This window comes from Acinonyx jubatus, chromosome A2 (genome assembly GCF_027475565.1).
Source record: "Acinonyx jubatus isolate Ajub_Pintada_27869175 chromosome A2, VMU_Ajub_asm_v1.0, whole genome shotgun sequence".
Lineage (NCBI taxonomy): Eukaryota > Metazoa > Chordata > Mammalia > Carnivora > Felidae > Acinonyx > Acinonyx jubatus.
Window position 1 is genome coordinate 144,504,791 of NC_069383.1, and position 526,940 is coordinate 145,031,730.

The following is a 526,940-nucleotide window of genomic DNA, read 5'->3' on the forward strand; positions in this document are numbered from 1 at the left end:
CCATGCCAACACAGGCTAGGAGAGAGGAACCCTGGTGGGGGCGTTTGCAGGAGCTAAAACATGGAGGCGGATCAGGGCAGGTGTTGGGGGAACCTATGGCAGTAGCCTGTGCCCCCAGGGCAGCAGGCCCAGCAAGTGGACCAGGCCTCCGTGGAGAGTGGCATGATGTGAGCAGTTACTTGGTGGTGGTAATCACTTGATCACCTGGGTAATTAGCCACAGGGAGTCATTATGTGACTTGTCTCACTCGGGCTGATTAAAGGGTGCTGGCTGCCCAGTAGCAATGGAGGACTGCTGATTCCTGACAGGAGGGCCTGGCAGGCTTTGGAACTTAATTAAGTTTTTCTGGGGTTGAAAACAGCCCCAAGCCCCAGTTGAGGGCTCTGTTGGTTCCCAGGGTCCAGGCCTGGCCCTCATGTTCTCATTCAAAACAAGGCCCTGGGTGGATACACACCCACAGAGAGCAAGCACTCACTCCTTGGTCAGTGGGAATGGGAGGAATAACCTCTACCCCACAGAGCCAATTTGAAGTAGAGACAGTGTTAGGAATGGCCAAGGTGCCTCATGGGTGTGCCAACCTCTGGTCTTAGATGCTGCTGGCTGACGTGGGAGTAAGCCTCTCAGCCACCCACTGCCTGTCAGGGAAAGGGCTAGATTCATCTCTGCCCTCAGGGGGACTGAGATCTGTCTATGGGATTAGACAGGGTGACAGAAGCCAAACAAATGACAAATACAGAGGTAAATTATAAATACCAAGTGTAAAGAAAAAACTAGGAGGGAGGGAGGGTGAGAAGAGAGAGAGAACCTGTTTATGTGGGATAGGTAGGGAAGTCTTCTCTCAGGAGACCACCTTGTTAAACAGATACTGGAACAATGGGAGGGTACCAGCTATGTGAAGGTGGGTGCAGGAGGAGAAAAGAGTGTACCAGACATTGGAAACAGTGTGTGCAAGGGCCCTGTGGTGGGAAGGAGCTTGGCATACTTATGGGGTGGAAAGGAGATGAGCACAGCTGAACCTCAGCAAGCAAGGCAGATGAGTGGTGACTGGTAAGGTTGGAGGGCCAGGCTCATAGGCCAAAGTCAGTCTTTTGGACTTATTCAAAATGCAATGGAAATCCCTGGGAGGCTTTTAGGCCAGGGTGTGCCATGACCAGAAGTTAGTTTTCTCCCAGCTCTGCTGGGGGCTGCCCCTTCTGTGCATGATTCCCACCTGAAATTCCAAGCAGCAGAGCAGTTGAAGAGCTGGTGTACCTGGTTAGTGGCCTAGCTCTGCCTCTCACTAAGAGTGACCTGGAAGTTCCCGGTTTGCTCTTGTTCCACAGGGAACACCACGATCTACCCTGAGGGATGGTGAAGGGTTAAAGGAGATTTTGTGCATGTGCGCCTACACCCATACCCACACCAGCCGGGCACAAGGGAGACTCTCCAGTGGTAGGTTTTAAGTCTTCTTTGTGGCTCTCCTCTCTTCTTCTTCCTCAGAGGTCATGAAGTGGGAGGAGGCAGGAGTCAACAAAGAACCTCGTTTCTGAGTTTTAAAATTTTCAAATAAATTGAAAGATAGCACATGTCCTGGTTGGGAAGATGACATTTTATAGGATATTTAATCTGTTTAAATTAATTCATAGGTTTAATGCAACTCCATGCAAAAACCTCAGGTTTTTTAGAACTAAAAATATCGGTAACAACAGCTGACATTTACTGAGCATTTACTATGTGCCTGGCATTGAGCTTGTGAAGCAGGGATTACTTTTATCCCCATTTTATATATCCCCTAGGCCTAGATGGGATACGTAATTTGTCAAGGTCACGGGGCTGCAAGTGTTGCATCTGGATGGTACCATCTTCAAAACCAGCATTCTTAATCCCTATATGTTAACTAGAATGTATATGGACACAGTCACCAGTATGGTTACCAAGTGATATTCTGCATAACAGAAAATTCTATGAAGGGCAATATAGCCCAGCCCTGTTAGATGTTAGAACCTATTCTAAAGAACCAATAGTTAGATCCATATGGTATCTGCTCAAAGTGAGGTCTGTGAAAAAGAAATGAAGAATTCAGAAACAGATTGACCCAATCAGATTTTACTAAACAAAGGGTAGGGGGAAATTATTTAATAAGTGCTGACTGTATAAGCAATAAAACCTGGTGATGCTGGTGGGGAGTTGAGTCCATATTTTACTTCACACAGCAAAATAAACTTGGGATGGATAGTCGTCAAAGAATTAAATATAAAATGAGATTTTAGAAGACTAGCAGAAAATGGACCATCAGATGGATGGAAGAAAGCTCGATTTGTTAGCATTCAAGCAATAAAATAAAAAAGGACAAGAATGACAGATTGAACATTAAAATAAGACAAAAAAAAAAAACCAGACTGGGAAATACTTGCATCATTGATGATACAGGAATAATATTGATAATATAAAAAATGCTTATTCAAAGTTAGAAGAGGCTCAAGTCTGCCAGCTGATGAATGGATATGAACAATCGTTCACAGAAAGGAGAATGAATAGTGAATGATGAAAAAAATAACATTTTTAAAGTCATCTAAGAAAGGCTAAAGTAACCTTGAACTACTGACAGACACTAGTAAAGCAGGAGAAAAAAGGGTGGTACCTACTGCTTAGAGATGTGTATTACGCCTCTTACCACTCGTTCCTGGGAGGCAGTAGTAGCATGAGCCCTGCAACTCTTTGCAAAAGTTCTGGGGCACTGTGGACCAAAACCCCTCTGCCTTGTACCTGCTTACTCAACTGCCAGGAATTTGTCCCAAGTGCAGAATGAAAGGACATATTAGCAAACAATGGTAAAGAATCCAAATATACCATATTAGGAGACTGAGTGAATGGATGAGGATACCTGCACACTTTAAGAATGAACCAAGAACAAAAGAAAATGTTAAGTGGCAGTAACACACACAAAAGAAAATGTGTGGTTGCTTGCAACTATGTAAAGACATGTATATAGATGGAAGGGTTTATGCTTTCCCTAGTATTATGGATACTTTATTTGTACATTTTTCTTTCTCTGGTTGTCAGTTGTCTTTCAAGTGGTGGTTAAAAAAAATCTGGATTCAAATCCAGCCAGCAGCGGGACTTTGGGCAAGTTTGTAAAGTGGGGTAATATTTCCCAGCACGGTAGTGAGGTCAGCGGGAAGTGGCCTGAGCCCGCGTTTGGCACCTCAAACCTCGTTCTTGCAGTGGGGGCGCCTCCTCCTTCCTGAAAGGTAGAAGACATCAGCGCCCTGTCCGAGACCCTCTCCCTGGGCCCGGGAGTCCGGACACTCCTGGGTCTCTGCGGCATGTGGACTCCTTCCGGAGGGAACTTTCCATAGCAGAAGGGGAGGGGTATGGTTGTCCCACGGGCTTCTGCGCTCACTGGGGAAGGGGCGAGCTCGGAGAACATAACAGCCTGTGGGCACCTCGGGTTGCGGGGCCGGCTTGCAGCCACCTTTAAGCTTCTGTTCCAACCCCGGGCCCCCAGCTCTCCTGCCCGAATTCGGCAGCCGTCTTGTGCCCCCTCGCTGGGGCCCCGAGCGGCTGGAAAACTCGGATTTACAGGGCGCCTCCTGCGGAAGCCTGGAGAAACCCAGTGCGCCTGGGGGCCCGGGGCCGACTTCGTAGACAAGGGGCACTTGGGTGCCCTTCCAGGTCTCGGAAGGACGCAACAGATTCCCGACGTGGGCCAGGCGCCTGGACGCAGCCCTCTCCCGCTGCTACACGCGCGCACATCTGGGATCGGTGGCGGCTCCGTCCGTTCCTCCGCTAATGCCATCTTGCCGGAGGCGGTCACGTGCGGACGACAGCGGCGCGCTTCGTCCGGCCCGGGCGCCAGGACCGACCCGCGGACACCACTGGGCTCCCTGCACAGCCGGAGGTGAGACTCGAGGGTCCTTCCCTCGTGGGTCGGAGAAGGGATAGGGTGGGTGCTTGGTCCCTGGGGCGCGTCTCCCTTTCGGGGCCCGACCGCACGGGGTCGCCGCGCCGTCGGGGGCCAGAGTCTCCGCCGCGTGCCCCACGCCACGGCCTCGGGGATGTCCGTGGCAAGTTGTGGCTCGGGGCACGAGCGGCGGGGGTAGACGGCGGCGCCCGACCCCGGCCCCTCACTCCCCTAACGCCTCGCATCCCGCGCGGCCCCAGCCGGGTTGGAAGACTTGCGGGCCGGCTAGGGGAGGCCCGGCCCGGGGGCGCCACGCGCACGGCGCGAGGGGCGCGGGCTGCCGGGAGGAGCGCGGAATGGGGGGGGGGGGCGCGGGCGCATGCGCCCTGCACCCGTGCCATATTGGAATGAGTCGGAGCGCGGAGCGCCGCCGCCGCCGCCGCCTCCGCCGGAGCGCGGGTGGAGGGGGGCGGGGAGAGCTGCCGGCCGCCCCGCTCCGCCGAGCCCAGCAGGAAGGAGGGCGCGAGCGGGCGAGCGCGGGCGGCGCGAGCGGAAAAAGCGCCCGCGCGGGGAAGCGAAAAGAAGGAAAGAAAGAAAGAAAACGGGCGCGAGAGGAGGGAAAAGCCAGCGATCGAGCGAGGGCGCGCGCGAAAACTCCCGGCAGGTAAAAAAGCGGGGCCGCCAGCTGGGCCTTCCCGCGCGGCGGCCTGAAGGGGCGGCGGCGGCGCTGGGGCGGGGGACCGCGCGGCGCCCCCCTCGAGGGGGCCGCGCAACTTTGCCAACGAAAAACCGCCTCAGCCGGCGGGCGGCGGGCGCGCCGGCTGAGGCGCCAACGGGCGGCGGCGGCACGTTGGGGGCGGGGGCGGGGGCGGGGGCGGGGCGGGGGGGGGCAGCGCGGCGCCCGCGCGCGGCCTCGCGCGCCCCCGCGGCCCCGCGCGCCGGCCGGCCGGGTTGCAGGAGCGCGCCTGGGCGCCTCGCCGCGGCGGCGAGCGGCCGCGGCGGCCGGCGGCCCCGGGAGGGCGGCGCGGCGCGCGGCAGCCCCGGGGGCGTGAAAGGAAAGTGGCCGGGCGGCGGCACCGGCGGGCGCCCAAGTTCCCCGGCGCTCTGGGCCCGCCGCGCGCCCCTCCCCGCGCGTCCCGCGCTCCCGCCCGCCGAGCCCCCGCGGACCCGCCCCCCGGGCTCGCTCCGGGGCCGGGGCGCGAACCCGCAGCTGAGGCCGGGGACGTGCTGCCCTCGCGGCGGTCCGAACTTCCGAGGGCTGAGGTGGCCGCTGCGCTGTTGCGGAGCGTCCGGCGGCCCCCGCAACCGGTTGCTTCGGGCCGGCGTGGTGGAGTGCGTCGGGCCTCCCTGGCGCTGCGCGCGAGCTGGCAGTGGGCTCGCCGGGCACCCGCCGCCCGACCCCAGCCGGACCCGCTCGCTCGGGAGGGCCGTGACCGTTTCGATTTCTGTTCTTAAAGTCTCGTTTTAAACCGTGAAGAAGAGGCTGTGGAGAGGCGAGCAGAGAGTCCTGAGAAGCAAGGCCTGCTCTGTGGGGAGCAGAAACGCCTTGTGAGAACAGAAATAAATTCCCGCGGAAAGGATGTATGTTAAGTTTTTAGCAAGATGTCAGCTCTTCACTGGGCTCTAAAACTAAGCTGTACGGCACAGGTCACCTGCAAGTGTTGGTATGTGCAGGGAGCTGGGTAGGACACCCAAGGCAGAGACAAGATTTTTGTTCAGTGAGGGTTTTTCCCTGCGGGTCACTCCAAGCCGTGCTCCTGAACGGCCCCAAGTGATGTTTTCATGAGTCCTACCTAGTGACACAGTATTCTGAACCAAGTAACCATCAAAGAGATTTGAAAGGAATTAGGATGGATTTTGCCAATCCCTGCATATACCTTTTCCTCTTGAACCACATTTTAAAGATGTCACACTTGATTGCATCACAAGAAAAATGCTTGCCTGAAAATATGATCAATCCTTTGCCAACTGTCTTGAGAGGAGGAAGATGAGCGTGTCTTTGTGTATACACTTTGGGGCCCGTTGGTCTGCTATTTTGAAGGCTATGTTGAATCCTTCTAGGCCACAGGTAGATCCAGAGTTCATATTTGTTTACAGTGTCACAAAAGTAACGGCCTGGTGGAAACGGGAGTGGCTCAAGATCAGGAAACAGTTCTGTTACTACTGTTGTCATTGACTAGCTGCCTTATCTCGGTATGGTTCTTACCCTCGAGATTTGGTTTTCCTTATTCGCAAAATCAGAGGATGAATAGGTCATCTTTCTGCATGCTTTCAGATCTCAAATTTGGCAACTTTTTAAAATGAGAGATTAAAAAAATCATGGTCTGTGTTTTGACAGGTTTTACATAAAAGTGCTCACAATAAATATACATACATCTTTATCAAAATACATTTGGAAAAAACATCTTAGTTGCTACACCTAGGATTATTTTATATCAGTTATTGTTTGAACACAGACATTTACAAATTTATTCAGCGTGTTCTAAAAATTCTATTTAATTTGTTTAAATTGAGGTCTGATTTACAGTAAGACCTTAAATGCATATGCATATGCCCTGATAACCACACTCAGATCAAGATTCACAGAATTTTCAGCCTCCCAATGGGCTCCGTTTACATTCCTCTCATGAGTAAGAGAGGAATGTACCCTCTCTCTAAGGGGACACCACAGTTCTGACTTCTGGCATCACTAGTGCGTTTTGCTTCATAACAGGACCCTTTTGAGGGTGAGGGTGATACTAAGGTAAAGGACAACAGGTGTGTAAATCTGGAGTTATGGTCATTTTTGCCATGACGCTAAATGCTTTTATAAAAATTCTTAATGGTTGTTACTGCCTAGAATAACAAAAAATTCTGACCCAGGAAACTTCTTAGTCGGAAGGCCACTTTTCAGCTGAAGCAGGGCTTTGCAGATTTGGATCTGTGGTTGTTGGGCATCCTTGTGGTCACAGGCCCAGTATCAGTGTGTTACTTCCCATTTTTGGAATACTGAGGTATTTCTAGATAGTAGGCTTGGAGGATGGATCATGAACTTTCCCAACAAGTAAGTGTTTAAGGTGTTAGTAGATGAATCAGTTCCTTAAAGCCTACAATTTGCTGAGAAAATTGAATGAAAATTGATTTTTTAAAGTTCAGTGAATTAAAGAATGTGGGCATAAAGCTTTAACAACCTTTTAAATGACAGCAATTAACTTGATTTATATATGCAGGATATTCGCCTGGCTTATCCAGTCATTAAAACTTTAGTGATGAAAGCAAAAACAAAAGGTAACTAAAAATTATGTCAAGTGTGATTATTTTTTTTATTTCAACATGATTAGGATACCTTTTTGTATTAGCCATCTAGGAAGTTTTTGTTTTGTTTTGTTTTGTTTTTTCACTGAAGCAAGTACTTCAGCAATTTGCTTACTCTTCCCAAATGCCTTTTAATATATTGCTGTACATTTTCTTCTTCTTCTGAAGGAGAGGAGTTAGAAGTTGTAAGTGAATTCTTGTCGAGTCTTCACAATGGCCTGTGTTTTTTATTGCAAGGATGTCTTTGTGATACAAAGTTGGGAACTGCCTAAGGCCTGTGGTAGTGATGTATGGGGCATAGTCCACTAAGTTCAAAGATTTTCTTGGGGATTTCTGGGTGGCTCAGTCAGTTAAGCATCTGACTTTGGCTCAGGTGATGACCTTGAGGTTTGTGAGTTTAAGCCCCGCATGTGGCTCTATGCTGACAATGAGGAGCCTGCTTGGGATTCTCCCTCTCCCTCCCTGTCTTCCCCTCTCCCACTTGTGCCTGCGCGAGCACTCTCTCAAAAAAATAAACTTAAAAGAAAAAGATTTTCTTTTGTGAAATGGATTTCGCTGAATAATTGTTTTCTGTGACTAAGCCAGTCAGTTAACTAGCCAACAGCTAAGCTAGGTTTGGTTACTCTACTCCAAGATTCATAGCATTATTAGTTAAGACAGTAATTCATCACTTAGTAATTGATCCACTGGTTGTGTGTATGCCTTTTTTTTTTTTTTTTAGAGATTTCTCAGCTTTTACATGATCAACTGTTTAACTTACACCTTGTTAAATTTTGAGAGTTGCAACTAAAGATGCAAAATGAGAAACAAAATACATAGGAAAGGTCATTTCCCCTTTTAATATTTGTTCCTTTGAATTTAAATTTTTCTCTTTAAAAATGGTTTTCCTGTCCGTAACTTGCTGCTTCTGTAGGGTACTTTTGCTTTCACAGTGGTGATAGACTGGGCTTAGCTACAGAACGAGGGTATGGATACAGACATCGTTTGACTTTAAAGTCTATAGAACAGGTGAACTCTCAAAACTTCATTGGCCTTTTTATTAAGACTTCATGTTATGCTCATGTTAAATAAATGAATATGATTCAAAAAGCAGACCATTATGTAGGCAGGTATTTTGAATGCCAAATATTTTTGTACATAAAGAGCACATGATCAGTAAATGGTGTAGCTTTGTTAGGGCGGGCAGTTATCTTTCTGTAAGTAGCATTTGTTACCTAACTGGGATGCTTTGCAATTGAAACAATATTTCTCCTTATACATAGTTGTTAAATTGGGCGAAGGTCTCTGGGGATTTTGGTTATGGGGAGGTTTTGAACCATTATACTTTAGGGAGTGGGATTTTGATAGGATTCTGTTTCTTCAAGTGGTACTAGCCCCATTGGAAATGATTTAAAATAAAAAGGATGTGGTCAGGTTGTTGCCAGTTCATTTTTAAATTTTACAAAAGTGGGAGAGAGAATAAGAACAAAGACAAGTTATTAATAGAAAAATTATGATTTCACTGCAGAAGTTTTAACAAGTTTGGATGTAAACCTTTGCCTGTAATTGAGAGGCACCTGAAGATTTGTATATAATTAATTTCTAGTCTCTTATCCAAGAGGATGTTTTTAACCTTATTGAGCTCTCTTAGTCTTTAGGCCATCACTCAAGAGTGTAATTAAAAAACAAAAGATGTAGTCTTTATGTTGTGCTAAAAGATACTAAGTACCGAACTTTGTGGTTTGAAAGTTTGGTACCATCAGAGTCAGGCATTTGGCTGTGCAGGGAGAGGTGGCATTTCTAATGGTGGACTGTGTTGTGTGTAGGTTTCTTTTTGACACTTTTGCTTAATCTCGAGAAAGGTTAGTTGCTAAACTGATTTAGCATAGGGCAGTTCAGAGTACCTGTTTGTTCTGGGAAAGTTGGTTTTAGTCTGAGATGACGTTTGGAGAGGGTCTTAGATGAGAGATGGAAGGTGGTTTGTCAGCAGTTCCAAGTGCAAGATAGTTAACGTACTTGGAGTGACAACATGAGACGGACGGGCAGAGAACTTTAGCAACTACTAAAATACCTCAAGAGTTTCTGATGCTGACGTTCAGTTGACAGTGTTAACCAACAAATATTTTGATTTGGATTCCAAATTATTTTTTTTACACTGAATAGTTTTGTTTTAATTTTTTAAAAGTTTATTTATTTATTTTGAGAGACAGAGAAAGACTGCACAAGCAGGGAAGGAGCTGAGATCAAAGAGCTGAGCCAAGATCAAGAGTTGGGGAGGCTCAACCAACTGAACCACGCAGGTGCCCCTGAATAGTTTTTTTTTTTTCATTTATTTATATATGAGAGAGAGCGAGAGCACGTATGAGAGAGGCAGAGAGAGAGAGAGAGAGAGGGAGAGACAGAATCCCAAGCAGGCTCCACACTGTCAGTGCAGAGTCTGACGCGAGGCTCCATCCTATGAACTGTGAGATCATGACCTGAGCTGAAATCAAGAGTTGGACGCTTAACCCACTGAGCCATCCAGGCACTCTGTTACCCTGGATAGTTTTTTCCTTTTACATTTTTTTGATTTTGAGAGAAAGAGAGAGCACGAGCTGGGGAGGGACAGAGAGAGGGAGACAGGATCTGAAGTGGGCTCTGTGCTGACGGCTGAGAGCCCAATGTGGGGCTTGAACCCACAAACCGTGGGATTATGATCTAAACTGAAGTCCGACTCAACTGACTGAGCCACTCGGGTGTCCCCCTCCTGCAGAGTTTTAAAAAAACATTTGAGGTGGTCGCTGTGTAGCATCTCCTCAGTGGTAAGGCTACCTATGAGCTACTGCTAGTTTTGCGTTCTTTTCCCGTCTATTTGTTGCCCACATTAGAGTGCTTTCTGGCCTCTGAATTTTTACTAGTGGTCTTTCTAATGGGTCATTTCCTGTAAAGCATGCTTTCTCTGTGTGAAAAACAATATATGGGAATTTGGAATCATAATTTTAAGGTACCATTTTGGCTCATTTTTGCTTGTGTGTAAATAAATAACCTTCTTGGGGTAATTGAATGAAGAAGACACAGAATCACTTAGCATGTCACCTGTCTAGAACATAGTGAACACAGTGAGGAAGTAAATCTTCATTATATTTAAATTTTTTAATTATTTTGCTTGTATAATATACATAACATAAAATTTACCATTTTTTTTTAACGTTTAATTTTGAGAGAACATGCGCGCAAGTGAGGGAGGGGCAGAGAGGGAGGGGAACAGAGGACCCAAAGTGGGCTCTGTGCTGTCAGTAGTGAGCCTGATGTGGGCCTTGAACTTATTAACCATGAGATCATGACCTGGGCTGACATCAGACACTCAAGCTAATGAGCCACCGAGGTGCTCCCAAATTCACCATTTTATTTGTTACTTACTTTTTTTTTAATGTTTATTTTTGAGAGAGAGTGCGAGTGGGGGAGGGGCAGAGACAGAGGGAGACAGAGAATCTGAAGCAGGCTCAGGGCTCTGAGCTGTCAGCACAGAGCTCCACATGGGGCTTAAACCCACAAACCGTGAGATCATGACCTGAACCAAAGTTGGACACTTAACGTACTGAGCCACTCAGGTGCTCCCTTTTTTTAAAAAAAATTTTTTTAGAGAGAACAATTTTAAAGTGTACAATTCAGTGGCGTTAAATACATTCACGATGTTGTGCAGGCAGTTGTCACCACTATCCATTTCTAGAACGTTTCCCAAACTGAAATTCCGAGCCCACTGACAGTAACTCCCATTTCCCTTTCCCTGTCAGGCCCTAGCAAACACCATTCTGCTTTCCCTCTTACGAACTTGGCTACTCTGGCCACCTCATATATGTGGAATCATACTGTTTTTGTCCTCTCATGAATGGCTTGTTTCCTCATAGTGTCCTTGAGGGTCATCCATAGGTACTGTAGCATGTGCATCAGAGTTTCTTTTTGAGGAAGTACATTTTTAAAAATGTATTTTCACAGCATGTAAAATAGAGGTCACAGAAACCTCTAGATTTCTACACTAGGACTCGTTTATCTTGCGTGGAAGAACTCTGTAGGTTGCCGGCAGAGCTGGGAGAACCAGGTCCTGACATACTTGGTTATTGGGATGCCAGAGACGGATGGAAGCAGACTGTGCCAACGGGGTAGAAGACGGGAAAGTGTAGAAGCAGGGGTTGCTACAGTCTGGGGTCTCACTTGGGTGGAACAGAGAGCCCTGTGTGTCTTAGGATTACATCTTACCGTGTAATCACGTGTTCACAGTGTAGGTCTGGGTCAAAATATCTATCCAGAACAGTTAACCAAAAAAGTTTGCGTATTCAAAGTTGTAAATAGGCCTTCAGCTATCTGAGAGGCATGATTAGTCAGTGACTCATTGACCAGCTGTTCCGGTTAGTTGAGGTTTTGCCATATTTAACATCTCATTTCTGTATTTATGGAAAACTAGTGAGTTTTTAAAGAGGCTCAATAATCTACTTAATAATATTACTACATAAATAATGCTTTATATTTTAAATTTATTGTATTACTTTAACTTTGCATTTGTGAAATACAGATATCCAGTCATAGAGGGAAAACAGGTTTGACAGAATTAAGGATTACACGTTGAACAGTTAGCACTTTCAGAATGGCTAAAGAGCTGTACATTTTTTCTTTCATTGTTGTTTTAACTCTTATTGTTTAAATGCCTGTATTAGTGTAGTAAACATGGGTGAGTCTCCTGAATACTCTGTTACTGGAAGAGGGCAGATACTTTGGGGCATTTCTTGATCACCGCTCCTACGACTGCCTTCTTGACAAGGCTGCTTTTGATTATCTTTCTTGAAACCCTTGAAAAATTGACAATGGCATGACGCCTGATTTTTTTTTTCTTTTCTTTTCTTTCTCTTTTTCCTTTTTTTTTTTTTTTTTTTTTTTTTTGTGCCTTAACTTACTGCTCAGTTCTTAAGGAAATCAGAGTGGTTAGTTGCTTCCTAGAGTTAGTAAGGTTTTTCTGAATGTGTCAGTTTCTTTGACAGATACCGTCCCTAGGACACTACTGAGCACCTCTTTTACACCATTCTCTCCCTATTGTGGATCATTGGTGCTCCTGAATTGTCAGTTAGATATTTTGAAAAGCCCAATTTATACACCAGAGTCAGTTTGTTAATTTTTTAAAATAAACATTGGTGTTTGTGAGTAAACTGTTAGATGAGACATTCTTTTTTTTTGTTTTTTGTTTTTTTTAAGTGAGCTTCCTGCCCAACACGGGGCCTGAACTCACAACCCTGAGATCGAGTCATATGCTCTACCAACCCAGCCAGCCAGGCGCCCCATCCTTTCCTTTTTAAAAAAAAAAATTAGTAGATAGGTGTTCTTTCCAGGAGTATAGTTTCCTTTTTATTCGTTTTCATTTTTATTATTGAGCAAAATGGGCAGGAGTAGGTAGTCTGGTAACTAAAGGTAGAAATTTGAAAAACTTTGAGTGTTTTGTTGTTGTGATTATGGTCATTTATGATATTTGAACCCCTCAACTTCTCAATGTAATTAATGTTTATTATTTCCATTTTGTTTCCTTTTTAAAAAAAATTTTTTTAACATTTATTTATTTTTGAGACAGAGAGAGAAAGAGAGAGCATGAACAGGGAAGGGTCAGAGAAAGAGGGAGACACAGAATCCGAAACAGGCTCCAGGCTCTGAGCTGTCTGCACAGAGCCCGACGCGGGGCTCGAACTCACGGACCGCGAGATCATGACCTGAGCCGAAGTCGGACGCCCAACCGACTGAGCCACCCAGGCGCCCCACATTTTGTTTCCTTTTTAAAGCTGGTTTCCCAGTCTTCAATGATGAGTTATATTTACATTTAAAATGTACATAGTTTTTATTATTAATACAAATAACATTGTACATAAATTGGGAAACAGATCTGCTCCTAGATGTTACAGGGGTGGGAGGGTGCTTTTTCCTTAAGGGGCACGTAGGGTCTCCAGGGTGGACTGAGAGCAGCTTTAGATGACTCAGTTGTCAGATCTGGTTGCCAGTAGTGGGCATGACAAGGGAATGGAGAGTTGGGTGGGCTCTTGTGGCCTTCCCTTGTAGGGTGGATCTCCCTTTTTTGCAATGAGTGCTTGAGGAGGGTTGCATGACTCCTGCTGCCAGACCCGGGGCCTTAAGGCACTACAGGGTTCTGAGGACCTTGTCCCAATGTCCCCGCCCAGTCTTTACCCTCATCTTGGCTTCCTATTAACATGTCTAAAAGGAGCTCTTTCCAGAATACCTCTACTAGTGAAATCTTAGATTCTGGTGTCGTGTTTTTCTACAGCCTCCTCGGGAGGCTTCCATACTCCCCCATCTCATTGTGATCTCCTTTTTCTCTGAGTTCCAGCCCCTTCAGATCTGGACCCATTGTCCAGTCTTTCACTTGCTTACCAGCCAGTACCCTTACTCTTACCCCTTTGCCCTTCTGTAGCCTCTGCTTTGTGGAAAACCATTTCTAACCGGTCTAGCCTGTGCCCTCTCTGCTATTGGACACAGGCTATTGCAAATTCAGGGTCTCCTCCTAAAGTGGCCCTGTGTGTGGATGGCCCCACAGGGTCCTGTCTTGAGGAAGACCCTTTTCGTTTTGCCTTCCATGACCTTTTCAGACCCAGCTTTGTGTCTCTGTTTACAGCTCTCTCGGTGGATTCATCCACGTTTAGACCACCTAGCCCTCTTAAACCTTTCTGTTAAGCTTTGTATCCACATGTCCTTTACTGTCTGGACCTTTCCAATTTGAATGCCCCACTGGTCCCTCAAAATGCACAGGTCCAAAACAATTCCTTATTCTACCCCAAAGCTGCTACTCCTCCAGTAGGCCTGTCTGCCGAGATCTCCTTCTCTACGTTCCTCCTCAGCGATGGTAGTAATGGTGTTTGTTTCATCGTGCGGCAGCTCTCCTGTGGAACTCAGTCTTCTTCAGTTACCAGCCTCTGACTTAAGAACGTTCATGCAACTCAGACTTGTTAGCTTTCAAACGTTTTTAAAGCTATGGAACCCTTTGTTCAAATGAAATCTTTCTAGGAAGCCTGATATGTAACCTAAATGAAACTAGAGGTCTCCTGGGGGGAGGGAGTAAAGGGCTAGCATCCCATCCTGCCCTGTTGCTTAGCCAGCCTCCCAGGGCTGCCCTCCTCCTCCCCCTCCCACCTCCTCCCCACTCCTCTCCTTCCTCCCCCTCCCACCTCCTCCCCACTCCTCTTCTTCCTCCCCCTCCTCCATCCTCCCCCCTCCTACTCCCTCCTCCCCCCTCCCCTCCCCCATCCTTCCCCCTCCTCCTCCGGGCAGATTTGGCATCCAGCGCCTGGACTCTGTACAGGGAGCTTCTGCAGTTACTTCTAGTACTGCCCTGAGGGCACTCTGGGTATTTGAAAATCGCTTTATGTTTTGCACCCACCTCTTTCCCATTGGTTTTCCTTTGGAAATTTTTAATTGTGACTGATAAACATAAAATTAGTGCCAGTGATGAATCTGCCAAGGAAACGGAAAGCCACTTTGGAAAGTGAAACTGGGTATTAAAAGAGCCAGCTCCATTAAATGCTGAAACCTTCAGAAGTGCCCAACGGCTTCTTTCAAAATTTACATGTCTCTTCTGACTGTACTTTTCTGTCTTTAAAGCTGCATTTCTATGACATGAACATTCAAGATAAACTTAGTTTAATTTTACTGTTTTTGTTTTGTCCCTTGACCAGTATAGCAGGTTTATTCAACCCACAGTGTTACTAAAATGTTAAGTATTTGTAGTGAAAAATGTAAACATTGTTCTATTGACTCCAAATGGTCCCCCCATCTTCCCTGCTCTCCAGTTAATCTGACACTGTGGCCAGATAGAGCTCTCTAAGCAAATTTGATTTTATCATGGAGAACTCTCACTGCCAGTGGTGATGAAGTCCAAACTCCTCCGGAAAGCATGCAGAATCTTCGAAGAGCTCCTCTTGTGTGACCTGTCCCGCTCATCTCCCTCTCTCTCACATGCTTCCCCCCGCCCCCAGCCGCACCGAGACCCTGCTCTTCTGCAAATCCTTTTCCATGGATGTCCCTCTGTCTAGAGTGTCCTTCCACTAACACAGCACTTCAGAAATGTCAATCTTGCGTGTGCCACTTCCATGCTTTTTGTCATATTCAATTACCATAATCACTTTTAATATTAAAAAGTTGACTTTTGAATATTTGATATTTAACTTAAATTTCATAAAGTATTATTACATTTAAAAATGAAAAATAATGAAATACAAGTAATAAATCTAATCAGTTTATTAAAATACTTCAGTAAGGTTTTCAACAAAGCCCTTTCTTCATACTTAAATATTTTTATTTTTTAAATTTTTTAAATTATTTTTTTAATGTTTATTCTTGAGAGAGACAGAGCATGAGTGAGGGAGGGGCAGAGAGAGAGAGGGAGACACAGAATCCGAAGCAGGCTCCAGCTTCTGAGCTGTCAGCACAGAGCCCGACACGGGGCTTGAACTCACAAGCCATGAGATCATGACCTGAGCCAAAGTTGGATGCTTAACCAACTGAGCTACCCAGGCACCCTCATACTTAGATATTTTTAAAACTAGGTACCTGATAGTAGATGATATTAAGGAATTGTTGATTATTTTTCCTTTTTCTTTTTTTTAGGTGTGCTAATGGCATTGTGATTATATAGGAGAATGCCCTTATTCCTGGGGGACAGCAGCTGAAGCGTTTAGAGGTGAGGTGTCATGATGTCTCCAATACTTCCAGATAGCTCAGGAAGTATACATATATGTACGTACATATACACAGATAAAGCTAATCAGGAAATAGTTAATCATTTTTGAATCTAAGTGGAGAGTATTTAGATTTTTTCTTTGAAAATTTTGATGAAACCCTGTTTTTGTTTGAGATGGGGAGAGTATAAAAATGGCTGCGAGAAAAGTTAGTATTAATAAAAATTTTTAGGGGCACCTGGGTGGTGCTGTTGGTTGAGTGTCTGACTCTTGATTTTGGCTCAGGTCGTGATCTCGCAGTTCGTGGGATCAAGCCCTGCATTGGTCTCTGCGCTGACAGCATGGAGCCTGCTGGGGATTCTCTCTCTCCCTCTCTCTCTGCCTCATCTCTCAAAATAAGTAAATAAACTTAAAAAAAAAATAAAACACGTTTTTAATCTCAGCTCATGACGAGTAACACACACAGACACACACACACACCACACACACACACACAGCACAGATCCACTTGTTGAAGTGACATGTAGACTTGCATTTTTGTGTGGCGGGAACACCACATAATTGAAGTTCTTTTTAAAAGATAATTAACTTTAAAATTGAGATATGGTTGACATACAGCATTGTATTGGTTTCAGGTGTGCAACACAATGATTCAATATTTGTATATATCAGGGGATGATGACCACAGCAAGTCTAGTTAACATTCTTCACCACACACAATTACAACGCTTTTTGTGTGTGTGTGTGATGAGAACTTTTAAGATTTACTCTCTTAGCATATATGCAATACAGTATTATTAACTATAATCGCTGTGCTGTACGTTACATCCCAGGACTTAATTTATTTTATAATTGGAAGTTTGTGCTTTTGAAGTTTTTAATAAAATTTTATTTAAGCAGTAGCTGTGAACTTACAGTTGCAAGTTTTATGTGTTAACACCCCCCCCATCCCACCATAAAAATTCTATATAATATACTTTAAAAGAAAGAGCCTTTACAGCCCCTACATTTTCTTCTGTCCCACCAGTGGCTTGGGTGTTGTGCAGAGTGGAATGCACTGAGGAAATCCCTGCTTGCCCTGTAAGACTCCAGTCGTGTGTGAGGTCTCCCTTCCTAGACTGCTCTTGGCCACATTAACTACCCTTTACCCTGGGTGCTCATGTGCTAGTATTCTACTCTTACAAATATTACAGTTGTAATTATGTATTCAGTGTTTCTCATCTCTACCAGAATGTGAGCTCAAGGTCAGAGACCATGTTTTCCTCCCCATCAGTACCTCGCACAGCCTAGCAGAGAGCAGGTGGTGGGTAACTATGGCTGATGGAGGCACACAGGCAGCATTGCAGTACCACCGTCTGTAACATTTCTTTCCCCACGAAAATGCATTTGTGTGCAAAACAAGAAGCTATCATGTTTAGTCACATTCCATCTTGTCACTCCCAGGCTTAGAGCCTGCCAGTGACTTTCCGAAGTCATTACAGTAAAATCCAAACTCCTTTTGTGGCCTGTAATGCCTTTTGTGATTTGTCCCCTACCCGTCTCTGCCATGTTTCCACTGCTTTCCCATGTTTTTTCTGTCCCTCCAAGCATACCAAGTTTATTATAGTTAGTTCCTTTTCATCATAGGATGATAGGGGCTTCAGCTCAGGGGTGAAACTTGCTTCAATATCCTTACCTTCACTCCAGGTACTACTTTCATATGGCTGTTTGGTTTTCTTTATGGCATTTATCACTATATGAAATTATCTTATTTTCAGCTCACTTTTGTCTTTAAATTAAAAAATTTAATTTATTGTATATGCTTTGAAAGCACACTGTAGTATTAAAATCTACTCCAGTGATGTTTTTCCTTATTGCTCCTTGTGGGAGAACTCGACAATGCCCTGATGCATTGTTCTTGCATATACTATTGTAAACTTCATGAAGACAGGAACTGGGTCTTTTTTTGTTTTGTTTTAATTAAGTTTTTAATTTCAATTCCAGTATAGTTAACAGAATGCTATATTAATTTCAAGGGCACAACACAGTGATTCAACACTTCCATACAACACCTGGTGCTCATCACAGCAAGTGCCCTCTTTAATCTCCATCACCTATTTCCCTCATCCCCTACCCCATCCCCTCTGGTGACCATCAGTTCTCTGTAGTTAAGAGTCTGTTTCTTGATTTGCCTCTCTCCCTTTCTCTCTCTCTCTTTCCCCTTTCTTGTTTGTTTTGTTTCTTAAATTCCACATATGAGTGAAATCATATGGTATTTGTCTTTTTCTGACTGGCTTATTTCACTTAGCATAATACTCTCTAGCTCCATCCATGTTCTAAATGGCAAGATTCCATTCTTTTTTTAGGGCTGAGTAATATTCCACTGTATGTACACCACATCTTCTTTACCCGTTCATCAGTCAGTGAACACTTGAGCTGCTTCTCTAATGTGGCTTTTGTAAATAATGCTGCAATAAACACAGGGGTGCATGTATCCATTTCAGTTAATGTTTTTGTATTTTGGGGGTAAATACCCAGTAGTACAATTGCTGGATCATAGGGTAGTTCTGTTTGTAACTTTTTGAGGAACCTCCATACTGTTTTCCACAGTGGCTGCACCATTTGGCATCCCCACCAGCAGTGCAGGAGGAGGAATTGGGTCTGTCTTAACCAGCATGGCGTGCCTGCTACTGAGATAGTGCATGGCAAATACATCTATGTTAAATGGAGGTGTGAATAAACAACCAACCTGTAGATGATCTAGGAAGTCATTTTTTCCCCCAGAGTCCAGAGATTTTTGTACAGTGTTATATAGTTTAATTCTGGATGTTCAGAATTTTTTTCATGAGAACTCAGCATTTTGCTGCTTAGAGTATCTATTTTGGTTAATGTTTTAGGTTAGCAAAATTTCTTTCCTTAACTTCATTGTCATTATTTCAACTTAGCATTTTTTTCCAAGGTAACTGCACATCTATAGGTCTTCAACAAATATATTTCCACTAGTAAAAATCCAGTTGGAGGGCATTAGTTACAGTCATTTGCTTTACTTTTTCTGGTAGTAGTTGTAGAGGTGGTCAGCAGTCTGGTTCTGTGTGGGGGTGAGGTTGTGCCACCTGCCACTTCGTTTGCCCAGGTGTGACTGACTGATGAGAGCCTGTTCCTGGCAGGTGTGTGAGCCCCATGCTGAGCTTCGGGATCAGACTGAGCGGATCCGCTGTCCTCTCACTGTTGTTAACTGAATCGGTGCTCTGGGGTCCCTGAGGCCAGGGAAGGCATCTGCAGAGGTGGAGGAGAGTTAGACATGCTTACTGAAGCTTTATCTGCAGTCCCTCTCCCCAGTCCTGCTTTGGAGAAGCTTTGGAAATTTTGAAGCTATAGGGAGAAACCCCCTAGTTTTTTTACTGAAGTGACTTTTGCTGGGGTAAGTAGGAAATTTGGACTCTTCAGAAATTCTAAAGTTCTTTGTAAGTTTAGAGATAAGAAGATCTTCGGTGAAACTGTTTCCTCATAAAATCTGATTAGAACACAATATTAACATATGAAATGTAACTGACTTTAGTTATGGACTTACTAATGTATTTGAATCCTTTAAACTTTGGTTACATTAGAGCCAGACATTTAGGAGATTTTTGCATCTTGGTTTGAGAAGCAAGTGAAAAAAAAATTTTTTTTTTAACATTATGGCAAGAAATTGGCTATGGCTTTGGAGGAGGAAGGTAGAGTGGACCTCTGTATATCCACTCCACACTTGTTTAAATAAATTCAAATTTTTCCGCAAAGAATTAGAGATGGATAAGAAAGAAGAGATTGCATATTATTATTTTTATTTTTTAAGATTTTATCATTGAGTAATCTCTACATCCAACATGGGGCTTGAACTCACAACCCTGAGATCAGACTCACATGCTCTACCAACTGAGCCAGCTGGGCGCCCTGAGATTGCTTTTAATAGCAACACTTTTTCTTCCATTGCTTTAATTTTATCATAATCACAGACTTAAGGACTTGTTAATTTTAACAGGGATACGTGTACCTAGTAAAATATTTTCAAATTGTGAAAAAGTGTACTCCTTTACTGAGACCCTCAGTCCCTTCTGTAGGCCACTGTTACTCCTACTTTCTTTTTTCTTTCCAGAAAAATTCTATTTGTATAAAAACATATATTTCCCTACCCACTTAAAAAAAAAAATTGGTAGGGCTCTTTTCATTTATTTATTTATTTTTTTAAGTTTATTTCTATTTGTTTTGAGAGAGATGGAGAGCAAGCAGGAGGGAGACAGAGAGAGGGAGATAGAATCCTAAGCAGGCTCTGTGCTAACGGCAGGCATGACCTGAGCCACAGCCAAGAGTTAGTGCTTTACCAACTGAGCCACCCAGTCGCACCGGTACCCTTCATTTAAAATATCTGAGGTATATCAAAGTACACAAAGCCCTGCCTCATTCTTTTTTTTATATTATTATTATTTTTTAACATTTATTCACCTTTGAGAGACAGAGCACAAGTGGGGGAGGGGCAGAGAGAGATGGAGACACAGAATCTGAAGCAGGCTCCAGGCTCTGAGCCGTCAGCACGGAGCCCGATGTCGGGCTTGAACCCACGAACTGTGAGATCATGACCTGAGTCGAAGTCCAACACTTAACCGACTGAGCCACCCAGGCGCCCCCTGCCTCATTCTTTTAATGATTATCTAGCAGTCTGTTACATTGGATGCACCTTGTTCTTTTTCTTCCTCTTTTTCTTTTAAAGTAGGCTTCATGGGCACCTGGGTGGTTCAGTCGGTTAAGCAACTGACTTCAGCTCAGGTCATGATCTCACAGTTCATGAGTTTGAGCCCCATGTCAGGCTGTTCCAGTGTCAGCACAGAGCCCGCTTCAGATCCTCCGTCTCCCTCTCTCTCTGTTCCTCCTCTGCTTTCACACATTTTCTCTCTGAAAAATAAATAAACGTTAAAAAAAATGTTTCTTTAAGAAAAAATAAAGCAGGCTTCATGCCCAACATGGGATTTGAACTCATGACCCCAAGCTGAAGAGTCGCATGCTCTACCTACTAAGCCAGCCAGGTGCTCCCAGGATGCATGTTAATTTATTCAGCCAGTTCCCTATTTGTATACATTTTGTGTTATTTCCAGTTTTTTAATGCTACAAACAGTACCATGGATTAATGATAACTGAATGTGCTTGGATTAAGATGAGCTTTGTAATATTTAAAGTTTTTTTCTGAGTTAGTGTAGCTGTAGAAAAATGTTCTCCAACCCGTCCCTGTCCCCCAAATCCAGAGAAAAGAGGAAGTGGGTGCAGTGGAGTAAGCGTAGTAGGAGGCAGAGTCATGTAGAGGCCTTCTGCCGGCTCTGCCACTCTCCCCCCTTTCCCTGCTGCAGGAGAGGCGCGCAGACTGAGTTCCTGAAGCGTCTGCAGATTCTGTAGATGTCCGTAGATGTCCACAGCCTGCTGACGTGTGGACCAGGCCTTTAGAGTCCAAGCCCTGAGTGCATGCTGCTTGTTACAAATTTAGATAATTTGTTTTGGTTTTTGGTTTTGAGACAATTGCAGCACCATGGATTGGCTAACAAATTATATCACTTTCTGGAAGTATATTTGTGTTCCTTTGCTCGTTTGGCAGATATGTACCTAAATTAAAAAATAAAAACCAGTTGATTTTTATTTGAGCTACTTGGCAAGGAACTTTAAACATGATGCTTTGGTTCCAGTACAGTAATTTCTGAAGAAACTGAATTTGGAATGTTGATGCATTCTGTAGTTGAACCCTGTTCAACTCAGTATATCCCAGTAGTCCGAGTTCTTAGTTATGACACTTCAGAACACTACTCAGAGCACATATTCATACCCCCATCAGTGTCTCCTCTGTGTACTGCTGTTGCTTCTAAAATACTTTCCTCAAAACATGTGTGACCGTTCTTGGTAGTGTATTCTTTCTCTTTGCGTTCGTACCGTCCTAACCCATGACTGTGTCCTGTGTTCAGAGGACGTGCACGCTGAGCCAGTGGCGGGCAGGTGGGCGTGTGCTAGTGGTCTGTGAGCAACATTGCTCTTGGCTGTAGTGATGGTCAGCCACTGAGGGTGCCCCTGGGTGTTCCTGAGCCAAGTGTGTTTGCTCTGCTGTGGCCTTCTTTCTGCCACTTATTTTATGCTCTAGTGAATAGTTCTGACCTGTGGAGGCAGGCAGAAGGCTGTGACTTGTAGACTTGGGTTGTGGCGAAGAAAGTGTCACACAGTATCAGAAACTATGTCGGAAAGCAAGTTTTAAAGGTGCCTACAAGAAGGGATATGAGAAGTATAGAAATCAGTAGGTTAGTCAGATTCTTTATCTTGTGAAAGGCTTGGTAAGACCACAGGAGAGCCTGGTGAGTTGGACCATCGAGTGTTTAAAGAACAGGTAGCTTGAAGACATGTTTTCACTTGAAGAATTGGAAGGGCAAGCCGATTACTTGTGGATAATGCCCGATACATTTATACAGGGACTCTGCTTTAACGAGCTCTGAGATTCTTCCATTCATTCTTGTTGAAAAAGGTGCTCCCGATTGGCTAGTGCGCACCCTAGGACGAGTCCGAGGTACTGACCTGAGGCAGAGGTAGGCGGATTTCTTTCTCCTGTGATGGTGGCAGTGCTCCTCCCTGGTGGCAGGAGTGTTACTGCTGCCATAGAAAGTTGTATGTTTTCCCCTCAGTACTGAATCAGAGGTAACCATTATACCATGGCTAAATAGCTATGAAGTGTGAAGCATTAGTGTCAGGAGTTTAAGGAATGCCAAGTGGAGTGAGCTCCCTGCCCTGGAGAAGCTTACGGTTCTGTGGTAAGACATGCCACGGAATAGCTCGTGTTTAAGTGCTGTCAAAAGAGGAACAGAGTGCCTGCCGTGGAATGTATTTTGGCAGGGGTGTGGGAGGGGCTGATGTCTTACAGGGTATTGTTTTGGGAAATCATTTTTGTGGGAGGAAAGGTCAGGGAATGAGTGATCAGTGAATACTTATTCATGTATTGTTAGTGTAAGACTTTCTGATAAACTAAATTATTTGGTTTTTTAATGGAGGAAGTGCTCAGTGTAAAGAAGAAAATAACCCTGAACTTTTCCTTTAAAAATCCCTTTCCAAGCCTTTATCTTTAGCGCTGTTTCCTCCTAAAAGCTTTAACCCTGGTGAGATTCCTTCTAGCTCTTTCTCTTTGAAAGCAGTAGAGGAAGCAAAGAGCTAGCTCTAATGTTTCCTGGGCTGTTCACATCTGGAACTTAGGCCTACAGGGACCCACCTGGAATTGGAGGAGTGTGTAGTAGTCAGGACATGGGGGTGGAGGGAAAACTCATCCTCTGGCTGTGAGCGTGAAGCTTGCAAGAGTTATATTATGTCCTTAGTGGGCCCCAAACTTTGTACTTTATGTTATCTGTTGAACTCCCGTATTTGCTCTTTAATTGCTGAGGGAGCTTATTATGTTGAGTGCTTATGTGTGAGTCATTTTAACTGTTTCGATTTATGGTTCTCAGTTTTGTGAATCTTCCCTTTCCAATACAGGTTAATCTTAAACTTTTTTTTATGATTAATTTTTAAAATAAACTAGTTTCGGTAGAATGGTAATAAGGGGACTAGAAATGTAAGTTTATGTCAGCTGACTAGAGAATTTTGGTGGGGTAGGTTGTAGATGAAAAGAAGTGCCTGTTTGTTAAAGCTTGTTACTTTTCCTATTATACTTTTTGGGTGTTTGTTTATTTATTTATTTATTCATTTATTTTTGAGAGAGAGAGAGAGAGAGAGAGGAGAGTGAGAGAGCATGCATGTGCATGGGGAAGGGGCAGAGAGGGAGAGAGAGAATCCCAAGCAGGCTTTGCACTGTCAGCACAGAGTCCGACTTGGGGCTCCATCCCACGTACAGTGAGATCATGACCTGAGCAGAAACCAAGAGTTGGATGCTTAACGGACCAAGCCACCCAGGTGACCCTGCGATTTATACTTTTAAGTTCTTGTTTGAGAAGTAAATATTACCTTGGCAATTTGCTTTTTTTTCTTTTTTTAAGTTTTTAAAGTTTGTTTATTTTGAGAGAGAGAGAAACGGAACGAGTGGGGAAGAGCAGAGAGAGAGAAAGAGAGAGAATCCCAGGCAGTCTCAGCCTGATGGGGGGTTGAACACACAAACCGTGAAATCATGACCTGAACTGAAATCAAGAGTCCGATGCTTAACTGACTGAGCCACCCAGGTGTCCCAGCAATTTGCTTTTATATGTGGTGATATTTGTAGTACTAATGGTCAAAAGTTAATTTTTCTTTAAATAATTTTAAACTTTATGCTTTCTTAGGAGTGATGAATTACATTTTGGGGCAGAACTTTCTCTAAAGGACTGCACATACGTCGCTGCTCCAGCCATCCATTTGGGGGCAAGCTTCGTTCCCACAACACAGCCCAACACCTTTAACAAGCAAAATCCATCTCTAAGTGTTGGCAATTTTATAACAATTTATAAAGCTTGTGTACCAAAGCTGACTTTTCTTCTTTGGTTCTTACCTCGTCTCACTTCTGTTTATGAATGGGTCTGAACTAGTTTCCAGTCTCATGTTCAAAGCAGACCCTTTCAGCAGGGAGGACTATGAGTGGAGATAGTGGTGGCAGCAGTTAGCAAAAGCCCAGCATTACTTTGGGGCTGGACATAAGGGTTCTTTTGAGAGGCTGGAGTTACCAAGGAAAACTGAGAATGTGTTCAGGACCCTCACTCTTAAACATACAAGAAAGTAAAGATATATTTCAGAAATATTTCCATACACTGTTAAACTATGTTTTGGTGCATGAAGAAAGACCAAGCTTCATTTATATCTAGGCTTTATTGCCTTCATCCAAAAATGAAGGGAATGGGACTTTCAGATTTCTTCTAGTTTTAAAATTCTTCATTGCAGGCGCTTGGTTGGCTGAATCACTTGAGCGTCTGACTCTTGACTTTGGCTCAGGTCATGATCCCAGGGTCATGGGATTGAACCCCACATTGGGCTCCCCACTGAGCGTGGAGCCTTCTCTCTCTCTCTCTCTCTCTCTGCCTGTCTCTGGCTCATGTGCATGTTGGTGCTCTCTCTAAAAAAAAAAAAAGAAAGAAAAATTTCTCATTGCTTTCTAGAAAATTTACATATGATTATTTTTCTCTTAGAACTATAGTTAATAATGGGGCACCTAGGTGGCTCAGTCAGTTAAGCGTCCAAATTTGGCTCAGGTCATGATCTCGCGGTTTGGGAGTTCAAGCCCCGCATTGGGCTCTGGTGGGACAGCTTGGAACCTGGAGCCAGCTTCAGATTCTGTGTCTCCCTTTCTTTCTGTCCCTCCCTCCCTCCCTCCCTCCCTTCCTCTCTCTCTCTCTCTCTCTCTCTCTCTCTCTCTCTCAAAAATAAATATTAAAAAAAAAATTAAAAGAAATTAGCTAATAAGGTAATACTTTAATCTGGTCGCTAAATTTATAGGTACTATAAATTCTGTATTTCTATATTGATTCTTTACATTTCTATAAAAATATTAAAAATATTATAACCTTATCATGTTATACATAGTTTTTCCCTGTATTGACTATTGCAGAATGTTAATTTACAATTTAATTTTCTTTGGCTAAAGCTATTATATTCTCACTGGGTAGGAGTCCTATAGGAATTTCTATTGTGTGAATTCTAGCAAGATTCACAGACCAGCCCCTGACTTTTTAAGGATCAGGTAGGAGTTCACAATCTATTCAGAATTTGCTCAGCGTCCTCATTGTCACCACCTTGGTCCTAGCTATCATCCAGTCTCCTTTGGACTGTTTCAGTAGTCTCCTAACTGGTCCCCTGCTTTCTGCCCTTGCTGCTTCCAAGTCTGCCCTTGACACAGAGGGATTCTGTTGATAGCTAAGTCATGTGATGTCACTTCTCTGCTCAGAATATACTACTATAGCTAATGTCTTTATTGTATCCTACAAGGCTTCGTGGCCTACCCCCCCACCTCTCAGACTTCCTCCCTTTATCTGTTCTGGCCACGTAGGACTCCTGCTTTTCTCTAGCAGGCAAGAAGGCTCCCTCCTTAGGGCCTTTGCACGTGTTGTTCCTCTGCCTGGAATGCTCTTCCTGTAGATATGTGCACGACTGGCTCCCTCACTTCCTTGGGCTCTTTTCCCAAAAATCACCTCCGTGACCTGTGTATCTAAAATTTCAGCCCTCCTCCGCTTCATATCCCTGCCCTACTTAGTTTACTTTTTTTTTCTCCTAAGCATTGATTATCTAACACTGTGTGTTGTATTTATGTTTTGTGTATTATCTCTCCCTTCTACTAGAATGTAAGCTCTTTGAGGACAGGGATTTTTGTCTGTGTTGTTTACTCCTGTGTGTCTAGCACCTATAACAGGGTCTGGCCTATGGTAGGTGTGCAGTAAAAATTTGTTGAATGAGTGAATGAACGAATGAATATTTCTTAGCACAGAAATAGCATAGGTTCACCCTGGTCTGTGAATTATATAAATTCTGAATTTAGTGGACTGTCAGTCAGTGTCTAGTTGGAAACCACTCCAGGTGCTTCGGTCAAAAAGGGGTATATCTCTAGGAATTAGATAGAAGGGCTGGAGGAGCAAATGGGGAATGTGGTATTAGAGCCCACACACCCCCATTTTGATCTGATGCTGCTGGAGTTCACTATCACCAAGTAGGAACCTGTCCTCCTCTTGGGGCTGCTGGCAGAGCCTCATGGGGGAACCCAGCTACAAGGGCCTGGAAATGTAGATTTCAGGCCCGCTGATTCGGGGACAGTCTAGAAGCGTAGGCTTGGGGCTAAGTACTGGCACAAACTGTCCAGCACAGGGGGTATTTATTTAATTCATTTGGGGAGATAAACTTAGCTGTAGGACAAACTAAACTGAGTAGTTTGGGCTGTGATGCCAAATTAATAGCACAGGGTAAGATTTGAGATCATGAGTGAAACATAGAAAGCTAAGAATCAAATCCCAGCTTAGCCTAGTCACATCCATGTGTTGAACCACAAAACTGAACTCAGCTTCTAGAAATGGAACACGACAGGAAACATATCTTTACTGTGGCCATGATTTCTTAGCATGATTAAGTGCTCATTTCCGTGAGTTCAGTAAATCTGTATTTAGGCCCAATTGTGTCCCAGATTAGATCTCTGTCACCTAAAGGATCATACTGGCCTCTCCTAATCTGATTACAGACTGGTTACTCAGAGTCTTGCTGTCATTTACAGGCCTAGGATGTGACAGGCTTGTATTTATGGTACCTCTGACCAAGTGCTCCTTTCTCTGCTGCCGAAATTGTCCCTTGCGCCCCATCCCCCAAGACCAATCACCAGCATTTTGTTGCTCTTCTCCCTTCCTTTCTCTTCTGACTTTATAACAAGGGCAACAAAGTCTAAATATATTTGATTGCTAACCATATTCATGTTCAGTACTCATCAATATTTATGACATTGATCTATCAATAATAAGCTTATTTTTATTAGGATGATAGCATTTCTTAAAGTTTATTTTTGAGAGAGAATGAGCGAGTGAGCAGGGGAGGGGTAGAGAGAGAGGGAGAGAGAGGATCCCAAGCAAGCTCCACACTGTCAGTGCAGAGCTCTACGTGGGGCTTGAACCCACGAACTCTGAGATCATGACCTGAGCCGAGATCAAGAGTCAGATGTTTTTAACCAACTGAGCTACCCAGGCACCCCTAGATGATAGCATTTTTAATCTCTCATGATGTGGAGGGAGAAAATAGTGGAAATGTTAGGAATTGGTGGGACCCCTGTTCCCTTTGCCCTTTTCCTTACTACCCTAGGCCCCAATTAAGACTGGCCCAGGGATTTAGGTTGAGTATATGTTTCTTAGATGTGAAGTTTGTCATTGGTAGATCAAGGAACTAACTCCTCCCCCCCCCCACCCCGCCCCCCAACAAAATGAAATCCTGTGCAATGGTTATATTTATAGATTTGGAACTCTACCATGATTTTGTTTTTTTATGAAATTCACATCCTTTTTTCTCCTTAAAAACTGAAATTCTGAGGGCTATTCATGTTAAAAAGGTCTCTTCAGAGCGTAATTTATCATGTTTTTTTTGATGAGTTAAATAATTTATGTTCAAGTACCAGCTTATTTCATTCATCAGATTATTTTCGATTTCTGTAATGCTGATTACTTTTATTTAAGGATGATCCTGTGCTACTTGTAAACATAAATTAATGAATCTTTCATGTGCTGGTTTGGATCCGTCTCATTATGTTCATGGATTCACTTGTAAGCATGTAATCGATTTCTTAAAATTGTATCTAGTTCAGTCCCTAACTTTGTAATAGGATTTAAAAATTATTTTCTTCATCCAAACAAACTGAAAATATGCTTCTGTTATTTTTATTTTCCTGCACACCAGAATAATTTCTATAGCAAAAAAATTAACTGGCAGAGCAGCTTAGATTCTTGTGTCCTTTGTGTCACCAAATAAATGAAGGCTTAATATTTGCATCTCTACTGACAGCCGTAGCATTTTATTGAATGCTATAGAGATGGAATCCTTGCGAGGAACGACTGTACTGAGGGGTGGGAGGGACTCTGGCCTCTGGTGTGTTTGCCTGTTTAGTCTTCTGAATGTCCTTTTCTGAATTTGAAACACCATGTTAGAACTATTATCTCATCAAAATTCTGTGAGAAAAATGTTCTATTTGAATTTAAGCAAAAATCACTTATTTTCTTCTTCTGCATGCTTCCCCTACTTTCTCCCTTCAAATGGTTTTATTCCTACCCTGAAGTTGGTCTGGTTTGGAACCGTGGTTATTGGAGACTCTGTAGGAAGGTGCTGGGCTGACAATGCAGGGGCTGGGAGGCTGTGACCCAGAGCAGGTGGCAGGGCAGTCCTGCTTTCCTGTGTCCTCATGTGTTCCCAAGGAGTTGATGTCTTATGAAAACATCTTTAGAACCTGTCATCAATTCATTTAAATTAAATCTCCAAGTGGTAAGAGAGTGCACTTGAGCCAGGAAAATATCTGTGACCAGAGACACTTACTTTTGACTTCTTAGAGGCATTTGCTTTTATTTATTTAACTTTTTATTTTGGGACTTTTTTTTATTATGGGATATTTTATTTCATTTTATGTTTTTTAAGTTTATTCATTTATTTTGAGAGAGAAAGAGAGTGAATGGGGGAAAGGTAGAGAAGGAGGGAGAGAAAGAATCCCAAGCAGGCTCTGCACTGTCAGCGCGGAGCCCAACGTGGGGCTTGAACCCATGAACCATGAGATGACCTGAGCTAAAGTCGGCTGCTTAGCTGACTGAGCCACCCACGTGCTCCTATTACGGGACATTTTAAACATACACAAATGAAGAGATAGTAATATAATGTACCCCCATTTACAGATAATCCCACATTAATGTTTTGTTATTTTAGAGGCATTGTAATGAATTTAGGCATAAAACACTTGGATTTTATATTTTCTTCTTCTTGACATTGTTTTTTTAAATCATGTTTTTAAAAGTTTATTTATGTTGAGAGAGGGAGAAAGAGAGAGAACAGGCGTGTGTGTGTGTGTGTGTGTGTGTGTGTGTGTGTGTGTGTGTAGGGGAGGGAGCTGGGGGGGTGGCTCAGAGAGAGAGGAAGAGAGAGAATAGCAAGCAGACTCTGCACTGCAGAGCTCACTGCAAGGCTTGATCTCACAAAGTGTGAGATCATGACCTGAGCTGAAATCAGGAGTCAGATGCTTAACTGACTAAGGCACCCAGGTGCTCCTCTTGGCATTATGTTTTAAGCAGATTTTTCTCAGTTTACATTACAAGTTTAGGAGTGCCCTTGTAACTCCTGTGGCTAGTTGTAGAAAAGCAGTAACTGAGTTTGATCTTTGAATGAACAGAAATGCACTGAGTCAGCTAACATTTTAATATTTGTCAACTTGCTTTTACAAAAGTAAATTCTAAATTACTAAGCCTAAAAAAAAGAGTTCTAGTACTTTTTCTTCCATTGTCCTTTAAAAAATTTTTTTTTAATGTTTTTATTTATTTTTGAGACAGAGAGAGACAGAGCATGAGCAGGGGAGGGGCAGAGAGAAAGGGAGACACAGAATCTGAAGCAGGCTCCGGGCTCTGAGCTGTCAGCACAGAGCCCCACACGGGGCTCGAACTCACGGACTGTGAGATCATGACCTCAGCTGAAGTCAGATGCTTAACCGACTGAGCCACCCAGGCGCCCCTCTTCCATTGTCCTTTAATTTATTAATGACTATGTTCTGTATCTTAAGAATGCTCTAAATTTTCTTTTGCTGCTGAAGTATGATACTAAAAAAGACAGTAGTCTAAGAGAAAAACTTATATTGGTTTTGATGAAATAAATCTTCCCTACTGCATACCTTACCATCTGAGGCAGAAAATTAAAAGACAATTGTAGACTTTATTTTTTCTCTTATTTTAAAAATAGTTTTATTGAGATATGATTTACATATCATAAAGTTCACCTGCTTACACAATTCATTGGTTTTTCGTATATTTACGGTGTGCCACTATCATCGTAATCTAATTTTACAACATTTTCATTATTCCAGAAAGAAACTTTGTACACATTAGTGGTTACCTCCTGTCCCTGTCCCCCTCCTTCCTCAGCCCGAGGCGATCTCTACTTTTTGTCTCTTTAGATTTGCCTATTCTTTTTTTTTTTTTTACATTTGTTTATTTTTGAGAGACTGAGAGAGACAGAGCACAAGTGGGGGGAGGGCAGAGAGGGAAGGAACACAGAATCTGAAGTATGCTCCAGGCTCTGAGCTGTCAGCACAGAGCCTGACATAGGGCTTGAACTCACAGACTGTGACGTCATGACCTGAGCCGAAGTCGGAAGTTTCACCGACTGTGCCACCCAGGTGCACCTAGATTTGCCTATTCTTGACATTTTGTATAAATGATAGACATGAATTTTTGTGATTGGCTTCTTTAATTTAGCATGAAGTTTTTGAGGTCCATCCATGTTGTAGCATGTATCAGTGTTTTATCTCTTTTTATTGCTAGACAATATTCTACTGTATAGATATATTTTATTTGTCCATTCATCAATTGATAGACATTCTGGTTGTTTCCACTTTTTGGTGTTATAAATAATGCTGTTATGTACAAGTTTTGTGGTAATATTTTCTTGGATAGGTATCTAGGAGTAGAATTGCCGAGTCATAACTTTTTTAGAAATTGCCAGACTTTTTCCAAGGTGGCTGTGTCATTTTACATTCCCACCGGCAATATGTGAGAGTTGTAGTTTCTCTATATCTTTGCTGATATTTGTTTCTGCCTGTCTTTCTCTTTTTGTTTACAGCCACACTTGTGGCTTTAATTGAGGGAATAGATATTAAAACACAGTGAAATGCAAAGAAAAAAAACCAGATTGCGCACAAAGAAGAAAAAACACAGTGAGATGTCATTACACAGTCATTAGACATACCAGTAGTTAACAATTGACTAGAAAATGAGTAGATGGAGGTCTCTTGGCTTTTATATGACTCCAAGATGATTTTGGCATTTTAAATGATTATTGAGGTGAGGTTGCTTTATTTAAAAAAAAAATTTTTTTTTTAAGTAAACTCCATACCCAGTGTGGGGCTGGAACTCCCCACCCCAAAATCAGGAGTCTCACGCTCTGCTCTACGAGGTGAGCCAGCCAGGCTCCCCAAGATGAGGTTGTGTTATGTTTTCGTTTTGGGGGCCCTCCCACTTCATGATTTCTCTCTGCTGTATTGAAGTTGATGCCAGCTGTGTCTGTTGATTTATTCACCCCATCAACACTCAGTGAAGGCCTGTCTGCTCTCAAGAGTCCAGTCCCAAGAGAGCCTAGGACACCCCTGTCAGGCCTAGGACATCTGATTTTGTGATTTGCAAATAAAGAATGTTGTAAATGGCTGTACAGTTACAAGGTAGGACTAGATGTGCTGTTTTTCTTCAGAACTTTTTACCAAGGAATACCTGTTGCCCGTGACAACTTTTAGATGGATTTTTTTAATTTATTGTTAAATGATTCATTGGGTAGTGTGGTTCTAAAAACTTTCTGCAAAGTGGTCTGTATTCTTTCCTGAATTGGGGCTTTAGAATGTGCGGTAAAATATCTAAGAGGAAATGATAGAAGATGAGGAAATCCATTTGGAAAAAGTTTAAGTGTAAAGATTATGATTTTTGAGTTGTAGCCTGGTATGTGGAGAACAAACTTAGGTTTTGGTTTTGGCTGTCACTTACTGGTTGTGTAACCTTGGGCAAGTTAAAAACTTCTTTAAGCCTCAACTCCTTACCTTTAAAATGGGAGTATTTCAGGGGTGCCTGGTTAGCTGAGTCGGTTAAGCATCCAACTTCGGCTCAGGTCATGATCTCGCTGTCCATGAGTTTGAGCCCCGTGTCGGGCTCTGTGCTGACAGCTCAGAGCCTGGAGCCTGCTTCAGATTCTGTGTGTCCCTCTCTCTCTGCCTCTCCCCCGCTCGTTCATTTTCTCTCCCTCTCTCTCTCTCTACCCCTCTCCCTTCCCTCCCTCAAAAATAAATAAACATTAAAAAATTTTAAGAAAATAAAATAGGAATATTGCAAAGGTGGTGGAATGGATGAGGTATCATATAGCATAATGCCTTATGATAGGTGTCATAAGGTGTCAGCTCAGCTGTCTTCCTCCTTCACCTCAAGACAGTTTTTACAGAAAATGATCCTTCATAAATAAGCCACGTTCCTTTGTGAAATAAAGATACTAATTAACTGATTATTCTAATAGTAACAACATTATGAGAACATTTTGGCAAAAAAACAAAAACAAAACCCCAAAGTAAACACAGTAATATACCTGTACTTAGTTATGAGCATTCCCTAGTATATGACAAAAATGATGCAATTTTAAATCGCTGTTCATTCTTAGGAGTCACGCTGTTTTTTTGTCAGTTTGAGAGTCTTCTGTTTCAAGGTACAAGTCATTCATTCTTCACAGAAGATTTTTAGAAGTCATGATTATATTCTAAAATAAAATGTATTTTTTTGTTTTTTTTTTAATTTTTTTTAACGTTTTTATTTATTTTTGAGACAGAGACAGAGCATGAATGGGGGAGGGGCAGAGAGAGAAGGAGACACAGAATTGGAAGCAGGCTCCAGGCTCTGAGCCAGCAGCCCAGAGCCCGACACGGGGCTCGAACTCACAGACCGTGAGATCGTGACCTGAGCTGAAGTCGGATGCTTAACTGACTGAGCCACCCAGGCGCCCCAAAATGTATTTTTTTGCAACAGAAATTTGTAAAAATGTTTCTGATAAAAGGCAGAGGGAAATGGTCATCAGTTCATCATTTTTTACCCATTCTTTTGTTGAAAATCGTTAACACGTCTTTAAGAAAACATCTCTTCTTTTATGTAAGGTAAGATGGTATCAGATCATGTTTTGTAACCGGTGAGGTTTGCATCCTGAGTTCATGACTCATTAAGGATAGTGAATGTCTGTTACAGTTTCAGTTAACTCCAGAATCTGCAAGGAACCTGTTATCTGGAATTTGTTTATCTGGTGGCATAGTTCTTGCATTGTGTTCAGTATTATGAAATTTTGAAACAGTGGTGGATAGAAAGGTGAACTTAGCAGAATGCTTGCCTCTGGTTGGCTCTGAACAACTCAGCCACTAATGTCATCGAGAGTTGTACTCATGATGCCATATTCTGCCCATTCTTGGTTTAACTGTTACTTACGATTCCCTCTGTTAGAAGGATTTACTCTGTAGGTAAAGGATTGAAGAAATGAATTTATTATTTTGAGTACACACTAACGCATGAGTTATAACTTAGCACTTTTTGTGAATGGGTCAGACTATATCCACTTAAGGCTCCGTACTGAGAGCAGATGGAGAAAGATTTTCCATCGAACCGGTGGGTGTTTTTGCTAACATTATAATCAAATCCTAGAGCAAGTTTCTAGATTTTTTTTAAATATTTTATTTTTAAGTAGTCTCTATACTCAACATGGGGTTCAAATTTACAATCCCGAGATCAAGAGTTGCATGCTCCACCGACTGAACCAGCCAGGCATCCCAGCAAGTTTCTAGATGATTTTGATTTTGATTAGTCTTTTGGATGTTTTATTTATAATAACATGATTTCAGTTTTGGGAAAGTTAGTATAAAATATTTAATTTCTTAATAGCATAACAGTCTCTGTTTTTGTATTAGTCTCTTTAGCACTCCATTTAAAAAAATTTTTTTTTTCACACTTATTTATTTTTGAGAGACAGGGAGACAGAGTGTGAGTGGGGGAGGGGCAGAGAGAGAGGGAGACACAGAATCAGAAGCAGACTCCAGGCTCTGAGCTGCCAGCACAGAGCCTGATGTGGGACTTGAACTCATGAACCGTGAGATCATGACTTGAGCCAAAGTGGACGCTTAACCGACTGAGCCACCCAGGCACCCCAGCACTCCATTTTGAGAGACTGTTAGTTTTCCAACAGTAAAGCAGGTGGAATATGTTCTAATCAGTATATGTTAATTTATTATATTGATAGCTGAACTCTATTTGTCGGTCATGGGCTTGAACTTGCAAAAATGAAAATGTGCTTGTCACTTTCCTTTAGTTTGAGCACCTCAAATAATAAGAAGTGTGGGCCCTAACTCTTGACCTTTGCACTTATTGGTCAGTGTTTTCCTGGTCACTAAGATAAACAAAGCATTGTGAGAACTGCACAGCATGCTGTCCTTTTTCAGTGGCAATTAAGTCTTGTTCACTTGCTGCCCAGATATCTGAATTTACACTTACCTGCCCTTCATTGAATTCACTTTGTATTTACCCACTCTCTCCTCAGCCACCCGCGTCACAGCCCCTGCCTGTGGCAGCCCTCGGAGAGCCTCCTGGAGGGGAGGTTGCCAGTGGTCTTCACTTTGGCAAGACCAGCGCCCTTTTCTCAGTCTTCGTTCTCCCTTGAACTTCTTTCTACTTGGCTTTGTCGGTGGCTCACTCTTGGGGACAAGAAGTTTTCTTCTTACCTCTTGGTTTCTTTCTCTGTGTAGTGTATACAAAGTGAGTCATCCAGTGGCTGACAAAGTGTTGATTTCTCACCCCTCCCTGCCCTTATTTCACCTCCTTTTCTTCATTCTGTGGTCACTCCTGGGGATTTTGATATCCAGCCACCTGTGCTGTGCTGATGGACTCGTCCACCTGCAGCTCAGCCTCACACTCTGTCTCCTGCCATCAGCCTGGCTTTCAACTGCTTCTGGGATGCTTCATCTGGATAGTGTCCCAGTGGAGCGCACCAGAGTCCTTGCCCATGCCCCACTCCCAAATCTCAGTTCTTCTTCGCTGTTTGGCCTTTGCCGTGATACGACTGGGAATCCTCTTTGATTTTTCTCTTATCTCCTACTTTGAAATGTCTCTCAGGCTGTCTTTTCCTTGCCATTCTGAGGCCTGCTTCTCTGCACCAAGAGCTCATTCCTGGGCTAGTCAGTACCTTCCTGTTGGTCTGCCTCTAGTCCTAAGTATCCTATAATTGTGTGTACGTCAGGTGACAGATTAAAATGTGGTACTCCTCAAGTCCTTCCTCGTCAGTACCTTTTTGGAGTATACAGCTTTCGCATGTTACATACACTCTTCTTTGTGGCCTTGTTATTCTGTATACCAGGAGACTGATTTCTCCCGCCACCTTACATGCAAGCATATACCCCCCCACCCCACGCCTCCCACCCCCGACAGCTGATGCCAGCCTCATGTTACTTTTCTGGCTTTTGCATGCTGCTTGCTCTGTTGGGAATGTCTTCTACCCTTTCCTCTGGCTTTCCAAGGTTTTTTCCATCCTTCAAGGTGAAGCTCATGCTTTGATTTTGATAAGCTGTTTGCAGCTATCTTGGCTCACAGTTAATGCTCTTTTCTCTGTGCAGCTCTTTCTAATGCCTTGCATTTCAAAGATTCTCCCAGTGGTTCTGTCCCTAATTGTAAAATCCTTTAGGGCAGGACAAGACTGAGCTTTGTAACTTGCTTGGCTATCCCTGGGGTAGTGCCAGGAACAAAGGAGATGCTCAGTAGTGGTCACAGGTAAATTGTGAGAATGGTCAAGAAAACATTGTAAACAGGGGCACCTGGATGGCTCACTTGGTTAAGCGTCCGACTTTGGCTCAACTCAGGTCATGATCTTGCGGTTCACGAGCTTGAGCCCTGCATCAGGCTGTGTGCTGACAGCTCAGACCCTGGAGCCTGCTTCAGATTCTGTGTCTCCCTCTCTTTCTCTCTGTCCCTCCCCCGCTTGTGTGCTCTCTCTCTCTCTCTCTCTCTCTCTCTCTCAAAAATACTTAAACATTAAAAAAAAAAAAACCTTGTAAACCTGTTGGTTTCTAATTGTGTTGGTAAATACTGAGAGACAGTTCTAAAGATATGAAATAGATGTTATAAGGTTAGTGGTCTTTGCCTAGGATAGTTTTATCTTTTACTTGGTGTCCTTTGTTGATAGGATATAGAAAATATTACGGGATTAAATTTCAGTAGGGGAAACTTTGAGCACATTCTGTATTTAAACATCTTGTTTTATGAGTTAGGTTCTATATATATTGACAGAAGCCCTTTTGCCATTTTCAGAGTCAGCTACTGTAAAACAAATACTATGCTATAAATAAAAGGTCATTAGGCAGACATACTATATTTTGTTTGACAAATTAAGGGAATGTCACCTTACTTTGAAACATGGCTCCATGTGCCCCCATGTGTATTTTTCCTGTTTACTTTGTGTAAAGAAAATTAAGCAAATTCCTGTATAATTTCCTTTCCCTAAAGCATCTTAGGAATAGAAAGGGCCAGGGGCTCCTGGGTGGCTCACGTCATGATCTCGCGGTTCGTGAGTTCGAGCCCCACATCGGGCTCTGTGCTGACGGCTCGGAGCCTGGAGCCTGCTTTGGATTCTGTGTCTCCCTCTCTCTATGCCACTCCTCTGCTCATACTCCGTCTCTCCCTCTCTCTCTCAAAAATAAATAAACACTAAAAAAAAAAATAGAAAGGGCCTACCAGCCCAGCTCAACACAGGGTTGAATCAGGACCCATGAGCTGTTTTCCCCTGGCTGGACAGGCAGGAAGCCGTGTGCATTCACTGCCTAGCTGCTCCCTCTTGATATCTGTCTCCCTTTGCCTTCTCCCCCCGCACTCCAGGCTGTAGGAGCAACTGAGAGCTAGAATAGTTTTCTGATTCTTCTCCCTTTCCCAGATGTGCCCTGCTTGTTTGCTTGACCACAATGAGAGAATCCATTGTTTGAGTTCAAAGGTTTCTATTGTCCTTCTCTTTTAGTATTTAAGTTATTCTACCTTGTTACTTGCTTCTGTTTTCTCTTCCACTAGTTGAAGCAAAGGGATAATGTTTATGTCTATAGTGGCTACACAACAGAGCACAGTATAGAAACCAGAAAATATTTGTTGAATGAAACTCATGTTGTGTTTAAAAGCCAAATTTACTCACAGAATGGAGGATTATATTATCCGGCACCAAACTTTTTTTCCTGTATTCTCTCAAATTCTCATCAGTTATCAACTTTGTTGTTCAAAACCAAGGGTTCTTAAGCCTTTTGATATTCATGAACCCCTTTGGTAAGCTAGTGAAGTGTGTAGACCTGTTCTCAGGTTTTAAACAAATGAAATATATAGGATCACAAAGGCAGTTAGTTACGTAGATCTGTAACACCTGTAACATGATATGAAAATATCTGTTCTTTCAGTGGTGACAAAGTTACAGTTACTGTGAATGTTGCTGTGATTTGTTGCCTACACTCAGGTTTGAAGGCAATCTTTGGTGCCCCTGAGGGCAATCTTAACTTTAGTTGGAGGTTAATGAAAACAGGTGTCACAACTTCCTCTTGTTCATATTCTCGGACCCCTGATCTCTTTGTAGACCCTAGGACTCCAGCTTAAGAACCTTGCTGTAGGGACACCTGAGTGGCTCCATCGGAGAACAAATGTGACTCTTGATCTCTGGGTTGTGAATTTGAACCCCACATTGGGTGTAGAGCTTACTAAAAGAAATAAATAAGCTTCTAAAAAGGTGGGAATAGAGGCACCTGGGTGGCTCAGTTGGTTAAGCATCCGACTCTTGATTTCGGCTCAGGTCATGATCTCATGGTTTGTGAATTTGAGCCCCATGACGGGCTCCGTGCAGACAGTGTAGAGCCTGCTTGGGATTCTTTCTCTCACTCTCTCTGTGCCTCTTACTGCTTTCTCTCTTTCAAAATAAATAAATAAACTTAAAAAAAAAAAGGTGGGAATAAGAGAACATACAAAGGTAGGAAGGCATTTTAAGAAATTTACCTTATTTATTAGCACTGTTGCTGATTTTCAGTAAACAAGTCTAGGATAGGAGAGTGAGTATTGTAAATTGCTGAGAATCTTGATAGATTTAGGGGTTAAGTAATTTCTGTTTTATAGTGATAACATTTTGGGAACATGGGAGTAAAGGACTAATAGCTTGAGTGTCTAGGGCACAGAAAAGCTTTTGTTTGTTTGTTTTTTGTTTGTTTAGAGATTGAGAGGATACGTGGGGGAGGGGCTGAGGGGGGGAGAGAGAGAGAGAGAGAGGGAGAGGGAGGGAGGGAGGAAGGGAGGGAGGGAGAATGAATACCAAGTAGGCCCCCCACTCAGTGTGAAGCAAGATGCAGGGCTCGACCTCACAACCATGAGATCATGATCTGAGCTTAAATCAAGAGTCAGACACTTAACCAACTGAGCCTCCCAGGTGCCCCCAGAAAAGCTTTTAAACCTATACATGTGGTGTCTTTCTTTTTCTTTTTAATTTTTTTTTTACGTTTATTTATTTCTGAGACAGAGAGAGATAGAGCATTAGTGGGGAAGGGGCAGAGAGAGAGGGAGACACAGAATCAGAAGCAGGCTCCAGGCTCTGAGCTGTCAGCACAGAACCCGACGTGGGGCTCGAACTCACAAACCGGGAGATCATGACCTGAGCCGAAGTCAGATGCTTAACCGACTGAGCCACCCAGGCATCCCTGCATGTGGTGTCTTTCTTAGTCATGTTTGGAAACAACAGAGATGGCATATAGTGGGAAATTCGTGAATTTTGGAGTCAGGATTCTAAATAAGTTTCTCAGTCTTGCTTGAGCCTTGGTTTCCTCACCTGTTCAATTATGATAATGCTTGTGTCTGAGTTTTGTGAAGATGAAATGAGAGCATGTGCAAGTGATCAGAGCTCCAAGCCAGTGCTGGTTTCTCTGTGATGGGAAGTGGTTCATCTCTGCATAGCAGGAGTCCGGGGTCTTATTTCCTATCTTTAAAGCAAGAGTATTGTAACAAAGGGATCTTTTATATGCCTTCAGCCTGAAAAGTTGTTTGGTGTTAGTAAGCGTACTTCTCAGATTTACCAAGATGCCAACTTACCAGTTAGACACAGCTGTAAATCGATTGCTTGGAGCAGGAGAGAACTAACTAGTTTTGAGTGCTATTAACCTGGAAGGCACTCTCAAACATGCCATCTCATTTCCTCCTCAGAGCCACTCTACAAAAAGGTGGCATTCCCACTTTATAGCCTGGAACATTGAGACCCAGACAGTGGAAAATCTTTCAAGGTCATGAATTTGTATGTGATGAACTGGAGTTTGAAGTCGGAATTACTATGTGTAAAGCCTGTTTTTTATTATGCAACACTATTTCACATTACTTCCCTAGTAATCAGATGTGAGACTCACTGAGTACTTTTCATATAAAGAGAATCCTTTGTAGGAAGAATTCTTTCCTCTGTTGGAGAGAATACGTGTGTGTATTTTTTTTTTTAACCACATATATTTATCTACATATGCCAAACCTACAACCTACTGCTGAAGGTGGGAGAGGTAGGGAAGATTTCTGTACTGTACATAAACTTTTCTCTGCTTTTTACTGTTTCAAAAATTTTTAAGTATTTTAAAAATAATTAGTATCTCTCCAAACTGAAAGTAATAAATATAATCTTCATATATACATATATGGGGTGCCTGGTTGGCTCAGTCAGTTAAGCATCCGTCTCTTGTTGGTTTAGGCATAGGTCATGATTTCATGGTTGGTCATGGTTTCCGTGAATTCAAGCCCTGTGTCGGGCAGTGCAGAGCTTTCTTGGGATTTTCTCTCTCTCTCCCTCTGTCTCTGCCCTTCCGCCGCTCACACTGTCTCTGTCTCTCTCAAGGTTAATAAACAACAACAACAACAACAACAACAACAACAAAAAACCCAGAGAAGCACCTGGGTGGCTCAGTTGGTTAAGCGTCCAACTCTTGATTTCAGCTCAGGTCATGATCTCATGGTTTGTGGGTTCAAGCCCCATGTCCCTGCTGGCAGCACGGAGCCTGCTTGGGATTCTCTGTCTTCCTCTCTCTCTCTGCCCCTCCCCTGCTTGCAGTCTCTCTCAAAAATAAATAAACATTAAAAAAAAATAAACTCAGGTTATGAATTTTTGGCAGGAATATCACAGAAATGATGCTGTGTCTCATATCTTATTGGCAATTAGTATTTTTATAATTAGTATTTTGTGGGTATTTTGAAACTATCCCATTCCTCATCAGTCTTTCAATTAATTTATCATAAATTTATATCAATATGGACTCATTTTTTCTGTTCTTTTCAGTGAAGTATAATCTTGCTATCCTCATTACTTATATTGATGTGTAAATCATCCCAGATTTGGCCAGTGGGAGCCCTCTCAAGCACACTTTCCATTATTCTCTGGAGCATTTTCTTGCTTTCTGCCACAAGTGTTCTAGGCCAGGGTTTCTCACCTCAGCTCTGTCAGTGCTCATGTACATAGTTATTTTTCTTAGTATCCAGTCCATTCTGCAAGAAAATAGAAAATTTTTGAAAAAACACCAAATGTTAACCTTTTTTGTATTCTTAGTAATATATCACTCAGAGTGACTTTCTGGTAACTTCTGTGAAGGTGGGAGAACCTGTTTTACTTTTGTGCAGTTTTTTCTTTTCCCTTCTGAAGGGAAAAAGAGGTATTGTAAGAGGTACTTGAGGGAAAAAGTATTGTAATTGTCAAAGCCTTTTTATTGTCAGAACAGTCATTTAAAACAAAGCAGAACAGGGGCACCTGGGTCGCTCAGTCAGTTAAGCATCGACTTCGGCTCTGGTCATGAACTCACGGTTTGTGAGTTTGAGCCCCACGTCGGGCTCTGTGCTGTCAGCTCAGAGCCTGGAGCCTGCTTTGGATTCTGTGTCTCCTTCTCTCTCTGCCCCTCCGCCTCTCATGCTCCCTCTCTCCCTCTCTCTCAAAAATAAATAAAACATTAAAAAAAAAAACAACAAAATAAAAAACATTTTTGGTTGAAAAAGCATTTTCATGCCTTTGGAACAAGAGTAGAAAAAGAAATACGCTCTTCACTTGCTGCCTCATCTATCACATATGTAATGAAGATCTACTGGAGGCAGGCACCGAGTGGGGCCCTTTGCAAGGCTACAGGCATACCGGGGCAAACAGAAATCTACATGGTCCCTGCAGTACCCTCATCGAGCTTACAGTCTAGTGGCTAAGAGATAAGTAGTCACAGAAACATGGAGTGACAAACAGTCACCAAAGGAAATGCCCCGAGCAGTGATTCTTATATGTGAAATGACACATGTTCCACTACAAATTGTTCTGAGGGTAAAATGAGATCATTTAAGCAAAAGTCCTTTGTGAATTGTAGATGTGTTATGAAAATGAAGTATTTCTGGTGGCTCAGTCGGGTAAGCATCCGACTTCAGCTCAGGTCATGGTCTTGCTGTTAGTTAGTTAGTTCGAGCCCTGCATTGGGCTGTGTGCTGACAGCTCAGAACCTGGAGCCTTCTTCAGATTCTGTGTCTCCCTCTCTCTGCCCCACCCTTGCTCATACTCTGTCTCTCTCTTTCTCTCAAAAATAAATAAACATTAAAAAAAATGAGGTATTTTTTTCTTGTCACTTCCTTTTCCCTGCATTGGGCTGTGTGCTGACAGCTCAGAACCTGGAGCCTTCTTCAGATTCTGTGTCTCCCTCTCTCTGCCCCACCCTTGCTCATACTCTGTCTCTCTCTTTCTCTCAAAAATAAATAAACATTAAAAAAAATGAGGTATTTTTTTCTTGTCACTTCCTTTTCTCATATTTCTGGTCTTTTTAGAATTACTAAGGAAGCATCCCCTGAACCAGCTTCCAGGCTCTTCCTCTCTGTCCTGAGTATCACTGCCTGTCTCTTTGGGTACATGCTACCACTTACTTTCAGGTCACTTAGCCCTGTTCACAAACCTTGAGTGTGCCCGTATTTCCTTCAGATTGGAGTCCAACCTAACTTTCCAGTCTTATCCTCTTTCTTGTCTTGAAGTCCTCAACCCAAACCAAACTGGTCAAGTTGCTGTGTCTGAGACACACATTGCACTTCCCATCTCTGTGCCTTTGCTCTTACCCTTTGCCTGGAATGGTGTTCATCTTCCCTGTTTTTCAAAATTACATTCTCATCCTGGACCTGGCTTTTAAACCACAGCCTCCCTGTACTTTACTCCCGTCGTACGTACAGTCTCTCCTGAGCATTTAGTAGTCCTCATTTGCCCTCTTTTGTGCTTTTAGGTTTTTCTCAACTGAAGTCCAAGCCCTCAAAGTATAGGGACCATATTCAGTATGTTTTTTTCTATTTGATAAGGAAAGTGATCTGAATACTTTTAACCCCACTCCGAAGAATTTAAAAACAGAAACACACAAAAAAATCTGAATTTGCACTGAAAAAAGGTATTACTCTGTATTAATACTGCATTTTGTTAAGTCACAGCACATCTGACTTAACTGTCCTTTTGCCTCAGCAAAAGATGAATACTTTTGCACTGTGAGTACCTTGTTGTCAAGAAACTGAGACAGTTGCGACCCCTTTTGTCCCTACCCCATTTTGGTATCAGGGATGGATCACTTCAGCTTAGCAGATGCATGTAGTGGCTGAGGTCGAGTTGGAGGTTCAAGGTGGTACAAGTGAATGATTATGCTACTCAAGGCTTGAGTGGCTTGAGATCCATGTACGTGAGAGATAAAGAAGTTTGTCTCAAAATCTCAGGAATTTGCCACTTGATTGCCTACCATAAGTAAAAATGAAAATCAGGGGGAGCCTTGGTGGCTCGGTCATTTAAACCTCCAACTCAGGCTCAGGTCATGATCTCACAGAACCCGATTCAGATCTTCTGTCTCCCTCTCTCTCTGCCCTTCCCCTATGCGTGCATGCGCTCGCGCTCTCTCTCTCTCTCTCAAAAATAAACATAAAGAGGTAAAGAAAGTGAAAATCAGGATAAAACTACCTAAGTCATTAAAAGCAATTCATTAAAAAGAAGTAGAAAGAAATGCCCCTGAGTACTATGAAGGAAAATGTCCATGCTGTGAGAACATAAAACAGGAGGAACCATAAATTTCTGTTCCATTAACTAAATGTGACCTAGCAGTTGCTTTTTAGTTAAAATCCCATATTTATAACTTCAGAAGATGAATTTCCAATGATAGACCAGTTTTTTCCCTCTTACTTTTCTACCTTCAACAAATTCATTGTTGAAAGAATACACATTTGAATGAAAGAATTGTCAGAAATTGGAAATAGCCAGGTAACAGTGATGATCTTTTAGTCAATACATACTTGTTAAATAGCATTGATTTTCCAGAAAGACCTCTAAAATACAAACTGTGTTTTGGATGGAATACAGTGTAATCTTGGATGTTAGTCTTGGGAACCACCTGTCTCACTCCTCAAAATGCAGCAGTCTCTCCAGTAGAGTAATAGCACCGTGAACATCACAATGTCACTTACTATGCATCCTTTTTATTTCTGTGTTTAAAACAATTAATGGTCGTGCTGCTGCTTTGTTGTAACTTCTGAGAAGGCTGATTTATCAGTATAATTTTACTTCATGGTTTACTTTTTATTATGGCAATATTCAATACACAGAATCAGAAAATCCCATTACTGGGTTTCCACAGTTAGCAACATGTGGCTAGCTCATTTTATCTATACTTTCCTCTCTGACAGGTACACACTGTTTTGCCTCCTTCACTGCATCATTTTGTGGCAAATCTTGAGTATTACATTACTTCGTAAGTAATTCAGTATTTATCTCTAAACTTACGACTTTTTAAAACTATAACATCCTTTATCACATGTAAAAATCAGTTACTCTTTTTAATAGTATTAATATCCAGTTGGTATTGTCACTATTTTAAGTTCTTTTCTGTATGAAGATTGCAATTTGATTTGTGGTATTAGCTGTTATGCAGAACCTATAGAAGTTTTTCTCTTTTGAAACTAAGATATAAAAAGAATAGCTCTGTTTTTGGAATGAAAATGTAATATATTTTTGTAAAATATTTTGGACAAAGACTCAAAACACACAAACACCCAGCTACTGGAAATCTACCTATAAATAATAATTCTGATTAAATTAAACTTAACTTATTTTATTTTCTTATTGTTTTTGTACTTAATAACCTGCATCTTGGGGAAAAGAGGAGGCTGTTTCGAGAATTTTTGCTCCAGGCTTAGCAAGCTGGTGCTGACTAGGTGCAGAGTTGTGGGCTTATCAGCCCCATGGCTATAGGGCTTTGGGTTGCAGGCAGCGGTCTTGGACTGTGGGGTTTAGGGCCCTCAGGACAGGCATCGGTTTTTGCCCCACTTATTCTGTGCAGGGCATTTCACTTAAATGAGCACTTACTGTATGCAATTAAACAGGAGAGAATACTTCCTAACTACTGAATGTGGAGTTAATTTGAAATAATAATTTTCTTGCCTTTGTTATAATTCAGAAATAACACAGTATACAGTGCAATTAATATTTGAAACTTTCAAAGAATAAACTGGACAGTGACACAGAAAACAAAGCTTAAAACAGGTGGTGATCTTCTTTTCTCCACTCATTTCCTTCTTTAGCTAGAACAGTAGTGTGGTTTCTGTGTTAGAAATGAAGAGTGACTCATTGGTGAGAGCATAGGGAATGTGAGCTGCCAGCCACTTTCTATTGGATTCAAAATGTTTGAAAGTGAGAGATTCTCTGCTCAGGATGACCAGAGGATTTGGAAAAATTGAGGTTTCTGGAACGTTGATAAATACATACGTACATACATACATACATACATACACATACACGTACATATATATATGCACCTGTTTAGGTGTTATAGAACCCCTTTCCCCATGTTGATATTATTAATTAAATTGAGTGTAATAAATTGATACAATCACACAACTATCACCACAATTCAGTTTTAGAATAGTTCCATCACCTCCCAAAATGATCTTGTCACCATTACCAATAACCCCTGCTTATGCCCTGGCCTCAGGCAACCACTGATGGCATTTTTCTCTACAGTTTTGCTTTTTGTACAGATTTCATATAAATAGAATCATACAGTATGTAGTCTTTTATGTCTGGCATATTTCATGTAGTATGATGTTTTTGAAATTTATCCCTGTTACTGCAAGTATCAGTAGTTCATTTTATTGCTGAGGATTATTCTGTTGTGTATGTCTTCACTAATAGGTGGCCATTTGGGCTGTTTCCAGTTCATAGCAGTGAGCACTTGTGTAAATGTTTTTTATGGATGTGGTTTTGTTTTGTTTTTTAAGTTTTATTTATTTTGAGAGAGCAAGTGCCAGCAGGGAAGGAGCAGAGAGAGAGGGAGAAAGAGAATCACAAGCAGGCTCTACGCACTGTCAGCATGGAGCCCGATGTGGGGCTTGAACTCACGAACTGTGAGCTCAAGGCACCAGCATTTTGTGAGAGCTGCAGTCTCTTTACATCCTTATTAACTCTTGGTATTGCTAGTCATTCATTTTAGCCATTTTCGTTGGTATGTAATAATATTTCGTTGAGGTTTTAATTTTTCTTGATGACTAATGAAGTGTCTTTTCCTATGTTTCTTTGCCATTCATACATCTTCTTTGTTAAAGTCTCTATTCACATTTTTTGCCTGTTTAAAAAAATTGGATTGTTTATTGAGTTGTAAGAGAGCTTTTATATACAAATCATTTATTGGCAGATAAATGTTTTGCAAATTTTCCACCCAGTTTGTGACTTTTTTAATGGTTAATATTTTATTCTATTATTATTATTTTTTAACTTTATTCATTTTGAGAGAGAGTGATTGGGGGAGGGGCAGAGAGGGGGAGAGTGAGGCGAGAGAATCCCAAGCAGGCTCCACACTGCCAGTAAGGAGCCTGACTCGGGGCTCAAACGCAATGAACCGTGAGTGAGATCATGACTTGAGCTGAAATCAAGAGGCAGGTGCCCAATCAGCTGAACCACCCAGGTGCCCCATACCTTTTCTTTTTCTTAATGAAATCTTTGAATAGCAAAACGTTTTAAACTTTGATGTAATCCCAGTTTGTTACATTTTCTTTATTATTTCTGCCTTTTGGAGGTCATATCTAAAAAAAATCTTTGGGGGCACCTGGATGACTCAGTCAGTAGAGCATACTCCTCTGGATCTTGGGGTCATGAGTTCAAGCCCCTCATTGGGTGTGGAGCCTACTTAAAATAAAATTCTCTTTAAAAATAAAAAACAAAAAATCTTCACCAATCCAGGTCAAAAAGATTTTCTCCTATTTTTTTTAGGTGTTTTATAATTTTAACTCTTTTTTTTTCTTTTGTAATTTTAGCTCTTACATTTAGGTTTATGATTCATTTTGAGTTTTTATGTATGGTGTGAAGTAAAAGTTGAGGTAAATGGTAAAAGTTGAAGTAAATGGTGATGTTTGTCCTGTTCCTCTGACCTCTCTCTTGGATCTAGAAGCGCCATCCATCCAATTCTGGTTTGATTTTCTACCCCCCCCCCCCCCAAGACTTTTTCATAGTTGGTGTTGTATTCTTCCATCAGGGGATACATAATGTTTCAGGTTGTCTTTTGTTTTGTGATTGATGTGAGCTGTTACTGATGGTCAACACTTAGATCCATTAATTGATTTTATTAGAGATTCTGTTATTCCCTCATCATTTATTAGTTGGATTACTTTTGTTAAAAGAAACATCTCCTTCTCTTCTATTCTGTTACCCAGTGGTATAGTTGTGTATGATCTCTTTAATTACAAAATGCAGTGACTCTTAGCAAGTCGTTTGTGGTAGGTATTTTTTCTAATGCACCACCACCCAGTTGAATTGGTAGACAAACAGTTGCAACTGATAAGCAAGTTGAAGGTTTTTCTCTTCTCTCTGCATAAATGTCTTATGAACAGACCCTTCTGTTGGAAACTGTGTATAAGAGTATCCTTCTTGGCTTCTTCATTTGTAGGCAAAGACTGTGTGTATGGTGAATTATTGCTTTATAAGAGCAAATTACAATCTCGACCAATTTTTTTTCCAGCGTAGTATTTTGTAATGAGCATATAGTAATTGCTTGCTTCTTTTTTTTTTTTACAGGTTTGATTTATGATGTTGCTGTCTCTTATGCTGCTTTATTGTTATGAAATGGTTTTCTGTTCTTTCCTTGATCTTAACTATAAATAAGAAAAGTTACAAAATTGATGTAAATTCGTACATGTAAATGTACTTTTACTATTATTACTTTTTTCACTTTTTGTATCTTAGCCATTAACTCCATTTTCACAATTCTTCCCAAATGGGATGATGTTTTTCTTCTTTTGGCTGTCAGTGTATCTGTTTTAAACACTAATCTAATGTCACAATAACTTTGTAGCATGCTGTAAGTAGATACACTGTATTTCGGATAAAAGGGGCAGAGCTCAGTGAATGGAGGGGGCAAGAGTGGAGAAGGTTTGTGTACGAGTTAGCCCTTGAAGGTGTAGAAGTTTAGTGCCAGCACCTAAAGTTATCACGTGTTTGGTAAGGAGCTGCTGTGAATGTAGCAGGTATTAAAGCAGTGCAGCGGAACAGCTAGTCTGTGTCACATATACAGTAGTCCAGGTTTCAAAGTAATTTGTATTAAAGTGGACTTTAATATGTTATGTAATGTATCAGATATAACAGATTTGCCACAAATAAAAAATACTGCCAAAATGGGGTGCCCGGCCAGCTAACTCAGTTGGAAGAGCATGTAACTCTTGATCTTGGGGTCATGACTTTGAGTCCCACGTTGGGTGGGGCTTAATTTTCAGAGTTGAGATGCTTTTCAATAATTATTTTAGTTCCTTGGCACTTTTTAAGTTAAAGGATGACTATAAGAAGTATTGAGAGTTGAGACTGGAATCCCTCCTAATAGATGGCAGAACTATCCCCATTAATTTCACTGAGTAGACCACAGACTGAGCGCTTACAGCGGCTAGGCATGGCACCATAGAGACTGAGGCAGGAGTGGGCCTCAGGTGCAGGTGGGCCCCTCTAGAAGGGCCCAAAGGTGCTGTGGTCATTTTTTAAGGGGGAGAACTGAATTCTGAAATGTGTGTTTAGTTCTTTTCCCCTTCACGTTGTAGGGTATTCAGATATACCTATGATTTCTGTTAGTTTCTCCTGAAAGGTACCCTGGTGTTGCAAAATGATGGGCATTTTTTCTTTTTTTTTTGAAAGGCAGTGTTCAGACTTGGGAATCTGAAAATTTAAAAATCACAAACCGAGCGGTAACCACCTTAGATCTTGAGAATGGGCTTTTTTTTCCTTCTGTGGCCTCTGTCATTTCCATTTAGCTCTCCGCTGCTACAGTTACAACCTCAGGATGCCAACTGAGATCCTGCCAAGAGAGCTAGCTTCTACCCAGACTCTGGGACTCATCTTCACCCCAAAGGAGATACATAAATGAATTGCTTAAGTATGGCAATAACTCACTACTGCAGCCTTACTGTTGAGTATGGTTTCCAATAACCGGATCCTTGCCATTTCCCCTAGTTACATAATGATTAAGTTGGTGCCTTGAACTCCTGAATACCAGTGGCTAGATTTCATTCTTGAAACTTAATTTCCTCAGTATTTCTTCTAAGTCTCTACAGAGGCCACCAGCCTATTTGCTCGTATCTGTTTATTATTTTGCATTATCTTGACCTGCATTATAAATTTTACTTTCTCACACCTTTTTAGCTTGAGAGTTAGTTCTTATTCCTTTTTTTCTTTCTTGCACACATATATTGAGTATCTATTTGGAACTGGGCTAGAGAGAGAAAATAACCAAGTCCCTGACTTTAAGAGTAACCATGGGTATCAACATCAACATTCCTTTTTTCTCCAATTAAAAAAAAATTTTTTTTAATGTTTTATTTATTGTTGAGAGAGAGACAGAGCATGAACGAGGGAGGGTCACAGTGAGAGAGGAACACAGAATCCGAAGCAGACTCCAGGCTCCGAGCTGTCAGCACAGAGCCCGACATGGGGCTCGAACTCACAAGCCATGATCATGATCATGACGTGAGCCAAAGTCGGATGCTCAACCGACTGAGCCACCCAGGCACCCCATCCAGTTTTATTGAGATACAGTTGTCATATAACATCGTATTAGTCCAAGGAGTACAATATAGTGATTGATATATGTATATATTGCAAAATTAGGACCACAATAAGTTTAGTTAACGTCAGTCACCTCACATTTTTTTTCTTACGACAGTAACTTTTAAGATCTACTTTCTTAACAGCCTTCAAATAGACGATGCGATATTGTTAACTATAGCCACCATGCTGTATGTTACATCCCCAGGACTTATTTGCCCATTAACTGGGCGTTTGTACCTTTTGAGCATGTTTACCCATTCACACCCTGCCTCCCTCATCTCTGGCAACCACCAATCTATCCTCTGAATCTATGAATTTGGTTTTTTAGTTAGATTTTATTTTATTTTATTTTATTTATTTTTTTATTTTATTTTATTTTTACATCTTTCAAAACACTTTTTTAATGTTTATTTTTGAGAGAGAGAGTGTGTAAGCAGGGGAGGGACACAGAGAGAGGGAGACACAGAATCTGAAGCAGGCTCTAGGCTCTGAGCTGTCAGCACAGAGCCCGACGTGGGGTTCGAACCCACGAACCGTGAGATCATGACCTGAGCCAAAGTTGCACACTTAACCAGCTGAGCCACTTAGGTGCCCCATTTGGTTTTTTAGATTCCACATGTAAGTGAGATCATACAGCATTTGTCTTTTTCAGACTTATTTCATTTAGCATAGTGCTCTCGAGGTCCATCCATGTTGTTGCAAATGGCAGGACTTCCTTCTTTTTTTGTGGCTGAAGAGTGTTCTGTTGTGTAAGTACAGTATATTTTTTTTATTCATTAATCTGTTGTTGGTCGCATAGGTTGCTTCCATGTCTTGGCTATTCTAAATAATGCCGCAGTGAACTTGGTGGTGCAGATATCTTTTCAGGTAGTGATTTTGTTTCTTTCAGATACTTAGAAATGGAATTGCTGGCTCATATGGTAGTGTTATTTTTAATTTTCTGAGGAACCTCCATACTGTTTTACATAGTGGCAGCACCAGTTTAGATTCCCACCAACAGTGCATGAGGGTTCCCTTTTCTCCACATTCTCATCAATACTTTCTGTCTTTTTGATAATAGCTGTTCTAACATGTATGGGGTGATATCTCATTTTGGTTTTGATTTTCATTTCCCTGAAGATTCATGATATTGAGCACCATTTCATGTACCTATTGGCTATTATATATCTTTTTTTGGAAAAAAAAAATCTATTTAGTTCTGTGATTGGTTGACTTTAAAGGAACACATTGAGAAAGGAACCGTTCTTTGTTCCATTAAGCCTGATTACCATGATCTCAGGATCAAAGTCTAATAAACTGAGCAAACTTAGCTTTGAAATATTTTGCCTGGTCACATAAGTAGTAGGTTATTTAAAGTGAAATCATAGCCTGGTGGCTCAGTTGGTTAAGCGGCCAACTTTAGTTCAGGTCACAATCTCACCGTTTGTGAGTTTGAGTCCTGCGTTGGGTTCTGCACTAACAGTGGGGAGCCTGCTTCAGATTCTCTGTCTCTCTCCTTCCCTCCCTCTCTCTCAAAAATAAATATTAAAAAAGAGAATTCTTTAAGAAATAAAATGAGATCATAATCATTTTAAGGCTTTAATTTATTCTTTTGTGTCCTGTTGGAATACAGATAAACTGAAATGTATTTCAGAGGAAGTCCAGGATGGTGAGGGAACTTAGGACCTGTCTTTGGAATAACTGTTAGTTCTCTCAGCTGTGTGAAGGGCTTTTGTGTGAGCAAAGGTACAGACTCATTGTGCGTGGGAAATACCTATGGGTAGAAGGAAGCCTTTGGGACTTGGGGCAGTTGAATGGAAAAACTCTGTGGTGAAGCAACTCAGAAGTGTTATAGATTGTCCCAGAAGGCACTTATGGGAGTTTTTTGTTACTGTGTCATCAGTGGTGTTTGACATAGAATAGATAACTTCTTCCACTCAAGGATGTGTTAGATAGGTTCCTCCTCAAGGAACATGCTAGAGAAGCACCCTAGGTTAATGGAGAGGAGTTATTTGTGGAAATGTTGGGGCATGAGAATGGTGGATAGGTAACCACAAAACTATGAGGACCATTGGACTAGGTGCTACCTATTAAAGTTTCTTCCAGCTTTTAGATTCACCAGTCTCTGTGGTTAGTGAAACAAAGGTTTTTTAAACATCTCCGAGGCAGTTGAGTTCATGTCCACGTGCAGTGTGTTGTATAGTTTCTGATGGCACGAAGCAAATGTCTGAAAAGGAGAGAGTGATATGAGCATAAAGTACCTGATTATTTGGGGGAGGAATGAGCAAAAGGAAAATGTTTACGTATTGAACTTAATCACTCGTCATTTGAGTAAAGTAGAAAAAATTTCCTCTTCAGCCTCCCCCCACCCCCCCCCCCCCCATCAGTATCCCTCTGAAATTGCAAAGTTGGCTGGGCAGCCCTGGGGCAGTCATGTCTGTTTTGGTCGTTTTAATCATTTGCTTTACAGATGTCTCTGTTTAAGGCCAAAAATCCATAGTGTTTGTTACAGTTGGGAAAACTGTCTTGACAAGACTTGTTCATTAAGGCGGCTTTTTGAAGTCTAACTGGCAGTCTGGATTTGACATTTTGTTTAAGATTCGGGTAAGAGTAGTACTGTGCTGTTTGAATGGCTTATTGGTATTTTTTTTTTCTTAAAACATTGTTTTGAGAGGAATTTGAAGTAAGCTTATGACTTTTTGATAGTTAGATTTGACATTAAGCCTCCTCAAGCTTTGGGTTTCCTAGTCAGCAAGGATTGACTGAGTGTCCTGTCTCATCGTCTGGCTGGAGGCCGTGAAGTTGCAAGCCTGATGTGGCTGAGCTTGTAGTCATCTTCAGATTATCATTTTGGGCGGATTTAACGTGAGTTTAGACAAGTGAATTGAGTTTTCTTTTATACTTTATACTTTAATAGAGAATAGTACCGCATTTGTAATCTCACGTCTTGTAAGAAAATATTGAAGAAAACACATTAATGATTTTGAGTGTGTGCTTTTGAGTTGTGATGATGATGTTTTTCCTGGGTGTTTTAAGCAACTAGCTCATTTATTTTCTCAACAGTTTAAATACAACAATTAAAACAATAACCTTGTTCTGCCTCCCCCACCCACCCGCCCACTCCATTCCGCACTGTGGAATATAAATCAGAACAGTTTTCATATATGGTGCTGGAATATTTGCCCCTCTGAAATAGATATCAATAGCCATTTACTTGCCTCAAGCCCATCCTGTGTTAGTTTGCAAATAAGAAAGGTTTGAATTCTTTTCAGCTTACTTTGATGACTTCAGGCATCTGTCTCTGTTTCAGTTATAGTTTTATCTAAGGCTGAAAGAAGTTTTATATTTTATAAAACCTATTTTTTCCTATACAATATGAAACTTAGTGTAGCATAGTCAGTATTAGTAAGAATTGAAAATTACACAGATATTTTTGTACTACACACTAGAGAGTGGAATTGGTAAGTGCTAATCTTGGAAAACTGTTAGTCTTTGTAGTACTGTATTTAAGTTTACTTAAATAATAATTTAATGGTAGGAAAAATACTGTTTTTAGAGAAAGAATAGAAAAGGGGAAGGGGAAGCATCATTTCTTGTTTAAAAGGGGCAGAGACTTAAGCATAAATTTCTGTGTATTTAACATAAGCACTTCTAGTTCTCAGAGGAAGTTTACCTAATAGATTAATAGATGTGGGTATTGAACTCTACAAAAGCAAGTAACAAGCTGCAACTCAGTTCTAATGCTGAACAAACCACAGGCTACAAGCACCCTGCCGATCTCTAGCGTAACAGGTAGACTGTTGTTCTGCCTGGTGGGGGTTTTGGTTTTACATCTTATGTATGAGTTTAATTAGTTTCCTAATACGCATAATTTAGGCTTTTTCCCCCTTATGTCTACGTAGCTTTTTTGCACTGTATTATTTTACACATGTAACGTGTTCCAGTTTATCTCTAGTAGTAACCAGAGGTTTACTCCTTTCCTCGAAGCACTTATCTTAAAAGCTACTGAAGAGTTGTTTTGTTTTCTAAATAGCTTATGCCTTTTCTAAATCCTTATCCTTGTTCCTTCTATCATTGTTATTAAATGTTGATCATGCTTCTTAGGTTTGTGGAGCGTGACCTGATGGCCCGAATTTGCAGTAGACAGTCGCCACACAGTTTCCCAGGGATGCCCCAGGCGGGCAGCAGCCTTGCCCAGGAGTGGGGAGACGTTCCCACTGATTGTGCTGTTTTGGTGCTTACAGTGATTTTGAGGGGTAGTAGCCTATCCAGAGGTCCTTGGCAGTTACAACCAATGATCTGCTTTTAGGGCCTTAAATGTCTTAAAACATCCTAATGAATTAATTGTACAGCGCATGTGATTATAGTCCAGGAGTCTTTAAAGTCTGACATAAAGCTTTCAAAAAAATACCTGTGTGCTTAATATTAGTAGAACAAAACAAAGCAGCGGAACCCCAAAGCCTCCTGCCTCAACATCACACCCTTGGTTGAAGGTTTTGAGAAGAGTGAGTAGAGGTTAAAGTTGAGTGAATGATCGGACAAAAGGCAGCCTCCCAGGGATCTGGAGACATTAGTCACTATAGCTTGCCTGCCACCCACTCTTCTCCAGGCCTCTGGGGGTAAGGAAGAAGCCTCTTCACTCCCTTGGGGGTGGAAGCTTTGTTTATGTGCTTTCCTGCTGATTCTAAGGTTTTTGATGGTGGCTGTTTATCACACTGATTCTTTTTTAGCCTTTTGACTGTTCTTTAAACTCCCTTTCCTTCCATTCCATCAAATAATAAAGAAATGTATGTTAATTAAAGCAAAGTTACTGTATAACTTTGCTAGGAAGAGTTAGAAGGGTATTTGGTAAGCAAAGTGAGAGTATTCCAAGTACTGAGAGGTTGGGAATCATCCTTGAAATAGTATCTTCATTCTTCTACTAAGAGGTTTGTTAAAGCAAAAATAGCTAATCTGCACTGAGGGCTTACTGTGCCATAAACTTTTACATGCACTAATGGATTGAATAATCAGAGTAACTATGAGATAGGTGCCATTGTTAACATCTCCATTTTATAGATGATGACACTGAGGCATAAATTGGTGATACAACTTGTCCAAGGCCACACAGCAAGCAGGCATGCACCTGGGACTCATACCCACCAGTCTGGCTCCTGAGGCCTCACGCTTCCTTATCAGGACTGTCTGGTTACGTTTGATACGGTGTTGATCATTCTTACATCTTGATTTTCTGCCCTTTAGAAGGCTAAGTTAACCACTTAAAATTTTTTATTAAACATCCTGTACTTTTGGTTCAGTCACCTCTAAAATTTATGACCCCTAACTTCCTTAGCTGAGAAGACACAACTGTACGGGAATATAAGGGTGTAGACATATTTCTAATAATCTAACGAATAGGATTTATTAGGTGCCTGCTATTTGTGTGGTGCTCTATTCTATGTAAATTCTGCTTTAGTCTTCAGAACCCCTCAATATATGTATATTCCCTATGTAACAGTTAGGGAAGCTGAGCTAGCAAAATGATAGCCTGGGGAACTTAAGCTGAGTCTCCTTTTTATGGTTTGTCTAGTCCATTCTCGCTACTTGCCACTCCCCAGCTAGGAGTCTTGTTGTCCATTGTCCAGAGAAGCATTTGCCCAACTGGCGAAGACAAAGGCACAGAGTCAAAGAGACCTGGATTCCCTTCTGAGCACCTCTACTGGTTTTGCTGAGTGATGTTTTTAAAGATACTTACTGTCCTGAACTTTGGGTAGAACAAATTTAGTTGTACTCATTATTTAGCTTCTGTTGATTCTCATTCTCTTCAAGAGAATAGTCTGCTTTTAACGAAATAGAATTGGCTTTTATGTTACTTCCAACAGTTCATGTACCAGAGAATTTGCAATAAAATAACACATCTAAGGCCACTAGGAATTTAGAGGGAGAGAGCAATGTGGACTGTCACACTGAGGTTTGTTTTGGCCTCATCTGATACAGGCTTTTTTTTCCTGGAGTGTGTATGTGTACTTGCTGTTTCCTCTCATTGACCTGCCTTTCTGATTTCTAACGTAGTTATCAGGGAGTTTTCAGACCCTCCCTCTTACCCTCGCTGGGGGCTACCTATAATGAGATGAGCACATGGGTAGCTATTTGGAAGGTGAAGACAATTAAGTAACTTTCTAGGCCTGATTTGAACTTCTGGATCTTTTTGGTTTGTGGTCAATTCCTTAACCTTGAGCTAAGAACTTCAAAAACATTTGGAGGCCTTTATTTCTGGTTTCTGTTTATTCGGCCTGTAGCTGAGCTCTACAGTTAAACTATATTAGTATCTCTGGTCTCTTGATGATCAATCCCTTTTAAGTATTATTCTGTCCCACTGCCAGACTCCCTTCTAGCTTAATGTAAATTTGATTAACTGTCTGGGAGTTTTAGGCCACCTTTACCAGATATCCAAATTACAGTCATGTGACTTGTTCTTCTTGCATGGTAATTGGAGGGAGAATAGGGGAATAAGGATATCAAAATTCATGAATAGTTAAAAAATCTTCATTATTTTGTTCCTAGCTCTGACTTTCCCTTTTTACCTTTCACGATAGTTTTGTTTTTAATCAGATTTTGAATTTTGATTTAAATTTTCATTGACTTCTTCTCTTTAAACATATTCCTTAGAGGTATAGCAAAATTAATACTAAAGGGGCACTTTCTCTTTCAGTTAGCATGCGTGCGCGCACATGCGCACACACACACACACACACATATTTTAAGTTTATTTATTTTGAGAGAGACAGAGAGAGGGAGCAGGGGAGGGGCAGAGAGAGAGAGAGGGAGGAAGAGAGAATCCCAAGCAGGCTCCACACTGTCAGTGCAGAGCCCGATGTGGGGTCAGAATCCTCCCCAGCTGGGAGCTCATGACCTGAGCTGAAACCAAGAGTCGATGCCTAACTGACTGAGCCACCCAGGCGCCCCTGCACACATACATTTTTTGATGAGACATTGAAAATTGCTTATAATAAGTATGATTGCCTGCCAATACTTTTTGCATACATATTCTTTGGTATCAAGAAAAAGAAGTGTGTATGTGTTTACTTGGCCATATAGCAAAAACTGCTTGGTCTAGAGGTGCAATATGTACAATTATCTGAATATTAGTTTCAGTTACAGTTACAAGTTTTACAATTTAAAAATGGTTCTACCAAAGTTGGGGTTCAGTAATTGATCATTTTAATTTGCAGTTCATTAATTCAACAGATATTAATTGAGTGCTAGCTATGTTTTAGGAGCAGGGACATTATTAGTCTCATTTGTTCATTACTCTGCTGCCCAGCACAGAGCCTGGCATCTGATAGGCATTCAGTAATATCAGTTGAATGAAACGATGCATGTCCTCATGGAGTTTACATGCTGGTGTTATACCCACATCTAGCACTGAAAGAGCCCCCAAGAGAAGTAGAATGCGTAATCCATATTTTAAAACTATCTTGCTTCTCTCATTGAGAGTGAGAGTATATTTCCCAGAAGCTCCCCAGCATACTTTCTCTTCTTTTGTAGCCAGGACCAGGTCATATAGCCATACAGAAGGCCCAGAACGCAGTTTTCTGACAGCAAGGAGTGGACTGACTGAGTGCAGTCCATTACGTGGAACGGGGCTTTGCCATGCTAAACGGATGCAGGATTCAGGGCAAGGGGAAGAGAGAGGGAAGGACTTAACAAGGCTACTTGGAGTGTGATTTACAGAATTGGAGAGGTAGATGTGGACTGAGCTTAACTTTGTGCAGAGCTATGAAGAATGTAGTTTCTTGGTGCATACAGAGGTAAACTGGAATTTCAACCTCTTTATGAACAAACTTTAATCTTAACACTCGAAGCAAAAAAGTGTTATAAATTACATAAATTCTTTTAAATCCTTTTCTCTGGAAACACTTCAAGATTAGTTTATCATGTCATTTAAAGAATAAGGGCCTTCTGTTTTTCTTTTCACAAGTATTCAGTAATTCAGAGATTTTATTTTAATTAGGCTTTTATTCTTTCATAGGAACTAGTTTAAGGACCTACTAGAATAACATTTCAGAAGAAGTTCATAAATGGTAACACTTAGGTGCCATCCAGACTCCTGGCTATTCCCCATTCTACTAGAACAATATAGAGCTTTGTAGTTGAACAAATAACAAACAAAAGAACTAGAGTGTAAGTTATGTGGAGCCATCACATTATGGTACAGGAGACACACCTCACAGTCGCCCTCACTGCCTGATCTCTGAGGAAAGCTTGGAAGTCTAGAGGGGTTCAGGCTCTGGAGTCAGACTGGGGTTCACATCCTGCCCCTGCTGTTTGCTTACTAAAAGAACTGACAGGTTATTTCTTTTCTCTGAGCCTCAGTTTCCTCATCTGTAAAATGGGGTTACCATGTATAGGCTACGTAGAGTGGTTAGGATTAAATAAGATAGAATTTGAAAATAGTTAACACTTATGCATACCATATATTATCAGCAGTGTTTTATTTACTATATAACACACAAAAAGTACTAGGCACATACACAGTAAGTACTCATATAGGACTTCTTTTTTTTTTTTTAGATAAATGGTTAACAACCATTTGTAGGGTTAGAATGATCTGTCATTTGACGTGAGAAGGCTGAGAAACAGCCACTATGAAATTACACAACAGTTTCAAGCCTTTTCATAACTGAATGTAGTCTATTTATGTAATCATTTTATAATATTGAAATTGGTACATTTTTGGCAGTGTTTATGTTGGTGAACTAAATACCTCCTTATTTAATCAGAACAGAGACCTATTGACTATTTCAATATGTGCTCATGTAACTGGCTTCTATAAATAAAGTCATCATCCATGAAGAATGTGACAATATTTGTACTCTAGAACATCTACCATTTCTCCAGCTTATAGGATAAGGATAAAGAAATGATTTTTAAGGAGTATTACTCAGCAATCAAAAAGAATGAAATCTTGCCATTTGCAACTACGTGGATGGAACTGGAGGGGATTATGCTAAGTGAAATTAGTCAGAGAAAGACAAAAATCATATGACTTCACTCATATGAGGACTTTAAGAGACAAAGCCAATGAACATAAAGGAAAGGAAACAAAAATAATATAAAAACAGGGGGACAAAACAAAAGAGACTCATAAATATGGAGAACAAACTGAGGGTTGCTGGAGGGGTTGTGGGAGGGGGGATGGGTTAAATGGGTGAGGGGCATTAAGGAATCTACTGAAATCATTGCTTCATTATATACTAACTAATTTGGATGTAAATTTTAAAAAATAAAATAAAGTTAAAAAAATGATTTTTAAATGCTACTGTCGGGGCGCCTGGGTGGCGCAGTCGGTTAAGCGTCCGACTTCAGCCAGGTCACGATCTCGCAGTCCGTGAGTTCGAGCCCCGCGTCAGGCTCTGGGCTGATGGCTCGGAGCCTGGAGCCTGTTTCCGATTCTGTGTCTCCCTCTCTCTCTGCCCCTCCCCCGTTCATGCTCTGTCTCTCTCTGTCCCAAAAATAAAAATTAAAAAACGTTGGAAAAAAAAATTAAAAAAAAAATGCTACTGTCATATCTTGGTACAATGAAAGATCATGTCAGAACTATGATTTCGTAATCTTGGTATGTGGTGCAGAGTACAAATATTGTCACTATTAGCAATTGCTGAGGGAACAGGGCTGTGAAGTGGTCCTACTTATAGCTGGAACTAGGGATTTATAAATTGGTTGACATGAGATTTCCAACATCATTATAGTATGAATCAGTTTTAAAAAATTATTTATGCTTGAAATTTTTGAAAGACATGTATTAAAGAAGGGTTAGAAAAATTGACATTGAGGTGCTTTTAATGGAAAATTTATGGGTGTTGAAATTAGGATTTTAAACACTAGAACAGCATAAGTTACTGAATTGGTGTGATGAAATGCCTTCATGGATGATCAATCAGTAAACCTAACGGAAAGAAAGGTGAAGTGTGAGAGTGGGGACTGAAGCTGACAAGAAGGTTTCCAAGGTGCGAAATAAAGATTGAAGCCATTCTAGAGATTTTAAAGAGTTTTTATTAAGCTTGAATGAATTATGGCATATGAAAAGAGCTCATAAGTTGGAAGCACTGTTCATATAAGGAGTGTTAATAATTACACTTTTGTTGATTGAAAAAAATTTTCCTGGAAACTCAAAGAGAGAAGCTTTAATGATGAAGAAATTAATCATACTGCCCGATTTTCCATCGGAACCCCTGATTTTTCGTTCTCAAACCACTCCTCCTCTAAACCTTTCCCCTAAGTGGCAGTTTCATCCTTTCTGTGGCTTAGGCCAAAAACTTGGGAGTCAGCCCAGATGCTGCTCTTTCTCTCACACCACACATCCACATTTCCTTCTACCCTTCTCAACCTTTTCACCGATGCTCTAGTGGATCTAGCCACTAACACGCTCGCTGGGATTGTTCCAGGATCTTTTTTATTGATCTTCCTGGGCTCCTTGCTCACTTCACAGTCTATTCTCAACACAGTTGCACAGTGATCCTTTTGAAAGAGAGGTCAGATTATGTCCCTCCTCTGCTCAGAGCCCTCCAGTGTCTTCCTCAAAACCCAGATCTTCACAGCAGCCTACACGTTTGTGTATAATCTGGTCCCTGGTACCTTTCTGAGCTCATCTCCTGGCATCTTTGCCTTGATCCTTCTGCTCCAACAGCAGTGGCCTTGAAACTGCTACACAAGCTCCCACTTCAGGATCTTTGTGCTTTCTGTCTGGAATGTACTTCCCCAGGTACCCTTGGGTGTTGGCTAATGTCACCTCATCACTAAGGCCTTGGTACTCTTTGGAAAGTAGTAACTCTGTGTCCTCCTTCCTTGCCTCATTTTTGCCCCTAACATTTATTTTCATTCAGCATACTATATACTTTATTACCTGTCTCCCCACACTAGATTGTGAGATCTGTGAGGGCAGCACCCCCCTTACCCCCCATTTGTTTACCTAACACAGAATGTGGCAGATAGTATGTGCTTAGCAAATATTGATTGACTAATTGCAGTAACATTGCAGTTCATTAGTATCACTGCTGTTGACTCATAGAGGCTTCTTTGAACAAAATCACTGGTAGTATCTGTTAATATCAGTTCTAAAAAATGGTAGTACTAATTCTAAACACTCATATTTAATAGTGGGAAGTACTGCATTATATTTCCCAGCTTCCCTTGTAGTTAGATGGGGTCATGTGACCGAATTTTAACAATAGAATGTGGGTAGAAGCCCTGGGTCAAGAAAACCTACATGAATGATCCCTATGCTGAATGATTTGGGGAACCTGTGTTGAAGATGCAGCGCTCTGGGTCAGAAGGCGCTTGGCTCGATGAATTACCATGTAGAGGACAGTTGCCTACTCTTCAGGAACACCTGTTTGGGCTTTCACTGAGTGAGAAATATCTGTTGGATTAAGCAACTGTAATTTGGAATTTATTGGTTAAAGCACAGCATTACCTTAACTAAAACAAACCAGTGACAGCTAAATTCTCCTTGTTCTGTTGGATATCCAGATGGTACCCAGATTCCTTGTCCTCAGCTTCTGTATTTGAAAATGGAAATAATGTTATTTTAAAGCACAGGTGTGTTCTTCTTTTAGGTTTATTTTGAGAGAAAGTGCATGCAAGAGGGGAACGGGCAGAGAGGGGGAGAGACAGAACGCCAAGCAGGCTCCATACTGTCAGAGCAGAGCCTGATGTAGGGCCCGAACCCACCAGACAGGAGATCATGACCTGGTCTCACCTGACCCTGAGCTGAGATCAAGAGTCAGACGCTCGACTGACTGAGCTATCCAGGCGCCCCCACAGTTGTGTTCTTAATACAGATGACTATTTTTTTGCGACTCGATCAAGATACACTTCACATACCATGAAATTCATTCATTTAAAGTGTACAGTAGTGCAGAGTGTTTTTTTTTCTTAACGTTTATTTATTTTTGAGACAGAGAGAGACAGAGCATGGGCAGGGAAGGGGCAGAGAGAGAGGGAGACACAGGATGTGAAGTAGGCTCCAGGCTCTGAGCTGTCAGCCCAGAGCCCGACGCGGGGCTCGAACTCATGGACCGCGAAATCGTGACCTGAGTTGAAGTCGGCCGCTTAACCGACTGAGCCACCCAGGCGCCCCCAGAGTGGTTTTTTTTATTATTGAAGTATAGTTGATATACAGTGTCGTACTAGTTGTGTACTAGCTGTGTACAACACAGCTGAATGGTTTTTATTCAGAGTTGTAGGGCCGCTGTGACAATCTAATTTCATAGTGTTTCAGTAGCCCCCAGAAGAAACTCTGCATAGTGGTAGTCTTTCCCTCTAGCTCTTGGCACCCTCACTACTCTACCTTCTGTCCCTATGGACTTGCCTGTTCTGGCCATTTTATACAACTGGAAGCATATAATATGTGGCCTTTTGTGTTTGACTTCTTTCACTTGGTATATTTTCAAAGTTATCCAAATTATAGCACGTATCAGTACTTCATGCCTTTTTAAAAAAACTTTTTAATGTTTATTTATTTTTGAGAGAGCGTGCATGAGTGGGAGAGGGGCAGAGAGAGAGAGAGAGAGAGAGAGCGAGCGAGCGGGACAGAGGATCTGAAGTGGGCTCTGCACTGACAGCAGAGAGCCTGACGCAGGGCTCAAACTCATGAGTTGAATCGTGAGGTCATGACCTGAGCTGAAGTTGGATGCTTAAGTGACTGAGCCACCCTGGTGCCCCTCTTTCTTTGAAAATGTTATGCTTCAGGGTGTCTGGGTGGTTCAGTTGGTTAAGTGTCTGACTGTTGATTTCGGCTCAGGTCATGATCTCAGGGTTTGTGAGGTCAAGCCCTGCATTGGGCTCTGCACTGACAGTGCAGAGCCTGCTTGGTATTCTTTCTCTTCCTTTCTCTCTGCCCCTTCCCTGTTCACGCTCGCTCTCAAAATAAATAAACTTTAAAAAAATGTTATGCTGCTTATTTCTTTATCTTCTTTGGGTATTAAATTTTTTTTAATGCTTATTTATTTTTAAGAGAGAGAGAGAGAGATAGGGAAAGACAGAGCATGACAGAGGAGGGGAGGCAGAGAGAGAGAAGGAGACAGAATCCAAAGCAGGCGCCAGGCTCTGAGCTGTCAGTGCAGAGTCCGATGCGTGGCTTGAACTCAGGAACCACGAGATCGTGACCCAAGCTGGAGTCAGTTGCTTAACCGACTGAGCTACCCAGGCACCCCCTCTTTGGATATTTTTCTGAAATAGATATTGGAAATGGAATTGCTTGGTTTGTACAGAATGCAAGTTAAATTTTTTGATGGAATAAAATTTGTCTCTAAAAGGGTTATACCCATTTATGCTCTTCAACTAGTAGTGACAACATCCATTTCTCCATAATTTCACCTATATTGGATGTTATTAATCTTTTATTTTTGTCAATCTGAATGAAAAATACCTCATTTTAGCCTTTGACATTGAACATGTTTTTGTATGCTTATTGATCATTTGCATTTCTTCTCTAAAATTCCTCTTTGTACCTGACTTTTGTTCTCCGTTAGGTTTGGCCTTTTTTTTCTTTATTAATTTATAGATGTTTTCTGTTATTATGACTGTTAATCCTTTATGTCTAATATATGCTGGAAATATTTTCTTCTAGTCTATGGCTTGGTTTTTATATAATGTATTTACTATTTTTTTTTTAATGTTTATTTTTGAGAGAGAGAGAGCGTGCGTGAGTTGGGGAGGGTCAAAGAGAGAGGGGGATGGGATTGGAAGCTGACTCTGCACTGGCAGCAGCAAACCCGATATGAGACTTGAACACACGAATCGAATTGTAGATCATGACCTGAGCTGAGGTTGGACGCCCAACCTACTGAGCCACCCGGATCCCCTTAGGGCTTGGTTTTTAAAGTTGTTTATGCTGTCTTTCTGCCAGTCAGAAGTTTTAAATATTTTTAAATGTTTCATTTTATGGCCTCAATGCTTGAGGATGTCTATGCTGTCCCAGGGTTTATAACCATATTCCCATTTTTAAAATTTGTTTGGAGTCTTGTTTTTCATGTTTTGCTCTTTTAATTTGCCTGGAATTTATTTATGTGGCAGCATGAAGTAAGGATCCAGTTTTTTGCCTCTCAGAATGGATAGCCAATTCTTTAATTCCTATTTTACTGATGTGTTTGTCTTTTCTTGTACTAGTATCATACTATTTTAATATTTTGATAGAACTATCTCATCATATATCATCTTTTACAAAAATGTAGCTGGGTTGTACATTTTCTCCTTTAGATGCATTTTAAATTAGCATTTTAAAATAAAATACCCTTTTGGGATTTTTATTGGAAAGAAAAACATTTCTCTAACACAACTTCTTAAAAAAAATTTTTTTTAACATTTGTTCATTTTTCAGAGACAGAGACTGAACACAAGCAGGGGAGGGGCAGAGAGAGAGAGGGAGACACAGAACCCGAAGGAGGCTCCAGGCTCTGAGTTGTCAGCCCAGAGCCTGATGGCAGAGCTTAAACCTGCAAACCATGAGATCATGACTTGAGCTGAAGTTGGATGCTCGATTGACTGAGCCACCCAGGCACCCCCTAACACAACTTTTAAAAAGTGTTTATTTATTTAGAGAGAGAGACAAAAGGGCAGAGAGAGAGAGAATCCCAAGCAGGCTCCGCTTTATCAGCACAAAGCCCGACGGGGCGTTCAATCTCATGAACCATGAGATCATGACCTGGAGTGAAATCAAGAGTCCGATGCTTATCTGACTGAGCCACCCAGGTGCCGCTTCTCTAACACAATTTTTAATGGCCATGTTGTATTACATTGTATGCTTATGCCATATTTTACTTAAAAATTTCTCATTGTTAGTCTAAAACCACACTTTTAAAATATCGCCTCATAATTTAGCTTTTTAAATTGAAATATAATTGAGATATAACATTGTGTTAGTCCAGGGTGTACAACATAATGATTTAATAATATGAATATATTGCAAAACGCTGACCACAGTAAGTTTCAGTAATACTTGTCACCACATATACAAACTTTTTGTCTTAGGATGAGAACCTTTAAGATTTACTGTCTTTTGAAATACACGATACGGTGTTGTTGACGGTGAGTCATCATGCTGCACTTGATATCTTTAGGACTTACATATTTTTTAACTGAAAATTTGTGCCTTTTGATCACCTTCACCCATTTTGTGTGACAGTCACCAATCTGTTCTTTGTATCTATGAGTTTGGGTTTGGGTGTTTTGTTTTTATTCCATGTGTGAGATCATATGGCATTTGTCTTTTTCTGTTTGACTTATTTCACTTAGCATACTGCTCTCAGGGTCCATCTATGTTGCAAATGGCAGGATTTTCTTTTTTATGGCTGAGTAATATCCCATTGTGTGTGTATATGTGTGTGTATACCACATTTTTAAAAATCCATTCATCTATCAGTGGACACGTAAGTTGCTTCCATGTCTTAGCTATCATAAATAATGCTGCAGTGGATATGGGAGTGTAGATATCTTTTTGAGTTAGTGTTTTTGTTTCCTTTGAATACCCAAAAGGGGAATTGCTAGATCATATGTTATTTCTAGTTGTAATTATCTGAGGAACCCCCATACGGTTTTCCACAGTGGCTGCATCAATTTACATTCCCACCAACAGTGCACAAGGATTCCCTTTTCCCACATCCTTGTCAACGTTTGTTTTCTTGTCTTTTTGATAACAGCTTTGTAACAGGTGTGAGGTGATACTTCATTGTGGTTTTGATTGGCATTTTTCTCATGATTAGTGACGTTGAACACCTTAAAAATTTAGGGTATTCTTGAGTTCTGGGTATTGTTTAGAAGTTCTTTTGGTTTTATAGATTCATTAGTACTGATTTGTTCAATTGAGATAGACATGCCCTGTGTTGGGTTTACATAATCATGGAAAAGTTCAATTAGGGTCAGATTTAATTTAGATGATGTGAGTGGCTAAGATTGACATTATTAGACTTAATTTATTTTTTAATCTCCCTAGTTAGACACGGAGCAGTGGGTTAAAAACAACGGCAATAAACAACTTAATGAAACAATGGAAGATTTCTATCCTTAATAATCAAATTACATTGACATTTGACAGATGGAAGCAAAACATTTAATTTAGGGAGCCTGTCAGATAAGATGTATACAAGGTCAGGGAGTGATGATGGACTATTGGAGAGAGTAAAAAGCCAGCAGGGATCTATATCTGTTGCGGAACAAAAAACCACAGTGACTCTACCACTAGCATTTGCTGTAAGGGCATTTACTTTGCAAATATGCCCAAAATGGAGCATCTAATTTGCTGAATTGTTTGCATTTACCATATTTAACAGCATAGTTGAAATTGTTACTGGACTTCCATCTGTTAAGTTGAGGGATAGGAGTGAAAATTCAAACATTTCAATGGGAATTTTCCTTTTAACTACCTCATAAATACTTACTGAATTAAAGTGTTGGTTTTTTTGTTTTTTGTTTTTTGTTTTTGCAACTACTATATGTACTGGATACACATCTCTGGAATCACACTGAGTTCCTATCCTTCTTCCTAAGTGCTTTAAGAGTTATTTATGTTGGATTTGTTAAATCATTTGGCTGAAGATCCATCCTACAGAAATCTCTGTTGCATCATTGTAACTTTTCCCATGTAATAAATGGTCTAACTCAGTGTTTAATCTTAGCCTTCAAAACAAAGTGCATCAACGTGAAGCCTGGTAGTAGAGGCATAGGGTAATATAAGCACCCCTCACTGAAATATTCTAAATAAGATGAGCAAGGTTCAGATCAGTTAGTTCATGATAACTTATTTAAATGAGTAACTCTAATGTGTTCTGGTCACCACAAGAGAAATTATCACCAAAATCAGTGATAAAATAAACAAAGACAGTAAAACAATTTAATATGAGTAGGAAATAAATGAAACAAAAGGAAATAAATGAAAAGTGAGTTAAATTTCCATATTCTAGGGGCACCTGTGTGGCTCAGTCGGTTGAGCATCTGACTTCAGCTCAGGTCATGATCTCACTGCTCATGAGTTTGAGCCCCATGTCAGGCTCTGTGTTGACAGCTCAGAGTCTGGAGCCTGCTTTGGATTCTGTGTCTCCCTTTCTCTCTGCCTGCCCCCCGCTCACATTCTGTCTCTCTCTCTTTCAAAAATAAATAAATGTTAAAAAATTTTTTTTACAAAATTTCTATATTCTAAGCTCCTGGATATTTTACTGTTTTTCCCCCCTTCATTGCATAGAAAGAGAGCATACTAGCAATAAAGAAAGAGATTTAACAGATGTTCTACAGCAAAAAGCTTCAGCAGTTTATTTCTCATAATCCTATTAAGATGATGAACTGATTGTTCATTGGTTAAAATCTTAGTGATGTTGTAAGTTTGAAAACAAATATCATAGCCTTAGCTTTCAGCTTCATAAGACTTGTGGTTTTCATTTTCTCTTGCCTTTGGCTTTGATTATTCTATATTATATATTTGAATATATTATGTATTCAATATTTCCCCATATATTATCATTTTGTACTAGGTGGCTCTTTGCACAAAATATTCTGGAATATTTCAAGAGTTTATGAATATAAGAAGTGGATGCCATCTTCAAAACCTAGTGAACCAACAGATATTTACGTAGCACTGACTTTGCTATGTCAAACCCATGATGTAGTGATAGGGTGTTCTGTGTAGAGATGATGCACTAAGTGCCATAGGAACTCAAATCAGTCAACATTGTATAAAGTTAATATTAACTCAGCATTTACATGTGGCCAGCTTTATGCTAAGTGCTCTTCATGAATTGTCTTACTTATCCTCATAGCAGTCCTCTGAAGTAGGTACAGCACTATTCTCCCTCTTTTACAAGTGATGCCATTGGCACAAATGAGTTAGGTCATTTGTTAAAAGTCACGTAGTCAAGTAAACAAAGGACACGGGGTTTTAAAAAGTTAATATAATGCCCTTCACGTGATTTTTCCACTCAGCAGCATAGATAACATTCCCATGTGCTTTTATGGATCTACCTAAATTCTTCTAATGATTGTAGAGTATATCCTAGTATAGGTGTATCATAGTGTATTGGTCATCCCATTCCCATTTGGTAGATATACAGGTTATCTGGTTTCCCACTGTTCAAGATAGTACTGTGGCAAACATCACTGGTTATGAAGCCTTCAACACATGTGTTTTGTATGAAAGGTTCTTTTATTTTATTTTTTTTATTTTAATTTTATTTTTTAAAATTTACATCTAAATTAGCATATAGTGCAACAATGATTTCAGAAGTAGATTCCTTAGTGCCCCTTACCCATTTAGCCCATCCCCCCTCCCATACCCCCCCCCCGTAACCCTCTGTTTGTTCTACATATTTATGAATCTCTTATGTTTTTTTCCCCTCCCTGTTTTTTTTTTTAATTTTTTAAATGTTTTTATTTATTTTTGAGACAGAGAGAGACAGAGCATGAGCAGGGGAGGGGCAGAGAGAGAGAGGGAGACCCAGAATCTGAAGCAGGCTCCAGGCTCTGAGCTGTTAGCACAGAGCCCGACGCAGGGCTTGAACTCATAGAGTGTGAGATCATGACCTGAGCTGAAGTCAGACACTTAACCGACTGAGCCACCCAGGCGCCCCCCGCCCCGCTGTTTTTATATTATTTTTGTTTGCCTTTCCTTATATTCATCTGTTTCTCTCTTAAAGTCCTCATATGAGTGAAGTCATATATTTGTCTTTCTCTGACAGACTAAATTCATTTAGCGTAATACCCTCCAGTTCCATCCACGTAGTTGCAAATGGCAAGATTTCATTCTTTTTGATTGCCAAATAATACTCCATCGTGTGTGTATATATATACATATATGTATACATATGTATACATATATACATGTATGTATACATATACCACATCTTCTTTATCCATTCATCCATCGATGGACATTTGGGCTCTTTCCATACTTTGGCTATTGTTGATAGTGCTGCTATAAACGTTGGGGTGCATGTGTCCCTTCGAAGCAGCAGGCCTGTATCCCTTGGATAAATACCTAGTAGTGCAATTGCTGGGTCGTAGGGTAGTTCTATTTTTAGCTTTTTGAGGAACCTCCATACTGTTTTCCAGAGTGGAGGCACCAGCTTGCATTCCCAAGATTCTTTTATTTTTTTTAGGTTTATTTATTTATTTTGAAAGAGAGAGAGAGAGCCAGGGAGGGGCAGAGAGAAATGGAGAGACAGAATCCCAAGCAGGTTCTGCACTGTCAGCGCAGAGCCGAGTGCAGGGCTCAAACTCACAAACTGCGAGATCACGACCTGAGCACAAATCAAGAGTAGGATACTTAACTGACTGAGCCACCCAGGCACTCTGAAAGATTCGTAATACTACAATTACTGCTCAAAGAGTTTGTGTCTTATAAATCTTTGTAGGTTAAATTATGTTTCATTAAATTTCTTTTCAAAAAAAAGAGGTACCAATCTGTACTCCCAATTTCTCCCATTCATCCACCTTCCTTGCCAACAATTCTTTTTAGTTTTAAAAATTTTACCAATCTGAAAGGTGAAAAAATAGTATATAATTAAAAATTATTTTCGTCACTACTAATAAGATTTAGCACATTTTTATAAGCTTTAACTCTGATTTTTTTAAATGTAGATCAATTATGGGGCGCCTGGGTGGCTCAGTCGGTTGGGCATCCGACTTTGGCTCAGGTCATGATCTCACAGTCGGTGAGTTCAAGCTCCGCATCGGGCTCTGTGCTGACAGTTCAGAGCCTGGAGCCTGCTTCAGATTCTGTGTCTCCCTCTCTCTCTGCTCCTCTCCTGCTCATGCTCTGTCTCTCTCTGTCTCAAAAATAAATAAAAGCATTAAATGTGGATCAGTTATGTATTTTGCCCATTTTTTCTTTTTTGATGTTGTTGAATTACAGGAGTTTATATATGGAAATTAACCCATTATATTTTCACCCATCTCATTTGTCTTGTTTGTTTGTTTATTTATTTATTTATTTATTGGTAGTAAAGTATAATTGACAAATAACATTCTGTTAGTTTCAGGTGTACAACATAATGATTTGATGTTTGTGTACATTGCAAAGTGATCACCAAACTCAGTCTAGTTAGTATCAATCACCATACATAGTTACAAAAAATTGTTTCTTGTAATGAGAACTTTTAAGATAAACTCCTTTACTTTTGAACTTTATTTATGGTGTCTTCTTTAAAAAAAATTTTTTTTTTTTATTTTAGGGAGAGAGAGAGAGGGGGAGAGAGAGAGAGAGAGAGAGAGAGAGAGAGAGAGAGAGAGAGAGAGAAAGAGAGAGAGAGAATCCCAAGCAGGCTCCATGCTTGGCATGGAGCCCAACTTGGGGCTTGATCCTGCTACCCTGAGATCATGACCTGAGCCGAAATCAAGAGTCAGATGCTCAACTGACTGAGCCACCCAGACTCCCCATTAATTATGGAGTCCTTTGCCATGTAGTTTTATACTTGTATGTTGTCTTTGCTATCACTCCCTCTGGTTTCTCTATTTGGGTCCAGAGTGATCTTTTGTGAAACACAGATTTGATCATTTACTTTCCATGGTTAAAGAAACTCTCAGCTGTTTCCCATTGAGAGGCAGTAAAATACAGTGTTCGAGGACATAGACTATAGACATTTTGCTTGGTTTGAAACCTGGTTCTGCTACTTCCTAGTTGTTGGGCCCTGGGCAGGTCAGGTACCTGTTCTGTGCCTAGACAGAATGGGGAGGAGCTGCAAGTGGGAATGGAGTTTTTTTCATGGTAACAGAGATATTCTGAAACTGGATATAGTGGTAGTTACACAACTCTGTAAACTTATTAAAGCTGTGGAATTATACACTTAAAGTGGGAAATTTTGGTATGTGAATTATATCCCAATAAAGTTGTTTTGTTAATATATTTGTTTACAGTTTATTTTGAGAGAGACAGAGACAGCGTGGGGGGGGGGAGGGGCAGAGAGAGAGGGAGAGAGAGAGAATCCCAAGCAGGCTCCACATTGTCAGCACAGAGCCTGACGTGGGGCTTGAACTCATGAGACCATGAGATCATGGCCTGAGCTGATACCAAGAGTCAGACGTTTAACCGAGTGAGCCACCCTGGTGCCCCCAATAAAATTGTGTTTTTAAAAAAAGAATAAATAAGGGGCCCTTGGGTGGCTCAGTCAGTTGAGCGACCGACTTTGGCTCAGGTCATGATCTCACAGTTTGTGAGTTCGAGCCCCGCGTTGGGCTCTGTGCTGACAGCTCAGTGCCTGGAGCCTGCTTCTGATTCTGTGTCTCCCTCTCTCTCTGCCCTTCCCCCCTCATGCTCTGTCTCTCTCTGTCTCAGAAATAAATAAACATTAAAAAAAATTTAAAAAGAATAAATTGGTTCGGGGCTTATTTTGGAGGGGTTCCCTTTGTAATTGTAGACTAAGGTAGTTGATAAGTTTTGGTTCTGCATAATATTCTCGATAAATGGAATGGAAAGCTAGATAAAGTAATATATCCTTGATCTTATTCATTGGGTAAGATAGAACATTGAAAGCTACCGTTTTTCCTTCAGGAATTCATTAGGAATTAGAGTTTTTGTGGGTAGGAGTCAAGGTGCTAAGTATTAAAATCTGAGTTTAAAGAGTACTAATTCATATACGTGTTAATTTGTTGCAATTTTTAGATATCAAGATCTCGATAGTGCTATCTCTACACATACACACGTATGCACACACACTCACACCCACACATACATTCTTCAAAATTAGGTGTCAGTTTTTTCTATAATCCCATCTCTTCTGCCAAGGTGTTTTTGTTTCGTGTGCACTCTCAACGGACTGGGGTGCCAGGTCTCAGGAATGAGTAAACACACTGGGGCTTCAAGCTGTTTATGTGTTCTTTTTTATCTTTCAGCACTTTCATTTGGACCCTTGGATGCCCACTGAACAGATGCTTGAGACCTGCAAGTAATTTTCAGACCATAGCGGAACCATAAGGCCTGTCCATTGCGTGGGGAGAAGACAGCCCATGTTCTGTGGAAATGAACGGGGAGCAGCAGCTTGATGCAGGTACTGGCTTTGCTGAACAGAAATCATTTTTCATAGTGCACAGTGCACAGTTGTATTACTTACCTGTACTGTATTGTCTGACTTGTCTTTCTACCACTGAACAGGAAGCCCTTTGAAGGCGTGAGTCATCTTTCTCTGTACCTAGCAGAGAACCTGGCACTAGGGGGTACTCATAATGTTTGCTGGAAAAGCAAATGACTTTTATGAACAAACATCTTTAAATTTTTTTTTTAATTTTGATAGTAACTTTTGAAATATTTTGAAATAACTGTAGATTCATGGGAAGTTATAAAGATGGTACTGACAGGTCCTGTGTTTACCCGGTGTTTACCATTAGTTACATCTCCTATAAGTATATTACAACATAAAAGCCAGGAAACTGACAAGGTAGAAAGTGTGTATAGTTCTCTGTCATTTTATTACATGCAGATTCCTGTAACTACCACCTCAATCAAGATACAGAACTGTTCCATCACCACAAAGAGCTCTTCCTTGCTACCCCTTCATAGTTACGTCTCCCCCTTACTTTCCCCCAACCTCCTCTAACCCCAGGGAGCTGTTAATCTGTTCTCCATCTCTGTGTCGTTCCAAAAATATTATATAAATAGAATCACATAGTATGTGACTTTTTTTTTTAATGTTTATTTTTTAGAGAGAGAATGTGTGTGTGTGTGTGTGTGTGTGTGTGTGTACACGTACGTGTACAAGTGTGCGCATGGGTGCAGGGGAAGAGTAGGGAGGGGGACAGAGGATCTGAAGCAGGCTCCGTGCTGTCAGCAGAGAGTCTGATTCGGGGCTTGAACTCACGAACCGTGAGATCATGACCTGAGCCGAAGTCAGACACTTAACCAGCTGAGTCACCCAGGTGCCCCAGGTGTGTGACTTTTTGAGGTTAGCTTTTTTCGCTCAAGATAATGCTCTTGAGAGCTATCCAAATTCTTGTGTGTATCAGAAGTTTGTTCCCTTTCATTGCTCAGTAGTATTCCATGTATTACAGTTTGGTTAACTATTCATCTGTTGTAGTACATTTTGGTTGCATCCAGTTTTTGGCCATTACAAATAAAGCTGCTGTGAGCAATCATATACATAAGATTTTATTTTTCTGGAATAAATGCCCAGGACCACAATTGCTGGGTCATATGTTTAATAAAGAAATGGCCAAACTACTTTCCAGAGTAGCTGTACATTTTTATCAACAATGGATGAGAGATCTAGTTTCTGCACATCCCCTCTGCCACTGGGTATTGTCGCTGTTTTTTAAGTCATTTCTGATAAGGTGTGTGATGACACCTTATCCTGGTCTTAATTTGCCTTTCCCTAATGGCTAGTGATGTTGAACATGTGCTTGTTTGTCATCCTTATATCCTCTTTAGTAAAAGTGTCTTCATGTCTTTGGCTCATTTATTATGTTGTTTGCTTTTTAAATTAATAATGACATTCTTTTTTCACTGTTGAGGTTTTTAAAAAACTTTATTGAGGTTTTTTAAATTTTCTTAATTTTGGAGAGAGAGAGAGTGGGAGCAGGGGAGAGGGGCAGAGGGAGAGAGAGAGAATCTTAAACAGGCTCCACATTCAGTGCAAGAGCCTGCCACTAAGCTTGATCCCATGACCCTGGGTTCATGACCTAAGCCAAAATCAAGAGTAGGATGCTCAACTGAACCACCCAGGCACATCTGTTTTTGTTTTTTGAGATGTGATTCACATATCATGAATTCATATACCTGTTTAGAGTACACAATTCAACGATTTTTATTATATTCACAAAGTTGTGTGACCATTACTGCTAATTCCAGAATATTTCATCTCCCCCCAAAGAGAAACTGTTAGCAGTCATTTCTTGCTCCATCCAGTCTTTGGCAACCATTAACTTAATTTCTGTTTCTATGGATTTACCTATTCCTGTTTTCTTTTTGTTTGTTTGTTTATTTATTTATTTTGAGAGAGAGAGAGTGAGCGTGAGCAGGAGAGGGGCAGAGAAAGAGGCAGAGAGAGAGAGAGAGAGAGAGAATGAATCCCAAGCAGGCTCCACACTGTCAGTGCAGAGCCTGACACAGGGCTCAAACTTATGAATGGTGAGTTTATGACCTCAGCTGAAATCAAGAGTTGGACACTCAACTGGCTGAGCCACCCAGGTACCCTGACCTATTCCTGTTTTCTTTTGATTAATGTTTACATGGTATATCTTTCCATCCTTTCACTTTCTACCTATGTCATTATATTCAAAATTTCCTATAAAACATATAGTCATTTAAAAGAGTTTTAGTCTTATGTTGATGTATTTAGACCATTTACATTTAATGTAATTATTAGGACTCAAGTCTGCTGTTTTTGTTCATTGGTTTTTGGTTTTTGGTTTTTTGTTTTCTTTTTTTTTCCTCTCTCTTCCTGCCTTCTTGTGGGTTACTTGAACTTTTTTAGAATTCCATTTTGATTTGTATGTAGTGTTTTTTAATGTATCTGTTTCTGTGGCTTTTTAGTGGCTGTTCTAGGTGTAACACTATATATACATAACTTCTCATACTTTGCTAGTGTCATCATTTAATTAATTTGAGCAAAGTGTGGAAACTTTACCTGTTTTTATATCTCTTTACCTTTATAATTGTCTTAAATATTTCCTCCACATACTTGAGAACCACATCGGGCACTGTTAAAATTTTTGCCTCAACTGTCAAACATAATTTGAAGTCAGGAAGAGAAGGAAACTGTTTTATATTTTCCAATATTTTTACTCTTGAAATTGTCCCTTATTCCTTCCTGATTTTCTAAGATTCCTTCTTCTGTCATTCCATTTCTGTTTATAGAATTTTCTTAAGCCATTTTGTGTGGGGGGGGGGGGATTGTGGGGGATTTTGTGTGTGGGGGGGATTGATCTGGTGAAAAAATATTTTACCTTACTCTGACAAGTGTCTTTACTTCCCTGTTCATTACTGAAGGATATTTTTGCTGGAAATAGAATTTTGGGTAGAAAATACTTTTTTTTTTCATCTCTTGAAAAGTAGTATGTATTCTGGCATTCATGCATTCCATGATTTCTGGTGACAAATCTGTCATTGGAATCCCCTCTCCCCCATTCATCTTAAGAGAGGTATTATTTCCCTTGCTGCTTTCAAGATTTTTTTGTCTTTTAGCTTTCAGAAGTTTGACTTTTGCTGTATCTTTGCACATATTTCCTTGGATTTATCTTGTTTGGGGTTTTCTTAGTTTCTTGAATCTATAGACTTATTGGACATTTTTTTTTTTTGGCCAAAATTGGAAAAATTTCAGCCATTATTTCTTCAAATACTTTTTCAACCCTGTCTTCCTTCTCTTTTTCTAGTACTCTGCTGGCCCTAGTGTTAGATTTTTTTGTTGCTATTCCACAACTCCTTGAAACTCTTTGCATTTTTTCAGTGTTTCCTTTCTGTTGTTTAGATTGAGTGTTTTCTTTTGCTCTGTTTTTAATTTTAGTCGTTCTTTCCTGTATCCTCCTTATTCTGCTAAGGAGCTTACCATGGAGTTTACTTACAGTTATTGTATTTTCAATTCCAAAGTTTCTGTTTTGAGCTAAGGAGGGATGAGGAATGGGAATAGTCCCAGGTTAAAAAGCCACAACCCTGCTCTTCTAACCAGGTCCAGTACCTTGTCTGGAATAGTACTTTTCAGTTTGTTGTGTGCCTTCAGTTAATTTCTGGGAGAGTAGGTTCACTGAGGTACTCACTGTGCCATTTAGGAAGTTGATTTATCTTGTTTTAAATGTTATTGTTAATTCATGCATTTAAAGCGCACACACACATATTTGATGAGTTTGATTCTATTGCTGTCATTCATTTGATGATCAAACTGCCACATTCTAGAGTAATGAGAGTTCTTTCAGATTATTTCCTGTGTTTTTTGGTGTGATATCAATGTATCTGTGATAATTCTAGTCCTTGCTTTCTGGTGTAGTAAGATTCCCAGGTACTTCTTGCACATTTTCTACCCCAGACTTACAACCTACCATTTCTCTGGGGAATGATTTTTTCTTTAGGGCAGTGGATACGATATTTGGAGATCACAGTCTGAGTACTGGGGTGCTCATTGATACTAGGTTGTCATTTCTTACAAGCCTTATCCATAGACATAGGTAGAAACCACACATCTTTAGAAAAGGTGGCTTCATTTTATATTTATAATTTTACTTACTTATTTATTTTTTAATGTTTATTTTTTGAGAGTCAACATGAGTGGGGGAGTGGTAGAGACAGAGGGAGAGAGAAAGAATCCTAAGTAGGCTGTGCACCATCAGCACAGAGCCAGATGTGGGGCTCTGACTCTGGAACTGCAAGATCATGACCTAAGCTGAAATCAAGAGTCCAACGCTTGACTGACTGAGCCACCCAGGCGCCCCCATATTTATAATTTTAATTTAAAATTTCAGTAATTTAAAACTACTTCTTTGATTTTATGCTTGCGCCTCTTTTCTTTTGGAAATGTGTTGTTTCATAATGATGTTCATATCATCACTTATTTTTACTCTACCATATTTTTTATTGTTTTTTTTTTAATGTTTAATATTTGTTATTGAAAGAGAGAGAGAGAGACAGAGCGCGAGCAGGGGAGGGTTAGAGAGAGCGGGAGACACAGAATCTGAAGTGGGCTCCAGGCTCTGAGCTGACAGCACAGAACCTAATGTGGGACTTGAACTCCTGAATGGTGAGATCATGACCTGAGGTGAAGTTGGATGCTTAACCAACTGAGCCATCCAGGCCCCCCTTATATTGTTTTTTAAAAAATATTTATTTATTTTGAGAGAGAGCATGTGTGTGCAGGGGGAGGGGCAGAGAGAGAGAGGGAGAGGGAGAGGGAGAGGGAGAGAGAGAGAGAATCACAAGCAGGCTCTAGGGAGCCCAACATGGGGCTTGAACTCATGAACCATGAGATCATGACCTGAGCTGAAATCAAGAGTCTGACGCTTAACTGACTGAGCCACCAGACATCCCTACCCTATAATATTTCTATAATTTTTTCAACAGTACCAATATTCCAAGTATTCGTAAGATAACAGTGTGAGGTTTAAAGTTTCTTTATGGTTTTTGCCTTTAAATATATTCCCCCAGGGTTTGCAGTCAAATATTGTATTTTAATATGGCGTAAAGTAATCCTGTTGATTTTGCCACCAACAGTTAAGCATATTTGTTTCAGTTCATTTTCATTTGGAATTTTTTTTTTTAATGTTTGCTTATTTTGAGAGAGAAAGAGAATGTGTGTGAGTGGGGAAGGTTGCAGAGAGGGTGAGAGAGAATCCCAAGGAGGCTTCGTGCTGTGAGCACAGAACCTAGTGGAGCTCAATGCCAGGATCCATGAAATCATGACCTGAGTGAAAATCCAGAGTTCAAAGCCTAACTGACTGAACCACCCAGGTGCCCCTGGAATTTTTTTCTTTTGATTCAAATATGTTTCTAAATTGTAAAAATGTCTACATAGTTACATATGATGGCATTCTGATACTATTCATCCTTTTTATTCTTCATATACATAACTGGTTTTATTACTTTATTACTCATTTAAAAATTATAAACAAGAATGTGTATACATACATGTATATTGATATTCATATCTCTTCTATACTAGAGATTATCCCACATCAGTATGTAGTAATCTTTCTCCTTCCTTTTTCCAGCTATATAGATGTATCTACCATATTTAATTCAGCCAGTTCCCTGCTGGTGGACACTTGGGTTGATCCCAGTCTTGGTATTACAAATAGGGCTGCAATGAATAGTTTTGCACATACGTCTTTTTGTATTTTTGCCAGCATATCTATCTTTGGGATAGATTCCTAGAAGTGGAATTGTTGGCTCAAAAGGCAAATACATATGTATTTTGCTAGATATTGCCAAGTTCTCTTTCACTAGGGTTGTGTCATTATGGTTTACCTGCTTAACTACAGCCTCACTATAGAGAGGAGTATGTTGTCAAACTTTGGAATTTTTTTCCAAGCTGATACCTCAGTGTAGTTTTAATTTGCTTATCTTTTAAAATGAGTAAATTTACACATCTTTCCATATGTTTAAGGACTATTTGCATTTCTTTTCATATATTTTGCTCATTTTTCTTTTTTTTAAAGAAAAATTATTTATTTTGAGATAAATAAAATAATTATTTATTTTGAGAGAGAGTGTGTGCATGCACACAAGCAGGGGAGGGGCAGAGAGAGATAATCCCAACCAATCCCGATGGGTGCTCAATCCCACAACTGCGAGATCGTGACCTGAGCTGATATCAAGAGTCGGTTGCTTAGCCAACTGAGCCACCCAGGCTCCCCTATTTTGCTCATTTTTTGATCAGATTATTAGTTTGTTTCTTCTTGGCTTGTCAGTGGTTTTTAATTATTAGAGGTTTTAGTTCTTTAATTCATTATTTTTGGTATTTTTTCATTATTTTTTAATGTTTATTTAATGTTTATCTTGGGAGAGAGAACGTGAGCTGGGCAAGGGAGAGAGAGAATCGTAAGTGGGCCCTGAGCGCTCAGTGCAGAGCCCAGCACTAGACTCAAACCCACAAACTATGAGATCACAACCTGACCTGAAATCAGGAATCAGACACCCAGCCGTCTGAGACATCCGGTTGCCCCTTTTGTTGTTTATTTTTTCCTTGTAAATTAGCATGCTATTTGAGGGAGTAGGTTCCTGGCTGAGGACCATGAATCGTCAGCCTTGTTATGTTTTAATAATGGAAATTGAGTTTCTACTGACCCATACTTTCCAGGATGCTGCCCATGTAGTCTTTGTTGGCTTGTTAAATTTCTGGTGAAAATTTTCAAACATGGAAAACAATATAACAAACACACATTGATAAAAATGAGTGGAAAACAATATAACAAACACCTGTGGTACCTACTGTGAAGAATTAATGTTAACGTTGTCCAGTATTTGTTTCCATTTTTTAAATTGTTATAAAATGTCCTTAACACAAAGTTTACTTGTGAACCATTTTTAGGTATACAGTTCAGTGGCATGAAGTCCATTTACCCTGTTGTGCATCACTGCAGTGATCTCCAGCACTTTTTTTTAAGTTTATTTATTTATTTTGAGAGAAAGAGAGAGTGTGTGTGCATGTGAGCAGGGGAGCAGCTGAGAGTGGGAGAGAGAATCCCAAGCAGGCTCTGTACTGTCAGCATGGAGCCCAGTGCGGGGCTCAAACCCACAAACCGTGAGATCATGACCTGAGCCGAAATCCAGAGTTGGACACTTAACTAGCTCACCCAGGCACCCAATCCAGCACTTTTTCATCTTCTCAGACTGCAACTCTGTACCTATTACATGACGATAACTTCCCATTTCCCTTTCCCCCCAGTCCTTGGGAATTACATTCTCGTTTGTGTCTCTGTGGATTTGAGTACTCTAGCTATTGGCGTGTAAGTGGAATCATACAGTATCTGTCCTTTTGCAAGTGGCTTACTTCATTCAGCGTCACATCTTCCGGTTCATTCATGTTGTCATATGTGCCATATTTTTAAGGCTGAATAATACTCCAGTGTATGTATGTATGTACCTCATTTTGTTTATCTGTTCATCCGTTTATGGACACTTGAGTTGCTTCCACTTTTTGACTGTTGTGAATATTACTGCTATGAACATTTGTGTACAACTATCTGTTTGAGTCCTTGCCTTCAATTCTTTGGGGTATATATCCAGAAGTGGAATGGCTAGGTCACAGGGTGATTGTATTTTTAATTGTAATTATACGGAACCACCGTATAGTTTTCCACAGCGGCTGCACCATTTTACGTCCGCAGACCAGCAATGCACAAAGATTCCAATTTCTAACATCCTTGGCAACACTTACTTTCTGCTTTTTTGGGATAATAGTCATTCTAGTGGGTATGAGGTGGTATCTCATTGTGATTTTGATTTGCACTTCCCTAATGATGTTGAACATGTTTTCATGTCTTCCCATTTTTTTTAAGAAATAAAGCCTAATAGAGTTTAAGCCTCTTTTGTACTTCTCTTCCTATTTTCTCCTCTCCATCTCCCAAAGGTAGTTGATGTATATCCTTCCCACCTTTGTTTCTATACTCTTATTAATATGCATGCATTTATAAGCATTTATACTGCAAAGTTTTCTTTGAAGCCTAAACTGTATCTTGTGCTTTTCATTCTGTACTTGCTGTTTTTATTTGATGTGGGGTTTTTTTTTTTTTTTTTTTGAGATTTATCTGTGTCAATACTGGTTCATTCATTTCAGCTGCGATATAGTACTACTCCATTGTGGAATTGCCATAATTTATCTCTTCTTCTGTCTGTTGCTGTCACAGACAGTGCTGTGGTGAGCATCCTTGTACTTGCCTCCTACACATGGACTCCCCTAGGGTGTACTCATTGAGCAGCTGTCTGTCGTGAACCTGCTAGTGCCCCTCATTGTTTTGAGCAGTGAGGATACGTCAGTAAACAAAATCCTGCTCTTAGAGAGTTTATTATGTAAATTGGAATTAGTGGAGTTTGGAATATTTGAATCTTTGCTCACTCAACAAAAATGTATTGAGTCTGCTGTGACAGAGATACAGGAGTGACCAAAATGAAGTCTTGTCTTGGTAGAGTTTGTTTTCTAACGGGGAGGATACAAAGGTGTATGGCATACTGGCAAGTACTTCTGAATGCCTGTAAGATAATGGAAGCACAGTCTGGGGTGTTTGCTTCAGAGAAGTAGTGATGGGAGGCCTTTCTGGAAACAGGACGTTTGAGGAGAGGCTTGAATGTAATGAAGCGGTGAATGACACTGGGGAAGGGGTCTTTGAGGAAATCAATGAGGAAAGAGCATGTTTAGAGAAGAATAGTAAGAATCCCAGGGTCACTTGAGTGCAGTGAACACACAAGAGGCTGGTTGGGGATGAAGTGGCAGGGAAGGCAGCCAGGGCTCACACCAGATTGGGCCTTCACAGTCTTCCAAAGAGTTTAGATTTCGTTGTAATTTTGATTAAAAGGTGAAAGGATATAGTGATTAGGTCTTGGGCTAGAGAGAGAGCAATAGAAATGGTGGGAAGTGATTTGATTTGGAGTGTATTTTAAAGGTGGTACCTACAGAGTTTTCTGATGATTTTGATGTATCTGTAGATGTGAAAGAGAAGTTGGAAAAAAAGGATAACCCCACAGTTTTGGATTGAGCCAAAATATGAACTGGTGGTATCTTTTATGCAATTGGAGAGTACTAAGGAGGATTCAGGTTGAAATTTTAAGTTTGAAATGCCTATTAAGGCACCCGGGTGGCTCAGTCAGTTGAGCGTCTGACTTCGGCTCAGGTCACGATCTCACAGCTCCTGAGGCCAAGCCCCACGTCAGACTGTGTGCTGACAGCTTGAAGCCCAGAGCCTGCTTCAGATTCCGTCTTGGCCTCTCTCTGCCCCTCCCCTGCTCGTGCATTCTCTCTCTCTCTCTCTCTCTCTCTCTCAAATATAAATAAACATTTAAAGAATTAAAAAAAAAAAAAGAAATGCCTATTAAGTATCTCAGGTAGTTGGCATTAGATACTAAATTATAGTCCAAAGTGATTATAATAGTTATACTCTCACCAGCTTTTATATGGCCCATCTGGGTGAATCCCTCCCTGATGGAGCCCAGCAGGAGACAGCATGTCACCCTTCCATGTTGTTGAGATTCATTGATCATCAGTACACAAAGGGAACCTGCCATTTACAATGAACATGTGAGGGGTGCTTGGGTGGCTCAGTCGGTTGAGCGTCAGACTCCAGCTCAGGTCATGATCTCACGGTTCGTGAGTTTGAGCCCCGCGTCGGGCTCTGTGCTGACATGTCAGAGCCTGGAGCCTGCTTCGGATTCTGTGTCTCCCTCTCTCTCTGCCCCTCCCCTGCTCGCACTCTATGTGTCTGTCTCTCAAAAACAAACATTAAAAAAATTTTTAAAAACCTGAACGTCTGATTATTTTGTGTGTAAAATCAAATCGGTTAATTTGATGTGAAGTAAATTGTGTAAGTTAGGGTTACTAAGTTTATGTTTTTACAGTTTTGAGTTTTCTTTTGTTCTGATTTTAATTCCAGATGCTGGATCTGGTGTGGAAGAAGTGGAGTTAAGCTGGGAAGATTACCTAGAAGAGACAGGGTCCGCTGCAGTACCCTACGGATCTTTTAAACATGTAAGCACTACCTGTATTTGTTTTACTGACTGCACCTTGTTCCTTTGACTCACGGTACCATCATTAGAGGGTTTAGAGTTATTTTAAGTTGGGACACTTGAAAGGATTTGGGTGCTTTTTCCTTTTTTCCTCCTCTTGCCACCCTCATTTTAAAAACTGGACATATTTTATTTTATTATTTTAAAGTAACCTCTACATCCAACTTGGGGCTCGAACTGACAACTCTGAGATCAAGAGTCACACTGATCAGAGTGCTCTACTGACCAAACCAGCCAGGTGCCCCTGGACATACTTTAAAGTCTTTTTTTGGTTTTGTTTATTTTCTATCACTCAATGCAACACTTGTCTTTTTCACTCGTCATGAGTATTCCTTTTTTTTTTTTTTGTCAATAAAACCCCTCATAAATTGAAGAAAATGGTTTATTTTCTTACACTGTATGTTATGACTGTTGGTTTGCACATTGAAAGTAAGTTCAGTAATGTCATTGCTTTCTCTCACGTTGAGCAGAAACGTAAGTAATATCATCAGTGGGTTATATTCGTGGCTGGGGCAGTATAGTTTTATGTCTTAATAGCTCAATTTAATGCTTAATCCATTGACCACATACTTGCCCTATATGATGCCTTTAGAATGGAAGAAAACAGTCCAAGTTTTATTAATAATTTATATTTAGACCTCGTTTTTGAGCCTTTTCACTTACATTGCCTCTTAAAACACAGAATTATTGATCTGTTGATTTCACGTTTGTCTTAGTCTGTTCAGGCTGCCATAGACTGGGTGGCTTGAACAACAGAAGTTTATTGTCTCACAGTTCTGGAGACTAGAAGTCTGAGATCAGGCTGCCAGCAGGGTTAGGCTCTGGTGAGGGCTCTCTTCCTGGCTTGCTGACAGCCTGGTCACTGTGTCCTCACATGGCACAGAGTGAGAGAGCAGACTCTCCTTGAATCAGGGCTCCACTCTTAGGGCCTCATTTACCCTTTACTACCTCCATAAGGGTGCTCATGGATTGGAAGAATAAATATTGTCAAAATGTCAATACTACCCAAAGCTATCTACACATTCAGTGCAATCCCAATCAAAATTGCACCAGCATTCTTCTCGAAACTAGAACAAGCAATCCTAAAATTCATATGGAACCACAAAAGGCCCCGAATAGCCAAAGTAATTTTGAAGAAGAAGACCAAAGCAGGAGGCATCACAATCCCAGACTTTAGCCTCTACTACAAAGCTGTAATCCTCAAGACAGCATGGTATTGGCACAAAAACAGACACATAGACCAATGGAATAGAATAGAAACCCCAGAACTAGACCCACAAACGTATGGCCAACTAATCTTTGACAAAGCAGGAAAGAACATCCAATGGAAAAAAGAGACAGCCTCTTTAACAAATGGTGCTGGGAGAACTGGACAGCAACATGCAGAAGGTTGAAACTAGACCACTTTCTCACACCATTCACAAAAATAAACTCAAAATGGATAAAGGACCCGAATGTGAGACAGGAAACCATCAAAACCCTAGAGGAGAAAGCAGGAAAAGACTACCTCCATAAGGGTGCTGTCTTTTTTTTTTTTTTTTCTTGTTTTATTTATTTATTTCTTAAATTTACATCCAAATTAGTTAGCATATAGTGCAACAATGATTTCAGGAGTAGATTCCTTAGTGCCCCTTACCCATTTAGCCCATCCCCCCTCCCACAACCCCTCCAGCAACCCTCAGTTTGTTCTCCATATTTATGAGTCTCTTATGTTTGGTACCCCTCCCTGTTTTTATATTAGTTTTGTTTCCCTTCCCTTATGTTCATCCGTTTTGTCTCTTAAAGTCCTCAGATGAGTGAAGTCATATGATTTTTGTCTTTCTCTAATTTCACTCAGCATAATACCCTCCAGTTCCATTCACATAGTTGCAAATGGCAAGATTTCATTCTTTTTGATTGCTGAGTAATACTCCATTGTGTGTGTGTGTGTGTGTGTGTGTGTGTGTGTGTGTGTGTGTGTGTGTATACACACACACACACATACACCACCTCTTCTTTATCCTTCATCCATCGATGAACATTTGGGCTCTTTCCATACTTTGGCTATTGTTGATAGTGCTGCTATAAACATGGGGGTGTATGTGTCCCTTCGAAATAGCACACCTGTATCCTGTGGGTAAATACCTAGTACTGGTCGTAGGGTAGTTCTATTTTTAGTTTTTTGAGGAACTTCCATACTGTTTTCCAGAATGGCTGTACCAGCTTGCATTGCCACCAACAGTGCAAAAGAGATCCTCTTTCTCCGCATCCTCGCCAACATCTGTTGTTGCCTGAGTTGTTAGTGTTAGCCATTCTGACAGGTGTAAGGTTTTGATTTGTATTTCCCTGATGATGAGTGATGTGGAGCATTTTTTCATGTGTCCGTTTGGCCATCTGGATGTCTTCTTTGGAGAAGTGTCTATTCATGTCTTTTGCCCATTTCTTCGCTGGATTATTTTTTGGGGGGTGTTGAGTTTGATAAGTTCTTTACATATTTTGGATACTAACCCTTTATCTGATATGTCATTTGCAAATGTCTTCTCCCATTCTGTTGGTTGCCTTTTAGTTTTGCTGATTGTTTCCTTCGCTGTGCAGAAGCTTTTTATTTTGATGAGGTCCCAGTAGTTCATTTTTGCTTTTGTTTCCCTTGCCTCTGGAGACGTGTTGAGTAAGAAGTTGCTGCGGGCAAGATCAAAGAGGTTTTTGCCTGCTTTCTCCTCGAGGATTGTGATGGCTTCCTGTCTTACATTGAGGTCTTTCATCCATTTTGAGTTTATTTTTGTGTATGGTGTAAGAAAGTGGTCCAGGTTCATTCTTCTGCAATGTCGCTGTCCAGTTTTCCCAGCACCACTTGCTGAACAGACTGTCTTTATTCCATTGGATATGCTTTCCTGCTTTGTCAAAGATTAGTTGGCCTTTCCTTTGTGGGTTCCATTTCTGGGTTCTCTATTCTGTTCCATTGATCTGAGTGTCTGTTTTTGTGCCAGTACCATACTGTCTTGATGATTACAGCTTTGTAGTATAGCTTGAAGTCGGGGATTGTGATGCCTCATGCTTTGGTTTTCTTTTTCAAGATCAGTGAAAATGATAACACCACAACCCAAAACCTCTGGGATGTAGCAAAGGCAGTCATAAGAGGAAAGTACATAGCAACCCAGGCCTTCCTAAAGAAGGAAGAAAGATCTCAGATACACAACCTAACCTTATGCCTTAAGGAGCTGGAAAAAGAACAGCAAATAAAACCCAAAACCAGCAGAAGACAGGAAATAATAAAGATTAGAGCAGAAATTAATGGTATCGAAATAAAAAAAAACAGTAGAACAGATTAATGAAACCAAAAGCTAGTTCTTTGAAAGAATTAACAAAATTGATGAACCACTAGCCAGTTTGATCAAAAAGAAAAAGGAAAGGATCCAAGTAAATAAAATCAAGAATGAAAGAGGAGAGATCACAACCAACACAGCAGAAATAAAAACAGTAATAAGAGAATATTATGAGCAATTATATGCCAATAAAATGGGCAATCTGGAAGAAATGAACAAATTCCTAGAAACATATACACTACCAAAACTGAAACAGGAAGAAATAGAAAATTTGAACAGTAAGGAAATCGAATTAGTAATCAAAAATCTGCCAAAAAAACAAGAGTCCAGGGCCAGATGGCTTTCCAGGGGAATTCTACCAAACATTTAAGGAGGAGTTAACACCTATTCTCTTGAATCTGTTCCAAAAAATAGAAATGGAAGGAAAACTTCCAAACTCTTTCTATGAAGCCAACATTACCTTGATTCCAAAACCAGACGGAGACCCCACTAAAAAGGAGAACTAAGACCAATTTCCCTGATGAACATGGTTGCAAAAATCCTCAACAGGGTGCTGTCTTAAAATACAGTCACATTGGGAGTTAGGATTTGAACATATGAATTTGGGGGGACACAACAGTTTAGTCCATAGCAGTGTTCAGCAGGGCATAGTTCCTTTGTTCTAGGATTTAGGAAGACACAAATGCTCACTGAGAATTGTCTGATTTTGTGAGGTTAAACTGTATTGTAGGTGTTGTATATGCCAAAGAGTCTTGCTATTTTCAGTTTGTGTAAAAACTCAGTCATAATAGTTGCCCTATTTTTTAGTTCACTTATGCCTTTCTTAAATTGAAGTAGTGAGAACTACATATTTTAAGTAAGGATTTCATTTTATATTACATTGACTAATCCTTTATAATTGCTTTTGGTATTTTTTTTAACAAGGGAAGTTTATTCATGATCATGTAATACCTTTGAGTTATTGGTTTTAATGTTATTACTAATCTGATAGGTATTTATACATACTTATTATTTATTTATACTAAAATAAAAATGGGGGATAAATTTCCTGAGCAAAATTCTGGATCTAAAAAATGTCATTTTAACATTTTAAAAAAAGTTTATTCATTTATTTTGAGAGAAAGAGAGCAAATGGGGAAGGGGCAGAGAGACAGAGGGAGAGACAGAGAATCCCAAGCAGGCTCTGTACCATCAGTGCAGAACCCGATGCAGGGCTCGACCGTGAGATCATGACCTGAGCCAAAGTCACATGCTTAATGGACTGAGGCACCCAGGTGGCCCTAAAAAAGTCATTCATTCATTCATGTTTATTTTTGAGAGAGAGAGACAGAGTGCGAGCAGGGGAGAGGCAGAGTGAGAGGGAGACACAGAATCCGGAGCAGGCTCCAGGCTCCGAGCTGTCAGCACAGAGCCCGACATGGGGCTCGAATGTTATGACCTGAGCCAAAGTTAGACACTTAACCAACTGAGCCACCCAAGCACCCCAAAAAATGTCATTTTAAAGAAACAGGTTCCACCTCTCCTCTTTGAATGTCAAAGCAACAAGGAGAATGAAAAATAGATGTATACTCTCTGATCATCAAATGTAGAAAATATTTGTAAGCTTGAATCAGTATATGGTGAAAGACTGCCACGTGTGGTAAAAACCAAGCACAGGTATAGGAAGATGCCGAGAAGGAGTGCCTGTGGCTAGCTGATCACAGCCAAACCTGCTGGAATTCAGCTTTCCAGGACTTGTGAGCCACTGGCAAGTTTTATAGTACCCAATTTGGAATGAAGGAGGTGGGGAAGGTGGGGCTGAAGAAGAAATTAGAAGTAAACCACATTTGCAAGGATGACAGTTCTAAGATAGTAAAACAGTTTTCCTCATATCTGGTGAAGGAAACAGCACAAACTATGGGAAAGACACTAAGCTTTACCTGAATCTTCTGGAACAAAAGCTTTAAGCTTCTAGGGGAAGGAATGCAAACCTTTTAACTGCCTCCCCCCCCCCCCCCCCCGGGTGCAGGTGAAGATTCTTTGCAGCCTGGGGAAAGAACAGAAGAAATAAAAGCCCTCTGTCCTGGAGAGGGGTAGGAATACATGCTAGAGCATTAAAGGTCCCCTACAGTTGGGAGAGGAGTAAGATCACTGAGAAGTTTGCACTCCCAACACCCAGGACACAGAACCTGAGACTGAGGCTGAATCTCAGAGAGTGTCCCTTCCTGCTTGTCTTCAATGACCAAGTTAGAAAATGTTGGGCAACAGAGGTCTGTTTGTAGGAGAGGGCAAGAGTGTGGAGATAGATGGTCTTTGAGATGTAGTCACAAAGAGAGGGCCTAAATCTCAGGGTGGAGCAGCAAGTATTGAGGGGAGAAAGCCCTCTGGCAAATGAGCCTATACCCTCAGTAGAAAATGCTAATGTAGTTTGGAGCCTCTGGTGTACTGTGAAAACCAAACAACAAAACCCAAACCCAATTGCACTCCTCACTGTATTGATTTAACCTTCTCCCTCAAATTTAAGGCCTAAAAAGAAACACCCCCATGTCCAGGCATAAATACTGTCTGCTCAACTCAGTTATTCTGTACAGGATGTCTGGCTTTCAGTGAAAAATTATGGGACACACAAAGAACCAAGAGAAAAACAGCAAACTGTCAACAGACAAAGCATTCCACAGAACCAGACTCATAAGGCCCAGATACTGGAACTATCAGAAAATTTTAAATAACTATGAGTAATAGCTTAAAGGCTGTAGCAGAACAGGTGGACAACATGCGTGAACAGAAAAGGAAATCAGGGGCGCCTGGGTGTCTCAGTTAGTTAAGCATCTGACTCTTGATTTCAGCTCAGGTCAGGATCTCATGTTCATGGGACCGAGCCCTGCATCATACTCTGTACTGAGAGCACAGAGCCTGCTTGGGATTCTCTCTCTCCCTCTCTCTCTATCCCTCTGCTAGTCGTGCGCTCTCTCTCTCTCTGAAAATAAGTAAATAAACTAAAAAAAAAAACAAAAACACTTAGCAATCGACACTATTAGACACAGTGAAGTGGAAATTATAGAAGTGAAAAACATGGTAATAAGAGATGTCAAATGCCTTTGACAAGCTCATTGGTCATCCTCAAACAGATGAGGAAAGAGTATACTTGAAGATAAGTCAATATAAATTTCCCAAACTGAAATGCAAAGAGGAAAAGAGTGGGGAAAAAAACAGACCAGAACATCCAAGAGCTATGGACAGTATAAAAAAAGTCTAATGCATGTGCAATTGGAATCTCAGGAGAAAGGAGAGAAAGTGAGGAAGATACCTTTGAAGAGCATAATTCACCATAGGAGCAGAATAAAGGAGAAAAAATACATTATCACCTCAATATAAAGAGAAAAATAATTGGTAAAATTCCATACCCAGTCATGACAAAAACTCTTAGCAAACTGTAGATGAGAAAATTAAAGAAATCTTTAATTTGCTAAAGGATATCTATAAAAAATCTACAGCAAACTTTGTTAATGGTACTATGATGCATACTTTGTTTTACATATGCAACAAGATAAAAATGTTGGCTAACATGACTTCTGTTTGCTAGTGTATTGGAGGTTCTGGCTAATACAGTAAGGTAAGCAAAACAACTAAAATGTATAAGGATTAGGAAGAAAGGAAAAATGTCATTATATACAGATGAATAAAATACTTTACAGATATAGGATTAATGAGTAACTTTAATAAGATTATTAGATACAGGGTAGCATGAAAAATTATTATATTTCTGTATACTAGCAACAAAGAAAAATGGGACTGAAAGATGTAATTTACAATACCATAAACACATCAAATGACTAATAAATGTAACAAAAATTTGCAAAGTAACTTCAAACCGTTATTGATATAAGTTAAAATAAAGGAATATGCCTTGTTTATGTAATGGAAGACTCACTATTGTAAAGATGACAGTTCTCCCAATAATAAATAAATCTATAGTAGATCTATAGATTTACTGCAACCCATGTCAAATACCAAAAGAAAATTCAGATAGGAATTGACGGTCTGATTCTAAAGTTCATGTGGAAATGCGAAGGAGCCAGGTTAACCAGATGCAGCTAAGGAATAAGACAAAACAAGAAGACTTGCTGTACTAGGTAGTGGACTGAATTATAGCACTGCAGTACGACTCAAAGGAAAAACAAAAAATCAGAAGCAGATCCACTTTTGTGGGGACACTTGACTTATAACAAAGGTGGCAGTTTCCAGTGGTGAGGAAAGGTCAATTGTGTATGCATCTTCAAACAAATAAAACCTGACTCCTACCTAATACCATACCTGGAGAATAATTCAAAGTGGATATTAGTTCTAAATATGAAAGGCTTATGGAAAATACATCTTTATGACTTCTAAGGATAGGGAAATTTTGTTTAAAAATACAGAAAATGCTAACTTTTTAAAGAAAAAACATTGATAAATCAGAGTACATTAAAATTAAGAACTTCTGTTCATCAATCAGAACCATAAAGAAATTGAGGTAATGTTTGCAACACAAGTAACTGACAAAGAACTGATACCCAAAATGCAGACTTGACCAAAAATAGGCAAGAATCTTAGCCATTTCCCAAAAGAAGAAAAGTAAATGGCTAAAAAATATAAAGGTTTCCATCTTCATTAATAACGAAAGAGTCCAAATTAAAATCACAGTGAGAGGGGTGCACAGGTAGCTCCATCGGTCCCACTCTGGATTTTGGCTCAGATCCTGGTCTCACAATTGGTGAGATTGAGCCCTGGGTTGGGCCCTGCGCTGACAGCAAGGAGCCTGCTTAGGATTCTCTCTCCTCTCTCCCTGCTCTCTCACTCTCTCCCTGCTCTCTCACTCTCTCTCTCAAAATGAATAAATAAACATTAAAAAAATAAAATAAAATCACAATGAGATACATAACACACCTTCCAAAATGGTTAAAATGAAAAGGACTGAAAATACACAAACTTTGCCTAGAGTGTTGCAGCAAAAGGATTTTTTTTTATACTACTGGGAAAGTAAACTGGTGCAGCCACTTTGGAAATGGTTTGACCATATTTGTTATAGCATTCCATGTATGTTTGCCCCAGAGACACAAAGATACTCTGTTTATAGTCTTAAAAAGCTGCAAACTTCTCACAGTGCCTACTGTTTGTAGCATTAGAATGGATACATTGTGGCATATTTGTATAATGGAATACTATACAGGGGTGAAAAGAAATAGACTGTTAAATGTAACATGAGCAAATCTATAAGCAGTGTTGGGCTGGAGAAAAGCACACACAGGACAACATTCATACTGCATAATTCTAATACAGTGAGGAGTACAACAGGGCAGTTGATGGAAGGGCAGGGGGTTTTGTACAGGACGTAGGACTTTCCCTCCCTGGCTGTCTTTCCAGGACTCCCCTCAACTGCCCAGTGTTTGTGATTGCTGAGTTGCATTTATTTGTCAGGTCTTCATAGTCTCCTCCGGTGCTTAAGAGTTCCTCATTCCTTCTTTGTCTCTCATGGCCTAGACATTTTGAAGAGCATATAATGTATTAGTGATCTTGTGGAATATTCCTCAATTTGGATAATTCATGATTAGCTTGAGCTTATGCAGATTTGGGAAGAATTTCATAGAACGATACTGTGCTTTTCTCGTTGTATGACATCAAGGGTGTATGATTTTGATGTTTTAGAACTGGTAATGTTAACTTTGATCAGTTAGTTAAGGTGGTGTCTGCCATAGTTCTTCACTGTGATGTTACTGTTTTCCCCTTTATAATTGGTAAGAATCTTATAGGAGAACCTTTGAGACTCTGTGAATATCATAGTCATTTTTGCACTGATGCATGATTCTTGCCTGCAGTGTTTATTTCTGTGTTTTTTCTAATGGTGATTTTCTATTTCTATCATTTTTTTCTATATTAATTGGTCTTCTATTCTAAGGATCTATCTCCTCTTCTCTGTTAATTATTTTTTACACTATGGAGTCATGGGTATTATTTAAATCCATGGGTTATAATCCATTAGTCTGCTTATTTACTTTATTGCTCAAATTATTCCTAATGTGACCATTGGGGGATCCTTCTGGTTGGCTCCCATGTCCTTTTCAAATGCCCTCATCATTTTTGAAGAATTTCTTTACTTTCTGGTATCACAAGATATTCTAGGCTCTTCCTATGTTTTCTGTACCCCAAAATTGGTATCACTTATTTCTCCATGGAGCCCTTGTTCTTTTCATTGGAGGATGGCATTTATAAATCAAGATTTGTACACTGAATTTGCTTATTGCTAATGAGTATCATTACTTCCAGTCCCTGTCAGTTCACAGAGGTAGGAGATGTATTTGCACACACATACATACACATCTGTACTATTTTCTGTCATTGTGACCTCGTTCTGATACTGCTGATTCCAGTCCAACACGAGTTTCATTCTGTTCTCCCCTTTCCTTGTTTGTATTTCTTTCTCCCACAGTGAGAAACCTGGCTCTCATTTCTCACAATATATGTACATACTTTAATCTTAGTATACACATGAAGTAGTTCCAGAATTGCTCACCCATGCCTTTGTGATCATATAATTTATCATTTAAATCAGGACACTTTGAGAGAGAAACGGGCCGCTGTTAATTATCATTCAAGGAAAATAGGTATAAACATAGACTATTTGAGGGAAACTGGGACGTATGGTTCTCTACATATGGTACATGTTATACTAATTTATTATCATTATAGCTTATTTTGTCTTTCCCCTTTTCTAGCATCATAAATCTTTTTGGAATGATCTAGAAATCACTCTTGAAAACATGTGTTGAAGGCTATTAAAATAGTGAACATTTAGTGATTTATGTACTTAATAGAAAACATTTTCTGTAATCATAGTAGACTGCTTTTGTGAAAATATTGAGTTCTATTAAAATTCCTTTGGAGTCGGCTAGAACAGAGCAGCATTGCTGTTCCTTGTTTTGTTTGGATCACTCCTGTGAGGTAACATTGGAATTTCTCAGATTTCCCTTGAGAAGGTTTTATTGCGTTTAGTGCTTCAGAATTGTAAGTCTTAAAAAAGGCTGTCGGAGGGGCGCCTGGGTTAGCTCAGTTGGGTAAGCGGCCAACTCTTGATTTTGGCTCAGGTCATGATCTCACAGTTTGTGGGATCGAGCCCCGCACCTGGATCCATGCTGTCAGTGAGGAGCCTGCTTAGGATTCTTTCTCTATCTCCCTCTCTCTGCCCCTCCCCACCCTCAAAATAAATAAACTTAAAAGAAAAGAATGGCAAAAGAAATACTCATTTGAGATACTTATTTGGTGGTTAATGAAATTTCCCTGTTCAGGTGGACACACGCTTGCAAAATGGCTTTGCTCCTGGGATGAAGCTGGAGGTGGCTGTGAAAACAGACCCTGAAACCTACTGGGTTGCCACCATCATCACCACCTGTGAGCAATTGCTGCTGCTCCGCTACGATGGCTATGGCGAGGACCGGAGGGCGGACTTCTGGTGTGACATCAGGAAGGCCGGCCTCTACCCCATTGGGTGGTGTAAGCAGAACAAGAAGACCCTTGAAGCCCCGGAAGGTAATAAAATACATGTTATCAAGACATGATATGGTATGGCCGTGGCTACACCCTTGAGGTTTTCATTCTCCACGCACATAGCTTTCTCTAACTTTTTTGGGTTAGCATTTTGAATGAAAATATTTATAAGAAATAATGCACATTTCCCTATTTTTAAAAATTATTTTCTGGGCTTCATAAAGCCTTGGGTTTTTATGGTACTCATTGGGAGCATCAGTTGCTTATCATCTTGTAAGACTGTGAGGCTCTCTGAGTTTGGGACTTGTAGGTCTGTTTGTCTTTAAGTACGTTGGGCCAGATTGCTATGCTATTGATGCTCGATATCTTCTGAGTTTATTGTCCTCTCTCTTCTCAGCCCGAGGTTATATCTGGGACCTATGAACTCTTAAAATGAATCTTAACTTAACTTAAAATGAGGAACTGAAGTTTCTCTCCAGGAAAGAGCCTTACTGGGAGTAGAATCCAAATTAAGCAGGACAGAGGGTCATGTAAAGGTGGAGAAAGGGAAGAATCCAAATTAAGCAGGAGGAGGAGGGTCATGTAAAGGTGGAGAAAGGGAAGAAAGGCTTCACGCTGCAAGAAAATACCAGAGCTTATATGTTTTTCTTTACTTATTTTGATATAATTTCAGATTTACAGAAAAGTTGCAAAAATAGTATAGAAAATTCTTAGAGACTTTTTGCCAGGTTTCCCTAAATGTTGACATTTTACCAAACTTATGTTGTCCTTCCTTCTCCCTCCTTCCCTCTCACTCTCATACACACACATGCATGATTTTTTAATGAACCATTTGAAAGTCAGTTACAGACATGATGCCCTTTTACTTCAATGTTCTTACAAAAATAAGGACGGGGCATCTGGGTGGCTCAGTCGGTTGAGTGTCCAACTCTCAATTTCGGCTTTGGAAATCCCAGGATTGTGGGATCGAGCCCTGCCTCCGGCTCTGCATTCGGCATGGAGTCTGTTTGAAATTTTCTTTCTCTCCTCCTCTGCCCCTCTCCCACTTGGCATGCACTCTCTTTCTAAGATAAAAAAAATAATAATAATAAATAAATTAAAAAGATTGTATCATCTAACAAAAACATTTAAGAAAAAACAAGGACATCCATTGGCACAGTAAAATAACAAAATAAAGAAATTAACTTTGATTTAATACTATAATTTGTAGATCTTACTCAGTTTTTACACATAATGGTTTGATAGTAGAAGGAAATCCCAGATCATGTATTGTATTCAGGTGTCATGTCTCATAAGATTCCTTTAATCTGGATATTTCTCAGACTTTGTTTTTTGTGACTTTGACATTTTTGAAACTTATGGGACAATTTTCCCAATAATGTTGATTATCCCTTGTTTCTTTTCCTAGTCCAGGATTCAGTCCAGGATCACTCATTGTATTTGATTGTCACGTCTTTTTAGTTTTCTTAACCTTTCTTTGTCTTTCTTGGTGTTAATGTTTTTGAAGAGTACAAGCCAGTTAGTCTTTTGGACTGTCCCACAGTTTGGGTTTGTCTGATGTTTCCTTAGACTCAGATTATGCACTTTTGGTAGGAAAACTGCAAAAGTGACACTGTGTCCTTTAGGGCATCAGTCATTATTAGGATGAGACACCTGTTGTTGGTTTGTTCTATAGCTGGTGATACAGTAACTTTCATCACTTGACTAATTTGATGTATGTCAGGTTTTTCCACCATAAAATTACTTGTACAGCTTTTAATTAATAAGTATCTTGTAGGAAGATACTTTGAGATGATATAAATATCTCATTGCTCTTCAAACTGTTACCCACTATTTTTAGCATTGATTGATCATTTTTATCTGAAACAATTATTACTCTAATATTACCAAATAGTATTATCTAATTCTGTCTACATTTCATAATTGGCTTTCTGCAATAGAAAGAGCTTTCCTTTTCCTCCACTTACGTACATATACTTATATATGTGTGTGTGTATGTGTATTTATGTACACATGTATGTCAGTGTAGACTCATGATTCTTATTTTACTCAATGGGTTATGTTCCTTTACTGTCATTATTTATCTTGATGCTCACATTGTCCTAGATTTGGCAAGTGGGCACCCCTTTAAGCTGCCACTAATGTGTCCTTTGTTATGTTCCCATCATTCTTTGAGTAATTTATGTTTTAGTTCAAGAAGCTTTTCTCTGTCTCAGCACTGAAATCAGTCATTTCTCCAAGAAGTCCTGGTTTCTTTTGGTGAATAATGGTATTTTGAAATGAATATTTAGGGGGTGCCTGGGTGGCTCAGTCATTGAAGCATCCGACTTTGGCTCAGGTTATGATCTTGCAGTTGGTGAGTTCGAGCCCCGCATCAGGCTCTGTGCTGACAGCTCAGAGCCTGGAGCCTGCTTCGGATTCTGTCTCCCTGTCTCTCTGCTCCTCCCCCACTCATGCTGTTTCTCTTTCAAAAATAAATAAACATTAAAAAAATTTTTGAAATGAATATTTAGGTGTTAGGGTTCTTGGGGTTCTGTGGGCTTCTATCTGCCATATTTTTAAGTGTTTTGTGAAAAAAAAAAAAAAAACAATGTAAGGAAGCTCTAGAGACATGAAGCTACCTAGCCTACCATCTCATCTTGAGTCCAGGAAAATTCATCTCATTTACATGATTTTAGTTGAATACAAGGTTATTATAATGAGAGAGAAGGATGGAATAAAATACTTCTGGAGAAGCATAACCACAAAAGAGATGAACACTGTGTCGCATAAAAACATTTCAAAACAAGCTAAGAGAAAGTAGTAACAATGATAGAAGCAGTGAGAAAAAGTATAAATAAAATGTATAAAAATTCAGAAATGAGATGATTGGAGAAAAGGAAGATTTGAAAAGAGAAAAAGTAAAAGTTAGGCAAGAACTAGAAATATAAAAAAATATATTAGAAATGAAGACTAAGTTAAAATGAACACAGGAGCAAATTTACCATGGATAATCTCTGAAGAGAAATAGCAGATGAAAAGGAAGAAAAATCGCAAAATAAAAAAGATATGAGAAAAGAAAAAAGACGGGGTAAAGTCCCTAAAGAAAACGGCAACAGAGAAACAATAAAATACTATAAACTATAATTCAAGGAAACCTTACTGAAATAAAATAGGACTTGAAATACATCTAGAAAGGGCTCACTATGTACAGGGGAAAATCCAGTGATAACAGCTACATCAAGATGTGTTCTAATGACACTTGGACTTCAAAGTAAAAAATAATCCTAGGCAAAAAGTCTAAATTTCTTAAAAAGGAAGGAAAACAACATTGTCAACAGACTAATTGACAATAGTGCTTTTCTTTTTTTTTTTTTAACTTTTTTTAATGTTTATTTTTGAGAGAGAGAGCGAGAGAGAGAGAGAGAGAGCGAGAGAGAGAGCGTGTGAGTGGGTGAGGGGCAGAGAAAGGGAGACACAGAATCCAAAGCAGGGTCCAGGCTCTGAGCTGCCAGCAGAGTCTGATGCGGGGCTCGAACCCATGAACTGCGAGATCATGACCTGGGTGAAGTCAGGCGCTTAACCAACTGAGCCACCCAGATGCCCCTTGACAATTGAGCTTTTTGATAAAAAATAGTAGGGTAACATAGTTAAGAAATTCAGTAAAAGAATCTATGAGACAAGAGTTTTACATCTCGTCACTGAACTTTAGGTGTAAAGGCCATATGCATACTGCTCTGAAGATATGAAGATTCAGGTTCCTTTGAGCCCTTCCTAAGACATCCACTGGAGACTGAACTTTAGAAAACCCAATGAATGAAGAAGCATCAGCATAAGAACTGTTAATGAAACATTAAATATATATGTAGCTATAGAACTTGGAACTAAATGAAGGGTATGAAGGAGACAGTGTAATATATAATAGCTACATACTCTGACAATGTAGATACAGTGTCACTATAAAAATGTGGGACAGCAGAGTAGGGAGGGCCTGTGCGTAGTGGTAAAGCCCACTCACTGCCTTTTTTTCTTTTTTTAAAAACCAGCTTTATTGCAGAGTAATTTAATTGCCTTTTATTTTTTTAGCTAATTACCTTTTAAATGTTAATTGAGAATAAAAGGCTATTGCGTGCAATGAGATGGTGAGGAAGAAGAGAAAAAAGAAGTTTTGGCTAATGTTACTGCTGTTTATCAAAGAATAGAAAATAGTCCAAAAATAGAACTAAAGTGTTATATAAAGGTATTAGTATAAAGGGAACCAGGAGAATAAAAATGCAAACCTTTCTAAATGCCAAAAGATAAATTTTAAAAAGAAAAAGTATATGTTCAAATAAAATAGATAACATAGTGAAAGACTACATACACACACACACACACACACACACACACACACATACACACACCAATAATCTATATGATATTTAACAATATGACAGAATTACCTATTGATAATATCCATAAATGTCAATGGGCTTACTCTTCTAAAAGTAAAAAAAAGTTCAGGTTGGTCCACAAGGCAAAGCCTACTTTTGTGCTGTTTATAGGAGATATACATAAATGGAAAGATTCTGAAAGGGTTAAAATACAAGGATGGACAAAGATAAATCAAATAAAAAAGAAAGTAGGAGTGTCATTCTTGGTATTTCACAAAGGTAGAATGCAGATTAGAAAGCATTACAGGAGACAAAAGGATACTTTATAATGAAAAAAGCTGCAGTGCCTGGTAAAAAGAAATGGGGACCATCTGCATACAGGCAGGAGCGGTCTCCAGGATGTCTTATTTTATGGAGAGAGAAAATGTGTAAGAAATGAAGGAGGGGGAGAACATATGAATATGTATATGTGAAGTTCATTTTTTTTAAATAAAAGGATAAATCATTTAAAAAAGTTACCTGTGGGGAAACAAGGGAATGGAATGAAGTGGGGAAAGGGATAGAAGCTAGATTTTCTGAATGCGTCTATTTTGTAGATTTGACTTTTGAATTATGTAAGTATTTTATAGAACTATAAAACATTCTAAAGAAATTTTTAAACAAACAAACAAAAGAACCACAAAAACAAAAGCAGCAGAGAAATGTAACTGTGTATGGAGATTGTGAAGTGACCTCTCAGACAACTATTTCGTTGGCTTTCAAATACAGTAATTTAAAGTAAAGGTACATCCCTAAAAGGGGTATAGCATAACAACAACAACAAAAGTAAGCTGTTTTTAGTAATCATTGTTGGTTGCAAAGTTGATGCTATTTTGAAATAATATTTGGGTGTTGTGGAATAAAGTCATTATGAAATGTATAATTAAGAACTAGGGTTTTCAGCAGGATAGAAAGGAGAGCTTAGGTATATGAAGTAGAAACAATGTCTTCATGAATTTGTATTGGCAGTGTCCATATGAACTCCTAATCTGATTTATGTCTTTAAAAAAGGATCTTTATTCGTTCTAGATACTGAAAAAAACTAGAAACACAAACTTAGTATAAAGAATATTTTCTTAAAAACGAGCACTCAGCACCCTAAGTATGATCTCTGAATACCATTTTCACCCAAACAAATTCGAGCTCCTTGGAGAAGGAGCTGGTTCTTGTACCAGGGCAGGAAAGGTGCCAGCTGAGCCTGGGACACCGTTCATACCAAAAGTGAGAAAGATGTCAGTGCCTGTTTACTAGGGTCATATCAAAAGAGACTCCTTCTGGTTAAAGACAGGACAGTGTGAGCATCAGTAAGAGAACAGCTGCGATGACCTGAAGCATATCGGATGTGCTTTAATCTATAATTTCCTAGTGTGACTTTTAAACAGAACTCTCCTTGATCGCCTTTGGAGGATGATGGGGACGCCACTGACGATTTTGAAAGCTGATAAATACAGGGAAAGATAGAGAATCAAACATATATCCTGGCTTTTTTTCCCTGTGAACTATAACGCAAGGTAATGAAGTAGTTGAAGAAGAGAAATTTTTCTTCATAGAATATTTTTGGTTAGTAAACAAAAAAGGGATGATGGGAAAATCACCACTTTTAGCCCTAACGAATTGTGTATCTGTGTAGTGACCATTAAAAGCTGCTAACACCACAAAAGGAGAGACAACCAAACTGAGTCTGCTTCCTGATGGAAGTGGTGGAAGATTACGACTCCGCTTTTGAGCTGTTCTTGACTCCCCCTCAAAAGAGTCAAATCTGAATTTGATCAAGCCTGTAGCTGTAAACACTGATTTATACAGAATACAGAGGTCATTGGAACAACCGGTTACCTCCCACATGGAGGCTACCAGTAAAAGCAGACTCAGAAAAATGCTAAACAGACAAAAGGCTGTTTTTCAACAAATATGCTGCTAGAAAGAGAATGGGGAGATGGAGGGGAGAAGGAACATACACCTTAAAAGAGACTTAAGCAATAAATCAACCATTTGCAGTGTGTACATCTCATTGGGATCCTGATTTGATCAAGCAAATTGGAAAAAACTGTGAGACATTTGGGGGCATTTAAACATGGACTAGATATTTGATATTAAAGAATTATTAACTTTTAAAGGCGTCATATTGTGCTTACATAAAAAGTTATTTTTTTAGAAATACATACTGAGGGGCACCTGGGTAGCTCAGTTGGTTGAGCATCCGACCGTTTTTGTTTATTTATTTTGAGAGAAAGAGCGTGCGTGTGTGTGTGCACGTGAGAGAGAGCGGGGAAGGGGCAGAGACAGAATTCCAAGCAGGCTCCACACCCAGAGCAGAGCCAGCACAGGAGCTCGATTCCACTACCATAAAATCGTGATCTGAGCCAACATCAAGAGTTGGACGCTTACGTGATTGAGCCACCCAAGCACCCTGAGCATCTGACTCTTGATTTTAGTTCAGGTCATGATCCCAGGATCATGGGATGGAGCCCTGCATCAGGCTCTGGGCTAAGTGTGGAGCCTGTTTAAGATTTTCTTTCTCTCTCTCTCCCTCTGCCCCTCTCCCCAATTCATGCTCGCCGTCTACAAAAAACAAAAACAAACACAAAAACCACTGAGATTATATTGGATGAAATTACATGATACTATATGATACAGTTATATCAGGAATTGGGTTCTAAATAATCTGTGGTTGGTTGGCAGAACATCTGTAAAGGACCAGACAGTAAATATTTTAGGTTTTACAGGCCATGTGATCCTTGTAACAGATACCTAACACTACCTTTGTGGTGTGAAAGCAGCCACAAACAGTGTGTAAACAAATGTGCATGGATGTGTTCCAATAAAACCTTATTTACAAAAATAGACAGTGGACCAAAGTTAGCCCAAAGGTTGTTGTTCGCTAACAACTCCTGGTCTGGATGGAAAAGTTGACCATGAAGTGACAGTTGTTGAAGCTAAGGTACATGGAGATTCATTATACTATTTTCTCTACTTCTATATATATTTGAGAATTCCCATGATAAAAAATAAAGTATTGGGGCACCTGAGTGGCTCAGTCGGTTAAGCATCTGACTCTTGATTTTGGCTCAGGTCACGATCTCACAATTTGTGTGGTCACGATCTCACAATTTGTGTGTTCGAGCCCTGCGTCAGACTCTGTGCTCAGAGTGCGGAGCCTGCTTGGGATTCTCTTTCCCTCTCTCTTGTTGCCCCTCTCCCACAGTCTCTCACATGTGCGCTCTCTCTCTCTCTCTCTCTCTCTCTCTCTCTCAAAATAAATTAAAAAAATAAAGTAGTTAGCTTTTGGATAAAATTAGGCCGCTGTTACTGTATTCTCTTTTGTTTTGTGTATCCCTTTCATTAAACTAATTAGGAAGGAGCTTTATCTAGCTGGGGATTTTTTTAAGCTCTGAAAGAAGTAACATGTTGGACTTAGATATTAAAAGTACAAATGCACCTCTAAACCATTTTCACTGGTTTAACTTCTCTGTATTAGGTTTTGTTTCTGTGTGTTCTGTAGCTGACATTATGAGTAATCACTCATTTATTCCCTCATCTAGGCATCAGAGACAAAGTGTCTGATTGGGATGAGTTTCTGCGGCAGACCCTGGTGGGAGCGTGTAGCCCTCCTGTTCCCCTGCTAGAGGGCGTGAGTATTACTGCTTGCAGAACCAGTGTGGAAAACTCTTTTCATCTTCAGTGATATTTCTTGTCCAAGGAATCTTAAAATTGGTTGCTTGTTTAGCACTCTAAAGCAAATAAGCATCATTACTACAGACGTAGACAGTGGGTATTGCTGAGTTTAAACGTATCCTCAGAAGTTGCCAACTGGTGCCTTACTTAGTGCCTAAAGTATTCCAAATTAGTTGCTGACACATAAAAATCTAGCTTTCCAGATTCTTTTATGAAGTTGGAAAATGTGGCCTTTTTGGGCTCTCTGTAACTGAGCAGGTGTTGATTCTACTTCAGGAATTTGTAACTCCCACCCCAGGTGGATTGAGACCCCCTTTTCTTTCACTCAGAAGACCCTGGACCTATCGTATCCTTACCACCTACCTTCTTTCAACAGTCCTTTTAAATTAGGGTAGCTTTTGAGCTTGTGTGAATATAATACAGGTTTCTTGTCTTTGTGAAATCAGTTTATTGGTTATGACATTTCTAAGTTATATTTTGTCGCTTTCTGTCCTACCACCTACATGCTTTGTGGCATATGTGAAATGCAATGTATGAATGTTCCAGTTTCTCTACATCTTTGCTGACACTCTTTACTCTCTTTTGGTTATAGCTATGCTAGTGAGTGTGAAGCGGTATCCAATTTTGGACGCGCATTTTCCTAATGACTAATGATGTTGAGCATCTTTTTCTATACTGTTGGCCATTTGTATATCTTTCTGGAGGAAATGTCTTTGCCTGTTTTTAAATTGGGTTTGTTTTTTTTTTATTACAGAATTGTAAGAGCTCCTTTTATCTGATAACAAATCCAGACCAGATATATTTCCAGATGTTTTGTGGATCGTCTTTTCACTTGCTTGACGATATTGTTTATAGCACAAAAGTTTATTTTGATGTAGCCCAATTTATCTGTTTCGTTGCTGTTGCTTATGCTTTTGGTGTCATACCTAAGAAGGCTTTGTTTAATGCAAGGTCACAAAGATTTACTCCTATGTTTCCTCCTAAGTGTTTCATAGGTTTGACTCTTATGTCTAATTCTGTGATCCATTCACATTCCCCCTTTAAAACTCGATTGGCAAATACTCTCCCGGCTGATCTTTATATTTTATACTCAGACTCATTTCATTATGCTTAGCCAGAGCCTGGCACATACTAAGTAAACAGTAAAATTCTAATGATTGAATGAAATCATGAACAATGAATTAATAGATACCCAGCTCTACATCGACCATGATTCTGACATTCAAATACTTAGCTGTGAATGTGTTTCTCCATTTGTTCGTATGTTCTTTTGCATACGTATGAATATGTGAGCAGCATCACAGAGCAGTTCTTATTAGGGGAAAAAAGTAAGTTTGAATATTAAGAAATGACTAAGTGATAATGGAATCAGCATTCTTTTCTATTCTTTATTGTAGCTTTTAATGTATTTCTAGAGAGTGATAATTAAACTTTTTCTTTCCATCAGCATAATCAAGACACTGTGTTCATAGGAACATTGTTGTGAAATGAGTGAAAAATCAGAAACAACTGAAATGCCATCGGTAGATAAGTGGGTAAATTACTGCTCACTTATAACACAGAATGTCAATAAAATGGTCTAACACAATGAAGAGGATTTATATGTACTATAATAGAAAGAAAGCTGTGGTGTATTCAGTAACAAACACAAATTAAAAAAGAGTATACAGTGCTCCCATTGTTCAAAAAATATAAGATAGACAGACACAGGTAGATACTTACTTGGGTGCAGAAAACCCAGTGTCAGAGTAAGACTAAGTGCTAAGTAAGACTTAGTAATAAGATTCAGTAACGACGATATTTTAAAAATTCTTATTAGATGAGACTATATACCATCGTCTTAGAGATAGAGATCTTAGAATAGTTTCATTGCATTGTAAGTAAGATTTTCTATAAGATAAACATTTTCATATCATCTAGAAATAATACTGTAGAGACTTGTATGATATTAGGCCATTCAGTGACATGACTTTGAGTGGATAAAAATATAAAGGCTAATCTGAGATAATTTAAAACTTGACTTTTTAGAACACTGTGTTAACGTCTCTTAATCATTTTACATCTTGTACCTACAGCTCCGTAATGGGAGGAACCCTTTAGATCTCATTGCCCCGGGTTCCAGGCTAGAGTGTCAAGCTTTCCGGGACTTGTTGAGCACTTGGATCGTTACGGTAGTAGAGAACATTGGAGGAAGGCTGAAGCTGCGCTATGAAGGACTGGAAAGTTCTGACAGTTTTGACTTTTGGTTGTATTACTTGGATCCATTTCTTCATCACGTTGGTTGGGCTGCTCAACAGGGATATGAGCTTCAGCCCCCATTAGGTGAAGAGTAATAGGACTTTTTAACTTTAACTGTTACATTATGGTCATAGTATGTTTTTATTAATGTTGATAAGACTGAAAAACACATTACTCTACATATTACAAAAGCCTTTGTGTAATAGAGATATTTCAAAAAAATGTGTATGCAGTTGAGTGCCTATTTTCTGTTTTTTGGTTTTTTTTGTTTTGTTTTTTTGGTTTATTAGTAACTTGCCACACATATTGATGTACTCATGGACTCCTGCCTCAGCTCCTACTGACCCCTTACCAAAATTGAAGAAAAATTCTCTAGGTAGCATTTAGATACATATAGGAGTAGTCTAGGTCTTGGTTCAAAGTGGATTAAAGTGATTAAAAGAAGTAACAGTGAGATCAAAACAGGAGTGACTGTTTAAAGCAAGTTTGGACGTTCTGTTATTTTGTGGCCTACAGCAATCCTTATAATCTCCCTGTAGGTATTTTCACCAGACTTGCTACCCACGCTCTGAATAGGGGAGACAGAGTACTGAAGTTAAGATGCAGGTTCTTTTGAATGAAGATGGTATAAGTGGGCTGGAGCCCTTTCTTTTCCCCGTGGAAAGTGACTTTTTTGTTTACGCGAATGCTTTCAAAACAGTTATAAAGTAAGTTCTCTTCATTTAAAACATCCTGTCTTGTTTTACTAAAGCCATCCAGCATCTAAAGAATGAAGCTGAGTGGCAGGAGATCCTGGCCAAAGTGAAAGAGGAGGAGGAAGAGCCATTGCCATCGTACTTATTTAAGGTAAGAACAAAAACATGATGGATAGTACTTACCTCTCACAGTGGGGTAGGGCACAGTAACCCCGGGGTCAGTGAATGCGCTGTGATAGTTGGAGGAGGAAAGAGGTTTGAAGGCTGGAGTGATGGGCATCCTGTTTCTCTTCTAAAGGTAGTCTAGGTTTTCTCCCAGAGTTCTCTTAAAGTGTTTGAGTCTTGTCTTTTCCACTTGTAACTACATAGCCCCAGTTGTTATAAAATAAACTTGTTTTCCTCCAGATGGCCTTTGTGTGCCAAATAGAGAGAGTAGGAGTACTTCCAATACTTTTTTTTTTTTGAATAATTTTTTCTGAATTTTTTTTCTGAATAATTTATTCAAGGAAAGAAAATTACAGGATTAAATTCTTTACCAGAAGTTGGATAGTTATGTTATTTTAACTAAGAGTAATATTCTGCTATATATGAGTATAAAATTAATGTGAAAATACTATAGTTTTATTCCCTCTTGGTGTTTGCATTTCAGGACAAACAAGTGATTAGCACTCATTCATTCTCTGTAAATATGAAATTGGAAGCTGTGGACCCCTGGTCTCCTTTTGGGATCTCTCCTGCTACGGTTGTTAAGGTAAAATGGGGGCAGCTCTCTTGGTAAGAATTCCTGTCAGGGTGACTGGTTTAGGAAAGTGGTAGTGTTTTGATCTTCAGGCTCTGCTGATCTGAGCCATGTTTCTCCTAAGCTGTGAGGCTAGAATGACTTCTGTGCACATTTTGTATTTGTACTGTCCAGGTCTCTGCGGCCCATTCCTTATTCTGGGCCTGTTCACCCCAGCCAACCAAAGCTCGGGTGCCAGAGTAGTGGGGTGTGTGGTCTTGGGAGCAGGCCTTACTGAACACTAGAGGGGACTTAACCTGGCAGGAAGCTTGCAGTGTCTGAGAAGTACGGGCACAGGCATCAGCGTCGGTATCCACCCAGGTGCAGGGCTCACTGGGTGAGGGGATGTTGGGGGAGCAGGTGGTCCATGTCATGAGATCTGCCCAGGATTGCTCCAGCATGGAGTCCAGACTCAGACTTCAATCTTTTCGAAGGCTGACTCAAGTAAGGCTCTGGTTGAGAGTAACCACAGGAGCTGGGCAGGTTGTCAGGCCCTGGTTACTCAATTACTAGAACTGAGGCCCAAGAGAAGGGGTTAGTTCGGCACTGGAGCAGAAGCCCATTTACCCAGAGTAGAACCAGAAGACTGGCATGACTGGAGCAGAAGTTGCTTGGATGCTGAATCATCTGATTGGTCGAGATTTAAATTGTTTTGCTTTAGGAGAAGATTATTTTTGAACAGGGAGGGATTCTCAACCTACAGTGGGGTCAGAAGGCCCTATCTGAAGTCTAAAGGGCCGTTGGGTGGCCAGGAGCCAGAGAAGGTTAATAAAACCTTTTAGGCATTTGAAACTCGGCTAGGATCCAAAAACTTAATATACAAGTGTGGCCAACTCCTCACTAAACCTAAACTAAATTGTGTTTGGAGCCCAAGTACTTAGATTTGAGCCCAGGTTCTGCTGCTTCTTTGCTGGGCAAAATGGGGCAAGTTATTTAACTTCTTTTTAAATCCACCTTCCTTATCTGCAAAATGAGGTTGATAATGGTCCCTACCTTATTAAGTTGTAAGGAAGATTAAAACAGAATTGATGTGTGGAAAGCATTTAATTAAAACAGTGCCTGGGGGCACCTGGGTGGCTTAGTCGGTTCAGATCATGATCTCACAATTCGTGAGTTCAAGCCCCATGTTGGGCTCTGTGCTGACAGTTCAGAGCCTAGAGCCTGCTTCGGATTCTGGCTCTCCCTCTCTCTCTGCCCCTTCCCTGCTCACGCTCTGTCTTTCACTCAAAAATGAATAAACATAAAAAAAAACAAAAACAAAAACAAACCAGTGCCTGACACAGCGGTAACATTTATTGAGTGCTTAGTGTTGCTATACCCACTGTGGCTATGAAGTTTTGTAACATGTTTGTCTATGCCGAGGAATGACACACACACATATGTGTGTGTATACATACACATAAAACCATTTGTCTGCGTTGTCTGTTCAATTGTATGTGCAGGTTTTTGATGAGAAGTACTTCCTGGTAGAAATGGATGATTTGCGACCAGAGAATCACGCACGGCGATGTTTTGTGTGTCATGCTGACAGTCCCGGTCTTTTCCCCGTGCAGTGGAGTCTGAAGAATGGTTTACACATCAGCCCCCCTCCCGGTATGTAGTTGTTTTCTGAATTGTCCATCAGGGGCTTCTTTTTGAAATGGCATTTATCTCCCTCTCTCTCTCTCTCTCTCTCCCTCTCTGTGTGTGTGTGTGTGTGTGTGTGTGTGTGTGTGTGTGTCTCTCTCTCTCTATCTCTCTCTCTTCATGCCCCAGCTTGTCCTCAACATTTTTTGGGTCCCAAAACAAGTATAAGTGAAGGCCTCGATTCCATATATTTAAATATTTGCAAGTTATAAGTTAAGCTAAAATGATTAAGTCAAGTTACGTTCTGTCCTTCTACCTTGACAAATATATCTTCATAACACCTGGGGTCCCATGCATGTTCTTGGTTGGCCCCTCCTATGTGTGTCATGAGGGCACAGAGGAATGTGAGAGTAAGACAGGCAGAGAGTGTTGGCAGGGTTGGGAGTTGGCAGAGGAGGAGAGACCTCAGAACCAGAACTCGGAGGTAGGAGGCAGATATCAGATGACTTTCAGGTTTCTGGGCATCCGCCTGGAGTGCAGCTCTTCAGACTTGAGAGGGAGGTTTATGATTAAGAGTAGGACTCAGGCTGTAGGTAGGAAACCAGCAACTCATTTCCCTGGTGTTTGCAACTTTGCAAAATATCTTTGATCCTTTAATCAATGTTCTTAAATATGATTTCATTGAGCTTGACTGAAATTTTTAATAATTATAGCATAGAATATCTGGACATGTTAAATGTTTATCTGCTTTTTATATCAGCAATCAGATTACTTGATTGGAAGTCTGTGTATCCTTTATTAGTAGGCTGTGGGCAAATACAACTTCGCTTCTTAAATGGTGAGTGCTGGAACACTGGGCTGGAATTGCTCTTATGTGTTAACAAGAGTCATAAACTCAGAACTTGTGCTGTTTATTCAGCCTTCATTCATCCAAAAAACATTTATGGAATGTTTGTTATGAGCCAGGTATTGGGCGTGTCTGTCACTGGGGAGGCAAAAGTGAGTATGATGGTTCCTTCAAGGAGCAAGTAGGGGAAACAGTAATGGAGCCTCCCAGGTTCTCTCATCAGTGAACACACAGTGGGCACACCTGCCTGGTGGTGGTGGCAGAGGGGGACACGCCTACAGGAGGAAGTTCTTGCTTTGCTGGAAGACTCTGGACATCCCAAGTTCTTTATCTTACCGCTGCCTTTGTGTGAAAAGGAAAAAACAATTATTAACGATACTGGAGCTTTCAGCTTTGTACAGACAACTCATCTATCTCTGTAAGTAGGAGAAAAGTAGTGGATTATGTCACTGGAAATGGCAGCTGGTTTACTGTGAGGAATAGAGGTGGAGGCAGAAGTGGAGTAGGGGGGACATGGTAACAGTCTGAGTTGGGCGGAGGAGGGACTGCAGGGGCCGTGTGGCTATCGGCTGGTGTGGTGTGGTAGCCCGCTGTTGCTCAGCTCTGCATGGAGGAGAGCTGGTCCAAAACGGTGGGGCAGCTGGGCAGATAGTGTTGCCAGGGCATCAGATCTGAGAGGCTTCTACCAAGAACCATGGTGGACTTAAGCAGACAGTTAAGCTCAACTTTTTTCTTTGGAAATGACTTCATGATGGCGTTGCGCTTCTGTACAACATGAATCTGGAAACAGTGCTGAGACTTTTATGTCAGGAGTGGCTAAGATGTGTAAGGACAGAGCTTCATGAGGGAAGAAAGATTACTTGCTGTCCCGTCCTTTAGAGCCTAAGTTGGAATAGAATGGATAGTAAGACTGGATTTATTAGTACAAACCAAATCCAGTCATAACTGTCTTAAATTCTTTTGGTAAACTGCTAGCAGCTAATCATATAAAATATTGTGGAAAATAAATGCCTAGTTTGAAGCTTGAAAGTTTAAAAATTTATTCAAAGTGGGACGCCTGAGTGGCTCAATCTGTGTTAAGCCTTCTGCCCTTGATTTCGGCTCGTGTCATGGTCTCACGGTTCATGAGATGGAACCCTGCATAGGGCTCTTCTCTCTCTCCCTCTCTTTCTGCCCCTCTCTGCACATCTCTCTCTCTCTCTGTCTCTCTCTGTGTCTCTCTCTCTGTCTCTGTCTGTCTCAAGAAAATAAATAACATGAAAAACAATTTTTTTAATTTATTCAAAGGATTTTATTGTATTGCTATAGTTTGACCAAAGTTGATCTGTTTTAAAACATGAAAAATGCTTCTGATTTATAGGGTGTTTTTCCTCCTCCCTAAAAAGAGCAAAGTCCTCAAATTAGCCAATGAGAAGTTGTGGGTGGATATCTGGGGGAATGGAAAAGCCAGGCAGGCATGTGTGGTGTGAATTTTTGTTCTCATATTCTTACCTAGGCTACCCGGGCCAGGACTTTGATTGGGCTGACTACCTCAAACAGTGTGGTGCCGAAGCTGCTCCCCAGAGGTGCTTCCCCCCGGTGAGAACCCTGGTCCCCTCGCTGCCACGCTCCGGGTCCGCTGGGGACTGCTGTGCTGTGCTTCATACTCAGTCCCCTCGCTCAGCTCAAATAAGCATCTCATTGATTGTAATACAGTGGTGCAAGGAAAATTCATCGACTCAGGAAGTTAATGAATTTTTAAAGTTTATCAGGTTTTTTATTAGCTAAAATCATGAATTTTTTTAGTTCATAATTATTTTTGGTTGCTTAAGAATATGAAAAAGTGTTAATTAAGTGGAAAGAAATGGTTAAACTTATTTGAAAATACTTGCATGAAAATATTACATGCGTATGGTTTACAACGCTAAATAGCAGTAAAAAGCTCACAGCATAAAGTGGTAGGTCCCTGTCCCATCCCTCTCCGTGGTCTCCCTTCCCGGGAAGATTCGCTCCTATTCTCACTGTTGTTCTGATGCTTATACTTAAATCATTTTCAAAATAGTATGCTGCCATCTTATGAGTCATTGATTTTAGACATGTCTATGTTATGGTAAGTGAACACTTAGCTATTTTATATTACCTTCTTCCTTGGTCTTAACCCACCTCTTTCTTCCTATAATTTTTGGTCAAATCTGAATTGATTATTTACACTATGATATGTATTCAGGTATTATTCACAGCCAAGCACTGCAGTATTTTATGGTTTTCTCTTTTTTATTTATCCTCAAGTTAATAATTGCCTTGTTTTTCATGGCTTAATTTTCTCCGTTTCTATTGTAGTTCTTCCCACACCTTCCCAGTAGCTTCTCCTAAGTCGGTCACATCGGGAAATCTGTCATCCCCCCCCCCCAATTCTATGAAACTTACAGTTTATTTGAGGGGTGGAGGAAACATTAATTATATATGCAGAAATTCCCTTACCTGACTCTGTCATTGAAAGTCATCTAAATCAGGGAGTCATCTTTTGATGAAACAGTCTATTTTAACTTAAGATGTATAAATCTGCATTCATGTGCTAATCTTTTGGTAAGGCCTTCCCTTTGCATATGGATTGTCATCTCGTGTTCCCTTGAGTCTTTTCCTGACATGTACCTAACATATATGCTGTACACACATGTGTATATACATCACATACACCCTAGGATTTTTAGTACAGTGAGAACTCTTGATACTTTGAAACAATATGAATGCAAAGTTCTTCTCAATTTGTCATTACTTTTCCTTTCCCCTCCCCCCCCATCCTTTCACACTTGTCTTGCCCACCTGTTTTGGCAGCAGTTTCCTGGTTACTCCCACGTGTTGTTCTCAGTAGCGGCTATAGTTATATGTGGGTGTGTAGTGGAGGACGGCAGCTGTCTCACCAGTAGGAACCCAGGAGCACCAAGAAAAGGCTCTGCAACCAACCACTTCTGCCGGCGTCTCAGGTTCTGCCATTAGCACAGGTTGCTTTGGCTCCCTCCACCTCAGGAGTGGGCCCTGACCGAGAGGACTGTGAAGAATGCAAGCATTTGTGCCTGGGTCCTAGTTCCATGTTTAGAGCCAGATGCTCGCACTGCCACCCTGTAGCCTTTCCCAGAAGTCTCTTTGGTCCAACTAGACCTGTGTATATTTTTGCTGTTTAAAGTTATTTCTTTGTATTTTAGGACAGAAGGGTTAAAATGCAAGATGTTCCCTAGGCATGTTCTCTTTTCCTCATGTCCATGACCACTTAGATACCCTGATGTAGGAACTTTGTCATTTCTTTTTTTTTTTTTTTTTTTAATTTTGTTTTAATGTTTGTTTATTTTTGAGAGAGAGAGAGGGAGACACAGAATCCAAAGTAGGCTCCAGGTTCTGAGCTGCCAGCACAGAGCCCAACATGGGGCTCAAACTCGTGAACTCTGAGATCATGACCTGAGCCGAAGTCAGACGCTTAACTGAGCCACCCAGGGGCCCTGGAACTTTGTCATTTCTAAGATTTTTCTGAGAGACATCCTTCTTAGCAACCTCCATTCTCTCTTTCTTTTTTAAAAAAAAATTTTTTTGGGGGCGCCTGGGTGGCGCAGTCGGTTGAGCGTCCGACTTCAGCTCAGGTCACGATCTCGCGGTCCGTGAGTTCGAGCCCCGCGTCGGGCTCTGGGCTGAATGCGCAGAGCCTGGAGCCTGCTTCCGATTCTGTGTCTCCCTCTCTCTCTGCCCCTCCCCCGTTCATGCTCTGTCTCTCTCTCTCTCTCTCTCTCTGTCTCAAAAATAAATAAATGTTAAGAAAAAAATTTTTTTTAAAAATTTAAAAAATTTATTTTTGGGACAGAGAGAGAGAGAGAGAGAGAGACAGAGCATGAACGGGGGAGGGGCAGAGAGAGAGGGAGACACAGAATCGGAAGCAGGCTCCAGGCTCTGCGCATTCAGCCCAGAGCCCGACGCGGGGCTCGAACTCACGGACCGCGAGATCGTGACCTGAGCTGAAGTCGGACGCTCAACCGACTGCGCCACCCAGGCGCCCCCATTCTCTCTTTCTTTAGACGGGTTGCTCACTAGACTTGCCATAAAATTTTAATCCTGGGAACTGTCCTTCAGTGCCACCCAGGGATTTGTCTTTCCCCTTTCTTAAGATTTGAGATTCCTGTTTTCTACATCTAATGGTCTCCTTCCTCTTTCTTGGTTTATTCCCTTGTTTTGATGGAGCCCATCTCCTAGTAGCTTCCTGAAAAGGAATGCAAGAGAGATAAATTTTAATAGACTTTGCATGTTTGAAAAGGTCTTCGTTCTATTAACTTGACTGATAGTTTGGCTCAATGTGGAATTTTAGGTTAGAAGTTACTTTACCTGAGAATTTTGAAAACATCATTTAGTTGTTTTCTACCTTCCAACGTAGCAGTCGAGAAGTTGACATCTATCTTTATTCTTGATCTTTTATAGATGACCTGCCTTTTACTCCTCCCTGAGGGGTTATAGATTCTCTTTGTCACCATGTTTCATAGCTAAGCCATGGCATGGCCTGTCTTCATTCACTTGCTGGGTTCTCAGCACATTCTCTGTAGACACTTGTTCCTCTGTGCTGGGAAGTTCTCTTGAATCTCTTCTTTGATTTCCTTCCTTTCATTTTCTCTCTCCTCTTTTTCTGGAATTTCTTTTATTTGTATGTTGGCCCTCTGGATCAGACCTCTACTTTTCTTACCTTTTTCTCCTGTTTTCTGTTTCTTAAGTCTTTTTGCTTTGCTTGATGAAAGATTTCCTAAACTTTATTTCAGTCCTTCTTTAGAGTTTTTAATTTTTAATATCACATTTTTTAATTTTCCAGAACTATTTCTGTTCTCTGAATATTTATTTTTAGCAGTGTACTATTCTTGTTTTAAGGATGTGATAGTTTTTCTTATCACTCAGAGGATGTTAATTGCCCCTGCCTTTTGAGAAATTTTCTTCTTGCATAAGAAGTTTTCTCCATGTTGCTTGTTTTGTCTATTTTGGTCCCTAGCTTTCATATTTTTAGATGTCTGATAATGCTTGGTGGTTTGCTTCTATTTGAGAATGGGGGACTAAAAACAGATAAAGCTGATTGGAAGTTCTGAGCATGTTGGTGGGGATTGTCAACCCTAAAGTTCTCTTTAGGGTGGGGTCTGGCTGGCCATTTGTTGGAGACTCCTAACATATCTTCATGTGTTTCTTCCCGGGCTTGTCATATTACCATAAGAAGTCTTTTCCAATCCCTGCCTGGAGAGTAGAGGCGAGGGCTGGACCTCTCAGCATCCCACGTGCAAACCCCTGTTTTGGGCGCTGCATACATGCCCTCAGTGGTTCCTGTGTCCTTCTGACCTGGAGTCTTGTGTCCTATCCTCTCTGAAAAATAAATCTCATCTCATATACAGGAAGAAATGGGATAGTTTCCCTGGGGTGTGGAGACATGACCTAAGTGCTTCTTAAATGTTTTCAACAAATTAGTTCTAGATACTGTTCTAAATTTTAGCTTATAAAACGTTGCTGTTGTCTCCCGTTACATCCATACTAGTAGGTTTATGTAAAAAAACAAAACAAAACAAAAACCCACTTTAGTTCTAGTGCTGTCAGAAGGAAGAGAGAATAATCAAATACGGAAGTTCAGTTCTCCGTTTTGACCCAGAAGCTGCAAATTTTAAAAACACATATTTTCCTTCTGTTCATAAGTGTCATTTATCCTGACTGACTTTCATGATATACAAGGAAGTAGGAACCAGGCAGCTTATCTATCGTGTGTTAGAGCCCTTTGTGGGAGGGAAGCGAACCAGCCATGGGTGAGAGCCAGTTGGTTCAGGGCACAGAGCCTTAGGTACTTTATTTATTAAAAACTCATAATAACCCAGTGAGGTAATGTTGTCAAGGTCATCTGACAGATGACAGACTCAGGCAAAAAGAGGTTCCACAGCTTGAGTGAGGTCACACAGGTAGCATACCTGACCTTAAAGACCATACTGCTTATAACACCAAGAGAGATTATATATATATATTATATATATTAATATAATTATTATATATAATATATATTAATATAATTATTATATATAATGTATAATATATATTATATAATATATATAATATAATTATATATATAATATATATTATATACTATATTATATATTATATAATATATATTATATATAATTATATTATATACTATATTATATATTATATATTATATATATAATATATAATATAATATAATTATATTATATTAATATAAATATTACTTGGAATAATAAATCTCTTGGGTCAGCACGAGTTAATACTGAGTATGTGTTTGGATTTGATTCATATATTTTCTAGTCAATTACTGAGCATGAATTTAAGGAGAATATGAAGCTTGAGGCAGTGAACCCTCTTCTCCCCGAAGAAGTGTGCGTTGCCACCATTACTGCAGTGAGAGGCTCCTACGTATGGCTCCAGCTAGAGGGTAAGTGCCACACTCCTGAGAAGCCTTCCTGTGGCCCACTCTTCTGAGCCTTCCTGTTTACCCGTGATGTGACTTGTTAGACTTAGTCAATTAGCTAAATAGGGGCCTTGCTCAGAGACTTGTAATTTGTTGTTCTGGTTTTTTTTTAATTTTTCTTTAACATTTATTCATTTTTGAGAGTGAGAGAGACAGAGCATGAGTGGGGGAGGGGCAGAGAGAGAGGAAGACACAGAATCTGAAGCAGGCTCCAGGCTCTGACGTGGGGCTCGAACTCATGGACTGCGAGATCATGACCTGAGCTGAAGTCGGACGCTTAACTCGGACGCTGAAGTCGGACTGAGCCACCCAGGCACCCCAGAGACTTGTAATTTGTAATGCAAGATTCTTAGCCAAAAACTTGAGTTTCAAGTCCTTGAGTTTCAAATTTTAGGAAATGAATGTAAATAAAAAGCCTTCACTGTAGAGTCCTGTTTTCTTGAAGGGAAAGTATAAGGCAAGTGGCTATGTTTTAATGTCACCAGAATATATGAGCATGAGCATTCACACGTAGCTTATTTAAGAGATAATATTTTGTTTGCCCTAACCAATCGAACCAAAGTGTATGTAAAATAGAAAAGACATACTGAAAGTAATATTCAGTGATTGAATGGGTTTGTGGCTGGAGAGCGTTACGTGAGCACTCAGCTGCAATTACTGAATATGGCCTGGGTTTCTTTTTTTGTTTGGCTACCAAACAGTCAGACTTGGTACCTACTGTTTCCAGTTTGTAGACTTGATATTTAACGCAGATGTCAAGGATGGTATTGAATACAGACTTCTGTGTAACCCCTGCTGGGCAGCCTCACTTCCTGATTGGCACCCACAGTCTATGAGTACCAGAACCAATGTTCTTAGTGTGTGGAGCTGCCCCTGCTGCCTTTTGTTTCCCAGTTATTGCGTGGAACTGACTGTATTTGTCAGTCAGCCGAGTGTTTCTACTGTTAGTTCCAGTTGCCTATTTGCTGTTCCGTAACTAGGGGTCATTCTGTGTATTTGCTCCCCACTTTCATTTTTATACAGTTATGCGTAGGGGACGGTTTACCCTTTTTTCTTAATGTTTGTTACACATGAACAAGTATGACTTCTTTGTAAAAGGAACTTATCGAAAGACTTTGTGTCTGCATTATTGCAACAGTAGAACATTGTCCAGGAAGTACTTTATGAAGAAGGCTATTTAATGGTCTAAAAATTTTTTTTTAATCTAAACAGGTTCTCAGAAGCCCATACCTGAATGTATTGTGAGTGTGGAATCCATGGATATATTTCCTTTGGGCTGGTGTGAAACCAATGGCCATCCCCTCAGCGCCCCTCGCCGAGCACGAGGTAGTGGTCTATTTCTGGGCCAAGGGGTTGATTGTTAAATAATCTGTCGTGTGGCTGCCATCAATTAGGATGAATGTGGACATTTCAGAGAAAAGCAGAGTGGTGTTCTGATTGTTTATTCCTACATAGGGAAATCACTTATTGCAACCTGCCTGGATTGCCTGAACAGTTTCTGTGGGTCAGGAATGTGGGCACAACGTAGCTGGGTACTTTGGATCCAGCCCCCTTATGAGCCTGCAGTCAGGGTATCAGCCAGGACCCCAGTCATCTTAGGGCTCAAGGCAGGGAGGCTCTGCCGCCAAGTGTACTCAGATGGTTGTTAACAAGACTCACTTCCTCGTGGCTTTTGGACTGAGGGCCTCAGGTCCTCGCTGGCTGTTGGTGGGAGTCTTCCCTCAGTTTCTTGCCATGTGGACCTCTTCGTCGGGGAGCCCGCAGCAGGGCAGTTGGCTTCCATCAGAACCAGCCAGGGAACAGAGCAAGGTTGAGGAAGGTAGAAGCCAGGGTGTTTTTGTAACCTAATCTTAAAAGTGACATCCCATCCCATAAAGTTTGTTTATTTTTGAGAGCGAGTGAGCGCGCCCAAGCAGGGAAAGGGCAGAGAGAAAGGGAGACAGAATCCCAAGCAGACTCTGCACTGTCTATGCAGAACCCTCCGCGGGGCTCAAACCCACGAACCGCGAGATCACGACCTGAGCCGAAATCAAGAGTCGGACACTTAACTGACTGAGCCACCCAGGCACCCACCACCCTTTTAAAAACAGCTCTATTGGGATAGCATTTATGTAACATAAAATTTGATCCTGTTATTTAGTGGTTTTTAGTACGCTCATGGAGTTGTACAACTATCACTGCAGTAAATTTGACAATATTTTCATCATCTCAGAAAGAAACCCTGTACCCCTTGGCAGTCACCTCTTTGTCCCCCCAGCCCTAGGTAGCTACTTCTCTACTGTTTTCTCCTATATAGATTTGCCTGTTCTGGACATTTCGTGTGAAACCAAATGATGTATGATCTTTTATGACTGGCTTCCTTTGCCAGTCATAAAACTTCAGAGTTTCAAACTTCAGTGAACTTCAGAGCTCATCCATGTGGCAGTGTGTTCTCAGTACTGCGTTCCTTCATAGGTTTTAATACCGTTCCATGGTAGTGATATGCCGCATTTTCTTTATCCAGGCATCAGTCAGTGGCCATTTGGGTTGGTTTCCGTTCCTAAGTCATTATGAAAAATGCAGCTGTGAACATTTGTGTACAGGTTTTTATGTGGACACATGTTTTCATTTCTCGAGTATAACTCTGTGTTTAACACTCTGAGGAACTGTTAGACTGTTTGCTGAAGTGGCTGCACCATCTTATATCCCCACCCACAGTGTACGGGGATTCTCCTTTCTTCTCACTACCCCAACCCTTGTTACTTTCTGAGTTTTTTATTTGTGTTTTATAATAGCCATGCTGGTAGATGTAGGGTGGTATCTTACTGGGGTCTTGAGTTGTACTTCCCTGATCATCAGCAATGTTGAGTATCTTTTCATGTGCTTATCGGACATTGGTATATCTTCTTCGGAGGAATGTCTGTTCAAGTCTTTTGCCCATTTTTTAATTGTTTTTTGTTGTTGTGTTGTTGTTGAGTTGTAGGATTTTGTTACATATTCTAGATATTAATACCTTCGTTATCAGATATGTGACTTGCAAATATTTTCTCCCCATTCTGTGGGTTGCCTTTTCTCTCTCTCTCGACGCACAGGAGTTTTAACTCTTAATGTAGTCCAATTTATTTTTTCTTTTGTCACCTGTGCTTTTGGTGTCATCTCTAGAAAATCATTGCCAAATCTGATGTCATGAAAGATTTTCCCTATGTTGTCTTCTAAGAGTTTTATAGTTTTCACCTTTATGTTTAGGTCTTTGATCCATTTGGAGTTAATTTTTGTATATGGTGTAAGGTAAGAGTCCAACTTCATTACTGTGAGTAGTCAGTTTTCCCAGCACTATTTGTTGGAAAGGCTGTACTTGTCCCATTGAATGGTCCTGGCATCCTTGCTAAAATCAGTTTTTCTTTTGAATATCTTTTCCTGTGTAGAAAATATTCATAGGAGTCAACTGACTTGTGAGCCTTGAAAATATTATTTTTGGTCTTTGTGTAAAGACTCTTCGTACCCAGAAAATGTGCCTCAGTCTAGATATTCAGACATATCAGCACTTAATTCATAGTACTTACTAGTTAAATATACACAATGACCAGGTTTTTAAATGTGCTAATGTTAGCTTAATACATATAGAGACTGTTCTTTTGTCTGTTTGTTTTTCTTGACATTTATAGTTTTGTTTTCTTCTTACAGTCCAGAAACAGAGGAAAATTGCAGTGGTTCAACCAGAAAAACAGTAAGTAATAGAATAGTATAACAGTATGTTTAAATAATTGACATTTGAAAATTAGAATATCTAGAAAAAGAAATCACTATTTCAGAGAGTATATCTCATGTGTTATTTTCTCAGGTGGAAGCATAATTCTTTAATTCAGCTTCTGTTAGGTTACATATTTTTCCTTACAGCATATATGTTCTCTAAAATGGCATTGTATACAAAAGGGTAAAATGCCTTCTCAAGATGTTCCCCCCGTTGGGTCTTCTTTGGCTTTTAAAGCCTGAAGGCATTTGAATAAGAGAGGAAATAGAATCTCTGTGCTGTTATTTGTTATGGAAGAACAGAAATTATAAATTAGGATATGACTTGTCACAGTGAAAAAAACCTTGAGGTGGAAGACAGCAGCCCTATAAGAAAAGTGCACTCAAAGGGGTGACTTGGTGTCCCATTGGGGAACCCTTTGAGGCATACCTTCATACACAGCTTTTGGGAGGCATTTATTTAATTAGTGGTGCCTTAAAAATACACATACATGCGTGTTTCCAGATGCTGGGTTTTCAAGTCTATATTAGTTTGCTCAAGCTGCCATAACAGAATACCATGGACTGGATGGCTCAAACAACAGAAATTTATTTTCTCCCAGTTGTGCAGGCTGGGAAGTCCGAGATCAAAGTGCCAGCCTGATTCCATTCCTGGCTTGGCTCTCCCTACAGACTGCCAGCTTCCCATGCATCCTCACATGGTGGCACCAGCTGAAAGGGAGAGCCAGCCCTCCTAGATCAGAGTCCTGCCTTTATTTACCTCATAAGCATTCTATCTCCAGACACAGTCACAGTGGGGCTAAGAGACACAACAAGTGAATTTTAAGGGGACACAATTCAATCTATAGCAGATTCTCTGTAAGTTATGGCTGTTTCTGTGGCGGTGTGAGTAATAAAACGGACAGCAGAAGTGGAGAGAAAGGCCACAGACTTCAGTCCCAGGCAGAGAAGTGAGATAGCAGTGTCAAAAATCCGGCCCCGGACTTCTCCTTGACTTAGTTGCCAAGACGGATCCAGAGTTTTAGTCAGAAAGTATTCCCAAAAAGATACATCAGCCTTTTTCATTGATTGGTGCATATAGAATAATTCTCTGATTTGTAAAACATAATTTGTCTTTAATTTTGAAACTAATAAAAGAAGAAAACAGACCCTTGTAAGAAATGTGTTTGTTCTTTGACTATTGAAAAAAATGAACAATTTACTTATGGTTTGAGAATTCCAGAAGGAATTCTATAATTTGTTGTTCACATGAATGAAAAAAAGTTGATTTAAATATGAAGTATTACAGCACTGTCTGCAGACTGTCTGTTGGCTCATTAAACCATGTACATAGTTTTAAAAACAATTGTTAAAAAAAAAAATATGAGCAGGGAAGCACCTTCTGTTACACATTTTGCAATCTGCCACATTTGCTTTCTTCTTAGATTTTAAGGAAACTAACCCTCAAACTTTACTGACCGTAAGGATTATCTCACTATTTTGTTGTGTTATCTTGACTCAGAATACCATCCTCCAGGACTGTCCATGAGGGCCTGAAGAATCAGGAGCTGAACTCTACAGACTCAGGTATAAGTGTATGCAGTCTTATGGAAAGGTGGACCTTTATTTTCTTTTAATGGGCTATATCTTAAACAATACATTTGATTTATAGGATGTAGCTTCATACTTTTTTTTTTTCAAGATTTTAATTAATTTATTTCTTAATTTTATTTATTTTGAGAGAGAGAGCAAGCACGAGCAGGGGAGAGGCAGAGACAGAGAATCCCAAGCAGGCTCCATGCTCCACACTGAGCCCGACTCGGGGCTCGATCTCACCACTGTGAGATCATGACCTGAGCTGAAATCAAGAGTAAGCGCTTGACCAACTGAGCCACTCAGGCACCCCAAGGTTTTATTTTTAAGTAATTGCTACACCCAGCCTGGTGCTTGAACTCACAACCCTGCGATCAAGAGTTGCATGCTTTACTGATTGAGCCAGCTAGGTGCCCCCAAAATGTAGCTTCATAGAGGGGGCCCTTTTTTTTTTTTAAGTTTATTTATTTATTTTGAGAGAGAGTGGGAGAGGGGCAGAGAGAGGGGATCACAGGCAGGCTCTGCACCGTCAGTGCAGAGCATGATGACCTCACAAACCATGAGATCATGACCTGAGCCGAAGTCAGACACTTAACCGACTGAGCCACCCAGGCACCCCCATAGAGGGTTCTCTTTATTTTATTTTATTTTTTTTGCTTGTTTATTTTTGAGAGAAAGAGTGCGAGTGGGGGAGGGGCAGAGAGAGACGGAGACAGAATCTGAAGCAGGCTCCAGGCTCTGAGCTGTCAGCACAGAGCCCCGATGGCGGTGCTCGAACCCACAAACTGTGAGATCACGACCTGAGCCAAAGTCAGACACTTAACCGACTGAACCATCCAGATGCCTCGAGGGTTCTCTTAATTGTGACTTTAAAGACTTATAATTGTCCAAGATGTATCTAGTTTAATAACTATCTCTGGGATGATATTTCTGTCCACTTATAACTATTCTCTGCTGATCACTTGGGTGCCAAGGTCGCTGGAGGTCAATATTCTCGTTCCTGAGTTTAGATAAAGAACCAGAGGCTTTCCAGGCAGTGCACTTTCTTTTTTTTTTTTTTTTTTTTTTTAATTTTTTTTTAATGTTTATTTATTTTTGAGACAGAGGGAGACAGAGCATGAGCAGGGAAGGGGCAGAGAGAGAGGGAGACACGGAACGTGAAGCAGGCTCTGAGCTGTCATCACAGAGCCCGACGCGAGGCTCAAACTCACGAACTGTGAGATCCTGACCTGAGCGGAAGTCAGACGCTTAACCGACCTGAGCCACCCAGGCGCCCCCAGGCAGTGCACTTTCTTAAGCTGTGTGGTTGGGAGGTAGATGTTTATTGTTCTTTAAACCTTTTTTGTGATACAGGTTGTGTGTATATATTTCACAATTAAAAAACAGCGCTGGAAAAACAGATTGTCCCAGACGCAATGCCTGATAAATGAAACAAGAATCATTGCTGGAGGCCAAAGCCTGTTGTCAGGGGGGTCTCTCCTTGGAATTGTTCTTGGCTCCACCTTTGCTTGTTGTGTGCTTAGCATCTTGGCTGTGTGTATTCTAGCACAGATTATGCATTTGGATGGTATTTAGTAAATGCTTAGAAAAGAAATCAAAGCTCAGAGAGGCCACACAGCTTTATGAATATAGATGGGTCAAAAATACAACTTGGATCTTTCTTGGTTCAAAACACACACTTTTGTCTCTTCCACCCACTGCCTTCTCATTATGTCACTTACACATAAAAAAGTAATTAACTTTAGTATAATAACCAGTTTGCTATACTTGCTTACTTTTATTTTCTGATAGCTCCTTATGAGACTTTTCCCTGTGTTTTTTTTTTTTTATTTTTTTTATACTTATTTATTTTTGAGAGACAGAGAGAGACAGAGTACAAGTGGGGGAGGGACAGAGAGAGAAGGAGACACAGAATCCAAAGTAGGCTGCAGGCTCTGAGCTGTCAGCACAGAGCCCGGGGCCGGGCTTGAACTCACAAACCGTGAGATCATAACCTGAGCTAAAGTCGAACGCTTAACCAGCTGAGCCACCCAGGCGCCCCGACTTTTCCCTGTGTTTAACAGGCCTGGTGATAGTGGCACTATTGTTTTATTTCATAATACTGTTTTTGATTTTTTTTTTAATGTTTGTTTATTTTTGAAAGAGAGAGAGAGAGACAGAGCATGAGTGGGGGAGGGGCAGAGAGAGAGGGAGACACAGAATCCAAAGTAGGCTCCAGGCTCTGAGCTGTCCACACAGAGCCCAACATGGGGCTTGAACTTGTGACCCATGAGACCATGACCTGAGCTGAAGTTGGACGCTTAACCAACTGAGCCACCCAGGTACCCCTATTCATAATATTAAAGGGAAGGTATTTAATCTTTCCCTATTAAATAGGTGACTGGCATGTAATTGCTAAAGAAGTTCCTTTCTATTTCTGGTTTTCTAGGAACCTTGGTCATAAACACATGCTCACATTTACAAAATAATTTTTCCTTAGCATTGGATGATCATATGATTTTTCTGTCTAAGCTTATTAATGTGGTGCATTTCAGTGGTAGATTTTTTTTCCTAATGTTGAATCATCCTTCTGTTGCTTGCTAGGGTAACTCTTACTTGACCATAATGGTATCTTTTGAGTACCCAGCAGAATAGCATTAGTGAATATCTTTTTAAAAATTACCCACTTTTTTATTGAGATAAAAGTGACATATAACATTATATTAGTTTTAGCAGTGCAACATAGTGATATGATATTTACATATATTACAAAATGATCACAGAAAATCTAGTTAATACCTACCACCACATATTATACATTTTTTTTCTTGTGATGAGAACTTTTAAGATCTTCTCTCTTAGCAACATGCAAATGTACAATACATGGGAGTATTACTACACTCACCATGCTGCACATTACATTCCCCAGGACTTATTTATATTTTATAACGGGAGGGTTGTACCTTTTGGCCACCTTCACCTATTTCGCCCACTCCCTGCCCCTGCTCTGGCAACCACCAGACTGTTCTCTGTATCTGTGAGTTATGGCTTTGTTGTTGTTGTTGTTGTTTAGATCCCACATTCAAGTGACATCATATGATATTTGTCTTTTTCTGAATTATTTCACTTAGGGAGTGAACTCAGGGTCTGTTCATGGTGTCACAAATGGCAAGACTTCCTTTTTTTTGCATTTTTAATTATTTTGAGAGAGAGCGCACGTGCTTATGAGCAGGGAAGGGGTAGAGGGAGGGAGAAAATCTCAAGCAGGCTCCACACTGTCAGCATAGAGCCTGATGTGGGGCTTGATCATGATCCGAGCCAAAATCAAGAGTTGGTCGCTTAACCGACTGAGCCACCCAGGTGTCCCAGGACTTCCTTTTTTTAAATGGCTGAATAATATTCCACTCTGTGTCCATTCATCTATCCGTGGACACTTAGGTTGCTTCCATTGCCTTGACTGTGGTAAATAGTGCTGCACTGAACATGGCAGCAGTAGGTGCAGATGTCTTTTCAAGTTAGTATTTTTGTTTCTTTCAGTTAAATTCCAACCAAAGTGGAATTGCTGGATCATATGATAGTTCAATTTTTAACTTTTTGAGGAACCTCGATACGCTTTTTCCTAGTGGCTGTACCAACTTACATTCTAATGGTGTACCAGTGTTCTCTTTTCTCCACCACCTTGTCAACCCTTGTTATTTCTTTTCATTTTTTTAAGATTTTATTTTTAAGTGATTTCTATACCCTTTGTGGGGCTGGAACTTACAACCCCAAGATCAAGTGTTGCATGCTCTACCAACTGAGCCAGCCCGGTGCCCCCACACTTTTTATTTGTCTTTTTGATAATAGCCATTCTAACAGGTATCTCTAATGAGGTAATATCTCATTGTGGTTTTGATTTGGTATCAAAAGGTAAGGTAACTCTTTAATTTTGATGCACTACTGGCTATTCTAATGTCTACTAAAATTCTAGGATTAAGACATTAATATTTCTCAAGTGACCTCAGCCATGTTCTTTTTGGTTTGCATTTTGTCATTGTTCTGGTTACCTTGGAAACAGTCAGACTGGTATTTGCATGCAGGAGTTTCACTGGGCAGTGCTTTTTGGGAACAACTCCAGGGTGCGGGAAGGTAAAGGAAGCAGGATTGGGCAGAGGGAGAAGTTGAGTTGCAGTGCGGATGTAACAGAAGTTTCTTCCAGCCCGCGGGGGAGCCTTTTAGCTGGCGTGGCCACTTGGAGTTGTCCCTAATTAAGGGGTGGTGGCCACACCTTTGTACTCCCTCTTTGGTCAGTGGTTAGAAGTGGGCTGCTGCTCCCTGCCCACTCACATAGAGTGGGACTTTGGGCAGGGTGCCTCCTAGTGAGAGGGTAGGCAGAGGGTAATTCTGGGATGCCTTACAGCTGAAAGCCATAAGCTGCCAACACTGCCAGCAGCGGGGAGCGTACGGGCCTTAATCCTGAAGAGGGGGATGTGGGTGGCATAGTTCAGGTGGAGAAGGGGGCACAGACCTACTGATGTCTGTGCCAAGACCACATCCTTAGTTCCGCAGGGAGCGTTGTGTGCTTCAGGATCCCGTCAGCAGTGGGCAGTGCTCACGTGCCCTTTCCCCACCGGTGTCCATCAGCAGGGCTTCTCTCCGTTTTATGTGGAGAGGAAGATTCGCTAGTGTCTTTGAGTCTCTCCTATTTATTAGCGGAATTGACAACCATGATGAGGGAATAAAAAACCATTACATTGAAGTATAGCATTCACACAGAAAAATAGTTGAAGAGAGGGGTCTCTAGGCACACTTAGACCCCACGGTACTTAAAGAACTTAGAGATGTGTTCATAGTACACTTTCAGCCCTCTGAGGAGTCCCAGACATGGGAGGGTATCCACCTCATGGAAAGAACATTGCCAACATGCTAGTTTGGTGGGTTTTAAGGGGACAAACTGTAGTTTTGGAAAAGATTCACTATCGCTGTCTAGAACTTTTCCAAAATAGATTATTGAATAGCTGATCATCAAGAATCACCATGGGTTCTTAAAGTCAGTCCTTCACTTCCTTTATTGATAGCCATGTGGGACTCTGGAACAGTGTTGAATTAACCCTGAAGGTAATCTGCAGATAATTCAGGTCGGTGCTTGATGTGGGCAGAGGGATAAGCTCCGCGATGGAGCTGTCATAAGGATAAGGCATTTCAAGGCACACTCAGACAACCCTAAGCTTCAGAATATGTAATGGTGGATAAGCTTGTTCCCTCCCCCCCCCCACCCCCAGTAACCCAATTTTGGAAAGACAGAGTGGAAAATTACCATTGTAAACATTCATTTCTCTTCACTCCCCAGTTATGATCAATGGAAAATACTGCTGTCCAAAGATATACTTCAACCACCGTTGCTTCTCAGGGCCATATCTGAACAAAGGAAGAATCGCTGAGCTGCCTCAATGTGTAGGACCTGGGAACTGTGTTCTAGTCCTCAGAGAGGTGAGATTCTTGCCTCGGGCTAGAGAACTTGGGGATTTCACAGCAGCCTCAGAGACTCGTGTACACAGGAGTCCGCCCTCCATAAATGTGGCAACTCTGGGGTTATTGGAAGCAGCTCACTCTTTTTATGTATTGTTCCACAAACCAGACACATCATTACTTTTGCTTCCGAGGGAATATCACCTAAGCATTTCTCCACATACAGCAGCAGGTTCACCTCTGCCAGCATAGACAGGTCTTTTGTCAGAGGCCACCTGAGCGCTGTGCAAGGATGAGCAGGGGCATCGTCTGGGAGTCAGAGGCTGTGTGGCACTCACAGGGACCATGAGACAGCTGCTCGCCGGCTGTACCTCCTGAGCTTTCCAGCCAGCCGCCGCGCGCTGCGCACAACATCTAAAAAGACTGTTGGGATTTTTAGTCTGTGGGATGGCAGGGCAGGGTCTGGGGAGGCCGAGCTTCTGTGTATACCATGACTGGCAAAGGATTTAGAAGCATATGCCAGAGTAGTTTTTAATTCATGGTGCCTATTTCTTCCTGACCATAATAATGTTTTGAAGGTCTAAGAGAGTGTGATCTCCTAAATAACATTCTGGGGGATAGCAAGATTCTAATGGTCTGCTTTTCTCATTCCCAACCCGTATTTCGGCTTTAAAAACGGAGCACAGGTCCTCACTTTACTTATCAATGCAGCCTATAAACCCAGTCGTGTCCTTCGGGAGCTGCAGCTAGACAAAGACTCTGTGTGGCATGGATGTGGGGAGGTCCTAAAAGCCAAGTGAGTAGACTTTTCTGCCCTTTATTCTTATTTGTCTTTAATGGGCCATAGAATTCCTTCTTTCATGAATAATGTTAGAGTAGTTATGTTCCCTCAGACAGTTCTTCAACTGTTTGTGGTGAAGGACCAGGTTTGTTTTCTTTTTTAAGTTTCTATCCTGTTGTAGACCAGCACTGTTATAAAATACGGTAAAAATGAGGTGTAAGAAATAGGAAATCGAAAGAACATAGAACGCAAAAATAATTTGTTTTTAGATTTAAGAGCCATAAAATTACTTTTGCAAATTACTGTGAAAGTTTAAAAACATTTGCTCTTGTTTTCTGACCTGGTCTTGCCATGCATGGATGGGGGACAGTTAGCAGGTCAACCTGGTCCATGACCACACTCTGAGGATCACTGCCCAAGGGTAAAGAAAGACTTCCTAGAAGTCACTTTGCTTTTAGTAGTTAGTGTAGGAGCACCTATGTGAAAACCTTAAACTGAGGAACTAGAAAACAAGAGTCTTATTTGCTACTATAAAAATTCAGTGCTTAGCTGTCATAGCTACTTAAGTGATAAATTTGATTTAAGTACAATATGCATAAACCCATATTCAGAATCCTCAGACTATAAAGGGCATAGACTCTTCTGAAAAGCAAAGATATTTTTCAGGTCTTTGAATGCACTTGATTTTTTTCTGGGTAATCACTAGCCCAGTAAACTTTGTGTCTGGCATCTTCCACGGCAGATACAAAGGAAAGAGTTACCGGGCTACTGTTGAGGTAGTGAAGACAGCGGACCGGGTGACCGAGTTCTGCCGGCAAACCTGCATCAAACTGGAGTGCTGTCCTAATCTCTTCGGCCCACGGATGGTTCTGGACAAGTGTTCTGAGAACTGCTCTGTGCTTACAAAGACCAAATATAGTGAGTCAGGTTTTTCAAACTTGTTAACTATAACAGCTGGCCATACTTTATATCTTGGAAAGTTTTTATTTTGCAGACCTTCACCTATAGCAGAGGTATGCAAACTGTTTCTGTAAAGGGCCAGATAATGAATATTTTAGGCTGTTGGTCAGATGATCTCTATTGCATATTCTTCTCAGTTTTATTTTTACTTTTTAAAAAACACTTTTAAAGATGGAAAAGCCATTTTTAGCTCGAGGCCATGAACCAGATTTGGCCCACAAGCCCAAGTTTGCTAACTTTCACATACAGTATGTATATAAATTAGCTGTTGCATTGAATAGGATATGTGATTCATTCATACAGTGTGCAAGTATTTATTATGTGTCTACTGTGTGCCACCACTGTTCTAGCACTGAGATCGGGATGCTACAGTAAAGAAAAAGAAAATTCCTGTCCTCATTGAGTTTACATTTTAATGTGGGAGATAGATAATAAACAAGTGAACAAATAGAGATAGGTACCGTGGAGAAAAGCGAAGCAACTTAAGCGAAGTAGGGGTGTGAGGAAGGCTAGGGTGGGTTGCTGTTCACAGATGGCTAGAGAGGTCTTCATGCAAGGTGTCAAGCCAAAGGAAGCAAGAGAGCCAGCTACGTAGACCGCAGGGTGAGAGTGCTCCAGGCAGGGGGCAGCCAGAGCGTGCCTCGCATCTGCCAGGAGCAGCACAGAAGCTTGGGTGGTTGGGAGGCATCAATAACAGGAGAGGAGGTGGCTGCGGGCCTCACTCAGAACTGTCAAAACAACACCTGTTCCCTCTCATTGCTTATCTTCTCCCATGTGAAACTGCACCCAAAAAAAAAAAAAAAAAAAAAAAGTCATACAAGATGAAATTTCCAATTTGGAGCCTTGTCACGGCATTGTTGCCCAAAAACAAAATTCTGATCCTACCCTTTCTTAAATTTTACAAGCCCTGATGTCACTTGGGAGACTTAATACAGAGGAAGATTTTACCTTGTTAAATTTGAAGATTTCTTTTAGGGACCTCTAATCCTGTGCCTCTTAAGCTTTATCATGCATGCAGATCAGCGGAGGATCTTGTTAAAATGAAAGTTCTGATTCATCAGGTCTGTGGGTATCTGGGATCTAAATGTGTCTGCTTTTCCAGCGAGCTCCGAGACACTGTGTTTGATGCTGCTGAGCTGAGGTCATTTAGCATGATGAGCTTGCTAATCAATGTTTGAATCACAAAGTCATATAGGAGCCTAACTTTGTCGTTTCTATTTATATTTGTTGGACTAAAAAGCAGGGATTGTCTTAGCTTATTATTGTGTCAAATTCAGCACTAAGTTTAGCATATTGCAGGTATTAGTATCTAAGTGAAATATATCTGTTCTCTAAATACATGTATGTCACTTTGAGCTTATGGAAGATATGTGGATTTTATTATGCTTTTTGTCTAAATTTATTTTTCGTAATGATATAAGCCTAGACTTTGGAGAGAGTGTTTATAATTTTTCCCAGTTAGTAATTTGAGTGATACCAAATGGATTTATATACCTTAGAATTCATTTTTTACAAAAAATTACATTCTATTTTGTTACTACTTTAATAGGTAACATACATAATTTAAAATTAGAATATATATGGTTCATTTTTGGAATTGTCTTTGTATTCTAAAATTTATATGAAAATGCACAGGATCTAGAATAGCCAAAACAATCCTGAAAAAGAAGAATAAAGTTGGAGAACTTACTCTGACTTCAAGTTTTACCATAAAGGTTTAGTTATCAGTAGTGGGGTATTGATTAAATAGTTACACACAGTGATGGGACAGAACAGAGAGCCCACATATAGACCCAATTTTATGTGGTTAAATGATTTTCAGCAAAGATGAAAAATGTAACAGGGAAGGGGAATTCTCTCAACAAATGGTACTGGTACAATTAGATTTCCAAATCAAAAAAACAAGAACAAAACTCCTTGGCCCCTACCTCACTGTATATGAAAACTAATTCAAGGTGTATCACAGACCTAATGTAAAAAGCTAAAACTATAAAGTTTCTAGAAGAAAATAAGATAGCCTCAAGATCCTGGGGTAAGGAGAGATTTCTTAGAGAGGATGCACTAACATAAAGGAAGAAATCACCAAAATTAAAAACTTCTCAGAGAATTCCTCTCCAGAATAGAGCAAATACTCCCACAACTCAGTAGTAAGAGAAGTGTGGCAGCAACAGAAAGCTGGTGGTTGTACGACATTGTGAATAAGCTAAATACCACCAATTGTGCATTTGAACATAGGTTAATTGTATGCGACTTTTACCTCAATTTTTTAAAAATTAAAAAGAAAATGTTCTGGAATTAGATAGTGGTGATTGTCACACAACATACTGAATATACTAAAAATCACTGAATATGTACACTTTAAAATGATGGATTTTATATCATGAATTATATCTCAATAAAAAAGAAGCAAAAAGAGAAAACCATTCTAAAAATGAATAAAAGGCTTGAATAGGCACTTCACAAAAAAGATACACACATGGCCAATAAGCACATGAAAACATGCCAATACCTTTCGTCCGGGGAGATGCAGATCTAATCTATAATGAGAAATTACTGCACATCCACTAGATTGGCTAAAATGAAAAAGATTTGACAGTCCTTCAAGTTGGCAGAGGTGTAGAGCAACTCATACATTGCTGGTTGGGATGTCAAATTATGCAACCCTTTTAGAAAACTGGCAGTTCCATACATCTATGGTATGGTCCAGCAGTTTTACTCCAGGAAAGTGAAAACATGCCCACCAAAAGCCTGTACAAGAATGTTCATTGCCACATAATAACAGCCAAAACCTGGGAACAGCCAAGATGCCTGTCAACAGGAGAATAGTTAAACTGGTATATTCTATACAATGGAATGCTGTTCATCAATAGAAGAGAATGAACTATTTATACGTACTGCAGCATAGGTGAAACTGAGGAACATTATGCTGAGTGAAAGAAACCTTGTCCCAAAAGTATCTACTGAATGGTTCCATAGATGAGGCAAAACTAATCTATACCAACAGAAATTAGAATACAGTTGTGGTTGCTTCTGGTGAGGGGGACTGACTGGGAAGGGACCCTGGGGACTTCCTAGGTTGATGGAGACATTCTGTATCTTCATAGGGGGAAGGTTAATTCAGGTTTATGCATTTGTTGGTACTAATTATACTGTACATTTAAGATCTGGACAGATGAGATTACTCCACAGGATGGAGTTTAACCTTAATCAAATACACTGTACCTGTTTTCTGCTGTGCTAGTAGAATCTCTTGCAGTGCGAGGTGTACAGAAGTCATGAAGTTGTCTCATTTTTCTTTGTCATTCACATTTAGCACACTATTATGGAAAGAAGAAAAATAAAAGAATCGGAAGGCCACCTGGTGGGCATAGTAACTTAGCATGTGCCCTGAAAAAAGCCAGTAAGAGAAGGAAGAGACGGAAAAATGTTTTTGTCCATAAGAAGAAACGCTCCTCTGCATCTGTTGATAACACCCCAGCAGGCTCGCCCCAGGTATGAGATCTGTGAGGTACCGTCTTGTCTAGAAGCCGAGATTTCCTGCTCTGTAGTCCAGACACAGAAGGAACACCTGCAGGCCTCTCTAACTCAGATCCCTGCTCAATAGAAGGTGGTTTTGTGACCTGAGAGCTGGTTTGTCTTGAATTTCAGTGAGACTTTTCTCTCCATTTCCTCTAGGGAAGTGGAGGTGAAGATGAGGATGATCCAGATGAAGGCGATGATGATTCCCTAAGTGAGGGCAGTACATCTGAGCAACAGGATGAGCTACAGGAAGAGTCAGAAACGTCCGAAAAAAAGTCATGCTCTTCCTCTCCCACCCAAAGTGAGATATCGACATCGCTGCCTCCAGACAGACAACGGAGAAAAAGGGAGCTTCGCACTTTTTCATTTTCTGATGATGAGAATAAACCTCCTTCACCAAAGGTACCATTTTTAAAATGCACTGTCATTTTTTTCTCTCTCTAGACTTGCCCTCTGAGAAATGATTGTTAATGATGTTGTCATTCCATTTATTTCAGTGGCTGCTTATTTTAAGTCAAAAAAAAACAAAAAAAGTTTCATTGCTAATTTATCTGTAGTAGCCTGTCATTTAGTTTAGGGAAAACTGCCCTTTTTTTTTTTTAATAATATATATGGTCCTGTAGAAATAAGTTATTTATCCTTTTGATTCTTGTTAAACTATTTTGTTTGGTGTATTTAACATACACATATATGCATATTATATAACATACACACTATAAGAATGGCAGTTAAGTTACTGTTTTAAAACTGGGTTGTAGGTGCACCTGGGTGGTTCAGTGTCTGACTCTTGGTTTCGGCTCAGGTCATGATCTCACAGTTCATGAGTTCAAGCCCTACATTGGGCTACATGCTGATGGTGTGGAGCCTGCTTGGGATATTCATTCTCTCTCTCTCGCTCTCTCTTGTCTCTCGCTCTCTTAATTAATTAATTAATTAATTAATTAAAAATAAATATATTAAAAAATAAAACTGTATTTTAAATGTATTGCATGAACTGAAGCAGTAAATGATTTCTCCTTATGATTTAGTTAAGCCTTCTCTCTTCCCAAGTAGCATCCCATTTGCTTCAGCACCCTACCAGAGACTGAGTTGAAATAAACCAAGGAACAAATGGGAGATTTAAAAACCATTTTTCTCTGTTAAATTGTCCAAATTATTTGTGCTGAAACTTCGAGATAAATTCTTCCCCATTGGTATTTCTTATTATCAAAGACAGATATTTCCTGAATACCTAACGTATATGGACCTTGGCCATCTTTGCTGGGAGAATTCATGCCCTAAAACCACTTTAAATCTTGCCTCAAAGGGTTATGGATGTCTATAGAGAGACTTTTTTTTTTTTTAGAATAAAATAGCTCTGACATCTTTTGGTTTGCTTTTGTTATGGGGACTGAAGGAAATAAGGATTGAAGTTGCTGAAAGGCTTCATCTGGACAGTAACCCCCTGAAGTGGAGTGTGGCAGATGTTGTTCGGTTCATCAGATCCACCGACTGTGCTCCATTAGCAAGAATATTTCTAGACCAGGTAATTTTAGACACCTTTGATTTTCATTAATTTGTCTCTTTTGCAAAGGACTATGGATGTAACAGCAATTTATTTACAAGTCGGAAGAAAAATATTTCTATCCAAAAGGAAAGAAATGTATTTCCTCTTTTACGAGTAGTAGAAAGATGATTTTAAAAGGCTATTGAGCTGACTTGTTCCACAGTTGAAGCAGATTATCATTGCATTGCCATTTTTCCTAAGACTTTGTTTCCATCCCCCAAATGTTTAAATGGCTTAAAATCAAGCATGCCATGCTTAATTGTGCTGTTCTTTTCCAAAAGAATGACTTGCTTGTTTTTAAAAATAATTAACATCTATAATGTGTTAGAATCTAAAGTGGTGATCAGTTTGGAGGCAAGTTTTCTGAAACGAATAATCTGTGACCTTAAATAAATACTAAATTAAATTTTGTTTGGATAATTGGGGAGATTCCAAACTGAACATGTTTGAAGAGCTCATCAGCCTTTTATGAATGTTACAGAGTAGGAAAATGTTGAAATTTATAATTAATATTTTCTTTCAGTTTTAGAAAGAGTTCTCTAAAGAGATGTTTCTTTGGCACATCTAGTTGCCAGTTACAAAACTAGTTTGTTTATTGAATTTCTGCAGAGCAAAAAGTGTAGAATGGTTTCTTATCCTTGGTAAAAGTTTGTCATTAATTCTGAAGACTCATTAGTATGGAGGACTGTGAGGGGCACTTAGGAGAAACTGTGTGATACTTGTTTAAAGGGGAAAAATTATAAAGGAAAGCACAGGGACTCTGATTTTGACACAAGCCAAAGTGAACAAGGGGCTGACTTGATGGAGCTGCCATCCATGTGCACATCATAGATAATTTGTATTTTATGCCTTAACAGGAAATTGATGGACAGGCCCTATTGCTCCTTACCCTTCCCACTGTTCAAGAATGCATGGACTTAAAATTGGGCCCTGCCATCAAACTTTGCCATCACATAGAGAGGATCAAGTTTGCTTTCTATGAGCAGTTTGCCAACTGAGAAGGACAACCAAAGTGAGCTGTGTCTTTGAAGCACAAATGCAGCGAATCCTTCTCCCCACTCTACAAGTGGCGCTGACACGGTCCTGGGGCTCCGGGCCCTGCAGACGTCGGCTTGCTCTCTTTGCACTTTCAGGGAAGGAGGACCCACACTGAGGAAGCAAACACTGCACAGAAGTGGCTCTCCTGCCAGTGGAAATGTGGGCATCTGTTGGTCAGCAGATTGCAGTTTTAAAAAAAATAAAGGTTGTGAAGAAAAGACTCCTGTAAGAAGAATAAGCATTTCCAGTGGTGTGGCCTGAAAACAAAGAATAATCTAGGCTGCTGGAAAGCATCCTTATGGTTGTTTTCTTTTTGTTCTGTTCCTTCCCATTGTAGAGTGAACTTTGTTCTCTGCTTTCCCTTTCTTGGAAAGAGAGGACATAGCTTTAAGTCAGCACTGATTTGGGACTGTGCCTAAGGCACATCAGTGCTTCATTGTCATTGTGTTTTTAAGCTTTTTTAAATTAAAACAGTTCATTTTGGGGATGATTACGTGGCTCTAGGGTTTTGAATGTACAGTCACACTTTGATCCATTTTAAAAGCTATTCTTAGGAGTTCCTTTGTTTACTACCTCTGTTGATGATTGAGCTTACAGCCATGTATAAGGTTTTTTGTATGATGCCATTTTTAAGCAACATGAACACTAAATCTATGACAGAACCTGGAGGGGGGAAAAAACACTGCTTAAAAATCACATGCGAGCACTTACACAGTTCCTGACCTGATGTGAGAACCCTACTGTCATTGTTCCCTGTCTGGAGCCAGCGTGGGCTCCCGGTTTTAGGTGGTCTCTCAGAGATTGTGGGCATTTCCATTTAGTTGCTCTCTTCCTGTCAGTTCTCAGAGGGACTTCAGTGGCTTTTATTTTATGTTTACTTTTCTCTACAGTTGTCTGTTTCCTTTCTAGAGTCCTCACTTTGGGTAAAAATCAGTAGGTGTTCCTTGGACCTACAGTAAGCCCATCTCCCTTTCTTTCTTGGGGTCTCCAGCAGATAGAGTAGAAGTACAAGAGAAAAAATGTTTCAGGGGGTGATGCAGAGCACGGAGTTTCTGTAAAACTGTGTCCTCATATCCTCAGTGGCTGCGCAAAGATTGAGAGGTGGTTAAGGATTCTGGAAACCTCTTTGCCTAGTCACATTTACATGTCTTTTTGGTTAAACCTTTAAATGGCATGTAATCTACAAGCTGAAGGTTCCCACTCAGCAGTTCAACAACTTGGTTTTCTTTTCGGTGTTTCTCTTGGCCCGGCTCAAGTTGACATGAAACTACAGGCGAATTTTCACTTAAGACAGCACTGCTAGCTACTATTAAGTAATGGCATTTGCTGTACCATTCCAGCTGAGACGAATGAGGAAACACACACACGTAGATTGCTTCCTTTAAGTGGTTTGCATTGCTGAATGTTTTGTTTTTTAATTATCCTAGTCACCCACAAATTTATAACCTAATCACTCATCTTCAGGATATAAAAATGTTTTAAAACTACAAAACTGAGTAAATTCTCAACAGCTATACAAATATAAGGTAATACTGTTACAGATTTAAACGGACTGTGATACTTCGCTTTTCTTCCTCTCCCCCATCCACACCAGTTTATAGACATTGGCAGACATTCTGTGGTCTGCACCCCTATCTTCATTGGATCATTTATGAACCACCTTAACTCAAGCCTCCAACCAAATCATATATTAAAGCATCCACTCTTTGCTTAGGTTAGCACCATGTAGACCTGGAAAGAAGCTTCATTTAAATAAAAATTAATATGTTGGAACTTACTCAGAGATCCAAGTTTAAAAAATGTAATTAATTCTGTGCCCATGGAAGAGAAACTTTTATATATATATATATATATATATATATATATATATATATATACACACACACACACACACACACACACTAATTGTTATATATATAACAATTATAGTATATATATGTATATACTATATATATGTGTGTATATATATATATAGTGTGTATATACATATATATATACACACACACTAATTGTTCCCAAGCATCTTATATATATATATATGTATGTATATATATATATATATATATATGTATGTGTATATATATATATATATATATGTATATATATATAAGATGCTTGGGAACAATTAGTATAAAGTAGAATTGGGGGAGGGAGGTGTACCTTACACAATTAAATTTCTGGAGAGCTCAGCAGTTAAGGCACTAAGGCAAAGGGGGTTCCTTAAAGAAGATCAATGGAAAAAAAATCGACTTAATTAACAATGTTGTTTTATTTAGGGAAATGAGATTTACTTCCTATGAGAGGGAATTTACCAAATTCAACAATGAATATGTTATATTGTCTCTCTTTGCCTTCTCCAGAAACCATAGATGAAAGGGGGGCAAAGCCCCTGGAAAGGTGAAACTCACGGCCCTGAGTAGTCTTGGATCTGGATGTAGTCCGGGCTCAGCCGGCTTGTCTGTCTATACCATGATTATTCAGGCTCAGCTTTGTCTTAGAGAGAAGCTGACTCGAAGTTGGGTTTCCCTTAATGTTTCTTGTGTTCCTCATAGTGAGATATAGTTTCTCAGGCAACCTCATTAAAGAGAATTATATACCCCTGCCCCACTCCCAGATATCAAATGAGAGAGGATAATTGTTTGGGAATTTGGTCCAGGGCTTTTTTTTTTTTCTAATGTATAAAATTTAGACTCCATTTCCCTTATAAAGCTGCTGGGGCTTGGCTGGACAACATTGACAGTCTGATTCCTGTGATTCTGAAACACAGATTTTAAACCTGATAATAACTCACCATGTTGGGATAAGATGTTTGTATATTGCACATAGGTACATGGTACATGAACTTTGTTTTTTAAAGGTATCAACCTCTTAAATTTATGAGAGGCACATTGTGAGGGGCTGCATTTGTCTGAATTTCACCTTCAGCTGGCCCCATAGCTGCCTGAGGTCAGAAAGTTTTCCATGATCCACTTTTTGATCCTGAATTAACAAGCTTGGAAACAGGTGAATGGACTTATATCAGCCCCCTGGAACTTGAAGTTGACTGACCACTATTAGCCCATGTTAGTGTGTTAGGGAAATCTTTCATTGCACGTGAAGATTTGCTGTAACATTTTGACTATATTTTGTGGGCTTCTGGGAACTGTGCTATTTTCCTTTGTAAACTGCCCTCATCCTTCTCATTTGAAGGAGAGTTGAGGTGTCTAATGCAGGGGATGCATTTAATGGGGCTTTACTTATCTGCCTTTCTTTAGCAATGTAGGTGGCTCTCAGCATCTATGTTGTAGATACATGAGGTCAGGGAAGGATACCTAGCAACCTCTGGAAGAGATGGGCTTCTTGGTAAATGTTTATTGAATTACGATAGAGGCAGATGTGGAAAACCAATTCAGAACTTGGCCTTTATATGCCTCTTCTCCTGGAAGTAAAATTATTCTCACTGTGAGAGAGAGGGCCTTGGACCAAAGCTTCCTGAGGACTTGAATATATTTTACTCACTCTTGTATTAATCCTGTCACTAATGTGGCATCTGAATACAGATTAAAAGCTTTAGGAGGCCTTAGGTAGAGTAGGACTCAGAACCATTCCCCTGTCTCAAGCCAAAAAGTAGTTCTAGGGGACACACAGAACATCAGGGAATTGTTAACAGTAGGCAAGAATTATCTAGATGGGAACATGGGGAAAACTCACAGACACTTATATTTACTTGGCACCTATCACCAAAGACTTGTATTTAAGACACCATTCACTAGTTTGATTGATACCCACAGCAGCTCTGAGAGAGATGTTAGGAGCTTAGTCTCAACAGTGGAAACATGTACTTGGTTTGAACACTGGTCCTGTATTCTAGGGGTGTGTGTGTGTGTGTAAGCATAAGTTCAAGTGTTCTGTGCTATCATTTGGCCTTATGAAAATAAGGGAGAAGAAGAGATTACTAACAAGTGAAGTATAAATCTTAGTGGGAACCAGGGACCCACTTTTAAAATTTGAATGTCTTGGTCCTGGGTCCACTGTAAGTAACCATGTTTTATGGTCATGGTGCTGTCTCAGAAACTGTAGAACAAAGCCTCCTGCAAAACCAAAAAAAAAAAAAAAGCCCCTTTCATGCAGTTATAATTCTTTCATGACTTTATTCACTTTACAATGTTCTGTTAGTGAATTTTATGATTCTTACCCCTTGTGTGAGAATTTACATACTTTGGAAATTTGAATCTATCCAAGTAAGCCACCTGTGAACTTGGAGTTTTTGCAGAAGAGTTCTAAACTCAAAGCCCAGTGCATGTGGATCTGGTTCCAAGCTTTCCCACTTGGGGTTTCCTCTGTACTTTTCCAGACCACATAAGTAGCCTTATTTCTGAGGGCAGCCTTCGGGGTAAAGGTATAGAAAAGGTGGTGAGCACTAAATGCACTGGAGGTTTTCTTGCTTCTGGTGTTTCAGAACTCTTGGATTTTTCACAAGAACCAGCAAAACTAGGAGAGGGGGGAAATGGAGAAATAGGCCTAAAACTCCCTCCCTACTTATGTCTTTTCTGACTTAACACACTGTTTGGGTCTGGTCTGTCCTGGTGCTATGGCCTATCACAAAGGACGGTTTTAAAAGGAAAACAATCTACAGCCTTGCCGGACAAGTCCTCAACACCAGCAGTCAAGTGTGGACCCTGAGCCATGGGAGGCAAGGGTCTCTGACTATTTTGGGGGACAAAGGATGATACTGACCAGTGAAATGATGCCACCATTGCTGATGGTGCCTGTTCTCACAGTGTGTGGAAGCTCAGTCCTGAGGTTTCTACGTGGTTTAGTCAACCTAACTGCGTGCTTAGCTTGGCCAAATGGAGGTGGGCAAATAGCGCTTGAAGAAGGACGAGGACAGGCTTTAGGGGTAAAATCAAGTCACAAAGCAGATGACTAAAGGGCCCCTACAAAGTTGAGACAGAATTAAAACTGGACAGTTCCTTATCTCCTTTTGCAAGAAGTCTCTAAGGAAGTGTAGTTCGAATGTTTCTTTTGAGATTTTAAAGTGCTCATTTATTTTCCTCTTCCCTTCTTCCTTTCTTTTTTTGGTTGAATATTCTCTAAAGACAATCAGAGGCCTGCCAGGGTGGGACTTCTGGCTGGTTCCAGTCCTCTCCTTAGGCCTCTTTCTAATACTAACTTGTTGGAACTGATGCACTTTGTTTATTGTATGCTACCCTTTTTTTTTTTTTAAGCTGCTTGTTTGGAACAAAACAAAATGCATATTGCATTGTATCCTTCCTGCTTGCTGTTTTTCTCTTAATTTTAAAAGCTATGAGTTGAGGATAAAGTATAATTAAGGAGAAATATGCACAAGAATACCTATTAAAATAATTCCCATCAAGTTTGATGGGTATAACTTCAAGGGATTAAAAAATAACTATTTTGGATTAATATTTTGCGTGGGTTTTTTTTTTTTGTAATTAAGAGTGTATATAAACTTGTGGCATATTATGGCAGTTTTAAGTGGTTGTGAGAACATTAATACAGGTCTTAAGCTATGTTTAACTTCATTTGACAGCAAAGAAGACATCTTGGCCAGAGTAAATCCTTCAAAACTCTTTCCAGTGGGGCCTCAGAATCATCTCTGGAAGGAGGAGAAAGTTCCTTTCTACTTTAATAAACTGAGCCTTTCCAGAATTCTCCCCCCTTCTCCTGCTGTCTGACCTTTACCCTCTGGACTTAGGGACTTTTTAATTGCAGGTCAGGAAAGGTAGGAAGAGCAGAATTTCCCCACAGCGACCTTGCTCCTGGCGTTGGGGAATCTGCCCCTGATCTCGGAAGAATGCTTCTTGTTTGTCTACATTTGTCTTGGTACAGCAGCAACGGGCCTTAAGGATCCCTCCACACCTGGAAGGACAGAGCAGTGCTTTGTCAAAAACGTCATTCTCCAGCTCTTATGTGCAACTTCCCTTAGGCTGCCTGTATCTTCAAGCAATTAACAGTCTCCTTATACTCAGCCCACAATCTCTTCTGCTTTAAGTACACATCCTCTTGTTTGATTCCCTCTGAACATGGACTGTAACTGTTGAGCATCCCCGTAAGAGACCTTCTTAGATTTAAAGGCAGTAATGCAATTTTCCCTTACCTATTTATTTTCTTAACCTGATTTTCTGTATTTTCCCATGGTCAATACTTGTGGAGAGTTTTAAATTTTATAAATTAAAATTCAGTTTAATTTAAAAAAAGTGTTGCCATGTTCTGTGTGCCAGGCACTATGTTGGATATAAGGGTGAATAATGTAAACCAGTTCCTGCCCTCCGGGAACTCACACTCAGCTGTGTGAGAGACACATGTAAAACCATCTGATTAGCAGTATGAAAAGCTCTAGTGGAGCAGTATACACAAGGTAGTATGGAAGCCCACCGGAGAGGGAGGTCAGGCAGGCCTTAAGCACGAGGAGTAGTTCATTCAGCAGAAAAGGGAACAGTAGTACACACAGCTGAAATGCTGTTTAAGACCCAGAGCTATGAAGTGCATTGTAAGAGAAGGGCTCTAAAGAGCCAACAGCATTTCTGTTCTCTGGATAATCAGGTTAGTATTCCTGTTAGCCATGAAAGCTTTTGTGTGGCATTTAGCCCTTTTATATAATTGGAATTCATTGGTGACTATCTTTTAAGGGTAAGTTTCCCTAGGTGGAGTATCTGTTGTTCCACAAATACAGCCCAGTGTCTATTGGAATAATACGTGTACATGGTCATTAAGCAAATGCAGCAGGAAGGCTGGGGACTTGAAGGAATCAACAAGAGGTGTCTGGAGAAAAGGCAGAGGTGTTGGGAGGATAGATGGGACAATAGAGACTAGAGGCCCTAATAGAGGTAGAGAGCTCCTTCCAAGGAGTCAAGGGGTTAAGGTGGGAGTAAACGTGCATGCGAGGAGGGAGGCATTAGAGACTCTGAGAGTTACCAACAACTTGGCTTTATGAAGCACGTTCAAAATGGACATGATGGGGAATATGTTGACCTATTTTCAGTATAAACCTTGTATATTTCTAAACGACCACATCTGGATTGAAATAACCATTTACATTATGCTCAGGGAAGAAAAAAAAGTCGACTCAGGCGGATTGATCAATCTAAGATAAGCTCTTGGCCACAATATTCGTACTAACAAGGAAAATAGAAGAACGTCGAACGTCTGTACTGGAAGGAATATTACTGTGTGCAGAGTCTTGGATTGTTTGCCTCACTGCTCCTTCAGAATAATCTAGGCCGCTTGCTGAAAATGCAGATTATTCTGCTCGGTCTCAGAGCTACTGAATCGGAAACTGGGGGTGGAATCCAGGAGTGTTTTTAGTAAATTCTGCAAGCTACGATGGCTCAATCTTGGAAAGGAAAAGAATTTAGTCGCAGACGATCCCTGCTCCTGCCTTGCCGACCTGGAGCTCAGGGTCCGGGGACTCGCTCCCTCCAGTCCGTGCTGCCCGGCTCACCTGGTCCGTTCTACCTGTGGCCCGGACGCACGACCCCGCCCCCACGCCTGGCCGGAGCCCCGCCCGTGGTGGGAGAGAACCGGAGCGGCCGAGGCCCGCCCCCACGCCCGGCCGAGCCAATCGGGCGCTGCGATCTCAGACGTCGGGTTACGCGCGGCGGCGAGTGGGCCGCGGGGCGGAGGTACCGGCTCCTGTCTCGGACGCCCGGCCCGGGGCTCGGCGGTGCGGCCCCCGCGCGCAGCGAGGCCGGCCGGGCTGGCGGGCTGGCCGCGGCACCCCGCGCCCCTCCGCCAGGCCCGCCATGCAGGGCCCCGCCGGGAACGCGAGCCGCGGGCTGCCGGGCGGGCCACCGTCCACCGTCGCGTCCGGTGCGGGCCGCTGCGAGAGCGGCGCACTCATGCACAGTTTCGGCATCTTCCTGCAGGGGCTGCTCGGCGTCGTGGCCTTCAGCACGTTGATGCGTGAGTCCCGGACCCCCACCCTCCTGAGGCCCTGTACGACCACCGCAGGCCCTGCCCAGCCTCGGGGACCCTCCCGCCTCCAGAGTTAAGGCCTGGGGTGCCTTCTGCCCGCGAGCCCGGGCTGGGCATTCCCAAACTAGAGGAGGCTCTGGCCCCGACCCAGGGTCCTGAGTCTCTCGCCTTATCGCTGCAGCCTCTAGCCAGGGTTCACCCCACCTCCTTTCCTCCAGCTTGCTCATGCCTCTCTTCCGAGATACCTGCCTAAAACTAAAACTAGCTCCCTGCCCCCCCCCCCCCCCATTCCCGCTACCTTCTTACCGTGACTTAAGGCTACTCCACTTTCCAGCCTGGGGCCGTGAACCCCCAGTTGGAACAGTCCTTTGTGCCCCCTTTTAGAGTCTCTTCCTAGCCTCCCCTTCTCACTTTTAACCTGCGTCTCTAAATCCCTAGTCTGATGCTGGGCTTTTTCCTGCTCTTTCACATCCCAAAGCTTTGCTTTTAAATCCTGTTACTTTGCAATGTCTGGATTGTAAGGCCATGCATTGCGACCCCAGTACTACTCCCTCCTGCCCCCTCGCCCTCACCTTTCCCCCCAGCTTTTTTTTCTGTTTTGGTTGGAGCAGGACCCACTCGGACTGCCTTCTTCCCCACGTCTCCTCTTTCCCCTCCTTCCTGAATAAGTCCGCCTGTCCCTGTCCCTGTCCCTGTCCCAAGCTTTCCTAATTAAGTTGCTTCTCAGGCCTCCCCTGGTGGTTCCCTTTCCCAGCGCAGTTCTGTTATTTGTATTTCAACTTTTCTTCCTTTCCATGAGACTTGGGACAACCAAGTGGCTTGCTGAATGGAGGAGGAGGTTCAGAGGGTCTGGGGAGGTCTCAGAATCCCTGTGCTAAGTCCCCGTTGGTTCTTCCTTGAGGGTTTGCTGATGGAGGAGAAAACCCCAGATGGCCCTTCTGGAGAACTAGAAGTTCCACCCTGTTGTCATGTGTGCTGTGTGTCATGGGTTTGTATTGTTTTCTTGGCGCACATCCTTACCTTTATTACAGTAACAGGAGGCTTTGGTTGGCTGTAGGCCTAGGAGTGCCCCTGTGATTGCACTTTGGGGAAGGAAGGGTTATAACTATCTGTACAGAGGCATTAATTCCAAAATGACTGGTTCTCAAAACTTCCCCACTGTGCTCACATGGGCAGAGTGGGAAGTTTCTGCAGAGAGTATGCTCCTTAGCGTTAGGGAGGGGTCCTGCAGCTGTGTGGAGTTGCTAGATTTAGAGTTTTGCTTGTTATAACTAACACAGGGCTTATTTGAGTGAATTATCCCAGGCTCCAGGTAACCCCGAAGAGGCTTTTCTTGGATGCCATTTTCTTCTGGTTGTCTGGCCTTGATAAATCTTACAACAAGTGCCCGACTGTATATGTTTGCCACTTTTTCTTTCCTTTTTAGTCTCTACTTGTCTTGCTATTTTCCCTGTTGAACAATTACCAACTTGTTCCCCCAGGAATAATTTGTGATGACTTAGCCCAAATCAGCTGCTGACTTGGGTGCATGAACTGTATGTGTGTGTTTTCAAGACATTGTGCGCGGATCTCCACTCCCCTCCTACTTCTGTCTCCTCCAGCTGGCCCTCCTTTCTCTCTGAAGGAACTACAGGCTTACTTTGCATTGTGTTCCCTGACCTAAGATTTCCTAGCCTAGCTCTGGCTGTTTCCGTGGATTTGATTAATGCCGATGGCCCGACTTATTCCTGAGGACTTGATACTTGTGGTTGAGAGAATGAAATGTGATTGTGACGGGCAGAGTTGCCCACTGCTGAGAAGTGTGCCAGGTTGCCTGTGTTCAGAGTGACGGCACTGACCCTGAAGCCTTCAGGGACACACTCGCTTTGCTTAATCTTCGGTGCGAGCACGTGTGCAAACCCCACTGCGGCTGGCGCTTTCTGTATGCAAAGACCGGACGACAGCGTGGCCTTTTGCTCAGCGTAAGGCTAGACGTGGAGGGAGCGTGTGGAAATGGGCACTGGGTCATGGGACTGTGATGAGGAGGAGGGTCGGGGAGAAGAGGTAGAAGGGCAAGGACTGTGTCTGCCCTTGCTCATCTCCTAGACTTGTTGGTTCTGTCCAGAGAACTGTGGGGCTTTTCCCTCTGGGAAAAGGGAGGGGGTCTCTCAGGGAAGTCTGTGAGCGGTTTGGCTTTGGGGGGCTCTGTCTTCCCAGACACGGCGTCGGTTCCCCAGTCCAGCAGAGCTGCTGGCTAGAGTGCCAGGCTCCCATGACAGGAGCGTCCACCTTGCAGCCCTTGCGGGAGGTCTTGGTGTGTGAAGATGAGGCCACTCCATCCTTCATCATCAATTCTACCGTTTATTTTGTTGAGCGTATTTTAAATTCTTTTTTTTTTTTTTAAGTTTATTTGAGAGAGTGTACAAGCGAGCTCACGAGTAGGGGATGGGCAGAGACAGAAAGAAAGAGAATCCCAAGCAGGCTCCTGTCAGCGTGGAGCCCAATATTGGGCTCGAACCCACAAACCAAGAGAACATGACCTGAGCCAAAACCAAGAGTCTGATGCTTAACCGACTGGGCCACCCAGGTGCCCCATTGTCAAGCATATTTTAAATAGCAGTCATCTCTCCTGAGCAGTTTAACAGTCCCTACCCTCTTTGGGGTCACAGTCTTTCCCTCCTGAGAGCTTTTGTCCCCCTGTGCCATGGGCTTACTTCCTCTCTTCTCTGACAGTTCCCCAGCTCTGCGGGCAGGTACTGTCCCATTTTCCTGTCAGACCAGCTCTGTGCCATCAGCTGCACCCCCTTCTCTGCCAGACAGGCCGAGGGACTTTTCATCACTTCACATCCCTGATTTCAGTGGATCCTTAGACCACTGTCTTTGTTTCTTTTTCTACCCAGAATATCACTTTTGGTCTCCATTTACAGGTTGTTGTTTTTTACCTGGAGGGTTTTGTCCTGGAGGATGTCTTCTGATATATATATACAATAAAAATCCTCCCCTGAGATGTTAATATATACATTAATGATAATGTTATTGTATATAACAATGTATAATATATATAACATATTATAGTATAATATATAATATGTTATAACATAATATACAATATAGATTAATTTATTATAATTATTGCTACATAATATTATTATATTAATAATAATAACATTATTATAGTATATATTAATGTCTCAGGGGAGGATTTTGATCCCCACAAGGATCTCCCATCACAGTGCTTACCTCTGTTGTGGGGGTTTTTAGACGGTCTCAGCCCAGGTGGATGAGAGTTTGAGTGCCAAGTGATGCCTGGAGTCTTTCTTCAAGCTACATAAACACACTGACTGTTATGGGCTAGCATCCACAGACATGTTTCAGTGTCAGCGACACCTTGCTAAGTAGTGAGCTTTCCAGAGGCTCCACGTAAGATACCCTTTGTATGTGAGGAAAGCTGAACACACTCAGAGGCAAGCTTATTAAGGGACTTCCCGCTCTGGTTCTCTGGGACATCACTGAGAAGCCTTGGTGTCTGAGTAGAAAAAAATGCTTTAAATGAGGGACTTGTTGGGGGGCGGGAGAGGGGAAAATGGGTGATGGGCATTGAGGAGGGCACTTGCTGGGATGAGCACTGGGTGTTACATGTAAGCGATGAATCACGGGAATCTACCCCCGAAACCAAGAGCACGCTGTACACACTGTATGTTAGCCAACTTGACAATAAATTATATTTAAAAAAAAAAAAAGTCAAAAAATAAATAAATGAGGGACTTGTCATGACCTGCCTGCTGAGCAGTTCCTCATGTTTTGGTGGCTTTATCTCCAGTCTGTGGCTCAATGAAGTCACTCAGCCCAGAGTCCCAGCAGAGCAGAGCTGAGCAGTCCCGGAAACTCAGCACACTGTTCCCACTGCAGGGCAGCGGCCCAGCTGCCAGCCAAAGGTCAGCGTTGACCAGTATGTGTGTTGGCATTTGGGAGTGTTTGTTCCCAGGACGTGTGATGCAAAGCAAACGCGAGCCTCTTTTGCTGTGCACAGTTGAAGTTCTGGGCCAAAGTATAGACAGAGTTGGTTTTTAACACAACAAGCATTTTGAAAGCTTGGATAAATCTACCTGTGCCTATTTTCGTGTTACAGATGTGGGGACTAGCCAGCTGGGTGAGGGTGGCCGTGTTTTACAAAAATACTGCTGGCATTGAGAAATGATAGTGTTCCTGAGACCCAAAGTAACATCACAAACCAGTCTGCCCAGCCTTGAAATCTTAATCTTATACAAGAGTCCCTGGTGTTTTCTCTCGTGGTGAACAGCCTCCTTATGTGTTCTGTACACACAGACCTGCTGGGACCACCCCTTCCTGGAATCACCTCTGCCTACCCTATTCCAGTTTTTATCATACAAAACGTCAAACATGCAGCAAAGATGAAAAATAACACAGTGATAATACACTATCTGCCCTCTGCCTAGTTCAGAAATTGTTCATGTTTTGCCACATCTGTTTTCTCTCTTTGTACTTTTTTTTTCTTTTGGCCAAGCCATTTGAAGCTGAGTCGCAGCCAGGATCATACTTTACCCCGAAAAATTTCAGTTGAGTCTCCTGAGAATAAGGACAGTCTTCTACATAATCACAGTTTCACGATCATGCGTAAGAAAATGGATAACTCCACAATATCATCTAACATCCAGTCCATGTTCAGACTACCCCACACATCACAAATCTCCCATAGCTGGAGTTTTTAAAACTTGTGAGCCAGTCAAGGTCCACACATAGCATTTGGTTGTGTTTTGAAGTCACTTTTACAGTAGAAAAATCTCCCCCAAACACGCACGTGCACGCGCGCGCGCGCGCACACACACACACACACTTACACACTCACACACTGTTTTTTGTTGTTATTTGTTTTTAATGGCCTTGCCTTTCTTTTTAATGTTTATTTATTTTTGAAGGAGAGACAGAGCACAAGTGGGGGAGGGGCAGAGAGAGAGGGGGAGACACAATCCAGAGCAGGCTCCAGGCTCCGAGCTGTCAGCACAGAGCCCGACGTGGGGCTCGAACCCACGAACCACGAGATCATGATCTGAGCTGAAATCGGACACTCAACCAACTAAGCCACCCAGGCGCCCCTTCTCTTTTTTTTTTTTTTTTTTTAATTTTAACAGTGCAGGCCAGTCATGTGCAATGTTCCATGTTCTGGAGTTGTCTGGGTGTTTCCTTGTGGTGTTTGAGCTGTTTCACTGACCCCTGTGTTTCCTGAGTATTTTCTGGAGGAGGTTTTCCATTAAGGTAACCTTTTTTACAGCAAGAACACTCTGTAGGCAGTGCTGTGTGCTTCATACTACATTGCACCAGGAAGCGTGTAACATCAGGCAGTCTTGCTATTAGTAATAATAAGGCTGACTACTTGGTGGAGGGGTGAGGTTTCCTGATCTCTCCCTTGAAAAGGTACATTTTCCCCTTCACAATGAATAAATTATCTCTCTGGTGGTGGTAATACTTTGAGATCGCATGAATGTCCTATTCTGCAGTAACTTTTCACTCCGTGGTCACCTGGTAAGATAATGAAACACAGTGATGGCTGAACTGGATCTCAGGAGAGAAGGCACCTGTCTCTGGGCCTGGCACCCAGCACACTCAGTAAATGTCCGTTTCCTTCCTGTCTCCTGAGTGCCAGCCAAAGCTAAGGAAGAACTTCCCTTTTTCTTTCCCAGGCTGGTATTGTGCCCACAGGGGAAAGGAGGATGGCTGACATTAGGTGGTAGCCGGTTAGGCGTCTTTATTTTTAGAAAGTTTTCAAGGTTTCTAAATGCTGATTTATCTGGTATAGCATGGATCCATAATGGTGATCTACTCCTTTATTTATAGTAAAACTTAATTAATTTGGAGCCAAATTGGGGCAAGAGGGCAAGAGTTGTCTGAATTAGAGGCCAGTCTGAGTTGTAGAATAAGTTAAGGAAATGCATTTTTTTTAGCCTTTTAAATATATGTTTGTCAAGCGTTACCCTATAGGGGCCTATCAAGCCTCTATTGCTTTAATGATCTGTTTAAAATCCTTTGCAGTTAGTATAATATTTGCATGAAGATGAAGTCCCTTTGAAGGAATTTTAGAGGTGGTTAAAAATAGTGGGATCCCTGGCTCTGGAACCAGTCTGACCTGGCTTCCACGTCTGCTTCTGCCATACTGTGCCCTTGAGCAACCTATGTATATTTCCCAAAGGTTCTGTTTGCTCCCCAGTAAGAGGGGAATAATAATTTTTCTGGGACTGTGGGGATTAGAAACAATGTCTGTAAGGAAGCTGGATCAGTATCAGGCACTTGTTAAGGGGCAGGGAGCGAAGTCATCCTCATTGTTAGTACAGTATTTGCACTCATGAGTCCCACTGAAGAACGTTTCACAGGTGCTTGAGTAACTTGTTTTCTGAATTAGGTTAAAGATTTCTCTTGCTGTCTTGTTTGCACAACATCTTTACCTTCAGCCCTCTTTTCATAGACTGCACAATGGTAGAAAACTTGATTAGCATGTACCCGAAGCAGGTGGCTATAGTACAGGTAATGCTCTCCTTTCTTCACCTAACCCTACCCTGTGTTTTCACCTGCAGAGTCTCATGGGGGCCTGGAGAGGGCAGTGGGTAGAATGGGGCAGCCTGGTTACAGGTGATTAACCTGTATCCGAGTTCCTGGCCTTACACGCCCCGGGGCCTGTGATGGCAGGTGGGGGGCGCCGGCAGCTAGAGCCGGTGTCTTCCTTGTGGCTTGCTCTGCACTGAGTCTCCACTGTGCTGGCTCTTGTGCCCAGCATTTCATGGACCTCCCAGGCACCCTGGAAGGAATGGGGACAGCAAGCAAGGTCCTGGTTAGTAGCTGTAGAGCTGAAATGTAAACCAGATACATCAGACTCCAAACCCCCTTAGCCGCTTCCTCTACTCCAGCCTGCCTTCTTGCCTCTCTTTCCACACAGGCGCGCCCTCTGATTACCTTATACCCTGGCTACTTTGCCTCATTTTTTCCTGTTTAAACAACTCTGATTTTCTTTCTTTATGATTCTTTTTTTGTGTCCGAAGTGTTATCTGGAACTTCAGGCTGTTTTATGGCTATTGATAGCATGAAAATATACGTTTGAAATTTCTTAACCAATCATTTTGTGCACGTACGAGTTACATCTGAGGTTTGCTTTCCCAGCCTGGGCCTTCATGCAGGTTCTCCGTGGCTGCATGAGGATGGCACTCGTACCCAGAGACGGAGCCTCCCAGAAGCACTGGGGAAGGGGGTACCCGAGTCCACTGAGGAACTGGTGAGGAGGAGGCCTATCCACAGCCCTCCTTCTGTGTTTCCTTGGGGACTAAGGAGTGTGGTTGATAAACTTGAGTTAGGGATAACCCATAAGTTATCCTTTTCCTCACGTATGCATAGAAGTAGCCTTTGAGTCTCTCAGGCACCCCACTCCTTGGAAGTTCTCCATCAAACCCACAGTTTTTCACTTTGACACTGTTGACATTTGGGGCCAAGTAATTCTTTACTGCAGGGCTGTCCTGTGTGTTGTTGGGTGTTTCGCAGCATCCCTGACCTCTACCCACTAGATGCTAATAGCACCCTCCTCCCTCAAGCTGAGACAGACAAAAATGTCTCCAGGCACTGCCCAGTATGTCCTGGGGGGGGAGGGCGCACAGTTGTCCCTGTTAAGAACTGCATGTGTTCAGTTTGTGGATCACTCAGTGAACTCTCAGGGGAGCCCTGGAGAGCAGATTCAGTCAGTATGTTGCTCCTGAAGGATGAGAACAGTGCAGCGACAGGGCTTAAGGGCCTGGGTGCCACACGTGGTGCTGGGTGTTGCCTCGACAAGGGACTGCTAGGACCCACACCCCGTCCTCGGGGGCTCTTGGCTGGAGGGGGCTGTGTCCCGGAGAGTGCGAAGGGAGTCAATGAAGCCTTGAGGGGAGGGATGAGGGGTTCTGCCTGCAGCTCGGGAAGTGTCCACGGGGGAGCCCTGCTGGAGCACAGCACCAGGGAGGGAAGCAATGGGAAGGGGACATGCAGTGGTGAGAGCTGAAGTCCAGAGGAGACTGTGAGCAGGGCCGTCCTCCTCGGGGCTGGAGAGCATGGGACAGAGGCTCTCAGAGAAGGAGGCCGAGTGTTTCAGAGGCTAGAAGCTCTGGAAGATGGCTTTCCTTGTTCAGCGTCTTTTCCTATAGCTTGCACTTAAAAAGGAGGATGCGTTAAATTATTGGATGGCAAGTCAGCTTCTGCATTTACTTCATGCTCCATTTGGACTGTTTTTCTGAGAGCCTTTCTTTTGAAGCAACTTTATCATGTCCCATGTATTTTTTATTTTTGTTTTTTTAGAGAGAGAATAAGTGAGGGAGAGGGGCAGAAGGTGAGAGAGAATCTTTTTTTTTTTTTTTAATGTTTATTTGTTTTTGAAGCAGAGAGAGAGAGAGAGCATGAGCTGGGGAGGGGCAGAGAGAGAGACACACACAGAACCTGAAGCAGGCTCCAGGCTCTGAGCTGTCAGCACAGAGCCCAATGTGGGGCTCAAACTCAAACTGTGAGATCATGACCTGAGCCGAAGTCAGATGCTCAACTGACTGAGCCACCCAAGTGCCTCTGGAGAGAGAGAGAGAGAGAGAGAGAGAGAGAGAGAGAGAGAGAGAGAGAGGGGCCGGGCAGGCTGGGATCATCACCTGAGCTGAAATCAAGAGTCAGATGCTCAACTGAGCCACCCATGCACCCTGATCGTGTCCCTTTTGGATCTCATGGGGTCCCCCTGAGGAACAGGCTGTCCAGCTCCAGAGACCTTGCTTTTAGCTAATAAATGAAGCCGTTCCTTATTGTTAACTAGCTTTGTTGGCTGCCCACCATATTCCACCCAGGTGTAGAGGAAGCAGGGATGCTCCTGGCCTCCATTCTGGACAGCTGCCTGGTGTGGCTACAAGACTGATGCCAGGGCAGGGGAGGCATGGTCTGTGAGCATGGTCCCAGGCTTTGGTGGGCTTGGGCTCTGCTGAAGAACGTCTTATGAGAATGCCAATTGTCAGGTACATTCTAGAAATCCTGTACCTGCCACAGGATTGTCAGCCACTGAAACCACCTCTGTACCTATGATGAAAAGACTTCGAACTGGAGTTTCTGCAATCCTGTCTTAGCATCTGACACATCCCTCCCACATTTCGTTTGATGTAGTGTCCTCCTCATTCTAAAGGGCATGCCGTGCTGGAGGCAGGCCCAGCTCGAGCAGCTTTGTGTGAGGCTGGGCCTTACCTGGGGCGGGCTTTCATGTGGGGGCAGTGGAGTGGCACGCGGGTAGGGGAAGAAGGGTCACTCGGCTGGCTGGGGCACTTGACCGGTGTTTTTTTCTTGGCTCTAAAATTTCTTTGAAAGACTTGGTGTTGAGTATCTGTGGCTTTTCCTATATTCAGTCAGTGAGAGGTATCAGGAGCTTTCATGCTTTTTCTTTAGTTTTCTCTTTCGTGGGCTAAGTTATATGCACAGTAGTTCAGGACACAAGCAGGACCAACCTTATATTTTTCATATGCTCACTTCTCTCAAAATGCTTTTCTGCCCCCAGCTTTTGTTCTAGTCCATGGGCTCCTCTAGCCTCTTAAGCTCATCAGTGTTCTTCATGGGCTTTTCTGTTTTCTTAGAAGACATCTTCACTTAGTAACATGAAAAATGATGTAGAGAAATGAGGTACTGGCATCGTCCCAGTTAAATGACAAGCCTGAGACACAATCCTGCAGGAGCAGGGCACACCGCCTCTCTTGCCCAGACCCAAGCACAGTGTGAGCATTTTGGCCGAAGCGGCGTGAGAGTGCCAGAGCAGGGTTTCTATTTGGGTGATGCGTTTGGGCCCAAAATATTTGCAGGTCGTTCTGACGCAGCAGACTTGAAGATTATAGGTCTGCTGTTTCCACTGCTGTTCCCACCCTCTGTCTGAGCTCTGCAGGCAACTGGGCTCCAGAAGCCTGGGAAAGAAAGAGATGGGTCTGGGGGATCCTTTAGACACAGCAGAGGGGGCCCTGGTTTGTAATTCTATCCCCAAATTTCTCTGTGAGAAATCTCATTAGTTGCTGGCAAAAAAAAAAAATTCCATGAAATGAGAATTAACAAGAACGTTAAATTGCCTTTCAGTCCACTGAGCAGATTACATATGGGTTTGGTTTTTTTCAGTGTGTTTAAGTAAACAACTTACTAATACCCCCTGCCCTAACAGGTAAAAATCATCAGTGAATACAGCCGACAAATACACTGTAGTCTTGCTATGGACCACCGTAGTTCAAGGGCCACTGCTGTGGGTGGGACAATATTCTGGGTGCAGCTTTTTTATAGTGATCTTGTTCCCTCCAAAATGGACATTCTTGGGCTGGGCCAATGTGGGTGGACGTGGCTTAAGCTGAATTTTGGTCTGTGATCACGTGAGGCACGAGGGTGAGGAGAGGTGATGCAGGGGCGGGGGTGGAGCAGGCGATTGCTGTCTGAAGGTGTTCATAGCTGGTGAAGCATTGAGCTGTACCAGGGAGCTCCTCTGCCCTCACTCATGCTGACCATAGCATAGGTGCCAGTACTGTTATGTGGCAGGTCCTTCTTTGCCTTGACCTAAAGTGGCGTGGTGTCCTGGCATCCTGCAGGACAGCTAGGCTCCTGGACCTGGTGCCCCCATCCTCCTTTTCTGAACTCTCTCTGTGCTGCAGGCAGTGCAGCCACCATGGTCTGCCCTATAACCTAAGCCAAGAACAGCAATGTTATTGGACACTGGGATGCAGCAAGATGCCCCGGGGCTGCTCTTCTCCCAGCCCCCGAACCTGCCAGACCCGTTCCTGCCTCTTCCCCTTACTCACATTCCTTCCCCTGAATGCTTTTCTCCTTCCTTCCAGCCTAGCCACATCCTCCCCAGCTTCCAAGAAACTTCCCCCTAATGACCTTTGCTCATACTAGTCTCCTTTGAAGTTGCAGGACAGTCAGTCAGTACTAATCAGGTATGACCTCCGTGTGGCTCTGCCTTTCCTTGGGTCTTGTCTGGCTTACTGGCCAGTCTCGGGGCTGGCACATGCGGGCGCTCTGACTGGGTGCTCCCACCTGGAAGCTGGTCAGGAAGATAGCAGTGAAACATAGTACACTTAGTCTCTATTGGTCTTGGAATAGTTTCTCCACCTTTCTTTCTCTTTCTTGGTCTTGACACTTTTTAAAAACTAATTAATTTTTTTTTTTTAAGTTTATTTTTGAGAGAGAGAGTCAGCAGGGGAAGGGCAGGGAGAGAGGGAGAAAGAGAATGCAAAGCAGGCTCCACACTATCAGCACAGAGCCCGATGAGGGACTCAAACCCATGAGCCATGAGACCATGACCTGAGCCAAAACCAAGAGTTGGATGCTTAACCAGCTGAGCCACCCAGGCGCCTTGGCCTTGATGTTTTTGAAAAGTACAGGCCAGTGGTTTTGTAAATGTCCCAGATTGGGTTTGTTTAATGTTTTCTCATGGTTACCTTCGGGTTGTTTGGGGGAGGGGGGGGATGTTGCATAAGTGATGTTGTGACCTCCTCAGTGCGTCAGAACCTGGGGCGCCTGATGTGGGTTTACCCCAGCGCTGGTGAAGTTCTCGTGATGATTTGAGGAAGGTGGTCCCTCCAGGTCTCTCCCCTGAAGTGAAAAATTTTCCCTTTGCAATTAATAAGTAAATTTTGGGGAGGTATTCTGAGACTGTGTAAATGTAAGATGTATTTTCATTCTTCTTGTAAAGCCTCCCCTGCTTGGGAGGTCAGAACCACAGGCACTGAAGGTATTTTGGCCAAAGGTGCTTTGGCCAGTGTTTGATCTGGTGATGATACTGAGTCACGTTTTTTAGTGCTTATTATGTGCCAAGTCCTGTAAGCACCATAAATAGATGTTAACTCATTTATTTTTCACATTCGCCACACGAAGCAGGTACTCCTGTTATATTGTATACCTGGGGAAACTGAGGCACAGAGAGGCTGAGTGAACTGTCTAAGGTTGTGGCAGCTCCTAATTGGAATCCTGGAATTCAAACCGGTGAGTTTCACCCCAGTGCTGGGACTTTCCACTGCTCTGCCCGCCTGTTGTGTGCAGTGTTCACGTGTATTTCATGACATGGGGACACTGCTTTCCTAACCTCTGTAGACTTCCTGTCTTCTCTGCACATGGAATTCTTTACCACCATTTGGTTCCCATTGTCTTTCATCTGCTTGGTTTTCCTTCAAGAGCATCATTGCAATCATTTGTGTAGTCATGATAGGTGTGCCAGGAAAAAGCCATAGGCTTTTCCTTTTGAGATTGGAATCCCGTAGGGCTTGTCATTGAAGTCCGAGGACTCTCTCCCATGTGGATAAATTTAACATTTGAGCCTGTACAAAAGTGGGTAAAGAGACTTTTGCCAATGAAGGAGTCACTGGTATAGAACTTGCCTGTCTTCTGTTAGCAACCAGAAAACAGACCAAAATGTGTGAAACAACTCTTTGCAAACATTGGGCAACGGGAGGCTCAGGATAGTGGTCCCTGAGAGAAAGAAAATGATGAGGTGAGCCCTGTGGTCTTTCTGCCGGAGGCAATTTCCAAATCCCAAGCAGAAACCCAAGCAGAGCCGAGCAGCCTTGCCAAGTTGAGAAGACAGAATTGAGGAAGCCAGAGCAGTTGGAATTTCCAGGAACAATATGGAGAAAAACAAACTACATAAAAAAAAAAAGCTCTAGACATTTGCTCAGGGGTCTCCTCAAGGCTCTTTCTGAACATTGGTTTGTGTGTGCATGGGGTAAAACTCATGAGGCAAAGCCAAGAACAGCTGCTGGGAAGATGTAAGCTCAACTCTTTCTAGGGCCGGGAGATGTTTTTCTTCCCAGTTAGGTGAGAGACCTTACTGAACACCGGGGGCACTGGGTGGACCCCTCAAAAGATTGTGCCTTATTTGAGAAAGCTGCTTTGCAAACTTAACTTCCAACCCAGGAAAGGGCACAGAGCTTAAAAACAAGCCAGATACCATACACAGAAATTGAGCAGAAATATATCACAGATCTGGATGTAGAAGCAAAAGCTCTGACGCTTCTAGAAAGAAACATCGGAGAAAGTCTTTGTGACCTTGGGATAGGCAGAGAGATCTTAGGACACAAAAAGCTTGAACTTAAAAAAAAATAAAGTAAATGGAAGATAAGTCAGACTTCATCTAAATTAAGCATTTCTGACATTCAGAATAGACTGTAAAGAAAATGGAAAGGTGAGACGCAGACTGGGGAAAAAATATCTGACAAAGGACTTGCATCCAGCATAGGTGAAGAATTCTAACAACTCAGTTAAAAGACAGTGTTGTTTAATGATAGGCAAAGGATTGGAATAGGCATTTCTCTGAAGAAGATATACAGGTGGCCAATAAGCACATGAAAATATGTTCATTAGGGAAGTGCACATTAAACGATAACCACTGCATACCCAACAAGGATGGCTAAAATTTAAAAGATTGACAATACCAAAAGTTGAAGAGAATATGAACTTTGACATTCTTGTATACTGATAGCAGAAATGTAAAATGACACAACCATTTTGGAAAACTGAAAGTTTCTTACAAAGAAAATCACACCTGCCATATAACCCAGCAATGTTGTCCCTAGACATTTACTTAAGAGAAAAGAAAACAGGGCCACAAAAGGACTTGTACATGAATATTCATAACAACTTTATTCATAATTGCCCCAAGCTGGAAACGATCCACATGTTCATCAGCATGTGAATGGATGAACAAATTGTGATCTATCCAAATGAGGGGATACAGTCAGCAACAAAGAGGAATGAACTACTGATTCGTGCAACAACATAGATGAACATGCTGAGCAAAAGATTCCAGCTCAAGAGAATATGTCCTATGTGAGTCCATTTGTATGAAATTCCAGAAACGGAATCTTTAGTGACAGCAAGCAGATTAGTGGTTGCCTTGGAGTGGTAACGGTGAGACCGACCACAAAGGAACATGAGGTAACTTTTGGGGGTGATGGAAATTACTATGTTGGTAGTGAGGGTCACATTAGTGTATACATTTCTCGAAATTCTTGAACTGTATTTAATATGGATGTATTTGTGCCAATAAATTATACCTCTGAAACTTATAATATAATAAATATAAATATAATAATATAAATATAAATATAATATAAATATAATTATATAATATAATAATATAAATTTAAATTTTAAATATAAATATTTAAAATATAAAATTATATTTAAAATAAAATAATATATATACAAATATATATAATATAAATAAAATATATATATTTAATATATTAAATATATTAATATATTTAAAAATATATTAAATATATATTATATATTAAATATATATATTTTTTTATATATATAAAATATATATAAAATATAATATAAAATTTTAAATATAAATAAAATAATATAAATATAATAATATAAATTTATAATATAAATTATACCTCTGAATTGATATAAAAGAGAAGGGAGAGAGGGGCGCCTGGGTGGTTCAGTTGGTTGAGCGTCCACCTCTTGGTTTCATCTCAGGTCATGATCTCACAGTTTGTGGGCTCGAGCCCTGCATTGGTCTCTGTGCTGTCAGCACAGCTTGGAATTCTTTCTCTCTCCCTCTCTCTCTGACTGACCCCTCCTCACGCATGCTCTCTATCTCTCTCTCAAGATAAATAAACTTAAAAAGAGAGAGAAGGGGCAGAAGCCTCAGAATTATCAAACTGTTTTACAGACTTAACTGCTTACTCCAGCAAACTTCAGTACTCATTAAAGGAAGACAACAAAATTCAAATACCTAACAATGTGGCAATCATAATGTATAGCTTCTAATCAAAAATTACGGGACAGGTGAAGAAGCAGAAAATTATGACCTATAATCAGGAGAAAAGTCAGTCCATGTAAATGAATTAAGAATGAAACACAAAAGGAAGTCAAATAACAAACAGAGCCCCAGTGACCCATGGGAAAATAGAGGGCCAACCTGTAATTGGATTTCTAAAAGAGGCAGAAGAGAGGGCAGGAAACATATTTGAAGACTAATGGCTGAACATTTTCCAAAGTTGATGAAAACTGTAAACATAGATCCAAGAAGCTTCATAAACCCCAAGCAGATGAACCACACAAAGTAAATGACACTAAGCCACATCGTAATCAAATTGCTGACGAACAATGATAAAAAGAAAATTGTGAGAGCACCAAGAGAAAAAAAGACACTCTGTACAGAGAGATATAAGAACTGATACAGACTTTTCATCAAATTATTCAAGCCAGAAGACAATGGAACAACATCTGTAAAGTGCTGAATGGAAAACCCTGTGAATCTAGGATTCTCTGTCCAGGGAGAAATAGCTTTCATAAATGAAGGCAGGGGAAAAAAAAAAAATGGGTGAAGGCACTTTGATCCTTCCTTACCCAAAGCAAGTGGCCCCAATCCTTACATACTGCCTTATCAACTTAGCTCTTGGACCCTTTTACAAATTTTGTCAACTCTAGTTGTAATCTCAGGACCTATGTCTGATGGTAGGAATTATGTAAATTGGGGAGAAATTGAGTCACTTTGCTAATTTTAAAAAATTACCACCACCACACTAAGAAGCAGTGCAACAGTATGGCTTTGGGCTCCAAGAGGCCATGTGGGAAATCATGATCCCAGTGCCTCCTTTGTGTGGTCAAATAGTCTGCCCTGCTTGGCTGTCACAGGCCATAAGTGCCAGGACCTTGGCCCTTCTTGGTACCCCTCCACGGGAACATTTGGGTCTACACTGCCCTTGTCAGCAGACTTCATCGCACTGATAGGATGTCCCCTTGTTTGGGTAAGCGAGAAGCTGAATTTGGCTGAAAACACCTTTTTGGTTGTTTTCAGTAACAACCAAAGGGGAAGGGAAAGCCCTTGTAAGGTTGGACAGAAACACTGGTGATTCCTTCTAGTGCCTTGTTCGGTTTTCCTTCTTTGGAAGGTGTTAGCCAGCCAGGACAGCAAAGAGCATGAGCGTGTTGGCAAAGATGGAATTGAAAAGCAAATGAACAGCTTCCAGGTCCCCCTGGAAAGGTTCATCCATTCCATATTCAGTACAAATTTCCTGCAGACGTAGAAGGGCTCATGTGGCAGCCAGCCTCCACCACAGACCCCAGTGATCCCCACTCCTGATACTCACGCCCTGTGTGGTCCTCTCCCACATTGCATCAGGGTTAGTCTATGTGACCAATAGAATATGGCAGAAGTGATGGTATATCACTTTGGAGATTAAGTTATTAAAAACCGCAGCTTTTGTCTTGGGTGTGCTCCCTCTTGGATCACTTGCTCTGGGAAAAGCCAGCTGCCATGTCTTAAGGACATTCAGACAGTCCTTTGGAAGGACCCTTCTGGTGAGGAGCTGGGGAGTCCAGCCAACAGCCATGCGTGTGTGAACCTTCTTGGAAGTGGCTCTTCCAGCCCCAGCCAAAGCTTCCCATGCTTTGTAAGTTTGCAGCCTTACAAGAGATCGTGGAGCCAGAACTACGCAGCTAAACTGACAATAAATCTTCTGTGTTTTAAGCCACCAAGTTGTGGAACGATATGTCACATAGCAGTACAAAACTGATATAGTGAAGGTGGGAATGAGAAAAGTTTAGGAGACTTGATCCCTGTTCTCCAAGAGACTGTGATCTACTTAGGAAGACAAATCACTTGAACCAGTAACTAATACTTCCAGATTTGTATGCTGAGTGGCCAAAGAGGATCGATTCGGGTATATCTCTATATTGGGTACATAAGTGAGAGCTTGTTGATTGGATTTTATCTTGGTGAGTGGGCTGAGCCCTGAGATGTGGTTGGAACAGGCCCAGGATGCCAATGGACAGCTCCTCCAAGACAAGAGTTGGCTGCTGCTTTAGCCTTTCTTTTGAATTTTTGTTCATGTTTACTTTTCAGAGAGAAAGAGAGCTGAGGAGGCGCAGAGAGAGAGGGAATCCCAAGCAGGCTCTGCACTGTCAGCACGGGGCTCAATCTCACTAACCAAACCGTGAGATCATGGCCTGAGCCGAAATCAAGAGCCAGGTGTTCAACAGACTGAGCTACCCAGGTGCCCTGGCTGCTTCTTTAGTCTTAAGAGCCTCAGAGAAGCAACTTGTCATATTCTATTTGCCAAGCCAACTTGGTTGCTCACCGCTTATATTTTAACTGGTAGGAAATCAGAGTTTCTACAGTCTACACTAGATTGTTGAACAAGATACATTTCAGACTAATTTGTATAATGAGCCTTTGAGTTACGTGTGGGAGGAAAACAGGGACTAGTAATTGAAATGGAGCCTATTCATTCTGTGTGTACAGTGACTTTTTACACGTGTTCGGTCTTCTCAGTACCTTTTTTATAAGAACGCAGTTGATGGATCTTCCTTTTCACCCCTCTTTCAAAGATACCAGCAGCTCAAGGAGTTCATATTTCAATGGTGAGAGAGAAGAAGTGCCAAAGTTCTGACTTGTGTACAGTATAGAGCTTTGTTCTATAGAGTCTTTCTTTGTATAGAATGTTCACTGCCCTGAGCCCTCAGTAAGTCTCTTCCTAGCCACCTACTCTTCCCTTGCCCCTAGCGTATATATAGGCATGGTCACTCTCCTGATACTTGTGTCAGATTATTTTGGTCATTTCCTGACAGAGTATTCTGCTTTCTCTGGGTTCTGTACTTGCCCACCCACATGAGCAGTGCAACCTCTGGCTCCTCTTGCATGGATGGCCTCAGATGTGGTAAGGTGCTTATTATTTAAGCCTTCTGCAGGTGTCTTGGTGGACCAGCAAGCCCAAGGGAAGCATGCTCCCTGGCACTATTGCTGGGTTGGAGAGTCTGAGGACAGGTAGGGCCCTATGCCTCCTTTTTGCCCAGCGTCTTGTGAATTGTGCCTGGCCTTCCTGATCGAGGGCTGGCATAGGCAGGCCTGTTTGAAATGCTAAGTAGCCAGGCCAGGGTATTGTGATTTTCTGAGATTGATTTATGTTAATTCTAGACTTCTAAGAAGGCTGGAACCAAGGAGGATATGTTGTGAGTCAGTCCCAAAACAGCACCCAGCAAGCCCCTCTCTAAAACCCAAGAGGCTCGATGGCTTTCCCTCACTACCTGTAGCTGTGGTTTTTGTTGCCCCCAAGGGAAAAAATGGAGGCAGACCTCCCTTTTGACTTGCTCTTCATCCAGGCTGTCTGCCTAGCCTTCATCCCTGCGACCACTCACTCTGCAGTCTGCATAATGGGACAATTGCAGAAAAATTTGAAAGTGACTCTTGTGACCACCATGCCATACGATGGTAGTTTGTTAGTGTCCTCATGAAAGAAGAATTGGAGGGATCCCAGCAGACAGGTGGACAGAGTGAGCACTGGGAGTTGAGAAATGCTAATTTGACTCAGATCTGCCTTTCTTAGGGCAGCCCAGTTCTCCCGGTCCTGAGTCATGGTCCCTTTACATCCTTCCTCTTCCTTCACTGGTGTATGCACTGCTCACTTGTTCCTCTCACCCCATCCACCTGTTCTTCCACATGGAGAAGAGGAGAAATAGCTGTGAGCAGAACCCAAGGCACCTGAAGCATCCACCATACCACTTTGGATAGGATTCCCACTGCCCGCCGAAGAGTACTTCAGATGTTGTAGCTGCTAGGGGCCTGATGATCTCAGCAAGTAAGGTCCCAGGCCTCCTTAGGCCAGTTTATTATATAATAAGGTCAGCTTATTATTGTAGAGTGAAGGCTTCCTCAGCTGCTCTCGTCCCTGGCCCCTGATTCCGAGGCTTTGAGACTGGCGAAATGAAGTCTGTTGCTTCTCTTCTGCTGAGGTTCTAGTTGGTTATACACTTTGGATTGTTTGAAAAGAGAAGACTCTGGGTGCTAATTGCCCTGGGTTGAGAAGCTAGGGAAAAGGTCTTAAATGTAGCTTTGTAACTCCGATATCGAGAGAAGAGCCAATCTTCTATTAATTTTTCTGCTGCGGGTGCTTATTGATTCACTTCCACTAATAAAATTCAAAGGTGAAGCCCCAGTGTGTCCCAGACAAAGTCTTCTGCTGGGTGAATGCGTGGTACTCTCACAGGAGACATGGTGCCTCTCATGACCACCATGTAACGTTACAACTGTGCAACTTCATCCCATGTGACTTTATGCCTCTGAGATTGTTTCTTGTCCTCAAAATGAGGGAGGTGATTTCCTTTTTTTTTTTTTAATGTTTATTTATTTGTTTATTTAGAGAGAGACAGAGAACATGTGCATGAGCAGGGGAGGGGAGGAGAGAGAGAATCCCAAGCAGGCTCTGAGCTGTCAGCACAGAGCCCGACGTGGGGCTTGAACTCGTGAACTGTGAGATCATGACCTGAGACAAAATTAGTGGCCAGTAGAAGGTGGCAGAGAAATGTGGTGATGGAAGAGGGGGGTCGCACACTCGTGGTGGGCCTGGGCCAGGGGCTGCACATGTTACCTGTGAGAAATGCAGGCTCTGGGGGTGTGTCTTCTGTTTGATTAGCCATGAAGTTGCAGAGGCTGAGGTGTTTTCTGTCCTCAGGGAGTTCTGCCTGCTGGAAGCTTTTCTCTTAGAAGGAGATTTGCTAATGAGTTAGGTTTGAGGAAGGCTTTTAATTACCTAATGTGCAAAATTGTAATTTTGTCATTTTTTAATTCTTGTTTTTAGTTTTTTTCCCCAAGTAACCTTTTTTAAGACTTTTTTTAACTATGAAAATAATGCATGCTCTTTGTAAATAACTAAAACATTATGAAAATAAATACACAGCATAAAATGTGAAAGCTCCCTATAATACCATCCTCTAGAAAGTTAACCATGGTTCACAGTTAATGTGTGTGCTTTGAAATTTCTGTTTGTATAAGTTACTTAAAAAAAAATAAAAGTAGGTTCACACGACACAATTACTGCTTTGGTGACTTGCTTTTTTTCCCATTTAACGTGGGAATTTTTCCAAATCAAAACAGATAAATTTACTTTTTAAACAGTTTTGCTGAGGTGTAATTTACATGCCATAAAATCTGCCCATTGCAGGGATACCCTGTCTGCTAACTTTCTAAGCGTAACTTCCATTGCATGATAACTTAACATTTAACTCTTCCCCCATTGATGGACATTTAGGTGGTTTTTAAATCCTCCACGCTTATAGACAGTGTAATGCTACATTACAAAAATGTAGATTTTTGGGCATTTGTGTGAGTGTAATTAAAGAAGAAAATCCTAGGAGTGGAGTTTCAGGGTCACAGCATTTAAATAGTTGAAGTCATAATAGATATTCCCAAAATACCCACTGCAACTTTTCAAGTGATCTATGGATCGATGGGGGAAAAAAAACCACACACATCTCCATCTGCTGTGAGATCAAATTAAATTCCTACATTTACAGCCAGGGAGTATGGGGTCGGCAGTGCAGGGACAGTGCAGGGTGGGAGCAGGTACAGTGTGTCTCAGGATTCCCTGATGCCGGCTCGCAGGGTAGGGTCCTTCTTGGACAGCCCATTTACTCTTGGTGCCTCCATCAGTATGAACGAGGAAGTTACACTAACAAGGTAACTTGTCTCCCGCTCCTGCTGGAGGCCGCGGTCATGCCACCTCCAGCACATCCCCAGTTCCCAGAGGGCTCCGTTCACTGGGGCCACCCCAGCACCAACGAAGGAACGTTCCCTCTCACCTGGGAGCTCGGGGGACAAGATCACAAAGCCACTCCCCCACACATCCCCAGGGGTCCTAACATTTACTTTTCCATCAACAATTTAAGGGCCCCTGTTTTCTAATATCCTCACCCGATGTTTTTGTGTTTGCTAATCTGGCTGAGGGTTAATTATTAATTCACATTTTTAAAACCCACCTTACTGGGGTTGCATATCTTCTCCTGTGTTTATCAGCTATTCATATTTCTTTCCATCAAACAGAGCCCTGCGGGATGCTCACACAGTGACAGTGCACCCCTCACCCTGCTGAGGTGTCGTCATCGTCAGCAGATGGCGCCACCGCCCTGCTCCCAGGGGAAGCTGCGCTCCTAAGGAAGCCCCGTGTTTAGAGCTAAGCATATTTATTTGCTACACAGTTTGGGGTTTTTTCTTATTTCTTCCTCAGCCTTTGGCAGAACCTCTGCGTAGGAGGATTAAAGCTGGCTAACTGTGAACCTTGGCTTCATCTAGTCCTTACTAAAAAATGTTCATGAACACTTCAGCTGTTTACAAACCCAGATTGTCTGGTTCTTGCATCTAAGGCCAAATTTGGTGAGGGAGACCTTGACAGGCCGGTTCTCCCTGCCCTGTGGTCGGGGAGGAGGAAGAGAGGTTTTGGGTGGCTGTCCTTTGGGAGTCTTGCGGGCAGATTACCATGTCCAAAACCAAAGAGCTAAGCAATTTTGTCCTGTTGCAGGACTAAGGGCTTGCAAGCTAAGTTTCTGGGAGAACCTGCCAGGCAAATTCACAGACCATATTGAATTAAAAATAAATACCTGGACAGTACTCTAAATACATCTGAAGCGACAGACTGAATCAATTCCTCTGTTCAACAAATATTGTTTAGCTACCTGTTAAGAGCCAGGCACTCTCTAGATGCTAGGAATATGGGGGTAAACAGAACCAAAGTTCCTGGTCTTGCAGAGCCTACTTTCCAGGGGGAGAAAAAAAGATAGTAAAGAGGTGAGAGGGGTAATTGTGGCGAAGAAAATAGAACAGGGAAGTGAGAGTGAGGGCGGGGGGCAAGGCAAGATGTGCACACCCGTGCATGTAGTGGTTGCGAGAGGCCTCCAAGGAGGTGACCTGGGAGCCAAGACAAGAATGAAAAGGAGGAGCCACCTGCTGGTTGGCAAACTGGGAGAAGAGTGTTCCAGACAGAAGTCCAGTGTGAGCCAGGGGTGCTGAGGCAGGATGCAGCTTGGTGTGTGTGATGCATAGACAGGAGGCCCTGGTGGCGGGCGTTGGAGGGAAGGAGAAGATGAGGCCAGAGGCAGAACCCTAAGTCATATGGTCCCTTGGCCAGGAGAAGGAGCTGCTGCGGAAAGGCACGGGAAGGATTGGTGTTCGTTTTGTTGTTTTTAAATTTTCTATTGAGATATCATTTACCTAAAGTAAAATGCACCCACCTTCAGTGTAAAGTTTGGCTTTTGACACATTTATGTGTCATGGAAGTTTTAAGTGGAGCAGAGGGTGACGTAATTCTGTTAACATTGAGACCTCTACCAGCAGCCGTTTGGAGGATGGATGGACAGATGGACAAACAAATGGAACGATTAATTGTGTCTTATTACATAAAGCGTCGAGTCACTCTGAGCGGGCCATTTTGTGGCCAAGAGCCGTTGCAGGTGGCCTCTGAAGCTCACTTCCTCTGCTGGCCTTGCCCCAGGAGAAGGCTAAGGGGCAGGTGTCAAGCGGGAACCGCACAGTCCAGCGCAGGCTCACGCTGGCTCCACCCTGCATGTTCTTCAGCTCCCTAGTGGCATTAGCGGTTGTTTCTGCTCAGACAAGGCCCTTGTTGATTGTATTGGGCAAATCTAGCCTGGTCTCTGCTCTCTGACTGGGCCCAGCTAACTCAGCCTTTTCTCTGCCTGGGGTAAATACCAGTCCTATGATCAAAAGGGCAATGGCGCTGACCCACGGGGTGTGATTTTTGAGGGTCACTAGAAAGGTCTCTCTTCAAAGATAGCTTTTGCATCAATCTTTTTTGGTGCCTGAAGTTCCACCATTAAAATGTCTTGATTTTAGAAACAACAGGTGTTGATGAGGATGTGGAGAAAGGGGAACCCTCATGCACTGTTGGTGGGAATGCAAACTGGTACAGCCACTCTGGAAAACAGTGTGGAGGTTCCTCACAAAGTAAGAAATAGAGGTACCCTACAACCCAGCAATTGCACTATCAGGAATTTATCCAGAGAGTACAAAAACACTAATTCAGAAGGATACATGCACCCCGATGTTGATAGTATTATCTACAAAAGCCAAATTAGGGAAACAACCCAAGAGTCCATCAATGGATGAATGGACAAAAAAGCGGTGCGCACACACACACACACACACACACATATGCGTGCACACAGTGGAATATTACTCAGCTATAAAAAATGAAATCTTGCCATTTGCAACAACATAGATGGTGCTAGAGAGTATAATGCTAAGCGAAATAAGTCAGAGAAAGACAAATACCATATAATTTCACTCATGTGGAATTTAAGAAACAAGCAAAGGGAGAAGAACGAGAGAGAGACAAACCAAGAAACTATAGAGGACAAACTGATGGTCACCAGAGGGGAGGTGGATGGGGGGATGGGTTAAGTAGGTGATGGGGATTAAGGAGGGCACTAGTGATGAACACCGGGTGACGTATGGAAGTGTGGAATCACTATATTGTATGCTGAAACTAATAGTACGCTATTAACTAATGGAATTTAAATTAAAACTTCAAAAAATCGACTCCCATTGTAAAAAACTTAAAAATGTCTTGATTTTGAGTGTGTGAAGCCACCTTTCTCTCTGACACGAATGGTGGTAGTATTTTGATTTGCTTCCCAGTGTAACGGTGAAAGGAAGCAAGGTGCAGGGCAGGTGGGTTAGGAAGGTGGCTTGGGGACTGAGAAGGACCCGGGCCGGCAGCACTCTGTCTTGACTGACAGGCCCAAGCGAGGGGCCGGTGGTTACATAGACCAGGAAGGCTAGAGTGTGCAGGAGTGCTGAAAGGTGCTGAATTCTGGGGTGTCCATCATCCAGCCCGCATGGGCTCTGACCTGCTCCTCCTCCTGGATCACATTCTGGTGACAGGGGTCGTGTCTCGTGGTGTTTCTTGAATCAGCGCCACATCGGTTCTAGTTTTTTCCTGACTCTGGTGATAGAAGAAATTCTTCAGTGCCCCGACTTGATTTCCCAGCGCATCTCCTCTCAGCAGCTGAGAGTAGTGCAAGGTAGGACAGGAACCAGCCCTGTCCAGACAGTGGTCTTCGGAACCTTCGCAGTTAGTTTTGAGCCCCTGTCTTGCCAGGCCTTAAGCATTTCTACACCTCCCCTGGGTCCTGCCCTGCAAGGCGGGAGGACAAGACTGGTGCCTGCACCCCCCACCCCCCACCCCCACCCCGTGCTGCAGCCTGGAGCGTGCCGTGCTGCCCTGCCTGAGTCATGCCTGTCACTGTTCTTGTGTGCTCACCTCAGAGAGCCGCCGCACCTAGAGAATGCTGAGTGATCAACCTTTGGGGCTGATAGAGGCTGACAGACCAGGGAACAGAGCACAGCCTGACGGGGCTTTGTACTGCTCCCTCCTGGGACATATAGGCCAGGAGGAGCTTTGGAACCGGAAGTAACATGTTGTAACAACCCGCGGGCTTGGTTGTATCCCATGGTTACATTTTAGATAACTTCTCTTAAGTTTCCAAACTTGTTACAGTGATTTGTAACAGAAAAGGAAAGAGAAAGACTCTGGGGATGCACAGGTTATACTCTGATGTGTGCTTTCCTGCTCTCTGCCACTGGGCTTTGTGCCTGAGGACGGACTCTTTCTCCAGCAATAACGGCACTGCTACTCCCTGCTAAAATGTGCACAGTACTTTCTAAGTATTCTGATATATTGTCTTACTCATACCTGTAAGAAGTGGGTACTATAACTTCTTCCATTTTACAAAGGGGCAGATTAAGGCCCAGAGAGGTTAAACAACTTCCCCTGGCCCCGCAGTAAGTGTTGCAGCAAGATTTTGGACCAAAGGTTGCATCCCCCGCACTAAGCTATTGCCTCTTTTGACTTGAGCATTCTTCCAGTATGTTCTGCTCTGTTTGTTCTGGTTAGTAGTTAAGTGTCTGCTTCCTTCCAGGTACAGGGCCAGGTGCCAAGGTTATAAGCATGAATAAGACAAGGTCCCTACCTGCTTCCTTAATCTAATTGTCTGGTGGGAGAGACAGACAGATCCTCAATATTGCATGGGAAATGCCAGTACAGAGGTATGTGTAGTACGCATAGGAGACTCTGGGGAGCCATGTGGATGGATACTTAGCTCCGCTGCAAAGCAGGAAAGTCTGAGAGCTGCCAGACCTAAATGTGGAAGGATGCCTAAGCGTTATCTGGGAGAAGAAATGTGAGGGCCCTCCCAAGCCAAAGTGACTGTGTGAGTGACAGCACCAAGGAAGGTGCCATGCCCTGGGGATGGCCCAGTTTGTGAGCCCAAATAGCCTGAGTAGTGTTCCCTGAGGAAGGGGAGGTGGGACACACACTGAACGGCTTGACCAAGGGGGTGTCATGCTCAGTTCACTCTAGCTCATGTGAGGGCGGGTTTAAGGGAAGAAGACTGGGGTCAGGAGGCCTCCCTGTTGAGGTGATGGAGATGGGCCCTGGTCTCAGGAAGCCTCCTGGGCACCAAGGCAATGCCCCTTCTACCCTTATGGCTCATTCATGCGAGAATCTTTGTTGCCTTGTATTAGGCTTCCTCGAGACAGTGGAGATATGGGCTTTGCAGTCAGAGGGCCATGCATGTAGACAGACCTTGCCTGTGCCGTTTTTGGCCTTACCCGTAAAATGAGAATGATACCTTTCAGGGTTGTCATAAAGGTTAGAAATAATGATGTGTAAAGTACCTGTCATAAGTAGCCAGTGATGGTGGCCACAGCTACAAATGCTTTTCTCCCCACATTGACCCTCTTAAGTAGACAGTTGAGGAAACTGAGACCCAGAAAAGTGACTTGCTTAAAATGACAACATTTTTCATAAAGCAGGGACTAGATTTCAAGGCAACCCCAACTTGGCTGCCTTTAGTTCCTTGCTGTAAGAATCAGTGGGCCCTTCATTTCTCCTTGAAAAGTAATCACCCTGTGTTTAACACTCTCCTAGGCTAGGACTTAGTCCTGTGGTCACCGCCAGCTGCAAGGTCATTCCCCCAGCTGGGAATGTGGTCTGTCAGCTGTGTAGCTGAAGCCTTAGGAAGGAAGGGAGGAAGGGGGTATGTAGGTTTTGGGGAGGCAACCAGCAGTCTGCCTCAGTGACTTTCTGGGACTTTGTCCTGCCCTAAAGGAACTGGTACCTCTGGGGTTTTCCTACCACTGCGGGCATTAGGAGGTTTGGAATAGGGCTTGGCTGTATATAATCTAGGGAAAGTGCGGAAACATTTTCCTTGATTGCTGGTTCTGCTAGTGAGAGTGGATTTGCTCACCACCACCCAGAACAGTTTCTTTCCTTTCTGAGCACTGGGGTACTGGGTTTACTGAACCAGCAAAGTGTGGCTTGAGGTCTCTGGCCCAGCCAGGGCCAGTTGGAGGAAGAGGTTGGCTCAGGTGGCTTGTACTTCATCCCAGGTCCACTAGTAACTATGCGGTGATCCTGGAGGGATCACCCCTTCCCCTCCATTTTCTCCGCTCTTTACACTGGAGGTGATGGACCCTCAAAGACCCTTCTGACTCTGACTGAGAGTCCAAACTGCCTACTTTATGAACCAGTCCCTTGCTGGCATTAATGGCAGCTGTTTTGCTGCGGACTTGCTGTTGAGTGGGGCCTGGGGCTGTTTGCCATTCGCCGTGGTGAACAGTCTGTTGCCCTCGATGGAAGCCTGTCTTGGATGGGACACTGACCTGTGGTACACCTTGAAAAAAGAGGCCATCACGTCCAGGTCAGCAGTGTGTCAGTGGACAGAAAGCTCCAAAAGTGCGAGGGATTTTTTTGGCTCCAGCCCATTGGAAGAAAGCAAGAAAAGAAAGAAGAAAGCAAGAAAGCACATCAACTTCTGGCATGAGCTCATGGTCTCTGGAGCTTCCCGTGGGGTGGGAAACCTTCTCACATCCCTAGACCCATGATGTCATGAAAGGACCTGTGGTTTCCTGGCCCCAGGGAAGAGCATGCGTCTGTGATTCCCTGTAGCATGTGGGGCAGAGCCATCCAAGTTGTCTTCTGTTGTGTCACATTTTGAAATAGAAGCTAATGTGGCCACAGTGTGGTCTGTGATCACCCCCCTGCTTTAAGATTATGCTTTGGGCGCAAGAACATGAACATTCCACACATTTATATTCCGTATGTAATTGGATTGCCTCCGTGGATTTTCACAGCAGAGGGTAGCGCTGTGCCAAGAGCACTGCCGGGTTCAGGAGTCTCTTCCTGTGCTGTATCCACAGGGCGGGGTGGCAGTCTTCCCTCCACGTGCTGGTTTGGGAAATGTCCTCAGATCAGGAGAGGTGCAACGGACTGCCACTACCCAGTAACTGTGTCTGCAAAATCCCTGTTAACCCCACCTCCATTCGACCATAAACCTTTCTTTCTCTCCACCTGGTAGCTAAGCAGCTTCTTACTGTCTCTTCCATTCCTGGCAACTCTGTTTCTCTCAGGCTGTGCCTGACATTGACCAAATGGCTCTCTTAATTGTGTGGTTTAATTTCAAAACAGTTGTGCTTTTTATGACTCAGTTTCTAAATAGGACTACATGGTAATTGTTCCCCTTCCAAACCCCGTGATTTTTTTTAAAGGTTTTATTTTTAAGCAATCTCCAATACCCAACATGGGGCTCAAACTCAGAACCCCCGAGATCAAGAGTCACATGCTCCACCAACTGAGCCAGCCAGGTGCCCCCGTCAAGCCCTGTGATTTTTAACACCACCTCTTATGTCTTCCTCCTTGTGACATGAAAGAAAACACCTGTATGTGAATCTCAGCTATCCTCTGTCATGCAGCAAGGCTATGGGAGCACCACCGGCAAGGCTCTGAAAGGGAGAGCGAAGTGGGGTATGCAGAACTTCTATAGGAGTGATCGCTGTGCCTTGCCCCCTCAAGGGAGGGCGTGAGCCGAGAGCACGTGTGAGAGAAGGAGCCAGGTGGGGGCCTTGCCAGCCCCACCGGAGGTGCTGGGCAGCAGCGAGCCCTGCGGGCATCTGGGCACCCACATGACCTGGTTAGTACACACTGAAGCCATGTGGAGGAGGCAGCCTGTCCGGTGATCAGATTGGCAAGGTTTGCTCCTGCTCCCTGCCAGCGGGGATGTGGGGAAACGGGCAGTCGTGGGAATTGCCACACCCCCTGGAGAGCGGTGTGACAGAATCAACTGCATGTACGCGACCTTTGATGCGGCGAGTCCGCCACTAGACATTCACCCACACGGGCATGGCCGGTACGTGGCAAGGACATTCACTGCGTGGTGCACGGCCACGCCATGGCAGACCACAGAGCCTCTGACAAAAGAGGCAGAGCTGCGTGTACAGGAGGTGAAATTTCAATGAGAGCAGCAAGGTCCCACAGTGTGTAAAGTATGTGGGTGTCTGTCTGTCTCTGAAAAGAGACATCTGTCCATCTTTGGTCTCATGTGGCGTGTCTCTGGAAGTCTGTGCAAGATCTGGGTGACAGTGGTTGGCTCTGAGAAGGGAAACATGGCCTGGGATTTCAGACAGAAGGGAGACTTCTCACTGAGTGTGTTTGTACCCTTCAGATTTTTTTTTTTAGGAGAAAAAAAAATGCCTTTATTAGTTTACTAGAGGTGCCATACAAATAATCACAAACTTCTTTGCTTAACACAACCGAAGTTCTCTCCTTTCTGGAAGCTCAAAGCCCAGAATCAAGCTGTTGGCAGGGCCACACTCCCTCCAGTGAGTCTGGGGGTGAATCCTTCCCCATCTCCTCCTCTTCAGGGGTTCCTCTTCAAGGGTGTGGCTGCAACGCTCCAGCCTCTGCCTTTGCCTTTACAAGGCCTTCTCCTTTCCCCTTGCCTTCTACTGTCTCTCAAGGACACTGGTAATTAGATTTAGGGCCCACCTCATTTATCCAGGATGATCTTATCTCAAGTTCTGTATCCTAATCACCTGAAACGACCCTTTTTCCAAATAAGGTCACATTCACAGGTATGGGTGGGGGGTCAGGATTTGGACATCTTTTTGGAGACAACTATTCAACCCACTACAATTGTGAGCCAGATTTATAGGGGAAAGCTCACCTATATGCTGTTTACAGTAGACCCACCTTAAATATAATGTTGAAAAAAAAGACATTAAAAAGGATATACCATCCAAATATTAGCCAAAAGAATGTACTCTGAAGTTTGTATATGTTCGTCTCTTCCAAAAGATGTATTTTAACTCAAAAATGGGTAAGAGGGGCACCTGGGCAGCTCAGTAGTTTGCACATCTGACTCTTGGATTTCGGCCTAGGTTACAATCTAGGCACCTATCAGGCTCGCACTGAGAGTCTGCTTAAGATTCTCTCTCCCTCTCCCTCGCCGTCCCATCCTCTCTCTCCCCCTCCCTCTCCCGCCTTCCCTCTGCCCCTATCCCATGTGCAGGCACACGTGCTCTCTCCCAAGTTAAAAAAATGTGTAAGATTAGGAAAGAAGGGAGCGGTGTTTCAGGCAAGTCAACAATGATGTGCACTGTTACGGATGGAAAGTTGCCTGAGGGCAGGGACCTGGCTGTATTATCCAGTGATATGTCCCGGGCACAGTTGGTGCTCAGTGTAGTGGAGGGAAGCACAGGTGGGTGGGGTGGTCAGAGAGCCAGAGGCAGGGAGCCCTGTTAGGAGGCAGTCTGCTTAGCACAGGAAAGCAGTCATGAGGCCCCGACTACTTTGGTGGTAGAAATGGGGAAAAGGACACATCCAGAAGACTTGAGTTGCACAGTTGTCAGGGGCGATTGACAGTTGAGTCGGAGAGGAAGGTAAGGAGTCCCCAAGCAGAGGATGCATCCATTCTGTGAAGCCAGGGAGCGAGGGCTGGCAGGGGGAGGAGGCTGGAGAGCCCTCACCTTGGAAATCCTGGTTAGAAGGGGAGCCTGTGGCAGGAGGACAGACCATGGAGAGGCAAAAGAGAGACACAGAAGAGCACTCAGAGCACTGGGGAGTCAGCCCAGGGAGGATAACAGGGTTGGGGAACCCTGGGACCCTCCTAGCATTTAGGCCTCTGTAGAGAGGTCATGTTGCAGATGGCAGACCCAAGGTCGCATGCTTCTCAGGGACCCAGAGACTAAGACGAGGTGGTTCAGCCCCAGGCCTGAGGAGAGTAGACACCGAGAGGAGGAATGGGAAAGCAGGGCCAGGGCAGGGACCCCTGAGTGCAGATCGCTTTCCTGAGCATGTGTCTGTGCCAGCATCTTCCACCTGTTTGTTCTCATGTAATCCTGACACCAACCTGGCAGCCCCCCCCCCCCTTTTTTACACACAGTCAGTTGGCTACATAGTAGCAAAGACAGAACTCCAAGCCATATCTGTCTGGCTCTTGGCCACTACTCCTTTTCAGAGGTGACAGGACCCCATGCCTGTCTTCGGGACACGTGTGTGTAAATGCAGAGCACCTGCTTAGGGCCCCACCACAGCCTGGAGGTGGTGGTGCACAGTGTTGTCAAAGGAGTGGAATGGGGTCTGTGTGCCAGGTTTCAGGGACCACTGAGTACTGCACACCCCGACAGTCCCTCTCCTGTCCCTGCTCCACCCCTCACTCTGCTCCTTTCTTTTCCTACTGGGGGCTCTTTGAGGCTGTCAGCCTGAGATTCTGGTGTCCCGCCTTCAAGGACCTGACCTACCCTGGAGTCGTGCTGTCCTTCCCAGCCTCTTGCCCCAGGCTGTGCGGTGAGTGTTAGGGTGGCTTGTGCTGTGCTTTGGCTTCTGTCCCCATCTCAGTTCTCTGCATCCTATAGAAGCACCAATAATTGAGCAAAACTCATCTGTCCTGTGGCTCTGTCTGAACCACTCTCTGCTCAAGCCTTGTTGTTCATGGCTTCCCAGGGAGCAGCTTCCAGGCTCCTGCAGGGAACGGGCGTGTTTCCATGGGACTGGTGCCTGGCTCACTGTCCATGAGGGACTCGGGGGCAGCTCATTTCTCGTGCACAGAAGTCTCGTGTCTTCCAGGTTCCCACAAACCCCCCCAACACCCCCCCTCCCCACCCAACCACCACCAGCAAAACAAAACCAGAAATGGGCAGAACTGTGTCAGCCCCCAGCATACCCGCATCCACCTTGTCAGCAAATCCTGTAGGTTCACTGCGGAAGGTACCCTGCAGCTCCCACCTCTGGTCGCGCTCTCCTCCACCACCCAGGCCGAGCACCCAGTCACCCAGGGTTATTGTAGTGGCCTAATCTGCCTCTCCGCTCCTGCCTTGGTGCCCTCAGGCCTCTCTCAGCACAGCAACAGTAGACCACAGCCCCCTGCCCTTGGCCACCCCCAGGTCACCCTGGCCATGAGGCCTGGGCTATCTGACCTCATGCCCACATTCCTGCCGCTCGCTGGCCCCAGCCCTCCACCTGAGGGCTCTTCCGCAGACACCTATGACTCACCCCTGCCTTTCTTTGGACGTTGGCTCACCTTCCAGACCTCCTGATCTGCAATCTGCCAACCCATTTCCAGCCCACTGTCCTTTCCCGCTTTGGTGTCAAGTTGCCATCCTGCCACTCTCCACATATCCTCTCCCCTCTCCCTGCCCGGAGAACGCGAGAAGTGCAAGAATTGTGTCTATTTCATCTGCTGCTGAATGGGGCCTGTCACACCGCAGGCCCCGCAGTACAGCATGACTGCGTGGCAGAGCAGCTTCCAGAGTTTTCCTGCCACATTAGATCTGGAGGAGTTCTTTTAATGTTTCTTCTGCCTTTAATTAAAAAATAAAAAGATTTTAGACTCTGAAATGTTCTAGGGGGGAGGGGATGGCAGATGGAGAGGAAGAAAGCAGGAGTCACACTGCTCTGTTTGGAGAATCACGAATGGGTTCTGAATTCTGTCTGAGGTGCTCCTATGTGAGGCTGCACCCCTACCTGCGAGCATGATCAGCACGCACACACATTCTTCTCTCTTCTTGTCCCATAGGCCCCCATGACCCACACCATATCTCCCCATGTCCCGCTTTGCTGTATTAGCACAGGTGTCTGAAGGGTTTATTTTTAATTCATTGAAATAAAAACAATGTGAGATTAGAAGAATGTTTTAAACCATTCAGAATGATGTAGAAAGTCTACTCCCCTGATCTATAATTCCTTTCACCAAAGGCAGCTCTTGTTAATAGCCATGTACCCTTCTAGGGAAAAAACACATGCATAACACCAACATAAATATATATCCTTTAAAAATGGATATGAACAGGAGTGCCTGGGTGGCTCAGTTGGTTAAACATCTAACGTTGGCTCAGGTCATGGTCTCGCAGTTCACGAGTTCAAGCCCCATGTCAGGCTCTGTGCTGACAGCTCAGAGCCTGGAGCCTGCTTCGGATTCTGTGTCTCCCTCTCTCTCTGCCCCTCCCCCCCTTCTTTCTCTCTGTCTCTCTCAAAAATAAGTAAACATTAAGAACATTTTTTTAATTAAAAAAAATGGGTATAAACATGGGCACGTGGCTGGCTCAGTAGAGCATGCAACTCTTGATCTCGGGTTTTGAGTTCAAGCCCCACATTGGGTGTAAGGATTACTTAAAATCTTTAGGGATACCTAAGTGGCTCAGTCAGTTGAGCATCTGACTCCTGATTTCGGCTCAGGTCATGTTCTTAGGTTTTGTGAGATCAAGTCCCACAAATCAGGCTCTATGCTGATGGCATAGAGCCTGCTTGGGATTCTCTCTCTCTCTCTCTCTCTCTCTCTCTCTCTCTCTCTCTCTCTCTCAAAAATAAAGTAAAAGAAAAAAAAGCTACCCTCTTAAAATAAAAATAAAATCTTTTTTAAAGGCTAAAAAAATAAAAAGGGTATGAACAGAATGGTGGTAGGCATATTTTTCTGCAATTTATTAATATAATTTGGAAATCTTTCCACATGAGTCCATGCAGATTGCCTTGTTGTTTTCAGTGACAGCCTAATGTTGCGTAGTACTATGACGTATATACCCAGCCGCACACTGGCAAACATTGGTGTCTTTCCGGGTACTTGTTAGGACAATATTACAGTGAAGATCCCTGTATATCTTGGCACATGTTGTGCCTGTAGAACACACATCTGGCAGTGCATTGAAGGTTAAAGTGGTCTGGGCACTTAAAATTTTGATTGATATTGCCAGATGAAATGTATGTCCTGGTGTATGCTTTTACAGTATGTTTTCCTCTCAACTTTTTATTTCAAAATGTTGGGGCGCCTGGGTGGCTCAGTCAGTCAAGCATCTGACTTCGGCTCAACTCATGATCTCACGGTTCGTTTGAGCCCCGCTTCAGGCTCTGTGCTGTCAGCATGGAGCCTGCTTCAGATCCTCTGTCTCCCTTTCTCTCTGCCCCTCCCCTGTTCATTCCTTCTCTTTCTCTCTCTCTTTCTCAAATAAACATAAAACAATTGTTTTTGAATGTTCAACCTACAGAAAAATCTAAATAGTAATTTAGTGAATACTCAAATAGCCTTCCTCTGGGTTCTCCAACTACTGTGTTGCCACACGTGTTAGTGTGCTAGGGCTGCCATAAAGTACCACAGACTGGAGGGCTTGGACACCAGAAATTTCTCTTCTCACAGGTCTGGAGGCTGGAAGTGCCAGGTCAAGATGTGGGCAGGATCAGATTCTTCCAAGTCCTTTCTCCCTGGCTCGCAGATGGCACCTCACAGGATCGCCCCTCAGTCTGTGTGGGTCCTAATCTCTCTGTAAAAGGACACCAGTCATGTTGGAATAGGACCCACCCGTATTACCTCCTTTTACCTTAATTCCCTCTTTTAAGACTTTCTCTGTAACTACAGCCACATTCTGAGGTACTGGGGGTTAGGAACTCCCCCAGCGTGAATTCAGGGAGTGAGGATACAATTTTTCCCATGATACCACATTTACCTCCGTTCGTATGTTATGTGTCATATTAATATAAATAATAGGTTTATTACATAATTACTGAGATTGTGTTTATTACAATGTGTTATAATTACACCCTGTGTAATATGTAGTTACTTTATATGATTATATAAGGTGTAATTTTTTCCCTAAACTAACTGCCAGTGAGTTGCAGCCATCCTGGTACTTGAGCATGTGTCTCCTCAGAATGAGAAGGTGCTGCCCCTCAGGACATGTTTATTTTATACTGATGAGGACAGAGGCCCCTGAGGCAGAAGCACAAACGCCCATGAAGTGGCCCTGGTCCTGACTGGGGGCTTTCCCTCCAGATTGTTTTCTCCTGACCCAGTTTCCTCTGCGTCTCCACCCCCCAGCACCCAGGCCCTCAGTGAGACTTGGGTACTTGTGGGGAGGAGACCCCTGCCTTTGAGAACCTTTTGGGCCAGCAGAACCTCCTGGCCCCACCTCCAGATTCTTTGATGTTGTTGACATTTGGGGATCTGTGATGTATCAGCAGAGTGACAGACGTCCTTACAGTTCCTCCTGCTTGTTGGTCTATCAAAATGTCTCTCTGAACACCATACCTGTTTTGTTTCTGTGTACAGGTAGTCCTTGCGTTGCAGACTGCAGACTGCCTGTTTTCATTTAAAGTAGCAGGGTCGGTTGATTCGGGCACCAAGCTCTCCCTCCCTGTGTCCTCCTCCTGCATGCTCATTGGCAACTCGGAGCTCTGCTGTTGGTTTTCACCCACTGCCTTAGTAACGAGGACCCTCCATAGGCTTGCATTGTGGTGTTTCTTCCTTGGTACTTTTGTGAGGGGCGACATCACACATGCAGCACTTTCGGTGTTTGTGTCAGGGGATAGACCCGTGGAGACAGTCTGCAGACCCAAGGTGAAAGTGTCAGTTTGGGCGGTCCTTTGCCTTTTGAGGTCGACCTGCTGGTGAAGGAGCGCCCCACCCCGCTGGCTGTTCTGTAGCCAGGAGCACCCCCGCCTGGTGCTAGGGCTCAGCCAGCATTTTCTCCAGCCCCAGAAACCCACCATCTACATGATTCAGAACCATGTTTCTAAAACACGACCCCAACTATGTCTTTGACTCTGCTTAGCACTCTGCCCTGGCTTTTCCTTCCCTATGAATTCATTCCAGGTTCCTTAGCCTGGCATTCAAGACCCTCCGTCATGTGGCTTCTGCTCCATTTGTCTGCCGTGTTATGTCCCTGCACCTATGAGCTCATGGTGTGTGCTCTGTCCCCTCCCTGGTCCATTCGCTCAACTTTGCTAACCTTCAGGACCTGGGTTGGCCGCCTCGCACCAGTGAAGTATCTCCTGACCAAGGCCCTCCCAGGCAGGCAGACGTGGTCATCCTTCCCTCATGCCCTCACTCTGCCTCAGACATACCTCTTCTCTAGCACTTGCCTCACTATATGGTTGCGTGCCTGCCCTCCTGCTGGACAGCTGCCTTCGCCTTTGTCTCAGTGCCTGGCTAGTGGCCCAGCCACTAGATGGGTGGATGAATGGATTTGTCATCATGTAGAGCAAATTCTGAAGTTGGAGGTAGCTGCATTCCACTTTGTGGTTTCCAGGCCCTGAGAGAACCTCATCACAAAAGAGAAGAAAACACAGTTTCCCACACATTGTGAGGAGTCTTTCTTCATAAGTGTCCAGTTCTGAAGAGTCTGTACTGGTCAGCAGCCAGTGCAGGGCCTGGGGCCTCTGTGACCTTCACAGCTTATTGTGCATTGGCACATGTTAAAAGAACAAGTACCTTAACTTAGTAGTGTCAACCCCGAGTGTACTGATAACCCCACTTGTTGAATGCATTTTGCTTCGTTGTCGCTGTGGAAAGCCGCTGAATGGTGTGTGTTTTCTTCCAGTCAAGCGCTTCAGAGAGCCAAAGCATGAGAGACGGCCGTGGAGGATATGGTGCGTATTTAAATATTAACACCTTCCTAGAATGCCATGGGCTATTTGGGGTTTATTTGCAGGGAGGGCAGGGGGCAATGTGAGCGGTTCTCCAAAACATAAAGTGTTAGGATCCCTTAGTTGAATCAATCATTAGGAACTACGAATAATATGAAAGATTTCTATTTCTCCAGATAACATTGAGCTTTGCCTTTATTCTGTCATCACACTGCTGGCCAGTTTTAGAAACCGGAGGATCAGACAGATATATCACTGTGTGCTGCAAGTCCCTTTAATTATGTCTCCCTGGTGTTAGATTGTGATAAATCCTCAGATTCTGTAGTCTGTGTGTGAGCAGAACATTATCTATATTTGGAGATTACTCAGATATACCACGTATATGCTTCTCTCCCCAAAACTAGTCTTTCCTAGTCCTAGGATGACCCTGTGGGAGCAGTTTTTCCTTCATAAAAGGAGGGTAAAGCTTCAGACACGGCTTCCAAAGACAAAACTCCAGAAAATAAGGTGACAGCCAGTTCTTCGGAACAACATGTCCACAAGAAGCTGACTTTCTTGGGCTGTGTTAGGCTTGCAGGTGTGCTAACAAAATAGCCATTTTCCCCTCCGGAGAAGACGTCAGATAAATCACTGTGATAAAGGCCCTTTACAACATTTTAAGCATCTCCTTATTGATCTGCAGTGCATTATTTGTGAATGTTGATCATTCTTGTTTTTATTTTCCCCGGTCGGTTTCTCTTGAATCTGGGTATCTAGCTTGGGCTGGGGGACCTGGGGAGGGTCTGGAGCTGGGGCACGCTGTGGGGCACACATTGTTCTTTGGAGGGGGATTTCTACTTTGCCATTATTTCAGGAAATGATTTTTAAGCTTCAGTCATGGGGTTGGTCTGGATAATCTCCAAAGTCCATTCAGCCCTAAGACCCCAAGGCTGATGGTCCATGCCTGTGTGCCCCTCACCACCCCCTTCAGTGGCCTAGCCCAACCCTGGATGCCCAGCCCTGGGAGACCAGGAGATTGACTGCAATCCAAAGACTACCTGTGGTTTCCAGGTGTTCGTGGCAGGGGAGAAACTAAAGACCCCTCATGGATGGGGCAACATGGTGTCTCCAGAACGAACACCCTGCCATCTAGCCCAAGAGTTGACAAACTACAGCCCACAGGCCCAATCTGGCACGCTGTCCATTTTCATAAAGGGTTGCAAGAATGGCGGGCTCTACGGCTGCTCTCACACTGCAGTGGCGGGGGGGGGGGGGGGGGGGGGGGAGGGGGGGGTGACCAGTTGCTGCAAACAGTGGCCTGCAAAGACTAAAATATTTACTCTCTGGCCCTTTACAGAAAATATTTGTCCACCCCAGGCTAGCCCAGGGCATAAATGGCAGCAGCCAGAAGTCGTTAGAGTTTGAGCTGCAGTGCTGGATTTGGGCGTCTTGTTAGTCTTGCACAGCATTTAGCTCTGAGTGAGGTTGAATGGGAGCTCTTTAAAACAGAGGCACCTTGGACTTCATCGCGAAGCTATGGTCGAGCATTTTGAAATAACAAAAAATGAAAAAGTAAACACACCTAATTTAAATATATGTTTAAACATGTGTTATACATCAGTGGCCTTTTAGGGGTTTATACAGTGTTTATGATGTTATACATCAGTGGCCTTTCAGTGTTATTGAAGGGTTCAAAAGGTAGCCGAGTTGCCAAGCCTGAGTTAGTGCTGATGCCGGGGGAAGAGGTGACTAGTAATGGGGAAGTTGAGATCTCCCTGCTAGCTTTCTTCCTGTTTCAGACTTCTCATTTCCCCTAAATTGGATATTACCCTCCTGTTGGGGTGATAACAAGTGCTGATCCTATTTTGTGCAGGTTTTTAGACACTTCCAAACAAGCCATAGGAATGCTGTTCATCCACTTTGCAAATGTGTACCTAGCAGATCTCACTGAAGAGGACCCTTGTTCACTGTAAGTGGCTGATATTCCAGTACAAACATCACCCACCCGTCCACTGAAATTGTAGGCTGGTCTTGCTTTCTGCCACCAGTCATGTTCCCTCTAGCTTGGGGAGGGAGCAACCCCCCATTGTGCTCTGTGTTCCCCCAAATGACCATATTCTGTGTGCTGCCTGTGGTTGCTCTAACACAGCTGTCAGTTGACCATTAGGGCTTTGCCTGCTTACGGTTGCCCTGCGCATTGGCTTTCTGCTCATCAGAACTCTGGTCCTTGGTGTTCTGGTACTTTTATGCCTCCTGGCAGGGAGCAGTCCCTGGCAGGATGGCATCGTGCCCTGAAGGAGTATCTCTGCTGGAACTGGACACACAAGGGCTCCTCTGTGATGCCACCTGCTTAGGGTCAAAGCCATTGTTGACCATCATTGACCTCTTTGACCTGAAGACCACAGGTTGTTCCAGCACATCCCTGCAGTGTGCCTTCCACACAGTCCCCCACCCTAAGAAATCTGACTGAATCCCCAAATTGTGCCTCTCCTGGCAGATGGAGTGGAAAAGGAGGCTCACCTGCCCTATCCTGGCTCCATCTCCTACCTTCCTGGCTCAGACTTGCTCCAGCCAGTGCTGTGCTGGTGGCCCTGAACCCCACCAGCTACCTCCTCCTTCTATGCCTTTGCTCATGCTGCCCTCTGCCTGGAACACACACCCCCCACCACCACCACCGCCACCCCTGTCCTGCCCCTGCCTCTGAGAGAGCAGGGTGGATGGCTGGTGAGTCCCTTGCCAAGAGGTTTAGTGTGTATTTAAGAACATTTGGACTGGAAGATTCTTTTAAGGCTCCTTCCTTGATGACTGGGTAGATTTAGATTTCAGAAGGAAGTCGTGAAGTCGCCCAGAATCTTTCTCTAAGAACTGGACAGGTTGTGATCTATTTGGATGTTTGGGTGTATGTAGTCACAAAGCAGAAGAGTAGAAAGGTGACCCTTCTGTAGGGGAGATGGTTAGGAAAGGGCCTTGTCCTTCCAACTCTTGAGCCCCCCAGCAGGCTTGAGTCATTGTCTGATCTTGTTAATCATCTTGATGTCGTTGACCAGGATAGACTGAGAGCCTGCTGCTGGCACAGGAGCCTCTAACCTAACTCCTGGTGTAGCCTCAGCCATGTGCAGGACTCTCCCTTGCAGCACCTCCATTGCCCATCTGCAAAAAGAAGATGATACAGCTTTAAGAGGGACATTGACAAACTGAATCATAGCCAGGATGGAGAAAGGGCTGTTGACCGATCTTGAGTGCTCAGCCTGGAGGAGAAAAGGCCCAAGATGGAGCTTGGTATGGTGAAGGCACTTGACTGAGAGGCCAGACTGAGCCATAGTTTGCTCCCCTGTCCTGTGTGTCCTGCCAGATCCCCAGGATTCCTATGAAGGTTTCAGGAGTTGATGAGTATAAGCGCCACTGGAAACCAACCAGTGGGGCACTTCTCAGGAAGTTAACAGTTCAGTTAGAGGAAGTTGTTGTTAAAACTTAGGAAAGGCATGAGAGCCCCAGCAGTGGGGACAAGAACAAGTGGTGCTTGGGGAGTAGATCGCATGTGCCCTGGGATCTGTTCCAGGTCCTACCATCCTTGCTCTGCCCTGTGACTTTTTACAGGTGGGCTGGGTTGGGCTGGCCCTGGGGCATCTTGGGAGTCTGCAGACCGGAAAGGAAGCCAGCCTCAGCTCAGGGAAAGCTCAAACAGAAGGAGACAACTGCTCCCTGTGGCTGCATGGGTCCTGTGTGCTGGGGGCTCTGCTCCTTCCTCTGGACAGCTTTGTTGGCCGGGGGGGGGGGGGGGGGGGGGGGTAAGCTTTCGTGACTCTGAGGAGCTATGATTCAAACAACACATTTGTGTAGTATCTACTAGGTGGCAAGCGCTGTTCACATGTGTTAATTCATTTGATCCTGCCCTACAATTTAGATACTTTGGTTATCCTCATTTTACAGCTTGGGGGACTGAGGCACACAGAGAGGATGTAAGTTAAGTTCTCACGGCTCAGTAGTGACAGAGTGGAATTTGAAGCTGGCCAGTCTGGCTCGGGGCCCACTGCTGTCTGCAGGTCTCATCTGTGCTGGATAGAGGGTATGGAGCTTTCTGTCTTTGTTCCCAGGGCCTGGCGCACAGTAGGCATAAATATTTGGTGAGGAAATGAATGAACTGACGTGTGTATATGTATCAGGTGTTCTTGTTATTTTCAGGGTGCGCCTCAGATGTGAGAACCACTTGAAACCAATTAGATGTAAGCATCCGAGAGCAGTTTAGCTTAGGGCCAGCTGTGAACTTGGAGAAATTGCCTTGGAAGCAGTTGCTGTGCTTTGGTCTCTGGTCTGAGAGTGACCCCTTGTGATTTTAAAGAGGAAGGGCAGACGGGAGAAACCACCTTCCCCTCTGGTTTTCTTGCCACTCCAGGGCGCCCCTCCAGTATCAGTGTGCTGTGCATGTCGCCAAAGCCTGGGGCCTTATCTTAGGGTGGGGGCTGTGAGTCTGCATAAAATGTCTGAAGCCTCAGAAAGTGGAAAGTGTCACAGTTGACCTGTGGCATCTGGCACTACTTTGAAGGCTTTCCGAGCCACTTGGCATCCCAGAGGGCTGTACCTGACCCAGTGATGGCCTGTCTCCTGCTTTGTGTGGAGAACTGGGGCCTGTGATCAGTAAGATCTGGGTACAGGCCCTCGAGGGCGGCCCTTTCCTTGGTGACGGAAGAGGTGCGTATCAGACACATGGGAACAGACCTTACAAGAACACATGATCAAGGTGGGAGTGCTCTTCCGACCCTCCTCCTCTCCTTCTCCTGTCATCGTGCCTTTTCCATGGGAATAAAGCTTCTACTCCTTAGAAGTACTTGTACTTGCCTCCATGGTAGGCTCTGAATCTGAAATATGGGGATGAACAAGGGCCACATGGCCCTGACCTGGAACAGGAGCACTGTCTCGGGGCTTTGGGTGGACTGGACCGTCAGGATGTGAACAGTGTCATGGAACAGACTTCTTTTACTGAATTAAGTTCTGTTTCCCTGCTGACTCCCTTGCTGTTTCCAGGCACTCTGTCTTATGAGAGGTCTTCATTTGCTGGGAGTGTTTGAGGTCTTCCAAGTTTCTTTGTCCCTGATAGAGTGTCAGCACACTGTCATGGGGAGGCTTCGTTGGGGTTCCTGGGAGTGAGCCCCGCAGCCTCTTGCACGGGCCCCAGAACAGGCCAAAGTACCAGGGCATCAGGCTTGAAGTTGGCCCACCAGGGGCTCTTGCTTCCTGACAGTGCTGCTATGTCCTCTCCTCCCAGGTACCTCATCAACTTCCTCCTGGACGCCACCGTAGGCATGCTGCTCATCTACGTGGGCGTGCGTGCTGTCAGCGTCTTGGTGGAGTGGCAGCAGTGGGAGTCTCTGCGTTTTGGCGAATATGGTAACGTAGCATGGACATTGGTAACATAGTATGGAGTGGGGGGGGGGCGCTTCCTAGAGGGGGCTCTGCTCCTTGTCCCATACAGCCCTCCAGGCCAGTGGATTCAAGGGTTCAGGAGCCGGTGACTGTCTCCTCTGTGTGCTTGTGGGGCCAGTTCTGGTCCCCTGCTGGTATCTGAGTGCCACACGTCTGAGGTGGGTAGGTACGCATATCACTGCCACTAGACGGCAGGAGCCAAGAGACCCTGGACACAGGGAGAGCCACAGCATTGGCCTCTTCCACCAGAGGGCACTGGAGGCCACACCTGCTGGCTGTAAGACCACCTCACTGTGCCGAGCTTCCCACTGAGTACACACCGCCTGCCCACCTCGTTAGAGAAGGGACGGCTCTTGGTTTGGGAGGTGCTCAGTAGGGAGCTGGCCCTCTTTGTGCCGCATGTCTGTGCTTGTCCTGCCATTGGGCCATTTCACTACAGGGGCTGCAGGGGCAGGATGGAGGATTCTCCCCTCCCTGGGGCCAAGTTGCCTTGCTGTCTCCTGACAGTAGGCTGGCCCCCACCAGTTTCTGGCACATATGGCTGCCAGGGACACCAGGTGCAACCTCCCTCAAAGAGACGTGGCTTAAAACAGGTGACCTCTGGCTGCTGGCTCATCTTTGACCCACCCCCCCTCCCCTCAGGCCCCAGGGACAATGGCCTGGGCAGGAAGTTCCCCTGAGGCTGTCTCCCAGCACAAACACATCGCCCTTGACTTCGACTTCGTACTCCCAGGGAAGCGGATGGCTGTGGCCTGAGCAGGGCTGCAGAGACAGGAGCCTCCTTCAGGCCTTGCCACACCCTGGGAATTCAGGACCACCTTCATAGCTGGTCCCTACTGTTTGGGAGCAGGAGCTCCTGGTCTCAGTGGGAACAGCATCAGCGGGGCCTTGGCCACATAGGGGCACACACAGAACAAAAGGGAAGGAATTCTGGACCTCTACTCTGTTTCCTGTTCATACCTTCCACAGAGCTCCTGGGTCTGGGCCTCAGGGCCGGTCACTCCTAGATGACTGAAAACTCACAAGGTACCAACATGTAAAAGGAGCCGATTCATGGAGCTGGCTCTGAGTGCCTTGGGTATTTCTAGAAATCTTAAGTAATTGTTTGTCTCCGTTGAGGGGAGATGAACTCAGGGGAGGGCTTTTCTTAGCCCCGTTACTCGATGCCTGGTGAGTCACGGACTTAAAGATAGTGTCTGACACACAGTGTGTGCTTCTGTGGTTCAAGAGAAGGCTTCTGAGAAGCCCCGAGTCATGACTCCTCAGCTTAGAGGACACACTCGGACCACAGCGTTGCTATCCTCATTTATAGGCTCATGCCCAGAGAGGTTAAGTGACACAGCGAGCCAGTGCACAGCTGAGGTGGGGCGGGGGGCGGGGGGGTCTCCTCTCCCACCAACTCCAAGGACGGTGCTGCTCACTGCTTGCCACTGAGACCCGTCCTGGAAGGCAGGGCTCTGGACTGCACTGTGGTGACCAGTGCTGTGGGAGGTGCACCCATGGCCCCTTGATGACTCGGGGGAGGGGAGGCCAGGCTGGCCCTGTCACAGCAGGCACTTCACCCATCCCCAGCGCGTCGGGAAGGCAGCGGCTGTCTGAGCTGCTTGCTTCCGTGCGGTCCTGTCTTCCCACCACTGCATTTAGGAACCGGAGTCTTCAAGCCGGGTGTCTCCAGATGTAGCTGCCCCTTATCCAGGACCGTCCCGAGTCCTCCCTCCCCAGGCTGACGGAGGAGGACAGCGCATGTGATGTTGCCTCATTTCTGTTTCTGTCCATGTTACCGGTTTCTATCGCTGCTATAAAAAGTTACTGGGAAATTAGTGGCTTCAAACAACACGGATTTCTTGCCTTACAGTCGTAGTTCAGACATCCCACGTGCGCCTCCCTGGGCTAAAGTCAAGGTGTTGGCAGGACTGGTTCCTTCTGGAGTCTCTAGGGGGGCACCCGTGTCCTTGCCTTTTCCCGCTCCTAGAGGCTGCCTGCACTGCCTGGTCATGGCCCCTTCCTCCCTCCGAGGGGCCCGCAACCGGTCCTCTCATGCGGTATCACGCTGACCTTCCAGCACCTCCTTCCAGCTTGAAGTGCCCTTGTGAGCACTCTGGGCCCACCTGGATACTACAGGATGCTCTCCCTTTCTTAGAATCAGCTGGTTAGCGACCTCCCTCCCCTCTGCCAGGTTACCTGACACGCGCACAGGTTCCTGGGACTAGGATGTGGTCTCTCTGTGGGACCGTTATTCTGTCTCCCGCACCTGTGGACCAGCCCACTGCTTGAGGCCATCGTTCCATGTAAGCCCCAGAGCTCTCTTCTCAGCTAAGCGAAGAAGAAGGGCTTGTTTTCTAGGTGCTTCCTTTGTCCCTAGAGGAGAGGGTGAACTTGCTGACAAGCACCTGGGACTTGAGGAATCAGCCACGCGGCCCTGAGGGGTGAGACGAGATCTAGGTGACAGGTGTGCTTACAGTCAGATGACCAGGCAGCTTCTCCCCAAGCGGAAGCCCTGAAAGTGGGGTCTCTGCCCCAGGGGCACCAGTGGTTTGTGGGTTTTGCTGCCTGCCCCTGTCCTAATGGCCCCTTCCTGAAGCCTTGAGAGACAAACATGTTCTGTCCGTTTGTCCCCTATTCCTGCGATTTATCCTGAGGAACTTATTCAATAAAAAAACACCCATGTGTGAACCTGAGGCTGTCCAGTGTGGTAAAAAGCAGGACACATCGAGAATGCCTGCCGTGTCTGTTTTTAAACGATGAGACCGTGGGGAACGTCTGAAAGGCTCTCAAATGAAACAAATCTGAAAAACAAACCGCACATGTGCCCATTCCAGCTGGGGCTGCATGTGGTCTGGACACAGCAGAGGAAGGGACGTGTGGGAGCAGGTTTGCACAGGTTTTTTACATTTTTTTCCACCATGTTTTTTATTAAAGCGTGTAAATGAAACAAGCCGCAGCTGCAGCTAAGCTTTGAGGGGCAACACGAGGGGAGGGAGGAAAACACGTCCCCCTTTGTCAGTCACCTCAAACTGAAGGGCAGAGGGAGCAGACACACAGAGCAAGTGGGTTTTCTCTTGACATTAAGTGTGGCCCCTTGTTCTGTTGACTTTAAACACACCAGTCCCCATTCAGAGATACTGCCTGCTAGTGCTCTGTCTCCAATCTTAATGATTTTTAACAAATATTTTGATTGGTTGTTTCTGAGAACTTTTCTCAGTAAGGTCACGTAGTTTATTGAGGGTATTACAGAACTCCATTAAAAGTCTGGCTAGGAGGGATTGTGCTTCTGAAGTGGTTTCTTGGCTCAGCTGCACCTAATCCCAAAAGTGAAAGTAGACAGAACGAGCTCAAAGGAAGGCCCTTTGGCTCTTCTGCATGCCTTCTCTACCCTTCTCCCGAGGCTTTCCAGAAAAGGGAATGGCCTGATGTTGTGTCCATTACAGCTGCGTGAAGGCATTCACTTGCTCTTCCACTGGCAGGCTCTGGCAGGGCTGGGGCCTATGACAGGGATGGCTACAGAAACCATAGACTCCAACGAGAAGCTGGCGCCTTCTCTCTGGGTCACGTTCTCTTCTCACTGCCTATATTAGGGCCTTTGCCTCCCCTGAAAAGCTACCGTCTACCCTGCTCTTCTGGTCAGCGGTGGTCATACAAGTGCAGCAGAGCTCCCAGAGCCAGCCCCGGGGGACCCCACCGCACTCTCCCTGCGTCTCCCACTTTGGGGAGGCATGTGTGGCTCCCTGGGAGGCCCATCCTGTGGGTTCTGCCTGTCCCTGAGGATACAGATCCTTCCCTGGGACTGGTCCTCCACCCTTCCTTCTAGTCCCTGTTGAAACATTCTGGAGGCCCTCCAGGGCCTGCATGTACCCCAGCTTGGACTGTTGGGATTTCTCCATTTCTCAAACACGGTGACTGATGGGATCACAGATGGACCCTTGGCACAGCCCCAAGGCACAGCCCCTCACTGCTGCCCCCTTGCTGTGAGGGCTGCCCACTTTTCTTCTTTGTCCCCAGCCAAAGCTGTCTTGGGCTGCCCTGTGTAGACAGAATCAGAATCCCTCCAGTCCGAATTCTGCCTTCAGGGCTGAGGGCGGCAGGGACAGCCGGGGAGGGTAGGTGGGGGTAGCAGATGAACAAAGAGGTTATCTGCTGCCATCGCAGTCACAAACATCAGCCAGCCCACAGATGGAGGAAAGGATGGGTGGCACCACAGTCACTGGAAAAATCAACAACGGATAATAATAGCAGTCTTGCTTCACACAGCTCTGCCAGTGGACAAAAAGAGCCAGCTCTCCGAGCCCCAGCAGGGAGCACTTACTAACTTTAGTTTTTTTAATTATATCTTAGAATCTCTTGAAAGCAATGCCACGCTGGTATCTCCAAATTAGGAATTCTCTGATTTTGTCTAAAACACTCACATTTGTCTACTTGCGCTGAAGTGATTCTTGGTGCTTTCAGGGCTCATTAAGTGGCTTTAGAGCCGGCATTCTGGTGTGAGCTGGGGGCGTGAGGGCTCACAGGAGCGGTGGGTACGGGACAGAGGTGTGATGTCCGGGCCCCACGTGACTGCACACCCACTGTCCCCACAGGAGACCCTCTGCAGTGTGGAGCCTGGGTTGGGCAGTGTGCTCTTTACATCGTGATCATGATTTTTGAGAAGTCTGTCGTCTTCATCGTCCTCCTCATACTTCAGTGGAAAAAGGTTTGCCTCTTGTCCCTTCTCTACCAGCTCCTTGGGACACCAAGCAAGGTGGTACTTTTTCCCCTACCTCCCACATATTCCCAGCCTTATTAGAAAACCAAATTTGTTGTTTCTTTCTTTCTTGCCTGCATGAATGCAGCCTGGATTCCACGTGATAGGGCCGCCTGTCGAGAGCAGGAGCTTGTTTTTCCACTTAGCCTCCATCTCTTTGGATCATGCAAACGTCTGCTCTAGGTTAAGCTTTGGGATACGTAATGGAAGTAAGAGTCCCTGCCCTCGGATTGCTTACTGGCTGATGCGGTCTTTAGGCCTCATGACTGCAACCCTCAGGAGGGTGTTCTCTACATCTGCACATGTCCTCACGCACCCGTCTTTGCCAGTGGTTTAATTGAGCCCTTTGGTGGCACAGGAAGCTCCTGGTTGCACGTTGTTCCCAGGGTTCCCTTGGCTTTGCCCTCTGGCCCCAGTGCCCATTTCCTCCATGTGGCCACATGAAACCAGCCAAAGAGCCTTCGGAAACAAGTAGCTCAGAACTTGGCTTTCCTTTGGTTTTGTTTGTATCTGCTTTTTATTTTTTAAGAAAATAAACCAAGGCTTTTCAGAGCTGTTGTCCTTCGGGAGGTGGTTGGGGTGCAGGACTTATGTAAGAAAGCGGCCTGGCACCTCATTGCTAGTGCCTGTAATGAGCATCCACTGACCTCACTCCCTCTATCTCCCCAAAGCCTCCCCACCCTCCATGCCTCTTGGTGTGTGGTTGTAAGCCCACTACATTTCCTGAGTCCACAGCCCTGGGCAAGCTGTGAAAGCCCTAACTGCTCCAAGTGCTCTCCCTGGCCTGCCTTGTTAGCAGTCACACTTCGGGACGGCCTGTGCAGCCCTGGGCGTGAGGTGCTCTACCCATCAGAGTTTGGGGGACTGTGGTCTAAGCTATGCCGCCCTGCTCAGGGCCTCATGGATTGACCCGTGCCACCACCCCCACCCTCAGGTGCCTTCCCTGTGGTGTCTCCCTACCTCACAGAGTCTGCTTCTCTTTACAGGTGGCCCTGTTGAATCCCATTGAAAACCCAGACCTGAAACTGGCCATCGTCATGCTGATCGTCCCCTTCTTTGTCAATGTCAGTGCCGTGTTGCATTTTCCTACCCCCACGTGCTCTCTGCCTTCCAGTGTCCCATTCACAGTTCAGAGTCTGACAGAGAAAGCCCCTTTTGGCCCCCACGTCCCTCTGTGTGAGCATTTGCCCTCTCCCCACCCCCACTCCAGACATGAAGATGGCAGGATTGCTTTCTCAACAGGCACACCCCATGCTCCAGGCCCCCTGTGCAAGATGGAGGGTCCCGGGAACTGTCTTGCCCTCCCTGCCAGGGGACCTCCCACCAACGAGGCCCACCACATGCATGACAAGGATTTCTAGATCAGGATGCCAGGCTTCTCTCCCTGTCGTTTACACAGAGCTCCAAGAGAAACTCACAAGCACACTGGCTAGAATTAGGAAACAGTGAGAAGACATGCTACAGGCACCTGGGGCTGACAGACATGGCCGACTATGCAGGCCAGCCACTCAGCCCGTGGAAGGAGCCCCAACCAGGAGCCCAGAGACCTTGTTAGTGGCTAAGGCAAAGGCTCAAGGCAGGCTGTCCCCATCAGTCACCACCACTCGGGGTGAAGAGGGCCAGGGCTTTCTTGCCGGTTCTCTGATAAGAAAGTAGAAACAGAGGAAGTGGAGAGTGGGTGTCTCTTTGAAAGCTTGTGAGAGAGAGCAGGGGTACTGGATGAGGGTTTTCTTCCCCTTGTCCTGGACATAATCTGGAGCGGGTAGGAGGCATGCCGATGGGGTCTGCTCTGCTTTCACAAACGGCTTATCCCGGAGTAACGCTCAGGTTCCCTCCCCACAGGCTTTGATGTTCTGGGTAGTGGACAATTTCCTCATGAGAAAGGGGAGGACGAAAGCTAAACTAGAAGAAAGGGGAGCCAACCAGGACTCGAGGAATGGGAGTAAGGTCCGCTACCGAAGGGCCGCATCCCACGAGGAGTCAGAGTCTGAGGTAGGGCTGAGCCCCCGTGCTACCACCCGACCCAGGGAGGTCTCTGGTCTCTGTTTGCATCTGGTCCTCTCAGCACTAGCCAGGGGGAGGGAGAAGAGGCTGACAGCTCCATCTGGCAGGGACCCATCCCTGCAGCCCCTGGCTTTCCCAGGGCAGGAAGGTGGAGCACCCAGTGTGGTGAGGGCTCCGACAGTCCCTCCCCAATCCCTCCGCCAGTGGAGGAAGACAGGGAAGGGAGGGGCTGCCTTTCCCTGCCTTTCCTTCCAGGGAAGCTGGCACAGACTCTCCTGAGCCTGATCATTGACCTTTAAGCATTCAGGTGTTTGAATCCCTGCCCACCACTACAGAGCAGCGGAAGTGTTGGCTGAGCTCACTAGAAAAGTCTAAAACGTAGGGGTAGCCAGACCTTCCCAGGGAACCTCACCTTCCCATATTTTCAGGTTTCCTACATTCAAGGGTTTGGACTTGGAGGAGACTGGTGGTCATAACTAGGAGCATGGAGGCAAAGTTACACTCCCTGAGCAGCCTGCACTTCTGTGTGCTGCAGGGTGAGGCCAAGGCTGCCTCCTGAAAGGGCCTTGTCAGCCCCCAGGGTGGGGCTACAGAAATGGCTGTGGTGACATCTTCCCTGAGAGACCTTCAGACTGCATGAGGTGAACGTGTCTGAAGAGCTCTCTGTAAGACTGATCGTTTTGAGATTGAGGTGTTAACGAAAGCCCTGTGAGGACCCTGGAACAGTCTGTTTAACTCCTGGGGGCATCCTGGAGGGAGTTTTGGAAGCTGGGTAGAAGAGCAGGACAGAGGGTAAGCCCATGTCTTCTCTAGGGGTGCCTAGGATCCGACCCGGGGCTTGTCGTGTTGTAAGAGCCTGGTGAACATTGGGTGAATGACAGACAGCACTACAGGCAGAAGCAATGACTCATGAGCAGTCGTGCTCATGTGGTATGGCATCTGGGCAATGTGAAATCCATCATGGCCAGAGTGGCCTGTGTTCCTCAGGGTAGGATGGGATGACAAGAAATGAGGTACAGGCAAAGGTCTCGGCGAGACAGGCAAGGTGCTTTGTGATTGGGGCACACATGTACAGGCAGTCGGGAGCCAGAGAGAAGGTTTAATCTGGGAGCCACCAAGGGAGTGGTCCAGGAAGAGGTGATGTCCCCATCCTGCCCCCGGGAGAGCATGAGCTCATGGTCCCCTGTACAGCTGCAACTGTCCCTGTCCTTCTGTGGTGCCCAGAGGTCTGCGGAGCCAGGCAAGTGGTGTGGCAGGTTGGCAGTGAGTGAGTTTGCCCTGGATGCCCTTGCTCCGTGGCCGCGTCATTCCAGGGATTCAGAAGAGTGAAGGGCTCCTTTTGTCTTCACAAGTTACAAAGTTGGCTTAAAGCAGCTGCTCTGAAACCCACTTGCCTCGTATGTGCTCCACGGATGTTCTTTTCCTCTTGAGAAAGGGGACCCTTTTGTTTGCTTTTGCTGTATTGAAGGCAACTTCAAAGACCTGTGATGCCCCTGGTCAAGATTGGGCTTTTTTGCCAGGATGACCTTAGGTTGTGGGTCCTTGCTGAGTTTGCTCTGACTGGGGTTCCGTTCCAGCCGGAGGTTGGATGGAGAAGTGGGGAGCACTCCAGAGAGGTGGGTATGTCAATTCGATGCTGGTTTCAGTAGCCCGCGAATATCCTGAGAGTAAGTGAAGTCTGGGGTGGTCTCACTCTGTAAAGGGGCCTCCCCATCACCCTTTCCTCAAGAAACACGGGACCAGAGGCCTCCTACAGGGGTAGGCACCCTGGTGCTGGGGTGGAGGGAGGGCAGAGGAAGAAGGCACCGCTGGTGGTGACGCAGACCGTGCCTCCCCCGCCCCCCGCCTCAGATCCTGATCTCGGCCGATGACGAGATGGAGGAGTCTGACGTAGAGGAGGACCTGCGCAGACTGACCCCCCTGAAGCCCGCGAAGAAGAAGAAGCACCGCTTCGGGCTGCCCGTGTGACACACTCCTGCGCTGGGGTCAGGTTTGGGGGCCCAGCCGGCTGCCGGGTCCTTCCTTCCCTCCTCCCTGCCCTTCCTCTTCTACCTCCGCCCCTCTTGCCGTCTCCGCCCGCTCCCAGACTACTGTGACTCGACAGAGGGAGGACGGGCCGGCGCAGGGGTTTGCGGCAGCCGGAGGCTCCCACTCAGTTGCACTACAAACACTGACCAAATATGCAAGCGAGGCGTTTTGTCTGTCTGTCGTTGTCCCAGACGGTGTTGTGAGGGACCCAGAAGCCCCGTCCTGTGTCTGGCTGGGTGGCATCGAGGAGGGAAACACGCACACACACAGGCTGTGGGCAGAACCTTTCCGCAAGGCTCTGGGCGTGTGGACACATAACACGTTTGGGGCTAAAAGTCACTCATTGACCAAGTTGGAACCGCAATGCTTTCTTACTCGAAATGGCTTTGTAACTACTGATTTCTAAAGCCGGTTTTATGAGCTGTCACAGTGTTAATGTTTTTTGAGTATGTGTTTATTTCCTATGGGACTAATGGGCAAAACATAGATTTTTTAAGTCTTCCGTACGCTGTTGACTTTTATATTTTTAAGTTATATTTTCATACTATTGTATTTAAAAACTCTTTTTAATCCCCAAAGAAATGGGTTTGTTTGCCTTCCATGAGATGTGAACTGGTGGGAAGAAAAAGTCAAGAGTTTTGTTAATTTGGAATATTTGTAGGCAATCTGCAATAAGATGAGGTAAATGGTCTCAGCAGGAAGGGAGATGAAGCCTTATCTGAAAGGAACAAACCCAGTGAGTCTGTGTAGGGCAGGCCTGACTGGGAGGCAGCTGGTCTGAAGGTCGATCTAGGGCCCCGGTGCGTGTGGGACAGGAAGTTCTCTGTCCAGTGGCTAGGTTTTTCTGCTGGCAGGTAGAGGTTTTAGTTAAATGTGACCAAGAAAAGAGCCTAAGAGATCTGTGTCCAGAGAAACTGAGACCTCGAGGCCAGCCCTCTGTGTTCCCTGTCTCTCTTCAGAGCCTCCAAATCTGTAGTTTAAAATTCAGTCTGGGCCTCCTTGCCTCCCACTGGTGCAGCCTTCAGAACCAGCTGCTGGACCAGCCCCAGGAACTTCCTCTCAGGCTGCCCTCTGCCTCTTGTCTTACTGCATCCCCTTGTTTTGCACAATAGTCTGAGGAACCCCTGCCTGCCCAGTGATCCTGTTTCTCACGTCCTTCAAAGATACAGGGCAGCTGGGGACGGGGCAGGTTGAGGTGCAAGAGCTTACCATCTGCCTCCACAGGTAGGCGAGGTGCTTCTAAGCCCATGTGCCCTCCCTGGGGAGCGGCCCCATTCCTCAGCATGGCCACAGGCCCCCGTAGCTTTAGGAGTCTGCTGACCACAGTGGAATGGGTTGGCCTGGGCACTTGCCCTGCTGTGGAAGCAGCACGGTGGAGCAGCCAGGGTTTTGTCACAGCCCAGAGGCAGCCACAGAAGTTAAGGAATAGATAACTACACCACTAAGGTGGGAGCTGGAAGTGAGACAGGTGCAGAGAGGCTACCTGGTCCAGAACCTTCCTTTTAGACCTACATACAAAAGTGCTGCCCTTACGTAGATTGGGTCTGAATTGTAGCGTGGGAGCCAAACTGTTAAGCCCTGGGCTTGCCTCACCTTTCACATCCCACCCAGGGGCAGGGCAGGGGGAGTGGGCTTCTCAGCCCTTCTTCCCGTGGGAGTCTGGACCCAGAGGGCTGAGAGGAACTGGGACCTGTCACTGCCGTGAGCAGCGACTCTGCAAAAGTGGGCATCTGCCACAGGAGGCAAGATTGCGTGCAAGACTAGAGGCTGTGTCCGCTTCTGCCCTCATTTAGGCTGTTAACCCCCTCCCGTCCCTGGCCACGGTGAGGTGTCTGCCCTGGAGAATCGGTGCTGGGGAAGACCAGAACTAACGTTGTGCCTGCTGCACATCCGCCCTCGTGGCATTGCTGGCTCCCTGTACTTTTCCCTCCTGTTTCATTTTGTCTGAACAACCTGTGCCCATCGCTGTTTCCTGCACCTTACTGAGCTCAGAATCAGAGATGTGCTTTCAGCCTTGAGCTCCAGGCACAGCGAGTGGGAGAGACACAGTCCATGAAAGATGGAAAGTAGGGGTTATGTAAGCCTCAACAATCTGCTCTTCCGAAGGCCCTTCCCAGTGCCTGCTGGGCAGTGGGTTTGGGGGACAAAGTGGTGGAGAGTGAGTGGCGGTTTTTACCTGTATCCTGATTTTCAATAAGGGCTTTAGTCTCTGAGCCACAGTCATAGAGCTGGCTGACTAGGGGATGAGTGTCTAATCATAGAGGGCCTTGTGGTGTGTGGGACTGGACAGTGTGGCCTTGCCTGTTTGGCCTTATCTTCCTGTGTGTGTGTGTGTGCATGGGTGTATAACACACACACACACACACACACACACACACACACAGAGTTTGTATTCCCTGGAGTGTTTCCTGCAGTCACTGGGGGTTTTTCTGTGGTACACTGTCCCAGGAGAGACCAGATGCAGAGGGCCATGGTCAGAACTTCCCCTGAGCTGTCCTCCTTCCCTCCCTGGGATGAGTCTCCTCTCCACCTGCCCCAAGGTGCCTTACGAGGTACAGCTCTTTACCCAGCCACATGGCAAGTGTCACTGTGCTTGAGAAACCATGAGACACCAACTGGACATTGTGTGCTATCGTGGACCTTGGCCAAGCCATACATGATGAAAGCTTATAAGTCAAGGTCATGAACAAGTTTCTTGTAACTGATGGAAATAACCTGATGAGGTAAAACTGTCACATCTCAATAGAAGGAATCATTGTTGGCCTTATTTCCTTTTGTTGTCAGTGGCATGTGGACAGTGGCAAAGGGGGATGTTGGTGAGATCCTGGGCGGCAGTGGCTTCTTGGTCTGCTCAGAAGACCTTCAAGATAAGGGCCCGTGGCCCATTAGTTAACCCACAGGCATGCTGGTGGCCTCCTGCCTCAAGCTTTAACTCATGCCCCTTCCTGGCAACAGGGAGTCCTAGGCGAGTATTGTCCTATCATGCCTTTAAAGGGAAAAGATAAGGCTCAAATCCTAGGCAGTGTAGTCCTGTGGCCTGCAGCACAGAGGCCCCATCTGTCAGCTGCCCAGGAGCCCACTCTGGCCTCCAGACAACAACTCACTGGCCTTTTCACAGCCAGGCCAACATAGACGGCTCTAGGAACTTCTCATTGGCCAAAGCAGCCACCTTGTAGGGTGTAGGGTTGGCGTTGAGATGTTGCACACACTTCCAGCCAGGAGTGGAGAGCTCTCTGCTTTGCCCTGTGCGGCACTGGCAGCTCTGAAGGGCTTTGCTCTTGGTGAGGGACTTCTGGTCCAATGGCTGTCAGCTCCTTGAGCTCCTGGCTGGGTGGGTGGGTTGGTTTCATTTGATTTCTCTTTTCATGATGTTTCTTAGAACTCAGACCAATGTGAGCAAACCATGGCCTATTTCCACTGCCCTTCTGGTGGGGGTGTTTAATCAGTGATGACTCACAGAAACCCATTTTTGAAATGAAAGGGAAGATGATGTACTTAACATTGTACAATGGTTTACAATAAAGTTTCACATCTTAATACATTTTTTTTTTTAAAAAATCCCATCACTTGTGGCTGTTGGTTGTGTGTTCTTTGGAGTTGAAACAACTTAATGGGGTCAAGAAGATTTCCCCAGTGAGTTAGAAGATTCTCCCCCAGGAAGCCAAGTGTGAATGAACCTACATCACCTCGTGACACACACCGGAGCCAGAATCTGCCAAGGGAACAAGCTAAAAGTACTCTTGCCTTTTCCACTTACCTGTTAAGACGAGTAAAAGCTGCTTTACCTCCCCCTGAGGAGCAAGCAGTACTGGGAGATTGAGGGGTGAGGAGCAAGGCCACGGGGCTGGCAGGCAGGTGCCTCCCTGGGCAGAGCCAGCTGGGGTGGCGGGATTGGGGGCAATGCCAAAACACCCTTCCCAGGCTGGGCCCACCCTCGGTGCCTTTCGGCCCCGTTTGCAGTCCTGGGTCCGTGCCCCTGAGCGCTGGTCTCAGATGGAGCCTGGCAGTCCTCTCATTGGCCTCCTGGGACTTGGAGGGGGAGATTGGAGGCATGACAGCAGTGGAGTGATATTCGGGATAACCAAGTGTCAGTGCCTGTTGGGGTTCTGTCTGCCTGGAGCCTCCAAGGATAAAAATAATCCCCACCACACACTGACCAGGAGCTGGAATGTGGCCGACCTCCCACCCACATCCCCTCCCCACACCCATCTCAGGTGGAGAGTTCTGCCTTGCGCCCCGAGGGTCTCCCCTTCAGGGATGGGCTATTAGGAGCTAGCAGAAAGCTAAATGGCCTTCAGGAGAGACCTTGGGCCTGTCCCTCTCTCCACAGCTCAGTGCCTGGAATGGGCTTGGATCTCGCCCACCTGCTTTCAGCAACCTAAATGTCAGGCCAGGCACCTTTGGGTGACCTCACCCAGTCAGAGGCTCTGTGCCCTTCCCTGCCTACACTCACCAGTGCCCTTACCACAAAGCAGGTTTTCTTCTGGTCTTTTCTGGGCACTTTACCTCTCGCCTTTTGTCCCTTTGCTACCCTTGCACTAGGAGCCAGGCAGAGGGCAAAAACACAGATGAAGCAGCTCCCCGAGCTTCTCACAGCCTCAGCTGCTCACCTGTGAACCATGGGGGGCTGTGCTCACTGTGAGCAAGTGCTCCCAAGTGTCACACACAGGAAGCTTCTGCTCTGCTGCCATGAAGGATGGAAAGTCTCTTTTCTCTGGAATCCATAGAAGGGTAAAAGAGAGGGAAAAATAAGCTCAGAGCGGTCCAGCCTAGCCCAGGGCCCTCCCTTCCCTCAGGGACACCCACCCCATTGGGATGGACTCTCCCAGGTGGACAGCTCAGGCTGCCACACACATTCCAGGACCCACGCTCATAAATCCTCATTGCACACTGCCAGGCCTGGCACCTCCCGCCTGCATAAGAGCACCTGTTCTCGAGGGCCCCGGGTCTCCCCAGCTGTCCTTTTCCACCAGGGCTGTGACCCCCAGGCAGCAGTGCTCAGCGAGCCCCTATCATCTCTAAGAATAAACTCTGAAGCTGCAGGCTGTGCGGACCTGAATCATCGGGAAGCCCATCGAGGAGGGGAGTGGCTTTCCGGGACAGGCAAGTGGACTATATAAGCCCCAGAGGGCTGGCGCTGCCCCGATCTCTTCCACCGGCTTCTGCCTGCCAGAGGGGAGCCTTTGCAGCAGCTCTCGCACAACGCCCACCATGTCCCAGGTAGGAGGGCCCGGCACAGGCCAGGTTGGTGCCGGGGGGGTGGGGATGGACAGCTGGACACTGTCACCTCTGACAGTTGTGTCCTGAGCTGAACTGCAGGCGTAACGAGAAGCTCTGTGAGCCCCTGGGAGGCCGGGGCTCAGGAGGGGCAGCGCTGGGCCCCAGCTTGCCGGTAAACCCCCATTTATCTTGGGTTTGGTGTTGTTCTGTGGCTTGTCAGGAGGGTAGAGACAACATGTATGATACTTCAATTTGTGTCTGCCTTTGTGTGTGAAGAAGTTGACCATAGGACTTGTTTGTAGCCGTGTGTGTGTGTGTGTGTGTGTGTGTGTATGCGCGTGCGCGCCAGGCGGGATCTGTGGGTGCATAACTTCCCCCAGGCATCTCCCCAGCAGGATATATCTCGGTGCAGGGGGTGTACTGTGTTGCCGCAGGATCCCAGCCCAGACTCAGGGACCAGGAATTCCCTGCACCTGTCCCCAGGGCTTAAGAAGGAATGAGGCCTCAGACTCCTGGGCGCCTGGGGTTGAATGGTAGGATAAGCACTGAGTCTGAATATCCCCAGTCTGGAGAGGGATGGACTTGTAGGTCAGTGCTAAGGCATGCTAAGTGGAGGTTCTCCTTGCTACCTGCTCCATGGGTGGGTGCTGACTTTGGACCGACTTCACGGGCATCTGATTTTTCCACCAGATTCCCACCCCAAAACGCACAAGGCAAATGCCGGCAGTTTGGGGGAGAGACAATCCCTGAGGGGCCCTTGCCACCCAATGAGCAGATCTTGGAATTTACCCAAGGAAACTCCACTCAAAACCAGCCCCTTTCCCCTTTGCCCTTCGTTCCCAGGCCTGAGCCTGGCCAGGCAGGCAGTGTCAGGCCACAGTAGCCATGGTCCCCATGCTCCTGGTCTGTGGGGGAGGTAGAGAGAGACGTGGAGGCGGGGGTGGAGCATGGTTGGGAGAGCTTCCTGGAAGAGGAGTGTAGCCTTAAATTGGCTTGAGTTCAGTGACCAGAGAAGAGGGGTCTCAGGGCCAAGGCAGTGAGGTAGGAAAGGGCTTTCACCCTTGAGGCCTCGGGTTGTAAGATGAGGTTCTGGGCTCTCCAAGGCTGGTGCTCAGGAGGCCCCCATCAAGAAGAAGCGCCCCCCCGTGAAGGAGGAAGATCTGAAGGGGGCCCGTGGGAACCTGGCCAAGAACCAGGAAATCAAGTCCAAGACCTACCAGGTCATGCGGGAGTGTGGTGAGTATCCTCCTGGGCAGTGGGGGTGGAGGGGGGAGGTGTCAGTGGGAGGGGGGATGGGGAGAGGGGTCCCAGCATCCTTTCCTGAGTCCAGAGCTCCTGAGCAGGGGGGGGCACTCCCCACAAATGCCCCTGCCCACACCTCCCATCCTGCCCACAGAACTAGCTGGTTCCACCGCCCCGTCGGTGTTCAGCGGCACCCGGACCGGCACCGAGACCGTCTTTGAGAAGCCCAAAGCTGGACCTGCCAAGAGTGTCTTTGGCTAAGAAGTACACACCATTCCTCTCGCCACTGCCAACTCCTAGATGCAGGAGCCTTTCCCAAAAACTTTTTTTATGCCAGAATGCACCTTCTCACCTGCTGCCTCTGGGACTGCCGCCTGTCCCTCAGAGCCCTGGTCCCTCAGCCCAGGGAGTCTGCACCGGCACCTGGGGAACAATAAAGAGGATGCCCAAGTGACTCCGGCATTTGGAGGGTGTTAGTTGGTCACCAGCCATAGCCGCTCAGTGTAGGGGAGGGGGAGGTGGGGTAGGGGGTGGGGCATGTTCTGTACCCTTTGTGGGCTTTTGGGAGGTCCCAGAGGATAAGGCAGGTGCCATTACAGCCACTGCCACATGCCAGAAAGTCTTGGACGTGGTGAACTGGCGCTGAGCTGTGTGGCTTCAGACCAGTCTCTGCCTTTCTGAGTCTCAGTTTTCCCTCCCATCTGAAAAGGGACTAGAGCTGGAGCCTGTTGCATAAAACAGGCCACAGTAACACTGCTCAGAGTGAAGCAGGTGGGGGCCCGAGGCTCACCCCTCCCCCTGCCTTCCACAGAAGATGTTGAGATGCTTCCAAGGACCCCAAGGCTCTGCAGGACCAGGTCACCTCAAAACCCCTTTCCTCTGGGGCCCTTAGTTGTACCACCTCCTTGCCAGCTCACACCCCTTAAAGGCAAAACCAGGTCGAGGCCCCTTTCTGGCCAGTGGTAGTCTGCTTACTGAGCTGCTCCTTTCTCAGACTCAGGGTGAGCCTCCCCCTCGCCACTCCCACCGGTCCGCCTGCATTGTGAGAACTCCAGGTCCTTGGCTCATGAGCGGTTCTTCCGTCCTCAGGCTTCAGTGTCCCCTGTGTGCGTGGAACTGTCAGATCCAGGGGACTGCAGAAGTCTGTCCCCCTGTGACAGCAAAGCCATAGGCAGTCCTCCCTGCTGCCTGCACGGAAGTCCGCCTGTCCCCTGGGCATGTGGGGGTGGCTGCTTGGAGCCTTCCCCACGTTCTCAGCCAGCATGGCGTCCTGATATAGCTGTCTTCAGGCTGGGCCCGTGCTCTGTGCCCCGAGTGGCCCTTCTGTGGGGCAGGGCCTGGGCCTGCTCACCGTGCTCCTCGGGGGGGTGGGGGGGGCTCTTTGCTCAGATTGCTGACCGGGTGTGAAGCCCTGGATGATCCCAACCATATTCAGAGCCAAAGGGCAAGCAGTATAGATGCGCACAGAGATGCTTTCTGGAGGGGAACATTGACTTGCAGCCAGAGACACAGCTCCAGAGTCCTGCATGCTCCTGCCACTGATGGAGGGGAACTTGGGGGCCGGTCACTGCCTCAGAACCTTGTGTCGGCCCCCGAAATGGCTACTCCCCTCCCTCCCCACCCCCACTGACAAGTGTCACCAAGTCACCCTCCTTCCTCAACCCAGGGCTTGGCACCTGGCCACCACTTTCCTGAAGCAACTTTACCTTATCTATGGCCAGACTCGGGAGCTGGGCTGTCCCAGAGCCGCCAGGGACGCAAGCACCAGCTGCATCCGGATCCCTTAGTATTTATTCATTTTATTGCTATTTGTTATAAAAGCAGCATTTCAAGTTTATTAAAGAAAAATTGAAAAAAGCTACTGGTAATCCTACCCCAGGCCCTCGGGTGCATTCCTACGGGTCTGGGCTCAGGACAGTGGCACTGCCTTGGTGTGCTGATGGCTGGGTGTCCTGCGCTTTCTCACGCAAGCCGTGAATCATGGGCTCCCTTGGCATGACCGACCTCCACAGGCTATCTGAGTGCACACACCGCCACAATGAATCACCCCCTTCAGGACTTGTGTTGCACGATTTCCTATCAATAAATTACCCGGAAGGAGACTTCTGGGCCACAAGGTGCAGGCATCTTTATGGTTCTCAGTTTGTATTGCCAAAGTGCAGGTCTTGTTCTGGCAGCCTTGCTGGAGTTGAGCCAAGAGCCCTAGCTAGGTTAATGGGGGCTGACAGCAGCCGGGGACCCAAGGAGAGAGAAGGGGACCCCTGGACCCAGCCCCTCTCACCCCAGAAATGAAGTGTCTCCATCCGGCCTTGGCCCCAGCATATCTTGCCCCACTCAGACACTCCAGTGGCTCCTCAGAGCCATTAGGGCCCTCACTGCCCCGTCACATCAAGCTGGCCTCCGGTCCCCTGCCTCCTGGAAGCCACCCCCTAGCCCTCCTGTTCTGGCCATCCCTATTTCCCCCAGACTGGGCTTCTGGAGAGCAGGCTGGTTCACTGGTGTATCTCCCAGACCTAGGGAGCTGGCTGGTGCAATGGCTGGTATGGGGGGTGGTAGTGGCCTGGGGTGACCGTGGACCTTTCAGAAGGGGTGCCGTACCCAACTCCCACCTGAGCTTGCTCTTCCTCGGTACATGTTCCTGTCCCCAGCCAAGGTCCACAGGATATTCACAGTTTACTTATCTGAGGCAACTGCAGTTTTTGGCTTGTAGATCCCAATTTCCCAGAACCTGCCCCCACAGGGGCGGGACAGCAAGCATGTTATTAATTCATTCCCCACTTCCTCTCGAGTTCAGAAGCAACCTGCCAGGCACGGGAGCCAAAATGAAGACTTCAGCCCCTGGCCGCGCCTGTGGCATCGCGACGGTCCTGCTCTCTCTGCTGGCTGTCCTTCACACCTCCACCCCCCAAAAGGTAGTGGGTGTCCGTGGGGGCCTGAGTGTGAATGGTGTGAGCTGATTAGCAATGGTGAGAGCCTTTGCACGTGCAAGCATTATGTGGACAAGGGAGCGTGGATCAGTGTGTGTGCAAAGAGTTGGTGCTGACCATCCACCAGGCACTAGCCCGGGCTGTATGGTTCCTCTCTTACTTAACAGTAGGGAGATCTAGTCCCATTTTACGGGGAGAAAATGCAGCCCAATAAGTTGCTGCTAGAGGCCGGCAGTGGGGGGCGTGGGGAAAGGGGTAGGAACGGGCTTCACGAGGGGCACCTGGGTGGCTCAGTTGGTTGGGCAGTTGAATATCCAGCTTCGGCTTAGGTCACGTTCTCACAGTTCATGGGTTTGACCCCCGCATCGGTTTGGTGTGGAGCTTGCTTGGGATTCTTGCTCTCTCCTCTCTCTCTGACCCTCCCCCACTTGCACTTTTTCTCTCTCTCAAAATAAGTAAATAAACTTTTTAAAAAATGGGTTTCATGAGCCCAAGTCTACCTCTCCCTGGCTGAGTGGCCATGAAGGAGTTATTTATTTAGAGTTTGTTTATTTATTTTGAAAGAGAGAGAGGGGCATGCAAGCAGGGTAGGGGCAGAGAGAGAGAGGGACAGAGGATCCGAAGCAGGCTCTACGCCAACAGCAGAGAGCCCAATGCGGGGCTCGAACTCACAAACTGCAAGATGATGACCTGAGCCGAAATCAAGAGTCAGAAGCTTACCCGATTGAGCCACCCAGGTGCCCCAGGAGTTATGTACTCTGTGTCTGTTTCCTCATCTATAAAAAACTAAAAAGAAAAGCTATTCAAACCTGTAACATTTATAAAGAACTTAGTACAGTGCCTGCCACCCAGCAGACACTCCCGTGTATACATAAGCCGCTGGGCCAGTCACCTGTCTCTGTGCTAAGCTGCGTGCACAGCGGAACATACCGTGTGCAGGCAGCTGGTGTGCACATGTCCTTGCCTGGGGACCACAGATCTGGAGGAGAGCATATGTCTGAGGAGGGTCCACAGCTGCAGGGTCAAGGGGGCAAAGAGGAAGGCTCCCAGCGATTAGAGACTGGGTCCTCATCACCTCCAAGTTCTCCTAGCTCCTGTGAGCACCTGGTGGGAGACAGGCAAGAGCTGTTTTTCCCAGTTTCCACGAGGCTGAGGTCACCAGAAATCACAGGACTTGTTCATTACCCTTTTAGTGGGCAGAGCTAAGATCAAATGTGAAGCTTCCTGACCCATCTAGGGCCCCCTGCCTGAGGAGTAAGTGAGAGTTGCTTCCCAGACGCACTGGACCGCAAGCTCCACCATCATGGCCCTGAAGGGTGGGGAACGAAGCACATAGCTGCCTCTTATGTGAGACTGGTGTTCACATGTGGAATGTATCATGGGGTTTGGCTGGAGGCCTGGTCAGTGGCTCAGTCGGGGATGGGGGCCAGGGCTTGGTCTGGGACTCTTTTTAAAGAGTGCTGCCTCGAGCTGGACTGGCATTGAGACAAGCCCATTCCTCCTCCTTCATTGGTCCAGAATGACATTGACATCTACAGCCTCACCGTGGACTCCAGGGTCTCATCCAGATTTGCCCACACAGTCGTCACCAGCAGGGTGGTCAACAAGGCCAATGTTGTACAGGAGGCCACCTTCCAGGTGGAGCTGCCCAAGAGAGCCTTCATCACCAACTTCTCCATGTAGGTACCTTCCTGCCCTCCTCCTCGTCTCCCTCCCCAACCCAACACCATGACACCAGCTTCCCCGATGGCACCCAGTCAAGAAGAGCGAGTCTCTTCCTGATGTGAGGTGTGCCTTAGGTGTGTGTGCTCAGCCTGTAGGCAATACAGGGAACCAGGGACTTGACCCACAAACTTCAGTACAGTCTCAGAAGTGTTCCATACCTCCGCCCTCCACACCTCCCTCCCTCCACCCCTCCCTCCTTCCATCCACCCCACCGTCCATCCCTCTGTGCACCATCCCCAAATACTGCCCAGTTGACAGGTGGAAAACCACAGCATCTTGGTTTCTTTGCCTCTGAGGAGTACAGAGTTGGGGCATCCTGAGGCCCAGGCCCAGGCAGGAGGGAGTCACCCAAAGGCAGAGTCCAGCTCAGAATACAGAAGACTTCCTAACTCTGGGACTGCCCCACAATGGAGCAATGCCTTGAGGAGGGGGATCTCTTTGTCATAGGAAGTTCCAAGCCAGGCTAGTCCCCTCCCTCCCACCTGGGATACTGCAGAGGGCATTTCTGCTCTGGGCCAGAGGCCAAGAATTGGGAGACCCCTGGGATTTCTGTGGACTCTGTGGCTCAGTGCTAATCCTCACCTTGTCCTCCTCACCCTTCCCGAATGTTTTGCAATGTTTGTCCAATACATGAGAACCCTCTCTATCTGTCCTTGTCCCCACCAGAGAGGCAGTGATTGAGGGCAGGCCAGAAAGAGGCTGATCCCAGCAACTCAGGGAGGGTGCTGGGTGGGACAGAGAGCGGGCTCAGCCGGGGTCCCCAAACTACCCTGAGACCTCTGAAAAACTATAGTGGGGGCTGGGTCCCTGTGCTCGGCTCCTTCTTCTTTCTTGGCCACTGCTTCTCCTAAACCTGGAGCGGGGGCCTGTGCTGTGTGAGTACTGTGTGCAGTGTGCGCTCTGCAGGCGGCCCCCAGCCAGCTTGGGGAACAGGGCACCCTGCCCCCTGCTTCCCTATGCCCTGCAGCAACACAATCTGGGCCCAGGGAGTGGCGCCAGCCCGGGGCTCTCAGCGCATGTGATGGGCCCAGAGCCTGGCAGCCTGCTGGTCTTGGCACCCCAGCTGGGCGTCCAGGAGGAGGAGCCCTGTGGCCCACTCTGCAGCCCCATCCCTAGCCCAGGGTTAAATTATGACCAGGAATGTCAGGAAGGTGGGGAGGAGGAACACTGGGTCCTAATGCCCTGGCTACCCCCGCCGACCCCTGCACACCCTTTCATGCCACCCCCAGGTGGAGCAGGGCTGTGTTTGCCCGACACATCCCTGCTCGCCTCCCAAGGAGGATCTGGAGTAGTCATTTTCATTCCAGAGGAGAAGCCCTGGTAGCTCTTTCTAGTCCCCAAAAATAGGATTGTGGGACCCACACCACTGGGAGTCCAGTCCACCCGTTGTCCAACACCTGCTTCCCCAGAGGCCAACCTCCCTGAAGAGCCCCCTGCCCTGTGCTGGCAGGGGGAGGGGCCAGAGGCTTTCAGTGCTGCATTTCCCACTGACCTGGGAGCCCGGCATCTCTCTCCTTCCCAGTCTTCCCTGCACAGGTGCACGCAGGGCTGGGCACAGGGGCACCCCAGAAAGCTCACTGGTGACTGACCAGTTCTTCTGGGAGCAGGCTGTGAGATGAGAGGGAAAGCTGGGATGTGGGGCCGGGCTGCAAGGATGAAGAGAGGCTGGGACTTAGCTCAGTCCTGCCTCCTCTGCAGCCTCCTTCCCCTGTGTGTTCGGTAAACGCATGTTTGCCAACACTGTGCACGCCTCAGGGTAGATGGAGGCGTGGCATAGCATGCAGAGCTCTCCTCCCCACCTGGGGTCCTGCACAGACTTGTATACAGTAAGTACATAATAAACAGGGATGGCCTCAGGCAGAGACAGGAGTCACTCTGTTAAGAGGCACACCGAGTCAAGGGAGGCTCCCTGGAGGAGGTGGGATTGGAGTGGGCTGCCCCTATCAGGCCCTCCACAAATCTTCCCCTCCTGCCACAGGATCATTGACGGTGTGACTTACCCCGGGAACATCAAGGAGAAGGCTGCAGCCCAGGAGCAGTACAGCACGGCCGTGGCCAGGGGAGAGAGTGCTGGCCTCATCAAGTGAGCCAAAGATGGTGGTGGGAAGGGACCCCAGGGGGGTGGGGGCAGAGGCTGCCCTGCCTCCAGCCCTTCAGACCCTCTCCAGCCTCCAGTGGCCATAACCCCGCCCGGCCTGGAGGGACAAACCTGACGTCCCTCTCCCCCAGGGCCACCGGAAGAAAGATGGAGCAGTTCCAGGTGTCAGTCAATGTGGCTCCCTCTGCCAAGGTCACCTTCGTGCTAGTGTATGAGGAGCTGCTCAAACGGCGTCTGGAAGTGTATGAGCTGCTGCTGAAAGTCCAGCCCCAGCAGCTGGTCAAGCATCTGCAGGTACTGGCACCGCCTTTTCCCGGGAGGTCTCCAGGAACACACCTGCTCTGCTGAGGGCAGCCCCTCCTTCCCCCTCTGCCTCCCCAGAGGCCCAGCCCCAGCTCCCTGCCAACCCAGTGACCCGCTTCTTGCCTCCAGATGGACATTCACATCTTTGAGCCTCAGGGCATCAGCTTTCTGGAGACAGAGAGCACCTTCATGACCAACGAACTGGCAGATGCCCTCACCATCTCACGGAACAAGACCAAGGTGGGCCTGCCATTGTCAGCAGGCAAGGGTACCAAGGGGCCTGCTGTCCAGCCAGCCTTATGAGTCTGTCTGGAGAGCGGGACAACTGGGCAGAATCTCTGTGCTGGAGGGACTTCTGAGGTCTGTGTCCCTGCTGCCACTTGGCAGAGGTGGAGGACAAGGCCCAGAGAAGGGTGGTAGGTGCTGGTGTGGAGACCACCTTCGCCCTGGTGGGGAGAAGGCTGTGGGGAGGAACCTAAGTGAGGGCCCCATGGATGGAAAGGGGCCGCCAGCTGGATCATGCATATCCTGAGCCGGGCCCCTGCTGGTGCAGCTCTAAGAGCAGAGGTTCACTCCCCCACTCCCCTATGGGGAGTCATTCTCTCCAACAGCTCAAGGCCATATCCTGGAATTCTTGCTTCAGATGGGGTGGGTGTGGCCATGGGGCTCTTCTCAACACCAGCCTGTCCTTTCCCAGGCTCACATCCGATTCAAGCCCACACTCTCCCAGCAAAAGTCACCAGGGCAGGAGGACACAGTCCTGAATGGCAACTTCATCATCCGCTACGATGTGAACCGGACCCTCTCGGGGGGCTCCATTCAGGTGTGTGGGCTCCAGGCGAGAATAGGGGCAACCAGAAAATCCATCCATACTCAAGGGCTTGAGCTTACATGTTCTAGAAGGAAAGGCAAAGTAACTGCCCCTACTCATCAGTGTGAACCAGTGGCAGCACAGACCAAAAACAAGCAATTTTGTTATGTTTCCCTGAAACAATTTTCTTTTGGAGGCACAGAAGTTTCATCTCTGCTAAAGAGATGCCTTGCAGGATTTCCCTTATTGCCTTAGCTGGCAGGAGGCTCACAGTTCAGTTTGATGTCCAATGGCAGTAGCTTCTTTCATGCAAGTTTCTGGCTTCATTGTGCTTTCCCTTTACTCTTTTGATGGACCTTGTTTTTTAAAACTTTTTTTAACTTTTTTTTTTTTGAGAGAGACAGAGTGTGGGTGGGGGAGGGGCAGAGAGAGAGAGGGAGATACACAACCCAAAGAAGGCTCCAGGCTCTGAGTTGTCAGCACAGAGCCCGATGACGTGGGGCTCAAACTCACACACCGTGAGTCACGACCTGAACTGAAGTCAGAAGCTCAACCCACTGAGCCACCCAGGTGCCCCACTATGGACCTTGTTTTTCAAGTCCTTACTCTTTTAACGGATCTCAGGTTTATTATGTCTAAACCTTTTAGGATAAATTGCCTCAAATACTAAAACAAATAGGAGGTAAAGTGGGGGTAGAGTTCTAGTAGGCCACACGTGAGCAGGGAAGGCAAGAGAGGGGCTGGACTGAGCCCTAGAAGATGGTGAGGATTTGAGGAAGTTAACATTGGGACAGAGAAAGATGGGGCTGCGTGAAGAGAGGAACCCAAGTGTTAAGCTGAGAAGGCTGGTTGGGGGCAGGGCAGGGCTGCAGCTCTTATTACCTGGGTTTGTTTCACTCTGATCACAGATTGAAAATGGCTACTTTGTACACTACTTTGCCCCCGAGGGCCTACCCACAATACCCAAGAATGTGATCTTTGTCATTGACAAGAGCGGCTCCATGTTGGGCAGGAAGATCCAACAGGTGGGTCCCACAGGTTAAGACCACAACTCTGGAAACTCACACATGCCTCACGCCATCACCTCCGGCCCAGTAGGCAGATTCTCCCTCCTCCATCTTCCTGGGTATGGGGTACCCAGGGGTTGAGATTGGTCAGAGTATCGGCAGGTCCTGGCTCTAGAGCAGTCACCATGCAAGTCCGGGGATGCCAGCCCAAGTACACAGGATGCCAGCCCCAGGGAGGCTCCACTGAGACACCCACCTTGTCTCCGATCCTCCTGCTCAGACCCGGGAAGCCTTAATCAAGATCCTGGATGACCTCAGCCCCAGAGACCAGTTCAACCTTATCAGTTTCAGCGGGGATGCAACCCAGTGGAAGCCATTGCTGGTGCCAGCCTCAGCCGAGGACGTGAACCAGGCCAGGAGATATGTGGCCGGCATCCAGGCCCAAGGCGGTGAGTGCCTCTGTAGCCCTGCTATGGTGTGGGGGCTTCTGGGGAACCAAGCCCAGCCTGAGGCACTGGGCTGGAAGCCATCCTGAGTGTGTGCCCCCCAGGGACCAACATCAACGATGCAATGCTGATGGCCGTGCAGCTGCTGAGTAACGCCAACCGGCAGGAGCTGCTGCCCGCGGGCAGTGTCTCCCTCATCATCCTGCTCACCGATGGTGACCCCACTGTGGGTGAGGGCACCACCAGCAAATCCAAGGCACACGGCCCAGAGGGATCTGCTGAGGCCTTCCCCCGGCTTGCTGTGGAACCCGAGGCAGGGAGGGGGGGGTCTCTAGAGTCCAGAAGTATCCATTGAACAAATCGCTGTTTTCTCATGCCCCCCCACCCCCTTCCCAAACTGCTGGGCCCAGGAGAGACCAACCCTGCAAGGATCCAGAAGAACGTGCAGGAAGCCATAGCTGGCCAGTACAGCCTCTTCTGCCTGGGCTTTGGCTTCGATGTCAGCTATGCCTTCCTGGAGAAGATGGCACTGGACAACGGCGGCCTGGCTCGGCGCATCTATGAGGACTCAGACTCTGCCCTGCAGCTCCAGGTGCCAGAGTGTCCCCGGTGGCCCCTGAGTGAGGGATGGCACAGAGAGGCAGGCAGACCCCAGCCCCGCACTCGTGACACCCCCCACCTTGCAGGATTTCTACCAGGAAGTGGCCAACCCACTGCTGACAGCAGTGACCTTTGAGTACCCAAGCAACGCTGTGGAGGAGGTTTCACAGGACAACTTCCGGCTGCTCTTCAAAGGCTCCGAGATCGTGGTCGCTGGGAAGCTCCAGGACCAGAGCCCTGATGTGCTCTCAGCCAAAGTCAGAGGGCATCTGGTGAGTGTGGCCGGCCATTCTGCAGGGGAAAGGCCGCTGGAGCAGGGAGTCAGAAGGGCTTCATTCACACCCCAGCCCCACAGGGCTCCAGCAGTTGAGAGAGCAAGTCACGAAGTGCTGTCTCCCACTTAGAGATGACACTCAGCAGTCCGTCTGTGCTGCTGCTGTTCCTGAGAGAACCAGAGGCCTGGCATTCCCTCCTGTCCTCACACTGCCCTCTGAGGTTGCAGTGGGGCAGAGAGGGCTGCTCCCATTTCACAGATGAGCAGGCTGAGATCCAGGCAGAGCAGGCAACTTGCCTGGGGCCCCTCTGCAGCCAGGTCAAGAGCCTGGCTCCCCACGTGGTGCCGTCTCTGCCCAGTCTTCCCCTGCCTCTGTGCCACAGGAGGCCCTGTCATTCCACAGAGAGAAACAGCACCTGCTCTGCGCCAGGTCCTTCTCTAGGCCCTAGGGACGCTGTCCTCCCGACAGTGACAGTGCGTGTAAATCCTCACACCAGGAAGGAGCTTCGGGCTGGGATGTCCCTGACACAACAAACCCGGGAACTCAGGGGAGCAGCCCTGGGAACCCAAACCTGGTCTGGGAATCAGGGAGGGATGCCTGAAGGAGGCCCAGCTGAGACTGAAGGATGAGTAGAGGATGGTACAGGCCAGACGGTGGAATGATGGAGGAACATTCTAGGCTTGCATGGCAAGCAGGCAGCATGTGTGGGAAGAACAGCAGGTAGGTGAGTCAGAAGAGAATGGGGGGTCCCGGGCCTCACCTCAGAGGAAGTGGCCGAGTAGTGGGATGGGCAGTGTGTGATCTATGGCCAGCCTGCCTGGGTTCAGACCCAGCTCTGCCACCTCCCAGAGGTGAGTCCTGGGACAAATCACTTAACCTCACTGTGCCTCAGTTTCCTCCTGTGTAGAAATCAGAATAGGTCACCCTACCCACCTTGTAAGACTGCTGTGGGGATTACAGTCTGGCCCCAGTGTAAATATTTCATTCATGTTAGCTGCTAATATGAACCTAAAGGCCAGGCGTTCCCAAAGTGTAAGACCCAAGGTGACTCAGGGTAGTTCACAAACATGTTTGTTTTAGTAGTTGTGTATTTATTTTAATGTGTCTCCTGAAAAATAGAACTTGAACCCCAGACCTAAGATTTCACAGGTATTATTGCTTGGGACAGGGCCAAATAAATAGTATTAGTCTATTTAAAGTTCATTTAAGCAAAACCATCAAGCAAATAGCTCTATGTGTGGATAGGACAAAATTCGTGCAGGTGGCCTGCATGTGACAGTGTGGGGAGGCCTGGCTCTGGGTGAGAGACAGAGGAGGTAGTTCCAGCAGGGGTAGCGGGATCTGATCCACACTGAGAAGGTCTTCGACTGCAGTGGGGAGCAATGGCAAGAAAGGTGGGGTTTCCTCTGTCCCCCCACCTGCCACCACTTCCCAGGCTGTGGGCAGGGCAGCCCCAGACCAGAAGCCCCCCTCCCTGGGGAAGGATGCAGCAGTCACTCGGAGCTCGGCATATGCCTTGCTGCCTCCATCCCACAGTGCCCAGCCCCAGCAGAGGGCATCAGCATGGGCCAGGATAGCTGGTTGCGGGTGGACGGGACCCCAAGCCCTATCAGGGCCATGACACCGGAGCTCTCTTTTCAACTCTGCCACTGACTGCTGGGGAAAGCTCTTCCCTCTTTGTCCCCAGAGTCTCCATCTTTGGGGTGAGTGTGGAATGCATGTGGGGACCCTTTCTGTCCACACACCACACTTGGACTTCCTTCCTACTGCTGTTTCTACACTGTCCTGGGCGTCACATCCCATTCTCATTTCCCTTTCTCTGGAAGGATCCGTCTGACCTGAGCTCCCAGCTCTGTGTCTGCCATGTTGCACTTGGGCGGTTTGCTACCTTTTATCTCCACCTCCTTCTCATCTTGGGAGGCTCTGTGACCAAGACTCTCATTCCCCAAACTCCCTCCCCACGCCCCACTCTACTCAAAGGTATTGCAGTCCTTGCAGCCGATGCATGGGAGCTGCCCCAGCCCTAAGCAGGTTTCATGTGGGAGCACTTGGAAGACCTAGGCCCTCACAGCTCCTGCCCCGGCTGGGCCCCTCTTTCTAGCACATGCAGAACATCACCTTCCAAACGGAAATTAGAGTGGCGGAGAAGGAAGAAGAGTTCCAGAGCCCCAAGTACATCTTCCACAGCTTCATGGAGAGACTCTGGGCATACCTGACCATCCAGCAACTGCTAGAGAAAATGTGGGTAGCCCACACCTTTGAGGGCCCACCAGGACAGCTACACATAGCCTGAGCACCTTCACAAGCTTCCCATGGCGGCAGGGACGGGGCGGGGGGGGGGGGGGGAGCAGTGGGCACAGGGTGTCTCCCAAGTCCAGAGAGAGGGGGTTGTGGCACCACGTGTGAGCTCCAGACTCTCCCAGTGGAACCCTCCCAGAAGGGTCTGGAAGGGAGGGAGATTCTGACAAGGCATCCAGGGACCTGCTGAACCTGTGATGTCCTCAACCTGCAGGATTTTGGCATCTGATGCTGAGAAGCAGGCCCTTGAGACCCGAGCTCTGAACTTGTCGCTGCAGTACAGCTTTGTCACACCCCTCACGTCCATGGTGGTCACCAAACCCGAAGGCGAAGAACGATCTGAAGTTGCAGAGAAGCCCGTGGAAACCGGTGGGTGTGAGAGCAGGACCCCGGCCTCCTTGGCAGCACAGTTTTGACCCAGCACCCTCCGCAGCCTTTCCTCTGCATCCCAACCAAGACCCCGACCCTGCCACCCCTAATCTCCCAGGAGCCCCGGGAGACTCCTCCCATTTCATTGATGTGAAAGCTGAGGCCAGGTCTCCTGACCCCAGAGTTCACTGTACCTGTTTAGTGCTGGGATCGGAAAGCAAGGTTAAATACAAGCATGTCAAATTTATTGAAATCACTCTAACAGTGTATTTCTTTCTTTCTCTTTTTGTTTTATCCAGAAAACAAACGCAAGCACTTCCACTTAGGTAAGAGCCTCAAAGGCTGGGCTGGGGGACAGTTGGCTGACACAGGACCTAAGGCACCAGCCCCAAGAGGTTGCTGGCCAGGGCCTCTCCAACCCAACCCCACTGCCAGCAGGGGGTGTCGTCTGCCTAAGCAAATGGGTGCATTTAGTCACTTCGTTCATTCAGATACTGGCTGCCATTTGGGGCCTGCCCTGGGCACTAGGGATACAATCCCTGTTCAACTGCAGGCCCCAGAAAGGTACATCTAACAAGCAAACCCAGGTCCCTCTGATTTCCAGGTCTTCCTCTCTCCAGATTTCATACCATGGGAGACAGAAGGTCCAGATTAACAGGTGGCAAAGGAGGAGAGGGGAGAGGGGTGGGAGATTGACAGAATCGTGACCCTGGCCACAGACTGGGCTCTGCCCTGGTTGTTGGGGGAGTGACTTTCCTGGCTCACCTGGCTGGCTGGCGGGGCTGGGACTCACGTCCATTTATGTCTGATTAGGGAGCAGCTATGCAGACTCCTTCCTTACCGAAAGAAGCGGCTATAGAGGACCAAGTAATTTGAATTGGGGACTGGGGGTGGGCGCTGACATCCCAGTGGCAGGGGCGGAGGGGTTCAAGAAGGGTCCTTTGTTCCCACTTTGAATTTCTTCTGGCCATGGGAGGAGAGGCTCCCAGAGTGATGAGTGCAAGGAAGGGAGCCATCCGCCCTCTCCACATCCCTCTCCCGGGGTGGGTCCCAGAGCCCAGGCTGGGGGGGGAAACCACGACACCACTTTAGAGAAGACTGTGTGTGTGTCAACTTTTCCAAAGCTGGACCTTCTGGGAAGGTGCCTGGTAACCCAGGGAGAATCGGACCACAAGGACCTGTTCATTCTCCATCTCATCATCTAACCTACCATGGGGTTAGGGACTTGCTGCTACCAGACATGTTGTTAGGTAAGCCACTTTCTGACCCTCTGAGAGTCTAGTTGCCTTAAGGTGATCATTAAACCTGCCTGTAGAGTTGGAGAGGTAAAGCACCAGCACAGAGCCTGACACGGGGCTCAAACCCATGAACTGTGAGACCATGACCTAAGCCAAAGTCAGACGCTTAACTGACTGAGCCATGCAGGTGCCCTGAAGTAATGTGTACTTTATTTTCACTGGATCAGATTCATTACACTCTGGAGGCTGGCTCAGGATGGAACCTTCTAGAAAGGGAAGGCTTCCTCCATTTCCAAAGCTAACAGTGGTCCCTTGAGCTATTTCCAATCCCAAATCTGGATTCAGAAACGGCAGAGTCAGGCTAGACCCCATGTCCTCTGCATTTTCCCTAATAGTGTGCTCTCCTGTTTGAAAGTCTCGTTACAAAGGCTCTTCCAAGTTGGATGTATGTATGGCAGGGGTTGTGGGGCCGGGGAGGTGGCGGGTGGCAACGATGGCTGGAGGATGTGAAGATCACTCTCAATCCTGACTACCTTCTTCCTTTCTGTTTCTGGCTGCCCCTGCACTAATGCCTGCTTTGGCACCATCAGCCCCCTCCACTCCTGATGAAGTGGATTTGAGAATCAAGGCCAGAGTTCCTGCAATACCTTCTGACACTATGACACATAGACACCAGGAGAGGAAACCCTCGGGGAGCTCTGCAGACACATCACGTGGGTTTCCCAGTGTTGAAGTTGAGAGGGAGCCCTGGCCACGGGCATCTGCTTCTCCATCTCTCACCTCTTCCCCCACTCCCTAGGAAGGGGCTGTCTAAATCCAGACTTTTTCTTCTTTCAGAACCAGCCAAGACAGACTCACCCCCAGGTAGGTTGCCAGCCTCCCTCAGGCCCCCTCCTTGCCTTTACCTCCCAGCCCGCTCTACCTGCTCTAGGAACTACACCTGCTGTCCCAGCCCCCATCCAGGCACCTCCTGTCATCCTGACACTGCCCGGACAGAGTGTGAATCCTCTCTGTGTGGACATCAAGCACTCTCAGGGGCCAATGAACCTGCTCTCAGACCCTGACCAAGGTGAGAGGTGCACACCCAATCATCCACCCAGAGAGACCCAGACACCACTCACTCCCAACTTAACCACCCCAGAGACAATGATGGGACACAGCCCATGGAGACACACCTTACCCCGTGTGGGCCTGTCCCAAGATCACAGTGTGGCCTGCCTCTGAGCACTGACACTTGCACTTACACGGCCACCCCACAGACTTTCCCCTGAACATCACATATGCAGGTCCGGGTGGCCTGGGCACTCCAGGGAGACCAGATGTGGACTTGTCCCCAGGCACTGCCATACTTCAGGGGTGGCGAGACAGACTTGGGCACACATAAGCTCAGAAGCCTATAGTCAATGCCCAGAGCGACACGGAAGTGAGCCCAGAGGAGGAGACAAGAGCTGTCCGAGGGCCAGGGGAGGCTGCACGGGGTCATACAGGAATGATTGGGCCTTGGCAGACGAGTGGGGGCCCACTGGGCAGAGGAAGGGGAAAGCAGCAGCGGAGGCCTGGAAGGTACTGATAGGACTCTGGAGGGTGTGGAGCAGGTGAATGGGAGGAAGGGGTAGGTGTGCTGACCAGGCCTGCACTCCCAACCCCAGAAGGGTCCTACTGGTTGAACCGAGTGTCAGGTCAGATGTGAGGATACACAGCACTCGGGGATGCTCACACACACCTGCAGAGCCACCCAGAGCCAATGAGCCTCTGCGGCTCCCCCATTCCTCCCACATCCACCCAGTCTACCGCTCATCTCACCAGGCCGTGGTCTGCTTGCTCCCAGAGGCTGGGCATCACTCGTTTTCCATCTCGCTCTTGGCCACAGCACCTCGTCAGGCCAGCCACACTATCGGGGCTTTATGAATATTCCCTGATTTCAGACAGGATCTGCCCTCTCAAAGGGCTCGTCTGAAGGTGGCCATTGCTAAGGATTCGGGGGCCCTTCCAGAGCCACATGAAACCAGGGGATGAGGGAGAGGTTGTGGGAGGAAGTGTTGGGAAAAGGGGACTGAGAAGGTGAGCCGGTGAGAAGGGCTCACCTGTCATCCAGGCTGTCATCCAGGCCAGCGCCCAGCTGGGGCCACGGCCTTGACCTCTGTGCTCCCGGCCCTCTTAGGGGTTGAGGTGACTGGCCAGTATGAGACAGAAAAGGCCCAGTTCTCGTGGATCGAGGTGACCTTCAAGAACCCCCAGCTGCAGGTCCGCGCCTCCCCTGAGCACGTGGTAGTGACTCGAAATCGAAGAAACTCTGCCTATAAGTGGAAAGAGACGCTGTTCTCGGTGACACCTGGGTATGCCCCCGCTGGGTACTTCTCTGGCCACATTAGTTGGCCGGTGACTGCTGCTAGGTGATCTGGGCCCATGCGCCTGGGGATGGGGTGGCGGAGCATGCGTCTCCTGCGGTGTGGTGCCCCCGCAGAGAGCCCTGCACCATACCCTCCCGTTCTGGAGGTCACAGAGGGGTTGTGCTGGGACCCAGCTGCCCTCACACCTTACCCGGGTCACTACCCGACGTGGGGCACAGTGTGGCTTGGAGCTAGCTCTACTGCCAGTCCTGTGTGACCCTGGGCAGGCTGCTTAGCTCCTCTGTTTCCTCACTTGTAACTAGAGACAATCACCCAGCCCTGAGTCAGAGGGCTGAGGAGAAGGTCCAATGAGGGGATGGGATCCAGGAGTACTGTGCCCATTGGACAGTATGGTGCCCACTGGGTACAGGGGAGGGCCGTGCTGTCTGTGTGGTGAGGTAATGATGACAATAATGAGAAGCTGGAGAGCACTGTTCCCTGGGGGAGGTTACGAATGTCATCCTTAGCATAGAGGTGGAGGGCCAGCTCTTCTGGGTGAGGCTGCCTCACCACAGAGCTTTCCAGAGGCAGCTTGCCAGCTCTGGAGGCTACCAGGGGCCTGGGAGTGGGGCCAAGGACCCTGGCCCTCTTTGAGCAGTACGCAACACCCCAGCCTATACCGAGCACGGAGAGTCTTGTCCTCTGCCCTCTCACTGCGCCACACTGTAGAGACCGGTTTCCACTTGACAAATGAGTGGGTGCCTAGAAAATGTGAGGGGCTTACCCGAAAACCATCCAATTTCATAAGAGATCTTAAAGTCTCCTATTATCTGATAAATGCACAAAGAATGACAAGAGTTTCTGTGCCCTGGACGTGCACACTAGAAGGTAGAATGAAGAATTCCTAACACCTGCAGTGAGAGAAAATCCAAATACTTTCATGAGCTGCAGAAGATAACACCTAAGGGAAAACAGACCACATCTTGTACATTGAATCAAGGACAGTGTAAATTTAGGGCAGTTCCATTTCAAATAACCTCAGAGTTAACAGCAGGGTCTTATTCAACATGCTTTAAGGAGCCTGACATTCAAAGCTTATCTTAAGTAGAAAAGGACAGGATAGGATGAAAAGGGACTTGCTCTTCTAGACCTAAGTAACACTAATCATCAGAAGGAAGTGGCACTAGCCATAAAAACGAAGGGGATAGAATGAATGTATCAGACAATTGCCTAAATCATATAAAACTAATTTATGAGAAACTAATCTAAGAAAACCAGGGAGGGAAAGGAATCTGGTTTATCTTATAAATAATACACCAGATACCGCTAAGACGGTCCCAGTTTACCAGTGAGGAAAGCGAAGCCCAGAACATTTAAGGGACGTCCCGCCCAAGGCCACTCCCACCTCAATTGCTCAGGATTCGGGGTTTCCCCACAGCCTCAACATGACCATGGACAAGGCGGGGCTCCTGCTGCTCAGCAGCCCAGACAAAGTGACCATCGGCCTGCTCCCCTGGGACGGTCCTGGGGAGGGACTCCGGCTCCTTCTGCGGGACACCGACCGCTTCTCTAGCCACGTTGGCGGGACCCTTGGTATGTTGCCCACGGCTCAGGGCACCCTCAGAAGCCACCTCTGCCTGCGAACTGGCAGTGCCCTTCACCTCTATGTGTCTCCCAACCTCCATCTTTTTTCCTTGCTGCCCCGCCCTTTGTATCTCAGGCCAGTTCTACCAGGGCGTGCTCTGGGGGCCCCCAGCAGCGGCAGATGACAGCAGGCGAACACTGAGCGTTCAGGGCCGTGACTACTCTGCCACCAGGTGACTGTGCAAGCAGGCCACTGAGCCTGGCCGGGTGTGGAGGCCTAGAGGCTGGGAACTGGGCTTGGCGGGTGGCCCTACTCCTCTGTCCTTGCCTGGAACCTAGAGACAGTGAGGGCAAAGGTTGATACTTTAGATATCTCTGACCTAGCTCTCAGTGACCTCACAGAGGACAGTCAGCTCAAACCTGCAAAAAACACCCCAGCCCAGAGATCACTAGGGTGAGTCGGGGACAGTAGGAAATTCCTCCCAAACTCTCAGAGCCCTGGGCCCTGAAGACCACACACAGCTGGGTCCACTTGGGTGACCAGGCCTTGTTGTCCTGTGCTGGAGGAAATTCTAAGGCTCCCAGCCTCTCTACCCTCCACACTCCTAACCCCAGCCATCTCCCTCTTTTCCCACCACACCTGAGATTTGCTGACCAACTATCTTTCTGTCTGTCCACGTATCCATCCCAGATTGCTCAAGCTGGATTACCAAGAGGGTTCCCCAGGAACAGAGATTTCCTGCTGGTCCGTGGAGCTGTAGTTATGTGGGAGGGGTTGTGCCCACACCGCAGGCCACCCCACTGTGTGCAGAGAGCTGCCACCCTGTGGCCAGAAGACCGCCCGTGGGGCCCGGACTGCGATGGGGAGGGATATTCCCACTCATTCCAAATAAAGGTGCTGTGAGCCCAGGGAATGGACATCTGTGGTTGCATCTGGCTACATCCCAGGGCCTCAGAATCCCATTAGAACCTTCCACTGTGAGCCCCTCAAAGGCCTGTGGCCAGTAAGGCCCATGAAGAACTTTCAGTCCAACCTCTTCATTTTACAAGCAGAGAAACTAAGATTTAAAGAGATTAAATCACCCATTTAAAATGTTGCTGCAGCCCCCAGCTGGGGGTCTAGGGCGGGAGAACATTCTCTGGGAGCAAAGGTTCAGTCTGCTTAATGGTCACTGAGTCTGTGAAACCCAGTTTCGACTAAAAACAAAAACAAAAAGAAGAAAAAGAGTAAACTGGGTAGAAGTTCTTATTAGAAACACAACTGGCCCTGGGTGGGCACAAACTGGGTAGAAGTTCTTTACAGGCCAACTCTCCAACTTCTCAGCAAGCTCTTGGGCCCCTTGGTGATGGGATTTGCATGACACGGTTTGGTTTTCGCACCTGTGCTCAGGATGTCCGCTCGCCACTGGGTCAAGAGGCCAGCACTGGAGATGGGGGAGGCAGAGATGAGGTCCCCGGCCCATGGAGGACGCAAGCGTCTGTCCCCAGGAGCCTTGAGTCTCATGAGGGTGCTCCAGGCCTGGGCTCCAGGCCCTGGGTCTGCTCTCCCATCCATGCTCCGGGGGTGGGCACCCCCAAGATTGCACTCAATCCCCTGCATAGGCGAAGCACACCTAAACATCTAGAGTTACTCCACCTACTGCTTAAAAAATGACACACGTCTTTGGCTTACAAATAAAAACTATGAAGAGAACAAAAGCAAAACCATGAGAATAGAATAAAAGAAACAAGCAGGGGAAGAGTTAGATCACAGGCGCCAGGGTAAGGCAAGCTAGAGTGGCACAAAGCTTTGTGCAGAGCTTCCTGGCAGCCAGGGGAAAGCAATAAATGAGCTCGTCTGCTTGCTGAGAGGAAGCAAACTAGATCACCAGGGAAAGCATTCTGTTCTCAGCTCTAGAGCTTTACAGGTTGTTTGCAGAGTGAGTCTTTCTAGAAGGGTCAGGGGAGAGGCCAGTGGGAGGGGGTTCCAGCAGCAGGTTTGCCAAATTCACAGGAACACCCCTGCTGAGCTGCTGCATCTCCATTGAGCCTGGTGGGCAGGTGGGGGTCAAGGCTGAGTCACCTTGTGAAGGTTGCTCCGAGGGGCTCAGACCAGAGCTCTGACATACCGGGATGCGACATGAGTGGCCACCCCGACTCACCCCTCCGGGACCCCAGCAGCTGGGCTGGGCTGTGGAATTGGTACAGCAGCAGAGGGGTCATGGGTGACTTTCTGGCCCAGCCGTACTTGCAGAGGTGTTCTCTGTGAACAGGTGAAAGGAGTTCTGTACCCTTCGCTGTTTTGTTCACCAAGTGCTTTCCAGCACTCACTTGGGCCAGGCCGGGGGCTGAGTGCTGCAGGTCCATTGGATACCAAGGAGACACATTGCCTCGTGTGACAGCTACCACCCAGAGAACAACCAGGTGCCACCAAGAGCCCGGGGAATGTCAGGGAAGGGTTCCTAGAAGTGGCATGGTTGGGGTTGGATTTTGAAGAATAAAGAGAAGTTAGCCCAGTGAAAAAGGAGGGCAAGGACACCAGGCCTAGAGCGAGGACACTGTGCACCAAGTCAGGGAAGGTGCAGTGCCATGGGGTGAGACGGAAGCGGATGCTGAAGTAGAGACGCAGGACCAGGCCATCACTGGCTGAGTGCCCCCTGCCATGAAACATGGCTTCTATCTTGAAAGCTGGGGGGTAAGCAGAGACAGGTGTAGCCAGGATGATCTAGGACTGGGGAGCAAACAGGGTCCCCCTGGCTTTTACCTGCGTGGAGGGTCTCCCTGACTGTTGGAGGGAAGGGGCAAAATTTGGGCTGAGGACCTCCTCCTGACTTTCTCCCAACTCGCTGAGCCAGGAGACTAGCTAGAGGCTAAGGACAAAGACAGGCACCTCAGGAGGGCCAGAAACTGTAATGATGATGTGTCTACACCATCTGGCAGGATCTTTCCCCCCATTTTACAGATGTGAAAACTGGTTTAAAGTTACATGGTTCCTCAGTCAACCTGGGACCCAGTAGGTAGCAGGGCCTGGCCGCTTAGGTTTTCTCCTGGACTGGCCTCCCCAGTACCCTCCGCCAGGCCTCCAGACCCTGCGAAACCCTGTTCTGACTCAAGCACATGGGACCCTGGAGTGGGGGGTGGGGGAACTTCCTGGTGACCCATCACCAGATCCCACCCTCACCCGCACTGGCATTTGTGGCCATTCCCAGTCTAACTCAAACCTCGTCCAGGAGGTTGTGTTCCCTGCTCTGCCATCAAGCAAAGCTGCCCACTGCTTCCAGCAATGGGTACCCTCTGCCCAGCAGGCCCGTAGCCCCTCAGGCAGTGAGAAGTGCAGAGGCAAAGGATCTGGAACATGAAGGGTTAGGTTCGCAGAACTGGAAGCAGTCTATGTGTGGAACCCTGAAAGTGAGGCGAGACACCTGGTGTGTGGGGTTGGTGAGGCTGGACAGGCCATAGGTAGGACATTGGCCTTTCTCCCAAGATCACCGGGTGGGAGGTGTTATTAATAGGGTCTTAGACAGGGAGTGATGGTTGGTTCTGCTCTACACAGTCTTTCTGTGGAAGCAGGGAGACCCGAGAAGGGGTGTTGCAGTTGTCTGGGTGGGAGAGGGTTGTCCAGGCTGAGGGCCCTCAGAGCCCCTCCTCTGGGAATCTCTATCTGATCCCCGACCTCTGACCCCACCCAGGACTTACTGTGGGGGCAGAGTGGGTGGTCACCATGAGCTGTATTGGAGGATCTTAGGGATTTCCAGCCTAGCTGCCACAGGCTTGGGGCACCCACGCGAAAAGGAAATGGGCACAAAGCTGTGTGCCCCAGACTCTGGCCCAGAATGTTGGATTTATCTGCTGAATGGATAGATGGCTGGATGGCTAGAGGATGGGTGGGTGGGTGGGGGTGGACATCTAGATAATGGGAAGATGGAGGGAGGAAGGACATCCATAATGAGCTGCACGCTATGTCCGCTCTGGAGCACTCTGCTTCTGCGTCATAGAAAGATCTTCAGGCCTGTGGGTCCTGATGGGGGCTGCTGAGCCATGAGCCCTGACTTTTCTCATTACCCTCCTGGACTCTGAAATGCACTCAACCCTTCTTGACTTCTCAGCCCCTTCACACTAGAGTCAATTCTTGTTTGTTTTTTTTCTCCCTAAACCATCATACACTTGGCTCCCAAAAGCGCTATCCCCAACCAACCCGGTCTTTCACTCACACCAGGAGAGAGCCCCAGGGAATTGCCTTCCTAGCAGCCAGCCCCTCCTTTGAGCTACCTCGGGGCCCAACTGCCTGATCCCTTGAACAGGGGCTTACAGAGGCATGCAGACATGGCTGGTGGCAGTGTCCCCTCGGGCTTTATTGTCACAACCCTCCCTTAGACCCTGGGCTGTGTCCCTGTTCCAGAGGCCAGGTGAGCTGGGCCTGCTGTCTCAGCAGGAGCTGGCATGTCTACTCAGAACAGGTTGGGGACAATGTAGTCGCTGTGGACACCGTCAATCAGCCCTTGCCCGTTGTTGTGGACAAACCAGCAGGCAACCTTGGTGCCGACACTGGCATCCTTCCTGTAGTCTTTCTGGGATCCCCTGGGAAAAAGGAAAGACACACTGTGATATACACAGGGCAGGCAAGACGGCTGCTACACTCAAGGTCCTAAGGCTGGAGAAGGGTGTGAAGTTGCCAATTGTGAGTCCAGGAACCCTTTGGTCAAGAAAGAGATCAAATGATTAACTCCCTCTAGGGGGCCAAGTTTGGCCTTTTCCTGATTAGGAGGGGCCTAGAGTGGGGGGTGGGGGAGGTCAGGACCCCAGAGGGAAACTAGGGTAGGTACCCCACAGGAGACAAGAGCCTGCCAGGCCAATGTGTCTGGGCAGAGAGAGCTCTCTCCTCCTGTCTTGTTACTGGGCAGGGCGAGGATGTTAGAGTTCTGTCACCTGGTGACTGTCAGCCGATGGTTCTTCACCACCATTGTGGCGTCTGGCTTTGTGGGGTCAGAGCCTGTGTGGATGTCGGACACTTTAAAGTCAAAGGGATGGAAGAATTGTCCTGGGAACAGAAACATTCACACTGTCAGCCCCTGCACACTGTCAGCCTCCACCATCACCATAGGTAAGACAGCCTCTAGTCTTGCAGGGTTGACGCGAAGGCTGACTGGGTGTTGTGTGCTCGTCCAGGGTGACGAGGACAGTCTTTCATGTGGCTTTTCCCCTCTACCGTGTCTCCTGAACAATCTGAAGCTTAAACATTCCATACCCAGCAGCCCATGTGTTTGTGCTGACATCCGGTGACTGTCCACCACATAGAAGCCCAGAAAGTCTTGGTGGACGGGATGCTTCTTCCACACCTGGTGCAGGACAACCACAAAAGTAACCCCGTCTCCAAAGGAGACCACCATGTTCTTTTTCCTGTTGATTGTCACAGACAGCCTAGGAGAGAAGAGGAAGGAAGTCAGCAAGCGGGGCCCGGTGGTGACCATCGTACTGGGCATCTGAATCAAGGGTATCTCGATAGGGCCTTCTCCATACATGACACCCAAGAGCACATAGACTCTGGAAACGATCTCAGAGGCCTCATGTGTGTTGACTGTGGAGAGAAGATGCCTCATGTGTGTTGACTATGCCCTCTACAGAGTGGATCCTCATTCCTCTGTAAGCAGAAGACAGGGCTGTCCTGGGAGTCTGGAGACATGGGATCAATCCTCAGCTCAGCCACTGGCTTCCTGTGTGACCCGGGGTAGGTTCCACCCCTCTCTGAGCTTCACTGGGAGTTACGCCCCTGCCCTATCCACTGGGCTCTGGGTGACTTGAAGACCTAGGAGAGGCTGAGCAGTTGGAGAGCTAACAAGTTCAGCTAGAGAAGGTGAAACTGAGGGTTAGTGTGTGACTAGATTGCAGGTCCCCCTAATGCTTACGTCCACACAGCCCTTCCCTCAAGATCAGTCCTGCGGGGGCTCCTGGCTGGCTCAGGCAGTTAAACGTCTGACTCTTGATTTCGGCTCAGGTCATGATCTCACGGTTTGTGAGATCCAGCTCAGAGTCGGGATTTGTGCTGACAGTGTAGAGCCTGCTTGGAATTCCCTCTCTCTGTGCCTCACCTCTCTCTCTCTCTCTTTCAAGGTAAATAAATAAATAAATAAATAAATAAAGATCAGTCCTGTGAAGTGTCCAGCTACCAATTCTGGCTGGGGCCATCGTGGTCACCCTTCCTTGGGCAAAAGGGCTGAACTCTGAGGCCACCAGTCTCTCCTGTAAACCCCGTGGGTCTTCCATTCTGGGATTTGTCCACATCCCTCAGAGAGGCTCCTTAGACCTCTGAGACCCAGGAGCGGGGCTGTACCCGTCCTGTGTGACTATGACCGTGTCCAGCCAGCTGAAGGTGCTCTGTGCAGCTCCACTCCACAGGATGATCTTCTCCGGTGTCACCTCCATCCGGAAGTCCATGTGAGCACTGGCAATGCCCAGCTTGCCAAAGTAAGTCTTTCTGGTCTTGGAGTCAGAGTTGCCTCCCTTCTCGCCGATGATCTGCCCGTTAACTGTGAGGCCTGCCAGAGGGATGGGGTAGTGAGGGGCCACTGAGACCTTTCTGAGTCCAGGCTGGTTTTTAGGATGCACCTTCTCCTCCAGCCAGACCTGCTAAGGGATCCCACACGGCGTGGGATCCCCAAGACGAGACCAGGACTTCAGAGCCAACCCTCCCTGTTCCTAGACACTCCTGGGTCCCTCTGGCAGCTGAGGACCCATGTTGCAGACCTGCCCCCTGCCTGGGCCAGGGAGTGGTGTTCAGAGCAAAACTATTTCCCAGACACAGGCTTCGCCTGGGCCCCCTCACCCCTAACCGTGTCTCCAACACCACTGGGTCCCGGGGGCTTGGTGAGCCTGTGGCCCCACAAGGTGTAAGCTACACATAAAGACGGTGCATTATGGGCAGAGTGACGGCCTGGCCCCGGCTCCTGCCCGCAGCCCCCACCTGTGATGGGGTCCTGGATGAGGCGCAGCACTGTGCCTGGGTCTTCATCGACGTTGAAGCAGATGGCGTCGTCTCTCTGCGGGACTTGGATGATGAAGTGGGGGTCCCCATCCACTGAGAGCACATCAGAGAAAGGGCTGGCTCCCGGGACCTCTCACTTACTGTTCCGGGGCGCCCTCCCCTCACCCCTCAGCCCCTGTGGATAGACTCCTAACAGGTAGGAGGCTCTGGGCTCTGGGGCCCGGCTCTCACTTCAGGAGGAGTCGGGGGAACTCACCGTAGTAGTAGGGCGTTTGAGGAGGCTGGTAGCTGGCTGTGGACACAGTGGGGGGAGAGGCTGAGCTAAACAAGCAGGCCTGGGGAGGCGCCAGGACCCACATCCAGATTCTGGTTCGTGCGCCTCCCGTTCCCTCTTCCCCATACTCTCAAACCGCCTCCCATTTCCTCGGGATCCCAACCATCTGCCTGTTCCAGAGAGCAGGTTCAGGAAGGACTCTGGGGGAGAATGTGGCATGGGGCCAGTCTCTGGGGAGACGCCCTGTGGGGGTAGGGGGGCTGCGGCTGCTGCCATATACTCACTCAGGTAAGCCATGGAGCGGGCCACTGAAAAAGGAAGCAACCGGGCAGTCGTGAGCTGGGTCTGAGGGCTCCCTCTCCCCCAACCCCATGCCTTCTACCTGGCTTGGGGCTACCAGTCTCCAGTAGAGCCCCAACCCAGGTAGACAAGAGGGTTGGGATGTGACTCCTCATGCCGGCTTCAGAAATGGGAGCGTGCCCAGGGAGTTCCTTTCTAGGGCTGGTGGTAATATGGATGTCATTTTTATGCCGGGGTCATGGCGCTGTGATGTGGCTAATATGTACACCATGAGATCGTCTGCCTCCCTGTCATGAATAGTGTTCACAGAAGACACCATCCCACACCCCGAACTCCCACTCCCCAGTTGGGGTGGGGTGAAGCTCAAAACTGTCTGTTGTCCTTGGTAGTAACCCCCCTCCCGACGTACTCATGCACACACGCGTGCACACCAGTGACTGCATCTGACAGGGCTGTGCTGAGGGAAGAACAATGACCTGGTCCAGATGCGCTGCTAGGATGGAACCGCCTATCGGTGGAGGTGGGGCAGGCTGGGAGGGGCTGGGAGCCCCTGCCTGGTGGTCCTGGGCTTACTGGGGGCAAGGATGCAATTTGATAATGAGGACACACAGAGCACTATGAATCCCAGAGTGGGCCACTTGCTGACTAAGTCCTCAAACAAATAGACAGCCTCTCCATGCCTCAGTTTCCTCACTATAAAATGGGAACCATGAGAGGACTCCTTTAGAGGGTTGCTGCGGGATTAATGGCATGTCAGTGTCCGATGTGTGAATTTGCTAATTTTTGCAGGTCACAGAATGCTCTCATACTGATTGTCCCTCATTAGTAAGGGGAAGCCACCTCCAGACAACTGACAAGGACCTGATGAGGCTCAGAGAGGGCAGAGCCTGGACCAAGGTGGCTCGTGAGTTGGTGGCAGAGCTGGAACCTGATCGCAGATGTCCTAAGGGCCCCTCCCTGGCCTGGGCACTTGGAAGGGCCTCCTTGGTTCTCTCTTGTCCCCCTCCTGGGACACCTGCCCAACTGCTGGCTGAAGCTCACCTTCCGTATCTGCAGGCCCTGTGTGGGAGGAGGAAGAGAAATGTGTTAGGAGCCACAGACTCCTGGTGTCGGCATCAATGCCATCAACTGGCTGCCTGTCCCACCTCCAGGCTGTGGGCCTCCCAGCCAACAACGGACCCCCCACCACTGTGTGTCTCCTGGAGCCAGGGGCTCCTAGAGGCCAGAGGCCTGGCCCGGACCAGCTCTTTGCCTCCTGTGCCACCCCATGCCACCTCTCTGCTCCCCACGTCCAAGTACAGGAGCACTTAGGAGTCCCCTCTTAGAGTCTGGTTGAGCAGGCCTGGTCCAAGGCCTCAAGGCCTTTTCCTCTCACAATTCCCAGGCACATGCTCTGGGACTAACTTTCAAGCTGGAAGTGCTTCTCCCTGTCTGACTGAGCCCTTCCATGCTGCAGCCAAGTCCCTTTCCTTGAAGTGACCCTGGGCGAGGTATCCCGTGACTCACAACTCTTTAGAGACCCAGAGGCTCCTATTCACCCCCTACCCACTGTCCATGCTGATGGATTCACCTGCTCCACAACACCCTCCCCAGCCCTTGGCCGGATCTCCCTCTATGCCCCCTGGACCTGCCCCTCTTCAGCAAGTCTGGGTCTCACCAGCCTGGCTCACTCCTCTTCAGGGCACCCAAGGCCCCAGTGGCCTGGAAGGCCTTCGAAGTCTGGCCTCCACTCTCCATGCCCACCTTCTCCAGGCTTGTCAGCGATGGCTGTCTGGTCCTCATTGTCCTCAGGCTTGGTCACCACCATGGAGGTCAGTGGAGTCACAAAGTGGTACTTGAGGGACAGGTCCAGGGCCTGGGCTGTGAGGTTCTCCTTCTCCTCACCATGGGCATTCTTGCTGTGGGGAGGGGTGGGAGTGTCAGTCAAAGAGCCTTTCCCTGCTTGGCCTCCTCTGCTGTGACTCCCAGAACCAGGCCTAGAGCCCCAGAGGCAGCCTGGAAACGCCTTTCCCCAGGGTAGAACCCACTAGCTCTCAGAAAAAGACTGGTTCACCAGCTCCCTGGGACAGATGGACAGGCTGTGTCTGAGGCTGGGCCTCAGTTTCCCCACTATAAGATACAAGGGGCTCGAAATGGCATCCCAACAATCACTCATGATAATGTCCATGCCCTGAGCACTCAGCATGTGCCAGGCCCTGCACCAGGGGCGTTGGAGGCTTATCCCACCTCAGGGAAGGCTGACGTGGCACTCTCAAATAGGCCCAAGCTCTGCCTTCTGGGGGCTGCGGGCAAGGACCCAAGCCTTCAGTTGTGCTCAGCCTCACCGCATTGTGGGCCCATGCGGGGTGTGGGGTACAGGGTGCCAAGGCCCGCCCCTGTCCCCGAGGTGCTCCCAGGATGCTGCTTGAGCCCCCGATGTCAGGCTGGGCTCTGCCCCTAGGAAAACATTCTTTGGGGCTGAGCTGAGAAGAGGGGAAGGCAGCTGGCAGGGCATGTGGCAGGGCACGTCCTGGGGTGTGGCTGAGTCTTCCTCCTCTTGGGGTCCCCCAGAGTGAAGCCAGCACAGGGGCAAGCGCAGGTAGGTGGTGGGGCAGTGTGGGAGACCCAGGTGTGGGGCCTGGCTGTGTGAGGGGTCGCTAGGATCACCGTTTCTCCAGCAGCTGCTCAATGGTGAGGTAGGCCCAGAGCCGCTCTATGTAGTTCCCAAAAATGTAATCCTGCTCCTTCAGGGCCTTTTCCATCTCCTTCACGTCCACCTCCTCTGTGAAGGTCAGATCATTGATGGCCTGAGGTGGGGGTGAGAGGAGGCCAGAGGCTGGAGGGCAGGAGGCCTGGACCCAGCTTGGGGTCGCCACCGCTGGACCCTCAGGCAGGGGGCCAAGCCCCATGGGTGCCAATCCCCCCATCCACAGCACACCTTCCGGCCCTGGCTCAGCTCACCCCGTGGCCCTTTACATCCGCCTTAAAGTTGTTCATGTCCTCGTCCAGCAGGCGCCCAGCCACCACAATCTCAGAGCCATCGTAGAAGTGCTGGTAAGCGCTCTGGGTGAGGTCCTGGATGGCGTTCTCGGGGTACTCTACCTCCACGCCTGTCAGCAGCGGGTTGGCCACCTCCTCATAGAAGCCCTGGAGTCCAAAAGGGGGACCTGGTCATCTCAGGCCACAGGGCAGATCTGGAGAGGACAAGGTGGGCAGGTGCCCACTGGTGCCTCCCTAGGCGTTGAGTCCCCCAGGCTGTGCCGATCTTAGGTCCTGATCTTCACTTCCTCGTGGCCCTGATCGTGTCCTTCAGTTCGTGGGAGCCTTCCCTGCCCTCCCCCCTTCAGGTAGAGCCTGGGAAGAATAGAAAGGGAAGGACAGAGTTCTGGGGAATATAGAAAGTGCTCGAGAAATGTTTGCTGGAATGAAAGCAAGAAAGAGAAAAGGAAAGGAGGAGAGGCCGACCAGAGGAGGTGACAAGGGGCAGGAGCACAGAGATCAAGAGGAAGAAGGCAGAGGCACGGAGGCACGGGGTGGGGGTTCCTCTGCACCGGTTCAGGCACTGTCTCCTGCACTGGGGAGGAATGGGGCTGCTGAAGTTCTCAAATGTAAGTACAGGACATGCAGTTGAATTTGAACGTCAGGTAAATAGCACACTAATTTTTAGTCTAAGTTTGTCTGTTATGGGATGAATTGTGTGCCCCCAAAATACATGTTAAAGTCCTTACCCCCCCCCTCTCAAGACATGTCTGTTTTGGGGATGAGGGTGGTTACAGAGGTGATCAAGTTAAAATGAGGCCTCTGGGGTGGGTCCCAAACAGTATATCTGGTGTCCTTATGAAAAGAGGGCAATTTGGACCCAGAGACAGACAGGCACACAGGGAAGATGATGGGAAGAGACAGGGAGAAGGTGGCCATCCACAGGCCAAGGAGAGAGGCCCGGAACAGACCCTTCCCCCACAGCCCTCAGAAGGAAACGGCCCGGCAGATGGCGTTGATTGGGCTTCTGGCCCCCAGAACCGTGAGGCAACAATTTCTGTTGTTGAAGCCCACTGCCCGCCCCCCACTCCACCCCCAGCATGTGGTACTTTGTTAGAGCAGTCCTGGCAAACTAACATAGAGCGCTCTGCAATATTTGGGCTCGTGCTTACACTAAAAAATTGTTCATATTTGGCCAGGTGCCCTGTATTTGATCTGGCAATCCCGTGGAGGAAGCAAGTCTGTTGTGTGTAGCCTGAGGACAAAATCAACCACCACTGATGGATAAGAGGGAGCTAGAGGTAGATGTCAGCCCAAGAGGCTCTTCCTAGAGAGTGAAATTGTCATTCGGTGGAACAGCTGTCTGAGGAAGTAATGAGCTCCTCATTCCTGGAGGTATGCAAGACAAGGCATACCTGCAACTGCAAGTTGGCATCGGAATCCTCATAAATGCGTCGGGCCAGCCCATGGTTCTCCAGAGCCATGCTCTCCAGGAAGTTATAGTTCAGATTGTTGCCAAAACCCAGGTTATACAAGGGGAACTTGCCCCCAATGGCGTTGCGTACATTCTCTTGGATTTTTTCAGGTCTGCTTTCACCTGCAGGAGAAAGGGGTGTTCACACCCCAGCCCCAGCCCCAGCCCCAGCAACTAGCTGGATCAGCTCTGTCTGGAGCTGTCTGACACCTGCATCAGCAGAGCTGGGGTGGGGGGGGAATGGGGCGGTCTTTGGCAGGGGGAGACGTGCCCTTGCAGGGCTCACAGACCACAAGGGACCCTGGGGAGAGCCGCCCAAGATCTTGCAGCCCACTGGCTACAGCACGCTGGCTTTGGTTCAGAGCCACACCCGCCTGCCTCACCAACATTGGGGTCCCCGTCAGTCAGCATGATGACGATGGAGGTGCTCCTCTCTGGGACACTGTGTTCTTCCCGGACCTTGTTCAGCATGCTGATGCCCCTCAGCAGCCCATCGTTGATGTTGGTCACTGGTACACAGACAGACAGAACCGTGGGAGGGTGTTCTCAGTACCGGGGTGGAGGAGGAGAGGGCAGCAGGCCCCACTCTTGGGCCCAAGGACCCTGTTAGCCAACGCGCCCTGGTACTCAGTAGGTATTGACCGAGTGAATCGGCGAGTGATGAATGAATGACTTACTCTTTCATTGGGGACCAAAGGACCAGCCTGTCGGGGCTGCCAGAAGGTGATTGTAAAAGCAGTTTGGAAAGCTATCAGAGGGGCTGCCAGGCATGCTCACTGGGAGGAGAGGGGAGCAGTGTCGGCGTCGTTTGTCATTTTCCCTAAGGAGCGGCCCAGGATAAGGGTTCTCTGTGGCGTTATCTTGCCGGGACCAGTGGGGCTCCAGGATCAAGGATTAGAGAAAGGAAGAGTGGGCTCCCCTAGACTGCAAAGAAGACACCCCAATAAGAAGCCTGAACCGCCCCCTATCCCACCTCTACCCCCAGCTGAGGTCTGCAGGGCCTAGACCAGCAGAGGCTCTGTCCCAAGGCACAGGAGAGGCAGACCGCTCGGGCCAAGGGGAGTGACAGGATGTGTCTGTTCTTCCCTCTGCTCATACTTCCTTGATCATCAATGTTCTTCACAAATGTCCTGGCCTCCTCAATGTTCTCAGGAGTGGCTTGAACTAGGGTGTCTTTCCAGGTGGTCACATCCCCACTGAACAGGATGAAATTCAGGTAGTCATCCTCTTTCACATCCTCCAGGATCTTGAGGAGGGCATCCTTTGTCTGGGAAAGAGAAGGGCACGCAGACAAGAAGCTGGGAACGAGCAGCAGACGGCCAGCTGTCTCCCCGCGTGGCTGGCACTGGGGCCTGCACTCTGCAGCCAAAGGGGGCAGATGCTTTTTTTTTTTTTTTTTTTTTTGATCCTGTCTCCCTTCTTCCTCTTTCACTGGGAATATCAGCTTTGTCCACTTACAAATAAATGTGTCTCCCTGCCACACGTCACCCCCAGTCGCAGTGAGAAGCGCACCTGCTCCATTTTCCGACCGTGCATGGAGCCACTGACGTCAATCACGAAGACCACATTTTTAGGCACCACGGGAAGGCCTTGAGGTGCAAAGAAGTGCACAAAGTAGCCATTGACTATCTGGAAAGGGGAGAGCGAGAGACTGCAGGCAAGTGCTTTTAGCAACTCTTGCAAATAGAAGCCAGACATTTACCAGCTCCAGAAAAAGCCATTCTTTCCCACCCACTGTGGGGTGCCACACAAAGGCTCTGGACCGTCCTCCATACCCAGGCTGTGCAGGAAATTTGGCCTTGGGCTGAGGACCAGGGTCTGGGGACGAGAGGCAACTGCAGCCCCTCCCGTACCTGTTCTCACCCTATCAGGGTGATGGAGAATCAATCAGCCCGGCAAAGCCAGTTGGCAGGTACCTGTACGTTGGCTGGAGACTCTCTGTTCACGTCGTAGGTGATGATGAAATCTCCGTTGAGGAGGGAGTCTGTACAGGTTGGGCACGAACGCTGTTGGTCCATGCTGGGCTTGAAGGACACACGGCCCTGGGAGAGGTGATGGAGGGCCTCGCTCAGCGTGGCCAGGGCCTGTCGACTGTGCTCTCTCCTGGGGAGTGAGGCCAAGCCCCCACAGGAGGAGCCCACAGATAGGCGCCTGGGCAGTCCTGCCACCATCTGGCAAGCTCTGGCCTTTCTGAGCACCTCTCTCCCCCTCAGAGACCAGGGGCTCCTTGTCTGGTTCAGCCTTTGCCTGTCCCGGTTCACTGGGCCCCACAGGCTCCTTGGCTCAGCCTACTTTGGGGCTCAGCACCGAGAAGCCACTCAGGGAGGGGTTTTGCACCATGAGAAGGAACTTTGTGTTGGGTGGTATTGCGTGTATTGGTGGCAAGAAGAGGGGGATGGGAAAGAAGGGGGCAGGGAGAGGGCGGGGGCCCAAGGCAAAAGCACAGCCTTGCAACAGCCAGGAGCCCTCTGAGCTGTGCTCCTCTGGCTTTGACTTGGAAGTCCTGAATGACTAAGGTTTGCTATTCATGTAAACTTTATTCATTCACTGCCCACAACAGACAAGGCCCCTGGGATAGCTGGGGGCCTCGGGAACTGGAGCCAACCACCTACACCAAGAGAATCCCTTTCGTCTGTCACCCTTCAGTGTGGCATCAGTGGACCTAAATGACTCCCCCTGGCCTCAGTGTCCTTATCTGTAAAATGGACAGTCACCTGCCCTGTCCACTTCCCAAGGCAGAACAGGATCTGGCCTTATAAATGGTCACTCTGTCCCCGCAGTACAGATGAGACCCCAGTTCCTCTGGCAGATCATCGACAGCTGGCAGCCCCTGCCTCCAGCAGCCTCGCTCCTGACTGGGGTGCCCCAGGAGAAAGGAAATGGCTGTGGATATTTCCCCCTTCCCCTCTCACACACACACTTGCCTCAGGCAAGCCCCAGGGTTCACACTTGTCCTGTTGGTTTCAGGGTTCCTGCCCCTGCCCCCCTCCCAGGCCTGAGAGGCATCTACACCACCTTCCTCCCTGAGAAGGACTTGGTGAGGGCGCTGCCCAGGAGGTCATTGGTGATGAATGAGGCCTCAGCATCCAACGTGCTGATGCCCTGGGGCTCGAAGATGTCTGCCTCGATCTGGAAAAGGCAAGAGTAAGGAGGGGTCACTCAGTGACAGTGCAGAGGCCAAACTCCAGGACAAGGCCAAGGGGACTGAGATGGTGGGTGAGGGCACAGGGACAACTTCCAGACAACTCATGATGACTAAGCCTGGTGTCTCCCACCAAGAAAATGGCTTCAAGAGCTGTGGACGGGTCCATGACCCCAGGGCTCTTCCATCACCCGCCATATTGGCCTCCATGCTACCACTAAAGCATTTCCCTTTGGCTTTCAGCTCCTATGCTCCTCAGCCATGGTGGGGCCGACTTCTGCATTCTTGACCCTGCTCTGGGCACTGCCCCAGGGCCCTTCCCTGCACCCGCACCCTTGCAGGTTCAGCAGGGGCTGCAGGGGTGGTTGATTACCTCAAAGTGCTTGACCAGTTGCTTGGGCTGGACCTTAAGGTACATCTCGTATTTGCCTTTGTGCCTCTTCAGCAGCTCCTCATAGGTTAGCTCAAACGTGACTTTGCTGCCCGCTGCCACGTTGACCGAGACTGTGAATTTCTCCAGCTTCCTCCCTGAGGCCCTGAATGCGGGTGCCAGACAATGACTGCCCTGCAGACCTTCTTGGGCCCTCGGGCCCTCGGTTTCAATCTCAGCCCCTCAGGAGAAACCCTACCGTCTCTGAGCCTTGCTTACCTCTACTTCAAAGTGGGGTAATGTGACAATTACGGGCAACTTTTGCTATAATAATGAAATAATAACTAATAATAATAATAGCCGTTGCTGTTGTTGTCTGCATCTCTGAGAGCCCTTGTAGCCCAGACATTCTTCTCTAAGTCCTAGGGAGTGCATACTTACTTGACCAAGCCGGCTGTCTTGCCCTGGGACACAGCCTTTTCATACTGCTTCTTGGCGACTTCCTTCTCCTTGACATTCCCAGGGTAGGTAACACCGTCGATGGTCCTGTAAGAAAGGAGAGTTGGGGGCTCAAGCTGAGCCAGACTTCCCTCCCCCGCCGGAGCCAGCAGCCGTGGTGATACCCACAAGGTGAAGTTGGTGATGAAGGCCGTCTTGGGCAGCTCCACGTCAAAGGACACCTCCTTGGCGGTGTCTGCACGGTTGACAGCCCTCGTGGTGACAACATTGTGAGCAAAGCGGGAGGTGACCTTGCAGCTGATCTTGGTGCTGTAGACCTCGATGCCGTTGACGACCTGCAGGAGTGGGTGGTGATCCGCCTCTGGGAAACCAGACCTTCAACCTGGCTGCTCCCCTTCCAGGCTCTGTCCGCACAGCCCAGAGCCCCTGCCTGGTAAGTGGTCCCTCCAGTTTCCCAGTCACCGTGTCTGGAGCCTGGGCGGCATCTTCCACCTTCATGTTCAGTTGTCTACCCCGGTTCTGGAATTCTCTGGCCTTTCTGAGCACCTGTCTCCCCCTCAGAGATGAGGGGCTCCTTGTTGGGTGGGATGCTTGTCTGATTCAACCTTTGCCTCTCCCTGTTCACTGACCTCACAGGCCCCTAGCTCAGCCCACCTTAGAGCTCAGCACCAAGAAGCCCCTGGGGGAGGGGTTTTGCACCATGAGAAGGAACTTCATGCTGGGTGGTATTGCCTGTGTTGGTGCCAAGCGGAGGGGGAGGGGAAAGGGGGAGAGGGAGAGGGCCCTGTTCCACATCCTTAACCCTGGGTCTGTTTACATAACATGTAGCCAGCTGTAGTGGGGAGATCTTATAAAAACCTAAATCTGCCGCTCCCCATCACCCTCAGGACGGTTTTCCCCATGGCTCTGAGGTCCCCCAGGCAGGTCCTGCCTCTCTGATCATCTGTGCTCCAGCCACACCAAGTCTCTGGCCCTAGATCACCCTAGCTCCTCCCGCTCACCTCCACTTGGAAAGAAATCACAGTTGCACACACCCCGCCCTCCTCCTCTCCTTTGGTAATTGCCCAGTTCTGTCCCCAGATAAGGGGAGTGTGTGGGGACGACCTTCATGCCCCCAGCACCTTCTCTCCAATGCAGACGGTGGACCGAGGGAAGGCCGAGGGAGACATCTGGCAGGATATAAAGATGCTTCATGAGGATGTGTGTCCCCAGCCCTGCGCACGGGCCCTGGTACCAGTGAGTGCTGGGTAAGTGTTTGTGGAAGGAGGGGCTGGTGGAAGAGTGGTCCTGCGCCGTATCCAGAGAGATCCGAGAGCACGGTTCTGTGACACTCTCTCCCAGGGGTTTTGAGTCGCATGGGAGTCTTGATAGGGCAGGGGGCTGTGGGCTGTTTGTCCAGTGTCAGGGACCTGCCATTATGGCCCACCCCTTCTGCTATTGGGCAGCCAGCTCCATCCTGCTCTGACTCACCCCACCCCATCCCTGGTGAAAGTTCTCACCCCTTCCGGGAGGCTCCGTTTCTGCAAAAACAAAGACAAACACAGGGATCAAGCCAAGGCCAAGGCCACCATGGCCTGGGAGCAGGCTCTGGGCTGAGGCCAGGGTTCAGCAGCGACCCCCCCACACACACCCCCCTTGAGGGGCCTCTGGACATAGGGCCTACCCAGAGCTACTTCAGAGTAGGAAGGGCTCTGAGTAGATTATGGAAACTGAGGTTCAGAGAGAGAAGGTCTCCAGGTTTCACAGAGGAGCAGGGCTGGGAGAACTAAACCAGCTCTCTCCCTGCCTCACATACCCTGACCACTCTGCCTTGCTCTGGGCCCAAAGCCCCTGAGGCCTCCCCTGAGAGCACCCCCACTAGGGTTGTACCCCACAAGGCTCAGCTCAGCCCTTTCTGGAGTCCTCTGCCCTTGTCTCAGATATGGACCTGCACAGCCCCTCAGTGAGCTGAGCGGTTCCTGGTGCATCGCCCATTTAACAGGTGGGGAAACAGAGGCCCAGGGAGATTTAAGAGCCCAACACCTAGCTCTGTCCTCTGTAGCTCACTGCCTAGCCTTCTGCCTCCTCCTTGCCCCACATAGAAGACCATCTATCCTGTTGCCTCTGCCCGTGTGACAAGCCCAGATGGTGAAGAGGGGGCAGACTTACCCCCAGTGGCCGGGAGGGGCTCCTTAGGAAGCCAGAGGCCGCCAAGCCAGAGAGCAGGGCCAAGATGAGGCAGGGCCACCAAGCAGATGCCATCGCTGAGCACGCAGGCCTGGCCTGAGCTCCTTATATGGTGAGGCTGGTGTTTTCCAAGTGGGGTCAGTGACCTGCAGTGGAGGACGGGAGGAGCGGGAGGGGGGCCTCCTCTGGGAACCTGGGGCGTGGGTGGAGTAAGAGGCCCTAGATCTGCCTGTACCAAGGGGACCATGGGGACTGTCCACAGTGTTGGGACATGGAGGCTCCTGGCAAAAACACAAGCTGTGTGTTGGCACATGGGCCCAGGGCTCCCCAAGTAGGGGTGATGGTGTGGAGTCACAACGAAAGTCAATGGCAACATTAGTTAGTCAGCCATCAAAAAGAATGAAATCTTGCCATTTGCAACAACGTGGATGGAACTAGAATGTATTAGAGAAAGACAAATATTGTATGATTTCACTCATATGTGGAATTTAAGAAACACAACAGATGACCATAGGGGAAGAGGGAAGGAAAAATTTTATAAGATAAAAACGGAGAGGGAGGCAAACCATAAGAGACCCTTAACTACAGAGAACAAACTGAGGGTTGTGGGCCAGAGGTGGGTGGGGGGACGGGCTAGATGGGTGATAGGCATTAAGGAGAGCACTTGCTGGGGTGAGCACTGGGTGTTATGTGTAAGTGATGAATCACTTAATTCTACTCCTGAAACCAATGCTACACTGCATGTTAACTAACTTGAATTTAAATAAAATCTTGGAAAGACAAAAAAAAGAAAGCCAATGGCATCTCAGCACTGCTGCCTGTTGTCCATTACCTGCACCACTGACGTGGCCTTGAGTCTGACCTCCTGGACAGAAGCCTCCCAGCCTTCTCCAGGCAGCCAGGGTGCAAAGCCAGGCCGGCCACAGTGAGGCTCAGACCTCCATGGCCAAACACCTTGTTCATTACCCTTCTTGGGTTCTCATGGCCCCAGGGAAAGGACAAACCCCAGGCCTGTGCGCCAGCGCTCGCTGTGATCTAGCTCCAATTTGCTTTTCCAAACTTACTCTCTTCCCACTGGCATGCCCTCCCCGTCTCTGCACTTGCACCTCTCGCCCTGCCAGCCTGATGTCCTGTCCCAGAAGCCTTTCTGTTTTGTCCCCTAGCTGACCCCACACAGCTCTGCTCCAGGCTCCCAGCCCCTGAGGGTCTGCTCCATTTCACCTTTTGTTGAGGCTTGTATGTTTGGGTCTAATCACCCTAGAGTCCTCTAGACTCTAGAGTCCGAGCTCCTGGAGGGCCAGGCCATGTCACATTCATCCCTGTGTTCCTGGGGGATGGCCAGGGACTCAGCTGCCCTCGCCTCCTGGAGAATCATTCCCCTAAGAGTCTCCAGTGAGGCTGGAGCTCTGGTCTCCAGGACAATGGGACCCTCAGAGGAAGAGCCCAGGCCCACCCTGGGTCATGCCAAGACCCTGCCAGCTCCCAGACCTTCCAGAGTGGCCACCATGTGCCTGCCATACACATACTCTTCTGAGCAAAGTGACCCCGTGACTCTCCCACGGGGCCACCACTGAATGGTGTTGACGAGGCTGCCTGGGCACAAGGCAGCTAATTTATGACATACCATGGCCTTGGATGAAAGCTCCACACCCAACTGTGAGTTATACAGAGAGAGTTGACTGCCAGGAGCAGAGAAAGGGCGAGAAGGCAGAAAGAAGACTCCATGAGGCAGCAGAAGCCATGAGGAAAAATTGGACTAGTGGCTGGAAGTGGCATGAGCCACAGAAGCAATGACAGTTGCCAAGTCAGCAAGATGACGTTGGACCAGATGAAGCAGCCACTGAGAGGGTCACCACCTGTGGAGGAGGTCAGCTGAGGTGCTTGTGCTCCCCAGGCTTCTGGAATCCTTACACACCCCCACTGCCGGCTGGTGCCGAGCTCAGTGCTGACCCCCAGGAGCAGAGCCAAGACCCCTCTCAGAGCTGCGCTGCAGCCTGGCCCCAAGGTTCCTGGCTCCCAGGACATCTCGTCCATGTGGTCATTCTCAGCGCCCATGGTCGCTGACTGCCAGGCGATGGGGGCTGTGGCAGAACTGTTGTCCCCACAGCAGTGTCCGGTGGCTCCTTGTGGCCCCGCAGCTGCCTGTGGAGCCTCCCCAGGCTTTCCTCTAGGTACCACCTCCTCCCCAGTTACTTAGACTTTTGTGGGAGGGACAACTCGAAGTAGGACTTCGGAAGCTGCTCAACAGGCACCAGAGGGACAGCTGGGGTCTTGGAGGGACCCAGAGTCACCATGCAGACTTGAGAATTAGACGGAATCTAAGAGATCTTTGGGCTCCCCCTTTTCCACTCCACAGGAGGGCCTTGTTTCGGGCGGCCGGTCATCTGGGAGCCCATCGCTCTCCCTTGAGAAGCCCAAGATGCTGCAGATGGCGGTTGGTCCCTGAAACTCTGTTGGCCACCCGCCCCCACCCCCCACTACCTGCCACTGAAGGAGGGCTCTATGTCCCCTGGGCCTGGGGCAGCCCTGGATCTCAGCATCTGTGTTACTTTAAAACCATTTTTTTAATGTCTATTTGTTTTTGAAGGAGAAAGCAACAGCTCATGAGCAGAGGAGGGGCAGAGAGAGGGAGACACAGAATCCGAGGCAGGCTCCAGGCTCCAAACTGTCAGCACAGAGCCCAAGATGGGGCTGGAACCCACAAGCTGTGAGACCATGATCTGAGCTGAAGCCAGATGCTTAACCAACTGAGCCACCCAGGCACCCCCAGATTTGTGTTATTGCTCTGGGTCTTCAAGGGCCTCCACTGCAGTGGGAACTGGACAGAAGCCAGCAGAGAAAAAGTAGAAATCTTTGGAAAAGAAACGCCCATCACCCAGAGGGCCAGAAGCTCCCCAAGGTATAGTATAGGCTCATCTCCTTGCACCCTGTGACATTGAACTTTAACTGGGCCCCAAGGTGAAGCCAAGGGAAGGAGCCCTGAAAATATCATTCCAGGTGTCAGCATGGGGAGCCAGCGGGCTGCCGTCACTGGCTCCCTGGAATCACAGCTTCTGGGGACTGGCTATCCCTGCCTTTGGGAACTATCCCCAGTGTAAGGCGTTGCAAAGCCACAGCTGCAGAGTCGAGCTGAGGGGGAGACCCTGTGCCCAGGGGTGCAGCATCCAGCTCTCGGCAGGACTACCTAGGGACCCCAAGTCCATATATGGTTTGTGCCTTTCTTATGTTCATTTTAAGCGATGCTCTGGAATATCTAGAACCCAATCTCAGTGGGCTGCGGCCATCAGCTGCCCAGCCTGACAGGAGTATTCACAGGGGGGTGCTTAAGCACACAGATGCTGGCACCAGACAGTATGGGTTCAAATCCCAGTTGGGCCATTCATGAGTCACTTGGGACAAGTTACCTAACCTCAGTTTCCTCAGCTATAAATGGGTAAAACGGTATCCCCCCTAGGACTGTTGGGAGCATACATTTAGTTAATTCAATGAAGGCACTTAGAACAGTGCCTATATAGGCTGCCACAGTGTCCTTTGGGCCTTGGACCTGTAGGGATAGCTGTGTGCAGGGGACACTCCAGATGCTCAGAGAGCATAGGGTCTGGCAGCTGCAGCAAACAAGGTGGGGTGGGGGCAAAGTTGGCATGGGTTTCCTCCCGGCCTCCAGGTCTGCTATGACCCCTGAGTCCTTCCTGGTGGCAGCATCTTGGATCGCCTCCCCATCGCCCTCCCTCCCAGAAAGCAGCCGGCCTGGACTGGACATAGCTTCTCTTTAATGGAAGTCACGGGTGCTTTGACACAGTGGATCAGCTTGGACAGCAAGATGTGTCCTGGGCAGTGGGTCAGGATGCTGTGCTCCTCTGCCGTGAGCCCAAGGAAGGACAGGTGTGTTGGCCAGGGGCTCAGAAGATGTCAGGGACAATATAGTCAGTGTGAACGCCATCGATCAGCCCAGCCCCATTGTTGTGGACGAACCAGCAGGTCACCTCAGCCCCATGCCGGGGGTCCTTGCTGTAGTCTTTTTGCAAGCCCCTGGAGAGATACAAATCAGCTGGGGTTACCTTTTGGACTCAGCAGGGCTGCACCCCCTCCAGGAAGCCCACTCCATCCGTGTGACACCACGAGGAAGGCCCTGACCAACCACAGGAATGCCAAGGGCAGAGATGCTGGGAGAGCCACCCACCCACCTGGTGACGGTCAGCTGCCGGCTCTTCACCACCATTGTGGCATCTGTCTTTGTGGGGTCGGAGCCCGGGTGGGGGTCAGACACTTCAAAATCAAAGGGGTGGAAGAATTGTCCTGGAAAGGTACATTGGAAGCAGCAGTGACCATTGAGGGGCCTTGCACTCAGCAGGTGCTCACTGGAGGGTTAGGGTCTCCTGGGTGTTTTTTCTTAAGGGCATGACTATTTCTGATACATTTTGGCATCGAAAGCTTCCTTTAGTTCACCTGCTCCAGAGAAGCACCTACTGGCAGGTGGTTGTACCTCCTGCCTCTTTTAGACCAACTCCGAAGGAACGTGGCTGGGGAGAGAGGGTTGAGAGGGAGGTGCCCACAGAGAGCAGGGTCTGCAGGAAGGCCACCAGGGGAAGCGGTGTGGCCAGTGACCCATCACACCCAGGAAGTCTTGGGGAGCCCGGTCTGTTTGGACCCTCCTGCTAGTCGGACGTCTCCTGCTCGCCCCCAGGTCCACTTAAGCCTGAGTTTCACCTTGTGTGTGATCACCTTTCTGAGGGACAAGACCTTTCCCAGGACAAGCCCTCTTTGGACCTTTGAGTCTTGATGGCCAAGTTGGAGGGAAGTGTGTTCGGTGACCAGAGGCAAGTCTGACCCATGGCGAGCCCGCTGGCTTCAACAGCACACCCCACAGCTCTGTCTGCCTAGCAGGTCGTACCCAGCAGCCCGTGTGTCCGTGCCGACATCCGGTGACTGTCCAGCACGTAGAAGCCCAGGAAGTCCTGGTGAATGGCACTCCCCTTCCACACCCGGTGCAAGACGACCTCAAAAGTGCCCCCGTCCTCCACAGACACCACCAGGTTCCTCTTCCTGTTGATGGTCACTACCACCCTGCAGGGCCAGGTGGCCGTGAGGGCAGATGCAGCCACATTACACCTTTCTCCATTCGGTCACCCTCGTCCTCTTGGACCCAGCTCTCATGAGCTCCTCACCCTCACTCCCAGATGGTGGGTGTTACCTTCTCACATGTTGCTATTGTGTATGGGGCCCCTACAGTGTGCTAGACCCTGTGCCAAGCCCTCCCTACAAACTGCATCATTCAGTTCTCACTGTGATCCTGTGAGGCTCAAAGAGGTTAAGTAACTTGCCCAAGGTCACACAGCTAGAAAGCAGTAAAGCCAGGACTTAAACTCCAGCCTGTCCAATATCAAAGTCTGTGTTCTTTGACCACCACTCATCATCTGTGTCCTCCACCTGGACTCTGCCCACCTCTTTCTATAGCTCTCTGTCTGGCGTCAGGCTCTGATGCTCAGCAGAGTTTGCTGAGTGAATGAGTGAAGGAACGAACAAACACAAGGCAAGGCGTGCTAACACAGGTGCTGAAAGAGCACTCTGGAGTTTCAGGGAATGGGTAGCCTTTGCCCTGGGCCAGGGAGGTGAGTCGGCTTTGCTTGGTGGAGATGGGATGGACTGTAGGGCGAGGGAGCCTGGGAGCCCAGACCCGCAGGCAGCCGGGCCTGGAGCACGTGTCTGGGAACCGAGGGAAATGGGTGGGGTGGTCCTCAGGGTCCCACATGTCTGCCCAGCTCCCAGGGAAGCCACGTGGATGTCATTCACTGCCATGGCGCAGGTGACCAGGGCCCGGCAAGCTCAGGCAGCTGAGCTGGCTCTGGGGCTTCGTGCCTGTCCCTAACCACCCTTGCCCTTGCCTCCCCACCCAGCCCCCGGCCCCAGCCTGGTTACTCATGCTGCCGCAGTGAAGCCTGGTCTCCCCAGGAGAACACGGGGCCGCCCAAGCCAGGGTTCAGCGTAATGTTCTGGGGAGTCACTTCCAGATGAAAGTCCGTTGCGGGGTTGGCGATCCCCAGCCGCCCGAAGTACGTGCCCTCATGCTGCCCGGGGCTCCTGGCCTTGTTGCCAATGAGCTGCCCATTCACTGAGAAGCCTGCAGCGGGGTGAGGGGCCGTCCGGGTCAGGGAGGGGTCTGCTCTCGCCAGACCCCTGCCAGCCTGCCTGTGCTCATGCCGCACCTCCCCCCGGGAGACACCCACACCCACCCATCCCACACCAGCTTTGAGGGGCTCACCTCCTGAGGGGTTTTCAGGATTGGTGGAGGCCACACAGCACCACTCTGCGCCCCCCCCCCCCCACACACTACCTGTCACTGAGCCCTCACATCCGGGCCATGAAAGACGCCTTGCAGGACTTGGACCTGCTCCTTCTCTGTGGCTCTAACCCCTGACACAGAAGCAGGTCACAGAGGCCTCCTATGACCTGAGCAGCCCCAAAGCCCCCTCATCATCCTCACTACCACCACATCATGCCTCATGCTCTGAGGCTGTCATCAGAGAATTTGCTTGCCTGTTTGTCTCCCTTCCCTAAACTCCACAAGAGTAGGGACTTACTACACCCATGGCCCCCAGGAGGTACTCAATGAACCCTTGCAGATGGCCTGGGAGGGAGGGAGAGAGAGTGGCCAAGAGACAGGGAGTCATTCCCACCCCAGAGCACTGCCGGGGGATGGACTCAGAGGCCCCCTCAGAGGCTGAATGCAGGGCAGGATCACTATGTAACTTGCAGAACTTGGTACAAAATGGAAGTGAAGGGCCCTTTGTTCAAAAAGCATTAAGAATTTCAAAACAGTTACAGCAGAGTATTAAATCAAGCGTGGACCCTTCTAAGCATAGGGTCCTGTGTGCCCCCACCGGTCACATGTCCACGAAGCAGGTGCCATCTAGGGCAGGTGGATGGGAGGGAAGGAGGCAGGTTGAGTCCCGCCAGATGATGCTGGAGCACGGGCTGTGGGAAGTGGCGGCCACTGCCACTGTCCTGTCTGCAGCTGTACACTGAGGGCCGAGGAGTCCAGGCCCCACGCTGTCTGGCAGAATCAGTGAAGTCACCCATACCTGTGTCAGGGTCCTGCACCAGGCTCAGGACCACACCGGGCTCCTCATCGATATTGAAGCACAGGGTATCCTTCTTCTGGGGCACGTGGATGAGGAAGTGGGGGTCAGTGTCCACTGGGGGCATAGCATGGAGTCTGTTAGATTGGGCATCTGGAAGGTGGGCTAGGGCCGGCCAGGAGCAAGGCAGGGGTGTCCCCCAGACCCTCCCCAGGACTCACCGCCAGTCACTCGGTTTGGCAACTGCTGTATGTTGGAGCTGGATTGAGTCGGGGAAGGGTGCAAGGCCGACAGCATGAACGCTGGCGGGGAATGAATGGCAGTTAGGAGGACGGCACCCTGCTTCCCTGGGGCTGCTGGCTCCTTTCCCCAGACCCCTCCACCCAGGTGGCCGGCCTGAAGCCACAGGAGCGACCCCGAGCCCCTGATGCCTCCTGGTGTGCTGGCCCCCGGTCTGCCTCCTTCCATGGGGGCCCGATGGAGCTGCTGGCATAAGGGGAGGCCAGGGACAGTCAGGAGGCAGTTCTGAGGATCCCAGGGAGAGTCAGTGAGGTAGCCTCAGACCGGCTGTCGTTTCCTCCTCAGGCAAATAGGAGCTTCGCTCAGGACTGAACGTACCGCCTGAGGGACAACGGCACAAGGAGGAGAGAGGTAGAGATGTATGTCCGGGGGATGCCGCCACTTACTCTTTCTGTGTCCCAGCATCTCTGTGGAGGACAGCGAGAGAGGACAGCATCACCCTCAGCGCCCTACCTGAAAGGTACACTCCTCGTTCCCCAAGGGCATCCGGGGCCCAAAGGCCAGGCAGGCCTGGGCTTGAAGGCCTCCCTGGGCACCCCCACCCTGGCCGCTGGGCAGACACAGGCTCACATGGAGGCCCGGATGGAGGAGGCTGCACAAGGGCTCCCCAGGCATGGAGGGGGCAACTGCTGGTTTGTGGTGAAAGGCTGGAGGATGCGGACCAGGGGGATACGCCCCTGGGGGCTGGGGCACCAGCTGCTTGCCTGACCCCAGGAGCCCCTCCTGGAAACCAACATGATTGAAAAACTCACCCAAGGGCAGAGAATCTGGAAGGGAGAGAAAGGGAAGAGAATCAAAACCCAGGAAGTTTTTGGCCCTCAGAAGCCTCCGCAGACCCGCAGCCTCCCCCTTTGCAGCGCCCCTACCCTCGGGGGGCTTGTCAATGATGGGCTCCAGGCCATCCTCGTCCGTCATGCCTCTGATGGTCATGGAGGTCAGTGGGGTCACAAACTGGTAGGCCAGCGACATCTGCAGGGCCTTGGCCGTCGCGGTGGCCTTCTCCTTCCCCTCCAACTTCATCCTACAAGACACACACCGGCTCCAAGCCCCACGGCCTGGATGACAACGGACTTGAACTCCCCGGCCCTTTTGCTCATTTGGTCACTCACTCACTCATTCAGCAAACACGAATCAGGCACCTGCAGTGCCCCTGTTCCGTGGCCGCCTTCAAGGGCCTCGTGATTTAAAGCCCTCCCACCTGGAAAACCTGGCGATTCGGCAGGGTTGGGGGACGCGCCTCAGAAATACGCAGAGAATTTAACAGTGGGGAGATTCTGGGGAGCGGTCTAACTTCTCTGAGCCTCCGCTCGCTCCTCTGCGAAATGGGAATAATGAGGAAATTCCCCCGCAGGCTGTGAGGATTGCCCAAGCGTGTCTGGACGCAGCGGCCCCCTCAGTAAAGGGCAGCCTCTCCCTGCCCGGCAGCTCAGTGGAGGCAAACCGGGTCCCGCCCACGCTGTCGACTGACTGGTTGGCACGAACTCAGTGAGCGAAGCCGAACGCCAGTCAGCCTGACCCGCTCCCAACCTCGAAGGCCCAGAAGCACCCCTTCTCCGTTCCCCTCACTGGTCCAGAGGCCCTGGTGTCCACCCCCGCCGCAGGGGTCGTACCGCTTGGCCAGCAGCTCCTGGATGGTGAGGTAGGCCCAGAGCCGTTCAACGTGGTTCTCCAGCACGTGGCCCCGCTCTTGGAGCAGCTTCTTCATCTCCTCTTCATCCACCAGGCAGGTCGCCTTGAATTCTTGGCCCTCCTGAGGGTGGTCACGGGGAGAGGGGCCGGGCGCCATGAAGGGCACAACCGCAGGCTGGGGGCGGAGGGCCCGGGACCCCCCCCCCCACATCCGGGCTCTGCGATTCTTTCTCAGCACTGCCCTTCCCCGAGCTGCAGTCCTAAAGCTCACTCATCCCTTCATCCCACACACGCTTGCTGAGCACCGTCAGTGAGCCAGCGGGGCCTCGGCCCTGGGGACCCCAGGAATGGGAGGACCAGACCCTGGCCTCCTGAAGTTACTCTCTCTGGGACGTGCCAGCAAGCATCCAGCTACTTCCACCATCTAGCCGTTTCCACCATGTCCCCTCCTTCAAATGCCCACCGCGGCCCCACCTGCAAATGCTGTTCTGTCCCCAGCTACGATAGTGGGACTTCACTTCCCGAGGGAATCCCGTGCCCCAGGCACCGTGCAAGCATATTACATAGATTATTTCACTTAATCCACACAACTCTCCAAGGCAGTATCACCCCACAGTACAGAAAAAGAAACTGAGGCCTGGAGAGCTGGACCCATTTGCTCAAGGTCACCCAGCCAGTCAGGGTGGAGCCAGGGTCCGGCGCAGCTTTCCTCACCCAAAGACCCCGTTCTGAACGCTTGACCACACAGCAGGGCTTGAAGCCACCCCCAGCAGGACAGGGTCCATGTCTCACACACCTGTGACCCCCACAGCATGCACACACACACATGCACTTGCACCTTGGCGCCAATCTGGGTGTTCAGGAAAAGATTGTCAAGTGAAACGGAAGAGGCTGGCCTCTTGCTCTCTCATGCCTTTGCGGAGAATGATGTAAGGAATAACAGGTGATCCGTTTTGGGCCAAGGGACTACAAATAATCAAGGCTATGTCGGTTCCATCCCAGCCCATCCCCTGGATGCCTGCGTGGAGGAATGTTCTGGCCTGGGGTATGTGTGGCATGGTGCAGAGGTGGGGGCACTGCTCTGGGGAAAGAGAAGCCTGGGGACAGCGGGGACGGGTGCAGAACGAGTGTGGATTTGGAGCCTCTGGGTGCTGCCTGACCTCTCCACCCTCCGCAGCCCCAGTGTTTACCCCACGGGCCAGCACATCAGCTTTGAAACTGCTCGATTTGTGGTCAGCGATGCGCCCAGCCACCATGATCTCCGAGCCTTCGTAGTACTGTTTATGGCGGTGCTGGGTCAGAGCTGAGACGGTGTCCTGGGGATAGAGCAACTCCACATCCACCAGTAGGGGGTTCGCTACCTGGTCGTAGAAACCCTGCAGGGGTGGGGCGGGGGAGCACAGCCTCAGAGCTGGTGGGTCACCTGGGGCACCCAATGGGGAGACTCACTCACAAAGTAGAGTATTGGGACCCCCATTTTATAGATGGAATTGCAGGTTCATACGGGTTAAGTAACTGGTTTGAGGTCATGCAGCTGATTCCAACCACATTCCAGAATTTTGTCTGCTTCTCTGGATGGATGGGCGAAAGACTGCTAAGACCGGGCTCCCCCATGGCATTCCATTGGTGGTATGTTGGGGGGCAGAGGGGGTAGGAGGAAACCTGCAGCTGCTGGGTGGCGTCGTGGTCCTCGTAAATTCTCTGAGCCCGTCCATTGTTCTCCATGGACATGACCTCCAGGAAGTTCCAGTCCACGTTGTGGCCAAAGCCCAAATTGTAGAGTGGGAACCTGCCCCCGATGGCGTTGCGGACGTTCTTGAGGATTTGGGAACGGTCTGTCACCCCTGCAGCCACACACCCAGGCAGTGACAGGATACCAAACAAAGGCATGTAGGGCACAATGGACCTTTGGGGCACACTCCCTGGGGGCCAAGCCTCCTATCGCAGACTCCCCCCCATCTCCAGTCCCCACCAGCCTCTTGAGGCAATGTCTCCCACTGGCTCCCAACGACTATAACAGATCCTAACAGCCTCTCAAAGACTTGCCCAACTATATGGACCTATCATAAGCAGACCAGATTATGCTCTAAACCCTCCCATGGGTCATTGCCATGGCCCGTGAGACCACATTGAACTTCCCAAACCTAGTTTCACCTATTCTGCACATGTTGTTCTTAGGCAGGCCCCGCCATCGCACAAACTTTTTTTTTTTCCCTCAAGCTTCTCCCTCTGCCAGGGATCCCTTCCTGCTCCTCCTCTCCTCCTTCCAGCCCAAGCTCATGGGTCACCTCCTCCAGAAGGCTTCCTGGGACCCTGCCTGGGCCAGATGCCCCTTATCTGCAGTCCTGCAGCCTCCTGGCACCCTGTTCTTTCAGGGCCCTCAGCACAGCTTCTGTTCCTGGGTCAGCCTCCCCCAGTGAACCCTGTGCTCCTTAAGCACAGAGACAAATCTTGTTCTCTTGGTATTTCTTCTTGGTCCCTAACGCTATGCTTGGCACACAGTTGGTGCTGAATACATAGTTCGTTAAATTCAAACTAGGAATCCTGCCTATCGTCCTGGGGTCTGTGCAACCTTGGGTCATGTAGGTACTTCCCCAGTTTCCCAGCTCAGCATAGAAGTATGCCTTCTCTCTCCTGCAGACATTACAGTCTGAACTCTGTCTTTAGACCAGGGCTTGATTTTCCCTGGAGCCTTTCTGCCCCCCAATAGCACCTCCAGTGGTTGGGTTTCCAAGCTCAGCTTGAACGCCTTCAGTCGCAAAGAGATCGCCACCTCCCAACACAGCCCTTGAGGTGCTTACCCTCTGTGGGCTCCCCATCTGTCAACATGATGAGAACTGAGGCATGGTTGCTGAGTTCTGGGACGCTCCCATGAGCTTGGTTCAAGATCTCAATTCCCCGGAGCAAACCTCCATTCAGGTTTGTGGCTGCAAAGGAAGGAAAGTAGGCCAGTGTATGACCTCATTCCAAGGGGACAGAAGTGACACCAAGGTGGCCCAAGACCCCTGCCCTTACCCCCAGCCAGGTGGAAGCGCCGCACAAAGTCTTGAGCCGCTCGCACATTGGCGGCAGATGCTGGCACCAACGAGCCCCTCCATGACTGCACTTCAGACCCAAAGAGGACCAGGTCGAAATAGTCCCCTGGCCGCATGTCCCCCAGGATTTTAAGGAGTGCCTCCTTGGTCTGGAAGGACAGGACAGTCATCAGAGGGACATGGCCCCTAGAGAGTGCCTCCTGTCAACTCCAGATGCCCCTTTGAGAGATCCACAGGGCAGAGGTACACAGCGGACAAGTGGGAGGGATGGACAGGCCAACCAGGTGGCACCGGAAGACGAGTGTCCTATGGACCCCTGGGGGTGGATGAGGGGATGGAGAAGACAAGGGACGTAGCATGGGAAGAGGAAAGGACCAGGAGCTCGAACGGGGCAGGATCAAGAAAGAGGACCACAGGGGGCTCAGTTTCTGACACTCAGCCATGGTCTCACTGCACCATGGGCAGGGCACTCAGTGGGCTGTGCCCTGCTGCGAGACTCCTCGTCGTGGACAGCCACGCTTGTCCCTGGCACATTCAGCAGACAGCTATCATCTTCCAAGTGCCCCCATGGCCGGATTCATGACCTCGTGGGCATTGCTATCATTCTCATTTTGCTACCGAGGAGAAGTGAATGCACTTGCCACAGTTGCACAGCGAGGAAGTGGCTGATGCCAGAGCCCGCCCCGGGGCGGGGCGGGGCGGGGGGAGGGGGGTGGGCAGTGAGGGGGGGGGATTTCCTGTCAGATCGCCCACCTCCGACTGGGAGCAGGAATCCCAAACCCAGACCCCGGCAACAACGCCATGGGGTGCGTGCCAAGGCTGAAGAAGCCTCTGCTGGGTGAACTGTTTAAAGCCACAGTTTACCTGCTTCACTTTCTGGCCTTCCATAGAGGTGCTAATGTCAATCACAAAAACCAAGTTCTTGTTCAGGTTCGTCAGGTTTTGGGGGGCAAAGAAGTGGGCAAAGTGGTTATTGGCAACCTACAATACAAAGGAACAAGTGAGGCCCCTGTCACAAGCATCCGTGCCTGCCCTCTGAGTCTCAGGCCAGAAGCTTCAGGCTCACCAGGAGGTCACAGAGTTTGTCTCGATTGACATCATAGGTCACCTTGAAGTCTCCATTCATCAAAGATGTAGAGCACGTGGGGCAGGATTGCTGCTGACCCACAGTAGGGCGGAAAAGCACATGACCCTGGAACCACAGAGGGTGTGAGGCATTACTGGCTTGTGCAGCAGCCGCCAGGGTGTTCACAAACGCAACATAAGGGGTGTGTGCGTGTGTGTGTGTGTGTGTTGCATGGACATAGAAATGAATATGGTGGGCCCTCCACCCAGCTGCTGGGAGCACACACCTATAAGGTGGTAGGAGAGAAGATCTGTTTCTTTGCTTATACGCTTCTGAATCATTGGGCTTTTCTACAATAAGCATCACCACTTTGGGTACAAGATAATAGCAGTAGAGAGACATTAGTTAATGCAAACTGTGGAGTACAAAAGCAAGACTATAATTCTGTGCTGGAAAACAGGACCACCACCTCCCCCCCCCCCCCGCCCCCGCCACCAGGTAGACAAAGAGCAGAAGCTGGGAGGAAGGACACAGGGCAGAGGCTAAGGTCTGGTTTGACTTTGTGTTGGTGCTTAGGGAAATTAGGGATGGTTTTTACTCAATACTTTTCTATACTTTTGTAACTTTCCACTTTTTCTTAAAATACTTTTTAATTTTTACTTTTTGTTTGTTTGTTATAGAAGTAAGATATACTTATCAAAAAGCCCCCACAAAACTCGAAATGGATTGTTAGGAAGACACAGACCCACTTCTTGGTCTCCTACTAAAAGCAAGCATGTTGGGTAACACTCTGGGGTATCATATTTTGTTTAAAAAAGAACCCCTCCCAAACCGTAAGAAACATTCCCTTTATGTGAATTATTGTGGGGTCACTACCAAAGGTAGGCGGGGACTAAAGGGCTTGTTCCTGGCTCCAGTTGAGGGCAAGTTAGAAGGCTGGGTGTCACCCACCCAGATGCCACACCCCTCCAGGACCTGGGAAGGGGCAAGCAGGAGACTTTGGGGATTCCTGCAAATGGGAAGTGAGTGACAAGGGGTAAGTGGCGGGGTAGCCCAAAGGCCTTCCCCTTCTGTTTCCTAGAGACCTGGAGCTTGGACCCCTAACTACAACAGCATCTGGGATTTCCTCATGTGCCCTGTGCTTCCCTGAATGCTTTACCCATGCATGCGACACGGGCAAAGAGGAAACCGAGGCTCAAGCAAGTCAGCAGCTCACCCCAGACCATGCAACCAGGGGCTTGCCCCTGCTGAGGGGACGCCTTCCCCAGCCTCAGCATCAAGATTTAGCTAAGTCGCTCTGAGAACCAGGAGTGCCGAGTTCTCTGGGATACCAACCACACAACACCTACCTTCCTCACCCCTAGGGTGGCTTGCAGCCCCTGCCTGGTTCCCGGGTCAAGCCTGGACACTTCGTGAGGGGTTGGACCAGCCTGAGAAGTCCCGGGGGCCCACCACCACCCCCAGCCAGCCCACACACCTTTTTTCCCGAGAAGGATTTCTTGATGAGTTGGCTTGCCAGTTCTTTGGGGAGGAAGGACGCCTGGGCATCCAGCTTGCTGATCCCCTGGGGCTCAAAGATGTCCACGTCGATCTGCATCATTGAAGCAGCCAGGCTCCCATTCAGGCCACCATCAAGTTGGCCAAGAGCCAACCCATGTCCTGGCCACCTACTGTGTGCCGCACCCACCCAGCCCTCAGCACAGGGCCTGGCATGTTGTATGCACTCCAGAAATATTGGCCAAATGAAGGTGTGCATGCCTGGGTCCCTCAACTCGGCCGCCACTGGGGTGCCAGTGACAGTCACAGCCCCTCGGTCTTTCCAGGACTTCCTAGCCTACCGACTACCTAGATATTTAATATCTGTCGTGATCCTTGTGGCAACTCTGGGACACACAGGAAGCCCCATTTAACAGATGAGCAAGCTGAGGCTCAGAGAGGAAGAGGAGACTGGAGGGTTCAGGTAGCTCCCTGCCCATGAAGAACCCACTAGAACCCGCCCAAGGAGTCAGTCCCTTTCCTGTGTGCTCAGGCCTGGGATGGCACACGGTGGGCCCGGAGCCAGTCCTCAGAGCCATGGCGACAGAGAGTCGGGAGCCCTGCCCCAGATATGGCTCCCCTGCATACAGCCACCCGCAATCTACCTCAAAATGGTGCACCAGCTGCTTGGGCTTGACTTTGATGTCAATGTTGTACTGTGTAAGTCTTCGCTTCAGCACCTCCTCGTAGGTCAGCCGGAAGGTGGCCTTGCTCCGGGGACCGATGGTGAGGTGGATGGTGAATTGTTCCATCGTTCTCCCCGAGGCCCTGCACATACCACCAGCAGCCACGACACACAGACAAATGGTGAGTGACATGTGGGTTCTTGTCACCTAAAGCATGGCCCTAGAATCAACTTCTCTTACATTCATGCTGCTCCCAGGTTTCCTTGCCCTTCACCCTTGTCTTAGCTGGCTGGCCAGGGTCAGGGCTCAAGGACAGGGCCCCTTCTCTCAGAGGCTGGTCTGGGAAGGTGGGCGGGTCAACGCCAGCCTTGTCCAGTGCACCTGTGCCAGCATCTAGGTTTGGGCAGTTTGCTCACTTCCCGTCAGCCTGGGGCTGCTCTCACCCAAGGCTGGGGAGGACAGCACCAGAGGTTGGGGCAGCAAGGCCACACTCACCTGACAAGGCCGGCATTCTCTCCTGAGACGGCCGCTTTCCGGTACTGCTTCCACGCAGTCACTTTGTCCTTGATGTCCCCAATGAATGCTTTTCCATCTGCTGTGCTGTAGGGAGGAAGAAGCCCTCAGGGGGGGGGGGGGGTGCCCCCGCCCCCACCCACTCAGTCCTGCGGCTTGGAGGTGCTCCTGGCCTAGACCCTGAGAAGGCCCTGTCATGGGAGGCATCTCCTGCCTCCTCCCACTGCCTGCAGAGTTGTTCAGAGGCCCCACGGCAGTGAGGTGAACAGCCGCAGCGACAGAATCCAACAGGAAGCCTCGGGTGCCTGCTTTTGCTCCCTGGGCCCTATGCTGAAGACATGCCGTCAGAGGCTCCACGTCGCCCTCCAAGATGGGAGCCCAGAACAGACCTAAAGGGGATTGCTCATCCCCTCAGTGCCGGAGCTGGCCTGTGGCCCTTTGGGACAGAGGAGATGGTCTGCACCATCTGGCCACCCTGAGCCATGGTTTGGGGTTGGGGCTGTTGAATGGACAGCTCGGGTGTGGGAGTCAGCCAGGGCACGCACATGGCAAAGTCACTGATGAAGGCCGTCTTGGGGATTTCCACATCGAAGGCCACTTCCTTGGCTTCATCGGCATTGTTGACCACTTGGCTGGTGATAACGTAGTGGGCGAAGCGAGAGGTGACTTTGCAGTTGACTTTCAAACTCCGGATGGTCACGCCGTCGACACTCTAGAGTGAGATGTGAGGGGCTGTGGCTGTGAGGGGGGGTGGGGGCCCTGAGCCAGTGAGAGGCCTCCCGTGTTGTGCAGGGGCTCGACACCCAGCACAGGCGCCGGGTGCCCAGAGAACAGACCAGATCTCCTGGGAAGACCCTTCTGTCCTCTCTGCCAGAGACCCCGCAGTGGGGCGTGAAAGGCCCCATTTCTGGGAAATGGAGTCCCTCTGCCCAGGGTGCCCCCTGAAGCACGAGGGAAAACAGGCTGCGGTATGGCCCCACCACAGACCCCTTTGCAGGGACTCTCACTCACTGTGTCCACAGTCTGTTGCTTCTGTAAAACAAAACCGGGACAAGTGTGAGTGGGAATGTGCGGGGGACCATAGCCTATCTGCAAAGGGGTGGGAGCGGGGCACTACTTGTGTCCTCCGCTCTTTGGCCTCACCTCCCCTTAGCTGCTGGGACATCACCTCTCCAGTCAGTGGTGGTGGAGGTGGGTGGGGTGGCCCTGGCCCCCGGGGTAAGGGTCTTGTGTCCCTCCCGGGCCCACTCTGGCCCAGCAGCCTGTTTCTGGCCTGAGGGTTTACCCACATACCTTGCTGACTTTGGGCCTGCCTGGGGATGAAGCCTGAGTGGGCATGGCCTGCAGGATGAGGAGCGAGGCCAGGCACACGCACAGTAGCACCCGCAGCCCCATGGTGCCGTCCATGGTCTCAAGGCGCCTGCTGCCCTGTCACTTCCCTCAGACCGTTAATCAATAAGGTGCCGGATAAACATGGATTAAACATTAGACAAGGCGAAGGCAAATATTATAACTTGGAGGGATCAACATTTGGCAGTGAAGTCTTTCTCCTTGGGGGGATCCCTGGCCGCGTGCACTCCCGACCAGACTCAGACCATGTCCTTCCTACAGAGCTGCGCTCTGCTGCCGTGAGTGGCAAAGACCCCGCGCGCTCATCTCATCCTGGGTCTGACTCAGGCGACACCAGCGACATGGCGACCCACATCAAGAAGCCACAGTTAAAAGTGGACTTCTGAACTGTGTTAGGGGTTACTTTCAAAATTCTTTAACTAAACAAACTTTGCACAGTCACACTCTGGCCCGGGTGGCAGATGGTGCAGTGTAGATGCTGTCTGCCCACGCCCACGTCTCCAACAGCGCCAACCCTAGCGTCCGTCCTGCCAGAGGCAAGCTGGGCAGTCCTGGGGATGTGTAGTGGGGGGCCCATGCTTTAGGACAGTTGCTTCATTCCTCTGGACCTTCTCGTCCAGATTTGGAAAGAGGAGCAGAAGGAAGCCTCACCGTTCCTCCCCCTGGCAGGTGAGGGGAGATGAAGGTAAATACTATGTGTTCATGATGGAGGACTGAGTATGCCTTTTGATCTGAGCCTTTTATCCTCTTATTTTATCCTCATGGTGGCCCTGCCCCCGGGACATTGGTCCTGCAGCAGGCAAGAGACAGGTATTCAAACCCAGATCTTTCAGACTCCAAAGCCCAAGACTATCACATAATGACAGAAATGCCCTCTGCATTATTAGGAAGAAAGGAGAAGTAGAGTTGAAAACCCCAGGGACAGCTTTGGACCTTCAATTTCTTTTTTTTTTTTTTTTTTAATTTTTTTTTACTGCTTATTTATTTTTGAGAGAGAGAGAGAGACAGAGCACGAGCAGCAGGGGAGGAGCAGAGAGAGAGGGAGACACAGAATTTGAAATAGGCTCCAGGCTCTGAGCTGTCAGCACAGAGCCCGATGTGGGGCTCGAACCCACGAACTCTGAGATCATGACCTGAGCCCAAGCCGGACGTTCAACTGACTGACCCACCCAGGCGCCCCTGGACCTTCAATTTCTTAATTTTTATGCCCAAACCCTCGGTGTCTCCCACAAGCCACAGCACGCAAGGTAGATGTGGCCCCGGTCAATCCACTCCATGGCCCTGGGTGGGATGTGCTGGCTGCTATAACCCTGATAAGGTGAGGGGGCCCAGAGGCCACTTTGATCTCTGTTTGCTTGTCTCGGACTTTGTCTCACAGAGCAGATTCTGGGAAAAGGCTTATCATCCCCAGGCCAGAATGACCTTCTGGCCTGTTTTCTGGCCTTTGTGGGAGATGAGGTGGATCAACATGAAACTGCACTGGAGGCTGTGTTGACTTCCTGCACCTGTATCAAACGAGCCCCACGGTGGGTTGGGCACGGTGCCAGGCACCAGCACGCCACAGTGATGAACTCAAGTGCCTCGAGGTGTTCAGTGAGCTGATATGTTGGGAAAAGGAGCCTGATGACTCAAAGGAAGCCCAGCGAGTGTCAGAACCTAAGAGGAGCACGAAGGGGCTGGAGTGATCTGGAAGTGGTGCAGCTCACTCCCATAGGCTTCGGGGAAGGCTCCTAGAGGAGGTGCCTGGGAAGCAGGGCAGCCCTTGGGCAGGGGAAGGAGAAAGGAGAGGGAGGGAAAGTAGATGGGTAGGTGTGATGCGTGCTTGGGAGAGGTGCAGTTGTCTACCCGATGGAAGCAGGACCTGATGAAGAGGGCAGGGAAGGAGGCTGAGAAGTGGTTTGGGACCAGCCTGGCCTGGAAGTGGCCAGTCTTTTTGGAAAACCCCACAGATATTCTACACAGGGGTGTGGTGAGATCAAGACTGGACTGTTGGGAGATGACCACCACCAAGCTTGGTCCCTAGAAGGTTTGAGAAATACATTTATGTGGCCGGAAGGGAAGGAGAACAGCGACTGGCACCTGGCCCGCTTCTCAGCATTTGTGTCCTATCTCATGTACCGAGGATGATGGATGCTGTGATTCTCCCCATGTTACAGAAGAAGAGGATAGGTTGACTCACCCTGTGGATGTGGAAGGTGGGAGATGGGTGGACGGAAAGCAGGTGAGGTTGCTGAGGATTGAGCCTGGGGGCTTGAGAGGGGGTTTGTGCTGCTGGTGCAAAGGGATGACACATAGGACACAGGACACCTCAGACCTGCTCTGAGCTCCACCCACACAGCCAACTGCCTGCCTGATTTGCTCAGAGCCCCTCCACCTGATATATCCCAACTGAACTCATGACTTTCTTTCCCCCTCCTGTATTCCACCACCAAGCCTGGTCTTCCTCTCTTGTTGTCCACCCCAGTGAAGGCCACTGCCATCCATCCAGGCATCCAAGCTAGAGAGCTGGGTGGTATTCTGGCTGGCTTCCTTCCCTAGACTCCCCACCCCTCATCCCTCACCTCAGACTCTCTATCTTTCTAATCCATTTACTTCTCTCTAAGTCCCCAGTCACCACCGAGTCCAAGCCACCCTCATCTCTCACCTACATGGCTGCCCCCCCCCCCCCATTTCCACTCTACTCCTACAGTCTACTCTCTGGCAGCAAGTAGAGTCATCATTTTAAAATGTGGATCTGCTTGAGACCTGTCCTCATCGTATACACTTCTGTGTCCTGAGTGGTCTGGCCCCTGCTGACCTCTCCATCTCACCCAGCCATGGGCCCCCAGGGTCTTTCAGCTTCAATCATAGAGACTTTTTCCCAGACTGTGTAGGCGGGTGCTTTTTCACTTGTTCATTCATCAGCCCCCATTTCATCCACTCATATCTACTGTGTGCCGTCCCCACGTCAACTGCTGGGTTTGGAGTCTCGAAGCAGGCAGGGCTGGCCCAATGCTCAGAGAGTTCCCACTGCAGCAAGGAGGTGAAGTCACAAAATAAGTCCACTGGACCTTAGCATATGGCGCTCGCTCCCTTTGCCTGAAAATTGTTTTCCTTCAAACTTCAGTTCAAGCAATGATTGCTTGGGACAACCTCCCCTGGATGGGCAGCCTGGGCCTGGTGACCTTTCAGTATGGCACTGACTTCAGTTGGCAAGTATCTCTCTCTTCAACCCTAAGTCCCACAGGGGCAGGGCTTTGTCTGTCTTGTTCCCTTCGTGCCTCCAGGGCAGGGCACTAGTCTTGCACCATGAAGGCTCATACTAAATGTCTGTAGAGTGAATGATAGATTTGATGAAGAGCAAGTTGGAGAAGGTAAAAGGCAGAGAGAAGAGTAGAGAACCCTGGGGGAGCCTCAAACCTGAGGGGATCATGAGAAGTCAAAAGAGAACAAGAGTAGACAGGAGAACCAGGAAAGTTCTAGAAACCAAGAAAGGAGAGGATTCACCAGAGGGGCAAAGGGGAAGATGGATGGAAGAAGACTAAGAAAGGCATCTAGGGAATCCGAGTCATTTTCCAGGAAGCTTTCTCAAGGGCAGGTGTGACCAAGTAACTACAGGCGTTTTAGGAGCGAGCAAGCCATCAGCCTGTTGTTTTGAGTATAGACCAATGAAAGAGAAAGTTGCAAGCTACAAAATAAAATATGTGTGTTTATTTGGGGTTTTACGGATTGCAATCCAGCAGACAGAGATTCGATTGAAATTGAAAGCATGCTCTGGAGAGACAAAGGAATTGAGAGTTTTTAAAGAAGGAAGAGAGGATTTACATACATAGTTGTTTTTAACAAAATGTAACTTGTGCGTGTATAGCTATAGTTACAGTAACATATATGTGATTGCTTGCTAGGGCTAGTGTTAGGCAGAAAGTCCATTTACGTCCATTTTCACATGTAGCAGCTGCCTTGGCTTTTAGCTGAATTCAGCAAAAATTCCAAGAATTTGAGACAGAAGACATGTATAGGCTCCACATCCTCAACATCCTCCTGGTTCCATTTTTTTTATTCCTGGTTCCTTTTTTATTTCCTCCTGGTTCCTTTATTTATTTATTTATTTATTTATTTATTTATTTATTTAAAAAATGTTTAAGTTATTTTTAAAAATTTATTTAAGTAATATCTACACCCAGTGTGGGGCACCAACTTTGACCCCAAGATCAACAGCTGCATGCTCTTCCAACTGAGCCAGCCAGGTGCCCCAATTTTAAATAATCCTCTTAGCAATGCTGACTCCATTTTATTCTCTCCATTAGCATGAGTTTCTTAACTTCCCAGAGATTCAATTTCCTTAACTGTAAAATGAAGATGATAAAAGTATCAGCCTCATAGGGTTGATATAAGGATTAAAGGAGCTAATGTACTTGGCTCTAATGGGGAAGTGGGGATTAACTGGGGAAAATAATAAATTAACTTTCTGGGGGTAATAGTATTATTAAAAAAGAGACAACAAGCCCCAGATGGAGTCATTTGCCCCCTCCACTGCCCCCAAGAGCAAACCAAGAATTAATTACAGTTTCAACCAAACCCAAGAATGTGACCTTCTATCAGTCAATCTGAAATTTCCTGATCAGCACTAAGTGAGATAATCTGTATAATTAAAAACCCCACCACTCCCTTCCTCACAAAAAATTATGTCCTGACCTGAAATAATCCTTTCTTTCAGATAACTTCCTTGCCCTGCCTTAGTTCGAGTAAAAACCTTCCCTTTTGAACAACTCCTTAGAGCATCTCTCTACTTGCCATATAGGATGCTGCCTGATTCACGAATTGATTAATGGAGTCAATTCGATCTTCAAATTTGCTGGGTTGAATTTCTGTTAACATTACCCATTCTCAACAGGGGCGATATTGCCTCCAACTGGGCAAAAACTGGTTCTTGGATGTAGGCAAACCTTACACTTCAAAGGGGTGGAGTATAGGTCCTTGAGAAAGGTGCTCTTGGTTGCAGGAGATACCCATGTATCTATCTAACAGGGACATAGGAAAGATTCACAATTGTAAACTCTTTTAGGTAAATGCTCTAGGAAAGGGAAGGGAGGTGTCCGCTGTGTCAAACGACAAATTCCTTTGGCAGCTTTGAACTTTCACACACGGGCCTTTTAAGGAGGGTCCTCCTACAGACACTACCTCAAGCTGTTAAAAACCATGCCAGAATTTGGCCAAATCACAGTGCAGTGGCTTGGATGGTTATGAGAGTTCTTTGCATTTCTTAATGCACAAGCTTAAGTGTTTAGGGGGAAATGTACTGGTCTCCTCAATTTCTTTTGAAATGCATAAAAATAAGATGTATTGCTAGATGCATACCTGAACCATTGTGTGATAAAGCAAACGTAACAAATGTTAGTTGTAGAATCTAGTCTGTCATCCTCGATTAGAATGGGAATCTCAGGAGGACAGGGACTTTGTCGGCCTGGCACACGGTAGGCGGTCGATAAATTATTTGTAGAAAGAAGGACCAATACTTTCAAAGCACTTAGATCACGTAGGTGGAAACTTCCCTGCTTTTATTGTTGCTCGCACCCGGAAGTTCCCGGCGGTGGAACCGAAGCACAAGGTCCGCGCGCAAGGACCAGAGGAGTCGCTCTGGCCGTCCTGAGCCTGGGCTCTATGGCGGTCCTCCCGGATAGCGGAACCGCTCTGGCTGCCTGGCGCTTCGGCTCTGTGGTGGATGTTTCCGGGCCGCCGGAGCGTGCGCGGTGCCGCGTTGGCTGGGATCGCTATGGCAGCGGCGTCGCTGTGGGCCCGGCTTCCGTACTCGCATCGGGGCCCGGCCGTCTCCGCAGCCTCCAGTACCGCGGCTTCTCGGGCATGAGCGGGGTTTCCCGCCGCGGCCCGCTACCCTGGCCGCCGCTGCCGCCGCATCCCAGCTTTGGGCCGGCGCCGGGAACATGCCCCTGGCCGCCTACTGCTACCTGCGGGTCGTGGGCAGGGGCAGCTACGGGGAGGTGACGCTCGTGAGGCACCGGCGGGACGGCAGGCAGGTCGGCGGGGTTGGGGCCCGGCAGGGGTGGAGGGCAGGCAGCGGTATGCCGAGGCCGCTGTTCAAAGGCTAGGCGCGGAGAAGTCTAAAGGAGACTCACTTCGGATGTCCCTTCTTCAGCGAAACCTCCTCATACCACCAAGAGTAGGCTAGGCCATACTGTCATATGCGCCCCAAACTGCCTGTAGTTCTTTATAGTGTTAATTGTTGTGCTTGATCTACACACCCTCTCCACTCTGACAATTCCGTGAGATCATTCATTCCTAGAATCCCATACAGCGCCTGGCAAGGATTACTCTTTGGACGAAGGGCCCCATACATCTGACCTGGAGACTACTGGACTCGCTTAAAACTCAGTTCATCACCTTCCCGCCAAACCTTTCACGGTCCCCATTTTAGTGAGTAGTACCACTTGACATCCAGTTGCCCAAGCTGGCCATACCCGGAAGTCATTCTTGACACACACCACCGCCACCATTCACCTGCCCACTAAGCCAGCAGGCCTGTTCTCTATCCAGTGGTACCCCCCACCTCCCCCATTCCAGGACATCATTATCTTTAGCTGAGTTGTGGCCATGGCCTCCACTGGTCCTCCCTGCCACATGGCTTACTCTTGAACCCATCATTTTCATTGCCATCTCTGTGATCCTTCTAAAACTTAACACTAATGTTGCCACTCCTTTCTTTAAAGCACTTTATCCCCTGACCCTCAGGATAATGAGCCAGTTCTTTAAAGTGGTTTATAAGTAGGGTGACCATATAATGTATCATACAAACTGGGACAGTTCTGAAACTAAAGGGAGGTGCTATTAATAATGACACCAGGATAGGGACAGTGCCCCAGGCAAGCTGAAAGGAGATGTCCCTTCAAGTATAAGGCCCTCTAGACTATTCTGCCTGGTGTCAGGTGCTGGTAGCTCTGCCTGGAACACAAGTTCAGGCATAAGAGATTTGTTCAGAAATCGGGGAGGTGGGGGAGGTCATTGGATTTTTTTTTGAGTGGAGAATGGGGTATTGGTTGTAATAACAGCCCCTCACATGTGAGCAGCAGTTTATGTTTTACAAAGCACATTTATATATGTGTTTGTTGAATAATGAATTGGTCAAGGGCAATGTATTAGGTGTCAGAGGATCCTGATTTTTTTTTTTGATGGGAATAATTTTTAATGTTGAGAATCAGTGATTTTTAACCTTATTAGGCCATGGATCCCTTTGATTATCTAATGCAATCTGTGGACCCATTCTGTCTGCAGCTGTATTTTCAAGCCATATATTATATACTTTTGTAGGGGAAACTTAGAGGTTAAGGAATCTCTATCACGGATTTTACGATTGATCCAGTTGTATGTTCACATGGATTCCTCTTTTATCCATTAATGAAATTATAAAATGCAGATGGGAAGTATAAATTTTTTGTGACCCTCCAGTCTGCTATAAGTCCAACCTGTTGAAAGTATTAGTAAGTGATAGCAAATCTTTTTCCCAATTTTGCGCTTTGTGAATAACAAAATGAATAGGTTATCTGATAGGCTCCGGGAGGTTCATTTTGAGGACATTCAGGAGAACCCTTAAATACTCTTAAACCTATAAAACTGTATGCTTATATGCACACTGTAAAATCATATGTTTTCTCTGTAGTATGTCATCAAAAAGCTGAACCTCCGAAATGCCTCTAGCCGAGAGCGGCGCGCTGCTGAACAGGAAGCTCAGCTCCTGTCTCAGTTGAAGCACCCTAACATCGTCACCTACAAGGAGTCATGGGAGGGAGGGGACGGTCTGCTGTACATCGTCATGGGCTTCTGCGAAGGAGGTGATCTGTACCGAAAGCTCAAAGAACAGAAGGGGCGGCTTCTGCCTGAGAGTCAGGTGGTGGAGTGGTTTGTTCAGATCGCCATGGCTCTGCAGGTACTGTCCAGATTCCCAGAATTCCATTTGCTCCAAGGTGACAGGCGGAGGGCAGGTGGATTTTAGGAAAATGCTTCATGAAGAAAAAAAAAATGTATTTAAAAAAAAAATCCATTTATGAGGTGGACCCAGTCCCTCTCGCCATAGCATTCGAGTGTTTCTGAATAAATGATGTCTGTGTTGAGGTAGACATGGATTTCGGTTTGCGGGGGATGCCAGTTCTCTATTCACTTAATATTTATAGCAAAATCAATTTTAAGGGCCCCGAGTCGACAAAGAGCAAAGAATGACCGTTTCTGTTACCAGCTGGTCAGCTATGTCATACCGCAGGTGGTTGGGTTAATTAATATGCCGAAACTGTGGGGATTTGGGCTTTAACCCTGCTGTGGCAGAGTGAGTAGAAATGCAAGATATGTTTGTGTTTGAATATACGCATAGTCAAAAGTGAGACTGTTCATGAAATACTACTCTGGAGCTGAGCAGACTTGTCCAGAAATGATTGACCTTGTTTAAATTCTAAGGTACTCTCTCTAAATAAGAGTTATCTTGTTATATTTGAAAATGTTATTAAGCTGAAGATTTCATGAGTGTGAGGGAATGTGTATCTGACTCTGTACAAGTTGTCTTTCTACCTTCAGTGGGAATTTGTAAGTGTATTTTAACTGGAACCATTTAATGCTAAATGGTAACATTGTCAAGGCACCGGGAACAATTTTGAAGATTATTGGGCACACTATGCATGGAACTTAATTCCTTGCTTTGGAAAGTTGTGAATCAGACTTTTTGTTTAGAGATTTTGTAAAACAATAGTGTTTTGTTATGTAGATAACTGAGATTATTTAACTCATGCAATTGTTGCTGGTATGTAAGAAGACAGGAATAAGTAAGTAGGTCAGTATATTAATATTTAATGAAGTTTTATTTCTGTCCTCAGTATTTACATGAAAACCACATCCTTCACCGAGATCTGAAAACTCAAAATGTCTTCCTGACAAGAACAAACATCATCAAAGTGGGTGATTTGGGAATTGCCCGGGTGTTAGAGAACCACTGTGACATGGCCAGCACTCTTATCGGCACACCTTATTACATGAGCCCTGAACTGTTTTCGAACAAACCCTACAACTATAAGGTAGGATTGGGCTGCATATGCCAGTTCACCTTGTCTCTAGGACAGTATTCGTAACTTCAGAACCCATCAGATAGAAGAATTATCTGTGAATTGGCTCAAGGAAAATGTCTGGTTTTGTTTTTGTTTTTTTAAGAGGTAAAATATAAGTAAGGCATTCCGACATTTAACTGTTTACTGTTTTTCTTTTCTAGTCTGATGTTTGGGCTCTGGGATGCTGTGTTTATGAAATGGCCACCCTGAAGCATGCTTTCAATGCAAAAGACATGAATTCTTTAGTTTATCGGATTATTGAAGGAAAGGTAAAGAATATTCTGGAACTAATTGTTTTAATATTTGGAGCAAAGTTACTTTAATGCACCTTTGTAAGTAGCTATTGGCAAAAATGAGTAATCATTGATGTCAGTTGGATAGGTAAGAATGGTAGGTCCCTTCTATGGGGAAGGTTGAACTAGAAACAGACAGGATTAGGGGCGCCTGGGTGGCTCAGTCAGTTGAGTGTCCGACTTCGACTCAGGTCATGATCGTATGGCTCATGGGTTCAAGCCCCACATTGGGCTCTGTGCTGACAGATCAGGGCCTGGAGCCTGCTTTGGCTTCTGTGTTGCCCTCTCTCTCTGCCCCTTCCCCACTCACACTTTGTCTCTCTCTCTCTCTCTAAAATATATATATTTAAAAAAAAAGAAACAGAGAGGATTAATATTTTTTAATATTAATTTGTGAAGGTGGCTTAATCGTTCTGAAGAGTTGGCTTTTTGAAAACCTCTACCTTGTAACCACAGAATGTGCAGGTGCCCTGAGGGAATATTGGTAGCATCTTATAAGTAGTTTGGGTTAAATGAGTCCCACCTAAAATGAGTCTACTCTGGGCAAGAAGTACCCATTCTATTCCCAGCTTGCTCAGTAGCTGGTGATTGGAGGACACTTTGCAACAATGTAAAATAATAATAAATAAAAATAAAGTGAGTCTACTCATTGAACATGTTGCTCCTTTGATGATTATCGCAATCACAAGTAAGCAGTTAAGAACTGCAGAAAGCAATGTGTGTAACATAGACACCAGAGTGGCCAACTTTCTATGTTAGTTCCGTAAGTCTGGTTGTCCTCTCTAGTGTGGGGCATCTGTACACATCCTTAAGTTTTTTTTTGTTGTTTTTTTTTTTTCCAACGTTTATTTATTTTTGGGACGGAGAGAGACAGAGCATGAACGGGGGAGGGGCAGAGAGAGAGGGAGACACAGAATCGGAAACAGGCTCCAGGCTCTGAGCCATCAGCCCAGAGCCTGACGCGGGGCTCGAACTCACGGACCGCGAGATCGTGACCTGGCTGAAGTCGGACGCTTAACCGACTGCGCCACCCAGGCGCCCCACACACCCTTAAGTTTTAAAGCTATAACCCACTCACTGATTTTAATATTATGCCAAGACTCAATTTTAAATATTTTAAATATTGAATAATTAATTTTAATTAATAATTAATTTTAAATATTGAATACTTATTGAATAAGAATACATTATTAATAATAATAAATAATTTTAAATATTGAAAACACACAAAGTAAAATTTGCCCATAATTCCACTACTGAAAGAATCAGACAAGAGAGGAGGAGTAAATTCCCCTCTCCTTCGATTCTCATCTATCCTCCGGAGATAACCATTACTAACACTTTTGTGTGCAGCCTTTCTAGCATTTTCCTGTCTATATGAAAACATACATGTCTTTATTAGGCGTGCACATATACACACAGGTACTTTTATTTTTATTTATTTATTTTTAATGTTTAGTTTTGAGAGAGAGAGAGAGAGAAAAAAAAAATGAATGAGTAGGGGAGGGGCAGAGAGAAAAGTGGGGACAGAGATTCCAAAGTGGCTCTGCGCTGACAGCAGAGAGCTGTATGTGGCACTCGAACTCACAAACCGTGAGTTCGTGACTTGAGCTGAAGTCAGATGCTCCTGTGGGTAATTATTTCCAATAATATTGGGAAACCTCTACCTTTTCTTTCAGACTTTGCTTCACAAGATCGTAGTAGTAATTGTGATATCATTTCTCTTTGTAGCTGCCGCCGATGCCGAAAGACTATAGTCCAGAACTAGCAGAACTAATAAGAACAATGCTGAGCAAAAGGCCTGAAGAAAGACCCTCTGTGAGGAGCATCCTGAGGCAGCCTTACATAAAGCGCCAAATCTCTTTGTTTTTGGAGGCCACAAAGGCGTAAGATACTTCCCTTGCAAATAGGTGGCTAGATAGACGGAGTAAAAGAAGGTAGCTTGTATAATTTTCGTATGTTAGAATTTATGGTGATTTTTAAATTTTTATTTATTATTTTCTTAAGTTTATTTATTTATTTTGAGAGAGAGTGAGAGAGTGCATGTGAATGAGCCGGTGAGGGCAGAGAGAGAGGGGGAGAGAGAATCTGTACTGTCAGCAGAGAGCCCGACGAGGGGCTTGAACTCACGAACCTCGAGATCATGACCTGAGCTGAAATCAAGAGTCAGATGCTTCATGGGCTGAGCCACCCAGGTGCCCCGGTGATTTTTTGTTTTTAAACATGAAGGAAAATTGTGTGATTATGGCATGTGTTGAGGTTTACTTAATTGCTAAAATCAGAAATATAAGGAACCATTTAGAGAATGACTTTAAATTCCTCAGAGGATTCCAAGACCTATCAATTACAATTCTTTCAAAAGAATATATATTTTAGAAACCATATGAAAGTGAGATTGTCTAAGAAGCCTCTTACATTATGTGCCATGTAAGATAATAGTCATGTTTAAGAATGAGCGCTCAAATTTGAGAGCTTTTGTAAGTTTCCCTCTTCACTCATATAAATGTCTCAAGAGAAAAATTTCTTTGGCAGGTGTTACCTTCACTAACCAGCTGTTTCAGGATCTAAGAGTTAGGGCTGGACAAGAGCTTCGTGATCTGTGTCTTGTGACATGTTAGATTTGAGAGCAATACTAGAGAGGCCCCAGGGGATAAAGAAAGACCATCTTTTTATTTACATTGTCTATAATTTGGCATCAAACAGACCTTTGGCCTTCCACAGCACTGGTCTCACCCTCCCATTGAATTCTCCAAAGGGTTATTAGTTAGCTCAGTTGTAGAAATGTCACACTAAAAGAGTTGGGGATATTAATCCTCTACACTTTTATTCTGCAAGTCCAGGCTGAGCATACTCTGAAACTTGGCAAAGCAGTTGTGATTTAATCACAAACATATGAAACTTGAAAATTATGCCGGTTCTTCTGTACATAAGGTAATTTCTCATAGATTTTGTATTTTGGAATAGTCTTGTATTTACAGACAAGTTGCAGAGAGAGCACAGAGAGTTTATGTATACCCGTCACCCAGTTTCTCCTCTTGTAAACATTGACATACCATAAATGGCATCAGTGCCTTACTGTTGACTGAACTCCAGACTTTATTTGGCTTTCGCTAGTTTTTCTACTAATGTCCTTTTTCTGCCAGGATCCAATCCAGGATATCATACTACATTTAGTCCTCCTGTCTCCTTAGTCACCTTGTGTCTGTGACAGTTTCTCACTTTCTTTGTTTTTCATGACCTTGATTGTTTTTGAAGAGTACTGGTCAGGGGTGCCTGGGTGGCTCAGTCTGGTTAAGCATCCAACTCTGGATTTTGGCTCAGGTCATGACCTCATGTTTCATGAGATTGAGCCCCTGCATCAGGCTGTATGCTGGCAGCACGGAGCTTGCTTAGGATTCTCTCTCTCTCTCTCTCTCTCTGCCCCTCCCCTGCTCACAGTCTCTCTCTCTCTCTCTCTCTCTGTCTCTCAAAATAAATAAATAAACATTAAAAACAAAAGTACCGGTCAGGTGTTTTGCAGAATGCTGCTGCCTGGTTTTTGGAAGACTATTCTCTCTAAATGGAGTAGTTCTATGGTTCTTATAATACATACACACATTTCTCCATATATGTAAAAACCTTTGATTTTCACTATACTGATGATAATTTTTTTCTTTTCTTCCTCATAAAGAAAGACCTCCAAAAATAATATTAAAAATGGTGACTCTAAATCGAAACCTGTTGCTGCAGTGGTTTCTGGAAAGGCTGAATCAAATCATAAAGTCTTTCCCCTCCAGCCTCACTCTTCTGAGGGCTCCAAGACATATGTAATGGTATGTTTCGTTTTAAAGGGTATGTATTTTAGCAACTATTAAAATAGTAGGTATTCAAAGCAAGTTACATAACATCAAGTTAACCATTTTAAAGTAGGCCATTAATTGCATTTAGTACATTCACAATGTTGTGCAACCCCCATCTCTATCTAGTTCCAAAACATTTCATATCACCCCAGAAGGAAACCCCAGACCATTAAGTAATCATCCTCATTCCCTGTTCCATCCAGTCCCTGGAAACCACCAATGTGTTTTCTGTCTCTATGGATTTGCCTACTCCAAGTATTTCATATAAATGGAACCATATAATAAGTGACTTTTCGCGTCTGGCTTCTTTCACTCAGCATGATGTTTTTGAGGTAGCATGTGTCAGCACTTCATCAGTTTTTATGTCTGAGTGATACTCCGTTATATGTGTGCACCACAGTTTGCTTATCCAGTCATTCACTGGTGGGTATTGAATTGTTTCCACCTTTTGGCTATTGGTATGAACATTTGGGTACAAGTCTTTGAGTCTCTGTTCTCAGTTCTTCTGCATATATACGTAGGAATGAAATTGCTGGGTCATGTAATTCTGTGTTTACTTTCTGAGGTACCACAATGCCGTTCTCCAAAGTGGTTGCACCATTTTACTTTCCTACCAGCAGTCCACAAGAGTTCTGGTTTCTCCACAACCTCAGCAGCTCCTGTGACTTTCTACTTTTCTCATTCTAGCCATCCTAGTGGATGTGAAATGCTGAGTGTAGTCTGGGTTTGCATTTCCCTGATGACCAATGACATAGAGTCCCTTCCCATAAGCTTCTTGACCATTCGTATTTCTTCCCTCAAGAAATGTCTGTTAAGCCCTTTGCCCGTTTTTTAATTGAGTTTTTTGTAGTTTTGTTGTTGAGGTCTAAGAGTTCTTTCTATTTTCTGGACACTAGCTCCTTATCAGAGATATGATTTACGAATATTTCTTCCCATGCTATATAGTTTGGCTTTTTTACTTTTTTTTTTTTTTTTAAGTTTATTTGTTTTGAAAGAGAGATAGAGTGAACATGAGCAGGGGAGGGGCAGAGAGGGGGGAGAGAAGGGAGGGGAGGGGAGGGGAGAATTCCAAGCAGGCTCCACACTGGCAGTGTAGAGCCAGACATGGAGCTCGAACTCACAAACTGTGAGATCATGACCTGAGCCAAAATCCAGAGTCAGATGCTTAACAGACTGAGCCACCCAGGTGCCCTGGCTTTTTACTTTCTTGATAATGTCCAGTTATACACAAAAGTTTTTAATGTTGATGAAAGCCAATTTATCTTTTTTTTTTTTCTTATGTTGCTTGTACTTTTGGTGTCCTATCTAAGAATCCTGTGCCAAATCCAAGTTCATGATGACATATGGCTATGTTTTTTTCTAGGAGTTTTATAATTTTAGCTCTTGTATCTAGGTTGCTGATTCATTTTTAAATTTTTAAATTTTCTTTTGTGAAATATCTATGACATAGAATTTGACATTTTGAACCATTTTTAAGCATACAATTTAGTGGCCTTAACTACACTCACAATGTTGTGCAACCATCACCACTATCTTCCAAAACCCTTTCATTGCTCCAAGCAAACTCTGTGCTCATTAAGCAATAGTCTCCCATTCCTCCCGTTCCCAGGCCCTGGTAACCTCTAATCTACTTTCTGTCTCTAGGAGTTTACCTGTTCTAGATAAGTTAATCATACAATATTTGTCCTTTTGTGTCTTGCTTATTTCATTCAGCATGTTTTCAAGGTTCACCCATGTCAAAGCATGTGTCAGTACTTCACTCCTTTTAATGAAAGCTTTATAATATTCCATTGTATGTGTATATTATATTTTGTTTATTCATCTGCTAATGGACATTGAGGTTGTTTCCACTTTTAGGCCAGTGTGAATAACGCTGCTCTAAACACTGGTGAGCAAATAACCTGTTTGAGTCTTACTTTTCAGTTCTTCGAGATATTTACCTAGGAGTGAGATTCCCAGGTTGTGTGATGATTCTATGTTTAACTTCTGAGGAACCTGCCATTCCTTTTGAGTTAATTTTATGGGGTGTGAGGAGTGCTGTAATAAATGAGAAGCCTATTTTCACTCAGGGTGAAGACAAATATTTGTCCCAGGAGAAACCCATGGTCACTGGCCCCTTGAAGTCACCAGCAAGTCTGAAAGTCCACACCTCCAAGCTGGACGTGAGCAATACTGCAGAATCACTAGCCACGATCAGTAGAGTGAATATTGACATCCTACCTTCAGAAAGGAGGGACTCACTGAAAGATGGCTTAGTTCGGGAGAATGAGCTAGAAGGTAAATGTGGTATTTCTCAAGTGAAGGAGAAGCTGCAGGATGGCACGAAGCCCAGCACTCACCCCAGAAACCTGATTCCCACATGGTCCTCTGGTGATGTCGCTGGGGGAAGGAATGACCGACTGAATCCTCTGCAACCCCTAAACACAGACCAAAAGCCAAAAGACCAGGTGAGTGATACGCATGAGGTGTTGGTTTCAGAGAGATGACTGGAAAGTGCAGTTATGAAGGTGTGGCTCGTGTTGTTTGTCCTGTTCCAGTTGGTGTTTTGGGAAAGTTAGTTACTGTGTGTACCAGTTTAAACATTCCACAAACTGGGGTGCTTGGGTGGCTCAGTCGGTTAAGCATCTGACTTTGGCTCAGGTCATGATCTTGTGGCTCGTGAGTTTGAGCCCCATTTTGGGCTCTATGCTGACAGCTCAGAGCCTGGAGCCTGCTCTGGATTCTGTGTCTCCCTCTCTCTCTGCCCCTCCCCTGCTCACTCTCTGTCTCTCTCTCCTTCAAAAATAAATAAACATTAAAAAAAATTTCTTTTTAAATAAACATTACACAAACTAAAGGATAGGACCCAGGCCTTCTTAGATCCCTTCTGTGCCCTGGCATAGGGTATTTGGTGGAAGCAGGGTACTTGTATGTTTTGTCCCATTTTTTTGTCACTCTTCCGTAGGCCTCCACATGGATGGGTAGTTCCAACAAGTAGGTAACATCACATTTCTTCTTGCTCTTGAAAAGTTAGTGATTGATCTCATTTCTTAAGAATAAAAAAATATATATATATATTGGAACCAAAGGGGAAAGAAAAGAAGGAGAAAAGCAAATGAGCAAAAGGATTTTGATACTAAGAGACTGTTCTGAGTAAATTTAAAGGTTAACTTTTACTTGAATTTGGAAAGAAGCCCGAGTTAAATGAAGCATGGCAATAGCTGAGGATTAGAGAGAAAGCCAGAACATTTGGTGAACTTTACGTTTTTATATGTAAAATATTCTAAAAATATATTTAAGTTGTATATTAACTGTTTTTATAATATGCTAAATATATTTGATATCATTTTTATATAGATATATAAAACTATTTTATACATTTATATTCAAATGTTTCTAATAAAATTTTATTTTTGTGGAAAAGCCCACGTGTAATGCTTTTGTCACTTAAAGTCATTAGACAGAAGTCTTAAGCTTTCTTTGTTTGGACACTGGGATTCTTAGTACTTTGTAGATAAAATTATGTGTTCTGCTTGGCTCTCAAATTATATTCAGATATACTTCTTTCATTTTTTTCTAATTTCACAGTACTAATTCAATGATTTTTAGTCTGTTTATAGAGTTATACAATCATACTGTCTTATTCCCATTTTTTGTAATGTTTATTTTCTTTTTTGAGAGACCGAGAGCGTGCATGCAAGCAGGAGCAGGGGAGGAGGGGCAGAGGGAGAGAGAGAGTCCCAAGCAGGCCCCACACTCAGCATGGAGCCCAACTAGGGGCTTAATCCCACCACCATGAGATTGTGACCTGAGCCGAAATCAAGAGTCAGAGGCTTAATGGACTGAGCCACCCAGCTGCCCCAGAACATTTTTATAGCCTCAAAAATAAACCCTATACCCACTAATAGTCACTCTCTAGCCCGTGCAACCATTATTTGTATGGATTTGCTTATTCTGAGCATTTCATGTACAGGCATACTTCAGAGATATTGCGGGTTCAATTACAGATCATTGCAATAAAGCGAACATTGCAGTACCGGTGTCACATGAAATTTTTGGTTTCCTGGTGCATGTAAGAGTTATGTTTACATTATAGTCTAACCATCATCTGAGCTTTCAGGAAATCGTAATCTTTTTGCTGGTGGAGGGTCCTACCTCAATGTTGATGAGTGCTGACCAATGCCGTAGGTGCTGAAGGGTTAGGGTGACTGTGGCAATTTCTTTAAATAAGACAGCAGTGAAGTTTTTGATACATTGGTTGACCCTTCCTTTTCCTTGAACACTTAGAAGCCATCGTAGTGTTAGTAATTGGCCTAATTTTCATATTGTTGTGTCTCAGGGAGTTAGAAGTCCCAAGAAGATGGAGAGAGGTGGGGGAATGGCCAGTAGGTGGAGCAATCATAACACACACATTTATCAGTTAAGTTCTCCATCTTTTATGGGCACAATTTGTGGTGCACCGAAACAACTACAATAGTAACACCACAGATCACAGATCACCATAACAACTATTATACTATTGAACATTTGAAATATTGTGAGAATTACCAAAACGTGACAGAGTCATAAAGCAAGAAAATGCCGTTGGAAAGAATGGTGCCGATAGACTTGGTCATTGCAGAGCTACCACAGACTTTCCGTTTGTAAAAAATACAGTATCTGTGAAGCGCAATTAAGTGGAGTATAATGAAATGAGGTAGGCCTAGAAATAGGATCATAAATTTAGGGACTTTTGTGTCTGGCTTCTTTTACTTAGCATAATGTTTTCAAGATTTCTTCATGTTGTAGCATATACCAGTATTTCATTCCTTTTTAAATTGCCAAATAAATTCACTGTATGTATATACCATGTTTTATTTGTTCATTCATCAGTTGATGAACATTTGGGTTGTTTTCAGTTTTTGGTTACTATGGGTGATTCTGTTATGAACATTCTTACACATAAGTTTTTGTGTGGACGTACGTTTTCAGTTCTCTTGGGTATGTATCTAAGAGTGGAATTGCAGGGTCTTACGTATGCTAATTCTATGTTTAACTTTTTGAGGAACTCTAAAACTGTTTTCCAAAGCAACTGCATCATTTTACTTCCCAACAATATACAAGAGTTGCAGTTTCTCCACATTCTCACCAATACTTGCTATTTTCTGTTTTGTTTTATTTTTTTCCTAGCTTATCTTAGTGAGTGTGAAGTGGTATCTTACAGTGGTTTTGATTTGCATCTCCCTAATGACTGTGTTCAGCATCTTTTCATGTGCTTATTGGCCTTCTGTATACCTACTTTGGAGAAGTACTGTTTCAGATCCTTTGCCCACTTTTTAATTGGTTTATTTATCTTTTTATTGTTGAATTGTAAGAGTTCTTTATTCTAGATGTCAGTCCCTTACCAGGTATAAGATTTGAAGATATTATTTCCCTTTCTGTGAGTTCTCTTCATTTTCTCGATGGTATCCTTTGAAGCACAAGAGTTTGTAATTTTGATGCAGTCTGGTTTTGTCTATTTTTTCTTTTGTCACTTGTGCTTTTGGTGTTATGGATACCTATCCCTATGTTTTCTTCTAAGAGTGTATAGTTTTAGCTCTTACATTTAAGTCTGTGACCCATTTGAGTTAAATTTTTGTGTATGGTGTGAAGAAGGGGTCCAGCTTCATACTTTCGTATGAATATCAGCTTGTCTTAGCACCATTCATTAAAAGATTATTCTTTCTCCATTGAATTGTCTGGGCATTCTTGTTGAAAATCAATAGACTATAAATGTAATGGATTATTTCTAGACTCTTAGTTCTGTTCTGTTGATCTGTATGTCTGCCCCCTGTCAGTAACACAGTCTTAATTATTGTAGAGAAGTTGAAGTCTTTCAACTTTCTTTTTTAAATGTTTATTGTCGGGAAAGAGAGTGTGCACACACGTGTGCACATATGCAGGGGAGGGACAGAGACAGAGGGAGACAGAGGATCCAAAGCAGGCTATGTGCTGAGAGCAGATAACCCAATACAGGGCTCAAACTCATGAACCATGAGACTGTGACCTGAGCTGAAGTCAGTCACTTAACTGACTGGGCCACCCAGTCACCCCCAACTTTATTATTTCTTAGTATTGTTTTGGCTATTTGGGGTCCTTTGCATTTCCATTTTAAGACCAGCTTGTTAATTTCTGCAAAATGGGCTGAGATTTTAATAGACATTGAATCTGTAGATCATTTCCAGAGTATTGCTATCTTAATATTTAAGTCTTACAGTCCATTAACATGAGATGTCTTTCTATTTATTTAGGTGTTTAACAGACTTTTTGCTGTTTAGTGTTCAAGCCTTGCACTTCTTTTATTAAATTCATTTTTAAATATTTTATTCCTTTTGATACTACTATAAATGGAGTTGTCTTAATTTTATCTTCATAGTGTTCTTTGCTTGTGTATAGAAATACAGTTGCTTCTTGCATATCGGCCCTATGTCCTACAACCTTGAACTCATCTATTCTCTATTCGTTCTAATAGTTTTTTTAATGTTTATTTTGAGAGAGAGTGCAAGCAGGTGAGGGGCAGAGAGAGAGGGAGAGAGAGAATCCTAAGCAGGCTCTGTGCCGCCAGCACAGAGCCCGATACTGGGCTTGATCTCACAAACCGTGAGATTATGACCTGAGCCAAAATCAAGAGTTGGATGCTTAACGGACTGAGCCACCCAGACCCCCTTTAATAATTTTTTTATAATGAACTGTAGGATTTTCTGAATACAATATCATATTATCTGCAAATGGAGATGGTTTTATTTCTTCTTTTCAGATGTGGTTGCCTTTGTTTCTTTTTCTTGCCTAATTGCCCTGGCTAGAACCTCCAGTATGGTATTGAGTAGAAGCAGTGAAGGTGGACATCTTTGTCTTGTTCCTGATCACTATCTTTTTTTTACATATATCACACGGGTTTTTTGTTTCTCTGATAGAACTTCATGTCTAGCATTTCCTCTTTTTTGTTGTTGTTGTTGTTACTGTTTTTATTGATAAAGGTAGAAGTTTTTTAGGACCAATTGGATTTCATTGAGAAATGAATTGCTTAAGTCATTTGTTCTGTCATTCTTGTATCTGTATAAACTTTATTTGAACATCCTGTGCTTATCAGCAGAGAAAAGTTTATTTCACTGTCCAGAATTTTATCACTATTTATTATCAGGGTCTCCTTGTTCAGCCAGCTTATTGTATAATATTGTAAACATGTAATCATTTGCTATATTTTTTGTGTAATGTTACATGGACTCGAAATAATAAATTTACAAATTATTTTCTTACAGGAGTTGTTAGTTTGTGTTTGGCAGAGAACCTAAATGGTAGATGATAATGACTCTTAGAAAGCAACCTCAGGGTGGGACTCCTGGGTGGCGGGACTTGGTTAAGTGTCTGCCTCTTGATTTTGGCTCAGGTCATGATCTCATGGTTTGTGAGTTCAAGCCCCATGTTGGGCTCTGTGCTGACAGCATAGAGCCTGCTTGGGATTCTCTCTCTCTCTCTCTCTCTCTCTCTCTCTCTCTCTCTCTCTCTGCCTTCCCCTGCTTACATACTCTCTCTGTCTCTCAAAAAATAAATACATAAACATAAAAAAAATTTTTAAAAAAGCAACCTCACCTTGTATTAACATTGCATTTTTTGTTTTTCTTTCTAAAATGTACCACACAGGGGCTCTTGATAAAAATGTGCTGCTTGAATGAGATTCAATTACCAGTGTCCATCTGTCAGATGTTCTGATAGTTAAAAATTGTTTAAGAAGTAAACATAAAGGGCACCTGGGTGGTTCAGTTGGTTGAGCATCTGATTCTTGATTTCGGTTGGGGTCATGATCCCAAGGTTGTGGGATTGAGCCCTGCTTTGGGCTCCACACTCAGCATGGAGCCTGCTGGGGATTTGAGGATTCATATTCTCTCTCTCTCTCTCTCTCTCTCTCTCTCTCTCTGCTTCTCTTCCCTGCTTGTGCATACTCTCCCTGTCTCTCTCTTAAAAAAAAAAAAATGGAGAAAAAAGAAATGTAAAAGTCTATTTTGTTTTAATAATTTGTATGCATTTGTTTCTAAAACCAGCTATCCAAATAAAATACTAAGTCCTTTGTGATCTTTATAACTTACAAGGTAATTTACCTTATCATCACTACTGCTAGGAATAGCTCCTGTTTTTTGAGCATCTAGTATGTGCTAGACAGAGTCCTAAGTACTTGAATGCACCATCTCCTCCAGCCTGCTTCAGTCAGGCAGTGTGTGTGAGGCATTGTACCGCTTTATTGAGGAGGAAACTGAGGTTCAGGAGTATTAAGTTTCTCAGATAGGATTCCATTTGACTCCAAACCCAGTGCTGTTTTCTTGGTGCTTTTTAGGGTATATCCAAATAACTGATATTTACTTGGGAAGTATGTATATATTAAATTGGATTTCATTTAAAACGTTTCCTAGTTTTCCGAATACAAATCCTATTAAAAGTTATGAAAAGAAGTATTTTTTTAAAACATGAATTGAACGTCAGTAGTTTGGGTTAATAACAATCTGAGTAATGTAATTAAAATAATTACTTACTTTTATTTGGGAAAAGAGGAAAAAAAGCCAGAAAATGTGGATAACCAATGTCAGCATTTTGTCTTTGCCTGTCCACACTGCAAATGAGCATTCATTTTGATAAAGACACTCCTCATTTCCATTTATAATTTTAAAATAGTTTGGTCACTTGGAAGTTCAAGACTATCTCATTATTCTGTTTTCTTTTTTGTTTGTTTAATTTCATTATTCTTAAGGATCAAGTTGCTGGTGAATGTGTTCTAGAAAAACCAGACAGGACCAACCCAGGTTTACAGCCACACAGCTCCGGGTCTGAGCCTTCCCTCTCTCGACAACGACGACAGAAGAAAAGAGAACACCCTGAACACAGTGGGGAAAGGACACAGGTCAGCGGAGATCTCTTTGAAGTAAGTCACTGTGCTGTTGCTTGGGAAATAGACTTTATTTAGAATGACTAACAGTTGCCAAAAAGACACATAAGAAATGCAGGGAACATATGGAGAGGGGTAGCAATGGCAAGATGCTAAATATTAGTTTTCAAATGTCAGTGAGTTGGAAACAGAGTAAAGATCTTATCTTTTCCATCAAAAATGGACAAATCCTCTTGAGAGTTAAAGGAACAGGCTAACAAGAGTATTTCTCTGATCCCTCCTGTGTTATACTGATGAATAGTTTCTCCCTTATCTTCTGCATAGAATCATGTCTACACCTCATTTCTTTCACAAGCACCCTGTCTATAAGCTTCTCAGATGGTAATTCACTTTTGGCAGAGTTTCTTTCCAATAAAATGCAATGTTTTGAAGTTCTTGAGAGCAAATCACTGCCAAATACATAGGAGACTTACTGGTAGGGGAACTTTGGAAATGGTTGTATATGAAACTGATAATTCCCACCTCCCCTTTTTAATTATTTAAGTTCCAAGAGGCTCCTCCTCGACTTTTGCCTTCTCTTCCCACTATTGGAAAAACGGATATCACATTATCACAAAAAGATGCTGAAAATCAAAGTAAAGTGGTCATTGGGTCTACTGTGAGCTGTTCGAGCAGCAGGGAGGTGCCATCATCCAAGGTTTGTTGGAGTGTATATTGGATTTGTTTCAACCTTCTTATAAAACTTTTTGGTTGTAAAAATCCTATATATATTGTGAAGTTTTCTGTTAAAACATCTTAGCCCTGCCTTTTGCCAAACAATGGAGGGGACAAATTTGTGATTCTCAGCAGAAGCTTTCATTGAAATGGACAGATTCTATAGTTCTAGGGATGGTTGCTTCCACTTAATTAAGGAGACCAAAGTAGATTCTGAATGTAGGAAATGCAAAATTTTCCATTTACCCTTCCAAAAATGAGTACTTCCCAGAAATGAGTGTTCTGATCACTCTAGCTAGTAGTTGTAACCAGGATATGACTGGTTTCAAACACGTTCCTTTAAAGGCCTGTGGAAGGCCTGTCCTATAGTGCTGGATGATAATGTCACGCATTCCAGGTGTTCTAAAAATAGTGAGAAGGAATGAAAGTAACGGACTTTCTTTAAAAGGATCGACCATTATCAGCAAGAGAGAGGAGGCGACTAAAGCAGTCACAGGAAGAGTTGTTCCCCTCAGGTAAAGTTTTCTCTTTCCTTCATCTATTGGAGGTTGTTGGTATGGCTTATGGATGTAGCATTGGTTCTGATTGTGAGATGTGAAGTATTTTCAGCATCAATGATCCATCTGGGAAACAGATTTGGGAGAATTTTTTAAATTTCTTGGTAAATCTTTAAAGAAATCAGCATATGCGGCTGTTGGGTCTGGAACTTGTATTATCAGAGGAAAAGGATATTAAAAAGAGAGCAAGAGGGGTTTGAGTGGCATTAACTCCTGGGAGATTTGAGACAGGAAATGGAGTGAGTGTTCAGTTTGTTTCCGTGTTCAGATTCTGCTGGTCAAAGAGTGGTGTCTTCTCAGGAACAGAGAGAGGAAGCTGGGAGAATGGTGCTTCCTTGGGCTGAGGGCTGTGATCATTCTTATTGCTATCATCTAAAAACAGTACTAGCAGTTTCCATTTATTGAATGCTGACTATGTCTCAAGCATTATGGTAAGCGTTTTAAGAGCATTGTCTCATCTCATGTTTACAGTAGCTGTCAAAGGCAAGCAGCATTATCTCCATTTTGCAGCTGAGGAAACTGAGGCTTGGAGGGCTTAAATAGCTTGCCCGGGGTCACAGCACCGGTAGACCTAGAGCTGAGGTTTGAGCTGAGATGTCAGGTACCAGAGTGATGATGAATATGCTGTCTGAGGTACTTCTGGGCTGGCACTTGCTGGGGTATCTTTCATATCCTGTGTAAAGCCCACTTCTTTTGGGGCCAGCCCACTACAAACAACTGCTGGGGTGGTCACTTTTTCAGGCCCTTCAGTGAGGAGAGCTTCTCTGAGTGCATCAGGACCAGGGAAACCACCAGAGGAAGGCCAGCCCACCCCTGGCCAATGGTTGTCTTCTGACTGCTGTGCGGCTCAGGTATATTACATAGTCCTATGGAAAGGGGGGACGTGTCTATATCATCTGGCAAGCCTAATACAGTAAGCTTCATAACTGCCAGCTCCATTTATTTCTGGGACAGAACTGGCTTAAGTTCTGCCTTTTCACTTTTTTTTTTTTTTTTTTTTTTGAGAGAGAGAGAGAGAGAAAGTGCTCACAAGGGAGAGGCAGAGGAAGAGAGAATTTTAAGCATGGACATGGAGCCCAACACAGGGCTTGATCTCCCAACTGTGAGATCGTGACCTGAGCTGAAATCAAGAGTCTAATGCTTAACTGACTGAGCCACCCAAGCACCCCACCTTTTCACTCTTGATAAGGAAAAGAACTGGTGAATAATAATTAAGAAGGTTATTTTTGCACCATTAAGGGAATGAGTTTTACAGGTGCTCTTATAAGCAGTTGGTAGGTTAGTTGCTATCTTTCTTTAGGTAGTATTTAAAACAAGACTTTAAACGGCTTCCATTAGGCAACCTTTTGCTTATTCTGCTGTGTAACCAATATACCCACCTACCTGGCCAAATTTTAGTCTCACTTGCTTATTATCTTTGCTTAGTTTCCTGTTTGTGTCAGAGTTCATTACCTTCTCGCCTAGGGATGATGTAGGGGCAGCACCTAGTGGCTAAATGGGTAATTGCAGGTTTCCAACCAATTTTCACTTTTTTGTGTATTGATACCTCAGGAAAAATGATCCATTTTTCTGTACTGCACTTTCTGACATTATTTCTAGGAGCATATAATTATTTTTAAAAACAGAAACTTCTTGTCCTTGAAAGTAAGGAAGATTTGTTTCTTTAACAATATTCTATGAATAAATTGTTTCACTAATTAAGACAGTCTTCTCCATTGTCTAAAGCTTTAAGGTTTGTGTGTAATTAAGTCAAGTACTCCTTTAAAGTATTTTAACAAAGAGTCTCCGATATAAACTGAGGTTGCTTTTATTTATGTGGCATTTTTTCTAGTTTAAAATTCTTTAGAGCACCAGCCCTCTGCGTGGGAGTTGGAGTACCAGAACTGTTTGTCCACTCGCCTCTGGAAAGAAAATTTATTCATAGCTGAGACTTTCCAGGGCCTTGTAAAATTTCCCCTTAAGGTTCTTCACGGTTCACTTGTGTACTTTATAGGTGAACTGGGACATCATTTGGGGAAAGTAACTTCAATTTTTATATCATTAGATTGTCCGGTTAAATTGGACGTAGGTGTGTGTTGTATGTAGACATTGCATCTGAGAGTGTTGCATGCATTACATTCTGGTTGTGTTGTCATGTGGAATTGTGTTTTTCCAAACATTAATAGGAAAGGAGAGTCATCCACTGTCTCTCTGAGGATGAATTAAGTTCTTCTACAAGTTCAACTGATAAATCAGATGGGGATTCCAAAGAACGGTATGTTCTTATTTTTCTGTCTTCTTTCATAAGCAATTTCTGTTTGAATTAATCCTAAATATACGTTTGTCATAGTGTTCAGACCTGCAGTGCTGTCATCGATAACATTATAAATGGGTTTTGGGACATGTTAGAGCTAAAAATAATCTCTTCTAATGAACACATCTGATTTCATTCAGAATTCTTTTAGAATGTCTTTCAAGATCTATGGGTTTACAATTTTCATCAGATCCATAAAAATTTTGGCTGTTACTTCTTCAGAATTTTTTTGGATCCCTTTTTGCCTTCTTGAGGATTTTAATTACCTATATATTAGATTGTTTAAAGTTGTCCCACAGCTCACTGATGGTGATCATGTGTTTTAGACTTTTTTCTGTTTCATTTTTCATAGATTCTACTGCCATATCTTTGAGTTCACTAGTGTTTTCTTCTACAGCGTCTAGTTTGCTAATCTTATCTCATGTATTTAACATAGTGTACTTTTAATTTCTAGGAGTTCTATTTGGGTCTTTTTATATCTTCCATGCCTCTCCTTAAGATGTTAATGCTTTCCTCTACCTTGGACATACGGAATATATTTATAATAACCACTTAAGTGTCCTTATCAACTAATTCTATCACTTGTGTCACTTTTGGGTCTGTTTCTATTAACTGATTTTTTTCTCTTAATAAAGGTGTGCTATTTTCCTGCTTCTTTGCATGTTTGATACTTTTGGCTGGATGTCAGACATTGTCAATTTTATCTCATTGGGAGCTGGTATTTTTGTATTGCTTGATATTCTTGAACTTTGTACATGGCTGTAATAGTTGGGCAAATAGTTGGGCAGAATTTATACATAGAACCTGGAGCTTCTTTCTGGCTCTTTCCTTTCTAAAATTTCACTCTTTAGTGGCTATGATTGAACTTTGTCCTTTGTCTCCGCAGGCCAGAAAGACTGTGGGTTTTCTTTTGTACTTTAGCTGCCTATGGTCCTTAGGCTAAAAGGTGTTGACGCCCCTACAGAACCTGCATACAGGTTTTGTATATGCTCCATTGTCTTCATATACTTGAGTTTTAATTTTGTTGGGTTTATACTTATTATTTACAGAAGGGTCTGTCTGTAAGAGCTTACTTGCCTATTTAGAAGAACTTCCTGAAGGTTGTTTTGCATCTAATTTTTTGATGAAAAATTCTCATAAAGCCAATGAAATCACAAGGGGACTTATTTTCTCCCCCCACCTCCCCCCAGGAAAGGTCATACAAATGAAATGAGTGACTTGGTCCAACTGATGACTCAGACCCTAAAATTAGACCCTAAGGAGAGCTGTGAAGATCTCCTCGTTCCAGATCCAGTGTCAGAATTTAAACTTCATCGGAAGTATCGAGATACGCTGATACTTCATGGGAAAGTTGCAGAAGAAGCTGAGGAACTCCATTTTAAAGAGCTACCCTCTGGTGATCAGTTTATTCTTTTACAGCAAACTGGAAAGCATGTTTATTGGAGAAATGTGTCACACCAAGAAGCTAATGCTCCCAAAATGTTTTTGCTTTTTTTAATTATTTTCTTTCAATAACTCCATAAAAGGCATATCTTGTTTTATGCAATAGTTGTGTTCCTGAAAAGTTGCATGCAAATTGTTTTTAAAAAATAAATATAAATAAAATGCATGTTTGGGTTTTTCATGTGGCTTTTCTTCAAATTAGATAGCTATGGATTTAGGTTTAAGAGGTTGGTAACGATACATTAAGTGTAAGTTCATGTATACATTTGTAGTCATTAAAAATACATGAAGTGCTTAAACCAAGCTCTTGTCAAAGTGAAAAAAATCTTAACATGACAAGATTTTTACAAAAACATGTTCTTGTTGCAGTGAAGTGTTTATTTTTCCCTATCTTTGTTATTTCTTTTTAGCTATCATGCCAGGTTCTGAAAAGATCAGAAGAATAGTTGAAGTCTTGAGAGCTGATGTAATCCAGGGCCTGGGAATTCAGCTTTTGGAGCAGGTGTATGATCTTTTGGAAGAGGAGGATGAAGTGGAGAGAGAGGTGAGTGTCCCATCAGCCTAATATGTCAACTGCTTGTGCGATGGAATTTTTTTTAACAGACTTTTGAAATTATCCATTTCACACATTTAAAGCATACAATTCAGTGGTTTTTAGTATGTTCACAGAATTGTACAGCCATTACCACAGCTGATGTTAGAACATTTAATACCTCCAAAAGAGAGCCTGTATCGTCACTCTCCATTGTCCCCAAGCCCTCCACCCCTAAGCAGCCACTGATATTTCTGTGTCTGTAGATTTGCCTGTTCTGGACATTTCATTTAAATGGAATCATACAAAACATGTGGTCTTTTGTGATTGGCTTCTCTCAGCATAATGTTTTCAAGATTCATCCATGTTGTAGCATATATCAGATACTTCATTGTTTTATATGGTCAAATGCTATTTATTCCATTCTGTAGCTATCCCACATTTTGATTATCTGTTCATCAGCTGATGGACACTTAGGTTTCCACTTTTTGGCTATTATGAGTAATGCTGCTGTGAATATTTGTGTACAAGTTTTTGTGTGGACATAGGTTTTCATTTTTCTTGGGTATGCATCTAGGAGTGGAAATTGCTAAATCATATGGAAAGTCTGCGTTTAACGTTTTGAAGAACTGCCAGACTCTTTTCCAAAGCAGCTGCGCTATTTTACGTTCCTACCAGCAATGTATGAGGGTTCTAATTTCTCCACATTCTTGTCAACTCTTGTTAGTGTCATCATTTTGATTACAGCCATCCTAGCGGGTAGGAATACCTAGCTGGGATTTTTATTAGAATGATATAGGATCTTGCTCTAAATAAATTCTAGTTTTGGGGCATCTGGGTGGCTCAGTCAGTTAAGCATCTGAAACTTGATTTCGGCTCAGGTAATCTCGCGGTTTATGTGATTGAGCTCCACATCGGGCTCTGGTCTGCGCTAACAGCATGAAGCCTCCTTAGGTTCTCTACCCCCACTGTTTCTATACTGCCTTTTATCCTCTATGCATTTGTCTGTAGTTTTCTGTGTATATACACATCCATCACATCCATATATGTATCATAGGCTTTTTTTGTTTTGTTTTAAAGCCCAAATAGAATTATACTGTACACAGTTTTTTAACATGTAATTTTTACATAATGGTACAACTGAGCTTAGAAGCATAGTCAGCTTCTTGTGGTAACAATCACTTGATCGATCCTGTGCTTTTGAGGCCTTTGCTCTTTTCCTACTGTCGCAGGGCTATTTCCTGATTGAGATGACACTCACTTTGGGTCATGTAGGTTATTCTCCGGTGAGTCAACTGCATTACATCACACCTGCATAAGAAAACTTTCAGAGTAGGGGCGCCTGGGTGGCTTAGTTGGTTAAGCGTCCGACTTCGGCTCAGGTCATGATCTCGCTGTCCATGAGTTCAAGCCCCGTGTTGGGCTCTGTGCTGACAGCTTGGAGCCTGGAGCCTGCTTCAGATTCTGTGTCTCCCTCTCTGCCCCTCCCCTACACATGCTCTGTCTTTCAGAAATAAATAAATGTTAAAAAAATTAAAAAACAGAAAATTTTCAGAGTAGTAGAAGTGCCTGAACAAACATTCTTTTGACTAGCTTTATTTTTAAATATTTGTATTTCTAGTTGTTTGGTGATAATAATAGCAATGACAATAAAGCCTTAAATTCCTAGAAATACAGTTGCTTCTCCACCAATTTATTTATATTGTTTTTGATGCATTATCTTATTTTATCCAGACACTAGTCTGAACACACATGGTCCAAGAACACTCAAATAATAAACCAAATATAGACAGATGTTAAAGATTGGTCTTCGTGGGGCGCCTGGGTGGCTCAGTCGGTTGGGCAGCCGACTTCGGCTCAGGTCATGATCTCGTGGTCCGTGAGTTCAAGCCCCGCGTTGGGCTCTGTGCTGACAGCACAGAGCCTGGAGCCTGTTTCGGATTCTGTGTCTCTCTCTCTCTGACCCTCCCCCGTTCATGCTCTGTCTCTCTCTGTCTCAAAAATAAATAAACGTCAAAAAAAAAAATTTTTAAAGATTGGTCTTCAAACATTATAGCCAACGATGCCATGCTTACCTATGATCTCATTGACATAAAACCACATCCACACCACAATCCCTATCAAAATAACACCAGCATTCTTCACAGAGCTAGAACAAACAATTCTAAAATTTGCATGGAACCAGGAAAGAGTCTGAATAGCCAATGTAATGTTGAAAAGGAAAACCAAAGCTGGAGGCATCATAATTCCGGACTTCAAGCTGTATTGCAAAGCTGTAATCATCAAGACAGTATGGTACTGGCACAAAAACAGACACACAGGTCAATGGGAACAGAATAGAGAACCCAGAAATGGACCCACGATTGTATGGCCAACTAATCTTGGACAAAGCAGTAAAGAATATCCAGTGGGAAAAAGACAGTCTCTTTAGCAAATGGTGTTGGGAAAACTGGACAATGACTTAGCAGAAGAATGAACCTGGACCACGTTCTTACACCATACACAAAAATAAACTGAAAATGGATGAAAGACCTAAACGTAAGACAGGAAGCTATCAAAATCCTAGAGGAGAAAACAGGCAACAACTTCTTTGACCTTGGCTGTAGCAGCTTCTTACTTGACATGTCCCTGGAGGCAAGGGAAACACAAGCAAAAATGAACTATTGGGACCTTATCAAGATAAAAAGCTGCACAGCGAAGGAAACAATCTGCAAAACTAAAAGGCACCCACCAGAATGGGAGAAGATATTTGCAAATGACATATCAAATAAAGGGTTAGTATCCAAAATCTTAAACTCAACATCCAAGAACAAGATAATTCAGTGAAGAAATGAACAAAAGACACAAATAGACTTTTTTCCAAAGAAGACATCCAGATGGCTAACAGACACATGAAAAGATGCTCAATATCATTCATCATCAGGGAGATACAAATCAAAACCACAATGAGATACCACCTCACACTGGTCAGAGTGGCTAACATTAACAACTCAGACAACAAGATATTGGTGAAGATATTGGTGAGGATGTGGAGAAAGAGGAACCCTTTGGCACTGCTGGTGGGAATGTAGAGTGGTACAACCACTCTGGAAAACAGTATGGACGTTCCTCAAAAAATTAAAAATAGAACAACCCTAAACTCAGCAATTGCACTGCTAGGTATTTATCCAAAGGATACAAAATGCCGATTCAAAGGGGCACACACACCCCAATATTTATAGCAGTGCTATCGACAATAGCCAAAGTATGGAAAGAGCCCAAATGTCCGCCGACTGATGAATGGATAAAGAAGATGTGGTATATACAATGGAATATTACTTAGTGATGAAAAAGAATGAAATCTTGCCATTTGCAACAATGTGGATGGAACTAAAGTGTATTATGCTAAACAAAGTAAGTCAGAGAAAGGAATATATCATTTCACTCAGGTGGAATTTAAGAAACAAAACAGATGAACATAGGGGAAGGGAAGCATAAATAATATAAAAACAGAGGGAGGCATACCATAAAAGACTCAAATATAGAGAACAAAGTAAGGGTTGCTGGTGGGGTATTGCGGGGGATGGGCTAAATGGGTGATAGGCATTAAGAGGGCACTTGTTGGGATGAGCACTGGGTGTTATATGTGATGAATCACTAAATTCTATTCCTGAAATCATTATTACCCTATATGTTAACTAACTGGATTTAAATAAATTAAAAACAACACAACACATCCACACCTCAGTGGCTACCACTCTAGTCTATTCAGCAGAGCTTCCTTGACTGTGAGCTGTTGGAAGCTGTCAGTTTAGCACTCTTGACTTTTTTTCAAGCTCTGAATAGCAGTAGGGATCTCAGCAAAGACTGGTGGGAGGAACTAGCTCAACCTCAGCATAGTGCCAAAATGTGGCCAATCAGTGCTTCGAGTAAGTCACAGCAGCACTGGAGCCTTGTCTGCAGGGTTATGAACAAACTGGGCCATTGCTCTGGACAGCCACTGAATGTCACTTCTCCAGCAATTTAATACTAGATGATTTTGTTGTGTTGTTATAAATTTTTATTTTAAAATAATTTTAGACTAACAGTTGCAAAAATAGTATAAAGAATTCCTGAATACTCATATATATTCCCTAATATTACTATTCTACCACTTTTGCTTCATTATTCTTTTTCTCCATATGTATAATTATTTTTCTGTCCATTTGTGAGAATGTTGTGGACATGATGTCCCTCCACCCCTGAATTCTTCATTTTATTTCCTAGGAACAAGAATATGTCCTTATATAACCACAGCACAGTGATCAGATTCAGAAAATTAACACTGATATAATACCATTATCTAATCTACAGACGTTATTTAAATGTCATGAGTTGTCACACTGATATCCTTTATAGCAAAAGAAAAAAAATCATTCTGTTCTAGGATTCAGTTGATTCAACTCAATTGTGATTAAATAAAGGATTACTTTTTTTAATAGCTTTATTAAGATATAATTCACATGCCATGCAATTCACCCACTAAAGTATATACTTCAGGGGCACCTGGGTAGCTCAGTTGGTTAAGCGTCAGACTTTGGCTCAGGTTATGATCGCACAGTTCATGAGTTTGAGCCTCACACTGGGCTCTCTGCTGTCAGTGCAGAGCCTGCTTCAGATCCTCTGTCCCCCTCTCTCCCTGCCCCTTCCCTGCTTTCATTCTCTCTCTCTCTCTCTCTGTCAAAAATAAGTAAATGTTAAAAATTTTTTTCAATGTGCACTTCAGTGGTTTTTAATATATTCACAAATACATATATCACTACAGTCAATTTTAAATATTTTTGTCTCCTTAAAAAGAAACCTTGTACTTTTAGCTATTGACCCTCTATCTTCTCTTCCTTCCAATCCTAAGGAACCCCTAAATCTGCCTTCGCTCTGTATAGATTTGCCTTTCTGGACATTTCATTTAATAGAATCATATAAAATATATAGTTTTTTGTGACTTTTTTCACTTAGCATAATGTCTTCAAGGTTCATGTGTACAGGAACATTTATCAGTACCTCATTCCAACTGAATAGTTTTCTGTTGTGTGGATATGCCATATTTTGTTTAATTTTTTTTATAAGTTGTTGGACATTTGGATTGTTTCCACCTTTTGCCTATTGTGACTAAATCTGATATAAACACTGGTGTGCAGGCTTCAGTGTGGATTCAGTTCCCTTGGATGTATAATTAGGAGTGGAATTGCTGGGTCACATGGTAACTCTTAATTTAAATGTTTGAGGAACTTCCAGACTGTGTTTTTTGTTTGTTTTTAATGCTTATTTATTTTTGAGAGAGAGCATGAGCAGGGGAGGGGCGGAGAAAGACAGAGACACAGAATTCGAAGCAGGCTCCAGGCTCTGAGCTGTCAGCACAAAGCCTGATGTGGGGCTCGAACACATGGACCGTGAGATCATGACCTGAGCTGAGGTCGAATGCTTAACTGAGTCACCCACGTGCCCCAATTCCAGACTGCTTTCTAAAGCAACTGCATCATTTTATATTTCTACCACCAGTGTAAGAGGGTTCTGATTTCTCCCCATCTTAGTCAACACTTGTTATTATCTGACCTTTGGTTTATAGCCATCCTAGCAGGTGTGAAGTAGTATTTATTGTGGTTTGGTTTTGCATTTCCCAGATTGCAACTGATGTTGAGCATCTTTTCATATATTACTTTGCATTTGTATATTTTCTTTGGAGGTATGTCTACTTAGGTTCTTTGCCTATTTTTAAATTGAGTTATTTGTATTTTAATTAATGAGTTATAGGAATTCTCTATATATTCTAGATACAAGTCATATTATCAAATACATGATCTGTGTATATTTTTCCCATTCTGTGGGAATGGGAGAATGTCTTTTTACTTTCTTGATAGTGTTCTTCGAAGCACAAAAATTTTCATTTTTGATGAAGTCCAATTTATTTTTATTTTTATTTCTTAATGTTTATTTATTTTTGAGAGATGGAGAGAGACAGTACGTGAACAGGGAAGGGGCAGAGAGAGAGGGAGACACGGAATCTGAAACAGGCTTCGGGCTCTGAGCTGTCAGCACAGAGCCCAACGTGGGCTCAAACTCACAAACCGCAAGATCATGACCTAAGCTGAAGCTGAATACTCAACCGACTGAGCCACCCAGGCACCCCTATTTTTCTTTTGCTACTTGTGTTTTTGGTGTCATCAAAGAATCCTTTGCCAAATCCAAGATCATGTAGGTTTACCTCTATGTTTTCTTCTAAAAGGTTTATAGTTTTAATCTGTGTATTTAGGTCTTTGATGTATTTTGAGTTAATTTTTGTATATTGTATGCAGTAAAGGTCCATCTTCATTCTTATGTATGTGGCTATCTTGTTGTCTGACCTCCATTTCTTGGAAAGACTGTTCTGCCCCCTGGTCAAAAAAGAAACAAGTTGACCATATACACTTGGGCTTATTTTTAGACTCTCAATTCTGCTCCTTTAATCTGTGTCTGTCCTTACGCCAGTACCATACAGTCTTGTTAACTGTTGATTTGTAGTAAGTTTTGAAATCAAGATAGATGAATCCTCCAACTTGGTTATTTTTCAAAATTGTTCTGGCTAAGTCAGAGTGGCCAAAATGAACAAATCAGGAGAGTATAGATGCTAGAGAGGATGTGGAGAAACGGGAACCCTCCTGCACTGTTGGTGGGAATGCAAACTGGTACAGCCACTCTGGAAAACAGTGTAGAGGTTCCTCAAAAAATTAAAAATAGACCTACCCTATGACCCAGCAATAGCACTGCTAGGAATTTACCCAAGGGATACAGGAGTACTGATGCATAGGGGCACTTGTACCCCAATGTTTATAGCAGCACTCTCAACAATAGCCAAATTATGGAAAGAGCCTAAATGTCCATCAACTGATGAATGGATAAAGAAATTGTGGTTTATATACAAAATGGCGTACTACGTGGCAATGAGAAAGAATGAAATACGGCCCTTTGTAGCAACGTGGATGGAACTGGAGAGTGTTATGCTCAGTGAAATAAGCCATACAGAGAAAGACAGACACCATATGTGTTCACTCTTATGTGGATCCTGAGAAACTTAACAGAAACCCATGGGGGAGGGGAAGGAAAAAAAAAAAGAGGTTAGAGTGGGAGAGAGCCAAAGCATAAGAGACTCTTAGAAACTGAGAACAAACTGAGGGTTGATGGGGGGTGGGAGGGAGGGGAGGTGGGTGATGGGTATTGAGGAGGGCACCTTTTGGGATGAGCACTGGGTGTTGTATGGAAACCAATTTGACAATAAATTTCATATATTGAAAAAAACAAAAAACAAAATTGTTCTGGCTATTCTGGGTCCCTTATAATTCTATGAATGTTAGAATTTGCTTGTCAATTTCTTCAACGAGGCCAGCTGGGATTCTTATAGGGATTGCATTGAACCTGCAGATTAGTTTATATAGAGTATTACCATCTTAACAGAGTTAAGACTTCCAGTTCATAAACATGAGGTGATTTTATGTTTATTAAATTTTAGATCTAAATTTCTTTAAACAATGTTTTATAGTTTTCAGAGCATAAGTTTTATACCTCTCGTTAAATTTATTCCTGAGTATTTTATTCTTTTTGATCTTAATGGAATTTTCTTATATTTATTTGGGATTGTTTACTGCAAATGCACAGAAATAAATTTGATTTTGGAAATCTTGACCTTGTGTCCTGCAACCTTGCTTAACTTATTTATTGGGTTTAATACTTTTTTTTTTTTTTTTGTGCACTCCTTGGAATCTTCTCTATATAATATCACATCATCTGTGAATAGAGTTAGTTTTACTTTATAGTCTGGATGTCTGTTACTTCTTTTTCTTGCCTCATTGCCCTGGCTAAAACCTCCAGTACAGCATTGAGTAGAAGTGGTACAAGTGGAGGTCCTTGACTTGTTTCTGATCTAGGAGAGAAAGCATCTAGTCTTTCACCATTAGTTGACTGTGTGTTTTTATAGATACCACTTATCAGCTTGAAGAAGGTTCTTTCTTTTCCTGGTTTGTTGAGTGTTTTTTTTTTTTAGTCATGAAAAGGTATTAGGTTTGTCAGATGCTTTTTATTTCAATGATCATATGGTTTTTGTTTTTAATTCTGTTGATAGGGTGTGTAACATTATTGATTTGGGGATGTTAAACCATCCTTGCATTCCTGAGATAAACCTCATTTGGTCATACTACTACTTCTATGTTACTGGAGTCATGTTTCTAGTATTTTGTTGAAGATTCTTTTGTCATATTCTTACCAGATATTGGTCTTTAGTTTTCTGTGATGTCTTTGGTTGTGTTATCAGGGTAATAATGGCTTCATAGAATGAGTTGGGGAGTGTTCCCTCACCTTCTGTTTTTTGAAAGACTTAGTGAGTAATTGGTATTCTTAATTTTTTTGTTGTTTATTTGAGAGAGAGAGAGTTCATTAAAAAAAAATTTTTTTTTAACTTTTATTTTTGAGAGAGACAGAGAGACAGAGTGCAAGCGGGAGAGGGGCAGAGAGAAGGGGAGACACAGAATCTGAAGCAGGCTCCAGTCTCGGAGCTGTCAACACAGAGCCTGGTGCGGGGCTTGAACTCAGAAACTATGAGATCATGACCTGAGCTGAAGTCGGACACTCAATGGAGCCACCCAGGAGCCCCTAGAGAGTTCATTTTTTTAAGATTCTGCATATAAGTGAGATCATACAGTTTTTGTATTTCTCTGTTTGACTTATTTCACTTAGAATAATGCCCTCAAGTTTCATTGATGTTGTTGCAAATGGCACTGTTTTTTTCTCCCTCACTTTTAAAGGACATTTTTGCCAGATAAAAGATTCTTGGTTGACAGTTGGGTTTTTGTGTTGTGTTGTTGTTTCACTTTGAAAATACTGCACTACTGTCTTCCGCCCTCCAAAGCTTCTGATGAGAAATCTGATATCATATTGGAGATCCCTTGTATGTGATAAGTTGCACCTTTATTGCTGCTTTCAAGATTCTCCCTTTCTCTTCAGCTTTCAACAGTTTGATTATAATGTGTCTGGGTAAGAACTGTTTGTTTCATCCTAGAGTTCATTGAACTTTCGGATGTTTATATTCATGTCTTTGTTAAAACTTCATACATCTTGGCTATTATTTCTTCAAATCTCTCTTTCTCTTTCTTCCCCTTCTGGGACTCCCACTATACATATATATCTGTCTCTTCAAATCCCCTGAAAGTTGCATCAGCTGGAGGGGGAGAGGTTTGTAACTGTCACTGAGGGCTGCAACAATGGTTGCCTGCTTCTGTGTTTGCAACTCTGTGAGCAGAAGAAGCAATCATCCGTCAGTACACAGACGCCCAGGACTTGGAGGACAAGTTCTTATTGCCTACCCTGGCTCCACAAGCTGTGTGCAGACTGCTCCAGGAACATCTGCCCACCCAGCTGCCTGCTACCAGGCTTGGGGGTGCTAGGAACTGAAATTGACTGAAATTAACCACAATTTACCAGCCTTCCCCTAGAAGTTACAAGTCTTTAATAGACTGCAGAGGTCCAATATAGTTACATCAGGCATTTTGTCAGGGAAGTTTTTGTCCATGTGAGGAGAAGAAGTCCTGGTGCTTTCTCCTCTGCCCGCTTTCATACATATTGTGTAATTACTTTTTAAAAAATTTTTAGTTTTTTTTATTTTTGAGAGAAACACAGAGTGTGAGTGGAGGAGGGGCAGAAAGAGAGGGAGACACAGAATCCAAAGCATGTTTCAGGCTCTGAGTTGTCAGCATAGAGCCTGATGCTGGGCTGGAACTCCCAAACTGCAAGATCATGACCTGAGCCAAAGTCTGACGCTTAACCGACTGAGCCAACCAGGCACCCTGTATTGTATAATTATTTTAAAATCAGTTCCGAGAAGAAAGGAAAAACAATATGCATATATATTAGGTTTTATTTTCGTAATTACTCTGAGGTGTCATCTGAAATTGGTCCCTGGTAGGAGGAGGGCAGAGAGAGGGGGAAGGAAGAGGCAAACACTCCACGTTGGTAGGTGGCAGTTTTAATAAGGAAGGGAACTTACATATGAGGCTTGTCTTGGGCAGCCACAGGATGAGTAGATCTCCACACCTACCTGCCAGATCTCAGAAGTTCATATATATATATATGATATATTAACTGAGTTCAATCACATATACTGTCCAGATGGTCTCAACACCACATCACTATCTCAAGGCTATGCCCTTGGGCAGCCTTTGGGAGTAGGGAAGGCAAATGGAATGTACATTCCAAGGACAGGAGAGGATGGGAACCTCTAGTTGCCAGGATTAGGTTCACAAGTGAACCAGAGGTCACATCCTCTCCATAACCTCCCCTCAAAGTAGTGCTTTTATGTTTCCATGTAAATTAAAATTGTTGTCTAGGGTCTTTTTGATTTCAGCTTGATAAACTACCTTTAGTAGTAGTTCTTTCTTTTTTTTTTTAAGTTTTTTAATGTTTATTCATTTTTGAGAGACAGAGACAGAGCAAGAGGGGGCGGGGCAGAGAGAGAGGGAGACACAGAATCCGAAGCAGGCTCCAGGCTCCGAGCTGTCAGCCAGAGCCTGACGCAGGGCTTGAACCCATGAACCATGAGATCGTGACTGAGCTGAAGTTGGATGCCTAACCAAGTGAGCCACCCAGGCAACCCTGCCTTTAGTAGTTCTTGTAAAGTGGTCTGCTAGCCACAAATTCTTCACCAGGGAATGTCTTTACTTCACCTTTTATTTTTGAAAGACAGCTTTACTGGCTATGGGATTCTTCTTGCTTGACAATTTTTTTTCTTTGAACACTTTGAATATAGTATTCCACTGCCCCTTGGTCTCTGTTGTTTATGTTAGCTGTTAATGTTATTTTAGTTCCTTTATAAGTGATACAGTTTTCCTCTTGCCACTTTCATGATTGTTTCCTTGTCTTTGGCTTTTAGCACTTTTGCTTTAATGTGTCTGTGTGTAGATCTCTTTGAGTTGATCCTGCTTGGAGTTCATGGAGATTCCTGGATGTGTAGATCAGTGTTTTTCAATACATTTGGAAGTTTTCAGCCATTATTTCCTTTTTTTTTAGACGTATTTTATTATTTATTTGTTTGTTTAAATTTATATCCAAGTTAGCATATAGTGCAACCATGATTTCAGGAGTAGATTCCTTAATGCCCCTTACCCATTTAGCCCATCCCCCCTCCCACAACCGCTCCAGCAACCCTCTGTTCTCTATATTTAAGAGTCTCTTATGTTTTGTCCCCCTCCCTGTTTTTATATTATTTTTGCTTCTCTTCCCTTGTTTTCATCTGTTCGTACCTTAAATTCCTCATATGAGTGAAGTTATATGATACTTGTCTTTCTCTGACTGACTGATTTCACTTAACATAATACCCTCTGGTTCCATCCACATAGTTGCAAATGGCAAGATTTCATTCTTTTTTTATTTTTTTATATATGTATTTTTAATTTACATCCAAATTAGTTAGCATATAGTGCAACAATGATTTCAGGAGTAGATTCCTTAGTGCCCCTTACCCATTTAGCCCATCCCCCCTCCCACACACCCTCCAGTAACCCTCTGTTTGTTCTCCATATTTGTGAGTCTCTTATGCTTTGTCCCCCTCCCTGTTTTTATATTATTTTTGTTTCCCTTCCCTTATGTTCATCTGTTTTGTCTCTTAAAGTCCTCATATGAGTGACGTCATATGACTTTTGTCTTTCTCTAATTTCACTTAGCATAATACCCTCCAGTTCCATCCATGTAGTTGCAAATGGCAAGATTTCATTCTTTTTGATTGCCGAGTAATACTCCATTGTGTATGTATATACCACATCTTCTTTATCCATTCATCCATTGATGGACATTTGGGCTCTTTTCATATTTTGGCTATTGTTGATAGTGCCGCTATAAACATTGGTTGCATGTGTCCCCCTGGATGAATACGTAGTAATGCAATTGCTGGGTCATAGGGTAGTTCTAGTTTTAATTTTTTGAGGAACCTCCATACTGTTTTCCAGACTGGCTGCACCAGTTTGCATTCCCACCAGCAGTGCAAAAGAGATCCTCTTTCTCCGCATCCTCGCCAACATCTGTTGTTGCCTGAATTGTTAATGTTAACCATTCTGACAGGTGTGAGGTGGTATCTCATTGTGATTTTGATTTGTATTTCCCTGATGATGAGTGATGTTGAGCATTTTTTCATGTGTCAGTTGGCCATCTGGATGTCTTCTTTGGAGAAGTGTCTATTCATGTCTTTTGCCCATTTCTTCACTGGATTATTTGTTATTTGGGTGTTGAGTTTGATAAGTTCTTTATAGATTTTGGATACTAACCCTTTATCTGATATGTCCTTTGCAAATATCTTCTCCCATTCCGTCAGTTGCCTTTTAATTTTGCCGATTGTTTCCTTCACTGTGCAGAAGCTTTTTATCTTGATGAGGTCCCAATAGGTCATTTTTGCTTTTGTTTCACTTGCCTCCAGAGACGTGTTGAGTAAGAAGTTGCTGTAGTTGAGGTCAAGGAGGTTTTTGCCTGCTTTCTCCTTGAGGATTTTGATGTCTTCCTGTCTTACATTTAGGTCTTTCATCCATTTGGAGTTTATTTTTCTCGTGGTGTAAGAAAGTGGTCCAAGTTCATTTTTCTGCATGTCGCTGTCCAGTTTTCCCAGCACCATTTGCTGAAGAGACTGTCTTTATTCCATTGGATATTCTTTCCTGCTTTGTCAAAGATTTAGTTGGCCATATGTTTGTGGGTCCATTTCTGGGTTCTCTTGTAGCAGGATTCTCACGCAGAGAGTCATGACACTGAGGCTTTTCTTTCCAGGAAGCAACTTTATTCCTGTTGGTACTGCTCAGTTGGGTTCGTACCCAAAGAACTGAGCCCTGAATGCCACCTGGCATACTTTTTTATATATTTTTTACTTCTTTGCCTCCCATATATGGTAACACACAAACATGTAGTCTGATTAAGTGGTCTCATGTTACAAGGTCATGAGGGATGTTGTCATATAGGCCGTATAGCCAGGTTGCCTTGAGATTTTTTTTCTTAGGGAGGGGACCCTACCACCTTCCCCACTTTGATCCTCGGACCCCTCTATTTTGGGTCAAAGAACATCATCTTGATTTAGAGGTTTATATTTTTATAACATCATTATATGAGTGGCCATCTTTTTTTTTTTTTTTTTTTTTTAATTATGGCCTCAGTGAGATTGGAGGCAGACCAGTGGACCCAAGCAAGGTAGGAGGATTAAGCAACCTCCCAGAACTAGGAGGATAATTTTTATGAGACTTTTGAATCCCCTGAAAGTTGAAAACCATCCTCCAAATAACTCCCCGGGGTTTTAACTGTTACAGGTCTGGACAGGGACATGAGCAGTCCTTTTTATTTGACTTGTGATCTCTTCTATGACTTTTTTTCTCATTATCTATCTGTAGGCAGCAGTTGCTTAGGTTAAACTTTTTACAAGCTTTTCCCTCAGAAATAAGTAGGTAATCTAAGGCCAAGCGATTTTGATAGACAGCATGGCACATTTTGGTTTGTTCCTTGGCTAGTAGGTTAAGTGCTCTGGCAGTTTTATTGGTTATAATTTTTATAACTGCTTATAGTCTCATTATGTGGTTTATTTGCATGTAAATGGGAGTGCGGTAGCCCTAAGACCCATCTTCTGGCCAGGTGGCAGGGCTATAATAATGGATTATACACTTGGGAGGCCATTTATCATCTTTTTAATTGTCAGTTTGTAAGGCACGCTTCTTCCTTTGAGTCTCCTGTCCCTATATATTTGAACTCTCAAATGTTTCTCTCTGTCAAGTGGAAACAGGAAGAAAGATGGATGAATAGTTTTCAGCACATATGACCCTGACCAGACTGAGGGAAGTACTATATAGGCTGTCTTTCCACATATCTAGTATAGTCCACCTGGGGCCTGCCATTTGATGGCTGCGTTGATATTGTCTCAGACCTATCAGAGGTGAGAGAAGTTAAACAAGGGGTGGGGATCTGATCTGGCTCAAGGTGATCTGGGGTCCCCCACCATTGGGTTTTCTGGGCAGTTGAGTTATAAAATCTTTGGCCTAGGCATGTTAAGTTTTTAACAGAGACGATGATGAACTTTTTCCCCACTAGGCAAGATAGTTTTTCCCAGTAATTGAGCTTTTGAGAGCCAAACCCTGGTAGTAGGACTGGGGTATGTTGTTTTACTATAAAGTTTGTGGGAATCTAATTTTTTAGTCTCTTATGGCCATTGTTTCCCCATGTCGGTACCAATGAAGTATCCTATCCACAAAAGGAAGGTGAGTATTAACAGAAACCTCTCACATTTCCAGCTGGCTGGGGTGGCCTTGGACAATCCTATGGCAAGGAGTAGAGCAAGAATCACAAAAATAGTGAGAAACAAGGCATGACAGTGCATCACAGTACGGAAACATAGAAAATAAGGACAGTCTTTTGTTTCATCGGACCATCGATTCCTCAAGCTTCTGCCGTGCCTACATTAGTCAGCTTCTGGAGTGACTAAAGCAGGGTTGTAGTCTCTTGGAGCCTCTGGAATTGCGGATTGCTTTTTTCATATGGTCAGCTTGCATAGCATTGGTGGATTAGGAATGCACTCCCAGTTTTGAGATGCTGGCTTCATTCTGCTTGTGGTGAATCCAAGGGCCCACTTCAGCTACCTTTACTGCAGTAGGGGTGGACAAAACGACAGTGAACGAGCCCCTGCAGAGGGGTTTTAGGGGCTGGACATTCCACTCCTTTATCTATATTGCATCTCCTGGTTTAAAGGGGTGAGCATCTGTGGTCAGATTCACAGGGAATCGCTCCCTGACCCAGTGGTGTAAGGTGGTTAGGGTAAAGCCAAGGGTCTGCATCTGTTGTCTTAGAGTTAGATTGCCTATCTCATTTAGATCCCCCCTTATGCCCTTGATAATGGGGGGAAGGCACCCAAAAAGGATTTTATAAAGGGAGAACCCCATCTACTTCTTTAGCCTCCCACTTGCAGCTGTAGTCTGCTTTCTGAAGTTTCCCTATCTCTCCCTGCCTAATGTTAACCCTTTCCCTATTTATTTCTCCCCCAGAATAGGGCCTGTACCTGCTGTTAGGAAACAGGGACGATGACCGTTCTAGCTTTTTTAAGCTGATAAGAGACAGTGTGGGGGTACAGCAGTTAGAGTCTACCCCAGGGTCGGTCAAGTAGCCCACAGTATGGTTCTACAGGAAGGCTGGCAGGCATGAGGTGGCATAATTATTAGCAGACACAAAGAGAAGAACGCAAAGTAAAGATTATACTGACCAACAAGGTGGCGTCTTAAGATAATGTCTACAGTTTCCAAACCTGTCAAACAACCTAGGAGAGACTCTGACTTTGTAAACAACATATGTCAGGGAATCTCTCATGACCCAGGTGATGGAAGAGCAGGAGTAATAAGTAATCAATGGTGGCTCTATTTCCAAGAGTTTGGCCCTAATTTAATTAAAAAATTTTTTTAAAATCATCTACTACTTGTGAGGTGTTATTTAGAGTTTTGCTGAGTATAAGCAGACGGTCTGATTTATTTTGAGGTATAAAACTTTTTTTTTTAATGTATATTTATTTCTGAGACAGAGAGAGACAGAGCATGAGTGGGGGAGGGGCAGAGGGAGGGAGACACAGAATCCGAAGCAGGCTCCAGGCTCTGAGCTGTCAGCACAGAGCCCAACGCGGGGCTCGAATTCACAGACTGTGAGATCACGACCTGAGCCGAAGCCAGACGCTCAACAGACTGAGCCACCCAGGCACCCTGAGGTATAAAACTTTTTTAAGAGCCAGGAGTTCTACTAGAGAAAGAGTCAAAGCAGCCATTTACCATTATTAATTTGCAAAATTTTAGGTAAGCCAAAAGTGGGTATAATTTTATAAAGCAAAACTTTTATTGCTTTTTGTGCCTTTTTTGTCTTGCAGAAGAAGGCCTTTACTCAATTAGTGAAAGTATCAATCCATACCCACAGATGTTGGAATTCCTTTGACCTTGGCATATGAGTGAAACCTAATTGTTAGTCTTTCCTGGATAGCCTCCAGTTCCTTGATTGCCTGGGAGAGCAAGTTTGTGGTTGAAAGGATTGTTTTTAAGACATACTTCACAGGCTGATACTACTTTCAGAACTCTCTTTGACAAATTTTTTTCCCAGTAAACATCCTTTGGGTCATTTGATAAGTTTTGCCCCTCCCTAAATGAAAGGCCTGATCCTGTGTTTTAATGATCTTTTATTTCTGTGAGCTTGGTAATAGTAATTGGTTTGCTCTGTTGTAACCAAGGGCTGGAGACGGTATCTAGGAGTCAGACCCCAGTTTATTTATTTATTTTTTTGGGAGTCTCCTTTAATAATTGATATAGTAGGCAAACTATTTTTCTGAACCCTGGTATCTACAGTCTACCATATCCAGTAATTTCCAACAACTCACATAATTGTTTACCTGTCCTGGAATTGGTAGCACCATAGTCTCTATTTTAGTTATAATGTCCCTTTCTAGCAAGGGAGTAAGACTCTCTGGCATTATCAGGAAAGAATGAGAAAAAAAATTAGGTTTCCCCACATACATCCCAGGGGCTGAGAGAAAAATTTAGTTAGCAGTTTTCCGGAGATACCTCTAATCGTCATGCTGCGTTTGGATAGTTGGCCTGGAGTGGAAAGGAGGTCAGAAAAGGTAGCTCTGGTGTTAAGAAGGAAATCAACCAGTTTTCTTTCTGTATTTACCTGAGTTACCCGAGGCTCTGGGTTTCTGATAGACAGTTTGTTTAGGGGAGCCACCATGAAGAGCCCCAGACTCCAGTTAGTCCCTTCCAGGGACATTGGTTATCTGAGCCCTCACAGATAGAGGTCCCCGAGGGCCTTCAGATCTCCAGTGATTGTCTCCACACAAGGGGCATGGCTTATGGGGTTTTCATTTTGGTTGTCCCCTCTGAGGACATTCTCATCATTTTAGTGCTCTGAATGGCCATATAAATGGCACTTGGTGCCAGGACCTCGGGAAGTCTGGTCTGACGTAGTACGGAAGGCCACAACTAAGGCCTCAGATTTTTTTTTTTAAGCCTCCTTTTCTGTTTTTTTTTTGTTTTGTGTTTTGTTTTGTTTTGTTTTGTTAATTTTGGTTGTAATATACTCAATTGGCAACTTGTAAGAGTTCCTCCAGGGTCCCTTCAAGGCCTACAGCCAATTTTTGCATTTTCTCTGAATATCTAGGGCTGATTGAGTGACAAATTTGTCCTTTCAAACCATCTCAGCCTTAGGGGTGCCAGGGGAGATAGCCATATATTTAGTGAGAGCCTTCCTCAACCTCTCCAGGAATGCCATCGGGCTCTCATTTTGTGTTTGTAAAATAGTGGCTAATTTAGCATAATTTAAGGGCTAAATCTTAGATTTCCTTAGTTTTTTTTTCCAAAAATCTGTCACTAAGAGTCTGATTTAACAAAAGCATTACATCTTTCCAGTTCAACTCAAAAACATACATAATGTTCTGAAAAGCCCTTATATACTTATCTGATCAGAAAATTTACCTAGATCTCCTTTTATCTGTCTTAAATCTTGTAATATAAAGGTTTTTTCTTCTGGCATTCTAGCTTCTTGTAAGGCAAACATGCCTGTGAGGAGGGCCTGAATAAGGTGAGTAGCAGCGAGCAGAATTGTGTGTGTGTGTGTGTGTGTGTGTGTGTGTGTGTGTGTGTGTGTATGAGGACCCAAGGAGAAGGAGGTTGAGGTGAAAGAACTCCCTTCCTCCTTCTCTAGGTCTGTTTTAGATACAGGTAAGGGGCCCTTAATTACTTCCCCCCACTGATTGCTGGACTTCAGAAAGTGTTGCCATTAAATTAGGATCCACCTTACATTGCTTACACATATCTCGATTTTTTTTTCTTAAGGCCCAAAAACAGTGAACATAGGGGAATTCTCCCCATTTCCCTTCACATTTGCAAAACAAGTCCAATTGTAGGATAGTATTGTCACTGATATTTCCCTTTGGGGGCCAGGTTCCCTCTTCTAATTTGTATTGGGGCCAAACCTTTGTGCAAAAGAAAATGAATCATAATGCATTCCAAAGGAGTAATGGCCTTGGTTGGGGAATTAACCATCTATAGGAAAAAGGAAGAAAGTTGTCCCTTATCTCAATTTCCTATAGCTGGCCAGGAGAAACCTCATCTCCTGTCCCTGCATTTTGGCTGGCTCTGCGGCTGGCAGCCAAAAGCCCTGCCAGTCTCACGAGGAGCTAATAGTCATTCTTACCCAGGCTTGACCCCACCTCCAAGAGCTGACCTGGTCTTTCCTGTTTTTTTCTTACCCCTCCATTTCCTGCCTGCAGGACCTTGGGGTATGGACTGTGACCAAGCAAGACTTTCCTGGTTGTTGTAGGATGCACTCATTTTATTTTGGCCCAACAGTAACTTCCATATTGATCATTGGCCATTGAGGGAGGGGGTTAAAGGGCCAAAGTCAAGGTCTATTCCCCTTTTTCAACAATGCTCACATAAATATGTTTCAGCCGTGTGGATATCCATTTTTGGCATACAGTGGGCTAAGTGTAGTAAAATGGCCCCACGTACCTTAGTAAAAGCACTTCATCACCCATCCCTCATACGGCAGAGGCATCCAGTCCTCTGCTGAACAGGAACAACAGAAATGTGGAGGATTTGGAGGCTGGCACCAAGGGTATTGCTATCATTTTCTCGGCCTTTGGGTCAAAAGAGGAGGAATTTAATCTTAACCCAATGTACTTTTAAAATCCATTTATTTTAACCTTAGTCCATCCTGACCACACATAAAATTTCTTTTTAAAGATTTTCCTTCATGAACTTTCTGCAACTTTTCTTTACATTTAGATTTTGTCCAAGCCATTTTCCTCCAAATAACCAGTCCCATTTAGAACAAAATTACTTTCTTTTACCTTCAACAAAAATATATTTCCATTTCTTATATCTTTCTTTCATATCTCCTACTTTTCTACTTACAGAGTTGCTTGTCTTATTTTTATTAGTTTTAACTACATTTAGTAGAATTTTACCTCTTAGAAACCTTAGTCTCCAGTGAAAACTAAGTAGTAACCAATTGTGAACTTTATGTTATATCTGAATGTTTTTAGATGGCAAAATTATGAATCCATTAAGGATAAAGCATGTTTTCCCATAGATCCAAATGTCCGGAGTTTCTCTGCAACAAGTCAGAAGCACAAACCTACATCTAGTAATTAGTGCTTTAGCCTCTTATCTCTTTAGATATCCAATGAATTCAATCTCAATTTATCATGCAAGCCAAACTTTAACGTTTTAGGTTACCAAAGACTTTGAAAGCTATCTTAACAATTACCCGTGAAAGCTTTGAGACAGACAAAATTAACCATCATTTTAAGTCACCTTTTTGCTGACAAATTGCAACAGAGATAAAAGAGCTTATTTGACCTTTAGAAAACAGTTTTATATGTTTAATGCTGATAACTCTAAAGACATGTCTATTTTAAACCAAAAAACTTAAATCCATTTAAATACCAAATGTGTTCCATCTGTGTCCATTTAAAAGTTAATCAATTTGTTCCCCCTTGTCTATTTGTATCTGGGGCACCAGTGGGGAAATCTGAAGTGGGTGGTCTTCACTCCACAACCTCTAGGGTGGGAGGAGGAGCTGATGGTGCCTGAGGCATTGAGGAGCCAGTTATGCCGGCCACCCCCAAAGTGGTACGGAAAAGAAGGCGGGGGAGGGAAGGCAGAAGAGGAGAGGTGCCAGCAAAAGGCAGAGAAAGAGAATTCCCAGTTTTAACTCTTGTCAGCTCAGACAGAGGAGCAGACTCCAGGTTTGTTTTGTTTTGTTTTGTTTTGTTTTCCACCAGTGGAATTGGGCAGTCTGTGTCAGTCTGGAGAAGACAGGGAATTTCCCTGAAACAAAAGGAGTTTTGGCAGCTGCTTGGGAATATTCCTTAAAGTCCCTGTTCTGAGGTAGAATAACGAGAGACAGTTGGCTCTAATTATCATAGTCATTAACCCAGGAAATGAATGAGAGACAAGTCCCCACACACAGTCACATGGCGACTCCACAATCTGCTACCCAGTGCCTTAGAGTTGCAGCTTTGTTCCTCACCCCTTGTGGAACTACTAGGGCAACTCTGGGAGGTGATCAGGCTCCCCTTCTGCCTCTTGGGGGCAGGTGTGCCAAAACGAACCCAGGTTCTTACCAGTCTGCCGGGTGGCACTCCCTGAGCTGGTGTCTGGGCCTCACAAGTTCCATTGGGGCACACGGGGTCCTCGCCCCGGCATGCTGGGAGGGCTAGTCTCCTGCAGATCAAGCGGTCTGCTGGCACCAGGCAAGGCTGCCTCTCCTGGCATTCCGAGGTTCATATCCCTGGTGGCAAAGGAGGAGGAAATGAACTGTCTCTGAATCCTGGACAAGCCCCCAAGTAATGTAGCAGGATTCTCGCACAGAGTCGTGACACCAAGGCTTTTCTTTCCAGGAAGCAACTTTATTCCTGCCAGCACCACTCAGTTGGGTTCTCAAAGAACTGAGCCCCGAATGCCACATGCTGTGGGTTTTTATATATTTTTTGCTTCCTTGTCTCCCATATATGGTAACACACAAACATGTAGTCTGATTAAGTGGTCTCATGTTACAAGATTGTGAGGGATGTTGTCATATACGCATATAGCCAGGTTACCTTGAGGTTTTTTTCTTTCCTGAGGGAAGGGACCCTACCACACTCTATTCTGTCCCATTGATCTGAGTGTCTGTTTTTGTGCCAGTACCATACTGTGTTTTGATGATTACAGCTTTGTAATACAGCTTGAAGTCCGGGATTGTCATGCCTGCAGCTTTGGTTTTCTTTTTCAAGATTTGGCTTCGGCTATTTGGGGTCTTTTCTGGTTCCATACAAGTTTTAGGATTGTTTGTTCTAGCTCTGTGAAGATTGCTGGTGTTATTTTGATAGGGATTGCTCAGCCATTATTTCTTTAAGTAATTTTTCTGCTCCTTTCTCGCTCTTCTCCTTCTGATGGTCCCATTATACATGTGTTGGTGTGTTGAGTGAAGTCCCACTTTTCTCTGAAGTGATATTCACTTCATTTTCTTTTCTCCCTGTCCTTTGATTATATAATCAAAGAATTATATATTGATCTATCAATCTATAATGTGAATTATATATTGATATTATATACTGATTATCAATTATATATTGATCTATCTCCAGCCTGCTTACTTTTCTTTCTGCCAGTTCAAATAAACTGTTGAGCCCCTCTTGAGTTTTTCATTTGTCATTATACTTTTCCATTCCAGAATTTCCACTTAGCTCTTCTTACAACTACTTTAATCATAGTTTTCTTTAGTTCTGTGAACATGTTTCTGATGATATCTTTGCTTGTTAACTCTAGTATCTGGTTACTCTCCCAGGTAGTGCCTCTCTTGCCTTCTTTTTTCCCCCAGTGTATGTGTCTTATAACTCTATTGAAAACTGGACATTTCAGAAAGTATATCGTACAAGTCTGGGCACTGGCCTCCCCAGGGAGGAGAGTTGCTATTATTATTTGCTTCTTTAGTGATTGGCTGAATTTGTTAGTAAAGTCTATTTTATCCCTTCTTCATGTCTCCACAATGTAAATCTGATGTTGCCTCTCAGCTGGCAAGGCCTTGGTTGTATCCACAGCCACCTTGGGACGATGGTGGGTTTTGCAGAACTCTTTTGACTCTCCCTTGTCCTTCCCTTAGGTGTTAAGGTTTTTTAGTTGCTAATTGATGGCTCTCCTGTTTCCAACAATATCCTGGGGCACACATTGCTCCACAAACTGATCCAGTAAAATTTGGGATTCTTTGAAGGGATAGTTCCCAGGGTCAGTGTTTGAAATTTGTTTTGACCCCAGGGTAGGGGGCGGGGTGGGGGTGGGGGTGGGGGAGGGTTCCTCCCAGCTTCATAGTTGTCTCCATCAAAGTAGGCTGCCCACAGTTTAGCCTATACACCCAGTGACTCTACCAGTCTCCTCCTAGTTGCCATTCACCACTACTTCCAGTTTTTGAGAGCACTTGTAGGCTTGAGTTTTTCCACTCTGTTCTAAATGAGGTCAGTCCATTAAGGAAAAGTTTTGGTGCTGTTTTAGGTCTTGCTTCTCACTCCAGGAAAAATCTCTGAACACAGCTGGGAGCAAAGACAATAGCATACTTGTCTATGAGTGATACCCCTACTTTAGAAGCTCAGTGGCGGGGAGGGCTGGTCTTCTTGGCATGCTTCACCTGAGCATGGGATGTTCACTTTATGGTCTGGGGCAAAGGTGATTGGGGCCCCAGTATTTTCATTGGCCTTGCTCCCAAGGTACAGCCTCCATCCTACAAGTCTAACCTGGTATAAAAAGGAAATTCCCACATCTTGGCTGCACTCTCTCAAAATGTATCCTTAACCACAGATGTGGAGGGGCAGGATGAGATATGATGTCCTGCCCCTCCCAGGAAGATTGCCTTTGGACTAGGAGCTGATGGAAAGGGAACCCTGTGTTGGCTACAGTTTGGTGTAGAGTTTTTGTCTCACTCAGCTGGGACTGGGGAGGGAGGCCTTTGATCTTAGCTTAGATACCACCCGCTCTCACTGTTCTTAATGGGTTTTAGTAGATTTTCTTGAGGAAAAAAAAGTGTCTTTATTTGCTGTATGCCCTCAGGACCGCTTCCAGAGACTTTAAATGGTTAGTTTAGAAAATAATTTTCACCAGTTTCAGTGAGGAGGGGGTCTTCAGAGCTCCTCAAGCCATCATGCCAGATGTGGAACCAATTGGGATTGTATTTGTTATGTCTCATCTAATCTGGGACAGTTAGGACATTTTTGAAGAGTATCGGCCATGTTTTATAAAATGACCCTCCGTTTGGATTTGATGTGTTTCCTGTTAAATAGACTCAGATTCTGTATTTTTGGCAGGAATACCACAAAAGTGATATTGTGTCCTTCTCTGTGCACTGGATAGGAGGTGTGTGACATCTGTTTAACATATTGTTAGGTGTTATTTTAATTCCAGGCATATATTGAGTGTCACATTGTATGTATTTTTTTATTATTAGATTGAAATTTCTGTTTTAATTGGCTATTTGTATTAATTTGTAAATGCTTTTGCTGAATTATCTATGGGATTGATTTTGTTGTTTTACTAATTCTAATGTTCTAATATTATGTGTTTTACTGGTTCTAAGAGCTCTATTTTTTTTTTTTTTTAATAGGGAAACTCTATGCTGTTTGAAGTCTGATTTCTTGAGAGAGAGTGGGGGAGAGGGACAGAGAGAGAGGGAGAGAGAGAATTCCAAGCAGGCTCCACACTGTCAATGCAGAGCTCAACACAGGGCTCAATCCCACAAACTATGAGATCATGAGCTAAGGTGAAACCAAGAGTCAGATGCTTAACGGACTGAGCCACCTAGGCACCCCCAAGGGCTCTATATTATATTAATGGTATTAATTCTTTGGCATGTATTTGCAAAATTTTCCCCAGTGTATTGTTTGTTCTTTAACATCTCATGACAATTTTTTGACATCTTGAAGTTTCAAATGTTTTTTAAATGATAGCATTTTCCCATGTGGTTTCCACCTCTGGTATCATGCTTAGAAAAGTCCTTCTTGGGACACCTGGGTGGCTTGGTCGGTTGGGCCGCTGACTTCAGCTCAGGTCACGATCTCAGTTTGTGAGTTCAAGGCCCGTGTTGGGCTCTGTGCTGACAGCTTGGAGCCTGGAGCCAGCTTCTGATTCTGTGTCTCCCTCTCTCTCCCCCTCCACCACTCACGCTCTCTCTCTCAAAAATAAACATTAAAAAAAAATTTTTTTTAAAGAAAAGCCCTTCTCTTTTTTCTTGAAAAGCCTTTCTTCTAAAATTGCAAAAAATATTTTTTCTGCTACATACTGATTTTCTTTTTGTTTTTCCACTAGGTACGTTTGCAGGAGCACATGGGTGAAAAATACACAACTTACAGTGTGAAAGCTCGCCAGTTGAAATTTTTTGAAGAAAATGTGAATTTTTGATAATTTATTCTAATCTGCCAGAACTAAAGACCTATTTTCAAAGGTTTTTGGCTTAAACAGAAACAAACCCATAATAATGGCTGGAGGCCATTCAACATCCTTATATCTTTTTTTTTAACTGGGGAAAAAATGGGATGGAAGAGTAAAATGAAGCAATGTCACAAAACAAAGGAAAAAAATCTGTGGCTAATCTTACTCTTGATGAGGAAAATCTGTTATAAGACTTTTGTTTGGTTACTGTTTACTGAGCCTTAAACCACCAACTTTATATTTAGAATTTTATTTTTCTAAGGTACTAATTAGTTTGATACGTAAGGGCCATAAAATATTGGATTGGAAGTTTTATATTGCACTATAGTGATAAAAGTAATAGGATAAATAAGTGACATAATATGTCTAGTGATGCGAGTTGTCATTGTTAATAACCTTAGGTAGTAGTTGAAAAATTATTTTTTTAAGAAAATCAATTCATGATTCTGGGAGTAGATATAAAGAATATGTAGTATCTAGTAATTGAGCAGTTCCTTTTTTATATATTGATGGATGTTTAATAAACCTTTTATTTTCATTTAATATGAACCTCATTTAGGATATGCAAGAATTGAAACTAAGAAATAATTTGGCTTTGTAAATCCATGTTTCTGCTGGCTTTTTTTAGAGTAACTTTTCATCAGTGAAAACATTTCTAAAACACGAATTCCTTTTCCAGTTAAGCAATTTGTAAGTGAAGTCCAGCTCCTTTTAGTTATGTTGGACATACTTACCTCCTGAAGTTTGTCTTTTTGTCTGTCAAATTATTGGTTGTCTTCCCATGTTGTAAATGTATGACTGTATATCACATATTTTATTAGTTGTTTAATGAGGAGTAATTCCCATGTGGGAAATAAGTTGTTTTTATAAAATAAAAATCTTGATTAGTAAATTTTCACTTTTGTATTCAAGGGACTTAATAATGAATGCTGTTCCGGAAACGTTTTCACTTTTTATAATATAAAGTGTTATCTTACCTTCTTTGAAAATTACACACACATAAAATACTCTAATGAAATGTTCCCTTTCTAGCCACTTAACAGATTTTTAGTTTTTACTCTGTGTCAGGTGCTCTGGCAGGAGCTGGGGATATGGTGGTGAGGAAAACACTTACTCCCTGTCCTTAAGGTGCTCATAGCCTGGTTTCTGAGATCTCTTATTTTCACTTTGAAGGGTTTGTTAGAACTCAACAGTAAAACCATCTCATCCCAGTCCCAGTCTGAGGCAAATCCTTGGCAAACTGTGGGTGGGTCTTTCTGAACTATTCACTGTTTCTTGCATGTTTTATGAATACATCTTTCTTGAGAGACATCAGTTTTAGTTAAGTTTTCTAATTTGTATAATGTACATATTTTCTTAGAATTAAAAAATTCTCCCCCATATGTTATTATTCCCATTCTGTATAGTTTTGTCTAAACATTCATTTTGGTTTTCATCCCAGTATCTTTTGGTTACTCTCTGGTTTTTGAGTGCTTAATCATTTTTTATCTTTCTTAAATATAAAACACCTTTAACAGTATGAATTTTCTTCTCATTATACCTTTGACCATATTTCAGACTTTGATATACTTTTGACAGTTTGTAAATAGCCAGTAATTGTTGTTTTCTCCTTAAGAAATATTCCTTAATTTCCATATACATATTTTCTCATTACCCCCAAAAAGCAGTCCTATGAAAACTTTGGTAAGCTGAAATGGTGAAAAACAGAGTATCTCCCACTCTCTGAAAGTTCTTCACACTTAAGACCTACAGTAGTACCTGTTTTTGCTGAAAGAAATCTGAAGAGGATTTTTGCTTTTATGAAAAAAGCCATTGCTGCAGTAACGTAAGACTTTCAGAAAAGTGAAGTGGCGTGAAACGAGCTTTTGGAAAGTAGGGGATACATGTATTTAGAAAGCCAAAAAAATTCGGGGCACCTGGGTGTCTCAGTCGGTTAAGTGTCTGACTCATGATCTCAGTCAGTAGTGAGACCGAACCCCACATCGGGCTCTGCACGGAGCGTGGAGCCTGCTTACGATTCTCTCCTTCCCTCTCCTGCTGCCCCTTCCCTGCTGGTGCTCACTCACGTGCTCTCTGTCTGGGGGGGCGGGAGTCATTGCAGTGTGGTTACTGAATATGACCTGCGTTAACTTTTACTTCTTGGGATTGTTCTTCCTTGTGGCTCAGTAGATGAGCCAGTAGAGGAAACAGTCCAATGGGCATTTAGTAAAGATTGTTATGCACAAACACAATCACTTGCCTTTCTCTATTATTCAAACCTGTAGAAGACCTGATCAGTAGTTTTGTGATGATGGAAATGTTCTGTATCTGTATTCTGTGATAAGGGAGCCACTGGTCATATATGGCTTTTGAGCTCTTGAAATGTAGCTAATTTGAAGGATTCCATTTTTAATTTTAGTTTTAATTAAACTTAAGTAGACCAGGTGACTAAGGGCAATGCACCTCTGAATCATTCATTAACTATTTACTGAGCACCTACAATGTCTCCCCAACTCTTAGAAGTACTGGGCAAATAGCAGTGAGCAAACAAGATCCCTGTTCCCTCCCATGGAGCTTACATTCTGTGGAGGGGGGGTGGCAACAATGAAAAATATGTAATGTGAGATATATCAGTGCATAGAGGATGGGGCATACCACTTTATTTTGACAGGGCAGTAGGAGATGTTTCTTTATAGTCCCATCCGAGTAGAGACTTGAATGAAAGTAAAGAACAAGTCCTGTGTATCTGAGGGGAAGTGTTCCAAGTATAGAGACCAAGTGCAAAAGTCTTCCCTTTCAATATATGCCCACTTATCGACCAAAATCTGAAAGGTAGTATTGGTCTCCTACCCAGTGGTAGCGTTGCCAAACTCTTACGTATGTAAAAGTCTTTCTTTATACATTTCATGTCTTATTTAATGTATAATGATTCAGAACAGCACATTTTGGCAGCTCCAGATGTCCCCCCTTGCCGCATTTCTGATGTTAACTATGACTTTCTAATTACCTCTCCTTTCTGCTTGCATCCACGTAAGATATCCTTTTCCCTGTTTTCAACCTTTGGGTGTCATCTGGAAAATAGGAGGTAACTTCATTTTTTTAAAGTTTATTTATTTTGAGATGGAGAGAGCCTATGCATGCGGGAGGGGCAGAGAATCCCAAGCAGGCTCCATGCTGTCAGCACAGAGCCAGCCCAACTTGGGGCTCAAACCCATGAACTGTGAGATCATGAGCTGAGCTGAAACCAAGAGTTGTTCACCCAGGCACCCCAAGGTAACTTGATTTTTAACACTATTTGGGAGCTCCTTTTAAATCACATTAATTACTCTTATTTATATGCTTAGTCTTATTTATGTGATCTTAATTTTCTCTCTTTTTTTTTTTCTTTAAGCTTTCCTGACTTTTGTTTATTAAGGTCATTGTTCTCATTTTTTAAACATGTATTTTATCAAGTCCTGTATCCTGGTACTGAGAAAAATAGAATATTACCTACAATAACTCTCCCACTTCCATTCTGTACACAAAACCTTTAGAATATTTTTCTGTTCAGTCCTCTGTTAAATTTAAAAAGAATTTAGTTTTTATAGGTTTCCACTTTGCTCCACCTCAAGTAAAGGATGGATTGAAATTTTTCTGCTTAACAACACCCTTATTTTAGTGGTACCAAACTATGACCATCCCACAAATTTACACTCAATTTTTTCATAGGCACTTACTGTTGTCAAGAAAGACATGTATTAGGAACTTACAGCTACAGAAAATAGAAATGGTGCTCAGTGATGTTTTCAGAACCACAAACTTCTAACTCTGGTATTTACTGGTAGGTTCGCTTGCACAACAATGGACAAAAGACTCTTTAGACATAGACTGGTGTTGAGTTTTAACTGAAAACCTTAAAACGATTTAACCACTCATAATGAATTATAAAACTCTGACAGTCAAATTGTACTTTTATGAGGCATTTATTCATTATTTTTGTAGACCTGAAAGAAACTTTGCATACTTGTGTTTTCTGCTCTCATTTCAGATAAAAATTATGAAGAGAAGGTCTAAAATAATTATAAGTCAAAAGCCAACAGAGTTAGAAATGAAATATAAAGACAACAAAATGTATACACAACTGTGCTGGAGGAGCAGCGATGGGTTTCAACTCATGTTTTGGATATGAAAACAATTTAGCTCATCTCATACAAAACGAAAGCAGGTGCAACAGTAAAGCTGAATCATGAAAACCCTAATTATTTTTAGCATGCCTCTTAACTTTTCTTTCCCCTGGTTTCTTGTCTTCGGAGCCTGAATCTTGAACAGGTAACCACTTGAGGGGATGCCGGCGATAAATAGGCCATGGAGGAAGTGTCAACTGAGCCAGAACAGAGGAAATCCGTCAATATTAAACATCAAAAGTTTAAAAGAGCATTACGTGTAATATTCCCAAATAAGTCCTCTATGCTTCTAGAGGTAAAAAACAACAGCAAAACTGACATTCCAGTGAAAACTCATCCACCCAGATAAGATATTTAAGAATTGCAAACAAGCCTCACCATTTACACATAAGGCTTTAGGAGCTAAAAAGTGAGGAGAGCACATTGTGAAGACCCTAAGAAATTCCTGCTAGTTTTGACCTTAAGATTACTGCTTGGAGCAGCTGCTGTTAAGAAATGAACTGTATCCTTTTATGCAGCTTACTTTATCTGCCACTTATTTGGTATTCTACTTTTCCAATGATAGATAGCAAGGTGAAACACTGATGGCAAAAAGAGGAGGTTTTGAAAAGCTGGTGCTGGTTCTCACTACCAGCTCCAACCAAACCAACCCAATTTAGAAAACTTAACTTGCCACTAACATCCAAATACCCACAATCTTCTTACCAAACACGAAAAAGCAAATCCGGCCATAACTATGTACACAGTCCACCCGAACTGTTCAGCCACGTACCCGTAGATAAATCCAACTATCTGGAGACAAACGAAGTACATTAAATACAATCAAGCTGGTTGGGGGGGGGGGGGGGTTGGGGGAGGGGCAGAAGAAAAAGAATACTATGCAAAAACAATACTTACTGCAGAAAAAAGAATAATTCCCTGAAACATCTGTTCAGCTAGCTTCTGCCCCTTGTAATCCTAGAAGCGAAGGAGAGCAAAGCAGGAATTGGTTCCACCACCGAAGAGGTGGTTCCTGCCCTGGCCTCACAGCTTTGGCACCGGGCAACCTCGGCATCAGGGGCCTCCCCAAGGACCGGACAAGAAATGAAATTCTAGGTTTTCCGGAGACCTGAAGCATCCTAACGGCGCATGGGCAGGGGGCTCCTCGCGGGCGAAGAGAGATGGGGACCCGGGAAGCACAATTCAGGGAAGAGACAAGGGGCGCCGGAGCTGCCAGCTCCAGAGAAGCGTGCGGGGGGGGGTCTTGGGGTCGAGCCCTCACCATTTGCGTGGGCAGCGAGCTCAGATGCTCCAGCATGACTAGCTGAGAAAGCTGGCGGCAGAGCGAAGGCAGGTGCGACTCAGGGATCGTAAGCGCCGGGGTCGGGTTCCAAGTGCAGGACCGCGGGCCCGCAGAGCCGGGCAATAAGAGGGCCGCGGCCCCGGAAGCGGATGTCTCCCACAGACCCGAACGGCCCGAGGCTCCGCCCTGCACCATCGCTAGGCGACCTGCGCTTTCGGAGCCGGCTGTAGCCCGGCGCACTGCCCGCGAGGGCTGAGGTGGCGACGGTGGCGGTCGAGCAGAGGCATCGCGCGTCCGGGAGGGGTTAGCCGTCAGTAGTGTAATGGCGGGAGCCGCGGCCCCGGCCCTCCAAACTGTCCTCCTCAGCGCCCCCGCGGCCTAACGGCCGCCAGCGCGCGCCGTCTCCATGGCGACCGGCTTTTCTCTGCGAGGACCCGGGCGGTGGGGCTGCCCGGCGCGCCTGTTCGGCGCCACGATTCCGCGGTCGGAGCGGCGGGCGGGTTTCAGGTGTCGGGGCTGCGCCGCGGCCGCGGAGCTAGCAGGCGGGCGGGCTTGGTCCGGAGTGCAGGGGAGGCGGGCGGCCCGGCGGCGGACTGGGCCCCCGGGCCTGCCGCGCGGGCGCTGAGCTGGCGGGGCGGGCCGGGGCCCGGACGGTGGCTCCTCCTCCTCTGGCTGCAGGTAAGGGCGGCCGCGGGGAGCGTCCGAGATGAGCTGCTTGCCCCGGCCCTAACCGGGGGTCTCTGGGCCTGGGGGGTGGGGAGGTCCTACGGAGCGTCACACCGTCCTTAGCACCCCTAAGCGTAAGGGGGCCGTATTGACCCCTAGAATTTAGAGGGCAGTACCCCAGACCACATCGCCCAATAGAAAGGGCATCCTCTCAAAGAGGGGATCCCCCCCCCCCTCCGCCGTCACTTGCACCGAAATGGAGAGATGGCCTCCATTCGGAGAGTCTCCCAGGTTGGCCGTCCAACAAGCTCGCCTGCTGCACCGGCCCCTCCCTATAGGGGCCAAGGGTTCGCTTTGCCTCTCTTTCAAAGCTGGTGTCTATCTCAAAAACTTAGGCCCTCCCTTGTTACCCCCTGGGCGAGATGGGGTGCCCACGCTTGGGAGAGAAACCTCCCTGGGGAACCTGGGCCTGTGAATCCTAGGTGGCTCTCTGGCCTCTATGCTGTGTTGCGTGTCAGGGTCACAGACAGTGGGATGCTCAGCTTTCCCCGGGCAGGCTGCCGCCCACATTCATACATTCAGCACATTTCGCCGTACCTTTTTCTCTGCCACGCAGTGGGCCTAGGATACGGCTGTGACCAACCTCAGGTCCTTACCTTCCTAGAGCCCAGAGTGTGTCAAGGGAGACAGTGGTGTAACCCTAGAAATAAATGACAGCCAGCTTTATTCTTGGATAGGGAGGGCCAGGAGATGTGGGAGCTCAGGGCAGCTGCATCTTGAAGGGGGCAGGGGGAGGGGAGGAGAGGCTCCCTCGAGTCCTGAAAGCCAAGTAGGAGTTAGCCAGATGAAGAGGTAGGAGAAAGTGGATGTATATCGTTAGTGCTTTTCCACTTTTCAGCCTGGCAGAGACTAATAGACTTTCTGTTGTATGTAGAAATTGACATATCCCTCTGTTACACCCTCCCCCTTCCTTTTTAAAAATTTTATTTATTTAGGAAATCTCTACACCCAAAATGGGGCTCAGACTGACAGCCTGGTGTCAAGAGTCGCTTGCTCCTGCAACTGAGCCAACCAGGCACCCCTGTTTTACTCCTTTTTAAATGCACTTTACAACGTGTCAGTTGCTATAAAGGCATTACGGTATTTGAGCTATGAAGATATGAAAAAAGGAAATTGCTTGTGAGGTTCCATTTGAGAGAGATCTCTGCTGGAATCCATGTCGTTCCTTATGTTGAAATGTGTTTTCATGACCATTATCAAAGATTGTGTTCCCTTTCTGAGCTGAGAACCACCAATGCTCCTATTTACAAGATCATTCAACAAATATCACCTGCCCACTACCAGTGGAGGTTTTTGATGGTGAGGATACATCAGTAAACACTTTGTTTCATTGGGGTCTCTGTTCTCATTAGGGCTCACATTCTAGGCCCAGAAGACAGATATAAAGAAACAAAGAAATGAAGGGCACCTGGGTAGCTCAGTTGGTTAAGTGTGCGACTTGGGCTCTGGCCATGATCTCACCATTCCTGAGTTCGAGCCCCTGTATTGGGCTCTGTGCTGACAGCTCAGAGCCTGTACCCTGCTTCAGATTCTGTGTCTCCCTCCCTCTCTGCCCCTCCCCTGCTCATGCTCTATCTCTCAAAAATAAACATTAAAAAAAAAATAATAAATGAGAGGATTTCATAATTGAGGAGGGGATGTGGTGAACTTTCCTGATGGCCTCTGAGGGGATGGATAACAGGATAGAAAGATGACCTTGGCCTGAGATACAGTTGTGAGATTGAGTTCCGTATTGGGCTCCTCGCTGGATGTGGAGTTTGCTTGGGATTTTCTCTCTCTGCCCCTCCCTCTCTCTCTTTCTCTCTCTCAAAATAAACCAAACATTTTAAAAAATGACCTTGGCCTTTGATGACCTCAACAAGATGAGTTTGAATGGAACAGTAGGGACAGAAGTCTGGCCTGGAGGAGGCTAAAAGAAGAGGATGAGGAAGTAGAGCTAGAGGTAAAATTTTTTCAAGCATTTAGAGTGAGGGGAGCAGAAAAATGGGTCCGTGGATCAACTGGGTGAGGGGAGTGGTGTCTTTTTTTTTTTTAATTAATTAACTGGAAAGATACAAGAGCATGATAATATGCTGATGGTTGTGATCCAGCAGAGAGTGAGTTTGCTGATGTTGCGCCAAGGAAACAAGTAGAGATTAGTTTACAGAGCGTAAGTGGAATGACCTTTCTTGGGACTACATATTAACAAGAGGGAGAGCAGAAAAGGTGGGTACATCTGCCGAGAATGGGTGCTAATGCCGGTAACTAGCAAGTTAAAAAAAAATGGTATTCTTTCTCCCTAAGGTTTCTTCAGCCATATTTTTTGGATACGCCTGTCCTGGTTGTGTGTGTGTGTTTTGTGAGTGATTTGGGAATGTGAAGGTTTTATAATTTCTAAACAAAATATTAACTTCCCTAGTGAAAAATTGAATATTGCTGATCAAATTGTTCTTAGCTGTGTACTGTTACAAAAACATAGCCACTATTACACATCCAGGGTCTACATGAGGTTTTGAGAATTCTTTCTAACCACATCAGTGAGTTTCATTACAAGGAGTAGCAATAGGAAAGAAAATATGGATCAGACATACTGCATAATAATTGGCATTTTGCAGAGAGATAACTGTGGAAGTTTTAGAAGCAAATGGTTTCTGCCATGGTAGTTTATTTAAGTACATCAAGTACCTGTCAGCATTGTGATTTTCTTGTGTCTAGCTAATTACCTCTCAATCCACATACTCTCTGTAAGTAACTTACTGGACGTTGTTGAGCTAAAACACTGTCCCTTGTATCATTAAGTTAAATGAGATTTATTCGAGTGAGATAGTTCTCTTTATTTGTGGTGGAAATTGGCTCCAAGCAGGCAGATGTTAGAGTTTTGTCTGCGGGGCTCCTGGTCCACCAGTTTCTGTAGGTAAGGCTCAGCCCACCATGTGAAAAGCACACAGTGTATATAATGACGTGCATTCTTTAGAGAAGTTCACTGGTATAATGTACTTTATATATACTGCTCTAGAAAGAAATGGGAGAGAGGGAGAGAGTGTGTGTGTATGTATTTTAGATTGTTCTTTGGGAGTCTGAATTATTTTCTCCCCAGTTTGTAGTCTAATCTGTTTTTCTCAGTTCTTAAAACAACCCTTCAATACATTTCTTTTTTTTCTCTTTTTTTCAAAGGTCTTGAGAAATCAAGTGCCTGATAGGCACACACTTAAGATGAAATTAATTCAAACTTACTTTTATTTAATTATTTAAATTTTTTGTATTAAAAAAATTTTTAATGTTTATTCATTTTTGAGAGACAGAGTGCAAGTGGAGGAGGGGCAGAGAGAGAGGGAGACACAGAATCCAAAGCAGGATCCAGGCTCTGAGCTGTCAGCACAGAGCCCGACATGGGGCTTGAACCCCCATGAGCTGTAAGATCATGACCTGAGCTGAAGTCAGATGCTTAACCAATTGAGCCACCCAGGCACCACTACTTTGATGTAGAAATATGCTATAATTCAGGGTGCGTTGTGAAGTTAGTAGCCTTATGTAAATGTTAGATGCTTCCAAGGGGGAAGATGAGGTAGAAAATGGTAAATGTCTCAAAGGTAGGATTATAATACCCTGGTTGCATAAACCTGTTTTTATAAGGAAACGTTACCCAGAGATTGTTGTAGAAATCTCATCATTTAATTTTGTTCCACACACAATCTCATTTTCATTGAATGATCATTATTATTATTTTACAGTTTTCTTTTTTATTTATTTTTTAAGTAATCTTTACACTCATTGCAGGGCTTGAACTCACAACCCCATGCTCTTCTGACAGAGCCAGCCAGGCTATTAATCTTTTTTTAAGTGAAGGCATCAGATGAGCTGAGGAGCACAAGCCACAGGCAGAGTGACAGTATTGGACACCACTTTAGGAAGAGATGAGTAGTTAACCAACAGAAATGAAACCCTGGAAAGAAGCTCATTTTTCTTTTAGGGGATTTTTAATTTTTGAGAACAGCAGTCTCAAATTTTGACGGCAAAATTGGGTTTTGTGCATTTTTGTAATTATGTTTCTTTAAATGAATTTCTCTTTAAATGAAATTTTGTTTTAAATGAAGTTGGAAAATTTTTTCTCTTTAATTCCAGTTAAAGCTGAATGGGATACAACTCAGAACAGGGACGTTTTGTGCCAGTGAGGCCGACCTCAGGCTATAGACAACAGAGTCCATGTCTAATTTAACTAGAAATTTCACCTGGAGAACATTTCCATAGTGGTTAGACCTCAAGTAGTCCTCTTGGTAGAATTTATTTTGCTTTTCATCTGGTGACATTTAACATACAAGGCTATCTATTTCTCCCAGGTTATTTGCAAGTATTTTATTATCATGACAACTATATAAAATTCAGATCCCAAATTGGGTTCTTGGAGACTATTAATTCAGAATGAGCTTCTGGCAGAAAATACTTGTATGCATTTCTTGTTTCCACCTAAATAAAATGCTGAGGCATTTCGATGGCCATTCTCATGTACCTGCTGACTTTGGGGGCTTGTTTTTGTTTTGTAGGGTTAAAAACTAATATTTATATAAGACAGAAGAGAAAGATGTCATTCCGTAAAGGTATGCTCTTTCTACAAATTTTCTTGTTTTTATAGCTGCTCAAAAGGTAAAGAGATGTAATGCAGGCTTTTCCTCTTTGTTTCAGTAAACATCATCGTCCTGGTCCTGGTTGTTGTTCTCTTCCTACTGGTTTTGCACCATAACTTTCTCGGCCTGAGCAGTTTGCTAAGGAATGAGGTTTCAGGTATGGGAACCCTTACTAATGTTTTGGCATTTGTTGAGGACCCAGGGTTCCCTGTGTCCCACATCCTAAAAGTTATAACACTAGGCTAAAGGAAGATAAAGTTTTCTTCTTGTCCTTACAGAAGCTGCTAGGAAAAGGTAGTGGTGCTCCTTGTGTTCTTATAGCCCCACCCCCACCTCCCTGTTGTGGAGATTTGCTAAGGGTTTGATCTTACCGCAGACCCCTTTTCACCAAAGCAGAGGCCTTAGGGGAACTGTCTGCTCCTTGCAGCAGGGGAGGGCTTCAGAAGGTGGGGACAGGTATGTGAAGCTTCTACTTGATGCCTGCCCTGTTTACTGGTATCATTGGGCTCCTTTCCTTCATCTGTTCTTTCCTTTAACGTGTGGAACAGTAGTACTGGGACCATAGTAGTAAAACAAAACCAGAAAGCCTTATTAACTGATGTAAAAAATCACTTTATTGCATAATTCCATTGCTCTACTGCAATATTGGGAGGTTTCAGGATGTTTGTCAAAAATCATTTTGCGGCTGCTACCCACCCTAGTTGACCAGAACAAGAAAAGATGAATAGTTTTTGCCTGACCTTCAGAGTGCTCTGAAATAACAGTATGTATTTACATATGTACATACAACATACATTAAGCAAGTAAGTATGATATGTATAATGTATGCATAATGTATGCTCTTGGTGGGAACATTTAGAAAAAGGAAAACAGCATTCAGGCTCCACGAGAATACTTTGTTCACTGCTTTATCTCCTATGTAGTTGGATGATGGCTAGTACACAGGAGGTGCTCAATAAATTTTCATTGAAAATTATTTCATTGCCTAGATACAGCTATTACTAAAATTTTGGCTTAGTATCTTCCTGCCTTTTTTTTTCTGTGTATGTATTTTTTCTGTCATGAGATTATGTAATATATAAACTGCAATGACCTGTTTTTCCACGTGATTATATCTGAAGCAAGTCACCGTGATGGTAGATATTCTTCATATATAATTTTAATGCCACATAGTTTGTTTTCCACAGGAAAAATAGTCTTGGAACAATGTGACTCAGCCTTTTTTTGATGGCATCCCCACAATAAGAAACATGTTATAGATAGCACCCAAATATACATGTGTATTTGCTTATTGTCCATCTACCCTTCATGGTGGTAGAGATTTGTGTTTTACTTATGGCTATGACCCCAATGCCTAGCACATATTAGATGCTCAGTGTCCAATGAATGTAAATGAATGAATATATATTGTAAAAGGCAAAAAGGAACGTTTACAAAACAGTACTTAGAATTGCTGTGTGTGGTGTGTGGTCTGATACTTTTCTGATTTGGTGCTCTGTTCCAATTCAGGAATTGCTTTTCTACTCAAATTCTGATTGTGACCCACTAAATTGATTTCATGCCTATTTATGGGACATAGTTCATGGTTTGAAAAAAAATGGTTTAGTCGGTTTCTAGGTTTTCACAATTATAAACACACTTGTGACTTTGGATTACCTCTCAGATTTGTACTTAAGAGAGGCAAGGGGAATTACTGGGTCAGAGATCATGTACCTGTTTAAGGTTCTTGATACAAATTGCTAAAAAGACATTCTGGAAAGATTCTATTGTATTCCCACCAGTAATGTATCAGAATTCAGTCCACCAATATTTTTTTTAATGTTTCTACTTTTCCAAAAGCCTTGTCACACATAGGAAAACACAGAGCTTCTGAGCTATATGCCTCATGTTGTAATGGGGGGAGAATGAAGTAAGTATAATCCTCACCTTACCTCTTATCATGTCTTGGGCTCTAGAGCAAGAGCTTATGAGGTTTTGTATCACAATATTTTCCTTGTGTGTGTTCTTTGCAGATTCAGGAATTGTGGGGTTTCAGCCCATAGACTTTGTCCCAAATGTTCCCCGACAAGCTGTAGACGGGAGACAAGAGGAGATTCCTGTGGTCATCGCTGCATCTGAAGATAGGCTCGGGGGGGCCATTGCAGCCATAAACAGCATTCAGCACAACACTCGCTCCAATGTGATGTTTTACATTGTTACGCTCAATGGTACAGCAGACCATCTCCGGTGAGCTCTGCTTGCCTGATGATTCTGCTTCTAGAGGATGCTCTAGAACAGGCCAGCTGCCAATCCAGGAATGTTTTTTTCCATATGTGTATACTTCTATACAATTGAGATCATACCACATAAAAACTGCACGAGAGGTTTTTCCATGTGATTGTATCATAAACACATCCCTGTGGTAGGAGAAAGAATATAAGGAATTTGTACCAAGATGTAAATTAATTTAATCATACACACATTATTAAATAAAGGGTTTTTTTTAGTAATAATTTCTCAGTGAAGGAAGCAATATGTTGATTTACATTCTGTTACAAGTTCCTTATCTCATGGACACACCCTGAGTAGTTAGTTCTAGAGTGGGATGGTTCGGGGGAACGATGGCAAGGTGGTGTGGTGAAGTGAGCATATAGACAAGAATCCGGATCCTGGCCCAGTGATTGGGGAGAATTACTTAACCCCTGGGAGCCCATTTCCTCATCTCTAAGTATGGGGTGAAAATGTCCAACTTAGAGGATTATTGTGTTGAAAATGAGAATATATAAAAAAACATTAAGAACATAATAGTCAGTAAACGTTCCTTACTGTAATTGTGATTAATCAAAGAATCCTAATCTGATAAAGTCATCCAGATCTTGAAAATGCTCTGAATTCAGATTTATGATATTCAAAGAAACATCTTATTTAATAGGCTAACAGTTGTCACTGTTCTAAAACATTTCTGTCCTTGTGACTTTCTCCATGGTTCCTGTTTAGTTTGTGAATGTTGTTATTTTTCCTGTATTTTAAGGACTCCAAGGGGCGCTTGGGTGGCTCAGTTTGTTGAGCGTCTGACTTTGGCTCAGGTCACAATCTCGTGGCTCGTGGGTTCAAGCCCTGCCTCCGGCTCTGTGCTAACAGCTCAGAGCCTGGAGCCTGCTTTAGATTTTGGGTCTCCCTCTCTCTCTCTGCCCCTCCCTTGCTCATGCTCTGTCTCTCTCGGTCTCAAAAATAAACTTTAAAAAAGTAAATAAAAACTCCAAAACCATCTAAAATAATGTAGAAAGACCGCACTAGCAGAGACTACAGGAAAAATGTGCAGTCATTTACAGAACACAGACTTTCTTAGAGATAGTACCTTAGACACTGGTGGGGGAATTACTTAGTCATTACAGTGAATTAATGAGTCTAAAAGAACAGGCTACCAGTTTTGTCGACAATTAGCTTTCACTGCCATCATATTTTGACTTATTTTCTTCACCACGTATTTGGAGAAACAAGAGTTGATTGGTCCGTGTGATGATGGGATGTTCTCAACTGGTTTCTCTCCAGCACTGACCCTGAATGTGAGCCTGGTGGGAGCACTCTCCATCACCACAGAATCTTGGTTCAGGCAGGGAGTTTGATGGGCATACCTTCACTTAGATGAGGAAACCAAGGCTCGTAGAAGAGGCTTGAAGACATCTATATGGTCCCCAGGGTTTCTCTTAAACTACATTATGCCCTTATTGGAAGACAGAGAAGGCTGTAGTTTGGGGACATAGTTACTTATTTAAAAAATTTTTTTGTTTATTTTTGAAAGAGCACGCGTGCACACAGGTGCGGGAGGGGCAGAAAGTGAGGGAGACACAGAATCTGAAGTGGGCTCCAAGCTCTGAGCTCTTAGCACACCTAACGAACCATGACATGAGATTGTGACCTGAGCTGAAGTTGGACACTTAACTGACTGAGCCACCCAGGAGTTCCTGGGGACATGGTTATTTAAAAATTTAATGTTTATCTATTTTTGAGAGAGAGAGTGCAAGTTAGGGGAGGGGCAGAGAGAGAGACACACACACGCAGAATCTAAAGCAGGCGCCAGGCTCCGAGCTGTGAGCACAGAGCCCAATGTGGGGCTTGAACCCATCAACCGCAAGATCATGACCTGAGCCAAAGTTGGATGCTTAACTGACAGAGCCACCCAGGCGCCCCAAGGACACGGTTATTTAAAACACATTTGGTGCTTTGTTTTCATCAGGTCCTGGCTCAGCAGCAGTACCTTGAAAAGCATCAGGTACAAAATTGTGGATTTTGACACTAAACTTTTGGAAGGGAAAGTCAAGGAGGATCCTGACCAGGGGGAATCCATAAAACCAGTGAGTTCCATACATCCTTGTTTGTAGTTGGAGTTTGGTGGACTCGAACACAGGTTTGAACTGCATGGGTCCACCTATATGCAGATTTTTTTTCGATACAGTACTATAAATGTTTGTTCTTACGATTTTAACATTTTTCCCTAGCTTACGTTATTCTAATACAGCATATAGTATGTATACCAGATGTATGGACTGTTATAGGTAAGGTCGACAGTAGGCTATTAAGTTTTGGGAGAGTCAAAAGTTGTATGTGGATTTTTGTGCAGGGGGCCAGTGCCCCTAAACCCCAAGTTCTTCAGGAGTCCACTGTGTTAGGAAGTGACTGGAATACTTGGGTAACTGGGTATGGTTCCCTGGGGATCAAGGTTGGGCAGTTCTGAGAGACCTTTAGCTGTCTTCTCCTGCATGGGTACTGAGAGCACTCTGGGAGTTTCTAATAAAGGCATAGTCACTGATGAATCCTGTGCCAATGGCTCTTTCTTTTTCCTTTCCCAGTTAACCTTTGCAAGGTTCTACTTGCCAATTCTGGTTCCCAGTGCAAAGAAGGCCATATATATGGATGATGATGTAATTGTGCAAGGTACCAAAGACTGTCACCATTAGTGCTGTTCTCTATCCAGAGTGTGGGTGGTAGCAATTGTTTTATTTATGGTATCTTATAAAAGGTCATCCTAAGTGGGAGGAATGGGCATCTTGAGGCAACTCAAAGTGTAAATCTTAAAAGAAAAAAAAAAAGTAAATCTAAATCTTACACCTTGTCTGTTTCAGGGGATATTCTTACCCTTTACAATACACCACTGAAGCCAGGGCATGCAGCTGCATTTTCAGAAGATTGTGACTCAGCCTCTACCAAAGTTGTCATCCGTGGAGCAGGGAACCAGGTAAAGTACTTATTCAAGATCTTACATAGACACGCCACTCTCTATACTGCAGGGTAATGGGGAGAGGCAGCAAAATCAAGGGGCCCTTTACTTTTGCTACATTTTCCATTCCCCAGTTCATCCCCAAATTCAAGGCCGCTTTTCTGTGGATTGGTTCATGATTTTAACAACCTGATTCTCCTTGAACATCTGGCTTAGTATGTTTATTCTAGGTTCCTATTGTTAATTTGGAATCCAAAATGTCACTGTTTTGTTAAAAATGTTTATTGGAGAGGGGGAAGAGAGAGCATGGGCACATGTGTGCAGGAAGGGCAGGGAGAGAGAGAGAGCATCCCAAGCAAGCTCTGTATGACCTGAACCAAGATCAAGAGTTGGACGCTTAACTGACCAAGCCACCCAGGCATCCCCCAAATGTCACTTTTCATTGCTTTACACAGAGCCCCTTTGCTAATAATCTGAGTAGTTTAATAAGGTTTTTTTTTTTTTTAACTGGCTATCAGTTACATCTATTCTGTTTGAAGCAATAAACCTACTATATATCCCATTTGTGTTTTAGTATAATTACATTGGCTATCTTGACTATAAAAAAGAAAGAATTCGTAAACTTTCCATGAAAGCCAGCACCTGCTCATTTAATCCTGGAGTTTTTGTTGCAAACTTGACAGAATGGAAAAGACAGAATATAACCAACCAGCTGGAAAAATGGATGAAACTCAATGTAGAGTAAGTATATATAGCTGACCATGCTGTAAAGATGCTTATTTCAACCTGGGTGGTCTTGTTTAAGAGGAATTTTTAAGGATTCTCCACTAACAGTTTACATTTGTCATTTGTCCCCCCAAGAGAGGGACTGTACAGCAGAACACTGGCTGGCAGCACCACAACACCACCTCTGTTGATCGTATTTTATCAACAGCACTCTACAATTGACCCCATGTGGAATGTCCGCCACCTCGGTAAGTTGAAAAAATTAACCAAAGGCCTAACTAATAAAGAATTTAAGTGTCTTTCCTCAGGGATGGGATATATCCAGTTCCCTTTAAGTTTTCTGGAGTTTGATGTAGCATTCTTATTTCTGACTAGTACTAGGTACAATCATTTGGCTCTTTTTTTCTCAATGTAAGGTTCCAGTGCTGGAAAACGATATTCACCCCAGTTTGTAAAGGCTGCCAAGTTACTTCATTGGAATGGTCACTTTAAGCCATGGGGAAGAACTGCTTCCTATTCTGATGTCTGGGAAAAATGGTATATTCCAGACCCCACAGGCAAATTCAGCCTGATCCGAAGACATATGGAGATCTCAAATACAAAATAAAACATAATTTATGCTATAAGCATTTCTCAGGAAATCCTGGAAGACAGTATGTGTGGGAATTAACAGTTGCAAGGCTTCAATGCCTATCTGCAGCAACCCATGGAAAGAGGGACATTTCAGCTGGGTAAAGAGGATGAACTACCCTGTTTAGCAGTCAGCTTCCCAGATAGGCTATAAATGTCTCCATCTGCCTTACCAAATGTTTGCTTACTGCCATACTGAAGGACTGACAGGGATGGTACGGCTAGTTCAACACTACTGCTTGGTTTTAATTTTGTAATATTAACCTGTGGGCTGATCTGTTAATAAAGTGAAACCTACATTTTTCAATAGGTGTCTGATGGTTTGCTTCCAGGTGATTAAGTATACTTCTACCCAGTTGTTAAGAGAGCGGTGCTGCTATAGAATTCAGACACTTTATAATTGCCTCATTTTTAAAGAATGGGTGTACCATGATATATATTTACAAAATTTACACAGCTCATGGCATACAGCAACAAACTATACATCACACACAATAGAACAGCTCAGCAGTCTGCTCAAAATGTAAAAAAAAAAAAAAACAAAAAAAACCCCCACAAAACCCAACAAACACCTTCTAAAAAGACAAGGTTGTTACACATAGTCTGTACTGAAGTCATAAGCATCATCTTCCTCTTCAGTCATTTTATCTGAGATGTAAGATTGTGCTGACTCATCTATATTGGAGAAAAGAAAAGTTAAGGTTAAAATTCCATACCATGCCGCTTTGTTATTGGTAAATCCCTCCACCAACCCACCTGCTTGAGACTCCTCAGGCAGTGCCCACGTCTCTTCTGCCGGGACCATGGCTAAGCTCTCTTCCTGTAGGACAAAGAAACAGTGCAAGATTAGTAACCCTTGTCTGCTCAATCTAACTGCACATCTGGAAAGACTCTGAAGGTACTTGTAATGAGACACACAAAATTAAGACTAATGACTGCAAACCTTAAATACTAAATCTTAGGTTTTTTTTTTTTTTTTTTGTAGTCTATCATGAACTGTTTAATTTCTTTCATCCCTTTCCCATTTGTTAAACATTATTAATGATAAAAAAATGCACTCAAGCTTAAGCAACTTGTGTGCAACATACTTACATCAGCTTCTTCATCAACACTTTCCTGGTCACTGTCAAGGTCGTTGTGGTCCTCCCCCTCCTCCTGCTGTTTCTCTTTCTGTCTTGGCAGTTCTTCAGAAATGTCCTTTTCTTCTATTATTCCATTTGTTAGACCTGAAGACTGGAAAAGGATGCTCCTGGCTGAACGAGGGCCCCTGATGCCTAGGGAAGGAACATAGCCCATGTAAACAGAGACCTTTTACTGCCCTGTCAGCCAACGAAGAGAGCAAACACAAGCCTTGCTTACTGTGTATGCTGTGTGCATTGTTCTTTTCCAATTCTTCCAGATTAAAGCCCTGTTTCATGTCTGTCATGATGCCCTCATTAAAATGTGGAGGAGGAGTCCAGGATGTAGGGGGATGGCAATAATAACCTAAGGAGGCACTAGTATTAAAAACAAGATTTGTCAAAAACCAGTGGTCTTCGTTCCATGTGGTCCTCAAAATGCCAAGAGAAAGGAGTCTTACCCTGTCCACTCAGACCACATCAGTTTGGCTGCACCTTCTACATTTGGGCTTCCACCTTTTTGGTGCAGTCCTCTTCTCTGAGCAAGCAATGTAAAAAACTCCAGAGGATTCTTAAAGTCTGGGACAGTAAATTTCAGTACTACCTTAAAAAAAAAAAAAAAAAGGAAAACTGAAAATGTCATTCATCTGATACAGTGTAAAAAGCCTTGAAAAATCTCCCACTTAAATGCTTATGATGAAAGAGAAAACGGAGCTCAAGGGAAGAGGTTCTTATACCTGTCGAGCATCAGCCTGGGACAAGATGGCGCTAGCGGCCTCTACTGGTTTCACCATTTCAATACTCGCTGGACTCCTCAGAGCAAGTGTGCTGGCAGAGTTAAGCGGAGACACGATGCAGCTTGGACTGTCTATGACTGTGATCTGTTTGTCCAAGGTGACAACCTGCATGCACCTAGAACAAGAGGGATGGTAACTGATGGGAGCACTGGTTTACCTGAAGGATGAGAGACAACACGAAGCTCAGGGTTGGATTGAACAAACTCAGCACACAGTCTGTCAGATCCAGTTTATCATCATTTGCTTCGTGTTTTATCTGAAACCCTAACGGTGCTCCATCTACTTCCAAAAGAAACACTACGTTATAGCCTATATGTTGACCTAAATGCATGCTGTTTCCTCTGCCATAAAGATTTCCCCTCCCCTCAATCTATTTGCTTGTCTTTCAAACTAGATGTGAGCTATTCCACTCGAATCCATTCTTCCCTAAACCTAGCACTAACCTAACCCTGTTCCTTTCACTGACACCTCTAAAGAAAGAATGGTCTTCCTTAAGCTATTGAAAACAAAATATTGACTCATCTATGATAAAATATTATAATTATGTAAGAACTCACTTTTACCTTGTCAGCCCCATGGATACACCAACATTACATATCCGTTCTTGTTTCAAGGTGTTGATGATGCTGCTTTTCCCCACATTTGGGAAACCTACAAATGGGAAATCCACAGAACAAAAGGCATTATGTAATTGGTAATTACCAAATTTCCACTGCCTTATTTTAGGTTTGCCTGATGTTTAGAGCAAGATCAGAGTTGGATCTGAGTGTTTTCATTTCAACACTAAGACGAATCTTAGCATCTTCATTTCTTGCACAAGAAATCAAGGGTAGGAGGATTAATTCAAATAAACTAGGGAGCTTTCAGAAGCCAACTTCCTACAGTGCACATCTGGCAAAAGACTGAAATAGGCAGCAATTAACGTTTCTTTGTGTGTATCTGAAATGGGCAAGAAGCTAATGTTTGAACAAGCCCTTTATTAAGCACCAACCCTACACAGTTAACATGGAAAAATTCTTGGCACTTAAGAGATAATACGTAAGATGTGTTGAACTGAAACTCACCAATTACTCCAACCCGAATGGCTTTGCCGTAAGTCTCCTGAAAACTTCTAAGAAGCTTCCAAAGGCCTTCTTTCCCAACACAGACTTCATTTTTGAATGGAGCTCTCTTCTTTAACTTCAAATGCTAAATAAAATTCCAAGTTAAGTTTACTTCTGATAACTCACCAGATAAAACCCAAGCAATCTGGTTCCAGAACCCAGCTATTAAAATCACACTATTACCTTTCAGATTATCTCTGGATGAAATCAGAGTTGGATCTTATGAGTTCTCATTTTTTAATCAAGATTTTGTACACTCATCATATTTCAGCCATCCAAAATCTGAAAGAACCATACTTCCCACCACTAACAGTGAAGAGTACCTTTATTATCTTGCCCTTGTCCTTCAGATTTGTTGAGGCTCTGAACACCACTGTTGGTAATTCCTTCTTCAAATAATTTAGCCAGTTCTCCAAATTCTCCTTTGGTACCAAATCTAATAGGATTTAGGAATACATACTCCAATTTGGTAATTTTGTTGATAGGAACATGCACTATCTGATAAACTGGATTTCACTCTGGTTTGTCTCTTCAGTTTTTTCAAAAAGATTTAAGTGGAAGATGGGGAGAGGGTAAGCTCCCCACTATGTTGCCCTTATCTCAACAGATTTTGGTATCTATACGCCTCTGTATTTCTTCAATTCTCCTCTGTACTACTCACCCTTTCAGAATTAAGTCAACCTGTAGATCATTACCCTACAACTCTAGGACTATGTTTCCAAAATTTACTCTCACATATCAGCCATGTTTACTGGCCCCAGCAGTAACTGTGGATCCCAATATTACTTTCTGCTTCCCAAGTCTCTGTTCTGGGTTTTCCTGGCCCTGATGCTCAAACCTGTACGTACCTGCACTTCACATAAATACTGTCATACTGCCATCTCTTCCTATGTGAAATATACTGCACAATAAGCTATGTACAGAAGCTTACACTCTTGAATAAGACAAAGTGCTAAGTAATGAATGTCAAAAAGAAAGTTGAAACCAATTGATCTCTTATAGAAAATACCTCCACCCCATTGCCCAGCACTGTCTTTGGCAACAAGACCATATGCACTGGCTTTACTGAGATCAGAGTTGGATCTTAACAGTCTTCAGTAAAAATCAGACTGCTCACATGTTTTCCTCATACCTCACTAGTGCATATGGAACATAAAACATCCCTTTTGCTCACCTGATTTATTTAATACAAGTACCAGCTTTTTCTGTCCACCCTGGACAATGGCCTCTTCTACCTGGGGACACCTGCAACCAAGAGGATCTCTGGCATCCAACACCTCCAGCACAACATCTGAGGCTTCAATCACCTGTCAAGGCAGAAACTATCAGAGGAGCATCCCTTACTCTGGCAACACCCTCCATACAAGTATACTGGTGTTTTCCACTTTGCAACTCAAAGTTGGATCTTTTGTCTTCACTTTAGCATGAAGGATGTTCACATATCATTTCTCATAGGAAAGTGAAACAGAAGTTTGCTTGGCAGCCTCTGGTCTCTCATCAAAGTGGAAATACCCCACTGTCTTGAACATATTACCCTCCCATAGTGAATTATGTAGTTTGATAGGCCCCTGTGGCCCTGCCAAGACTGCTGAGCAACAGTCATGTTCTATTCACAGAGGGGAGTGAGCTTAGGAAAACGGGCATTGGGGATGGGAGTTCTGGGGAGCAGCTATGCCAAGACACTCCCTTGACCTCCTTCACTTAGGAGGTCACACAATACTTCCAACAAGAGTATTTTAGAGACTTTTTCCACACTGCTTGCTATAATGTATTTTTCTCTATTGAGTTTTATTTTTGAGAGTGCAAGTGCCCACATGTTGGGGGAGGGGCAGAGAGAGAGGGAGAGAGAAAATCCTAAGCAGGCTCCATGCTAACAGCATGGATGTGGGACTCGATCGCACGAACCATGAGATCATGACCTGAGCCGAAACAACCATGGATGCTTAACTGAATGAGTCACCTAAGCACCCCATGTTTTACTCTATTTTAAAATGTGCTATATCATCATGTTACTTTAACACAAAGTACCACTTTTGTAAATCAAGCTCATAGGAAACTGTTCCTGTGCAAAAAATTTAAAACACAAGAATATTTCCTTTAGCTAAACAGAAAAGGCTCTAAATAGAATAAGCCACAATAAACAAATAGGATAAGCCAACTTTCTGAAAAATTTTTCTAGCTCAAGTGAATTCCACTTCCACCTTTTCAGGGTTGGTAACAGGAAAAAAGAATGACTCTAGTCTTTTCCAACCTCATCATTTTTACACACTAGCCTAGACTAAAATACCTTTTTAAGTTCCTGACAATACAACTTCTTTGGATTCTGTTTGCCTGCCTTGGCTTTGTTCTTAGCTTTACGCTGCCCAAATTCCTACAAGATAAAAAAACAAAGGAAAAACACAAAATTAGCAGTTCAGTTGTAACGTCCTTCTCCACTTTCCATGGCTAATTAGGAGCACCGCAATTGTTATTTCTATAGGTAAAACAGAGTGAAAATGGTCTTTTTCTGCCCAGGAGGTACAACAGCCCCTGCCCTAAGTCTGTACTTTTGCTTCTACAATAGAACTCTCATTCACAAAGACACTTGATCATACCTCATTCACAGGTTCCAAGTTAGATGCCTTAACACCAGGGTTAGTTTCAAGTTTCCTTTTCTTTTCCTGTTCTTTCTGCCTATCGAGTTTCTGCTGCTGTTTTAGTTCTTCAAGCTGTATCCAAGTCATAAGAGAAAAGGGTGAGCCAAAGCAACTTGGTATTACTTTACTTTCAAAAAATACACATACCCACACATCACTTGTTCAAAGTTTCAGCTAACATATCTTACTCGCTGTTTCCTTAGCTCAGCTTCCCGAAGAAGAGCCTCTTTAAAGGGAGCACTGTTTGGAACTCCTGGGTCTTTTCTAGGCTTTTTGCGACCCTGTTTTTTGGCCTCCTTCCTCAATTTTCGATGGTGCTCTCGAACCTATCATAATAAAAATTTTTATTAGTTTATGAAATTTACTAGCCAATCTGGCTAAAGTTAGTTATGCCTGTAAAATAACCTAGAAAAGCTGTAGCAAAAAAAAAAACGTCACCAGAAGATTCTCTGCAAGGGTTAACATACTGATCAGAGTTTACAGACTTTCTTATCACCAAATTACTGCACTTTCCCACAGCCATATTCCTGATGCCTAAGAACTTGTACCCATGGACAGTCTATTTAACTTCAGTTTCATGAGGTGAAATCCTATTAATCCAGACCTCCTAGTGGAGGAGAGGTGGAGCAGAAATCACGTTAGGATTATATTTAATACAGTTCTCCTAAGCACTGGACTTACCTTTTTTTGGATTTTATACCGCTTATGGCAGGTCATGCGTTTACTTGCTTTCTTTAACTCTACAAAGAAACCGGTGACAAAAGGATTAGACACAAATGACCAATTTGTTTCGTTTTTAGTGACTGTGCTCTAGAATCATATCCCTTTTCCTATTAAGTAGTTAAATTAACTCTCAAACTTAATTTAAGTATCATATGTGGCAGATAATAAACATACACCACTCTAAAATCCCAGAGAAATAGACTCAACAGGTCCGGAGCAGAGCCCAGCTTCCTTGCTCCCACTCTTCTCATATAGACGGGTTGCGCACAGGTGCACATGAGACCCCAAACAGCAGCCACTTCTGGTCAAACACCATGAATTACAAGTTAGGAGCAAACAGTGGGTTTCAGAGGCGGCTCTCGGACCTCACCAGGGCCAGACTGAACGTGGTCATGGAAGGGAAAACGCCGGGCCCGAAACATGGTTCAGACTCAGTTTCCTTGCCTAGTCTCCACTTTTGTCTTCGTTTCGTACAACAGAACAGGCCCACGGTTAACGTGGGGCCTTCCCGCTCTTGGTTCTACTACCAGGGACCAGCGCGACGGCCTACCCGCAGGCTCTCCCATTCCCGCAGAAGAGCGCGGTGGTGGTGCATCGGCCAACAGAGACAGAAGCCCCTCCATACCCGCTTCCCGACCCCACTCACTCGGTCGCTTCATCCTGGTAGTGGGAAAGGCAGCGGCGGCAGAAGCTACAACGCGCCTCCGACACAGCCACGTGTGAACTGCAGACAAGCGCGAGCAACACGCACTGACGCTACCGCCGTAAACAGCGCCGCCGTCCGCCCGCGTGCGCGCGCACGCAGTGTCGTGCGGAGCCGGGTTCGCTTGGCGGCCGCGGGACTGGTTTTGCGGCGGCACCGGGAGGGGTGAGGGTGGTGAGGGCGGCGGGTGCTGGAGCGACGGCAGCGGCCGCAGCCGGAGGAGCAATAGCAGCAGCCGTGGCGGCCACGGGGCGGGGCGTGGCGGTCGGCGACCGCGGCCGGGGCTGCAGACGGCGAAGCGGCTGGGTAAGGCCGGGCCCGGGGCGGGTGGGGCCGCTCCCACTCGGCCGGCTGCCGGGCCTTTGTGTGGGCCCCGGCGGGCGGGAGCAGCAGCGGAGGCCCCGCCCCAGCCGTGGGGACGCGCTGGTCGGGCCAGGCGCGCGGGGCGGGGCTCAGCGGCGGGCGTCGGGACGGCCCGGCCGCCTTGCCGCACCTGCCGGCCGGGACAAAGGCGCGCCGCGGCCCGGAAACTCCGCTTCTTTCCCGCTCCAGCCGCTGGCCGAGCGCTGGTCGCGGGCAGCTTCAAAGCTGTCAACGTTTCCCTTAGTCCCCGTACCAGTGACAGGTCCGGAAAGGAGGCAGGTCAGGGCCTCCTTTTTTTGTTGTTTCTTGTTGGTTCGGACGCAAACTCAACTAGTGATTTTTTTTTTTCGTTTTACAGATGACTGTTAAGACTGAATGTTCTATCAATGGGACTTGTATTTATAGTAAAGGCTAGATATTTAAGTATCTTATTTATATGCAACACCACAAAAAAATCAAGCTTTTAAAACTGTGTACGTTTCCTGGTTTTTAATTGTCCACCTCTTAAAATATTTTACTGTAAGAGAAAAGTAGTTTTGTTGTGATAGGGCAGGTTTGGTGATTTAATGAAGAAAGATTGGCAAAATGTAGAAGAAATACTGAAAAATGACAAATACATGGTATTATAAACAGATGCAGAAATTATTGCTATAGTTAGAGAAACATGTTGGAATAAAACATTCTTATCAACTTATTTTCCAAAGAACTAGGACTCCTCAAAAATGATTTTGAGGTGATTTTTTCCCCCATTAAGAGTAGTATGGTTTTGCTTTATTACTTGCTAACGTATTGTAGTATTTTAAGATTCAAAGGAAGATTAGAAAGTATCTTTTGAAGAAATACTTCCAATTAAAACTAACAAATATGTGTGTGGATAAGTGGAAGGGCCTTGATTGTTTTCTTTGATTTGGGGGTCTACAAAATACCTCAAATACTAATATTCTGTCCCAAACTCCAAGATTAGTAAATTGTGGTATATGTGTATATGATAGGCTATTATCAAGCCATCAAACATTACGTGGAAGAATGTTGACTCGGAAGAATCCCAAGTTAAAACACAAGTTGCAAAATAATACATATGGTTTAACACTTTTGTTTAAAAAGGTAAATAAAGCATAGAATAAATACAGAAAACTGTGAATGCCAGTGTTAAGGATGGTTTTTTTCTAGAAAGGATTGTAAGGTTTTTTTTCCCCCTTTGAATCCTGTTTTCCAAGATTTTTATTTTAATCATGCATTACGATACTGAGTATCATGAGAAATAAAGGAGAGTACTAAAAGTTTATAAACTGTCAGAATACACCATATGGTTATAATGAGTAAATATTTTCCCAGTTGCACATTATAAAGTTATTCTTTAGTGTCCACTGTAATTTATTGGTTGTCAGACTTTTGGACATGTGACTGTAATCAGTGCCATTTTAAAATTTCTAACCGGGCTTCATGATGTCTTTCCTCTTTATGGGAAAAGAATTGCTGGAGGGATGCTCACAATCTTTTTAAATTGCAGAAACTTTTCTAAATGTCCCACTTATGTATACTTTTAACACATTTATTAAAAAGATGAATTGATCTTTCACGCTATGCCAAATACTATTTTATAAGCCAGTGCTACAAAGATGAATAAAATGTTCTTCCTGTTCCCAGGGAGCATGTAATCGTACAGTTGAAACTTCTTTGTTGTGCTTTGAAGTTTCAAAGTGATTTCATGTACATTTCACAGTCCCAATAATCTAAAGGAGATATGTACACCTGACTGCTCTCATTTTTAGAAGTGAAGAACCAGATCTGAGAGGTTGTGACTTAAGCAACATCAAACAGATAATTTAAGGTGGCGGATCTGAAACTCACATTGTAGTCTTCTGAGTTCAAGTCCTGTTACCTCTCCCACCTGCCAAGTCACATTGCCTCTCTTGCCAACTTCCAAACTACATTTAAAAATGTGTCCGTTGAATAAGAAAATAATTGAAAATTACCCTTAAGTTGCATCTTTTTCTTGTTTTACCAGAAAAAGTGAATGGTTTAAGGAGTTTTGGATATTGTGTGGTCTAAACTGGTATACACACCAATGATTTACTTTTTTTTGGTCATTTGCTTTTCACTGGATTATTTATGAAGATAATTTTGATCTGCCAAAATGATTGAAGGTTTTGTTTTTAATCTTTCTAAACTTGTGTGTGGTGTCTTTCCAATGCTGATAGGACTTTTGGAAAGAAATGTCTTTCTCTGAATTTTTTTTTTTTTTAGGGGGGGAGGAGTTTTCCAGACTCTGCTCACATGGGCCATTCTTGGTTTGTTCCAGCTTGCCAACACTTGGGGTCACATGTGAGCCTTCCACATGTGTTCACTCTCCATTCCAGCTCTGTGATTGAACTCTGCTCTTATTGACTAGGGGGCATTTGGGCAGGCATGCTTCATTCCTGGAATTGACAGTCATTCCATGTGAGTAAAGTGGAATCTCAGTGAGCCTTCTTTAAGTATATGAAAAGCATTTGGTTTTAAAATGGAAAGAAATGTCAGGTACTGTTAGTGCCTGAGCCTTTGCAGCAGTTTGGCTCAAGAGAACTGATATGCCTATGTTTTCCAGTTCTCTTATCTTTCTTTAGCAGTTCTACTTGAATGTTTTCTATCTATTCGTACTCATTTTTATTCCTTCTGACCTTTTTTTTTTTTATTTCCCCTTTCTCTGCTTTGTTCTTCTCTTTCAGTTTTGAATATATTAACACTGAATCAGCACTTCTAAAGCCCTGCCTTCTCCCACTGGCTTCACTTGGCCTTCAGACATAATGAGGAGACTGGCTTTTCGAGGCGCTGGTTGTGCTCTGGTAAAGCTGGTAAATTACTGATCATCTACACCTTTTCTCTTTTCTGTCCTTCCCTGCCTTTTGCCTTCCACTTTTCTTGAATTTTGTTATCCTTTCCGTAAAGAGTCCCTCCTTGTTTTCATCAAATTCACTTGTGTCCTTGTCATAGCTTGTTTAATTAGGTTTGGTCCTTAGTTTCTTCATCTTAATGAATTGAGGCCAGTTGATCAGCCTATTATAAATAAAAGAAAATCAACAAAACTTGGCTGTCCTTGGCATAAGCCCTTTGAACCTTTTAGCCACTTGTAGCCAATTGCAAACTAATATACCTCGTAACAAACCAAAGCCTAGAGGAGGGAATATCGTCATGGTAGGCTGTTTTTAAATACCATGTGGACTGTATTTCAGAGGAAGACGTAGGGGACTCCTCTTGCTTCTTAGTTGGTAATCAGAATTTTTTTTTTTTTTGGTTGGTTTTGCCCCTCCTTTCTGTTCCCTGAAGATGCCCAATTTTTTCTCCATACCTACTGGCAACCCATTCTTTCAGCTGATTGTGTCTTAGTTTACTGAAGTTGAATGTTGATGAGTGAAACTGGGATCAGGTTTTTCTTTTAGCTTTAGAGAAAGATCTTTGAAATCATAGTATACTATCTCATACTATTGTTAAATTGTTCAAGCATTATAGAACCTTCTCAGGCATATACCTTTTCCCTGTAGCTGTAGCAGATCATTTTAACGGTTGCATTTTTTGTGTTACCATCAAATGTGTACATTAGTAAAGTCGTGTTAATATTAGTTACTAGACAGCCTACCTAAACCCAAGAGCAAATATTTATGTGCTTCTGAAAGGCCAAGTAGGACCTAAAAGTTCACTTCTGAGGTACTGTTGCAAATTATCTGTTGAAACTTAAAGCTATGATTTCAAGATTCATGAGCATAGAATACCTCATATGACTGACTGAAAAGGAGATCAGTCTGATTGACAGAAAAGTTTCAAAGCAGTTTTACTTTGACATAGGTGTGGTAAGTCACATTAAGTGTTTTCCAGGAATATGTGTTGTGGCCTTCTTTAATGAGTGGAGAAAATTCATTTTCAGTGCATTATTCTTAGAGTTCATCTAAAATGCTAGAAGATTCATTGTCCTCTGCCCTCTACACTGCCACTGCTCATTTTCCTCAAGCACTGATTTCTATTTTTTCCATATCATGGCCCACCTGGAAAATGATCATAATTGTAAGACACACTGGGGAAAACAGATGAAGCTGCTGACTCCAGAGGTGATTGCCTTGGGGTTTCTGTCCCCATGACCTGCCTGGCTGCCTCAGGGGCTTGAGGGATCAGTACCTCCACACTGCACTACATGCAGGTTTTTAAAATCCAGTGATGAGTAAATTTGAAGCCAGACGTGATTGGGTCATTCAAAATTGGTGATACATAAATGGATCTACTTTTGTTGAATTTGTCCTATCTGAATTGAAAGTGTAGCATTCTGGTAAGTGAAGGGGCTAAAGCCAACAAGATCCAGAATTTCCCCTGAAAAAACTTGACAGTTAAGTTTCTTTACAAGAGTTAAAATATCCTCCTAAGTGAACCCGAATCTTGGTAGCAGGTGGCTAGCTGAGGGCTTGGTGGCAGTGTCTAAATTTAAGTATAAGAACATGGCTGATTATTTCTTATAGAAGAAGTTGGATTCCATGGGTTCCAAGAGAAGACGAGCTACCTCCCCTTCTAGTAGTGTCAGCGGGGACTTTGATGACGGGCACCATTCTGTATCCACACCAGGCCCAAGCAGGAAAAGGAGGAGACTTTCCAATCTTCCGACTGTAGATCCTGTGAGTAACTGGCACCACAGCTTCTGCCTGCTTTTCCTGCTCTTCCTTTAAGGATAAGCAGTTAAGATCCAGGCCTCACCACTTCTTTCTCCTCTGGCTAGATATTCCTAATCTCTTTCCTAATGTAGCTAACAATCTTAACAGTAATAGTGTAATTCAGTGTTAAGAAATAATGGTGGGTGGGTGTGGGTGGGTAAAATAGGTTATCCTATTTAAGGGGATTAAGAGGTATAAACTTCCAGTTACAGAATAAAAAAAGTCACAGAGATGAAAAGCACAGCACAGAGAATACAGTCAGCAGTGTTGTAATAACATTATGTGGTGACAGATAGTAACTACACTTACTGTAATGAGCAGTGAATAATGCGTAGGTTTATTGAATCATTGTACATATGATATTGTATGTCAGGTATAATTCAATAATGCACTTAAAAAATTAGTATTCAGGAGCTCTCAAGAAAAGTAATTTCTCTGAATACATTTAGAATGGGAAATTTGCATAAAGTGATTCCTGTTTTGATGAAAACATGTTTTTCTAAGAGTGTAATCTGCTGAAGCACTTACCTTAATTCTAATTAAAAGTAACCAAATGGGTTAGCAATTCAACAGGCCAGAGAATGGCAGACAATGAAATAGAAATATGTACAAATTTGTTTTGTAATTTTATTGAGATGTAATTGACAGACAGCACCATGTACGTTCAGGGTGTACAGTATAATGATTTGACATATATTTTGTGAAATGATTGCCACAGTTAGTTTAACGTCTATCGTATCATATAGATGACCAAAAAAATGGTTTTTTTCCTTGTGATGAGAACTGTTAGGATCTACTCTTGTGGCAACTTTAAAATATACAGTATAGGAGTATTAACTATAGTTACCGTGTTGTACTTTATATTCCTAGTACTTATTTATAATAACCAGAAGTTTGTACCTTTTGACAAAAAATTTTAAAATGTTGGTATTTGCATTATACGTTCATTCAAATAACTTTGTGCTTGTCATGTGCTAGGCACTCACTATTCTGATGGTTGGGATATAGCCATGTGTAGGACAAGCCAGTTTTCACATGGAGCTTAGATTCTAGTGCAGCAGAAGGAGAATGTAAACAGATGAACAAATAGATAATAAAGTACCCCCAACTAATATTAAGTGTTAAGAAGAAGAGTTAGGCTGATTTGGGCTTCTTGGGTCCAAACCTTGAGGCATTTCTTTGCGATTGGAAGGCACTGGCCCCACAGAATACTGGGGAAGGGTGTTCCAGGGAGGAGGGACCCAATGCAGAAGAACTAGGTCAGGAATGGGTTTGTTGTGTTGTGATTACAGAACAATAGTCAAGAGGGAGAAGGAGACTGGCAGAGTCTGCCCAGCCACAGTATGTAGTTACCTTACCTACTCTGTGGTCATTATTACGAATTTAGATTTTATTCTCTGATTAGTAAGAAGCCCCTCTTTTGGATGATTTTAAGCAAGAAAGTGATATAAACTGATTTAGCTTAAAAGAATAATCACCAATAGCATAAATCTGATGAAAGATACCAAAATGTTTAATAAGTTATTTTATTTTTAAAAATGTTTATTTATTTTGAGAGAGAGAGAGCGGGGGAGAGGCAGAGAGAAAGAGAGAGTGAGAGAGAGAATCCCAAGCAGGTTCCATGCTCAGTGTGGAGCCCAATACGGGGCTCAGTCCCACCACTGTGGGATCATGACCTGAGCCGACATCAAGAGTTGGACGCTCAACCGACTGAGCCACCCAGGCACCCCATGAAGTTAAATTATTAAAAATTTTTTAAATGTTTTTTTTTTTTTTAATTTTTGAGAGGGGGGAGAAGGGCAGAGAGACAGGGATAGAGGATCTGAAGCAGGTTCTGGGATGATAGCAGTGAGCCTGATGTGGGGCTTGAACTTACGAACTGTAAGATCATGACCTGAGCTGAAGTTGGATGCTCAACTGACTGAACCACCCAGGTGCCAAAGTTAAATTATTTTAAATAAGGAGATACTGTCATGTCAGCACATTTCAGACCTGGGATCCTATGTGGGAACTTGGGGATTTGTCCATTTTCTCTGCTTGCCTTTTAGGGGTCTCTTTTTATTAAGGATAGTCCTTATACCTACACTGGCTCTGTTTTCACATTTCTGGTGATTTTTTTCATCTTTTCATATGTGTAGATTGCTGTGTGCCATGAACTCTACAACACCATTCGAGACTATAAGGATGAGCAGGGCAGGCTGCTCTGTGAGCTCTTCATTAGGGCACCAAAGCGAAGGTGAGTTGGAAGGTGAATGGGAGGGATTTGGTCCTGGGTCCATGTTTATGGTGTTTGGTAGTTGAGTTTTTTTAGAAGGAATGGCTTAAATGATAACTGGAGTCCCCATTTTAGTTTTAGTTGTCAAGATGCAGTGAAGCATATTTAAAAAGAAATTTATTGTAAAATACACAGCGTAAAATGTATGCATTTTACATTTTTAAGTGGACAGCAGCAGTTCATTGAGTGTTTTTTATTCACATGGGTGTACAACAGATCTACAAAACTTTTTCATAATGCAAAATTCAAACTCTGTACCCATTAGAGAACTCCCAATGCCTCTCCTCCTGCCCCCAGCCCCTGACAGCCACCATTACACTTTGTTTTTCTAAATTTAACTATGTTAGGGATTTTATGTAAGTGGAATCATACAATATTTGTTTTTTGTGACTGGCTTTTTTAACTTAGTATAATGTTTTTAATGGTCATCCATGTTGTAGCATGTGATAGGATTTTCTTCTTTTTAAAGGCAGAATAATACTCCATTGTATGGATATACTGTCTTTTGTTTGTCCATTTATCCATTGATAAACACTTGGGTTGCTTTCACCTCTTGGCTATTGTGAATAATGCTGCAGTGAACATGGGTGTGTAAATACCTCTGATGCTGCTTTCAGTTCTTTTGGATATATACCCAGAAGTGGCATCTCTGGATCTTATAGTAATTCTATTTTTAATTTTTTGAGCAACTACCATACTGTTTTCCACATCACTGTACCATTTTACATTCCCACTAACGATGTACAAAGGTTCCAATTTCTCCATATCCTTGCTACACTTGTAGTTTTGTAGTAAGTTTTGAAATCAAAAGTATGAGTCATTGTGATGGTTAATTCTATGTGTCAGCTTGGCTGGGCTAAGGCATGGCCACATAGCTGGGGAAGCATTTCTGAGTGCGTCTATAGGGATGTCTCTGGAAGAGGTTAGCATCTGAATAGGTAGAGTAAAGAAGATGGCCTTAACCTGCGCAGTTGGGTATCATCCAATGCCCTGAGGCCTTGAATAGAACAAAAGGGGGAAGGAAGGATGAATTAGTGCTCTCTGAGCTGAGACATCCATCTCCTCCTGCCTTTAGATCTCAGAGCTCCTGGTTCTTGGGCCTTCAGACTCATACTGAATTATACATACCACTGACTTTTCTGGTTCTCTGACTGGCAGATGGCAGATCCTGGGCTTCTTGGCCTCTATGATCTCATGAGCCAATTCCTATAACATACGTGTGTGTGTGTGTGTGTGTGTGTGTATGTATCTCCTGTTGGTTTTGTTTCTCTGAAAAACCCTAATACAGTCTTCCAACTTTGTTCTTCCTTTTCAGGATAGTTTTGGCTGTTTGGGGCTCCTTGAGATACCATGTGAATTTCAGGATGGATTTTTCTGTTTCTGTAAAAAATGCTGTGGGGATTTTGATAGGCATTGCGTTGAATTTGTAGATAGCTTTGGGTGTATTGGTATTTTAACAGTACTTAAGTTTACTAATCCATGAACATGGGATATCTTTCCATTTATTTATGTCTTTAATTTCTTACAGAAATGTGTAGCTTTCAGTGTACAAGTTTTTCAACTTGTTGGTTAGGTTTATTCATAAGTTTTTTTGTTTTGTTTTTTGTTTTGATGGTATTAAAGTTGAATTGTTTTCCTAATTTCCTTTTTTGGATTGTTCAGTCTTAGTGTATAGAAATGCAATGGATTTTTGCATGTGGTAATTTTGTATAATGAAACTGCAAATTCACTTATTCTTTTTTTTTTTAATTTTTAAGTTTTTTGCATGTGAGATCATGTTACCTGTGAACAGAGATAATTTTACTTCTTCTTCTTCAATTAGGAGGGCTTTTCTTTTTGTTGCCTAATTGTTTTGGTTAGGACTTCCAGTAATGTGCTGAAAAGAAGTGGTGAGAGCAAACATCCTTGTTTTTTTTCAACTTAGAGGAAAAGCTTTCAGTCTTTCATGATTTTGAGTATGATGGCAGTTGTGTGCTTTTCATATATGGCCTTAATTATGTTGAGGTACTTTCCATCTATACCTAATTTGTTGAGAGTTTTTATCATGAATTTTGTCAGATTCTTTTTTTGCATCAATTGAGATGATCATGAGGTTATTTTCCTTCATTTGTTACTGTGATGAGTTACTTTTATCAATTTTCGTAGGTTGAATCATCCTTGAATTCCAGGAATAAATCCCACTTGTTTATGGTGTATTATCCTTTTAATATGCTGCTAACTTCATTTTGCTAGTATTTTGTTGAGGAATTTTTATCAGTGTTCATAAGGGACATTGGTCTATACTTTCCTTATAGTGTCTGCTGGCTTTGGTATGAGGGTATTGCTGGCCTCACAAAATAAGTAAATTTTTTCTCCAATTTTTTGGGAAAAGTTTGAGAAGGATTAATGTTCTTTAAATGTTTGGTAGAATTCACCAATAAAGCCATTAGGTCCAGGACTTTTCTGGGAGTTTTTTGGTTTTTTTTTTTAATTAAAATTTTAAATTCCAGTATAGTTAGCATACAGTGTAATATTAGTTTCAGGTGTGCGATATAGTGGTTAAACAGTTCTGTACATTACTCAGTGTTCATCACGATAAGTGTACTCTTTAATCCCCATCACCTAGTATTCCCACCCCCAGCCACACACCTCCATTCTGGTAACCTTCAGTTCTTCAGTTTGTTACGAGTCTCTTTCTTGGTTTGCCTCTTTTTTTCCTTTGCTTGTTTTACCTCTTGAATTCCACATATGAATGAAATCATGTGGTATTTGTCTTTCTCTAACTTAATTTGACTTAGCATTATAGTCTCCTGCTCTATCCGCGTTGTTACAAGAGGCAAGATTTCTTTCTTATGGCTGAATAATATTCCATTGTACATATATACCATGTCTTCTTTATCCATTCATCTATCAGTGGACACTTGGGTTACTTCCATATTTGGCTATTATAAAATAATGCTGCAGTAAACGTAGAAGTGTATGTATCCCATTGAATTATCGTTTTTGTATTTTTTGGGTAAATACCCAGTGGTTTTGCCGGAAGATTTTTGGTTACTGGTTCAATTTTCATAATAGTTACAGGTCTATTCAGGTTTTCTGTTTCTTCATATCCAGTCTTGGTAGGTTTTATGTTCCTAGGAATTTATCCCTTTCTTCTAAGTTATCCATTTTATTGGCATACAGTTATTCATAGTATTCTTTTATAATCCTTTTTATTTCTGTGGCATTGGTTTTAATGGCATTTCTGATTTTTTTTAAGTCTTCTCTTTTTCTTAGTTCATCTGGATAAGGGTTTGTCCATTATATTGATCCTTTCAAAAAACTGACTCTTAGCTTTAATTGATTTTTATGTTTTTCTATTTTTTGTTTTCTTTTATCTCTATATATCATTTCCTTCCTCCTGCTGGTTTGGGGCTTATGTTCTTTCTCTAGTTCTTGAGAGTGAAGCATATTTTTAAAATTTATTTATAGCATTTAAAGTAACATTAAAGTTATAGCTGTTATCATTAAAAGAAGTAAATTTTTCAAAGTATACAGAGAGCGCACGGTCATTGTTTTCATCTTGCTTTTTTGCTTTGTCCCCATACTCTTGGGCTTGACTTCTGTAGTCCAGTGAAACAAAAAAAAAAATTGCTGGCCTAGTATGCACATTGCACACACCTCCCTTTAGAAGCTATGTTCTCCCTGACTAGAACTTCCTTCTTCTCTTGCTGTCAAGATAACATCACTATTCCCTTCTAACTCCGGAAGTTGAAGTTATTTGTTCTGAAAACATACAGAAGTGTGGTAGACAGAATGATGGTCCCCAGATATGTCCATGTTTCAATCCCTAGAACCTATAAATATGTTAGATTACATGCTAGAAAGAAATTAAATTGTTAACCAACTGACTCTGACTTGGAGAGATTATCCTGGATTATCTAGATGGGTTCAGTGTAATCACAAGAGTCCTTAAACAGAGAGGAGGGAGACAGAAGAGTCAGAGTCAGAGAGAGATTTGAAGATGCTACACTCCTGACTTTTGAAGATGGAGGAAGAGGGCTACAAGCCAATGAATTCAGGCAACCTCTAGAAGCTAGAAAAGGTGAGGAAATGGATTCTTCCCTAGAACCTCCAGGAGGAACACCAACATCTTGATTTTTAGCCCTGCAAGACCCTTTTTGGACTTCTGTAAAATAATAAATTTGTGTTTTTGTTTTTTTTTTTTTAATTTTTCTTTTCCAACGTTTTTATTTATTTTGGGGACAGAGAGAGACAGAGCATGAACGGGGGAGGGGCAGAGAGAGAGGGAGACCCAGAATCGGAAACAGGCTCCAGGCTCCGAGCCATCAGCCCAGAGCCTGACGCGGGGCTCGAACTCACGGACCGTGAGATCGTGACCTGGCTGAAGTCGGACGCCCAACCGACTGCGCCACCCAGGCGCCCCAAATTTGTGTTGTTTTAAGCCATTAAGTTTGTAGTAGCTTTTTACAGCAGCTCTAGGAAACTAGTACATTGAGTTAACTAAAGATTTAGGTTCATTCGTGGTTGTTAATGCCAAAGTGGGTAACCAGCAAGCTGAAGTTGAAGGCAAACTTTTCACCTCAGAGAGCAGAGCCATTAAGAACACAGCACAACATCCTGAATTAAAGAATGTAAATTAGTCATGGTTAAAAAAGAAGGGTTCTTTTTAAAATGAGGTAACTCTCCAGATTTCATTTGGTTTATCATAGTCATCTTTTAAAAGTTACTTAGTTAGCATATAATAAAAGCCCATATTTATTTCGTACTATATATTAGATATATTACCAAGTACTTTCTTCATATTGTTCAAACTTGTAAAATATTATTATCATGGTTTATAGGTGAGAACTTGACGAGTTCTCAGAACTACTAAAAGATAACCAGGGTACAGACTCCAGTCTTTCTGATTCTAGAGCCAGTGCTCTTAACCAGTATGTTGTATAGAGGAACAGCATCGTACTGGAGCACACAAGCCCCTCATTGAAAAGGACTGCCCATCTGCTGCCTTCCACCCCCAGCAGGTTAGTGAGTCCTGAGGGGTGGAGGATACAGACTTTAGGTGCTAGAGCACTGTCTTCTAGCTTCCCAAGATGTGGCACCCTGTGAGCACTGATTGCCTTCCCCCAGTGCTGTACCAGAGGACAGCTCTACCTTCTTTGGAATGGGTATGTTTTCTTAAGAGTTTGTGGGGAGCAGTAATGCTCAGAGCTACACAATTGTGAATCTCTTTTTGAGACTTTGTTTTGATTAGTATATTAAGCTACTTGTGCTAAGATACCCAAATTAACAATGGCCCGAAACAAGAAAAACTGCTTTTTCTCATATAAAAGTTCTGTAAAGTTCTTAGGGTCTAGGAACCGTCTTTCTTTTGCTGTCGTTGGGGTATCGCTCTTAGCTGTATAGCCTGAGATGGCTCACCAGCACAGCTGTCTTTCAGCCCATAGGAAAAAGAAAGTCTGTTAAGGGTATCGTACACCTTGGCTCTTGTATTGGTCAGAACTTGGGTGCAGCAAGGCTGGGGAATATGCTCTTTAGTACCCACACAGCAGCTCAGAGTGCTGCCATCCTGAGGATAAGGGAAAATGAATTTGGGGATAGCCAGTAGGCTCCGCCTGTCAAGACTGGTATTTTTCACTTTTCTGGTTAAAAATGTCACTTATGGTTTGACTGTTCTGCTGCCATATCATAGCAGGGTGCCCTCGCCTATTGTTGAAAGAGAAAAGCTGCTATGCAAGAACATGTATGTATTGCACAGTGCTGTTTGTGTATGTGTGTGCCTGGAAGTCTGAAAGAATACTGATTGTGCTTTTACCTCTAGATGGATAGGGACAATTTTTATTATTTTATTCTTTTCAGTATGTTGATTTAAGCGGGAAAAATTAGTAGAACTATTTCGTTTTCAAAAGATGAGGACCTTGTTTTAACCTTATCACATAGAGTGAAATCTGGGGATCCTGATTTCTGTTTTGTCTGGTAAGTCTGAAAATGTTTGTGAGGAGCCCTCTCACAGAGCTTCTGGGAGAGAGTGTTCTTTCTAGGCACATGTACTCATTGGGTGCTCAGTTGTCTACAGATAATCTCCCAAGCCTGAAAGTCTGCTGAGGTCCAGCCTCAGCAAGGAGCAGTGGACTGTGGCCCGTCAGGTCCAGGTGGAGAGAGCCATTGTGAACGTCAGGTTAACAAAGCCCTAACGCTCACCCTAGGAAAGTCCCTTGATGCCACTGATGACATCGATATTAGGCCTAGGTGGTCCTTTGTTGTTACTCGCTAAGACCTTTATGTTCTTATACTTTGTCTGAATAGCAGAATGAGTACTCCTTTTATTTCCCTCATACTTAATTTTATAGTTCACTAAAATCATAAATAATTGGTAAAAGTTTTAAAAAATTCAGTTTGTTCTTCCTCATTTCTCTTCCTGAAGAACTTAATCCAGAAGCCATTAGGTGAGACTGAGCAAGCTTAACATCTACAGGGAAGACAGGTGTTGGGGTGTTGGGGAGAGGATTTGGACAGTAGCAGTATCACGTCACGGAGTGTCAGCTTGAGCATGGGAAAGTGGGGGGTCATGTGGAAGGACTTCCTGGCACAGGGTCTGGAGGCCTGAGTGGAGAGGGGACGATGTCCATGTTGGGAGAGTGGTGGTGGTAGTGGCCTATCATGGATGGGGCCGGGAGGGCATCTGCTGGGGTTGTGACCTAGCCCAGGCAGGGGGCTATAGCCTTAGTGAGGTGAGGAGAAGCCTTGTGGGGTCCGGGTAGACAGCAGCAAGAGGAGATTGGTTACATACAGGAGATGAATCATTGTAGTAGATACATTGTGAATAATATGACCCAGGCTTCTCATTATCTGAGAAAGGGAGTACAAATATGGCAAGGAAACTAGAATGAACTCTGTTGTAGGATTGGAATTGGAAATGTTGGTGTGAATTCATGGTTTCCAACATATGTTGGTAATAGAAATTTAGGTATAAGTGAGCTTATGTCTATCCGCAGCTTTGTCCATTGAGACAGCCTGGGAGCAGCAACATACCAGTAGTTCTTTGGGGAAATGGCTGATTTTAATGGCAGGGAAAATACAAGATGAGCCTGTAATATCTTAGGCAGCCAGAAAGTAAGCAGATGTTCAAAGGGTGATGGGTGTCAAAAGGACATAGAGAATAGAAACCATCTTGAAAGGATTCCAACTGGCCCAACCTTGAACAGATTGAACATCAGAATAGTTAATGGATTTTAATGACTTCCAAATAGGAATCCAGGAATCCATATGGATATAAATAAATGAGTAAATTGATTAGGAATGGACTTAATATAGTCAGGAGGTACTGCTCTATAAAATACAGGGAGCAATTGAGAAGCTTGGTGGACATCACTAAAATCAAGTGACCAAATTCAGCCTCGCCTAAGTACTGAGACAAGTTGAAATTGTGTGCCACCTAATATTTTATCAGGTGTGACGAACACAATATCATGTCTGTCATAGTCCTGCCAAAGAAGCGTAACCTGCGTTTATTCATTGGGAAAACAGACAAACTCAAATTGAGGGACACCCTATAAAATAAATGGCCCGTAATCTTCAAAAGTATGAAGATCCTGAAAGTTGAGGAAGGACTGAGGAACTGTTTCAGAATGAAGGAGACTAAAGAAATAGAACTAAATGCAACATGCGATTCTGGACTTGATCCTTTTGCTATAAAAGACAATTTTGGAACAGTTGCAGAACATGAATGGGGTCTGAGGATTAGATAGTGATACTATCAAAGTCAGTTTTCTGATTTTGTTGGTTGAGCAGTGGTCCTTGTTTGTAGGAAATACTAAACTATTTAGGGGTGATAAGACCTCATCTGAGCAGCTTTCTAGTGGTTCCGGGAAACACGCTTTGTACTATTACTGCAATTTTTATGTCAGAATAAAATGATTTTAAAAATTAAATATATCCTACATATATGGCTATAATATGTCAATCACAGTCCCAAGAGAGAGTAAAGCCTTAATGACCATGACATTCTTTGTGTGTAATAACAGGTTTCTTATACATCTAGAATGGAGTTAACTACCTACCCCTGAAGGAGAATTGAGAGAAATAGTCACTTATATACTTGTCTCATGAAATTTCGTTTGAAAAAAAGCCAGAAAGAAGAAGAATAAATATCCATGAACCCAAAACCCAACCTAAGACATTATCATTAGAACTGCCTTTGAGGGACACCTGGGTGGCTGAGTCACTTAAGCATCTTGACTCTTAATTTCAGCTCAGGTTTTGGTCTCACAGTTCATGAGTTTGACCCTTGTGTCAGGCTCTGCTCTGACGGTATGGAGCCTGCTTGGGATTCTCTTCCTTCCTCTCGCTCTCTGCCCCTCCCCCACTCATGCTCTCTTTCTCTCAAAATAAATAAACATTAAAAAAAAAAAAAACCATGAAAACGTCGGGGTAGCTCAGTCTATTGAGTGTCTGACTTTTGGTCTCTGTTCAGATCATGATCTCATAGTTCCTGAGATCAAGCCCCCACATCAGTCTCCGCATTGACATCCTGCTTGGGGTTCTCTGTCCTCTCTCTCGTTTCCTCCCCGGCACACGTGTGTGCGCTCACATTCTTTCTCTCTCTCTCTCAATATAAATTAAAAAAAAAAAAAAACTTAAAAAAAACACTACTTTTGAAATTTCCTGTATGACCTTTGCTTGGTGACCACAGAGCTTTTTCTGCCAAGTACTATCAAGTGCCTGTTATATGTAAACTTATCTAATATCAATTACTAAACTTACAAAGAAGAAAGATGTGGTCCTTGGCACAAAGAGCTTACCAAAGATGAAAGGGCGTAAGAACAAATAAACATGACCAAACTATTAAAAAATGAAAAACACATAGGAATGGTAAATACAAAATCCAGGATGGTAATTATCTCTTGGAAGGGAGGATAGTGAAGGTCATACAGAAAATAAGTTTTAAAGAGTTTTGAAACCTGAATCTGTTTTCAGCCACTATTGAACATGAAAGGTAAGTTATTTTCATTTGCAGAAGATACATATAGTTTTAGTGTTAGTGCCCTAAATCTTAAATATTTAGCACATAAATGATCATCACAAGCGTTAAGTTAGGTTTTTATGTCACTAACATATACTTAAAAGAGGCCTTGCATATGCACCTTTTGTTACTCCCTTTTAGTTCTAATAATGGGAATAAGTCTAATATGTTCTGTCACTTGGAATGTTGGACAAAAAATAGTTTTGAAATATAACTTTTCATAGGCTTTGGACTAATACCTTTTTTAAAAAAATTATAACAGAAATCAACCAGACTATTATGAAGTGGTTTCTCAGCCCATTGATTTGATGAAAATCCAACAAAAGTTAAAGATGGAAGAGTATGATGATGTTAATCTGCTGACTGCTGACTTCCAGCTCCTTTTTAACAATGCAAAGGCCTATTATAAGGTAAGAAACCATCAAATTTGGAAGGTATCCTATTTGATAATAATTTTGCTTTTTAAATATTTATCAGTCTGGTAGGTAAGTAGTGTTTCCTCATTGAGTGGTTTGAGTTTGTGTTTCTCTTGCTACTAAAGAGACTGGGGGCACCTGCATGGCTCAGTTGGTTGGGCATCTGACTTCATTTTAGGTCATGATCTCACAATTTCTGAGTTCGAGCCCCACATTGATCTTACTGCTGTCAGTGCAGAGCCCACTTTGGATCTTCTGTCCCCACCTCTCTCTGCTCCTCCCCTACTCGTGCTCTCTCAAAAATAAACATGTTAAAATAAAATAGACTGAAGATTCATATAACATGAACCATTTTTGTTACTTTTGAGTCTGTTCAAATCTTTTGCCCATTTTTCTCTGGAGTTGTCATTTTCATATTTTTAGAAATTTTTTATATACTGTAGAGACTAATCCTCTTTTGTTGTATTTGTTGCAAGTATCTTTTCCCACTATGTAGCTATTTTCATTCTTTGTGATGTCTTGATGAACAGAATATTTTTATGTTAATATAATCAAACTTATTAGTCTTTGTAGTTTGTTATTTGTGTCTTATTTCAAAAATCCCTCTTATTCAAAGATTATAGAGATAATCTTCTCTCTCTCTCTCTTTTTTTTTTTTGAAAGAGAGAGGGCACAAATGAGCAAGGGGCAGAGAGAGCGAGAGAAGCGGAGCTTACCAGCCGCTCGTGTTTTACCCTAAGTGGGGCATGAGCTCACCTGAAGTGGGGCACGAGTTCACCCAATGTGGGACTCTAATTCACAAACTGTAGGATAATGAGCTGAGCCAAAGTCAGATGCTTAACGACTGAGCCACCCAGGCGCCCAAAGATATTCTTCTCTTAAATATTACAGTATATGTTAACTAACTAGAACTCAACTAAAACCTTGAAACAAACAAACAAAGTTCTTGTATATTTTCTCCTAAAAGTTTGTTTGTTTTTCGCATGTAAGCCTTTAAGGCAGCTCACATTGGCTTTTGGTGTCTTCTGTGAGGTAAGGACCTATTTTTTTTTTCCTAACAGGGATAAGCAGCACCTTGAAGTGGCAGCCTCTCCATATTTGTTTGCTCTGTCAGTGCTGACACCATTTCCATGTACTCATGGGTCCCTTTCTGGCCTTTTATTTTGTTCTTTTTGTTCTGGCAAGTTTATCTATTACTGGGCTATTACATTCTTGCCTTAATTATTATGCCTTTATAATTCCTTATTAGGTAAGGAAAGCACTGGTTATTGATCATTCTTGATTATTCTCAGCCCTTTTTTTTTTTTAACGTTTTTGTTTATTTTTGAGACAGGGAGAGACAGAGCATGAACGGGGGAGGGTCAGAGAGAGAGGGAGACACAGAATCCAAAACAGGCTCCAGGCTCTGAGCTGTCAGCACAGAGCCCAACGCGGGGCTCGAACTCACGGACCGCGAGATCATGACCTGAGCCAAAGTCGGATGCTTAACCAACTGAGCCACCCAGGCACCCCTTCTCAGCCCTTTTCTCATACATGTATATATTATTAGTGTGTTAGGTCAAGCACAAAAAAATTGTTGGAAGTTTTATTGGATTGCATTGACTCCTTAGATCATATCTTGGGGAATTGACATAATTGTGATACTGACTTTTCCAGTCTTTGAATTTGGTATGTCTTCATTTATTTAAGTCTTCTTTAATTTGTCTTAGTAAAGCTTCATAAAGATTCTGCAAGATGTTATTAGATTTATTCTTAATATTGTGTAGTGTGTATATATATGTTTTTTTTTTCTTTAATTGAGATACAATTCACACTTTTTAAAAAAGTGTAGAATTCTGGGAGGGTTAGTATACTCACAAAGTTGTGCAAAGATCACCATTATCTACCTTCAGAATATTTTCACTACTCCAAGATGAAAACCATACCATTAACAGGTGTTCTCCATTTCCCTTCCTCCCTGCCTCTGGCAACCACTAATCTACTTTCTTTCCTTGTGGATTTTCCTGTTCAGCACACTGCATGTAAATGGAATCGAATACTGTATGGCCTTAGGTTACTAGCTGCTTTCACGGAGGTGTCTTCAAAGTTCATCCATGCTGTAACATATGTTAGTACTTCTTTCTTTATTTTTCATTTCTTTTTCTTTTTTTAATTATTTATTTATTTGTTTATTTTTATTTTAACTTGTTTTATTTTTTATTTTTTTTAATTTACATCCAAATTAGTTAGCATATAGTGCAACAATGATTTCAGGAGTAGATTCCTTAGTGCCCCTTACCCATTTAGCCCATCCCCCCTCCCACAACTCCTCCAGTAACCTTCAGTTTGTTCTCCATATTTAAGAGTCTCTTCTGTTTTGTCCCCCTCCTTGTTTTTATATTATTTTTGTTTCCCTTCCCTTATGTTCATCTGTTTTGTCTCTTAAAGTCCTCATATGAGTGAAGTCATATGATTTTTGTCTTTCTCTGACTAATTTCACTTAGCATAATACCCTCCAGTTCCATCCATGTAGTTGCAAATAGCAAGATTTCATTCTTTTTGACTGCTGAGTAATACTCCAGTGTGTGTGTGTGTGTGTGTGTGTGTGTGTATGTGTATACATACCACATCTTCTTTATCCATTCATCCATCAAGGGACATTTGGGCTCTTTCCATACTTTGGCTATTGTTGATAGTGCTGCTATAAACATAGGGGTGCATGTGTCCCTTTGAAACAGCACACCTGTATCCCTTGGATAAATGCCTAGTAGTGCCATTGCTGGGTCATAGGGTAGTTCTAATTTTAGTTTTTTGAGGAACCTCCATACTGTTTTCCAGAGTGGCTGCACCAGCTTGCATTCCCAACTTTTCTTTTTAGCGTTTTATTTATTTTTGAGAGAGAGCACAAGTCGGGGAGGGGCAGATAGAGGCAGGGGACAGAGGATGCAAAGGAGGCTCTGTGCTGACAGCAGCGAGCTCGATGTGGGGCTTGAACTCAGGAACCACGAGATATGACCTGAGCCAAAGTCAGAGGCTCAACTGACTGAGTAAGCCACCCAGGTGCCCCAGTATTTCATTTCTTCTTATGACTATATAATATGCTATTACATCGCTATACCACCTTTTTTTTTTTTTTTGCTTGCTTTCTTAGTTTTTTTTTTTTTTTTTTAAGAGAGAGCGCTCATGCAAAGTAGGGGAGAGGGGCAGGAGAGAGAGAGAGAATCTTTTTTATTTATTTCAAGAGAGAGCAAGCAGGGGAGGGACAGAGAGAGAGGGAAACAGAGAATCCCAAGCAGGCTCTGCGCTATCAGCAGAGTTTGATGAGGGGGCTCGAACTCTGGAACCATGAGATCATGACCTCAGCCAAAGTCAAGAGTCAGATGCTTAACTGACTGAGCCACCCTGGCCCTCCTGCTTTATGTATTTTTGTGTATTATTTAAGTTTTAATATGCAAATGTGAGCATACAAGTTTAAAATTGTTATATTGTCCTAGCAAATTGAAGTTTTGGGGGGGTTCTGTTGTATCATTACTAGTGTCTTTTGTTGAAGTCTGTTTTATATGATATTAGTGTAGTTATGTCAGCTTTTATTTTTATGTTTACCTAGTTTATTTTTTTGCCTTCTTTTCCTTCAACCTTTTCATGCTGATATATCACTTGTAAACAGCATATACATGAATTTCTATTAATACAGGTGATAATCTTTGCCTTTTAACTGGAACATTTCATGTCTTTACAGTTTTAGTAATTAGCATTATGTTTGGATGTATTCCTGTCATCTAAAATTCTACTTTCTATTTCATTTTGTAAATTTTTTTTTCTTATTTTGTTTTTCTTTCTGCCTTTTGGTTTCATTTTGTTATTATTCCCTCTTCTTTTCTTGTGATTTGGGGATTCCAAGATCTGTTGATAATCTATTCTTAAGAAGTTTTAATATGCATAATTTATCAAAGTCAAAAGTTAATCAGCATCTTAAACCTCCCTCTAAACAACACAAAGACTTTAGCATAACTCATCTCACATCTCCCTATTTATGCTACTGATGTTTTGTATTTTAGTTCTGTTGTGGCAGGGTTTTTTTTAAGATTTTATTTTTAAGTAATCTTTGTACCAAACGTGGGGCTAAAACCCACAACTCCGAGATCAGGAGTCCCATGCTCCACCAACTGAGCCAGCCAGGTGCCGCTGTTGTGACAGATTTTTAATCCCATAAAGTAATGTTGTTTTATATATGGTATTTGTTTTTATTTGCATTATACTCTTTATTCTTTTTAAAAAAGTTATTTTAGTGTTTATTTTTGAGAGAGAGAGAGAACGAGCGAGCATGAGTGGGGGAAGGTCAGAGAGAGGGAGACGCAAAATCTGAAGCAGGCTCTAGGCTCCAAACTGTCAGCACAGAGCCCGACACGGGGCCCAAACTCACAAGCTGTGAGATCATGACCTAAGCTGAAGTCAGATGCTTAACCGACTGAGCCACGCAGGAGCCTCTTAAGTCTATTTATTTATCTTATGTAATCTCTACATCTAACGTGGGGCTTGAACTCATCACCCCGAGATCAAGAGTTACATGCTTTTCCTACTCAGCCAGCCAGGTGCTCCTATTCTTTATTCTTTTATTGCCATCAGGAAGTTCTCTGTCAGTATAATTTTAGTTCCTTTAAAGGTTAGCTATCTTTTCTTTCTGGCTGTCTTTGGTATCTTCCTTGTGTCTTTTGTGTTCTATAGTTTCATGGTGATATGTCTAGATATGAATGTCTTTTTGTTTGTATAATTTGGGAGTTGTATATACTGCCCCTGCCCCACTCCTCTCTCTCTCTCCCTTGATGGAACTCTGATTGGAGTTGTTAGACCTCCCTCAGGTCTCTGTCTCTCCTAACAGTTCATAGTTCTCTTTATAGTGCCTGTGTTGCTTTTTTTTTTTTTTTTAACATTTATTTTTGAAGGGGAGGGGCAGAGAGAGAGAGAGAGAGAGAGAGAGACACAGAATCCAAAGCAGGCTCCAGGCTCTGAGCTGTCAGCACAAAGCCTGACACGGGACTCGAACCCACAAACTGTAAGATCATGACCTGCGCTGAAGTCGGATGCTTAACTGACTGAGCCACCCAGGTGCCCCTCCTATATTACTTTTTAGGTAATTTTTTTAGTTCTGCCAGTTTACTTTGTAATCTGCTCTTAAACTAATCTATTCAGTTCTTACATTTTAATTTTATATTTTTCATATTTTGGAAATAGTTTCTTTTTCAGGGTCTTCTGTACTTATATTTTCTACCCCCTTGGTTCTTTAAGCATGTTCAAGCTACTTATTTTTAATTCTGTGGCAGATAGTTCCAGTATCTGAAATACTTGCATGTCTGATTTTGTGGTCATTTCTGCTGACATCACTCTTGTGTGTTTCATGGATTTTAACCTTGAGCTCATATTTCTTGGAACTTGATCTCTAGAGATCCTTTGAGGCTTATATTGAAGTTGAGTTCATTCAGGGAAGCGTGTTGCTTATCCCAGGCGGTGGCCTGTCTCTGTTAGGGCTAGCTTATGAAGAGTTCTCAGAGCAGAGCATTCCCGTACCTCTTCTTCTCCCTGCAGTGCCATGGTTTGAGATAGGAACAGGTTGAGCTGTGTGGAGGCTGAGGTGGAGGCTGAATTGTTTTGAATTCCCACTTACACAGCAACTGTGGCCTTTGGAATCCCAGCTTTTGGTGGGCCTTGACCTATATCTCTTGTTCTTGTAGCCTCAGGGAGCCTTGAAAACTAAAGCTTAGCTTTATCTTGTCTTACAGATGTCCCCAGGTGAGGGGCACCTGGGTGACTTAGTTGGTTGAGTCTTGATTTTGGCTCTTGATTTTGGCTCAGATCGTGATCCCAGAGTTATGGGATCAAGCCCTGTGTTGAGCTCCACACTGAGCACGGAGCCTACTTGAGATTCTCCCTTTCTCTCTAAAATACAAAAAGAAAAAAAGAAAAAAAAACACAAAACAAAATAAAAAATATCCTCAGGTGAATATTGGCTTCTGTGTTCTGCTTATTCATCTGAGTTCCTGCTTTTATTCTATTGCTTTAAAAAAATTTTTTTTATGTTTATTTATTTTTGAGAGAGAGGGAGACAGAGTGTGAGCAGGCCAGGGGCAGAGAGAGAGGGAGACACAGAATCGGAAGCAGGCTCCAGGCTCCAGGCTCCAAGCTGTCAGCACGGAGCCCGATGCGGGGCTTGAACCCACAAATTGTGAGATCATGACCTGAGCTGAAGTCTGACACTTAACCGACTAAGCCACCCAGGCGCCCCTCTACTCTTGCTTTTTTGAACATAGTTTACTCCTTATTGGCAGCACATGGATGCATTTTGGAAGTTTTGTTTATTTGATTGATTGGTTTTAAGATTGCATCCAGCATTGCTTTTACTGGAAAGTTTCAGTTTGAGTTCATCCCTATTCAGGAAAATAAATCTTCAAATAAAATAGTAAATAGTTTTAAAAAATAGAAGTAGTATTAGAAAAATCATTAGCTTCTATCCTTTTTACTTATATCCCTTAAATTGGGTCTTATTTTTTAAATTGTCTTTCTTGGAGCTCCTGGGTGACTCAGTTGGTTGAGCATCTAGCTCTTGATTTCAGCTCAGGTCATGATCTCATGGTTTGTGAGATCAAGCCCCATGCTTGGGATTCTCTGTCTCCCTCTCTCTCTCTCTGCCCCTCCCCTGCTTGTGCTCTCTCTCTCAAAATAAACAAACATGAAACAAAAATTTAATAAAATTTAAAAGTGTTTTTCATAGTGTATCACTAATAATTTGTCTTAATTTAGCAAATCATCTATATTATCCCTCAAGTCTTTCTGTAATGAGGTAGTAGGTTATAAATCAATAAAATAATATGATTCTAGAATGCCTTTAAAACATACACTTAGTTCCAAGGAGGAATTAAGGCCCGTGTATCTTTTATCACAAGGATTTCTAAATTTATAGTTAAGTTTCAAAGTTATGTCTTAGAATACTAGTCTCTTCTGGATTAGGGTACTTTAAAAGTAGTCATTGACTTACAATAAAATAACTAAAGTGCTATTTTTTTCTCTTCTCTTTGTTAATGTACAGCCAGATTCTCCTGAATATAAAGCTGCTTGCAAACTATGGGATTTGTACCTTCGAACAAGAAATGAGTTTGTTCAGAAAGGAGAAGCAGATGATGAAGATGATGATGACGATGGGCAAGACAATCAAGGCACAGTGACTGAAGGAGTAAGTGTGCAGCTGGAGTGGGTGAGATGGACCACTGGGAGGTAGACAAGGGCCCTGCCTGTGATTTCTTCTGTGCTGCTTGGGCAGCTGGGCTTCCTGTGGAGTTGTGTTGGTAACTAGGAGGGCAAAGGGGCATACAGCCAGAGAGCCCCACTGCAATTGCAAGGGATACTAGGACATCCTGGACAGTGTATGCCATGAGTGGTTATTTTCATGAGTTGCTCTTACATTAATGCATATTTCCTGCCCAGTTTTAAGGAGAACCTTCATATTATCAAGGATTGTTCAGTATTGCTAGATTGAGGTATCTTATAAGGGTGGGCAGTGTTGTGATTAAAAGTTGCAGAATCAGGAGAATCACCTTAGGGATATTTTTGTAGATTAGACTGGTGCTGTTCCTAGAACATGCCAGGGTATGCTCCTGCCTCTGGAATTTTGCAGTTGCTCTTCTGCCTAGAACGTGCTTCCTTTGGCTCTTTCTGTGACTTGCTCTTTTTCATGGTTCTTTTTTCTTTTTTGGGGGGGTGGGGAGGGACAGAGAGAGAGCGCGAAAGAGAGAATCCCAAGCAGGCTCTGCACTGTCAGCGAGGAGCCCGACATGGGGCTCAAACTCACAAATTGTGAGATATGACCTGAGCCGAGATCAGGAGTCGGACGTTCAACTGACTGAGCCACCCAGGCTTCCCTTTTTTTTCATGATTGTAACATCCATTAAAACAACGTCAGCTAGGAGAGGACTTTCTTGACCCTCTATCTAAATTGTTTGCCTCACATCCCTCCTTTCCCATCATCACATCACTCTGTTCTGTGGTCTTTAGTTAGTATCAATGTATGTGAAATAGCTTGTTTATTTGTTTACATGTTTACTTTCTGTCTTCTACCAAGGAGAATGATAGCTCCACAAAAGATACTGCCTTATTCACCTGTTCCTGGCATCTAGACTGTGTGTGGCATGTAGGTACTGTTAAATACTTGATGAGTGAACACACATGTTTAAAAAAGGAAAAAGGATAGTAAAAGGAAGGACATGTCATCTGTAGCTAAATAGTGAGATACCTAAAGCAGAGCCTTCCTCCTTTCTTCCCTAAATTAATCTAAATAGGCCTTTTGCTGAAACTCTCAACACAGAAAAAAGAAGTGGTAGGGTGAATTTCTCAAAAATGTAACTACTTAGAGTCTCAAAATGTACTTCCTAGGCATTTTGTCAATTTCTTTCTCGCAGTTAAATGATTAAAATAGGTAGAAGGCGGGGCACCTGGGTGGCTCAGCCGGTTAAGCGCCCGACTTCGGCTCAGGTCATGATCTCGAGGTTCGTGAGTTCAAGCCCCGAGTCGGGCTCTGTGCTGAGAGCTCAGAGCCTGGAGCCTGTTTCCGATTCTGTGTCTCCTTCTCTCTCTCTGACCCTCCCCCGTTCATGCTCTGTCTCTCTCTGCCTCAAAAATAAATAAACGTTTAAAAAAAATTAAAATAAAATAAAATAGGTAGAAGGCAGTTAACTAGGGATTCCCTGGAATTTTACTCTCTGATATTAATATAGGTACAGCAACTTAACCCCTGCTTTCTCGGGTAGAACATTACCTACAGAGGGCTGAGTCTTATAGGCCTCCAAGGTTCTAGTCAAAAAATGAAATTGCCTACATTTAGGACTTGCCTATGTTTCTTTTGGTGAGAAATTGGGAGGATCTTGCACATTCATATTTATACCTCCCAAGCTTCTTCCTTATTCTAAGCTCTTGTGGAGAGAGAGGGAATTTTCAAGCTTTTATTTTTAAATTCAGAATGATTTCCTTGGAGTTTTCCCAGTTGTGGAAATAGGTTTATGAATGCATTTGCATACCCCACTCCCTTTGTCACGTGCAATGCATGTTTCCAAAGTAGCTAGTTGGGTTGGAAGGAGAGGAATCTTGGCTGCAGAATAGAACTCTCCTCTCTTTGAAGCTAACTCTGTGGTGCTGTGTTTCAGCCAGGAAGAAAATGACTTAAACATGGGTTATTTTTAGTCTGCTATCATTGGTGTTCTGGTGGTTCTCTAAGCTTATATGGTTAGGGACTCACAGCTAATCACATGTTTTTTATGTGTTAAATGTTTGTTATGTGTCTGCTATTTCCAGATACGATGCACAAGGCCCAAGAGATGTTATTGCTCTCTGTGGAGTTAATGTTGGACCTTAAAATTGAGACTATACTAAATAAAAAAGACATGTTGGATGGATGAGGACACAAATAACAGTGCTTTTATGATTTAAACCAGAAATACCATTAATCTTTCTTTTATATGTACAAAACGTGGTTTGGACATGAAGTACATTTAATATAACTCTTGACTGACACATGCCATTGCTCACAATAAAAACCAGCTTCAAACTCAGACCCTTCCCTGCCACGTACTCTTTGGGGCATAAACTTTCTCATGTTGAAATGATGGCTAAGGCAGGAAGAGTAAGTTGGCCAGTCTGCAGAGCAGAAATGAGATACTTTAGTTGACTTAATAATAGTCCTTACTTTTTAAAATTTTTTTAATGTTTATTTATTTTTGAGAGAGAGAGAGAGAGAGAACAACAGCATGAGAGCTAGAGGGGCAGAGAGAGAAGGAGACACAGAATCCGAAGCAGGCTCCAGGCTCTGAGCTGTCAGCACAGAGCCCAACACGGGGCTCGAACTCACGGAGTGCAAGGTCATGACCTGAGTCGAACTCAGACACTTAACTGACTGAGCCACCCAGGTGCCCCAGTCCTTCACTTTTGAGATAGCTTGAATTCTATTGTTAGATCTGGCCATGCACCCCATGGGTAAAAAACGTATGTCGTTGTACCAGAATATCAACACTTCAGTAGATACGAACAGCAGATATAGAGATGGTCAGGTATCACCGAGCATGTTTTCTCTGTCTCAGTTGCTCAGACCCTAAAAAGGTATGTATTTCCATCATTTCACACATATGGCACCATTAGAGTTTGGTAAAAGGACCTGATCTAAGAGATTTAGTTACTGAACTAATACAAGGAGCCTCATTAGTTTCACATACATCATTCTGGGGGTCCAACATCAGAGCACTTTTGTGGTATTCTTGAAACTTACATTTAAAATAAGTACTGTTTAGAAGTTGTTTTTTTCAATTAGCTTTAAAATTTAGAAGCTGTTTAATATTGGCATTTATTTTTGGATTTTTCTCACAGTCTTTCTCCTTTCTCTCCTTCCTGCTAACCCCCTCCTCCCAGTCTTCTCCAAGTTACTTGAAGGAGATCCTGGAGCAGCTTCTTGAAGCCATAGTTGTAGCCACAAATCCATCAGGACGTCTCATTAGTGAGCTTTTTCAGAAACTGCCTTCTAAAGTGGTAAGTGATATAATTAAAGACAGGGGAATCAATTAAAGTGTTTTTATTTTTGTTTTGTTTTTGGTTTTGTACTTAGTTCTTAGCAAATAAGGTAAGTTAACGGAAGGCATTGGAGGCTGCTGAGAGATCCTCCTTGTGGCCTCAATAGCAACCACATAAGACATATTCTATAATTTTACTTGCCTAAAGATTGTAGTTTTTTTTAAATATTTGTTTTTGATTGGTAATTCTTACTGTTTGTTTTTTGTTTTTCATGGTCATAAAATACACATGATTTACCATTTAACCACTTTAAGTGTGTGGTTCAGTGATGTCAAGTACATTCATATTGTACGTCTATTGCCTTAACTGAAATTCCGTATCCATTCAGTAGTAACTCCCCATGTCCTCCCATCCCCCAGCCCTGGCAACTACCATTCTCTGTTCTCTCTCTATGAATTTGACCACTCTAAGCACCTGATAATAAGAGGACTCATACAATATCTCGCCTTTTATATCTGGCTTATTTCATTTAGCATTATGTATTCCAGGGTTCATCCATGGAATTTCCTTCCCAGTGTTCATTCATAGAATCCATGAAGAATTTCCTTCCTTTTTAAGGCTAAATAATACTCCACTGGGGGTGCCTAGGTTGCTCAGTCGGTTACGTGTCCTACTTCAGCCCAGGTCATGATCTCGCAGTTCGTGGGTTCGAGCCCTGTGTCAGGCTTTGTGCTGACAGCTCAGAGCCTGGAGCCTGCTTTGGGTTCTGTGTCTCCCTCTCTCTGTCCCTCCTCTACTCTCTGTCACTGTCTCTCTCTCTCTCTCTAAAATAAACATTAAATAATATATTACCGTATGCATATACCACATTTTGTTTATCCGTTCATCTGTCAATTGACATTTGGGTTGTTTCCAAGATTGGTAATTCTTAAATAACAAAGTAAGTACCTAAACTAAACCTTTTATTTATAACAGAGACGAAACATTCTCTTTGCTCAGGGACAGAATGAGAGGAAGCTAAATGAGTTCTTCCTCTTTTATTTCTCTGGATCTCCTGGTGATGGAGAAGAGAGAGACTGACTAATACTCTTCTACCCCAAAGAGGAGGAACTTTCTAGACTAGTGAGACCCTTTAAAAGTGGCAGGGCCTGTTGTGGCTTCATACCTAAAAGGCAATGAATATAGCTAAAATTCCACTTTACCTGTGGAACTACAAAAATTTCCATGGCCTCAGCATTCTTGTATTTCTAGACAAGAATATACTTTCAGAGGTACTCCACTGTAGCACATAACTCCTTTGTGATCATTTACTATTTATCTACCTTCTTCCCTGGTTCTTGAATTGAAAAACAAAGATTCTATCATATTTTGTTTTGTGTCCCTGCCATGTAGCTGGAACCCATCATGTCCTAGGTGTGTAAGAAGTGCTTATTGACTGATAAGTGGCTTGCAGCTTTCCCCATCAGTTACCGACAAGACTGGTTATTTAAAGGTGTGTCTTGACTAGTTGTAAGACAGTTCTCACATAGAAATAAAGCCTAGAGGCAGTTGGGTGGCTCAGTCGGTAGAACATGTGATTCTTGATCTCAGGGTTATGTGTTCAAGCCCCATGTTGGGTATAGACTTTAAAAAAAAGTTAAAAAAAAAAAAAAAAGAAAGAAAGCATATATGACTACTGCTATCTATCCTAAGTGTGGATCTGATTACAAAAACATAATGATGATATTGGTCATATGTTTAAATTTTTTTTTCAAATGTTTTAAATTAAAAAAAAAAGGAAAACAGTATGATGATTTCTCAAATAATTAAACATAGAATTACCGCATGACCCCACAATTCCACTTTGGGTGCATACCCAAAGGAACTGAAAGCAAGATCTCAAAGAGGTATTTGTACAGCCATGTTCATAGCAGCATTATTCACAGTAGCTGAAACATGGGAGCAAACCATATGTCCTTCGACAGATGAATAGATAAATGAAATGTGGCATATACACACAATGGAGCATTATTCAGCGTTTAAGAAAGAATGAAATTCTGACACACTACAGTAAGAATGAACCTGGAACACATAGTAAGTGAAAGAAGAGAGTCACAAAAGGACCAATATTGCATGACTCCTCTTGTAGGAAGTATTCGGAGTACTCAAATTCATAGAGAGAGAAAGTAGAATTGTGGTTTCTAGGGGCTGACAGGAAGGGAAAGGGGGGAGCTGCTGTTCAGTGGGTATGGAGTTTCAGTTTGGGAAGATGAAAAGTTTGGGAGGTGAACGATGGCGATGATTGCACAATAATGTAAATGTACTTAATGCCACCGAACCACACACTTAGAAGGTTAAATGGTAAATCTTTTGTGTCTTTAATCACAATAAAATTATGAGAAAAGAGTATAGCCTTTACTCAAGATCTACTCCTGAGTAGCAGGAGATCATCACTAGTGGTCAAGCCACCAAAGGTGACTTGGAGCACTAAAACATTGATATTCTGTTCCCCCATTCCGGGATGGCTTCCAGGGACACCATGCAGCACGAGTTGGTTGGAAAAAGCAGGTTCCCATTGGCCCCTCAGAGAGTGACAGTTTCAAAGACAGCAAGGACTGAGGCTGGGAGGGTGGAGCAGTGTTTACCTTTCCTTTATGAGTCCTTCCTAGGCTGGACTAGCTAAGTGGGAGAGGAGGTTCTGACTATTGTGGGCCCAACAGCTGGGATTACATGCTATTCCAGCCTGGGTGACCTTGTCATAATTTGTCTTCTGAACTGTTTCTCAGAAGTAGTATTGGTTAAGAGGGGGGCAGAAAAGGGGTTGGATCAAGCCAAAAAACCCCCCAAAACAACCCCCCACACACACACACAGTAGGGGTTAAAAAAGAAGGGATACTCTGAGGACTCAGATGAGAGGAAGCATCCCTGAGATCATGCCCTCAGCCTAGCAACTGAGTGAAGGCTGTAACCTCTTGGCTTTTTCTTATTGTACGGGCTGCAAGGATTTGAACAGGTCAGAAGAGCATGAAGAGCACAGCCTCACCTTCCCTGACACTTCTCTCACCTACCAACTTTTGACTTTTGGTCAACTTCAGTTGTTTCCTCTAAGGAACTAAAGATGTAGGAAAGGCTCAAGGCAGTGAACACACTGTGGGCTTTGTGAGATGCTTCAGGGACTTTCCTCTAACACGCTTACCTTCTTGTGTTGACGTAATCTTTGCTGAGAAAGCAGAAAGTGCTTATGATTTTACTCTGTTTCTTTAATGTAGTTTTACTTAAAATGTGTTTTATTTTGTAGAAAATTAATTTGGCCAAAATAAGTGAAAGCTTTAAACCTGAAGCTAACATGCATGCACCCTTATGTCTTGTAGACCGTTAACAATTTTATATGAAATAGGATAATATTGTGTGATTTAGATTGCAGTTTTAAGAGTTTATGAGAACATTCAGAAACATTCCTCTACTTCATTGCCAGGAATAGATACGTTAGAACCTTAAATTTAAAACTGTGTGATTCTGTGAATTTAGAATTTTTTAAAACATTAAATTATGGTGTGTTAGTTGGATAATGATAATTACCAAATGCTAACTATAAACTCCTGCAGCATGCTCTTGTGTATTTCATGAAGCTGGTTAAAATCAAATTCTCTCTGCTTCAAACATAACAAACAGTATGCTGTACAGCTTTGTCAGTAACCTTGCACCTCACAGAGCTGTTCAGTTGATCAATACGTTGTCAGTGCACTTCTTTGTTTTCTTATTAGTTGGATACTTCTCATTTATTTAGCCTGCCTGGGTTTTTGTCTTCCAGCAATATCCAGATTATTATGCAATAATTAAGGAGCCTATAGATCTCAAGACCATTGCCCAGAGGATACAGGTATGCAGATTACCATATGTAACTATATGTAGTTTAGGGAAGATTGGCTTGTGGTCTCTTTTAGAGGCTTTTAGAAAATGGAGAAGCAGATGTCTCTGTAAGGGATTTTTAGCATATAATGTAAATGGATTAGTTGATTATAGCTTTGGAAAAGGCAGCATGGTGTCTCTTTAGCATTTTTTGTATAGGGAGGAAAGCAGAATTTTCATTGGCGTGGTAACAATAGGACAATATTTAAAAAAGACAATAATTAGAACAGTAATTAAAAAGCATTGGGCATAGACGTTTCTGGTTGTGAAAGATACATTGGCATTAAAGCTTTGTTGTTTATTCTTACCTGCTTCCAAATAGTTTTAGGATATCTCAGAATAAGTTACCTGCAACATATTTTAGAGTGTAAGGTCAGTGAAAACAGAGACTTCATTCTCTTCGAGTGCCTTCCTCCCTGTATCTCCAGCAATAGCAGCAGAACACTCACCTGGCATTGGTAGGTGTCTGCTCTGTTCTAAGTGCTTTATATGCATTAGCTGATTAATTTTTATAGCCACTCCGTGAGGTGGACTCTATTATTATTCCTGTTTCACAGATGAGAAAACTGAAGCACAGAGGTGATAAGTCACTTGCGTAAGTCATCACCTAATAAGGAGAAGGGTTAGGATTTGAATCCAGACATTCTGCCTCCAGAGTCTGTGCTCTTAACCCCTGCACTATTCCTACCTCTCAATAGATATTTATTGAGTGAATCAGTGACTGAAATTTAAAACTTGATGATCAGAGGTTAAGGAAGGTGTAGGGAGAAAGAGCTAAATTTTACAAAAAATCTGGTCTTTAGAGTTGTGCTGACGTGGGTTAATTTCCTAGCTCTGTTCCTTACTAGCTGTGTTGCTTCGGTCAGGCGACTTTCCTGCTTTCCTCTGTTGTGCACTGAGTGTAGTGTTCCCACTTTGCAGAGTTGGAGGGGGCAATGATCATGCGTGTGAAGCATCTCACAGAGCACCTATGGGATGTGGCCTTGGACTGTGTGAGTTACTGATCCTCCCAGAGTAAGGAAGGTTTGGGGCTCCTGGTAGATAAAACAAAAAGGAAATTTTAATGTGTTGCATAGTCTCGTTGAGAAAGGAGACTGAAAGCAAGTGGTTTGCCAGAAGGGAGAAACTTCATTGGCTTTAAAGTTCTAGGAGAGTTTGGGGTGCCTAGGTGGCTCAGTTGGTTAAGCGTCCGACTTCGGCTTGGGTCATGATCTCGCAGTTTGGGAGTTCAAGCCCCACGTTGGGCTCTGGGCTGACAGCTCGGAGCCTGGAGCCTGCTTCGGATTCTGTGTCTCCCTCTTTCTCTGATCCTTCCCTGCTGGGCTCTCTCGCTCGCGTGCTCTCAAAAATAAATAAACATTAAAAAAATTTTTTTTTAAATCAAGTTCTAGGAGAGCAGTAAAGAATAACAGTGTAGTAATTACTGGTACTGTAATACATTTTCACAGAATGTTAAAATACAGATTCCCTAATGTATCACCTGGTTTTTAAGGCAGCTCCCTAGCTGCTGCTGGTAATGACTTAGTCTCCTGGAACATAAATTTCTGCGGTTCCTAACGTCTATTTGAGGGGAAGATGTTTTTATAATCCTGGAGTTCAAATCAGATCTTTGGAAACCCCTGCCCTAGCCCCAGTCTTCTCTCCAAGACCTCACTTCTTATCTTGTCTGTTCTTCCTTCTAGAAACCCCATAGAAGCACCTCCTTTTGCCATCACCCTAATCAAGATCTCATCCATTTATGTCCAAATTACTGTAATGGTCTTTCTTACCTCTCTAATGAAAGACTCTCTAGTCCTTTCTGCATGTTGCTTCCTGACCCTAGTTTCCTTCCTCTTTCTTTTCTTTTTGATTCCACAGCCCAGAGCCTTGTCACTTGTTTTGTAGTGCCTTTTGCAGCGAGTCCCAGTTTCTTGTACTGGTGCAATAGTAACCAACTCTGAATAACTCCAGTAGAAGTGGTATCCATTGAAAGGATACTGGGTAGCTCATGGAATTGTTAGGAAGGTAGGCAGGAGAAGTAGCCTTAGAGAAGTGGGAGGAACTCAGGGACATTGTGGTACAGCTGAGGTCAACGCACAGTGTCTTTGTGGTGCCATTGCTGTTCCTAATGTCATTCACCACTGTGGGCCCTGGTTGCTCGCTGCTCCACTCTGCTTTACTTGCCCTTCATGGGGGTTAGGAATTCATTTTCTCTATTCCTTTGCCCTCACTCTAGTCCCTCAAGACTCAAGCATGAGTGATCTCCCCTTGCCCGGGTGCCAGGCTGCTGGCAGTGCCACCATCTGCTTACTTCTACCCCCTGTTGTGTAGGACAGGCCCCTCCCTACCGCCTATGCTGGGATTTTCTCCAAATAAAGAGGGTAGGGTGCTCAGGGGCTCCCGGCCAGCTCCTTCAGTAGAGCGTGCGAGTCTTGATCTTGGGGTTGTGAGTTTGAGCCCCATGTTGGGTGTAGAGATAACAAAAATAAAATCTTAAAAAAAAAAAGAGGATGCTCAGATGTTGGGTATTCTCACATGGCAAATAACCAGCTACTCTCCTTTGGCTGCCTGGATTCTGCCTTATTTATCCTCACCTTTGCAGCCTGTGCTGTGGTTCTGCCCTCCCCAACCTTCCACTCTACTTAATTTGGTTTTCTCAGTCTTTCTAGAATGTGTTTGTTCATTTCTGTGTCTTTCTCATTAGTCATGTGTACCTTTAGCCTAGATTGTCTCCCTTCTTCCTTTTCTTTGTAAATTGAAGGCAGTTCTAAGTGTCCCTGGGTTATTTGGACTTGAGTGAGCTTTAAGATGTAACAGCTCTAACATGGAGCCTAGTGCATAGTAGGTACTCACAAAATGTTAACCTCTGTGCTAGACTATTTCATCTGAAGTAGTCTGTAAAACTAGAGGAGTTTTACTTCACACTCTCAAGTCCACCTTAATGGATTAGTATTCATAAAGCACTTAGAACAGTGCTTAACACATAGTAAGCACTATGTGTTTGCTAAATTAAATGACTTTTGTCTTATTTGATCTTTTAAAAGTTATGTTTTTATGACTCTTAACATAGCTCTAGTTTTGTTACCTATCTCAAAAACTTGTGTGTAAATGGACAATTGTAATAGTTTATAAAAGAGAGAATGACTTTATATATTGTTCACGTGTATTTTCCAATGAATTCTTTGAATATGGTGAGAATTTAAAAATGTATGGAGTTAGGGGGCGCCTGGGTGGCTCAGTCGCTTAAGTGGCTGACTTTGGCTCAGGTCATGATCTCTCAGTCTGTGAGTTTGAGCCCCGCATCAAGCTCTGTGCTGACAGCTCCGAACCTGGAGCCTGCTTCGGATTCTATATCTCCCTCTCTCTCTGCCCCTCTTCCACTCATGCTCTCTCTTGCTCTCAAAAATAAATAAACATTAAAAAATAATAATAATAAAAATATGTGGAGTTCTTTTTTTTTAAAGGTCATACCGATTAACTCTCAATAAGAGGAACTGTTGTATTTTGTTGTTTACTCTAGAATGGAAGCTACAAGAGCATTCATGCAATGGCCAAAGATATAGATCTCCTAGCAAAAAATGCCAAAACTTATAATGAGCCTGGTTCTCAAGTATTCAAGGTTAGTGTTTTGTTGTTTTCATTGTTAAGAGTGATACCTTAATGTAGAGCCAACAGTTTTTTGTTTTTTGTTTTTTTTTTTAATTTTTTAATGTTTATTTATTTTGAGAGAGAAAGACAGAGTGTGAGAGGGGGAGGGGCAGAGAGGGAGACACAGAATCTGAAGCAGGCTCCAGGCTCTGAGCTGTCAGCACAGAGTCCGATGCGGGACTTGAACTCATGAACCATGAGATCATGACCTGAGCCAAAGTCGGACACTTAATTGACTGAGCCACCCAGGCGCCCTAGCCAACAGTTTTTATATAATGACTTTATTGAGTTAAAATTCACATACCATACATTTCACTCCAGGTTAATTTAATGGCTTTTAGTGTGTTCACAGAGTTGTGCAGCCATCACCACAATCGGGTAGCAGTCCCTCCATTCCTCCCCCGCCCCCCGTCTCTCAGCCCTAGGAGCTCAGTCCACTCTCTGTCTCTGTGAATTTGCTTGCCTGTTCTGGACATTTCATATCAGTGGAGTCATACAGCATGTGGTCCTGTGTGTCTGGCCTCTTGCCCTGAGCGCAGTGCTTTTATGGTGCTCTCACAGAGCTCATGCTGCAGTAGGTGTCAGTACTTTGTTCTCGTCTCTTACATTTATATACTGCTTATTGTTTACCCACTTGTCAGTTGCTAGACATTTGGTTGTTTCCACATTTTGGCTATTATAAATAATGCTGTGTAAGCTTTTATGTAGACATAATATCTTCATTTTCCTTAGGTACATACCTAGGAATGGAATTGTCGGTTCACATGGTTAACTATATATTTAACTTTTTGAGGAACCACCACATTGTTTTCCAAAGTAGATACACCATTTTACATTCCCACTAGCAATGTGCAGTTGAAATTTCTCCACCTTCTCACTAACATTTCCTTGTCATTTTTGTTTTTGTTTTTATGATAGCCATCCTCATGGGTGTGAAGTAGTATCTCATTGTGTTTTGATTAGCATTTCCCTGATGATTAGTGATGTTGAACATCTTTTTATGTGCATATCAGCCATTCATATATCTTCTTTGAAAAAATTTCTGTTCAGATCCTTAGCCCATTTTTTTATTGGGTTACTTGTCTTTTTATTGTTGAATTGTTAGATTTCTTTACGTAGTCTGGACATTAGAGTAGATATATGATTTACAAATATTTTCTCCCATTCTATGGATTGTTTTCACCTTCGTGATACTGTCCTTTGACACAGAGTTTTTAATGTTATTTAGTGCAGTTTGTCTGTTTTTCTGTTGGTTGCTCATAATTTTCAGTGTCATATATTACTTAATCCAAAGCCACAAAGATTTCACCTTAGTTCTCTTCTAGGAACTTTATAGATTCAGCTCTTAGGTCTAAATGTATCCATTTTGAATTAATTTGTGTATACCTGAGGTAGGTGTGAGGTAGGGGATCTACATTGATTCTTCCCCATGAGATACTCATTTGTCCCACCACCTTATATTGAAAAGACTATTCTTTCCCCATTGAGTTGTGTTGGCTAGAGGTTGACTATCAGTGCATGGGTTTATTTCTGGAAGCTCAGTACTCTTCCATTCATTTATATATGTCTCTTTATGCCAGAGGTAAGGTTCATTTCTGAGCCACTTTAAACATTGATTTAATGTCTCCTTTTAAACCTCATTAATATAGGAAGCGACTTCTATAGTATAATACACAATGTAAAATGACTACTTCACTGCTTTGTGATGTGAGTCGTTGCTAGAAATTTTGTAGTCCTACAAAATTTCCATTTCCATTTAGAAATGCCTTGAATTAATCATATGTCATTGGGAATTTAGCAAAGGATTCTCAGAAAACCTTTTGAGAATAAAATCATTGACTTCCAGAATACTGATTCATATATAGTTGCTTTTGGTAGTTCATTTATCTTTCATCTTTTAGTAAACTTTCATCTTTTAAGAAACTTCAAGTGAAAAATCAGAGAAACGAACAATAAAGTTCTTAAATTTTTAGTCCTTAATAGGACACTTTAATAGTATAGTACCAATAGTTTGTTGATGCAGTTAAGATTGTACTTTTTGGTCTGATTATTTTCCCTTAAATAAATTTTAGAGAAAAGGGAAACTAGATTTGATCTGTTGTATGCTATTGATTTCAGTAAGTACATTCATCCTAAATTTGTGTGTGTAGTCTTTAACTTAGAAGTATATCAATTTTTAGGTCAATGGACATAGGTAGAGTTGTTCATTTTCACTCATTTTTCCTTGTTCACTGTTAGATTTTTGTGCATTACTTGACTAATTGTGAAAGAGGTAGGAGGCTTTTTAACTTCTATAGAATTATGACTGTGTTTTTGAAAGTTATGGAAAGGTTAGAGGATGCAGCTTTATGGGCATTAAATGGAAGTCTACTCCAAATGGAAGAGTGCCGTAGAAAGTGCTCTTTGATGGCATTTTAAACTGTCCTTTTTTTCTAAACCAAATAATTTTATGTTGACAGGATGCAAATTCTATAAAAAAAATATTTTATATGAAAAAGGCAGAAATTGAACATCATGAAATGGCTAAGTCAAGCCTTCGAATGAGGTATGTTTTTAAAATGTTTAAAATCCTTGTGCCTTTATTATTTGCCAAATTTTCCAGCTAGTGGAATCAGTGCAGTGTAAAACAAAATGTATGTTGCATTCGAAGATTATGTTTACAGTTAGTAATGTAATTCTGAAGAGAAGAGAGATTAACTCTTACCCAGCCCCTTCGCTGCAGCTGAAAGACTTTATTTAAAAAGAAACAATTTTTGAGGCTTAACATCACTATCTACTTTTACTGCTATGTATGTATATATTTGTTTTTATATATACTATATATAATATGTATATAACACATTATATATGATAAGTGCATGTGTAATATGGTATTTGTATGTAACACATAATAGTATATATTTATATTAGCAGCGAGAGCATATAGCTAGGTGTCAGGAGATCTAAAGTATCATCCTGGCTCTTCCAGGACTTTGAACAAGTCTTATTTCTTGGATTCCATTTCTTCCTACTGGAAATGGAAGCTGGAGTGGCTGCTTTCAAAGCTTTCTCCTGACCCTGACATTTGTTTCCTTACCAGATCCTCTGTCACTGCAGGGACCTTGAGCTCTCTAGGACCAGCGCTGGTCCATTCTCTTCTGCAGTCTTCAGGCTTTGGAACAAAGCCTGCTGTGGAGGCTCAGAAATACTTGAACATTTCTATTTAGAAACAAACCAAAAAATGCTTGTTTCCTTTTTGTCTACCCAGCATTCTGATTTCAGCTGTCAATTTTCTAAGGTTTTTTATCTTATCTGTGATAGGACTCCATCAAATTTGGCCACAGCCAGGCTGACAGGTCCTTCACACAGTAAAGGCAGCCTTAGTGAAGAGAGAAATCCCACTAGCAAGTATTACCGGTGAGAGAGTGAGTGTGTTTAATCTGAGAACTGACCATGTTTTTGAGGCGAGGCATATTAGTGTTTGCCTGATGGCTATCTTGAAATACTTCTTTGGGGTATAATTGGGTTATTATGAGAATTGTTATCAAATGCCTTTTTAAAAGTTAAGTGCTATAGTTGGCCTGATCTCACCTCTGAAAAATGCATAGGCATAAGTTGTTTGTCTGGTAGTGTTTAATATTTACAATAAAATAAATGTGTGGTAAAATACTAAAAGATTTGGTATCAAAAGTAAGATTTCTTTTCACTAAAATATGAGCATCTTAGAAGAGAATTAACCAGTAATTATGAATGAATCTGTGTTTTTCATAAAATAAAGAGTAGTGCTACATTTAAGTAACACACAATTGCAAGTAGCCTACTTTAGGCTTTCTACCACCCTGAGAGAGAAAAATTGGTCTTCTTGGCTTAGATTGATTATGGGGAATATAAAAAGTATAAAGATAAATTGAGCACACAGTTGAATAGAAATTCTTTTTTTTTTTTTTTTTTTTTTAATGTGAATGCTTTGTTAATAGTTCCTATTTCCTGTAAGGTAACCAAATTATTGTAACATTTTTTCCTGTCTTCTGATTGCTTGTTTTTCTTTGTAGAAATAAAAGAACAGTCCAAGGGGGTCGTTTGTCAGCAATTACCATGGCACTTCAGTATGGCTCAGAAAGTGAGGAGGATGCTTTAGCTGGTAGGTGTTAGGTCTTGACAAGTTAATGCCTTCTCAGCTGATCCTTCTGGTGAAGGGAAGTTACAGTAACTTTGGTCTGTCTGGGAGTTTGTCAGTTTTGGAGTACATGCTATTTTGTTGCATTTTGATTCCGCTCTTTGGGTGGCAAACTTATCAAAAGCTTGTTTATTTTATGTTATAGCTTGTATCTAATAAGTAAATACTTTTGCCAAACAGTTGGTTTGCTAGCCTTAGCACATCCCTGGTTTCAAGCCTATAAATGATAAATAGTGAGTACTAGTGATGCCATCAGGAAACCCAAGAGAGACATTCACGCCATCTTAGATTTCTAGGCCACTGCCTTACATTTTTAGTAAGCTATAGTTTCTTCTTGGCAGGAGCTTCTGATTAAAGATAGACATAAATTATAATCAGAGCAGCCTAAGACAACAAGATCAATATAAACAGGCAAATGTTCTGCAGTTAGAGAATACATGTTCTTCTCAGATTCACATTGAACAGTCATAAAAATTGCCCATGTACTTCACCATGAAACAAATTTCAACCAATTTGAAAGTTGGGTATTTTACAGAGCAAATTTCTGACCATAATGCACCTATCATAAGCACCCAATCTTGAAAAGATAAAATTTAAAAAACCAAACACTTAGATATAAATTCCAAATGTTTGGGTTTCTCTTTTTAAAAAAGAAATGCACCTATCATAAGCACCCAATCTTGAAAAGATAAAATTTAAAAAACCAAACACTTAGATATAAATTCCAAATGTTTGGGTTTCTCTTTTTAAAAAAGAAAAATTATAATAGAAATTTAATTACCTGAAATTGAACAATAGCAATAATGAACATAATATATGTCAAAACAGTAGGGATACACTAAAGGGCTATTTTGGAGGGAAACTTACAGGGCTGATTGCTTCTGTTTAGAAAAGCAACTGAAAGTCAATGAACTAAGCACCCAACATAAGTAAAAAATAAGAGAATAAAAGCAGAGACATAGAAAAAAAGGTAAGAAAGCTAAGAGCAGAAACGAATTTGTTTGAAAGGAAACCTATAGTAGAGAAGATCAGTGAAGTCAAAGTTTTTCTGTTACAACTGTTAATAAAATAGGCAAATCTGTGGTGAGAATATCAAGAAAGAAACCGAAGGAACAAATAAAAAATACTAGGGGAAACAGGGAGCATACAGATTAGAAAGAATGTATGAACTGCTTTATGCAAACAAATTTGAACATTTAGATGAAATGGGCAAACTCCTAGAAAGTGATAAATACCTGGGGCACCTGGGTGTTTTAGTCAGTTGAGTGTCCGACTTCGGCACAGGTCACGGTCTCGCAGTTCATGAGTTCGAGCCCCACATCAGGCTCACTGCTGTCTGTGTCAACGTGGAGCCCGCTTCAGATCCTCTGTGCCCATCTCTCTACCCCTCCCCCACTTGCGCTCCCCCATAAATTAAATAAATAAATAAGTAAACAAACCTAAAACAGATTCAAGAAGAAAAAGGCTTATTAGTTGTATCAGCATTAAAAAAATTATTATAGGGGCGCCTGGGTGGCTCAGTCGGTTAAGTGTCCGACTTCGGCTCAGGTCACGATCTCGCGGTCCGTGAGTTCGAGCCCCGCGTCGGGCTCTGGGCTGATGGCTCAGAGCCTGGAGCCTGTTTCTGATTCTGTGTCTCCCTCTCTCTCTGCCCCTCCCCCATTCATGCTCTGTCTCTCTCTGTCCCAAAAATAAATAAATGTTAAAAAAAAAAATTATTATAGGGGCGCCTGGGTGGCGCAGTCGGTTAAGCGTCCGACTTCAGCCAGGTCACGATCTCACGGTCCGTGAGTTCGAGCCCCGCGTCAGGCTCTGGGTTGATGGCTCAGAGCCTGGAGCCTGTTTCTGATTCTGTTTCTCCCTCTCTCTCTGCCCCTCCCCCATTCATGCTCTGTCTCTCTCTGTCCCAAAAATAAATAAACGTTGAAAAAAAAAATTAAAAAAAAAAAATGATTATAAGTCTTTTCCCATAAAAACACCAGGCCAGACATTCAAGGAACAGAATTATATACAAACTCCTGCATAGAATAGAAAAGGAGCTCCAAAAAGGAGCTCTCCAGTTTATTTTTTAAATCCGATAGAACCTAAATATCCAAACTAAACAAAAAGAAACACACTGTATCTAGCAGTATCTGTAAAAGATAATGCATGATGACACAGTTGGTTTTGCTCCAGGAATGCTAGGTCACTGCAGTATTAGAAAAGGTAAAAAGAGCACAAGGGAAATACTTACAGCATTCCCTTTACTGTAAGTAAGAATGTCGTTACCTCTTTTGATCAGAGGCCAGACAACAATGAAGGAGCAAGAATCAGAAAAGAAGAAGGATTTATAAAGATTGCAGTTGAAAGATTGTTTTTTGAGTTTTCTACTGAAAAGACTATACAGATAAATTATTGGAATTAATAAGAATAATAAGGTGCTAGATATAAGATCATTATCTAAACATTTATTTAATTTCTGGAATCAACCACAAAAAAAATGTAATTTTTTTTCTTAATGTTTATTTTTGAGAGAGACGGAGACAGAATGCGAGTGGGTTAGGGGCAGAGAGAGAGGGAGACACAGAATCTGAAGCAGGCCCCAGGCTCTGAGCTGTCCACACAGAGCGCGACATGGGGCTTGAACTCACGGACTATGAGATCATGACCTGAGCTGAAGTCGGACGCTCAACCGACTGAGCCACCCAGGCGCCCCAGAAAATGTAATTTTTTAAAGATAGGGTTGAAGTAGCAGCAAAACATATCTAGGTATATAAATCAACTACGTATGTGCAAGCTCTCTACAGAGAAAGTCAGCAGTAGTAAGGTCAGAAAAAACTAGTTTCAGATCCTCTCTTTGCTTCTGTCTCCATGACTAGATCCAGATCCTCTCTCAAATCCCCTGAGACTGGTAGTGTACCCATCTCTTAACACTGTAACTGAGTACTTAATTAATAAATGATTGTCATTCTCACCTGGGAACAGTAGTGATTTTGATTAAGAAAACTTAAATTATGGTCCTTTTATGCTATTATAGAATTTAGGGAAATGAAGAATATATTTTGTTTTTCTATAAAAATGACTATATGTTGTTTGTTTTGGTGTTTTTATGATAAGCTTCTATCTGAAACTTCCCTCAATAAGGGAAGACCTCATTCTTAAGGGATGCTATAGATCAGTGGGGCAAAATCACACAGAGTTAAAGCAAAACCAGATCTACCAATATCAACCCAACATCAGTATACATTTCTATGACCATAAACTGCATGCTGTTGCTTTAGTTCTGAGATCTGTGTATGGCTGGTTGCTGCTTTTCTTGGCCAGACACATACAGCAAGGAGTCTCTAAAGGAGTCACATTTTAAAAAGAGAAACTATTTTGGGGCACCTGGGTGGCTCAGTCGTTTGGGCGTCTGACTTCGGCTCAGGTCATGATCTCACCGTTTGTGAGTTCGGGCCCCACGTTGGGCTCTGTGCTGACAGCTCAGAGCCTGGAGCCTGCTTCGGACTCTGTGTCTCCCTCTCTTTCTGACTCTCCCCACTCATGCTCTATCTCTGTCATTCTCCAAAATAAATAAACATTAAAAAAAAATTTTTTTAAAGAAACTATTTTGTAACTTTTAAAAAACAGTATAACATATTCTATGTAACATTTTATTCTGTTTCTGTGTAACATTTCTCTACACATACAATTAAGCATTACTAACAGCATCTTTAATGAGGGCTGGAAACTATTCTTTTAATGTAAGTATTCTCAAACATACATAAGTTTAAGCTGGAAGGTGGTTAGAAGCTTTAAAGGTTGGTTCTCTCTTCCCCTTATAAATAAATACCTTTTTTGTCTTTTATTTAGCTGCACGTTATGAAGAAGGAGAGTCGGAAGCAGAGAGCATTACTTCATTTATGGATGTTTCAAATCCTTTTTATCAGCTTTATGACACAGTTAGGAGCTGTCGGAATAACCAAGGGCAGCTTATAGCTGAACCTTTTTTTCATTTGCCTTCAAAGAAAAAATACCCTGATTATTATCAGCAAATTAAAATGCCCATATCCCTACAACAGATCAGGTAAGATGTCTTCTACATTATTCCGTAGAAATCCATTTTCTTATGGTTGAGCCCTGCATATCTGTCTCCTTCCTAAAATGGATAAGGATATTAAAGGTAAAAATGTTTGCATGTCTAGAGTATGCTTGAATATTACTCCTGTGTGAAGGGTGAGAAATAAATTTGATTACATTCAAATGGTATTCTTTGTACTACAGTAGAGTCAAGGCAAGTGAACCAAAGTTATTCCAGCTAGGCAACTCAAAAGTCATATAGCTCAGAATTTAACTGTCCATTTTCTTACAACTGAGCAAAACACAAAAATCTTTCTGCTTATACCTCTCAGTGATATTTTAATTATAACAGTTTAACTGTATTTAAATTTTGTATCTACAGTTGAGCCCCCAGAATAAGTATAGTTAGCTCTTAGAGAATTCATTATTTGAAACAATACCTGAAAGATGGCCCATCTTGGTTTCCCTTTTCTGTATAGAAAATGGTAAAATAATCAGAAGAGCCTAGGTGGCTCAGTTGGTTAAGCATCTAACTCTTGATTTTGGCTCAGGTCATGATCTCACAGTTTGTGGGTTCAGGCCCCTTGTGGGGCTCTGTGCTGATAGTGCAGAGCCTGCTTGGGATCCTCTCTCTTCCTCTCTCTCTGCCCCTCCCCTGCTTGTGTGCATTCTCTCTCTCACTCTCTCAAAAATAAATAAACTTAAAAAAAAAGAAAATTACCATTGAGGGATGACTGGCTGGCTCAGTTGGTAGAGCATGGTAACTCTTGATCTCAGGGTTGTGAGTTCTAGCCCCACATTGGGCATGGAGACTACTTTTAAATAAACAAACAAATAAAGAATCATTGGGAAATCAGCCAGACAGAATACTGAAACCACTACATTATTAAAAATAATAGGAAATAAGTAATATTGTAACTCTCACAGTGTGGGTTAGGTTTTACAGTATACCTAAATAGAGGTAACAACACAAAAATAATTGGGTAAAATCACACTAAGCTGATATTTACCAGGGCAGGTGACTCACTTTCCAAATAATAGAAATTAAAATTCTTATACTTGCTGAATCCTAGAAAATAAGTTTGGCTAGCAACAGGTGTTTCCTGGTTTTGCATTTGTAATTTCCATGTTCATCATTTGATCAGTAAAATTTATGGTGTTTTTACTTAATCCAAACTTGGGAGGTTTTGTACACAGGTAGGATAATAGAAAATCAGTTTATTTTGCCCTCTTAAAATAATACTGAAATTAAAGCTGCCATTCATGAAGAAAATCATTTGGAAATTGTCTTTTATACTCTTTATCTTGGGAAAGGTAGTGACAGTCTTCTAGATGTTGAGAGGTTCTCTTTTAACTCAGCAATTTTTGTCCTTAGTTTCTTTTCTCCCTCAGTCTTTGTTGTTGTTCAGTCTAATTCATTAATTCAAAAGAAGACATATTTCAAGCCAACTCAATCACCTGCCTACAACCTTCTTCTGGTTAAAATTTTCTAGTATAAACCTTGCTTTGTTAAGTCAATAATTCTGTGCCTTCCCCCTTTTTAAATTTACTTTTTGACAGTTGTTGGCACACAGGTAGGGGAGTGTGAGGAATGGAGAAGTGGCTGAGAACTAGCTGGGAGCACAGTAGAATTCTGCAGGGTCAGCTTTTAGGGTGACTCATCTACCTCCTTTCTAAGGACCCACAGGCCAGTGGTGCCTGACAGGAGCTGGACCACCTTCCATTGTCTCTCCGTAGGAGCAACAGGGAAATTGACAGCAGTACTGCCGACTAGAACTTTCTGTGATGGTGGAAATGCTATTTTCTCTGCCCTGTCCATTATGGCAGCCACTAGTCACACGTGACTATGGAGCACTTGATATGTGGCAGGTGCAACTAAGGAACTAGATTTTAAATTTTATTTTGATTTAAATAGCTACACGTTGCTAGTGGCTACTCTATTATATAGCCTAGTCCTAGGAAGATTTGTTGGCAGAAGTATGATAGTTGAGTGTCATCAAAAGCAACAGAAATGGAAGAGTGGTCAGGAACTAGACAGTGTGGCTCCGTATGCCACCTTTCACTGTGCTGAGGCTTGTCAGCCCCGTCTTTTATTTCCCATTCGGCCCATCCCACCCCTACTATGCTTGATTAACATCAGTCTGATGAGTATCTGAAGATTTACTGTAGATTGTCACTTACAAGTTTGAGTTCCGTGTCTGTTCTTCATGGGTATTGAGAATACTCAGCACATTACCCCTGGAGTTGGCCTGAATAATGATGTCTGAGGCTGTAATTTAAGTTCTGGGTGCTAGCTACATAAGCTGGTACTGAGAACTGAGTTTCTGCATCGTTGTTGTTTGCTTCATCCCAGAGATGTCCTCTAACACTCGTGTCTTTTTAAGCCCACATGGAATCTGCACATAGTTTGTGGGTGCTTCCATCAGAAGATTTCAAAGTCTATCCTAAGTGCATATAGTTAGGGCAAACTGGCTCTTAACTTCATATAAAATGTATAAGGGACTTTATGAGAGTTGGTGTTAGCAATAGCCATAGTGTCTGAGAGACATATCAGAATTCTTAAGGCTTTTGGGGTGCCCGGGTGGCTCGGTTGAGCGACTTCGACTCCAGTCATGATGTGTCATAGCTTGTGAGTTCAAGCCCCGCATTGGGCTCTGTGCTGACAGCTCGGAACCTGGAGCCTGCTTCAGATTCTGTGTCTCCCTCTCACTCTGCCCCTCCCCTGCTTGCATGTTCTCTCTCTCAAAAATAAATAAACGTTAAAAAAAAAAAGAATTATTAAGACTTTTAAGTAAAATAAGTAAAAACGTCAATTTTAAGCCACCATAATGAGTTACAAATGTTTGTATTGGAAGGGTGGTAGTGAATGGACTCTGACGTGTGTGTGTCTCATTTACCATCTTAAGATATCTTCGTTGTACATACATGTATCCCCTGAGTTGCTCTTTCATGGTGTTGCCAGTACTTTCTCTTTTCTTTCACCCTTATGAATGGGAACGGACTTTTATTTTCAGAAGTGGCTAGATCACCATGGTTCTTCATTAAGGTAGCTTAAAACCTCCTTGATTTTTTTTCTCTTCTTGGGGTTTGAATATTAGCCACTATGGGTTTTCCATTAGGATTTTTGCTAGTATATTTGCTTTGTAATTGACCACCTTGACACCTAGGTCCTCTTATTACTTCTTCTAGTGTTTCGTTCTTCTGGATTTTCAGGTAGACTGTTGTGCTAACTACAATGGTGCTTTTGCCTCCTGTATTGAAAGTGCCCCTACCAGGCCTCTAATCAGCGTCACCAGTGAAGAGGCCAGTCACTGCTTGCTAAGACTTTCAGTAAGGATGTTCCATCGTTTTCGTAAAGGCAAAGTGTAGCTATGTGTTTGTCTTTCACAGAACAAAGCTCAAGAACCAAGAATATGAAACTTTAGATCATTTGGAGTGTGATCTGAATTTAATGTTTGAAAATGCCAAGCGCTATAATGTTCCCAACTCAGCCATCTACAAGCGGGTCCTAAGATTGCAGCAAGTCATGCAGGTATGATGCCTTGGGTTTGCTTGGCTGCAGCGTGTGTGACTGAGGTGATTTCACAAAGTACGAGGCTGTGCTTTTAAGAGGTGTGATTTCTCCCAGCATTGACACATCATTTATTTCAGCCACAAGTCCTGCTGGGTACTTTTTTAGAGTTGTCAGGACCATGTAGAGTAAAAGAATAGTTTAGACTTAGTTGCCTTTGTGAGTGGAAGGAGCGGGGATTTGTGCCTGGGGAGTAATTTTACAGTCCTCAGGAAGTTTCCTTCCAATCACAGACAATATTCTGTTATTTAGATTTTATTTCTTTTGTCCTAGATTTTGCTAAGGTGGGATTAGTCCTAGGAGAAAGGACACCTTAGAGCTAATTCATCATTGTACAGTGTCCATGAATTTATCAGATCCTTTCTGATGGGCATCTGGAGTCATGGGTCCCTTACGGGTTTTGAAAGATAAAGGAATAGATACGAAATACAAAGTGTGTCTGTTGGTTTTGGGTAGACTCTTTCTGGAAAGAGAATCTCAGAGCAAGGAAGCAACAAAAGCAATTTTAGACCACCTATAGAATCTTCATTTTGTATAGTCAGTACTAGCATGAGTGCTGTGGATTTCAAGTATTTTCTTTCAGTACTCTGTATATCTTCTCTAAGTGCGGTGGTTGGACTTTCAGCTGTTTGGCAGAAGGTCTTTAAAAATGCATGTGTTGAAAAGTAGATCTTCTTTCACCTCTCACATTAAACTTTCTTCTTAGCCACACCATTGCTTAAGAAGTGAAGGGTACCAGAGACCGTCTTTGAATTGGCTTTACTTAAAATGACCCCTGGGGCCGGATGCCCCTACAACTTGCTTCAGTGCTTTTAATGTCTGTGCCCTTTGTAGTCTTGCATTTTAGTTATTGTTGATTCCTCAACCCTCTGGATCTGTTTTTTTAACCTACTTTTCTGTCAAGCAGGCTTTTGTTGATTGGGTTATTGAAAATCTTTACGGACTCTAATTTTGTGCATCCTCCATGCGGTTGTGTTTTTCTAAAAGAATCTGCTATGTCTAGCTTATTAGTAATCATATATTCTAGGAGTGTTCAGCACGTGAGCTTGACTCCTGGGATCTGCTCTGTTTCAGGCAAAGAAAAAGGAGCTTGCCAGGAGGGACGACATTGAGGATGGAGACAGCATGATCTCTTCGGCCACCTCTGACGCTGGTAGCGCGAAAAGAAAAAGGTACACACTCTTCTCACAGCTGGAGACACCTCCGTTTCTATTATTTTGTTTTTGAGAAATGCAGAAAAATGTGTTTTTAAGTGATCAGGTATGAATTTTCTTATAAGCTTTAATTATCTAATAACACATCTTCTGTTAGAATTCATTTGTAAATTGTATGATTAGCACTTTTGTTGGTGCAAGTACCATACTGGTGTTAGATGATCAAGATGAAAAATGGTGACTACTTACGTAGCTTGGAAGAACGTGTTCCTCTTTTTGCTGTCTGGGTTATTTTGTTTAATGTGGCATTTCAGGAGTGCCACTTAAATGTGATTTAGGTAATTTCTACATGGTGAATTGCAAAACATTCAGTACTATCACTGCAGTGAAGTAAGTCACTGATACTCTTACATCCTTGTTTTTCCTTATGAATCTGATCTTTATTTGCCATTTTAAGGATGTCAGATTGTAAACTACCAAGTCATAACTTCTTGTAGATCATACAATGCTAAGCCAGATGTTTGCTTTTCTCCTCTTTCAAATCTCTCTCTGAACTTCCCTAACCCTTCCTTTCTCTCACGGGTTGTATGGAAGGGCACCTCACTGTGAGATTCTGAAGCTGGACTCCATAAAAAGTCATACAAGAACATCTCTTCTATCTACGCCTCCCACACAGAGTTTCTCTGGCTTGATCTTTGTGGAACACCATATTCTCCCTCAGCCTTAACTGTTTCACCATCTCTGTAGCAGCAGTCACTCCAGGGAGGACACCTTAAACAAGAAATAAGCTAATCACTAATAGCGGGGACAGGTTCAAAGTTGAATAAAGAAGTTACTAGTAACTGTTGACACTGTTCTGTTCATGCACTAATAGATCCACTAAGATCAGAGGATTAAAGAAGTGGCTTACAAAAGAGAAGCTGTCCTGTCTTTTCCTCTTATAAATAGCATTTGGGAAAAATGTTTTAGCTTTGAAAATAACTGCTGTGCTATGCCATGGGAATTAAATTGATTGGTGTGCCCTGAGATGTGAGTCTCCTCCATTGCTGGCCTGTGAATTTCATCCTTCCAAGTTCTTAATTCCTTGTTATACCAGGGACAACGGAGGAAAAATGTGAAACCAGATCAGAGACATCAAATCAAGAACATCTTTGAGTATAATTATATAACTCTACTACAGCATCACCTGTGTTTTCCAGATCAGTCACCCATCAAAGATAAAAACTTCTAAGGCAAAAGAAGGTAATGGAGGCAAAAGTGATGGTACAGTTAGTGCCAACACTGAATGAAAAGAGAGATCTTAAACTAGTTGAGTGTTAAAAAAGCAGTTCCGAAGAAGCCTTAGCCCAGGCCAGAAACTTAAAAGTACCTATCTCTCTCTGTCACTTGTAGTTTGTGGGACAACCCAAGTACATCAAAAGAAAGTTATTACTCTAAAACCTCCCATTAAAAACAAAACTAAGAATTATGTTGTTGAAATCATAAAAATCCCACTTCAGACAAAAAGTCTCCATGAGCAGGTTTCCTAGGAAGTGTTTTGAGTAATGAGGTGAAAAACACAAGAGCAAACATAAATCAAAGCTCAGGCAGTAAAAGAACATAACTGGTTTTGAAATCTAGGCATGAGCGGCCATTGAGAAGTTGAGAGAAGCAAGTCCTATACTCTGAACTGTGTGGCAAAGGAAGAAACATAATGAGCCTTTAGAAGGTAGCTAGTTATGTTAAGAGGTTTTGCTGATGAGAAATAGACTTTTTCCAGAATTCAGGCAAACATAGCTGCCTAATAGGTTAAGTTCAGCTTGTCCACAGAAGTCAGGGCCAGGTTTTCCAAGTACCATTCGACTTGATGACTCCTGAATATTGTGTATGACTCGATCTTTGCCTTTTTTTTTTTTAATATCGCAGAGTATGAGAACAATTAATGTATGTTTTCTTCATTCTGGGAGTGCATTCTTCTCCCCCACCCCTTTGCCCAAAAATCTACCTGCTGTCTTCCAGGTTAAAATATTCCAAGTATTCTTAATATCTTTTATCCTTTGGATTGAAGAATCTTCTTTTTTCGCAACCTTATTTGGTTTATACATGATCCTCCAATGTTGCTTGTTTTGTTTCTCTTCACATGTAATGTTTGTTTCTGCTTTCCCAGGAACACTCTTGACAGTGAGATGTTGGGTCTCAGGAGGCTCTCCAGGTGTGCAGTCCTTTTTTATGCATAAACATATTTTTAAAAGTATAACTTCTGTAGCATGGTCAGAAGGTGAAAAGTGAAGACTTAAGCATGTGAAATGACAGTTTATTTTTGGGAGCCAGTTTATTTTATGAATAAAGCAAGCAGTATTGTTTGGAAGTATAGTTGGTAAAATCAATTCAGAATTAGTTAGCCTAGGTAGTTCAGAAGCCTTAATTTGTTGCCAGCTTTGCCAGGGGCAGCAAGCCCCCTCACCAGTCGTTGTGGTTTTGCTTGTGCAGCAGAAGGCTGAGGCCGGGAATACGGTGGCATCGCCAGGGTCCAGTGGCTGGCGGATGCTGATTCCCTTTCAGGATGTCTTTTACAGATTGAGGGGTGGTGGAAGGATCAAAATCAATGTTGACATTCCAAGTGATGTCAGCCTGTATTGGCGCCTGTGCGTTGGGTTAGTGCTTCTCGAGCATGAATACATCTCCTCAGTCTCTGATCTTGCCCATGTTTTGTTTCTTTGATAGCATCCATTCTTTTGCATGTCACTTATGATTTTGAAAACAGCCTGCAAGTTGCCATGTTATAGTCTCAGTGATCATTGTGTGGTGCTTTTATTTTTACCTTAGCCTTCTGGCATTCATGGAGTGTCAATTGCTTGCAGAACACCAGACTCTGCTCTTACAGGCCATAAAGGAAAATGGTTAGGCATCATCTCTACCTGCCGGGAACTTACTGGCCAGAAGAGGCAGGTTGAAAACAAATGAAATTATGTGGAAGCAATGTAAGAAAATAATTGCACAAGGTACACTGTTGTGTAGTACTATAGAACTACATGCATGATTGCCCAGATAGCTCCAGGAAATATGATTTCCCTATCGTGCTTAAGAAAAGGTTTCTTAGATCACAAATTTAAGGAAAAGACCACGGGTTGTATTTCTTTTATATCGTTCATAGTGTATGCCGCTAGCTCTGGGTAGTAGTAGAAATAGAAACGTGGGACATCATGAAGTAGTGTCATACTCCCGAGCTCTAGAACTTAACTGCCCAAGTTCAAATCCTAGTTATTCTAATTAGCTTTGTGATCTGAACCTCGCCTCAATTTTCTCATCTGAAAATGGAATTGATAACTATACCTACATAAGATTGTTGTGAGGACCTGAGTGGTTAATGTGTTTGAAGCCCTCAGAACTGGGCCTAGATGCAGTTAGTACTCTGATTGTAACTCTGATTATTTCCTGGGAGTAGTTCCTATGACATTAAGACTCGGTAGATTTCATTTTGTGTTTAGTCCAATGTGTAGTCTGGGAAACTCATTAGAAAAGGTTTGTTATTTATTAAAAGGTTTTACTTATTAAAAGGTTTTATTCCTTAAAGGCTTAAAGATGCAGTGAATGTAGCGAGCCTTGTAAAGGAGAGAACCTTTGGGTTTACTTAGCTTAACAGCAGACACCACTGAAACTCTAGGACCAGGTTGTTAAATGCTGGTAGACCTGGACGCCTATGAGGGTAGAGAGGCTCTTGGTAAGTGCTGACTTTTAGGAAAGGGAGCAACATCATACATTTTTCTTTGTTTGTTTTAACATTTATTTATTATTGAGAGAGAGACACAGAGTGTGAGCAGGGGGGAGGGGGAGAAAGAGAGGGAGACACAGAATCTGAAGCAGGCTCCAGGCTCTGAGCTGTCAGCACAGAGCCCAACACAGGGCTCAAACTCACAGACTGCAAGATCGTGACCTGAGCCGAAGTCGGTCGTCTAACCAACTGAGCCACCCAGGTGCCCTGGGAGCCACATCATAAAAGCAGCCTGGTCTCAGTTCTCATTGGTCACTTTATGACGTTAGGTATTTGCTTGATTTCTTTAATCCTCCAGTTTTCCATCGGCAAAGTTGGGATTGTAAGTGTACCCCCGGTTCTTAGAGTTTGAGGATTAAATGAGATTGCACATGTAGTGCTCATTAGCACAGTCCCTGGCACATGGAAGAAGTGTTAACTGTAACTATAAATGGGAATTTTGTGTTTATATGCAAATATGAATACATATAAAAAATAGCAGCTTCAGAGGAAGAGTAATTGTTAAGGACATTTGAGAAAGTGGTCAGCCTCAGAGTATGAGGGTGAGGACTAACACTGTGGCATGAAAAATTGAAAGGCAAGATCAGACCCAGAAGGGCTGTGGAGGCCCTCTAAAACTTGGTGATAAACTAAGAGAAGCAAAAAGTGACAGTGATTACAGTGTTTGAGACTGGCTGGGAGTCAGGAGGATGTGGTAGTGGTAGCCCTGGAAAATCAGATTCAGAACAGAGCCTTTTCTAGCTTCTAATTTTGTGCAAATTAGAAAAAGCACCCATTTCTCAAGACACTTTCATTTGTTAGAAAATTGCTATAATAGAATGATTTTGTTAGCACAGACCCCTTTATGGCCCATCCCTTATAAAATTTTAGAACTGCATATTTATTACAGCAGTGTCTGTTATCTGAATTGGCATCCCCTTAAGTGTGGCACCTGTAAGTGCACAATGATAAACAGCCCTGGATTTGAACTCCCTTGAGATATAGTTTACTTTAGTATGTTCAAAGGTGCTGATTAAAAAAAGAAGAATGAGTATGCCAGTTACAAGTTCCGAGATTTATGTGCCTTTCCCAAAATGGGGAGGAGTAAACAAACTATTTACAGTTGGTGGTCTGAGAGAGGAGGACAGGTAAGACGCATGGAAGCGTTCTAAGAAGAATCTGAAAAACAAAGTAACATTGAAAACAGTGAACAGAAGGGCAGCTAGGTGGCTCAGTCTGTTGAGCGTCCGACTTCAGCTCAGGTCATGATCTCGCAGTTGGTAAGGTCAAGCCCTGCATCGGGCTCTGTGCTGACAGCTCAGAGCCCGGATCCTGCTTCGGATTCTGTGTCTCCTCCTCTCCCTCCGCCATCCCTGCTTGCATTCATCTTTCCATCTCTCAAAAATGAATAAACGCTTAAAAAAAAAAAAAAGAAAGAAAGAAAACTGAACAGAAAGTACCAGTTAGGGGAATATGGTATCTGTTTTTTGTAATGTAGAGTTTACTGCTTTCAGAAAGTACTTGAAGTTACTTCCAAGAGTCATGGATATAATAAAGTTCAGCATCCATATTGGAAAGAGATAAAGTAAATACACCAGCCACCCAAGCTAAAACAGTTGCTATAGAGAGAATGAAATTTAGCTCTTGAGTTTTTTCTGGCAGCCAGATTAAAACTAATGTGAACCAGTAGTTCTCAGTCACAAAGGCAATATAAGGATCCAGGAAAATGTCAGCAAAGTAACAAAACTGAGTTTGTTCAGACAAGGTTATAAGTGGCCCTGATAACAAAAGTTTTGCTTGCCTTTGAGGATAGAAACCAGTTACACATCACTCTCTTAAAGAGTGAATGATACAAATGGGAAAAAGATACTATTGGTAATAAAAGTCCTAAAACAGTACATTTCAATTATTAGAGCACTGTCTTAAATAAACTCAGATTTCCCATTTTGAATTATATATTTTTTTACATGTTTGGTTTTTTGGGTTTTTTTTGAGAGAGAGAACACAAGCAGGGGAGGGGCGGGGGTGGGGGGCACAGAATCCGAAGCAGGCTCCAGGCACTGAGCTGTCAGCACAGAGCCCGAAGCAGGGCTCCAACTCATGAACCGTGAGATCACGACCTGAGTCAAAGTGAGATGCCTAACCAGCTGAGCTACCCAGGTGCCCCAGATTTCATATTTTGGATATGTCCCATATAAGGCTGCCTAGTGTCAGAGTTATCCCACTCGCCCATCTTTTACTTTGTTGACCCTTTTTCTAAAATCCAGTTAAAAGCTTTCCCTCCTCTTCAAAAAGCTCATGAAATTCTGCCCTAGATCCACTGTCAGAGTATTTGTAGCTTCATATAGAAAAGTCCAGTGGTAATTGGGAGTAGTGTACTAGAACTAGGAAGAGAAGAGAGCTTACCTGGACTAAGTAAGGCACCTTGAATTGTTATGTATGGTATTCCTGGAATGAGGAGTGATTTCATTTTGAGTTGATGATTGAAGAGATTTTTTAAGCTTGGGTTCAAAATGGGATTTCTGTGGATGGAACTGAAAGTATCATGCTAAGTGAATTAAGTCAGTCAGAGAAAGACAGATACCGTATGTTTTCACTCATGTGGATCTTGAGAAACTTAACAGAAGACCGTGGGGGAGGGGAATGGAAAAAATAGTTACAAGCAGAAAGGGAGGGAAGCAAACCATAAGAGACTCTGAAATACAGAGAACAGACTGAGGGATGGATGATGGGAGTTGGGGAGAGGGGAAAATGGGTGATGGGCATTGAGGAGGGCGCTTGCTGGGATGAGCACTGGGTGTTGTATGTAAGCGATGAACCATGGGAATCTACCCCCAAAACCAACAGCACACTGTATACACTGTGTGTTAGCCAAGTTGATAATAAATTATATTTTTTTAAAAAAGAAAGAAAACAATCAATTCTGGAAAACAAACAGAAAAACCAAAATGGGATTTCTGAGTCTTCATTTTGAAGTTCTACCCCTCTACACACAAGTGAGACCCAAAGAAACCATAAGTATCTTTAGTAGTTCTAACATAGATTTCCTGGGTATCAAATTGAGATTCTGAAATTTTTCTTTAGAGGCTTCTGTCATCTGTGTTCTAATCTCTGCCCAGATGTGGAGCTCTGTGGTTTTGGAGCTCGTCCCAAGTTCCCTTTCCATTATCCACTTGCTAGAGTCCTGGACTAAGAGGACTCTTGGCTCTCCCCAGATGTCTCTTCAAGGAAATAATTCCCACTGGATGAAACTTCTAACATATCTAACAATCATTTACCTGATGCAGAGACACAAAAGTACTAAGAGGGGAAAACAGCAGAAATGGTCCCGGGGCCATTCAGGATTACCCAAGGGAAATGAGCAGTCTGAGTGAAGGCAAAGGAAACAGGTTCTTTTTCCCTTCCTAACTAACCACTTCCACACTGTCTTAGCTCCATGATGCTTGGAAGATAGGCATTTTTGACATTTTATTATTTATTTTCCCATTTCTGACACATTTAAGTTTATTTATTTTGAGACAGAGACAGCATGAGTGGGGTTGGGGCAGAGAGAGAGAAAGAGAGAGAGAATCCCAAGCAGGCTCCATGCTGCCAGCGCAGAGCCCAATGCAGGGCTTGAATCCACGAAACTGTAAGAGAACATGACCTGAGCCAAACCAAGGTGACTGAGCTATCCAGGCACCCCTCATTTCTGACACATTTTAAAAGCTTGACTTAAAGGTGGATATTTCTTTTCTTGTCTATTAATTATTCTGTATTAGGTTTTGTTTCTTTTTTAAAAAACATATTTTGAACTTGGGAGAGAAAATATCTGGCCTTTGGCCTCATCATGACACAGTAGAGTGAGTCACTGAACCAGGAGACCCATTTGGCCACATAGTTTTCTTCAGAAATGTACTTCCTTCCATTTATAAGACAGGAAACAGATAAAAAATATTTACTTCTAAGTACTATATTATACCACCTTATAAGCATTTGTTGAATAGAAATTAAGTCATAAATCATTTCATTTTACTACCTACCTGAGTATTCATCTTGAGACTGCTGGTTTGAGCTTTGGTAGAATTTATCAGTGTCCTGAAAACACACACATAGTGGGCCGGAAATCATGCTGGAAAATCATCTCTTCTAATAATTCACTGGACCACTCGCCTTGGGCAAGTCATTTAGCCTCTCTGAGCCAGTTTCCTCAACAGTTAAGAGACAGACTATCTGTTCTCTTGGGCTCCTTTTTAACTCAGGTTCTAACCTGTGGCCCCTTGACTTTGTTCCACACTACACATATTTGTGGCTTAGTTTCACATCTCACAGGGAGAATTTGGAGAACAAGACAAGGACTCACATTCAAGATGAAAATTTTCTCAAGAGCTCACGTGAACCACTGAGCATTTATTCCTTAGGCTAGATTGGGATTTTGGAGTAATGCTGACAGAGCTGGAGGGAGCAGGGAGTGACCTAGACAGGATAAATGCAGGAGAGACCTGTATGCATTGTAGAGACTCTAGTCTTGCAGGTAGCCTCCCTTTGTTTTCTGGTAATCAGGATATGCAGGTACTCAGAGTGGTTGTCTTAAGAGATGGGATATTCTCTGTGTGTGTGTTTGGTTTTGGTGTTTTTTTAAAAAAAATTTTTTTTAATGTTTGTTTATTTCTGAGACAGAGACAGAACATGAGTAGGGGAGGGGCAGAGAGCGAGGGAGACACAGAATCGGAAGCAGGCTCCAGGCTCTGAGCTGTCAACACAAGAACTCAACACAGGGCTCGAACTCACAAACTGTGAGATCATGACCTGAGCCAAAGTTGGTCACTCAACCGACTGAGCCACCCAGGCTCCCCAGGTTTTGGTGTTTTGAAGTGAGACTGTTAGTAACAGCAGGGAATCAGTAGTTTTATTCCACTTTTGCTGTGTTCTTAAAAACAAAAAGTGTATTTCAACTGATAATAGAGTTTCATTTTCTTTGGATATTAGAGAAGGCTTTTTTTTTAAGCATTGCATTTCATAAATATTTTAAACAGGTTTGTCTGGTGTTCATTGGCTGCTCCTACTAGAGTCACTGTTTTAATTTTAACTATTTGGAAATTCTCCTAATATTTGCTTATAGCTTCCAGCATGTTTACTGTGTTTGTGGCATATGTAATCAGTAAATTATGATCATTATAAAGCACCTTCCCACAAGTTTAGTTTGTTTCATTTCATGTTCATCCCTGTATAAAGAAAACTGAACCTCTTCTCATTTCTCCCCTTTTCTACCTCCCGCCTCAACAGTAAAAAGAACATAAGAAAGCAGCGAATGAAAATCTTATTCAATGTTGTTCTTGAAGCTCGTGAGCCAGGTTCAGGCAGAAGACTTTGTGATCTATTTATGGTTAAACCATCCAAAAAGGACTATCCTGATTATTATAAAATCATATTGGAGCCAATGGACTTGAAAATAATTGAACATAACATCCGCAATGACAAATACGCAGGGGAAGAGGGAATGATAGAAGACATGAAGCTGATGTTCCGGAATGCCAGGCATTACAACGAGGAGGGCTCCCAGGTAAAAAATGTGTAGGAATCCTGCAGGAGGCACGTTTTCTTTTGGGTGCTGGTAGAGTAATGCATCTTGAGAGACCAGATCTAGAAGCCTCACTCAGGTTACTCTTCTCAATGAGTAGCTTAATACTTTGTCTTTTTTAATTGTTTAAAATGGGAGACAGTACACTGTATAGGTTAAAAGTTTATACTATGTAGTTTGACATCCCAAATTTGAATTCTGCTCTTCCAAAGCCCATGTAAGTAACTTATCTTCTCTGAGCTTCATTTTCCTCATCTGTGCAGTGGAGATAATAATAGTACTTCCAACAGGGTTATCATAGGATTTAAATGAGAGAATATACACAGAGCATGTAGCATGGTGCCTGGTGTTCAAATAAGCATTCAAATGAAAACCAGTGACATTAAAATCTTTCCTCATTATTACTACCCTCAATAACATACTTCTCCAGGGAGAGTCCACAAAATGGTATGGTCATATAAGAATTAAGATATATTCATAAATGTACCTCTAAATCATTGATTTTGTTATGAAGCATCTTGATTTTCAGTTCTTTATCAGTATAACTAGGATATATTCTTTTGTTTTTTTATTTCATATTCTTTATTTTTTGTTGAAATTTAATTGACCTATACCATTATATTAGTTTCACGTGTGCAACATAATGCTTTTGTATTTGTATATATTGCCATGTGATTATAGTAAACCTCATTAACATCTGCAATCATGCATAGTTACAAAATTTTTTTTCTTGTGGTGAAAACTTTTAGATCTACTCTCTTAGCAGCTTTCAGATATGCACTACAGTTTTAATAACTAGTCACCATGCTGTACACTATATCTTATTTTCTAACTAGAAGTTTGTGCTTTTGACCCCCTTCATCCATTCCACCTATCCCTATCCCCTCTCTCTGCGAACCACTGATCTGTTCTGTATGAGCTTGGGTTTTTGGTTTGTTTGTTTGTTTGTTTGTTTGTTTGTTTAGAATCTACACATATGTGAGATGATATGGTGTTTGTCTTTTCTCTGTCTGACTTATTTCAACTAGCATAATGCCATCAGAGTTCATCCACATTGTCACAAAGGACAAGATTTCATTTTTTTTTTATGGCTGAATAATACTCTCCCCCACTCCCTCTCCCTCTCCCTCCCCGTGCATGCGTGCGCACGCACGTGTGTTTTCTTTATCCGTTCATCTATTGATGGACACTTAGTTTGCTTCCATACCTTGGTTATGGTAAATAATGCACTGAACATGGGTGAGAGTGCATATACTTTTCGAATTTCCTTTGTCTACATTAAATCTCCCAGAAATAAAATAACTTTAAAATCATGTATTTCTTTTCTTTTGCTCTTACAAAATAAACTAGGCATTGAGGGTACTTGTGATCAAACCCCCTATCATAGGGGTTTACACTCTCCTTAGTATCATTGGCGAATTTGCCACTTGTCTGCTACTGATTGAGAAAAAAGCCACCCTTAAGAAAAGTAGCCAAAGAAGAGAGAGCATTTATTCCTTCAGCCCCTCTGCTTTGGTGGCGGTCAGGGAGCCTCTGTGGAGAGAGTCGGGGATATAGCTGTTGGGGTGTGGCCATTAGGTGAATAACCTTGTTCTTGGCTACATATTACCACCCTTGGCTCAGTCTTCAGAGAGCAGTCCCAAGCAGGGATTGTTGCTTTTCACAGATCAGAGTCTACATTGTGAATTCAGACTGATATTAAATGCCATTTAACAATATTTGAGCTAATACTGTCTATCAGATATTTTTCAGTTTTAATTCCCATTGAGCTAAGTCAGCTACCTTGAGGGTCCAGTGGGAGAGAGATTTATGAAAAAAGCAACACACGTAAATATGTTTCAGAAGTTCTGTAAAAACTTGCAGTGATTCTACTGCAGTAGTTCTGAAACTGTAGCATGCATGTCTGCACATTAGAATCACCTGGAAAGCTTAAACAACAAACCATTTGAGGCTGAGGCCCACCCCTCAAAGATGCGATTTTGTTACTCTGTAGTGATCTCAAGCTTTATTTCTTTAGTTCTCATCTATGCTAACCTGTGTCTTTAAAACTTCTTTATAGATGCATGTTATACTTCAATAGAACATTTTTTTTAGAAAATAATTTTAAATATATTTATGGAATATAGGTGTACAACGATGCACACATCCTGGAAAAGTTACTCAAGGATAAAAGGAAAGAGCTGGGCCCACTGCCTGATGATGATGACGTGGCTTCTCCCAAACTCAAGCTGAGTAAGGCAGCCTCACACTTTGTTTTTCAGTTTAGTCTGTCAAGGATAGTACTGATTCACTGAGATAATACTTAATTTATTGGTGAATATGTTTGGACTGACACTTCCAGCATGGAGTTTTTTCTCTTCCCCTCAAGTACTCTCTTCTATATTTTAAGTAGTTAAAATGTGAAAAACATGTGGGGAATAGTATATAATGTCAGAGGTTTTGTTAACTTTCTTAAATGCTGTGGACACTTTGTAAAATTTAAATGGTAAGAATAGATACTTTTCCCACATATTATGCCTGCAAGAGTGTAGTGGCAGATTTGGTATTTTATATGTTTGCTTGTTTGCTGATTACTGGAATTAAAAGTGAATCCCAGCAGCAGATCCTACATAGAATTCAAAGTATTAGATGCTCAGCCACTGCACTTGTCTTTTGAGTTGGTTTGTGGATGGTGATTTTATTAAAACTGTGAGGGAAGGAGGGGCTCCTGGATGGCTTAGTCGGTTAAGCATCTGACTTCCACTCAGGTCATGATCTCACTGTCCATGAGTTTGAGCCCCGCATCAGTCTCTGTGCTGACAGCTCAGAACCTGGAGCCTGCTTCAGATTCTGTGTCTCCCTCTCTCTCTGCCCCTTCCCTGTGCTCGCTCGCTGTCTCTCTCTCTCTCTCTCTCTCTCCCAAAGTTAAATAAATGTTAAAGAAATTCAAAGCAAAACAAAAAAACTGAGGGCAGAAAAGACAACAAAAGCAGTTAATAGCATTGGGCTAAACAAGAGGTTTCTGCCTTATTTACAGTATGTAAGTAAAATAAATACCAAGCCTATGATAATGGTGTTGTCAAATATTCTTTGGAAGTATATTTGCTGAAAGGGGAAAAACAAACAGACCTTGAATTACTATAAATGAAGTGTTATAGTAGTTTTGAGTATGACTTACTGCTAAGTGGTGATTCCTTCATGTTAAGGGATTTATCTTTTTATGGAATTGTAAAAGCATGCAGAAGTTTTGCAGGAATGAAAACCTTTGTTTTACTTTTTAGGGACACAGTGCCTTATAAAAATAGAATTCATTCTAGGGAGCATCTGACTAGTTCAGTGGAGCATGCAACTCTTGATCTTGGGGGCATGTGTTCAAGCCCCAGATTGGGTATAGAGATTACTTTTAAAAATTAATTTAAGGGGCACCTGGGTGGCTCAGTCAGTTAAGTGTCTAACTCTTGATTTTGGCTCAGGTCGTGATTTCACAGCTCGGATCAAGCGTCATATTGGGCTCTACGCTGACAGAGCAGAGTCTGCTTGGGATTATCTCTCTCCCTCTCTTTCTGCCCCTCCCCCCTCTAAATAAATAAATAAACAAATAACCCAAATAAATAAATAAAATTTTTAAGAAGGGTTTTTAAAAAATCGAAATAATTCCGTAAGTTGAGTTAGGAAACGGTAGATAATTCAGCAGTAACTAAATATACATATATTTTTTAAAGCTCAGGGAAAAGAAATTTTAATGTTGATTTCCTTTTCATTTCTGTTTTGTATTATGAAAAATTTCAAACATCTACAGATATGAAGAGTAGTACTGTTACTCAGCATTTATCAAGGTTGTGCCTTACTTATCTCCTATATCCACTGTTCTCTCTGTGTTTTTTGTTCTAAATTATTTTAAAGGAAATTCAGGCATGTCCCTTCATTTTTACATAATTCAGTACGTACCTCTAATATTTGCAGGTATTTTCTTAAATATCCATAAAATCATTGCCACTAACAAAACCATTTCTTGGTTTCACCTAATACCTGACAAATTTCCAAATTTTACTGATTGTCTCAAAATGTATTTTTACAGTTGGTTTCTTCAAATCAGGACTTAATTAAGTTCTTTATGTTCTATTTAATCATTATGTCCTCTGGCCTAACCTAGAGCAAACCCCTCCCTTTTTTTTTTTTTTTTTTTTATGGTCAAGCCATTGACTCTTCAAAAACCAGACCACTTTTTTTTTAATCTTTTTAATGTTTTTATTTATTTTTGAGAGAGAGAGAGAGAGAGAGAGAGAGGAAGAGAGAGACCGAGCATGAGTGGGGGAGGAGCAGAGAGAGTGAGAGACACAGAACCTGAAGCAGGCTCCAGGCTCTGAACTGTCAGCACAGAGCCCAACACAGGGCTCGAACCCACCATGAGATCATGACCTGAGCTGAAGTCGGATGCTTAACCAACTGAGCCACCCAGGTGCCCTCCTAGATCACTTTCTTGTACACTTTCATGTTCTGGATTAATCAGTTCACTTCTTTGTGATATCAGCTAACTTTTTCCTCTTTATTCCTCTCATTTCTTGAAAACATTTACTCCGGAGGCTTGATTAGATTAAGTTTCAGTTCGGCAAGGATGCTTCATAATAGGTTTTCTATACATACATTACATCACAGGTTGAAGCAGTGTCTGGTTGAGGTAGAATCTAAATAAGGTCCATATACTGCATTTGATTGATACTTCTAATCCATAAATTCTCCTCTCTTCTTTTTTTTTTTTTTTTTTTTTTTTTTGCCTTGCAGATTATTTGTTGAAGAAACTGGGATTTTACTGTAGCTTCCCATAGTCTGGGTTTTGCTAATTGCGTTCCTTTGCTATAGTTTAACATGTTTTAGTATGCTTGGCATTTCCTTTAAATTGGCAATTGGAGCAAGAGGCTTGATCAGATTTAAATTAGATTTGATCTTCGTCCCCTCCTTTTGGTACAGAAACCAACTTCAGAGGTGGTATATGGGCTTTCATTGGGTGACCCTGTAACAGCTGGTTGTTTCTCCCATGTGTTAACAGCTATTAATGCTGACTACCTTAATTCATTAAAGAGGTATAAAATAGCAATAGTGTGATTTTATCATTCCTTGCTCATTTACCAACTGGAATACTTCTGTATAGAGAAACTATGCCTCATCCAGAATTTGGTTACCCAGTGGTAGTTTTTTGTTCATCTTGTTTTGGTTTGGTTTGGTTTGGTTTTTTGTTTTGAAAGGATAAAAGGTGCCCCCCCTCCCCCCTTGGCTTACTAGTTTTCAGAATAATGCATTGATTTACCAACATCCTCCAACATTTACCCAGCTCATTTGTTCAGTTTTATATATCATTAAGAACTACTAAATTTAGACATGTTGCTGGGTTTTAACCCATTGCAGTTGCCTTTATTGATGCTCCTGTTGTCCCAGGCTGGCTGCCATGTTCTTTTGACATGACCATAGTAAGGAGGCATTGATAGATTCTTTACTATCTCATGTTTCAAGATACACAAGGTTCATCTTATGCCAACGGTGCATCTGCCATTTGCTGAAGAGTTATTGGTGTCAGTATTTGAAATCCCTATTTCAAAATTATAGTCAAAACCCCATGGGATTATACTGATACTGGATTGGTCATTGTTTCTAAGATTTTCAGTGGACAGAGATAAGAAATTTTGTGTGTGTTTGTTTTATATTTAAAGATAAAATACATCAAGGGGCGCCTGGGTGGCTCAGTCGGTTGAGCGTCCGACTTCAGCTCAGGTCATGATCTCACAGTTCATGAGTTTGAGCCCCGCATCGCGCTCTGTGCTGACAGCTTGGAGCCTGGAGCCTGCTTCAGATTCTGTGTCTCCCTCTCTCTGCCCCTTTCCCGCTCATGCTCTGTCTCTCTCTGTCTCTCAAAGATGAATAAATGTTAAAAAAATTTTTTTAAATAAAAATAAAGATAAAATACATCATAAGTTCATACTGATGCTCTTAACTGAGCTTTATGGCTGTAAGGTTTTTATGCAGTGTTCTCTGTTTTAACATCTGTATCTTTTTTCCTACTGTGATAAAAATCTCAGTTCTCAAGGGTACTACAGGTGATGGAATTAGAATACCACATAGCTATTCATTTGCTTTATTCTACCTTATTCACAACTATCTCAACATGGTAGTGCTTACTTTCTCACTAAAAAATGATTACTGAAAACAGTTTAAATTTTTTTCCAGTTTTTTTGTTGTCCCTAGGATATACATTAAACTGTGTTTTACGAATCGTTTGGAGTAGTCCCTTTGTTATGGTTATGCTTTACCAACTGTATACAAATTTGGGTTCATTTATTTCATTTTACCCACTTAACATTAAATCTCTTCCTTTAGGTAGGAAGAGTGGAATTTCTCCTAAAAAATCAAAATACATGACTCCAATGCAGCAGAAACTAAATGAAGTCTATGAAGCTGTAAAGAACTATACTGATAAGAGGGGTCGCCGCCTCAGTGCCATATTTCTGAGGCTTCCCTCTAGATCTGAGCTGCCTGACTACTACCTGACCATTAAAAAGCCCATGGACATGGAAAAAATTCGAAGTCACATGATGGCCAATAAATACCAAGATATAGACTCCATGGTTGAGGACTTCGTCATGATGTTTAACAATGCGTGTACATACAATGAGCCTGAGTCTTTGATCTACAAAGATGCTCTTGTCCTGCACAAAGTCCTGCTTGAAACTCGGAGAGACCTGGAGGGAGATGAGGACTCTCATGTCCCAAATGTGACCTTGCTGATTCAAGAGCTTATCCACAATCTTTTTGTGTCAGTCATGAGTCATCAGGATGATGAGGGAAGATGCTACAGTGATTCCTTAGCAGAAATTCCTGCTGTGGATCCCAACTTTCCAAACAAACCTCCTCTTACTTTTGACATAATTAGAAAGAATGTTGAAAATAATCGCTACCGGCGGCTTGATTTATTTCAAGAGCATATGTTTGAAGTCTTGGAAAGGGCAAGAAGGATGAATCGGTAGGTTTTCAAAGCTATTTCTTTTTGAGAAGGTGTGATATTTAAATACAAAACAGAAGAAGATTCTGCTTTGATATACTATTTCAGCTTAGGTACATGATTCCAGTTGGTGGGGTGCTGTTTTGAATTCTAATTTGCCACAACTTGTAGAGAGCAAGTATATGCTACAGGGTAGAGAAGTCACGTTGCTAAATCATCTAGGTCAGGACCTTTGAGAAAGAGTAGAGGACGGAGTTGAAGATCTGTTGAAAAGCATAAACTCTTAAAATATAGCCTTTCACAGAACACGTTTCGAAAGGATAAAATGTTTATAAATTGAAATCGTATTGTGATTTTCTCTTAAACTTTGAGTTCAATCCGAGCATGCTTTAAATAAATGCAGATAGCCCTAAGTTCTTGATCTGAGGTTAGACTGATTTAAATTTGATCACCATTTCCTAAAAGGGTGGCTTCTTTTTTTTTTTAATCTCAGATTTCTCACTTCTAAGTGCCTTTTGTAGCATTAGAAGCACTGAAAGAAGCAGTCAAGTTTAATTTTCCATCAAATTTGAATTCCCTTTTAATTTTGATCTACAATATATCTTTGTCACATAACACTGGTATAAATCGATTATTAAAACAATTTCAGTTCAGTGGTTATGGCATGTCTTCTGGTTGCTCTTAGAGTCACTTGGGGAAATATAAAAAGCTAAAGATACAAACCTTTCTGGAGCTTATAGTGTACCATGCTGAAAGGAGACTTTTAGGCATTGGGTGTGAGGTAATTCTAGCTGGGGAATCTGGTGAAGCCTGCATTTGCTCTGGATTTTGAAAGAAAAATTAGTAATAAGGTATGCTCTTCCCATTAAGCACCTGCTCTTTATAAAGAAGCATGCTGAACACTTTATGTAGATAGTCTCTAACCCTTGTAGCCATTCTAGATGATAATCTTCCCACTTTGCATATGAAGAAGTGGTACCTAAACTTACAGAAGTTGCCTAAAGTCACACAACTTGTAAGTGGTTCATCTTATTCCCCACCACAGAGCCAGTCACCAAGACATCAGTCATGGAGCCCAGCCATGGATGATAAGGCTTGTGCTCTGTGCTCTAAGAGCTTGAAGCCTGACAGTTGGGATCGGTCCTATGCTTGGGGAAGAATAATTCCAGGCATGAGACAACATATAACAACTTGATAGGTAGTAAAGACGGTGGAGTAGAAACTCTGCACTGGAGTTCTAAAAAAGACATGAGGCATCAGGGAAGAATGGGGGAATGGGTGGGATGCAGATAAGGCAAGTGGCCTGAGGAAAGGCATAGGGTTAGGAAACTAATATGTTCAAGAGATGGGTGAAGTGGAGGTCAGATTGGAGAGGCCCTTGAATGATGACACATGTAGGAAATGGTCCTTATTGTTCAACATTGGAGATACAAATGAAGAGAAAGATGGGGAGACATCTTGCAGTCAGAATTTACATTCATTATTTTCATTTATTCAACAAATGTTAATTGAGTGGCTACTAGTTATAAGTCTGTTCTAGATACATAGGATATACCAATGGACAAAACAGACAAATCCTGCTTTCATGGAGCTTAGACTTCATTTTTGTTCTCAGTTTTTTTAAATAGTTCTTAAATCTAAAGTCACCCCTCTCCTCCACCCCTGCCCCATACCCATTACATCTTGGGGTTAGTTCTGTGAGTCTTCTAAAAGTGCATTTGTCTCTTAAATCATTAACAACTTTGTGTATCTTATATAGATGACGTGACAATTTCAAGAAATAAACAGATTTGTATCTCTAGGAAATGAGCTCTTTTCATTCTCCCATTACTGACATGATTGATAATTTGCTTTTGAGGCCTGGGAGGTAGAGTCTAGGGTGCATTTATTTATATGATATAATGAGGAGTTTCACTCTTTGGCCCAGAGCTTTGCAAAACCATTTTTATGGGAAGCCATTTTTATCTTTGTGAATGAAGGTCATCTTATGACTGCTTATAGTACTTAAGGGTAACCCCATGCTGCTGAGGTAGAGATGCATCAGTTTAGTTGAATGATAAACCATCATTTTATCTACCTTGCCAGTAATGAAGATAGACATCTTAGGGGCGGTTGGGTAGCTTAGTTGGTTAAGCGTCCGACTTCAGTTCAGGTCATGATCTCACAGTTCGTGAGTTCGAGCCCCATGTTGGGCTCTCTGCTGTCAGCCCAGAGTCCACTTCAGATCCTCTGTCTCCCTCTCTGCCCCTTCTCCATGCACACTATTTATCAAAAATAAAAACATTAAGAAAAAAAGACCTCTCAGAAACATAATTTCATGAATTTAATGAAGTTCATATGCACTAGATTTCCGTGTTGATATCCAGCAGTGTTCATGCTTCTTTACACTCACCCCTACCTACCACTACCAGCCAGTATCAACTAGGACTTTACATCCTGAAACAGAAGGAGTCTGAAAAGTGAGGTGTAGAAAAGTTCACTCGGGACAGTGGTTTGTCCATCAGCAATACTCTGTAACAGCACAGCACTGACTCATGCCAGTTAGCTGCTGGCTTTCCTAATATGCTGGCAGTATTCCTGAATTAAGTTCTCTGACTACCTTACAGGGACTTGGGACGACCAGGACAATGGAAGCAGTAAGAGCTTCCTAAACTCTTAATTATTTCATTCTACTGAATGTCTACGTTACAAATAAAGATTATATACTAGTAAGGGAATAAGAGCTCTTTGTTTTGCCAGCTTGAGTTTTTGTTCTTGTGCATACAGGGAATACCGAGCCTCTTAGATTAATAAATTAATTGTTCATATTACTTTGTTTAAATAAAACAGGAAAGATCTGTCAGATGTCTAATGGCTATGTACAGAACTTTCCTTACTAGACAACATGACATGATGGAGTTAGGAATCTCCCCTTTCAGTTTAACAGGGATTACCAAAAATGGATTTTCACTTTTTTTTTTTTCAACGTTTTTTTTTTTTTATTTATTTTTGGGACAGAGAGAAACAGAGCATGAACGGGGGAGGGGCAGAGAGAGAGGGAGACACAGCATCGGAAACAGGCTCCAGGCTCCGAGCCATCAGCCCAGAGCCTGACGCGGGGCTCGAACTCACGGACCGCGAGATCGTGACCTGGCTGAAGTCGGACGCTTAACCGACTGCGCCACCCAGGCGCCCCTGGATTTTCACTTTAATTTTATACTTAAAATTGTAAGCTATTATAAAATGAATTTCAATGTCAAGTGAACAGGCTTCAGATATCTCTTCAGAAAACAGGCATCGAGATATCATAGGAATTTCTTCCTTTGACCACTTTTTGTATTGGTTTCCTACAAGTGTTAGCATTTCTGTAATTTGAAAGGATTTTTAAAACCTTTCCAGAAACATGCATTTAGGGTATTGTTGGCAGTGTTTTTAGATTGTTTGCCAGTTCACTTTTGTTGATGAGGAGAAGCATTCTGGAGGCTTTACTAAAACGTGATGCTCTAGTGGTCAGTGGCAACAGGCGGCTCACTGGGCTTGCTACACCTGCCACACTCCTCTGACCAGAATGTCTCTGTAGATGCTGCTGAGACTTTGTGGTTTCCTTTGTGAATGATTTTTCAGCCCCTGGGATTCTTAGTTAATAGAATTATGTTTAAGCGATCCTCAGACCACAGTGGAATAGAGATAGTAATAAAAGTTCTTCCAGTCTGAATTCTGAAGTTGATTTTGCCCAGGTCTCTCATTCTGTAAATGAAGAAAGAGTCTTTAAAAAGCTTTCAGTATGACAGATAATTATTTTTCTCTTTTTCACTATGTTGTCTCTGCTGATTCCCCAGCATTGTGTAGTTACTGCTGGGGAAACTAACATGAACACAGACTTTGAGGCCTGTCGCCGTTGTAGGGTGAATGCCCTCATGACTTTGCAGTTTAGGGTCAAATTTTTGCTGAGGCCTCCCAGCTTAGGCAAGGATGATACAGATTCAAAAAGAAGAAAGCCGACACTGCCTAAGTCTTCTGTTAACACTTTATATAATGTGTTGGTCCCTCAGTTAAGAGAAAGTAAAAATTAATCCAAGGATTAGATACAAGTGCTGTACACAGTGGGGAGGCTCAGTGTAGTCCTTGATTCTGGCTGCCCCCTTCTGTTGCCAAAATCAGTTGATATTTGCACCACATTTCTCCCCAAAAACCGTATGAGGCCTTTTCTTTTATATGTGCTGTACAAGGAGTAAACCGTAAGGAAAAGCAGACTGGTGGCCATGGGACTCCTCCTCGAGGTCAAACAACACTTCAGATTCTGTTGTAAAACTTTTCAAGGAGATGCCCTACTGTACAGAAGTACCCTTATGTCCTGTAACATTATTGGTAACTAAACATGTAATCGAGGTGTGTAAAGGAAGCAGCTTGTATGTCAGTGGATACTCTTGATCCCCTTATAGGACAGACTCTGAAATATATGAGGATGCGGTGGAGCTGCAGCAGTTTTTTATTAAAATCCGTGATGAGCTCTGCAAAAATGGGGAGATCCTCCTATCACCAGCGCTCAGCTACACCACGAAGCACTTGCATAACGACGTGGAGAAAGAGAAAAAGGAAAAATTACCAAAAGAAATCGAGGAAGACAAATTAAAGAGAGAAGAAGAAAAAAGAGGTTGGTTTCTTTTCATCTTGTTAAATATGAGGAAACGTTATACTGTGTTCTAGTTGTGGTTCGCACTGGGAGCTGTGGGCATGAATCCTGTGTGTGTACATGTTGACTCTTTCAAAATGATGTATTGATAGAAATGATTTTATCATCATCAGTTTGGTCATCAGACCGTTAAATGGGAAGTTTCATGTGGCACAGCTGTTATCCTAGTATTTCAGGAACGGAGTCCGTTCGTTCACAAGTGTGGGAGCTCAACAGTCTAGTATTGTGAGGAGATAAAACCTAAGGAGCCCATCTGGAGCTAGAAAGCATTCTCAGCAGTGAGTGCCTCAAGGCTCTACCCTGTCATTTAGTAGACTGACTTTCCTCCCGCAGACTCAGGCCAGATTAGTAGATGATACTTTGGTTGAACCACAATACTAGGAGGAAATTTTTATTTTCATTTATCAACCCAAAAATGTTACTTGGAGTCACTTGCTAGAATTTAGAAATATTTTGACAGTGAGAACTCTTGTTAGAAATTTGACCATTTCTAGGGGCGCCTGGGTGGCTCAGTCAGTTGAGGGTCCGACTTCAGCTCAGGTCATGATCTCACGGTTCGTGGGTTCAAGCCCCACCTCGGGCTCTGTGCCAACAGCTGGGAGCCTGGAGCCGGCTTCGGATTCTGTGTCTCCCTCTCTCTCTCTGCCCCTCCCCCGCTGGTGCTCTGTTTCTATTTGCCTCTCAAAAATAAACGTAATAAAAAATTAAAACAAAAAAAAGAATTTGACCATTTCTGGGCTCTCACTGGAGTCACCACCATGGCCCACCAAGCCACGCATGCGCGCTGCTCCTCACCCTGCCGGAGCTGGCGCTAATAGTTGTGCTGGCCGCAGCACTGGCACGGAGCTGGTGCAGGGCTGGGGCACCGCGCTCTGCCGCCGCTGCCTGCCTTCCCCCTCCCCGCGAGTACGTGGCATGCATGGCCTACTTCTGGACGCACATCTGTGACTGGGCAGCAGTATGCCCTACTTCCACCTGAACCTACTACCACAGTTGGTGGGCAACCTGCAGAAGAATCCATATGCTACACTCACCATGTCTGGCACACTCTAACTTCTACAGGAAGCATGGATTTGATCCCCAGAGTCCCTTCTGTGCTCACACAATAGTGTCAGGAATTATTACCGAGGCAAATGAAATGGAAATGGTCTTTGCCAAGGGTTCACTGTTCATCCGACACCCTGCTTTGAAAACCTGGCCTTGCAACCATCATTGGTTTTTTGCTAAGTTGAATATAACCAACCTCCGGGTCCTGGACTACTTTGGTGGACCAAAAATAGGGCCACCTCAAGAATATTATGTCATATTTCAGTGAAGCAGAAAATAGACTTAACAGCATACGTGAGGTTGCTTAGAATGGCTCAAATAAGGTTTGAAGGGATTAATGTTTCTCTGTGGAACGTTTCCCAGATTAACTAGTTTTCTTTCACGTGCTGGTTTGTTTATTTGCTTGCTTGCCTGTTTATAAAATACAGTTGGACTGTTCGTGGATTTCTTGGAAGATGTGGTTGCTAGATTTCTTTCACATTTTGAAGCCATTTTCATAGAGGTATCTTTCATTACAAGTTTTTCTCCTTCAATTGCAAATAATTTTCAAACTGTGCTCCTTGAAGAGGAGCAAGTACCAGATTCAGATTGCCCATTGGCATTTGAAGGTACTCAAAGATCTGTTCTTAATTCCTGGAAGCCATCGTGTTGGAGAGAGGACCTCACTCACCCACAGCTGTGTCTGAACTGCCCAAGTCTGTCCGGCGGGACTGGCCTGTGTTACTGTGCACATGTGTATGTGTGGCCAAGCCACACCTGGTGAGACACAAATGGAACTTCCACCTCATGGTCCATTTGTGTCTGACAGGACTGGGTGTTATTGATCCAACATAGGGCAAGACCATTTCTTATAAAGAACTTTTTTTTTTCCACTTTTCAAATCTAAAGTAATAACTACCTTACCTAGAGCAAAAGTTCATAAAACTTTTCCTGAATTTGATTTCCCCACCTAGGTGGACACTGTATAATCAGTGTCCTCCACTCAAAACACATACATACACACATGTATACTTTTATTTTATTTTATTTTATTTTATTTTATTTTATTTTATTTTATTTTATTATTTATTTGTTGCCCATAAGTGGGCTTGCAAAAGAAAAAAGGATGCAGGGAATTTTGTGTAAGTCATTTCTGGTGTTCTTTTGTAAGGTGTACCAGACATGGACCAACTTAGGTCAGGTCCAAAACTCCATGCCCCCAGCTTCACTCTGTAGCTTTTCTTTTTTTCTTTTTTTTTTTTTAAGTTTATTCATTTTTGAGAGACAAGGCATGAGTGGGGGAGGGGCAGAGAGAGAGAGAGAAAGACACAGCATCAGAAGCAGGCTCCAGGCCCCAAGCTGTCCACACAGAGCCCAGTGCGGGGCTCGAACCCATGAACTGTGAGATCATGACCTGAGCCGAAGTTGGACACTTAACCAACTGAGCCACCCAGGTGCCCCCACTCTGTAGCTTTTTAAATAATGCTGCTCTCAGTAGTGTCCTAAGGCTTCCTTAGTTGCTGTAAATCTTTAAATGGTTCCCGTGCTGTTACTACCTTAACCGGGTCGTCAGGGAGAAGATAATGTTAAAAAAAAAAAAAAAAAAAAAATCACATTTCTTCAGGAAAGAAGAGACTGTTTGCTTTTACCATCTATTTACATGATTTCAGAAGATGATATAAGGTCTCATAAAGAGGTGTGTCAGGAACCAAGGTGCTTAATCCTTACATGGCTGAAAGAAAGGAAGTTGAATATAAGTCATTATGTTTGAAAACTACAAAATGAATTTACCTGAAATGCAGCAAATAGCTTCTGTTTAAGAAAAATGATTTATATTAAACCTGGTAAAATAGCTTTTTTACTCAGAATAATAAGAAGCATTATTGTAATGAAAAAAATTTAATCATTTCTTGTAAAGTTTTTATCATTTTTATTTATTTTCATGAGATAGCTGTCTTTTTTTTTTTTTTCTTTTGAGCATAGTTGACACACAACGTTACATTAGTTTCAGGTACATATCTTGTAAATTTTGAGTTCACATAGATACCTAGACTATGTGATTTTCTGAGAGTTACATTAGTTTCAACATCACATCTGCTCCTTAGGGCTTTTTTTTCCTTAGGCCAGAAAACAAAGTTGATTTGAAGCAAATTCTCATAAGCAGTGGCATATGCAAAGACGAGAAGGGAACCTGGTTGGTGAGAATAATTTACCAGCATAAGGCTATCTGCAAGACCCAGCGACTTTTCTGCCAGAGGAGATGTACTGATTCAGGATGGCGAGAGTGTATGGGCAGGGGATGTCTTTGCCAGCTAAAAGTGGTCGATGCAGAGATAAACGGGCCAACATTACAGTTGAGGGTGAGGACTATCCTGGAAGTCAGCCATAGAGGAGTGAGCTAGCTCTCACCACGTTCTTGGCTGACTGGGAAACCATGCCTGTGCAAAGGAGCTAGGAGAACCATTTTGCAAGCAAAATGCAAGCGGTCCTTGGACATTGGTTACAGCTTTGAGTGGGTCCCCCAAGCCACATGCACATCAGTCATTGGAAGGTGAATCCTTAAAAGTTTTAAGTGTTTGAGGACAGTCTTCACCTAAATCATTGGCTGACCCATAGCTAAGCAGACTTAGGAGCAAACCCTCATGCCATGTATTCTAGTATACTTATACTGGGAGTCTCGACGGAAGAGAAAGAAAGCGGGAGGGAATACTTGAAGACATAATGGCTGAAAACTTCAAATTTGATGGAGAACATTAACCTACAGCTCTAAGAGCACTAACAGAACACAGAGAGACCACATCTAGGTACACCATAAACTACTGAAAGAGAAAACTGTGAAAGTAGCAAACTTCTCAGGTCCAAGAAAACAGAAATATAATAATGGTTCATAAGAAATCATGGAAACCAGAAAGCAGTGACACGATATTCAAAGTGCTGAAAGGGACAAAAACTGAACCAACAATTGTATATCCAGTGACACCATCTTTCAAAAATGAAGCGGAAATAAGACATTCCTAGATAAACAGAAACAGAATTCACTGCTGCCAGATCTTCCCTATAAGAAATCCTAAAGGAAGAGCTTCAGGCCAAAAGAAAACACCACCAGATGGTTGACTCAAATCCATAAGAAGGACTGAAGAGTAGTGGAAATGATAAATATGTGGGTAAATATAAAACACTATATATTTTTTCTCTTCTCTTAATTTCTTTAGAAAACATTAGATTGTTTAAAGAAATAGTTACATCATCAATTTTAGGTTTACAGCATTTATAGAAGTAATGTATGTGAACAGTAGTAGCACAAAGGAATGGAGCTATTTTGGAGCAAAGTTGCACTATTTAACAAAATCAAGTCAGTATTAACCTGAAGTAGATGGTGATAAGTGAAAGATGCATACCGTAATGCCACTAAAAACAAATAGCAATAAAAATCCAACATAGAATTAAAATGGTACACCAGAAATACTTGCTTAAAAGAAGGCAGTAAGGAAGGAAAAGAGGAACAAAAAACGTAAGACATAAAAAAAAAACAAAAAAAAACCAAGTAGCAAATGGTAGATGTGAATTCATTCATAGCAATAATTATATTACATGTTGCGAATAGACTAAGCACTCCAATCAAAATACAGACTGAATTTTAAGAGATCCAACTCTGTGCTGTGTGTAAGAAACTCATTTTAGATTCGAAAACACAAATAGGTTGAAAGGAGAAGGAGGGGGAAAGATACACCGTGCAGATAGTAACTGTAGTGAGTTGGAATGGCTGTATTAACATCAATAGGCTTTTTTGTTTTAAGTTTATTTATTTATTTTGAAAGAGAGCAAGCACTAACAGAGAACGAGCAGAGAAAGAGGGAGAGAGAGACAATCCCAAGAAGGCTCTGCACAGGCAGCACAGAGCCCGACCCAGGGTTCGAACTCATGAATTCTGAGATCATGCCCTGAGGTGAAGCCAAGAGTCGGATGCTTAACTGACTGAGCCACCCAGGCATCCCTCAGATAGACTTTAAGAGAAGAAATATTGCTGAAGACAAAGAGGGATATCTCATAATATTAAAAGGATGGGGACATTGGAACACATAATATTTATAAATGTATATACACCTAACAATGGAGCCTGGAAATACATAAAGCAAAACTGACCATAATGGAAAAGAGAAATTGTTTAGCAATTAAGTCTCAATACTCCTTTCTCAGCAATGATAGACCAAGTACACCAAAAATCAATACTCTTTTCTCAGCAATTGATAGACCAACTAGCAAAAAGTACAGAAGACTTGAATATGGACTGAAAGTTTGTCTCCCCAAAATTCGTATATCGTAGCCTCATCTCCAGTGTGATGTATTTGGAGGTCAGGCCTTTAGGAGGTAATTGAATGTGGTCATAGAGGTGGAGCCACCACAATGGGCTCATTACCATTATAAGGGGATGAAGAGCAAGAAGACAACTGTCCATGAACCAGAAAGTGGACTTCTCACCAGAAACTACGTCTGCTGGCACCTTGATCTTGGATTTCTTACCCCCCAGAACTATGAGAAATCAATGCTGTTTAAGCCACCCTGGCTGTGGTAGGTTTTTTTATAGCAGCCTGAGCTGACTAAGATGGACTGTCAACCAGCTTGACCTGACTGAGATGTGAAACACTGCACCCAAGGACTGCAAAATGCACATTCTTATCAAGCACACATGGAACATTATCTCGGATGGACCATAGGTCATGAAACAAGTTTCAGAAGATTTAAAAGGATTGAAATCATACCCAGTTTTCTGAACACAATGGGATTAGACTAGAAATCAGCAACAGAAAGAAAGCTGGAAAATCCCCAAATATTTGAAAATGAAGCAGTACACTTCTAAATAATCTGTGGATCATAGAAGATATTGCAAGGACAATTAGGAAAATCTTGAACTGAACCCAAATGAAAACACAGTATATTAAAATTTATGGGATATAGCTAAAGGAGTTTGTGAAAGGAAACTTATAGCTTTAGATACATATACCAGGAAAGGAATAAAGAGCTAAAATAAGTCTATGTTTGCACCTCAAGAAGTTAGCAAAAGAAAAGCCAATCACACTTGAAGTAGAAATACTAAAGATCAGGGGCGCCTGGGTGGCTCAGTCGGTTAAGCGGCCGACTTCGGCTCAGGTCATGATCTCGCGGTCCGTGAGTTCGAGCCCCACGTCGGGCTCTGTGCTGACAGCTCAGAGCCTGGAGCCTGTTTCAGATTCTGTGTCTCCCTCTCTCTGACCCTCCCCTGTTCATGCTTTGTCTCTCTCTGTCTCAAAAATAAACGTTAAAAAAAAAAATACTAAAGATCAGAATGGAAATCAGTGAAAGAGAAAACAGAAAATGCCAGTGCTGTAATGGGTATGACATTTAGGACAATTCACATTGTTTCTACTGACAAAATTTCTTATACTTGAGATTTTTTTTTTTTAAGTTTTGTTGACACTTTATCTGGTGATACAAAATTAGCGACAGCTGTGTTTTGTATTAACTACCAGAACTAAGTACTCAAAGGTAAGTAAGCAAAAGTAAAACAATATGAAGGACTTGTCACCTAAATGTGGCAGGTTGTACAGATGCCTACTACTGGTACATTCCAAAACACCTCTAAAATGATGGAAAATGGATTTTAAAGCAAAACAAAATACATAAATGTAAAGCATTCCCCTCCCTCAAAAAAAAAAAAAAAGGGAAACCATTGAAAAGGAGATGGTGGCAATGGGAATTTAGGAGCTAGAAAATGTACGAGTAGGTTGCTAACACTGGCTTCAGTGCTGGCATCAGATGAAGACCTTAAGTAGGCCAATTCCTGTCTAGAATGGTGCAGGGATTAGAGCACCAGGTACTTCTACAAATGGAGGTGCTGAAAACAGGAGGATTAGTTAACTCTGAATTTGAGTTCAACCACCAGATCACTTCCCAACCTTTCCTGTGACTGTTTGCCTTCAAGAGTCTAGTCTGAGAGACAGCAGCATACTGAAAGGTTAGAGGTACAGTTCTGAAGAGGGGGGTCATAAGAGGATTTATACTAAGTAGTGAGACCCCTTGTAATTCTTTTGCTCCAAGAATGCTGGCAGTCAGGCTTCTAGTTTTGAGACAGGAGATTTTTCTCTTGAGAAATGGATCAGGCAGTGGGGCAAAATTATGTACATAAAGAGCTTCTAGTCATTTTTTTTAGTATTTTGCTTTTAAATAGGAGCAGGTACTTAATTTAAATAGGATCAAATATTTAAGGCAAACCTCTAAGATGCAAGATAGAGAACAAAACAAAAAGAGAAAAAGGGCCTTGGAAAAAAACAAGGCAGATGGAGAAAAATTTTAAAAACAAAACAAAAACGGGTGCCTGGGTGGCTCAGTTGGTTGAGCATCCCACATCAGCTCAGGTCATGATCTCACGGTTTGTGTGAGCCCCATGCCCGGCTGTCTGCTGTCAGCTGTCAGCTCAGATCCTGCTTCAGATCCTCTGTACCCATCTCTCTCTGCCCTCCCCCGCTCATGCTCTCCCTCTCTCTCTCTCAAAAATAAACATTTAGGGGCACCTGGGTGGCTCTGTCAGTTGAGCATCTGACTTCAGGTCGGGTCATGATCTCAGGGTTCATGAGTTTGAGCCCCACATGGGCTCTCAGCTGTCAGTGCAGAGCCTGCTTCAGATCCTCTCTGCCTCTCCCCTGCTTGTGCTCTCCCTATCTCTTTCAAAAATAAATAAATATTAAAAATAATAATAATAAATAAATAATATATAAACATTAAAAAAAGCTGATAAAGATTTAGACCTTCAGAGAGATGACAAGCTACTGCATCCATAAAATAAAAACAGGAGGCCATAAAAACGAATAGTCACAGAACAGAAAATTTCTTGGAAATTGAAAATACGGCAAACCAATAGAATGAGAGAAAATACTCACAAATCATACATCTGATAAGAGTCTGATGTCCAGGATATGTAAATTCTGTAACAAAACAATTCAAAACTGGGCAAAGTATGGAAACAGACCTGCCATCTCCAAAGAAATTGTACAGATGGCCGTAATCACATGAAGAATGTTCAATATCATTAATCATTAGGAGAATACAAATCAAACCTGCATTGAGATACCACTTCTTTTTAGGATGGCTGTTATAAAAAACAAACAAACAACAACCAGCAAGTGTTGTTGAGGATGTGGAGAAATTGGCGCCCTTATACATTGATGGTGGGAATGTAAAATGGTACCGCCATTATGGCAAAACAGTTTGGCAATTCCTTACAAAGGTAATCATTGAATTACCATGTGATCCATTAGTTCCACTCCTGGTGTATACCCAAAGAACTGGAAGCAGGGACTCCTGCACATAATTGTATACCAATATCCAGAACAGCATTATTTACAAGAGGCAAAAGGCAGATACAACCCAAGTGTCCATTAACAACGGATGAATGTGGTACATATAAATATAGTAGAGTGTTATTCCCCCATAAAATGTAATGAAATGGTGATAACGACATGCTACAACACGGATGAACCTTGAAAACATTATGCTAACTGAAATAGGCCAGACATGAAAGGACAAATAGTGTATGATTCCACTTACATAAGGTACCTAGAGTAGCAAATTCTTAGAGACAAAGTAGTATAGAGGTTACCAGGGTCTGGTGGGGATGAGAAATGTGCTTAATGGTTATAGAGTTTCTGTTTGAAATGAAAAGTTTTGTAAATAGGAGGTGGTTCTGACTGCACAACATTGTGAATGTAATTAATGCCACTGAAATACGTGCTTAAGAATGGTCAAAAAATGGCAAATTTTATGTGGTATATTATCACACTTTTTTAAATTAGTAACATACCAAGAAACTGAATTACACACTTGAAGTAGGGGAATTGTATGTGTATGTTGTGTAAATTATATCTCAATGAAACTTTTTTTTTTTAAGTTTATTTACTTTTGAGAGAGACAGAGACAGCACAAGTGGTGAAGGGGCAGAGAGAAAGAATCCCAAGCAGACTCCACACTGCCAGCACAGAGCCTGATATGGAGCTCAAACTCACGAAGAAGCCCTGAGATCATGACCTGAACTGAAACCAAGAGTCGGATGCTTAACTGACTGAGCCACAGGCGCCCTCAATGAAACTGTTTTTAAAAAATGATAGCAGAGGGGCGCCTGGGTGGCTCAGTTGGTTGAGCATCTGGCTCTTGAGTTCAGTTCATGTCATGATCTCATGGTTCTTGGGTTCGAGCCCCACATCAGACTCTGTACTGACAGTGCAGAGCCTGTTTTGGATGCTCTCTCTCTCCCTCTCTTTGTCCCTCCCCTGCTTGCATTCTCTCTCTCTCTCTCTCTCTCTCTCTCTCTCAAAAATAAATAAACTTAAAAAAAATTTTTTTTAAATAAGGTCCCCTTTAAATAAAAACAATAGAGTGGGGTGAGGCGATAAGAGTGAGGGTGTTTAAGGGTACAACCTTGTAAGGAGTGGTAAATAGCCATGGAGAGCTAATGCACAGTAAAGTGAATATAGCCAATAGTACTGTACTATGATTAAGTAATGTAAATGTCACTGTAGTGGCAACAATATATAAGTGTATTGAAGTAACTGGTTGTACAGCTTAAATTTACGCATCGATATATGTCAAATTGATATGTTTAAAAATTTTTTTAATGAGGAGCCCCCCAGGTGGTTCAGTCAGTTGAACGTCTGACTTCGGCTCAGGTGGTGATCTTGCAGTTCGTGAGTTCCAGCCCCACATCAGGCTCACTGCTGTCAGCACAGAGCCTGCTTCAGGTCCTCTGTCCCCCTCACTGCCCCTCGCCTGCTTGCACTCTCCTAAAAATAAAGAAATACGTACATACATAAATATATATATATTTTTAATGATAGCAGAAAGGAATCATTTAGAGAAGGATTAGAAGATGAAGTGGAAGAAATCTCAAGAGGTAGTAGAACAACAACAAATGAACAAAGAAGGAGAAAGATAACCAAAGATCAGCCCAGGAGGCCAGAATCCAAGTAATTGCAGACATAGTTGTGCTAAGCTTTCTGCCACTGTGTAACAAGGACCCCCTTTCCAGTAGCATTTTCATTTCCACCTGAGCCTTCTACTGCCAAGTCTTTAATGTCCGTTTCTCTACCATAGTCTATGCAAGGCAACTGAGGCCTTTGCTCTGCTCACAATTCTCCCAGTTTCTGTTACTGCCCAATTCCAAAGTCGCTTCATATTTTTTAGTTATTTGTTGCAATAACACCCTGCTGGCGGGTATCAAAATCTCATCTAAATATTATCAGCTTTATGAGCTCAAAAGCCTCCAATCTTATTATTTAAATCATTTAAGGGGCGCCTGGATGGCTTGGTCAGTTAAGCATCCGACTTCGGCTCGGGTCATGATCTCACGGTCCCTGAGTTTGAGCCCCACATCGGGCTCTGTGCTGACAGCTCAGAGCCTGGAGCCTGTTTCAGATTCTGTGTCTCCCTCTCTCTCTGCCCCACCCCTGTTCATGCTCTGTCTCTCTCTGTCTCAAACATAAATAAATGTTAAAAAAAAATTTTTTTTTAATTAAATCATTTAAGTTGGTGTATATAGGTGAGGCTCTGGGTGTGACCCATCCTGGGACACAGTTCCTCTCCCTCTGTGGACCTATGAAACCAAAAACAAGTCCTTTGCTCCTACAATACATTGATGGGACATGCGTAGAATAATAATTAAGAGACATTCCCATTGAGAAAGGGAGAAATGGAAGGGAAAGGGCCTTCAATTCCAAGCAATCTTGAAATCCAGCAAGGCAGAACCATTAAGTTTCAAGGCCTACAAATAGTCCTTTATGGCTCAGGACTCTGCCCTCTAAATCATTCTTTTTCATATTTTCAGCTGAGTTGTTTTATCATCCTGTTTCCTGTCTCTAGAATTTGGGGGTTTTGTACTCTCTCTGTCCTTTTCCATACAGTTGACCATGCTCTTGTTGGTGTATAATCTCAAGTACCTTGTGAATTTCTTGTATATGTTACAGGGATTCACTTGACTAATCGAATACTAGATAACATTTTCCACCAATATTGGCAAAACTTTTAAAAAATTAGAAATGTTGGAGCGTGAGAATGGAGAAACAGACCCTGTAGCCACACAGTGAGGGACTTAAATTGGTACAGAATTTGGGGGGTTGGTTTGGAATAGGCATTTTAAAAACATTTAAAATGCTTCTTTCTAGCTGTCCTATTTATAGAAAATTACCATAAAGAAGTAATCAAAGATGTGGGCACAGTTTTATCTTAAAAAACAAAAACCCTGTGGTATTTGTAAATGATGGCTTGTATGGGAGCCATTAAAAAGTATTATTAACAAAAATAAGTCCTATTGAAAAGCATTAATCTCAGGGGAACTGCACAGTTCTGTCTTTAGTGTAGACATGTATAGTTCACATTATATTGCTTAATATGCATGTTCGTATTTTCTCAGTTCTAAGATTCCATTAATTGTGACATACCCATATATTAACTTAGGGAAAATTTTTTCAGAGGCATTAAGATAAAGAGGAAGTACATATGAGATTATTTCCAGGATTACATGATTTACAGGTTACCTGTTTTCTTCTTTATACCTTTCATTATTATCCAGAATGACTGTCTTGAGCGTTTATTATTAAGGTGGTTATTTTTATTCTGTAGATCCTTTATTTATGGATTTACTTAAATTAATGACGGTTATAATTCAAAAAGGCACTAGACCGTGAAGGTCTAGAAAAGAATGAAATGTAGTAGTTTGTGTTGTTTGAATCCTATGTCTGATTCCAACATGCTTTGAATGGGAACCTTTTTTTCTTTTTCACTTAAGAAGCTGAAAAGAGTGAAGACTCCTCAGGCACTGCAGGCCTCTCAGGCTTACACCGCACATACAGTCAGGACTGCAGCTTTAAGAACAGCATGTACCATGTTGGAGATTACGTCTACGTGGAGCCCGCGGAGGCCAGCCTGCAGCCACACATAGTCTGTATTGAGAGACTGTGGGAAGATTCTGCTGGTAAGTTCGTTTTAAATCAAAGGACAGATTGGTGACATGTAACTATTTTACTCCTCCTTGGGTCTCAAGGAAGAAAACTGTCACTCAGACAATAGTTGTTCTATAGTGTATCAGTAAATATAAGTAAGCACCCACTATATGAAAACATGGGATCTAGCACTCTTGGGCCAGTGAGTGGTACAATTGAGTCAAAAGAAATGCATCTTCTTGAAGGGAAGCTGAGATTCATTTGCTCCACTGGTGTTTATTAAAACCAGTCACCCAAACTCTGGAGGATGGCAGAGACTCACAGGAACTAAAGGCTCACGTTTTGCTTCTGGCAAAACCAGTCTGGTATAAATCACAAGTGAAGAATAAATTATAGAGAGACATGTGCCTTGGCTTAGAATTTGATTTAAAAAAGGTGTCCTAGAACAGTTGCCTTTACCTTAGGAGTTAATGAAGCCAGAAGCAGGCAGAAATGTGATCCAGGCAATCCAGTTCCCTCAGCTTTGCATCCCTTGCCCTGAGTGCTAACTGCGTCCTTTAGTATGCGGTATCTTTCTTAAGCATGCATCCCTGGCCGTGTCCTGGCCCCAGCAGAGTGGAGCAGCTCTCATCACCCTCCTCATCTGGTATATTACCTATCTTTTCATGTGAGAGGGAGAGTAGCATTTTTTAGGCCTTCTTATACTTCATTATTTTCAAGTATCATTTCTTCTAAGATAATTATTTTAAGGACCTGTGGCTTAAAAAGCACATCGTTGGGTTCGGGCCATAAGAGAATAGATGGAGAATTTGCTCGTTTTGCAAAGAATGTGTGATTTCTGTTAATGGTAATTCTGTCTGTCTCTGTCTCTGTCTCTCTCTCTCTCTCTCTCTCTCTCCCTCCCTTCCTCCCTCCCTCCTTTTTTGTTTTTGAGGTGAAAAATGGTTGTATGGCTGTTGGTTTTATCGGCCAAATGAAACATTCCATCTGGCTACGCGAAAATTTCTAGAAAAAGAAGTTTTTAAGAGTGACTATTACAATAAAGTTCCTGTTAGTAAAATTCTAGGAAAATGTGTGGTCATGTTTGTCAAGGTAAGAAACTCATTAGTTCCCAAAGTACAAATCATTCCATGAAAATAAAATTTACGAACACAGAAAAATCAGTATTTACAAATTAGAAGCTCTGTTTTAAACCGTTTGATTTTTTTTTTAAACTGTATCTGTATGGCTGTGTGTAAAAGATTTGGGAAGAAATTAATCTGATCATGATGATGGAAGACCATTTGCTGCCTACATCATATATAGTTGAATGCAGTTAGCTTAAAGTTTTTTTTTATACTGCGAGGTTAATTTTTGAGGATGACATTTTCTGAAAGATAATTTTCTGAAAACTGTCAGTATGCTCTTTTAGGTAATAAAGTATACTTTTTGTGTATCTATCTGATACAGGCACATTGACCCCTGCCCCAAAGCTTTCAAGAACATTATAGCTGTATTATGAAATGTTAATATGTTTTCAAAAGGGCTGTTGGTAAGCTAAATAAGCTAAAGGGTGTGGGGGCACCTGGGTGGCTCAGTCGGTTGAGCGTCCGACTTCGGCTCCGGTCATGATCTCACGGTCTGTGAGTTCGAGCCCCACATCAGGCTCTGTGCTGACAGCTCAGAGCCTGGAGCCTGCTTTGGATTCTGTGTCTCCCTCTTTCTCTGCCCCTCCCCCACTCATGCTCTGTCTCTCTCTGTCAAAAATAAAATAAACATTACAAAAAAGTTTTTTTAAATAAGCTAAAGGTGTGTATTTAATAAGGCTATTTTGTAGCAAGAAATTGCTCCTACATCTCTAGCCATTTACTATTTGTGGTTAACTGTCAAAAAGTCTTAACAGTTTAGCTTTTGTTTGTTTGCTTGATTGATGTGTGGTTTCGGTTTTTATGGTTGACTGGTTTTCAGAATATTCACCTAACTTATTAATTTTATTATATCTCCCAGGAATACTTTAAATTATGCCCAGAAAACTTTCGAGATGAGGATGTTTTTGTCTGTGAATCACGGTATTCTGCCAAAACCAAATCTTTTAAGAAAATTAAACTGTGGACCATGCCCATCAGTTCAGTGAGGTTTGTCCCTCGGGATGTGCCCTTGCCTGTGGTTCGAGTGGCCTCTGTATTTGCAAATGCAGATAAAGGGGATGATGAGAAGAACACAGACAACTCAGAGGATAGTCGAACTGAAGACAGTTTTAACTTGGAGAAGGTATGTAGCTAAAAGCCACACAGAAAAGAATTTTACACTTCAAAATACCTATTCCAGAAAATAAATGAATAAAGCATTCAAAATCAGAATTAGAAAAAGAGCAACAACATAAAACCTTACATAAACAGAAAGAAGGGAACTATAAAAGAGACAGAAATTAATACTTAGAAAACAACAGAACTGAAAAGTAAATCCAGGGGCACCTACTGGTTCAGTGAGTAGAGCATGAGACTCTTGATCTCAGGGTCATTAGTTTAAGTCCCCCGTTGGGCATGCAGCCTACTTTAAAAAAAATTAAATAGGAGCGCCTGGGTGGCTCAGTCGATTGACTTGATTTCAGCTCGTGTCGTGGTCTCAGGGTCATGGGATTGAGCCCCGTGTCAGGCTCCACACTAAGCACGGAGCCTGCTTGAGATTCGGTTTCTCCTCCTTTTCCCCTCTCTCCTGCTGGCTTACGTGCATGCATGCGCTCACGTCCTCTCTCCCTCTCCCTCCCTCTCTCAAATAATAAAGAAAGAAGTGAGTCCAAGTGCTAATCATTTGACAAGTCCAGTGAAATAAATGACCAACTCTCCTAATAAAAAAAAGAAGAGAATTAAGCTCAGACATATAAATGTGGAAGAAATTTAAAGACTTGTAAATTTTGTTAATAAATTGAAATCCTGAATAAAATGAATAATTTCCTAGGACAATATAAATCACTAAAGTGGCATCAAGAAGAGGTGTAACACGTAAGTGGACAACAACAAGAAGAAATTTTTTTTAATGTCTTGAGAGCTAATCACAGAGTACTCAGATCAGATAATTCTGTAGGTGAGTTCTTTTAACCCTTTAAGAGACCTATAATTATACTATGGTTTAAATTCTTTCAGAGCATAGAAAACAAAACTTCCCAGTTATTTTACATAACCAGAATAATCTTGATTTCAAAGCCTGACAAAATAAAACTGGAAAAGCTATAGTTCAGTCTAACTTACGAATATTAATGCAAAAAATACTCGGAGAAAATATATTTTTATAAATGAAATCAAATTAGTTATTTAAGAACAATATGACCAAGTAGGTGGAAGTTCATTCTACAAATGCAAGGATTGGTCAAAATTAGGAAAATTCAGTAAAACATTTCATTGCATTAATAGATCTAAGGAGAAATTATTTGATAAAGTACAGTAACTGTCTTCATTTATTTAAGTCTTTAGATGGGTATTTCCTCAAAGTGATTTTTTAAAATTATATTTGTTTCTCACACCTAAACGTGCTTGCTCTACTCTTATCTTTATTTTTCTGAAAGTAGCCAATGAAGACAAACAAAATAGTAAAAATATTGACAATAAAGAGGCAAAACTTTTTTTTGCAGATAATGGGGGAGAAATTAAAGTTTTGAAAACCAAGAATTCAACAAATAGGAATTTCAAAGTCCATATACAAGTCAATAGCTTTCTTATATAAACAAAACAGTAATTCACAAGACTTTTGAAAGTAAGATAAAAATGTTGAATACACTTTAGCAGCTGTTAGGAAAGTTATGTAGAAGAAAATATCTGATTCATCTTAACAACAAGATACATTAAGAAATAATCTTGGGGGCGCTGCTGGGTGGCTCAGTTGGGTAAGTGTCTGACTCTTGATTTCGGCTCGGGTCATGATCTCACGGTTTGTGAGTTCAAGCCCCATATCAGGCCCTGTGCTGACAGTGGGAAGCCTGCTTGGGATTCTCTCTCTGCCCCTCCCCACTCCACTCTGTCTCTCTCTCTCTCTCTCTAAACAAACAAACAACAACAAAAAAGAAATAACCTTAAAAGGAATATATGGAACCTATGGGAAGAGAAACAGTCTATGGACATGAAAGACTTGTTTTTGGAACCTGACAGAATTGTGCTGGCATTCTTAATGAAGGGGTAAACATGTTAGTTACCAGGAAAAGAAGGGAGAAAAGTAATCAAAGTGCTTTGCCCTGCTAAATATTATTGTATTTTATAAAACAACATTTTAAAAAAATTGGGATAGTAGCTCAGGACCAGTCAGTGGAAGGAATAGGCTTTTCACAACTAAAATCTAGAATATAAAGGTAGGATTTTAAATCAGCAAGAGAGGATGGAATCAAATGATACTGGAAAAACTGGTAGCCATTTGAAAATAAAAGAAAAAGAAGAAGAAAGGAAAAAACCCACCTGAATTCTCTCTTGATATTCCAAAAAGATAAAAAAACAAAAAAAAACAGAGTACTAGTTGCTAACATAAGCATATTTACTATTATTTACCTATATTCTTTTATGTATGTATGTATGTATTTATAAGCTTGGAATGGGTCCATTCTATACATGATATAAAATCCAGTATCCATAAAAGGGGGGGGGGGACATTTTATCAGTGTACAGTGGAAAATATCCATTAGTTTAATAAAAGAGTCTAAGGACTGCCATTTTTAACACAATGAGCTCTTGGAAACCTAGGAAAAAAGCTACACTAGAAAAATAGGCAAAGGACCAAATAGATGATTTGTAAGAGGGAAGACAGCCAAAAAGGTAAAATGTTTTTAAATGCCTGGCAGATTGGCAGGAGTTCTAAGGACTGCTAATACTGGGCACACCTGATGTGGGTGTGGGCAGCACACTTCTCTCCCATCCATGGCATTCCCTTTGACCCTACAGTTTGATGCCAGGGAACGTGTTCCAACTCAGTACTCAGGCGCACCAAAGGGTTGTCTACAAGGAGTGACATCAGTGTTACCTGTAAAGCAAAACCCTTGGCCAAACTCAAATGCCATGAATAGGAATTGAGTAAGTTGTCATACATCCATAGCATGCCAGCTGTACGGCCAGTGAAAGCAGTGAAGTAGGTTTATAATATGTCACGTGGAAAATTTTCCAAGTCCTGTGGTAGGAGGATGTTCATGATTAACAGGCAGCAGAATGGGATGCAGTTCCGTCATTATTCAAAACAAAGAAAAATGTATATTTACATACATGAATGAGAAAATGAAAACAGCATGTAACACTGCTGTGTGCTAAACTAGGTGCTTATCTCTGGAGTTGGATCACAGAAGATTGTTTTTAAGTTTTACATGCTGTAATGTTGACTTGTTGCCAATGAATGTACTTCTTTTATATAATCAAGAAAGATAAAACTTTTATATTGTTAACATAAAAACTGGAAAATATTGAATTCTTTGAGTCCATTTCAGTGTCCTAACAGTTTTACAAGAGAAAGGGAGCCTGGGAAGGAACATGATATTTTTTACACTTTACCAGTATGTCTGGGAATTGTGGAGACGTTAATTATGAAAGAATAAGAAATACCAAAGGAAGCCAGTGTGGGAATAACATAGATTTCTTCTTTTTCTTTTTTTTTAAATTAATTAATTTTTAAATTTACGTCCAAGTTAGCAATTTTTTCTTAGAATTCATAAGTCCCCAGGGTCCTCTCTGTGCACACATTTTTTTTTTTTTTTCCTGTTCTTGTCTCCTATCTATTTTAATGCTGCCTGGCCAAAACAGGTCATTCCTGGAACTTTTTAAAAGAATACCTTCAGCAGGTAGAGCATGCAGCTCTCAGTCTTGGGATTGTGAGGTCAAGCCCCACATTGGGCGGGAAGATGACTTTACAAAAAAAAAAAAGAAAAGAAAAGAACTTCAGAACAGACCATTCCTGAAAGAAAAAGTTATTCTTACTCTCAGGGGTCACTTTATAGCTCCCTTTCCTGCAGGTGTCCCTCATCCAGCACATCTCATTCTTAAGGGTTTTCCAGGAGGAGCATTTAGATTGCACATTTATAGTCGTGAAGAAAGAAGCAAACCGTTTGGACCTTTTGAAAGAGAGATTTTTGTTTGAAGTTTCAGATACTCTCGGGGAGGTGCAGTAGAAAACTTGGGGGTTCTGGGGTTTCCTCGAGGAGCTTTTATATATTTTGAAATTAATATGTTTACAACACCTCGTGCTGTGCCCACTATCTGCATCAGATCAGAACTTGTTTTTCTTTTTTTCCCCTTTTCTGCCAACACTATAAAACAATAATAATGTTTGTTAAATCGCTTTTCATAAGTCAGGCATTGCTCTGTGTAGTTAATGGGGAGAATATCCTTAAAGCTTCCTAACAATCCCATGTAATAGGCACACTGTCTTCATTTTTCAGATGAGGAAACTAAGGCCTAAGAGGTCAAGTAATTTGCCTAATGTCACAGTAGCCAATAGGTGACAGACCTTGTAATTTATTAAAAAATTGAGAGTATGTGTTTGTATCACAGAGGCTATACTATTCCTTTCCATGCTAGAATAAAGCAAAATGATCATTTTAAATCTATCAGCTGTTAATGCTAAGACATTGAGAGCTCAGTAAATGTGGTGAAGAGGAAGCTTATGCAGTATTTGCTCCTTATCCTCCATGGCAACGCATGAGTGAGGCTGCTCCTGAATGCTGCTAAGTCCTCTCCAGTGCTCTTTTTGTACTGGACTAGGGGAATAAAAGCATCTTGGAGTAACATTTTGTGAAACTTAACTAGAAATTTAAAATAAATGCATTATTTGAGAAGACTTAGTTTGGTTTCAGTGTCCTAATCTTTTGGTTTCTGGTCTTCATCAAAACTTCTATTTATGGTTATTTTTGTCTTCTAAGTTAATATGATGGAAAGTCAACTTTCCTTTCTTACCTTCTCTGTCTACTCCTTGATTGTGAGCTGCCTCTCTTCAACCAGTTTCCTTTACCACAGGAGAAAGAAGATGTCCCTGTGGAAATGTCAAACGGTGAGCCAGGTTGCCACTACTTTGAGCAGCTCCGTTACAATGACATGTGGCTGAAGGTTGGTGACTGTGTCTTCATCAAGTCCCATGGCCTGGTGCGCCCACGTGTGGGCAGGTGAGTGTTACTGAAGCAGCGAAGATGTAGTTGGGTCGGAGAGATTTGGAGCAAGTGGAAATTCATCACTCTTTAGGATGAAGACACACGTCATCATCAACCCCCCGCCCCCAACACCCTGCAATCCTGTTAACTTCCCCAGCTTCCTTGCACACCCTTGCCTGCTTTCATCTCTAGCCATGCTTCTTTAAATTCCTCTTGTGAACTTTTTTTTTCTTCTCTTACCATTTACTCAATTCTCAACCCAGAAATCTCCCTGCCCACCTCACATGATGAACTCCCTTTAGCTTCAATTTAAGATGACACTTCCTTAAGGAAGCTTCTCCTGTATCCTCCAGACTGGATTAGGTGTCCTTGTATTCTCAGAGCACTTGTCATGTTATTTTACTGTCAGGTTTCCATACCAGACTGCAAATGCCCTGACAGTAGGGTCCCTGTCTTTTTGCTCACCTTTGTCTTCCCTGCTTCAAGCATACAGTTCATGAAACATAGTAAGGGCTCAGATATTGGTTGAACAAGTAAATGGATGGAAGAGTGTTTGCATGGCATAAAATAGCAGTGACGGAGTCAGGTACAGAATTGGGCAGTAGAGGATAGTGGTTAAGAGTAGTAGTTGGTTCCAAGAGATCCTGGTGTAAGTCCAGCCCTGCTAGCTTCATGTCCTTAGGCAAATAATTTACTTCCCTGAGCTTCAGTTTCCTCATTCCATTTTTTCCTCATTCAGTAATCATTTATTACAAACCTATTTGCCAGGCTCTGAAGCTACATTAGTGAATAAAACAAACATTCTTAGTGCCCGGGATCTTTGTTCCAGTGGGAAGACAAATAGTAATCATGAATAAGTAAAGTGTAAGGTACATTAGGTCATGAAAAAATAAGAGTATGAGAACACTCAGGAATGCCGTGGTCACAGTGAGGAGGTGCAAAAGTTTAAGCAGGGTGATGTATATAGGCCTCACTGAGAGTTAATAGTTGAGTCAACGAAGAAACTGAGTGAGTAATGTGAATATCCGGGGGGAAAGCTTTCCGGGAAGTGAGAACAGCCAAGATAAAGACCTGAGAGAGAAGCGTTCCTGGCCTGTCAAATCAGGAGAGTTTGTTACAGGGGGAGTAAGCAGTGCATTGAGTTAGATAGGAGATGAGGGCCATGGCATACAGTGCATCCCTTGTGGACCTCAGAGACCAATGTAGGCACTTGGGCTTTTACTGAATTAAAAAGAGTACCATTGGATTCTTTTAAGCATCAGTGTGACAGCTGAATTAGTTCTTAGCAAGATTGCTCTGCCTACTGGTTGTTGAGAATAGACTTAAAGGATCAAAGAGAAGCAAGGAGATCTGCTAGAAGGCTGGCTGTTTCAGTAATCCAGGCAGCAAACGATGGCTCAGACCAGTTTTAAAAGGTTGAGTTAATAGGATTTCTGATAAATGGGATGTGGGGTCTGAGAGAGAGAAAGGAGTCAAGGATGACTTCTGTCTCTTGTCTTGAAGAACTGGAAGGTGGAGTTACCAGTAACTGAGATGATGATACTGCTTCTTGTTAGGAACCACAAGACATTGGAGACCATAATACCAAGCTGGTGGGGTGGTTGTGAGGAATGATACAGTACCTGGCACATAGCAGTCACATGTGAATTTTTATTTTTTTCTAGGGAGATAGTATCTGGCTTTGGTCAGATTCTCAAGGGGTGAAGGGCTCTTATATCTTGGCACTCAAAAGTCATGAACCAACCATTGCCTTACAGGAATATCTGCCATTCATGTGAGCTGACCCCAAATATCGATGGTTTGCTGTGTATTTGGCTGACAAGTCCAATGACAGATGCTTAGTTTTGTTTCACCATGAGCATCTCAGGGAAAACACCTGGGAGATATGCCTTAGTATTGTGTTAAAATTGTTTTCCCCTTAGATAAGTAGCCAAATGTTTGTTTCTCTTTCTGAGTATCTTCTCCTGTGCTCAAAAAGGACGAAACATCAAGGAAATTGTCTTTTTATCAAAATAGTCAGTGAAACTTCTCTAAAATAGTAAATATCATCGAGGCGCCTGGGTGGCTCAGTGGGTTAAGCATCCCACTCTTGATTTCAGCTCAGGTCATGATCTCACAGTCGTGAGATGGACCCCATATCAGGCTCCGTACTGGGTGTGGAGCCTGCTTAAGATTCTCTCTCCCTCTTCCCCTGCCCCTCCCTGACTCACGCTCATTCTCTCTCAAATTTTTATTTTTTTTTAAATAGTAAATATCATTAGGTTTTTGGCTAGCAGAATTTTTGGTAGATTAATCCTTCCAGAATGAAACCTGTCAATTCATTTTAATGGAATTTCTCCATTTTTCCCCCAAGAATTGAAAAGGTGTGGGTCCGAGATGGAGCTGCATATTTTTATGGCCCTATCTTCATTCACCCAGAAGAGACAGAACATGAGCCCACAAAAATGTTCTACAAAAAAGAAGTGTTTCTGAGTAATCTGGAAGAAACCTGCCCCATGACATGTATTCTGGGTACGTATTTCTGCCTTTTCATTTAATCACATTGATTCTGCTACAGTTGACTGAATACTCCTCCTGTGTTAGGCACTGGTCTAGGTGCTAGGTATACAGCAGTAAACAGACCAGAGTCAGTAAGTAAATTAAAATTAAATCTCTAGAACATCAGGTAGTAATTAGAGCTCTGAATGAGAATAAGGCAGAGGAAGAGGATAGAGCAAAATGTTGAGGGGAGGTCTTGTAGGTAATGTGGTCACCAAAAGCATTTCTGATGGGTGACGTGAATAGAGCCCTGAAGGCAGTCAGGGAGAAAACCACCCAAATATAGGCATGCTTCGTTTTAGTGCGCTTTGCTTTATTGCCCTTCCCAGATGCTAGGTTTGTTACAGATTGAAGGTTTGCAGCAACCCTGTGTGGAGCAAGTCTGTTGGCGCCATTTTCCCAGCAGCATTTGCTCATTTCATGTTCCTGTGTCACATTTTGGTAACTCTCACAATATTTCAAACTTGATTGCTATTATATTTGAGATGCTGCAATCTTATGATAAAACTTTAATGGACGAGGAATTGCTTGTTATGGAGGAGCAAAGAATGTGGTTTCTTGAGGCAAAATCTCCTGGTGAAGATGCTGTGAACGTTGTTGAAATGACAACAAAGGATTGTGAATATCACATAAACTTAGTTGATAATGCATCAGCAGGATTTGAGAGGATTAACTCCCAATTTTGAAAGAAGTTTGTGGGTCAAACGCTATCAAATAACATCACGTGCTACTGAGAAATCATTTGTGAAAGGAAGAGTCCGCTGATGTTGCAAACTTCACTGTTGTCATAGTTTAAGAAATTGCCACCGCTACCCCAGCCTTTAGCAAACACCATCCTGAGCAATCAGCAACCATCAACATTAAGGCAAGACCTTCTATCCCCAAAAAGATGGGGACACCTGGCTGGCTCAGTCGGTAGAGCATGTGATTTTTGATCTATGGGTCATGAGTTTGAGCCCCATGTTGGGCGTAGAGTTTACTTAAAAAAAAAAAAAAGATTACAACTCACTGAAAGCTCAGATGATGGTTAGCATTTTGTGGCAATAAAGTGGTTTTTAATTACAGTATATATATTGTTTTTTTAGACTCAATGCTATTGCACACCTAATAGACTACAGTATAATGTAAACATTACTTTTAATGGAAACCAGAAAATCATTTCAATCACTTTATTATGATATTTGCTTTATTGAGGTGATCTGGAGCTGAACCTGCAATATCTCTGAAGTGTGCCTGTGTCTGAGATTTTACTCATTTTAGGCACAGCAAACATGAAATGCAAAGCCCTTAAGGCAAAGTAGCTGGGTATGGTTGAAATAACAGTAAGAAAGCCAGGTGGCTGGGGCAGACCAGGAGGGTGTGGTAGAGAATGAGCCCCCTGAGGTGCCTGGGTGCACACTCACAGTAGGTCTACTAGACAGTGCTCAGATGGAATTTGGAGCAGATGGGAAGTCCTGTCTGGGTGTGAGCAGAGCAGCTATGTGGGCCACCATATGCACTGGAGGAGTCCCTGCAGCTGCAGGATGGGGAATGTGTAAGAATAAGGTAGGATTCGGGGGAAGGAGTTGAAAGACTTCTAGTCTCTTGGACTCTTAACCCTAGCAATGTTACTCTCCCTGATCCAGAAATGTGCAGGGCTCGTGCTGAGGTTTCCGTTCAGTCATCCTGAGTGTTCACACGCACTCTGCTGCTCAAACGTAGTTCTGTGCATCATATACTGTCATTATTTTCAGCTATTGCATTTCTTCCGGCCCAGAGTTAACACTACAGCTTACTTACAAACCACCTACTCTCCATCTTTTGGAATAGTTTTCCAAATGATGTCAGTGAAAATAGTGAAGTAGGAAGATTTGAGGGCCATTCCCTCACAGAAACATGGAGAAAAGCCCACAAAAGCTGTCAGAATCGACATTATTAGAACTCTGGAAAACAGCCAAACATCATTTGGAGTAATTCCTTTTTATAGACGCTTAGTAGAATTTGTTGCACTCTGTAGTTTATAAACCACATATCCAGGCTCTCACTTATTTCTCACCATGACCCCGTACTAAAGATGCTGTCATTCTCAGAAAATTGAAGTTACTGTCCCAATACATGGCCAAAACTAAAACCTGGGTCTTTTCACTTCTACTTCTGTACTGGTGTTTGGAACGCTTTTGAGAGTGAAAAGAGGTGCTAGTATTATTAGGCAGGATACCAGGAAAGCAGTGAGATGTATGGTTACTTCATCTTGAGATGATGCATTTCCCAAAAGGAAATGGATCTAGTGGTCACAAAATGGGATTTCAGCCCGGCTTGTGCATTTCTCATCTTCTGTAATGTAGACCTGATGGGCATATTTCACTCAGGAGACAGTACTGTTTTGCTAACTAATGCTTTTTGTTCATTGCCTTCAGTAACTTAAATAGTAATCAGACAGCCACAGAGAAGTTGCTTTTAGGAATGAACATGGCCACACCTGACAGAAAGTGCCTCCAGCCTAGGCACTTGGATCATAAAATTTCCAGGAACCTGGGTTTCTGAAACATGTCAATTCCTAATTTATTTGCCAGTTCTGTTTTCTTCATAGTAGGTTTTTTTAATGCTGCATTAATTGAAAAACTGTTCTTACTAAGGTAAGAAAATTAAAAGGTTTTTAAAAATTAGGAAAAATTAAAAGAATTAGGTTTTGCAAAGAGATTATTAGGTACATAGAAAATTGAAAAGGTATTTGGATAAACTATTAGAATTAATAAATGAGAGGTGCCTGGGTGGCTCAGTTGATTAAACATCCGACTCTTGGTTTTGGCTCAGGTCATGATCTGCTTCGGGTTCTCTCTCTCTCCCTTTCTGCCCCTCTCCCACTCATGTGCAGTCTCTCTCTCTCAAACATTTAGAATTAATAAATGAAAATACCAAGATTATCTATACTTTTATTTGTGGTCAATGAACAGAAAGTTGAAGTTTAAAAATACACCACTTATGTTACATACCTAGGAATAAATATTTTAAAAAGTTGTATAAGACTATGGATATAGTCTCCCTCTCTTTCTGCCCCTCTCCCATTTGCGCTCTCTCACTCTCAAAAATAAACATTAAAAAAAAGAAAAAATTTAAAAAAAGATGTATAAGACTTCTACACACACACACACACACACACACACACACACACAACCCTCTGAGGAAATGATTGAATGAAATCAAAAAAGACCTAAATTAATGAAGTGATTCATCATGTGTATAGCTGTAAGTTCAGTATTATAAATTATTTTTATAATGTTTATTTATTTTTGAAAGAGACCAGGCATGAACAGGGAAGGAGCAGAGACGGGGGAGACACAGAATCCAAAGCAGGCTCCAGGCTCCAAGCTTTCAGCACAGAGCCCGACGCAGGGCTTGAACTCACAAACCATGGTATCATGACCTGAGCCAAAGTCAAATGCTTAACCCACTGAGCCACCCTGGGCGCTCCAAAAGTTCAGTATTAAAAGAAGTCATTTTCTTCCATATCGATCTATCTAATTCATTGTAGTTCCAGTCAGAATCCAGCAGGTTTTTATCAGTTTTGTATGCTTTGTTGAATGAAGCTTCCTGGGGCACCTTGGTGGCTCAGTCGGTTGAGAGTCCGACTTCGGCTCAGGTCATGATCTCGCGGTTCAGTAGTTTGAGCCCCATTGGGCTCTGTGCTGGCAGCTGGGAGCCTGGAGCCTGCTTTAGATTCTGTGTCTCCATGTCTCTCTGTCCCTCCCTTGCTCATTCTCTTTCTCTCTCTCTCTCTCTCTCTCTCTCTCTCTCTGAAATATAAAATAAAACATTTAAAAAAATTTTTTTTTAATGAAGCTTTCTAAGCTTTTATCTTTTCCATGTCTTCTGAAGGCCTGGGAGGAAGCCCAGGTCAGGGCACAGAGAGACCACATCCATTCCAGGGCTACCAGTCAATTTTACTCTTTAGCTATGAGCACAATTCTTACCTTTTCCAAATCTTTTTCCTTCTGTGAAATATGGAAAATGGTAACTATGCCTCCTCTGAATTGAAAAGGCTTTGGATTATGTAAGTCAAGTGCTGTAAGTCAGAGGCAGTGATAATAATTATAGCTATTTTCAGCTTCTAAAATGTTTCTGACCTGTTTTTCCATGTTTTAGCTATTTTGCATGTAAATGTTTAATAAGTTATTAGCTATGAACACTCCTGTTAAAGTCAAGAGCAAAATCAGGGTGTTCTTATCATTGTTATTTAACTGTGTTGTGGAGGTACTAGCCAGCATAGTTAAAAGTAAGAAACAAAATCTACAGTGAGGTGATAATTCAGGAGGACCAACTAGGAATTACTCCATAATAGGAGAAGATGGGGGGTTCACAGGTGGCTCAGTTGGTTAAACATCTGACTCTTGATTTCTGTTCAGGTCATGATCTCACAGTTGTGAGATCGAGCCCCACATGGGGCTCTGCACTGACAGTCTAGAACCTGCTTGGGATTCTCTCTCTCTCTGTCTCTCTCTGCCCTCCCCTTCACACTCTCTCTTTCAAAATAAATTAACGTTTAGAAGAAGAAAAAATGTGGTGTACCTGGGTGGCTCATTTGGTTAAGTGTCTGACTTCAGCTCAGGTCATGATCTCACAGTCCATGAGTTTGAACCCCGCGTCAGGATCTGTACTGACAGCTCAGAGCCTGGAGCCTGCTTTGGATCTGTGTCTTTCTCCTCCCCTTCCCTGCTCATGCTCTGTCTTTCTCTCTCTCAAAAATAAACATAAAAATATTAAATTAGGGGCACCTGGGCGGCTCAGTTGGTTAGGCGTCCGACTTCAGCTCAGGTCATGATCTCACGGTCTGTGGGTTCGAGCCCTGCCTCCGGCTCTGTGCTGACAGCTCAGAGCCTGGAGCCTGCTTCGGATTCTGTGTCTCCCTCTCTCTCTGCCCCTCCCCAACTCATGCTCCATCTCTCTCTGTCTCAAAAATAAATAAACATTTGAAAAAAAAATAGTTTAAAAAAATTAAAAAGAGAAGGAAGGTAAGTTTGAGTATAACATGGATAACAAAGCAACTGCCTTAAGGGATTGAATAATAATAAAAAGATAAAACACGTTGGGATAAATTTAACAAGATACATGCCACATCTGTATAAAGAAAGTTTTTAAATGCTGCTTTTAATGCATTTAAAAGGGAGTGCTTGAACAAATTGAAAAGCATACCGTGTACTTGAATGAGAAGTCTCAACATCATAGAGATGTTCATTCTCCCTAAGTTAATCTTTAATGTGGTTCCAGTATATGTACCAATGGGAATTTTCTTGTGAGGAATTTGGGACTTAAATAAACTGATGTTTAAAATAATGGGGTGCCTGGGTGGCTCAGTTGGTTAAGCATTGACTCTTGATTTTGGCTCAGGTCAAGCCCTATTTCCGGCTCCACACTGATAGTGCAAAGCATGCTTGGAATTCTTTCTCTCTCTGCCCCACCCCCCAAATAAATAAACTTAAAAAAAAAATCTCAAAGAGAAGCAAAAATCAGGAAAATATGAAAAGTATAATAGGGGGTGAGGGTCTGTCCTGATCAGATATTAAAATATCATTAAAATTATTTATATGATATAAATACACAGATTCTTTGAACAGAATAGAAAGTTTAGCAGTAGAATCAAATATAAATTAACTTATGATAAAGGTGACATCCCAGGTAAGGGGGAAAAGATGGATTTTTCTGTTAAGTGGTATTTGGAAAGAGCATAGACATTTGGAAAAAATAAACTTGTATTCATCCCTCACATCAACTGCAGAATAAATTTCCAGATGAATTACAGGTTTAAATGAACATAAAGTGAAACAGCAAAGATACCAAAAGAAATGATGAGAAAGAAATTTTGATAACCTTTGGCATAAACCTAGAACCCATACAGAAAAACAGGGATAAATTGGACTATGTAAAAGTTGAAAATGTTCGCATAACCAAAACAGGCAGAAACAAAGATAAATGACAACTTTTAGGAAAATACTTGCAATGTATGTAATACATAAAGATCAAATTTCCTTCACATATGAAGAACTTCTATAAAACCTTTAGAAAAAAATCAACATGGGGCACCTGGGTGGCTCAGTCTCTCGAGCATCCAACTCTTGATTTCAGCTTTTCAGCTCAGGTCATGATCCCAGGGTCATAGGATCGAGCCCCGCATTAAGATCTGCACTGAGCATGGAGCCTGCTTGGGAATCAATCAATCAATCTCTCTCTCTCTCTCTCTCTCTCTCCCCCCCACCCCCGTCCTTCTCCCCCGCTCATGCCCACTCTTTCTGTCAAAATAAAAATAAAAAATAGAAAACATAACACTGAACAGAAAAATGGGCAAAGGATAAGAATAGACAGAAGTTACCAGTGTTTCTTAAATGAAAATATGCCCAACCTCAGCCATTAGAGAAATAAATGTACCCAGATGTTCTTTTTCTTTATTTTAATTACCTACCAGATTGTCAAAATTTCCAGTATTAACTAGTTGACAAGAACATAGGGAAGTGGCATTTACCTACTTTGTGGTGGGTTTATGAATTAGCACAACTTTTATGGAAGGTAATTTGATTATACCTGTAAAAATTACAGTGCCCATACCTTTGACCCAGGTTGTATACTTTTAGAAGTTTGTACCTCAGATATACTCACACATGTACAAATTGATATATGTGTTAAATTATTTATATCAGCATTATTTGTTTCAGTGGGAGAGCAAAAAATTGGAAATAGCCTAAATGTCCATCAATAGGGAATTAGTTCAATAAATATGTTAACACCAGCAGTGATCCTCAAGATACATTATTTTACAACAAAATTTAGTTGTAAAATAATGTAAGTGATATGCTACCATTTTTTAATTGTAAAATACATAACACAAAATGGAGTTTTTTAATCATTTCTAAGTGTACAATTCATTGACCTTAAGTCCCATGACAATATTGTGCAACCGTCACTATTCATTTCTAGAACTTGTCACCTTCCCAAGTAGAAACTTGCTACCCGACAAGCTGTAACTACTCACTGCTCCCAGTACTTGGTAATATCTGTTCTACTTTCTGTCTCTATGATTTTTGTCTATTCTAGGTACCTCATAATAGTGAAATGATGTGCTGTTTGCCTTTTTGTGTCTGGCTTTTTTTGCTTAGCATGATGTTTCAAGGTTCATCCATGGTGCAGCATTATCAGAATTTTATTCCCTTTTATGGCTGAATAATATTCCATTGATGTATACATAACATTTTGTTTATTCACTCATCTGAAGATGGACATTTGGGTAGTTTCTACCTTTTGGCTGTTGTGAATAATGCTGCTGTGAACATTGGTGTATGAGTATCTAATTGAGTTCTTGCTTTCAGTTCTTTTGGGTATTTACCTAGAAGTAGAATTGCTGGATCATACAGCAGCCCTGTTTAACTTTTTGAGAAACTGCCATGCAGTTTTCCACAGAAGTTGTAGCCGTTTACAGTCCCATCAGCAATGCGTAAGGATTCCAATTTCTCCACATCCTTGCCCACACTTGTTATTTTCATTTTTTTGTGGGTTTATGGGGAAATGTCTCTTCAGATCCTTTGCCTGTTTTTTAATTAGGTTATTTGTCTGGTTATTGTTGAGCTGTAGGAGTTCTTTGTATGTTCTGGGTATTAGACTTATACCAGAGACACGATTTACACATATTTTCTTTTGTGGGTTGCCTTTTCACTTTCTTGATAGTGGGCTCTGAAGCACAAAAGGTTTTCATTTCGATGAAGTCCGGTTTATTTTCTTTGCTTGCTTGTGATTTTGATGTCACATCTGCCTAATAGAAGGTCATAAAGATTTACACCTATATTTTCTTCTAAGAGTTGGAGCTCTTATGTTTGGGGCTTTGATCCATTTTGAAGTTACATTTTGCATATGGTGTGAGGTAAGGTTCAGAGTCCACTCTTCTGCATGTGAAAATTCACTTGTGCCAGTGTTAACATGACTCTTTTCTCCCCATCAAATTGTCTTGGCACCCTTGGGGTACCTGGGCGCCTCAGTCAGTTAAGCGTCCAACTTCGGCTCAGGTCATGATCTCATGGTTCATGGGTTTGAGCCCCGCATCGGGCTCTGCTGACAGATCAGAGCCTAGGGCCTGCAGCCTCTCAAAACTAAACAAACATTAAAAACAAAAAAAAAAATTGTCTTGGCGCCCTTGTAAAAAATCAGTTTCTTGTAGGCAGTGCCTAGGTGTCTCAGTCGGTTAAGCATCCAACTTCAGCTTAGGTCATGATCTTTCATGGTTTGTGAGCTCAAGCTCCACATCAGGCCCTGAGCTGACAGAGCAGAGCCTGCTTTGGATCCTCTGTCTCCCTCTCTCTCTGCCCCTTTTCTGCTCATACTCGTGCACTCCCCCTCCCCACCTCTCTCTCTCAAAAATAAACATTAAAAAAAAAAAATCAGTTGCTTGTAAAAACCCAACTGTGTGGGTTTGTTTCTAGACTTGTAACTCTATTCTGTTGATCTGTGTGTCTATTTTTATGCCTGTGTACACCTTTTAAATCTTCTGACTTTTGAGTCATGCGAACATATTCATTCAAAAATAACAAAATTTTAAAATGATTGTTAGCTATGACCACAATTTACTCCTTTAATTTCCCTCCAATTTGCCTTTCAGGAAAGTGCGCTGTGTTGTCATTCAAGGACTTCCTCTCCTGCAGACCAACTGAAATACCAGAAAATGACATTCTGCTTTGTGAGAGCCGCTACAACGAGAGTGACAAGCAGATGAAGAAATTCAAAGGACTGAAGAGGTTTTCGCTGTCTGCTAAAGTGGTAGATGATGAAATTTATTACTTCAGGTAAAGCTTGAAAAACTTCAACTCCCAATAGGAAAATTGATACCCAAATAGTATAGCCCATGGTGGTTTTTTGTTTTTCTTATTCTTAAACTAGAGCTATGTACATTTCAAATAGAAAATATTAATTCAGCTAAAAATTAAAGGAAAATCCTCATTGTCGAGATGTAACAACTGCCCTTGGCATAGACTCTAGTAATTGTAATTTGGAGGCAGAAATCCTTCATTCTGGTTTATAGCCTATCTATTAAGAGATCTTGCCTAGTTCCACAGTATGAAAATTCTCTTCACTGTATTATATAGGCAACTAGATCTCAACTTTGGATCCAGTTTTGTGGATTTTGGGTGGATTTTCAGCAGAATTCTTTGAAAAACAAACGTCTATAAATAGGGGTGACTTTATAAATACCCATTTAAATTCTTTCCTTTGCTGACTTAGAACATACATTGCAGATTGCAGGAAGTCTTTTCTAAATATTAAGGCAGAGCATTGCTTTCTGACCAATCCTGGAGTGGTATTTGGTGATTGTTTTCTTTTTTTTTAATTTCACTGCTTTTAGAAAACCAATAGTTCCTCAGAAGGAGCCCTCACCTCTGTTGGAAAAGAAGATCCAGTTGCTAGAAGCTAAATTTGCTGAGTTAGAAGGTGGAGATGATGATATTGAAGAGATGGGGGAAGAAGATAGTGAGGTCATTGAACCTCCTTCTCTGCCTCAGCTTCAGACCCCACTGGCCAGTGAGCTGGATCTCATGCCCTACACACCCCCACAGGTGATGGTGACAAGTTCCTGTTACTTGTCTTTCTCTCAGCTTTGGTTCATAGCACACTCAAGCCGAAGGAAGGAGATACCCAGCCCTCACATATGTGAGCTTCAACCTAGAATTATGCAGGAAGGAACAAATTTTTTTTCTTTCTTGATGCCACAAAGAATTTTAAATTTCATACCATTTTAAACTTTGCATAGATAGCTATTTTTAATGGCATGTTAAGTTAGAAAGCTCTGCCTACCTTGTGTTGAAGGTGAGCAGTGAGGAGCAGCATCGCCCTGTGACTTTAGCCTTTCCTGCCCATATCTTTCTCGTCTCTCCTCCTTCAGGCCCTTATCTGGGTCGAGGTGATCCCTGGTGGTATTTTTTTCTCATTCAGAATTTTCCCAAGACATAATTGTGAGGTCACCATTACAGATTACAGTCATGGAATTCAGAAACTTTCATTTATTTCTTAAATGGTAAGAGGCAAGGAAGAACTGTTTTGACCAAGAAAATGACCAGCTATAAACTAAACGTGTCTGCAAAATAATAATAACTATTGAATCACATGTTCCTGGCTTCCAGAAACTTTGAGCAGTTGACCAGATGCAGTGTTCTGATGCACTATAAGAGCTTTCTGTCTTACAGTCTACCCCAAAGTCTGCCAAAGGCAGTGCAAAGAAGGAAGGCTCCAAACGGAAAATCAACATGAGTGGCTACATCCTGTTCAGCAGTGAGATGAGAGCTGTGATTAAGGCCCAGCATCCAGACTACTCTTTTGGGGAGCTCAGCCGACTGGTGGGGACAGAATGGAGAAACCTTGAGACAGCCAAGAAAGCAGAATATGAAGGTAAATAGAGACTAGGTGCAACTATCTCAGCTTTCTAAACAAGGGGGTGTTTTCAGGAATGCACGTGCATAGACAGGTTTTACTCTCTTGTTCTTACCTCTTGCACATGAACTGTGTGTTGGGGACTGTCTCAAATGGCTCCCAGCCAACAGTTTAAATGCCAGCCTTGTCCTGACTGAGCAAGCACTGCCCCTGACTTGGCCTTTGGTCCTGGTGGGTTTTTTTTTTTTCCCCTAAAAAAATTTCTCAAATATTTTGCTATTAAAAATTGCATGGTTTTCTTCTTTTGTTGAGTCTTATAAGCATACGTGTGTTGAGCTGGGGAATGATTATATAAGAATGTTAAGTAGAATTTTGGTTAAAATTCATCCAAAAGGGAACATTCAAAATCAGGATCTATTATGGCTCTCGATAAGCCACATATTTAAGCTCCAGGCTGAGGCTTGGCTGAAAGCGCTTGGTTTCCTAGGCCAGTCTTGGCCTGTGCTATGTCTGCAGTCATAGCTACTTTTAAGGCACTTGGAGTCCCTGATAAAGTTCACCTGCCTTCATTTTCCTTTTACTCTGTAATTAAGTTATTTGGGGCCATGAGCTATCATTTAAAGATTTGGTGGTTCTTAATTAGCCTTTAGGGACAAATACCTGAGCGATATTGGGGGGGCGGGGGCAGGTATTGTTTTTTTTAAATGTCAGACATACCTTTAATAAATGAGTAGTGAACATTAGATTAGGCAGGACTCTTGCCTTGGAGCTATATTTTTTTCCATTTGGAATTGTATATATTGTTCATTTTGCCAGCTTAGAGCTGTCTCTCTATGGTTCACCACTGTGATCAACCATTACTCTTCTTGGCTGGGTCTAAATCTGCTATTTTCCAGCAAGAATAAAGAAATTAATTGTTAAGCTTGCCTCCTTTATTAAAATGTATGGTATTTCCTAAGAAATTTTTCTAAAAAAAAAGATTTTAGTCTTTTCATTTATATCAGTTGATTGATAATTGTAAAATTATCTGACAGGCTTCCCCAAACATCTTCTGCAGAATTCTAATCCTACAAGATGCTCAGACAGAAAAACCTTTGTGGCAAAACCAGTTTGAGAAGCATTCCAAACACTTCCACTCTTGGCAACTTATAGTGCATATTCCCATAGTAAAGTCTTTAAGACCTACCATAAACACCTGTGTTTTGTCACCTGGCATTTTCTGAAACTTGATCAAGTATTCATATAATGCTTTCTAGTATCATAAAGAACAAATATTTTGCAGAACACTCTTTAAGAAACCCTAGTCAATTCCATAAAAACCTCGAACTTTTCTTTGGTATTTGACCTTACTGAAAGTTAAGACCAAATATCACTCCATTGGAGGAATAGTGGAGACGAAGCTCATGTGAATGTAAAGCCCAGTCTAGGGCAGATGAAGCCAGTCACATGTGGCTGGTTATTTAGAGTGTGAACAAGAGAGACAAATGTGCTGGATGTAAAAGTACAAACGCTGGAGCAGGGCTGGAGAGAGGGGCAAAGGAGGGCTTCCAGGAGAGTCTCCTAAATTCAAATGGGAGTCTGAAATGGGAAAACCAAGTGAGGATGAGCTGGGTATGACTCAGCAGTGTCTGCCTGAGACACAAAATCTGAACTTGTGGTGTTTGGACCAAAACCCAGTGTGGGTTTGAACTCAAAACCCAAAATTTGGAGTTGGGCTAGTTTCATTTAACAGTCGTCTTTTCCAACGCAGCCCGTTGGGCTCTTCCCAGAAGGAGCCAACAGGTAGCCAGTCCAATATTCGATCCACAGGCCTGAATTTTTCTTTTTTCAACTTCATTTTTTTGCTCTCCCATTTTACTGTGTCATTTGTGTAATGAAAATACTAGAATTTAATGTGGGGGTCTAGGTCATTCAGTGGTTTTGTTTTGTTTTGTTTTTTTTACTGCTGGCACAAGGAAATGGGTTGTTCCAATGGCCTTTGTCCCTCACGTTCATTGTACAGAGATCTATAAACTGAGACAGTGTTAATGAGTGATGACAGGCCCATACAGGCAACTCTCACAGCAAGGAAGCTCTGACTTGCTTGACTTTCACATTCTTATGCTCATGGAGGACTGGAGCTGTTGCTTCTTGATTCTCTTTAAAGCCATGTGATCTTGAGCTATTTTCCACTCCTTAGATCAGCCAACAGTAGCCTTTTGAATTCCATGTTGGAGGGTTAATGTGTGGCAGTGGAATGTGCTATCATAAGTCAGGGCTACATGTTGCTGGTTCTCTCTGTGTCCTTGGACAAGTTACTACCTATCTCCCAGCCTCAGCTTGCCCATGTGAGGAGTGGGGAAGATTTCCCGTTTATGAATAGTGAAGCAAAACAATCCCTGTATTGTGACAGCTTTTGGAACACATTTCTAGACTTTTCTAGTAAGGGTCCAGCCTGCTAGCTCCCAAAAAGACTGGGAATGTGATTGTTGGGGCTACTGGCTATGGAGGGGTAGGACAGAGCAGCTCGAAGGAGAAAAGGGTACAGCAAGCGGTGCTCCACAGCCCAGAACTGGCACAAGCAAATGCTCCTCTTGTATTTTGGATGAAAGAAGAGTGATTTCTTGGAACTTTAGCTGATTTAGGATGATCTATGGTCAGTATTGAACTGCTCAGCCTCAGGAAACCTGGTTCTGTCAGTACATTGTCCATTGTTTCATATGTGTATATATATTCCCTGCTTCTGATGACTGTAGCCTGGAGTATCATGCATTTTTTCCCCTCAGGGTTTATTAAACATGACCTCTTTGCTTCATTAGGATGTAGAAAGTAGTGTTTTATTTTCCCTAAAACCTTGTGAAGGAGGCAGTAAGCTACTTTTCCCTTACAGAGTTAATTTTCTTCAGCTGCTAAACCCCATGACACTAATGACAAGAGTCCTCAAATCGTAGTAAAATTGGGTGCAAGGAATCAGGAAAATAGTGTAAGTAACAATTGTGCCAAAAATTATAATGGGCCATGGAATTGCTTCATGTTGAAATTATAAATAATTTATAATGCTATTAATACTAGAATAATGGTAGCGCTTCTCATCTTCAGGGTGCCTTGTGAGATTAACCACGTTGGTTACGCTGGTGACGTGTTTAAATAAAACCTGTGCTTTCTGAATGTGTGTTGCAGTCTTAACATTCTTGAAATCTTTGCAGACCAGTTCTCAAGATGGGATAGGAAAGCTGGACGCTAGGTTACCAAGTGAAATCGGCCCGACTCCTCCTGTGTTGAGACTAGTCATCTACTGTTCCTTCCGTTGAGACAGAACTGTTGCCTGTGTTTTTACTAGTCCTGTTGAATGCAATGGATGGTATTTTGAATTCCTGGGTTAAAAACAGAATTGAAAATCTGAAATGCCTTTACAGAGCGGGCAGCTAAAGTTGCTGAGCAGCAGGAGAGAGAGCGAGCAGCACAGCAACAGCAGCCGAGTGCTTCTCCCCGAGCAGGCACCCCTGTGGGGGCTCTCATGGGGGTGGTGCCACCACCAACACCAATGGGGATGCTCAATCAGCAGTTGACACCTGTTGCAGGTAAAAACAGGAGCTAAGACCATTTTTTTCCACTTTAAGAAATTCCTTCATTTTTTTTTTTCTCCAATGAGGAGTAGGCCACAATCTCTAGGCTTTTCTCATGGCAGAGTCAAAGTTTCCAGTCGTCCATGTCGTCCTTCTGTCGCCTTTCCCATATGGGCAATGCCTCCCCTCTGCCCCAGAAATGGGCCCTGGGCCCAGCCCTGGGAATTAGTAGGGAGCAGCTCTAGCCTGGCTGTGGGCATGGTCTGGCGATACTCTCCACCCCAGACTGCTCTGGATATAGAGCCCTATAGCAGAAAACCTAAACAGACCCTGAATTCTGTTCTGGAGGGGCTCCCGAGAGAAAACACGAAACTAAGCACTTAGGTGATACCGATTTTCCCGTCTCATTCCAGGGTTCAGTTTGCCTTGTTCTGCTGCAGCCATCCTTAAAAGACTGACCATTTAAAAGGATTTTTGACAGTGAATTCTAAATCCTTTCTTGGTCACTAATGTGCATGACTGCTAAGTGGAGTACAAAGTCCTTATTCAATTCATTGTGCCCACTCTGTAATGCTTTTCTATTTAATTACATTAAACTGCATTTTCTGTTAGTATCCCAGTCACATATTTGTAAAAAAAAAAGAAAAGAAAATGATGAATGTGGTTTGCTTGTGTGTGTTGTCTCTGGTTCTGGTAGCCATGGCAAATTTGGCTATTCTTGAATTGAATATCCTTGTCTGATGTGTCTCCAACGAGAAGCCCGTAGATCACTTCTCGGGTCCTTCCTTCGTGATCTCCCTAAGCCTGGTGAGGTCCATACACGCCACCTGAGTGTCTTCTGAAGCAAGCGGTCTGACTTCTTTTCGCAGGGAGTCCAAGACAGTGTTGTTCAAGGCAGGCTCATTGGGATGCTGTTTTTGTTTTTGCTTTTTTGTATTTGCTTTTCAAGGAAGAGTAGCGTAGGATAACTTTTTCATTGTCGCTCCTACCTTTTGTGATGGCAAGTTCTCAAATGCACTGTCGCTCAACTCAGCAGTTGCACTCGCCAGAGCACATCTGAATCATGGCTTTTCAGTACTCTCAGTGTAACTGACGTTGATCTAACAAATCTCATAATCGCCTGCTCTATTCCATGGCCCATTTTGGTTAACGGGATTCCAGAGGGTTTTAGAAATCAGGCCTTGAACATGGGGACTTTTGAAAGTTAGAATTCCCTCGTTGACATCCTGTTTTGTTGCGTTTGATATGTGATACTGTAGCACTGTGCCCTTGACTAAAAAGCCCAGGGACACGTTAACAAAATGAATTCAAACAGCTAAAACTATTAAAACACAGCAGCTGCAGCATTTTAGCTCCCTGTTGGGGAATACCATCATAGCGCTCTGAGGGGCAAGGAGTGGCGGCGGGGGGGAACCCCTTCACATTATTAAGCATGTGCTGCCCAGATTCCAGGCCATGGGAGTGAAGGGCAAGCAAGCATCCTGTACAGTCACCAGTCTTTGGTCCACAGTGGGAACTTTGCAGCTGACAGGGTGATTTTTCTTGGGTTTACAGATTGCTTAGGGCCTAAGTCTTAGCCTTGTTGCTGTCTGAGACCAGCTTTGCTTACAAGCATTAAAGCTCATTTGAACACATGTGACTGGGATAATAAGTGCCAAAGTACAGTTTAATGAAGACAAGTGTCATGGCTTTCAGTTCTTAATACTTTTCTTCAACCACAGCCCGTGAAGGCTGCGTTCAGATGGGCTTTTGTAATTGAAAGCAAAGCCTCCTAATGTCCTTAAACTCCCACCTATTTACCCATAAGAGCTGGAGCTGGTGGTGTGGTTAAAAGGCAGTTTGGCAGTTTTGTTTAAGATGATGGTATCTGTTCAAAAGTACTTTTTACTCTCTGAACTCTCATTTTAAAAACCATGAAACTCATAATCCTATTTCATGTATAGAGGTACTATTTAGAATTCGCTTTATTGGTGTGTGTGATTTTAAGTTTTTCAGTCAGCTTAGATATGACTAATGAAGCAGGCTGAACCAATCTCAGAATTTTCAGTAATGTTATAGCTTCAAAAGACTAAACTTTTATCAATAGATACCTTTCAATAATCCTTATGGGAAAGTCAAAGAGTAAAGTCCTTAGAATCTGGAGTTTTCCACTGTTTCCCAGGGTCCTCCTACAAAGAGTGTTTTGTAAAAATGAGGTTTGGCACCCGTCCCTCAAGCTTCCCTTCGTGCAGGAAGCTGGGACCAAAGGTGACTGCATTCTGGGGGGAGCCTTATGTTTTGTTTATTGTGATCATTTCAAATCCCAGAAGAGTTAAGTTGTTTTTCTTGCTCAAAAAAAATGTCGTGTGGCTTTAAAGTTCTTTTGATAGGTGAGTTTTTGACATTTTGAAATTATTTTCTTTCTTTCACTCCTTTTGCCAAAAATACTGGTTTCCTGAAACTCTTCCCTAGCCAGCAGAAAATATTTTGTGTTATGAAGATACGCTTTGAAAATAAAGGAATAAAGGCCTCTGTTCACAGAAAGTCTGTACCTCATTTAAAATGTTCCCTGTTAACTGAAGGTTTATGTGAGGGCATTTGTGAACTTGGAGACAGTAATGACAATTGGCATTTTCTCACATCAGCAGAGCCTGATTCTCCAGCCATTCCTTCTGAGGTCTGCGTGCCTGCTACCGAGTGACCTGGGATTAGCTTAGCTTGGCTTGGGAGGGTTTAGGTTTTATCTTTGTTTTACATGTTTAGAGATCTAAAGATGAAACATCATCCATTGTGATGGCTCTTCTCTGTTCCCCAGCTCAAGCCTGAACATGATCCATTTTTACCAAGTGGTGGTGGGGCTAGAAGGGAAGAGGAAGCCTTGAAAGGCTCTTGCCCACTCCCCCCCTCCACCCCCACGCACCCCAAGCTGGAGAACCATGCTTTGTGATCAGGGCTGTGCGCCTCATTTCCCTCCATTCCAGTGTCCCCTCATGTGCACCCATGATAGGCGTAAGAGTGTGGGCAGAGTGGGGTGATGGGGTTTAGTCTGTTGAATTAGAACCGCAGTTGCAGAACTGGTCACTCTGTTTGAACAGCTTGCAATAACATGACCTTGGGAAGGCTGTTACTGGAACTCCTCTTTATTATTATTTAATTAAAAACATGCAACATATTTATCCCAGGGAAGATAACTGCAAATAATAATCTACTAAGTACTAATTCATCCACAAGTGTTGGATTTCATATTTGTAACTTTTTATTTTGTTCATTATTGCAACAAAATAATTGCACTAATTGCTGTTATCTCACACAGTACTAAGGGCGCTTTATTCATTGGTAGTGCATGGGGGGGATTTGTTATTACTTCGCTCATGTTGCATGTTAATGATGCATGTCTGAAATTTGTTGTGTCCTTCAAGGCATGATGGGTGGCTATCCGCCAGGCCTTCCACCTTTGCAGGGCCCAGTTGATGGCCTTGTTAGCATGGGCAGCATGCAGCCACTTCACCCTGGGGGGCCTCCACCCCACCATCTTCCGCCAGGTGTGCCCGGCCTCCCGGGCATCCCACCACCGGGTAAGAACTTCATCCTCCTTCACTCATTAATCTCATCTTCATATTCTCTTTTTTCCTCCCTCAGCCAGTTGTTCCCGGAGGTACCTGCTGCCCACTGTGGCCAGGCCTTTCCTCACTGAGAATCCCAGGGATGTCAGCAGCAGGGCCTGTCCCGTGTATTTGAGCAGGCGGCTCAGCACCTGTGCCCTTGGGCACCTGGCTCCCTAGCAGCAGCAGAGGACACATGGCAGAGACCAGACTCAGCAGACCAGGGGGCAGAAGGCATACTCTCATACCACTCAGACAATTTGACGTGTGCTCAGAAAACCGAATACAGCCTAGGAAGGTCATGCCCTCTTTATCAGTGAACGATATCCCAAATGGCTAGTTCTGAGTCACATAGGAAAGCACTTTGGGTCCTGAGGGCACTTCTTCCTCTGATTCAATTCTTCTCTCACAAGGTCTTCTGTATGGAATCCCTGCTCCATCTCCTGCTTCTCAAATAGCCCTTCTAAGGGGATTGCAGAGTCACTGATCATGGTGAATAAATCCTTCAGCCAATCATTCTAGGAACAAAAAGGAGGGAGGGAACGAATTTGCAATGAACACGTTTTCTGTATATGAGTCCCCTAAGAAGTATGACATAAGACCTTAAAGAGCAGCATAGCCCTCCCATACTAACTGTGGACACTGGTTTATCTGTCAGCAGAAGCTCAGAATTTATTTCATGTAGAAGCATATAAATGGAGTTCAGAACTAGCTACAGATTTACTTTGTAAATAGTAAGTTGAAATATTACTTTATTGTGAAAGGAAGATCGCAGGTTCCCATATTGATTGCCATCAAATGCAAAAGAACTGACCTTTAGCTGTAATCTAGTTGGAGGGAATGTGACCTGAAGATAACTTAGAAGAGCATTGGGGCCATTATCCAAAATACCAGCTAAAGGCCTGGCCCAGATGACAAAATGTAGAAATGTTAGACTTGCCTCCAGCAGTGTTGGGTTATACAGAGTTCCAGAAGTGCTTCAGAGGTACACCCAGCAGTGGGCAGGGTGAGTGAACCTGGTGGCTTGGCCTAGAGCCTCCAGCCACACTCTTATGAGTATTGCTTAGAGAATGGCCATAACTCCACACAAGTGTTTGATTCAGATATACCCGAAGAGGAAATGTTTATGGCAGTGGTACTTCATTTTAGAAGTAGCGGCCTGTGTGGGAGTTACTCTTGCAGCAAAAGTCAGTCATAAGATGGGTGTGCCCCTGTGGCAAGTAGAATTGGCCTTAATTCTGTACCTTCTCACCTTGACTTAGGGTACCCTATCTGACTGACTCAGACCAGGTTGGAGTTGACTTCTGGGTGCATTTGGTACTCAGTGGGAGCCACATCTGAGGCCAGTACCCTCTAAGTAGCAGATAACTTTTGGTGGGTGTTGAGCACAGCTGTGTCCCCTTCCCCACTTCTTCGGGTGTTTAAAGTGCATTTGAAGGAGGCACACACTTACCTTTTAGTTGGGGAGACAGGGAAGAACTCTTAGTGCCCACACACACGCACGCACACACCTGCTTGGGCTTGGAGGAGAGGAGGACTCTGGGAGCTCCTCTGCTGACTCAGCCCATGCTCTCACTGGCTGCCCCTTTGCATGGCATTTGAAAACAGGAAGCAGAGGGGATTGCTGAGTTGTCTGTGCTCCCCTGCAGAAAAGGAGAAAGGCAGCTCAGGAAGGCCCCTCATGTTGTGGGATCTGAGGAGGGTGAGTGTCCCGGAGGGGGGCGGTGCACAGGGGTTAGTATGTTGGAGCAGCAGCTTACCCACCACAGCCTCTTAACCCAGTCACAAATAATCATCAGGATTCTGCTGTGGTGATCTGGAATATAAAAATCCCCACTTTGTAAACAGAAAGCTTATTTGTACTACCACATTCTCTTTAACAAATGTCTAATACTTCCTGAAGTGGCATTTAGCAATTCAGAACCTTAGAATAGTGTACTGGTGCTGCCTGGCCAAAATAGCAACATTTTGAATCTAGAAAATCTAGTATGTGAGGTGAGCTCCTTTTGACCCTTCTTTGCAGCCAGCAGGATTTGTTTAAAAGTTTAAACGGGTTTGTTTGACTGTAGTTTGTTAGTTTTTAACAAACTGGAACCCTTCCTTATTTCAATGTTTTATGAGAATAATAAATGGACAGTCCTGAGATGAAAACAGCCCCAGACACAAAAGTTAGGACATCTCACCTTTATCAGCTAGTACCTGTGGGACAGAAGTTGCTTGTGAGGCATCATCACTGGGAAGTTTATAAACTTACAGAGTACAAATGTAGAAAGAGTACAAAGTTTATAAACATACAGAGTGCAAATGTAGTAAGACCACGAAATCTTTTCTTTTTCCCTTTGTCATTTTCGCATTTGAAGTGATAGCAACGAGGCTGATTTACTTCCAGATGATCCTTTTCCAAGTACTGCTCTACCAGATGGAAGTGACCTGTCTGCCAGTATTAGTGACTCCAGTTAGAACCAGGGGTGCTGGGGGCCTGTGAGTGGACCGCAAGGATGTGCCTCCAGCCACCACAGAGCTCATTTAACTGTGCGCTTGCACAGCCTCTCCCCTGTGTCCCTGCTGTCCTAGCACACCGCCTGCTGCTGAGCCTGACTGCAGCACCATCACTGCCAAAATGAAACTTGGGCTCCAGTTTCAGGAAAATGTGTTGTCAGAAGAAAAACACCTTGAAAATAGAGGTGTATTCTGACTATAGTTTACCTAGGGAAATACTAGAATTTTATGCAGGGTTCAAATCATTTCTAAGCCATGAATAATTAATGTACATCTGACAAGTTGTACTACCTTTGTACTTAAAATAGCTAGAAAACCAAAGAATGTGAACTTTCTATTTGAATGCCGCATCCTGTTCTGGGGGCTTAGGGTTCTTATCCACAAAGATTCAAGGGCAGAGATCCATAGGTTTGCATTATAAATGGCATCATTTCTTATCAGGCAGTAGTTTTTCAGTAGCCATCTCAACTCAGAACCTCTAACTGTGCCATTGCGTTCTTAATTATAGGTGTGATGAACCAAGGAGTGGCCCCTATGGTAGGGACTCCAGCGCCAGGCGGAAGTCCATACGGACAGCAGGTGAGCCTCCCAGCTGGATTTTCTAGGACTTGACAGAATTCAGGTTATCCTCTTTCTTAGAGCATGTGCCAAGTATTTTTTCCCTCACCATGTGCCCTGTGCTCTTTCAGGTGGGAGTTTTGGGGCCTCCAGGGCAGCAGGCACCACCTCCGTATCCTGGCCCACATCCAGCCGGCCCCCCTGTCATACAGCAGCCAACAACGCCCATGTTTGTGGCTCCCCCACCGAAGACACAACGGCTTCTCCACTCAGAGGCCTACCTGAAATACATTGAAGGACTCAGTGCTGAGTCCAACAGCATTAGCAAGTGGGACCAAACCCTGGCAGGTAAGGAGAGTCCTTCTCAACAAGCCTTTGTGAAAGCCGTGCATCGTCAAAGTCCTCTCACTGTGATTGGTGTGTTATGCCATGGGGTAGAGATCCACTTTTCGTATATAAGTAAAATAAATTTTATCTTGAACATCACACACCGAAGATGGTGGGGGTTTTTTGCTCAATTTCTAGACTTTGTTTTGTCATAAGCATCACTGCTGTCTTTTTAAGTATATTCTGAATTTTTTCAACAGTTTTTCAGGCATTTGAGCATCAGCACAGATGCACTTGGGTAAATTAAAAATTAACTTCAGTTCAGTTTTAAAAAAGAAAAGAATATTGGAAAACATGTTTCAGATAACCTGTTGAGTCTTTATTTAGCTCAGAGGACTTCCTAAGTGGGTTTTCAGTACCCACTAAAATAACGTGCCTGGCTTCTGGGAAGAAATGTGGAAGTTCCTACTCATTCTTCATTTCTAAACCTAATTTGATTTCTTTCAGAAGTATGTTTTCCCTTTCCTCACATTTACCTTTTTAGGAATTTTTGTTAACACTAAAGAAATTGATTATCAGGACTGCCTACAACAAAATAGTAGTGATCAGATCTTTTAGGTGTTTGTGCAACTCTTGTGTTCCCTTTTAGAGAATTATGTTATATGTGCAGCTCTTTTGTGAAGTCATTATTATAAATTAGATAATTTCTAAAATACATAGCATAATAAGACATCCTTAGCTAGGTAGTCTCATACCTAAGCACGTGGTTTTCTAAAAACCAAGATGCCTAATAAAATAATAGGCATTTGCTTGGAAATACACTGCAGGGTTAAAATTCATAATATTTAATAAATAATAAGTGTTAGGGGTACCTGGGTGACGCAGCTGGTTAAGCATCCAACTCCTGGTTTCCATCCAGGCCACAGTCTCACAGTTAGTTCGTGGGTTCAAGCCCTGCGCTGGGCTCTGCACTGACAATACAGAGCCGGCCTGGGATTCTTTCTCTCTGAGCCTCCCCCACTGGAGCATGCGTGCACCTCAAAATAAATATACTTTAAACTTTAAAAAAATCTTTAAAAAATATTAAATGTTACATGCTTTAGTAAATCTGTCAGGCCTTAGGACTGAGGGGGAATTGTTACCTACTTATATTTTTCCTTATTCCTACTTATATTTCTCCGTGTGTATTTTAATTTTCAGCTCGAAGACGCGATGTCCATTTGTCAAAAGAACAGGAGAGCCGCCTGCCCTCTCACTGGCTGAAAAGTAAAGGGGCCCATACCACCATGGCAGATGCCCTCTGGCGCCTTCGGGATTTGATGCTCCGAGATACCCTCAACATTCGCCAAGCATACAATCTAGAAAATCTTTAATCACGTCAATTACGTTTCTTTTATAGAAGCATAAAAAGTTTTGTGGAACAGTAGCCATTTTAGTTACTGGGGGCGGGAGGGGAGGAACAAAGGATGATAATTTTTATTGCATTTTACTGTATATCACAAGGCCATTTTTATATAAGGACACTTTTAATAAGCTATTTCAATTTGTTTTTGTTAATATTCAGTTGATTTTATCAAATACACAGAGATTTTTTTGCATATGTTTCCTTCGTTTAAAACCAGTTTCATAATTGGTTGTATATGTAGACTTGGAGTTTTATCTTTTTACTTGTTGCCATGGAACTGAAACCATCAAAGGTTTTTGTCTTGGCTTGGGGTTTTTGATTTTGGTTTTTGGCTTTGTTTTTTAAAAAAGAACAAACAAAATGAAAAAAAAATACATACACACACACACACACACACACACACACACACACGCACCCATGAGAGTTTACAGATTAAGTTGACAATGAAATGTGAAGTTGGTCCTAGTTTACATCTTAACAGAGGGGAGTGCACTGATGTCTGCTTCATGTGCCTCAGTATCTCAAGTCACTTTAGCAGAAGTGAAGGGTTGTTTTTAGGTTCTAGGTGTTTGGCAGACATGGCACATTTGCTCTATGGACTCAGGCTTGCTCCAGAAATCTGAAGTCAGTGCTGTGCATCCTTCTGCAGCTGGTACATTGCCCAGACACCTGCGGGGCAGAGCACTGTTTCTTGTGCTGTTGGTCATATATGGTGTCAGTTATTTTTGCAGAACATGTGCACAACCCTGAACTGTATTTAGTCTTGGCAGGTAAGTTTAAGGGTACTTTTGATCTATTTATAATGAATTCACAGTTTAATCCTATACTTCTTAGATTTAAAATTTTAAATCTCTTACATTGAAAAAATTGAAGTTTACCTTGAAGAAAGCATTGAGGTGTGCATGGAGGTGATTTATTTTTCAAACCTAACACCTAACCCAGCATAGGGAAGGGAGTGTATATGAGCTGTGTCAGAAGCATAATTGTAAAAGAGTAGATTGTCTACATATGCAAATATGTTTTCGTACCTTTATTTCCTCATCAGATGTGGCATTTTTTTCCTTCTGACTTTCAGCACTGCAATTCTCAACCAGAAATTTAAGGCTTTCTAGAATGTTTTTTTAAATTTAGCTTGTGCTTTTGAATTTCAGGAGAAAATAATTATAATTTAAGAAAATACTAAAAAAGACCATTACGGATCCCAGACACTTGGGCTTGACCCTGTCTCTCTTAGGTGACCCTAGAAGAAATATTTGCAGGTAGTGTATGATGCTCAGACAGGTAGAAAGCATCAAACCTGGAACAGTATTTCACTCCACGGTTTTGAAACCTGCTTTTTTGTAACAAGATGGTTGCCATGTTGGTGGAGCTTCCCTTACTGTTTGTAAATGGAGAGAGTGACCCTCACAGGATACTTCCTTCTTTTAATCTGGTATAAATCAATACCTGGATATTTAATTGCCATTCTTACTAAATCATGAGGACAAAAAGAGTGTAGAATGGAAGAAAAGCCTCTTGTATCTAGGTACTTTAAATACAGGAGGCCCTTGTAACTTAATTGCGTATAGTCAACCACTGGATCTCAGTTTGCATCAAGTATTTTAAATAATTCTGACTTTTAAAAAATGTATTGCAGTAGTATGTCAGTACCTTATTGTTAAACTGAATCAGATAAAGAAATCTTCAGTTCCTAGTTATTTGGGCCATTGAATCATCATGGACTGTATAATACAATCAGATTATTTTATTTCTAGACATTCTTGAATTACACCAAAGAACCTGAAATCTAATTTTGGTTAAGTTATTTATTTATTTCATTCACCCATTTTATTTCCCCTTTTAAGGTCTGGATGAGACTTCTTTGGGAAGCCTCTACAAACTCTTCACTGTGGGCTAGGGTGGGGCATTAGAAGCCAGGGCACTCCTCCTCCCGGCTCCTTCCCAGTGTCTAGAGGTGCTGTAGAAACCATAGATCCAGCCAGGGGCTTCCCGAAGGCAGTGCAGAGCCGGGCCAGGGGGCCGGTAGGCAGGCCCTAATTAAGTTTAAAAAAAAAAAAAATCTATGTATTTATTTTAGAATCATGTCTTTCTGTATATTAACTTGGAGAATATCAGTTAATATTTAGGATATAAGATTTGAGGTCAACCATCTTCCAAAAAAGATAAGCCAAAAAAAAAAAAGTCCTGACTTAAAAAAGTACAAGTAAACTATATACATCTTTTTTTTTTTTTTTCCCCAATGAATTTTAGGAACTAGTGATATGGCTTAGAAAGTATAATGGCCTAAATGTTTTCAAAATGTAAGTTCATATGGAAAAGAGTTTTGTTTATATGGGGGAAAAACCTATTGGTTTAAAATAGTAGGTCAGCCAACTGATTTAAAAGGCGCTGAATTGCCTTGTTTTGAACCCCCCTTCTCTTCCTATGAGGAAGCACTGAAAGGGGATGCTTCCCTGTGTGAAATCTCAAACTGGTGTTGTTGACTTTTGAGCTTGAACATTTTCAGACCTAATTAAAACTTGGTTTATTCTAATTTCTGTATCAAAGGAGGTTTAAGTGGGAACTAGTCTTATAACATGTATGTATCATATGTTTGTTCATTTAAAGCTTTTTAATCCAAATAAAAATGGAGTTTGCAAAGTGATTTGGATTAACCAGGTTTGGTTGTTCTGTTAAAGCTTGTGTCAAATGTAAGTGTCAAGCAGATTTAATTGCTGCAAGTCTAGATTTTATGCTGACAGGGACACAGCTGCCAATTTAAGGGAACAAAGCTCCTCAGGTAGAGGCACAAGTCAGTGACCAGACCCTGGTTCAGGGCTTAGGCTGCATTAACACAAGCTGAATGTAGTCACACTGCAGCTTGACATGCCCCACGCCAAGCGTCTCAGGCAGGCAGTCAAGGAATTCCTGACATGTCCTCACCATGGGTGGAAATACAGGTCGAAGTTTAAATTGTAGAGTTACTGATGGTGGAAGTCAGGAAAGCGTGTCTTATATCATAAAGCAGTGTAAGCCATTTGAAATAGCTGCCTGTGGCCAGAAGAGACCAGTGGCCCAGTTGTGTCTTTACATATGCTTGTAATACAGCTCTTAAAGACATGACCACACTTTTAATAGAAAGTGTTGGTAAAATCAACCGTTTTCCTCTAATATCACTTTGCAAATCTCTGTGGTTCTGTTCTCCTAAATGTTTGGGGCTGTACTGCATCTATGCTCATGGGCATATTTTGAATGATCATTGATACGTAGTCAGACATTTCCTGCTGAACACCATGAGCAAACAAGTACTGTTACTGTGTTCCTTTTTAGCTTGGAAGTGTGCTAGGTCAGCTGAATGAATGTTCAGAACTGAGCAAATTAATAGACTATTGCTATCCCCACAATAGACATAGTATTCACTTCTTGTGGGTTGCACATAAATGTGGCAAGAAATTCTAAATTTAATGCACATGTGTAAAGACTGAGAGCTGACACTGTACTTTTTTTTTTTTTAACGTTTTATTTTGAGAGAGAGACAGAGTACAAGCAGGGGAGGGGCAGAGAGAGAGAGGGAGTCACAGAATCTGAAGCAGGCTCCAGGCTCCGAGCTGTCAGCACAGAGCCCGATGCAGGGCTCACGAACTGTGAGATCATGACCTGAGCCGAAGTCAGACGCTTAACTGAGAGAGCCACCCAGGCGCCCCTATATGGCTTTGTCTAGGAGAGGAATTGCTTTGGAAAACACCATGGTCCAAATGTGTTTTGTTGTTGTTGTTGTTTTTTAAGAGAAGTAACTTGGGGTGAAAAAATCAGACTTACAAAAAGAAAGGAAGAGAGATTAATGTGCTTAAGTTATAACATCTTAGATTTAGGCAAGACTTCCAGAATAAAACCCTTTAGACAAAGATAGCTCCCCTTTATGATTTACTATGTGCCTAACTTAAGTACTGTCCCTATCAGTTCAGATGAATAAGTGAAGCTCCAAAGCCACGTTCTTTACCCAACACCACACCGGACATAGATTTCAAGCAACAAATGCTAGTTCCATTTTTGTCATTCTAGAAGTATTACGGTTTTTAAAATTTGAGTTATTAAATTTTTTGCCTTGTACTTCACACTAGGGGGCACAGCAGTTCTGTAATCAGCATATAAGAGCATTGCTCTTCACATTATTTAAGTTCCCTTAGCAGTTCCAGTGTGTGAGAAGTAGGGCAGAGTCATATTGTATAGTAGGAGGCTTAAAATTTTTTTTGAGGTGAAGCTTAAAAGCTTTCACTTAGGTTAACAAAGATTAGTTCTTACTTTGTAGCATCCAAACAACATACTCTGAGAGTATCTTCAGTTTAATCCAACAGATGCTTAGCTAGTCTCCTTGCCTGGAAATGAGACATTTCTTATCATCTTCAGAGTTCTGTTGTCCATCAGTAAATCAGAACTCTGATATATATTTTAAAAAGAAGAACAAAGAAAATTGTAAGGAAGGTTAACATGAATTTGCAGCTGTGATTCTTTCTGGGGTGCAGGCAGGGGGGCGAGCCAGGGAAGGAGCCCACAGCAGACACAGAAGTTAGCTGACAGTTTTATGGGCAGTTGTAAAAGGTGTGTAAGTTACAGATTCTCTCTAGATTACCAATACTAAACTTCTAGAACTGGGATGGGGTATGGAATAAGGCCATAAAATTGAGAGAATCCTACTACAATTTAATTCCTCATACTGCAGTCTAATCACTAAAATGCCTATAAGGTCAGGTTCACCAGGAACTCTCTAGGTGACACTGCACAGAAGAACCTCCTTCCTCTCCCCAGTGCTGTGGGGTCATCACTGGTCTTTACGCTTAAGCCATCTCTGAGCAGTGACCCTGAGCTGCAGCTGGTGTAGATAGTGCTTTAAGGAGATCGGAGTAGTCAGTGGGTCTTTATACTGAATTGGTTCTAACATAAATGGACTAATTTAAATTAGAAAAATGGGAAGAGATGTTTGTGACAGAGATTATTGAGAATACACTGTGGCCTTAAGCATCTGCTTCTATATATTCATGAGCAGTCATTAGAAACTATTTTGAAATTTAGTCTTCTTTAATACAGATATGTTCTTGTTTGAATAGATGTTGGATGTAGTTACCAAGCAGGGATTAAAAGGGAAAAAATGGATACAGCTTCTGCTTTTCTTACCAGCTGACCCAAACTTACTCTGGGTCAAATTACAAAATCTCTCCTCTGAGCCTCCGATTCAGATGAAGTCTGTGGTTACTTTATGGTTGCTTTGCAGTGTGAAGGTTCACTTTCTCAGGGAAGAAGTATTGTCTTTATCTTTAGCAGCTGGATGGAAGCACATCTTCATCACAGAGGGGTGGGAAGCCTTCCCCTCTGGAGTCCTTATGGAGGTCCAGCCCTTGTATATTAGTGGGGACAGGCAAGGGGAGGGGTTATTTCTGTTCATAAGAGCACCTGACATGAGTAATGTGTGGTCAGGAATTCCCACCACCCTAGCAAATGTTGACAGATTGGTAGCTGGCAGGAATGTAATCTGCAAAATTATCTTGGTTTAAATAATCTTGCAATAGAGATCTTTTATCTCTATGTTTAAATCTAAATTCTGCAAACAAGTAATTATTTGTGGCCTAAAACAAGACTTCACAAATAATTCAGACTGAGACTGCACTAAAAAGCATCCTTGAATTTTGTTTTGTTTTGTTTTGTTTTTGATCCTTGAATTGTTTAAGAAATATTTTCATGGAGGGACGCCTGGGTGACTCAGTTAAGCTTCTGACTTCCGCTCTGGTCATGATCTCACAGTTGGTGGGTTCAAGCCCCTCGTTGGGCTCTGTGCTGACAGCTCAGAGCCTGGAACTTCCTTCAGATTCTGTGTCTTCCTCTCTCTGCCCCTCTGCCATTCTTGGGCATTCCCTCTCTCTCTCTCTCTCTCTCTCTCTCATAAACATTAATTTTTTTTTTTTTTTTTTAGTATTTTCATCAAATGGATTTAATGGGCAAGAGTGTTTCAGGAGGAAAGTATTTTCCATAAGTGCCATCCAACAGTGACTTGGGAAGTATTCAAGCAGAGACAGGAAAACTATAAAAATTCTTTGTAAAGGCAGTTCTGGGAAGAACAAGAGATCTGAAAAGTACATTTTCAAAGGAATTGAAACCAGTAGTAAAATTTCATGTTCACTTTATTGACGGCTGAAGTTCAGTCTCCGATGCATTTTCCAGCCTTCTCTGATACTGTCGTTCTGAGGCTTTTCTACGGTAGACATCATCTGTGTCAAATAAAAATTTCACTTAGATTTTTAAGAAACAGGAATTAAAAGTACTCAGATCTGACTAATTTAACCAGTGGCCTAGAGCTCTCAAGCTCTTTCTGAATCTCACTGTTTAACTCAATGCCAAACCTCATTTAAAACAAAACTTGAGTTAGATGAGGACTATGTTAATGCAGTTCTGGACTTCAATAGCATGGTAAGAGTGTCTTCAAAGACAGGATCCTGTCCTGGCATACCTCTTAGCAATGTTTTTAAGACTTTCCTCACTTCCTCCCCTGCCCGCCCACCTCCCCCTCCCCCCCCGCCCCCCCCCCCCCCCGCAAAAATGTCTTTCTCTGAAATCATCCTTAACTGAAGTGCCTCAAAGGCACGTCTTGCCCTGCAGCTCTCTGCTACTCCCTCACCTACACCAGGAACTCAAGGTGGGGAGGTGAGGTGAGTTCCCTTGTTCTCAGCAGCTGCCCTTCAACACTGCAGATTCTTCACCCTCTTCCTTTGGGGCTTATGCCATTTGCCACAATGGGCACCTGGCTCTCTCATGGGCACCTGGCTCCACCACTCCCCTTCAGTCACTGAAAATGCTGGCATCTAGCTCAGGTTCCTTGACCTCCCTGTGTGATCTTCCAGGCAACACCACCTGCCATGGGGATGAAGCACTAGCCCCTTCACCTCCCTGACTTCTCTGGCCACCTTCTGCCATCTACTTGCGGTGTTCTCTGAAGTATTCATCCTGCTCTGACCACAACCTCTACCACCTTTCTAGCCATTCCGTCCTTGAACCTCTATCAACTTCTTCCCCAGGCCCTTGGCCCCTGAATACCTCCTCAGCCCCCTCTTGTTCTCTCTTCCTGCCCAAACCAGCTGCAGTCCCCGCTTAATAACTTCTTGACCCATCTTCAAAACCCAACTATAGACTAATCCAATTGCCTTCCTCCTGCATGCCTCACTCTGCTTTGTGGTGTAGGGCCAACTTATGCATTTAACTGGGTCCACTTGTGATGCCTGACAATCCTGTTTCCTCAGTCATGACCCTGACCCTTCTTCACTTACCCCCAGAAGGCCATGGACTCTTCTTCACACAGCTAAGTCATCAGTAAAGAATTCTTCCAGCTAACTTCCAAGGGCTGCTCTCATGCCTCTGTTCTGATCCCAAGCTCTCCCACCTTCTCAAGAGCCAGGTATGTGTAGCCTGTCTCCACCCCCCTTTCCTGACCCAAATCTCCGTATCTCCGTATCTTCAGGTCTCTCCTGGTGGGGGAGGGGAGGATGACCCCCCACACACACACCCCACCCCACCCATTCACAGAGTCAGATTCCTGAGCCTCTGGGTTTCCTCCTTGCCTCTCTGGCTACTTCTAGTCATCCTTAAAATGTTGGATTTGCCTCTGACTTTCATTCCAATCTGGTTTCAAATGACCCATAAACCCAGACCCATGAGACAGATCTGCCTGCTGAGCTTCAGATCTATAGAACTATCTCCACCTTGGCACGTCCAAAAACCCAAAAACGGAGTCTGGACTGCCCCACCAGTGTCCCCTCCCTAACCCCACCCCTGCCGCGGCTGTCCTACCAGAAGCCTCCACCACTCATCTCCTGAGTCCACTCAGTCACAAGGCCCTGTCAGCACCATCTCCTGAGTGTCTCTCAACTCCACTCTTGGGCCCCATCTACACCCACCCGACCAGGCTATCATCTCAGGCCTGAACAACCAACAGCCTGTGTTCTTGCCTCCTCTCCACAAGAACCCACTCTCTTGTTAATCCTCCGCAGCTTAAAACCTGCAATCCTTTGGGTACGTTCTTGGTTCTCCAGTGCTTCTGGACACATCCGCCCAGGCACATTTCTAACCACTTCATCCCTCACTCCACTCACCTTCAGGCCCTCAAACAGTAATCTTTCACACCATGGCACTAGCGTCAGACTTTCACCTCCACAAACGTTCCCCTCATCTGGCTGACCTACTCAGTCAATCTTCAGGTCCCACCTGGCATGGTAACTCCTGGAAGCCTTCCCTGCACCATGTGATCCAGCTGAGGTCTCCACACTCCCCCAAGACTGTCATTGCCCCCTGCCACTGTCCCCACAGTATTGACCACACTTAATAGTAACAGTCTTTATGATGGGTCTCTGCCATTAGAGCTCTTCTGAAGGAGGGGACATTGCCTTGTTCCTTACATACTCTCATGGGTGTGTATTAAATACTGATGAATAGATGAACAAAAGGTAAGTATCTTTAGGAAGCGCTAATGTAACAGTGTTTTTAAAATAAGGGTTGGCCCAGCACCTGGATGGCTGGGTAGGTGGAACATGCAACTCTTGATCTCAGGGTTGCAGGTTCGCGGAGACCCACGTTGGGGCTAGAGATTGCTTAAAAATCTTTAATTTTTTTTTTTTTTTTTAAATAGGGGCGCCTGGGTGGTTCAGTCGGTTAAGCATCTGACTTTGGCTCAGGTCACGATCTCCCGTTTGGTGGGTTTGTGCCCCACATCAGGCTCTCTGTTCTCAGGGCAGAGCCCCCTTAAGATGCTCTGTCTCCCTCTCTCTCTCTGCCCCTCCCTCAATCTGGCACCTGCTCTCTCTCAAAAATAAACACAAAAAAAATTGTTTTTAAACGAGGGTTGGTAATTCGCAAGTGATAACGTGTTTCTGGAGAGGAATAAAGCAGAAATGGCCAAGGGGGTGGGAAAGTTTTTCCAGAAGGGTAACTAGCGCTAAGGCTTGGCAAAGCAATGCCAGGCATTCTTTTCACAGGCATTCTTTGCTGGGCCCTGGTGTCAGTGACTCTGCCCCGCAAAGACTGTGGCAATCCTCTAGGCCAAGGCGGACCAGCTCCCTCCAGGGTTTGGACTGAAGAATCCAGAGAGGGCTGACCAATTAGCAGGTGTTTCCATGAATCTTCAGGGTCGCACTCGCTTCTACAGTGCTGTGAGCAAGTGTGTTCCTTAGGACCAAATGTCACCGGCGGGCAGGGACGAAGGGGCTGGCTTGAGAGGAGGGTGTTCCGCGTGGAGTCACGTGCTCTCCCCTCAAAGTGCAGGGAAGGTCTCAAGGTTGGACACCAAAGTGCTTCTGTCGCCCCGCTTACAAGAGAGCCAGGGGCCGCGAATGTAACCGTACTTGCCCTTCTGACCACTGTAAAGGCAGCTCAGCGCTCAGAGTGGAATGAGCAGTCTGCAACCTGACTGTCCCCCAGGGAAACGGGCCCCTTGCCGCCTCCTGCCTTCCTGAAATGAAACGGACGCTGCTGCACCCCCACTTACAGAAGGTCTCCTGGCCCACGCGCAGTTTAATCATGATCCACTCCATCGTTCCTCCCAGGACAAAAAAGAAGGGCAGGAACCTGTAAACGCCGAGTCGCTGCTTCCCGGGCACCCGCTGCAGGATCCGCTTCACCTGGGCCCTGGAAAACATGCCCGACCCAGGTCGTGGACAGGGGTTCAGCGGAACCAGGAGCGACGAGAGCTGCCCCAGCTCCTGGACTGGAGCTCCCTGCTGAAGACGAGTCCCGCGGCTGGCCTGCGCCACCTCCAGGCAGCCGCGGAGCTGAAGGAGCTGAGCTCGGACACCCGGACCCAGAGACTGGGCGGCTCCACCAATCAGAGTGCGGTGGGGCGCGAGGACCCGCCAATCCGATTGCGGCAGAGTGCGCGTGCTCCTTAAGGTGGAGCCCAGCCTGAGGGAGCTGGCGCAGGCGCCTGGGCTCTGGAGGCGGGGTGGCCCAAGGGGGCGGGGCCTCCCACGTGGCGTCCACCCGGCTCCGCCCCAGCCTCCCAAGTGCAAGCCAGTGCTCGGAGTTGACGGCGGCACCCGCTACTTTGCCACCGCCATCTTTTTTCTTAAAGTGCTGATAGAAGTGACGACCCTCTCTGATGGGCTAAACGTATACCGCATTGTACTATAGAGTGCAATTATGCAATTCTTTGCATTTATTTCGGGGTTGCGACTGGTGACAAGAATTCTAAAAATAACAGAATTTGATATGCATTGTTGAAAGCTGAACTTTATCACAACAAAAGTCCAAGTAATCACCTTGTGACAAACAACCCTGAAATTAAAGCCATCCTGTATCCGGGGCACTTACCGTTATACAGGGACGTGTAGGTGCTTTTTATGCATCATCTCCTTATTCACAATAATCACAGAAAAGCAGAGTGGCTCAGGAGCATGGGCTTTGTCAAACTACATCCCTTGCTCCACAAAATGGGACCCTTTCTCTGAAACTGGGTGGATTTAGAGGTAAAACAAACAAAGCACTTACCACAATGCCTGGAGCATAGTAGCTGATCGATTATCATTAGTTAAAACAGGATGATGATGATGATGGCGATAACGATTTATTGAGTGCCAGTTCTTTACATGCACTCTAAATCCTAGGGAAACTCGCCTCTATTTGCATCTTCTCCTTTTATAGATGGGAAACTGAGAAGTTAAAAGCTTGAGCCAGGTAGTAGCAGAGCTCAGACTCCAGAGCCTTCACTCTTGCTAAGTCACTAAGTCTCCATGCTTTGTTGTAAACAGCTGTCACTTTATTACCTAAGGCTAAAAAAACAACTGGGTCCTTATCTTTGGGAAGGGAGAGAACTATTACACAAACTAAAAAAAATCAAATGAAAACTTAGTGAAAAAGTCTGGTGACGTGAACACAAAGTATACACAAATAGGCTGGAGAAGAGGGACAGAGCAAGCAGGGCCCCTGGCAAGGGTCACAGAGCCAAGCTGAGCAGCCAGGCCAGTGCTGCTACCTGGATAACCTGCCTTCTCCAGCTTCCCGCCCACACTGGCTTGGCACTCACTCCAGTTTCTTTTTTCTTTTTTTTTTTTTTTCAACGTTTATTTATTTTTGGGACAGAGAGAGACAGAGCATGAACGGGGGAGGGGCAGAGAGAGGGAGACACAGAATCGGAAACAGGCTCCAGGCTCTGAGCCATCAGCCCAGAGCCTGACGCGGGGCTCGAACTCACGGACCGCGTCGGACGCTTAACCGACTGCGCCACCCAGGCGCCCCAACTCCAGTTTCTTTTGGTGGCTCTGGAAGCCTGTCACTGCGGGGCACCCATCTCCCGCCTGAGGAGACTTACTTGTGGACAGGTGTTCAACGCCCTCGTAGCTTCCTGGAGCTCACACGTGCCTACCCTTCCGCCTCCATCCTGCCCCATCACCTGGCCCAGGATCTGGCCCACCATATGTAAGTGCTCAGCCAAGATGCAATGTGTATTCAAATAGGCACACGCCCTTAAACCGGGAGGAGCACCCCAAGGAAACAGAGGGTCTAGCCGGCCAGGTCCCCACCGACAGGGCCCACCGGTGCAGTGCACCACCTGGTACGCATGCGGGCTCAGGAAACAGATCTGAGTAGAAGAAACACAGGTGGAGAGTGGTTCCAAGAAGGAATGCCGAATTTCGATGGAAAGTCTGGAAACATTGCTGGAAGAGACCGCGGCATCTCAATGGGGGCCCCGCGCGGGGAAGCGGAGAGTGAGGTCGGTGCGGCTGTTTGCTGAGGTCAGAACCAGGCAGGCGCAGTTCTGGGCCCCGGGGCCACAACTCTGCAGCGCACCGCTCAGGGGTCCTGCCCTAGGTTAAAAGGGGTCATCTGTGTGCGGTAGAGGGCGGGAGCGAGGAGAGGCTGCTTCAGCGGCGCTGTGGGTCCCGAGGTCTCACCCGGCGTGGGGAAGGCTCTTTATTCGCTAGAGTGAAACTGGCCGGCCTCTGATCTGCAGGGAACAGGACCCTCGCCGCATCACTGGCTGGGAGCGGTGGCGGAGCTGAGGTCGTGAAGGACAGGGGCGGGCGCAGGGGGCGGCGGGCTAGAGGACCCGGGAACGGAGGGGGAGACAGAGGACCGGGGGTCGAGGTGGGCCCGCCGCGCTCCGACCCTTCCCTCTCCGTGTCCCGGCCGTCTGCAGCCTCAAGGAGACGACCGTTCTTGGGTCCTCCGACCTCCCGGGAAGGGAGCCCAAAGAGCGGCCATCGCTGCGGTGGCCACCGAAGGGGGGCGCAGAGTCCTCCTCAGCCTCGAGGAGACGGGGGAGGGGGCTAGAGAACCCGTCCCGCCCCGCCCCGGGACCTCCCGCCCCTCAGGCCGAGGGGCGCGCCCATTGGCCGGCCGGGCTCCGCGCGCCGCGCCCATTGGCCGGCCGCCGTGAGGAGCACGCGGCCACGGTGGCGGGCGCGCAGTCGGAGGGCGGCGGACTGGCCGACGGGCCGAGGGCTGCGCGGGCCGCGCGGCGGGCATGGCGGGTGCGGGGCTGCGGGCGGCCGCTCGGCGCTGGCTGCCGTGCAGGGGCCACGGCGGGCCGCGAGCCGCGTCGTCCTCGCCCTCCTGCCCTGGCTGCGGCCCCCCGGGTCCCGGCGCCCACTGCCCCGGTGCCCCGCGTCCCGCGCCCGCCCCGGCGCCCGCCGGCGGCGCCGAGCTCAGCGCGCACCTGTGGGCTCGTTACCAGGACATGCGGAGATTGGTGCACGGTGGGTGAGCCGGAGTGGGATGGGCGCCGGGGGTGTATCCGCGCGGCGGCCGTCGCGCGCCCAGGCGACGGACAGACCAGCGGTCCCGAGCCGGCCCGGGCGCCGCTCTTCGGGGAAAGCACCCTGGTGAGGCTCGCCGGGGCCCCGGAGCCTGAAGGCCGAGCAGCTTTTCGGGAGAGGCTCCCACTGGTCGTCCCGGGGCCCTCTAGGGACGCCCCGACGTCCGGAGGCAGACGGGCCGACGGGAGTTTTGTTCCCTGGCTCCGTCTGCAGGATCTAGGGGTTCCCGAAGCGGCCTCCGGAATGCGGAGCCCCCACCGTCTTTCCTGGCGACCCCGTCTGCCGGGATGCTGCGGCGGAAATGCCCCTACCCCTTGTTCTCTTAGCGGCCCTTAGTTGGGGCGGGAGCTCCAGGGACAAAGCCGGCCGGCGGCGCTGCCCAACCTAAGCGGACGCGGACTAGACTAGACTTTGCAGACACCTCTGGATTGCCACCGAGGTCCGGGGCACTCTCAGCCCAGGAGGGGAAGGTGTTGGTTGGAGAAACGAGACCAAGCCACCCCAGGGCCCTGGAGTCCACAAGGGTGGCTTCATCCTTGGCCGGGACACTGCAAAATGGGCTGATGAACCTGCGGCCTCCCCCTAGAGAGGCTAGGCTTCCTGTGTTCTCTCCCACACCTACAAGGCAGGCTCCTCAGGTTGCCCTACAGAAGGTCTTCTCCAGACCCAGAGCAAACACAAATCCTTAACAGCATCCCAGGCCTGTCCTGTCCACTGAAGGGGGGATGGGGGGGGCGGTGCGGGGTCCTGACAGAGGTCCAAGGCCTTCAGAACCACTATTCTGCCTTGGGCTTCTCAGGTGAGTCCTGTCCAGCTCTCCACACAGCTAGAGTGGAGGCTCTAATCATCTGGAATCTTCCAGACAGGGATGGGATGAGAGGCTGGGATGCCCTGATGAGGCCAGAGATCTGAGAGTGCCTGATATTGGTCCCCACCCCTTGCCCCACACCCGCCCTGGGGCTCTTCTCTCTTCTGCGGCAGGCATATGTGGTTTGGGCTTGACCCCTATCACTGACCAGCAGGGTGGCGTTCAGCAGGCCTCAACCCTCCTGGACCCTCAGAGTCTACAGTGTAAAACACAAACCCACAACACAGGGCTGTGGTGGAGACACAGAAGGAACCAGGCCTGGAAAGGGCAGGGGAGCTTCTAGAGGAGCCCCCAAGGGTGATGCGGCTTTCATTGGTAAGACAAAGTGGCCCTGTCTGGAAGATTCCAGATGATTAGAGCCTCCACTCTAGCTGTGTGGAGAGCTGGACAGGACTCACCTGAGAAGTCCAAGGCAGAATAGTGAGGAATTGTGGTTCTGAAGCCCTTGGACCTCTGTCAGGACCCCGCCCCTCCCACCTCCACCCCCCCCCCCCGCCCCACCACCCCCTACAGTGGACAGGACAGGCCTGGGATGCTGTTAAGGATTTGTGTTTGCTCTGGGTCTGGAGAAGACCTTCTGTAGAGCAACCTGAGGAGCCTGCCTTGTACGTGTGGGAGAGAACACAGGAAGGCCTGCTGGGCTTTGTCACACCTGGCTCACCTGGATCTTAAGATAGTCACAGAGCCACCCAAGCTCCTCTTGATGTGAAAGCATCATTTCCAAGATGCTAGGATGAGCCAGACTGGCACCCCTGAGTCCTAACTCATCCCTCTTGACTGGGTTTTCTGGGGGACATTCTGGGCATTGAGGTATGCCTTGGGCTAATGCCTGTGGGCAAAACTTTGCCCAGGAGCCAGGCCCCAGCCCAGTGCCTCCCTGCCAGCATGGGGACACTGAAAGGCTAGGCCTAGGGGCAGAGTGGTTAAGGCAAGTAGAGTGACCCGAATTTTAATCTCAACTGCATTGCCTACCGCTGGATGGTTTAGAGCAAGTGACTTCACCTTCCTGAGCCCATTTCTTCCTCTGGATGATGGATGAATAAGTAGGCCCACCTCACAGGATTGGAGTAAGGCTTGAACAGGATGAGCCTCTAAGGCACCCAGCAAGTGCACCCAGCAACAGCTGGGAGGAAGGCACCCACAGTGAGTCTTACAGCTGCCGTGGGGAAGAGTTGGCCCTGGAGCCTGGGGCGGGGTGGGAACTGGGAACTGAGAAGAGGAAAGGAGGGTGAGGTCTGCACAGTGAGCCCAGTGAACTTGGGAGGCCAGTGCAGGTGAGGAGTACATCCTCCTCACCTGGCCCTGTGTGCCACCATACTCCCGTGGAAAGGAGTGGACCTTGTGGCCCCCAGAGCTGTGCTTTCCTCCATCCAGAAATCACGTCAGGAGGGCAGACCCCGTGGGCTGCTTCCCCATCCTGCTTTGTTCCTCAGAGGATTGTCCATCCTGGGAACATTTTCAAGGACAGAGGCGGAAGCCTGGTCTTGGCTAGAACTCTGCCGGCAACAAGGGGCTACGCTGCCAAGCAGATCCCTCCCCTCCCCCCAGTAGCCCTGGGGGGCTACTGGACTTGGTGCCCAGGAACTCAGGACCGTGGGGAGAGCAAGGCCCAGTGACATCAGAGGCCTAGTGACATCAGAGGGGCATCTCACAAGCAGTTCCCTAGAGAGCTGAAGGCAGCTGAGTCTCACGTGCATCCGAGTGAGGAGTGTTCTGTCTGCACCCACATGTCTGCGAAACAGCTGCTCTGTGCCAGGCTTACGTTGGCCTGGGGCCCCTAGAGGAACCAGCTACACTTGTTCCCCCACCCATACCCTGCACTTTGCTCCAAAGGAAAGGGGGTAGGGTGGAACCCGTGTTCCAAAGGGGCCTCCAAGGCAAATGCTCAGAGCGTGGGAGCTCATCGGTGTTTGCCTCTGTGCACGGGCAGCTGTGTGGCCGAGGGTTTCTGCTTCAGGATTGTGCCTTGTTGTGGCTGAGACAGGAATTCTGTGGAGGCTTGGGCTGTGGGTGCGGGCCTTAGCCACAAGCTAGTGGTCTCAGGAATGAGGCCACCTGGAGCCCCTGCAGGGCGGTGTCCTGTGCACCTAATCCCACCTGGTCCCCTCTCCCGCAGCCCCTACTCCTCGAGTGATGCAGGGAGATCCGGGACAGGGAGATGACAGGCTTCAGAGGCCCGTGGTTCATTTAATCCTACGTTTGCCAGGTGCAGAGCAGGAATGCTGCACAGAGCACATTCAACATGACCTCTCCATAGTTCTGTAGGTTGGCATGATTTTGATTCCGCCTTGAGAAATAGGGAATCTGAGGTACAAAATGTGAGGTAACTTTTCTGAGGTGCCAGTTGTAAGAGGGGGTATTTGGCTTGGTCTCTCTGACCTCAAAGCCCAGGCCCTTTCCCCATTCAACTCCCCTACTGTACAGATGGGGAAACTGAGGCAGATAAGCCTGGGACCCCCTCATCCTCCTCTGCCTCCCTAGGACCCTAGAGCCTACTCTGCACGGTGTCCCACTCAACCTGACCATAGCAGCCAGGGACTTGGGGTGGCCATGGCCACATCCCCAGAAGAGGGCAACCTGGGTACTGCCCCGCAGCCCAACATCACACGTCCTGCCTGTCGTAATTAGCAATGTTCCCTGGCCAGAAGCAGCAAATGTCATTATGTGGACTGGCGGGCCGCTGAAATCCGATTAGAGGGGCCTCGCTCCACAGGCCATGGCAGGTGCTCAGACCCGGGAAAATGAGCGACAGAAGAGCTACCCCATACTCCCCCCTCCCCCAACTCCTATAATGTTCCTCAGTCCCAGCCTGAGCTTCAGGCAGGGTGGAAAGGGCCCAAGCATAGCCATGGGTCCAATGGGGCTTATGAGAGCCTGGAGGGGACGTGGGCTCAGTTCACCTGGTGGGCTGCAGGCAGGGGTGTAACCCAAGACCCAGAGGTGGGAGATCCAGCCGTGGTCTTGTCCCATTGCCAGCTCTGCCTTACCCCAACCACGTGACCCTGGGCAAGTGGCATTTCTAAGCCTCAGTTTGACCATATGCAGCCTCGGGCTAAGATTGCCCATCTTGGGTGGTTTCATGAGGCTCCCAGAGCTGGGCACCTGGAAAGTGCTCGGTGACCATTTGCTGCTTCCGTGTTCATCTCATCATACCTGCATCTCCTCCCTCCAGACCTCCTGCCCCCCGAGGTCTGCAGTCTCCTGAACCCAGCAGCCATCTATGCCAACAACGAGATCAGCCTGCGTGATGTCGAAGTCTATGGCTTCGACTACGACTACACACTGGCCCAGTACGCAGATGCGCTGCACCCTGAGATCTTCAGTGCCGCCCGCGACATCCTGATTGAGCACTACAAGGTGAGGCTGGCCGGGCAGACGGCCCAGGCCCCGGGGGAACCTCAGGCTGACTCACGGAGGTCCCCTGAGGTAGCTGCCCAGCCAGAGGTCTGGCATTGCCACTGGCTCAGGCGTGGCGCACTTCCCCCCCGACAGTACCCAGAGGGGATCCGGAAATATGACTACGACCCCAGCTTTGCCATCCGAGGCCTCCACTATGACATTCAGAAGGTGAGTGGCTAGGCCATGTTCTCCGCGGGGCCCCTCCTGACTGGATGTGCATCAGCACTACTTCCTTAGCCCCCATCCTCTATAAGGGGCTACCCCTGGCCTCACAGCTGTAGCTTCACGGGCACTTAATCCCCTTGGTACCTTCCAGCTGGGGCTTCAGCACAGGGACTGGAAGAGGCTGGCTTGGATGAATGCAAGCCCCTTTCTTACCACCCATCCCATTCCCCTGGTGCTCCCAGAGCCTTCTGATGAAGATTGATGCCTTCCATTATGTGCAGCTGGGGACGGCCTACAGGTCAGTGCAGACTGCCCTGCCTGACCCTGCTGTCCCCCCACCCCCTCAACCTGCATCTTACACCGTGGCCTCAGCTCAGGACCACTTCAGACTCATGATGTCTGTGCATCCACCCAGGGGCCTCCAGCCTGTGCCTGATGAGGAGGTGATAGACCTATATGGGGGCACCCAGCACATCCCACTGTACCAGATGAGTGGCTTCTACGGCAAGGTATTTGCTCCGTCTAACACTGCCACTGGCCGGGGCAGGCAGCTCAGTGATCTCGCTGTGGGTGCCCTCACCCTGGTGGGCTGGCTCACCCAGCAGGTAGTTTCCCTCTACCAGTGTCCCGAGGGGCAGTAGGGATAGAGGGGCTGCTGAGGTGGCTGCTTCCTCCACAGGGTCCCTCCATCAAGCAGTTCATGGACATCTTCTCACTGCCGGAAATGGCACTGCTGTCCTGCGTGGTGGACCACTTCCTGAGTCACGGCCTGGAGTTTGACCAGGCACACCTCTACAAGGATGTGACAGTGAGGACATTGGGCCTGCCTCTCGGGGTGGCAGGGAAGATCAAGTCAGCCACAGCGGGGCAGGCCTTCTTGGCCCCACTGCACCCTCACAGTCCTTCTCCTACCCCCAGGATGCCATTCGAGATGTGCACGTGAAGGGCCTCATGTACCAGTGGATCGAACAGGATATGGGTAAGGGTAGACAGTAGCCCTGCTGCGGCTTTCTGGGCAGGGGGCCGGGCTGGCCCTCACAGACCCATCTCCCTGTTAGAGAAGTACATCCTGAGAGGGGACGAGACCTTCGCCGTCTTGAGCCGCCTGGTGGCCCATGGGAAGCAGCTCTTCCTCATCACCAACAGTCCTTTCAGCTTCGTGTGAGCTGCCTGCGGTGGGGAGGTGGGGGGGGGGGGTCCTGGGGGGAATGGGGTAGGGCCCAAGGAGGGGCCTGCCTCAGCCCACCTGCTGCCTGTTCCACTTCTGCCCAGGGACAAGGGGATGCGGCACATGGTGGGTCCTGACTGGCGCCAGCTCTTTGATGTGGTCATCGTCCAGGCAGACAAACCCAGCTTCTTTACTGACCGGCGCAAGTATGGGCCTAGCAGGGGTGATGAGGGTGGGGAGCGGGCACTGGCCTTTGCTCACCACCCTGTGTGCTTGGGGTGGGGACACCCCCTTGTCAGCACCCAGCCCATGTGAGCAGGTGGCCTTTGCAGACTGAGGAGGTGCCTGCCTCTGGTCCTGCCCTAGACTGGAATCCAAGCCCTTTACCCCTCTGCCTCCAGGCCTTTCAGAAAACTTGATGAGAAGGGCTCCCTGCACTGGGACCGCATCACCCGCCTGGAGAAGGGCAAAATCTATCGGCAGGTGAGTGCTATCTGGGTGGCCTAACCATAGCCCCAGGCTGTGGAGGGGTCAGTAGCACAGCCTCCTGGGCCCTGCCCAGCCACCACACATCTGCCGTGGCTCTGCCCCCTTGCACCATTTCCAGGGGCATCAGGGAATGGCTCTCAGGACACAGGCCTGGTCAATTTGCCTTCATTTGAATTCCAAGTTTACTGCTCGATAGCAGAGGGAGTCTGGCCAAGTCACTTGGCCTCTTTGTGCTTTGCTTTTTCTCATCTATAAAAGAAGTATAATGTAAAAAAAAAAAAAAAAAAAAAAAAGTATGTTCTACTTGAATTGTGGTGTACAAGCCCTTAGATGGGCCAGGCATTTACTGAATACCCACTAAACAGCAATGTCATTACTTGGGGCTGACCACTCTGCTACAGCCAGTCAAGCTGGCCGGAGCAGCTCACGGGCTCTTGGGGAAGACCCCCTTTCCTGGCTGGTGGCTAGGAAAATGAGAAGGGGGCCCAGTGCTGGGGGTTGTGTGGTGATTAAGGAGCAGGAGGTGATTAAGGCATTTGGCCCTGGATGGAATGCGGAAATCCTGGCTGAGCTGGGCTTCTTGAGGGTGGGGGTTCCAGGGGTTGGGGGGAGGGAGGAAGTCAGTAGTTGGGTCGGGAGCAGCCTGGGGTATCCAGGGCAGCGGCCCAGCCTGTAGACAGTACTCCTACCTGGGTGGCACCCAACTCTCCATGGCCCCCTTAAGCGCAGGCTCTTACCCTCAGCTCTGAGGGCAACGCTCTCTTTTGTCTTGGCATCTTGGCTAATAAGCCTGAGGAGGGTCATCTACCTTCGTGGGGAACAAGGGGAGTTTTTCTGCTTTGGCAGCTTTTAGCCTTTTCTTTATGCCTGATGATCTGAAGTTTCATTTTGTGTGTGTGCCCGATCCTGCTTGGTTCTCATCTTTCTTTATGCTCCCTTCCTGTCTCCCCTTGCTGGGGAGGCTGGAACCCAGGTTCCATCTTGCCTGACTCAGCACCTGTACCTCGAAATTTTCTCTTGGTTCAGGGCACATCCTCAGCGCTCCGCCCACTCGTATTTGACTCTACAGCCTCCCCACTTGAGCTTATTTCAACAATCCTTTCACGGCCCTGTGTCTGCCACGCCTTGCTTTCTCCCCCTGCCACTAGCATGCACAGGCTACTGTAGTAGCTCCTTTGCGCTGAGTGTGAATTCTGTTCATTTCTAGGGTGTGGGCTCCTGCCTCACTGGCTGCTGCACTTCCTGCTCTGGGCCCCCTGCCCCATTTTTCTGCTCTCCCTCGAGCTTCCTCTGTTGTGTTTGAGCTTGACTGCTTTCATCTTTTCTCTGGCTTTGGAGCAGGAGGGGCAGATGGCTTTGCAGTGAGGTCTGCTGGGTCCCTCTGGGCCCAGGCCGGGGAGGACAGGAAGGGCTTTAGGGCCACAGGCTCGCTGCTGTGGTTTGTTTCCCACAGAGTGGGATCCCTGGGGTGGGTGTGAGGCCACAGGGAGGGGAGGCCCAGGGCATCATGCCAGGCTGACCTTCCTGTGGCAGGCAGACCCCCTTCCTGACTGTGAAGGGGGAGGAGACAGGGCCAGAGCCCGGGGACACTGAGGCCACGGGAAAGGGCAGCCCGGCATCCAGCTGGAGGGGCCGTGCTGCCCCTGGGGATTTGGGAGGAAGGTGGAGAACATGGCGTGGCTCTGGTAGTCCCGTGGTACGCTGTGCTCAGCGGTGCCCCCCCCCCCCCACCTCTCCCCAGGGAAACCTGTATGACTTCCTCCGCCTGACGGAGTGGCGTGGACCCCGTGTGCTCTACTTCGGAGACCATCTGTACAGTGATCTGGCGGTGAGGGGCGCAAGGCTGGGTGGGAGGGAGGGAGCCTGCTGGCTGATGCTGATCCCTGTCCTCCACCCCCCAGGACCTCATGCTACGGCACGGCTGGCGAACCGGTGCCATCATCCCCGAGCTAGAGCGCGAGATCCGCATCATCAACACGGAGCAGTACATGCACTCACTGACGTGGCAGCAGGCGCTCACGGGGCTGCTGGAGCGCATGCAGGTGTGGGGGCGCGGGGCGGCCTGGGGGGAGGGCAGGGCTGCCGCCCAGGCACACACCCAGCACCCACCCTGTCTCCCCCAGACGTACCAGGACGCCGAGTCGCAGCAGGTGCTGGCTGCCTGGATGAAGGAGCGGCAGGAGCTGAGGTGGGCAGGGTGGGGCAGGAAGGGCTCCCAGCCTCATTCCTGCTGTGCCTGCTTTAGTGCCCCATGTCTCTTCCTCAGGTGCATCACCAAGGCCCTGTTCAACGCTCAGTTTGGGAGCATCTTCCGCACCTTCCACAACCCCACGTACTTCTCACGACGCCTCGTGCGCTTCTCTGACCTCTACATGGCCTCCCTCAGCTGTCTACTCAACTACCGGGTAGACTTCACCTTCTACCCACGCCGCACACCCCTGCAGCATGAGGCGCCGCTCTGGATGGACCAGCTCTGCACCGGCTGCATGAAGACACCCTTCCTTGGCGACATGGCCCACATCCGCTGAGGGCACCTTTATTGTCCAGAATAGGTCCTAACCCCTCCTGCCCCGCCTATGCTGGGCGTCGTTCCAGGGCGGGCAATAAAAGTGGTCTCCCTCCTGCTCGTGCCTCTGTTCGGTCCTAGATGCATCACTTGACCGTGAGGATCCGCTGGGTGTCCGGGAAGTCCTCCTCCAGGAGTGAGTCCTGGGTAGGGGGGAGGACCACTTGTGGCTGGGCTGATAACCAGGCCCTGGGGTCCCCTTCTGTCATCGCTCACCCCTCATACTCACATCGAAGGGCTCACAAAAGGCATCAGGGCTGCCGAAGACGGGGTTGGGAACAGAGACCAGGGTTGGGCTGGTTCCTTCCTGCCATAGGGAGAAGTCATCCTCAGCATCATCTTCCGCCTGGAAGAGAGGTATGTGGTGAGGGGACTCGAGCAAGATCCGTGGACCCAGACACCCCCAACATCCCTCCCCCCTGCCCCCCCAACACAGCTCTACCTGGAAGGTGGAGAAGCCAAAGCCTGTGGCCTGGCCTCGGGCACGGAGGTAGAAGGCCCCAGCCACTAGGCCAAGCAGTGCTCCAGCAGCCACTACAGCCCCCACACCTGCCACCACGGGTGGACCCTTAGGCGCCACCACTGCCTGCTGCAAACAAGGAGAGCGTCAAGGCCAGGACCGTCTCCTCACCCCTTGCTGTTCTGCCTGTCGTCCTCCCCACCCCTCACCAACTCACAGGTTGTAGGGGAGCCAGGAGGGGCCTGGCCAGAGCATGGATGATGCCGTTGAATGCCATGATGTCCCACACGACGACGTGGCTAACCACGACCGCCCCTGGGGCCTGTAGGGAGACCGGAGTCAGGCCTGGTGAGTGTGTGAGGGCCAGAGCCAGCAGGGGAAGTGCAGTAGCAAAACTCACCACAGGGGCCCAGGAACTGTTGTCAGGGCCCACAGCACTGAAGAAGAGGCTGAGGCCCGAGTGGGCAGGGAGCACAGTATCCTGGCTGGCATTGGTGCTCAGGAAGGTGGTGTTGGAGGCATGCAGCTCCAGGTCTGGGCCGCTCAGCGTCTGTAGGCAAAGCAAGGCCTGTTAGCCCAGGCCAGCTGGAGGCATCAGCATTGGGCCTGGCTCTGCCCACGACCCCCACTGGTTACCATGTTGTCCACGAAGCCTTCATTAACAGGGACAAAGAGTGTCTTATAGGTGAGCTCATCGTCCAGGAAGTCCAGGAAGTCCAGACCCCGAGGGGTGGCATTGGCATAGCCAAGCAGCATCTGGAAGAGGGAAAATAGGACTGTGGGCAGGCTCCCTCCCCAGGGACCCAGCTACCCACACCCTCAGCCCTGAGGCTGGGCCCCTGCACACCCCATAGAAGGTGGAGAAGTTGGCCGTGGCAGCCAGTACGTCGAGCAGCTTCCCATTGCAGACGCTTGTCCCATCACCCACAAAGCCTTGGCGGCACCGGCAGGCCACATCTGCGGGATAAGCAGTTGGGTGGGTCAGTGGGAAGGGGCCGAGCCAGGGCATGTGTTGGGGGGGTAGGGGAGGCTGTACCTTGCTCGCGGTAGCAGTAGGTGTCCCAGCGCTCTGAGTAGTTCTTCCGGAGGCCCAGGCTGATGACGCCCACCTGCCCACCACCACAGTCTGCCGCAGGGAAGACGACCGGGTGGGCAGCCGAGCCGTTGGCCAGCCAGCCCACACGGCACAGGTGGAAGCCGAGCTGTAGGGGCAGATGGGGATGCTGAGACCAAAGGCCCAGCTCGAGGGGGCCCCCACGGGCTTGGCTCCAGATTCCTAAGCCCCACACACCTTCTGGGCAGCAGAGAGCTGAGGGAGAGAAGCAAGAACAGCTCCCTGGGCCCCACACGCTGCCTCGGCCTCTGAGAAGTTCAGGCTGTAAGGGCCGCTGGGGGCCTGGAGGTGGAAGACACCAGCCTGTTTCTCTGCAGAGGGAGGGAGGCGTGATCAGCCCAGCAGCACCGAGGTAAAGCAGGGGCACCGGGAGCGGGCAGGGAAGCACACCCTGGAAGTGGAGGTCAGTGCACACAGCATCCACGTGACAGGGTGGTGGCTGGCCCAGGCAGCGGTCCATGGGCGGCTCAGGCTCCTCCAGACACTGCAGTCCGTCACCCACGTAGCCAGCATGGCACACACAGCGCCTCGTGTTCTGGGGCAGGAGAGTGGGCGGGTGCTCTTCAGGAACGGGGGGGGGGGGGGGGGGGGCTGCTCTGTGGAGCCTCCCCACCCTGCCGCTCAACTCCCCGGCTGCTCACCGGGCCCGTGTTCAAGCAGTCGGCGTGCTCGCTGCAGCCCCCACGGTGGCCATCTGCACAGGGGTCGCGGGCCCGGCAGCTCCAGCCGTCGCCCTCGTAGGCGGGCAAGCAGGTGCAGGTGACCACTGTGCCTGCTTGGCTGCAGGTGGCGTGCTCGCTGCAGCCGCCATGCCCATCCCGGCACAGGTCCGCCACTGCGGGCAGGGAGAGAGTGGCAGGCCCCGGTGGCAGGGGGGGAGGGGGCCTCCCACCTCATACCTGCCCACCACTCACCTGTGCACGAGCGGCCATCCCCTTCATAGCCCAGGCCGCACTCACAGCTGTTGCCTGCGCGGCACACGGCCTCGGGCGCACAGGGCGGGGCACACACAGGCTGCAGCTCTGTCCCCCAGGCATCCCCCGCATATCCAGGTTAGGAGCTGCCCTCCTGGGTGCCCCTGGACCCCCTCCCACCCACCCTCAGTGGCTCCACCTGAGTGTGTGGTCAGGGCACATGCCACTACACGCGAGCATATAAAAGCACTCAGGTGGACACAAACACAGACAGCACTCACTCAGCTGCACCTCACAGCTTGGCCCGGTCCAGCCCTCATCACAGAAGCAGGAGCCAGAGCCCCCAAGGCCCTCGTCACAGCGGCCATGGGAGGTGCAGCGGCAGGCTGGGGAGAGAGATCAGCAGGCTGATGGGGTTGGCGTGTGGGCCGTGGGGCTCAGAGGGCAGGGTCGGACAGGGTGGGGCAGGGAGCCCACCTTGGCACTGGGGCCCAAAGGCACCCGAGGCACAGAGTTCACATGCTGTCCCTGTAAACCTTGAATGGCACTGGCACTGCCCGCTGCCACTCATGCCGTCCATGCACACGCCGTGGCCACCACAGGGGCTGCTGGCGCCACCAGGGCAAGCTAGTGGAGAGGTGAGAGAAGTGAGGTGGGGCCAGGGCTCTCACTGGGACCCCCACCACAGGCAGCCCCAGCCCAGCCACACCATCCGTCCTGTACCCGGGGCGGTCGAGCCTCCTCCGGAAGCCACAATCCACCCAAGTCCCCTCACAGGTGAGAATCCCACAGATGCCCACCCAGCCTCTCAGAGCACCCTCTCCTGGCCAAATCCATTCACCACCCAGACCTGCCCCAGCCCCACCACCCCAACATGTTTTATCTGGAGCAGTGGCTGGAGCTGTGCCAGAAGAGCCAGCCAGCGACACTCATGACCTTGGGACACTCACCTCGGCACTCGCTGCCATAGTGACCAGGGCAGCAGCTGGGCTTCCAGGTGGTGGTGACACAGTTGCGGTGGCAGCCCCTGCCCAGGCCTTGGGGCTGACTCCAGAGGCTAGACCGGGCCCAAATGCTGCGCAGTGCCAAGGAGTGCAGTGGAGGGGACGTCCAGAACTTTGAGTAGTACCGCCAGCAGGTCTCAGGACTGCCCTGGGCCAAGAGGAGTCAAACAGCCGGGGAGTCCCTGGGCCCTGCCTGAACCCCCACCCAGCTTCCAGGCCCTTACCTGCTCCCGTGAGCCCTCAGGACAAGGCGGTTCTAGCCCGCAAATGCTACAGATCTTCTGTAAAGAACAGAGGCCAACACGGCAAGGTCAGATGGATGGATGAGACGGGTCCCTTAGCTAGGATCCCTTGCCCCTCCTCCTCTGACCTACGGCCTCCCTCACCAGCCGCAGAGGTCGAGTCTCAAAGCGGTCACAGCGGGCACCAAGGCCAGGTGGCTCCAGCAGCTGGTCGATGCCATAGGCCAGGCCACCCTCAAAGGGAAGGTGCCGCTGCATGATGCGGGCATCCTCCTCACCCACGGTGAGCTCACCCTGCAGGCGGAGGAGGGAGAGTACACGGGGTCACAGGTGCACTGTGGCCCCCCAATGCCAGAGCCCCTGCCTCCTGCTTCCCTCATCTGAGTCCTCTCCTCACACTCACCGGCCGGACACGGCTGCAGGAGAAGGAGATGGGGGTCCCATGCATGGTGCGGAGTGGGCCCAGGTTGGGCAGGTCAGATGCCAAGGCCTGAGCAGAAGGGGCTACGGTTGGAGCCAGGCAGGTAGGCTGGGTGGCAGGCAGTGGGGACCAAGGACTGGGGGTATACCCACCTCAATGTTGCGAATCACATGGCCCCGCAGAATGGCTGCCAGCTTGTCACGGTGGTCTTCATGGTACAGCCAGGCCTGGCGATCAGGTGGCAGGGCTTGCAGGGCAGAGTCTGTGGGCCACAGCATTGTGAGGGGCCTGTGGGCCGCATCCTGAAGCAGGGGCAGGAGGCCAGCCACCTGGCAAGGAGAAGCAGAGGTGTGACAGTCAGAGACCGGTGGGTGGAGGTAGGGGGCTGGACCACAGAGGCCAGGAAGGGGCTCCAGGGACCCAGGGGGCCTTCCCGCCAGCCACATTCTTGGCTGTAGCCAGATACACATGGACGTATGTGCAGGGATAAGCTTGCACACACCTGGACTACTTTCGGGTACGTGGACACACATAAGCATACCCTTGTGCTCACACTGGGAGGCTCACATACACAGACGGCCTGTACGCACACAAAGGACAGGCTTACACATGTAAGGGTGCAGACAGGTGAATATACACTTACACATTTGTCACACACACACACAGAGGCACAAATGCACACACTGACAGGCCTACCCACGGGAGCAGTACCTTCACGAGGCTGCTGAAGATCTTGTAACCAAAGCTCTCAGCAGCGGCGGTGACGTTTCTCTGTGGAAAGGCACCTGTGAGCCTTGAGGTCAGGCAGGGAGGGAGCATCTGAGGCCCCCAGCAACCTGCTCGGTAAGCCCCCAGGCCTGTGCCCAGGTCATACCCGCAGGATAGGGGCAACGTCAGGCTTCCAGTATAACACGTCCGGCGGTAGCAGGACTCGGTCGATGAAGTGCAGCACTCCATTCACAGCCTCGTGGTCACTGCTCACCACACGGGCGAAGTCATTGAGATAGATGCTGCCCTGGGGGTGGGGCCCAGGACTGAATGAAGCCGATTGGTGGGGTACTCATGCTGTGGGTGGGGCCTGAGGTGGGGCGGAACCTGCGTTGGGTGGGTCTTGGGGCAGAAGGTGGGCCCGGTCAAGGCAGCAGGCAGCCAGGTGTGGCCGGTGGGAGTGGGGGTGGATCCAGGCTCGGAAGGCCCGGGCCTGGGGGACAGGCCTTTGGTAGTGGGCACGGTCTGGAGCTGGTCTCCCCGTCACTAAGGCCCGCCCAGGCCCAGGGAGGTGAGGTCTTAACTGCATGGGGTCAGAGCACAGGGGTCAGGGGCAGGGTCTCTGGGTCGTTTAGGGTGGGGGCGGGGCCCGGACCCACCTCCCTCTCGTGGATGCGCAGCGTGTGCCCTGAGAGCGTGGTGACGTAGCCCTCGTCCAGCAGCTCCTGGCTCCTCAGCTGCCGGCAGCCGACCACGTGGTAGCGGAACACAAGCTGGCGGTGGGCGCGAATCGGGGCCAGCTCATCCTGGAGTAGGGGTCCGGGAGGGTAGAGGGAGGCCCCTGATTGCTGCCTCTGCCCACGCCCCAGAATACCCACCCCTTCCTTCCCAGCCTCGCTGCGGGTTGGGGAGGGCTGCATTACCTGCGACAGGTTGCTCATTAGATCTGCGCGAGGCACAAAGACTGTGAAAGGCCCATCGCCCTTGAGCTCCTTGTATTCCTGCGGGGAGGGGGAAACAGCTTGAGTGCAGGAGGGGTAACTTTCGACCAACTCAGGGCTTCCATGGATCCTCCTGGAAAGACTTGGACTCTGAGAGACCAGAACAGCCAACCCCCTGACCAAATGAGAACCTGAAGGCCCAGAGACCGGTGGGACTGGCAGATCAGAGAGACCCAGGCCAGACTGAGGAATTGGAAGCCAGTTGGTCACTCACCAGGAGGTGGAGGCTGAAGAATGAGGCATGCCTGTCCCGAAGGAGCTCCTGGGGGGGGCGAGGATCAGCTCAGATTTTGGGTGGCCCCCATTCAGGGCCTGGTGCCTGTCCCAGCACCTGCAGCCCAAGGTCTGGCCAAGGCAGAGATGAGGAAAGGAAAGCCGGGGGTCTGAGCTAGGGTTAGGATTAGTTTCATGGATCATAGCTGGGTCAGGCCCAGGTAGAGTCAGGGGTCAGGGTCACGGTTAAGGCCAGGATCAGGATCAAACCTGGGGTCTTAATATCATGGGTGAGGCCCATGGGGAAGCATAGCCAAGGTTGGGTCAGGGGTCTAACTTGGGCATCATTACCAGGCCAACTCGGGCACGGCAGGTGAAACCATCACCCACGGTGTGGGCTGCATCACAGGTACACGTCCTCTGGCCATCCCCTGTGCTTTTACACACAGCATAGGGGCTGCAGCCTCCGTTACTCTGAGGCAGGGATAGGAGAGGGAGAGGCATCAGTGACTCTCAGACTCCTCTGCCCCATCCCTGGGTAAGGGGCCACGAAGACCCCCGTCCAACCCCCAAAGCTCAGTTTGCTACTGATCAGTCATACTGGAGCTTGTGGGAGGGCGGCTTACCCTTCGGAGGCCCTTGGGACCCTGATGGGGGCAAGGAAGGCTGGTTCCTGCCTCAGTCCCCTTCCCCTATGAAATGAGGTGGGGCTGGGCCCTGACCTGGGAGCAAGGGTCCAGGAGTTCACAGGTCCGGATGCCATCCCCACTGTAACCCTCACGGCAGCTGCAGGAGACCTGTCCCAAACCCTAATCAGTGCGGCTGCTGGGCCCCAAGAGCAGGCCAGCACCCTTGACAGAAGGAGCACCCCGCCTGGTCTGAGGGGGGCCCCACCCTACGAGGGAATGGCACAGTCCCAGTGTCCACCTCTGTTGTGCTGACCTGCTGGGGGCCTGTAGGGATACATTCAGCATGCGTGTGGCAGCCCCCGTGGTGGATGAGACAGCTGTTAACTTCTGGGGGAAGAGACGCGGGGATGAGAGGAGGCCCTAGGCGGCCCTTCATCTATGCGATCAGGTACTCACCCCCATGCTCTCAGGGCCCCCCGTGGGCCCCTCAGCCTCTCCTAGTGTGACTCACGACACTGAAGCCAGACCCCTGGCCCCACGTACGCCCAGGGTAGGGACCCCAGCCTCACCCTGGCACAGCTCCCCATCTCCTGTGTAGCCATCCTGGCAGGTGCACGTCCGCTGCCCAGGCGCCACCTTGGTACAGTTGGCGTGAGGGGAACAGCCCCCGTGGTCACGGGCACAAGGGTCCACCTCTAGGGGCAGATGATCCCAGAGAGTTGTGAGGAGCTGGCACAGGGACAGAGTGGGGACAAGGGAAGAGGACGTGGGAGAAAGGAAGAGGTCAGAGGGAAGGGCAGGCCCCGAGATGGGACCGGGATCGAAACTAGATTCAGAGGGACTGGAGAGGGCTCTGCAGGGAAAGCCACTGCAAATTTCAGGGTGGGGGCCCGGAGCATCCGTGTGTGACTGGACCTGAACAGTGGACGCCGTCGCCTGAGTAGCCCGCAGCACAGACACAGGCCGGGGCTGTAGCCGAGTCCTGTATGCAGCTGGGAGGGGTGGCAAGAGCTCAGCCTATGTCTGCCTGGCCCTTCCCTGACCCCAGCACCCCTACCCACTTGCCCACCTGCCCCAGGCTGAGCTCACTCACTTGGCATTGGGATCGCACTTCTTTGGGCATTGAGGGCCGCTGATCTCTGGAGGGGTCAGAAGATGGTTCTGGTCATTTGGACCCAGGAACCACCTCCCCAGGAGTCACCCACCTCTCTCCCTTGAGGCCACTCACTCTGGTCACAGCGGGGGCCCTGCCAGCCCGCATGACAGACACAGCTTCCATCCCCTTGGAGCCCCTCCTGGCACAGCCCATGGGCACAGTCGCAGACTGGGAGCAGAACAAGGGGGGACAGGAGTTACCCAGTGCTCCCGTCCTGACCCTGCTGGTCCATCCCCGTGACTACCGTCCTCCACCCTCTCCAGTCACCTCCGGCACAGGTGGGCCCATAGCGGCCCAGCTCGCACATCTCACAGGCTGTTCCATGGAAGCCCTCGTGGCAGTGGCACTCTCCGCTGCCCAGGAGCCGGTCCTGGCACTGCCCGTGGCCCGAGCACACACCACCCAGTCCCCCGGGGCACGGCTCACACAGCGTGCCGAAGAAGCCAGGGCAGCAGTCAGGCACCTGCAGGGAGGGGGCAGGGAGAGGCCCCGCACAGGCCAGATGTAGGGGGAGGGAAGTGGGGGGCGGGGCAATGTTGGAGGGGTGGGGCGGGGACAGGCCACAAAGCCATAAAATGAAGCAAGTTGGAACCAGGGAGATGGCGGCTGCCTTCTACCACCCTCCCCGTGGCAGGGGCGAGGGAACGGAGCCTCAGGCAGGGGACAGCTGTGCCGGGTCTCACAGTGAGAGACAGAGCTGGGCCCAGCAGCTGCCCCTGGGGCCTGGTTGACAGTGTCTGGGCTGAGCCCCTTTCCCCTCTCCCCATCCCTACTTCCTGGGGTGTGGCCATGGGGACCAACACTGGCCCCACTGACCTCAGACCTCTCCCCCTTACCCTCCCTCTGGGCCCTTGCCCCTCTGGCCTCAACCCTAGTCCAAGCGCAGCCTCTGCCTTTGAAATCTAGGCCAGGTTTCTCCCCTGGGCCTGCACTCCCACTTCCCCCTTTCTGGTTAGACTTGGGGGTGGGGGTGCCGCAAGGCAAACCTGGATCTTCTTGGCACAAGTGTAAGAACAGCCCCGGGAGAATGAGTAGCCAGATCGGTAGACACAGCTCTTCCTCGGAGTGTTCTGGAAACAGGGGCAGGCAAGGAGGGCTCAGCCCTTCGCTTGAGTAGGGGCAGACAGTGAATGGGGAGACAGACAATCAGGACAGACAGATATCAGTGGGTAAGACAGATGAGCAGGACAGCAGAAAATTAGGGAGGGATCAAGACAGGTAGACCTGATGAGGAGATGGCAGGCGGGACCCAGGCCTCGGGCTGCAAGTGAGTGAGGCCTCCTCCTGGCAGACCTGGGCCTGGGCCTCCTGGCCTCTACCAGGGAGGTCAAGCAGCCCTTGATATTCCATTCCCCAGGCTTGGGTGAGCCGACTGGGCCCTGCGGGCTCAGACACCTTGGGAGAAGAGAGCAGTCGAAGCTCAGAGCTGTGCTGGGCCCATCCTCACCTCCAGCTGGAAGCCCTGAGTGCAGCGGAATTTCCGGGTACAGTTTATGCATTTCTCCTGCGGGGAGGGAGGGCAGAGCTTTCAGGTGGTCCTGGGACGGGGGCCCCCCCAACTCACCTTCCTTCCTGTCCCACCCCTGACCAACTGCCCTGCCCTGCCAGCCAGGCCAGCCAGCACCTCCCAGTTCTGAACCCCCAGCTAGCCTCCCCACCGGCCTCGGCCTCTCACCCGCAGGGACTCGGCGTGGCTATGCAGGCAGCGGCTTGAGCCCACAGTCAGGACCCCCGACAGGCCAAACAACGAGCGGCCAGGGGCCTCCAGCACAGGGCCTTCCAGCGGCATGTGGTTCACCTCAGGCTGAGGAGGACAGTAGGAGGCTGAGTCCACCCCCCCACACTTACCACCCTCACCTTGGGGCTACAGGCGTGGGGGGTGGGGGCGGTCTCCAGGACGGGTGGTCTCTGGAGCAGAGCTTGCAGACTCCCAGCCCCTGACCCCTGCAGACCTGGCCACTATGGTTGTAGAAGACGAGCCAGTGGGCAGGGCCCAGGAGAGAGTTGCGGTGTCCCCCTTTCTGCAGGGATTCTGTGGAGAGGGCTTCCCCCAGGATCACGTGATGTCGCACTGTGTCTGCATCCTGGCAGAGAAGAAGCTCAGGGACTCCGGGGACCACCAAGTGCCCAGGACAGTATGTTCCACCTGCCCTGTCCCTTTGTCATAGGATGGGAAGCTCCCCCAGGTTTTCACCCTCCCCTTCAGTGGCCCTATCCCAGTGACCTCACCAGGATGCTGCTGTTTCCCTGGGCCTCCAGAGAACGGTTTGTGGGCACGAAGATGGTATAGGCCGTGGCTGCCTCGATCTGGGGCACCAGGCTGTGGTGCTGGAGGCAGGAGGGCCAGGGTCACCAATGGGCATAATCCCCCTCAGTCCCAACCCCGGGGCCAACCACCTCCCTCCAGGCCCAGGGGAGGGCGCCCCGACCAGGCACTCCCCCTCTCTCCTCTGTTCCTTACCTGCAGCAGCTCCCGGAAGAGGTGGAAGGCAGGCACCGAGTCTAGCTGCTGCAGCAACCCCTGCCCGTGCAGTGCGTCCCCTCTCGGAGGCAGTAAGACCTGACGTGGAGCATAGGGGCTGGTCAGTATGTCAGTGCCCCTCAGCTTAGGATGTTCCCTGTGCACACCCCTCTGGCCATACCTGGCTGAGGACATGTAGGATACCATTGGTGGCAAGGAGGTCAGCCACATCCACGCTGGCATTCTGTACCCAGACCCTCTGGAAAACAGCAAGCAGGGCTCAGCCACAGGGAGTCACAGGTAGACACTTAAGAGCGGGTACAGCACCAACAGAGACTCTGCTGGGCACACAGGCAGCTACCGGTGGCCCCCAGCCTGGCCCAGACACCCAGAGAACCTACCAGATGGGTACACAGACCCACACCAGGACCCATGCACAAAAGGGACAGGTATGCACATGCAGAGAAAGACAAACAGACGGCCCCTGGCAGGGCAGTCACTGCTGGTCCCAAGACACTGTCCTGAGTATGCCCTCTGCCGGCCCTGTGGAGGTCGAGGGGACCTCAATCTCATCACCGGGGACCCCCTTCTGGGAAGTCCCCCACCATGTTCTGCACGACCCCCTCTCCTGCCCAGAGTTCACCACATACCCCACTGATGTTGTGAATCTCCCAGCGTGTGGTGGGGCTCAGGGTGGCCACATCCTGCCCAGCCAGCCGGGCCAGCTCCTCCTCAGAGAGGGCACCCTGGAGAAAATGGGCCCTGTGGGGCACGGAACCAGGTTAGTGTAACCTACCCTGGGACTAGGCTCCACCCTAACAGGTGGACATAGGTCGTCAGAATGAGAACCTTTGGGGAGGGGCGGGATCTCACACAGAAGTCCCTTTCCCAACCCAGCTCCCTGCCCTGGCTGCCCACCTGACCAGGTGCGGTAGCATCCTTGGCTGCAGCCAGAAGGCCTGGTCCTCGGGGCTCAGCCTACGGATGGCAGACTCAGAGGGCACCAGGGCTGTGACTCGGCTGTCGGTAGGAAGAGTGATGCCAGCACTCTGTGCGCGTGGTGACAGGGGGCAGGGGGAGTAATGAAGGCAGCCACCTGAGATTGCTTGCTCCCGGCCTGCAGGTCTGCCCCCACCTCCAGCTCTTGGAGATATTATGTGGCACCTCTGCATCCAGGGAGGCCTCCTGGATTTGAGCCCCAACCCCAGTATTCTGCCCTATCCTACCTTGATCCACTGGTAGAAGACAGAGAAGTGGGAATTTGCCTCCAGCTCCTAAGGGAAGGGAAAAAGCTGAAGTCATCAGTCTAGGGACAAACCCAAGCCCCCTCCTCACCAGGACCCTGAGCACTGCCTCTTCCCACCTGAGGTGTGTGAAAGGACCCCCCCCCCCCCACCGCCGCCCTGCCAAACACAGGGACCCACTCACCCGGAAGATGTCTCCGTAGCAGTTGAAGCCATCACCCCCATAGCCAGAGGGGCATGTGCAGACCCGCTGACCTCCCCCCACTGCTTGGCAGGTGGCCTGAATTGCAGGTGGGGCAAAGAGACAGGGCCCTCCGTTCAGTACTCAGATGGCAAGCTGGACAGCACCCCATCTCTCTGTTCACCCTTATCATCTATCTTCCTGCTGCCTGCCTGTCTTGCTACCCAGCCCCACCATCTGTCTGTCCATCCAGCCAATCTGCATTCATGTTGCTCCTTTGGTATGCCTGGCCCTAGGTCTCCAAGGTCACTGAGCACTTGACATGAGTTACCCCACTTCATCATGACACATGAGTTGGGAAAGCCCAGGGTTGAGGGAGCACCCAGGAGGAGACGCCTGAACTGAGAGCAGGAGGAGCTAGCTGGGAGGCCTTCCAGAATACGTGGAAAGAGGTGCAGTGGTGTTAGAGCAGAATGAAGTTGGGACAGACAGCAATGGGCTCAAGAAGGCCACAAGAGCATAGAAGAGGGTAGGGGGCAAGGGAGGAGACGGGAGGCAGGGCAGGGGTTGGGGCCTTAAGAACAAGTGAAAGCTCTATACTGTGGACAAAGGGGTGACATGGTTTGGATTTGTGGCTTGGATTCCAATCCTGGCCATAGACAGGGACAACCAGAGAGCCTCCCCCAGGCTCCGAGCCCTCTCGCCCCCTCACCAGGTCATGGCAGCCACCGTTGCCTGCCCGGCAGGGGTCAATTGGACTGCACACATAGCCATCCCCTGCGAATCCCAGCTTGCAGGTGCACCGGCTCTGGAGAGGTTAGAAGCAGAGGGCCTTATCTCACCAGGGGCACGCCCCTCTCCTCCTCCACTCCCCAGCTGTCCATGGGCCTTATGTCCTGGGGAGCCTTGTTCAGACACATGGAGCTTCTCCAGATCAGGATTCTGAGGCCCTGAGGGGAGGCTGGCTCTCCAGATGAGCCAACAGAAGTGATGGCATCGGCAGGGAAGCATCCATGGGGACTTGGTACCCCTCTGCCCTCAGGCCTGGGAGAGGTCAGCAACGTGTGGTGAGCAGGGAGGTGTTGGCAAGGCTGGCCCCAGGGCTGGCGGCACAGACCCACCTCTGACCCTGCCACCCTGCTCTGATCCTTCCCACTGAATGCCTGTGTCTTGGGCTTGTCCCCACTGCAGCTGAGTGGTGACACTCCCCAGATCTCAGTTGCCCTCCTCTGCAAGTTGGGGGAATCTCAACCTGCTTATTCTGGTCCTCAGTTCAGGACTTTAACATTGTGTAGCTTCTTGTGGAGTGGAGAGTGCCAGCCCTCATAGCCAGCTGGGTGCTCGCCATGGACACCCCACAGGCGGGTGGCCCCAACCATCATGAGAAAGGTCCCTGCACACACTGACCCAGAGCCAGCCAGGCCTGGTCTCCCGATCGGCATACTAGACACTTGAGTGCCACCTAGTCCTCAGGTTCACGGGTCTGATGTGCCTCACAAGGAAAGCTCCAGATGCTCAGACCCTGTGGCTGGGGTCTGAGGCTGCAAAGCTCCACAGCTGGATTTCCAGGAGTCTAAACATTTGGGGATGCCACTTTCCTTGGGCAGGAGTCTCCCCCCGCTTTGCTCAGCTTTGAATTCCTAAGTCTAGAATAGGGACTAGCATGTAACACACTCCTGGTGCCATGTGGGAAACCAGTGAGTGAATGAGTGAACTCATGGTCAGAAGACAGTGGCCCTGAGGCCAGAAAGAGCAGAGGACTCGTGGACTCAGTTACGAGAGTCCTCATCCCCGAGGGATGGGAGCCGCGGCCTTCTGATTTGGGGAATAGGCAGCCTTGGACTGGTGCTAGAATGCGCCTTCCTTTAAAACTGTCATGGCCTTCATGTTGTCTCCAGGACACGTCTGCTGCTTCTAGACTACACAACTCAACATTCCAGACCTGCATTCTCACTTGTGTCTGAGATTTGAGACCCTCAGCTGGAGTTCTTGGGAGTGGATGCCCATGGAGCCAGATGGGGTGGGGTGAGAGACCCCCAGAATGAAGACCCCTTGCCCCACTCTGCTGCCTCTAGGCTTGCTGTGCCTCACCTGCCCAGGTCCCACGTAGCTGCAGAGGGCGTCGGCATGACAACCACCTCTCACATCCAGCTCACACTCGTCGATGGCCACACAGACACGGCCGTCCCCGCTCCAGCCTTTGTGGCATGTGCAGTGGTGGTTGCCCAGGGCCCCAGGGACACACTCAGCCTGTGAGAGCCACGATGAAATGACTCAGCTCTGCAGGATGGTGGGCTGACCCTCCCACCCCTGGGTCAGGGCTTCAGGAGAGAGACAGACTGACATTTTCTGAGCAGCCACCACGGTCTGGGTGGGAGCAGGGGTTGCTGGGTGTACAGGAGAAGCCATCACCCTCGAAGCCATCGAGACAGACACACCTGCAGCCAGCGAACAAGAGGCCTCCAGTGAGCCTCTGGAAGAGCTCAGAGGCCGAATGAACTGACATGCATGGTAATGGACAAGGCAGAGGGGAAACGTGAGTCCTCACCTGGTAACGCCTCCCTGGCTAACACAGCGGGCGTGCAGGTGGCAGCTCTGGGCCCGTTCCGTGGGCCCACAGTTCACAGAGGACTCATTGCAGAAGTGGCCGCTGAAGCCTGGGGCACACGTGCCACGCTGGCATACACCCCCACTGCCTGGACGGTTGTCACAGAGACCGTGGACGCAGCCACAGTCTGCAGGGAGGAGATGGGATCAGGAAAGCTAAGACGGGGCAGAGCTGGCCGGGAGCCAGGATGAAGCCACGGGAGCACTGGGGACAGGGAATGGGGCAGCCGGCATAGATTTGACTTCAGGGTCACAATATCAGAGGCCATCCCAGACTCAGTGGACAGGCAGAAGAAATGCAAGCAGGGCCATTCATTGCTTTCAGTCACCCCATTCTAGCTTCCTTGCCCCCAACAGCACCAACAGAAAGTTCTTTTGTGTGTCTGACTTAAATCTCACATGCTTTAGATTGAACCACAGCTGTCATCCTGGCGTGGGTGAAGGAGACATCCATTTTTGTCCCCAAATCCTCCCCTCCTCCCTCTGGCCTTCACTCTTCCTCCTGGGGCTCTATTCCCCTTCTTGAGAGTCCCCAACCCTCTTTCCAAGCAGAGCCTTTTTTCCCTGGCAGGCAGCCTGGGCCAGGACCACCCACCTTCCTGGCACTGGTCTCCATGCTTGTTTGGGTTAGAGCAGATGTGGCAGGCGATGCCTTTGTAGTCTGGGAAGCAGAGGCAGGCCCCATTGCCCCGGACCCCGTCGCTGCACTGGGGGTGGACAGGAAGAGGGACCAGTCATGGGGTGGGGGCTGTCCTTGCCCTCCCCCACACCCTCTTCCTCCATGGGGTGGCTCTGAGCTTCTGCTCCCTGCGGAAGACCTCACCCTGGAAGAGACCAAGCCACCGATGCTGCCAAAGAACTGGGGCCCTAAAAGACACCCGGCCCTGGAGGCTTCAGGGGGGACCTCTGCGCAACCTAGAAACACACAACCCCTAGGGTGTCTTCCCTGCCCTCGATGCTACCAAGTGGCAAAACAGAACACACAAGAAAAGCACTGACAAATAGGTTTCATGAAAACAGGTGCCCAAGTCCATCTACTTAATTATTTCTAATTAAAATACTAAAAACAATATGGTCCAACTCCCTCTGCCTAAATGTTGGAAACCTGAGACCACAGAGCGGCAGGCTTGACTCAGACACACAGGGTGTCACTGGCCAACTCCCACCCCTCACCCCAGGGCAGTGGGGGGACTCACGGTGCCTTTGCCATAGCAGGGGTTGGAGAAGCCCCCAGGACACTGTATACAGTCAGGCCCAAAAAACCCTTTGCAGCAGCCAGGTTTCTGTAAGAGACAAAAGCGTGTCTGAGGGTCCATCTGGGGCCACTGCTGCTCTCTGGTCCCATCTCTAGAACAAGGGGGTGCATGAAGCCCCTCTGGGATGCAACACAGCTCTCTGAGGGAGGCAGCCTGCTCTGCCCCGGAGGGGAGGCTCCAGCTCACCAGCAGTGAGCACCCCACACCCAGGCTCACCAGGATAGTCTGGTTGCAGTAGTGAGCGCAGCCTTTCTTCAGGACGTTGAGCCCAGTAGGGTCATGGGTGTAGACACACTCCTTGGGGAAGATGTCCTGGGGTGGGCCGTGCAAAGCTGATCAGCAGGTATGGGGCCTGAGCCGGCCCCTTTTGCCAGGCAGCTCTGATCCAGGGACCACTCAGCACTCTGGGTCCAGAATTCCCACCCTCAGTGGGGCCGAGAGGGACTGAGCCTCCAGGTCCAGCCTCACAGGGCCTTCTCCCCACCCTGACCCATGACGGAAGTCTCACTGGGCAGCCCTAAGGGCCCAGCCAAGGGATACTTACCAGCTTCATGCTGTTGGGGGGGCACATGCTGGTGTTCAGGGCTTGGCAGTCCACACAGGAGCCCTGTGCAGGGAAGGGCCGACAGGAGGAGGGGGGTGGCGGGCAGAGTGGTTAGTCATGGTTTATTTATACAGAAGACCCTAAGTATGCGTCACGGAGCCAAGCCCCGAGGTATGAGAGAGTCAACTGCCGGAGGGCCAGGGCAGAAGGAAGAGCTTAGCGTGGGAGTGTGAGAACTGTGGCAGAGGGCTGGGACAAAGGGCCAGAAGATGCAGGAGTGATCTTGAAGGAACCATCAACAGCACTGCTGAGACCTGGAGGTGGGGGAGGCAGGCACCTCTGTGGGGTGTGTGCCCAGGCCCCAGCCCTAAAGCCACTGGAGGAGAACAGGGACCCCAGGAAGGCTGGGACCGTGCGGCACGTGCTCACCGCCACGATCTTGTACTGCTCCTCGTTGCAGTGCTTAGGCAGGATGGGCAGGATGGTCGGGGGCAGCAGGACACCCTCCAGCATGTGGATCACGCCATTGGCAGCCAGCACGTCCACTCTCCGTAGTGGCACGCCCTCGGGTCCCAGCAGGATGCGCCCCTGTGGTGGAGCCCAGTGTGCAGCCTGTCTGGCCTGGCAGACCCCTGGGCCCATGCCTCCTTCATCCCCACAGCCCAGCCTGCCGGCCCTCTCCTCTCCCCTCTCCCTGGCTCTCCAGAGCCTCCTGCTCTGGCAAAGCTGCCCCAGCCTCTGTGTCCTGAGCCCTGTAGTGCCTGCTCATGTGGTTTCCAGCCTCTGCGCCCCAAGTTACACGGAATACCACCCCCCCCACCCTTGTGCCCACCCTCCACGTCTTTGGAGCCCCCCCGGTCTGTTGGGCCCCAGGAGAGGGATTTGATCTGTGCCTGCCTCCCACATAGTCCCACCAGGGCCTGCACTCCATGGGGCTCAGAGCATAAAGGCAGGTCCAAAAGAGACCACATAACCAGCCAGTCATCACCAGCTCCTCCATCAGTCCATTTGTTCCAGATTTTGTTTGTGGAGCTCACCTCCTCAGAGATATTCACAGCCAGGACCTGGTTTGCCATGGTGAGGACCCGACCCTTGGAGATGAGCTTCTCAATGGTCAGCTGAGGCGGAGGAGAGTGTGGCCTTAGGCTGGGCATTAGCCACACTGTAAAGCCCCAAACAGTCCTGCCCAGGTGACTCACAGCCACCACCTTGGTCCCCAGACTCTCTTCTGTGCTTATAGAGTCCAAACAGATGGGGAGAGGAAAAGGGACTCCCAGGGAGGCCAAGACCTACAGACAAGCATCCAAAAGCCCAGCAGCAGGTACAAGCTGGTCACCCTTCCAGAGAAGAGCCTCTCACCTGCCCATGGCTGTAGATGTGGTACTTCACCAGCTCCTGTAGTTTGGACAGACCCTGGCAAGGGAGAGAGGGCTTGGTAGGGGAGGGTAGAGGCCCAGGTACCCTGTCTCCCCAGCCCCTTCTCCCCACCAAGCTTACTGCTGTGAAGAGGTAGATCAGACGGCCATCACGCAACATGTCCACAGCCTCGTTGCTTGGGACAAACACTGTGAATGGCCCAGGCCCATCCAGGATGGAGGGTAGCCCACAGTTCTGTGACAGTGAGAAGGAGGCTCAGCGAGGCTCGGCCTCTACCTCTGAGGCCTGCCTGGGCCCCACAACCCTCAGCCTGCAGGGAATGCCCACGAGGAGTAAGTGGGAGACAATGGCATTGGGTCCATGCTAACACAGGACCTCAGGATGGTGATGGGCAGGTTACAGGGTGGGGGCATGGGCAAAGACCCATACTGCTCCAGATCCCCAGATCCCTCTGGGGTAATGAGGGGTCCCGAGCCAAAAGATCAGATGGGCTAGGACCATTCCCCCAAACTCACCTCCAGGATGGTTTCAAACCGGCTGAAGGCCTCAGTAGAGGCAAGGATCTGGCCGATGGTTCTCTGTAGCAAGGGACAAGCATGAGAGCCCCAGAGAAAAGGGTGAGGCTGCGTCAGCCTCAGAGGGGAAGGAGTTCTGTTCCACTCCTGCCCAGAACTGCCCCTGCCCACTCTTTGAACTCTGTGGGAGTCAGAGGTCACCCAGTGGCACGAGATGGAGAAAGGGGAGGGCACTGGCTTACCTTGGGGTCCTCAGGGAGCTCTGGTGGGGGCTGCCACTGCAGAGCAGTGACCAAGTGGAAGACACCATTGGCTGCCGGGTAGTTGGCCTTTTGGATGGTGAATGTTTGCTGGGGGTGCTCTTTGTACTTGTATGTGTACTTCTGCTGAGACGTGAGACCTCTGGCTCATACGGCACAGGCCAGCCTCCTGTCCCAAGGCTCTGTTCCACCTCCACACCATGCTCAGGCAGCGTCCCCCAACTGTGACACCTCTGGTCCCCAGGCTGGGGTTGCCCTCCTTACCATGAAGTGGTTGAAAGTGACGGTGAGCTCCTGCCCATCCAGTGTCCACCACCTGCGTGTCTGCTGGGTCCCCAATTCCTCCAGGATGTGCTGTCCCGCTATGATGTGCTGTTTGCAGAGCTGCCGGGCAACGGACGCCTGTGGGCAAAGAGGGACGAGGGTGCCAAATGGGCCCGTGGCGGTTGTCATGCCACGCTGCCCAAGCAATGGACAGGACAAGGGGCGTCCCAGGCCTCAGATCCCCAGAGTGTGGCCTCTCTTGGGGCCCTCAAGCCTGGGGCAGGTCCAGGGAGGAGGCAAGGGCTGGCAGCCAGCTCCTCAAGGGGAAGGGCTCACGTTCATGGTCCTGGAGAAGACAGACGAGAGGGACGGTACCAGCACGGTAAATGGGCCCGATGTGGTGAGGATCTCGCGGCAGCCCTGGTCTGGGAGCCGGGAGAGGATGTATTAGAATAGATCTGGGAAAACCTCAGGCATCAGTCCTATGTTTTGGAGAGTTGGGTGGTGGGCACTGGGCCTAGGTCTAGGGTAGATGAGAGGCATCAGGATTTGGGGGACTAGCTCCCACCTCCAATCACACACCCCACCCTGGCCCACTCTACTTCCATAGCTCTTGGGCAGAGAGACAGGGCATCCTTGCAGAGTCGGCCCCTCCCTCCCACCTAAGAATGTGAGTATGAGGGACAAGGTCACAGGCAGGCGGTAGGGGTCACACACCCAACATGGCCAGGGTGACTCTCAGCCGCAGGAATACCACACCCAGTTGGCTGGCCTTCTGTATCTCATGGAGCAGGTGTCCATAGCAGGCACGCCCATCCCCTACCTCGCCCTCCTTGCACACACAGCTAGGGACATGGGTAGAATGGGTCAGGGCAGGGGTATGGCCAGTCCCTACCTCCTGGCCCTCATGCAACTGTCCCCTCAGGGCCTTTGAACTGAGGGTGCGCATGTGTGCACACTTGCCCCTGCCCAGCCCACCCTCTCTGCTCTGCCCCCGGTGCCCACCCCGAAGCCCTCGTGCCTACCTGGTCTTCCCATCGGAGGTCACCTGACAGGTGGCTGACCGGTCGCAGGAATGAGGGAAACAGTAGGCAAAGCAGCCCGCAGAGGCATTGTGATTGATGCTGACCAAGCCTGGCTTACACTGGCAGGAGGCCTGGGCCACCAGGCAGGGGGAGGAGGGTGACATCACATCTGTGAGAACCACTGGCATCTGCTGCACCCACAAAGCTATGCTCGGCCCGTGCACCCACCAGCTGAGAAGAGGGCTGTCATCTTCTTCCCATTTTACAAAGGGGGCAACTGAGGCTCCCAAGAGGCCCGTGAGGGCCAAGAGGCCTAGGGTCCAGTAGCCAATAGGGGTGGGTGGACCACGGGACAGGCCCGAGCCAGGGCCCGGCTCACCTTGCCTGATCTCAGGTACAGACACACGGTGGAGTTGATGGGGCAGCCACCATGGTTGATGGTGCACGGGTCATGGGGCAGACACACCGTCCCGTCACCGTGGTAGTCCTTGGGGCAGCGACACTGTGCCTGCCCCGTGGGGCTCACCGAGCACTGGGCCAGTGGGGAACAGGGCGATGGCTGGCAGGGATTAGGGGCTGCCAGGGCAGAGAGAGAGAGAGCCCAAGTGAGCTGAGCACCCAGGAGCCTCATCACGTCTGCAGGAATGGCCCAAAGATGAGGTGAGCAAGTTGATCTAGAACTTGGAGACAGGGCCTCTCTCGGTGGCAGGCTGTACTTGCTGTAAATGGCCAGATTGTACTTGCTGGTTTAAAAGGGGGCGCCTGGGTGGCTCAGTCGGTTAAGTGTCCAACTCTTGATTTTGGCTCAGGTCATGATCTCACAGCTGTGAGATTGAGCCCTCAGTCCAGCTCTGTGCTGCCTGTGCAGAACCTGCTTGGGATTCTCTCTCTCCCCCTCTCTCTCTGCCCCTCCCTGGTTTGTGTGCACTCGCGCTCTCTCTCTCTCTCTCTTTCTTTCCAAATAAATAAATAAGCTTAAAAATTTTTTTTTGTTTAAAGGATGTCTTCCCAGCCCCTGGTCATTCTGAACTTAGGCCTCCGGCATCTAGGTCGCTGACTTACCTCTACATTCTCTGCCCTGCTGGGTGTGGCCCGGGAGGCAGCTGCAGGCAGGGGCCTCTGCAGAGCACTGGGAGTTCTGGGGACAATTCAGGGACTGGCAGACTGGCAGCTCTGAGTGAAGAGGGGGGAGCATTGTGGTGACTCAGAGCTCCAGGTTGGGGAGGAAGGAAGATAGGAACGAAGATGTTCTGCCCAGTTTGCTGTGTAACTCTGGCCAGGGCCTTACCCTCTCTTGGCCTCTGGGCAGTATAAGTCTCAGATGGCGTTCCCTCCCCCAGACCACTGTGTCTCTTTCCTACTTTGAAAGAAATTAGGCTTTGGGCAGAAGTCCTGCTGAGGCTCAGGCCCCATCCCTCACCTACTGGCCTCTCTTGCTCTGGTCACTGAGCAAGGGCTCAGCACTTGCTCAGTGAGCAGGAGGCTGCCATTCCATCCTATCCCAGCATCCCTGCCCACCTTGGTCACAGCGGGCTCCGGTGTATCCAGCAAAACACAGGCAGCTTCCATCTCCAAGTGGCCCATGGCTGCACATGCCATGCACGCAGCTGCACACTGGGAGGGACACACAGGGACACACGGGGACATTGAGTCCCTACCCTCTGCATTTCTAGAACTCAGTTTCAGCTGGCACCAGCCCAAGAATACAGGGCTGTAATGTAGGACCACAGGGGAGATGGGAGCCCAAGGGAGGCTCCTGGCCTAGCCTAGGGGCCCAGGGGGTGGCTTCCTGGTGAAGGCCTCTGGGAACAGTACAGGGCTGGAGGTATGAGCTGGCAAAGCTCACGTCCTTGGAGGTGAAGTGTCAGGCTGAGGGACTGGGAGGGAGCCTGCTGGGGGGCGGGTACATGGACTAGGTCTCCACAGTTCCCCAGGTGGGCAGTGGCCCTGCCCCCTGCCCCGCCAGCACTCACCTGACTGGCAGTTGGGCCCAAATCGGCTGGGGTCTTGGCACTCCTGGCAGGAGGAGCCACTGAAGTTTTCCTGGCAGAGATTTGCAGCAAGTCAGTGCAGCCCTCCACTGCCCCCACCCCAGCCCTACCAGGCCCTTACCTGGCACACACAGGTCCCGTTCCCGTCTATGCCATCCAGGCAGGTCCCACGGCCATTACACGGAGTCTCAGCACCTCCAGGACACTCTGTGAACCACGCCCCCCGGAACTCAGCTGTGCCCCTAGGAACTCACAATTCACCCCTGACCCCAGCAGCTCCGGGCAGCCCCGGCCCCTCCCCCAGGCAGCCAAGCTATGCTGCTGCTCACTCAGTGTCCATTTACTGAACGAGTGGAAGGTGATGCAGGCAGAAGCTACAGATGGGGGCACCCAGGGCTGGAGTATGAGGAGCAGGGCTGGGCCCCCACCAATACCATAACACTGGGATCCCCAGTAGCCGGGGCAGCAGGCCTTCTCCACCACGTCCTTCCAGCACTCCATGCTGCAGCCGCTCATAGACATCAAAGAGTCCCCCAGCTGCACCTCGTAGCTGGGCACAAACATGGGCAGGGTGACAGGAGGGACTCCCACTCTGCAGCCCCCAGCCTGGCCTCCCCACACTGGGTTCCAGTGCTCTGGCTCTGCCTTCTCTCTGTCTGCCTGGTCCGGAGCTGAGCACAGGGCTGGCAAGTAGTAGGTGCTCAATAAATACCAGCTGCCCCCACCTCCTCCCTACTCCCTATCTCTGCCCCACTGGAAGGGCAACAGACATGTGAATAAGTGAGTCCCTGCCCTCACCACCCAAGCCTGCCAGGCTCTCCTTCGTGCCCCCCAGCCCTCCTCCACCCTACAGGATGCTCCTGGAAGTGGACAAGGATGGAGGTGGGGATCCACACCGGCAGTCCTGTGAGATCTTCTCTGGTAACTCCCGAAGCCAGCCTGGGGGGCACATCCGCCTCTTAATGGCAGGGCACATGGTGCAGGGTATGCGCATGACAAACTTGGTCTTCACATCGCAGCGTCTGGACCGCACCTGGGCAACAAGTGGAATTTGGGGCGAGGCAGCCTGGACCCTGTACCCAGTCCTGGTTCTGCTCTGACTGAGGCAAGGCCTAGCACTTCTCTCCAGGCCTTGGTTTCCCACCTGTTCCAGTGAGGACAGGGGAAGCTGTGAGAGATGGGGAAACCTACCTGTCACAGGTCCTCCCTGCCACGGTATGTTCCTATACCACAGCCACGGACTTCTGCCCACGGCCACAAACATATGCCCAGAAGCCTCAGAGTCTACACCTCCTGACGTGATGAGAACCCAGCCATTTTGTTAGACCTTAGTTCATTCAGATGACAAAACTGAACCCTGGGCCCCAAAACACCCAGAGACTGGGTCTGTCAGGGACCAGAACCTGAATTCTCAACCTAGTGTCCATTATCACCTCTCACTTAAGAGTAAACACTAAATGCCACAGCAGACACTGCTTGGGAGAGCACAGCGATTCAATTCCCAGGCCCAGGCAGAACCCCTTTGGTCATCACTTTGCCCTGAGCATGTCTCCACTGTGCTGCTAAATGACCCTCTCAGCAAGCCCAAGGGCCTGCTCAGCTGCCCCAGGGGCAGAGACCCAACAGCCAGCCCCAGACCCAAGAGGTAGGCCTGTGTGAGCAGACGTGCACAGGGAGTCTGCATGGGTTCCCTAAGTCCTGACCCCAGGCCTGGCGCCTGGCCCCTGGCCCCACACAAGAACGCGGACCCAGAGGTCCACAACTTATCATCGGGTGGGCAATGCTGGCGCGAGGGAGCTGTGAGGACCCAGGCGGCTTCCCAGGGGTGGTGACTCAATTGAGTTGGGGCTGAAAGATGGATAAGAGTTGGCCAGGGTAGTGCCCCTGGTAGAGGGGACAGGAGAGGCAAAAGCCAGGAAGTGGAAAGGAGCAGGTGACAAAGTGTGACAAGGCAGAGAGCGGCCAAGGAGAGAGGCCAGTGGCCAGGCCAACTGGTTTGTTTTAAATGGACCTCTGGCCAAGGTGGGGGAGGGGGTGGGGGGAAGAGAAGAGACCATCCCCTGAGGGTGCCGGATGCTGAGAAAGCCCAGCCCTGTGGTCCCACTCACTGGCCTGCCACAGCCCCTGCCAGTCCACTATCCCTGGGGCCACCGTCATGGCAACAAAGTCCTGAGAACAGTGCCATGCCCTGGAGGGATGGAAGTTTAAGTCTACATTGTAAGTGGGAGAAAGGGCCATAGGAGAGTGTGTGTTGATGGAAGAGAGGATTTGGGGTTCCAGGGCCCAGACTAGAGAATCTAAGATATTCTAATCTAAAAAATGCTGAACATGCTGCAGTGCAAAGGGAGTGAGCCCAGAACATCTCTTTCCTAGGTTACACGTGTGAGGCCTCTCAAGGCAAGAGGAGAGAAGAAACAGCAGCATGACACTTCTGAGAGGATCCGAGGGCCGCTTTCTGCTGCTGTGATTTGGCCCTTTCCGCTCATGCCTCTGTGGTCTGCAAAGAAGGAAGTTGCTGAAAGTGGCCTTAGGCCCAGCCGTGGGGCTGAGTGTTGTGGTCTCATTCCCCACCCTGGGGCTCAGCCTTTGCTGAGCCAGGGAATGTCTAGGAAGTTGGGTAACTCCAAGCCTGGGCAGCTGCTGGCTCAGGGCAAAGGCACCCCTGAGGGCCACCCGGCCAGCCGGGCCCAGTTGCCATTGTGGCCACCACTGGCCCGGGGACTGGCTCTCAGAGGAATGGAAGGGTTTAGGGGAGGGAGACAGCACGCTTTCTTGGCTCTTGGCAGGACGGTGGGGTGTGGAGTGTGGAGGTGAGCACAGGAGGAAGGTGTCCCAAGGGGGACACACTCACTCTCAGGCTGCTGCATTGGGAAATGTGTGTGAAATGGTGAAGGGTGGATAAGTCAGTGGCTGAATCATACTTCCCGTGGGGAGTGTACCACATGTGGGCACCGGGCCCCTCTGCCCTACAGCCTGGAAGGGGCACCAGCCTCCCCAGTGCACAGCGTCACCGCTGGTCCCTCTGGGTCACAGCCCAGTGCTGAATCAGATTCTCTTCTTTCCCGGGCACCTCAGAACCACCTGAGCCAGGCCCTGGGTGCTGCCCCCTCCCTGCTCCGATCCAGAACTGATTTTGCAACATCTGCTTCCCACAGAGACAGATGTTGCTGGGGAAGTTGAGGAGACATGAGGTGTAAAGCCTGTTGCCAGTGGGAGAAATTCCCCCAAGATGGGGCCTGGGGCCCAGAACCCAAACTGCCTCAGAGGGGCAGCCCCCTCCAAACCCCCAACTGCTTTCTCTGCCCTAGATCAGGGCTCTTCTCCCTCCAACCCCCAGCTTGAGACTACCGGCTCCGCCAGCACCAGCACAGAGGAGACACTAAGCAAAAGGCGTTTTGAATGGACAAGGGCTAACACTCCCCCTCTTCCAGGAAGCCTTCCTTGCCTCTACTGCCTGAACCTGCCTGTGTTTGAGTCCTGCTTCTGCCTCTCACTGGCTGTGTGACCCACAGGTCATCCTTACCCCCTGGAGCCTCAGTTTCCTAATATTTAGAGAGGGCCTCACACTATAGGGATTGCCAGGAGGGTCGGGTGACTGAGGATGCAAGAGAAGGCCGGTATTGCCACCTCCCTGTTCATAGGAGCCCCGGGGACCATCAGACCTGGCCCAGGCTGGCTAAGCCCCAGCCCCAGGATACCGACTCAGAGGTGGTCAGAGCATAGGTCTTTGACAGGGAAAAATTCCCAGCGTGAGGCCCCTCATCGACCCCTGTCCCCAGAACATGGGGAGGTGGCAAGGCCTATGAAATGCCCTTGTATTTCACTTGTGGGAAAAATGGAGGAGGGAGGGAATGGGAACCCACCTGCAGGGCTGAGTGCAGCCTAGAATCCTGGGCTCTTCCAACCATCGGTCACCCCTGCAGCCTCCAACCTGCCCATCTCCAGCTCCGATCTGGCCCTGCCTGGCAGTGGAATCCTGGACAAGTCCTTCCTCTCTGGAACCCAGCCTGCCCACTAATAATAATGGGGACAGCAGCAGTTGTCCCAAGAATCAAATGAACTTGGCCTCATGGTGGAGGGAACCCTCAACTGTAGGCAGGCCCCAGCCAGGCAACTCTATCTCCACCTTCAGGGTGGGAGGCTCTTCCGGAAGCTCCAGTGGGGACAATGTCCCTGCTCCGGGGCTCAAGCAGACCTGCAGCCCGGCAGCCGGGAGGCAGCTGACACACCTGGGACCTGACAGCCACACACTGGGACCCCTTCTCTGGGGACTCACAGGCAGTGATTGGGAGTATGGCTCCAGAGTTGGACAGACCGGTCTCCATCATCCTTGAACTTAAGCTCCCTCAGGCAGAGAACAGGACCCACTGTCCAGGGGTCATGAAGATTCCAGAGGATAATGGCCAGGTACACCCAGGGCTGTGCACTTGATAAAGGGCAGCTCTTAGGTTTGAGAGTATTCCTGTTGGCTGCTGCTTACCCAGAGGGAGTAGGGTTGAGTAGACCTCATTCTACCCCTGGGGCCAAATACAGGCACACATACATGTGTGTTCCACAACCCTCCAGGGTTGGGGGTGATTTTATCTCCAATCCCCAGGCCAGATCCCCAGGGTCACAGAGAGACCAGGCCCCAGTCTGGACAGGGAGGGCAGGAGGATGGGCCTGGCTCTGTACCCCCCAACTTCAGGCTGGGGAGCCCTGGGATGGCTGCCCACACCACATGGCTGGCAGGCTGGGTGCAGTTACAGGAGGGCAGGCCAACACACCCCTGCCACCCGAGGCAGCTAGACACAGACCTCTCAGCCTGTGGAGCTGGGCACAACAGCCCAGCCCTCTGGTCTTGCTCAGAGTCAGACAAGTATCGGCTGCCCCATGTGTCCCCCCAGACCTGTGCCCGATCTGTGCACACTTCCCTCCCTGCTCCCACCACTGGCCAGCGGGCCTGGATACCATGTCCCCCACACTGGCTCCTACTCACCTTCTGCCCCCTGGTGAAGCTGGAGCCTGCTAGGCAGAAGGCCAGGAGGCAGAGCAGGAGGCGGCCCCGGGGCCCTGCCATGGCTGGTGGCGGCTGGCGGGCACGCCGTCCAGGACAGTCAGGGCAGCCAGTGTGGGGAATGAGCTTTAGGAGGCAGGCACAGGACAGGCGGGTGGGACGGGGCGGGCAGTTGCTTTAAAAGCAGCCTGGAGGCCCCGCCAGTTCACCCCCACAGGAACCCGCCAGGATTTCCTTCTGCTATCAGCAGCCTGCAGGCGGAAGGGAAGGTGCTGGCCGCTGACCCCTGCAAGGTCAGCCTGGGCCCTGTTTGGGGCTTCCTGGCCTGGGACCCTCCTCTTGGTATCACTGCCCCCAAGCCCACCAGCAGCCACAAGCCTGGGGCTTATCAGAGGGTGTGAAGCAAATTCCGATGTAAACAACCATCCAGCCCCTGTCTGCAAGCCCAGCCTGTATCATTCATAGGCTCTGGGGGTGGGGGGCTCTGGTGGTTGTGGGTAGGGCAGCCCCTGAATCAGGTCTGCCTGTCTTGACCTTGCCAACTGCTGAGAGCAGGTGCGGGGCCCGTGCTAAGCAGACAGCGCATCAGACCCTTCTTTGGCTCACCTGCCCCAGCCACACCCTCCACCTTGTTCTTGCACCCTCCTCCTCTTCCCAAGGAGCCTCCTGGCTTCCCACTGCACCCCAAACCCCTCTACCAGCCCCTGAGCTTGCCTGCTCTGCCATGAGCCTCTCCACTTCCTAACCTGCTGCTGTTCCCCCAGATCCTTTCACAGGGACTCACCCCAAGGTCAGCCTCAGGTCAAGCAAGGGTCACCAGCTACCATCACCTCCTAGCACTTGCCACCAGCTGACACTTTATTTCATTTATTCTCTGTCCTCTGATGGAATGTCAGCTATGGGAAAGCACGGATGGTGTCTGGCTGTTTCTCATGGTTGATGCTTAGTACAGATTTGTGGAGTGAATGAAGGCAGGCAGGCAGGTACCTTTATCATCCCTGTTACTGGTGGGGAAACTAGACTCAGTGCTGGGGCACTTGTCTAAGGTTGCTTGGCTAATCAGTATTAAGGTCCCATTCTCAACGCTTAAGGTCTGTTGCCTGCAGGGCCCCGTGCACTACACAGCGCAGCCCCTTGCCAGTAGATTCTGTCCTCACGGACTCAGGCAAGGGCCGACTATCATGCTGGTCCATGGGGCCTGGGAACAGTAGCCCAGGTGGTGAGGCCTGTGTATGCCAGGCCTGGGCATGGTGGACCCTGCCTCTGGTTGGCACCATCCCTGTTTACACACAACAGATAGAGGCTGGTAGCCACGTAAATGTCTTCAATAAAAGCCTGGTAGGGAGAGAAGCCTTGTCCCCTGACTCCTCCTCCTCCTCCTCCCCCTCCCCCTCCTCCTCCCCTTCCTCCTCCTCCTCCTCCTCCTCCTCCTCCTCCTCCTCCTCCTCCTAAGCAGGCCTCTCTCCCCTCACTGGCTGGAGGAGCCATCGACTGGGCTAGCTTTTGAAATCTGGCTGGGGAGGTTTTGAGTGGAGAGACCTTCCCAAATGTGGTTCCCCCCCCCCCCCCACCCGCCCCGGGGCAGCCTTCCTGAGGGTGACGAGTGCTGCAGACCCTCCTGAAGAACAGGAGTTGTACGCTGGAAGCTGGGCTGGCCACCCTCCACTCACCTCTTCTCCAGTCCTGCCTGACCCAAATGGCCCCAGGGCCTTGGGAACTGAGACTCCTCACTGGACCAGGATAGAAGAGACAAGTGGGGCTCCAGGGCCCCACTCTGGGGGTAGGAATGGGGTGAGAAAGGGTGAGACATGGGACTGGCTCCCAAAGACATCCCAGGTCCTTGTCTGGCAGGGCTCCCCGAGGCAACCCCCACTTCTCTGAGAACAGGAACATCCTATCCACCACCTGGCGCCACCTCCCACAGGCCATCTTCCTGCCAGCGCTCCCGGTGAGACCCCCCAGGCCCCAGCCTACACAATCCCAGACTCCAGGCCTTACCCTCACAACAGACTGCAGCTTCAGCTGGGGCCGGGCCAGGTGTGACATTCCAGACCTGCAGGAAGCAGAAAGCCAGTGAGCCCATGTACCAGGTGTGCCCTGAGCCTCAGGGTCTAACCCCAGCTCAGCACGGCCCGATCCCAAGGGTCCCCTGACACCTCCCCTGTGCCGGCACTCCCCTGCCAGCACCACCCTGGAAGAGCAGCTCCTTTGCCCTCCAAGCCCTTCTCCCTCCCCCGCTTTTCCCTTGCCCCCAGTAGCTCACCTTCCTGCTTCTCTAGGGTACCCTCTCCCTCATGCCAGCCCTGCCCTGGTCCAGTGCCCTGCTGGGACCCCAGTGCCCCTTGAAATAAAAGACCCAGACTGTGTCAAACTCTGCTTTATTGGAGTAAACAGGCAACAGGAATCACACTCGGTGCTGGTAGCTCTAGGTCCCCTGTCCCTATCCCTCTCAGCCCAAGGCCTGGGGACTCCTGCCCCCATGGGGCTTTCCCACTTGTCTGGACCAGCAGAGGCCTCCACTTTGGAAAACTGCACGGGGCGGGAGCTTCCGACATGTATTTTGCTACCAGCTTCACGATTAGCAGCAAACAGCACAATGACAGCACGTGACTGGACATTTCAGGAAAGGACACAAAGAAGAATAAATCGGACCCATGGTGCCACATGTTAATAACAGTCCCACGACAGAAGACACGACACTAGAATGCTGGCCACACCGCACCAGGGCAGGCAACAGACCACAGGAGGCTGGCGGCACATGGAGGTCCTGGAGGGTGCCGGCGCTTTCACTCCCAGTACTGGAAAGAAGTAACTGAACACCTATGTTCACATTCTCTGAGGACAGTCAAATGAAGGTACCCCAAAGGGAGGAGAAAACGCTTTAAAAATGACAAAGAGAGCCTGCTTCCCGCCCTGAGTGGACGCCAGGGTGGGCATGGCAGGCAGCAGGGGCCAGCTGTGGTCCGGGCTAGCCAGTGAGCTCGACGGGCAGCTCACGGCCACACAGGGCCTCCCACTGGCGAGCCAGCAGCGAGATGAGCTTCTCACGGCTCTCAGCGCTGGGGACAAACACCTGCCACTGGACCTCACGGCCCTGGCTGCTGCTGGCAGGGCCGTCTGCTACTTCCCCGAAGTGGTCCGGGGTGACGCTGCCCATGAGGTCACGGCCCTGAACATCGTCAAAGATGAGGGTGAGGGCCTGCGGGTAGGTCTGGTAGCCCATGAGCACGCGGTCCAGGTCTCGGACACGGCGGCCGTCGTCCAGCCGGTACCGGTCTCTCTGTGGCGGCTCTTTGGCGAACTCAGGCAATGGGTAGTGGACAAAGTCCTCGTCCAGGAGAAAGATCTCAGCACTGGTGAGCAGGAGCGTTTTGGGGCGCAGCATGCCCCTGCAGCGCCCAGGGGGCGGCGTGCCCACCTGGAACGCCTGCACATACAGCAGGATGCTGAGGGCTGGCGCCTTCTCTGGGTCAGCCATCTTCTGGGCCACAGTGAAAGTCAGGTCCCCAATCTCCTCCTCACTGGGGTAGGTGAATTTGACGCGGCTCGAGTGGATCAGCTCGTAGTTTTCCATCTTCCCTGCAGAGAGAGATGGCCACCGGGGCTAGAGCCTGGAACTTGCCTGCTGTGGGGCCCGGAGTACCAGCAAACCCACGCTACACAGAATGGCGGCATAAGGGGCTGTCAGAAGCGGGGGAGTGCTCCAGGCTCCCACGCTTGGGAAGGACACCCACGGGCCAGCAGCTCAAAGCGGAGCAGACGCTTGAGATGCATGTGCCGAGTGGCTGAGGGTTTGCTGGGATAGAGGCTCTGCAGTGAAAAAGCTCATGTGAAACCCTAGCTGGCTAAGCAGGAAAGACAAAAAGTGAGAAGGCAGAAGGGGTTCTGGGCACAGACAGGTGCTCTGGGGTCTGTTGCAGCCCTTGGGGTCAGGGAGGAGGTCAGTGACATCGGCCCAGGTGGCCTGTCTGCAGCCTGAGCCAAGTGGGGGTACCTGTGGTCTTGTTCCCAAACTCAGAGTAGAAGTCCTTATCGACAGGTTCAGGGGAGGGTGTGCGCTCTAGGGAGGAGAGCACGGCCATGAGGTGCTGGAGGAAGCAGTGTGTCAGGTAGCTGTCCCGTGTCAAGCATGTAACCACCTGCACCGGAGAGGAGCCTGCAGGAGAAGGGGCCGGTCACGGTTGCAAGCCGCCACCCCTGGGCTCCGTCCCTGCCCCCCGAGACCACAGAGCCATGAGGGCCCACGTGGGAAAGCATCACGAGGCCTGGAGAGATAGCTATTTCTCAGGCCGGAAGGGCTGTGACATTTTTCTGGAAGGGGATGCAGAGGCATTAGGGAAAAAGCTTAGCTTTCTCTCTTCAGGAAGTGTGAGTCAGAAACATCCTGCCCGTGAGCCCTGGGCCCACTCTGCCTGCCCGTCAGCCACTTGGTTGCCTTGGTCCCCGCCTCGCGCTTGAGCCCTGGGGGGTTCTGCACGCTCAGCAGTTCCTGAAGCCGCTTCCTCCCACTCCGGTGAACGGACTTGGGAGCAGAGATAACCCAGCCTGCGATAACGCACCCACATGTGGAAGGTGGAAGCCCACTGGTGACGCTGGCCTTCACCCAAAATAGGCAAAAGCATAGCAGTCACTCACCCGTCAGCCGGAAATACTGGTCGAAAAGTCCAACGTTGACTGCCTGCAAGTCGCTAAGCTTTAAAACAAAGCACTGGGAGATGTGGAAGGGACTGTTGTTGTAGTCCGTGTTCTTCTGATGCCAGAAATCTATGATGGAAATACAGGAACCAAGCGTGGTGCTGGCTGTGCCAGGGGAGCCCAAGGGTCCCAGGTGTACAGCTGTGCCCAGCAGGAAGGGGTGCCCCTGGCCAGCCCGGTCTGCTGAGGCCTGGCAAGGAGCCACTGCTACCTCTTATGCACACGACGCCTCACGGGCAACGTCTTGCCTGGCTCAGCAGAGTCACGAGGAGCCCTGTAATAGGCCACTAGCTAAGGCTCCCACCGAGGCCCCACAGGACAGAGGCTGCCCAAGCCCTCCTCGTCACTGCCAGTTCCTGGGTATTCACTGGGCCTGGACTCAAGCCCTGGCCTCTGGTCTCTTGTGACAGCTCCAGGAAAGAGCGTGGTTATCAACCCCCTTCCTCAGACAAGGGACGCTCTGCCCAGCCCTGCTGAATCGCTGCTGCCTGAAGCCACACAGCTAGCTACAGAGACAGAGCCCAGCCTGTCTCCTCAGGCACTGCTCTGAGCTCCTGGGTGCCAGCAGGCCCTGGTGCCTACCCTGTAGTGGCTCTGAGAAGTAGCGGCGGAGGCCATCGTGCAGCACGAAGTACACAGCCTTGGTGGAGAGCAGCACGCAGGCGGTCACCTCCAGCCCCGGGGTCTGGTAGAACACCACTGAGCACCACATGAGGTGCCTCAGCTCCTCGTTTTCAACCTGGATACAGAAAGGCCGGGTCTGGGCCTGCAGCAGAGCAGGGCCGGGGCACACACTCTCTTCTAGGCTGTACCTGAAAACAGTTCTGGGCAGGGCAACCCCCCATCAGCCCCACTGCTCTGGTGACCTGCACATACCGGTGACATGCCCACAATCCCAGATGGGGAGACGCAAGACCCTCATCGCATCTTGTCAATGCATTTATAAACTTGGAAGCAGAGAAGAATTCAAGGGTGGGAGATGGATGTGGGGCGGGGTGTGCCTGGGGCCCAAGGCTAGGGGTGGCCACAGGGTGAGGTGGTGACAGGAAAAACAACTGACCAGGGAGAGCAGCCCAGGACCTCCCTCCCCAGGTCTTCAAAGCTGTGACCAGCTAAAGCTAGGGAGGAAAGCCAGCACAGAAGTCCAAGAGCCTGCAGCTGACCCCAAGCCAAGCCCTGCCACAGCTCCCAGGACCAACTGTACCACCTTTCTCCACATGAGCACCAGTCAGCGAGCCTGGCTCTGGGGCCACTACCTCGGCAATGCTGCTGTGAAAGAGCTCGATGATGGCGCTCCCCTGCAGGCTAGCGATGTGACGGAGCGATGGGCAGGCGGGCAGGTGGGACGGGATCTGATTCTCCTCGGAAGTGGACCGGATCAGCTGCTCACTTGGGTACTGAGCAGGGGCCTCCGCTGGCACCAGAGGCTCTGCTGGGGCCGGGGCAGCTGGGGTCGGGGCTGGGGTCTCCACTGGGGACTCCTCTGAGCCCAAGGCCTCTGCTGGGACCGCAGCTGGAAGCGAGGCCTCCACTGGACCTGGGGTCTTCGCAGGGTCTGAGGCCTCTGCCGGGGACGGAGCTGGGACCTCCACCGAGGCTAGGGCCAAAGCTGGCGCCTCCACCGGGTCCGGGGCTGGAGCCTCCACCGGGACCTCCTGGGAACGCTGGTCATTGCTGCATCCCCCAGTCCCCAAGAAACACTGTGTTAACATAGGGACCCCAGGCGGAGGGTCACATCACACACAAAACCTCATGTCCACCAAGTGCCACATCTGAAGTCACCTGGAGATGTCTGGGTTCCCTACAGGAAGACAGAACAAAGGGAAAGTGCCAGGCCCTTTCTCTTAGAAGGGAGATGGGTAGACAGGGGAAAGACAGACCATCTGGTACCCTAGGGCTGGGATGGCCAGATATACGTGGCCCAAGGACTAAAAATGCATTTTCAGAAGGTGGTAGAGGTGTCAGAAATGCCACTCTAGAATCCGTAGAATTCTACGGCCTGGGACCCGAGTGCAAACAGACGTTAACAACCAAAACCAAACTGTTCCTCAGTTTGCCTCTGGGTCCTCCTGAAGTAGCCCAGGCTCTCATCCCATCTAGCCATATACACGTGGCCACACTGGGTTTTTGCTGGTCTGTTCTAAGTACAAGACCAAACAATGCTCAGAACCCTTAAAGCTCAGGTTAGGAACGGACCCCTGAGGTTGGGAGGACCCTGCAACTGGCCTACATGCCCCAGGCTGACGGGGTCTTTTGGACATCATCCTCTCTGTTGGGACAGTCCATCTGTTGAGAGAAATCCCTGGGACCCTGATCTTGCAGAAATCCCTGGGCTGTCTCCTTGTTGTCCTGCGACAGAGATACATCTGCTGGGGAAAAGCGGGGCACCTGTTTTCTGCACGCGGTCCCTACTATGGGCAGGTTTCAGCCAGGCTTGGGGACAGCAGGGAAATGGAGACAAGGTGTCACCACTAGAAGCCGCAGCACAGGGGCAGGGAGGGGAAGACCCTGAAGTGTGTGGAGACATTGAGTGTCTCTCTGGAGGCCACAGGACTTGAGCTGGGCCCAAGAAGGGTACCTGATTCATCCAGAGAGAGGCTGGAAGCCCTTTGGGAACACCGGTTGGGGGACGGGGACTGGAAGCAGGCTGTATGAGCTGCTGGGGTGAGAACAGCGTCTCCACTGCTCATAGAGATGGAAGAGAAAATGAGGGTAGGCTGTATCTCAGAAAATAGGAAGACCAACAGATGAAGGGTTTTCTTGCCCAGGCTGGGGAAGCCCCAGCCTGTATGAAGCCGGGGGGCAGGTGTGCCCTCCAGGGCACAAGGTCCCTCTGGAGGCTTGGGTTGGGGTGAACTGAGGATATGATTACGGCTGCCCACAGGCTTCCCTCTAGCCTCAGCCCCAGATGGCCCTGAGGGAAACCCAGGGAGGGAGATGGGGGGAAGTCAGGCTTGGGGACAGAAGCAAAGTGAGGAAGAACAGGACAAAGCTGCCACTACTTCCCTGTCTCCCCTGCCACAAGAAGGAAAGGAGCTTTCAACGAGGGGACCACCCAGGTCACAAACTCAGACCTTCGCACTTTGCCACTCTCAGCCAACAAGTTCCTCTGGAAGGAATTTACAGAATGGTACACAGAGAAAGAGCCCCTCAGCAGACCAGTTCTCCCCGGAGAGGGGTATATGGCTTACCACCAGGGTAAGGCTTGGTACTGGGTGTCAGAGGCAGCCAAGAGCAGTTCTGAGGCTGGTCAGAAGTCAAAGAGGAGCAGAGGAGCCGGGCCCACCCTGGGCCCACTCACGCAGATGCTCAGAGATGTGATTTGGGGCGAACAGTCTCAGAAATGGTCCCCCCCACAACTTTCCCCCAAGAGCCTGTGCTCAGTCTCACCTGGCCCTGCCCTCGGCAGGCTGGCCATCCACGAGGGGCCTCTGGGACGGGGCCCCGGTCGCGGGGCTCTTGGCGATGACCACGGTCTTTAGGTCCTGCAGTGAGGCCCGCAGCTGGTTGTAGATACGCAGGAAGTGGAACTTCTCATGGGGCAGCACAAAGATGGCAGTGACAAAGCGGTAGCCCACGAGCAGCTCAAGCACATGGCCATCTGCGAAGGCACCCCGCGGCTGGGTGCAGCTGCGTGTGGGGTCCAGCAGCACCGTGGATAGTGGCACGCGGCTGAGCTTGAAGCTGTTGCGGTTGCGACAGTTGTGGGTGCCGCGGTTGGGCATGGGGTTGAAGTCGGCCTTGATGACGTTGAGGTGCTGGGGTGTGAGCAGCAGCCAGTAGGGGATGGCAGCCGATTTGACGGCCTCGGAGGGTGCGCAGCAGGAGCGCCGCACAGCTGAGCAGAGCGTGCAGCTGGCCCACTCGATGTTGCCCGAGTAGTCCCCGGCGGCCGTCTGTACCATGCGCTTGTCGCTGTAGACCAAGTAGACGGGGAAGCAGCCCTGGCTGTGCTCCTGGCCGCCGCCCGCCACCTTGTAGAAGGTGAGCAGCTGGCGGAGGAACTCCTGCAGGCTGGTGTGGCTGCCATAGAGCACGGGGCTGCACAGCATGGCCATGTGCTGTGGGGCGAAGCACGAGCGCAGGTCAGCATGGAACTCGTGCAGGTTGGTGGCATCCGAGATGATGAACAGTGTGTTCTCGCTGTGCCGCACCTTGAGCACCAGGCAGAGCTCCGGCATGAGGAAGCCGAACTCTGTGAGATCACCGTGGGGGAAGCAGAAGACGAAGCGCAGGGACGAGAGGATATGCTGGCTGCTGCCCCGCGACTCCTGGTGTGGGATCTCGAAGACGGCTATGCCAAAATCGGTGAGCACAAGGCAGGCGGCGAACTGGCGGATGCTGCCCTGCACGTGGATCAGGAAGCACCAGAGCACCTTGAGGATGCGGATGTGCTCCAGCAGAAAGTCCTCGTCTGCACCCAGGGCCCACTCCAGAGCCAGGCGCTCCTCCTCGCCCTCCTCCTCCTCCTCCTCCTCTTCCTCCCCCTGGCCACCTTCTTCCTCTTCCTCCACATCCGGGGGCCCCATTTCAAAGTAGCGGTTCTCAGCAACATCCTCCTCATCGTCCTCATCCTCGCCCTGCTCGCCCTGGCCCTCCTCCCGCTGGTTGGCAGCCTCAATCCAGGCAGGCAGCTGTCGCTCAATGGCCTGCCGGATGAGTGTGCTCAGGCGCTGGATGAAGTCCTGGTTGGTGGCCGTGTAGCCAATACAGGTGAAGGGCAGGAAGATGATCTGGCCGGACCCAGGCACCACCTGGACCTCCGGCTCCGCATGCTCCAGGCTGTGTGGGGAGAGGCCAGGTAAACGGTATGTTGTGCTGGGCCATCCCTACCACCCACACACACAACCTTCTGCTGCACCCTGGCCTCAAGGGTCTCCCAAGCCTTCTAAACAGCTGAACCTGTCCTGAGCCCACAATAAGCATCCCAGTGGGGAGCCAAGGTGCTGGAAGGCTGGGACTGCCAGTTCAGTGACAGCCCTTACTGCCAGGGCTCGGCCCACAGGCACCAACACTGTCCTACCCACACCACGCAGGATCCCCCAACAGAAGCACCACAAAGACTTCTCAGTCATTCAGACGCTGGCCGTGAGCCCCAAAGACAAGAGCTAAAGGGCATGAAGTCACTGGTTGACAACAGTTCCCTTCAGGGGCACCCAGGAGCCTCTGGGATGGGAGTCAGGCAGTAAGCTAGGTGGGTCTTCGGACTTTCCACATTTAAATTCTAGCTCCTCTTGGCCACTGCTCCCCTTATGCAAAAGCATATAGAGCATCGCATTGGGAAACTTCTATAAAAGGTCAGAAAGTAAACACTTCAGGTTTTGGGGGCCACCCCACCCACATATTCTTTTTTTAACAGTGGCTTAAGAATAGAACAATCATTCTTAGCTCACACAGGCTGTAAAAAATAAAACAGGCTGTGGACCAGATCGTCCTTAATCTGCTGACCCCTAGTATGGGGTAACGTGTCAAGCAAACTTCAGGGATTAGCATCTGGAAACAGACCACAGCCCACCTCATTGGTGCTTATTTAAAGGAAGAAACCGTTTTGAAGGACTCCTATGAACAGATCCTTAACAAAATCCAACTGGTTCCCACTAGCCCACAGCTGGGCACGTGCAGAAGGCCTAGAATGCCTTCTCAACCTCTTCCTTACCTCACACCACCAACAGCTCCTGGCACGTCCCGTAAATCATCAGAAGGTGCCTGACAGAGAAGGACATGAAGTGAGCCCCCTACTTGCCACAGCCATTCCCTGGCATTTACTGGGTGCCTGACCCTGAGCCAGGCACCCCCTGCCCCTCACCATCCCGTTTCCCTCGGGGATGGATTCTGGCCCAGAAAGGCAGAGACTCATCCAGTTACCCCACCAGTGTACAGCAGGGCTGAGATCCCTGCCCATGTGTCTGACCCCAACCCACGCCCCCATACCACAACTCAGCACGCGCCTCTAGGTCTGGCATCTAAGTGCTCCTCATGCCACCCGAGAGGCTCCACATGGTCAGTCTACCAATCTGGCAACTGGCCAGGAGAGGACTCGATGAAAAGAGGCTAGGCAGCACCTGGCACGGCACTCCCAATGGTCTCTGGGCAGTGTGGAGGACCGAGGGCCCAGGACCTCCTATTGTGTGACCCTGGGGAGAGCGAAGGGAAGAGTGCCAAGGAGTGTGGGGACAGAGCGAGGACCCCACAGACTGCCCAGGGTCACAGGGCCATGACTCTGGACTGCTGAACACAGTTGGGGTTGGATGGAGGCCCAGGTACCAAGCACACTCCCCACACACGAGACTATCACATCACACTTGCCGTCCTCCTCTCTTCCCAGGACTCAGGGAGAAGTTCCAGAACCCTCAGCTATAGCCACAGAGGAGGTGCTGGAGTCACAGTGTGTCCCAGACTGCTAGGATAACAGGCAGGAGCAGGCAGAATAGCCCAGGACACCAGGCAACAGGGGAGAGGGAAGCTCTTCCCTGATGAGTGTAGGACCCAAACAATCCCCACTTAGGGCCTTCTGAACTGCCTTTTGCAGGAGAGTCCACTCACAGGGGCTAAGGACCATCTGGCTTTGTCCCCCAGGACCTAGTGAGAGAGAACTGCCCGTTCCTATTAGCCCTGAGAGACAGACGGACAGACAGATGACAGACGACAGACAGGGAATATAAACCGTTCATCATAAAGCACAGTGGACCAAGCAGAGACAGCATCTGCCCCAACTCCAGCCAGACCACCTCCTACTTCCAGCCAAGGCACATCCTACTTCCGGACAGCCCCAGGCGGAAGAGGTGGTCCACAGAGATAACCAAGCCCTGGCAGCAGGAGGAGGGTGTTACCTGTCCTGCAGGGATGGACTCTAAGGAATCAGAGCATCCCCGGGCAATGGGCCGGTCTTCAGGAGTCAGACTGTCGGTGGATGAGAGGCTGCTGGCCAGGGCCTCCTCTTGCACGAACATGATTCCTGGAGAGACCAGGGGCAGGCGGGCAGGGCAGGCAGGGAAAGTAGCCATTCAACACACAGGGCTGGGCCCTCAGGCTATCGGCATTGACTGGGGCCTTTTCAGACCCCCTACCCCAGCCGCATGGATCACAGAAGAAAACATTAAAAATGGAAATCTTAAAAAAACTCTAAGAAAGAACAAATGACTGTTTATCTAACCTCAGGGCAGGGACAGACTTTCTAAACCTAAACCCAAAGGAAAAAATTGATACGTGTGTGACTATGTAACAACCAAACTTCTGTAAGAAACCTAAGATATAACAAAGTGAAATGAAATGACAAAAAGTATTTGCAATACTTGATAAAGGTGTGTGTCTTTAATCTATAAAAGGCTCTTCCAGATCAAAAATGGGAGGGGAAAGCTGGAAACCCCGTTAGGAGACCACAGGATGAAGAGACATCCCACAAAGGAATGGCCGCCAGAAAGAATGCAGGAAGCGATGCACCCTCTCACAGGGAACCACAGAAGGGCAAGTTGGAACACGACCTCTGTTTCGCCTCACGTTGGCAAGAGTCTGACTGACTGCATGGCCTGGATTTGGCCTAACTGGGCAGAGGTGGGCAGTGGGGTATGAGCTGGCCTGCCCACTGGGAGAGCAGTTTGGCAGTATGTCCGTCAAGAGCCTGAAACGTGTTCACTCCTAGAGCCTCTTTCTAGGGAAATGACTGAAGTTGGCCCCATCCCCCCAGTAACATGACATCTCCGCTGAGCTTCACAGACACACAAGGGCTCAGAACCCCTCATTCGGCCAGGCCTTCTTCCAGGCTGTTTTCTTCCGTGGCTGGCAAGGACAATCCGTGCTTGGCACCCATGGCCTGTTTTCCACAGGACACCCCCCACTGACCCTCCCTTAGGCTACCTCCACATGGACAGCAAACTGACTCATGCACCCCAGAAACACACAGTGCTCTTAAACCCTGCTGAGGCTGTTTTATGAACACAGCATGTCCAGGCCTGTTCCTTCACTCCGAACGTCTTCTACATTGGAGGAGGATAAAGACCCTTTAAAACATTTTCCTAAATGCAGCCGGTGAGGACAATACTGAGCACCGACCCCAGTTTTGCAGAGGTTTGGAGGAGCTTAGGGCTTGCCTCCACAGCCTGGCTTTGCCACTAGTCACCATGGTTCGATGAAATGACTGAGCTCCAGAGGTCACGGACCCTCGTCCAGCTCAGCTGCCCCCCAGGGACAGGACAACTCATGCAGCCCAGGTCGTTGCCCATGAGCTAGCCAGGCCAGCAGCCCAAATCCAGACACCCCCAAAAGCAAAGCAGCAGGCGCTATGCAGGCAGGAAGGCAGCAGCACACAGCCATGCATGAAGCACACTGTTCTCTCGTGGAGTCCACCCCTCCCCTCCCTCACTCGCTCAGATTCTGCCATCCTCTGAGGTTCACCTCACATACTAACCTCCACTGCAAAGCCCTCTGCTCTAGACATGGCTCTCCCTTCTACAAGTGCCCCCACATCATTCTGCCCTGTTCTCCCTTGGGTACACAAGCTCACCTCCCCAAGAGACTCCACGTTCCTCAGGGGCATTGTCCTGGTCATCTGGAAACCTCTGATAAGGATGCAGGGAAGGGAAGCCCTTACTGACCATTTCTGGTGAGCCAGGAGCAGTGTTAAGCGCTCCCCCAGCATTAGCTCATGCGCACCTCTCGTTATTTACCACAGTTCATCAAATCTAAGATGCGTGGGTGGGGCGCCATCTTGGTCTTAGCAGGTGTCCACGGAAGGCTTTCACACGACTCCATCACGAATACCAGCTGGCTGACAGCGACTATGAGACGCCACTGATTGAAAGACGCATCTCAATTTCAGACAAGTCACAAGGTGGAAACGGGTGCATCTTAGAATCGATGAAGTAGGGTGTATCCACTTTACAGTTGAGAAAACAGAACTTCAGAGAGGATGCAAGTTGCTTGAAGGAACACGGCCAGGGAAGCCAGGATGCAAACTGAGCCGACTGCCTCCCAGGTGCCTGCTCCTAACCACTTCTCTACAGACCTGGCTGAAGAATCAACTCTGGCATTTCACACGTCAGGCCCTACTGGTCCCAATCCTCCATGGCTCCAACAAGCTGGCTAACAGCTCCTGAGATAACCAGAGGCCTGGTGTTAACTGGAGAGCACCCAGTTTATTCACAAGTATATTCACCTCTACAGGTGGCAGCAGGCTGGGAGCATAACTGCTCCCTTAGGGGAAAACCCCGACCCGTCCAGGCAAGACCCTAGACGGGCAGCGCATAGCTGAACACAAACATTTCTCCACCTTAGTGAGAAAAAACGTTTTCTTGCCACTACCCACCCACACCCTGTTTGGAACTGAGGAAATGTGGACAGGGACAGTCTTTCTGCTTCCTTCCTGGACCATGGACTGTACAAACAAGTGGTCAGGAAGGGTCACTCAGAGGATGAGACGAGCGGCATCAGATTGCCTAGATGGGGCCCAAATTCTGTGGTTTCTCACAAAAAGGAAAGAGATGTGCACACAAAGACATCCACTGCAGTTTTATTTATAAGAGGTGCAAATCTGGAGACAACATCTAAATGTCCGGTAGCTGGGAAAGGGGGAGCAGACTACAGCGAGCCACCCTGTGGCATGTCCCCAGGGTGGGGCAGTGGGGGAAGGGTTGCCTGCAGCTACGGCTCTGGGGGCAGACACCTCACATCCCCCTGCCCACAGTCTGCACTTTACTATCTGGTTCTCTGCTCACTTGTTCATTCACACACTCACTCGTCCGTCGATTTAACATACTGACTGAGAACCGGCTGGTTCCCAGCCTCAAGGACCAGTTGTGTCTCCCTGCCCCCAAAAAGCCTAGTCACACGGCTCAGCTCCTCTGCAGGCCAGCAGGCCAGCAGGCCAGCCGGTGCTGTGACACGGCAGCTTGAGGCAGCAGTCCCCAAGAGGGCCCTGGCCCAGTAGCAGGGAAGGAGGCAGGAAAGCTTCTTCACTGGGATACAAACCCCCCTTCCCTTTCAGGTAAAAAAATAAAACCAAAATTTCTCAGTCAAGGGTGTTACAAAAGCAGATTGACAATCACTCTGGCCCCTAACACCACCACTCCATTCTCCTGAACTCTCTCCCCTAATCTCACGGTCATGACCTTGGTGTGCTGCCCTGCCATGGGCTTTCCGATTTAACTCGAGCACTTCCCCTTTCTTCCGACCCAGGTCCCCTCTCTCTGATGTCATGGTGGCAGAGCATTTTGTACCACAGCTCAATCTCCCTTGCATCCTCTGACACTTGTCACATCCCATGTTTTGCTGGCATAAATAACGCTGCAGTGAGCATTTCGCCTCCCCCTTCCCAATTAACTTAACCCGCTAAGATAAAATCCCCACCAGCGGGGTTACCAGGTCAAGGGGTGGGAACGTTTTTCTGGCTCTTGAAACATAGGGTCAAACTGTTTTCCCAAGACCTCACACCAAGTTCTGCGTCTCCAGGTGCCCGGGCGGGCGGCGTTCTTTCCTGCGTGTCCCGAGCTTTGGCTCCACTCGGGACGGCACACCCTCCCCTCTTCCGTGGGGGCCGGGCCAGCAGACACTCCCATGGGACCTGCTTCACTCACTCATCTCCGAGGATGCCTGGGTTCAGAGGTGAAAGCCCTTTGAAAACGCTAAGACAGTGGGCGGGTGAAGGGAACTGGTCTTCCATGGGTCCACGGACAGCCCATGTTGGCCCCACACACGCAGTGTTTGGGGGCTGAATCACACCGTGAGAACCACAGAGGTGAGGAAACAATAAAAGAAAGTTCCCTACACAGGGGCCGGGGTGCCCGATTCCAGAAAGTCACTGGGCCCGGCTTCCCGTTAACAAGGAACCAATCTGCCCACAATGCCTATCAGGGATTAGGGTCCTTATGAGCAGCAGCCCCGAGCCTGTTCAAAGGGCAGCCCCCTGGCCCCATCAGAAACCCATGGGATTCTACAGGAACTGCGATGTGGGCGTTCAGACCAACCGGGGGGTACTAGCTAAGCAAACAACTGAACTCAGGCTGGCACCCCCCCCCCACCTCTGTGCCACCCCAAGAGGCGCTAGCCTGTAGACAGCACCATGCCCTCCCTGTGTCTGAACCCTGCAGGGAGCAGGTGCCGGCATCAGCCCCAACCCCAGCCAGGAGGCCCAAGCAGGACCTGTGTGACTCTGCCAGGTGGAAAGACACATACACAATTACCTTGATTGGAGAGGATGGGCTGGGGCAGGGAGGCAGAGGTGGGAGCCACGCTGGGAGGGGAGCCACTGGGCCGGACACAGGAGGCAGCTGAGAGCCGGGAATCCTCACCGATCTGAGGAGGAGTGCTCAAGTCAGCCCGGGAGAGGAGAGAAAGATCAGAAAGCACAGAACCCGGCATAGTCAGTGGGGAGGAGAGAGGAACTCCCAGCTCTCACAAGCGTGGTGATGGTGCAGGTGGTCCGGCCTAGTCCGCAGCAACCCGATGTGGCAGGTGCTGCCACCACCCTCCTTGCACAGGTGAGGAGAGGGGGTGTGGCTTGCCCAAGGTCAAGCAGCTAGGACATGGAGAGGCACAGCTGAGATGCAGTGGACCTGAGCACTCTACAGCCTGGTTCCACAGTGAGCCAGCTCCTTCCTCAGCTGGCTCTTCACCATCACTCCTGTCACCTCCCACATAAAGACCCACCTTCTTCTCTGGGTTGTTCAACTTTGACTTGACCTCCTTGGCTTTCTGAATTGCTTTTAGCACTTCCACGGTGTCCAGCTCCTTCTCTGTGGTTGCCGTGTTGTCCAGACAGACCTACAGAGGTCAGAGAATGGAGTCAGCATAGGGGCTGAGGGGGGCAGAGTGGCAGGGGCCCTGCTGAGGTGTGGGCCAGGTCCCAACAGGACACAGGAGGCCAAGGGAGGCTCTGCCCCCTGGCAGGTGAGCCCTTCGCCACCCATGGAAATGACCTGGGAGCTCCCACACCATCTGGTCCATTTTTTGGAGTGCCTCTCTGAGAAGGGGAGGGTACAGGATCCACTGTGAAGACCTCTTGGGTGGTTGGGCGTGGGGGCAGCGACCTGAACCAAGCCCCCAGTTATGGCAAAACTCAGATCAGTGAAGAGCAAGGGGAGGGCTGCTGGGCGGGGGAACAGGCAGAAGAGCAAGGACCCCCATCCGCCAATAGAGGAGGACACTGTGGCTGGCAAACAGTGAGGGGTGGCAGTGTGCTCGAATGAAGGATGGTCCCAAGGACCTGCGGGAGGAGCTGACGCCACACCATGCAGCCTGGGAGGGTAGGAGGAGGACATCCTGTGAACATGGTCTTGGTGACGGTGCGAAGAAAGGGGCACCGGGGCTGAAAAGAGATGAGGAGGGTGGTGGGGGAAGGATGAAGACACCCAGGTATCTTCTGGCCCGGGATTTGGGGAGAAGGGGGCGGGGCCTGCTTGAGGCCGGAGAGACGGGTGAATCTGGCTAAGGATCTGTCCAGTTGGCATGGTGGCAGGTGGCCAGATTACACTCAGCAGGCAGCAGACACTGTGCTAGACTATACTGGCAAAGGCGGGCAAACCCTTTATGTTTATAGCCCACAAAAAACAGTCTGACTTTTTAACAAGTTGAAGACAGTCCTTCCACCCTCACTCTGTGCTTGTTGGTTCACGGGGAGTCTTCCTAGCCTGAAGCTCTGACAGAGAGGACATGAGGGAAGCTAGTGGGAACCACGGCAGTTGACGTCCCCATAGAAGAAGAAAGCCTCTTCCTGAGGAGGCAACAGAATTCCCAGAACTAAAAGACCCTTAAGGGCCAGATGTCATTCCGAAGCAAGCAGGCATAAAACGGTGGACATCACCTCCAGTGCTGCCTGTGAAAAGCCAGACTCCATCCAGACTGTCTCTCTGACAGAGCCGACCTACCCCAGCAGCTTACCTCGGAGGCCCTCTCTCCAAACTGAGCTAGCACCTTGGTCCGGTAGTCAGGGATGATGCTCAGAGGGTTGTTCAGTAGAGCCACGTGCTCCAGACACGGGAGGCTGCCAATGCTCTTGACCTCCTCCATCTGTAAGATACGAGTTCCCTGCCATCATCCCTGTTTTGAATGCTTCACCAACAGGGCAACACGTCTGATGGCCTCTTGGCAGTGAAAGGCAGCTTCCCGCTCTTCTTTCTTCATTTATTTGTTAAATATTTATTTATTTTTGCAAAAGAGAGAGAGAACGAGCAGGGAAGGGGCAGAGAGAGGGAGTCACAGAATCTGAAGCAGGCTCCAGGCTTTGAGCTGTCAGCACAGAGCCCAATGAGGGGCTCGAATCCATGCACCACGAGATCGTGACCTGAGGCGATGTCGGTTGCTTAACCGACTGAGCCACCCAGGTGTGCCCGGCCTCCACTCTTCTTTAAAGTGACAAATACCAAGGCACAGCCATCCCAAAACCCTGAGATCCTTCTGGGCTGTGGCTCACCTGCTCGATCCTGTTGTCACGGAGATCCAGGTTGACCAGGGAATAGAGCTTATGCAGGCCACTCAGACTCTCCAGGAGATTGCCCGCCAGGTTCAGGGTCTTGATGTTCCCCAGTTTGGTGTGAACCCCTTCCAAGGAGGAGAGCTTGTTGTAGGATAGGTCCAGGTGCACGAGGTTGTACAGGTGCTGCAGCAGCAGAGAAAACAGGGTACACTGGTTCAAGTCGAGGCTCCCAAGAAAGCAGGCTGCCACTAAAGGTGCAGCAGGCCTTCCACCCTCAAACGCCCACTTCCCTTGGACAGTTATTGGCAAGGGAATCCCCCTGCCCCCATGCACGCGCCATGGCCCAGTGGCACCCCTAAAGAGGCATCACGGCCCACAGGGCAGGCGCTGTCCATCGCTGTGATGGAGGCATATCATCTTCACCATGCTTGAGTTATATTTCCATACCTTCTCCCATTCTTTGAAACTAGAGCAACAATCGCCCAGTGCATCACTGAGACCCTAAAGAAACACTAGCAGCCCCTGGCTCTGTAAACCTCTAGTGCACCCAGACATCTTTGGGGTGCCTATGAGAGAAAACCCCAGGATATGGCCAAACTCCCAAGGCTGCATCAGCCTCCTGAACTCTCAGGAGAATGGGACCTTGAGAAGCCCACAGGTGGTGGTCCTTAAAAGACATGAATTACCTGCAGGTTGTCCACGACCAGCACTCCATTGTGACTCAGGTCCAGGAACTCAATCTTTGGAATCAGTTTCTTGTGAAACAAAAGAAATACTCGAGGTTACTCTGGGAGGCGGGATCCTAGGTGGCCCTTGCGCCTGGTGGGATGCTTCCTCTTGACCACGGATCCCTCAGCTGGACACTTCTGCAGGGCTGCTGATGTGACCCCTTCCAGTGCCCACCCAGCAGCACATCCCAGGAGTACACCGGGCCTCCAGTGTTGAATATGACCCACTGTTTTTATAGGACACTTGGCTTGTAAAAATGACAAATGCAAGGTCCCAGACAGGGAAGGAAGCCCATCCCTCTTCTACAACCCTGCCCAACCCCACCAAAAGGCACAAATACAGGAATTACTCTCCTAATGCCCAAATATCATCTGGATGTCACTCTTATACAGGCACATGGATTTTTCCACTCTACCCCCTGGGCATAAATTCCTTCACGTACTGTGTTTCTATATCAAATGTGCATGTAATCAGTAGGATTCATTTGGCTCTATCCACTACCTCACCTATTTTAATTAACCCCACTTTGAAATTAACTTTAAAAACTGCAAGCAATGCACAAAGCACTGGATACAGGTTTTCCATGGTCCTTCTAGAAGAGGCCAAGTCAAATACTCAACCTCAGGATTTGATCAGGCCAGAGAAGCCCCTGGTGCCTGCTACTGAGAGCATACCACAGACTCGTCGATGTTGGAGATGCTGTTGTGGCTCAGGTCTAGAGTAGTCAGTGCTTGCCATGTGGGGATGACAGCAGTCACAGGGCCTTCCAGGGCCGTGCCTTCTGGCTCCCACTCATCAAATTCCGAGGCTTCGGGAACAAGGACTTCCTATGTAAGAACATCTGTTGAGCACCACACTTGGCCCTCACGCAACACAATCATTGCAAAATTTCAGGAAGGGCTTCAGCATATTTAGTATGTGGAAGTGAACTTGCATTAAAACGGGCTTCAGTTCATACAGCTTTAAATGATTGCGAAATAACTGAAAAGCTTAGCAACATAACAGCCACTTGGGATATGCTCTGACCCTGCTTCGTTAGCAAAGCTTTTCAAACCCAGAAGAGCCTTATGCTTCGTGGTGATGCCTTTTCTGGCTTAAACCTCAGGAGCTGAAGCTCAGAATTCATGGTGTTTCCAGGCAACTGTGCTTTCCAGACTGGCACTATGGTCCCCACTGAGGATAGTAGGCCCTTTTAGCCATTACTTTGCAGGGTAGCAGCATGGACGCAGGGGCACCATCAAAGGGCAGGAAGGCAGGTCTGCCTTGTTTTCCCAGAAGACCTCTCCTCCCTCAATGAATCAATTTGGGCCCTTTGAGCCAGGCAGCAGGGAGTGCCTTGGACAGAGGCCGAGTTGCCCCACACCCTTGCTCATTACATAAGCCTCCTATTTCAGCCAGCGGCCTCAAGTCTTCAAACCCAAATCTGGATCATACACTGTAAGTCACAGAAGTAGCCACTATGTTTGTTCTATACCCTGAGATGGACTTTAACACTACTAAGACGCAATCCATAAAATGGTAAATAGAAAAAAAAACCCTGACATTCTCAATTTGAGCATTTCTATTGCTCACACACAAATGACAGGGACCAGCATTTCCACAACCTATCTACTTAAAGTCCACTCAGAACAAGATACGAACAAGTGCTAAGCCAGGGCTTTTTAACCTTGGAGAAACATTTTTATCAATCTAATAAACGTTCTGCCACTTGCCACTGCCTAGCAATGTGTTCACATCCAAAACCAGTGACTTTTTGGGGGTAGGGGAGACCTAGTTCCTTCAACTGCCTTGTTTCACAGCATTGATCTTTTTTTTTAATGTTTATTTATTTTGAGAGAAAGAGAGAGATCACAAGTCTTCGAGTGGGGGAGGGGCAGAGAGAGAGGGAGGCACAGAATCCCAAGCAGGATCCAGGCTCTGAGGTATCAGCACAGAGCCCAACGCGGGGCCCCAACCCACAGACCGCAAGATCATGACCTGAGCTGAAGTCAGATGCTTAACTGACTGAGCCACCCAGGCACCCCTAACAGCGTTGATTTTTGATGAAGACACAGACTAAAGCATCCCAGGAACTGTCAAGCACCACAAGGACCCACACGAGTGTGCCGCTGCCCAGGGGACGGTCCAGCATCTGGTGTCCCTGACAGGCAGCAGTGATGCTCACACCCATCCTCAGTGCAGAGGGGACCGTTGTGGAGGACCTTGTCTCTCAGCCAGCACCCCAGGCAGGAAATGGGTGGAGCTTACCTTCATAGAGGTGGCGGAGTAGCGGACGCTCATTGTGGCTAAGGTGGGCTTCGACGCAACTAGCCCCCGTATGTGCCTGGCACCACAGTGACTTATCTGGAACAGAGAACAACTACGTCTCAGAAATGGCATCATTGCTCCATCAGAAGTCTTGGAAAAGGGTGTCTAGCACCCACACACAAAAGAAGCACAACAATCAATAAACCCAAATCCTAAGAGGCAGGAGGCAACTCTACCCTAAGTCTCTCTTTTTCCCAATTTTTAGTGCTAACTAAACATTCTCCGAAGAATCTAGCGATGTGCACAGTAAACCATGAGCTCGATGTTCCGTTTTCTCTGTAAGGGCTGGCTGGGGCTTGGCAGGTGGATGGGAAGTGCAGGCTCTGGAAAGCAGGGCTTGCGAGCAAGGGGCTTCTCTCTGCCCCTTTTGCTTCTGCTCTTTGGTGATGGGCCCTCTTGCTCACCCAGCCCTACTTCACTGGCCTCGGCGGTCCTGCAGCAAGGGAGGGTGGGCCAGAGGCCAGAGCACGTGCGTGAGTACTACCCATACAGAGGCTCCGACTCTGGGGCCTCAGCCTGTGCGGGCTAAGGCTAGGGTGGGCCCTCCTCTCACTTCCCAGCCCTTCCTCAGCCAGCACTGGTCGAGGCATGCACCACAGGTTCCCATCAAGGGATGTGGGCCTCCAGTTCTCTGAGACTAGCCCGGAATGTGCAGGCAGCATAGTCCAACGGGTAGCAGAGGCTCTGGAGTTAGACTTGGCTGGATTCAGATCCCAGCTTCATTAACTTCGTGGTCCTGGACAAACCTCCTTACTTCCCTAACCCTGTTTCCTCAACTGTAAAATGGGAATAAAAGTACTCATTTCACAGGGCCGTTGGGAAGCTTCCATCAAGAAGTGTACAAAAGGGCACAGGGCTGAACGCAAAACCCATGCTTGAGAAGCAGATGCTTTGAAGCATTTTTTAAATTTGTTACTGGGTCCCCTTGCATTAAAAAAATGTTAACAAAATGGCATCGTGAGCCCAGGAGTTTAGTAGGGAGTGATACAAAGCATCAGGCATGGGCACACCAGAGAGCAGAGAGCCCTCCAAGCCCTCTGCCAACCTGCCCTGGGAGGCACAGACTTGGGAGGCAGAGGCCCTCTGCCAGACCCTCAGGGTGCACCCCCAGCATTTGAGCTCCAGCAATGGAAGGAGGGAGCCAAAGCACTGGTACTCTGTCCTGTCCAAATGCTGCCTGTGCCCGGAGTGGAGACACGCAGACCAGCCGAGGGCAGTGGAGGCCCCTCTCTCTCTACCTTCAGGTAGGCCAGACTTCCCCCCAGACAGAGTCTGCCACATACTGACAAATGCGAAAACAGTGCCTTATGGGTAAATCCAGACACTCTCCAGCTATAGATGATCAGATGCAAGACCACACCCACATGGGCTCAGCCCTGCCTAAACTCCAGGGCTCCTGGGCCTTACCTCCACCTGATGAAGAGACTTGAATATTGACAGATCAAAAGGCAGGAGCTGCTCTTGAATGTTGCTAGTCCCAAAAGGTCCTTCTGTGCCAGAAACCTGTGGCCAGAGAGAGGGCTTGAATTAGGGATGCTGCTGCAACTGCTCCCCAGTCACATTCACGAGGCAGTGCTGCAGCAGCTGCCGAACGTGACTCACAGCAGGCACGCACCTCCACTCACCACATGCATGGTCAACAAAGCAGGCTAAAGCCGAGGTTCTGAGCAAGGGGGCACTGGGTCACATCGCCCCCTGGTGCTCACAGCCAGAAGCACAGTGTCAAGAACACCCAAGATGGCCTTCCTTCTCCCAGGGCCCATTCAGCCACCTTCACACATGCTGCCAGCCAATGAGCTGTTATGCCTCACACGGGCTACGTGCCCACAACGGAGTGGCTCTCCATTACCAAGCTGCCACAGCTTTACCTTAAGGTACTTAAGGCGACAGGTGAAGTCCAGGATGTGCCCCAGGTCAGTCTTGGCGTCCCCACTGGCACACGTGGGCTTTCCCTGCTGTAGCTGCTCGGTGACCGCATAGAGCTGTAGGGGCCCGATGGCAAAGACCTCTCCGGCCCCCAGGAGCTGTTCTCCTGCAACAGCCACGCCCCACAGGGTGAGCATCCAGCACCAGCCCCACTGTGCAGCCAGGGCACCTGCCCACCTGGCCAACAGTTAACAAGCACTTGGCAAGCACCCTCAGGACAAAGCTATGGTCCTGAGCTCACGTGGGCACAGGGCAGACCCAGGACACGTGATTACAAAGGAAGGGACATGAGAATGTGCGGCTGGGGAGCCTCCAGGAGGCGAGGCCGAGTCAAAATCTGAGGCACTGAGCTGGGATAAAACTGATGCGAGGCGGCATTCGGGCAGCAGACTCACACTACAACCTCTACTGTGCAAACACTCTGTGATTAGGGGAGGCCTAAGGTGCTAGCCCAGTGCAGCACCTGTGAGGAGGCAGGGTTCTCAACCAGACAGACTGGCACTTGGTCCTTGCTCTGCTCCTCCCAGCCATGTACCCTGAAGTAGGTTCCAGGCTTCTCATTCTCAGTGTCCTCATCTGCACATCCCAGAAGGAAGGCAGTGAGATGCCCAACACAGGGCTAAACTACGGGAAACACTCATTACACGTCAGCTACTGTTACTATGCTCTCCGGCAGGGCCACGACCCCGGGTTGGCTTCTGTTTGACGTCTAACCTCTTTCAGGTAAGGACAAACCAGGTGTAAGAGGGCAGCATTGCCACCTACCTTCCAGAACTCCACCTCAGGGCTTCGGACTAGATCCTGAGCCTGGGGTTAGCCCCCAACACAGAGACTCAAAAGAGTACTAAGGTAAGGTCCATAGCTTCTCGGACCTGGCTGCCCACAGGGCAAGTAGACAGGCAGGCTCAGCTGTGGACCAGATCCAGGGATTTGGGCAAAACCCCAGGGAGGTGGGCCCTGGCTGGGACTCATCAGCCCAGCACAACAGATGTAGGCGGAGTTCTGTGCCACCCTGGGTCCCCAGCTGCCTAACAGGGCTGGGTGAGTTACACAGTATTTCAGGGACTCCTGGCCACATACCTTTTTCAAAGAGCTCTTCAGCCAGTGCTGCGGTGATGCCATTTATCTCCTGCAGAGAAAACAGAACTCACAGTTAGGAAGTCCCCCTGCCCCAGTCACTGGGACGCACACATCCCCTGCTATCTACCCACCTCTGTTGCTGCAACGCCAGCTCTCTAGAAAGTTAATGTAACAAAAAGAGATTATGATATACAACAAAAGAGAAAGTAAACTAGAAGTCAAAGTGCCCAGGAAAGGAAAGTGAATATTTCCAGTTCTGTGGATATTTGGAATGTCACCTCAAAGGCAGAATGGAAAGCAGACTATTGTGGTGACTCTCAGCACACAGGCCCTGGCTCACACACAAGGCCCAGGAGGCCAGCAAAGCCTGGTTATGCAGAGACCCAGCTGCGAAGCCAGCAGATCCCAAAACTGGCCCCAGAAGATCCTAGGAGACGGTGTGACAGAGAGAAAGTCCTATTTCTTCTACGAGGGACCGTTTCTACTTTCTTTCACATCCCAAGTGAGCACTTGCTCTCTTTCTGTGCTTATCCAGCAAGCCCTGCACCAGTCCACTTGGCCCCAAATTCATACAGAAGAGGCAGGAAAGGACTTCTTTAATGAGGCCTGACAGGCTAAGCCCACAGTCATATAACAGCTGGTATGCTGGGGTCTGAACCCCCTGAGCAGTTACTGCATACTGGCACACTCAGGTTCCCCAATGCCCCATGTGAGGAAGATGGCATTTTGAACTCTGTTTCACAGATGAGAAAATTGAGGTGGAGAGGTGCCATATTCTCCAATTTTATAGAAATTGGCCAAAAAGCAGCACAGTCATTTGGCCTTGAAGGCTCTCTCTGTATGTCACCAACTGCCTCAGTGCTTTTGTGTATAATTGTGGGGACAGTAGGGCCCCCCAGCTGCAAATCCTGCAGGTAAGAATTTTAACAAATTGACAGATGGCAGCCTTCTGGTAAACAGGCCCAGATGGAGGCCACACAGTTGCCTTCGTAACTCATGGGAACAGCTCTGCCACCGGGACATGCGACTCACATATTTATGGGACTCAATAGGCACCAGATTGGAGACAGAATGTCCTTTTCTTGTTTTTCTCTGTAGTTTGTCTGTGCCCTTACCTTTCATACATGATGGACATGTTAAAGTTGTTTATATGCTGTATCTTCTTCCTGTTGTGCATGCCTTTTACCTTTGTTTGTGGCAGTTTTCCTGACACAGAGATTTTTCCATTTTATAAAAGTTTAATCTGTGCTTCTTTTTCTTCGTGACTTCAGGGCTCTTCCCCAACCCCAGGATTATATAAATATTCCTCTAATTTTTCTTTCAGTACCTTATACTGGCTTTTTAAAATGTGTTTATTTCTTTAAGCTGCTTAAAATTCAGTTTACATATTCTACGAGAATAAGCCCCTTTGGCATCACAAATGGACAAAAAGCCCAAGGGAGAAAAATGAGCAAATGTGGCCCCAGCAGACGAAAGGTCAGATGAAAAGGGGCCACCAGGACAACACAGGCTCTGAGCAGGACAGGGCTCCAGCTAGGGAGGAGAGAGGCTCTCCATTCATGATGAAGTTCAACTTCAGTCTCTTGCAACAACTTAAACTCCATTATAGTTTCCTTGACTGCTGTGAAGAACTGAAGATTAGAAAGAGCTTGGAATGGTCCAAAGGCTCGTTTCTCTGCCAATAGTTTTGAGAGCCACAGCCCGTCTCTAACTTAAGTCCGCTGCCTGAGCATCACCTGGTGAGTCCTGAAAGAGGCAGGTTCCTGAGCAGCAACTCTCTGACCTGTGCTAGTAGTGACCCTGGGGATCCCAAAGGTCTCCTGCAAGAAAGGGCTCCCTGCCCTCCATCTGACCTAATAATGTTGCATTTCTTTGGGCAGCTGGCTTCAATGCCAACCCTGCCAATAGGACAAGGCTGGCATTTCCAGAAAACACAGAAAGCTGAGAGAGATAGTGAGGGCCAAGGGCTCATGCTAAGCAGAGAGCAGGGGTTTTACTTCGGGGCAATCTAAGCAGCAAACTATGTGACAATTTCTTTCCCACTCTTTGGGGCACAGGAAGTGCACACTGCTGCAACACTTTGTCTCCCAGGCTCATCTTCATCTGGGGAGACTTCATGGGACAGGAAAAAAAGGAACATCTTGGCCCCTGAATTGAGAGTTCAAGTCTCCTAACAGAAGCATTTTGCTGGCCTCCTCAGAGTATTCTGGTTAAGCTGTAGCCTTGTGTGCAGAGCAAAGGTGAGCAGAATCAGGCCTTCTCCTGGTGTGGGAGGGTGGGGATGGGGTTCAGTGCCCCCCCCCATCTAAGCCACTGCAGATTCTGTTAGGTCACCTGAAGGGAAAGGTGACTCCCACACACCTCACCCAATCTGGGTGGAGGGGACCTAAAGTGCTTTGGGGTGCCACAAATGTCTGAATTGAGATGCTTTTTTTTTTTTTTTTTTTTTTACAGTTCTTTATTTTGAGAGAGACAGACAGAAAGAGAGTGTGAGTGGGGGAGAGGGAGAGACAGAATCCGAAGCAGACTCTGTGCTGTCAGCGTAAGGTCTGACACAGGGCTTGAACTCACAAAATGGGAGATTATGACCTGAGCCGAGATCAAGAGCCGCGACACTCGACTAAGCCACTCAGGCACCCCAAAATGCAGTTTTAAAAAAAGACATTCTTTATACCTCAAAACATTTTTCAGTAAAATTAGGTATGTTTAAAAACCATTAACAACCATCCCTAAATGGGTGCTAGACCAGTCAATCAGCCGCCTACCAGGACCACGTGTTGGTGTATGCCCTCAGGCAGCAGTGTGAGCTGAGCTGCACACAAATGCACCACAAACTAGTCAGGCTGTAGATCAAAAGCTATGTCTGTGCACGTGGCACCCTGCGACCCAGTGCACCCCACAGCACACGTGCCTGTGCTCAAGACATAACCCCAGACCAGTCCGACGCTTCTGCTTGGGCAGAGCACAGAGTACTTGTTAGCAGGGCACAAACAAGGGACGCCATCACATGTCACTACGTGGTTCACTCACACACATGCTAAGGGTTGGCGGGCCCTATATAGCTCTTATTTCATGACTGTGATGAGGCATTCTAGCAGGAGACGGGTATGTTATGTGCAATTCGGCTTTAAGTAAAAATTCCCCACTGAGACATTCAAGGCTAAATATTTACTGGGGAGAGCTCCAAGACCATAGGATGCTGCAGAGAAATCTGCTACCACTCACAGCCTGAGACAAAGAATGGATGCGGATACTAAGGCTGATGTTAAGGTGGTAACAGTCCTATCAGAGCTCCTGATTTCAAATTTCATAAAGCACCTTCGTCCTAGACAACCGGCTTTAAAATAAGAAAATGACAGAAATGCCACCTTTGACAAAAATTGGATGCCTTTCCTTACCAGGGCAGCCAGCAATGGATGGCATTTGGTGAGCCCCCACGGGCCCACTGCTCTTCCAGGCTCTTTACCTTCACTGCACGGTCTCCACCAATTCTCAAGCTTGGGGGACATCACCCCCAAGCTTACAAAGGAAGGACTGAGACACAGAGAGGTCAAATGACTGACTTAGAAGAAACAGTCAGGAAGCGGCTTGCCTCCTAAGTCCACTGGTTGACATCCTGCCTCAAAATGGTGTGCAAAATTCTCTGTGGGATTCCATTTCACTGAATTTGAAAACCTCTGCTTGGGGGGTGTTGGGATGAGGTTTGTCACTGAGAGTTCCAGGAGTACTGAGCCACAGCTATCTGGAGGGAAACAGCACAGCAACAGGCCCAGTGCCAAGGTGTACCCACCCACTCACTGCAACACAGGCAGCTGGGCTGCCCCAGCCCCTGGATTCTCCGGCTCAGAGCTGGCCACAGACAGATGAACTGCTTTCTTGCCTTGCCATCAAAATCCACACTGCAAAGGAATGAAGTTGGACCCTTACCTCACACGATAAACAAAAACTAACTCTATGTGGATGAAAGACCTAAATATAAGAGTTAAAACCATAAAAGTCTTAGAAGAAGAAAACAAAGCTCTAAAGTTCTGTAATCTTGGATTAGACCATGCTTTCTAAGGACGTCAATAACATAAGTGACCAAAGGAAAAAAAATGGATGAAATGAACTTCATCAAAATCTAAAATTTTCGTGTTTCAAAGGACAGTACCAAGAAAATGAAAAGACAATTTGCACAATGGGAAAAATATTTACATATCACATTTCTGATAAGGGTCTAATACGCAGAATATATTAAAAAAATTCCTAAAACTCAACCACAAAAACACAAGTAACCTAATTTTTTAAAGTGCCAAGGAGGGGCGCCTGGATGGCTCAGTTGGTTTGGGTGTCTGACTTCGGTTCAGGTCATGATTTGAGCCCCACATGGGGTTCTGTGCTGACAGCTCAGAGCCTGCAGTCTGCTTCGTATTGTTCTCCCCCTCTCTCTGCCCCTCCCTTTCTCCCCTCTCAAAAATAACAAACATTAAAAAAATTTTTTTTAATTAAAAATGAAAAAATAAAATGCCAAGGATATCCGAATACATTTCTCCACTGACAGTGTACAAATGACAAATAAGCATACGAAAAGAGGCAGCCTCATTAGGGAAATGCAAATCAAAACAAGGAGATGAGACACCATTTCACACCCACTAGGATGGCTATCAAAAAAAGTGGACAGTACCAAGTTCGACAAGGATGTAGGGGGAAGAGAGCCTGTATATTACTGATAGGAATGTCAAATGGAAAAATTTTGGCAGCTCCCCACAGGACCCAGCAATGCCACTCTTTATATATCCCCAACAGAAAGGAAAATATACGGTCCATATAAAAACTCATATGTGAATGTTCACAGCAGCATTACGCATAATAGCCAAAACGTGGAAACCCAAATGTCCGTCGACTGAAAGATAATGTCGTACATCTAAACAGCAGAATATTACTCAGCCAAAAAAGGACCAGAGTACAATACAAATGGACCTTGCAAGCATCATGCTAAGCAAAAGAAGCCCATCACAAAGGCCACATTTGTATGATTCCATTTATATGAAATGTCCAGAATAGGCAAATCCATGGGGTACAGAAAGTACATCAGTGATTACTGATGGGTACACAGTTCCTTTTCAGAATGATGAATGTTCTGGAATTAGACAGTGGTGATATCCACACAACTATGTGAATATACTAAAACCAAGGAACTGTATGCCTTACAAGAGTGAATTCTATGGTATGTGAATTCTATTTTAACGAAAAAAAAAAAAAAAAACCACAAAAAAACAAAAAACCAGGCTCAGGACAAGTAGGGTTCCCTGAGCCAGACCTGTCCAACATCAGCCCCACAAGAAGTGGAACACGTTGGGAACAATTTCAGTGAGGATGCTGATGGGACAAAGGTCGGCAGAAACATTCCCTTTAGAGCATCCAGCCTACAGAAAAGGCTGACAAATCTTTCAGGTCCTGTTTGTTCAAACTCATTTGAAGATCTAGTGGTTCTCAACCAGATGCAATTTTGTCCCTCAGGGGAATATTTGTCAATGCGTGAGGCCATTTTGGTTGTCACAACCTGGGGCGGCTACTGGCGTCCAGGGGGCAGAGTACAGAGATGCCACTCAGCAGTGCACAGGACAATCCTCATGACAATCATCCAGCCCCAAAGGTCAACAGTGCCACGGCTGAGAAACCAGGATTTAAGGTAATGATGGGTCAATTACTTTTTTAAAATCCTTGCATGTATACAACCCAGGGCCCTTCTTCTTTTTTTTTATTATTTATTATTTTTTATTTTTTGAGAGACAGACAGAGAGCAAGCTGGGGAAGGAGCAGAGAGGGGGGAGACACAGAATCCGAAGCATGCTCCAGACTCTGAGCTGTCAGCACAGAGCCCGATGAGGGGCTCGAACTCACAAACTGCGAGAACATGACCTGAGCTGAAGTTGGACACTTAACCAACTGAGCCACCCAGGGCCCTTGGGATAACAGTAATTTCAATATGTCCGATATGTTCCAAACGGTAGAGCATGCCTCAAACCAGAACTTCAGATGTGGGCCAGCCCAGGCCTACCTCAGGCAAACCTATCTCAGAAGAGCAGCCCAGGCCTTTCCATGCTCAGAGCTGGGCAAACCTGAGGTAGCCAGGAGATTTGTTCCTCAAAGGCCTAGGTCTTAACTAATGAATTATACTTTAAAAGGGCTGCTTATCAAGTTTTAGCCTTTAATGACTAATCAAAGCTTTCTTAAAGAACAGCATTTCCTAAAATACTAACCGATGGTTTCTCTGAAAAACTCCCATAAGGAATGGAAATTTTTCCTCACATACACAAAGAAAATGTAAAAAAAAAATACCTACAACAGGAAACTGCTAGCCACATACACTACTGGTATATGCTGAATAAAATCCAAAGCATTTATATAGATACATGCCATCTGTAAATATCACCCTTTTTCCTCACAGCCCCTCCAAGCTTAGTGACCCAATACTAGCGTTATCACCAAATTTCCAGGCTCTATCTAGCACTCCAAGAAAGGTTCAACTGTCCTACTCTGAAAGCACTTCAAGAAAGTTGTGTTTTAAACATTATTGGAGCCTTTAAGGCCACAACCTACAGGTCCCTTCCTAAAAGATAAGCCTGAAAATGGAACGGGTTCTTTCATATCTTCATCACGTAGAGAGAAAACGATTAAATGTCAATTATCCAAAAACCTATCACCCAGAGATGACTCTTAGTATTGTGGTATATGATCTTTCAGAATTTTCCTGGACAAATATTCCCACATAAACCTATTTTCAAAAAACAGGACCATTTTATAGCCTTCTCATTTCATATAGTAATATACTTATTTTCCTTTGTCAATGAATCCACAGCTACACCATCATTTTCTAGCAGAATATCCAATTACGTGATCAAAAATCCTGATTTTTTAAAAAACCGCCTCCACTGGACTTTTGATAGTCTTCAGTATTTTGCTACTATCCTGGAATGTACCTATATCCTTTTCTTTTCTTTTCCTTTTTTTTTTAAATTTACTTTGAGAGAGAAGGGGGGCAGGCATGAGCGAGCTGGGGAGGGGCAGTGAGAGAAAGAGAGGGAGAGGGAGGGAGGGAGGGAGGGAGGGAGGGAGAGAGGGAGAGAGAGGGAGAGGGAGGGAGAGGGAGGGAGAGGGAGGGAGAGAGGGAGAGGGAGGGAGAGAGGGAGGGAGAGAGGGAGAGAGAGGGAGGGAGAGAGGGAGAGAGAGGGAGGGAGAGAGGGAGAGAGAGGGAGGGAGAGAGGGAGAGAGAGGGAGGGAGGAAGAGAGAATCCCAAACAGGCTCCACACTGCCACCACAGAGCCCACTGCGGAGTGTGAATCCACAAACAGTGAGATCGTGACCTGAGCCGAAATCTAGAGTCAGATTCTCAACCTACTTAGCCACCGACTGAGCCACCCATACCTATATCCTTTTCACAGTGGCCTGACTTTCCCCCACTAGAATAAATTCGAAGAAGTGGAATTGTTAGCTGTTTTCAATGTTTGAGTTTCACACAGCTGAACTTCCCTGTGTGAAGTGTGACAGCTCGTCCTGTCACCAGCAGCCCATGAAAGTTGTTCCTCTATCCAAAGGGAGTACAGAGCCGCTCCAGGACATATAGTGCAGTCTATCTATCTACGGACACTCGGCACCCTGGACCCTGAAGATGCCCTCAGATAGCAATATTCTGCTGACACAGCCTGACTCCTTAGTCCTGAGCTGTAAACCAACAACGAAATGATAGTCTGTGCCAGGTGTCAGCTGTTTCTAATCTACCCGCATCCATTTGGATGGAAAACTAGCTTCAACACCCACAGGCTGTTTTTGCTCAACAAAATGCCATGTGGTAAAGGAAAACCTGTCTGTGGCTACAGGCTAATTTAGAGCAAATCTGTCAACAAACATGCTCCTGCCCATATCCCGTCCCCACCCCGGTGATGTTCCTACATCTTTCTAACCTCGGGGTCAAACCCCAGCCCACCTCTCCTGAAAGCTGAGACTGAACACTGATTTATGCCTTGAGCTGTGGTGGCTGCAGGCTTCCAAGGGGACTTACTAGGAGGAACTTACATAGAAATGAAAATGTAAGAAGTGGGCCAGCACGCTGGGGGCCACACCAGGGAAGGTGGCCAGGAGCGTCTGCAGGTAGATCTCCAGATCCTTCTCTCTCTTTTCCACCAAGCTTCTCGAGTTTTTCCCAATTATCTTTTTGGGCGGAAGTAGGTTTTTATCAATGTTCCTTTCTGCAACCAGCTGTAAGAAAACAGAAGCACGGTCAACCACAGACCAAGAGGTTCTGCAATGGTGCAAGACCAAGGCAAGCAGCCTGAGGACAGGAGCCTGTCACAACTTCCACAACCCGTCTTGGCAGCAGTGTCAGAATTAGTGACCAAACTAGTGTATCTGGAACTTGGCCTCATCAGAGTCAACTAGGATTAGAAATACCACTACAATCCCAGACAAGGAGCTCCATCTGGAGACTGTGGAGACATTCAGAAAATACCTCCAGGCCACTAAAAACCATCATCTTTTCCAAACCAGAATGGAAAAGAATCAGGGCGGTACTCTGTCTTTAAAACACTCATGTTGCAAATGACCCAGAGAAAGGCAGCTCTACCCAAAAACAAAGAAAGAAATGGAATCACAGCTGGATATTAAAGTATAGGCTCTGGAATAGCTACAGTCAGGTGAAACAAGTTCAAACCTGTTTCCTCTCCAGGAAACTAAACATTATAGGCACGGAGCCGGTTTTGCCCTAAATTTAATGTGTGGCACAATGGGAATTTGGCCTAAAAGCACCCCCCCCCCCCAAGCCCTGAGACACAGATCCCCAGTTCTCAAGAGTTACCTTTTCGTGCAGATCATAGAAATCGCTGTAGCGGTGCTTGACTGTCCATTCATGGCTGCCAACTGTGACCTGGATGATGTAAACCTACAAGGGAAAACCAATAGTCCTTGCCTAGCCAGCAACAAGGAAAGCCTAGTTCTCCCCTCAGTGATAGCTGCAGGCCACCCAGACGGTCCCAGCACCCAGGCCAAAGCTAGGCTGCCCTTGCCTGTTAGCCTCCGCATCTGACCCTAAGCAGTAGGACCCCCTCTCAACCTTCTCCACAGTCCTAGCACTGGCTAGCAGGCACATGGAATCGATCTGTGGCTCTGTCCAACAGTGAGGAACAAAAAAGGTGACCATCCTATCAAGCCATCTCTTTAGTTTTTTTGTTTTTTTTTTTTTTTACTTCCAGCCTCCAACCTGAGCTGCAGGCAAGGCCACCCTTCCAGGGGAGGCATAACAGGGTGGGGTCTGGAGGGACTAGCTTCTCTGCTGTATATTTTTCCAGGTGCCCCGACTATATCCTAGAAGCAAGTCCCTTCCCAAAGCTTTCAGCTGGTTCATGGCTATGATTTCTGTTGCTAAGCCAGGAGTCAAAGTACTAAGAAGTTGATGGGAGGGCGGGGGAAGAGCAGTGATGAACAATCAAATCCTAGCAGAAGGCAATATAGCTTAGTGGTTAAGGGAATGGGCCCTGGAGTCAAGGAAGACCTGAGTTCAAAACTCAGGTTCTGCCATTTCCCGGCTGTGGCTTATGTAAATGACTGGGAGCCTAAATTCTCTCTGAGCCTCAGTTTTTCCACCTTAAAATCTGATAGGCTTAACAATCGAATAAAGTAATTCACGTAAAATGCTTCGTACAAGGCGTGACATGTAGCAAATGTTCAACAAACGTAGGTGTGTTAATAATATTCAACTCAGCACAGCCAGAGACAAGCCGTAGCGTCAGCCTGGATCACCACTTCCCTGGTACCCATGCAGAGGAAGGCCTCAACCCCTCCTAATGAGAGCTTTTTGGAACTGACTTCCCAGCTGAATGCTGCTTAGGGGTGATGGACAGCCAGCCATCCGCTCAGAGATCTTAACCCTCACCTGGAGAGGCCCTCTGGTCCCAGTGTCCTGCCCCTCTCTGCAGCATGCAGGGAAGGGGGAGGAGAAATAATCAACTCAGCTGAAGCCTCCAAGGAAGAGCAGCCATTTCTCTAGGACCGGCCTGTTGCTCCAGGATCCTCCCCCAGCCCCTCTTTCCAGCCTGGCAGCTTCCCTCTCCCTCCTGCTGCCCAGGAAAGGAAAAAGAGCCAGGGAAATGACTGGCTTAGGAAATGACTCCTTAGGAGGAGGGTTAGGATGAGGCCCAAAATGGTGGGGTGAAGGCAGGGCCAAAGCCCCCCACCCCCACCACTTCCCACCCTCAGGGAACAAAGAACCAGAGGCTGGGAGATGCTCAACACGCCCCCACCCCAAGACCAGTCCCTGCTAGGCAGCCTACCAGGTCCAGCAACCTGGTGATCAACCCCATCCAGACCCAGAAAAGCCTCCCAACTCCATCACAGTCTGGAACTCCATCTCCCTTTTCTGTTCTCCTCCTCCCCAGCTTTGATTGAAGTGTGTGGGCGGCTTGCTGCCCCGACAGCCACCGCCCCCCCCCCCCCCCCCCCCCCGCAAACCATGAAGACCCCTGAGGTTCCTGGGTCTTAACAGTTTCTGTCCAGAGTGACCATCTCAATTCCCCCGTGTCACGGCTCCACTCCTCCCCCATTCTGGTCAATGCCTGACCCCCTAGGGCCTCGGAGCTCCAGATCCCCCCGTCATTTTTAAAGCAAATCTCAATTGCGACCCCAACCCCCCCCCCCAAGATCAAGACCCCGCTCCCTCTTCTTCAGGGCCTGCAGGGACCCCCGAACCTTTCCCCTGATTACATCCATCTGAGACCCCTCCCCTCCTGGAGCCCCTGTCACGTCCTCCCAGGCCCGCGCCCTTCCAGGCCTAGAGGATCTACAAGGGCCTCCGCCTCATCTAGACTCCCGTCTTCCGCAGACCCCCTTTATCCCCAGATCCTCCCCAACCCTAACCTTTTCTGAAAATGTACCCATTCCCCAAGCTCCCTCCCTAGACCCAACCCGGGACCCTGTTTCCGGACATGCGGAACCGAACCCCCTTCCCCAGATTCCTCTCCTCGAAATCGGGGCCCCCGCTACCCCCTCCTCACCGGTGGCGGGGCCCAGATACCCCCCAATCCTCTCGACTCGGACTTCGGGTTCCAGTCGCTACCCCTAGTTATGGCGCTCGCGCCCCCTGCACACCGTATACGTGTCCACGAGCTCAGAGCCCACGACGCGCGCCTCCTTGACTGGCTCGGCCTCTCGCTCGGGCCCGAAGCAGCGCGCCGCCGCCGCCATATTCCGGGATCCGTTGCTGCAGCCGCTGCCGCCGGTCGCAGACTGGCAGGAGCAAGGGGCGGGGTCGGCGTCCCACCCGCCCCCGTCGCACGCCGTGCCGCCATCTTGGCCCCGCCTCCTCCTCGCGCCCTCGCCCCGCCCCTCGCGTGTAATTGACAGCAGCCGCCAAAGGCGCGCGTGCGCAAGCCGTAGAGGCCTGAGAGTTTGTATAAGTGATCTGTGTCTTGCGGTGCTCCCTGCAGCCTGGGAGAAGACATGCACTGGGCCGGGGACAGTCCTGTACATTGCCACTCGGTGCCCTGGAAGGGAGGACAGAAGATCCCGCACCTCCCGGGCAACCCAAAGCAAGTCATTGCACCACCTGGCCTCAGTTTCCCAGTCCTGAAAAGGACAGGCCAAACCTGGCTTTCAGGCTCATTCCCTGTAGGACACTAGAGGGTTGAAGGAGACATATGAGCTGTGCTTAGAGCCCGAGCTGGACAGAGGTTCTTAACCTCTCCAAGACTTGGAGAGCTGTTTTATCATAAGAGGTTAATCAATGCAGTGCCCAGCACTCAAGGCCTGGAGCTTGTGTGGTTATCAAGTGGGGGTTCTGCATGTAGGTGGGAGGGATATGTGCTGGCCATCGAGTGCAAGACCCCCAGATGGTGCCCTACCAGAGCTCAGAAGGAGGGGATGGCAGACTGGCCCTGGACACAGAAACTACAGTGCTGGAATGGGAGAAGCACAGGTACAGAGAATCCTAACTGGGGAAGCCCCCAGACCCAGAAGAGGGAGATGGTAACCCAGCTGGAGGGGATAGTAGCACAGATAGAGCATCTGTGTTTATTGAATGACTAAGTGAAGCTTACTCAAGCCCAGAGCACTCCTTGGGGAGATGAGAGGTCTTGGGCATGGATCCTCTGACACTCCTGGCTGAAGGGGTCTGGACCACTCTGTACTAAGGTGGGTCAATAACTTCCTTCTCCAGTGGTATCTGGGTAGCTCAGTCGGTTAAGCCTCTGACTTCAGCTCAGGTCATGATCTCATGGTTTGTGGGTTCTAGCCCCTTGTCAGACTCTGTGCTAACAGCCTGGAGCCTGCTTTGGATTCTGTGTCTCACCTCTCTCTCTTTGCCCTTCCCCCACCTGTGTGCATGCCCCCTCCCCAAAGTAAATAAATAAACCTTTTAAAAAACTAAAAAAAAAAAAATAATAACTTCCTTCTCCAACAGTTACACAGCACCATACTCTGAGCTTGGCTTTCAAAGCTTCTCTTGGCACAGCCTCTCCTTGCTTACTGCTGGCCAGCACCCCCCCCCAACCCCCCCCCCAGCAGGTTTAACTTAAGCCAGGGACTACCAAGTCGGTCATACCTTGAGCAAGTCACTAGTTCCTCCAGGAGCCTCAGTTTCCTCATCTGAAAAGTGGGAATAATATTGCCCACCTCTCTAATCAGATAGGAGTTGAGTAACTGCGTATAGGAGCCTAGATTGGGGTCCACTACTTTGCAGCATCTGTCCTGTCTTCGGCTCATGTTTTCATTCATTCAAGAAACCTTTCCAGAGGGTCCCTTGGGGGACATGGGGGACAGAGAGGGAAAGATGTGGTCCTTGCAGCCCTTCCTCTGCTCCCTGCACTGGGCAGAAGACACAGGAACTCAAGCCAGCCTGAGATCACCAGGGCTGGGGGAGGGGGTGGAGGATACTGCAAGCAGGGGTGGGCTGGGCCAGCAGGAATGTGGTGGGGCAGGGCTATTTAAGCCCAGGACTGGCTGGCAACGCCAGCAGCCTGCCCTGTGAGCCGCCAGCATGGATGACATCTACAAGGCTGCGGTGAGGGACTGGGCTGGGGTGGGTGGGCCCACTGGGGCTCACTCAACTCAGGATGGGGGTGGGCACAAAGGTGGTAGAGACCCAGGAAAGGGCCCTGCACTTTCAGCCCAAGCCCTCAAGGGGACGGTGGATCTGGCATTCCAGTTCTAGGGTGTGGAAGGAGTGAGGGGTTCAGGGTCTGGAGAGAAGCTGTCAGGTGGGTGGAGGAGATCACAGCTTTTAGCATCATGTCTGTCCCCATCTCCAAGTGTCTGTAGTCTGTGTCACTGTCTTCCGGCCACATCTCCCTTCACTTGTGTCTGTGGTCTCTGGACCTTTGCCTTTTTTAGTCTTTTTCCATCTCTTTGTTCCTTCCAAGCTGTCCCTCCGAGTCTCTGCTGCTGTCTCCCTGTCCCCCCGACCCCTTCCTGCCCCTTACATTCTGCTTCTCACACTCACGATCCCCCACCTACCTCCAGTTCCTTGGATGGCTGAAGATGCTGTAGAGGGTGGAACAAGAGTTTGAGGAGGGGGCTGGAGAGCTGGAATCCTAAGCTGGAGAAGGGGCTTTGAAGTTTGAGGTAGACAGGGAAGCACTGGTCACAGGGGAGAGACTGGGAAAAGGGAATAGAGAACTGGGGCCCCAGCCCACATCAGGCCTGGCAGGCACAAGTCTCAGTGGTTTAGCCAGGGGTGAGGGCTGGAGAGTGGTCACCCCAAGTCCCTGCAGCATCCTGGGGTCACAGAGGGGTTTTAGATGCTAGTCCCTCCCAGGAGGGGGGTGTTGCTGACCTCCCCCTGCCCCAGAGACAAGGACATTCGGCACAGACAGCTGTCCCCAAGGGAACCCTTCCCTCCACCCTGGTAGTGCAGCCCCCCTCCTGGGCAGGGAAGATCTACAGCTGGCTCTGGGGGCGGCCCTGCCTATCCCGCAGGAGTCCATGGATCTGGGGCGGGTAGCCCTCCACCCCGTGCCCATACAAGGCCTGGCGGGGCTGGGGACTAATTTTGGCTTCTGAGGCACCATCAGGCCAGGGGGCCAGATAACGCTGCCCCACCCCCTGCATGCCAGAGTCCCCAGAACAATCACCAGGTTTAACTTTGTCCCCCGTTAAAAATAGCCCAGTGGCTATCCCGGTCAGATTACTGTGGGTGGCTTTGCCCATCCCCACACTGGTTTTATTGTCCCAACCTGAGGGACAGCTGTCCCTCAGGCCACTCAGCTTGGGTTTCAGAAGGGGGGCCAAAAGGGCATTGAGTGAGTGGTCACTGACTATTGTTACTCAGGGTCACCTTGGCCCTGGAGGGGGCACCCACCTGTCACCCTGGCCCTAAGCCCAGTCTTAGTGAGGCCAGCTGGGTCACCTCAGGGCTTCAGGGACAGGGAGGGAGGCCTGAGGACTATGACCTGGGAATGGCCTGTCTATTCCTGGCTTCACTCTTCCTATCTGTGGAATGGGTTGGTTTCCTTAAAAGCAACTAAGGCCTGAGTCTGAGTCCTGAGACCTCTTTTCCTCTCTAGGTAGAACAGCTGACAGAAGAGCAGAAAAATGGTGAGTGCCCAAATATATGTGTGGGGACAGCAGGGCTGGGCTGGGAGAGCATGAGGACCCCAGAGGCTGGGTCCCTCTCAGTGTGACCCACTGAGGTCTTGGGGGGAAATGGGCAAGTTGGCAGGTGGCCCCAGGGGTCTGGCCTTCTGGGGTCCTTGCTTCTGAGCCCTGGCCACTCTGCACTTCCCCCCTACCTTGGACACAGAGTTCAAGGCAGCCTTTGACATCTTCGTGCTGGGCGCTGAGGATGGCTGCATCAGCACCAAGGAGCTGGGCAAGGTGATGAGGATGCTGGGACAGAACCCCACACCTGAGGAGCTGCAGGAGATGATTGACGAGGTGGATGAGGACGGTGAGCCCCTCTGTCCCCCCCGCCCCGCCCCAGGCTCCAGACCCATATCACCCTCTGGTTGCTGAGGACCTGAGTCCTGACTCCGCCACTTATTATTCTGTGCCCTTGAAGGAACTATTTTGCCTCTCTGAGCCTCAGTAATCTCATCTATGAAATGGGGATAACGACCACACTCGTCTCACGGGATTGCTAAAAGGATGCAGCAACAATACTGGGGTCTAATGTTGAGACCATTGTAACCGTCCCTCACTAATGGCTGTGCTGCTAACCTTGTAGGCAGTGGCACCGTGGACTTTGATGAGTTCCTGGTCATGATGGTTCGGTGCATGAAGGATGACAGCAAAGGAAAGTCTGAGGAGGAGCTGTCAGACCTCTTCCGCATGTTTGACAAGTGAGTGCATGACGCTGGACCTCTGACCCTGAACCTAACAGAGCTGGGGAAAGGGGGACAGTTTGTGATGTCAAGGTCTCAGTCTCCCATTCTGTGCAATGGGGGAATGGGATGCCCCACCTCCCAGTGGCCCTGCCTTGCCTCTTGGGGTCATGGGTGGGGCTGCTTCTTCCCTTCATCTAGCCCCCACCATGAGCTCTCGAGGTCCCCTTCACCCTCTCCACCCCACTCCCCACCCCCCAGAAATGCTGATGGCTACATCGACCTGGATGAGCTGAAGGTGATGCTTCAAGCTACAGGTGAGACCATCACAGAAGATGACATTGAGGAGCTCATGAAGGATGGTGACAAGAACAACGATGGCCGCATTGACTATGACGGTGAGGGGCGGGGTGTGCTGGGTCCCCGTTGCCCACACCCTGCCTAGCCCCCTTCTCTGACCGAGACCTGTCTCTCTCTCCACAGAGTTCCTGGAGTTCATGAAGGGGGTGGAGTAGACACCAACCCTCTCCCATAGCTGCCTGTGCTACCTGGCAACTCCAGCTGGACCCTGGGGTGGGGGTAAGGGACCAGGGTCCCCAGCATGTGAGCTTGGGTGTGTCCTTGGCCGACCGTGGGCCCTCACTGACTGCCTCCCCCAGCCTTATCCTAGGGAATTCAAATAAAGCCCTGCTCCCTGGAGGCCTGGTGTCTGGCTTTCATTCCCTGGGGGGCTGTGGATGCTCCACCAGGGTCCACTGATGCTCTGATGACCACTTCCTGCTTTATCCCAGAGCCTGTGTTCTGCCCATCCCTGTACATAGGCTTGTGCCAGAGGGGTTAGATTAGATTAGAGATTACCATGTTCCATGGCCCGCTGACTCCTTTCTATGACTGTTGATGTCCAGATGATTCAGCATCTGGAATTGGTGGTGGCCTGGGAATCCACATTTAACAGGCTCCTGGCGGCTGTGGCTCTGGTCAGCCAGTTGGCTGAGAGGTCCTGTGCTTGGAGAGAACAGGGCACTCTTCTAGGCCCTGGAGGCCACTCAGCACAGCAGCCCAGCTCCTTCTCGGCTCTGGTTGTGGAGAAGCAGGATGCCACATGGGCTCAGTAGGCTGTAGTACCAGTCCATGTGCCCGCTCGCTTGCATTTCGTGCTGGCAACACTGATTCCCTAGCACTGAGGGACACACCGTCTATTCTCTTTCCACTCACCCATTTGCCAGGTGAGGACCCCAGCACCCAGAGAGGCACAGGGACCTGTCAAGGTCATCCAGCGAGCCTGGCAGAGAGCAGAGAGCCTGGCTCCCAGGCCAGGGCTCTGTCTGATGAACCAGGTCCAGACGGGTATAATTTCCAGTTCTCCTGAGCCTCAGAGGCTCCAGCGACCCACTTTCCCTCCCTGACAGAATGGAAGTGTGAGACTTGGTGGCTCTCAGCTTAATGGGGGCCAGAGCTGCAGCCAGAACATTGAGCGGCTGCAAGTGGCACTGGCCTTGGAGTGGGGGCCACGAGGACATGGAGGTATCAGCATGATGCTTGCAGGAGCGACAGCTGCCACGGTGTGTAGGCTCCATCCAGAATGCCAGCAGCTGTCCTTGCTCCGCCCCACCGCTCCGAGGCCTCTCCACCTGTGCCCCAGCCTTAGCACTCCCCAGACAGGCCCAGCATTCCGGAGATGGTCTGGAATTCTGGGGATGCCTCCAGTGGAGACCAGAGCCACAGGAGCTGCCTGGTCCCTGGGGAGGCCTGAGGGGAGATCTGAGGGGTCCCTTCAGGCCCACCCTCGGGAGCAGGAGAACTCAAGGACCTACACGTACACCTAGGAATGACAACATCCCAGGAGAGCAGGTGGGGCCACAGTGGGCCCACCTGCCAGTGCGCCATTCCACAGTTTAAGCACATACCTACTTTATGCCTGGCGTGGGCTGTATGCAACCCTCCAGAGGGAAGCCTCGTCCCTAATTTCATGAAATTTACCATCAACTTGGGAAGACAAAAGAGAGCAATGAGTGCAGTGAGGAGAGCAGTGTATGCTGGAATGGGGATTGTAGAGATGTGATGACCAGTGGTCCAGGAAGGCTTCCTGGAGGAAGTGCATTTCTGGTGGGACAATCACAGAAGAGATGAAGAGTCCTTTGTCCATGTCAAAGTTGAGATACCTCTGGGACAGAATGGTGGGGATGTCAAAGTGGGACTGGAGCTAAGTGAGAGGGCAGAAAGAGGACTATAAACTCAGGTGTCATCGGAGTAAGAAGGTAACAGAGATGCCCTGGTCCTGGATGAGGGCCCCGGGGAGAGAGTATAGAGAGAGGTGGCCCACAACTGGACACTGGACATCCCGCATAGGTTGTCCAAGAGAGGAGATGCGGCCAGGGGCATGGGAGAGACCCTG

At 45.6% G+C, this 526,940-nt stretch overlaps 16 protein-coding genes, 2 long non-coding RNA genes and 3 other non-coding genes across 97 annotated transcripts; 10 read left to right on the plus strand and 11 right to left on the minus strand.

Annotated features, from left to right (window-relative positions):
* Positions 1-3,743: 3,743 nt before the first annotated feature.
* Positions 3,744-131,806, plus strand: SFMBT1 (Scm like with four mbt domains 1). Of its 12 annotated transcripts, none has more exons than XM_053219226.1 (23): positions 3,744-3,880; positions 15,788-15,860; positions 63,704-63,855; positions 70,978-71,132; positions 81,145-81,239; positions 91,881-92,121; positions 100,010-100,098; positions 102,218-102,464; positions 103,132-103,226; positions 103,725-103,826; positions 105,296-105,446; positions 107,762-107,844; positions 112,582-112,708; positions 113,957-114,070; positions 116,408-116,450; positions 117,969-118,039; positions 123,354-123,493; positions 124,159-124,268; positions 124,996-125,171; positions 128,527-128,705; positions 128,889-129,134; positions 130,129-130,257; positions 131,136-131,806. In XM_053219226.1, the coding sequence occupies exons 4-23, from the start codon at positions 71,105-71,107 to the stop codon at positions 131,274-131,276; spliced, it is 2,607 nt and encodes an 868-aa protein (XP_053075201.1). In that variant the 5' UTR covers positions 3,744-3,880; positions 15,788-15,860; positions 63,704-63,855; positions 70,978-71,104; the 3' UTR covers positions 131,277-131,806. The 12 variants fall into 12 exon arrangements, with proteins under 12 accessions (XP_053075201.1, XP_053075195.1, XP_053075203.1 ...); XM_053219224.1 differs by lacking the exons at positions 3,744-3,880; positions 63,704-63,855 and adding exons at positions 4,364-4,547; positions 43,752-43,816; XM_053219222.1 differs by lacking the exon at positions 3,744-3,880 and adding an exon at positions 4,364-4,547.
* A 7,102-nt stretch (positions 131,807-138,908) lies between these two features.
* Positions 138,909-189,404, plus strand: STIMATE (STIM activating enhancer). Of its 2 annotated transcripts, XM_053219271.1 has the most exons (9): positions 138,909-139,221; positions 140,135-140,221; positions 174,683-174,731; positions 176,581-176,676; positions 179,971-180,092; positions 184,703-184,815; positions 185,853-185,930; positions 186,709-186,858; positions 188,722-189,404. In XM_053219271.1, the coding sequence occupies exons 1-9, from the start codon at positions 139,062-139,064 to the stop codon at positions 188,836-188,838; spliced, it is 972 nt and encodes a 323-aa protein (XP_053075246.1). In that variant the 5' UTR covers positions 138,909-139,061; the 3' UTR covers positions 188,839-189,404. The 2 variants fall into 2 exon arrangements, with proteins under 2 accessions (XP_053075246.1, XP_026894753.1); XM_027038952.2 differs by lacking the exon at positions 140,135-140,221 and having other exon boundaries at positions 138,911-139,221.
* A 4,431-nt stretch (positions 189,405-193,835) lies between these two features.
* MUSTN1 (musculoskeletal, embryonic nuclear protein 1) lies at positions 193,836-195,814 on the plus strand. Its single transcript, XM_027039217.2, has 3 exons — positions 193,836-194,118; positions 195,222-195,354; positions 195,515-195,814. Exons 1-3 carry the CDS (start codon positions 194,110-194,112, stop codon positions 195,619-195,621), a joined length of 249 nt encoding a protein of 82 aa, XP_026895018.1. The 5' UTR covers positions 193,836-194,109; the 3' UTR covers positions 195,622-195,814.
* A 2,287-nt stretch (positions 195,815-198,101) lies between these two features.
* ITIH4 (inter-alpha-trypsin inhibitor heavy chain 4) lies at positions 198,102-214,289 on the plus strand. 3 transcript variants are annotated; one of them, XM_015085240.3, is made up of 24 exons: positions 198,102-198,272; positions 199,806-199,966; positions 201,991-202,095; positions 202,242-202,404; positions 202,543-202,653; positions 203,111-203,236; positions 204,133-204,249; positions 204,512-204,680; positions 204,782-204,907; positions 205,088-205,269; positions 205,364-205,549; positions 207,654-207,793; positions 208,065-208,219; positions 208,519-208,545; positions 208,824-208,877; positions 209,033-209,086; positions 209,344-209,469; positions 210,048-210,170; positions 210,295-210,321; positions 210,410-210,526; positions 211,619-211,793; positions 213,226-213,380; positions 213,508-213,604; positions 214,063-214,289. In XM_015085240.3, exons 1-24 carry the CDS (start codon positions 198,117-198,119, stop codon positions 214,130-214,132), a joined length of 2,922 nt encoding a protein of 973 aa, XP_014940726.3. In that variant the 5' UTR covers positions 198,102-198,116; the 3' UTR covers positions 214,133-214,289. The 3 variants fall into 3 exon arrangements, with proteins under 3 accessions (XP_014940726.3, XP_014940728.2, XP_014940729.2); XM_015085242.3 differs by lacking the exon at positions 209,033-209,086 and having other exon boundaries at positions 198,114-198,272; XM_015085243.3 differs by lacking the exon at positions 208,824-208,877 and having other exon boundaries at positions 198,114-198,272.
* A 3,392-nt stretch (positions 214,290-217,681) lies between these two features.
* ITIH3 (inter-alpha-trypsin inhibitor heavy chain 3) lies at positions 217,682-231,592 on the minus strand. The gene is made up of 22 exons (XM_015085246.3): positions 231,455-231,592; positions 230,806-230,826; positions 229,475-229,641; positions 229,289-229,393; positions 228,851-229,013; positions 228,351-228,464; positions 227,252-227,377; positions 226,848-226,964; positions 226,434-226,602; positions 225,719-225,844; positions 225,277-225,458; positions 223,844-224,029; positions 223,550-223,689; positions 222,647-222,801; positions 221,945-221,962; positions 220,888-220,911; positions 220,586-220,621; positions 220,309-220,422; positions 219,679-219,883; positions 218,596-218,768; positions 218,277-218,388; positions 217,682-217,928 (listed from the first exon to the last, which is right to left on the minus strand). Exons 1-22 carry the CDS (start codon positions 231,545-231,547, stop codon positions 217,799-217,801), a joined length of 2,676 nt encoding a protein of 891 aa, XP_014940732.1. The 5' UTR covers positions 231,548-231,592; the 3' UTR covers positions 217,682-217,798.
* LOC128314897 (uncharacterized) lies at positions 229,011-237,694 on the plus strand. The gene is made up of 3 exons (XR_008297122.1): positions 229,011-230,553; positions 234,060-234,371; positions 235,137-237,694. It is a non-coding gene; the product is annotated as an uncharacterized LOC128314897 (long non-coding RNA).
* On the minus strand, positions 235,223-248,702 carry ITIH1 (inter-alpha-trypsin inhibitor heavy chain 1). 3 transcript variants are annotated; one of them, XM_015085292.3, is made up of 22 exons: positions 248,547-248,701; positions 248,265-248,285; positions 247,799-247,965; positions 247,236-247,340; positions 246,720-246,882; positions 246,056-246,169; positions 244,579-244,704; positions 244,377-244,493; positions 243,493-243,661; positions 243,279-243,404; positions 242,140-242,321; positions 241,668-241,853; positions 240,459-240,598; positions 239,715-239,869; positions 239,601-239,615; positions 239,235-239,255; positions 238,770-238,850; positions 238,552-238,665; positions 237,389-237,590; positions 236,364-236,536; positions 235,657-235,768; positions 235,223-235,501 (listed from the first exon to the last, which is right to left on the minus strand). In XM_015085292.3, exons 1-22 carry the CDS (start codon positions 248,658-248,660, stop codon positions 235,372-235,374), a joined length of 2,733 nt encoding a protein of 910 aa, XP_014940778.1. In that variant the 5' UTR covers positions 248,661-248,701; the 3' UTR covers positions 235,223-235,371. The 3 variants fall into 3 exon arrangements, 2 of the variants coding, with proteins under 2 accessions (XP_014940778.1, XP_026894749.1); XM_027038948.2 differs by lacking the exon at positions 248,265-248,285 and having other exon boundaries at positions 248,547-248,690; XR_003413817.2 differs by lacking the exon at positions 236,364-236,536 and having other exon boundaries at positions 235,441-235,501; positions 248,547-248,702.
* Positions 248,703-254,295: 5,593 nt separating this feature from the next.
* Positions 254,296-304,547, plus strand: NEK4 (NIMA related kinase 4). Of its 9 annotated transcripts, none has more exons than XR_008297120.1 (16): positions 254,297-254,617; positions 256,255-256,521; positions 257,456-257,653; positions 257,845-257,952; positions 259,708-259,862; positions 261,647-261,788; positions 263,885-264,262; positions 270,553-270,723; positions 271,232-271,384; positions 271,850-271,916; positions 272,700-272,809; positions 274,124-274,212; positions 275,442-275,647; positions 276,105-276,238; positions 303,895-304,006; positions 304,214-304,424. XR_008297120.1 is itself a non-coding variant. In XM_053219268.1 (16 exons), the coding sequence occupies exons 1-15, from the start codon at positions 254,525-254,527 to the stop codon at positions 293,806-293,808; spliced, it is 2,298 nt and encodes a 765-aa protein (XP_053075243.1). In that variant the 5' UTR covers positions 254,297-254,524; the 3' UTR covers positions 293,809-293,824; positions 304,214-304,424. The 9 variants fall into 9 exon arrangements, 8 of the variants coding, with proteins under 8 accessions (XP_053075242.1, XP_026894738.2, XP_053075244.1 ...); XM_053219268.1 differs by lacking the exon at positions 303,895-304,006 and adding an exon at positions 293,782-293,824; XM_027038941.2 differs by lacking the exon at positions 304,214-304,424 and adding an exon at positions 293,782-293,824 and having other exon boundaries at positions 303,895-303,912.
* On the minus strand, positions 304,130-305,989 carry SPCS1 (signal peptidase complex subunit 1). Its single transcript, XM_027038947.2, has 4 exons — positions 305,611-305,989; positions 305,247-305,306; positions 305,055-305,141; positions 304,130-304,546 (listed from the first exon to the last, which is right to left on the minus strand). The coding sequence occupies exons 1-4, from the start codon at positions 305,824-305,826 to the stop codon at positions 304,421-304,423; spliced, it is 489 nt and encodes a 162-aa protein (XP_026894748.1). The 5' UTR covers positions 305,827-305,989; the 3' UTR covers positions 304,130-304,420.
* Positions 305,990-306,177: 188 nt separating this feature from the next.
* Positions 306,178-317,818, plus strand: GLT8D1 (glycosyltransferase 8 domain containing 1). Its single transcript, XM_027038945.2, has 10 exons — positions 306,178-306,309; positions 310,878-310,931; positions 311,017-311,115; positions 312,971-313,184; positions 315,175-315,292; positions 315,788-315,872; positions 316,061-316,173; positions 316,730-316,896; positions 317,017-317,129; positions 317,298-317,818. The coding sequence occupies exons 2-10, from the start codon at positions 310,916-310,918 to the stop codon at positions 317,486-317,488; spliced, it is 1,116 nt and encodes a 371-aa protein (XP_026894746.1). The 5' UTR covers positions 306,178-306,309; positions 310,878-310,915; the 3' UTR covers positions 317,489-317,818.
* GNL3 (G protein nucleolar 3) lies at positions 309,608-324,703 on the minus strand. Of its 2 annotated transcripts, none has more exons than XM_015085228.3 (15): positions 324,535-324,703; positions 323,847-323,905; positions 323,354-323,491; positions 323,124-323,237; positions 322,817-322,900; positions 321,704-321,836; positions 320,853-320,965; positions 320,491-320,614; positions 319,990-320,077; positions 319,367-319,541; positions 319,091-319,233; positions 318,871-319,007; positions 318,604-318,785; positions 318,268-318,331; positions 309,608-313,354 (listed from the first exon to the last, which is right to left on the minus strand). In XM_015085228.3, the coding sequence occupies exons 1-15, from the start codon at positions 324,545-324,547 to the stop codon at positions 313,341-313,343; spliced, it is 1,581 nt and encodes a 526-aa protein (XP_014940714.1). In that variant the 5' UTR covers positions 324,548-324,703; the 3' UTR covers positions 309,608-313,340. The 2 variants fall into 2 exon arrangements, with proteins under 2 accessions (XP_014940714.1, XP_014940713.1); XM_015085227.3 differs by lacking the exon at positions 309,608-313,354 and adding an exon at positions 316,422-318,186.
* Positions 319,600-319,678, minus strand: LOC113593626 (small nucleolar RNA SNORD69). Its single transcript, XR_003413904.1, has one exon. It is a non-coding gene; the product is annotated as a small nucleolar RNA SNORD69 (small nucleolar RNA).
* Positions 320,725-320,806, minus strand: LOC113593627 (small nucleolar RNA SNORD19B). The gene has a single exon (XR_003413905.1). It is a non-coding gene; the product is annotated as a small nucleolar RNA SNORD19B (small nucleolar RNA).
* On the minus strand, positions 321,588-321,664 carry LOC113593625 (small nucleolar RNA SNORD19). The gene has a single exon (XR_003413903.1). It is a non-coding gene; the product is annotated as a small nucleolar RNA SNORD19 (small nucleolar RNA).
* A 47-nt stretch (positions 324,704-324,750) lies between the features above and the next one.
* On the plus strand, positions 324,751-437,310 carry PBRM1 (polybromo 1). 43 transcript variants are annotated; one of them, XM_053219229.1, is made up of 34 exons: positions 324,753-324,897; positions 327,257-327,396; positions 327,663-327,788; positions 329,439-329,591; positions 331,766-331,863; positions 341,166-341,313; positions 348,380-348,523; positions 351,742-351,858; positions 355,631-355,699; positions 359,228-359,326; positions 361,815-361,900; positions 362,656-362,751; positions 363,387-363,475; positions 367,343-367,556; positions 370,940-371,081; positions 372,195-372,292; positions 374,421-374,465; positions 381,270-381,546; positions 383,691-383,796; positions 387,913-388,555; positions 392,956-393,167; positions 405,043-405,228; positions 406,131-406,288; positions 407,183-407,446; positions 412,153-412,298; positions 414,637-414,794; positions 423,436-423,619; positions 424,177-424,387; positions 425,015-425,216; positions 428,594-428,758; positions 432,142-432,297; positions 435,332-435,402; positions 435,513-435,729; positions 436,909-437,310. In XM_053219229.1, the coding sequence occupies exons 3-34, from the start codon at positions 327,741-327,743 to the stop codon at positions 437,079-437,081; spliced, it is 5,175 nt and encodes a 1,724-aa protein (XP_053075204.1). In that variant the 5' UTR covers positions 324,753-324,897; positions 327,257-327,396; positions 327,663-327,740; the 3' UTR covers positions 437,082-437,310. The 43 variants fall into 43 exon arrangements, 42 of the variants coding, with proteins under 42 accessions (XP_026894715.1, XP_053075204.1, XP_026894709.1 ...); XM_027038908.2 differs by having other exon boundaries at positions 329,442-329,591; XM_053219236.1 differs by lacking the exon at positions 327,663-327,788.
* On the minus strand, positions 367,351-380,584 carry LOC128314896 (uncharacterized). Its single transcript, XR_008297121.1, has 3 exons — positions 380,027-380,584; positions 368,271-368,364; positions 367,351-367,489 (listed from the first exon to the last, which is right to left on the minus strand). It is a non-coding gene; the product is annotated as an uncharacterized LOC128314896 (long non-coding RNA).
* A 5,937-nt stretch (positions 437,311-443,247) lies between the features above and the next one.
* Positions 443,248-446,952, minus strand: LOC106987030 (small integral membrane protein 4). Its single transcript, XM_015085248.3, has 2 exons — positions 446,616-446,952; positions 443,248-443,352 (listed from the first exon to the last, which is right to left on the minus strand). The coding sequence occupies exons 1-2, from the start codon at positions 446,764-446,766 to the stop codon at positions 443,261-443,263; spliced, it is 243 nt and encodes an 80-aa protein (XP_014940734.1). The 5' UTR covers positions 446,767-446,952; the 3' UTR covers positions 443,248-443,260.
* Positions 446,953-449,525: 2,573 nt separating this feature from the next.
* On the plus strand, positions 449,526-458,593 carry NT5DC2 (5'-nucleotidase domain containing 2). Its single transcript, XM_027038905.2, has 14 exons — positions 449,526-449,820; positions 453,921-454,105; positions 454,241-454,315; positions 454,555-454,610; positions 454,728-454,821; positions 454,992-455,120; positions 455,231-455,291; positions 455,371-455,473; positions 455,585-455,686; positions 455,882-455,963; positions 457,711-457,797; positions 457,871-458,011; positions 458,093-458,157; positions 458,236-458,593. Exons 1-14 carry the CDS (start codon positions 449,589-449,591, stop codon positions 458,495-458,497), a joined length of 1,674 nt encoding a protein of 557 aa, XP_026894706.1. The 5' UTR covers positions 449,526-449,588; the 3' UTR covers positions 458,498-458,593.
* On the minus strand, positions 458,472-485,282 carry STAB1 (stabilin 1). 7 transcript variants are annotated; one of them, XM_027038898.2, is made up of 69 exons: positions 485,101-485,282; positions 481,019-481,155; positions 480,557-480,672; positions 480,244-480,329; positions 480,105-480,174; positions 479,650-479,745; positions 479,194-479,304; positions 478,511-478,707; positions 478,132-478,262; positions 477,824-477,951; positions 477,443-477,531; positions 477,107-477,244; positions 476,825-476,965; positions 476,583-476,645; positions 476,188-476,301; positions 476,050-476,103; positions 475,728-475,808; positions 475,120-475,278; positions 474,691-474,753; positions 474,363-474,458; positions 474,087-474,173; positions 473,486-473,597; positions 472,832-473,018; positions 472,628-472,721; positions 472,375-472,533; positions 470,996-471,091; positions 470,287-470,382; positions 470,085-470,132; positions 469,777-469,907; positions 469,509-469,620; positions 469,040-469,117; positions 468,859-468,957; positions 468,627-468,725; positions 468,350-468,481; positions 468,073-468,201; positions 467,845-467,901; positions 467,384-467,467; positions 466,665-466,860; positions 466,470-466,565; positions 466,335-466,380; positions 466,157-466,233; positions 465,811-465,936; positions 465,555-465,628; positions 465,335-465,409; positions 464,964-465,086; positions 464,614-464,661; positions 464,322-464,399; positions 464,058-464,204; positions 463,565-463,705; positions 463,402-463,461; positions 462,843-463,019; positions 462,673-462,759; positions 462,414-462,563; positions 462,252-462,308; positions 461,974-462,175; positions 461,501-461,650; positions 461,305-461,409; positions 461,024-461,131; positions 460,751-460,944; positions 460,500-460,644; positions 460,287-460,420; positions 460,032-460,197; positions 459,843-459,952; positions 459,632-459,751; positions 459,396-459,545; positions 459,213-459,317; positions 458,978-459,124; positions 458,779-458,881; positions 458,472-458,698 (listed from the first exon to the last, which is right to left on the minus strand). In XM_027038898.2, exons 1-69 carry the CDS (start codon positions 485,179-485,181, stop codon positions 458,622-458,624), a joined length of 7,725 nt encoding a protein of 2,574 aa, XP_026894699.1. In that variant the 5' UTR covers positions 485,182-485,282; the 3' UTR covers positions 458,472-458,621. The 7 variants fall into 7 exon arrangements, 6 of the variants coding, with proteins under 6 accessions (XP_026894699.1, XP_026894702.1, XP_026894700.1 ...); XM_027038901.2 differs by having other exon boundaries at positions 458,472-458,678; positions 458,765-458,881; XM_027038899.2 differs by having other exon boundaries at positions 458,978-459,121; positions 476,825-476,968.
* A 2,198-nt stretch (positions 485,283-487,480) lies between these two features.
* On the minus strand, positions 487,481-522,068 carry NISCH (nischarin). Of its 4 annotated transcripts, XM_027038892.2 has the most exons (22): positions 521,830-522,068; positions 520,286-520,517; positions 518,095-518,178; positions 517,317-517,499; positions 509,261-509,309; positions 508,123-508,286; positions 507,662-507,757; positions 506,195-506,290; positions 504,622-504,774; positions 503,905-503,973; positions 503,216-503,401; positions 502,684-502,812; positions 501,454-501,567; positions 500,988-501,099; positions 496,644-496,768; positions 495,470-495,519; positions 493,204-494,595; positions 491,070-491,487; positions 490,396-490,552; positions 489,754-489,882; positions 489,113-489,274; positions 487,481-488,697 (listed from the first exon to the last, which is right to left on the minus strand). In XM_027038892.2, the coding sequence occupies exons 1-22, from the start codon at positions 522,000-522,002 to the stop codon at positions 488,087-488,089; spliced, it is 4,884 nt and encodes a 1,627-aa protein (XP_026894693.2). In that variant the 5' UTR covers positions 522,003-522,068; the 3' UTR covers positions 487,481-488,086. The 4 variants fall into 4 exon arrangements, with proteins under 4 accessions (XP_026894693.2, XP_026894695.1, XP_053075254.1 ...); XM_027038894.2 differs by lacking the exon at positions 521,830-522,068 and having other exon boundaries at positions 520,380-520,517; XM_053219279.1 differs by lacking the exons at positions 508,123-508,286; positions 518,095-518,178; positions 520,286-520,517; positions 521,830-522,068 and having other exon boundaries at positions 517,317-517,455.
* A 92-nt stretch (positions 522,069-522,160) lies between these two features.
* TNNC1 (troponin C1, slow skeletal and cardiac type) lies at positions 522,161-525,244 on the plus strand. Its single transcript, XM_027038891.2, has 6 exons — positions 522,161-522,288; positions 523,790-523,820; positions 524,026-524,172; positions 524,449-524,563; positions 524,807-524,943; positions 525,029-525,244. Exons 1-6 carry the CDS (start codon positions 522,265-522,267, stop codon positions 525,058-525,060), a joined length of 486 nt encoding a protein of 161 aa, XP_026894692.1. The 5' UTR covers positions 522,161-522,264; the 3' UTR covers positions 525,061-525,244.
* Positions 525,245-526,940: the final 1,696 nt, after the last annotated feature.

Excerpts from the sequence above, each read along its gene's own strand:
- SFMBT1 (XM_053219226.1), top strand. The coding sequence starts at position 71,105 with ATGAACGGGGAGCAGCAGCTTGATGCAG. Across the intron at positions 92,122-100,009 it reads GACCCTTGAAGCCCCGGAAG|GCATCAGAGACAAAGTGTCT; the intron begins GTAATAAAATAC and ends TCCCTCATCTAG. Across the intron at positions 112,709-113,956 it reads CGTATGGCTCCAGCTAGAGG|GTTCTCAGAAGCCCATACCT; the intron begins GTAAGTGCCACA and ends TAATCTAAACAG.
- STIMATE (XM_053219271.1), top strand. The coding sequence starts at position 139,062 with ATGCAGGGCCCCGCCGGGAACGCGAGCCGCGGGCTGCCGGGCGGGCCA. Across the intron at positions 174,732-176,580 it reads AGACGGCCGTGGAGGATATG|GTTTTTAGACACTTCCAAAC; the intron begins GTGCGTATTTAA and ends TATTTTGTGCAG. Across the intron at positions 180,093-184,702 it reads TCTGCGTTTTGGCGAATATG|GAGACCCTCTGCAGTGTGGA; the intron begins GTAACGTAGCAT and ends CTGTCCCCACAG.
- MUSTN1 (XM_027039217.2), top strand. Across the intron at positions 195,355-195,514 it reads CCAGGTCATGCGGGAGTGTG|AACTAGCTGGTTCCACCGCC; the intron begins GTGAGTATCCTC and ends TCCTGCCCACAG.
- ITIH4 (XM_015085240.3), top strand. The coding sequence starts at position 198,117 with ATGTTATTAATTCATTCCCCACTTCCTCTCGAGTTCAGAAGCAACCTG. Across the intron at positions 202,654-203,110 it reads TCTCACGGAACAAGACCAAG|GCTCACATCCGATTCAAGCC; the intron begins GTGGGCCTGCCA and ends GTCCTTTCCCAG. Across the intron at positions 208,546-208,823 it reads ACGCAAGCACTTCCACTTAG|GTCTTCCTCTCTCCAGATTT; the intron begins GTAAGAGCCTCA and ends TCTGATTTCCAG.
- ITIH3 (XM_015085246.3), bottom strand. The coding sequence starts at position 231,547 with ATGGCATCTGCTTGGTGGCCCTGCCTCATCTTGGCCCTGCTCTCTGGC. Across the intron at positions 229,014-229,288 it reads AAGACAGCCGGCTTGGTCAA|GGCCTCAGGGAGGAAGCTGG; the intron begins GTAAGTATGCAC and ends ACCCGCATTCAG. Across the intron at positions 220,423-220,585 it reads TCAAACGCCCTACTACTACG|TGGATGGGGACCCCCACTTC; the intron begins GTGAGTTCCCCC and ends ATGTGCTCTCAG.
- ITIH1 (XM_015085292.3), bottom strand. The coding sequence starts at position 248,660 with ATGGACGGCACCATGGGGCTGCGGGTGCTACTGTGCGTGTGCCTGGCC. Across the intron at positions 244,494-244,578 it reads ACAAACTCTGTGACCTCCTG|GTTGCCAATAACCACTTTGC; the intron begins GTGAGCCTGAAG and ends TTTGTATTGTAG. Across the intron at positions 237,591-238,551 it reads GGTGCAGGACCCTGACACAG|GCTTCTCAGTGAATGGGCAG; the intron begins GTATGGGTGACT and ends ACCCCGCTGCAG.
- NEK4 (XM_053219267.1), top strand. The coding sequence starts at position 254,525 with ATGCCCCTGGCCGCCTACTGCTACCTGCGGGTCGTGGGCAGGGGCAGC. Across the intron at positions 270,724-271,231 it reads TCAGCGGAGATCTCTTTGAA|TTCCAAGAGGCTCCTCCTCG; the intron begins GTAAGTCACTGT and ends TAATTATTTAAG. Across the intron at positions 271,917-272,699 it reads GGAAGAGTTGTTCCCCTCAG|GCCCTTCAGTGAGGAGAGCT; the intron begins GTAAAGTTTTCT and ends TCACTTTTTCAG.
- SPCS1 (XM_027038947.2), bottom strand. The coding sequence starts at position 305,826 with ATGGTGCAGGGCGGAGCCTCGGGCCGTTCGGGTCTGTGGGAGACATCC. Across the intron at positions 305,142-305,246 it reads GAATTATTCTTTTTTCTGCA|ATAGTTGGATTTATCTACGG; the intron begins GTAAGTATTGTT and ends GTTTGTCTCCAG. Across the intron at positions 304,547-305,054 it reads GATTTGCTTTTTCGTGTTTG|TTGACACTTCCTCCATGGCC; the intron begins GTAAGAAGATTG and ends GTTCTGGCTCAG.
- GLT8D1 (XM_027038945.2), top strand. Across the intron at positions 313,185-315,174 it reads GGTACAGCAGACCATCTCCG|GTCCTGGCTCAGCAGCAGTA; the intron begins GTGAGCTCTGCT and ends TGTTTTCATCAG. Across the intron at positions 316,897-317,016 it reads TGGATGAAACTCAATGTAGA|AGAGGGACTGTACAGCAGAA; the intron begins GTAAGTATATAT and ends TGTCCCCCCAAG.
- GNL3 (XM_015085227.3), bottom strand. Across the intron at positions 323,492-323,846 it reads GGTATAAAATCCAAAAAAAG|GTTCGAGAGCACCATCGAAA; the intron begins GTAAGTCCAGTG and ends TTATTATGATAG. Across the intron at positions 319,542-319,989 it reads GTATCCATGGGGCTGACAAG|GTGCATGCAGGTTGTCACCT; the intron begins GTAAAAGTGAGT and ends CTCTTGTTCTAG.
- PBRM1 (XM_053219229.1), top strand. The coding sequence starts at position 327,741 with ATGAGGAGACTGGCTTTTCGAGGCGCTGGTTGTGCTCTGGTAAAGCTG. Across the intron at positions 351,859-355,630 it reads AGAAACTGCCTTCTAAAGTG|CAATATCCAGATTATTATGC; the intron begins GTAAGTGATATA and ends TTTGTCTTCCAG. Across the intron at positions 359,327-361,814 it reads CTGGTTCTCAAGTATTCAAG|GATGCAAATTCTATAAAAAA; the intron begins GTTAGTGTTTTG and ends TTATGTTGACAG.
- LOC106987030 (XM_015085248.3), bottom strand. The coding sequence starts at position 446,766 with ATGTTTTCCAGGGCCCAGGTGAAGCGGATCCTGCAGCGGGTGCCCGGG. Across the intron at positions 443,353-446,615 it reads CGTGGGCCAGGAGACCTTCT|ATGATGTCTACCGTAGAAAA; the intron begins GTAAGTGGGGGT and ends TATTTGACACAG.
- NT5DC2 (XM_027038905.2), top strand. The coding sequence starts at position 449,589 with ATGGCGGGTGCGGGGCTGCGGGCGGCCGCTCGGCGCTGGCTGCCGTGC. Across the intron at positions 455,121-455,230 it reads ACCTCTACAAGGATGTGACA|GATGCCATTCGAGATGTGCA; the intron begins GTGAGGACATTG and ends TCCTACCCCCAG. Across the intron at positions 455,292-455,370 it reads GTGGATCGAACAGGATATGG|AGAAGTACATCCTGAGAGGG; the intron begins GTAAGGGTAGAC and ends TCTCCCTGTTAG.
- STAB1 (XM_027038897.2), bottom strand. The coding sequence starts at position 485,181 with ATGGCAGGGCCCCGGGGCCGCCTCCTGCTCTGCCTCCTGGCCTTCTGC. Across the intron at positions 480,330-480,556 it reads CTGGGGATCCCAGTGTTATG|AGTGTCCTGGAGGTGCTGAG; the intron begins GTATTGGTGGGG and ends CGTGGTTCACAG. Across the intron at positions 469,118-469,508 it reads AGATTCACAACATCAGTGGG|AGGGTCTGGGTACAGAATGC; the intron begins GTATGTGGTGAA and ends GCTGTTTTCCAG.
- NISCH (XM_027038892.2), bottom strand. The coding sequence starts at position 522,002 with ATGAATGAAAACATGAGCCGAAGACAGGACAGATGCTGCAAAGTAGTG. Across the intron at positions 506,291-507,661 it reads AGTCTCTTCATCAGGTGGAG|ATAAGTCACTGTGGTGCCAG; the intron begins GTAAGGCCCAGG and ends TCTCTGTTCCAG. Across the intron at positions 501,568-502,683 it reads TTGGAGAGAGGGCCTCCGAG|GTCTGTCTGGACAACACGGC; the intron begins GTAAGCTGCTGG and ends TGACCTCTGTAG.
- TNNC1 (XM_027038891.2), top strand. The coding sequence starts at position 522,265 with ATGGATGACATCTACAAGGCTGCG. Across the intron at positions 522,289-523,789 it reads ATGACATCTACAAGGCTGCG|GTAGAACAGCTGACAGAAGA; the intron begins GTGAGGGACTGG and ends TTTCCTCTCTAG. Across the intron at positions 524,564-524,806 it reads CTCTTCCGCATGTTTGACAA|AAATGCTGATGGCTACATCG; the intron begins GTGAGTGCATGA and ends CCCACCCCCCAG.